General features: G+C 44.2%; 1 protein-coding gene across 1 annotated transcript; it reads right to left on the bottom strand.

Annotated features, from left to right (window-relative positions):
- Nucleotides 1-151206: 151206 nt before the first annotated feature.
- On the bottom strand, nt 151207-547750 carry TBCA (tubulin folding cofactor A). Its single transcript, XM_085632266.1, has 4 exons — nt 547517-547750; nt 338728-338833; nt 187800-187886; nt 151207-151506 (listed from the first exon to the last, which is right to left on the bottom strand). Exons 1-4 carry the CDS (start codon nt 547567-547569, stop codon nt 151426-151428), a joined length of 327 nt encoding a protein of 108 aa, XP_085488392.1. The 5' UTR covers nt 547570-547750; the 3' UTR covers nt 151207-151425.
- Between the last annotated feature and the right edge of the window lie 28966 nt (nt 547751-576716).

Below are 576716 nucleotides of genomic sequence, written 5' to 3'. Positions count from 1 at the left end.
CAATTTTGACTGTTGTTTCCACACTGGTTGAAAGGCACCAAACACATTCCACATCTCTCTCCAGTCACCACCAGCGGTGCACCAAGAAATTAAGGTGAGTGTGTGCGGTGGTGTCCATTTCATGCATGGACAAGTCTGGTGGTATTTTTGTACAGAGTTTGAGCAAGCTAGGCTTGCGAGCAAAGAGAGGCAGTTCACATCCTGAAGAGTGAGCCCATGAGCGTTCAGACCCTTGTGCATGCATTTCAATGTGATAGCCTCGAAGTCTTGCGTACACACACGTGCTCCTTCTCTCTCATACCTCTCTCTACTTCACAGTCCAGGAGTCAGAGAGAGCATTGCAGCTGCCAGAAGTCCACGGGAATGCCCATTGTAACCTGGCTGTCAGAGGAGTGGTCCGCTGACATCTGTTGAGGCCGCCATCTTTCGTGAGGATACACGCATCGTCAAACTTCACAACATTCAGTGAGTTGCTTGCTCTTACTCACAGACGTAATTCTTCTGATGATTGCGCTGATGCGCACAGCATTATTTTCTTTACGATTATTGAGATTGCGCCGATGCGCACAGCATAATTTATTTACAGAACATTGTTTGTAGGCCAGGTCGCTCCCCACGCCGCACAGCTCCACCAGTTGTGCCCGTGCCTTCCCTCCTGCTGCCTCCTGCCTCGTAAGTTCACCGCTGCTGTAGCTCTGCTGGTTCGTGTCTTCTGCTGCAATTGTTGTGTTTAGTAATTGTACTGTACTGTAACTGTATTATTTCCTTATTTCTTTTGTGCCTTTTGTGCCCCTGTTTCCAGTCTTGCCCCCTTCTTGACCTCTGTACCCCTCGGCGCTGTCCCCGCTCCCGCCGCTGCTCCCCTGTGGCCCGCCCCCTTTTGCCTTCTGGGTCCCAATCCCACGCTATTCCCCGCCCCGCTCCCGCCTCCCAGCTGCTCCTCCCTCCCACCTCTCCTTAAATGGCAGCCTCTGCGCGGCGGTGAGAGAAACCCCTGACCCTGCCCGCAGGCCAGTTCGCTCCCCACGCCGCACAGCTCCACCAGTTGTGCCCGTGCCTTCCCCCCTGCTGCCTCCTGCCTCGTAAGTTCACCGCTGCTGTAGCTCTACTGGTTCGTGTCTTCTGCCGCAATTGTTGTGTTTAGTAATTGTACTGTACTGTAACTGTATTATTTCCTTATTTCTTTTGTTCCTCTTGTGCCCCTGTTTCCAGTCTTCCCCCCTTCTTGACTTCTGTACCCCTCGCTGCTGTCCTAGCTCCCGCCGCTGCTCCCCTGCGGCACCACGCTATTCGCCGCCTGCTCCCGCCTCCCAGCTGCTCCTCCCTCCCACCTCACCTTAACTGGCGGCTGCTCCGCAGCCGCGCTTCTGGCGCACTGGAGGCATGCCAGAGGCAAGCCCGTCTGTGCCCGTCCGTGCCTGGACCGCGCCCAGCGCCAGAACCCCTTGAACCTGCAACCACCACGCCACCAGACTCCGCTACGACGCCAGCACCCTCCATGCTATCAACGCCGGCCGAGACCACCACTGCTTCTAGGCTGCCCCAAAACGCACCCATGGACCTTTCCCCTGCTGCACCTGCAGCTTCACCTGCGACAGAGCCACCAAACCTCCTAGGACCAGACCCAACCACCTTCGCTGCATACTCCTCAACACCCGCTCCACCCGCAAACACGCCGTCGAACTCTGGGACCTGCTCGACACATCTAACCCAGACATTGCCTTCCTGACCGAGACCTGGTGGAACGGACTCCTCGGTGCCCGACATTGCCATAGCCATCCCGGACGGCTACAAGATCACTCGCAGGGATCGCGCCAACGGAATCGGAGGAGGAATAGCCATCACCCACAAGTCCACCCTCAAGGTCTCCACCCACGCGGACGACACCCTCAACACCGCCGAACACCTGCACTTCTGGATCCACACTGACCCCAACACCACCCTCAGAGGAACACTCATCTACAGACCCCCTGGATCCCAGGCACAGTTCAGCGACTCCATCGCCGACCTCGCCAGCACCCACGCACTCGCCTCCATGGACTACATCCTCCTCAGGGACCTGAACTTCCACCTCGAGAACAACAACGATGCCAACTCCGCCACCCTGATTGACAACCTCGCCAACCTCTGCCTCAGACAACTCGTCACTGCACCCACCCATGCTGCCGGACACACACTGGACCCCATCTTTTCCACTAGCACCCACGTCACCTACCACCACACCACCGAGCTCCACTGGACCGACCACCGCTGCATCCATTTCACCTTCAAGAAACCAACCACGCACCACTGCACCCAACTGCTGCCCCGCCGCTGCTGGAGCAAAGTCACCGAAGATCAGCTGACCACCACCCTCACCCAGAACCCACCCACCGACCCAGACGCCGCCGCCCGCAACCTCAGACAGTGGATCAACGACTGCGCCAACACCCTCGCACCGCTCAAGAAACCCTTCAACAGTCATGCCAGCAAGAAAGCCACCTGGTTCACCACCGAGCTCCAAACCTCCAAACACGCATACCGGAAACTGGAGAAGAAATGGCTTCACAAACGCACACCGGAAAGCCACTCAGCCCACAAGGACGCCACCCGCAGACACCACCACCTCATCAGATTAGCCAAGAGATCTATCTTCAAAGACCGCCTGGATAACAACACACACAACAGCAAAGAGCTCTTCAGCATCGTGAAGGAACTATCCAACCCCAGTGGCAACAACAATGATGTCCCGCCCTCACAAGAACTGTGTGACTCACTGGCCACCTTCTTCCTCCGCAAGATCGCTGACATCCATGACAGCTTCTACACCACGACCTCCACAACTATGCCAGACTCCACCCACCCTGCGAACACCACCCACACCATCCGCCTGACCTCCTGGGCCAACGCCAACGACGACGAGACACACAAGGTCATGAACTCCATCCACTCAGGATCTCCATCAGACCCGTGCCCACACCACATATTCAACAAAGCAAACGCAGCCATTGCACCCCAACTATGAAAGGTCATCAACATCTCCTTCAAAACAGCGACATTCCCGGACAGCTGGAAGCATGCCGAAATCAGCGTCCTCCTCAAGAAGCCCAAGGCGGACCCCAAGGACCTCAAGAACTCTCGGCCCATCTCCCTACTCCCGTTCCCGGCGAAGGTCATCGAGAAAATGGTCAACATACAACTGACCCGCCACCTCGAAGACTACAACATCTTAGACCCGTCCCAGTCTGGATTCAGATGAAACCACAGCACGGAGACAGCCCTCATCGCCGCCACAGACGACATCAGGCGCCAACTAGACAATGGCGAAACATCAGCCCTCATCCTCCTAGACCTGTCAGCCGCCTTCGATACGGTCTGCCACCGCACTCTAAAGACACGTCTCCAAGAAGCTGGAATCCAAGAGAAGGCCCTCGACTGGACCGCGTCCTTTCTCTCTGGCAGAACCCAGAGCATCCACCTCCCACCCTTCCGATCTGAAGCCACCGACATCATCTGCGGCGTCCCCCATGGCTCATCCCTCAGCCCGACACTGTTCAACGTCTACATGGCCCCCCTCGCACAAATGGCCCGACAGCACGACCTCAATATCATCTCCAACGCCGACGACACCCAGCTTATCCTCTCCCTCACCAAGGACCCGCACACTGCCAAAACCAACCTCCACGAGGGAATGAAGGCCGTCGCCGACTGGATGAGGAGCAGCCGTCTGAAGCTGAACTCGGACAAGAAGGAGGTCCTCATCCTCGGACCCACCCCCTCAGCCTGGGACGACTCCTGGTGGCCGACCACACTGGGAACAGCACCGACACCCACCGACCACACACGCAACCTAGGATTCATCCTCGACTCCTGCCTCTCCAGGTCAGCGCCGTCTCCTCCTCCTGCTACAGCACCCTCCGCAAGCTCCGCAGGATCTACAAGTGGATCCCGACCGAAACCAGAAGAACAGTGACACAGGCCCTCGTCAGCAGCAGGCTGGTCTACGGCAATGCACTCTACTCAGGCATCGCAGCCAAACACCTGCGTCGACTGCAACGCATCCAAAAAGCCTCCGCCCGATTGATCCTCAACGTCCCCTGCCGCAGCCACATCACCCCACACCTGAGAGACCTACACTGGTTCCCCGTCAACAAGAGGATCACCTTCAAGCTCCTCACCCATGCACACAAAGCACTCCACAATGCCAGACCGGCCTACCTGAACAGCAGACTCAGCTTCTACACCCCCACCCGCCAGCTCCGCTCCACCAGCCTTGCCCTCACCGCTTTCCCCCGTATCCAACGAAAGACCTCCGGCGGCAGATCTTTCTCCTACCTCGCCGCCAAGACCTGGAACACCCTCCTGACCAACCTACGGCAGACCCAAGACCTACTCACCTTCAGAAGACTCCTCAAGACCTGGCTCTTCGAGCAGTAGCGGCACCCCCTCAGCACCTTGAGACCCTCACGGGTAAGTAGCGCACTTTACAAATTCTTTGATTGATTGATTGATTGATTGTTTTTCTGAGTGCACAATGTCATTTCTTTACATTTGTGGTGACTGCGCTGATGTGAACGGCATCAATTCTTAACCACACCATTGAGTATTGTTCTTGCACACAGCTTCTGTGTCAGTATTCCTTACCCTAAATAGTGACAACTATGTGAGCTGGAGAGGCTTTGCTGTTTTTGTAGGGTAGTTTCAGACGTCTACTTTCAAGTTACAGACATCTACTTTCAACTTCAAGTTATCTATAGTGGTGACATTGTTGCATTAATAAGAGACAATGTTACACAAGCTCATAAGCTCATCTGAGACATTACATAGTGACTAACTTAGTGGAGTGTGAAAACTTAATAATGTTGTGCACATTAGTATACAGGTTGTATGAATCATGCAAAATGTCACAGCTCCTCCCTTCTTTCTCACTTCTCCTGGAGATCCACCACTCCCTTGGTTAAAATGAAAGACGGTCTTTGCACATTATGCCAGGGTGTGTGTCACGTCCCTTAGTGCTGAGAGAAAGACCTCCTTTCTCACGCACTGTCTGGGTTCGGAAGGTCAGGAGGTTTTTGAACATCTTCCTGAGCTTCTGGATGGTGACTCCTCTAGTCTAAACGAGTATGAAATTTCCATTAGGAAGTTAGACTTACACTACCCTCCTAAGATAAGTACTGTTCTCAAACGGTATCACATTGGAAAGAGAATGCAAAGGCAAGATGAGTCCAAGAAGAATACATTACTGCTTTACGGAAGTTAGCTTCTACTTGTAGCTTTAGAGCTGCCTTGGATGAACGGTTGAGGGACCAATATCTGTTGGGATGGTCACTTGATAAAGCAAGGGAAAGTCTGTGGCAAAAAGATAATCCGTCATTATAAGAAGTTCTTACTATAGCTAAGACACGCAAGAATTCTAAAACATGTATAGACATTATACAAAAAGATGTATCAATAGAAAAAAAGGAAGGTGAAGTGGTCAGAGTACTGGATGACAGAGTTGTGAAGCCCAAAGTGACCACAAGTAGTGCATTAAGGTTTACCAACGTGAAATATTTCCAAGGCAGGTTTTTCAGGTGTGGCAATCTAGGTCAGATGGCCACTTTCAAAGATTGCCCTGCCTGGAAGCCCACATGTAAAGCTTGTGGAAAGAAAGGTCATTTCTCCAAGTGTTGTAAATTAAGTAAAAAACGAAAGAAGGTCAGGGAAGTTGATCTGTATGAAGATAATGAGGAAGAAATTAAGATCTTGCTTGTTAGGGAACATACTGGTGATGGGCCTCTTATGTAGTGTTGATTAAGGATGCACCAGTGGAGATGCTCTTTGACTCTGGAGCTAAAATAACTCTGGTTCCAAAAGTGTTTTACGAAGGAAATCTTGTGGGCAAGGTAACACTGTTGAAACCTGATCTAAAACTAAAAGGCTATGGTAGAGTGGCCATTGACCTGTTGGGCTATTTTGGGTGTACAATTGACTTCAAAGGGAGTTATTCCTGGCAAGGTTTACATCTCCATGAAAGGAGACTTCCTGATAGGTTGGTTACATCAGTGAGATTTACATGTCTTTCTAGATCACAATGAAAATCTGCCTGTGTGTTTGTGAGAAATGCTACCTGTTAGAGCGGTGTATAGAGCTAATCCTCAGGGATTGAAAAATTTCCCAATGTATTTAAAAAGGAATTGGGTTGTCTCAAAAACTATATGCATCAGATAAAGATCAACATGAATGTTGCTCTGTAAGTGACAAAAGTAAGAAATGTACCTTTGTTAGTAAAGAAAGTATGAGAGTGGAACTAGATAAACTTCTGAACAATGGTATCATTCAAGAGGTTGAGGCTACAGAATGGGTCTCCCTGTGGTCATGGCTCAGAAGGCCAATGGGGAGGCCAGGCTCTGTGTCGACTTGAGGGAACTCAACAAGGCGATGGTGGACGATCACCACCATCTACCAAATATAAATTAAATGTTGTGTTCCCTTGAAGGTGCAAAGCATTTTACATCTCTTGATTTGACTTCTTCCTATCATCAGTTAAAACTTCACCCTTCATTTTGTGATCTCACGTCCTTTGTTACACCGTTTGGCACCTTTAGATTCTTGAGGATGCCTTTTGGACTTCCCTCTACTGCCTCTGTTTTCCAAGAGAGCAATGGAGGGCATTGTTGGGAGCCTTCAGGGTTACAGGGTGTATCAAGATATGTATTGATTTCCGGGGTTCCAACATTAAGGAGCATGATGATAGGGTGCGATCTGTATTGAAGAGACTACAGGAGGCAGGACTCACTCTCAGAGCAGACAAATGCAAATCCAATGTTGAGGAGATAGAATATTTGGGGCATTTGGTGTCTGCTTCAGGCATTAAACCAAAGGCATCTTCGGTGAGTTCCATTTGTAGTCTCCAGGCTCCTTGTGAACAAAGAGGAATTAGCTAAGTTTTTAGCATAACTTTGCAGATAATGCACGTTGTAGGAGGACTCTGCTCAAGAAGGGATGCAAGTTTTTATGGTCGCAAGAGTGTCAAAAGGAGCTTGATTGTATCAAGGAACATCTGAACAAACCTCCATGTTTAGGGAGTTTTGTTCCAAAGAAAGAATCTGGCTCATGACTGATGCTAGCTCCAGCGATTCTTTTGCAAAAGGTTGATGGAAAAGAGAAGACAATTTTGTTTATTTGTAGGTCTTTGAGAGGGGCTGAATGTAACTAATCTGTGGTGGAGAAGGAAGCCCTGTTTTTTTTTTTGGGCAGTACGCAAACAATTTATTTTTGTGGGGTATTAGGTTTCAGATTCTAATTGATCATAAACAAGGGTACAACAATATTTTGGCAGATTGTCTTTCAAGTCTCGGTGATGATGGTGGTGAAGTGTCTGAAGAAGGTGATTGGTTTGGTGGTGAAGATTTGGAGGAGGAAGTGAATGTATGTGTAATTAGTGAAGGCTTAATTTCAGAAAATGTGTGGAGAGAAAGTCTAGCCAGTGATGTAGTTTTACAAATGGTGTTGACGATGAGCTTGAGTGGATGGTGTGAGAAAAAGGAGTGTGAGCAGGATCTCAAGGGTTATTGGCAGGTCAGGGAGGATTTAGCTGTGGTGGATGGTCTGCTAATGAGAGACAGCAAGTTGATTCCCCCAAAGGACCTGAGAGACAAATTGATGCATAATGCTCATGCGAGTCACATGGGGATTGCTAAGACAAAAATATTTATAAAGTTTAATATAGTGCGAACAAGACCCCAATGGGTATCAGAGCGCTTCACAATTTGGAGTGTCGTAAATAAGAAAGGGATTCAAACCAATGTCATTTTAGAATGCATGCAAGTAAACAGTGACAAAGGGGGTATAAAAGGACATCACATTTACATAATACAAAGCGTGCTGGGAGAAGAACACACATAACTTATGAGAGTATAACCAATCATCTCTGGACTTCACAAGTGATAGTCTAATATAGTGGTTAGTCCAAGGACGGTGAGTGAGACAGATAAGCCATGTTCAGTTAAGGAAAGAACTAGTTCATAAGGATTATTTTCACTTCCTTTTTAAAAGAAGCCGTTGACGAGATTCTGCGGACGTACGGTCAGAGAGGGTTCCAGAACTTTGGGATCGCGCCTGAGAAAGCTCTGTGCCTCATTCTCTTTTTGCAGAAGATCTGTGGTTTCAAGAGGAGAGAGTTTGCACTTCTTGATGATCTACCCCCTCCAGATCATTCTAGCTTTTGTGCCAAGTAACGGGGGTATTGAAATGGAGGGATTTGTGAGTCATGCAGGCGAACTTTAGGTTTATTCTTGCTTCAAGTGGCAACCAATTTAGGGATCTAAGGGATGGGGAAATGTGAGCATTTACCTTTGTACCCGTAATCAATCTAGCTGCGGCATTCTGGGAAGCCCTTAGTGGGGCCAAGGTATATTTGGGGAGGCCACAGAGCCTCGGCAAAACAAGCGCTTGAACCACCTGCTTGAAGTCATCCTGTGGGAGGAATGGTTTGAGATTCCTAAGTATCCTCATCTGGCGATAAGCACCCTTGATAGCCTTACTAATATGATAACTCATGTTCAGGTGCATGTCCAGGGTGATTCCGAGAAATTTGGCTAATTCAATAATGTGAGGAGAGCAGTTGAAGGCTGTGAGGAGGTTCATCCAGTGGCCCACCTTGGCGGTGTGATTAGGCAGAGATATGAGAAGGATTTATGTTTTGGAAGTGTTGAGCAGAAGGGGATTCTCCGTTAGCCAGTTTTGAGTTTTCGTCAGGGTGGAATTGAGTGCAGTGAAATCTTCAGAAGAGGTGATTTTCAGGTAAAGGTACGTGTCATCCGCATACATGTGAAAAAGAGTGTTCGTGGAATTTACTGCATTTGCTAATGGTTCCATGTAATGTAATGTAATGTAATGGGGTTTTTATAAAGCGCAGGTTGCACTCCAGGGAGCATCTTTGCGCTATAGAGAAGAATCAGATCCTGATGATGAAACAAGCGGAAGGTAATTAGACTAGATTTTTGCACTGCCATTCAGGGAGAGCAAAAATCCAAGTCTTGAGGGCCTTTCTGAAAGTCGCTTCTGTGGGGATTTGACGGAGGGAGGAGGGAAGAAGGTTCCAGGCCTTGGACCCAAGTACTGCCAGAGATTTTCCTCCTTTAGTCTTGAGTCTGAACTTAGGAATGGTAAGAAGATTGGCCGTTTGAGACCTAAGGCATCGCATGGGGTTATAATGTTTAAACATTTTTAGAATGTAGTTGGGTCCCTTTCCATTGAAAGCCCTAAAGGTGATCAGTAGAATTTTAAAGAGCACCCTTTTGTTAATGGGCAGCCAGTGTAAAAGGTTCATTGCTGCCGTAGCTGAGGTCCTCTTTTTCCATCCTAGTACTAATCTGGCAGCCGCATGCTGTACAATTTGTAATTTATGGCGGACTTCTTTGTTAGTCCCTGCATATAGGCTATTACAATAGTCGATGCGGGAGGTGATAAGGGCTACTGCGACCGTTTTCCTTGCAGGAAGGGGGATTAGGTCGAAGAATTTCCTGAGTCCTTTGATGATTCCGAAGCAGGTCCCTGCTACGGCTGTGGCTTGCTGTTTGAAACTCAGGGTGGGGTCAAATTTGATCCCTAGGTTACGGACTGAGGAGGCAGTGCTAGGGGGAGCAATGGCATCGTCCGGCCACCATACTGAGGGATTGAAGAAATTATCCTTACCAAAGGGAAGGATTTCTGTTTTCCCAGTGTTGCACTTGAGATGATTCAAGTTCATCCATCTGAAAGTGGCGGTAAGACAGCTTTGGAGCCTTCTTTCGGCTTCTTGGGAATCATTTTCCAGTATTAGGATGAGCTGAGTATCATCTGCATATGCAATGGTGTCAATACCAAAGGATGAGATAAGAGTGATTAGCGGGGCCATGTATATGTTGAAAAGTGTGGGACTTAAGCAGGATCCCTGAGGAACTCCAGATCCTACTAACTTTTCCTCTGATCTGTACTGTCCTAAGACCACAACTTGTCTTCTATTCACAAGAAAGCTCTTTATCCAGTCTAATGCGGTTCCAACAATTCCTGCCGCGGCTAGTCGGTCTAATAAAATGGCATGGGACACCGTATCAAACGCCGCGGAAAGGTCTAATAGAACCAGGACTGCTTTCTTTCCCTGATCTAATGCTCCACGGAGGGTTTCGGAGGAAAAGATCAGGGCTGATTCTGTGGAGTGTTGGGCTCTACAGCCTGCTTGGTTGGGATGCCAGATGTTATTATTTTCCATAAAGGCAGTAAGTTGTTTGTTAACAGCTTTCTCTGTAAGTTTACAGAAGGCTGGGAGTAGGGAGATCGGACGGAGATTTGTAAGGGTAGCGGGGTCCGGTAGTGCTTTTTTTTGCAGGGGTTTGACTGCTGCGATTTTCCATTCATCAGGGACCAGACCTAGGGTGAGTGAGGAGTTTATGATGCTATTGATAAATGGGTTAACAACCATTATTAGTGAATGAAGCACTAGCGGAGGGCAGGGATCAAAGGGAGATCCGGATGTAAGTTTAAGAATTTCTGTCTGCGTTTCTTCTTTGCTTACCGGTTGAAAGGAGGCAAAGGTGTTGAGTTTTAGTCCGGAATTAATGACCTTATTCTCCTCATTACTGTGGGGTTGTGGGAAATCTTTGGTCAAGGATAAGATTTTTCCCTCAAAGTAGTCTGCAATAGTGTTGCAGAGACTCTGTGAGGGGGGGATAACTTTCTGCATAGTTATGGGGTTGAGGAAAGTGTTAACAATATTAAAGATTTCTTTTTGTTTGTTCTTGCTATTATCGATGGCTTCCTTGTAGTATTCCCTTTTGGCCGTTTTAATCGACCTGTGGTATAAACGACGGGCGATTTTGTACATATCTTGGTCGTACTCTGTGTAGTTGAGTCGCCACTTTCGTTCAAGAGCCCTAACTTTCCGTTGTTCCTCTTTTAGAGTGAGAGAGAACCACGGGGCGATAGGTCTCTGTTTTCTCCTGGTCCTCAAACAGGGAAGAGTAGACTCCTGGTCCTTTATGAGTGAGTTGATCCATTCCTTAAAGGCCTGGCTGTCTTTGTCGGGGGCTCCCGACAGAGTCGGTCTAAATGTGTCAGCTTTTATCAGGAGATCTGGTTGTCCTATCAGCTCTTTCCAGCGGGGTCCTTTCATGTCAGACCCAGGGTGGTTGTTGGATTTCTTAGTCCGAGGATGCGATGTTACGGGGAATTCAAACGGGATATATCTATGGTCTGTCCAAGTTAGTATATGCGGGGTATCTACCTTAATCGTTTCAATATTGGAGCAGATGCAGTCGAGTATATGTCCCGCTTTGTGAGTGGCGGAGGTGGTAAGAGTTTTTAGACCGAGTACATTCATAGTATCGGTGAGGCAGATTGTAGCCTTATCCAAGTGGGCGTCTAAATGTATATTTACGTCTCCCAGGATGGTGAAATTAGCTGATTTGAGGACTAGGTGGCCTAGAGCTTCACCGATACTATCAATGAAATCAGTATGTGAACCAGGTGGTCGATAGATCAGGGCCCCTGTAAAGGTGAAAGAGTCATGTAATTTTAGAGCAAAGCCAACATTTTCCGCCCCTTTGAGGTCAGGTATAAGGAAAGTTTGGCAATTGAGGGTGTCGCGATAGACAATAGCAATGCCTCCACCCCTCTGACAGGGTCTATCCTCTCTAGAGATTAGATATCCTGGGGGTAAGGAGTTTGTTATGTCAGGGTTACTATTTGGTGTCAGCCAGGTTTCCGTCATAAAGAGACAGTCAAGTTTATACTCCATTATGAGATCAAATATATGTGGGGCGTGCTTTCCCATAGACCTGACATTGATCAGTCCACATCTTAGATTCCTAGCTTGTAAGGGCGGCTGATCACTTGCTTTGATGCCAAGGCTGTAACTACAGCACCTGCAGGTCCAGGCACCAGACCAAGTGGTCAGGTCAAGGGATCTGGTGCAGGAAGTTGGGTCTGGTTTAATTTTTAATAAGTCATCTCTTGAATAGATAATTTTTTGTGCAGGGGGGGTGGCACTGGGCACGGGCGGGGCGCGGACGGGCGCAGACGGGCTTGCCTTTGGCGCGCCTTTGGCGCGCCAGCGGCGCGCCCGCTGCGCGCGTCCGCTGCGCGACCGGAAGATGCACATGACTATAAGGGAGGTGGGAGGGTAAATGGAGGCGTGTCCACACTAAGGGGGCGTGGCCTGAGGGATCGAGTGGTGATGGCGTGCGAGGTGTGCGAAGCAGGTCCTGCAGCGGCGCCAAGAACCGCCACGAATCACTGACAAAGGCGAGCTTGGATCCCCAATTAGTGCCCAGGAACAAGGTAAACAGTTTTTTTTAAAAAGCAATAGTATATGTGACACTCAAAGTTTAAAAGCAAACTAGCTTACTCCCGGCTTCCGCCTCAGGAGGATACAGTTCTCTGACTGGTTTTGAGGTCGGAGACTTTAAATAGTCTCGGTAGGGGGCGTGTCCACACTAAGGGGGCGTGGCCTGAGGGATCGAGCGGTGATGGCGTGCGAGGTGTGCGAAGCAGGTCCTGCAGCGGCGCCAAGAACCGCCACGAATCACTGACAAAGGCGAGCTTGGATCCCCAATTAGTGCCCAGGAACAAGGTAAACAGTTTTTTTTAAAAAGCAATAGTATATGTGACACTCAAAGTTTAAAAGCAAACTAGCTTACTCCCGGCTTCCGCCTCAGGAGGATACAGTTCTCTGACTGGTTTTGAGGTCGGAGACTTTAAATAGTCTCGGTAGGGGGCGTGTCCACACTAAGGGGGCGTGGCCTGAGGGATCGAGCGGTGATGGCGTGCGAGGTGTGCGAAGCAGGTCCTGCAGCGGCGCCAAGAACCGCCACGAATCACTGACAAAGGCGAGCTTGGATCCCCAATTAGTGCCCAGGAACAAGGTAAACAGTTTTTTTTAAAAAGCAATAGTATATGTGACACTCAAAGTTTAAAAGCAAACTAGCTTACTCCCGGATTCCGCCTCAGGAGGATACAGTTCTCTGACTGGTTTTGAGGTCGGAGACTTTAAATAGTCTCGGTAGGGGGCGTGTCCACACTAAGGGGGCGTGGCCTGAGGGATCGAGCGGTGATGGCGTGCGAGGTGTGCGAAGCAGGTCCTGCAGCGGCGCCAAGAACCGCCACGAATCACTGACAAAGGCGAGCTTGGATCCCCAATTAGTGCCCAGGAACAAGGTAAACAGTTTTTTTTAAAAAGCAATAGTATATGTGACACTCAAAGTTTAAAAGCAAACTAGCTTACTCCCGGCTTCCGCCTCAGGAGGATACAGTTCTCTGACTGGTTTTGAGGTCGGAGACTTTAAATAGTCTCGGTAGGGGGCGTGTCCACACTAAGGGGGCGTGGCCTGAGGGATCGAGCGGTGATGGCGTGCGAGGTGTGCGAAGCAGGTCCTGCAGCGGCGCCAAGAACCGCCACGAATCACTGACAAAGGCGAGCTTGGATCCCCAATTAGTGCCCAGGAACAAGGTAAACAGTTTTTTTTAAAAAGCAATAGTATATGTGACACTCAAAGTTTAAAAGCAAACTAGCTTACTCCCGGCTTCCGCCTCAGGAGGATACAGTTCTCTGACTGGTTTTGAGGTCGGAGACTTTAAATAGTCTCGGTAGGGGGCGTGTCCACACTAAGGGGGCGTGGCCTGAGGGATCGAGCGGTGATGGCGTGCGAGGTGTGCGAAGCAGGTCCTGCAGCGGCGCCAAGAACCGCCACGAATCACTGACAAAGGCGAGCTTGGATCCCCAATTAGTGCCCAGGAACAAGGTAAACAGTTTTTTTTAAAAAGCAATAGTATATGTGACACTCAAAGTTTAAAAGCAAACTAGCTTACTCCCGGCTTCCGCCTCAGGAGGATACAGTTCTCTGACTGGTTTTGAGGTCGGAGACTTTAAATAGTCTCGGTAGGGGGCGTGTCCACACTAAGGGGGCGTGGCCTGAGGGATCGAGCGGTGATGGCGTGCGAGGTGTGCGAAGCAGGTCCTGCAGCGGCGCCAAGAACCGCCACGAATCACTGACAAAGGCGAGCTTGGATCCCCAATTAGTGCCCAGGAACAAGGTAAACAGTTTTTTTTAAAAAGCAATAGTATATGTGACACTCAAAGTTTAAAAGCAAACTAGCTTACTCCCGGCTTCCGCCTCAGGAGGATACAGTTCTCTGTTCCATGAATATGTTAAAGAGTATGGGAGATAAGGCAGACCCTTGTGGGACCCCCATGAAAACTGCAGAGGGCTGGAATAAGGAATGATTCACCTTGACTCTTTGGGATCTGTTGTGCAGCTAGGACGAGAACCATTGCAATACCAGACCGGGAAGGCCCATCCTGTGCTCAAGAATGAATAAGAGGATGTCGTGATTAACAGTGTCAAATACAGAAGAAAGGTCTAGGAGGATTAAGAGGCAGGATTCGGTTTGGGCTAGCATTTTAAAAATGTCATCCATAATGTGAGTGAGCGCCAATTCCGTGCTGTGGCCACTCCGAAAACCAGATTGATGTTGATCCAGGAGTTGGAAATTCTCTAAGTGCATGCAGAGTTGAGATAGCACACATTTTTCTAGGAGCTTAGCCAGACTGGGGATGTTGGAGATAGGGTGGAAATTGTTGAGATCAGTTCTATCTGCATTAGGTTTTTTTAGAATGGGTGTAACCTGAGCTGCTTTTAGGCATTCGGGTATCGTGCCTTGTGTTAAAGAAGCGTTGATAATCCTTGTCCACAGGGGTATGAAGGCATCTTTAATTTCTTTGCATACCTTTGGCGGCAGCGGATCGCTGAAGTGATTAGAAGGGTTGATATTCCGGAGGGTTTTGTAGATGTCCCTTTCGCAGAGGGAAGTAAAAGTACCCCATGAGTCATTGTTCTTGGTGCTAGGATTGAGTGGTTTGATCCTCTCAGAGAGAGCCAGAGGAGACGTAGTCTCATTGGCTGACATAAGGGTCTTCTTTGTTTCAAGGTAAGAACAGATGAGATTTGTTTTCTCCTTAAAGAAAGCATCCAGTTCATCGCATGAAGGCGAGGCCTCTCCAGGGCATGGGTGGTTGGGTGCTTTCACCGATTGTTGTTTAACAATTTCAAAAAGTTTCTTTGGGCGATTTGAAGCTTGGTTAAGTTGGACTCTGAAGTAATCAGCCTTAGCACTCTTGATTTTTTTATTATAGGAACTCCTTACCGATCTGAGGACTTTTAAAATATCCGAAGAGGGTTTGGATCTCCAGGATCGTTCCACTGCCCTTAAGTTGCAGCGGTCCGAGTTTAAATTGTTGTTGAACCAGGGTTTGAAGATTTTGGAGGAGGCATTTTTTTGTTGTAGTGGAGGTATGGAGTCCATGATATTCGAGATAGTAGAGGTATAGCATTCAGTGAGTTCAAGAACAACTGTCGTGTCGATTTGTGAAGACAAGGCGAGTTTACAATGGGTTGTCAGATCTTCCGTGTTGATATTCCTAAGGTCCCTTTTCCACTCCTTAATTTTCTTTGGTTGATCTCTCTTCAGTGTCAAATCCCTGTTAATAAGGAAGGAGATTATGTGATGGTCGGATCAATCACATGGAGTAATGTCATCCAGTGTGACGGTGTTTCCTTTTGATATGATGAGGTTGAGAATTTCTCCTTTGTTGTGAGTCACAGAATTGGGTCATCTCGTGATCCAATAAAAATTATTTTAGGCAGGTTACCGCATGGTCATTAGGGTTGGACAAGTGATGGTTGAAATCTCCGAGGAAGATTTGTGACAATGAGGAGTCGTCATTGCATGAGATGATTTCCATTAATTGTTCAATGAAGAAGAGATTGTCTCCCGGTGGGTGGCAGAATAAATGAAGTTTGCAAACCAGTAAGTGGTTACTTGAAATGTTGAGGTAAAGGTATTCCCTTGAGGGTGGTGTGGTAGTTTCTGTGTGGGAAACAGAGAATGTTTCCCGGTGTATACAAGCTAGTCTACCGCCCTGCTACTTAGATCTGTCAAGACGGATTATATCATGACTCAGAGGAACTAGGATGTCTAGGATAGGGGTGGAAGCGGGATTTAGCCAGGTTTCCGTGAGTATGATAATATCTAGATCCTTGTTTTGGATGAGGTCAGAGATATCGGAGGCATGTTGACTGGCTGATCTGCAGTTGAGAAGTACACATTTCAGCCGTAACGGCGTGTGTGAGGTAAGAGACTGCGTGATGATCACTCGCTTGAGGTTGTCACTGTTTACAACTCTGAGGTTGTATGAGGATTCCCTGTGCGGGTTGGCGTGAATTGTTTGAATTTGATCCAGAGGAGTCTTGACGGTGTCTTGAGTAATAGCGTAAGAGAGGAGTAGATCCTCGATATCACTGATTACAGGATCGGCCTTCATTCTTCTAGGGTGGGATGGGGCATTAGGGAGGGGCAAGGTTTTAGAGATGAGGTGCGAGGAGTGCTGGAGAAGGCAAGGGAGTGTGCTAGCGGGTACTATGGGCAGCTTTTCTAAGGACGTAAGAGAGCTGAGCAGTGGTAGGTGTTCAATTGATAGGGCTTTCAGATCACGTAGTTGATCCAAGAGAAGGTGCAGTTGGAGAGATATCTCATCCAAACACGCAACCAGGTCTGAGTGTTGGTTAACGGGTGTAGAATGAGTGGTGGGTTCCTGTGGAGGAGGAGGGACTCGAGGAGTGCCTGAATGGTCAAGGGCGGAGATGCAGTGTTCCGGGGGAGAGAGAGAGTCGTTAGTGGCTTGTGGAGTCCCTGTTCAGTTGAATGGGGTGGCTGGTGAAGGAGGGAGAGTGGAGGGACAATTGTATAGTGGGTAGGAAGTGATCAAGGGGCGGTTGAGTTGGTTAGAATGAATAGAGTCCAAGGAGGGCAGTCGCCTGTCTCCTGATAGAGAGGATGACGAGAACCGTGGGATTGAGGTAGGGTAATAGCTGTGCAGCTGATTTGGTATCGGCGAGGAAAGTGTACCAGTATGCCCACAGGCCACCTGAGTCGAGGGACGATAGGAGTGAGAGACTGAGACATGGGACTGGTTGTCTCCGAAATCCGCTATGGAGTGAGAGGAGTTATGAGAAATTGCAGTGTTCCCTGAAGTGTTGGGAGGTGAGCTGGTTAAATCCGTGGTCTACAGATGGACTGGGTCAGCATGTATTCATGTTGAAGGTGCTAAGATATGACCTATTGCAAGATGTTTGAGAAGAGAAACAAAATTGGCATATTGGTGGCCAGCAATGGGCATGCAGGTAGAGAGAGTAGTTTGTGAGTGTGTTGAATGTATGTGCAGCGATAAGATTTTGAAATGTAGGACGCAGCTGATGGTGGTGCAGGAGCAAGCTGCCAGTCCATGGTCTGACATTGCGATTGATATATTGGGTCCTGTGAAGCTTAGTGCCAGAGGTATTAAACATAAAAAAGCAGCACTGTATCACCCACAAAGTAATGGAGTTGTGCAAAGGTTTGTGAATGTGCTAAAGGAGACCTTAAAACCGAGCCATTTTCTCTGGTGAGAATTGGGAACTAGCCATGAGGAATAAAGTATGTGAGGATAGGTTCACGTTGCAGTCTTCCACTGGTGAGACTATATTTCATTTGTTTAAAGGGATGGCTGCAAACACGAAAGTAACTCCTTTATGGGTGACGGTGAAGAGAAGTTTGGTGGATGATAAGGTGGGTTGTGCGGTAGGGTGAATAGAGAGAGAAGGAGAAGATGGAGAGAAAGAAGCTTTGGTATGACAGACGCAAGGCTGTGAAGACGACTATATGGGATGTTGGTCATTGGGTAAAGGTCAAATCTCTGAGTCCAAATTTAGTCACCCTTTCAGAGTCATTCAGGTCTTTAGAAATGCTGTGAAAACCAATGACCACAGGATTTGGAATCTAAGTAGGGTGGTGAAGTGTCAAGTTTGCGCTGAGTCTGTAACTGATCGTGGCCTGCTTCAACATGCTATGCAGGGGATGGTTGCCAGGCCCCTTCATACAAGATTGTTGTGTGGGTAATGGGAGGATGTGATGTGGTGTTCTGAATCATAGAGTTCCAGAATGTAAACGGGTTACAAAGGTGGAATGTTGTAGTGAGGATTGGTGACAGTTGAAGTGGTCTTCAGTTTGGATGGGGTCTCAGCATGTACTCTACTTAAATAAAGAAGATTAAAACCTCAACGGTGATTCTATGCTTTTATTGAAGACTACTGTTCTGCTTTGGTTTTTGGATTGGGTAGAACCTGCTCTACAGAGCCCTTCTGACCCAAAACAGAACGTTACCCCCTCCCTAGGGCCTTTTTACACCTAAATAAGCACATATATATGTACCACCTAAGGACAGGGAATTCCTATTATATATATATATCAAGACCTCACAGCCTCGCAATCTCAGCACCCACAGTCTCGCGACCTCAGTCAGGTCCAGAATCTCCTACCCATCCGGTAGCGACACACACGATCTCGCGGCCTCAGTCAGGCCCAGAATCTCCTACCCATCCGGTAGCAACACACACAGTCTCGCGACCTCAGTCAGGTCCAGAATCTCCTACCCATTCGGCAGCAACACACACAGTCTCGCGACCTCAGTCAGGTCCAGAATCTCCTACCCATTCGGCAGCAACACACACAGTCTCGCGACCTCAGTCAGGTCCAGAATCTCCTACCCATTCGGCAGCAACACACACAGTCTCGCGACCTCAGTCAGGTCCAGAATCTCCTACCCATTCGGCAGCAACACACACAGTCTCGCGACCTCAGTCAGGTCCAGAATCTCCTACCCATCCTGTAGCTACATACAGTCTCGCGACCTCAGTCAGGTCCAGAATCTCCTACCCATTCGGCAGCAACACACACAGTCTCGCGACCTCAGTCAGGTCCAGAATCTCCTACCTACACGGCAGCCTTAGCACGAGCTCATCCTATTATTACTGTGGTACACAACAGGGAATCGGGATTACCATATATCAGATCACACAAAGACTATTAGTTGAGCACAACCTGTTCTCTAGTTCGAGGGGCTTGTTTTCCCCCTCATCCAGTTACCACTTACCTGACCAGGATTAACCTCTGTTCATTTTAAGGCAACTCTGACTAAAGAATAGGCTATCCTCCTATACAAAAGTACACAACACATGCTAACGTACAACAAGCTAAATACTTTATTTAAATGCCACATGCACATTCGCAGAATACATTATATATATAGACAACCTGCAAGGAAAGTGAAAGGTTAAGTTGTATACTCTAAAGAAAAAGGGGTCGACTTCACCTTTATGGTACGTAGCCCGTGCTCAATGGTCATCTAGGTTCCCTTCTCGTCTATGCCTCGGCTTCGCCTGGAAGTCACCCCTCTACAGTTGTGGGTCTGCTCCCTTCTCCCTCTCCGAGTCACTGGAACCTCTTCCCTGTCGGCTACTCTGTCCTCTTTAGATTCGAGTTCGTCATCCGTCTTCCCTGGAATAAGTAATAGCTTTTCTGCTAACGGCCAGATGCCGCCCATGGTCTAGAAGCAAGTGCAAGTGTCTGCCTCAGACTTTCACTAATATAGATGTGCATTCTCTCATGGAAATTTCCAGCTCGAAACCTGCCGCCCACCAAATTCCTGTACCTCCCCGCACCAAGGACACTTTCCCAGCCGGCCGGCCTGATGTAGTGTCTTCGGCATGAAGAAAAATACAATCCTTCGATAAGGGCCGGCCTGAACCGGTTCTCTCCGAGCGAATAACACCTCATAACTAAAACACTGCCTATGACCTAGAAACTTCCCAAGCTGCCAGAGCAGGAGGAAAGATGGAGTCTCTCCCGTTTAAGGCCTACCAGGCCTGAATACAGCACAGCTCCATTAGATACCCTCACTACAGAACAGATTACCCCTAATGCTAACGGATCTATCCCCTAGGATATGTATGCAAACCCTGATCTATGGGGAAGGACACAGGATCATGTCGAAGTGAATAATATCTCTCCCGTTTAAGGCCTACCAGGCCTGAATTCAACACAGCTCTATGAAATACCCTCACTATAGGGCAAGTTATCCTCAAGGCTACCGAATCTATCCCCTAGGCTATGTGTGTAGGCCCTGAGCTATGGGTAGGAGCACGGGATTGTGTCAAAAGTGTCTAATAGACAGGCCCTATTCACTACTCCAGTCCTTAGACTTGGATGGAAAGAGACTGAAGTCATATAACACCGGAAGGCCGGGAAAATCGAGCAGTACATTCCACCCTTGACTTCAGTCTATTATACATACTAAATGGAATTAACATCTGTGGAAGAATAATATGAAACAAAACTAACCGATCTATGTCTAGTACCAGATGTGCAGAATTGAAGCAGTGAAGGGATACACTGAATAAAACAACAGATAGAAATTAAAACAGCAAGAGCAATCAAAATGCCACCTAATGTGTGGCGTAGCATATGCATGTCCGGCAACCAATTAAAGAGCCAGTCAAACCAGCCCTGATCAATGTGTTTCCTAACTTCATTAGTTAAATCATGCAATTTATCTATATGTGCACGAATGGATTGTGTATGATCAGATAAGTTAAAACAACAGAGACCTTCAAAGTCAGAGCAGCCATGTCCATGTTTAAGCAGAAGATAATCAATGGCTGCTCTATTTTGCAAGATGGCTCTACGTTCACCCTGGGCGTCTAATAGCAAGTCAGATAAGACTGTAGAAGTATGATTAATAGATTTGACCATCCAGCAAGCCATTTTCCCAATGGATTTGGCATTGTAAACCGCCAAGGCAGGGACACCAATAATTGAAACAGCTAGACTAAGATATTCAGACTTGGAATATAAATGCAAAGATGAGTCACAATCCTCCTGTAACAGTACTGTATCTCGAAGCACACGAGAGTTGGCATTTGGATGTGAAGAAAACATCAACAAACTTAACCTAGTAATGGCACACGGGCCGCCGGAAATGTTTGCGGGGACATAGGGCCAGGAAGTATTACCACATGAGAAAAGCCATCCGGCAGGTAGCAACATCGCACGATAGTGACTGGGGGTAACTACTAAACTATTGCAAGTCATATTGTTCTGGACTGAGATACATTTCGTCGGTGTCCTCTGGAAACACAAAGTTCGTTCATGAGATGTGAGAGAGGTGGCGCCTCTTAACTTGAGACGTAGACATTCAGAAATTGCATTAGGATTACATGTGAGGAAAAAACATAGGTCGCCTTGTGTAATATTATACGTAGTTATTTGGGATTGGATGGGAAGTTGCTCATTCGGCAGTTCAGTACACAAAGGACAATATGCATGGGTAGCAAAATCACCCAGAATAATATTCGGACGAGCCTTTGAAATGTTGAAGATGCTTATTAAAGTATCCAGCGAGGCGGGGACAGCAACTAGGCAGGTCGCCAGGATATCGTGCACAGATCTCATCGGTGTCAAACAGAAGTGAGGGGCATCAGTCACTCTTTTCGCCAGGAGCGTCCAAAAGTTCGATGACGAATCCCACGCATTGAAGGAATGCAACACTCTAGTTCCCAATTCATCCCGGGTTGATGGGATCCCTTCTCTCTCTCCGAAGTAGTCCGAACGGTGTCCAGTACCGACACATCCTGCAGCAACAATCCAAAGAATGATCTGAAAAAGAACCAAATACAGGCATTAATCATTCTCGTAAATAACATTTATCAGCTGGGACAGCTTCCCAGCTATCTTTCCCTGGCCTCATAACCAAAATGGTATTATCCTGACCGGTGGCAATAACCTCTGCTTGTTCAGGGGGATTCTTAGGCGATTGCACCCAAACCTTGGCCCCAGGGTTATCCGTAGAGCCAAAGCCTTTCTGGCCTCGTACAGTTAGCAAAATTGGGGCAGTGCCTTTCATTATTTCACCACTGAAAACAGGCATAATGAGTAATTGAGCCACCCGGTCGGTGCGGTGTATCAGCAAGTCATTCTCACTGCTATTTAGCAGAAGTACCTTAATCTCTCCCTGATAGTCGCTGTCAATGACCCCTCCAAGTACCTGGATGCCTTTTACAGCCAGCCCCGATCTAGGGGCGATCAATCCAAAATTCCCCGGTGGTATATGAATACCAACACCGGTAGCAATGATGACCCGATTTTTACTTTCCAGAACGGTGTCATCCATAGCATGCAAATCTAAGCCTGCCGACCCTGGGGTCGCTCTGCATGGAGCCAGAGCTCCGGAAGTAATCTCCCAATACATCACAGTTTCATTGATTACATTAGGCATAGTCTCAACCTTTGGGGGAAACAAACGCATAAGTGGAGATTCAGCATTTAAAAAAGGACGATTATTCAGAATCAATAGTGCTTGGGGTAAAAAGTCTCGCCAATTTTTATACTTGTCATCTGTTAATTTACGCAGTTGATCCTTTAGCAGGCCATTCAATCTCTCCACCAGGCCTGAGGCCTGCGGGTAGTAAGGTATATGAAATATCCATTCAATATTATTTTCCACACAGAATTCCTGTACCAATCTTCCACGGAAATGGGATGCGTTATCAGATTGAATTTGGAATGGCACACCATAATACATCATAATCAATTCTAATGTCTTTATGGTATTCAACTGGGTGGCTTGCTTACATGGAAAAGCTACCAGCAAACCACTATATGTATCGACAATTGTACAAACATATTGACAATTTCTACTCATGGGAAGGGGTCCAATGTAATCAATCTGCCAAATTTGAGCGGGCAGTTTCCCACGATGTAAATGACCTCTAACAATTTGAGGTACTTTACGCTGTCTGATATGCTGACAGACGGGACAATGTAGAATAACATTTTTGATTAGATCCAGGGGAATATAAATTCCTCTATCAGCAGCCCACCTGCTAGTGGCCTTCTCTCCAAAGTGTCCTGCCTTCTGGTGTGCCCATTTCGCCAATCCCGCAATATCAGGATCTTGTCTGTCCACCACTGCCTCAGCAATTTTAGATTTCTCATCTGCAATATTATGAAAAAATTTGTCAAGAGAGTCTATTGGGGTGTGAGCATCCACATGGAAGATGGTAACAGTACTCTGTGGGAGCATTTCCCAAATCTCTTGCCATAACTCTTTTCCCCATAACTCTTTGGAGTGTAACCTCCAATTATGGGAATGCCAGGTCGGCAACCAAACAGCCAGTCCATTGGCAGTGGACCAGGAATCGGTGAAAATGTGGCATACGCCAGGTAACTCCTGTTTCAAAACTTGGTAAACGGCATAGAGCTCGGCAAACTGACTACTCTTCCCTTCACCAGTTGTGCTCAACAGTTTTTGTGTGATCGGATTATAAGACACCGCCTTCCAGTGCCGTGTCGTTCCAATAAACTTTGCTGACCCATCTGTGAACCACACATGGTTCCTGTCCTCGACGGATAAATCATCAAAAGGTCTACCCCACTTGATAGGAGACTCCTGTTCTAAAGGTACGGAACACTCACTCTCAGTCTCAGTCGATGGTGCTTGTGCCACTTGTTCATGTAAAGACGCAACTCCTTTCGGACCCACACGTGCCCTGTCTTGTATGTACCATTTCCATTTAATCACACTCGCCTCCTGAGCATGCCCAATTCGATGAGTTTTTGGTGAACTCAAAACCCACTGCATAATAGGAATCTCAGGACGCAAGAATATGTCATGTCCCAAAGTCAATTGCTCGGTATCCACTAAAGCCCAATAACAAGCAAGTAGCTGCTTCTCAAAGGGTGTATAACGCTCACCAGCATCAGGTAGCTTTTTGGTCCAAAACCCTAATGGTACTTTACACCTGCCTTGTTTCTGCCACAGACTCCAGTTTGCATAAGGGCCTTGCACAGACACATTCAAATCCACATCACCATCACGTACAGGCCAGAGATCCATAGCATGTTGAATTGCCTCTTTCGCCAGACTAAATGCATCTTGCTGTTGCTTACCCCATTCAAATGCATTCTTTTTACGTGTAACTCGGTACAAAGGGGCCAATATTTGACTCAAATGAGGAATATGCTGGCGCCAAAAACCGAATAAACCAATGAATCTTTGGGCTTCCTTCCTATTCCTCGGAACCGAAAAATCAAGAATTTTCTGTTTAACTTGAGGGATCACCTCGCGGTGTCCCTCATGCCAATTAATACCTAAAAATTTTACAGCTTGAGACGGACCTTGTAATTTGTCCGGGTTGATCTCCCAACCTTTCCCACGCAGACACTCAATGACTCTATCTAATTGTGTCTGAACATCCTCTTGTGTTTCGCCTTGGATCAAAACATCATCAATATAATGACATATCTGGATTTTGGGATGAACTGGTACCTCAATCAAGTGTTCTGCCACCAGCCGGTGACAAATCGTAGGACTATGCACATAGCCCTGAGGAAGACTTCTGAACGTCATCTGACGCCCATTCCACGTAAAACTGAACTGTTCCTGACACTCAGGGGCAATTGGAATAGAAAAGAAAGCATTAGCAATATCGATGGACGCATACCATGTACCTGGATGTGTTTGGATTCTTTCAATCAGGGTGATAACATCCGGTACTGCAGCAGTCAAAGAGGGCGTGTGTTTGTTCAATTCTCGATAATCAACAGTCATGCGCCAAGAATTATCACTTTTACGCACCGGCCAAACAGGATTATTCCAAGCAGAAGTAACTGGAGTTATAACGCCTGCATCAACCAACTCCTGAATGGTGGTACTAATCTCTTCATGACCACCCGGAATACGATACTGCTTCTGACAAACCACTTTGGTCGCCTGGGGAACTTGTATGGGGGGCATCCTTAAACGACCAACCCGTATAGGTCTGGACGAGATATAATGCGTCGTTCCAAATTGGTAACACCCATCATCAAGATGCAATGTCATTCCCTTCAAAATATCAATTCCAATTATGAATTCTAGAAGTGGCACCACTAATACAGAATATTCCTTTCTAGGGATTCTACCTATTCTCATTTCAAGCAAAGTTTGAACTGCAGGGGTTTCCTTTCCTCCTAATCCGGTAATAGTGAAAGGCTGCCCTGTAAATTTCTTTGATTTTCCATGAATAAGAGTGGCCTCCGCTCCTGTATCAACTAATGCTCGGGCCCTTTGGATATTACGATGTCTCCAATAAATATCAATATCTACATAGGGTCTATTATCTCTGTGAGCCCATCTGTGTACCGGAGCTTGACCTATTTCCTAGTCATTCTTACTGCATTCTGTGTACCAGGACAAATCAGGATAAAGACTCTCACGTTTCTTAGGTATCTGTACCTCCTGTTCATATCCATCTCTATTACGAAATGGATTCCTGTCCTCTACATTGCACTGCGAGTTTCGATCGGCCAAACTGTATCGATCCTCCCTCCTTCTCAATTCAGGGGATTGATCCCTATCATCTCTACGTCTGCTGTAAGCATGATCATTTCTCCCCCTTTCCTTTTCCCCCTCTTTCTCCCTGTCCCGCTCTCGACGAGGGGACAGATCACGTACAGGACGCCGATCATCACGACGATCAAAGCGCCCACGGCGATCATCATCACCGCTACCATCAGAACAACCACGATCACACTCAGTCGTCCGAACACGCCGGGCACCCTCCTTCCGGTCCAAGCCCCGTTTGCGAAACATTTCCCACAAACGAGCAGTAGTCTCACCATCAATATCCTCCCGACGCACACCATCAGCCAAAAGACCAGTAAAGATATCACGTCTAGTAAATTTATATTCACCAGGAGTACGAGTGTCAGACCGGGACTGACGTTCAGGTTTAAACCACTCACCCAACTCACCGAGTTGGCGTACCGACTCCAACACCGTAGATAGTACATTACCAGTCTGGTTAATCAACAAAGTCATCATGACCTGCTTGTAGGCAACAGGAGAAGAGCGAATGATACGATTCCGCACCGAAGAAGTCAACAACCCATCAAGCAACCTGTCAGCAGTGCCCAGAAAAATAGCCGTTTTCATCACTTCCTCCTTAAGACGTTGCGCAGCATCACGCAAGGTATACCACGGCTTGTCATTGACAGGCCAGTCAGATTCAGTAGGATACTTCAAATTGCAACCTTCAGTCGCCAATTGGAGCAAAGAAATTTGACCACCACCATTATAGTTACGAAAATGATCTTGCACAGTAGAATCCAAACTCAAAGAACAAAACTTCAAACAATCGCCAGTATCCAACATAATACCAGCAGCGCCTAGTTCATAAAGGCGCACCATCCACGTGAGCAAAGCCTCACCAGTCCGCTGCCGAAAGCGTTGCAAAATATCACTAATTTCTTGCTGGGTAAAATCTTCCAAACAGTCCAAAGAAACACCCTGCGGAGCATTGGGAGACTGCTGCAACTTCCGACGAAAAACCGGGTGCGCAGAAACAACGGGACGAGCATCACAAGGAGCCCGAGCAGTACGAGTAGAGGGACAGTCAGTGTGAAAAGTATCAATCCCGCCCGAAGAACGAGCGCAATCACGGGGTGCACCATCAGAGGTGCGAGAAGTAGACTTACTGTCAGGACGGGAACGAGAAAGCTCATGCATAGCACATTCCTCACCCGAGGAACAAGACGTAGTCGAGTCCCAGATATTACCATCCCATTCATCAGGATTCCAATCCAGTCCAGCTTTCGCCACGACCAGACGCACTTTACGCGACGAAACACGACCACGCCTGTTCTTGTACTTATAACGAGCAATCCGCACAGCCGCCCTTTCGGCAACCGTTTGGTAAGTGTCAAGTTTGTCGGAAAGCAACTTATTTTGACACCGCAATAAAGTGTTAGAATTCTGAATCTCAACAAGGTGTGATTCCGCATCCTTAAAAGAGACCTGCAATTTCAGCAACCTCTCATGCAGAATCCGATACGCAGACAGAATAACCCAACCTCTGCGCCCCAAAGCGGGAACCTCCTCACCCTTCAAGACAGGTGCCGTCTGCAAACAAGTAATCACGTCAGCCGGTTCCGCCGACTCCAAAGAAGAATTCCAATTTTCACTCAGACCAGTAGAATCAGCCCACTCTCGGGCCAAGGCACCATAAGGCGTTGAATCCCATCCGGGAATATCAACGGACAATTTAAGAGTAGATTTCGATTTCCTAGAAAACATCGCGAAAAAGAAAGAAAAAGAAACGCAGAGAAAAGAAAGGAAGAGAGAAAGAAAGAGAAAGAAAAAGTATACACGCAAATATACAAAAAAGAAAATCACGCACACGGCGAAAGCAAACACAAGACAACCACAACGCACACAGGTTACGTAAACAGTTCGTGACGCCAAATGTTCTGCTTTGGTTTTTGGATTGGGTAGAACCTGCTCTACAGAGCCCTTCTGACCCAAAACAGAACGTTACCCCCTCCCTAGGGCCTTTTTACACCTAAATAAGCACATATATATGTACCACCTAAGGACAGGGAATTCCTATTATATATATATATCAAGACCTCACAGCCTCGCAATCTCAGCACCCACAGTCTCGCGACCTCAGTCAGGTCCAGAATCTCCTACCCATCCGGTAGCGACACACACGATCTCGCGGCCTCAGTCAGGCCCAGAATCTCCTACCCATCCGGTAGCAACACACACAGTCTCGCGACCTCAGTCAGGTCCAGAATCTCCTACCCATTCGGCAGCAACACACACAGTCTCGCGACCTCAGTCAGGTCCAGAATCTCCTACCCATTCGGCAGCAACACACACAGTCTCGCGACCTCAGTCAGGTCCAGAATCTCCTACCCATTCGGCAGCAACACACACAGTCTCGCGACCTCAGTCAGGTCCAGAATCTCCTACCCATTCGGCAGCAACACACACAGTCTCGCGACCTCAGTCAGGTCCAGAATCTCCTACCCATCCTGTAGCTACATACAGTCTCGCGACCTCAGTCAGGTCCAGAATCTCCTACCCATTCGGCAGCAACACACACAGTCTCGCGACCTCAGTCAGGTCCAGAATCTCCTACCTACACGGCAGCCTTAGCACGAGCTCATCCTATTATTACTGTGGTACACAACAGGGAATCGGGATTACCATATATCAGATCACACAAAGACTATTAGTTGAGCACAACCTGTTCTCTAGTTCGAGGGGCTTGTTTTCCCCCTCATCCAGTTACCACTTACCTGACCAGGATTAACCTCTGTTCATTTTAAGGCAACTCTGACTAAAGAATAGGCTATCCTCCTATACAAAAGTACACAACACATGCTAACGTACAACAAGCTAAATACTTTATTTAAATGCCACATGCACATTCGCAGAATACATTATATATATAGACAACCTGCAAGGAAAGTGAAAGGTTAAGTTGTATACTCTAAAGAAAAAGGGGTCGACTTCACCTTTATGGTACGTAGCCCGTGCTCAATGGTCATCTAGGTTCCCTTCTCGTCTATGCCTCGGCTTCGCCTGGAAGTCACCCCTCTACAGTTGTGGGTCTGCTCCCTTCTCCCTCTCCGAGTCACTGGAACCTCTTCCCTGTCGGCTACTCTGTCCTCTTTAGATTCGAGTTCGTCATCCGTCTTCCCTGGAATAAGTAATAGCTTTTCTGCTAACGGCCAGATGCCGCCCATGGTCTAGAAGCAAGTGCAAGTGTCTGCCTCAGACTTTCACTAATATAGATGTGCATTCTCTCATGGAAATTTCCAGCTCGAAACCTGCCGCCCACCAAATTCCTGTACCTCCCCGCACCAAGGACACTTTCCCAGCCGGCCGGCCTGATGTAGTGTCTTCGGCATGAAGAAAAATACAATCCTTCGATAAGGGCCGGCCTGAACCGGTTCTCTCCGAGCGAATAACACCTCATAACTAAAACACTGCCTATGACCTAGAAACTTCCCAAGCTGCCAGAGCAGGAGGAAAGATGGAGTCTCTCCCGTTTAAGGCCTACCAGGCCTGAATGCAGCACAGCTCCATTAGATATCCTCACTACAGAACAGATTACCCCTAATGCTAACGGATCTATCCCCTAGGATATGTATGCAAACCCTGATCTATGGGGAAGGACACAGGATCATGTCGAAGTGAATAATATCTCTCCCGTTTAAGGCCTACCAGGCCTGAATTCAACACAGCTCTATGAAATACCCTCACTATAGGGCAAGTTATCCTCAAGGCTACCGAATCTATCCCCTAGGCTATGTGTGTAGGCCCTGAGCTATGGGTAGGAGCACGGGATTGTGTCAAAAGTGTCTAATAGACAGGCCCTATTCACTACTCCAGTCCTTAGACTTGGATGGAAAGAGACTGAAGTCATATGGATCGCTCTATAACACCGGAAGGCCGGGAAAATCGAGCAGTACAACTACACTTCTATATTTTGCTTTTATGTGAGTGTGTTGGTTTTGATGAGTGTGTTGTTGTGGTGGTGGTTGGTCTAGTTGTGGTGCTTGTGGGTATGGTGGTGGCTGTGGTTCTTGTGGGTGTGGTGGTGGTTGTGGATGTGGTGGGGTAGTTGTGTTTATGGGTGTGGTGGTGTTTGTGGGTATAGTGGTGGTTGTGGGTGTGAGTATGGTAGCAGTTGTGGTGGTTGTGGGTGTGGTGGTGGTGGTGCCAGTGGGTATGGTGGTGGTTGTGATAGTGGTGGTGGTTGTGGATGTGGTGCTTGTGGGTGTGGTGCTTGTGGGTGTAGTTTCAATAGTGTGTGTATTGTGTTTGTGTGTTTGTGTTCATGTGTGTGTGTGTGATTGTGCTGCTTGTGTCTGTTGGAGTCGGTGTCTGCAAAGAAGTGAGTGTGCTTGCAATTGGGGTGGAAGTTTGGATTTGGGTTGAGGAAGGGACCTTAGTTGTGGCAGAAAGTTGGGCTGGTTGGGAGACAGGGGTAAGTGAGGAGGCTGCCATTTTGGCAAGCAATCGCTGCATTCCAGACCTTGAACTGTGGCTAACATCCATAAATGCAACCATTTGGTGCATTTGGCAGGTTAGCCCCTGGATGCCATTCACTATTGCAGTCTGGCCTACAAGGATGCTGTATAATAGGTCAATAGCGTCCTCACTCAGTGCAGCCGGGGTTGGCAGGGTCAGGTGGTGAGAGGCCTGTGGCAAAATAGACCCCAGCCCTTTTAGGGGTCAGGTTTGGCAAACTGGGGAGAGCAAGAGGGAGGGTAGAGATGTGTCTATGGGTGGTGAACAAGGATGATGTTGTTACTGTTCCAGGAAGGTCCGTCACCGCTAGGGACTGGTCACTTGTGGATGTCTCCAATAAAGATGATGATGTGGCCTCAATCCCAGTCCCTTCACCCTCCATGCACCTGTGTCCATCAGTGTCTGATATTTCACCACCCGAAACACAGTGGCAAGCTGATTTCCCATCTCCTTGGCCAATATATCCTTTGCCTGCTCTTGAAGATGCTGTAAAGGCATATACAATAGTTTTCTTTTTTTTTTACTCATCTCATATGACCTCCGCAGCTATGGCACCCATTCGATTTGAGCCACCTCTTGTGCATATAGCTTGGTGGTTCCACTCTCAGCTGATGTTCTTTATGGGGGATGCCCATAACATACAACTTGAGCTGACCAGAGGTCTTAATCATTGGGTCATTGTCCTATCCCTACACTCAACCCGATGTTACATTATCAATAAGATCCAGAAGATCCCAGAACCGTCCCTTCTCTGCGCTTTCCCTATAGACATTTACTCTTTGGTCCAATGCTCTAAAATATCTGACAGAGCTCCACCAAGCAGACCAAGTGGGGGAGCCGCATGTAGCTTTCACCTGCTCTCTCATTAAGAGGCTGTCGTCAATTAGGATGCCTAGATTTTTTACTACCTTTTTGGGTTGAGGAGGGGTGCCTAATTCAGATGGCCATGAATAATCCATCCAGTATCCATAGCCATTGCTGAACAGCACAGTTTCTGATATATCACCGTTGAGCTGTAGGCAATTATGAGACATCCAGGAAGCAATTTTCCTCATACATTTCCTGAATTTCAGTTTTTGGGAATTGGGATTAGGGCTCACTAAAATGATCAATTGTGTGTGCCATCTCCACTAAAGCCACAGGATCTTACTATTTGAGCCGAAGGTGCCACATAGATGTTAAAGAGTACACAGTTTATTGAAGAGCTCTGGGGAACTCCTTTACCCAGTGACATGACCAGAGATTTGGAGGGATCTAGCTTGATAGTCTAAGAAAGCCCTGAAGCTAGCCGAGGGCTTTACCTTAGACACCAATCTCAGAAAGTCTTTGAATCATGATGTGGTGTGAGATGACATCGAAGACAGCCGAGAGATCAAGGAGCACCAGCATGGCTGGATAGCCCTTGTCAAGGGAGAGTGATATGGTATCAAGAGCCCACATCAGCACTTTTTTGTTATTGTGTGAAGCTCTGAACCCAGATTGCTAGGGGTCCACAAGAGTAAAAGATTCCAAATACCGGGGGAGTTGTTGGTTGACTAAGCTTTCCAGGATTTTGCTACGGTAGGGAGAAGAGAAATGGGCCTGTAATTTGTAGGATTCAGATGGTCTACTTTAGATTCTTTCAAGATGGTTATCTTCCACGCCTGAGGTAGAGTGATGCTATCTTCCAAGCCTGAGGTAAAGTGGCGGTGTCAAGAGAGAGGTTAAACAGTGAAGGTGGGAAGCAGATATTTAGAAAGTGTCACCATGATGTGTGGTAGAGAGGGGTCAGAGGAGGAACCTGACTTCACCTTGCTCATCATGTCTAAGACTAATTCCGGGATGATGTATTCAAAGTTCCTCAAGGTAGTGGAGGAATTGTGAATAGAAAGAGCAGCAGGCAAAACGTCAGTGGGAGAGGAGTAGTTAGTAAGGTTCCTTTTAATATTCTCAATGTGTTCCTCAAAGTGATTAGCCAAGACATCGCACAATTCCTGTGAGACTGAAATAGGAGAGATACAGGCAATCGGCCTTGTGAACTCATTAAGAACTTTAAAGTGATTTTTTGCAGACTTGCCAGCCCTGTCGATTCTGTTAAAGAAATTAGACTTATGGGTGACTTTAAGTTTTTTATAATAGCTGCTTAAAGCTGATTTGTATGTTGTTTTATTGGAAAAGGATTTGGAGACACTTACCAATTTCCAGCAGGCTAGTTTCTCTTGCTTAAATTCTTCTGAGAACCATGGAGTGTGAGGTCTGGAGGAGTTAAAGCAATTAGCTGTAAAGGGTGCAACTATATCTACGGTCTGAGTAAAAGATTCTTAGAAAGTTGTAAACGCACTGCTGATATTTGAAAATTCTGAGATGTGTTGAGTGGGAAAGATAGAAAAGAATGTTATGTTATGTTATGTTATGTTACAGCGTTCTTTTATAGCGCACGGCTACTCGAAAAGAGTGTCCCGGCGCTTTCCACCTGCATCTCAGAATAAAAATAACACAACACAGCAAAAGAATGAGAAAAAGAACTGAAACTGAAGCAATGAAGAATCAGAGATTCTCCTCCAGGGCCTAGTCTGCCTTTGGGGTTCGTTTTTCCTGCTAGGTTATGTTACATTAAAAGAGATCTGGAAACCGATCGTAGAGTGATCTGACCAGGTTAGGGAAAAGAGAGGATTTACCTGAAGGTCCAAGGCATTTGTAAAAATAAGATCTAGAATGTTACCGGCAGTATGAGTAGGGCTGGTATAGCAGGGAAATTAAAGTCCCCTACTTGGGGGGGGGCGGGGGGAGTGAAGACATTCTATAAGTTTATGGCTGAAATCTTTTATGGGTGCTGAAGGATGATAAACTATAGCACCCTTATAAAATTCTCACAATGTGACCTCCATACTGAAGATACAAAGCTCTACCCAATCCTCAAGAAGGGTATCCAAGCAAGAGCCTTGAGCTGTGTTGCGAAAAGCAATAGAAACTCTGCCCCATTTTCGGAGCAAGTTGCGCCTGAGTAGTTCTCTGCACCACCTTCACTTGCACTGTGTCTCCGATCTCTCAGCCATCTGCTATGTGCACTGGAATACGGCAGCTGCTCAGCAAGCTGTAGCTTCTCGCGTCAGGGGGACCCCGACGCTGCCCCCACGTCTTTAGAATTGGTCCAAGCAGCTACCGCTCACTCTCGCTGGACCCTCCTTCATTTGGCTGCTTTTTCCGACCCCCAGCAGACTCCATCACGTGGGAAAAATACAGCACAAGGGTTAAACATGGCAGCCCATGGGGCGAGGGGCTCCAGGGCAAGAATCGTGCCTACGAACTGCGGAGCTACTATCAGCTCCAGACCCGGGTTTCAGCGCAAGAGCTAAAAGGGAGGCTGGTGGGGGTAGCAAGAAAGTGACAGTGAAGACAGCAGGGGGGACATCGCTTAGAGAGGGAATGTGCTCTCAACCGTCCATAGTGAACATGTTTCCCGCCTCTAGTACCCTGGGCCCAAAGGGGAGGAGAACGACTGACCCTGATTGGGCGGGGGCAGTTTCTGAACCCCCTGAAACCACTGTAGATAATCTCAAACTTGCCGATTCGGAGCAACCATCTGACCCGGGTCTTCCCCGCTCTGACATGGAGGATTGTCAAAATCTGCCCCCAAGCACAGAATGCAACAAGCAGGGGGCTCTGCCCGGCACAATCACAATTTCTCTGGCTTTAGGCAATCCATAGGAAGCCCTCAACACTATGACTCTTTCAAAAGATGTAACAACTGACAGGATGGAAGGCCCCTGGATGTGTTAGAGCAGGGAGAGCATACCCCTAATGTCACGATCATCCAAAAGGGCACGGATGCTGGAGGACAGATTTTGCATCCGATCCTGTCCCATGAGCTGCCAGGGGAATACTTTTTCTCCGTCACTGATGGCTCAGATTCCTCTGTTGGTGGGAGCTTCTCCTCTAGTGACGAGATTCAGTCAGATTCAAACTGCAGCCTCTTTACAACCGAAGCAGGTACCTCACAGCGCCAGAAGACTACATCCAACAAACGGAAAGGGAAACGATGTGAAAGCCAGTTGAAATGGGATTACTCTGGCTCACAGCTTACCTTTCCCCATGGTGAGGAAACTCACAGGGTTTCAGGTTTGGACAGAACCAGGGCATCTACAGAGTCAGCCGAAGAACCCTCTCTGGTGGCCATCCTGCTATCAATTAAGCAATTTCAAGAGGAAGTACGGATGGACAACAGAGAAGCAAAGGGGGCAGCCAAAAAGCTTTAGATGGTTTCAGAAAGCTGAACAAGACTTGCTCAGACATTGTGAAACGTGTCACGATAATCGAAAGTCGCGCTGAGAGCCTGGAAACTGAAGTCACCACCCTAAAAGAGCAGAGTTCCACCCAAGGCGCTTGCATGATGGACATCATGTGGAAATTGGAGGATCAGGTGAACAGGCAGCGCCGAAACGATCTCCGCCTGCTGGGGATCTCAGAAGGAGATGATCCCCAATGATTTATCGTTAAGCTTCTAAAAGGCGCTTTCCCCGAACATCCCGATTGGAATTGGGATCAGGAAATACAAAGGGCTTATCGCTTCCCCTTCACGCTAAAGAAGCAGTACTCTAATGGTGAAGAATAATCAAGAGCCTTTTTGGTGTTCTTTGGCAACTTTTTTCTTAGACAATTGGTCTACAAACATGTGCCACCAAATTCAAAGAAAATGTTTTGAAGGGGTGTGCTTTTTTGCCAAGCCAGATTTTAGTCATGCAACGGATGAACGCAGATGGCGTCTTCGCCAGCTATGTGTCCCTTTTCAGCAATTAGGAGCGCAAGTTTTCTTAATGAATCCTGCTAAACTTAAAATCAATTTAAATGGCTTTTTCCGCAGCTCTCCATCTGAAATCAAGGCCCGCTACGGGCCCCCAATGTTGAGAACAGCATGCCTTTCCCTGGTGGTATTGCCACCCTGGAAAGGCATGTTCCCGCATGTATATTAATATGGATGGCTGTGTCTACCAGACACCGCCACCATATTAACAGCTTTTCCGCCCGGTCGACTCATCGACTGGGGGGAAAACTGGCAGATGGTCTTTCCATCCGCCGGGTCCCCCCCGCCATGGTAATGTGGTGGGAGAAATTTGCATGCCACCACCATGCGGATCGCCACCACCATGCGGGCGGTGCCGATCCACCCGACATACTAATGGACCCCTAGGTCTCTTGTTTTTTTCAGTATCTATTTTTTGCTTTCCTCTGTCTTCTTTTGTTTGTATGTGCCTTGCTACCGATATTCTTATTGCTACAGTGGAATGGAAATGCTGCTGAATCAGTATGTTGAATCTAATCCATTTTAGAAATTGCTTCTCTTAATGTGTGTGGGGTAAACGATGGCCGGAAGAGGCAGGTCGTCTCCCAGGGTTTACGCTTGCTGGGGGCAGACCTTGTTTGCCTCTAAGAAACACACATCGAAGGTTCACAGGCCAGTCTCCTAAATACTTTGGGATTTACTTTGATTGGTGGGATATCACAGAGTGCACGTGTTAGAGGGGTAGCTGTTTTGACCCGGCGCAGCAGCCTGTTTCAAACAATTAGAACTAAAGTTGATTCCCACGGGAGAGGAGTCCTAACATAGTGCAGGCCCTCATCTAAGCCCTCTTTCACCCTATGCTCGATATATGGCAGCACAGCAGATGATCCTGGGGTGATTAACTGGCTTTCTGGGGAGCTGGCTTACTGACCTCTCCCCACTATAATATGTGAGGACTTGGATATCAACTTACCTTGCGACTGGGACATGGACACTCAACGGCACTATACAGGTCAAAAACCCAAAGTCCTGCAGGTTTTAAGGGATTTATTCCACATACATGGGCTTATTGATGTTTGGTCCCATCTAAGACCGAACCATTCGGGGTACACCTACTATTCTGCTCCCCATCAATCACATGCCCGACTAGACTATTTTCTAGTTTCTTCCTCTCTGCTTGGGGATATTAGCACTGATCTCATTCTCGATTCTTGTCAGATCACAACCCCCTAATTTTAGGGGTCAAGAGAATATCCCTCAACAAAGAAATATCGACCTGGAGTTTCAAGAGGTCCTTATTGTTCAACAGGGAATATCAAGTTCACATGATAGGTTGGATTCAGGAATTCCTCGACAGAAATAATGGATCCGCTCAAAATGGGGTGGTCTGGGACATCCTAAAGGCTTGTATACGGGGAGATTCGAGAACCTTGCACTGATCTTGGCAAAAAGAAAAATAACCATGAGTTGGAAAGCTACGAGGCCTCCCAAATTGTTAGACTGGTATAATGAGGTGGTGCGTTGGGGGAGGGCGGAGGGAGCGGAGCTACTAAGAGAAGAACAGAAAGGGATGCGAAAGGTACCCATCTCGCTCAACTGGAATGCAATGGTGGAGGATTTGGTGACCAAAGAATTACAAGAATAGCGTCAGAATGAATAGGCCAGGACTGCAAGTACTGTCAGATGTTGAAGATAAAATATACGATGTAGAACAATCTAAACTGTATGTGTATTGCTCATTTAATGAACTCTATATGCAAAGATATGTAATACTGTGTCCGCATCGGTGATAAACACATGCCATGTATGCAAATGTTAGCTTGAGCCCGAAACGGGTGGTGGGTGGGAGATGTTTTCGTTTTTTTTGTTCAAGTAAGAACGCAATGTTCATGATGAGAGTTGACGGATATAATATAGAACAAAAGGGAAAAGCAGCAGATCCTGGAGCTCCCCAAAAAATTAGCAAGGACTGAGGAAAAGCCTATCAGGGATGGAAATTGAACCGGCACAACTAGAGGTCACAGTGCCAAGAGCAGAAATTGGCATAATTTTAGCTGAAAAAGCCGCCGCCAAGTGGGCCGCTGCTCGGGAATAGGTATATGAATTCAGTGAACAAATTTGCAACCAGTTAGCCCTCAGAACTAGACAACATATCACGAATAATGGCATATATTCCATTTGGGATCCGATTGTTGGGATGACCTCAGAGTCAGAAAAAATTTGAACCGACTTCCATCAGTTTTACAGAGATCTGCATACTGAGGAAGGTGTAGGCACTTTAGCATCCAGACAAAAAGCCATTGATAATTCCTTAGATCTGATTTTGATATCTAGTCTTAGCTCAGATGATCATGAATTCTTAGAAGACTTTCCAGCCTGGGAAGAGATCGCTATGGCGATATCTAGCCTACCAGATGGAAAGTCAGTGGGTACCGATCTTATCCTGGTAGAATTTTATAAAGTATATATTGATCAGATAAAAGATATATTCAAATCTCTTTTGGAACAAATTTTTAATGACATGACCCCTCCTTCTTCCTGGTCATTAGCTAAAATCATAATTTTTCCCAAAAAAAAAAATCTCCCCTGGAAATGGGCTCTTATCGCCCAATAACTCTAATAAACGGAGATTCTAAAATGTATTCTAAAATCCTAGCGTCCCGATTATCGGCTATCATCGAAAGACTTGTATCTAGATGACAACATAGATTCATTCCCAGAAAAAGCACCACCGATCACATAAGGAGATCTAGTACTCTGTTTGATGCGGCACAGACTAGAGGAGACCCGATGGCTCTAATTCTTCTTGATGCTGAAAAAGCCTTTGATCGGGTCTCCTGGCTATTCCTGTGGAGCATCATGCAGAGAATGGGACTAGGGCCCGGGTTTATTTAGGCTATTAAAGCCCTATATATAAACCCCTTGGCTAGGGTCGTGACTAATGGGGTACAGTTAGAGCAATTTGTAATTACACGGGGGACACCAGGATTGTCCCTGCTACCCATTGCTTTTTGCAATGTACATTGACCCTTTTATTAAGAAGCTAGAAGATAACCAGGGGATCTCCTCAATAATTAGACATGGATTTGAAACCAAAATTATGGCTTATGCCGACAATTTGTCACTTGTGACTTCTGATCCCAGCAAAGCAATAGAGGCAATAGAATTTGAGGCCCAGATTTTTTGGGAGGTATCAGGCTATGCGTTGACTAAGGATAAAACCCAGATAATAGTGAAAATCAATTGGACACACCATAGAGTCGTTATCAAAGGCAGATATCTTGGGGTGAACATTCTGGCCAACACTGATATGATTGTTGAGGGAAACCTAGTCCTGTTAGCCTCAGAGATGAAGAAGTCACTCCATCGGCCAAATAATTTACATCTTTCCTTAGTCGGCTGGTGCAATGTATTAAAAATTATCTTTTACCCCAAAATGTTATTTTTTTTAGAGCTATCCCCCTTGAATTTACTAACATAATGTTAAAAAAAATTGATAGTCTCTTTTCACAGTTTTTATGGGCTTATTCTCTGCTGAGAAAGTCCTTAAAGTATCTGTCTCTCTCTAGGGAGAGAGGCAGTTGGGCGCTCCCAAATCTAAAAATATACTATTGGGCTACCATCATGCAGATATGTCCTGTATTGCTACAAGATCAACAAGATGTTTGTGGCGACAACCTGAATGCGTATACTATAAGAGAGTAAGATTCAAGACCCTCATGGGAACTTACAAAGCCTTCAACGCTGTCTGCAAAATATTAGAGTTTGGGAGACTGATTCACTACACACCCACAAGTAGTAATGAGAATCTGCCGGACATATTCGGGGGCTCCTACTTTTCAACTTGGTTTAAAGCTGGAGTCAATAAACTGGGGTTCTTTTATTCCTCTGATGGGGTCTTGGCATTAGAAGACCTTAATGCACAATTCGGTCTCAGCCATAAAGAGTTTTTTAAATACTTATCAATAAGGAACTTTTTATTTCGGAAGGCAGGCGGACTATCTGGGTGTGCTAAATGCAAACTTTTTGAAAAATTGATAGCACCAAACACCACTTGAATCGGGACTATCTATGGCATTCTTAATAGCTCAATGCCTGATGATCTGACTAGAATCTTCAGGAAATGGCAGCGGAAATTAGACATCACTGATGATATCTTCCGGTTAGCTCTTCGCCTTGCTTAAAGCAATCTATTGTCAGCTAATTTGCAATTCCAATTCTACAAAACATCTTTTTTCCTGTATTATACACCAAGTTAAATTGCGAAATGGGGAACTGGCGAAGGTACCAAATGCCCCCGGTGCTTTGAATGGGATGCAGACTCTATACATATGTTTGCTACTTGCGAAAAACTTGGACCCTGCTTGATGAGATTCAGGGTCTCCTCAAGGCAGTAGTGTCCTGGGATGCTCTGCCATCTCCTTCCACCATATTATTGGGAGTACAAGAAACTATGGATAGAGAAAAAGGAGGGGCCCTGATTTTTATCGCTATGGCAATATACAGGCTATGTATTGCCTCGGCTTGGTTGGATCCAAACCCCCCTGCCTTTCAGCAGTGGATGGCTCGCCTACTCTCAATGTATAATCTGGAAAAAGCAATATATGCCAAGAAGGGCATCCACGCTAAAAGGAAGGGTTTGATAATCTGGGAACTACTGTCTAATTTGTTTCGCCAGGTAAATCGGCAATAAAGAAGGAGAGGGGGGCATTGTTATTAAACTTTGTGCTTTGGTAGGCAAATCCATGAGCAATGTATAAACCTCTAATCAAATGTATTCGTCTGTGTATCTTGGACTGCCTATATGCTCAAGACCCTCATATTCTCCAGTGCTACTAAGACGCCTTTCTGCACTACTCGCACTTTGCACTTTTGCATAGGTCACTTTATATTCCTCATTGTATATATGTAACCGTTTACACGCATGCTGCACTTTTAGGTCTCCTGACCCTCAATGAAATGTACTGTGAAACAATTTCTATTACTGCTTTATATGAATTTGCTGATTTAAAGAAGATGGATCATTCTAAGCAAAATGATTGCCTTCTGAATGTGGGCTCTTATTGCTAGTCTATGTACAATCTGGTGGGTTGCGGTTGGTGGTGGGGACCTCGATGCTCTGTTTATTACCCACATGTTTGTTTTAAAAAAATGATAATCAACACATTTTAAATTAAAAAAGCAGCTCTGCCCCATATTCTATCTCTCTGTCTAGTCTGAGTAAATAGTATTCTGTGGGGATGGCTTTGGGAATGCACGGTGTAGTTGAAGGATTAAGCCAAGTTTCAGAAAGAAAGCATAAATCAGGTTCCTGAGTAGTAAAGAGGTCCCATAATTCGATTTCATGTTTAGGAAGGGGGCGGATATTACAATAAAGACCTTTTATCAGAGAATGAATTTTGTCCTTGTGTTATTGTTTGCTTGGGTGTAAGCATAGAGTGCCTATAGAATGATCCTGAACCGCAGTGTCCCCCTTAAGACCCAAGGATGACAACGGGAGACATGAAGTAAAAGCGAAGCTACAGAATTTGCACTTAGTGGGCATGCTATGTTCCAGAGATAGGGACGTATGGCATAGTGAAGCTTTCAACTTTGGTGATGTGATCTCAGTATTGATCTTCATGAGAATGTTGTTGGAGTAGTGCAGCCTGGTGGTTTCTCTTTAAGGCTTTTAAATTTAGGTTTATCTTTATCTCCTGCATGTAGTGAACATCTTCAGAAACCATTTGGTCCTATTTTATTTTCGATCATTTTCCCTAACTATTTTCAATTCTCTCCAGGAACTGTTTTACACTTCTGAATGGTTCTGAATGGTTCTGGTTTGTTGTTTTGAATAGGAACCTATGTTACAAAACATTGTGTGTACAAGGCAAAAAAGCAGATTTCTTTTGTTTTTAAAAACATGAATCAATGTGTGTTAATATTTATTGTAATTTTGTACCAATATTTCTCTAAATTGAATGTCTGTTTTTGTGGGGCATTTCACAATGGTAAAACTTACTTTAATTAAGTATTTTTTAAATGTTAAAATTTATTTTATTGATACAGGGCCTTATTATGTGGTTTTACCATAAGGCATAGCTGTTGGCCTCCCTGCTGAGCTGCCCTACAGTAAAAGAAAAGGGCAGGAATGCGCTGTATCTATGAGATACAGAGCATTCCTGTCCTTGCCCCTGCACACAATGGGCTGCAATGCGTCAACGCAGGCACCTTTGCACGTGCCTGCGTTGATGACGGGATGCTTGTTTTTGTGCAGGAAGGGAAAGCAAAGAGGCCCTTTCCTTTTGCAGAATGTAGCACACATAGAAAAAGGAAAAACAAGGAGAAATAAAGATATTTCTCCATCGTTGTGCCTCCCTTATGCCTCCCATGGGGATTTCTCATAAATCTGGGGCAGTGTCAAAATGCCATGGATGTAGCTAAGAACGCCCCCAACAACCCCTTCAACGCAGAAAACTGCGTTAAAGGGGACAATATTTACAAGGCAGCATTAAGCCAAAAAAAGTGGCTCAGTGCTGCCTCATAAATATGGAACAGGCTCCTGCGCCATGGAAGGTCACAAAAAGTGACGTTCCGACGAGGCAAGGGGCCTCATAAATGAGGCCCTCAGTACTTAAATTGATTATTAATGTATCACATCCTATTTATTCTCTTATGCGTTGAAGAAATCCAAAAATAATATTTTGCTTAATTTAAATTACTTCTACGCATAGGTAAATACATAGGGCTTAATACATTTTTAATCCACTTTAGTACAGATATAAAAAATGTAAACTTTTACTTTAAAATATCTTAATTTATTTTCAGTGTAGAAAAATTCTGGCTTTCAGTTTAGTCACAAAATGCTACAACATTACAATAAATTTTTAAACACATTGGTATCTCAATCAATCAATCAATCAATCATATATGTATATTTTTAAAATTAAAAATCAAAATGCAATTTACAAATATTTGTTTTTAACCTTGATGCATTTCAGAATATTTTAAAAAGAGTAATTTTTGTGCCTTATTTTGAGTTTTGCAGATGGGATATTCCAACATATACATGAGGGAATTTCCATCCGTCACAATCCAAGTGCATTATAAAATATTGCCCTTGTAATAGGTTGAACAAAATGTCTGTTTTGTTTGTGGCAGAGCATTCCATCTGCAAAAGTCCCTTTAAGTAATCTATTTTTGTTCATTATTGATTTATCATCTGGACATAACAAAGGACATAAACTTAATGTTGTTGGTATGTGTTACTCTGTCACTAATGTCTCCACATTTCCGTCTGTTTTAAAAAAAAAAGTATGCCTATAGAATTCATGTTTCAATAAACAGACTGGCTTACATGCACATTTGTGATCGAGTAAGACATCATGCAAAGTTGTCATTGTTAACATAAATTAACTTGTTTTTTTAATTAAAACATGATTTTATTATGTTTTTAATCAAAATCTTAGTCATTGAATCTTGTGTTTTTAGTCATTTTGGCTCACATATTTACAATTGTTGTTTATAATACTAACTCACAAATGTAAAGTTCTGAACATCCACTGTATCATAAGGGCATTTTATGCTGTCACTTCCAATATGGGGATCGTAACATCCTTCACAATTGTGATGTAGCATCACACCTGGCACAAATAAAACTTTTGGCCTGTTTGGTATGACTGCCCCTTGTAAAATCTAACAAAATCATGTTTAATTTATTTTAGGCAGGCATGTGTCTGCTCAAAACAGTCCTTTGTAAGTGATCAAAAATATATTGGTATCATTTTTAACAAATAAAAAAAAACACATGATACACCTTGTGCAAAACTTACACCTTCAAGAACTATTCTTGTGTGTTGGTCATGTGTCAACCATTATGTTGATACCAAATTTTGTTGCTGTAATGAAAATGGTTATTTAAAATGGAAAACACAAAAAATGTATCCTCTTCATGCTGCTGTCTTGTTTTCTGCTGCCCATCAAGCTGAGGATAGGACACTGCAAGTATGCGGGTGATTAGGGGGGTCACCGTTTCACCGTATGTACGGACCGTACATATGCGAGGATTGGGGTACGCCTGGGGTACAGTCCGTACATACGGGGTGGGGGGTACGGTCCATACATACGGGGGTGGGGGTACGGTCCGTACAACTGGGGGGGTGGGGGGTATGGTGCAGACGTACGCGGGAGGGGTGGGTGGCTGGGGGGGCCATACGACTCATACCCCGGGCACAAGTGTACTCGGGGTAGGGGTCGTACAAAGTTTGCTCCATACGGGGCCTTTTCCATGCGCTTTTGTTTTCGGACAGGTGGTACGGATCGTACTTGCGCGCTCGGACTTCAGTTTTACGAGTTGTAAGTAAAACTGTCTGGGGACGTTTCGTAGACTTTTCCCGAGGCGATTCGTATGTATTTTTCACGTACAAATCGTACTTTGCCGTTTATACGGGCCTTGTACGATTCGTACGTAAAAAAATACGGATACGAGTCATACGGGGAAAAAAAAAATCAAGGATCGGAGTCGACCCCTATATATATATTTGCTGGCATCTTTCTTCAGTTGCAAAAGGCTGACCTTTGCTGCCCTAGGAATCTCAGCTTTGAAAATAAAGAAATTCATCACTTAAGCCCCAAGTGCAGACTCTTCTCTGTATGGAGAGAACACAGTGTTAATGTTCAGGCGTCAGCGTAGGAGTCACTGTTTGAACCTTCACCGGTCGGGTGCACTTCAGCAAACCCGCAACTGAAAGGTGTCATGGAGCATGAGTCAGAGGTGCCCCTGAAGCCACACTAAGAATCGGAAGAAGGGGAGCAATTACACACAGAGAATCAGATGGAAAGACTCCCGTGGTATGGATTGTTTTCCTGCGTGCTCCTTTCCTGAGGACTGAGGTGCTACGTAAGGCAGCAACCTAGTGGTGAGGTGTAAGTCTAAAAGGAACAGCCATCTTCAGAGACTGTATTTATTTTTTTAAATCAAGCGCTGCAAAGAAAAAAATGTTGGTTTTAAAATTACACTTTTTTGCACAGTGAGTTATATTACTGCTCATACTAGGATAGAAATGATATGGTGACACAAGTCTGAAATGAAAAACATTTACGAACTAGCAATGAGCAGCGCAGTATTTTTACCATGTTGGTCTGATAGGCCAAAACGTGTTCTGAATTTTGCTGCCTAGTAATGTCAGCTCAGAAAATAAAGGAAATCAACACTTGCGTCTCGAGTGCAGACTCTTCTCTATACTGAAAGAACACAGTGTGTATATATATACACACACACGTTAATTTGTATTATAAATACATTTTGTTATGTTGGTCTTTAAATTAATGTTAATTTTGTAAATTTAAAATGAACATTTTAAATAAATATATATATACATATATACAACACACAAATAAAATAAAGGGGCGGTCAAACACACAACATATACTAATTTTGTAGTGTTGTATAATTTAAATGTGTTACAAAATACACACCATAAGTTTTCTGTGTAAATAAAAATAAACAGAAACTTCATTTCAATCACTACACTTCACTGACGAACTAAAAGTAACATTCTAGCAGGTGCCTTATTTTTATTTTTTTTGTCATAATTACATTTTCATTTAAAACATGTACTTGTTCCTATAATAAGCTGTACAGCTTGCTGTATAAGAGCAGGACCTCATTAGCCAGCATCTCCTGCTCATTTGTTGAGATGATTGAGGCCATGTCTCTTGCTTTGCCAGGCATTGCAGCTCCCAGAGGTAGGAAACAGCAGCAACAGTTGAGGAGGTGCTCTTGGTTGCACTGGTAGGAGGCAAGTGAGCTTTATTTTTATTTTACCCTGCAGTCTTCTACACAACATGCAGGATTGTCAATGGAAATCAACACATCCATTGGCTTTAGTACGTTGCTTTCACACATATTAGCCTATGGCTTTGTCCGTTATGGAGTTTCACACCCACTACCCTGTCAAATTGCACCAACTTCCATCTAATTGCAAATGTCCTGATAGCGAGCTCAGGCTTCCGCCATTTAGGATTGGTAAACAGTGTGTTAGCGAAAGTCACGTATGCCACCACCACTTAAATTTGTGGCTAGTTTGTTTAAATATACAGAATGTTAATATTATTTTATTTGCTTTGCCGAAAATGTATTATGTTGTGCATTATTGTGGTTTAATGCGATAGTTGAGCAGTATTGTTCATACTTCTGTTGACGGAATTTTAGATTAAAAAAAGGATGTGCAAATAATACATTTAAATGTATTATTTGCACATTTGTATATTCTTTTTGAAAAAATAGACGTCAAAAATGTAATTAAAAATAAAATCTCTAACAAATGTGTAAAATTATGTTAAAATGCAAATTCTTTAAAGAAAATGAAATTTGTGTTTTATTTAAAAAATATGCTTGCAAAATTTATCATTTAAAAAAAATTAAACGCAGACATATGAAAGAGACGGTGAGAAGACGATGGACTCAAATTATGACACTTTTACCAGACCTTGCCACCACGGACGAATGGAATATAGTCAGAAAATTCATATTAAATAGGCAAACTATTATTGATTTATGTTATCAGCTGGAGACAGATCTTTTGCCGCACAATTGGAATCCCACATCAATAACACCAATGGTAAAAATAATGGCAGCACTCCATTTTTTGGCCACAGGATCATTCCAATACACTGTTGCAGAATCAATGGAATATCACCTTACAATGGTGTTCCTTCTTCAATGATGAGACACATCAACAGCTTCAAACAGTTTCCACAAAATGAGGATTTTACTAATGTAAAGGTAGATTATTATGCTGTGAGTCCCCTACCAGATTTGGTTGGAGCAATTTATAGCACATATATTGCCTCGGTGTCACCAGATGATAGAGAACAAGTCTAACACAATCAAAAAAAATTCCATCCAATCAATGTGCATGTTGTGTCCAGATTTGTACATCACAAGCATGTGCGCGCATTTTCAAGAATCAAACCATTCCTTAGTACTACAGAACAGCACCATACCCATGCAAATGTCCCAACTTGGGCCTGGCTTGTAGGTAAATTCAATCTGTCAATATATTTTTTAGTTAATTTCACGTTTAATAATAAAAAATAGTGTTGTATTTTTGGGCTTGTTTTATTTTTTGATATAAAAGACTTAGCTTATCCTAACCAACCATGGTTGCCAGCATCGCTGAGAAATCTAACAATGCCTGAGGAAGTTCACTTCAATGAGGCTCATGGAAGAACATGGAGGCCAGTAGAGTGGGCTTTTGGGCTCCTAAAGGCCAGATCTTGATGCCTGGATAAGACTGGTGGAGCCCTCCTCTACTAACCCTATAAGGTGTGCAACATCACAATGGCATGCTGCATGTGACATAACATAGCTCTGTGACTGAATATCCCGTACATTGCAAAGGAACAAAACCATGATGAGCTACCAGGTGAAGATGATAAACTGGCAAGTGAGGATGTTGAAATGGCAAATGAAGATGATAGTGGTGAAGAGGAAGGAATAGACTTCCGTCAAGATGTTATTGACAACTACTTCACATGAGTGTAAGTATATATTTATATATTATTAAATACAATTTTAAACCAACCTTTAATCTAATTAATATAAAAGTCTGTGCTACACATTTTTTTAATAAGCGCAAGTTAGGGAAAATCCAGGGCAAAGATGTTTATTGATCTAAGTTTTGAGTACTGTGTTTATTTACATTGTTTATCTTTGATTATTTTTATAAATTGTGTCCTCAAAGTTAGTCATTTGTAATGTGTCTATTTTGTAATGTAATAAACAATAAATCTTTTTATTTTCATCTGTTTTATGTTCCTTCACCATGTCATATTCATTTAGACATTTCAAAGTTGTGACATTTGGAGTTATATGCTGCTATTGTGAAGTACAAAGGGAACATGGGTTGATCCTGTGAAAGACACAAACACACACACACACTTTGGATGTGCATATCTTGTACAAATCCAGCTTGCACAGTGATTGAATTAAAATGTTTAAGATTGTATTAGACTTGTTTTCTGTTGCATGGCGGCAAGGTCTGGAACTGTAATTGAAAATATAGCAAAAAGTATTTGGATTATCCATGGGTTCTAATGTATTTGGAAAATATGAAAAGCAATTCTTTATTCCAATTTAATAAAATAGTACTTTTTGATTTGTCGTTTTTGTAATTTTTTAATTTATGAAAAGCATTACCTACTTGTAAATTATTTATGAATAAACATTAATTTTAACTTTTTAAAATGTATGATGAAAAAATAGAACAAATTGAGAAAAGAAATACATCAGTCTTTACATTTGTAATCTTTGATTTAATTTAACAAAACAAGATGAATAAAAAAAAATGTCAATCTTGGTGAATGAAACTATTATTGAACATCCAAAATGGGTTGAAATCCAATGTACAAAATACAACTGGCATCAAATAGGTACATGTGTCCAGAAAATAGTCCACAGAGTGAATGCTGGTCACACACTGGAGGAAATTAGGTTTTGCGTCTCTTGCTGGTGGTGGTGGAGGTTTTGTCATCCTCTCCTGCCAGACGGAGACTGCTGGATCCACAGTTGCAGGTACTGAGGTGGGTGTAAGTGTTTCCTCTTGTGGCAGGAACTCCATTTTTGTGACTGAGGCAGATTTAGTAGGCCCAGATGTTATTGGACCACAGAAAGGGGAGATTTTTGCTGCACATATGGGGCAAGCAATCATGCAGCACCCCAGTCAGGGAACCAAAATTCGAGGTGAGATTTTCCATCTGCACATTGTGCTGCCTCTGCAACTACTTCCTCACCTGGAGCTCTGTAAAGACCTGGCCCATCATGTCTTGGGACTAATTGAGGGATTCCAAGACTTGGCTGATGGTGTCCTGGGGGACAACAAACCCAGTGGCCTCACTTTCCTGGCCCACAGATTCCCTTCCACGAACCCTACCCCCACTACCCTATTCCCTTGACCCAGTGTGTCCCATCCCACTGGGTCATGGCTGAACTGGAGGTGGTGTTGGATCAACAGCAGCCAGGACTGGGGGGGGGGGACACAATTGGCATGATGTTCCTTAATATAATGATGATACCTTTCACTAGTATTATAATAAATTACAAAAAAACAGTTTAAATTACGCACAAACCTACTTCACAAAAGCAGGTAAAATGGTGTGCTGAAATAAAAAAAATTAGAAAGTAGACATAAAATATACCAAATGTTCAACACAATACAGTTGAGAGGAGAAAAGTGAAATAAACCATTCCAAAGCCTAGCAGGCTAAAATTCTGAAACCTACTTAGAAGGATAAATACCATTAGTAATCATATAAAAATTGAAAAGTGCATTTATTAAAAACAAAGTATATGCAGCATACAAAATAATATACATTAAAGTTTTTAAGTCAACAAAATAATTTGTCTAACAAATAACATCAATTCAACAAAATAACAAGAAACGGACACCAAACAAAATTAAACAAAAAACATTTGAAAACGTAGCATAAAATAGACTTTGAGTAATACGTAATACTTTAGCATATGTGAAATTATGAAAGAAAAGAGCGAATGACCAAAATAACATTGGAATATTATTTTAACAAAACAAAAACAAGACATCATTTCAATTAAACATTAACAACACTTGCAAAATTGTAAGTTAAACATTCCCATTAAAAATATGCAGTAAAAAGTAACAGACATTTACAATGTAAAACATGTATATGAAATATATGAGGTGAAAAAACACTTACAAGCACCATAATATCATGTGAAATTCAATGTATAATGAAACCTGTAGTCTTAAATACAACAAAATACATGCAAACAAGTAAAAAACAAAAAATAAAAACACACATATTGTCAACATATATTAAAAATTTGTAAAACGAGAGAAACAACAATAATGCTATAAAACTTCTAGAAAAAACATTTATATATAGGTTTATATGTATACAAAAGGTGCAAAACACATTAACACCAGCTACATTAAAATCAAAATTGACATTTAGGTTTAGTAACTCATTCAAAAGTATAATTTACCAGTCTCCACTAAACCAGGCAGTCCTGTCAAGCCTTCGGGATGTAGGATCTGCAAGGCCTTCTCCTCCCAGGGATATAGTTGTAAGGGTGGCTAAAAGAAGATCAAGCAGTCCTTTGTGCCTCAAGGTGATGCTTGGAAGTCAGGGAACGCACTCTTTCCCGCAGATCGTTCAGCCTCTTCCTCATTCCCTCCTATGTGCGCAGGTTGCTTGCTTCAGCATTCACTCTGTGAACCATTCTGTCCCACATTTGCCTTTTCTGAGCTATAGTTGTATTATGTAATTGGGCTCCAAGCAATTGTGGCTCTACTCTAATAATTTCATCAACTATGACTGACAATTCTTCCTCAGTAAAACAGGGATTTCTCCTCCTTACCATTATCAAATCATTAACTTACATTCATTTTATAACCCACAAGAAAATAAATGAAAAATGAAAAAATTAACAAGACACAAAGAAAGCAAAGGAAAAATCCTGACTTCACTGAAAAAGATCTCATGAATAATGTTCTGCTGCAGGAAATGGAAAAGGATTATGGTCTGAAATTAAGTGTGTTTTATAGTGTGGTATGCAGGTTAAAACAATTAGCCAAAACACACCAGGTGGGGGATGCTAGCATCCATCCAAAAGCCATAGGAATAGTACAATGTTGAAAGTGTCCTGCAACAGAATCCCTCGATTGGGAATCTGCTGCTAGGACAATGCCAGCACAACTGAGAAATCTAAATAGGCTCAGTGCAATTCCGCCAGCCTGACAGCAATAGAGTAATGATAGCCATCAGAGATGTCAAATGTATTGACGGAGGTGAGCCGCTAATGCGACGGAAAACACTCTGTCAACACAGACAGAGGATCAGCCAGCCCACATCTAAATAGGGCAGGAGGAACTCCTTCACTTCATGGAGTACTTGAAAACACCATCAAGGAAGGACAACGGGAGCCCCGCCAAGATTTAAATGAGGCCTATTGTCTTTTCTGAACAGACATATAGACAACCATGAGAAAATAATTTCATACTAATATCCCCCTCATTATACTGTAACCCTAGGCCCGTTGGCCCTCTCACCTACCCCTGAACTATACTCTAACAACCTCCACCTCCTCGACTTACTACTGACTATAGGGATCACAAATATATGTGATTGGTAGTTATACAAGAACTTATCAATACTGGTAGGCTTGTGTCTGCTTGACTATGATTGCAGACAATACAGTGTTTAACATGAACTTCTACACCCACTCATCAAACATGCTGTAAAACAGACTTGACCTTTACATTCAAACATTGAAACCCCCATAGTCATGATACATACCTTGCTCATACACACAGGACCAGAATTTCTTCACAACACCTCTCCATCTACATTTAGTCTGAGGTTAAATCTTAAACTGATTCCAATCTAACGCTACTCTTGTTTTGGTTCTGCTTCCTCTCTTCTTCTATTCCCTTCTCCTTTATTGCTATTGGTATAATCACCAACAATGTTTCAGATGTAACTATGATATAGACATGTTCTCTCACGAACATTGTAACAAAAGCATATGGCTACAGTTTTAAAAGGTAATTAGGCAGCTAAAGGTGGCTAATATGTTTATTAGAAAAAGTTAGGAAATTCTCAATTTAAGGTGCCACCTTCACCTTGTGTCCTCATCGTACCATATTAATTCAAACCTAACTCTTCCTCCAACATACAGTATTCAGCACATCACACACTGTTCAAGCAAAAAATAAAACACACACCATTTAGTAAGCCCTACACCAACACACTTGACATCATGTATTCATTCACACAAACAAGAACCTTCCTTCGTACCTGTATCTACCAGACATCCACAAACATTGCAACACATCCACAACCATCCAGCCATCAAGTTAACATCCTATGAAGGCACACTAATATATCTATGCACAAACAATAGCATTTGATCACAAACCCACACTAATATATCTATGCACAAACAATAGTACTTGATCACATACCCACAGTCACACTCATATGCCAACACCCAGTAACATCAATCTCTGTCTATAAAATGAACCTCAAATAACCAAGCTGCCACCAACCTATATAGCATTTGCACCATAATAAGCCAAGATGCCTACCTGCATACACTAAAACACACACAATAGTACATACTCACAACAACCATAATAGAACAAGACAAATACCATCATTTGACAACATAACCATTATACAAAAACTCTACCAATGCAAGCTATGCAGGGTGACTTCACAAACATAATGATTGGATTGTTTGAAACATGCTGCATTGCAAGCTTCCTTAAGTAATAACAGAGGTGGCACATCCACAATCAGATACCCATACAGCCACAATTGTACTACACAATTAGTCACATTCATCCAAACACAGACCTTTGTGCAGACACAAATCTCCCAACAAACACCTGCACCACCACTATTGCATTCCAACCATTGTGCACCCACACAGTCACTATTTTCCCAATACACAATAGCACTACTTCAAAACCTTTAGCAGGGCATCATAAAACATTTTAAATACATTCATTATCAAGCAGTAACAGTGGTTGTGTTCAAGGATGACTTAGTATAGTGGGTTGGAACAAGTGTAATTTGGGAATTTCTTACCTTTTTTTATGGCAAAAAGCAACTATAAACATATCAGTCAACCTTAAATCATGTTTAACTTTCTGTTTCAGGGTATCTCTTTTTTAAATTAATCTAAATATTTGCTGTAAGTAAAACCTGACCCTTGTTTGTTATGCTTCATATATTTGCTAAGTATTAAAATTGCATTTGGATTCTGGGAATACATATGCTTATTATTTGTTGATTTTTTGTGTCTTTAAAGCATACATACAATTAATATTAAATGCATCTAGATCATATGAATTGCATTTAAACTTTTCTTTTATTCTTTATGAGGTGCAAATGTGGCTAACACATTATCTTATTCCTTTTGCACATGAAACCTAATGAATTAATACGTTTAATCCTCGCTTTTGAATTTAGTTTAGTGACAAATTGTTTTTTTAAGGTTTTCTAAATGTTTGCGAACATTATTCAATCTAAGTCAATCCACTTCCAAAGTAATAGATGAGGCACGTCTGTAAATGTCTATTATTGACCACACAAATATTAATGTCACTAAACACTTGACTTGAATGTATTCAGTAGAAAATACCATACTTGGCAAATAAGTCATATGTTTGGTAACTTGATATATTTTTTGGGTGACATAAAATCTTTTAACCGGTCAGTGATGTGCATGTTTTAATATTCTTTTCTAAGACGAGCATTACGTTTCGTTTACCACGTTTGCCCTGTAGTCTGGATTTTAGGAGATTACTGGGTGTGCCGGGAAGAGCAGACTGTGCTTGATGTAACATAGTGACTGAATTTGGTGTGCAAGTGTTACTGTAAAGTGTTTTGGAATTACTGATATGAAACGGAGTACAGTGCTTCCAGCATTGTTTCTTGTGTCCAGTAAGTGCCATTCTAATATAAAAACATTTACAAGTAGGATGTGATGAATTTGGACTTGTTCCAGTTTCACACCTTTGTTTGGTAATGAAGGAAGTTCTTGCCTCTTTATCTGCCAAGTATCCCCAGCATGCATGGCATAACATGAATTGTGTGTTTGTGTGTGGATTTATATTGATTGTATGGTATATTGATTGTGTGTGTTGTTTGCCTGTGTCGTTATCAAATTGTTTCCGAACAAAGAACATGATAAAAAGTAAATGTTTTAATTAAAACTGCATATGTTCCACTCTGTTTAATGTATTCATGATCCCCAAAGGCTTGACCTTTGGCAATGCCAACTTAGCTTTCTGTGTTCTCCGCCCCTTATGCGTACTTTTACAATTGTTCGTCAACATCTACAATGGGGTTAAGTATTTTGTTGTAAGATACAATTTCATATGTGCCCAAGGCTTTGGGCAGAGGAGGTTTGCTGCCAGTGGCCAGTTGGACAAAGGACTTGGTCATGCCTCACCACCCATAACACACACACCAAGTCCAATGCATATGGCCTAGCAATATTTATGCTAATAAAAAAAAACAAAAGTGCAACGTGATTAAATAGCAAAACATACCCAAACCAAAAAATATTAATGCATGCCTTAGTCATGTCTTTTATAGAGTTAACAGTAATATAGTATGTAACCTTGTGTAAGATTATTATGACATGTAATTGCATCCGTCACGTTATGGTTCGCACACCAAATGTAGATACATTATTTTATATATCTATAACATATTGCACAAGTTACCCTTTTAGTACTTCTCAGATTACATGTTGATTATAGTGCAATTAGCTTGAAAACTATGATTTTTCAAACAGGGAATAGTTTAGGTGAAAGGCTAAAGTATAGTGTTTGATTGTCTGAAGAAAATCAAAAAGAGAAAACTACTTACATAGTTTAGAAAATAAGATTTCAGATTAAATTGGCTTGGCTTTCTAAAAAAATAAGATTCTGGCTACTGAAATCAGAGCTTTGCTACCAAGGCAGAACTAACAATAGGCACTAATTACAATTGGACTGTTCAGCTTTCATGAATAGACTGTTGATAAAACAAGACACAATGATAATGTTCAGAAATTGTTAAAACTGCTGCCAGCAAGGGCAAGCTTACAAAGGGCCCTGATTGCAACTCTGTTTTCAGAAATAGCCTCTGAATTAAACAATAGCCAGAGATAATGATCAGAGATTCATGAAGCTCCCACTAGTGTGGCAATATGCCTTGATGCATATAGAATGTTACGGCCTTCCTTGTTTCTCCACAAATACACTGCTCATATAGACTGCTAACAAAACAATGAGATGTGGTTAGGCTCATAGATGTTGAAGATTTTTCCAACTAATGCTCTCCCCATTCTTGAAAGATGCTTTGCGCCACCTCCAGATTGAGACATTTGTGATCCACTAGGCCTTTACAGCGGAGTTTGTCTGGCATTCAGAGAGCTCGCCAGGTGTTGAACCACTAGGGATATGCCCCGACATTTCAGCCATGTCCAGAGGTGCAGAGCCTCTTCACAAAGGGTCCATATAGTGGTGGTGTTGTCCGTGAACACCTGCACAATGCCAGCCAGAATGCTCAGAGCTCCAACAGGTTGATGTGGACTCTGGATTCCGTCTGTAGAGCAGAGTCCTCTGATTTCCACCACTCCCACAAGGCTGCTCCAGCCCAGAAGTGATGCTTCTGTCACTAGCATCAGCTCTGATTGGGGAAGGGAGAGGGGGGGTCTGGCACTGACCCAATCGCAGTACGTTAGCCACCACTGCAGGTCTTTTGTAGTTCCTTCTGATATCTTGACCAAGGTGGAGAGTCCCCTGATGGTGTGCCCACAGGAACTTCAGGTCCCACTGCAGAGACCTCATAGGTTAAAGGCAATAGTCAATGGGGTATTTATTTTTTACATTTTGTTGCAAATTTGTTGATCATCAGCAACTTTGTGTCAATCATGTAAACAAAACATAAGTTTTTGGCCCAGGCCTGGGGTTGAGGGTATTCCTACCTTACCTTTTTTTTTTAATGACTCGGGGCCTAAGATGGCTGCTACCACTTCCTGGTTGAGGTGGTGGCAACCAATCACATCTCAACAGGGATTCACGGCGGTTCCGAGTCCCTAGAAATTCATAGTTTTGTGCATTAATTGCACAATAACTACTAAACAGATTTACACAAAACCCCAAAAAGCACTCAAGATCTAGCTTTCTCTGAAATGTGGTGTAAATTCGTTCAGCAGTTTAAGCTGTAGCTGTGTCTAAAGTTCCTATGGGAAAATTAATGGGGAATACATGTTTTGGGACCCCCTTTTTCTCTGGCCCTGCTTGGCGGATCACCCCGAAACTTCCCATGCACAAACTAGTCAAAAGTAGCACTTTTCGGTAAAGTTTTGTGGAGATTCGTCAAACGTATACTGCTCCAGTGGTACTCCAGCAGTACAAAATTAAAAAAGGAGCTTTTTCTCCTGTCGGCCAATTCAGTACCATTTTACTGTAGTGGGATCCATAAGACTGGAGCCTTCTGATTCCCAGACAGCAACATCAGGACAAAATGTTGCAGCTGCCATTACAGAACTCAGGGACATGATCCCCAAGTTCTGAAAAATATTTTTATAAAAAGGTAATATAATTGGCAGGGTGAGCACTCCCTGACCCCCAAGCCTATGTGGGGGGGTCCCATAAAGTTTTCTCTAGTCTTTTGAATTAAAACAAATGTTGCGTGAGGTACTGCAGTACTATTGCGGTAGTGGCAGTATCACTGTACCAAAATTACAATAATAAAAAAAAAAAAGAGGTAGGCCTCTTGCTATGGACTGCAGCTAGGTCCTGTGGTCAATCCCTACAGCCCTCCTTAGTGAAGCAAGCAAGGTAGTCTACTGACATGAGCAGGTCACCATCTGGGCGATGGCAGCAAATTGTATTAGGTTGCAAATTGTAATCTAGCTCGTGAATATTGATGAGAGAGTGGGATTGCAAGCCACTATAAAGCAGTATTTTGCAATCCAACCTATTAGCATATTGGTCAGTTTGCAAAATATTATTGGATTTGCTAAAAGTAAGTACCCACCTTGCTACCTCTTTTTGGAAATCTAACATTATTACTTTTGGACCAAGGTTAATAGTATCACACTTTAACATTCAGGGACAGACATGACAAACAACATAACATTTTTTTCTATTTTTAAACCAATTAAGTTAGTTCTAAAAAGAACCCCTTTTTAAAACATTTTGAAAAAAATATTTGTAACTTTACTTTTTAGTGATTAAACTAAGAATAAGTGAAAAACACAGTGCTGTAACCACTTTCTACTACCAACTGGTTGTTCCAAGCAGTGGCACTCGGCTCACCAATAAATATCAATTTGCTGCAGTCTAAACAAAAGATTCCAAATCTGGCAAAGCACAGATCTGAGTCCTGCTGTTTGACTGCAAGGACATTAGGGGGAAGTGTATGTTTAGGAGCCACCACATGATGGACATACCATTCGCTGAAATGATTATGCATCCCGGAGGTACAAAAGAAGCACCTTTTCCCTATTCCTCAGCTAAACAAAAGTCAAATAATTTGCACGTGATTTTCTTTGTAGAAACCTTCTTCACGCTGGTTGGAATTGTGAAGAACTCCCAAACTATTGATTTGCAAGGACCTCTCTTTCCTCTAGCACTTCACCAGAGCCTTGAGGATATCAGAGTAGTGTTTTCATGTTGTCATTCTCAAAGTTTTTTTGGGTGGGTCTAATCACCCAAAAAAGGATGTAAGTCCAAACAGAACAGATTCCATAAAGTGTGAGTCAAGTGATATCCAAATCCCTAATGCAAGAAATGGGTGTAGAAATACTTCAAATTGTATGAAATTAGTCGCGCCAGCCAATCAGATGTGGTTTTACTGGGATTCATAGGTACAGCAATACCCTGTCTGACAGAGACTTCTAGCCACAGATGTCCTACCTTAGAAAAATCCCCAGGTGTCATACTGGATCTAGAAATGGTTTATGAGCAGTACCCACACGCGCCGGCAGGTTGAGTCGTTCAGCTCTGTGTGGCGTCGCTGGCATAATCCTCGCTGTACGTGATGTGCGCAATGCCTACAAAGGCACCACCCCAGTGTACTAACATCAGTTTGTTTCTTTCTACGCCAGTCAGCTCAGTTCTGGAAAGAGCTACTCCCAGTCTTTTTTGATTTACCCTTTTTTGAACTTTTTTGAGATTTTTTTAAGACCTTGTATCCTGGTGCATCAGGATGTACACTAGGAAAGCTGGTTTCAAACCATGTAGCGCCTGTCATCGACATACGTTGGTGTCAGACACCACATCTGGTGTGCCTCTGGTGCTTGAAGCAGAGCCAAGACTTGCATTGACTGCCGGGCCATGTAACCCAAGGCCTTGAGGGAGTGGTCCCTCAAGCTCCTTGCCATTCGACGCATGGTTGATAGCAAGGTTCCAAGATTGTTTGCAGAGCCACTCCAGGCGCTCGTCATTGAAGTTGGTAGGAAAATCAGGTAAGCCCTGCAGGCACAAGAAGAGCAAGATGTGGAAGATATCTTCAGCTTCACCATGTCCGCCTAAGTCTTCTGACGAGATGGGGAAGCATTGGCATTCAAGGCCTAGCTCTGTGGTTGAGTCTGGGCCATCTCCACACTTTCCCAGTGTTTCCAGCTGTAGCAACCCCTGCCCAGTTACGAGTATCCTAAAAGGCCATGCATCACATATTTGGGCTGCCTGTCCCCACTGGAGTGCCTTTGAGTCTGGAGAACACAGGAGGGGCCCCTACTCATCTTCTGCCGACAGGTTCACCCCAGTGGCTAGTCAGGCCCCTTGGATCCGTTGATGGATCTGCAGCAACACCAGTTCTTATTCTTTTGATCGGTTTAGATTGGGGGGGGAATGGGAGGGGTCTGAGGACACTTATGGTTACCAGTACCCTGCAGAAGACATTGAGTATGACTGGTATGAGGAAGGGGCAGATGCCAGTGGTTTGGACACCTGCCCTGGCTTGGTCGCTCCCCGTACTGTGGCTATGGAGGTGTAGTGCTAGAGGCACTCTTGTGGTTTGAGACCCTGTGATGACCTTTGACTACCATTATTTTAACTGACTTTAGTGTGTTATTTCATCCTAGTCTGGATGATGATGGTCCTGCATATGCCGCGCTTCTTTTCTTTCTTGTAATCTTGCTGTCTTTCAGTGGGAGCTGTTATGGAGTAAAACAGCCTTGCCAAGAGCAGAGCGTGTGGGATGTGCATTTGAAAGCATGAAAGGGAGAGAGAGTTGTGGAATATACTCTTTAGTCTCGAAGTGCAGTGTTGTGGGCAGTGATGCACACATGTGCTCGGTGTTGTATGAGAATTATGAAGTGCTTACTATTGGCTTTGACATGGCCTCATGTCATCCTTTTTCCCTGGTTCTGCCTTGCTTCAGCTTTTCTGCGTGCACAGCAGCGCTTGCAAGTTGCTTGGGTTATTCATGTTCAAGGTCTTTCTGTTTTGGTGAGAGATTGTTTATGTATTCTGAAAGGCTTTGTGAGCTGTGAGCTTCGTCAAGATAAAGGCTGGAACATGTGAGATTTGGAGAAGGGAATGTGAGAGCTACTTCCTGCCGTGGAAATGCTTGCTTGGAACCTGGCCAGTTCTGATAAGATTCCTCTGGCCCAGGGTGAGGTCTTTCTCGAACCTTCTAGTGTGTTTAAAGCTGAGGGTTGTGGACTTGGAAACTGGGAGTTTGGAACCTGAGTGGGGGCAGAGCGTCTACCTCAGAGTGAACCCTGGTTGCTGAGGCTCTAAATCATGTCTGTTTACTTCCCCAGTCTGAGATGCGTTTTTTTTGCACCAGGTGATGCACTGAGTTTTGGTTATTGCCATTGTGATGTGTGCCAGTGGCTGTGATCATTTGATGTGTGAGTGAGTGTGTTTTCTTTGTGATGTGTGAGTGAGTCAAAGTGCACCTCCAAAGTACTCATTTGATGTATATATAGCTTTCTGATCTCTTGCAGGACGTCCAGTATATTTGCTTGAGTCTTATCTCATATTATTTGCTGCTTGTTTATTCATCAGTATTGTTCATGCATTATATTTACCAAGTGTTTTATTATTGCTTGCATATAAACATATATAGACATATCTTTGTATATTTGAATCTTTTGTATTTGGCATCTGGGAAAGCTTTTGAGAGCATTGTGTGAAATAAACCCCAAGCCTTATTCAAAAGAGAGAGAGTCCTTGCATTTTGTAAAATAAAACCCTTTTCTAAAGGTGCTGTGTTAAAGTGTTTTGACTGCGCCGGGTGTTGGGCTACCGTGTGGAAGATATTGTGTTATCTGATAGGCGCAATCAAAACAGGAGGCAGGTGCCTCGTTTGCTATGGTGGTGAGGAGGGCAGATGAGGTCTTGGACCTTAACCTACCCTGATGGTAGTCAAGACAAATGTCTTGATAGAAGATCTTCAGCCAGGGCTTCCCCCCCAAAAACCCTTACACCCTTGTGATGAAGCACTTACAGATGTCCTTCATGGCCCTGGTCCAAGCCCTGCACAGGGACTCCTGTGAATAGGACAATTGCCTGCCACCATCGCCCCATTCCAGGGGATCCCAATTTCCCTATCCAGCACCCCACCCCGGAGAAAATGGTAGTTCAGGCCTCCACCTCTTGATCTAACCCTGGCGCATTCCCTTCCACTCCACTGGACAGGCAATCCAACAGGCTAGACACCTTTGTTAAGAGGGCTTTCTCTTCCGGCAGCCTAGCATTGCGGTTGGTGAACACTGCATGCCTGTTGGGCTGAGATACCCACATGAGCTAGGGTTTGGTTGCGTAAGTGCTGCCAAAGGTCTGGGAGGAGGCCCGCGCCATACTGTCACAGGCAATTGCAGATGGCAGAGAAGCAGCAAAGTTCACTATCTGATGATGACTAGACACGACTGACTCGCTGGGTAGAGCAATTTCTTCATTGGTGGCATTGAGATGCCACACATGGCTGAGAACCACTGGCCTTTCTGGGGATGTCCAGGATTTTTTAATGGGCATGCCCTTTGATGGCACTCGTCTCTTCATAGATAAGGCGGACTCAGCGCTGGAGTGCTTCAAGGACAATAGGGCTACAGTCAGGTCCTTGGGCCTTTTGGTGGTTCCTTGTTATTTCCAGTCTGCCTTTCGCCCTTTTTGTGGCCACGGGAGAAGCTCCTAACCATGCCTTTACATGTCCAGTGACCCTGGACAGCAAACTGCACAATCTTTTCATGGCAGACAATGCGGTTCCCAGAGATGTGGGACTGTGGGACAGGCAGCCAGAAGCCATGCCAGTCCACCACCCCCCCCCCCCGGCAGCTGCCACCTCCAACCCCTTTAGTATGATCTCTGACCATCATGAGCATACAGTGAGAGGCAGGATACACCATCAACTGCACCACTGGAGGTCAGTAACATCTGACTGTTGGGTTTTGCAGCTCATCCAAAAGGGCTACTCCCTCCCCTTTGAGACCCCCCACCCATGCCACCTACTTTTGACAAGCTGATGGAGGAGCACCTCTCCTTACTCTGTCAGGAGGTGTTAGCTCTCTTGGCCACAGGCATGATCCACGCTGTAATGGTGTGCGCTGTGCCTATATAGGCGCCACACCAGTGCACTGACTTCAGAGAAAGTGTCGGCCTCAGAAGAGGTTGTGGTTGCTATTCCTGCTACTTCCTGGTGCCCAAGATGGACAGAGGCATTTGTCCTATTCTAGACCAGCGCCTTTCCAAAGTTTTACTAAAATAGGAGAAATTCAAAATACTCACACTTGCACAAATCCTGAAATCCTGTCTGCCCTGGACACACAAGACTGGATAGTATCGCAGGCCTTACAGGATGCTTATTTTCACATCCCGGTCCTGCTCTCTCACAAGCATTACCTGCGGTTCACGGTCAACCAAGAGCACTTTCCGTTTGCTGTGCTACCCTTCAGCCTTACCAGCGCCCCTTGTGTGTTCACGAAAGTGATGACGGTGGTTGCAGGTCATCTGCAGAGGTCAGGGTTTCCAGTTTTTCCCTACTGTGATGATTGGCTGTTGAAGTCGGGCTAGCCTCAGGCAGTCGTTTCCACCTTCAGACTTGTTGGGGCTCACTATCAATGTTCCAAAGTTACAACTGACTCCTTCACAGACGCTCCCTTCCATTGGAGCTGTCTGCATACAGCGCAGTTTTGGGCCTATCCTCCAGGGCGGCAAATCCAAGGTATTCAGGCTATGATACCAATGTTTTAGCCTCTATCCTGGATTGCGGTGAGACTGCTGGGCCTATAGGCCTCCTGCATCTTTTTGTGGCAGGTGGCTGTGCAGCCCCCCTCTCCTTTATGTTAAGTAGTGCTCCTGGGGGATGGGGTCCCCAGGGCCTAATATGGATCGTGGGCTAAGCAGCCCCCCTCTCCTTTAATAATGAGAAAAGGCCCTGGGTTCCCTAAGGGCCTAATTAAGATCGGGAAGGGGGGCCAAAGTGGCCCCCTCCACTTTAAAATATACATGGCCCTAGGGGATGGGGTCCTCAGGGCCATAATAGGCTTGGGGAAGGGGGCCAGGTGGCCACCCTCCCCTTAAAAAAATGTCCCTTGGGGGTAAGCTCACCAGGGCCAGGCCCTATGACCAACCCCACACCGTGCATGGCCAAGGCCGTGTGCAGTGTGGGATTGGCTGCCTTTGGTATTGGTTGGCCACAGAGCCTGGCCACAGAGCCTGGCTACAGGCCTGGCCATGCGGCCAACGCCCCACCGTGCACAGCCAAAGGCAATTGGCAGTGTGGGGTTGGCTGCATGCAGGAGGTGCCTGTGAGCCTTGTGGCCATCTCCCCGCCATGCATGACAGATAGTCCTGCACAGTGTGGGGTTGGCTGCCTTTATGGGGGTTGGCCAGGCCCTGCAGCCAACCCCTGTAATTAAATATTACTTTACATTAAAAAAAACTAGAAATTTGTGAACAAAGCAAAGTTTAACCCCTTCAGTGCCCATGACGAGCTGGACTCGTCATGGGCCGCGGTTGCGCTGTGCCCATGACGAGTCCAGCTCGTCATGAACCCCGCCCGCTAATGAAAGGGCCGGCACAGGGCGGGGAAAGGGCGGGGCACTGAAGGGGTTAAAGTAATGTTATATATTTAGGTGAAATGACAACGTAACGTTTTAAACTGTAAAAAGCACAAAAATACACCAGTTATAATTATAGTTAACTCAAGTAACTATAACTTGTCCTCTACAGTAACTTGCACCCTCGCTATGCACTGCTAATTACCCCACAAATTACATCACTCATGAGCTCTGCTATGACGAGAAAAGTGCGCATGGCGGGGCGCGAGTTAAAATTTCCTTAGAGCAAGAGTTAAAGTTACTTGAGAACTATAACTGGTGAATTTCTGTGGTTTTAGAGTTTACAATTTACGTTGTTACTAAACATTTCACCTAACTATAACGTTACTTTCACCTTTGATTTGTTTCAGTGAATGTAAATACACATATATAGGCTAATGAGAGAAGTTTTTATCAAGGCAACGTCGGGATCCCACTCCACCACTGCCGCAATATATTTTTTTTAAATTATTTTGGTGCCCCGCTTTCATTTAGAAAAAACAACAATTGATGGACAGAATGCAGAACAATGTCATACATTCACCCCAGTACAGAGATCTGGGCCTAAATCCATCGTTTTTTTGCTCACCATGCCGTTCCAGTTTGAACCCAGCCATCTGCAAATCAGTCTTGACCCTGTGCCTCAAGGGAACAGTCCAGCCCGAACTGCCAAGCCAGGTCCTCCCTGGACTGGAAACAAGCATCCTAGGACCGGTTTCGGGGTTTCACCCCTCTTCAGCCAGGATAGCTTGATTCCAGTGGCATGGAGAGCAAGGGACCCACGTCTGGGCATACCCTTCCCACTCGTAGTGACAAATGCAAAAACAACAATTGATGGACAGAATGCAGAACAATGTCATACATTCACCCCAGTACAGAGATCTGGGCCTAAATCCATCGTTTTTTTGCTCACCATGCCGTTCCAGTTTGAACCCAGCCATATGCAAATCAGTCTTGACCCTGTGCCTCATGGGAACAGTCCAGCCCGAACTGCCAAGCCAGGTCCTCCCTGGACTGGAAACAAGCATCCTAGGACCGGTTTCGGGGTTTCACCCCTCTTCAGCCAGTATAGCTTGATTCCAGTGGCATGGAGAGCAAGGGACCCACGTCTGGGCATACCCTTCCCACTCGGGGTGACAAATGCAAAAACAACAATTGATGGACAGAATGCAGAACAATGTCATACATTCACCCCAGTACAGAGATCTGGGCCTAAATCCATCGTTTTTTTGCTCACCATGCCGTTCCAGTTTGAACCCAGCCATATGCAAATCAGTCTTGACCCTGTGCCTCATGGGAACAGTCCAGCCCGAACTGCCAAGCCAGGTCCTCCCTGGACTGGAAACAAGCATCCTAGGACCGGTTTCGGGGTTTCACCCCTCTTCAGCCAGTATAGCTAGATTCCAGTGGCATGGAGAGCAAGGGACCCACGTCTGGGCATACCCTTCCCACTCGGGGTGACAAATGCAAAAACAACAATTGATGGACAGAATGCAGAACAATGTCATACATTCACCCCAGTACAGAGATCTGGGCCTAAATCCATCGTTTTTTGTACCGCTTTGGGCACCATAAGTTGGCAGGGTATGCTCAGACGTGAGTCCCTTGCTCACTTTGCCACTGGATTCAAGCAAGCCTGGCTGAAGACGGCTGAAATGCCAGAAACCGGTCCTAGGAAGCTTGTTTCCGGTCCAGGGAAGACATGGCTTGGCAGTTCGGGCTGGACTGTTCCCGTGAGGCACAGGGTCAGACTGATTTGCATATGGTCATGTCTGAACTGGGGTGGCAGAGTGGGCTAAAGAACGGTGATGGATCAAACCCAGATCTGTTGACTGGGTGTGAGTGTTTGATTGATTCTGATGCTCCGTCCATCACCACCCACTTTTGTACCTCTTTGTTCGCCATAAATTGGCAGGGTATGCTCAGACGTGAGTCCCTTGCTCACTTTGCCACTGGATTCAAGCAAGCCTGGCTGAAGACGGCTGAAATGCCAGAAACCGGTCCTAGGAAGCTTGTTTCCGGTCCAGGGAAGACATGGCTTGGCAGTTCGGGCTGGACTGTTCCCATAAGGCACAGGGTCAGACTGACTTGCATATGGTCATGTCTGAACTGGGGTGGCAGAATGGGCTAAAGAACGGTGATGGATCAAACCCAGATCTGTTGACTGGGTGTGAGTGTTTGATTGATTCTGATGCTCCGTCCATCACCACCCCCTTTTGTACCGCTTTGTTCGCCATAAGTTGGCAGGGTATGCTCAGACGTGAGTCCCTTGCTCACTTTGCCACTGGATTCAAGCAAGCCTGGCTGAAGACGGCTGAAATGCCAGAAACCGGTCCTAGGAAGCTTGTTTCCGGTCCAGGGAAGACATGGCTTGGCAGTTCGGGCTGGACTGTTCCCATGAGGCACAGGGTCAGACTGATTTGCATATGGTCATGTCTGAACTGGGGTGGCAGAGTGGGCTAAAGAACGGTGATGGATCAAACCCAGATCTGTTGACTGGGTGTGAGTGTTTGATTGATTCTGATGCTCCGTCCATCACCACCCCCTTTTGTACCGCTTTCATTCAGGGCACCCACCTGCTTTGTTGAAAAAAAAAAAGTGGCAGTGCTGGAAGCCCATTCCCACACTGCAGAGCTTGCTGGTAAGCGGGGAGCCAGCACCTTCCTTCTCCCTACTGACTCCATGCAGGCAGGGAATAAAGATGCGGCGTGGCCCGCAAACCCTGTCATAAGGAGAGGAAGCGTACACTGCCAAAGGAGGAAGCATCACTCCCATTGGGTTCCCGGGACTCCATGTACCATTTTTCTGCCCCCAGAGAGGTGGCCGCCCCCAAGGGCAATTAGCATCTCTTGGCGGGTGCATGACTGTGCCCTCCAATACATTTTGTCATGGGGTCCTGTGAGAGATCCCGAGGGCTTCGTAAACTTTGGAAGAGGGCTCTACACACACACCCTACCCAATATTAAATCAAATTCATCCGCCAAGACCCTGGACCGGGCCAACCTGGGGAGGGGGGGGGCTTTTCTTTTAGTCATTAAAAAGAAAAAAAGGGCAGGAGTCTGTAATTTTTTTTTTTATGTGTTTTACCCGGGGGGTGCTTTGGCCTGGGGGGGGTGAGGGTATCCTACCCTGGCCCCTAGATGTATTTTTAACTTATTTGTAGGACAGAGGACTGATTCTTTGTTGATATGGTGGTAGCCAATCAGCTCTTATCTTTAGATCTGTGAGATCCAAGGATTGTCTACTTTGTGATCTATATACGTGCATTTTGAACCTTAATTTTTTAAAACCTACTAGATTTATACCAACTCACAAACGTATGCATTTTGGATCAAGATTTAGCATTTTGCCAAAACTGGTAATTTCATTCAGCAGTTTTTAGTGTTATCACTGTTCAATATTCCTATAGAATATTGCATGGGGAAAACATGTTTAAGGTCCATTCTTTCTCAGCCCACACTTAATGGATTACCTCAAAACTATCCATGAAGAAGCTGTGGTGGCTGAGATTTTTTGGGGAACGTTTTGTCAAGATTTGTCAAACAACGCCATAGTTCTTAGGAAACAGAACAATCAATTCCTTATGAAAACGTAGTCCTAACTAGAACTACCCAGTGACGATATATATATATATATATATATATATATATATATATATATATACACAATTCACTGAAAATGCACCGGTAAAAAGATGTTAAGTTTAACTTCAAAATCTGTGGATAGCTCTTGACAGATCTGCATGGCACGTATTATCTGCCACATTTCATGCTGATCTCTCAAATGCTGCCAACACTATTAGAAAATGAAAAAACATTTTGCGCATCTGTAACTTTGCCCCTACCTCTGTTTGATCTGCACAAACCCTGATATTCTTGCACTGGACTTGATTTCTGTCTGCCAAATTTGCTGGGGATTTATGACTTTGCACTAGTTATTAGTGAATGAAATGGTTACTCCCTTCCCCCCGTTTAACTGCTAAAAACTAGACATACCAATAAAAATCCACACCATGCTAAACATCTGTGCAATTTCACAAATGGTGGCAAATTTATTAGCAAATGAACACTTCTTTGCCTACCCTTCAAACATGCCTTTCTTTGACAGACCTGCATGAAGTTAAGAACACAAGGGGCCAGATTTACGACCAGTCACACAATGCCACCCAAAGCTTCAGTAACTGTGTGACAGGGACAGAGGCGGAAAGAGCCATATCTTCAGAGATATGGCGCTCTCCTCCCCTCTCTCTAACCCCAGCACACAATCAGGCTGCTGAGCGCCATACACACAATTTTGCACCATAGTGCAAGGGTGTCTGCGTGAGCCTAGCATAGGTTTTGTACTAGGAGTGTACCTTTCAACTACAACATACTATGCCTAGGCAAACTCTAAAACTTTTCTTACTTTATATGTTCGCTCTGCAGTGGAGCACACATGCAAAAAAGGAAAAGAAATGAGAAATTAAAGTATTTCTCCTTTCAACGCTTGCTTTAAAGTGGCATTATTGGGTGCAAAACCCGTCAACTATTGTAAGTAGATAGACATTTGCATCAAAAAACATGGGTGGTAGCATGGGAACACCCATTTACCACCCAAATTAATTTCTTAGGGATAAGTCATGTTTTCTTCTGCTCATAATATTTAACGCATGTTTAACAAAGGTTCCAAAATTCTTCTAAAGCCTATATTGGTACCAAGACCCAGCCAGCTCCAGTAATGGGGCAAACATACATCTGAGAAATGTTGGAGGGGCTGCGGGGATAGTGGCACTGTCTCTAACCTGCCTGGTGTGGCTCAGTCCGAAGCTGCAGACATGCCTTAGAGGATATATTTCTCACTGCTATTCCAAGGTTTCTGGCTCAGTGCTTTTCGGCCTAGATAATAAGCAGACTTACCCTAGCTCCACACACCCCTTTACTCCTGCTACGGATAACTACGGTTGTATGTGCTGCAAAACAGTCCATTGTGCATTAATTTGGGGCACATTAGTCCTTCAGACCTAGGTGTCCGGAACTGCAAACTCTAGGAGGTGCTGGATCTCTGGGAGACTATGTGACGCATTGAGCCGAATTTATACGAAATTAGAGAATGTTCGTGCCCCTGTTATCCAGGAGAGCTAGAAACGCAGAATACAGAGGAAAAACACCACATCAAGAGCCAACGCTGCTCCCGAGGGACCAGCCTGCCACACAATCATACATGAAAGAGAATGTGATGACCTGCTTTGAAAGACCTTCGACAGATGATGGACGGCGAAAGGGAGGATATAGGGAAAATAGAGTTGACCACTAGATGGTTGAATGGGTATTCCTTTGCCGGCCATTTGTTGTTAGTAACAGTAAGTACACTTACTCATTAAAATAAAAACAATTTTACCAAAGATTCTGTTAAAAATCACAACTCACCCACCAGCTTCACTGCTAATGAGCTCAGGTCCATTAGTGAGTGAGTTATGGTTATTATGTTGGAACACGAGTTACGGTATGTGTAATTTACAATCACTGGTTGTTTTCAGTGTTATTTCATAACCCTAACTTAACAGTGTTTATTAATCGAATTGTGGTGATTTCTTAAACATATAGTAGGGCATGGGTATTTGCAAATATTTACCCTGGGATCAAAAAGTTTAGCATGTGATGTGACCAAGGTCTGCGTTGATGCTAGCAGTGGGGGTGGAGAACAGGGGTTGGAGGGAGAGTGGGATGGTGGTAAGGTGTATGTAGGGGTGCAAAGCATATACATCTAGTGGGTGAATTTCACATGTTGAAACCAAATAACCTAGGGTTATCACTGGCTTCCCCACTCTATCAAATTGTGTGATCCTAGGCAATTATTTTATTTCACTCTCCCTCTTTTTTCTTCATTAACACATGTAAGAGAAACGCAAAATTCATGACGTCAGGTTGTGCACTGTACAAAACCTTCTCCTGTGTTTGACAGAATAAACTATAATGTTGTTCATGTATAATAGGAACCCAGGCTACTAACAGAGTACCCACATAACAACTTATTTGCCTCTTAGTTCACTATTGCCATTGTCAAGATGGGGAGAAGAATTAATGTTTCTAAATTCATGTTTGAAAATTCTCACTTTAAAAAAAAGCTTCTCAAAGCATTGATAAACTTTGAAAAACTAAGGCGAAACGGTTCAGCATGTTAATGAAATACCCTTTTTGAATTTTGAAGACCATCAAATGTTTTCTCTTTTGTTGCAAGATGTCTTTAAAAATAAAGGTGTTGCTATACTCAAACGGTGCAGAACAATCTTTTTACTTCCTTTCTTTAACTTCAATTAAGGCTTGCCTATTAATGTAACATTTCTAATGTTAGTGCTGAGTTGAGTAAACAGCAGCCCAGTGGTGCTGCTGCTGACCAGGGGTCGCATGTAAAGGTCACGAGTGCGCATGCGGTCCCCGGGCTGTACTTTGAGAATCACTGTAAGTAAGGTTTAAAGCAGAAGAAACCTTAACTTGCCCTTTAAGTATTTTCAGTGAAGTGTGGAGATTTTCTTTGGTGATGTACTACACCCACCTTGTACTACAGCCATGCACAATGGGGGGATGACCTCAGGACTTGGCCTATGATCAGGCCCTGAGCCCAAATATCTGCGGTCAACCTCCACCCAACTATGCACATTCTTGGCTATGTTCAGTTGGGCTGACCAGAGCCCAGCTTTGGCCCAAGCCCAGCCCTTTTTTAGTGACCAACCTCTGTTGTGCATGACCTTTGGTTGTGCTCAGCAGGGACTGGCTACCAGTTGAACCAACCATCTGAGAGCAACAAACAAAACCCTTGCTGCATAGGGCCTTTAGCCATGTATACCGTGGGATGGCTTCAGAGTCTGTACCCAACCCTCTGTCCGCAATCAAGCCCTGCTTTGCTCAGCATTTGGCCATGCACATACGGAGTTAGCTTTTGGTTGAATTCAACCCACTGTAGGTGTCTAGGTGACCGTCCTCCTTTGGTCATAGTGTCCATAGTGTCCACAGTGCCCCCTATGCATCGTCTTTGCCGATGTCGCTTGCATGAAATAATTATTCTCCAAACGTGTTATTTCAAGTGCAGAAGCATATATTTATTCACATAAATATAAATAATGTCAGTTGACGAATAATTTGTGGCATATTCTGTCCAGTCTTGGTTTCCTTAATTCCTGAAATTTTAGTTCTTCCTCTTTTATTCTTTTTGCTGTCTCCAGCACTTCCTCCCACCGGCACCCTCGGTAGAAACAAAAATAAACCATAGGTAAGTATTTGGAAGTCTTATTATGTATGCTTCCTTTTCTTTTATTTATTCTTTACTGTCTTCTCAGTTTTAGCTTCATATTGGTGTATAAATACCTCTTTGCATTCAAACTAACTCTTTTCTAGAGTTTCCTGCACACCGTTGTATCTGTATTACTCTCTTTTAGCTTCTCCGCTCCTAATTAAGGAGTAGCCTTATGTCTCGCCTGAGCCAGCGCATGCGTTGCCCTATGAGACATTTAGTTAGTGGATTTTCAAAGTGCTACCAGAGGCTTTTCCTGGCCTCAAGCTTGCATTCACGAGCACGTGCGCCATCTGTCTTTCCTCCGTCACGGGTGATCACTTTCACTTTCGCGCATGCTGTCTGAGTGCATAGCAATGATGACCGCTTTTATATCCAGACCCACAACGCCTCTTTAAAGCAGCACTTTAGCGTGGCGTCCACCCTCCCCTTTGGATTTTAAATATAAATTTTTTTACGCAGCCCAGCATCCACGCTTCAGCATTGGTGGCCGCGTATGTTATATACAGCCCCTGGGACGCTGCGCTTGTTTTTATTTTCAGCGTGCCATGCACACATTCACAATGACGGGAATGCACCTTTCTTTCTGCGTGGCTCGCTTTTTCCGGTCCAGCCACAAGGAGCAGAGGCAGCGTCGGCTCCTTCATATATGAGGAGGTAGGCGGGGTGTAACGCAGCTCTTTTCGCTCCCTCAATTGCAATGCAAAAGGTTTTGTTTCCAAGATGGTGTCATCCCAGCTCATCAGCACTGTTGCAGACGGCTTTCCTTGAGGTATCCAGTTGTCCTGGTAAGTGTGGGAATCTCCCGTCTGCTCGAGTGAATGGTGTCACTGCCTTCTGTCAAACTGGGTGCGCGAACCATGTCACCTCGATGTTAACCTTTTTCTTTTAGGCCGTTCTCTCGTCACGTTCATTCAGACAGTCTCCTCATTTCCTCTTACCCAATATTTGTACTTGCGTGTACCGAGCTTCTGCCGGTCCGATTGTTTGTAGATCATTTTACATTGAGTTTGCAAAAAGTTCATTCATAAAATCAAACAAACAAAAAAATAAATGAAGTTGGTTTATGCCGGCCACGTTCCCGGGGAGGGTAACACGGATTACTTTTGTTCTTTACAACTTCCCCCAAGGGTGCTATATAAAACCTTCCAACAGACTACAAATATATTTTGCATTCCTGCTCGCAAGAAGCTCCTTGCAGCCCAGGTATAAAGCACTAGCAAATGCCCCTGATAGTTAACCCCTTCCCTCCTACCTCTCCAAACAAATTAAATAAGCATTGGCATAGCCAATAGGTCTCGCCTTTGGGACCTTGTAAGTAAAAAAAAAACTTAAGTGTAAGACTTCACGTTTACATGTACTGCATCCTAAATACGAAGTAAATGTAAACGTGAAGTCTTATACTTACTTACAAGGTCCCAAAAGCGAAACCTATTGGCTATGCCAGTGCTTGTTTATCGGGATCCTTGTTTCTTCTAATATTCTTGAGCCTTTAGCACTTGATTTTGATAAAAGAAGACACAACCCAAAGTAAACTGAATATAGAGACAAGAAAGTGAAACAATTCTCTCGATTTCCTTTGCTTCTACTATCATACAAACGTTATCGGCTTTCAGGAAGGCGGTACCATGCACAGGATTGGTTTGGATACTCTCACAGCCTAAATATCCCCTGCGTTCTGCTCTTTGCAACCTCTCCCAGGTCAATTTAGCACCCACTCACTCATCTGGCTTAGCCACGTTTCTCGTGGTGAAGCAGCTCGTATAGCAGGTGGGTCATGTAGGAATTCTCTGACTCTGCCTGGACTGCTGGATCCTAGGGTTGCATTTCCCCCTCTCTGGCTCTTCCCAAGCGGTATCCTCGTCCAGTCCTTTCTTTTGGCCGTGCTCCGCTCTGATCTTAACCTTCGCATTTTAGAGAATAAAGGAAACCCTACTCACAGAGAACCAGAGCATATAACATGTACAGGAAAATAATAGTTCTTGTGGAATATACATAAATACTTGATAATGACCATGCACAATGGCAATAATGCTAGAAAAGGATGTTGAAAGAGAAACGCTCATACAAAATACACACAAAAAACAAACTACTATTAGCACAAAATCATATCTGTATTTTGATAACATATATAAAAAGTGCTCTGTGTCCCTAGTGAAAATAGAACCAACAGACTTTGAGTGACAAAAATATGACATACAGGGTGGTTTCTCAATACATGGAAATCACCATTATAAATTTAACAATGATTCAACAGCTTTCTTCTTATTTAATGAAGACTGGAAATGGTTTGTTTTATGTGTAAGTCGGCAAAGTTTCGACCCCACTGTTAATGGGGGTCTCATCAGGACCTGAAAATGAGGGGCACCTGAAATAGAAAAAAAAAAAAGCTGAGTAGAGATAGAAGAGAGACATGAGAAAAGTAAGCAGGAAATGGAAAAAGGATTCTACCTGAAGATTCACAACAATCTGAAGACTTAATAGGTGTAGAGCACATAGAACCCAGTGAGAAAAGGCAAAAGTAATCCCATAGGGCCCAGCCAGGCGCTATGGGAAGAAGAAACGTGGGATTAGAGTCTAAAAACGATCACTTAGACTGCGATCTGTTTAAAAAATTTCAGCACTTACCCCAGTAAGAGGAAGTGATCAGGGCCGGAATGGTAAGTCCGGGCACCGGGCAATCCCCCGGTAGGCTGGATGGGGTGGGGGCCGGTTTTGTGCCGGGGGGCCAGTTTTGTGTCGGGGGCCGGTTTGGAATTGGACCCTGGCCCTGATGACGGTCCGTAACCGGCCCGAGTCAGTTTAGTAGCGGCTAAATCTGCTGCATAATTAATGCTATGTGCTTAATGCTGGCAGTACTTCATGAATAATTTATTAAATAAATGCACCTGCTGCTGCTCAGGCAGACCCACGGCGTGCAGAGCGCAGATGTCTCCTCCGCTCGGCCCCTGCACTGCGCGCGGCCGGCAAGCCGAAGTGTAGTTCACCCCTTAGGGTGGGGTCTGGATTTTGAGATCATGCGCATTGGGGCCGGGCTCGAGCAAAGTGCGCGTGCGAGGTCAAGGAGGCAGGCATCGATCTTGTGATCTCCGAGGCAGAGACAAGTCGACAGAGAAAAAGAGTGAGGCACGAAATTTAATTATTTCTAGCCCCCGGCCCCCTGGCTGCAGGTGAGTCTAGTCAGGACCGTCCGGTCCAGTCGTTTAAGTTGCAATGCATGCTGTGAGTGTTAGCCCTACATGCTGTTGTAATCAGGATTCATCATGGGGCAGAGCACTGTCTGGGCTTGGGCATGTGGGCCGGATTCAAATTCGAAATTAAAAGCAAAAGGCCTGGTTAGGGCCGTGATCGGGACGGGCAGGGCAGGGGCAGGGCTGCTTCTCACTCTCTTTCCGCTCCTTTCTTTGATTTGCTTCCCTGTGAAATGGATCCAAAAAAGAAAGACACTTTTGCTGGAAATGTCGTATTTTTCTGACATTTTAATTCCAAAGTGCAGCATCGGGAATAAATCGTTAAAAATATGAAAAATAACTAAACAAAATAAGACAGAGTGGTAGCAAACTGGCCAGATTGATTTTATTCACACCCAAACACATTAGCGCCACTTTTACAGAGTTTGCCAGTGAAGAGCTATTTTAGTTTTCTTGTCTTTGTTTTCCCTGGGCTTGCAACTAGTGCACCAATCCTGGAGGTACTGCAATGTGTGGATTGGAAAGCAAAATGTGTACTGCAGCTCTGCGTCCAGGGATGAGGTCTTTTTCCCCTACTGCTTACGTTTTGTAAGGATATAAGTAATGGACATTGAAATGGGTCCATTAAAGGGCCTGTAGTCATGTCCTTAACTTTTCAGGCAAAAGCACTGGCTGATTTCTGAACAATTGGGTTGTAGTTGAAGGCAGTGTGAGTTTTTCTCAGTGGGGCAGTATAGTGTTCAGTGGGGGAGAGGATGTGGGACTATGGTCAGAGCTGCTGAATTGGGGCTCGGGAACCAGGTTCAGCCGTCATGACCAGTCCACCAGACCACTCTCATGAGAGAGCACAATCCTATGCTAGACCTTAGAAGGCTTCGGAAGACCTTAGAAGCCCTGGTGTCTTAGCACCAGCAGGTGGACCCTAGCGTGGCAAGTGTTAACCTTGAAGGCATGTCCACCACAATCCATACTGAAGTTCACCTCCAGTCTTGCGGGCAGGCTTATGAAGCAGCACACCCTAGAACAACAGTGACTCTGTCACTGAGGTCACAGGACCCTTGAGAAGGGCCAGCTCTAAGGAGGTGCAACCGGTGTGACCGCACCGGGTGCTGACTTTGGGTGGAGGCATTATGTTTGCAGTATATTACAGTTTTAAAAGCGCTTGCTGCCTCCTTCCTGGCCTCCAGCAATTTTCAGGAACAATAAAAATGTCATGATACTGATAAGGCCGGATTCTTGCCTACCTGGTTATCTCCAAGAATCCTCACCGGTCGCCAGGATCTTTTTATTTGCCAGATAGCGTGGAGGGGACACAATTATCAAAATATATTTGCCAACATTAGACTTCATTTGGAAACGACCACTGACTCCGAATCTAAAATTTGTAAGATTTTATTACAACCAAAAACAACTGAACATACAAACACCTCAAAACAAGGTGCAAAAGGTAAATGGGCACTAATACAAAAGCTAGCCTACGTAACATTCTCAGCCGACTCAAAACGAAAAGAATTACAGATTCCAAAATCATCAAAAAGGTGATTGTAAGGCCAATATCTAAATTGGGAATCATTAGTTAAAAGGAAAACGTTAGTCTATCCCTACTCTATCTCTAAGGTGACAGCCCTACTTAACATTCCCATCCCAGGCAAGAGAATCAAGGAAAAGGTGTCAGAAGTGAAGACTCCTTTAAGAAGTACCTTCACTTAGTCAGAGCTCGTTCTAAGATGCTCCTTCTAGCTTCCCGTCTAAATCTCATCTGCTCCACCCACGGGGCACTGTCCCTAATACAAAACCCCAAAATCATCGAACACGCCCTTCGGCACTCCTCCTCAGCCAGGTCTTCTCTCGGTAGTTTTCCACAAAGTTGTCTTGCATCCAACGACGATTAGCTTGACCTTGGGTCCCAGGCACCTTGCGCAGCAAATGTATCTGTCTCACATTCCAATGCACTCCCCTGTTGGCTTCCCACAGCATCCTAACTCCTAAAACAAAGGTCTATTCTCTCTAACGAGCTACATGTCCTTGCACCTGCAACAGAAACATGGGAACAAGAAAAGCCAGTTCACATCTTTAAGATTTTACATTTCCCTGCAACCCAAAGCCTTTACCAAGGGAATCATTTTCGGCCTCCAACAATAGCTAACATAAGGAATGAACAGGCCTTCTCTTTAGCATATAGGTGATCAGGCCTTTACACATTAAACACTATTAAACCACACTCTAAGCATTAGTTCACTATTTTCATATATATGAATAAGCAACCTACACGTAAACTTTAACATGGCACACGTTTAGCCTAATACATTGCATTGTACAAGAACTAATGATTATTCGTTTTGTTGAATACATTCACAATAACTTGCAACGTTGATCCTCATAAAACATTATTACATTTCTAATCACCTCTAAGTTAAACGATTACATCAATACATTTCTATGACACTTCTAAACATACATTGATTAATATGAGGGTGCTGACTAACGGTGAATATGATGCACCCCTACAAATTTCAGAATCTCGCGACGCTCTATCAATAACTTCGGTAATTAATGTTCTTCCTAGAGAGAGATTGGAATTTTGTCTACTAGAAGTTTTGACTCATGGAAAGGTAGCTCAGAGGGTTAGTGTGCCTGCTGCAAAGAACATGTACCATGCCGATCACAAAGTGCACATAATGTAAATAGGTTAGTGGGCTACTGCTTTTGTCAGAGAGATCCTTTTGTTACTTGCAGTTTATACGTTAAAATCCTAACATACAACAGTGAGCTATTAACTGTCATCTAAGAGCTGCATACAAACTGCAAGGTATAAATTAGAGCGTTATGTTTTTTCCCCAGTCTTTGATTATCCTAATGTTGCAAAAAGTGTTCTTTTGGACAGAAGTCAATTCTGATTATTAAAGAGAACCCCCAACCATGGTATTTTGTTTTAAATTCTCCAATCACTATTAAACTAAGCGGCCCACTAGTATCGTTGTCATGCGACTCCTACACCTTGTAGTCCTTAGTCTTATGTAACATTTTCTATTCAGTGATTTACACACATATTGATTGTCTCTGTGTAATGTGTGTGATGTAAAGTGCTCTGACAACCTATAATGGTATGAGTGGTGCTGTGAATCAAATTAAATGCATCTGATAGAGAGCGTGTGTATGGAGACTTGAGGGGCACTGTTAAAGAGTGGTTGTGAGGGAATCCATGGCAGAGGGGGTCATTGGGGGGCACTAACAAACATTAATGCACAGGGCACCACCAGTGCTACAGACAGCCCTGCCCTTGAGGCCAGGCTGCCTCACCCATAGGTACCTCCATTGGCCTTGTTTCAGTAGTAGTACCTACAACTCACCAGGGATTGGCAATGCAGGTTTGCACGCACACCAAACTAAGTTCACAAACTTCACGTTCTCTCTGCTTCATTCACAAGCGCTTTTAACATGTGCTGCCTGCTGTGGGGCCACTGGAATTAATTATGCAGCAAAGGAGGACAAAATTATGCCGCAGTGTTGACTAAATAATGCATTTAAAAAAGGCTGCAGCTTAATGCAGTATGTTTTCAGATATTTTATTATTTTTCACATTTGAACACATGCTAACAGTCTCTGGAAAGATTTTGCCTCATTAGTACCAGTGGAACATACAAATGCAGCAGTGAGAAAGGTGACCGGTCAACCTTTGCAATAAGCCATCCACTCTGCAGCAACACAAGTCACATTTTTTATTAACTTTTGATACATTTGAGCTTTAAACAATTTATTAGTTTAAATGGTTAGATCATGCAGCAGATCTTGCATTATGAGGCAAATATGGCAGAGCCATGATTATATAGAAAACATTTGCAAACCAGGATATTTTGCCATTCATGTTTGAACTGCTGTTGTCAAAAAGGGGAGAAGTGCTGATGACAGAAACTCCATGGCTCGGCGACAAATGGCTTGGGCTTCCACATTTTATCGTATTTGGGACATTCTGTGATTAGAAGCATATTCACTTTGTGAATGTATTTTAATGTCAGTAACTCATTATAACCTTAAATAATCATGTGTATCCATTGGTTGATTAAACAGGGCATTGAAATGCCAAACAAATACTAAAAATTAGGATGTTTGCGCATTCTTGCCACACCTCTGGCTCTGTCCACTGATTCAATCCTTGGGTTATTCCCACCCTCTGATTCTCCGCCCACAGTTCCCCTACTTTTTTTCCCCCACTTGGTAGCCTGGTGCTCTTTAAGGTCATCATCTACTATTTACTTTGCTTTGAAAGTTGATACAATGGAATATGTATTGAAAAATGTGCTGTAAAATTCACCATTTTGGTCTTTTGTTTTCCCAAAAAAGAACCTCCCCAAACCCTCCTATTAGCGGTCGGGCTCGCTCGCTGCCCTCGCTCGCTACGCGCCGGACCTGGCTGGTCTGGCAACATTTGCCAGGGCTGCTTTCAGTTCCCAGTCCGGCCCTGGAAGTGATAGGAATACGCCTTGCATAAGCTGAAGCAGGTCAGCATAGATCACGCTACAGATACGAGGCATCAGAGACAGCCAGGTCTGCGTCTCCATGCCCTGCTAAAAAGTATGAAGAACTCAATGTAGGCGATGCTGCCTGGGGTGAGAAAAATAATAACGAATAATGCACTGGCCCAGTCCTACAAACAAGATGCGTATGCACTTACCCGAACAGGGTCGTGTAGTCGGGTGCAGCATGTGATCCGCGCATCTGTGAATGAGACGCGTTTGGGAAGTGCTGAAATCCGACTTGTGCTCCGTGAAAAGAAGGCCGGCCAGGGTCAGCTTCCAGTTGCAAAGGCCACTGGCTAGTTATAGGTAGAACTACGTGCGGAGGGAACCGCATGCCCTCGACGTGACCAGATTGTGCTGTTAGAGATGTTCGAGACGAGCACGAAGGAACGTGCGTCTCAAGGCTTAAAGGGGGTCAAAAAGAACCCATTGGCTGTAAATATGAAACTACAAAATAAATATGAAAATAACATAAAGGTATATATTTGCCGATACATCAAGAGGATTGCATATATAAAGGGTTACACAACTGTAACAGAGGGAAAGACAAGAGAGCTATAATAAAAAGTGTATAAAGGGTATATTCAGGAGGAAAAGTACATAGACAATTATGCAAGATCTGCCAGTAATGCATATTTCGTACAGCCTTCTTTCTTTGTGATCTTTCAAGCCATATCTATTTAAACGTATAAGAGTTGTCACGAAGCGCTGCCATTCTTCTGAAGTGTTCAGGGCTTGGTTGATGCAATTGCACTGTTCCATCCATTCACAATCCAGCCTTTGTAGAAGGTGTGTAGTCACCTCCTCTTTCTGGGATCACTGTCATGCCAATAAACTGCCATTTCATAACATCTGCTGTATGTGTCTTTTCAATGAAATGTACTCTGCGTTGTATTCTGCTTCGGTGTTAGCATATCCGAGCTTTTATAGGCCGTGAGGTTTGGCCAATGTAAGCAGTCCACATGGGCACCAGACATAATATATAACATGATGTGGGTTGCAGTTCGATACCAGATTCAGTTCATGTTTGACATTGTCATGTTCAAAAACATTTGTGACAAAAGAAAAGGTGCAGGCAATGCAGTTCCCACAACGGATGTGACCCTTTAGTGGGGGGAAGATCCCATACTGTTTCTAAGTTTCTTGGTTTGGAAAAATTGGAATGTTGTGTAGATGAGTGACCCAAATGATCTTTGATATTTTTACCACGCCTAAAAGCAAACATAGTGACTTGTAGCGAGGAATTTATGCTTTCAATCACGCGCCAGTTCTTTGAAATTAAATTACGAATCTTGTTTGTTTGAGAGCAGAACGTGGTCACACATAGCAATTTTTCAACAGGCATCTTACTCTTAGGGGTAAATAATTCCTCTCGTGGACAATATCAGACACGTTTGAGAGAATTCGTAAGCGTTTATTTCGGGTAGCCTCTAGCCACGAATTTGTCCCTTAAAAAAATGAGTGCTTCTCTAAAGTGATCTTCCTTACGGGAACAGATTCTACAAAGGCGCAGAAACTGGCCAAAAGGCAGGCCTTCACGTAGAGCCCTTGAATGAATGCTGTTATATGCTGGTAGAGTATTTCTCTCTGTGGGCTTCCTGTAGAGGCTGGTGTAAAGCTTGCCTTCTTGATGTTTAATAGTAAGAGCTAGGAAGGCAATTTCCGTTTCATGTATGGTGCGTGTAAAGTTAAGATGTTCTTTCTGGGCTACATTCAAATATGTTAAGAAATCTTGAAAAGACTGCTTCGGGCCTGACCAGATCAGGAAAATGTTGTCAATATAACGCTTCCAACATTTGATGTGGGAGTGGTAAATGTTTTTGTTCAGAAAGTATGAGTGTTTGCTCAATGTGGTCCACATAAATAATAGCCAGTGGCAACCATGGCACCAGAGGACTCATCCTTCGCAATTCACCTGACAAGTTGTTTCTTGAGTTTGAAATACCTAAAAAAAACAAGAGGCGTTTGGCAAAACAGGAACAATTTGTTTAATTAAATGCAGCAGCCGGGAGAACAGTTACAAGCAAAGGGTCTGAGGATTGTCTCGATTTACATTCAGTTGGCATCCTTTTTAAATACAAATTTTATCAGCTTGTAAAGTTCCCCGGCGGACTATATATGGTGAGGAATGTTGGCTGCTGCCTTACAGGAATCAACAAAGGAAGGCCTGCTATACCTATATGATTTTACAAAACACAATAAAGTCAATTTCTAAAGTGAACCACTCTTGCTGGACCAAACATGCAAATAGTGACACAGATCAGGTTATCGCATTTTTATTATTTTAATTATTTTAAAGTGATTGGAAACAAATCATGAATATATGAATAATATGTTAACAAAACGTTCAACTAGCATAGGACATTGAAATCCTATAAGTCAAATAATTCCCATGGACAGTCTAAGACACAAATTATTCAAACATTCTCACTCTCACTAAACTCATACAAACCAAGAAAACACACTAAACATACATCCTAAAATCTGGAAAGTAATAATTCAGAGGCCCAGAGTACATGGTATATTTGATTTTCATCCCTATCAATTATAAAAATGGATATCCGATTAATGATAATAGATGACCAAAAACAAACAGTAGTCCTTCGATTTGATATATACAGAGATAAGGCATAGAGCTCTAATAAGTCTATGAAGTTGACATTGATATGATATCACACTAAGGGAAAAATAAATTCAAAACGCCTTACAGTCATAAATTAATGGTCAAATAGTTACTACAGGTGGGTCTCGACCTCGCGTTGACGCAAGGCAGCCAGTGGGTAACATGTCCAGATGTCTCGAATGGGGAGCGCATGATCATTGCATGTGCTGTGTTCTGATTGGCTATGTGTTCCTAACTCATGTGAGATCTGACTTTATGGTGTTTTAGGAGTACACACACCCCCTCCAGCCATATGTGCTTTATTGGGGTCATTCTCTCTAGACCATTGTAATGTCGTTGTGCCTATCCGTGGGATTGATCTAGGGTTTCCTCTTTGTGCGGGTATCTCCGTTATGTGCCATCCCACCTGTTACCCATAAATCAGTAACCTCTGGCCTGGGTCTCAGAGCTTGCCTGACTATGTATTTGCGAGCCGGGGTTGATGTGGACCTCACAACGGGCAAATTAATTAATAAGGACGTGACTGTTTTCATAAATAAATGTATAGTTTTCCATCTTAACAACCGTTTTCTATACTAACACGGTTCTCCACAAAGCCTTCTCTGTTGTCTGTGGCATCCTCTTTGTACTTTGCTTTGCGTTCCTCCTCATCCTTTCTAATTGTTGCTTCCTCTTTTTGTCCTACTCGCTGTCATCTTCTGTATCTACTTCTGCCTTAATTTCCTCAAAAACGAAATACTTTTTTCTCTTCTTTTTTTCCCGGATGCCGGCTTCGCAGAAGACACGCTCTGGATCCCAGGTAAGCCTTCCATGCCCCCGCCCCCACCCTCACTCTGTTCCTCCCAACAGCCATACATAGTTGTACAGTGATTATTTTTCTCCTATTTTCTAGCATTTGCAAAGACCAGATCTATTCACAAATTTTCAGATCAACCTATTCACTTCTGGATCCACAAATCTTGAGATTTTTTTTTTTATTGGCGGGCATTTTTTATCCCTGTTGGACCACCTCCATCCCCCTTATCACATACTCCGTTTTTTGGTGAAAAAAGCTTTCCCAGCACCTCATACTTCTCATCTCTTTTTTTCCGAGATACAGACTCGAGACATGGCATCCTGTAATAACCACCACAAACAGTCAGTGTCTGCTAGCTAGTCACATTGTTCTGATTCTCAAATACACTTATGATCTGTAAATCCTACATCGGAAAAATAGAAAAATATTCCCTCTTTCAATAGTATTTGTTTATTTTGCAAATTACCATATTTGGAGGATTCAAGGATCCAGATCCACATGAATCCACCAATTAACGATTCAGGATATACAACATTTTATTTACCATTAGTACTCTGAAACCCACAACCATCTTTTTCTAATGCACATTACTCAAAAACTACGGAACAGACTCGCCCCAAAACAAAGGTATTCCTCTAAGTAAAGTTCTACCAAGTTTGGTGTACATTCATTCCATATTCACAGTAGACAAGAGAAAAGATCAATATGACAATTAAAATTGAAAGAGCAAACCTGTTTAAAACATTTTTTAGGGCCTTTTCAGATGGATCTGCATAAAACTGGCCAATGCATAAATCCAGGGATTTAGGTAATTTGATTGGAAAGCTTCGTGCAGATTCTTTAAATGCCACTGAAGTTATAATCAAGCCAAAAATGAGCTTCCTATTGAAGAAACTCCTAACTATAAGTACACAAGCATGTTCACTGAAACAAAAGAAGTTACAAGTTATGGTTTCTTCTGCTCAAAACACCTTAATGTATGTTTTAAAAAGATCTGAAATTCAATTAAAAAAACACACACTTGAGGTGTAGTTATGTTCACAAAATAAAACCTAAAATTTCCTGACAGCCAGTAATGGTTAGCTACATAAATCATAACTTACACTTATGCCATGAAAAGAATAACTTGACCACCAAAGCAGAAGGAGAAGCGGTATTGGTTGCAGGGTCTGCCCTAGCCTTCTGCAGGCAGCTAAGCCCCACTGCACATAGACTTCTGCTGTACACAATGGGATTGGAAGGAGGACCAGGACCTGTATACAACACCTAATGTGCATGGCCTTTACCCATGCACAGCTGGTATTAGCTATAGGTTTTGACTCCAACCCTCCACAGACTGCTTGCCCTTCTATGCATGGTCTTGGCCACCTGCAGTGGAGGGTGACTTCAGTACAGGCACTGCACCAAAAAACCTGCAGTCAGCCATACCCCACTGAGCATGCCTGAGAGCTGGTCACAAGGCCAGGACTCTATCTACGTCATGAACCCAACCTTGCACAGTGGCTAACCTCCACTACCCAAAGACATTGGACATGGGCAGAAGAGGTTGGCAGCAGGGCCTGGCCTATATCCAGGCCCCAGTTCCAACTTCACCGATCATTAGGCCCTAAACGAGCTTCATAGTATATAGTTCACACTGTGTAGATTCAGTAGTGATAAAAACTGTCAAAAAATCGTTTCTCACTCTCCAATATAATGGGATTTCCCATAGTAATGTTTTTGCAAGCATATCTCCGAAACTGCTGAATGGATGGTCACTAGACTTAAATGGCATGAAGTTCTTTGAGTGCCTTTTCTGGATTTGGGGCAACTCTGTTAATCCTTTAAGGAGATACAACACAAAATGTGAGGTTCAAGTGAACGTCACATTTTTGCAAATATTTTTAAAAGTTAACAAACATCTGACCATGCATTTGCAGTAAAAAAAAGCAATTGTGCAGGTTTGCGATCAGGCTATTAATGTGACCATTTCCACCAAACACCCAGTGGGGGTTGGCGAACCCTGAGGTCAGTGTTTATCACACATCCCCAGACACACACAACACCGCACTCAGACATTTGGAGTTTCAATTTGTGCCAAACTGTTGATAGAGCGCCATGTTATTCTGAAGATTGTAGGGGTGCGTCATAATCACTGTTAGTCTGCATCCATATATTTAGTGGAATTGTATTAACGTGTATTGTAATACTAAAAGCAGCATATATTAGAACGATTTAGAAATGCAATCATGTCACTTATGAAGCTCAATGTAGTGGTTAATCGGAAAATGTATTTTAGGCAATGCATAATGATTAGTTCCCATATAATGTGATGCATTAGGTAAACGCACACCATATTAAAGACTGCACGTGTAGTTTTGCTTATTCATATATGAAGTGTAATGTCATCAATGCTTAGAGTGTGATTTTATAAGAGTGTGTTCAAATTGTATAAAGGCCTGATTGCATACACGTTTAAGAGAAAGGCCTGTTCGTTTCTTATGTTAGGTAAATATTGTAGGCCGAAAATGGTTTCCCTTGGTAAGACTCTGGGTTTCAGGGATGTTAGAAAGTCTCAGAGAAGGTGAAAGTTTCTTGTTCCCATGTTTCTGTTGCAGGTGCAAGGACACCTAGCTCGTTCGTGAAACTAACCCTTTGTTTCAGGAGTTAGGATGGCATGAGAAGCCAACATGGGAGTATACTGGAATGCAGGGTTGATACTTTCGTCGGAGAAGATCCTGGGACCCAAGGACAAGCTAACCGTCGTTGGATGGGATACAAGTTTCAGTGGAAAAGTACTGGAAGAAGACCTGGCTGGAGAGGTGCGACGGAGGGCGAGTTCTACGGTTTGGGTATTTTGAATTAGGGACAGTGCCGCGTGGGTTGGGCAGTTCGAGGTTTTGATGGGAAGCTAGAAGGAGCATCTTAGAACGAGCTCTCAACAAAGTGAGTGTACCTCTAAGGAAGTCTTCACTTCTGACACCTTTTATCCTCTTGCCTGGGGAAAATGCTAAGTAGGGATGTCACTTTAGAGGTAGAGTAGGGATAGACTAATTGATTTTCTTTTTAGGTTAATGACTTCTAATATAGAGATTGGAGACGTGATTGCTTGTCTAACGTTTCTGGAACTGACTATTCTTATTCTGAGTTGGATGAGACTCCTGGGTAGACTTTGCTTTGTATTAGTGCCCATTTATTTTCTTAACCTCGTGCTGAGGTGCTTGTATGTGCAATTATTTTTGGCTTTGTAATAAACCCCTAAAATTTGAGATTTGGAGTCAGTGGTCCTTTAGAGTTCAGATTTGGTTAGTTTGATTATGTGCTAAAAATTGGATTTGTTCCCCTTTACACTATTTAGCAGTTAAAAAGATCCTGGCGACCTGAGAGGATTCTTGGTGCTGGTAAGACAGATAAGAATCCAGCTTTATCACTGTGCAACACTTTCGGGGCTCACTAACAATTTACAAACCTCAAATACAAGAGATACAGCAGAAGTAATTTCTCACCAAAACAAAACAAATGTTTGTGAAAATTGAAACACAAACATCATGGACGGACGTATTGCATTATAAAGTAAACTGGAGGTGTATGAGCCGAGAGTTAGGCCCGTTCTCTCCAGCGCTAGTTAAATTAGTCTCAATTTGTTAAAACCTAGGATGGGAGACCTCCAAGAGGTAAGACTAGGGCAGTAGGGGAATGACATACGGAACCTAAAGTTAGGTTTGAGGACAACCCCACAGGGGCACCTTTGCGAGGAAAACTGAAATTGTGGTAGAGGCAGTTGTACATTGTTCTAATACCAAAGAGGTGAGTAAAGAAGAGCATTACACAAACTAGGATCGTGTTACAAGCTAGGGGAGAATCAGTTTTAGCCCATGAGTCCGTATTTGCTCGATTTGAAAAGCAGCAATAGGCAGATGTCAACTCTCGTCGATAAATTACTGTGAAATCAGCTATTCATGGAAGATACTAGTAATTTTTGAATGAAGTCGTCACATGCTCCTTTAAAGAACGTTGGGAAAATGGGTGCTAAGACCCTGCACTTATCTCATCATCAAACTGTGCAGGAGAGTGGGAAATATGTTGGGGGTCAGATGCCTGTTTTAGTTAACTCCGAGTGTAGCATCAAAGTGGGAGCACAACTGTCACAGATTAAATTCTAATATCCTTGTCCAAATTTAGATTTTTCAGTAAGGTTTCAGGGATAAGTATTAACATGTATGATGTACCCTGTATCGGTAATACCATTTAAAGGGCAGGCTCTATACAATAGAAACACCCTTTTCCCCAGATCTCCAACCAAAGTCCAGGGTGTGGAAATGGTCAGGACTTGGGAGAAAATAGGTGGGTGGTGGTGAGAAGGCATCTTGCCTCGAGGGACCTGACCTTACCTGAACTGCAGATCCCAAAGAAAAAGTTAGCGTCTAGTATCAATAGGGAAGGAGGACAGTTCACCCTCAGGTGTGGTAGGAGCTAGGTTGAGGGATCCTGATGGTGTCTGGGCTCCAGTGGGTGTTAATAACACTAGCACTTTGGTCTTGGACCCCTATCTATGCTTTAAGGTGAACATATGAAAGACTTAGTGGGTAGAACTTCCTTAAAGTACTCTCATCATACATGAATTTGAGACATCTCAATGATTAATATCAGCCTAGTTACATTCGAAACTAAGCTCGGACATGAATCAATCCTAGTAGTAGGGGATAGTAAGTCCACCTCAGACAGGAAGAATTTAAGTCTTGGGCGATAGAAATTTATAAGTTAAAGCCACAGCCATTCCCTCTAATCTTTGAGACAGTATGTGACAAAAGCACAAAATACCCATGGGAAAACAGAAACCAAACCAGTGGTGGGATTGTTTTTAAAACCCACACAGGATCCTACAAAAAGCTTGAATGCTCCGTTGGGGAATAACAAATACACGAGGCAATAGAGAAGAGAACTTGTATTAGGATAGTTGCAAAGCAAACTTTTATAGATGAGGTCGGGTTGGTTGTGACTTGCTGCTACTTTAGCAAACAGCAGAATGAGTCTCGCCTGATTAGGGATGGGCATTCCTAAATGACTGCCTTAGGATGTGGCCGGTTTATGGTTGATGCGGAGCACCGTAGAAGATCTAGTCTAATTTGTGTCTTTTGAATTAATATGCTTAGAGGATTGCTGGTGTAAGTATGGTTCAAATAAATCCAGCCCTCCATCATTTTTTTTTAGAGTTAGAATGTTCAAATGGAATTGAGAAAAAGGGGATCTTGCAATATTCATATGAGTAAAGCTAGAATGGACTGCATTGAATTTGGTGGAAATCTTTCATTAGTCTGCACGGTGTCGCTATGGCCACATAGAAAGTCTATTCGAGACACGGTTTGGGAAAGATAGTGTGAAGGTAAATTTTTTATGGAAAACTGAGAGAAAATCTTGGAGTGGTTTCTGTTTTACCGACTAGCTGAAAAACAAATGTCAAGTGCAAAGTGGCGGGGGAACAGGGCAGCTTGGGCCACAAAAATGTCATACAACGAATCTAACTATTTAGGTTATGTAATTTTTACAACTTTTCACAACCAACATATTCCAAAAGCTGACAAGAAATATAAAAAAGTATATAAAAAGGAGGCTTGATTTGCTTACAAACAACAGGCGGGAAAGAATGGTGAACGGTTTATGAAATTTGTAAGAGCAAAGATATGAGAACACTTTTGGGATATGAGAATGGTATTAAGTTGATTTAACACTAATTCCCTGGGGATGGGGAAATAACATCTCTATGGTTTAGTTAAAAGTGTATATTGAGTTAATTTAATTTGCACACCTCTCCAACCGAGAAGTCCAGTTAAAACCAGGGAAGTAGCTACATTCCATGCCCAGTTAAAAGATATAAGATGCATTGCAAAGGCAATTTCAGATAGAGCACTGTGACCCTATCCAATGCCTGCTAGCATTGTCAAGAAAGATGCAGATTTTTGGGCAAAGGTATTTGCTGCTTAAACAACTCGGCTGAGGAGTTGGTTGCCTGGTAAGTACAGGCTTGTTGTACTTTTTGATATGGAGTCAAAGTGGTACAAAGAGATGATGCTGCAGAAATTAGAGTGGGCAGTGGAACAAAACTTGATCCTTCTTTATCAAGTAGGGTTCCCCCCCATAGGGAATTCATTATAGTCAGCATCTTGACCAAGCTGTGATGATTCATCAGTAATTAGGCTAAGCACAGCGGGCTTTCTGTATGTTTTGATAGGACATCCATGGCAGACACCAAAAAGTTACAGTATTCTGTTGTAATGAAATGAAGATCCAGTTCCAGGGTAACTTAAGATGGTATTTTATTCAAGTGTCAGGTTCAAGATAGAAGGTACGGAGAGCCCCACCAGGAGCAGCCTTCCTGCTGCTCAGCCCAGTCTCCAACTGCCAGCCTCACTCATCCAACATTCCGCAAGCATCATCCACACCAACATTGCACATCACACTCACACTGGCTGAGCAGCAAGTACAAAACTTCTCCCTTCCTCATAGTGAAAAAAAATACAATGCAACGGTCCAAGGAAAAAGGACACATAGGTAAAAATAACATGCACAGAAATCTGAAAGGATCGATTGCAATGATCTGAAGATGGTTAACGGTAAAATAAGATAGGATAAAAACAAAGGAAAACTCAGTACAATGGGCTTGCAGGTTAACATCAAAATGCATGAAAGCACAGGAGAAAGTGAAAAATTGTATGAATGTCAACATAAGGCAATGCAATAATGAAAAATGACAATGCCCACCCATGTACTCACAATGATGAAAATAACAAACTAGACTAGGAAAATCAATCTTGAGGCAGAATAACAACCTTTAGCAGAAAGACAACCCCTACACACATCCACTCCCTTTCCACACAAAACATACAAAACTCCAACCTTACCACACAAAACCAAACAAACCTGGAAACTACTACACCACTCACAACCCACCAACCCCTTGTGCCACAAACATACCGGCTGGCCAGGCCGAAAATGAACAAGAACACAAAAGGGGAACAAAACCACAACGGTGCAGAAGAAAACACACCACAGCAAACAAATGCTCAAACAGAAAAAAATCCGAGCTAGAAGGGAGGAAGGAAAGGGAGGACAAGCACACAGAAAATGCTTAGAAACAATGCCAAAGCTAAAGGTGAAGCAAAATTCACCTACCAACCACACGAAGGTGGTAGACACGAGTGCCTCAAAAACAAGTCAACTCAAACCAACGCCCACAAGGGAGACAAACCTACGTTACCCCCAGGTCCCTCCGTCCTCGACACCGTCATGGACAAGTGAGATCTACTATCTCACTGACAGAAAAAAGAACGAAGGAATGCTGGACCTACCCTCCCCCTCCCACTGGGAGTACTTAAGGAGTACCGTCCCAGCATTCCTCCTGTTCTTTTTTCTGTCATCCTGACAGTGTGAGGACGCGGCAGGAGCGTGGGCGCTCCTGCCTTCTTTCTGGATGTGGCGTTGTGGCTGCTGGGTCTTACCTGGATGCCGGCGGCCCTTCGCTGTTTGCCTCTCCCTCCCTGCTGGGCTTGGGGGGAGTGGCGCGGGCCTCTTCATTCCGGACCTCGCGGCGGTGTAATACCGCGTTGGTTCTCTCCTGGCCCGATGGCCGCCTCTCCCGGCCTGCTGGGCTTGCTGGGGGGCGCGGCCGCGCTGCTCCTCTGATTGGATGGCGCTGATTCCCCGGCCGGATGTGGTCATGCCTGACTTCCGGTTTTTGAGCGTGGGGACGGAAGTCAGGCGCCTCGTGATTGCCGGCTTTGGGGAAACTCGTTTAAAAACGAGCGTTTGGGGTGAGTACCGCATAGCGGTTGTTATCTCTGGTAATATTGCTGTTGTTGGTGTGTTTTTGTGATGGGAAAACATTCCAGGAAACGTCATCACCGGGAGAGGTCGTCCTCTTCCTCTAGTGCTTCCAGGTCTCCCTCTCCTGCCAGATCCAGGCGCCGTGATACTGGTGCTGATGCGCATATTAAGCGCTGGATCAGGGAGACTTTGTCTGAGATGGGTGATGCTGGATCCCGTCGCAGGTGTCCTGCTCCTGTGTCTTCGGACTCTAGTGGCGATGAGTCTGCGGGTTTGGGAGAGGAGGAGTTGAAAGGCAAATATGTGGACAAGGAGACTATGTCCGCAATTGTGCAGCATGTTAAAGAGAACATGGGGTTCCCTGACGGAGACGCGCCTAGTACCTCTAGGGGCCCTTTGTTGCGACAATTTCAGAGTGCTGCCACTGTCGATGTCCCTGTCCATCCCTTCATCCGAGATGTTTTGAAGCGCGAGTGGGCTGATCCGGATCGCATCCTGATTCCGCGCTTCATGACTAAACTCTATCCTCTGCAGGATATGGCTACTGAACTGCCTGATTCGATTCCTATTGACTCGTTTGTGGCTAGTTTGGTGGGGCGTACTTCCCTTGCTGAGGATGCTGTACTGAAGGATCCGGTTGACAAGAAGGCGGATGTGGCGCTCCGTAAAGTGTATTCTGGTTCCCACCTGGCCTTACGAGCAGGCATCTACGGGACTTATGTGTCGCAGTCACTGTTGTCTGACCTGAAGTCCCTCTATCAGTCTATGGATAATGCCACGGACTGTTCTGGTTTGCTGGAGCAGATTGAGCGTCAGGTGGAACTCCTATCTGATGTCTCCTTTGACGTTGTGCGGGCTTCGGCTCTTTCCGGGGGAGCTTGTGTGGCTGCACGGCGCAGTCTTGTCCTTAAGGACTGGAAGACTGACTCTGCGCAGAAAGCATGCGCTTTGAGGTTGCCCTTTCAGGGTACTATGTTGTTTGGGGGGGAGTTGGAGGCAAAGTTACACAAATTGTTTAAGGAAAAGAAACATTCCTCTTCCTTTAAAATCTCTACTACTGCTCCTGTCCCTTCTAAACCCAAATCTTTCTTTCGCCCTGCTTCTCGTAGACAGTTTGTGAGAGGCCAGGGTAGGTTTGCTTCTGGCCGTGGTCGGGACCGTAAGGCTAAATCCCCTCCTCCTGCCAAGCCACGTTCCTGACTCTTTGGCGGTGGTTCCCGGGTTGTTGGTTGGAGGGCGGCTGCGCTTCTTCCTGGCTGCCTGGGTTCAGTCTTGTTCCGACGTCTGGGTGTTGGACATCATTCGCCAGGGTTATGTTCTGGAGTTTACGACTCCGCCTCCGGACTCGGGTGTTCGGCCGACTCCTTGGCCTTCGAGTCGCGTAAAGCGGTCTCATCTTTCTCTCGGGCTTCTGGACCTTCTTCGAAAAGGTGCCATTCAGGAGGTCCCCCCGCTGGAGACGGGGTTGGGTTTCTATTCCCTGGTCTTTCTGGTTCCAAAGAACACGGGGGGTTTCCGCTTAATTTTGGATCTGCGGGTTATGAACAAATGGGTGGCCAGAATTCCTTTTCGCATGGAGACTTTACAAAGGATAATTCCGTTGGTACTGCCGGGGCACTTCATGTGTACCCTCGACCTTCAGGATGCGTACTACCATGTACCGATCCATCCTCGGTCCCGCAGGTTTCTGAGGTTTTGTGTTCAGGGACGTCATTTCCAGTTCATGGTCTTGCCGTTCGGTCTCCGGTCGGCGCCACGGGTGTTTACGAAGGTGGTGGCGCCTTTGGTCGCATGGCTTCATCTCCAAGGGGTGATGGTATACCCCTATTTAGACGACTGGTTGATCCATGCTCCATCTCGGGTCCTGTTACTGGAGGCCAGGGAGGTGGTGTGCTCGGCGTTGCGGGCCCATGGTTTCCTGATCAACTTGCCCAAGTGTCAACTGACTCCGTCTCAGGACATGGTTTTTATTGGGGCCCGATTCCGTTCGGATCTGAACCGTGTGTTCCTCCCCGAACCTCGGGTGACGACGTTGGTGTCCCTTGCTCATCGTTTCTGGTTGGGGGGAGCCTTTCCGGTGCGCCTTTGGTTGCGTCTTATGGGTCTGATGGCGGCGACTGTTTTTACAGTGGCTTGGGCACGGTTTCATCTGCGCCCCCTTTGGGTGTACCTTCTGTCTCTTTGGGATCCCCGGTCCCTCGCTTTGGAGATTCTCATTCCTGTGTCTCCAGTGGTCCTCCCGGTTCTTCTTTGGTGGTCTGTGAGGGATCATCTGTCTTTGGGCCTGCCTCTGCAGTCTTCTCCTTCTCTGGTCTTGACTTCGGATGCCAGCGCCTTGGGTTGGGGGGCGACCTTGGGGTCTCGCTCCCTTCAAGGTCGTTGGTCCCTCCTGGAGAGCCGCCGGTCATCCAACTGGAGAGAGCTCACGGCGGTGTCCCGGGCTGTGATGGGTTTCCGCGCTCTGTTGCTCGATCGGAACGTGTTGGTGCGGTCCGACAATATGGTGACGGTGGCCTATCTGAATCATCAAGGGGGGATTCGTTCGGCGTCTTTGAATGCGGTGGTGGTGCCCCTATTTTGTTGGGCGGAGGGCCATCTGCTGTCTCTGACGGCGGTTCATCTTCGGGGAGTGGACAACTTTGTGGCGGATGCCCTGAGTCGGTGCTTTCCGGATTCTCTGGAGTTGTCTCTCACCCCGGTTGCGTTTCGGCTTGTGTGCGGGAAGTTTGGGCGTCCCTTTCTGGACCTCTTTGCCTCCCGGCACAATGCTCAGCTCCCTCGTTTTTGCTCCCGGTTTCTGCAGGAGGGTTGCTGGGGGGTGGACGCTCTGTCTCTCCCGTGGCCGTCGCGTCTCCTCTATGCCTCCCCCCCCCCTGGCGCTGGTTCCCAGGTTTCTGGCCCGGTTGTGTCAGGAGGATCGGGAGGTGGTGGCGGTGCTACCGTTTTGGCCTCGGAGGTCTTGGTTTCCGACGGTGCGGCTTTTGGCGGTGAAGGGTCCTTGGTTTCTTCCCCTGTCTCCGTCTCCTCTGCGGTCTTCCCCGTGCCTGTCTCTTCTCCGGTTGCGGTTGTCGGTGTGGAGGTTGAAAGGCAGGGTTGGCGACGGCGCGGTTTTCCGGAACATTTAGCGATGGCTCTTCAGCGTTCCCGACGACCTTCTACCCTTAAGGCTTATGATCGTCATTGGGGTAATTTTAATCGCTGGTGTTCTGCGTTGGGTGTCTCCCCTTTGTTCTGTTCCGTGCCGGTTGTCCTTCAATTCTTGTGGGAAGGTTTCGAGAAGGGTTTGGCTGTTTCTACGCTGCGTGCCCAGTGGGCCGCTGTTCGGGCTTTTCGTTCCCCATGGGGGAATCTTTCGGATGTTGAAGAATTGGTTTCTCGTCTTCTTCGCAGTTTTACTGTTTCCCGGCCTGTGCCTCGCCCTTCCTTTCCCCTGTGGGACTTGCCTTTGGTCCTGCGGGTTTTGGTCGGTCCTCCTTTTGAGCCCTTGGAGACAGTGGATTTAAAGTTTCTCACCCTCAAGGTGGTTTTCCTGGTGGTTGTCACCTCTGCTCGACGTCTTGGGGAGTTGGGGGCCTTGATGGCTCGTGCTCCCTTTCTGTCTTTCACGGAGGGTGGGGTTGTTCTCCGCCTGGATTCTTCCTTTGTGCCGAAGGTTTCTTCGCAATTTCACAGGTGCCAGGAGTTGGTGTTGCCCTCCCTGGGCTCTGTCTTGGATTCTCCCGGTGGTCCCCGGTGGTCTTTGTTGGATGTGTGCAGGGCTCTGCGCGTTTATCTTGACCGAACTGCGGAATTTCGCAAGTCGGACTCCCTTTTTGTCTCCTTTGGTGCGGCTTCTCTGGGGTGTAAGGCTTCTTCTGTGTCCATCGGCCGTTGGCTGAAGCAAGCCATTTCCTTGGCCTACTCTCTGTCTGGTTCTCCTCCTCCTTTGGGGGTTCAGGGTCGTTCTACGAGAGGGGTGGCTGCTTCTTGGGCGGAGGTTCGGGGTGTTCCTCTCTCTGAGATTTGCAGGGCTGCCACGTGGGCCTCTTCTAATACCTTCATCAGGCATTATCGTCTCCTCAATCTTTTGGGGGATGATGGAGGTTTTGCATTGGGGGTGTTGAGCTCTGTTCGCTCCTAAATGTTTTTTTTCTGCTTATTTCCAATAAATCTCTGGGTTTGTTTGCTATCCTGGTGGTTTGTTGTGTTTTCTGGTATGAATGCCGGTGTTTGCTTTGGTATTTCTCACTTGTCCATGACGGTGTCGAGGACGGAGGGACCTGGGGGTAATGTCCTACTACTTACCGGTAATCTTCATTACTCCGGGTCCCGTAGTCCTCGACACCGTCATGACTTCCCTCCCTCCCTCCCTGTCTGCCGGCCTTCATTGGTGCTTGGTATTTCAGGAGGAATGCTGGGACGGTACTCCTTAAGTACTCCCAGTGGGAGGGGGAGGGTAGGTCCAGCATTCCTTCGTTCTTTTTTCTGTCAGTGAGATAGTAGATCTCACTTGTCCAGGACGGTGTCGAGGACTACGGGACCCGGAGTAATGAAGATTACCGGTAAGTAATAGGACATCAACCCACAACCACAAAAAATAGAGGTAGGCCAGAGAGGCTCTGCAACAAAGAACCTTCTCTCACACACACACACGCAACAGTGAGAGATACATATTCTCCCACGACAACAACAAGGGGTCAACTCAAACACATTGCCCACAAAGGTGACAAACCTATGTCAACCCACAACCACATAAATAGTGGTAGGCTAGGGGATCAAAACCTAAGCGCCTTCTCGTACACACACCCCCAACAGTGAGAGATGAAGAAACTCCCACAACAACGACAAGGGGCAACTCAGAGTGACTTCACACGTAAAAGTCAACACCCATACACACACTCAGTGGAAGACCGTACAAAGTCTCCCACAACCACAAAAATAGTGGTATCCTAGAGTGACTCAACTACAAGTCAACTCAAACAACACACCAAAAGTGGGTGAACCCTCCTACAACCACACACAAGGGGATATGATGAGACTTTGTGCCTTAAAGTCAACTCACACCCACACACTCAGTATAAACAGACATAAAAAAAACATAGTCAAGGGTAACAAAACATCAGCATATGAGTGGTTCCCCCTCAAACCTAGAGCAATAGCGACAATGTCACCAGTGACAACGGTACTGAGCCAATCCACAACCAACCCAAGACCACAATTTAAAAATGATAAGAATGCAAAGAGAGATGAAGCAATCACCAAAATTATGTTGCCATAAGAGCATTGACATCAGGAACGAAGCAAATTCCAAAGTCTCGAAAGTCTTGAGTGAAAACTAAACACCTCACCAGCTTATCCATATGAAAAGGGTGCGCAGGTATGACCCAGAAACACGACACATCACTGGAAAACAGTGCACTGTAAGACTGGACAACGCTGCTGGTTTTGAGGCTCCCCTCCGCATCTCCCCAAATGCTGACACCGATGACATAGAAGAATGACTTGTAGTTGCGGGAAACCTGCACTCTGTGGTAAATGAGGAAACAATGAAGATAACGGCAGGCAGAATGACGTAGAGCCGGGTGGCTCCCGGCCCGTCAGTGCAGCACAGAGTGGAAGCTGCAGGACACTGTGCAAGCTGAAGGCAGGGCTCGCGCAAGAGACCACAGACGGCGGTTGAAAACAGGCGAGTCAAATGATTCCAACCGTTTTTTTTTCTCCCAGGCACAGTAAATGAGGGAATACTTTGTGACGCGGACTCCGGGGACTGCTCAAACATGCTACTGACACGGAGACTGGGGCACTTGAGCCAAGATGCACTACCAAAACGCAGGGCCCAAGCCCCAAAGTCAATGAACCACAAGGCACAAACAAAGGAGGCTCCTCCTGATGCACTTCCAAGTAGCTAAACTTCACACGAGCTGTGAGGACTCCACTTCCCAGCCGTTTTTCACGTGAGGACTCCACTTCCCAGCAGTTTTTCATGTCTCGCTAGACGCTCCTCCACAAGGCACAAACAAAAAGGGGCTCCTCAGACCAACAGAGGAGGAAAGAGAGGACTTCCTTTGCCAGATGCAGTGGCAAATCCACACAGGGTCTGGGAGGCACTCTTCAGGACAGGGACACCTCTACAAGCGGCAGCATCCCAAATGTACTTCCCACAAAGACAGAGGGAAGGAAAGCCCATACTGGTTGCTCCTCTGGGGAACTCTTCTTGATGGAGACACTCTCCAAAGGAAATCCGACATGGACACCTCTTCCAGGGTTACAGCAGACAGGAAGAGCGAAAGTCCAGCAGGAACTGGCATGCCCACGTTGGGGCCGACCAGTCTTGTGGTCACTGGTGGGGCTCAGGGCTGCCAGCTTCTTCAAGTTCAACTTCATAGATATCCAGTTACTTCAAGCTTGATAGTTGCAGTCCAAACAGGTGGCATACGCAGGTTCTTTTCAGGAAAGTCGCCAAAATGTTCTAATGAAACAAAGATCCAGTTCCAGGGTAACTTAAGATGGTATTTTATTCAAGTATTAGGTTCAAGATAAAAGGTACATAGAGCCCCACCAGGAGCAGCCTTCCTGCTGCTCAGCCCATTCTCCAACTGCCAGCCTCACTCATACAACATTCCGCAGCATCATCCACACCAACATTCCACACCACACTCACACTGGCTGAGTAGCAGGTACAACATATTCCAGGAGCGCTGGTATCTGCCCTTGTACAGTATATTCTGGGTTCGAATCAAGTTGGGACATGGCCTTTATAAATCTGTAAAGACTTATGTAAACCGTGGTCTCTAACAGGGCTTTCTAACTTGCATACAACAGAAGTGGAAACATGTAGTCCACTGTGAGCTCGTTTCTCCTAAAATGAGTGTGATCCATCTAAGAGTATCGTAATATGCAGATACGTTGCAGCTGAATACCACCAGGGTGCATCTGTTTTGGTCATTAAATCCTCTGAGATTATATAACAGGAGTAATGACTGGACTGTAAATATAACAAAATACACATGATTGCGTATGGAAAAAGTAAATAACACGTGCTGTTGGTTCTTGGATGGTCAATGCATCAAAAATGCACCCGGGCACTGCTATTTGGGTGTTTGACTTTACAAGGCCAGATATGTAATTCGTATATAGCTTCACTGAAAAACAAAATAGCCATTTTAACGCATGCAATTAATTACATGTATTCGAATACAGATTCCTTCATTAGAGCCATTCTTAAATAGATCATATGGGATGGAGGGAAGTGCCAATCGGGAAGTACAGAATTTGTTCTCCCTCCAGCCACTTCGCAATTCGATTTGGAGTTTGACCTGTTAAGGCAGTCATTAGGTGAAGCGGCACACTTCTTGAAATTTTGTAATTGGGCCCAGAATGCAGAGCAATAATGTCCTCATTTTAGAAGATCGCAGGGGAAGGTCGTCCGTAGGGGGGCTGTAATGTCGCGATAACCAGAGTGACTCCACATGCACAGAGGTGTTGGTTGTTTATACCCCATGTACGTGTGTAAGTTGGAACTGTCTGATGTATGTCCAGAGACAGTCAATAAATAGCCCGAGGGCGCGGGCATGGCCAATCACTAGGGTGACCACAACAGCAAGTACTGTGTCTGTGTGGTTATTCCCCTCGCCACGTTGACCCAGCCGAGAAAATAACAGGGGCATTGACCCCTGACAACTCCACTGCATCATATATTTACTCTTGCACACTTTTCTCTCACCTGCTTAAGGGCCAGGACATGACAGAGCTCTCACTCGGAGCATCATAGCAGTTCAGTGGGATGACCTGAAGCTGTTAACTGAACTGCGCATGCGAGATTGGCTAGTGTTTTACTTTGGCCAGCCTAATGCGCAGTTCAGGCTTCTGCAATCAACAGCTGAAGGTTAGATGAGAAGCAGAGGCACAGCCCGGTAAAGTGTCTGATGGAGTGCTGTGTTTGTCTACTCCAGTCAATCCTAGCCCTGCTCTTATGCTGTTTAGCATTCACAAGGAGATGATTGACGGAGCGCTGAAACTTTTCAGACACTCCCCCCCCAGTCACAGATCTGGGTTGAATCCATCATCATTCTTTGGCTCACTTCACCACCTCAGTTCAGACCCAGCTATAGGCAAATCGGTCTTGACCCTGTGCCTCATGGGAACAGTCCAGCCTGAATTGCCAAGCCAGGTCTTCCCTGAACCGGAAACAACCATCCTGGGACCGGTTTCTGGGTAACACCCTTCCTCAGCCAGGCTAGCTTGAATCCATTGGCAAAGTGAGCAAGGGACTCACGTCTGGGCATACCATGCCAACTTAGGGCAAACAAAGCAAACACAAGGACATGATAGACGGAGCACTGAAACTTTTCAGACACTCACCCCCAGTCACAGATCTGGGTTGAATCCATCATCATCCTTTGGCTCACTTCACCACCTCAGTTCAGACCCAGCTATAGGCAAATCGGTCTTGACCCTGTGCCTCATGGGAACAGTCCAGCCCGAATTGCCAAGCCAGGTCTTCCCTGAACCGGAAACAACCATCCTGGGACCGGTTTCTGGGTAACACCCTTCCTCAGCCAGGCTAGCTTGAATCCATTGGCAAAGTGAGCAAGGGACTCACGTCTGGGCATACCATGCCAACTTAGGGCAAACAAAGCAAACACAAGGACATGATGGACGGAACGCTGAAACTTTTCAGACACTCACCCTCAGTCACAGATCTGGGTTGAATCCATCATCATTCTTTGGCTCACTTCACCACCTCAGCTCAGACCCAGCTATAGGCAAATCGGTCTTGACCCTGTGCCTCATGGGAACAGTCCAATTGCCAAGCCAGGTCTTCCCTGAACTGGAAACAACCATCCTGGGACCGGTTCCTGGGTAACACCCTTCCTCAGCCAGGCTAGCTTGAATCCATTGGCAAAGTGAGCAAGGGACTCACGTCTGGGCATACCATGCCAACTTAGGGCGAACAAAGCAAACACAAGGACATGATGGACGGAGCGCTGAAACTTTTCAGACACTCACCCCCAGTCACAGATCTGGGTTGAATCCATCATCATTCTTTAGCTTACTTCACCACCTCAGTTCAGACCCAGCTATAGGCAAATCAGTCTTGACCCTGTGTCTCATGGGAACAGTCCAGCCCGAATTGCCAAGCCAGGTCTTCCCTGAACCGGAAACAAGCATCCTGGGACCGGTTTCTGGGTAATGATGGATTTAGGCCCAGATCTCTGTACCTGGGTGAATGTATGACATTGTTCTGCATTCTGTCCATCAGTTGTTCTTTTTGGATTGGTCACCCAGAGTGGGACGGGTATGCCCAGACGTGGGTCCCGTGCTCTCCATGCTACTGGAGTCAAGCTATCCCGGCTGATAAGGGCTGAAAGCCCGAACCCAGTCCTAGGATGCTTGTTTCCAGTCCAGGGAGGATTTGGCCTGGCAGTTCGGGCTGGACTGTTCCCATTGGGCGCACGGTCAAGACTGATTTGCATATGGCTGGGTCCAAACTGGAATGCCATGGTGAGCAAAAAAACAATGGATTTAGGCCCAGATCTATGTACTGGGGTGAATGTGTGACATTGTTCTGCATTCTGTCCATCAATTGTTCTTTTTGCATTTGTCACCCAGAGTAGGACGGGTATGCCCAGACGTGGGTCCCGTGCTCTCCATGCCACTGGAGTCAAGCTATCCTGGCTGATGAGGACTGAAAGCCCGAAACCGGTCCTAGGATGCTTTTTTAGAGTCCAGGGAGGACCTGGCCTGGCAGGTCAGGCTGGACTGTTCTCATTGGGCACAGGGTCAAGACTGATTTGCATATGGCTGGGTCCAAACTGGAATGGCATGGTGGGCAAAAAAACAATGGATTCAGACCCATATCTCTGTACTGGGGTGAATGTATGACAATGTTCTGCATTCCGTCCATCAATTGTTCTTTTTGCGCTTAGCATTGTAAGCAGCATGACAGCAATGCTTGGATTGGCTCCGATGCTATTCATCAGCAACCAGTGTGAGGCAGAAGAAACTTTGGGTGTGTAGGCATGGGTGCGTAGGCAGCTTGATGTGTGCTGCAGATGATCATCAAGCAATTTAAGTTTACATTTAAAGGGTCGTTGAACATAATGTTTTAGGTTCAGAAGGTAGCAGCCATCGCTGCAGGGGCGACTTTTCCAAATGCCATTCACATTACATATTCAAAATATTCAACAATGCAAGGTTTAAAACACATCTCTAGAAATTGATTTGAAATGCCATCCTATGTTATGTTGTGTGCATTTGTAAAACACACTATCAGGTGCCAGGGTATCCTGGCACTGAGCAGGTGTGTGCACTTAGCCATACCTAGTATAGGTTTATTCATTGAAAAAACAGGTCTTCAGCTTTTTGCCTTTTTTAAGAAGAGAGAAGGAAGCTCTGATGTGAAATGAGACGGTACTCCATGCTTCAGGAGCGAAGTAAGAGAACAAAGGCGTGGTGGCGATAAGGGTCAGATGGGGCCTCGAATGGATGTACTTCATGGTAGCTGTGGTTTTGTCAGTGGTGATGACAGGTCAATAGAGCATGGTTCGTTCTTCTGTCGTGATGGAAAGTTCAGTTGCAACAGTGACTAGGTCCGGTTGAGCATTGAAGGGGAAGGGATTTTGTTACAGAAAAATTCTGAGAGCTTGTTGCAAAGGTCTTGCGAGGGCATAATATTGCTGGAGGCAGCATGAGTTGCTGTGAAATCTTTGAGGATGGCATTGATTTCCTTGCTACTGTTTGTGCAGGTGTCAATGCGGTCTTCAAGAACTGCTTGGTGTCTCATATCTGCTGGTGGTAGCACCTTAGGGAGGATTTGAAGATTTCTCTATCTGCAGTGTCTTGACTTGTTCTTCATTTGTGCTCCAGCTGATTGCAGTGTTATTTTTCAGCCTGAGTTCCTCTGTTTAGAAGCTGGCCTTTGGTCGGGTTCTTGCCAGTGGGTTACAGTTAAAGGGAGCCATGGTGTCAGCAAATGCAGTAATCCTGCTGTTGAGGTCCCTGATCTCACTGAGAAAGTTGCTGGTGTGTTTAGGCCAGTGTGCAGAGAAATAAGAAGCCCAGACTTATTCTGTGATAATTTTCCAGCCGCAGTGGCAGGTCCAGTGGCAGCAGGTCTGTGGTGGTGTAGGATGGTATGCTGAAAGTCAGATCAGAATACGCTTTCTTCGATTTAAAAAGTATGAAACCATAAAGCACAATACATATTAATAGAGCATACATTAGATCAAGATAATTTGAATAAAATAGATTAAAAAAAAGAACTCAGACAATTTAAGAAAGAGGAGGGCCATCCATTGTCGTCCGCTGTCTAACCACCCCTTTCAGGTATTTGGCAATATGATCAGTCACAGGTCCATCATTCAGATATTCCAACTTTAAAAAGGCAGGTCGACATTGTCTCCGGCGGTTCCACTTTACAATAGGTAAAATCCATTTTGTCCTAAGCATAGAATAAAATTTGCAAAAAAACCCATAACATGAATTGTCGACTGAGCAGAGATATTATCACACGGACATTAACATAGGGAGCGAGACCAATCGTTAGCATTTGGAAAAATGACCCTGATGTGAAAAATTCCAAGGCGTAAGCAGGTCAGTAACAACCTATCATAGGCTCCTATGGTATTTAATAAGTATGGTTGTATACCTGAGGGAGTCAGAAGTAGTTGGTGTGCTCTCACTGACGGTTTCACAATATTAGTAACTAGATTAATAGACTCCACATGATCTAGACATAATGATTTTAGATTATTTCTGGTGCCATTATTCAAACTGTCAGGATTAGAAAAGTACTCAAGTGGCCTAAATCCTCTAGGAAATGTTTAACGTAGGTCAACCAGGGAATGCGGTCTGCCCCATCAAGAGACAGGCAATCGTTGATCAAGTCCCTGTTCAAGCTAGTAGAGGTAGCGGTCCAAACCTTATGCCACAGCAGGATAGGCTGCATTTTAATCTGATCCGACAGATAAGACAAGCCCAGCTCAGCGTGGCATATGAATATGGCTGTACTGTTAGGGACCGCTAGGAGATATTTAAAAAACCTATTTTCTACCAGCTGCAGGGACTCAACATTAGCATAACCACAGATGCCCGCTCAATACGTAGCAATCGGTATACATTTAGCTTTATAGATTGTTAGTAAATCAGCGATTGGGCGCCTGCCTAATGCACCGGTTGCTTTACAAAATAATAATTTTCTAGATTCTATAGCTTTAGCCCAAAGACCCCTTCTTTCAAATACAATGCCCAAGTATGAAAAGTGAGTAGTAAATTCGAGTTTCCTATTATCAATGAAGAAATCTCGACACTTGATACTAGGCTTACAGCATTTCATTGTAAATGTTTTGTTTATATTTACATGGGGGTCAAGATTTGACATATAGGCAGAAAAGCTAGAGAACTATTTGTAGGCCAAGGGGGGTACGAGCCAATAGGATATCATCGTCCGCATATAACAATGCTCAAATTGGTCGTCAATTAGTACATGGTAGATCCTGACAGTCACTACTCAGTTTTGCTCCCAGACTGTTAATATAAAGGGTAAACAGGAGGGGTGCTCGCACGCACCCCTGCCTCACCCCCTTCTTTACAGGGAAGCTGTGGCTGAGTTCGCCACCTCTTCCATAGCGCACCCGGGCCCTGGCATCTAGGTAGGACTGTTTTAAAACATTTAGGATGGGTGGATCAACCCCCATGGTCTCTAAAATACTCCATAGCTTCTGGTGGTTGACACAATCAAAAGCTGAACTCAAATCAACAAAACCTAAAAATAAACTGCCCCTTTTGGCCTGTAGATATTTTCCCAGCAGGAGATTCAGACACTGTTCGACGGTTCCCACGCCTTGACGGAAACCGTACTGTAGTTCTGAAATTATGCCCTTTTCCTCCACCCAGAGCTGGAGGCAAATTAAGACGACACGCCCGGCCACCTTTGCAAAAGAGTCCAGTAGTGATATTGGTCTATAACAGGACGGGTCGTCACGATTACCTTTCTTATAAATAGGGACGAGGATGGACTCTGTCCAGGTGGCTGTGAATCCCAAGGTACAGCAAGCCTTTAGGACCAAAGCTAACAAGGATCCCCAGATCGCTGGACTTGATTTAAATAAATCCACTGGTATACGATCTGGGCCCGGGGCCTTACCGCCAATACTCGCATTTATAGCTAAAATCACCTCTTGGGCATCAAAATCAATCTCAATCGGAAGATAATTTGAGGAGTTTAAGCTTAAGACCTCTTTGTTTTGGGGATCCACCAGGTCGTTATAAAGGCCAAAGAAGTGAGTCACCCATTTATCCTCCCCTATTATTATTTCAATGCTGGGCATATTACCCGAAGCAAGAAAGGGGGCATTCACGGCCTTCCTAAAACCTTTCATGTCTTTCAAATCTGATGCTCGTTTTAGATTTTGCCATAATTCTAGCTTTATGGCCGACTTACGTTCCTTAAGGGACATCTTGTAAGCTAATCTAGCCTTTTTTATTGCTCATCGAACTTTTATGGGCTTATGTAAGGCAGTTATCAGGGCTGCATGAACTTTTGAACATTTGGAGTCAAACCAGCCACTCCTCGTATCTGCCCGATTTTTGCTTTTTACCCGTAATCTATTTTGTATGGACTGAGATAGGTTTATGAAGGAGCTAAGAACGTCAGACTTGTTAGCAGTTTCATCTAGGCAGACCATGAAGTCGTCTTTACAAATACTTAAAAGGTGCTTGCATAATTGAGATGAGTTGACGCCTGCCCATTTGACTGTAAAGCCATTTTGTCTATTAATAACAATATCTTCTGCCGGGTGGTTAGCCAATGTTTTGCTAATTAGCACCTTGGCAGGAAGATCTAGTAGAACGCTAATAGGGTGGTGGTCACTAAAAGCAACAGGATGTACTTTAAAATAGTGTGTTCTGTCAGAGTATCTGTTTGATACTAGTATGTGAACACAGGCCGTGACCATTAAAAGTGCTACTAAAAGGAATTGGGAATAAACATACATTATTAGCAAAGCCCAGATCCAAATTATATTTTAAAAAATGGAATTGGTCACCAGGAGCAGAATGTAAAAAATGGAACGAATCCTTGTCGTCATCTAGTTCAATACCACAGACATCTCCTACGGTATGTGGGCAGGGTCCACAATTAAAGTCCCCACCCCAAATTATGCAGTGGTCTTTGCCAGTACTCCTTTGAATATTATCCAAGTCTCTCTGCAGATGCGTTAAAATTTGTTCAATATCCACAGCGGGTATGTTATTATAAAAATTTATTAGAACTAAATAATGAATATTGTCTATATTAATTTTAAGCACCTGATAATAGATCTTGGACTCCACAAAGTCTATCTTGCGTGCATTTAACCTATGGGACACGCAAGTACAAAGGCCACCCTTGTTCCTCCCCTGGCTCGAAGAAACCGCCAGGCTGAAGAATGTTTTATAACCATAAATATGTTGTATATTATCCGTCCAGGTTTCTTGAGTACATATAATGTCGAATTAATAGATAAATTCCAGCCAGGCAGGGTTGGTCAATTTGGTTTTAAGGCCTGCCACATTCCAAAACAGAATTTCCATTTCATTAGTTCTAGGCCCAGGCTGAGAAGCACAATCGATAGTGGAAAGGGCGGCATAGGGGCCATCAAGACTATTTGATATATCACTATGAGAGATGTTTATGGTAAATTGAGTTGTTCCATTCTGGGTATTATAATTATTAGGAATGTCTCCTGCCTCAAAGTCGACTTGCTCGACGTTAGCCACAGGGACTATACGTGGCGAGGTTATTCCTGGAGTTTGGGATTGAGCCACATTACTACAACCATTTCTAAGTCAATCGATGTCCTCCATGGAAGAAAGCACCTCAAATCTGTTAAACAAGGGTAGGCTGGGTTGGGAATAGTTCATGAGGTAAGCCGGAGTCTTCTGTGTTACATAAGAAATATAGTTTGTAGAAGGATAAAAATAACCCAGGGGCAGTACATTTATACCATGATTGGTCACATGATTGGAACCCTGTCGGTGCAAGATCTCGTGTTAGATTTGGTGTTCTAAATGTGAGAACAATGCAGTCCCCAGGGAACCTCTTATCTCTTTTCCCCACCCATCCTACTCTCCTTGCCATTTTAAACTCCCTAAATAGGACATCGGTTAGGCCGGATTTGGATCCGAGACAACAAAGGGCCTCATTACGTAAGGACTTCCAAGATTCAGTTGACTTAGAGGTGAGTTGTGGTACATTCGCCAATATTACTGTATAAGTGTGGCTTGTGGGGGTAGATTTAAGGACACCTCCTCTCCGTTTACCCTGTCCCTTTCCCTTAAAATAGTACACACATTGGGCGTCCTAAGAAAGTCACTGGTCGCTATTTGGGCTGGCACTTTGTTATGATTTAAATTAGGAGCGCTCTTAATGCCAACACTTGCCCCGGGGACCGATTGTGAGATATCTGCCGAATGGGGGTTAGCTGCCCTGCAGTCATTTAGTGTTCTCACTGGACGATTATGCGGTGTGCTATTTAAGCCTACACCCTGTACTTTACTCAACAGGTCCTCGATGACCGATGTCATGGCCAACAATTTCTCTAGGGGAACCAGGGCTGAGTTTTGATGGTCAGAAGCATTGCCGGACCCCTGGCACTCCCTCGACACCTGGGGGTTCACAGGGCTGGAAGACAACTCTAAACGTCCGGACAAGTTAGTCAATACGCCATCCAGATGCTCCAGACGACCACCCAATAGAGCACAGTTTTTGTCTATAGATTCCTTAATCCGTTCAAGGACAGTGTCCAAGGTGGTCACACCAGCAGTAGTGGCAGTTTTATCCTCCAAGGGGCAAGGCTGTGTTTGTGAAAAATCGTCTGTAGTCTGTGTACCTATGGAACAGGTCCTCGCCTCAGAATCGCACTGAGGATTACGCTGAGGTCCCTTTTGTTGTTTTTGCTTTAGCGGACCCACACCCTTCTTGCGATTCACAGGTGCCTTCGTCTTAGCCCTTGTGCCATCTGCGGGGAAGTGGGAAGTCCTGGTCCTAGAGGCTATATCGGGCCCGTTAGAGGTATCCATATGTGGTGCTATCACCAGCCAGGTTGTGTGTTCCTAGTGAGGATCGCCTCGGCAGAAATGAAGGGTCTAGAGACAGCCGCCTCTCTGTTAATTCTATTTCGTGGCAGAGCAGTGATTCTGCCCTCATTATAAAGGCATCCAAAGTCCGCTTGGCTCCCTTGCTCTTAATCGCTGTGGGTTGCTCATTATTAAGTTGTCAATATAAGTCTCTCCGCCACAATAATAAGTACCAGTCACAGTGCACGCAGAATGCGGAGGCAGAAAGTAAAATCAAGAGACCGTACCTGGAGATCAGTGAAGGATTGCGGGGGGCCTATTGTTAGGGAGGGGGCCCAGCCCAGCCTCCTCCAGGCGTGGACAGGCCCGTCCTTGGCCCAGTGCAGGAGGCCAGCAGCGCTCTTAACGCGCCTCCAGGCGCAGGCGGTAGCGTCACGGCTGGCGCCGCCGTGGTGCCTCTGGGAGATGTGGCAGGAAGATGTCAGGCAGAGCAGGGCAAGTGATGGCTGCTCCCCTCACGGCGGTGAAGTATGCAGGTAAGCTGAAAGTCATGAAGGCATAGTCTGTCCAGGTCACAGTTGCTGGCTTTTTGACTGGATGGGTCGTGATTGAGGAGAAAATCGGATCTAATGGGTGTCTGGCGGTGTGGGTGGTTTCGGTAACGTGTTGGGTGAGACAGAGGTTTCTGAGAATTTCTAGAAGGGCCGTGGAGTTTGGGTCAGAGTGGTCTTCTAGATAAAAGTTAAGGTCTCCAAGGAGGATGAAGCTAATGGCATTGATAAGGGGTGCAACAAAATCTGTGATGTCGCTGGTGAACGTGGTTCAGGGTCCTGGTGGTCTGCATATGAGGATTCTGCCTCTGGAAGAAGTTGGCTGTTATGTGTAAGTTGAACATGAAATGTTCTATTTAGCTGGTGGGATGTCTGTGTAGGTGGTGCAACTGATGATGTCTTGGAATTTAATGGCAAATCCACCGCCAGGCTTGTGCTGAATGTCTTGCCTGGTGACATTGTAGTTGGCAGGGATGGTTGTAAAAATTTCAGGTGCATAAGGTGGGTTTAGTTATGTTTCTTTGAGGAAAAACAGCTCCAGGTCATGGTCATGCAGTTGGCCCCATTCATGGCATGTTTGGTGAGCAAGTGGGTGTTGAGGAGCCTGCAAGCGAATATGGTATGTTGTGTGGGTAGTAGTTGGTCTTTGCGAGCAGGTGGCTGGTTTAGGTGAGTGTGAGCAAGTGGGGTGCTGGGAGATGGTGCAGGAGTGGTGCAGGGTGTGGGAGAGAGCATGAGGCATATGTATATATGATCGTCTACATATACGGCCCTGGCCCCTATGGGGACTACGTTTGGTTTGTGGTGGTACAAATTAGTTCAATATGGCATTCACTTTTTCGAGGGACCCTCAGACAGTACATAACTCCTCACTGCATGCGTAACCAGGTCCTGTCACATCAGTGGACTCGGGTCATTAACTGGTATGCATGCACACAAGACACAGTTGTATTGAGGAACCTTTACCAACTATACAACTAGATATTTTAAGCCTTTATATACAAGGCCCTGGTCCAATAAACAGCTTTCATCCATTATCCTAACGACACACAACCTGTCCAACATGGTGCCCACATTGACAGTTCTGGACCCATAAACCAAACTAACATCTTTGCGCATGCATGAGCCGGGTCCTCATCATGCCAGACAATTGGTTCCAGGCATACTCGCCCACCTACTACAGGACGGCTGTTGCGGGGCAATTATTGACAACACCTGATCATGATTACGGGGAATGGTTAAGCTTAAAATACTGCTCGCTTGCCTTCTTGTACTCCCGTTCCAGGCGAGCAGGGGTGGGATAGGCCTCTGGTGCTCTCCATTACTAAAGCAAAACTTTCACTCTAAACTTTCAGTAGGTAACGTTTCTCAATACCTTCAGAGAACTTTTCACTCCTTAACACTGATACTTCTTCACTGTATTTTAACAGCCATTTTGCAGCAGTGTGCTACCTTCTGCTTTTGACCTAAAGGGCCTGACAGATTGATTCAAAAGGTTTTTTTTTTTACACGTGTCGACTTGCCTGCTGTTTGTGGTGACTTTTAAACACCCTTTTTAAAGCATGAATATATCTACCACGAATAGACTTTAGCAATCAGTGTGCTACATGAGAAGCACAGATTTACAAATGTTATAAAAACTGTTTTTATAATGCCTGTCTACGTTTTATTTAGGTTGGACAATCATATAATAAGGTGCTTTCCGATAAGGGAGTATCTGGCACTGAACATCACTCACTATGTGTGGGGTAGTGATATAGGTCCTGAAGAAATGGCAAGGATCAGGTGGGACCGGTAGTCTTGAAACATGTCGACCTGACCCCACATTCACCTTAAGGCTACCTTGATCCATTCAGCCCTTATTATAGCCCCTTCTCATTGTTTTTAACTCTGCCATGGGAACCGCCACATAAAAAACAGTCCAGTATTCCTTAGACAGCTTAAACTAATTTTACACTTTGGTTTGCACCCACTCCATCCTACACATTTCACATTCCCATATATACCTCCATCATCACGGCTAAAAACTAAAAAGATCTCCGCTAATGAGCCCTCTAGCAGGGCCCATAGAGAACTGCAGCACCGGCCAGATGAGGAGCCCATCCTAGTATGAAGTATTGACCCATTTGGATGTGCGAGGGCACTAAGAAATATTCACTAGGATCCCCAGGGATTCTCCAACCTAGCTTCTTTCTCCTACAGGAACAGTACCTTCTTGATTTAGTGATTGTTATAGGACTGTGGGTATTGGACCTTTATCATATTCCTGTCCCCTCTTGTGTATATAATAATATGTCATTTTAGGGACAGAAGAGAGAGATCTGATTTCAGCAAAAATGTCATCAAGCCAACGGGAGAGAGAGTAGAGGTCATTAGGACTGTATGAGGGACAGCCTTGCCTATGGGAAGAAGGGAGATCATTTTTGGAAAAGGTGAACTATTCAGGGAGGCCACTGATGAGAGAGTGGGATAATGAGGGAAGCAATGACATGTTAAGGATGGATTTGGTTTCTGTATGTATGTAGGGATTCAATATGTTGTGGGTGGGTGATAAATCAGTTGGTGAAGGTGCATGGGGCACAATAGAGCTACCTTGTTTGGAATTTGCGGAATGTGTCACCACAGCACCATCCATGCCATCCATCTGTGCCCCATTTGTTTCCTTAATGCCTTGGAGCATGGCTGTGACCCCTGAAGTGAATCTATGTGCCCTGTGCCCTTTTTCAGTCACTGGATTAAAAATAATGGGGGAGTTGGTTTTGCTGTTAGAACATATATGTGGTTTGTAAAGCATTGTGTAAGTGTGTTCCGTTTTTAATAGTGAGTGTGCATTTTATTGTGTCTGCTTGTTTGAGTGTGGGTTGTAATGGGTGCATTACTTGATAAGTCACTTTGCAATATAATTATAAAATAAAATATTGCTAGATAAACCTACCTTATATTTGTATGATTTTTTTCTTTCACAGAGAAAAAAACTGTAAAAATCGTTTTTGTCTCTTTGAAATATGTTGACGCACACTGGGAAGTCGTAGAACGGCAGTTAAACATTTAGACTAAACACAACAGATCCAGAAATGAAGTTTAGATTCAACTTCCTTTTTCTAATGATTCATTATTTTATTTTTGGTGGTGAACATTAGCCAATTAATTGAAAGAGGATTACTATAGAATTTGTGCTGCTGTTGTTGTCTTTGGAAAATGCTAACGCAGGTGTCATTACCTAATAACAAACTGAACGCATCAAAGGGTTGCTCTTTATGTTTATTGGTGTGCCTCCTTTGTAAGAAGTCAGATTTTATTTTATACTTTATTTTCTCGAATAATAGCTATAAATAGTGATGACATCAGTTACTGTTTGCGAACGTTTATATGAGGTCCTAGAACACACAATCTAAATACGTAATGTGTATTTCAGTAATGCGTATGTTCAGAAATTTGATATGTTTAGGTAATTACAATTGTTGTGGTTACTGTTTTTGCACTGGGTTATTCAATAGTTATCTGGAAGTCTGGATCTTCAGAGATTCCTGGATCTTCAGGGCAGAGCGGTATGCCATTGACCATAAATTAACAACAGATTAAGGTTGTGCAGGAATCAAGGTAAAATGACTTAAATTTCACAGTATGAAATGGAGAGCAGTGTGTTACAGAAAATGTATAGTCTGTGCCATTCTAGAATCATTTTACATGCTGAGGTAACTATCTTGGATGAATATCTGGCTTATAACTATGTTTTATAGTCCAGGATCATATTACCTCTTTACCTGCCATGTACCCCAATAGAGACTTTGTATTTCCACACACTGCTATAAGTCAAAAGTGGCTCTTCACTGCTGACTTCACCTCAAAGATGGAGCAAGCATGTGGCAACAGGGATATTACCAATTTAATATTACCTATGTGTCGTGAATCACCAACACAGAAGCCAAAGGTAAGTAAACTTCATGTTTAATCAAGACACAAACATACAAGCTGCTGGTGGCACCAGGTGCCACTTCTACTGTTTCCTTCAAATCTACACATTCTACATGGAATACTGAACAACAAACACAGGGTTCCATGTGCAAAGGTTACAGATAATCACATGGCTTTTCCCTTTTTCAAAAACAAGTGAGCAGTAAATTATACAAGTTAATATACTATGCACTATAAGGTTAAAATACCCCAAAACAGAAAAGGGCTAAATGAGATCTAATAAAAACATTGAACACGATCTGAATAATAAAGTACTTAAAAATACCTACAATAATTCAGAACCTAGATTCATGACCAATATTACTTAAACATGTCATGACAATGAGATAACAATCACATTCTATATTAATGGGGCAGTGCCCTTAACCGCCCACTGAGTCTCACATTTGTCCCGGAATGGGGTCCCTTGAACTTCATATCTGCTTCCACACATCCACCAGACACATCTAACTTTACATTTGACCACAAATCTATACCACACGCTCCCCTAAAATTCTAAATTTCAGCATTTTTATTTTCTCCCATTTTCATCCCCAGAACCACTATTCCACTACTGTCCATTCTCCACTTTGACACTGTTTCCTTTCACTTCCAGCACCTTGACAGGTGCAACAAACTTACTTCCTACCTTCTTTATATGAACAGGATTACAAACCCGAACCATCTCCCCTACTCTGTGAACAGTTTCTTTCACTCTTTTCCTATCATCATAGTATTGTTTCTGTTTCTTTTGAGCTTTCTCCACTCTCTGACTGACCTTTTCTCCGGAGCAGTCATATGGGTTCATTTGATATTATTTCTTAATCCATGAAGGACAAAAACAAGTAGTAGCTCTCCTCCCAAGCAACACCTCAAAAGGTGAAACCAACATTGCTGAATGTGGAGTAGTGCGGTAGAACCACAGCATAGATTTAACGGTAGTACCTACTACGAACTTCGGTATTACCTACTACAAACTTGTTGGTAATGGCCCACTGCATGCACTCTCCCAGCATCTTGTTCATCCTCTCAACTAGACTGTTTGTTTGAGGGTGCTATAAAGAGCTTCTGAGGTGCTTGATGTCCCTAGCTTGGAGAAAAGACTCTACTTCCCTGGACACAAATTTAGTGCCATTGTCGGACACTACAGTGGCAGGAAAACCCTCTTTGAAGAATACTTCTATCATGAAATCTAAAACTGCCTTAGAAGAAACTTCACTTACAAATTTAACCTCAGGCCATTTGCTGTAGTAGTCCATCATGACCAAGGCAAAACGTAAGCTACTAGCCAAGGAATTATAAGACCCTACAATATCCACAGTGATTTTCTCCCGCAAGCTCTATCGGTAACTTCAAGGACATATCGCAACTGGAACATATGACATACCCTTTCACCACCTGTTCAATCTCCCTGTCCATGAAAGGCCACCAAAAAGACAATCTCACCCATCTCTTGGTCATTGTAGAACCTAAATGACCCTCATGCGCTTGTACTATGATGGAATTTCTCACCGAGACTGGTGGGACCAATTTATCAGCTCTCAATAGTAAACCATGTTCAACTGACAATTTAACCTCCACTTTCACGAGTTTTCAGGTCAAAGTCTACATTTCTTTTTTTTTGGCCAACCTGATTCAACATACTTAATCACTGTACTAAGCATGAGATCCTCTTTTCTGCATTAAGCCAGTCTTTTTCAGTGAAGACACCTACTTAGGGGCACATCAATAGATGCCATGAATACGGTCTTCCTCACTACTTTTTGATTCCGCACACTCTTCCACACATTTTGAATGATGATTGAGATAATCCACACAAATATTTACCTCCTGGAATGTATTCAGGACTAAAGTCAAACTGTAATAAATTTGCTGAGGATCTCACAATGCATGGTGTAAATCTTTGGACATTTCTCCTACTCAACATGAATACTAAAGGATTAAGGTCTGTTCGAATCATAAAAAGCTTATCCCACAAAGAATTACAGAACTTTCCAACTGCCCACCGACCAGCCAAGAGTTCCTTTTCTATTACTGAATATTGCTTCTCAGCACCATTCAATACACGGAAGCAATAGCCCACAGTCTGAACTTGGTTATTCTTCCTTTGTGTAAGTACAGCACCTAAACCCACACTGCTAGAAAACACTGTCACCAAACACTGTAGGTTAGGGTAGGGTCAAAGTGTTTCGAAACTTTTGAGGAGACAAACTATTCCAACTATTAGAAAACACACTGGCATTGAAATTGCCACTCAAATGACAACCCTTATCAACATGTTAGACAAAATTCGTAGGCTTGTGGCATATTTTGCATAAACCATGAGTAAAACTCACACATTGCGAGAAATGATTTGAGAACTTTGTCTTTTGGAGGTTTAACTTGCGTGTTACCCCTAGCTTGAAATGGGATGTACTGTGAGTAATAGTGTGTGCTGTTCCTAAGGTAAGAGAGGAAAGAGGCGAAGGGGTGGAATAGCTCCTATAAGGAGCAAGGGACCTCTCACACCCCGAAGAGTGTCATGCTTCATCATAGGGCAGTTCCTCGTTGTGCCGGCATTGTGATTTCCAATGGGCTCCGCAGGGGGGGAGGGGGGGGAGCACTTTGCCGGAGTTCTTTTTTATTTCTTTAAGGTCTGGCCGTAGATGAAATGGGTGTGTGTGTGTGAGGAGTGTGGTGTGTGTAAAAAATGAGTGGTATGTGAGATAAGTGCGAGTTAAAAATAACTATGGGAAACCAGCTGAACTAAGTTTAATTAGCTGGTTCCACGTCATGATTAAAAATGTTCGCTGCTTGTGTGTGGTGATTATAATAATCCCATCAAGCATGAAGTGAAAATGGTAGTCGACATGTTTCCTGCCCAACGTTGTCTTGACAATTGGGGCATGTACATCAGGACCTTGAGAGACTATTAACTACTCATACGAGGATGGTTCCCATCTAGGTCTACAAATAGAAAACCATACCCTCACCAATAGCTTCAGGGGTCCTCCAAGTTCGGGACCTTATGCAAATCAAAGTGGGGAAGGAGTGGGCAAAGGGTCCACAACAAAGGTTTGTTAAGGTATCAACATGAGAACAGTCAGCGTCTGCTGTTTTTGGAATAGTGATCTGGTTTCTTACCTGGCATAGTGCGTGAATCATAAATTATGTATATTATGAAGGTGAGTTTACAGCTGAACATGGAATGCACCCACAAACCTCCCCGTGTCGGTGTCCGCAGTATCTGTCATAGATCGGAAACTTATCAGTCCTTATTTATTTCAGATTAGGAGTTTGCGAGTTCAGAGAGCCATATAAGCATATTCAGAGTGCTTCACAGCTTCTGGTTTCAAGGGATCGCTAGGGGCTCCAGGAAATAGGAACATATCGAGAACACTTAGTTGTCTGGTTCCGCTTTTGGCTGGTAACCTACCCTCCGTCAATTCCGGAGTCCGTATCGCATCTCGTAGTTCTCCGTATTTAAGAAAACATTTATTGGCCGGAAGGACCATATCGGGGTCCTGTTGCTTCCGGTAATCATCAAGAACGTGACCATGTGGGAATGCTACCCGCAGCCAGGGAATAATGTGGGCGTCATTTTGGAATGGGCACAGTTCCCAGAGATACAAGTTGAATGTTTCTCAGATCACATAGTGGAAGCATCCCTATGTATCAGTAAAACACTGGGCAACTCTCTACAACATAAAACCAGTAGGGTCTCTCAATATCATTGCCCCAGGAGTTAATGCGGGGGTGATGATGAGTGAGACCGGGGGGGCGGGGGGGAGTTTCTATGTCTGCTATTGCCATAATGTGGTGATTCGGTGGGTCGTTATAATGTTAGCATTTGTTGCTTTAATGAAATTCAGATTCTCTTGGCATGGTAATTAGGAGAATTGCTATTTCATTACACGACCAGAGGCTACCATTATGGATTTTGGCAGCGCTGCATATCTACATTTGACATGTGTTGTATTAGTTTATAATAATGCTTTGCAAATGTAGTGGAGTTAGACCAAACGGCGGTTCTAAGGATGTCCACTAGTCTGCACCTTTCCAAAAGGATTGACTAGCCATAGCACCGCTTACGGAATGTGCTTGAAATCTCTTGAAGTCGATGCCTGCTAACTGCATAGTTCCTTAAACCCAGCGGGCCATCGTTGCACAAGTCACTGCTTCGAAAGGTTTAACACAGGAAGTGAGAAGCTGATTAACACCGTCTGAGCGATGTTCATTCATTCTATTCTTATTTTTTCATACAGTCTACCACACATACTTTTTTGCACAAGACGAACTTAGAATAAAAGACGGAGTCAAATATTGTTTTAGAGTTTCTAACAATTTCAAACTTCATCCCAAAAGCATCGTAAATTCTGTTGCTTACCGCTAAAGCTCTCACATCTGACACACGTCGGCAGGAAATCAGACACAGGAAGGAGGCGAGCTTCATGGAAAGCATTTTTTTGCTTATAAATCTATTATTTGGCCAAAATTGAATAGATTTAGGACCAAAGTAAAACCCAGAGAGACTCAAATTTAGATTTGGTGGTCTTCTCAGCCGGATACTTTTAAGGATTCTACAGACCATTAAGTTTTTCCCAACGCTTTTTCCATGTACAAAGCTGTGGCCAGCTGAGACTGCTGACCTATAATAGTTAAGCATCTTGTAGCAAAGGCCCTTGTCAAATTGTTCTACCAGAAAGTTACATACCTGGACTATAGGTGCCTCCATGGGATCCAGATCCCATTCCAGGTACCAACAAACCCATTTTTTCCAAATTGTGTTGTATCTCTTGTGGGTCCCAGGAGCCCAGGACTCACTGAGGAGCTCCTCAGCTCTTCTCGAAAGTCCTGACATCTCTTTAATCTTCTAAAACCTTCCAGGTAGGAAGGTTCCCTGTCAAGATCAGTGGGTGTTCCGCTCCATCTAGGTTTCCTAAGAGTCATTTTTCTGCAGGAAGAATAAAGGGTATATCGCAGGCCAGTTGAAAGATCATTGGAAACCATGCTTGAGATGGCCAAAAGAGAGTTATTAGGACCAGGGAGCTTCTCTCCTGTCTGACCTTCTGAAGAACTCTCTGGATCATCGCGAAGGGGGGAAAGCATAAGCCTGAGTTTCTTTCCAAGGTTGTAGGAAGGCGTTCACTGCTAGAGCACCCTGGTTTGGCATCCAGCTGAAATATCTTTCCATTTGGAAGGTAAGTCTGCTTGCAAATGGATCCAAATTCAGTGGGCCCTAAAGGAAGTATAATTTTCTAAAGATTGATACGTTCAGCTTTCAGTCACTGTAGTCCCTTAGAAACCTGGAATTCCAATCGGCTGACACACTGGCTTCCCCGGGTAGGTATTCTACTTTTAGGGAGATCTTGTGTTCCAGGCAGAACCACCTAAGTTTCTTGGCCCGATCAGCCAGATCCATGCCACCTAGACGGTTTATATAAGCTGCTGCTGAAACATTGTCCATCTTCAGCAGTACTGATCAGCCCTGTAATGAATGCTTGAAACTCTTCAAAGCATAAAGGCCCGCGGTTAGTTCCAGAAAGTTTATATGGTGAGATCTCTCTTTGTTGGACCACAGACCCCCGGTATTTTTGGTTCCCAGATGAGCGCCCCATCCCAGGAGACTCGCATCAGATTTCAAAATGTAATCTGGAGACGTACCACAGATTGCACGTCCGATCCATGCATCAAGGTTGTCTAGCCACCAACTTAGCTCTGATTTTACCTCAGAATTAAAGGAGATTTTGTACTTATACCACAAGCCTGTACGAAAAGCTTTGGCGTTTATTCTCTGGAGAGCCCGATAGTGAAGGGGTCCTGGAAATATGGCCTGGATGGAAGAAGACAGGAGACCTAGAAGTCTGGCAAGTTCTCTCAGGGTTAACTAATATTGCTTCAGTACAAAGCCTATTTCTTTGCAGGTTTTGGAAACCTTCTTAGGGGGTAGAAGAGGAATAGATTTTACAGTGTTTATAGAGAAACCCAGAACTTCTAGGTGTTTCAAGGGTTTTACAAAAGATTTTTCATTGTTTATAATGAAGGCCAAGCTCTTCTAGAGGGACATTACCATGTCCAAGTCTTTTAGAATTTGCATTTGACATTGGGAGATTAGGAAAATGTCATCCAGATAGATAATAAGGTGTAGTTCTCTCTCTCTCTGAGGAAAGACATGGCCGCTTTCATCACTTTTGTAAAGCACGAGGAGGCTGATGCCAGACCGAAGGGGAGTGCCTAAAATTGGAAAAGGTGCTTTTGCAAGAAACATTCGAGGTAACACTGGCACTTGGACTGGTGAAGGTCTACTTTTACTAACCAGTCTCCTTCCAATGAGATGTCTCTTAGGAGATGGATTCCTTCCATTATGAAGTGTCTGTATATTAAAAACCTGTTCAGGACTCCAAGATTTATTACCTGCCGCCAACCTTTGTCTTTTTTTGTACCAGAAAGCGTTTACCTACAAAAACGTTCAGATCCAGTGGGATTTCTACTATGGTGCCCGTCTTTAACATAGAGGAAACCTCCTCCTCTACTACCTTCTGTAGCTCTTGGGATAGACTTAGCTCTCTCGGGGAATGAGACTGGTGTGGTAGTTGCAAGAAGTCTATTATGAACCCATGGATAGTTTCTAGGACCCAAGGGTCCCCAGTGATTGATTGCCAGGCTTGGGAAAAGAGTCGGAGGCGTCCGCCTACTTTTAACTGGAAAGAATTATGAGGTTGAAGTTTGGTACTCACTGTTAAAGGTGCTTGTTTTCTGTCCACATCCCCGGAGGCCTCTTGAGCGGGCGCCTCGGTCACATTGTGGATAAAAGGGCGGTGGTGTTCCTTGCTGGAGTCCCTTGGTCTGAAGTTGGGCCTTTATGAAGCTCAACCAGCAGAAAGTCCCCTTCTTCTGGCCTGTCCAAAAACACTCTGGTTGAAGGCCCTCCGCATGTTAGACTGTGTCTTGTCTAAAGCAGGAAAGGTAGCCACAAATTTGACCAGGCACTTAATCATGCTGCCCCCGAATAGAACGCTTTGGGGTTTTTCGGATGGTTCTTGGGTAGCTAGGTCATCCAGTTTGGTGTTTATCTTGGTTAAAATAACTCTGCTGTTTGGAGTTTATGCTGGTGTTGGCGTTACCCAGCAGGATCAGGTAGCTTTGGCTCCAACCCCTAATTCGAGGGACATCTATAGGGTTTTGGTTGAGGCGGCATTCTTCAGCCATGTCGATAATCCTGGCTAGAGGGCCCAGTATGTCGAGGAGACGGTCTTGGCATCAGTTCTGGGTCAAGGTTAGGGGTTAGACATACTTTATCCTGAATGACAGGTCTGGAGCTTTTAGTTTGAAGGAGGTTGCGCGTTTCTCTTTCCAGGAGGATTCCTTAACCACTTCTTAATAAATTCCTCCACATGATCTTGAGGCCACCATTCTGCACTTCCAGAGTATTTAATGTTATTGTGGGAGAACATTTCCTCACCTAAAGGGTCCAGTATTAGGCCCTTAGATGTGAAGGGAACATCCTTTGTTAATGAGTCCATCAACATCCAGGTCGACATCGAATATGTATCAGTCCAGTAAGGATTATGTTACTTACCCAGTAGGCATCCATTCGAGGCATGGGTGCTGTAGATACACATGGTTTGCATAGACTATATAGCAGTAGTAGTAAATCTTTTATTTCGGCTATCACGCCATAAAAACTTACAAACATAAAATTCCTTATCCATAAATATCATACAAACTTCCTTTTCACAATATATTAAAAACAATAACAGGTTAAAATTGATGTCAATTAATTGATTACGGTTCTTGACACTACTATATGTAGCACATTTTTCCCTAAAACCAACTGGATTATCCTCTTGTACAAGTAACCATCATAAAAACTTCATATATGGATAAAAGACTTCAAGATCATTTAATTCGAACAGTAAAAACCATACTGAATACATAATGCCCAATATCTATATTAAAAAAAGATAAAAAGAAAGGAAGACAACTACACTGGGTGGGCCTGCTGGGACTATAAGGCCCTCTTTCTTTGATTCCAGGCACAGAGCTGGTAGCGCAATACCGCAAAAGCTAGTAGTTCCCTAGTATCGCTCTTGAGAAGCCTTACTGCTTCCCGGCAGTGTCTTACTCCCATACATTTAAGTGCCGCTACCAATCATTTATTGTGCGCATTTCTGTATAGGGGACAGAAGAGCATAAAGTGCTCTTCCGATTCCGCAATGTTGGGGCAATTTGGGCAAAATTTAGATTTTGAGGGTGCCTTATCCCATTTCGAGGTGTGAATTCTCAAGGGAAGTATACCACACCTAAATTGCACATATAAACATTTGGAGTGAAATGAGTGCATTCAGTCCACGTTTAATTCTAAGCCTCTTTCCTCATAGAAGGTAACAAAGACATCTAGTTCTGCTTGCAGCCCCACCGGAGTTCGCAAGATTAGCAGGGTGTCGACCGCAAACATCAGGATGGGAGTAGACACCCCTGCTATTTCAGGGGCATCATGTTTACATTCGATCAATTTACTTACTGCTGCGTTAATTTATAGTTAGAGCGTAGGAGCAAGGACGCACCCTTGTCTTACCCCTTGCTTGATCTCAATCATATGTGTCAAGTCCTCTGCGTTATTCCACCTGACCTTTGCATACGTGCTTGCATGTAAAACGTTCAATAATCTTTGCAAATCTGGGGGATACCATTCCCATGTAGAACATCCCACAGAGTTTCCCTTGAGACCAGGTCAAAAGCTGCTCTCACGTCGATGAAAGCGACATATAGATGGTCACAATTCAAAGTAACATATTTCCAGGTTATCCCCTTGAAGCGGAGGACCTGGTGCAGTGAGCTAATCTTTGATCTGAACCCTGCTTGCGCCTCTTCAAGGATATTATTTTGATCTATCCATTTGTTAAGTTTGAACAGCACCTGCCTTAAAAAGATCTTCTGTGTGTTATCTAGCAAGATTATATGTCTACAGTTAAAGGCATTGGTTCTTTCTCCCTTTTTGTAAATTGGTATGATAATAGTTCCATGTCATGTTTGAGGTATTGGGTTACCATTTAGGATGCCGTTCGATACAGCGTTCAGATACGGGGTCCAGATGTCTGGTTGAGACAAAAAAAGAAAAAAGGTCACCCGGTATGCTTCCTGGCGCCTTTTCTTTTTTTCTTTTCATTTGTTTTACTGCTCGGTAGGTTTCAGCTAGGGTAAAACGGATGTGAACTTTTGTTGTAGAGGGTTCACTGCTCTCTACGTGGGTTATGATTCCCGCATGGGCACTATTTTCCCCTGAGAAAGGACTTGCTAGATTGTTTGATTCCTTTTTGCCATTATACAAGCCACTGAAGTGTGAGACCCATGTTTTAGGTTTTATTGCTAATTCTAGATGGTTAGCATTGGAGGTGTTAATGGATAGTAATTTCCAAAAGGTCTTATGGTCTCCCTTTTTTAGGGCTTCGGCAATTAACGACCATTGGTCCTCTTCCCACTCCCTTTTGGCTCTGTATAATATGGTTGTGTACCTACTTCTAGCCTTTATGATTTTAGGTCTTGAGCCCGTTTTTCCAGTCCGCAGGTTTTAGTATACCAGGAGGGGATTTTCTTTTGAGGGGCACCTCTTCTCTGTTTCGTCACGAAACATGGTCTTAATGTATCCATGAGTTCTCAGTGAATAGAGGCAACATTGATATTGCCAATGTTTGAAGGTCTACTTGGGAGAGTTTGTACACAAAGAGGTTATATAGATATCATATGATCTTTATGTCCGTCACCAGGGCTGCCCATTTGATGTTTCTTAGGTTATTTGTTGTGACTATTGTAGACACGGTCACTGCAGGTTCTAATTTTGCATCTATAAAAGGGGTCATGGAGAAAATTGCACTTAGAGCCTGGTGATCGCTATCTGGTCTAGGAACAACCTTTGTGTCATGTAAATCTCGCCCTAGATCACTGTCCACTAATATATAGTCAATTCATGAGGTGCTCATGCCTCTTTTGAATTCGACTATACGGTGAACTGCCAAACAAACTAACCCGCTTTCAAATCTGATATTTCAATTAGAGTAAGATGCCGAACGTCACCGGCATTTCCGAAAGTACTTGCAAGCAGACTACAGACAGCATATAAATAAAACGCTGCCACGCCCTCTTACCGCCGGCTTCATTTCACTCGCTTTCTCAGCAGAGAAACGGACATTAACTAAGGTGCGACAGTTTGGAGAAACTGAAACGTTCTTTGGTCGGCTGATCGTTGAGCATCTGAAAAGCTATCCTGGTCCTGATGAGAATCCCTTAAAACTTGGAGGATTTGAAACGCGTAGACCGTTGTTGTTATGGCCAATCCAAGATCAAAATTGCATATGTTTTTGACTTAAAGTAATTTTTGTGTTGATGGCCTTGCAGCTTATTGCAAAAATTGTCACTTGGCATTTGGGTTGAAAATTGGTGAGGTATTGTTAGTTGCTGGGATGGTAGTTGTGAGTATTGATGGAATGAGTGAAGGTTTGAATCAGTGAGGATATTTGGTGAAATGAGGGCACGTTAAAGTATGGTTTGAATGTAATCAAACAAGTCGTTATTTGTAAGTTTAATAATGTGTTACAAAAAATAGAAAGATATTCTGTGGTATGAAAATCTTTTTTATGTATTGATGAAAAAATATTGGGATTAAATCCAACGGAACAGGTGGTTGCAGTGTCATTGTTTTCTTCAATGCACGTCTAAAGGAATTTTTTGATGTATTAGCAGTATTGGCATTATTTTGTGGTCTTTTGAAGGCGGAGCGTGGCGGGCGGTCGTATTGCATGTTCACATTTACGATTTTCAGGCCATGATCAAGGATTAGATCTACAATTTGGGCACCTACTTTTGTTGTTTTATTATTTTCTTATAGTCATGCGGGGGTGTTTAAGGCGTTCTTGTGGCTATCGCGTTAATTGCAGAAGGGTTACACCCAGCATTTGATTGGATTCTGGTGTTGATATCTTCCGCTACAATCCCTCGGCCTATCCGGTTAAACTGCCCCATCAGTTCGTCTAGTTTGGCTAATGTAGTAGATTGAATATTTGAGGGGACTGACCTAATGTAAATGTTCACCAGGACTATGTATCTTGGGCTTGTTGGAGTTAAAATTTTTATTTTCAACAGCAAGTTGATGTCTGGAGTTGGTTGGAACGGGTCTTACTACGGGGAACAGGCCCAAACTTAGCCAGATTAATAACCCTCCTGAAGGGCACCCAGCCAAAGAGGGGAGTGCGCTTTCGCTAAAAGTCAAGAAACCTGGTCGCGGTGTTAGTTTAGCTGCCCACGTTTCTTGAAGAAATATAATGTGATGCGAATCACCAAAAGAGCCCCAATCAGGGTCTTGAAGTTTGGAGTGGATTCCCGCGACAATCCATGATAGCATATTTAGACTATCAGTCTTTATCAAATTTTGAGTCTTCGAGATACAGCGGGTGGATTGTCCCTACAGTGGCGGGTGAGCTTCTCTACCTTTACAGATATCGATACCCCTGGCACTTATCAAGGGGCTTGCACTGGAAGATGTAATCGGTAGTGTCCCTGCAACCATGGGAGGTTGCTGTCCTTCTGAATTTATGGGGTGATCAAAACTACCATTTCTGAGTCAATCGATGTCTGAGGTGTTCATGAGGTTAGATTTCTCTAGAATTAGGTTGCCTACTGCTTGGGGATAAACTGATTCTTTTCGAACGACAGGACTAAAATAGTGACTGCAGGCTTTAATTTAAATATTATATGGGTGTCGTTACATGTCTGAAGCGTAATTCAAGTGCAATTAGACCTTCTGCTAAGGCCTTTTAATAAAAAGCTACTCCTATGTAATCCCACTGTTGATGTTCAGCTGTGAACCGTTTAACCTTCAGTATATCCTCCCTTATTATAGATCTACCTCTTTTATAGCGTATCCAATGGATCACCTTGTTTACCAATGCCTTGAGCGTCTCCTGATGGAGCCTTTGAATTTTAGGGGTGTTAATCATAAAGAGGTCAAAGGGCTTGCCATATCAATTAACAGGGGTTACCTTAATTATTGCAATTTTCATTATTTGTAGCACTGGGTCTGGAGCTCCAATCCACCATTCTGGGTTTTACATGCATCTGATCTCTCCTGGGGACATGATCGAACCTTAGGAAAGTGTGGGCCGGCAACCTTTCCTTTATATTATGTCCCTTAGAGTACACATAATTACATTGTCCTTCATATGGTTTATGAGTCCCAATGTTTATCGCGTAAGGTCTGGAGATCCTATCCACCAGTCTAGGTTTAGCATGCGTCTGGTCTCGGTGATCCAGCCTAGGGAAAGTGTGGTCCGGCAGTCTTTCCTTCATAAGGTGTCCCTGGGGATAAGTGTTCACGTAGTTATATTGTCCTCCATATGGTTTGTAAGTCCCAGTGTTTGTCACGAGGTACAGCGTGCCCAATATCAGTACCTTCCATTGATTTTGGCAGCCCTTTGACTAAAACAGTAAGAGTTTCCAGCTTATCTGATAGCAATTCGGCTATCCTTTCCATACTCTCCCTTAGGGATTTAATTTTGTTCCTTAGTTCAATTAATTAGTCATCCAGACCCACAGTGTTCTTAATCGCACATGCCCTCGCCATGTCTTCCCCCCTGATGGTGCATAAGGAATTATTTTCTCAGATCTCCAAAGTTTCTAACACAGAATATTGATTTGAACATTCCACATTAACAGTTATGCACTTTTCGCATGAGCTGCTGGGTGCTTGGGAGAGAGTACTGTGGCTATGAGGGCGTCCTGGGTGCTCGGACTTGTAGCTGGGATAATCTCAGGTGTGTGATCAAAGTAGAAATCAATAGTTTTCCGGGGTTTAGAGTTTTTCCCCTTTGTGTTTATCACCTTCCCTTGCTGGTTTGGCTGTTTTGCCTTTGATTTGGAGGCGAACAGGTCCTCAACTTCCTCAATACGTTCATCGATTTCTTCCAGAGTACAACTGTCTGTGGCGTGTCTTGGGATTTTCCTTGCACTGCCTGCTCCTGTGATTTTGTCTGATGCCTTCCTTTTAACCAGGATAGGACCAAACCCAATAGCCGTTTTGCTAGAATCAATTGTAGTCCCCTGCAAGGCTGCTGGTCGATGGTGGCAGTATTCTCCCAAAGCGGTGGCTAACCAGATGTTGCAGCTGTCTGAAAAAGTGTTTTAGCACTGCTTGTCCTACATTGACTTGTTGTCGTGCTAACACATTGACACAATAGTGTTTGGTAAATGTGTGTGGTGTCAGCTATAAAAACGTTACCTAAAAAGGCCATAGATGCCCCTATTATGCGAGTGGAATGCGCTCTAAGGGGTATAGATAAAGTTCTTTTAGCTTTTGCATAACAAGTTTGAATGCATTTAACAATACATCTTGAAATGCCAGATTTAGAGATAGGATTACCCGTGTGTGGCGGTGCAAATGCAACAAACAGTTGCTTTGTTTTATGAAAATCTTTTGTCCTTTCCATATAATACAGTAATGCTCTCCTGACATCAAGTGTGTGAAGAGCTCGTTCTGCTACAGAATCAGGTTGAGGGAAGAACATAGGTAACTGAACTGAATGGTTAATATGAAAAGTAGAAACCACTTTAGGGATGAATTTTGGATTAGTACGAAGAACTACCCTATCTTTATGAAGTTGAAATAAGGGTTCTTCTAAGGTTAATGCCTGTAGCTCACCAACTCTCCTTAATGAAGTGACTGCAATGAAGAAGGCAACCTTCCATGAAACGAACTGTGAGGGGGCAACTGTAATGGCTTAAAGGGTGGACTCCTGAGTCTTGAAAGTACAACATTGAGATTCCATACTGGTGCTGGAGGTATTCTGGCTGGTATTACTCTTTTTAAGCCTTCCGTAAAGGCTTTAATCACATGGACTTTGAAAAAAGATAAATGCTGTCTGTTTTACAGATATGCATCCACTGCTGCAAGGTGCCATTGAATAGAAGTGTAAAGTAAATTTGATTGCTGTAGGTGCAGAAGGTAACCATATTTTGAACAGAAGCATCTAAAGGATAAATCTTATTACAATAGATAACAAATTGTTTCCATTTTGCTGCGTAACAAGCTCTGGTAGTGGGCTTTCTTGCTTCTTTTAGAATAGTCATACAGTTTGGTGGCAAATTTAAGTATCCAAACTCTATGACTTCAGAAGCCAAATTGCGAAGTTGAGCTCCTTAGGTTTGAGTGTCAGATTTCTCCATGGTTCTGAGTGAGAAGGCTGGAATTAAGGTGTAGCTTTTGATGTGGAACTACTGAGAGTTCCAGAAGTGTGGTGTACCATGGATGAAACGGCCATGTGGGAGCTACTAAAATCAGTGTGAGTGATATTTGCCTGAGCTTTTGAAACAGAAACGGAAGGAGTGGGAGAGGCGGAAAAGCATAGGCAAATATCTTTGACCCGTTGATCCATAGGGCATTGCCTTTGGATCGAGGGAGTGGGAACCTGGAGGCAAAGTTTGGGCATTTTGTGTTGTCCACTGTGGCGAACACATCTATTTGTGGAAATCCCCATTTTTGAAAGTATGGAAAGAGAACTTGGGGATGAAGTTCCCACTTGTGTATTTGCTGTCTTCTTCTGATGAGGAGATCGGCAATTTGATTGTTGACTCTTGGAAGGTGTTCTACCAGGAGATTAATTTTGTGATGAATTGCCCAAGTCCAGATGGTCTGCGTCTCTACCCTCTGCAACCGCCCAGGAGAGTGTGACCTGGGCCTCCTCCGGGGACTGTGGCAGCACTTGCGCAACTGTGTCCCTCACAGAGTGGGTGTAGCGGCCCAAGAGACATGCAGTGTTCACCAACCGCAGTCCAAAACTGGGGGAAGAAAACTTCTTCTTCCCAAGATGATCCAGCTTCTTGGATTCCCCATTTGTAAGAGCAGTAGGGAACGCGCCCTTGGAGGTTGAGGCTTGGACCACCAAGCTCTCAGGGGTAGGGTGTTGGGAGAGGAAAATGGGGTCACCCGGGCCAGGCGGTGGCATTGGGCAATCATCCTATCCACAGGAGCCACTGTGCTGGGCTTGGACCAAGTGCCCCGAAGGATGTCGGTGGGCCTCATTGAACGGCAGCAGAGGCTCCGAGAAGGCCGCTGCCTGTTGAAGCACCTCAGTCAGGAGGTTCGTGCCAATGTAGGAAGCTCGAGACCCCAGGTCTCAGCCACCCTACGCAACACCACAGCGTAAGAGGCTCCCTCCTCAGTGGCCCCAGTAGGGGGAGAAAGCATACCAAGGTCTGAGGAGGTATCCAGACCACTGGCATCACCCAACTCCTCTCTCCAGTCCGGGTCTTCTAGCTGGTCTGCCAGAGGGTCCACATACCCCTCCCAGTCCTCCTCATCCTCCCCTGGCAGCCACTCGGGGCGAAAAGAAATGCGAGGATAGAAAAGTGGTACAAAAGTACTGGTTGGCACAGGTACTGGCGCTGGTCGATGCTGGTCCGGCTCCGTATTCGGCTCGAGGGGGAGGGCGGTAATCGATGCCGGCCGGGAACCCAACCAGCGCCGGAGGTGTCATCAGTGGAATCGGCACAGGGGGAGGTGTCATCAGTGGAATCGGCACAGGGGGAGGTGTCGTGAGGTCAACCGGAACCGATCCGGATCCAGGCCTGGATCCCTGGGGGCCCTGCGATGTCGGCGCCAGAGCTGCCAGCATCGAAGGCCTAGAGCCCCCAGCTGAGTCGGCGGGGCCCGAAGATGTGACGGCGGAGTCGGGCTGCCCAAAAATGGAGTGGAGGGCCTCATAAAAGGCACAAAGCTTGGCAGGGTACACTCCAGCTCCCGGGAAGCTCTGAGTCGTCCCAGGAGGCTCCGCGGGCAGAGCTGAAGGACGACCTTCCGCGTCCCATGTCGCATCGGCCGACAGACAGGGAGAAGGCAAAGAACAACGGTGCTTCTTCGCCTTCTTCTTGTGCTTCGACCTACCCGAAGACTTCGATGAGGAGTGATGGTGTTGACTCCGCAACCAGTCCCACGACCTCCCTCTCAACCGGGACCTCGAGTGGCATGGAGCGGACTGCTGGGCCTCCAGAAGTTTTTGGGACCGCTCCCGCAAAGTCTTCAGGTTCATGGCCCGACAGTCGGAACACGACTATGGGTCGTGGTCGCGCTCCAGGCACCAAATGCACACGAGGTGCAAATATGTGACTGACATCAGCTTGTGACAAGAGTCACAAGGCTTGAAGCCGGTTCGCCGATCTGACATCCCTGCGTGCACCAGGAGTCAAACGACTCAAAAAAGATGTTGACAAAAAGTCGAGAAACACTAGCCTAAAAATGGCTAAGGGTACCGCTCTCTCTGGATCGCCATTGAAGAACAGTAAGTTGACCGATGTCACCTACCAATGCGCAGGGGTACTGCTGAAGAAAAAGGTAAGGAATCGATAACTAATAGTCTCTTTCAGATAAACCATGTTATCATCTGGTGGCGATGCTTTTGCGGCGTAAAGGTCTGGGTCAGTATCCCCTGGAGGGTCAATGTAATAATTCCATGGGTCTACCAGCAAATGAGTGTCTTCTTCATCAGTATCATCCCCTTGATGCTGGAAATATGATGATCTCCGAGGTGTTAAGGTATCTTGAATTATTAACTCGGGAGAGGAGAAGATGGAGGTGGATGGGATTGAGGGAAAGGATAAGCAGGGCCAAGTCCTTTTTTCTTTTCAGAGGAATTTTACCTGCAGGAAGTTTGGGTTTGTGTTTGACTGGGGTTTTGGAAGAAATATGTCAGGATGGATATGAAGCTTCTTCTTTTTAGGAACCAATTTAGCCTAGAGAACGTCTGTCCTTTGATTTTGGCGACAAAATCATTTTGCTTTTGTGAGCAGAAGGTTTCGGCTCTGGAGTATATTTTGGTTTCAGAACAGAGGGTTTTGGTTCCTAACCAGATTTGTCCTTGGAACTGGATGGTTTTGGATCCGAAGATGATATCAGCCGACTCGATCCCGAGCTGGAAGGGTTGACTGTTTATTTTGATGCCGAGCCAGGAGGCGGGGCATCGGAAACATAGTCTCTATGCCGTCCTTGGCTCGAAGGCACAGGTGGTGCTGTAGCCTTATATTTTTTGGAAAACATTTTGGGGGGCAAGAGGTCTTCGGTACTCACTGTACCCTGTCCTGGAGGCACGTCTTTGGTCTCCAAGTCGATCTCAAGTTTGGAATCCGGCTCTGGAACAGTGATGGCCTCTTCTTCTGTCGTCTAAGCTTCGACGTGTTCATGCTCGGATTCTTCTCCAAAGATATCTAAAGTGTGTTGAATGCTTTGGTGCTGCATTTCTCGTCATTGAGCCCGACGATCGAGTTTTCTTCAATTGAAACAATGTACAGGCTTCGCAGTCTTCTTCATTGTACTCTGGTGAGAGGCACAACTTGGCGCAGCACTGACGACAGAATTAGAATGGAGTTATTTCCATCGGTGGAAGGGTAAACAGACGTGGCTGGCCAGAGGGCCGCCCGATGTGTCCGATGGAAAATAGAGTGTTTCCTGAATGATTCAATAACCGGAGAACAGGGAAACACGTGGATTGTGCGCCGAGGGGAACCAGAAGAATGGTTTCGAAACGGAGCGCAGTAATACACGTCCGAACACAATGCGGAAAAAAACAATCTGACAATGGAGTTTATGCCAATGCGCACTATCACCGAAAGGAGGAGTCACCTTACCCCGTGACTGGAAAGACTTCTTTGAAGAAAAACAACTTGCAAACATCTGGACCCAACACTAGATGGCAGGAGTATGCAAAGCATGTGTATCTACAGCACACATGTCTCAAACCTATTCATTTTGGGAGTTGCTTTCTTACAGGTCATTTTCTGGTGCTTTTCTTAGGCTAGTGTGGGTAACTGTGCCGTTTTGTGCACTCATTAGGTTTGTGCCACGTAGGGGAATCCAACATATTTTAGGTGCTTAGACCTCCACTGTTTCTTGAGGTGCTTGAACCTCCCTTTAAATTTGAGGTGTTTAGACCTCCAGAACGCTTTGAGGTGCTAGGACCTCCCATAATGCCATTGGAAGAAAGATCCTCAATATGATTGCTCTTTTTTAATCTCTTTCCCCCTTGCTTAGCACTATCTGACACCTCACCAAATATTGAGTCTAGGTCAGGTTTCTCTTCAGTGAGGATGGGTCTTTTATTGCCCATAACCGGATGTATGGTCTCACACACACAAGTGCGCATTTCTTGGTGGATTAATCTCTTAATTAAGTCCTAATTTATATTTGGGAGGGGGGTTTCAGGGCTCTGGCTATCCTGATCTGAGAGTAACGGGTTCTCCCTTATAGAGGTATTGTTAGTCAATGAGGAGGTGCATTCCAGATGAATTATCTCTACCAATCTGTGCAGATATGTGTAGTATATATATATATATATATATATATATATATATATATATATATATATATATATATATATGCTTCACTCTGTCTCCGTCTTACTGATCTGATGAGGACACAGGGCACTGCACACTCTGGTATGTTTTTCACTTATTTATTTGATTTTAACACCGTAGTGCAAAAAAGGGACGTGTGGTCTACGCGTTTCGGCACCCAGCCATCTACTGGACCATAGAGTCCTATTATCTAGAACGTCATGTAAAGTGCTCTCGTTCTATAACCCCTTATTTACTGTTTACTATACAAAAACAACTAGACTGCAAGCCTTCATTTAGCTTTCTGACGATTCATGATCGCCATTTTTCATCCCTGTAAAGTACTGTGGAAGCGTATCTTTTAGGAGACACACTGGTGCAGGGTCACCCTTGGTCCACGGGTTCAAACAAGTAAGGAGAATCAACACTGGAGTGAAGTAAAAATCAGATAATTTATTATCACTCATGAGCGGGGGCCTCCTCCCACAAGCACCAAGAGATTCTCAAGGAGGAAGCACACCGAGCAATGATTACATGGACTTTTATAGAAAAGGATCACAAACAGGGGGACGCCCCATGGTAAATGGAGCTTTGAGAAAAACACACAAATGAGGTAATGGTGAGAATCGACAGCCTTGGTGTTTTGAGCAATATTCACTTCTTGAGGCTGCACAACAAGATATGTTAACTGTGTAAACTATATTGAGGACTTAACAATTGTCTGGAAACTCCGAGCAGACGCCAGCTGTTCTTTTGCGCTGACTCTGCAATACCCCAATCTAGATGCTTTACGAATGTATGTGCAGGTGAGGTGCCAAGGACAGAATCGGGGCTAGAAAGGAGGGCAGGGGGTGAAATGGAGGACGCATAGCTCAACTCAAAAACAAGACGGATCGGATTTTATATTTCAACAGTCCTTCCTTTTTAGCCTATGCTAATCCATTTTAAGGTACATATATTAATCTTGTATATCAATCCTCATGAGTTCATCAATCTCAAGTTGTATCATCCTTTGTCTATTTGATTCATGAACATTAATTAAGGGAGGCTTGATACTGTTACAAGTAGCTAAACAAACTACATATCACAGGGGCACACTGAATGCAGCAACAGCAAGTGAGAAAGATGGCTCCTATAATCACTATCAACATCAATATTTTCCAGCCCGAGTAGAAAACATACCCCAAAACCAGTCTGACCAAGTCCACGTTCCTTTTTCCTGATGTATTTCTGCAGCTACTTTATGTAGTTTGGAAATAGCATCATAGACAGGAGGAGTGTTGTCAGGAATGAACACAGAAAAGCTACTTCAGATGATGTGACATGCTCCACCACGATCAGCCAGTATCACATCTAGAACCATCCGGTTTTGTAAAGCCACAATCCTGGTAATTTGGAGCTCTTCTGTGATATTTCAAAGAGCCATTGCTGTTTGATTAGTCACTGCCTCTACCACGTGGGTCAAGCGACTGACTTTTCTGCTATTCAAGGCTGGACCAACGAAGAAAAAGAGTCCCAAATTGAAATCAACATACTGCTCTAATGAAGTGTCAGTTTGATCCACTTCATCACCATTTATAGTTCTTTTTAAACGTTTCAAGGAAGTGTCATTGAACAGTTTTTGATCTTTGTGATAAGATGCAGGTGCTAAAAACACAGGAGGAAGCAAGAAGGACATATAGCATATTTAAGACCATCCGATTGGCAAATGATAGTAGCCTTTGTTTCCACATATGAAGTAAGTGTTATATGAGGATAGAGAACTGCTATTGTTTGTTCCAGTGATATTCAATACTGTAGCACAGTCACTTTTTTCGACAGGGATACTGCCAATACTGCTTACACAGAGACTTGCTCTGGCTCTTGTAACAGCGATAACAGGAGGCCCATTCCCCTTGGCTGTTCGAGTATTGGGAAAGACGTACTTTGTGGAGGAATTTCCTTTGCTGTATTCCTCCATTTCCCATATAGTTCCCTTGGCCTGTGGGAGGTCATCGGGGTAACACACCTTATTCAATTGCGCATTAAGTCCCCCTACATCAGCTGTAGTAATCTTATTGATTTCAGAGGCCCACAAAATTCCAAACCAGGCTCTAAAAGAGCCATTATGTGAAAATGGCAAGGGAATGAGGGGCGTCCTCCCTTCTTCTGATGGGCTGGCAACATTCCACATACCCAGCAGTTGGTAGTATTTGTAGCATTATAAGTATGATGCAACATTTGTATGAAAGTATTATTGTGATATGACAATCGATGCTTCCTTTCATGATAGGGAAGAGTAGTAATAATGTTCCGTGGGGACAGGAGTAGTTGTAGCACATAATAAGCTCCGGGCTGGAATTACTTCCTCCACTGTCCACAAGGCTGCAGCCAATATTATCAACAATATGATCAGAGTCACCATGCACAGGGACTGTGTTGGACTTGGCCCTTTTTGCAGGGTCATCCCTGAACTTTTTGCCTTCCTCCTGTATTTTTTCTGACCTGTTGGCTGTTTTATGACTCTGGGCACTTTACCACTGCTGATCAGTGCTAAAGTGCATATGCTCTCCCTATTGTAAATTGATGTATGAATTAGAGATTCCATAATTGACTGATTTGGTTTACTTGTCAGACCCTAGTACAGTGCACTGAGTGTGCCCAGGGCGTGTATATCCAAATGCTGATGATGGGTTTGCAGCACTGATTGTGCCACCCACAGAAGCAGCCTTGTAAAATGTGTCTAAGGTTTGCCATTGCAGAGCCTGTGTGCAGTCTGGTACTGCCATGCTGACTGGGCAAGTGCACCCACTTGCCAGTCCCTAAAACCTTTCCTTTTCTTCATATCAGACACCCCTATGGTAGGCCCAAGGGCAGGGTGCATTGTAAGTATAAGGTAGGACATGCCCTGATGTGTGTGGCATGTCCTGATCGTGAATTACAGCCATTTTCATTTTTTCACTATTGCAAGGCTACCTGTTCTCCATAGGCCAGAATGGGCTGTTAGATTATTACATGTTTATAATCTTAACTGACTCAGAGAACAGAAATTCGAGTTTAGTATGCCTGAACTCAGAATGATAAAATACATCTTTTAGTGAAGGTGGTTTTAACATGAAGGTGGTTTTAACATTCTGTGTTTGAAAATACCACTTTTAGAAAGTAGGTATTTTCTTGTCTAACCATTCAAACCTGCCTCTGCTAGGCTGTCTATTCCTTGTCTGGAGTTTGAGTGACAGGGGCTGGGGAATTCCAGGGGGCTGGGAAATTCCCGGAGACAGGGTGAGTCCGCCCAGTGGTGAATAGAGAGATCTGCATCTAGATGGGAGGGAGGAGTTGCACCTGGGACCTGAATAGGACTGTGCCTGCCCCCCACAGTGCTGGCTCCACCCCCTGTGGTGCTTCTGATGTCTCTGCCCTGCACTGTGAAAAGAGAGAAGGAATCATGTCAACAAAGTGCTCCAGGGCTGTGCTTTCCCTCCACAATGCTGGCTCCACCTCCTGAGGGGCATCTGATGTTTCTGCCCTAGACTGTGAAAGGAAAGGAGAAGTTTGGTAAACAGAGTGCTCAGGAACTGGTTTGGACTAGGCAAAGGCCCCTCTCCCCTCAGAGAACAAAGGATTTTGGGGTATAAGTAGTGGGACCCTGATCCCAAGAATTTAGATCACTTTTGGAACAAGAAGAAACCTTTACTTAGGAGCGGAACCTGAAGAAACGGAGGAGAGACTATCCCTAAGCTGAAGTGCTGCTTGGGGGATTGGCCTGCAGTGGTTTGCCTGGCTGCCAAAGGAAGGAGAAGAGACTTTGTGTGCTTATTTCAAATTTTAAGGATCTCCAAGGGCTTGGAACAGAGCTTGCCTCCTGCTGAAGTCTCAGGGACAACAGACTTCAACCATCAGCTCCCAAGAGTTCTTTGGAAGTGCCTGCTGCTGTTTTGGGCCTTCTGAGGGTCTGCGTGTTGCAAGGAGCTGGAAGAGTGACTCAACGAAGCCGAAGTGTGTCGCCGTCGCTGCTGCTGCCGTTGCACTTCTGAACAAGGGTGTCGCTGCTGCAGTTGTCGCACTGCACCGCATCGAGAGAAGGGTCTCGCAACGAGAAAGAAGCATGTCACCATCACTGTTGCTGCCGTCGCACTTCTGAACAAGGGTGTCACTGCTGGAACTGTCGCATTGCACCGCATCGAGGAAAGCGCCTCGCATTCCCAAGAGAAGCGCGCCGCCGTCGGAGCTGCTGCCGTCGCATTTCTGAACAAGGATGTCACCGCTGTAGTGGTCGCATTGTGCAGAAACTTCACACAAACTCAGGGAAGAGTGTCGCAGCTGAAGCTGTTGCCGTCGCACTTCTGAACAAGAGTGTCGTCGCTGCAGTCCATGCATCGAACCGAGAACTTCTCACATCCCCAGAGAAGCATGCCGCATCTGGAAGATCTTCACGTCTTTATTTCTTTGCACCAGAACTTTGCCGCATTTCCATCGCTGCGACATTGCTTGTCATGGAAGCGCAACGCATAGTAAGGTACATTGACGCAAAGTGTTGCATCTTAAGAACTGAACTAAGCTTAAAAACTACCATCTCAAAGTAATAGTATTGTGTATTTTTGTTGTTTATGGTCCAGTGGTAAATCTATATAAAGTATACTTATTTTTGATATAAAACCTGTGTGGTGTCCATTTGTAGTGTTGTCACTGGATTACTGTAAGTGGTCACAAATGCTTTACACACTTCCTCTGAGATAAGCCTGTCTGCTCGTGCCAAGCTACCAAGGGGGTTAAGCAGGGGTTATTGTAGGAGTGTACCCCCTTACCCTGACTAGAGGCAAGGGTCCCTATTTGTCACAAGTACCTACCTGTGCCAACTAGAGACCCCCAAATCTAACAGTCTTGTCCTTGGTTTGCAACTTGGATCCCAATTTCTGCATTCTCCTAAATGGTACTTAGAACAACCACAGAGAGAGACCCAGGTATCACTGAGCACGTGTCATAACTCGCACTGAACCTAGTTCAGCTGATTCTGCGATCCCACCGTGCCACAGCCGAACCATCCCACTAATTGGGAGCAGGTCCTCCGGTATCTCCATCTGCTCCTTCCCTTCCTTGGTCGTAGATTGTACCTTGTTACCGCAGGCGTAGTTTGATCGGAAAACAGAGTTTCTTCGTTCACAGGAGCAACATGTCTTTCAAATCGTTTCTGCCTTCTGGTTGCAGAACAGTTGCTGGTATCCTCTTGCAGTGAGAGGCGTGGATCCAGTTCTTCCGATTGGTGACGTGGACAGCAGTCCGAGTTGCAAGCAGGACCTGCTCAGAGCCCTTCCAGCGAGGTTCCAAATTCTTGGAGCGTTGAAAGTTCTTTGTGAGCACAAAGTCCCCAGGCTGGAGACGATGTGCTAGACCCTCGGAATTCTCAGGTACGGCTTCTTGAAACCTGTTGGGAATCAGAGACAATTTTTCAGTTAAGTTTTGTATATAATCACTAAGGCTGGGGTACTGTATTTCTTGTATTACATTTGGTCTTGGGGGTCCCCACACATTCATAGGTCTCCCGAACACGATCTCATAAGGAGAGAGACCAATCTTACTATGTGGGATTGAACGAACCAATAGCAGGGCTAGAGGCAAAGCATCTGGCCATTTAAGGCCCGTTGTCTGTATTTTAGCAAGTTTAAGCTTCCGCGTGGCATTGGCGCGTTCTACAAGTCCCACTGCCTGAGGGTAATTGGCAGCATGAAACTTCTGTTTTACCCCTAAACCTTTCATTAGATATTCTGACCAGTGAAATGGGGGCCATTATCACTCTATAGGACCCTACAAATTCCAAATCGATGGAAGAATTCTTTCAACAAACTTTTAGCCGTTGTCAAGGCAGTATTATCTTTGGTTGAATAGGCCTCCACCCACCTACTAAATGAACTAACCACCACTAAAGCGTACTTCAAAATGTTGCAACGTTCCAACTGGATATAATCCATCTGAAGTGCTTTAAAAGGGACCTGGGGTGGAGAAAAGCCACCTGTGGGGGTCGATACTCCCTTCCCGGGATTGTGTTGTAAACATACCATACAATGCTTTACTGGCTGCTCAGCTGTTTTATGAATGTCTGGATTGTCCCAAACCTGTTCTAGTTGGGAGATGGTGTTTTTAGCACTAACGTGGGCAGGCCCATGAGCCATAGTCAAAATGGGCATTAAATAGGCATGAGGCAATTTCCATTTCATATCTTTGGACCTCCAACACTCCTCATCATCTAACTCCCCTTCCTTTTCCCATTCTGCCTTTTCTTGTTCAGTAGCTGACTATTGTATCTCCTGAACCTCCGTGTACATATTTTCCCATCTTTCACCTTGGGACCGTAGTACATACATTCTGCTTGTGTGGGTACTTGCAGTATCTCGTGCTATCTCGTCTGCGAAAACAATTCCTTGTCCCACCTTATCTGTAACTTTCTTGTGGGCACTACATTTGATAATGGTCACGCTCTTTGGCAATGTCAGGGCGGTGAGGAGGCTATTTACCAGTTCACCATGTTGAATTTTGGCACCATGCGAAGTTAGGAACCCTCGTTCTTTCCAAAGCCTGCCAAAGTTGTGTGCCACCCCAAATGCATACTGGCTGTCAGTGTAAATGTTTACTTATAATCCATGACTGAGTTCACAAGCCCTCAAGAGTGTGATGAGTTCAGCAGCTTGGGCTGATCTTTGTGGAATGCGAGCTGTTTCTACAACTGTCAGCAACGTTATGGCATAGGCTGCAGAGGTAGTGCCATCAGGTAATTTTAAACAGGAGCCATCCACCGATAATTCTCCTTCAGGATCTGAATGGGCTGCGTCTTTGAGATCTACTCTTCTCTTGGTTTGTTCCTCCGTCAGGAAAATACAATCATGCAAATCATGGAGTTGTTCAGCTGGTAAGGGTAACAATGCGGTGGGATTCAATGTCAAACACCTCGAGTGTAATATGAGGTGCCAAAAGCATGAGTTCATATCCTGTGAGCCTAGCACTAGTCAAGTGTTGTGTCTTGGTTTGCTTAAGCAGTGTGTCTACGGAATGTGGTACCATAACCATAAGTTTGCTGCTTAATACTATCCCTTCAGATTGTCGTATGGAGATGGCTGTAGCAGGCCCCGTCCTAAGACAACCCACTGGATCCAATACAGCCGAAAAATAAGCACATGGACGATGTTTGCTGCCATGTGGCTGTGTCAAAACAGATAATGCACATCCTTCCCTCTCATGTTCATACAATATGAAGGGTTTGGTGTAATCTGAAGTACCCAACATAGGAGCGGAACAAAGGGATGCACGAAGCTGTTGATATGCATTTTGACCATGGTAGGGGAAAGGGAGTGTCTTTAGTAACAAGGGACAAAAGGGGTTTGATAATGAGTGAAAAGTTGGGGATCCATTGTCTACAGTAAGAGGTAATGCCAATAAGTGCTCTAGCTTCTTTTTGTGTACGGGGAATGGGAGTGTGTATGATAGTTTGAATCCTATCCTTAGTGAGAGTGCGTCCCTCCTTTGACAAGAAGTGACCTAGATGGTGACTTCTGGTCGACATTATTGCAATTTGTTCCTAGAGACCTTATGTCCTTTAGCAGCCAGATGGTGCAATAAGGAGAGTAGCTTCTTTACAACGCTCAACTGTGTCTGCTGCAAGCAAAATGTAATCAACATATTGAACAAGTGTAACTCCAGGTGGCAAAAGAAGTTCGTCCAACTGTCGTTTGAGTGCCTGACTGTAAATGTTAGGACTTTCTGAGTAGCCTTGGGGAGCCCTACAAAATCTGAATGAACGGCCCCAAGTGAAAATCCAAAAAGATATCTACTATCTTCATGTATAGGGATAAAGAGAAATGCCTTCTTAAGATCAAGGACAGAACACAGTGGCTGTGGCCAGGACCAATGTCAACAGGGTGGTACTATCAGAAACAACAGGATTTTGAGGAACTACTATCTTGTTAATTCCTCTCAAATCAATCACAAATCGATAAACTCTATCCTGTATTCCATCCTCTCTTTTAAGGGCAGGAAGAATAGGGTTATTACACACATTAGAGGAGACCTCCTCAATGACTCCTGTAAGTATCATGTCATCAATGATGTGTATTAGTGCATCATCACCTTCTTTTGATATTTTGTATTGTGGGACATGTGGCAAAAGAGCACCTTCCCGAACCTGTATGTGTACTGGGCAAATGTCAATTCTCCCAACATCTGTGTCTGTAGTAGCCCAGACACATGGGGGAACGGAATCAAGGTCTGAGAATGGGGAAATATTACATTGTTTGGGCGGTGTCTTCCTTCCAAAGGTGACATGCACCCCAGATGGGGAGCAATGTATGGAAGCATGAAAATATTTCAAAAGGTCAAGTCCCAGCAAATTAACAGGGAGATGCAGGGGAAGCAAAAAGGGTGCAGAAGTACTAAAATTGTTAACCTGTAAAGGTATTTTTCAGGACACAGGGCTAGGGGTTGGTGTTCCATCGAACCCCACTGATCCTATTATCCGTCCAGACTAGGGTGTCCCAGGGACCAGTTGTTGAGATATTAGGCTACATGTCGCCCCTGTATCTACTAGGAATTTCTGTTCCTGCCCAAGTATGGTAGCTGTTATATAGGGTCCTAACTGATCTACAGATTTATGAAGAACAACAGGAGAGAGAGGGAGAGTCACTCATGTTCCCCCTAGGCTATATATTCAAAAACAACAATAGAGTAACTGTTTAATCTAAAAGGTAGGATAGCACAAAGGAAAGACTTATTTCTTTAAAAGAACCCTCACTCACCAACCTGGTTGGTGACATGCTTCATCATTGGGTTCCCACCAGAAAGCCGAATGCCTCCCTGGTGTGCTACAACGCCTGAATTACAGCAGAGCAGGTTTTTTTTTGGGGGGGGGGGGGGGGGGAGGGGGGGGAGTGCAAGGATGTGAGTGTTGTGAGTAGTGTGAAATTTTAAAAGGTGACAGGTGTTTACCAAAAATACATTTTAATGATGGAAAAACCGGCGACCGTTAAAAGAAGTGTGACGGATGTTGACTGGCTGGTTAGGTTGACCAGGACCATCCGATTTGGTAAAATGAGTGAAAACAAATGGTCAACATGTTTCAGCTTATCTATGCATGTTCGCTAAGCATTCTTCAGGACCGAAAAAAGTTCCATGGCGGGACATGTGACAACATTATTAACCTTATCTCTAACACTCGTATTCATTCGATACAGCCACACCGTAAATAAACATAATTCCTTTATAACGGAGGGGTCAAAACTACAGAAAGAAATCACTGTAGTGTATTCAGCCCTCTAAATGAAGGCGGTTACGTGCATCATTAACGTGTAAAAATAACATGTGTAATAGAGTCATTACTACTGGTGCTCAGTGACTCATGCTCCTCAAAAGCATGTACAAGGGTTAAAAAGGCGCTGAATGTGTATCTAAAAGCGCACAAATATATGTATGACACTACTAGCATGGAAAACATGCCAGCTTACATAGTAAGAGGACTCGCTTGGTGTCATGGGTCCGGGAGGGGGGAGCGGTATGCTGATAGGGATGAAAGGAACCAGAATGTAAAAATACGAAAAGTGGAGCATAATTACAATGGAACCCGTTGGACCCCCAGTAAACTTACTTCTATGCTCACATACTCCCGCAATGCACCTAACGCTATCCTCCTCGGCCCGGATGTTGCCGTGTAGCGGCATTCACGGATAGAAATGCTTGTTCCGCGATCACGTGATCCCGGCGGAGCGCGTGTGACGCGTTACGTCTGGGTGATGATCTTGTAACCACTAGACTGCACGGAAGAGGAAATCGGACTAAACTTTATTAGTCAAAATCGGGAACAAAAATCCAAAGTTTGATCAGTGAGAGCAAATGCTGAGCAGTCACAGAAAACGTATTAGTAGATGATTGTGTACTGTGTTTGAGTGTTATTTTTATAGTTCAGTACCATCAGGGGCTGGACTAAGCGTCAAGAAGACGTATTATTAGTGGGGACAGATCTATTGTTATTTATCTCTTTATCATTCGTTGTATGACGAGGAAAAATGGACAAAGGTGCTGCCAGCTTTAAAAAAAAGAAGGGCAAGATCACAAATTGAGTTTGGATCGATACATCCTTTAGTGTAGGGATGTTGATGTAATACATTCCAAAGGATCTGTTTCTAAAATATAAAGGATGCACTGGAGACCTGGATAACACTGTTCAGGCGTTGTAGCACACCAGGGAGGCATTCGGCCTCTCTGGTGGGAACCCAATGATGAAGCATGTCACCAACCAGGTTGGTGAGTGAGGGTTCTTTTAAAGAAATAAGTCTTTCCTTTGTGCTATCCTACCTTTTAGATTAAACAATGATCTACAGATATCTCAACTGGTCCTCCTCGTCCTAAGCTGTTTTAGGCAAAGTGCATTCCTATGGCATCATCTGGTTCGTAGTCATCCAAAGAATATTTATTATTTCTTTGATCAAAATAATTATCTGACCTGTTTCTGCCTAAATTTTGTTGTGGCTGTCGGGGGGCTTGGGCTCCCCTATTATTGCTTGCTTGTCCCCTGGCTCTCCCACTAGAAGCAAAGACAGGGCATTCAGAGTGCCAGTGTCCTATTTCCTTAAAAAAGGCACACTGATCCGGTCCTAGTGGTGTCTGTCTACGCGGTGGGCCTGGTGGGGGCATTTGTCTGGTATTCTGACCACGGCCTTGATCCTGGGGTGCATAAGCCTGAACCATCATAACCTTAGTCTTTAAATCCTTTATTTTACCCTCTTTCTTGTCATGCACTTCAGTCAGCTGATTCTGATAATTCTGAACCATATCCAATTCAGCCTTAGGGGATACTGAGGCCCATGTACTTTCAGACCCCTTTAAACTAACAGATATTTCGGGAAGCAAGTTTCCAACAAATCGGTCTTCAAACAAAAGGGGAGCCCGTGGGGCTAGATGTGTCTTGGCCACTAAAGTCATGAAAAACGTCCTCAAAGCGAGTAAAGAAATCAGGGACGGACTCGTCCTTTCTTTGTTTACAAGCAGTAAGGAGCATCCAATCTATCTTCCGCGGGGGAATTATCGTTTTTATATAAGTTAGTATGTTGCCAGGAAGGTCCAGTATAAGTTGAGTGTTTTTTTTAACCAGGCTTCCTATCCGCTTCAGCCGCTATTAATGTAGTCCAATCTCCTCCTAGCTCGGCAACATGATCCGGTTTCCTAGTTAGTCGCCACATATCCGGCGGTAACATCATGTGGAAAAACACATCAATGTCAGCTAGCGTCATAACACAAGAGTCAATGGCTGCCTGCATGTCATCATAGAAATCTCTGGGGTTCTTTCGAATATCAGGTAAAGAGGCTTTAAGAGTAAGAACATCCGTCCTTTTCTCAGGGCTTATGTATCCAATTATACATGAAATGGGCTCTAGCATCGGGGCAGTTAGGATTAGGCCTGGGCGAAGCACTACGCTACGCTCGCGTAGTTTGCGAAGTTCGCGCTACTTCGCACTACGCGAACTGCACGTAGCACAGTGCGAACACGCGTAGCGTAGTGTTGCGTAGTGCTGCGGTTATTTTTTGCTTGCTCGCGGTCCTCAACGTCAAGTTGGCGACCGCGAGCTAGCAAAATGACATCCTGGCGAGACTTTTTCCTTGTTCGCGATCGCGAGCATGGAAAATAAACCTCCCGGCGAGATTCACAACGCGAGAAGGTCAGGTTTCTCATTGCGAGGGGTCGCGTATGCTCGCGACCGCTCGCGATGAGAAACTACTAGTTCGCGTTGAGAAAGCTGCAGCTCGAGGAAAAATCTACTCGAGCAGCAGAAAACTACAGCTCGCACTGTGCAAGATGCCATTTTCAATGATTGCACAGTGCCGGTTGCTTGTCCGCACTGTGCAATCATTGAAAACAACATCTTGCACAGTGCGAACATGTTACTTCGCAGTTCGCGAAGTGCTACGCGTAGCTCGCGTAGTGCGAACTTCACTTTGCGTAGCTTCGCGAAGTGCTACTTCGCGAACTACGCCCACCCTTAGTTAGGATCATCATTATTTGCGTTCCCTCTCCCGGGGATAAACTGGGGTGCGGCTTCCCTCATAGGTCTTATCCGAGGAGAGGCAAAAAGTTCATCATGGTGCCGCATTATTGTTGCTATGGCAGTATTAACCCTTCCTACAGGGAAGGCCACTACCTGGCACTGCCGATTAATGGCTCCAACATCGTCTGGACCATGTTCCCCTGTATTCATCTCCCATTGGGCCAAACACTGGTAAGAAAGTTTGGTTATGAGACAAAGGAGCTCGCCTTCAGAGAAATCTTGTGTCTGGTCTATCATTTCTCCTGCCTCCATTTCCGAATCAAACATGGCTGGTCTAACTTTCCAAGCAAACAATTCTTATTCTAAGTACTCAAGTTTATGAGGGCCCATCGTCCCCTCTAATGGCCACTGAAATTGGGGATCCCCTTTTGTATATTTGTTCCACAAGGCACTATACATGATGGGGCAAATACCATGTTTAACATACATTTCAAAACTCGGCGTACCTTCTGGTGGCGCCGGCTGACTTTCTTCTTCTAAAATGCGCTGCTTATCACAGCAGCAACAACAAAACTTTCATAACTTACTATACTCAGGCATGGTTATAATATATAAATAATAACTCTTCAGGCAGAAATTACAAGAGAAACCTCTCACATTACCTGTGATATTCACATTTGCAAATGTTAAAAAAACAAATAAAAACCGGTTCAATACAATCCTACCTATTTGTAGTCTTCAAATCCCACCTGTTGATCCTCCGTGATCAAGTCCAAATAGCTGTCCGGAAGCCCCAGTCAGGGTCAGCAGCTGCCAGGAAGATCAGAGTCAGAAGCCGGAAAAATCACCTTAACCACAAGTACTAGTCTCCTCAGGTGGGGCTCTCCTTAGTGAAGTTCTTCTCACCGACACGATCTCCTTCCCCGGTCCAACTGCAGGCCTCTGATGGGACCCCACGTTGGGCGCCAATTTGTGGAAGTGTGTCTTTTAGCAGACACACTGGTGCAGGGTCACCCTTGGTTCATGGGTTCAAACAAGGAGAATCGACACTGGAGTGAAGTACAAATCAGATCATGTATTATCACTCATGAGCGGGGCCTCCTCCAACAAGCACCAAGAGATACTCAAGGAGGAAGCACACTGAGCAATGATTACATGGGCTTTTATAGAAAAGGATCACAAACAGGGGACGCCCCATGGTAAATAGCGCTTTGAGAAAAACACACAAATGAGGTAATGATGAGAATCAACAGCTTTGGTGTTTTGAGGAATCTTCGCATCTTGAGGCTGCACAACAAGATATGTTATCTGTGTAAACTTTATTCAGGACTTAACAGTTGTCTGGAAACTCCGAGCAGACGCCAGCTGTTCTTTTGCGCTGACTCTGCATGTATACACAGCCTGCAATACCCCAATCTAGATTCTTTACAAACGTTTGTGTAGGTGAGGTGCCAAGGACAGAAAGGCTGGAAAGGAGGGCAAGGGTGTAATGGATGACACATATCTCAACTCAAAAACAAGAAGGATCGGATTTTATATTTCAACAGTACAATACATCACATTATGGAAAAAATTACATTCTGACTATATGTTTCAAAGTGAATCAAGTATTTAAACGTAAATATATTTTGTTAATATATTCAATTACAAAAGAGGTAGATTTTTAATTAAGCTTTAAAGTGTGAGTGCTTAAAAAAACTGGAAGAGTATCAAATATATACATATACACGGAATGGCAGATATATGTTATTTCATATGATACAGATATGTGTCTCTTTAAAACAAGGGTTTATAATGTAGAATTCATGATTTACTAGTAGGGCTGATCTTGTGCAAAAAGAGAGACACACACAAGAAAAAGAAGAAAAGAACCAGGAGAGATAAGGAGGCTATCTAGCTCCCTATGATTGTTATCCATTTCTTAAAGTAAGAATTAGTTAATCCTTGTGTGTATTTAGATTTCCTCTCTCTCTCTCTATATATATATACACACACACACACACACATATATATATATATATATATATATATATATAGGTTGGTATTGAATTATCTCTAGGGGTTATTTCTTTGAAAATGTATGAGTTGATATTCTCCTATTTGGATTAAAAGTAAGACTATGTACTGGGGCTCTACTTTTAGCATATACTAATAAATGTCTTGCCGGAGCACTATCCTTATCGGAAAGATGATCAACTGTTCACCCAAGATGTAGCAACTGCAAGAGTTGCTTGAGTGAACAGCCGCGTCTGTAAAGAAGAAAAGCGTCTGTTGCCCGCTTCTTTCCTCTCATTTCTGGTTTCTCCTGACGCGCTTGTATGACGTTGTGCGTCGGGTGTGATGTAGTTTTCAGCATAAGGAGCCCGGGGGCTGCACCGCCTAGGTAGTGGGAACGCCGCATCCGAAAGTATGCTCTATAGCTCGCTCTCGCACTGGCGTCTTTTCAAGCCCAGGAGCTTGAAAACTTGTTAGCCAGCCTGCGTTAGTTTGCGGCACACAGCGTCTGAGGAGCAACTGTTGTTCGGGTGGTGGTTACCAGCCGATTTATCCAGTCGGGGTAAGGTCGGGGCTAAGAAGACTGTACATTGGAGGCCTGAATCCAGAAAGGGATACAAACACAAACTTTAAAATGGGTATAAAAAGTTTCATGAACTGATCAAAACAAATATAACAATGAACAAAGTCATATACAGTTACCGTTAAATACCAGCATGAACCAAGTTATATACAGTTTTCGTGAAAGACAAGCAATGCACAAAGATAAAGAATATACTTATCTGTGTGGAGCCGTATTTAAAAGAGCCAGATTGTACTGAGTGCATGCCTATTATAGGCAGCTGTATTCTGATCTATAACAATCTATACTGTGATGTAATACTTCAAAGTGGCTGTGTGGAGTTGGCATTACAAGATTAATGCATAATAGTAGCCTCTGGTCTTGTAATGAAATTGTAGTAAACCCCCGTCAACCCCCGAGGGGAGCATACCGACTTTTGGGCTCGTTCTGGGAATGAGCCAAAGACCAGTGCCTGGGCAGGCGGCCACCCACCCCTTAATTCTTTTGTTCTTTTTGCCCTGGTGTCTAGTGGGGTTTTACCCACCAAGGGTCAAACCCTTTATCTGCCTCCCAGGTGGTGGAAAGATGTTATTGCTTTTTCTGAGGATGGGGTATGGTCCAAAACCAAGAAGGGCTGCCCATCTTTTTTGGCAACTTTTAAACCCCTGATGTCTAGTGGGCTTTCTGTCCTGCTGGTAGCAAATTGTGGCAAAACCCCTATATTGCCCCTTCTGAGGTAAGGTACAGCTCAATGTAGGGGGAGGGCAGCTCCCTTTTTTTGCCCTTTTGAAATCCTTGGTGCCTAGTAGGCTTTCTGTCCCCTAAGGGGCCCAATGCAGTGCAAATGCCCATCTGGTCAGGGAGTGCAGAAAGACTATGTTGGCCCTTTTGGGGTGGGGACATGATTCTATGCCAGAGTGGGCCACTTCCACTCTTTCCCAAAAATTTGGCCTACAAAATCCTGGTGTGTTGCGGGGTTTCTATCTCGGGCTCAAGGGCAAACACTCAATCTGCCTCACATAAGGGGCAGAAAGACAATATTGCCACCTTTGTGGTGGGGACATGGCCATATGCCAGGGTGAACTGCCCCAGTCCTTGTGTTTCTATTCCCTTGTTTCTAGTGAGCTTTCCATCCACCTGATTGGGGTCGGGAGGGGCAGATTGAGGAAATCCTTTCCTCAAACTGTTTCAAGAGGAGGCAAAAAGAGGGTCTTTCCATTGGTTGGGGGGCAGTTGTCCTTGCCCAAGGGACTTCTCTTCACCCAGGAAAAAGGAATCCCTAGTGTCTAGTTATATTTCTACCACCTCTAGTGCAATTTGGGGGTAAACCGCCCATTCTGTCCCATAAAGGGGAAGAATGACTGTTTTGCCCATGGGTGGGGGGAGGCGGGAGAATACTGGCCCTTACCCAAGGTGCCATTACCCCAGCTCAATTAAGTCCCTGGTGTCTGCTGGGGTGGAGGCCTGCCTAGTGACTGCCCCCGAGGGTAATTCCCGAGCAGGGATTACCTAGGGACAGTGCCTGGAAAGGGGACGTTCTCCCTTTTCCAGGGCTGCCTCTCCTACAGAGATTGGCGCTCGTTCAAAACCGAAAGCAAATCACACCATTAGCCCAGTATGCTTCCAATGTTGTTGTGTTGCGCTGTGTGACACAGTGCAGTGTGCATGCTAGTGCTACATTAAAGCAAAGAATAATCAGATTTGGGATGTGAGGGAAGCTGATTTTGAAAAAGAAAAGGCTCTGATTTGAAAACTGAAGCGTTTTCTTTTTCAGTGCCGAGGACAACCCGCAGAAGTCCTCCGCACTGCTGAGGTACAACAACAGGTTGTCTTCAGCACTAAAGAACAAGTTACTTACCTTCGGTAACAATACATCTGTAGGAAACATAGGTTAGCTATAGATTCCTTACCTTAGAATTACCCCTAGGCGTCAGACTGGATCCGGAAAATTTTTTGTTAGCAGTACCCCTGCGCATCTGAAGGTGGCGTCGGTCGGCTACTTAGACACTGCCCTTGCACGCGGACTGCAGTTCTGTACACGACTTTCCGTGCCAGAAAGGCAGAGCCATGCAAGACACTGACCACTGGTGCACAAAACTAGGGCCCTGAAAGAATGTCCTTAACCCAAGAAATCAGTTGGCAGAATGGGGAGGATGCATGGGACGGTAAGGAATCTATAACTAACCTATGTTTCTCACAGATGTATCATTAAAGAAGGTAAGTAACTTGATCATCTGAAAGAAAAAGTTAGTTATAGATTCCGTACCTTAGAATAGATACCCCAGCAATACCAACCCCGGTGGGTCTGCAAACCAAGATCACACCAGTAAGTCCTGGAGAACAGAACGGCCAAATAAGCCGTGTCCCCGGATTTGGCTGTCCAAGCAGTAGTATTTTGTAAACGTGTGAAGCGAGACCCACGTAGCTGCCTGACAGATGTTCCTCATCCCAAAGCAGTAGAGTCTGCCGTCGCCCTGGTGGAATGGGCGCGTAGCCCCACTGGAGGCTCCTTTTTAGGTAGACAGTAACAGGCCATAATAAACAAAACGACCCATCTAGAGATGGTCTGCTTGTGTACGGCCCGACCTTTCTTGGCGCCTACGTAGCCAACAAAGAGCTGGTCATCCAACCGGAACGGTTTGGTGCGATCCAGATAGAAGAAAAGCACACATTTTGGGTTCAGACGGTGAAACCTCTCTTCCTCTTTAGAAGGATGCGTTGGCGGAAAGAAGGTGGGCCAGTGATGGTTTGCCCAATGTGAAAGGAGGTGACCGCTTTGGGAAGAAAGGATGGATGAGTTCTTAGGACAACCTTGTCCGGATCTACAGCCAGAAAAACAGACTTGGATGAAAGAGCCTGGAGCTCACTCACTCTTGATTGATTGATTGATGTGGAGCTTATATAGCGCAACTATCGCCCTACGGGCATCCTGGCGCTTTTTGACTTAAAGACAGCATCAGAAGGTGACAGAGGGGGAGTCAGGAAGAAAACCTGCCTGGATTAAGCTTTAGGATATAACCAGGTTTTAAGTCCCTTGCGAAATTCAAGTAGGGAGTTACACTGTCGCAGGTTCACAGGGAGCTTGTTCCACAAGCCGGATGCTACTATGCTGAAGGATCTTCCGCCTACCCTAGTGCGCTTAAATCTCGGAATCACCAGAAGACCAGCTGTAGAAGAGCGAAGTTGCCTGCTTGGTAGGTAGCGAGCAAACTTATCCTGTAGAGGGGCTGGGCCCAGTCCATGTACTGCTCTAAAGGTTAGGCACAAGGACTTAAAGACGACCCTTTCCCCCACAGGGAGCCAATGTAAGTCCCTTAGTGCTTTGGCCGACGAAGAACAACGTCGCCTAGCAAGCACTAGCTTGGCTGCGGCTGACTGAATCCTCAGCAATCCTTGGAGGATATACTGCGGAGCCCCCAGATAAAGGGAGTTGCAGTAGTCAAGTCTGCTTAATACCGTGCTGCGTACCACTGTAGCTCGCGACTCCCTGAGGAGCAGAGGAAGAATACTCCGAAGTAGCCGCAGCAAGGCAAAGCAGACATTGGCAGTCTTGCTTGCCTGGGACACCATCTGGAGGTCGTCATCGATGATCACCCCAAGGTTGCGAACCTTCCTGACTGGTATGAGGGGTCCTTCCTCCGGTGTGAGCCGGAAATCAGGAGGGAGGTATTTGGGGATCCTAAATGGCGAGCAGAAGACCACCTCAGTTTTACCGCTATTAAACTGAAGAGAGTTCCTTCTGAGCCAATTCGTAGTCTGGTTCATGCACTGATGGAAGCGGTCCATGGATAGTGCATCATCCCCTTCTAAAGAGAAGGCCAGTTGCGTATCGTCAGCGTAGTTCACCAAGCTGACTCCGAAAGATTTTATTAACGGGAACAGGGGCCGCAGGTAGATGTTAAAAAGGATGGGACTAATTGCGGACCCCTGCGGCACCCCGTACGCAACTGGAGACCTGCTAGAGGAGAACGGTGGCAGGGTAACAACCTGCTGTCTGTCTTCTAGGTAAGAATGAAACCATTGCAGCGCTCTACCCTTTACACCTATCTGCCTCAGCCTCTCTAACAGGACTGGGTGGCTCACCGTATCGAATGCTGCCGACATATCAAGAAGCACCAGGATCATAGCATTCCCGTTGTCGGCACGGATTCGAAGGTGGTCCAGCATGGTGGTTAACGCTGTTTCGGTTCTGTGGCCAGGACGGAAACGAACTGGTCCCTGTCTAGCAGAGAGTTCTCCTCCAGAAACTGAGACAGAGTCTTACTTACAGACTTTTCCAGTATTTTCACCGGGTAAGGCAAAAGAGAAATGGGCCTGAAGTTAGCTGGCACCAGAGGGTCCAGGTTCGGCTTTTTTATCAGTGGGGTTACCACTGCTAATTTCCAACAGCCTGGAACTGATCCAGCCATCAGGGATTGATTGCAGATCATCCTTAACCAGGGGAAAGTGTTACGTCCGTGAAGCTTCCATATCTTATGGGGAAGAGGATCTAGGGGAGAACCAGACGACACACTTTGTCAGATTGTCAAAAACTTCATGAGAGAGAAGTTGAAAACTGTCCAGGACAGCAGTCAGTTTTTGATCTCCATCAGCCGGGCTGATTGTTTCCTCAGGACTGTCCTGGATGTTGTCCTGCAAATTGTTCACAATGTTAGAGATCTTCAAAATCAGCAAATGCAGGAGGTCAGCCGTAGTCTGGAGGTGGTAAACGACTTCTGGCAGATGTGATGGCTACCAGGAATGCAGTCTTAAGAGTTAAAAGCTGTAGAGGACAATTGTGAAGCGGCTCAAAGGGAGCGCACATCAAGTAGGTCAAGACCAGATTCAAGACCCACTGAGGCATCATGAAGGGAAAAGGAGGAAAGAGATGAGTGATGCCTTTTAAGAAATGATATACAACCAGGGACCTGAAGAGAGAAGGCTGATCATGAAGCCTTAGGAAGGCAGAAATGGCCGAAAGATAGCCCTTGATAGTGCCCAGAGCAGAGCCCTGCTGGGCCAAAGAAAGGAGGAACAAGAGAACCTCAGAAAGAGGAGCAGAAAAGGGATCCACAGCCTTTGCTGTGCACCATGCCACAAATTTGTTCCATCGGCAGGCGTATACCGTCTTAGTGGAGGGACGCCTGGCTGCTAAGATTACATCACAGACTTTGCGAGGCAAGTCAAATGACGTCAACTACGGTCGCTCAAACTCCACGCAAGGTAGTGGAGGTTGGACAGGTTTGGGTGAAGGACCGTCCCCTGCAGCTGCGACAGAAGATCCTCCCGAAGAGGCAGTTGGATCGAAGGATTGATGGCCATGTTGAGCATCTTGGGATACCAGACTCTTCGTGCCCATTCCGGACCGACAAGAATGACTTGGACCCGGTCGCGCTTGATAGTCTTCAGCACTCTGGGCAGAAGAGGTATAGGCAGAAAGGCATATAGAAGACCGCAACTCCACTCGCGACGAAAAGCGATGCCTAGCGAGTGCCGCCTTGGAAATTCCAGCACGTAGAATTGATGACATTGTGCGTTCTCTTCAGTGGCGAATAGATCTAACCAAGGCTCTGCCCACTGCTGAAAGAGACCATTCACCACCTCCCAGTGAAGACGCCATTCATGATCCATCATGCAACTGCAGCTCAGTTTGTCTGCCCTGGCGTTCAGAGAACCTGCCAGGTGTTGAACCACCAGGGATATGCCCTGATGTTCCAGCCATGTCTAGAGGTGCAGGGCCTCCAGACATAAGGTCCACGACCCAACCCCGCCCTGTTTGTTGCAGTACCACATGGCGGTGGTGTTGTCTGTGAAAACCTGCACTACTCTTGCCCGGACAGAGGGAAAGAATGACTTTAGTGCAAGACGTATCGCCCGAAGCTCCAGAAGGTTGATGTGGAGCTCGGACTCCGTCGGAGACCAGAGGCCTCTGATCTCTGCCTCTCCCATGTGGCCAACCCATCCCAGAAAGGATGCATCTGTCACCACTGTGTGATCTGGTTGGGGAAGGGAGAGGGATCTGCCGTTGAACCAATCCTGGTTTGTGAGCCACCACTGCAATTGTCGTGTAGTGCCCTCTGAGATTTGGACGCAATCTGACAGATTCCCCTGATGCTGCGCACACTGGAACTTCAGGTCCCACTGCAGAGCCCGCATATGTCACCTGGCATGATCGACTAGCAGGATGGAGGAGGCCATGAGGCTCAGCAACCTCAGGGTTATTCTGACCGAAACCCGGGATAGAGGCCGAAAGAGCGGAATCATAGCCCAAATATCCCGAACTCGCTGTTCAGGAGGATAAACCCGAAACTGCGTTGTGTCCAGAACTGCTCCGATGAAGAGGAGCTTCTGAGAGTGAATCAGGTGCGACTTTGGCCTGTTGATGGAGAACCCCAGCAAATGCAGGAGGTCAGCCGTAGTCTGGAGGTGGTAAATGACTGCCTGGGGCGAGCCCGCCTTCAACAACCAGTCGTCGATAGGGGAAGACTGGAACCCCTGATCTGCGCAGATGAACTGCGACCACTGCCATCACTTTCGTGAACACCCGAGGGGCGCTGGTAAGGCGAAAGGGGAGCACGGTAAACTGAAAGTGCTCCTGGCCTGCCATGAACCGCAGGTAACGCCGAAGGGCCGGCAGGACGGGGATGTGAAAATAAGCGTCCTGCAAGTCCAACGCTACCATCCAGTCTCCAGGGTCGAGGGCAGAAAAGACTTGAGTGAGCATCAACATCTTGAACTTCTCCTTCCGGAGGAAGCGGTTGACGTTCCTGAGATCCAAGATAGGACGCAGGCCCTTGTCCTTCTTGGGTACCAGAAATTAGTGGGAATAGCAACTACGAAAGGGGCGAAAAGCAGACTGCGCAGGGCGGCTGGAGAGGCCCCAAGACTTGGCTGTAGCCCGCGAGTCCTTGAAACGCTCTAGAGCGTTGTCTACTTTGTAGCTAAAAAGTAGACGGCCATCAAAGGGCAGGTCCATAAGGGTGTTCTGGACATCCCCAGAAAAGCCAGTAGATTTCATCCAGGCGTAGCTTTGAAGCGCTACCGACGTGCAAATCATCCTGCCTAGAGAGTCGGCAGTATCCAGCCCACATCGGATGGTAAACTTAGCTGCGTCCCTCCCGGCGTCAACAGCCTGGGAGAGCACGGTCCGGGGCCTCCTCCGGACACTGAGGTAGCACTTGCGCAACCATGTCCCACACAGTGGGAATAACCGCCCAATAGACATGTAGTGTTTACTTACCGAAGTCCCAAGCTGGCGGAAGAAAAGATCTTCTCCCCAAGATGATCCAGCTTCTTGGATTCCCTATCTGGTGGAGCGGTAGGGAATGTGTTCTTGGAAGTGCCCCCTGCTCTGGGCACCACTCCCGAGCCAACAGACCACGCACGCAACCTGGGCTTCATCCTGGACTCCTCCCTCTCGATGACCAGACAAGTCAACGCCGTCTCATCATCATGCTTCAACACCCTGCGCATGCTCCGCAAGATCTTCCGATGGATCCCCATCGACTGTCACCCAGGCACTCGTCACCAGCCGACTGGACTATGGGAACATCCTCTACGCCGAAACCACAGCCAAACTTCAGAAGAGACTCCAACGCATCCAGAACGCCTCCGCACGACTCATCCTGGACATCCCCCGTCACAGCCACATCTCCGGCCACCTGAGAGACCTGCACTGGCTCCCCATCAGCAAGAGGATCACGTTCAGGCTCCTCACCCATGCACACAAAGCTCTCCACGACCTGGGCCCCATGTACCTCAACAGCCGCCTGACCATCTACACACCCACCCGCCAGCTGCGATCAACCAGCCTCGCCCTCGCCACCGTAATACGCATCCGCAGAGCCACCGCCGGAGGAAGATCCTTGTCCTACCTGGCAGCCAAGACGTGGAACTCCCTCCCCATCCACCTTCGGCTGACCCAGGACCATCTCTCCTTCAGGAAGCAACTCAAGACCTGGCTAATCGAGCAGTAGCGGACCCCTCTCCCCCAGCGCCTTGAGACCCTCCGGGTGAGCAGCGCGCTATACAAATGCTATGATTGATTGATTGATTGATTGAAGTAGAGGCTTGGACCACCAAGCTCTCAGGGGTGGGGTGTTGGGAGAGGAAAGTGGGCTCACCCGGGGCCGGGCGGTGGCGTTGGTCAATCATCTTATCCACAGGAGTTCCCGTGTTGGGCCTGGACCAGGTGCCCAAAAGGACATTGGTTAGGGCTTCATTAAATGGCAGCAGGGGATCCTAAGAGCTCGCTTGCGGTTGAAGCACCTCTGTCAGGAGGTTAGTCCTGACCGCCACTGTAGGGAGCTCGAGGTGGAGAGCCTCGGCAGCCCTACGCAACACCATTGCACAAGAAGCTCCCTTCTCCGTAGCCACGGTAGGAGGAGACAACATGCCAAGGTCAAGGGAGATATCAAGACCAGTGGCATCCCCCAGGTCCTCTCTCCAGTCCTCTCTCCGGTCCTGGTCATACTCCAATTGGTCGGTCAGAGGGTCACCTGACTCCTCCCATTCCTCCTCCTTCTCGTCATCTGGGTGCCAATCAGTCCTGAAAGGGACCCCAGGTGTGAATAGGGGCACAAAAACCCCACTCAATGTCGGATCTGGCGTCGGGCGATGCCGGTCCGGCTCTGGGTCCACATCAGGATGGAGGCCGGGGTTGACACCGGCCGGGGGTACGACCGGCGTTGAGTGTGGGTGTGGTGCGGTGGGAATCAGCACGGCTGGAGGTGTAATGAGGTCAACTGGCGCTGATCTGGATCCAGGCCTGGATCCATGGGGGGCCTGCGGCACCGAGGCCTGAGCCGCTGGCGGAGACCGACTAGGACCACCAACCGAGTCTGCGGGGCCTGAAGGCGTGCCAACGGAGTCGGGCTGTCCAAAGATGGCATGCATCGCCTTGTAAAACTGACAAAGCTGGGCAGGGGTCGCTTCGGGTCCCGGAAAAAGGGGGGGGGGGAACTCTGAGTCGGCCCTTCAGGCTCTGCACGCGGAGCCGCAGGAGGGGCTCCGCCCGCATCCCTTGTCACATCAGCCGACCAACGGGGAGAAGTCGAAGAGCAGCGATGGTTCTTAGACTTTTTCTTGTGCCTCGACTTACCTGACCCAGAGTGCGAAGACTTCGATGACGAGTGGTGATGGCTCCGTGACCAGTCCCTCGACCTCCCTCGCGACTGGGACCCTGAACGGCACGGAGCCGACTGCCGGTGCTCAAGAAGCTTTCTGGACCGCTCCCGCAAAGACTTTGGAACCATGGACCAGCAGTCGGACCACGACTTGGGTTCGTGGTCGCGTTCCAGGCATGAGGCACAGGTGGTGCGGATCCGTCACGACATCAGTCAGGTACAGGAACCGCAAGCCTTGAAGCTGGGCATTTCTACGTGCACCAGGAGTCGTAGGACTCAAAAAGACGTCGACAAAAGTCGCTCAAATGGTTCAGCCAAAAAATGACTGGAGGTACCGCTCTCTCCGGATCTGCGCTGGCTGGCACGGAGAAATAAAGAACTGACGTCAGGGCACGTCTAAGTAGCTACTGCGACATCATCCCGGTGACCACGATGCCAACGACTGACGCGGAGCCGACCGACGCCACCTTCGGATGCGCAGAGGTACTGCTGACGAAAAACAGACAGACAGTTTACAATTAAAGGCATACATCTGTAGTGAACAGTAGGTGGTGCGGTCATCCAACCCTGGGGACCTTACTCAAAGGTGTACCACACACCACACAATGAAAGTAACGAGTGAACACTGCACACACGCAAAACACTTTAAATTTATCTAAGGAAAGCCAGTAGGGTGTTGCTTATCCAAATCCAGTTTGGGGGGGGGGGCACACCTCAACGCTGCTTTGTGAATAGGGCATGTGCAAACCTAAGCACAGACCAGATGAAAGGGTAAAGAAAAACATATTATGCCAAGCTACCACTGTGTAATTATGTTTTTTGATTTGCTTATAACTTTTAATTCAATGGATGGATTTGTACGAAACTTCCCAATCTACTAACTCAGTCAACAAAGTTTTGCCATGCCACGTTTTGAGAATATTCCATCACCTTATTTATAGCAGGACTGCATAAGAAAATACTACTGTCTTTGAAGCCGTTAGTCGTAAGGATAATGCATCTTTCTTGTTTAAGTATCATGCAGTTCCATGTATTACTATCTGGGTTCTAGTTTCAATAAGAATGCTATATTAAAAATATTTACTACAAAATTACTCCCGCTAAATTCACAGTGATCTTGAGCAGCCTTCCATTACTCACAACTTGGAAAAAGAACTGAACAGACCATTAAATTTGGTGTATAATGAAATATCAGAGGCAACCTCTTACTTTTGCATAAAATACAAAAGGTGGGTGATGTGTGCCACTTTTTTGATTTTGTAAGTAGACCTGTTAACGTTAGCACGCTGTTCATTTTCGATAATTGTGACCAATAGTTTCAGGAGGATAGACACCAACTGAGGAACATTTAAACATTTAGCAGAGAAAGTAATAGACAGAGCCTTACATGTGTATCAGACAAAACATTTATTAGGTTTTCAATGTATAGTGATTCACACAATCATACTGGCTGGAATTCAACTATTTTTAACACAGCAGAAGTGGAATTTCATTGAGTAAGGACATTCAAATGCAAGGCAACATACTTCAGCAGTGCTCAGAGTTTCTTAAAACAAAGTGGAATGATCACTATGTTGATGTACAAAAACATCGCATACTGGTAAATATTATGCTTCTAACTTCACTGCCTCCAAGACCACAAGTGCATCTTTGTATTCCTCTGCTTCATCCAACTCCTTCTCACTCTCCTGAAATGAGGAAAATATAAAACGTCAATATTAATTCCATAAAGAACAAATGATTCACTTTGATAAGACTTATAATCATTCATATAGTGAGTGTAAGCCAAATAAGGCACTCATTATAAACTCATAATCTTTGACCCCTTGTCAGAGGAAACAGAGAAATCACAGTGGGTAAGAAATGCAAGAAGACTGTCTCATCTCGTCAGTATTGTCAACACAGGAACCAAGTCCTAATGAATTTAATAAAGACAATCATGAGAGGCTACATACGTACAAAGAGGATACAATGGATGTCACCCAGATGAACGCCAAAGTATCAGCTGTTGGGCTTTGTCAATATGTGGAACTACAACCTGGACTTGATCTGTGACACATATTTCACCCTTTGCTTTTTGTATTCTGTTAACAAACTGGTTGGGTTATTTTGAGTCTTCTTTAAAATTAGGATTACTGGTGCAAATATAGTGGTACCATCCCAACTCAATGGGAGGCAGGTTTCTAACCTGTGATACACCCTAGTGTATTGTAATGTGAAAGAGATAGAAGCTCAAGAGCTTCTACCTCAAGGTGGATTAGCAGTTCTTACTTCCAACTGGCTCAGGATACTCTGACAAAGGGGACATGGGGGTATGGCCAGATCTTACTTTTTCACAAGGGCAAAAGCAACCCTATGCCACTGGGTCAGCAGTATAAAGAAATAATTTTATAAATTACCCATTGATGTCTATCATAAAGCGATCTGAGACTACAAAACAATGCCTTGTGATTAATCTAATGTGCACAGATCAGCCGTTCAACTTTTCCAAGGATCACTGTAACTCTTAAAGCAAAACCTTTTTCAAGGTCTACAAATAATTTGGATCTAGGCTAGTATTGTCTGAACACTGTTCTGAGGCAATATACATGGCTGCTGATGTTCTTATTTGAGTACTGTCCTTTCAGAATATTGGCACAGCATTGCATTCCTTATTCCGTGCTCAAGCTATGTACAGCACTTTCTGCCAAGAGATTCTGTTTCAGCAGTTTGCAAGAGATTGCGCTTTCAGTTTAGCACCGTATGTCATCACACTTGCTACTAAAACCATCAAGAGAAGGTAAAGTTCAAGGCCAAGCCAGCAATGGGAGCAGGTGTGCCCAAGTAGAGCTCTGTCCGGGGCTCCCCATCCCAGTGCAATTTCTCAGTCATTACAGCGCTGCTGGAGCTGTGGCTTGCTCTAACTGCACCTGCTAGGGCCCTGAAGCCCCGACGCCAGTTTGGAGGTAAACGAGCCACTGGTTCCGCACCAGGACATTCGCATCAGCGGGCCGCCAAACTGACTTCCACTGGGCCGGCGAGCTCTACAACTTTGGCCCGGGGATTGGCCCCGCCCACAGGGCCGCAGAAGATGGCGGCGTGAGCATAGCACCAACCGGAATGTCGCAGATCAGGTGGAGACTAGCGAAAATGGATTTGCCTCCCTGAGCGACTATACCTTTGAGAACCAGCCTGCTAGTTTTCGGGCGTGGAGGTGCAGGACCGGTAGCGGTGCCCCAACAGAAGGAGGTGCCTGAATGTCACTTGCTTTGGCTGCTGAGCCACGGAGTGTGGGCACCAGATTGCTTCCTGCAGGCGGAGGCGACGGAATTCCAAGTGCGGTCACCGAGGCACCCCGGTTGCGAAGCTGATTGAGAGGAGCCCTATGGGCTGTAAGGTGTGTACAGGGGTGCTTTGACATTGGCCCCCGGCTGAGCAGGACTGCTTGTGCCTTGGCTTAGCCTTTGCCCTGTGGTGAATTCCCTGCACTCTGTCGCGCCGGCGGCCTCTTAGCGGCAGACCCGTGATCACCCCTCATAAGCCCCCTTTTTCAAAAAACGGAGGACACGCAATACAGTCAATTGGGTGCTGATCCTGGCTGGGGCGCTTTTGGCTTCGACAATAGATCTGTGCCCTACTTTCGGTGTCACTCGGAGCTAGTCTTCCGCAAGCTCACGCGAGGAGGCCGCCCAGCGAAGTAGAGGTGCGTTGATCAGGAGAAGATCCGGCACTGAAACGACCCTGTAGCTCCCTTGTGCACCTGATGTAGAACAACTCTCTTTGTGCCACAGAAATACGAATTCTGACATATCTAGCAGGGTCGTCCCTGGCTTAGAATAAACTAAGGAGCAGACACAGGAGTGGGCCTTACCATCAAGGTCCAGAGATGTAAATCGTAAAGACTAAGAGGTGTTGAGATCGGATGGAGCGGTGGTAGGCTGACGCGTGAGTAAGCGGAGACCTAAATGGCACCAGCAGCCAAGTGGCAGCGCTGCATTGCAGGACGGACAGGCTGCCTGAAAATTTGGAGACATAATTGCAGAACTGGCACGTTAATCAGCGTCTGGGCATTAAAGCAGTTATTAGAAGCCCTCCTGGGAGCGTCAGGCTAACGGACTGCGGCAGGGAGGTGTGCAACAAGACAAACCCTACTTGCCTCATATTGTGGTGTTACGAACATATTGCGCCTGCAATCTGAATAGTCCATACGCGAAGCCTGATTTACACGCCGAGGCTAGACCACATGTGCCTCAAGTCAATGTCGCACGGCACTGCTTGCAGCAGCGGAGGCACTTAATCAAACGCGGGCTTCACTGGAAAGTAAGATAGATAAAGTGGCGATCGATCTTGCGCATCTCCGAGCAGATCACCGAAAGCTGGCGGACCGCACTACCACAGTTGAAAATACAGTTGCACATATTGCACCGAAAGTAACAGCCACGAACAAGCATATACAAAATCTACTGAACAGGGTGGAGTTTTTGGAAGACAGGGCTGAGGATGCTGAAGGTCGAGCCAGGCGTAACAACGTCCGCATGGTGGGTTTGCCGGAGGGAAAGGAAGGAAAACACCCAATGGAATATGCTGAGTCCTGGCTACGAACCCTGTTGCCAGAGGGAGCCCTTTCGCCCCACTTTGTTATTGAGCGTGCTCATAGGGTGCCTGCACGGCCCACACCGTCGGGCTCTAACCCCAGACCGTTCCTAATACGCCTGCTCAACTATAGAGATCGCGACGCGATATTGCAGGAAACTAGAAATATGCAGGATATTCAAATAAACAACAACAAGATAATGTTCTTCCCTGATTATACCCTACAAGTACAGAAACAAAGGCACTCATTCATGGCAGTGAAGAAACACTTGCGACAGCACGACCTCAAATACTCACTGTTGTTCCCAGCGCGCCTAAGGGTAGCTGCAAACCGGAAGGCGCATTTCTTCAGCACTTCTGAGGAAGCAGAAGAATGGATGGATACATATGCTCCGCCGGGACCTGAGAATGCAGCTACTGGCGTGAGCAAATCAGTACCTAATGCCTCATCACACCGCCGCCGAACGGACCGTAGACGGAAGCAATCGCGGCTTCCTCAATCCATTGGACTAGTTCCAGACCAGGTAATCAACGAACAGCGAGTAGCCCTCCAAGCCGCAGTGGATATCAGTAGACTTCAGATTGAAGACACTGCATCTATTTCCAGCCAGCAGGACCAGGCTAGCGATGATGAGTTATCGGATGACCTTCAGAACTCACAGGACTCTTGCAAACTGCCCAACGTCACCCCGCAAACGTCAGATGATATAGTTTAAATGGACAAAATGCAGATACACTATAGAGATGCGGCCGCAGACTCATTGAGAAGCACGTAAGTATAACATGTTTGCACTTGAACTGTTTGGACGGTCAGCAAATAGACGAAACTGACCAAGATGTAGTGTTTGCAATGTCCAGGGTTGGACTGGGAAGCGGACAGGGAGTTGGGGGTACACTCAGCTATCTTTCAGCCCGCCCACACAAACGGGGGGGAAGATCTAGGAACTTCCGCCCCTGTTGACTGCACCTTCATTCTCTTGTCACTCTTTACCTCCAGATGACTGTCACATTGAGGGCGGGTGCAGCTCTGGCCAGCATAGTACTAGCTGGTAGCATGGGGGGCTCGAAGACATAGTTTGGAAATTTTATACACGCATAGTGCTGTGCGCAGCACACCCTCCGTAGTCATCATTTAGATGTTGCCTCTAGGCATGGTTTGGACGACTGCTAGTTTCATGCTCGACTTCATGGTATTAAGTATCATTTTGTTTTCGTTCATGTTATTCATTGTGGGTGGGAACATGTCGTCTGAGAAGACAGCCAAAACGTCATTGCAATTGCTAATATGGGTGCATCATTACTGCTCATTATGTATTCATCATCAGATTGCTTGTTGCATAGATGATTGCACTGACCAAACATTATGGTTTCGATTAAGATTGGTACTTGGAACGTGAGAGGAATACATACCCCATCACGTAGATATCTCATTTACTCTTATCTTAAACGTCACAGGATACAAATAGCTCTCCTGCCGGAGACCCATCTCCCTAAAGCAGAGATAGCGCATCTACAACGTCGCTGGAAGGGACAAATCTATGCCACTGGCTACTCGGCGTTTGCCCGGGGGTCCTAATATGGGTCAGGCCAGGAGTCCCTTTTAAGGTAACAGATTCATTAATAGATGCGGAGGGTAGGTACATTATAGTCAGCGGTATATTGGATGGTAGACAGATAGTTATTGCCTCGCTCTACGCGCCCAATTCAGATCAGGGGGCTTTCTTTGAGGATCTTACAAGTGTTTTAGCGCCCTGGCATGATGTCCCAATGATACTGGGAGGTGACTATAATAGTGTTCTAGATGTCTCACTGGATCGCTCGTTCCCTCCTCTCACAGGGACAAGTACACATATTGCCATGAAGGCTCTGTCCAATTGGACGGCACAATGGCACTTAACTGATGTATGGTGCCAAAGACATCCTTTTGACAAGCAATATTCCTATTATTCAGGAGCACATGACCTGTAAGTGCGCCTTGCACCGGTTTCTGCTGACTGAAGACCTACTCTTGAGCGTATCCACTGCTTACTATATGGGGCGTACGCATTCAGACCACAACCCTCATGTGTTGGAGCTAGCATGGGAACGTGTAAGGCCACCAATCCCCCTCTGGCGGCTACAACCGGACATCTTACTTGACGTACCGTTCCGTAATTTATTAGCCACTACCATTCCGCAGTACTTCGATGAGAACGCAGACATGGCCTCTACGCCGCAGTTAGAATGGGATGCTTTTAAGGTGGTTATACGGAGGCATTGTATAGGTACACAAGCTGGGATGCGTACGCAATTAGAGACAGAACTCATAGCCTTAGAGAAGGGGCTGGAGCTAGGCGAGCGTCAAGCAGTGGAAGGCTGCACGGAGCTCTTAACACAGAAGCGAGAGGAACACACTAGATTAATAGAATGGCTACGATGCTTAAATTATGCAGCACACTCAGCACAAACACACCGAACAGGGGACAAAGCTGGCAGATTGCTGTCCTGGTTGATTCGCCAAGACATAATGACTTCGCCAATAACATCCATATGCACATCCCAGGGCAATATAGTCTACACGCCGAGAGAAATACATGCTGCATTTACGACCCACTACGCCCAACTATATAAATCTCAGCTCCAAACTACATCTGAAAAAATTCAGTCCTACATCACTGACCTAACGTTGCCACAGCTAATACCAGAGCAAACAGCAGAACTCGATGACCCTACATCACCAGAGGAAGTCAGGGACAGCATTTTCTCTCTATCTAACGGTAAATCACCAGGCCCAGATGGCCTGCCGGCCGAATTTTATAAGGCTAACTCATTAGTCCTAGTACCGCAATTAATAAAAACATTTGAAGCTGCCATTGAAGACTCAGCCTTAGCAGCCACGCAAAATGAAGCAACATTGGTATCACTTCTTAAACCTGGTAGAGACCCAGAATCCCTCAGCTCGTATCGTCCACTAGCTTTATTAAACACTAATTACAAAATATTTGCATCCTTTCTGGCTAAGCGCCTGGTCCCCTTGGTGAGAACAATGATGCATCCTGACCAGAATGGCTGTGTTCCCACTAGGAACACATCCCTTAATATCCGTCGACTTTTTAGAATTCAGAAATATGCCTTGGACAGGTGGCCTCGCTCTGGTTGCCTGGTGCTTGATTTGGAAAAGGCCTTTGACTCTCTAGAGTGGCCCTACCTCGCAGCGGTCTTATGCAAGTAGGACTTGGGAGATCAATATATGCGGATGATCCAGTTGCTTTACCAGCGCCCCGCCGTTCGAGTCCGCACAGGGAAGCTTACCTCTGATATAATACAGGTCAGGCGCGGGACAAGGCAGGGATGGCCCTCTGTCACCGCTGCTCTTTTCCCTTGCAATGGAGCCCCTAGCAGTGTTACTCCGAGAAAGCGGCATACATTGGGGAATACCATTAGGAGACGGGTTACACACAGTCTCTTTATAGGCGGATGACCAATTATTGTATGTGCGAGACTTATATGATGTTTCCCCCCCGCCAGAGCAGCCATCTTTCAGCAATTTGAGAATATGTCTGGGCTATGAGTGGACTGGACTAAAATCAGGAGTATATGCATTCTACGAAAAATTGGATACGACTATCATATCTATCAATACGACCAATCTGCCCTGGTACACAACCACGTTTAGATACCTAGGCATATACATATACAGATCCCCAGCCAATATACTAGAGGGAAATCTTATAAGAGCCATCTCTGCAGTCAAAGCACAGATGCAATTTTGTTAGACTTTGCCGCTAAACGTAATGGGCCGAGTTGCATTAACGAAAATGATAATCCTGCAGAGACTGCTATATTATTTCTCTAACCTTCCAACATATGTCCCAGTGCAGATACTTCGGAATTTAGAAAGCCAGATGCGGGATTTGATTTGGAATAAAGGGAGGCCCAGAGTTGCGCTTCGGAAGCTATACGCCCCTGCCAGCAAAGGCGGACTGGCAGTTTCAAATATGGAATTATATTTTCTAGCATCCCAATTGCAGTGGGTGACAAAATGGCTAAGCGGTAAAAATCTAGAAGATACTGCAACAACACTTCCTCAATGGTCTCAGTCCCGGGTCTGCCATTTGTTTCACCCCGCGGCAGCACTCCCCTGCCCTCCCCAAAAATACACTGAACTTGTGCATAGATGTTATCGCAGAAGTTTATACCTTACTCGAGATACGACTCCCTATGCTCCATCACTACCATTGATGGGGACGCCCAGAGGTCAGGGCAGAGTGCCAGATTCGGCCTTACTATGCTGGCATGAGGCAGGGTTGGACACACTGGGGGACCTATGGGCAGAGGACACACTACTTACACTCGAAAATCTAGGGAACAACAACGGTGTCCTTTTGGGGCAATTTCTTCTATACAATGCAATAGTTAGATCTTTAACGGCTGCGTGGGGAGACATCACAGTGGAACTACCCACACATTTGCTCCTACAATACCTACCTGTTATGGGAGTGGGTTCCCATATAGTGCATTGGTTAGCAGAGGCCCTACTCTCACATACACTGAAGTCAACATCAAAGCTCCATGCGTGATGGGCAAAGGATAGGGGACAGCCGTGGACGGAGAAGGAATGGGACACGATTCCGGCAGGCTCCACTTACATACCCCGAAGCTCTAAATTTAAATTAATTCAAACATACATAATACACAGAGCATACCTTTCCCCAGACAAAATAAATCAGTATTTTAATGTTACCACCTCTGCCTGCCCAAGATGCCAGCTTGCAGACGCCGGTCTTTTACATATGTTATGGTCCTGCGTCCGGCTCCAAGCATACTGGTGTGCGGTCGTGGAGGCGCATGAGAGATGCACTGAGTCTTCACTGGCGTGCACATGGGAGGCCTGTCTACTAGGACTCTATGCACAAACTAAACGAAACAAGGTTGTCACTAGATTTAAAGACTTGGGCCTAATAGCAGCAAAACGCATCATCACCAAAAGATGGAAGCATAAAGATCCTCCAGCAATAACTAGCTGGGAGAAATCCCTAGCTGTGTGGGCGCAGGCTGAAAGCACCACGTTACATAGAGAAGAAACTGCAGGACTGCGTAAATATCCTATTGCACAGTCCTGGGATGCAATCCTACACACCCTCGTCCAGCCAGATGGTGAAGAAGTAGCTATGTACCCACAAGCGACCAGTGGCGACAAAGCAGCTGCCACCCGATAGCCGATCAAGAATGACATCTGTCAACCTAGCCCAATATACTTACTCTAGCACGATTCCGCCACAGTTAGCTCGCAAAACATTCAGGTACACCTACTGTGATAATTTGGCATTCACCTTTTAGACGGAATACTCAGCAAACTATTGCGCTGAACGCACTCAGTTATATGCACACTGCAACCCAACCGCAGTATCTCTTAGATGGCAGTCTCCCCACCCTCTTTTCATTAGTAAATTGTTCTTTTTTGGGGGGTGTTGTTTTCTTAGGCATTTATTATTTTTTAGTAGTTATTAGGTTATGCTTTTTATAAAAATGTATATTTATTGAATTGAAAATTGACAATAATACACTGTCACGCAAACACTCTTACAGGATAGATTCATAACACCTGAGGAGTCGCATTATCGTCTAGTCGAACATAAGAGATAAGCGGTATCAACTGTTAGTCGTATGAATATAATGTGAAAACAATGTTGGCGACTAAGGGCAACAAGAAGTAAATGCAGGAGCATGATACAGATTTTTGTTTTACTTTAACACGTGGTATAATAGTATTTGCTTCACAGTTTCCTAATGTATTGTATACCTTTACAAGCTTACAAAGGAAAGTGTTTTTTTTATTTTGTTGCAAACAAGGCCAATGTATTGTTTCATGTTTGTATGACTAAAATTCAACAAAGATATTTAAAAAAAAAAAAAAAGAATGTCAAGTTCAAGGCCTTCATAAAAATGTTGGTACAGCTCCATTCCTCTATTTTATTTTATACAGCAAGTATATTTTTACAAGGTTAGGTTTCTATAAATATGTACTGAGGTATGGTGAACACAATACTATTTAAGTACAGTTGGGAACCATAAGGTACCAGGAAAAGAAAATTACATTTTAACATGTGTTATATGAGACCGCATACCAATAAAATATCACCAAGGACAACATCATCTCGGGATAACAATTCTCATTAAAACCTCCCAAAAAATCTTACTGGGGGTAAGTTGCTATTCAACCATTGGGTAAATATTGCCACAATATCATTTACAAGCTCTGACGATTGTTTGACAGTTGCATGCAAATAAAGAGGCAAAGGAAACCACAAAATTACTGTATTTATTAAACAGCTTTTCACAACTCTAAAGTCTGTTTTTAGGGAGAAGAAAGAGTCCTAACTTATCAACTTGTATATTCATTAACGTATTCCCAATCAAACTACTTTGAATGAATGAATGAATATTAGTCTTCTGAAGCGCAAACTTAGCCCAAAGGCATCAAGGCGCTGCAGAAAGGGCCATCAGACAGAAATACATGCGGGGCTCATACTGATGGACAGGTAAAGAGACAGGTCTTCAGGGCCTTGTGGAAAAGAGAGTGAGACACTTGTCCAGACATTGCAGAGGTGAGGGTGGCAACGGAGAAGGCTATGCCCCCCAATCTGGCTCTCTTGAACCTGGGGACTACAAAAACATTTTTACTGGTTGATCTTAGCTTTTTAGTTGGAACATACCGTTGAAAGAGCCCTTGAATACCTTCCGAACCTATGTTGTAGAAAGCCTTGTGAGTAAGACAGAGAGCCTTAAACAGAATTCTCTGCTTTAGAGGGAGCCAATGCAGCTTGCTGACAGAAGCCGAGACCGAGTGGTATTTGGGAAGATCCATCACCAGCCTGGCTGCTGCGTTCTGCACCAGCTGCAGACAACAAAAAGACCTTTGTTAATACCCAAATAGAGGGCATTGCAGTGGTCCAATCTGGACAATACTAAGGCGATGACTGCCTGCTTTTGAGAGGCGAAAGAGAGGAATTGAGAAATTTTCCTAAGAATCCCGATAGTCCCAAAGTAAGTGGAAACCATTCTGTCAATCTAAGGGCCCAGAGAGAGAGAGTTGTCCACTATGACACCAAGATTTGTTTCTTGGGATACTGGGCAAGGGCAGGAGCAGAGTGTATCCGGCCACGAGTCATTGGACCAGATATGCTGTTGGTTTCCAAAGATCAAAACCTCTGTTTTGTCCCCGTTAAGTTTAAGATAGTTCTCAACCATCCAAGAGGACACTGCCTGCATACAATTTTTGAAATTAGTGGCAGATGCCTTAATGCTGTTGGTAATAGACACCATAATTTGGGTGTCGTCAGCTTAGGACAGCACCTCCAACCCAAAGGATCTAACTACCCTAGCCAGAGGGGCAACATAAATATTGAACAGGGTCAAGCTCAATGAAGAGCTCTGAGGGACTCCACAAAACAGATGGTTAGGGGCCGAGTGATATTGACCCATTTTCACTATTTGTGCCCGATGCCCAAGGAAGGAGGGAAGTAGCTTGAGGGCCATGCCCCCAACCCCTATTTCCTTGAGCCGGTCCACCAGTCTCATGGGGGATATAGTATCAAAGGCTGCCGTAAGGTCAAGAACAATCAACAGCGTGGTATGACCTGCGTCAACCTGAACACGAATGTTGTCGATCACGGAGGTTAGCACCGTCTCCGTGCTGTGATCACTTCTAAAACCGTGCTGCAAACCATCAAGCAGCTGGTGTTCCCCTAGATAGGAGCTAAGGTGTAAATTCAGATGTTACTCCAAAATTTTAACTGGGACTGGTAACAGGGAGATGGGGCGGTAATTCTTTAGTTCAGCCGAATCATGAGAAGGTTTTTTAAAAAAGAGGATTAACCACCGCAGTCTTCCAAGGGATAGAGTACAGTCCAGCTGAGATAGCTACACTGAGTACTGAGGTAAGGTGGGGAACAATAGCCTCCCTCCCTAATTTCATGATCTTCAGTGGGCAGGACTCCAGCGAGGAGCCAGATGTAATTCTACCTAACAGTTGGGAGAGACTGATATGGGGATCCCAGCGTTGAAAGTTTCCAAGGAGGAATATATTTCCGTGATATTTGAACGGAAGAAACTAGCCATTCTGTCACAGAGGTCCTGGGAGGTGTCCGTCAATAAAGAGACTGAAGGGGAGGAAAGAGAATTAATTACATTAAAGAGCTCCCTAGGAGATCTAAGGGATTCTGTAACCTTTGATTAAAATGATACTTTTCCCTCCTTGATGGCAGTTTTATATTCCCTCAATCGTTGTTTATGTAAATCTCTTCTCGCAGGATTAAGGTCTGAATGCCAGATCCTTTGCTGGTGGCGGCAGGATTGTCTTAATTATCTTAATCTGTCAGAATACCAGGGGGCAGAGGGCTTTTTCTAGCGGCATAATGCTCCTTAAGGGGAACTAGGGTGTCCATGGCTGCTAAAAGCCAGTTGGAAAAATCAGTCGCAGACAAATTAGCATCAGAATAAGAGGGGCCGTGATGGTTATTAAGTAAGTTAAGAAGAGCCTCTTTACTAATACGACTGAAGTTTCTCTTCTTCTCCATTATCTTTTTATTGACTGGAACTGTATGAGATACCAGGATCTAGATATTAAAAGGAATGTCATAATGGTCTGACCAGCAGAGTTGTATAGGTTCTCTTACCGTAATCCGGCAACCATTAAAGAAAATGCCATCTAATATATGCCCCGCTATATGGGTAGGGCATTTGACCAATTGTGGCAGACCACAGTAGTTCAAAAGTTCCCAAGAAAGTTTGGGTATCCTTACATAACGTCCTATCTAGGTGAAAACTAAAATCGCCCAAAAGGGTAAGATTAGGTCTTGCCAGGTAAGGTTCTATGAGATTACTAAAATCCTGGCTAAAGGATGCTCTCGGTCCAGGTTGGCGGTAGGTCACAACACCAGTGACACTTTCAGTCGGATGAATTTTCATCGAAAAATATAATGCCTGGTACGGATCAAGAGACGTGGTGAGCGGCTCGGTGCAACAAGTATACACATCATACAGAATGCCCAAACCCCCACCCATTCTGCCTACCCTGCCAAATCTAGCTAAGGCATATCCAGAAAGGATTGCCTCCACCAGGTCAGAACCGGAGCAATCCCTAGCCCACGTCTCAGTGATAAACACCCAATCCGGCTTGCGGAGAGAAACAAAATCCCTAAAATCTACTTCATTCTTAATAAGGGATGCAGCATTGATGAGAAAGCCCAGGAATGAGTGATCATGAAGAAGGGGGGAGGGGGGACAGATGACTCTTCATGGAGGCATCGCTAAAGCCAGACTGAGACATGCAAAAATTGCAGGAAGAGCAGACGTATAACCGAGTACTAGCTAAAGCCTCCAGGTTCATATGGTGACAACAAGGGATTCCCTGCTTCTGTAGATCAAGAATCTCTTCCTTTGAATAAATCAAAGGTTGGTTCTGTTCTACCGTAAAAAGGCCAGGGTTCCTGGCGCAAGGCAGGCGTGGGCGGGACATTACTCTGTGTAACCGGAATCACTTCAGCCTAGTCGTCATGGGTACATGTAGGTTGCTGCACAGAGAAGAACAGTCCTCATATGCATAGTGCCCGATAATTCAGGGCAGCAATTTGCATTTTTTATTTAGGTGTGAGGATGCTTCTGTGTTTGCAGATCTAGAATCATTTTGTAGTAAGTGGGATCCTAGGCCAGTAATGGTCTTGGGAGTGAACGAATGAGCCACATGGAGTCCCAGTGCAGTTTATAAAGCTGGTGAGATCTAGGCATGTGGCATATGAATTCTATGTCCGGACCGGCAGCAAGAAGTATGGTTTACGCTCCGGGAATTGGTAAAAACAAACAATGGAAAATGCAGTCCAACAGTTCACAACCGGCCAATCCTGAGGCAGAATCCATTTCATAGTCCTTCGTCTATGTCCTTTGTGCGTCTTTCTTCGCTGCTCAGAGCCAAATAAGTTGCATTGTTTTTTGCTCCTGTTATTCTCTGTGGTGGTGAACTATTTAAAATTGTGTGAGTGTTTTCTGCCAAGATTGTGGAGCTATTTCTCGGTGGTTGGTATCACGCGATTTCGGAACTCCTGTCTGACAGGAGCCAGAATCCTGCGTCCCCTGCCTGAGACTCTGCTGCCCCTGGAGAGTGACACCCCTTCTATAGGGGTCTGTACAGGCATACAGCCTGAATTTGGTATTGTGACGCCCTTTGATTTCAAGTGTCGGTAGTGACTGGAGTTTCTTATACACCAACCTAAGAGGTCTGTAGTAGTATTTGAGACTGCACAAGCCTCGCGGGGACATGCTCCCAGAAAGCTATTTTCATCAATCTTCAAAAGTCTAATACCATGGTGGTGGTGTCCCTAGGGTTTAGACTCCTGTAGACCTGTGGCTTTGCCCATTATAGATTCGCTGGACCCCCAGCACGAAAAGCTACAGTGCTTTGCGCTGATCCTTATTTTAAGCACTCTCCAGCAGAGCTGCACATAAGCAAATTCCTTAAGCTTTCAACCGCCCTTTTACCTGGGATTGCTTGCTTCCCTGACCAGTGGCATAGAAGAGGGCAGTAATGTCCAGTATGATGGGTACCTCTTGGCTGCCCTCCAGTGGGACACAGATTATTATGATGCAGTAAATGCATTATTATATCGAGTGGTGGAGGAAGTCACAACACCTATGGAGCAGTGCTGGTTGCAGCAAATTGCGTGCGAGAGTGCAAAAATGTCTAAACTGCAGGACCACACTGCCCCTGATCCTCTCCCACCATCCCAACCTGCGGATACTGACCCAGTCCAGGCCAAATGTACCAGTGAGGCGGGGTGGATCTTGACACCTTTGCACACCTCAGGCAGGCATTTCAGGCTCAAATTCAGCCCCCTCCCCAGATCCGGCCAAAGTGTCTACAGACCCGCATCCCCAAAGCACCCCAGGGATGACTATGCCCACAGGGACACAAATGATGATGCAGGCCCTTCCCTGCCTAGACACCCCTCTCCCACACCCGCCTTTGGCCTCACTACTCCAAGGAATTACGGGGCATGAATAATTAGAGCCCCGTTGGGGAAAGAAGACAGTCATTGCCTCAAGGCCAAATGACCTCGCCCATTGTTGGATGGGAAGGTAGTCCTGACCCCTGAACCGGATCCCAGAATGGCTACCTTCTAAGCCAAATCCAGTAAAGATACCAGAAAGGGCATGGATAGGTCCTGGGGGGCGTTGGTCCATTGACCAAGATCCTAGATATGTCAGAGGATGCCAAATTTTCACGATCTCTCATCTCCCTGGAGGTCCTCTCGTGGTGGGTACAGAACGCAATTGCTCTCATAGGCAACGCTAAATGTGTGCTCTCCACGGAGTGGGAACATTCCTTTCTGATAAAAGTGGACCCGAAACTTGGAGCAGTGGTGCAAGGCGGGCTATTTGATGAGCCCTTTATAAAGGAGCTTGGAAATTGTTAATACGCTCACATCACTGGACAAAGCTCAGTCCTATATAAAGAGGGTTTCTCCCCCCTGGTTTTCCGTGGGGCCGGACGAGGCAGGGGCCACTGGGCCGGCCAGTCCTTTTCCCAGTATCCTCCTAGAGGGCAATGCTCCAGGCACGGCCAATACCAAGCTCAAGCCTGTTTTGGAAACTTCTATCCAACCCGTGGCCGGCACTTCAGAGGAACATGACAAAATGAATTTGACGCTGCCTCCACTTCCGGTGAGTGTTTGCCCTTCTTCCCTCATAAAAGTCCGGGGCCGTCTGCTTGATTTTTTCCAAGTTTGGATGCCAATCACAAGCAATGCGTGAGTCCTGCAGACGGTTCAGGGGTTCAGTATAGAACTCTACGGATCCCCACGTCAGGCTACACACCCCAGGCCACTTCAGTTCTTACGTCATGATGTGGATTTAATGGATGCAGAGGTTACCTCCCTGCTCAAAAAAGGAGCTATTTGCCCTGCCACCCCCCAACTGCATGGCTTCGTAGCCAACCTTTTCCTTGTAGACAAGGCCGACGAAGCAAAGACCGGTAATAAACGTATGCAAGTTCAACAAGTGACTGGTGTACCACAACTTCAAAATGGAAGGGATCCATCACCTTCAAGATGTAAAACGCGCGCAGACTGGATGGTCCACCTGGACCTGAAGGTCACGTATTTTTCCATACCAATCTTTCTGCCAAACAGGAGGTTCCTCCAGTTATCTGGCGGCAGCAGATGTTTAGAAAAATCAGTGAACCAAAGGCAGCAATGAGCCGGCCATCTATGACAGAAATGACTAATTTGAGATATGTAATGCAATCGGATGTAGTGATGGTCAATATTTTATCCAGTTTAGAAGTAGCATATCTTTCCAGGCACTACTGGGTTTAGTTGATCCATTTTTGTTGAAGATCTAACAACGGTTGTAGTATGATCTCAAATGGGTTACAAAATTACATTTAGCTTTATTGATCAGTGATATACAGAGCACCTTGCCGTGACAGGTTTTAGCGTATGCTCAACTTTATAGATGTGCCCTGAGGAACACTGTTGCAGGTGAAACACCTCTAAACTGGCAAGCAGTTCTCTGGTTGGAGTTAAGTCAGTCACATCAAACCAAATATAGAAGTCTTCTAGACAGCATAAAGTAGGATAATCCAGTATGATGGTATTAAGAAAGGCTTGAGCAAATGATGTTTTATAATCTGACAGGGATACGTAAATTAGCAGGAAAGAGTACAAGCAGCTGGGTGACTGTTACATGTGATGAGTAATAATTCACGTTCTGATACGGAGTATGAAAAGTTGATCTGTCATAATAATGTTGGGAACCCCTCCTGCTTGTTTATGTGTTTCATTTCTAACAAAAGTACTGTGTCCTAAAGCTGTTATTTCACATAAAACTTGGTTAGCATCTACTAAGGGCCAGGTTTCGGCAACCAAAGGTAGCTTGAAACTATTGTCAAGGATCAGCTCATGAGCGTAAATGCAGGCGAGAAAGAGGAAGGTATCCTAAAATAAAAACACATCAGGATTCAAGCAAGGCAGATCTTAAGGAAAACCATGCACACTCACTTCCATTAATGGATGGGCAATGATGTAACAGAATTGATTCCACATTTTCATTTAGACTGGGATGACCATGGAGACTATGGAGGAGCGTAAAGCATAGACGACATTCGAAACCGCAGTATGGGATCCAGAAGCATAACACTTCTGGGGCGATAAGGGTCACTTCCAGATCATAAGTGGCAATGGAGGTATAAAGCATTTGATTACAGTTTATCAGTGGTTGGAAACTCTTTGCAGTTCTGTATTCTTGCCCTATGTATTATGCAGGAGAGAGAAAAAAGGAAACCTTATATACCAAAACAGTCTTTTCCAAAACTGTATTGGGGGCATACTCTAACGCAAGACCTTAACGAAAAAAAAATGGTTAAAAGCAAAAATATTTTTAGTCCCCCGTGAAATATGGGTTTCTATACAGATTCATTTTGTGCAACAAAAAAAACGCCAAACATGCAAAATATATACATTTATAACAAATTACGGAATGTAACATGCTATTACCGTTGTTGAGTGTGGAGAAGTGCTGAGACTCACTAGAGTCAAAACCTTGCGCTGTTCAGGATGCCCCTTTTCTCTCTCTCATCAAAGGTAATAAATAGCATATTACTCAGTGCTCACCTGCATATAGGGTTTATGCAATTGCATTTTTTCATGCATATTTAGAATTTAAAAAAAAAGTATTTAACCAAAATGGGATGCAAGGGGTTAAGCGATACCGCGAAATTCTCCTGAAGAGGCCTGGCTAGATGGGGAGTTATTGCTTTTTTTAAATTCACTGTCACATGCAATTTATAGGGTTGTAAAAGGTGATAATTTTTGTTGTACTGTAGTACTAACTATGTGAACGAGTGTTTATTAAGACAGTTGGTTTGACTAATGTGTTATTGTGCGACATTGCAAAGCTATTGTAGATGAACCAACTTAAAAATCTTAACAATACTTTTAAAGTAATCAAATAAATGGCCCACTTATTGCACGCATTAATGAATTCAAATTAAAGTCAGAAATATTCAATAATTGGAGGAAAGAGGGGTGGAAAAATTGATTGCTTCAACTATTTCTTCAACAATTATGCTATAGCGCAAGACCTGACCAATTGGTCAAACAGGTGGCACTACATCTGCCTTTACCTTAAGATCACCGAGAGGTAATATGACGGACACAGTAGCCTAGTATCCAGACAGTGGTAGCTAAGAGCAAGGTGGCTCTGAGGCCGGTCTGTGGCCAGGGAGCATCTTTGCAGATGCTCAACTATTCAAGCAGCAAAGGCTCACTGCCAGCTTCCTGGATGGCTCAAGCGGATTGAATCTTTTCTGCTCAATACCACTTTCCACCAAATTAGCCTGGTGAGAGGTGGTTGCAATGTTACCAAGGGGATTTTTTTATGTGCATTTGTGAAGAGCACATTCACCCAGCAGGGTATGCTGGCACTGAGCAGCTGTGATTCTAGCCTCGACTATGGAAGTAGGAGGGGCTATTCCGGGAGGTAAATTAGACTATTCGAAGAGCAAGATCTTAAGCTTTTTGAGGAGGAGTTTTTGATTTGTACAGGTGGGTCGTTCCATGACGGATTTGATTTGCATAAGAGTGAGATGTGTGCAAGTAGTTCAGCCGAGTGGAGGTGTCTGAATGGTTTGTGAAAGGAGATGCGTCTAATGATTTAGGCAGGGACAGCACTGTGTAGTGCTTTGAAAGTGTGAGTGAGGAGTCTGAATTGTGCTCCTTTGTGCACAGAGAGCCAGTGGAGCTCCTTGAGGTGTGGTGTGAGGTGAGGTGTGTTTGGTGTGTGTGGCACAGAAGTGATTTTGGATGCAGAGTTCTGAATGGTTTTCAGCCATTTGGTGAGTTGTTTGCTTATCCTGGCACAGAGGGTGTTCCCGTAGTCCAGCATACTTGTGACAAGGGTATGTGTAATGGTTTTGCAAGAGCTGGTTAAGACCAATATTAAGATTTTCTCAGCATCTTCAGGGTGTGGAAGCAGGATGTTGTAAGGGCGTTGACTTAGGCAGTCATGTTGAGTTGTCCATTGAAGATGATCCATAAGTTCTTGAGGTAGATCCTAGTTTAGCCTGCCACTGTGTGGAGTCCTATAGCGAAATGCTCTTCCCGAAGATCACACCTTCTGTATTGCCGGTGTTAAGTTTGAGGCAGTTGGTCTTCATTCAGTTGGTGACTTTGGTGATGCAGGCAATAAACTTGTTCTGGGTGTGGAGGGTCTTGTCCAAGATGGAGAGTATGATTTGGGTGTTGTCGGTGAAGAAAATGGCGTCAATGTTGTGGGTAGGCATGATGCTTGCTACTGTGATCATATATACATTGAAGAGAGTAGGGCTGAGTGAAGATCCTTGCGGTACGGTACACCACAGATAAGGCTGTCAGTGTCCAAAGAGTAGGGGGCTAGGCTGAATGACTAATCTCAGTAGAAGGAGCAAATCCAGCAGAGAGCGGGTCCTTCGTTTCCAATCTCATCCAAGGTTCGGATGGGGTAGGAAATCATGAAATTAGCTACGGGAGGGGGCCAATCTCATCTGTAGAGGTGATGAGGACTTTTTCTGTGCTGTAGTTGGGTCTGGAACAGGACTGTGTGAAGTCGAAGAGTTGGTGGTCCTTGAGATGGATGGATGAGGCATCTGTTGATAGGTTTCTCTAGGACTTTCATGAGGTACGGTAGCAGAGAGATTGTTCTGTAGTTAGAGAGCGTCAAGGGGTCTGCAGAAGGCTTTCTGAGGATTGAAGTGACAGCAGCAGGAATGCACATCCTCCTTCTGTTGTCAAACTGTTCCCCCTGTCTGATTTTCCCTCTCGGCCTTCTGTTTACTGAGGCAGAACTTGAAGTGTCCAGACAACCAGTGCCTACTATGGCTCTAACACCTGTGACCCCTCTCGCCGGTCAAAATGAAGGTGAAGTTAGTAAACGCTCTGTAGGACTGGGCCCATGAAAAACCTTGGGGCACAGACAACAATATGGTTGGTGCGGACTATAAACGAAGAAGGTGGTTATGCAAAGCCTGTGAGAGCCAGGTGGTTTTCTTGGTAAAGTGGGCACTGAGCAGGTACTCGGGGGACAGACGGGTACAGGTGTTAGTGTGGCAGAGGTCCTCTACTGCCATCACCTGTTCTGCTGACACTGTGCCACCTAGCCTAATGACTAGAGGATCCTTGATCTTGATGGCTGGCATGCTAAGAAGGCGTGCATTTCATCAACTGCACTCTAAAAGGTCCTCTTGCCTGTTGCTTGCCCCAGAACCTTGAGTTGTAACATAGTGGCAGAGGACTCCACTTATCATCCTTACCTCGTGAGGGCATCATATTAAGAGGGTGGCCATTTGTTTATAGTTCACTCTCTCAACCAACAAGAGCAGACATTGTAGCCAAGTCAAGATGTTTTCTGCCTAATAGCTGTTACGCCACCAAAGATGATGGCTGATGCACAAGGTGACACAAACACATCCAGTCAATCCCTCAAAGACAAACAAATATTGACAGGCAGGTGCGATAATGAACTAGGTGACTAAACGGATGACCTAACCAATAATTGTAACATTGCCTGCAAAGAGCTTTATTAACTATCTGAAAGTACATTGGAAACATAGCAGAGGGTATCACGTCTGGAAGATAATCTGGGCTGTGCTCAAAGTAATCCTTGGATGAGGAGGACATATTGCAGATCAGGTATGTGAGACTCTTGGAATAGCCATAGGGGCAAAGTAAATTATATAACCACTAGGTGAACAATGAAAAATCCATTGACACCCCTTGTGGTGTCAATGGATTTTTCATTGTTCACCTAGTGGTTATAGATTTTTGAGCAGCGTACAGCTGTGGGGTTTTGGATAATTTCCAAAAAACACATATATATAATTTTTTGAACACATAACGAGAAAGGAACGGAAGTTTAGATCTGTTGACAATCATCTCAATTGTAGAAAAAAACACTGTAAAAAAACCGCTAAAAAACTGTGTACCCAACAAACAACAAATTTAGGTATGGCAGAACAACTAGGAATAGGGTATTTGGATGATATGGCATCAGCCATTTTAGCAGGTCCATCATTATTACCGGACACGAACATCAACCAGTGCCTTGGTCAATACCAAAGTTGGGATGAACTCAAGGAACTTAAACGCAATCATATGAGAATCCTAATACATGGAGCCATTATGACCGAATATTTAAGAGGTAATGCAGCACCCAATGGTTTATTAGTGAGAAATGAACCTAGAATTTTTCTGGATGATCTCATCTTCAGAAAGGAGTAGTCACTAATCGCGTGGCGATGTACACACGATTGGTTGATACTTAAATAATTCCCATGAAAAAGAATACCCTTATATACGAGATGATTACAAGAAACAATCAGATGGGGACACTGGATCCTCTAATACAAGTGAGTCGAATACGTCATATTCAGATCAAGACGAATGGTCAAGCGACAATTGCAACAAGAGCTGGAAAAACAGACAACGAAGACAAAGAAGAGGGGGATACAATCGAGGATACCCTCCACAATCCTTCCCATGGCAAGGAGCGTACCATCCGTCACCATTCCAGGGACCACCACAACAATTTTTCGGAATGCCCTTCTACCAGCCCAACCCAAATCAGCAATATTTTTTAGGACGAGGTGGGAGGAGAGGCAGAAGAGGAAGACGTGGAAATCGAAATGTCCAATGGGAGGAAGACAAACGGATGAATACGAGAAGCCAGACGAAGGATCAAGTGGCAGGCCCGAGCTCCAAGTAAATTTGGTTGTTAATCTCACAGAGGAGATATTAACTACAACAGAACTTCAGGTATTGAATAAAGGACTGGGCTTTGTTCCAACTACACACATAGACAAGTTTAGAACACAATGTGAACTTGGAGAATTCTTTAGAAAAATTCGAGTGAAAACTTTTTTCGAACAAAAACCATCACAAGACAAAGACACTGGGTATACGACTCTACGGGAAAAATCCAACTTTCAACCACCGTGTTCCCTAATGCCACCGGAAGTTTTAGCTTTTGAACAAGCAGTTAGGAAAGAGAATGAAGTATTGGAACCAAACTTTAATACATTTAATAATTTGAGTACAATTGAAAGGAAAGCACTGGAAACCTTGGGCCAATGAAAAAACTTAATTCTAAAGCCTGCTGATAAGGGAGGAGCTATAGTTTTACAGAGCCTAAACGCTTATAGATCTGCGTGTACTTCTCTCCTTTCTGATGGCCGACATTATAGGAAAATCCAGCGTGATCCCACCCAACGATTACAAAAGACAATCTCACAGATGACAAAAAATGCATTTGAGAGAGAATGGATCAACAAAAATGAAAAAGAGTTCCTAAATAAAAAAGAACCCAGAACATCAATTTTTATACAATCACGAAAATCCATATGGGGAAGACTCCCCCACGGGGAAGTCCCAGTACGCTGATTTTTTCCTGCGTCCTCTGGTGCCAAAAATAAGATCTTATGTCAGAGACACGAAACATCTTCTTAATATCCTGACAGACGTACAGTATGATCCATCAAAGGAAACTATGCTTTGCCTAGATGTGGAAGCACTGTATACAAGTATTCCTCAGGAAGAAAGTATCCAGATAATCCAAACAATATTAGGCCAGAGTGACTGGCCATGGAATGCACCAGTAAAATTTGTTGTGGATTTGATCAGGATAGCGCTCACAGAAAATTTCTTTAGATTTGAAAATGAGTTGTTTTTGCAGATACACGGTACTTCAATGGGCAGTACATTCGCCCCTAGTATAGCCTGCCTCTATATGGGACACATAGAAGAGGAGCACATATGGAATAACAACCCATATGCTGACAGAGTACGTAAATGGCTCAGATATATAGATGACATATTTTTCATCTGGCATGGAGATGATAACAGTATAACAGACTTCATGACATGGCTTTATTACATCAAACCATTCCTAAGGTTTACCAATACTAAGGATAACATGAAGGTATCATTTCTGGACATTAACATCATGGCCGTAAATGGTAAATTGGAGAGCTCCCTGTATAAAAAACCAACAGACCGTAATAGTCTTTTACATTTTAATAGTGCACATCCTCGCTCCTTGAGAGAGAACCTTCCGATAGGTCAATACCTAAGGATACGAAGGAACTGTTCCAATCTACAAGATTATAATAAGGAGGCAAAGATCTGATAACTTAGTTGTTAAGAAAAAGGTTATCCTAAGAAAGTGATCGAACGGGCAAAGAAAAGGTCACGAAATACACCTCGGGAAGTACTATTACAAACAAATGTAAAAGAGGCAAATACAGCTATAATTTGTGTCACAACATACAACTCGTCCTCAAATTTTGTAAAAAGGATTATACAAAATAATTGGCGAATCCTGACATCGAACAGTTTGAATTTTGAAAAACCTATGTTTTCATTCAAGAAGAATAAAAGTATCAGGGATAGACTTATTCACACAGATAATTGGGAACCAGTTATGGACACACAATTAACATTATGGAACAGCATTCCGGTGAAAGGCCACTTTCCGTGTGGAAATTGTACAGTGTGTCCGTTCACGAAACACACAATAGACATTGACTTGGGTATCAGAGAGAGGTGGGAACAAAGACACCACACAAATTGCAATACAAACAATGTGATCACGTGTTCGTGTAAACTCAAATATGTCGGGATGACCTCACGTAAGATTAAACTCTGTATCGGGGAACATAGAAGTACAATCAGGCGTGGATTGTTGCCACAAAATTGACAGCACACTATGTGGAACATCGACATAGTGATAAGGACCTGGAATGGACTGTGATTGAGAAGGTGAACGATGGTCCAAATATCACTAAGAGACTTCTTGAACGTGAACAGAGATGGGTATATAGACTGGGTACTGATAAACGGGGTTTGAATGATTCAATACCGTGGAATGCCCTCAGATAAGTATAATACTATAATCGTGGGTTGACGATCACATGAAAAAAGTATGTGAATTGGATAATGGTAAGCAATGTATTTGATGCACATTTAAGATGTTCTTGTCCTTTAATGATTCCAATGTACAATGAAACTTGGGTATGAGCTTGGATTATTCATCCAGATTTCTAAATTTAATGCTTGCCTGTTATAATCATACAGTGTTGATTATGGTACGTTACATCTAGTACTGTAAAGAAGACACACGTGTGTATATATATATATATATATATATATATATATATATATATATATATATATATATATATATATATATATATATGAAAACGATGGTGATATTTCTGCAATCGCGACATGTCTTTTGAAAATAACATGTCTCCACCCGGGCACTATAGGAAAGTAGATGGTGATCGGTTCCCAAATAATAAGTGTAATCTAAATTTAATTACTCGCTAGATAGAACAGAGAATTTTAATAATACGTTCCAGAACTACAGTTCCCAACTCTTAGTGGGAATGATAACACGCCTGGAGTGACGTCGTATCTACGCGTTCTCCTTTGAACCTCAGCCCGTATTCCGGCCTTTAGTACGTGTTAAATTTTAGGACGTATTTAATTTCAGGCAGACTAGGAATCCTGGTGATTTGGCCTCCCTTATAAAATTATACTTAAATCTAACCTACCAATTCCCATCAGGTTCAATATCGGATGGACGGCAACTACAAAAAATGGGGTATGAACTACAAATTCCGAGTAGCTATCGGCACACGAGATCTTAGCGCATGGGAAGTGACGCGGTAATTGCGCGTCTCTTGAGGTTGACACCCCATTGATCGGAATGCTATGGTGAGGCAAAGGATTTAAGGCACATTTAATGATCTGTGAACGCGCGAGCCAGGGAGCAGAGACCAAACTTAGGTGTACTGCGGGGCTGCCCATGTAAATCAGTAAGTGGGGAAACGCTTTAGTCATGTCTACCCTGGGTAAGTGTCCCGTTGATGTCTTTGATTTGAACAGCATTCTATTTACTTTTTACGAGCAGCATGTGACCATATGCCCAAAATCTCCTCCCTTGAGACACGCGATTCCCCCAAGCTGGGTAAGAAAAAATGAGTGTGTATAGATGCAGACATGTATTGCGTTTGAAATAATGGTGCATGGAAACGGGTGTATGAAGACTTGATTTGATGACATTAGAGGGTGATTTCCAAAAATGCGGAATGATATGTCGAAGTATTCAACCTTTGGGGAACATGATTATCACCAACACAGTGGCGATTGCTATGATGATACGATGGTATTTTTAACAAATGATCTTCTGTTCTTTCTTTGTTACGATGCGATATTGTGCACTACACCCAAGTCGGGTGTTCTTGAATGAATCCAATTCACTATGGCTCATAATGGTTGATATTATATAATGATTAACCATGCATGATGTTGAGAAGTGCACACAAGCATGGATTGAAGTGGCACCTTTAGACTACAATTGGAAATCAATGTTTACTCTTTTTTCTGCGTTCTTTCTCTCCTGTTTTTTCTTTCTTCTCCAAATAGGTGGAATTTTTTATGAAACAGTAGAAGGAAGATAAGTATTCTCCTAACTGTGATGCATGTCTTTGAATAAGAAGATTTATGTGATCCACATCGATAATTTTGGTGTTCAGGAAGGGAACAGCTATCTGTACCTTCAAATGTTTGAATTATAGGTCAACGTCCCAATTCAAAAACTAGGGAGGCAACACACTTTTTTTTGTGCCCTCACGAAGGCCCCTGACCATTTATTTGGCAATATATGGTGGGCTGAAACATGTTGGCAAACTCTCTAGGGTCTTAGGACCATCAATTCCAAAAGAGACCAGTTTTTCATTTTTTAATATCCATTGCATCCCCGTGAATAAAAGGGATACCGGGGGAAGCAATAGGATTTTTAATCTTTAAAACCCCCCTGGACTTTATCTTCTAAGAGCTCCCTGGAAGATGGTTGAGCCCACCCAGACCTTTAGGAGTCTGGGTGAACCCAATGATGAAGCATGACACCAATAGGGTGTGTGAGGGTTAATTAACAAAAGGATTTTTTTCCTTCCCGCAAATGCGGTGTGTAGCAAACAATAGGAGAGTTTGAGGTGAATAGAGCCATTCTGGGTTTGGATACTAGTGTGTGATGCAAAGTAAATTATACCAAGAGGTTTATAGAGCAGCTGCTCCTAGCTAAAGAAGAGTTTGTACACTGGCAGGAAACACCACTTGTCGGGTCAAAGCAGCATCCTCATCTCACCTCACCCATGACTTTTCAATAGTAATCGTGTCTTGAAACACAGATGCCCCACTGAGGGGATAGAGCGCGTAACAAACATAGACAAACAACGAAAGAGTGTAAAAGGGGAAGGACAACAGCGTGGGCAAAAACCATAGGTGTTTGTTAAAAGAACCCTCACTCACCAACCTGGTTGGTGACATGCTTCATCATCGGGTTCCCACCAAGGAGGCCGAGTGCCTCCCTGGTGTGCTACGACGCCTGATTTACAGCGGAGCTGGTTTTTGATGGAAGGGTGAGTGTGAATTTTAAAAGGTTTGTGGTTTCAACCTATAATCAATTTAATCTAGGTAAACCAAAAACCATTAAAACAAGTGAGACGGACTGGAACTGGTTGGTTAGGATAACCAAAGTCCGTCCGATTTAAATCAGTGAAAAGAAGATGGTCGACATGTTTCAGCTTATCAAGCCAATTTGGCTAAGCATTCCTCAGGACCAGATAGCAAACCACGGCGGTATGCGCACGCTAAGGCGCACCCTAACCAGTGGAATGAAAGTGGTAAAACTTACGGTTCTACCGATAAGCCTCCTTGCTATTCCAGGGCTAATAAAATTCGTATGCAATGTACGACTAACATCATGGGTCCGAGAGGGGGGTAGTGAGCTATAGTATTTCCATGCTCGCACACTCCCGCTGTCCACCTGGTTCAGTCCTGCTCGGTAACAAACACGCCAAGGGCTCCATGGCCAGAGCAAACAGTAGGTGGGACAGGGGGCTGCCTTTCCTGGTGCACCGTTCGAGGTCAAACCTGCCGGATATAATCTCACCCATGCACACCCTGGCCAAGGGACACTCGTAAAGGATCCCAAACCACCTGCAAAATTCCAGTACCACCCACAATTTGTAGGTAGGCCAACCATAGGGTATCAAATGCCTTCTTGATGTCCAGAGAGACCACCCAACAGTGGGTGTCTATCCGGCGTGCCAAGTCCATGATGTAGAATAAACGGCATTGATTCCAGAACGTGTTACTACAGAGGGTGAGCCCGTACTGATCTGGAGGATTTATGGCCTTTATAAGGGGGGGTTAACCTGTTGGCTAGCACATTTCCTAGGATCTTGTTATCAAGATTAAGGAGAGAGGGGAGGCGATACGATGCCACCTCCAACGGGTCTCGCCAAGTCTTCGGGAGCACCATTATTAGAGCCTCTCTCATGGATTCTGAAAGTCTACCATGTTCTTTTGCCTGTTCATCAACCTGAAAGAGCAGAGGAGCTAGCTGTACTCGATAAATGGCATAGAACTCGATGGGCAGTCTGTCTGTGCCTTGAGTACTACCCCTGGCCATTTGCTTAACAGCTATTTGATTTCTTTTTAGAGTCAGAGATGCATCTAGTTCTTGTCTCTATAACAGATCGAAGAGTGGGGTCACAATGGTTCCCAGATAGGCTGATATTGACTCCAGGTCAATACTCTTGGGGACAGTAAAGAGCGCCTTGTAGTAGTTCTCGTATTCCCCTTTAGTACCCAACTGTGTGTTCACCATGAGGCCTGCTGCGGACCGTATCGCTCCTATGGGTGTGAGTGGTATCTCAGAACACAATAACCAGGTTAACAATCCACTAGCTTTAACACCCTGCTCATGTTAGCGCTTAACATGTTCTTTATATTCTAAGTCTTTGTAACATCTCCCTATATTCTGCCCTAATGTTATCCTGCGTGGGTTATGATGCCAGATGGGCCGCCCAAATCCTTTCTGCTGTTTTCATACGATCCTCGATGTTCAGAACCTCTGCCTTCAACCCTTGCTTCATACCATATTGCATGATCACGCACACCCCCCTGATTACCACCTTGAAGGCATCACTGCACCACAGTATCCATAGCAGTCGGTTCATTGTCAACAAAATGCTTATCTATTCGTTCCCCCACATGGGTCCTCACGGTACATCCCCCCCAACGGTTGTAAGCGCCATGTGAGTATCTCAGGACGGGGATGCCCCCACGAAAAGGTCAGCAACAAGGGACAGCGATCATAAAGTGTCCTGTTTAAATACTCAGCCTGTGTGCATTTACTCACCAATGCCACACTGCCATATATCATGTCAATCTGTGTGTGTAAAGCATGGAGTGCTGAATAATGAGAGTACTCCCGCAGGCATAGGCTTGCCAAACGTCTACCGCCTGTACATTGTGTGCTCATTGTTGTAGCTGCCTGGTGACAGTGTGGGATTGGGCCCCAGTTATGGAGAGAGTCGACCTTCAACACATAAGGGCGACACAATTAAAGTCCCCATACCAGAATATCTGGGATAGCGCTGAACATAGGACCGCCAGTGTCAGGGAGGCAAAGAAAAGGCGTTGCCCCTTTTCTGGCGTATATAATGCCATCAGTGTAAGAGGCTTACAATCAAGGGCGCCCTAAACTAGAACACACTAGGCCTCCTGGTTTATTAAGATATGCTAAATTACATATGGGACCGCGGTTGCCACCCATTTCAAGACCCCCCCAGCATATGCTGAGTAAGTAATGGCATAAAACATACCACATCAGTGCCTGTGTAACTTATTGAGTTCCCTTGCCCTCAAATGAGGCTCCTGGAAGCAGGCAAACAAGATCCAGTGGCGTTTTAGGTTGTACAGAAGCTTACAGCGTTTTTTATATGTGCCCACCCCCCCTCCCATTCCACGTCACAATGCGGTATTCTTGTGTCACCTCGTGAGTTGTGTGTGTAGAAGAGTCTTTGTGTGCATACATGCAGTGAGGGGCTTGTGGAGGAGACAGCATACACAACAGTAAGAAACCAAACATGAAAACATTATAAACAAACGACAACAATCCTTCATCCCTGGCCACGCCATCAATCAAACACAGCCAAGAAATGCCTCCAATGATTCAGCATGGAACCCATAGTCTTTATGTCAACAGGGGTGGTCCAAACAAACCCACTACACAGTGTAATTCGGGTCCTCCACTGACATCACTGCACAAGCCTTCCCTCCCACAAAACAGCTCAAATGCCCGTGAGCCCCCAGCCCGCCTCCCACTCCGACCATCCTGCAATCAACACAACTACAAAGAAAAGGATATTCCGCTAGTTAAGGATGCATCAGCAGTTCTACCATCATTGGCATAATCAGAGGGCCACTTCGCAGTTTCTCGGGTATCTCTTCCACATATAATGGGTCTACGGACCCCACCATGTCCCCATAAGAGCCTCGGCCGTCTGAGCCAACCAGAACGGATTGTTTTGGCACCACCTCGACGTTTGCCTTGGATGTTTCCCGAGGAGTGCCTTCTGTTCCTTTGTGCCACTCGTCCCCAGTCTCTTGGGGGAGTGCGTTGGGATTCACCCTTTGTTTCTAGCCAGGCCCACACAAAAGTGTCTCATTGTCTGAAACTACATTCAGTTTCACTGGATATAACAGGGCATACTTGATCCCTAAAATGCAGAGGTACTGCTTCACATCATGAAACATCTCCCGCTGCCACCGAACATCCATTGAGTAGTCAGAGTAGCTGTTCACAGTCCATGGGCCCCTAGCTCTGCAGGATGTGGACTCTTTACCTGAAATTGAACAGTCTTGCCACCACTGGCCTGGGAGGGGCTCCCAGATTAGGTGGTCGACCCGGAAAACTATGAATCCTTTACATGAGAAGTGGAGGTCCTACCCCTCAGCACGTGTTCTGTCAACCAGGGCTCCAGGTACAAATCCATACTCTGCCCCTTCACCCCTAGGCAGCCTCACCACCATGATGTTGTTCATCCTGGAGCACCCCTCCTTATCATCTAACCTGGCAGGTACCACTGCCACCTCTTTCTGGAGCAACTATCTGCTGGTGATGATCCGCCACCAAGGAGTGCAGAGTTGCCAACTCTGTCTCCATAACCTTCACATTGTTCTTGATTTGTTTTTTGGTCTATCTGCAGGAACCTCACTTCTGTCATCAATGTGTCCAACTAGGGCTCCAGAGAGGTTTTGAGACAACCTTCAGCAGGTCAGAAGTTCTGCAAATTTCTCCATGTGGTGCTGCAGAAGGCGCTCCATGTGTGAGGTTTGGGGCGGATATCTGTGATCCACTGCAGGACTTAATGTCATTTGTGGCTCCTGGCCAGCCTTCACTTTGGCCATGATGGGGTCTTAGTGATCAACGATAGTCGTATGCGGGCCCGCCCGGTACCAGGCTGGGAATGTTACTGGTGCTACCTTAAAGACCCTCAATCAGGCTACTGAAGCCAAGCACAGTGGCAGCAGGGCAGACCTCCCTATGCTAGAAGGGGGAGGAAGGACGATGAGGTTTGCAAAAGAGTTAAGCTGGAGTGAACGTACCGTAGTGATGGAAATGTTTCTTGACGTTCGCAGTCACCTGGTGCAAATATGCAGGGGATCTAGATCTCCTCCCACTTGTGTCCAAACAGGTGTCAGGAATACCACACCTCATGCACTGGGTCCAAACTGGGGAGCGTCTCACCTCCAGGCCCCCCTGTCCATGACCCAGAAAGCAGGATACAGCTGCTGCACTGATCTGCAGTGGGGGCTGGTGCGTGTTTCCCCTGGCGCTATCTGTAGCTGCGCAGTGCAGTTATCCAGTCAACAGGAGGCAGGCAGCTTGTCTCATGTGGGCCCCAGCACGCTAGGCACCCCGGTGGAGTTGTAGTCAAGTGGTCCCAGGCAGGCCCCCCTCTTTCGGCCTGTATCTTGATGATCGCAGGGACGCACACACTCTTGCAGCGTCGCTGCCTCGTTCCATGCCTCACACATCGGTTTGGGGATCGTTGTTGTAGCCCCCAATCGTGGCAGGAGCCGGACTGCTGATTGCCACACCTCGAGTGTGTGCCGCACCTCATAGCTCCTGTTCAGCCCGCTAAGGCAGCCACCGCCCACAAACATCATCTCTATCCTTCTCATCAGCTCCCTTGGGGGACAGGCATGCATGCACTTCACTCGCGGTCCCTTCTTGGGCCGCGCCCCTGAGGGACCCAATGTGGGCTTCCTCCAAACCGCCTGGCAGGCAGAGGGAGGGAGCAGCGTCGCAGGCCATATGTTCTCCGAAGGCCGTGGCTTGCGGCAGGTAGGCCACGCCCGTCACCGGGGCCCTCTTCGGCAGTCTGTAAATCACAGGGAGAGAAGGTGGGGTGCATCAGTGTCTGGGGACTCACCCAGCACTCCCGTCCCATTGTATGCCAGGGTCATGAGGGGATGGCCACTGGATAACAATGTGGTGGGCCACAGCTCGTGTTCAGGTGACCATCCTGGCTGCCATTTTGGACACGCCCCCCTATCCATGATTTTTAAGGGCATTTGTCTGTCTATACCTTCATGTCCTAGGCATCAGTCCTCTGGGATGGGATGTGAATGTGTTTTTTGCAATCCTGGCCTGACAAAGTGAATTTTACAAGGAACCAGTTCAGCACAAAATTAGATATGTTGCTTTGTTCGATTTCCTACCACAGAGTATGTGATGTCAGAGCTCAATCAGTGAAGGGTGCTATGGCCTCCAAGTCTTTTCATTTAGGAGCTAGACTAGAAGATCAGTCGACCTTTAAGCATTTTTGCTTTAAACCCATTGGGTAAATATTTTCTTTGGCTATTAATAAGACTTCATCATACAATCCTTTCCAGCAGTCCTGTCTGAAAGCAAAGAGCCGTTCTCTATCAATCAAAGATGTCTTCCGTTTAGCCTTCTTGAGGGTTTCATCAAGGTACCCTATTGCTTTAAATCGTTTACACCCGTCCCTTTCTTGTGATATGTGCTCATTAGGCTCCAATATACTTTTGATCTTCATAAGGATCTGTGAAATGTTTCATAGTGCAAAACGTTTTTGTAGTATAAATGCAACCATGCTTTTCTGTGCATTGTGGTGTTGAAACGCTTTATTAATGTGTTACGTGAAATCCAAATAATGGCTGCTATTTTTACTGATGGTCTCTGTGAACAGCATTGTACGATTTTTTGTGTTCATATCAGAGACTCTTTTACATAAACTTTGTGTTCAAGACCAGAATATAAAAACGTCATCAATGAATCTGAAGTACATCTTAGTGTTTTTCATCCAGTCATGGTCTTCAAATACATGCCGTTCTTCAAATCGGGAATTGAATTTATTTGCATAGCTTGAAGCAGTAGGCTCTCCTCGTAGCTACGAATATGTATTGATATCATTTAGATGTGTTTCAAAATTGGTTCTGTAAAATGCTGAGGCTATGATTACAAGGGCAGCTCCATTGTCAGCCATCTTTAAATATCTGTTAGGGTCTTTTGCCAGGTTACTTAGTGTGTTTCATGGACACAGATGCTGTAACTGGGGCCCTCTGTGTAAATGTATATGGAGCAGGCCTGATTGCTCAATAGGATTCCCATGACCATGCGCATTTGGGGGAGGAGAGGGATGTTATGACAAGATGACCAGATCGTTAGCCTCCCTTGGGAAAGGGGCAGTAACCGTGGGTAATGTAAATCTCCTATGTATGCCAGTGTTGTATATCCTGATGGTTCATTATGATATCACCAATGCCACGATTACTGTGCAGAACTGTTATGAAAATGCCAATAAAATATGTTTAAAAAAATTAGGATTCCCATGACCGTGGAAACACCAGTGAGCACAAATAAATGATTAACATTGGATATCAGGATCTGGAACCCAAATCAATGAATGCATACTATCTGGGTTGCCCATTGCCCATTCACCAGGATCATCAGCAGCAGTGCCAAGATGTTAAGCATAACAATGGAGTCTAAAAATGGATTGATGTAAGGAACTAAATTACGCTCTGCAACCCAATTTTCCAGATCTAAAAATAACAATTTGGCAAACATTTTGGCTTCAGTGTCTAGCAAGAAAATAAGTATGTAGTTTACAAGGATAGTCCCCTTATTTGAAGATTGCTTGTAGGATTGAAACATACGAAGACTTTGGAACAATTTATTTGACAGAGGATTTAACTAAGGGGAACAGGACGGGAAGCTCAGGGGATGTCCTTAAAAGACACTATTCAAAATCTCTTTTGAGACATTTCCATTATAATTCAAGAACATCTCACTCAGTGAAAAAAATAAGCTCTCTGTACTCTGTGTCTTCTCCCGCACAGGTAGTGTAGGATCACATACAAGTTCTCAATGAGCTTGACTTCAGTAGTTACTTGAATAGGCTTCCCACAATACCACGGCCAAATAGTGTTGATTTTTTAGAGTCGCCAGATCTGCAAGCTCTGTGAATATCTACCCATCGTTTATTTGAAGAACAGATTTTCTGGGCCAAGGTTAAACGACATGTACAAGTGCTTGAGAGCCTTCATTGTCATTTTGTCAGAAGGCTAAGCACCGCAGAGGCAAGATTTCCTAATTCCCCTGTTCAAGGTGGTCCTGGACCAACACATGTCTGGGAAAACACAAACCCAGTTTGTTTGACTGGTCATGAAAAGTCCTCCAATTTAATATTTTCAGCTGACAGCTAGCTACTCTACCCAGTTAATAACAAGCTATATCCAAGAGCAAACCTTCTCAGGGCAGTGGGGGACACTAGATAGATCAATACACCAGGTAGATGAGGCAACAAATGCCGAATAAGCCCAACACAAATCTCACACTACTGGACCTCCATGATTCTGTCATTACACAACTGCTTGTAAACTTGAGGAAAAAGTAGGTATCCACCAAATGTCATGCTTTCTGTTGCATAATCACTCTTAATTTTGGGCGCAATCCTTAAATTACTGGCACAAAGGATGGAGCAGACATTAATTTGCAATCCAAGACCACATTCCTAAACAATGAAAATTTTATCTAGATCCCCCATAAGTATGATGTATGAAAAACCTGTGTTGCTTGAAGAAAAAAAAATCATCAATAATCCTGTACTTTGGTTTAGAATTTGGATGTAAATAAACATCCACAAGTAGAATTGTTGGATGATAAAAATTAGAAGAATTACTCCAACTAAACTGTTTACATGTGATCGCTCTGAATGGCAACCACTGTAGCTGGATAAAACAAGTAATTGGCTAACTAGCCAACAGTCCTCCCTGGTGGTGCACGTTTGCTTTATTTCAAAAGTCAGGAACCAGAACATCTCAGCAGTCGGGTGTCAGGATGGGAAGAGGTGGAACAAGATACCAAGATACAAGTGGTGTAGTGACTGGGCCAAAATTCCATTGTAAAGGGCCAAAAATCATGCTTTCCCAACCAGCCAAGTTCCATGCTGAATTTACTCTTGCATAAACTGACCAACGGCTTTCAGAAAGAAGGTAAAGGAATTGTAGAAGTGCTAGTTTTGACAATTGAGCAAAACAGTTAACCTGGACCAATACAAATCTTTCAAATTGGGATCAGCATACGAATGCACACTCAAGGGGGGTAAATAAATCTTTAGTAATCATTCCAAAGAATTGGTAAGTTTTGATGTGAAGAGACTAGTGTAGGGGAAGGGATGTGGATATGTTTCAACAGAGTTTGTTCTGTGGGGAAAGGAGACTTGAATTTCTGATGATCACTCAAATGCCCAGAAAACACCCCACAATAACGACATTTCGGGACCCTGGAAGCCTTTATTCACTACGACGCAGATATACATTTATTTTACCTCAAATACAATCAAACACATCTTTAGAGGTAAGTAAGAGCTTAGGTATTTCTCTTGTGGCACAATAGAAGCGAGGCAAAAACTAGATTCGCTCAATGTGTTTAGAAGTTAAATGGGCCACTGAAGAGACCTCTTGAAATAACAAGAGTATTAGCCCTATTGAAAACATTTTGCAGATCTCTAGAATCATATTCTGGGTGGTTACACAATGTCAGCCCCCTCTTGACCCACTTTCAAACTATCCTTGTTACTAGGAGAAGCTGATAACAGTAGATGGGGCATCTGCTAAAATGGGTAAGGGGCAAGACATTCTGTACGAGCAATGGGTTCCTCATTGATAGACCTGACCTTCTGAACATTAGATTTCTAAAAAATAAAATAAAAAACCCTGGGCCCCACAATGTAGAGCTGATTTTTTTGAAACAGCTGGTGCCTTGGGAGTTACTGGGTCTAGTTCCACCTACTTCATCTGGAGCTACGTCTGCATCTGATAAGATTACAAATATAAGTGGACGGGCTAAGAGTCCTCCAACAATTGATAAACACTGGAGAGATTGGGAAAGTAGGATTTCTGCTAGGAAGATGGACTAAAAGGCTGACCTGTTTTGGACTGGGAGCAGTAAATCCACTGATAACTTTGACCACATTGTGATTGCTAGACAAGGTGGAGGTGTGAGATCTTACGACAATGTCAGGGGGGCAATTGCTCAACTAACTTATGCTTTGTCGTATCAGGTTTGGCCCTACCATCGCCCTATAACAAGGGGATTAGATCGGTTAACCTGAGTGAATTGCTTGGGATGAATTGCAGAAGTAAAAGGACCATGAAGTTTGTACTCAAAATAGTTACCAAGAATTCTTGCACCCGTCCGACTCTTACCCTCAAGATCATTCAGCATTTCTTCCGATATGGGAGAAAGGCAAGTTTGTCAACAATTGGCTGGAAAGATGCTATTTTAGATTGGTCTTTAGTTTTATTTGAGAGTGCACCAAGATTAACCAGGCTGTTATCAATGGATGCAACAAAATAGCCTCTGCAAGAAGATAATCTGAATCTTTCATCTGTCCAATTGCCAAGTTAATTCAGCATTTGTGGTCTCCAATCTGCATCTTAAAGAGAAAACCATCACCAACAGCATTTCCAATGCAGATCTCTGCAAGTGTATAATCAAGGAAAGCAGAGCAGGAACATTGAGAGCAACCGCCTTCTTGATGTACTTTCGAGCTCTGGTGGTCCCAGAGGATGGCCCCTTAGGAAGTGCAGATAAGCGAAGACCATCCTGGCCAAGGGTTAATTTAAGCTCATGTGACTTACTGGATTCTGACAAGAGCCTGGAAACAGTTGAAGATGATAGAGTTACTGGGTCACATACCAGTTCTTAAAAATTGGGCCAGTGCATGATACACCTCTGCCTCGACATAGGAAATCACCATGACAACATTCACCTCAACCGCACTATCTTTTTAAAATCTAGTTAGTGCTCCCAAGTGCAGATGAAGACTGGAAATAAGAAATGGGGGGAGATGTATTGTAAGGGGTATTGGAGGGTTTGGACAAATCAACCTTCCCATTCCCACTGAAAGTCAACCTTCTCACTGATTGACTTCTTGATATGTTCTGAGCTTGTATTGAAAACAAGAGTAGAACTTCAAGTACTTCAGTGTGCCGACAAAAACACAGGCAGTATCCTGCATGCACTGGCAACAATCCGGCATATGACGCTGGTCTTTAAGTCCTAAAGGGCCAATTAGAGCAAGAGTTCTGGACCAAGCTCATCCTCCGCTCTCTTCATTACACCGCAATGTGATCAGAAAAGTAGTGTTGTACTTCTCTGGGAGAGAAGAGCAAACAGCCTAAAGGCCCTCTACACACTAAAAACAAACAGAGGTAACGCACATTAGTGCCACAACTAGGTCTCTCCTGCTTCGTGCTACTATGGTACATGCCCCTGGTTTTCAAGAAATTCAGGGCCAAACTGAGTAAGGGTTCAGGGCCAAGTTCCACAACCACCAGCTCTCTTCATCATACAATGCGATGCAAAAAGCAGGTTTTTCACGGAGAGCGAGCGAACAGCGTAAAGGCTCGATGCCCACCAATTAAAAAATGGTGCAAAATTTGCGTTAGTGTAAATACATGCAATTTCGGTAAAATTACACAAAATGCAAATCCGTCATTTCTCGCTATATTTTACGTAAAATGTGCACTTACGTCAATTATTTTTGACACGAGGTGCAACAAAACCCAAAGCACTGTGAACATCAACCCCCACTTGTGTTTTCCTAACCGTTCTAGATACATTGTTAAAGCCAATGCAGTGTAACTACTCAAAGTGGCGTAATTTAAATTTCGCCCATGGCCTACAATTAAATAAACACAAGCAAAGTTCATTAGCTCCACTGTAACATTTTTCTTTCTAATGTAAAACACCTTCGGTCCCCAGGACAGCATTATGGTACAACTTACAAACATCACATTTGTGTTATTTTTCCTCTTAAGGTGAGGTTACAATTTACAGCCTGACGTTTTAGTTTTATCACAAAAGTTCTTATTCATTTTATTTTTACAACTTTGACGAAAAACTATTGCTGTGATCTGATCTGCCCTAGAAATGCCAAAGGGGAACTTACTAAAAGCTGTGTGAGATCTCCATGTGCAGCTTCTAATCTGCGCTGGCAATCGGGTATCATCATTCGGGATTCTTGCAACACTTCAATCTGAAAAAAGTGAAATGCAATTAAATATGCAGTTGGTACCAATGCGCGCACTTTTATTATGTAACAAACCCTGTCCATTTGACATATAACTTCACATGGATCACCTAAAGATAGCACCCCACACAAATTATTTCCACAAATATCCCCTTATTTCTGCATACTGCGCCGCAATATAATGGCATTAAAGCACTGATGTGCCATAAATAGGTTTCTTGCACACCCAGATTTGTTAGGCACAAGGGAAAAATAGTAATAGTTCCGCTATCAAGGAAACGTTACAAGATGAAGTACTTGTGATACACAAGACTTAATCTGCACGCCTAGTACAAGTGAATGGCAGTAAACATGCTTTGCAGTTTTACCCAGTACAAGAACAAAATAGTGGATATTGTAGGAACCACGAACATTTAATTTTCATCTTCCCGTTCAAGGAACCCTTTCCAAAAGTCACAATGTTTTTCCGATCAGTACTGTAGAAGAGATTTGACAAGCCAGTACCTTCGAGTTAACAGGGTGCATGGGGATGACATGGTGGTATGCTACTCTGCACAGTAACGTGTTCACAACTCAGTCAACATCCATGGGGAGTGCTGGTTTTCATTATCTGTATTCACTCCAACTTCCATTCCTTCAAAAACCTTGGGGGGGGGGGGGGGGGGGGGGATGGGGATCAGTTTAAGGGAATGCTAATTTAATTTGTACTGACAAATGCCAAGAAGCTCGGACTAGAAGTGAGACAAATCTGGATGTACAAGCTGTAAAAAATGCAATGATAAATTGGCACTACCCACAAAATTAATACGATCAAACCAGGAAAAAAAGAAATTACAGAAAGCGCAAAAGAAAATGAGCACCTAGAAAGTGTCTTGTATACGACAAAACAGTAAAGAGGTGAAATTTGTATTTTCATTTAAACTCAAAGCTTAAGCTAAGCAGAAGTTCTCGGGCCGGGAGTTACACATTCCACATTTAAAATCTCCAAATGTGTAAGTCTACAGGTATCCAGTAGATGCAACTTTATAGCACAGAGGTGCCAAATCCTGCATCAGCTAGGAGACCATATCCAACCGGACAATGTTTGGTGTAACATGCCCAGAAGACAGCAAAACATTCGAGCAGAGCCTAAGCCCATGAATGTTTCTTAGAGAGGGTAGCTGTAGTTTGATCTTATTGACACTGATTAAGCCCTGGTCACAACCAGGATGATTTCACCAACCTGTTGATTTAAAAACAACTTAAGGACCTTACACGAGAAGAGGATTATAAATAACCTTTCTTCTTTTATTTAACTCAGCAGAATTGTAAAAGTCTTTTACAGAGACAAAAACTCAACATATTACATGCTGGATGTCCACAGGCTGGGAGCCGGCGAGGTAGGAGAATCATGGAAGTGACAGACGACCGCAGCCCCACCACTCCTTTGTTTCCTTAAGTATTCAGCCTGATTGAGCTCGCCATCCTACACTACCCTGTCACTACAGGGTATGATGGCCAATGCCACAAGAGGATTATGATAAATATTGGAACAGTAGTACCCCTGGCAATTCAGAAAGGGCAGGTGCGTATCATTAGAGACTTGAACACCTTTGAAATTTAAAAGGTGCCAAGCTTCATACGTCAACCCTAGAGTTCCAGCACTGCTATAAATACTCAAGTTTGACGGCTTTACATATTGTGCCCAATATACCACAGAACTAGGTCACCATATATTAGCTGCGTATCACCATGGCTGAGGTGGGCATGAAAACCTTCACGAAGAGGTGCTAGAAGAGGAGTTATTACCCTCCCTTTGGCAGAAGGCTTCACTAAAGTAAATAATCCCTCAAGGCAGAAGGAAGTCAGTGTGGTGTTGAAGCCCCTAGACAGCAACAGTTATCGTTGGTAGCAGGCCAATCCGAATTCCTCTCTCAGACGGTAGATACCCAGGCACCTCAGAGCCACAAACCACAGTTTGGGAAGGAAATGTCCTTTGCATGGTGACGGAAATGCACCCCTGACCTGAGTGCCCCAGCTGCATGGATGTCTGGATCCCTGGTAATTATTTTTGGTCAAAGGTGCACAAGGATCATGCGTGTGTATCATGACCAAGCTTTTCTGATAGTAATGCTGCTTTGTTACTCGGGAGGGGCGCACCAAGCACTCCACTTATAATGGTAGAGGGCTACTGCTCTTACCAAAAGTTAAGTGACATGAGTGCGGTGGTGACAAACCAGTTTTTTGTTTCGGAGTGGTCAGTAGTGTGAGCACGCCATTGTCCCTGTGTCGTGTGAGTTGGGCCTACTGGTCCACTCATGCAAAAGTTCCACGGCTGTGTATTTAACTCACCCTAGGCGTACATAGTGCTTGATTGTAGCACTGGACAACATGATACTTTTGCTTGTGTGTTGGAATATATGTATGGGTGTGCAGTTTACATAATATGGAGACCTGTGGGTACATTTTGGAAGCCCAGGGCCTGGCCAGGCTAATGTAGGAGAGGACTACAACCCCTAGACATGAAATGTGGATTGCTCAAAATCCTGAGGGGTTGGGATGGAAGCACACGCACTGGAGGACAGGGAGCACAGAATCTTCTGAACATTAAAGGTCTCTCTGATTCCGGGAAAGAGTTAATGGTCAGTGGGGCCAAATGGTAGGGGTGAAACCGCAGTCAAGGGTGTAGTGAAGTATCACTATCCCAGCTTGCATGGGGGTGTAATTGGCCCGATTAAAATGTTTGTTTGCTCTTTTCAACTGCGAGTCCAAGACTGAAAGATGAAGGAAGAAAGTAATAAAAAACAGAATGAAGGCATCACAAGACAGCTGTGAGCTGAGGCCAATGCGTGACAAAAGAAGCAGCGAGGAAAGAAAGAACCATATTACAGACAGGAGGATAAATGAAAATCACAATGAAATGTGAGAGGCAAAGGGAGTTATAACACAAAGGAAGAGAGGGAAGAGCACAAAAAAGGAAAGAAAGATGAAAGGAAGAAAGTAGGATGGGAAGAATGTTAAAACGAGCAAAAGAAAACAAAATCATAAGAAGAACAATGAAGAGGAGAAAAGAGAAGAAAATGAAGAAGGGCAGCTTCCCCTAAGGAAAAAGGTCCTGGGGACCTTCCTTGAAAGTGTTGGGTTCACACACTTTACTCTCTCCCTATACATCAAAGTGGGCTGTATTTCATTTTTCTGCTTTCTTCCTTGATTCGGTTTTTCAAGGTGAGGAAGTTTCTAGGCAGGGCCTGGTCTTTTGTCTGTCTCTCAATGTTGCTTCAGAAAGTCTGATGACAGTCTGGTGCAGAGATCTCACACTCCATTGTGCCCTTGATTGAGGATACTTGGAGCCAGCCCGATTTCTACATGCTGTCAGAGCCATCATCCTGCACAAAGGCTGTGTCTGGGAAACAGTCAGAGAATAACTGAAACACCAACCCAAATCGGTTCTTAAGTCTTAGACAGGGCAACCACATCCCCTTTCTGAAAAATATGTTTAAAAGTTGGATTCCATCCACTCTATGACCGAATTCTAGGTTCTTCTTGGTCAAGGAACTAGGAGCTCCACAGATTCCTCAAAGCTGTTGTGTGACCAGAGCTGGGTTACGCCGGATGGCTAGTCTTTCAGAAGTGAGGAGGCAACACCTGTATTCTGCACTTTCTGCTGGAGGGAGTAGAAGGTCTATCTAGAGAACAGAAGCCTGTCTGCTTGCTAAAAGAGAGGAAAGGAGATTGCCTGTCCCCGCAGGAGGAGAGACTGTCCAGAAAGATGTGTCCAACATGTTCCCAGTGTGAAGAACAACCAAATTAGCTGACAACAGAAATCAAAGCCAGAAGCGACCCAGCCTGCAAGGGCATCCCCCAGTCACTCTGTGCAGTTAGCAGATGAATGTGACTTTAAGTAAATGATTCCATATTTTTTTTAAGTGTAAATACTTTATCTTTATAAGATACACCTTCTCCGAACCCCTTCCTTTTTTAATTTAATTTTAATTAAATATGAGACCCATAACCATTCAATTAATTTTAATATTCCCTTAATTTAAATGTCTTACTTACATTACTTGATGTAATGGTCATTTATATAGTTTCTGTACTGATGCAGTACCATAACAATTCTTATTAGTATTGCGATTTAAGTACCTTGGCAGCCATTACACCACAATATCACATTGGTGAAAGACACAGGACAGAACCATATTTCAATCTGATAACTAAGTGTCACTAGGTGGATTCAAAGAAACCCATAAATGTTTTGGAACATAGGTCACAATACTGGTCCTATAATTGTTCCTAACCCCTGTTAGGGACAGGTGGAATGTCTAATCACCACCAGTGCAACCACAAAGTTTTACACGGATTAAAAAATTGTAAAAGAGCCTCAGGCATTATGGACATGAGCACTTAAACTAAATTCTGTCTCTTGTGACAACTTCCAGGCTTGACACTGGAGAGTAACGCACTCACCAGAACTGTAAACAATTTTACACCTGAGGGACAGTCCCACAATAGATGTTTTACCACCACGGTAAAAATCAGTGTTCGCCACTCTTCCCACGACAACACTGTGCTACTTGAGGTCAGACACACCTGTGACCTATGAGATCATTCAAGTAGCACTGAAAATGGTTTGTAGATTGGCTATAAATGATCTGCTTCTGATGCCTTGTCAGCTTTGCATCAACCTTTAAGCGCCAGCTCGACTTGCAAGCAGGATGGAGTTCAGATTAGAAAAAGATCAATGATCAATCATCGGTACAGGGTGGCTTCTAGGGTCTTAATTGCTTGACTAACATGACAGCACGAGAAAACTTGAGACAGATCAGAGCTGTAACCACAAAAGGAAAGTGCATTTTAATACGATGTCATAGCGAAGTACTTTCTCTCTCATTACAAGATGTAAAGACCTTTACAGCTATTATTTATTACAAGCCATTTTTATTAAGGAATTCTTAAGAGGCTTTATTAATGTACCTGTATGTAAACTTGCTATAGAAGTCTCTGATTAAATCAGTGGCTCTTCTGAATCCAAGAAGCAGAAATCTAATTTCCTAGTCGCAACCGCTTCTACAAGATGAGATTCAGGTGCATACTGAGATGCGAATAAGAAGTTTACCATTGTTTTAGAAACTCCCAGAAGAGCTTATTCCAAAGTTACTCTTTAGTATGCTGCAGTGTGCCTTTCTGAGGTTCTCTCTCATAATTTTAGTCATACACTGTACCTTTCAGTGTTCAGCCACTCTCTTTTGTTTGTGGTGTTCACCAGCTGAGGAGGGGGGACTCTGTTCCAGACGGTGGATGCTATTGTAGTCCCTCTGCAAAGAGCTACTGTACCCAGTTCTGCCTCGGCCCTGGCCCTGCCATCTCCTGCAAGGGTGCCTCAGCTCCGAGAAGGTTCCCAGGAAAATGCCGTCTTTTCAATAGAGGAATGGTGGCATTGCCACATGCTAGCCTGAGTTGCGCTCAACTGCGTTGGGTAGGGAAAGGTGGGGCTGAACTTCTGCTGAGCCTTCCTGGGGCCTAAAGTTCAAACCTGCCACCCAAATGAACAGCCAACTGCAGGCGACTCTGCTCAACGTTACAAGCGCTTCTTTTAATGATGAAAAGCTCTGTTCAAGGTTACAAACGTCTTTAGTACCAGGCTGACACATGTAATTCTTCCAGTAATCTGGCTTTTGTCACTTCCTTTACCTCTTGTCACCTTTCACCACTCTCTATAGAGCAATCATGATTGAGTGACAATCCTCACACAAATACAGGTTCTGGTAGCTAGTTACTTTGCTCAGTGGCACTTGCAGGAATGACTACGAGCACAAGGTTTCACCGCATAGTCTGGCAGTGCGCACCTTTCCCTGGGCTACAACTGGCCAGTTGCTCATGCTGAGCCACTTGTTTCCTTCCTCTTCTTGGCAAACTCGTCTTTCCTCCAATAAACTCCTATAGCAGTCATTTGGGCCCCTCTCTTCAATGAAGTTCAAGGAAGCTTTCCTGGCATATGCAGAACTTCTAGTTTCCTGTTCCCAAATCTCGCAAAGAGGACTTGGCAGTCAGCGAACCCCTTAAAGGATCTTCCTGGTCTCCACTGGTGTTTGTCCCTGAGAAATACTGGCATATGGACTGGTAGTTCCTGTTCCAGCCCTATCCCAAATTTGCAAACAGAGTTTGAGTATTCCAGCTCAGGGACTGATTTCAGGCAGTTCATAACTTTTTGTGCATTCCCCCCAGACAAAGTCTATGGCTTGAACAGTGTCAGAAGGAGGGTAAACTAGGGTTAGAAGCTCCCTCTCAGTAGAACCTAAAACAAAAGGTACAAAGAAGGAGAGATTGCTCACTCAGTTACTTCTCAATATGTTAGTGGTAACCCTTTTGGTGAATCAGGAAGGGAGCCAGGACTGTCCCTAGGTTTAAAAAGGACCCTCTGCTTCCTGTCCACCATACACTAGAGTCTTGTGATGCGCATTAACCGATGGTAAACTATAAAGGAGCCTTCAATGAAATGTAAGAGGAACACAGATTGACTTAATGCGGCAACTGATTGCAGATTTTATGAGATTGGATTCTTATAGTGAGTTTTGAAACTTACTAAGACCAGTGTAATATGTATGCAAGAAACCCTGCATGCTTGAGAGGTGGATTTGAATGGATATGAAATTTATCAAAAAGAGCAACTAAACCACTTAAGGGGAAAGCCAAAAGAAGCCTAATAAGCGAAACAAGTAAAATCAAATGCAACATATTAGCCTGTCCATCAGGGACAAGGAGTTAAAACAATGTTTGTTGTATTTAATGTCTATCTTCCACCAAAAACAAGTTGAACAATGAGCGATCTGAGGGACTTCATGATGGATGTTTCTGATGTTTATCCCAATTTACCAATAATATATAACAAATGATCTTAAATGCATGGCAGGAAATGGACGCAGAAGACTCATGCTTTGCACTATGAGATAAACCATGGGGTGTATCTGCACTAGTATGGAATGGCTTCCCAATCTACTGTGTCTGTTACTTTTGTACCACACACCCACTTGCACATCACTACACTGCATTTTCACTTTCAGCTCATATCACACACATAGCATTCTAAGTGAATTAAAGTTTTCTAAACTACACATTTGAGATATGAAAGAGATGGCATCTCATTGGTTAACTACTGCACAGACCTTAATTCAAATTATGAAGGAGAGTTTGAATTCTGTTGGTTGTCGGTGCTGATACCGAGAGTACATCTGAGGGATGGGATCATGGCTAAAAACCTGAAAGTGATTTTTCACGTTGTGTGTTCCCTCTAATGAGGACTCCTCTTTCAGTGATTCTGAAGAATATGGTCATGCAACACAGCAAGGCAGCTGTCATGTCACTTCACAAGCACAATCTGTGGTGCTGAGAGACAGTGGCACTCTAGCCTAATCTGGAAAGCACAGGATAAGTGTTCACTTGGTAGCCCCTTAACAGCTTTCTGTAGCACATACCCCACCGCCATTCACTGGAGATGTTAAATGTAAAGCAAATAATGCACGTTTTTGCTCAATGAGTACTTCCATCTTTCTGTGGATGACATGTTCTTTGAGGAAACTGTGCACCAAACAAATGTGATGCCCAAAAATTTCTAAGGAAACAAACAGGACTTCCTGCAACTAATTCTTAGGCAAGTCTGTGGATTCCTGCCTCACTCAGGGAGTTGAGACATTGCTGGGGCCTTACACTGCTCATGGAAATATTGTGCAAATCAACAGTTTAATTTTACTGGTCTTCTCTTATGACTTTGGCAACACCAAGCTTCCCACTGGTATTCACCAGAGATAAATTTTGGATTCTGCATTGTATGCTGCTATTCAATAACTCTGTAGTACTGTTTTGGTACCATCCAGAACATTATGGGGTTTTCAAAACCCACCCTATTATAGAACATTTCGCTGCCAAGAACCCAGATATTTATACTCTAGGGACCAGTACAGCAGTCAACGAGTCTTTTCTCATGTACAAAGGGTAGATGCTTGTTAGGCAGTACATACCAAGCAAAGAGCTTGTTACATCATCCAGATGTCTAGGTTTTTCTTTAAAAAAATTATTAGGTTTTATCATTACACATTCAGCTGTATATGATGTGCGAGAGCTGCACTGGTTATGTATTTAACCTAAGAGTGTTTACTGGGATGGACTACGGAATAAATCCTGCAGGTTGCCCTTCCAGATTAGGAATTACTCAAAAGATTATAGGGGACTGTGTTCAACCACTATTCCATAATGGCTGGAACCTTTATGCTAACAATTTCTATACAGGAGCGTACAACACTGGCACTGTGGCGTGGGGAGCGATTCAAAAATCACAAAGGTTTTTCGCTTGCATCTGTTTGTAAGATGGTCCAAAATGGTCAGAGAAGTGTGTTGCAACGAGCTTCTGGCTGTGAAATTCTCAGATAGGAAGGAAGTATATGTGCTCACTATAAATTCTGAGGAGGGCGTTACTCTATCATGGTTTAGGTTCAGATGGCAGAAGTGCACATGCCAAACTGCATAACTGATTATAACAAAGTACAGAGGCGGAGCTGGAGCCATACATAAGGTCTTCAGCTGCAGACACTCGATAACTGCCAGTTTATTTCAGCGTGGACCGGACTGGAGAACAGTTTTTGTGTGATGGACATTGGATGTCTAAATAATATATGAAATGCCGCGTTCCAAATGTATACCTCAGCAAGCATCCTTGGTGGAGCCCGAAGGAAGGCTCACACAAGGACTAAATCTGTATCCTTGTCAACGGGAGAAACCAAAAACTGCTCCAAGTTGGCACTGCCTCATCAGTTGATAGAACTCCTGAAACACGCTGACTATGATCATCATTAGTTGCTGGTAAAAGATAACCCGCGGCCACTTCTTGTGCGATTCATTTTTATCTTATCTGAGTCCTGAGTAAGGTGGTCTAATTGCAGATCCACCGAAACTCGCATTGACCAGAAACATACATGTGGAGAGGTCCTTTGGGGACAGACACACCAGAGGGGTCTGATGGGCGTGATTTATATCACCAACATTACAGAATCTGTCTTCATTAGCTTGATATTGGATCTCCTTCATGTCTGAATCTCTTTCATGTATGAGTGTAGGTTTGAATGAACAGGTTTGAATGGTGAGAGTGATTTGATGATGGTGTTTGTGGGGTTATATATGTATTTACTTATTGACTTGTGCTATTCTATTGATTTAACAATTGTATTGGTGTTTACCTAGCTATATATAATGTACATATGAAACAATTCAAATGCTAGCTCATGATTTCACGGAATAAATGAGATGTGACTATTGCACATCCTATGTATTTGTGATCATATATTTTATCTAGGCAACTACCATTTGCGTTTAATTTTTGTCTAACTGAATGCTTAGACAATGATGAACTAGTTTAAAAAAATGTTTTGTATGATGATAAAATAATCCCAAATAAACTTTTTTGTATAAAGAAAAATTAAATAAAAATATATATTTTTTGTAATCAATTGTGTTGCACAACAGTGTTATCGGGGTTCTAGTATTTCTGAGCCATATATGGCCATACCATAAGTGATGTAGGTCAGTCTAAAGGTCTCTCTTGTTAGTTATTTGCTTCCCCCTCCTCTTGGACCTTAAAGTAATTAGGGGGTGCCTTTCTCTCATAATAGGAGCTGACAAAATTAACCAGCAACCACTTCATGCGACTCAGAAAACCTGCACATGATACAAAAAGTTGGCTATAAATGTGATCCACTTAGCAACGTACAATGCATATGTTGTCTAATGTCAGGCTTCAATTGAAAGGCTGATGTTCTTCTATGACTGAGTTGGCCATTATCATTAGCTCACTGCTGTAGAGACTGTAGCCTCCACTTCATCTGTTGTGGAGGATGTTGCAAGGCTGTAGAATCTACACTTTTCGGACTGGGTTCACAAGAAGAGTCAACCAGTAGATGCAGAGTTTGTACACGACTACTGTCCCCAATGCCCATATCAGCCAGGCCTGTGCTTTATCACTTGATGCACTTTATACCACACAAATGTGAGGTTCTGGGAACCTCACTGAAGTGAAGAAGTCACTCTAAGGTTAGTATGTGACTTTAAATGGCTATGCACACATACATACCTTCCATGACAAATTACTTGACTTGCTATTCGGGTTTTCAAATTCTCCAGCCTACAATTATTCTGGCAGGTATGTATGTGCCTTCTCTATGTAAGACAAAAGGTTTGATACTCCACCTAAATGCAGTAAATGGTGACTTCACATAGGGTGCGACTGGAGCCATTGGGGCCAGGGCACCCAGGCAAACCTACCAAACTCAGACCTTTCTGAAAACTGGACACCCATTGAGTCCAGAATGATGTGACTTCCCTGGACTTCACTACATTTTCCAACCTAAAAAACCCTGCAAAGATCGAACATTGGCTAAAATCAATGATTTTCCTCACATTTCTGTGAAGAAAGGTTCAGGAATCTGTGGGGATTTGCAAAATTCCTATCACCAAACGTTATCATCCTTCTCCTGATAAAAAAAAGGTATCTCCTGATATGGTCTGCTACCACCACCATCACTTTGGTGAAGACTCGAGATGCCAATTTCAACCCCCCAAAAACTGCAAATTAGTAGTGTGTGGGTCCCACCATAAAACACAAGTAAATCCTGTTCGAACAGAATTTGCATGTGGAAGTACACATCCTGCATGTTGAGGGACACCATCCAGACTTCTGCATCCAGTGCAGAAGAACCTAAGCTAGGGACAGCATCTTGATCTTTTTCTTGCACAGGTAAAAGCTCAAGAGGCTGAGGTGTCTAGGATTAGACAAAGCCACCATCCTTGTTGGGAACCAGGACGTATAGGGAATAGTGCTGGAGCAGAGTTTTCAGTTTGAAAATTCAGTGGCTTTTGAAGCTCTGGCATGTCTATTCGTTGTACTAATTTATTAATAATTAATAATTCATTATTTGTCTTGTGCAAGTGCGTTTATATTAATCAATCCGTTGTCCTAACAAGAGAGAGTTACATGTGGGTGCGCATAAATGTGCTGTTTAAAATAACGTGCGTGTTTTCATGTTTAAACGTTGCTATGTGCTGTTTATTTTTGAGCACAAAATGCTTTCCGAATTAATGCTTTTCTATGTTGCAAGTGCTAGATAGATGCATACACATAAGGGTATTATTAGTGGGGTTAACACTGTTTAATCACTATGCTGTGGTAACGTTGTTTTTGTTTCTTTTAATTAAGATGGTCTATTGAGGCCTATGATGGCCTAGAAAAGATGGCTGATTTGTAAGCCTGGCTGTGATTTATAATATGAAAACTGTGACGAGGGAGACCCCTGCTGGAAATGGTCCTGAAGCTAACTGACCATGGTCCTTGCTTGCTTGTTTGAAAACTTTCCATGAGGACAGCAGCAGTTTTGGGAGATCTCCAAGTGAAATGAAAATGTCCTTGGCAGCCTTGGGAAACAAAGGAGCCTTAGAGGAAAAACTCTGAACTGTGGCTCGATTGCCGAGGAGAAGTAGAACTAATAAGATACATGTTTTATTTCTTGGTTCCTGTTCCGTAGTCTCTATTATGTGAACTTTTCCTGAGCGGAGATTTTCAAATGTAGCGATGTTACATCCTTTCCTTCTCGCTCTGCTCAGCAGGTCCGGCGGACATTACAGCTTTTTCTATGTTTCCAATGTATCTTTCCATTGTTTTAGAAACTATAAGAAATGTTAGCCTAGAGAGGGTTTTTGCCACTTGCCATTTTGCCTTTGCCGCGTACCGAATCTGCGTTGCTGAGGATTGATGCTGAAGGGACTTCGTCTTGAGAGACATTTACCGAGAGACTTGTCCTGACCCGTTCTGACATTTAGCTAGAATAGGTAACTATGAGAAAATGATTTACTCTGATTGATTTCCTTTGACTAATTTTAGATAAAGCAATATAATTTTAAACATGGTGTTGGATATTCTTTCTTGTCAATTATTGGGTTTACATTTTTGATTATTGCTGTATATGTTGTATAGATTATGTTTAAGGACAGTCACAAAAACCAGGTCTTATCGACCTCGATATAGATGCAGGGTGATTAGGAGTTTTTCTTTCCACAGGTTTATTGCTAGTAGAGTATTTGAGCGTATGTTAGTGTAGTGAAATGGGCCCTAGCGTATGATGTATGCATGTGCGTGTAACTGTGAGATTACTCTATCCGTGGTAGTGGGAATATTATACACACCCTGATCTCTATCAATTTCCTGGTAGCAGAATTTGATGGTTTTTGATGATTGTCTTGATCTGATAAGATTGCTTGTACATTAGTTTATTGATTATTGATTATTGGTTCATGTTGGTATATGTACTAATACTATATGTTGGAGTCGTAATGTTGAGTTATATGTAGTGCTTCTGGAACTTGGAAGCTGTAGCAGTTCCGTAGTAGGGCAGAGGGAAGTATATGCTGCTCTCGGGAAAGACGGAATTGTGAGGAATAACGTGTGACAATTGAAGTTGCGCGTCACATTGTCTGGGTTCGGAATCAGTGACATCGTCGTATGTTACTATAAGAATATATTTCTGGTATATAAGGAGTGTGTATGATAGTGAAGGTTATCTGTGAAACTCTGGTCTTAAGTCCCAGGGATCCGTAAGGATTTCCGTTAAAGCTTATCGCGGGAGGAGTAATAGGTATTCTCTGAGCTGGTTTGAAGAACTGGGCAAGGAAAGCTTGCTTAGTTGATGTATGTTATAATTCTGTAGTGGAGCAGATTGTCTGTTCTCGGGAAGCAGGATTCTGTGCGTATGTACTATATTTCCTTGTATGAATGTGCGTGAATGTTTGTACATTTAGTTGATTGTAAGACTCTTTGGACAAGTCCTAGAGGAAACAGTTAATGAATGTATGTTAGTAGGGCAGAGTAGAGGAAGTGCTACTGTGTCAATGAAAGGTCTCTTATGAAATAGACTCTCTTTTACTATTCTGTGGTTAGCGAAGCAGACAATGGAGATGTTTTTTATGTTGTAACTAATAGATTTTGTAGAAATTTTGACACGAAGTCTACTGCAAAGATTTTGTAAAGGAGGGGTAGACGAGTGACAGAAGACAGGAGACAAGCGACTGCAGCGACTGTTGACGTCAGAAAGACCGCGCTCTGATTGGATGGTAGATCAGAATAGTGCTCGCGCTAGGATTGGTGCGTTAGTGTGAGCCGCGCAAGGATTGGAAGGGCTATTTAGTGACGTAGACGTTCCAGGATTGGTGCGTTAGTGTGATTTGCGCTGCAATTGGTTGAAAAATTCGTATTGTATATTTATAATTCGGAAAGAGTAGAGAGTTTTTTTTTTTTGGTAAACGCTAAAATGTATTACCAAGAAGAGAAAAAGAAGAAAACATTTTTTGGTAAAATTAAAAAGTGGTTTAGCAAGGATAAAGATGTTAAAACAAGAGAGGGCGAGTTGTTACCTCCACCGAAAACACCTGCATCCTTCATGGCTGCAAGACATGGGTTTCATACCTGTATATGGTTGGAGAATTGGGTTAGGTATACTAAAGAAGATGGTGTTCTAGCATTTCCAGAACATGGTTCATTTAATCTAGCCGTGTTGAGAAATTTACGGGAAAAGATGCTATGTCTAGACCCGAAACCGAGACCTACACAGTTCGAGGCTTTAGTGGAATGGGAAGAGGAAGTACATGAGAGAGAAAAACAGAGATCTGGAGGGTACTATAGGTACATGTTTGGGACGAGACATGATCGTGAGACTCATCATGATCGAATGAAAAGGTGGCGAGATGTTAGTATGTCAGAGGGATTATATCCGATGAGAACAGTTGAAGGAGGAGCAGAAAGGGTTCCTGAGTCAGAAATAAGAAAATATGGAGTTAATGAGTATGAGGATGAGGTCTTGAATGACATGATATACAAGAGACCACCTCCATATAGACCAGAACCGGATAAAAGTACACCAGTTGTTTCTCCGATAAGAGATACAGTGTGTGTTAGTGAGACGGAAAATGAGACATCTGAGGTAAGAAGTGATCATTACCTTGATGAGAATGCCAGACAATTAGCCAGAACTACAACAGAGTTGACAGAGAAAATTAGGGAGTTAACGAAGAATCTAGAAGCTGTTACGGTGCCTGTAACAATAGGTCCGGTTATGCCTGTGTTTGATAAACAGAGGACAGGTGAGAATGGACTGGTGATTCCATATGTTGGGAATAATCTGACAAATTCAGTTGGTCCTTCAGGAGATTCAGGCAAAAGAGCAGAAAGAAGTGACCTGAGACAATCAAGACATGACACATGTAGTGAAATATTGGATGCTAGTGAAGCTAGTTGTTCAGGGATGCCAATTTTAGAACCGCAAAAGAGAGTGGTTCCAGTGAGAAAAACTGCTGAAATAACAGTTGATGATTTGAATGATTGGATGAAGGTTCTACAGAAAAAGGATAAACATTCACAAGTAATTGATGTAGCTAGGTTACGTGTAGAACTAGAAGAGCTTGTTACAGGAACAGTTCCAACAGAGATTCTGAAGAGTCATCATGATGGTGAACTAATGTTCATGTGCAAAAATATTACCTGGAGAGCAAGAAATACACATGACAGGCTAAGAGCAATAGCAAATGAACAGGGAGTTGACATTGATAAAGTGAAAGCTTTACAAAGAACTTACAGGATGGATTTTACAGAGAAGGATATTGAGAATTTGAATGCTACTGGTAGAACAGGACAGATTAAGGAAATGGTAGCATTATTGCGAAGATGGGGTGATGTAGAAAAGTGGAAAGATAGGTGGTACAAGAAAAGAGATGAGGCTGAAGATAGAACAACTTATTCAGCATTTCCAGTGAGAGAAAAGGAGAAACCAGTGGATAATTATCCAATGAGAGAAATACCTGGGGGAGGATATGTACATGTTCCATGGACCAGACAGGATATTTTATCATTCACGAATGATTTCCCTCGATTGAGAGAAAAGCCCGTCGAGTGGTATAGGCAGGTAGATAGGTTTGTGAAATTGTCAAAAGTACTGTGGGTTGACCTGAATAGTCTGTTTGATATAATTGTTCCAGCAGACTTGTGGACTGAGTGTAAAATAGTTGTGAGTTGGCCTACTGAGGAATATCCAAGAGACCCAAGAACAGGGGCACCAGATCCGGAGGTAATGAGAAAGTATGTGTCAGGTGATGGTATACCTGAAGAGTAAAGTTCCTGCAAAAGAGACAGACTGGGTAAAGCTAGATCGAACACAACAGGAAGCGAAAGAATCAGTTCATGCTTTTTACGAGAGGCTGATACTGGCATTTAAACAATTCAGTGGAGATGAACACCTGGGTGACAAAGATTTGAGTCATTTTGTATACAGATTTGTATATGGCCTTAGACCTGAAATTGGTGAGAGAATTCGTGAGCATACAGTGGATTGGCAGAGTAAGAAAGTAGATGAGATCCTGAGGCATGCAAAATACTTTAGTGATGAAATTGAAGCAAAACAAAGAAAGCTGAAAGAGAAAGCAATGTGGGCACAAGTGAAAGTTGCGGAAAGACAGGAAGCACAGGTAGTGGAACAAGCGAATAATCCAGGAAACAATGCAGGGAATAGACCTAGATATGCAGGGAAAGGAAAGGGAAGTCTTGAGGAAGCGAATAAAAAGTTTCCTTGTCACAACTGTGGCCAATTGGGGCATTGGAGATCGGAGTGTCCTAATCCACCATTAGTGAGTAATGAGAATAAATCCTTAAATCAACAGGTGCAGAACGAAGGAAATAATCAACAGCAGCAACAACAGAAAGTTGTGAGACAGCAGAGTCAAGAGCCAAAACCGCCCTTGCCGCAGAATAGAGGGTTACAAAAGTATAATCAGGATTCAGGATTCTACAATGATGAGCAGGTAAACAAACCAAGACGTTCTAACAAAGTACAACAGTACTTGTTAAAGAGTGAAGGGAGTGAATCTGAGGGTGATTATTGACGGTGCCGAGGAGAGGAAGAAGAGTGCATACTTGGTGCAACTCTAGAAATAGACCAGGCAGGACCATTTGTGGATTGGAAAATAAATGAGGAGAGTGTTACTTTTTTGGTAGACACAGGTGCGACAAGATCAACTGTCAGGTCAACAGATGTTAGAAATCTTCCTCTCTCGGGTGAAGCAATCCAAGTAGTTGGTGTAGCCAATACGCAAATCAGAACACGTCTTACTGAACCTGTAAGAGTACAGATAGGGAAATTTTCAGACATGCACAGATTCATTGTCTGTGACACTAGTCCAGTGAACCTGTTGGGTAGGGACTTGTTATGCAAGATGAACTGCACAATTTTTTGTACACCGGATGGAATAGCCTTTGAGACACCAGATGAAGATGTTTTGTACCGAGTGACTCTAGAGAATAGAGAAAGTGAGTTAATTGGTGCATTTGCTGTGTTTAATCCGGAGGATTTGCCTCGAGAGCTGAGAGACACAGTGAAAAGGACAGTTTGGGATTTTACTGGAGAGGATGTGGGATTGATGAATAATGTAGATCCAGTGAAAATTGCAGTAAAAGAGGGAATCACATATCCTAACATTCCTCAATACAAAATGACACCAGAAATAATTGAAGGGATAACTCCTATAATTGAGAAAATGATTCAGCAAGGAGTCCTGAGAGAACTACTGAGTAGTCCGTGTAATTCACCGATAATGGGACTAAAAAAGCCCAATGGGAAATTTAGGATTGTACAGGATTTGAGAAAAGTTAATCAAATTGTGGTGGCATGTTGTCCTATTGTGCCAAATCCATCAGTAATCCTGTATCAAATTCCACATGATGCTGAGTGGTATACAGTGATTGATTTGTGTCATGCGTTCTTTTCAATTCCATTGCATCATGATAGCCAGCCGATTTTTGCATTTAGGTTTGGCCAGCGTATCTTAGCATGGTGTCGTATCCCACAGGGGTATACGGAGAGTCCTTCGATATTCAATCAGTTATTGAAGAAATCGTTGGAAAGTTTGATCATGCCCGAGAGTTCAGTGCTAGTGCAGTATATTGATGACCTACTGGTGGCATCAAAGACACGTGAAGCTTGTGAAGTAGATACCATAGCTTTACTGAATCATCTGGCAGATGGAGGGTTAAAGGTATCTCCAGCCAAATTACAATTTTGCAAGAAAGAGGTGCATTATCTTGGACACAATATTAAAAAGGGTCTGAGAAAAGTGACTGATGACAGGATCAGAATAATCAGAGAAATGAAAGCTCCAAAAACCCAGAGAGAAGTGAGAATGTTCCTGGGTATGGTGGGTTATTGTCGTCAGTGGATAATTAATTTTTCCTTGATAGCAAAGCCACTGATTAAACTGACAAAAAGTGAAATGACAGATCCATTGGATCTAGATGCAGAACAAATGGCAGCATTTGAAGAGCTCAAAAGTAAAATGTGTGAGGCTCCAGCTTTGGGTATGCCTGACTACGAAAAGGAATTTGAGCTGTACTGCAGTGAGAGAAATGGATGTGCACTTTCAGTGTTAATTCAAAAACATGGATTACTGAGAAGGCCTATTGCGTACTTCTCATCGACACTTGACCCTGTAGCTGTGGGTTTACCAGGTTGTCTGAAATCTGTGGCTGCAACATGCAGAAGCCTGGAACAGAGTGAGGGAATCATAATGGGATATCCTGTAAGGGTATTCGTACCTCACAATGTGGCAATTCTTTTGACAAGAAGCAGAACTCAGTACATGTCACATAGTCGGTTGACTAAATATGAAAAAGTGATTCTGGGAGCATCAAATGTGACTCTTGAGAGATGTGTGAACGTGAATCCAGCGACACTTTTGCCAGATATTGAAAATGTGGGTGTGAAAATGGAAGATGATCATGATTGTTTGGATGTGCTTGATTACTGTACAAAACCGAGACCAGACATAAGGGATCTACCCTTGAATGAGAGTGATCATGTGTTGTTTGTGGATGGATCATGCCTGAGAAATGATGATGGTGTGCTATGTGCAGCATATGCGGTATGCAAAGTTTCAGAGGTCATGGCAGCATCACCATTGAAAGGAGTGAAATCTGCGCAAGTTGCTGAATTGGTGGCATTGACAAAAGCTTGCGAAATTGGGAAAGATTTGAGGACAACTGTGATGACTGATAGTCAGTATGGATTTGGAGTGGTGCATGATTTTGGCCAGCTTTGGCTACAAAGAGGTTTCTTGACATCGAGTGGAACTCCGATAAAGAATGCTGAAATGATTGGTAAATTGCTTGAGGCGATACAGCTGCCTAAGGAGTTAGCAGTTGTAAAATGTGCTGCCCATGGACAAGGGGAGGATTTTATAATGGTCGGAAACCGTTATGCCAACGATGTTGCGCAATACTGTGCAAAAACAAATCAGTCCATCAATAGGGACAGAGAGGGGGAAATGTCTTGACTCTCTGTGATGTTTACTAATGTCTTAGAAACCTGGGATGAAGTGAAACAGTTGCAAGATGAGGCAGGAGAGGAAGAGAAAAAAGATTGGATTAAGGCAGGATGTGCTCCAAGAGAAACAGACCATGTTTGGGTCTACAGAGATGGCAGACCAGTAATGCCCAACTCCATCTTGTCGTCAATGGCAAGGATGTATCATGGCCAGGGACATTTGGGGAGGGATGCGATGGTTAGGTCGTTCAAACAAACCTGGTACAATGCAAAGTTCAGGACAATTGCAGAAAGCATCTGTCAAAGGTGTTTAGTTTGTCAGCAATTTAACACTGGAAAAAAGACAGTGGTGAGTCTGGGGACAATAGGCAGAGAAGGAGGTCCTTTTACAAGAATGCAGATTGATTTCATTGAAATGCCCCAAGTAAACAGACTGAGGTATGTTTTAGTGGTAGTCTGTTTGTTTTCAAGGTGGGTGGAAGCTTACCCGACTAGAAGAAATGATGGATTAACAGTGGCAAAGTTACTGTTAAGGGAGTTGATTCCTAGGTACGGGTTTCCAGTAACAGTTGAGTCTGATAGAGGTGGACACTTTCAAAATGAGCTTATGGGTTTGATTTGTGAAGCATTGAAAATACAGCAGAAGCTACATTGTGCATACCGACCAGAGGCTTCTGGTGTGGTTGAGCAGATTAATGGCACAATCAAGAATAGGATTGGAAAAATGTGCTTAGCCACTGGCATGAAATGGCCAGACGTTTTACCTCTAGTTCTGATGACTATGAGATCTACTCCAGATAGAACTACTGGTTTGAGTCCGCACGAAATAATCATGGGACGTGCAATGCGCCATGCATTCGTGCCTGTCAATAAGTTGGTGACAATAACTGATGACATGATTTTGGATTACTGTAAAGGCCTGGCTGACGCAGTTCATTCTGTGTTTCACCAGGTTGGAGAAGAAGCTACCACACTTGAGAAGAAGCAAGCCCATGATCTGAGTCCAGGAGACTGGGTGAGGATAAAAGTTCACAGAAGAAGAAATTGCTGATTCCAAGGTGGGGAAGGCCGAGACAAGTTATTCTGACTACGACGACTGCAGTAAAGTGTGCTGGAGTAAGACACTGGGTACATGCAAGTCATACTCTGAGAGTTCCAAACCCAAAAGAAGGGACTGGTAAAGAGTATTTTGAAGAGTCGAATTCCAGTGATTATGAAGATACAGAATCAGTGGGGAAAGAAGTAGGAAAAGCTTCGAATGAAACACTGCGAGTATCAGAGAAGAGATCAGATTCTGTAAGAGAGCCTGGAGTTTCAAACAGCAGTGAAGGAAAAAGAAAAGAAAAGAGAAATCACACAGAGACTACTCCTGAATCAGAAGAGGAGGAGATTGAAGAACCACTTGAGATTATACTTGAAGAAGTAGGGTCAGAAGAAGATAGAGAGGGACAGATTGCGGAAGACCCCCGAGGAGGTGTAGGGAACATTCTTGATGAGCCAGGTGAAGGGACAAGTAGACAGCAAGAAGATTGCGTGTCGGAGACCCGAGGAGGGACAGAAGTAGGGAAGTCTCAAACAGTGGTGAAAAAATCTGTGGAAAAGAAGAAAGCTGCTGGAAAACGGAAACAAGAGGCACTTGAAACAGATGATGAGAATGAACAAACAGAGGGTCGAGTTCTGAGAAAGAGAACTTGGATTGGAGAAAGAAGTAATAAAGAAATAAAGCCGAAAAAGGTGTTAAGAGGAGATCATTGGCCTAACAACAGAGTTAAGAGGCTGAAATACCGAATAATAAGAGCAAGTACATCGAAAGCTGAACAAGTGAATGAAGTTTCGAGTCAAAGTTCAAAAGCTGAAGGAGAAGAATCAAAGGAATCAAAAGAACCAGTAGAAATAAAAAGAGTAAGAAGACCCAACCAAAAGTACAGATCACCGGAATGGTCTTATGTGGCACTGTCTGAAGGAGGAAAAGAAGAAACAGTGACTCGAGATAATCCGGAAGAGATCTTGAGAGAAGTGGTTGAGGAAGATACTGGTGAAATTCTGAAAGTACTCTTGACTGACATTGGAGAAGAGTCGAGTACTGAGGATTTTGATGTCGGAGATCTAATACAATTTGATGTTGAAGAAATTGAAGTGAAGAATGTCAAGTATCCAAACTGAATAAAGGAAGGATTCACTTGGATTAAGTGAACGAAAAGATCATTTGGAAAAACTGAAAGCTGAAGAATTGCTGAAGAATTGAAGAAGTTCCAACAGTAGTGGAGTAGTAGAGGCTAAACTAAAGTAGTAAAATGGCTAACATAGAGGATAATAGAAATAGATGTGCCTTCTTTAAGAGGTGGTGTAGAATGTGCTGCTGCTGTACTGGATTATTAATGCTTCTATGGGGTGTTTTAGTTTTATTAGTTACTTTTAAAGTGGCGTTTGAGATGCATACAGAGAATGTGACAAATGTAGAAAAGAATTCGCAAAAAGTAGTTCCAATTAGAATTAGTAATACTTACATACACAAAGATAGGTCAATTAATAACTTTTCTAGTAATGTTTTTTCAAAATTGTTATATGAATATGTGAAAACAATGGAAGTAAGGGATTGCTACGTCTGTATGCAATTACCTGCATCTGTTTCAGAGGGTGTTACTTATCATCATTTACCAGCTACATATGGTATTTCTTGTAGTATTTTAAGTAGTGTTTTTTATTTGTTAGGGAAAGTAGATTATAAGATGTCTAACAGAGATAGTATTTTTGGACATTTGCCAATGAACAAAGAGCTGAATCCAGCTAAAGAAGCTAACACTTTTGGTGAGATTTTTATTGAAGAAAAAGGATTAACATTAGATTACATTTTTAAGAATAATTTAACTTGCAGTTTGAAAGGAGAGGAGAAAGCTTTCCTGGATATGGTAGAAGAAAGGAGATTGAACATGCAGGAAAAAGCAGGAAAATATAAAGTGAGTGAGACAATTTGGGACATTGAGATGGGAAAAGAGTTGAAGAATGGGGCTAGTCCAACTTTAGCTTTAGATGCACCACAGAAGGGTAAACTTTGCATTACGAGAAGGAAATCCCAATATGATACATATTTTGTTGGGACTAGTGAGTGCCATGATACATACTTCATTGCAACAGGTTGGGGTTTCAGAGGTGGAGAAGATACAATTTTTCCAGGAGTATATTATGTTTGTGGGAATAAGGCTTATTACAAGTTGCCTGACCATTGGTATGGCACGTGTTATGTGGGCCTGGTTTTTCCAAAGATTTTTCATATAGATAAAATAACAGATGTAGAACATATTAATTTACTAATGCGTTTTAAGAGAGAAACTTGGTCTGAAATAGTGGGTGACATTTTTGGGGTTTTGATTCCAGCAGTGGGAATTTCTTTGAATGCTTATGGAATTCGGAAACTGTCCACAGTGGTTGATCGCTTATCTACAAATACCGCTGGAGGGTTTCTTTTGGTGAATACGGAATTAAGTGCCGTACGTGCCATGTCTATGCAAAATCGACTTGCCCTTGATATTCTATTGGCCAAGGAGGGTGGAGTCTGTGGAATGCTGAAAGTTCAACATTGTTGCACTTACATTCCAGACGAAAGCAAAGACCTGAAGGTCTATATCAAAAATATTACTGATTTGCATGAAGAATTAGTACCACTTGAAGCTGAGAATTTATGGACTAAAATAGCTAATAAAATGATAGCTGTTAAGGATTTTATTGCAAAAATAGGTAGTACTATTATAGGTAGAATATTGTTTCCTTTAACTTGTATAATTGTTGCTTTATTAATAATAAGATTGGTGTGTGTGTGTTAGGGAGGGAGGAAGAAATTGAATAAAGAAAAGAAAAACAAGAGGTTGAAAAGAGAACCGCAAGAAATTGAATTAGAAGAATTGAGGGAGAGTGTTTACTTAGAGACAAAAAGGGATGATGAAAGAGTGACTGGTGTGTAATGTTGTGTAAGGGGGAAAAGACATTTCCGATTTCTCCTAAAATGGGACTAAATTTTCACTAATTTTTTTTTTTGGGTTTATTTGGTGATAAAATCACCAAAGGGGGGATTGCTGGAGCAGAGTTTTCAGTTTGAAAATTCAGTGGCTTTTGAAGCTCTGGCATGTCTATTCGTTGTACTAATTTATTAATAATTAATAATTAATTATTTGTCTTGTGCAAGTGCGTTTATATTAATCAATCCGTTTGTCCTAACAAGAGAGAGTTACACGTGGGTGCGCATAAATGTGCTGTTTAAAATAACGTGTGTTTCATGTTTAAACGTTGCTATGAGCTGTTTATTTTTGAGCACAAAATGCTTTCCGAATTAATGCTTTTCTATGTTGCAAGTGCTAGATAGATGCATACACATAAGGGTATTATTAGTGGGGTTAACACTGTTTAATCACTATGCTGTGGTAACGTTGTTTTTGTTTCTTTTAATTAAGATGGTCTATTGAGGCCTATGATGGCCTAGAAAAGATGGCTGATTTGTAAGCCTGGCTGTGATTTATAATATGAAAACTGTGACGAGGGAGACCACTGCTGGAAATGGTCCTGAAGCTAACTGACCATGGTCCTTGCTTGCTTGTTTGAAAACTTTCCATGAGGACAGCAGCAGTTTTGGGAGATCTCCAAGTGAAATGAAAATGTCCTTGGCAGCCTTGGGAAACAAAGGAGCCTTAGAGAAAAACTCTGAACTGTGGCTCGATTGCCGAGGAGAAGTAGAACTAATAAGATACATGTTTTATTTCTTGGTTCCTGTTCCGTAGTCTCTATTATGTGAACTTTTCCTGAGCGGAGATTTTCAAATGTAGCGATGTTACATCCTTTCCTTCTCGCTCTGCTCAGCAGGTCCGGCGGACATTACAGCTTTTTCTATGTTTCCAATGTATCTTTCCATTGTTTTAGAAACTATAAGAAATGTTAGCCTAGAGAGGGTTTTTGCCACTTGCCATTTTGCCTTTGCCGCGTACCGAATCTGCGTTGCTGAGGATTGATGCTGAAGGGACTTCCTCTTGAGAGACATTTACCGAGAGACTTGTCCTGACCCGTTCTGACATTTAGCTAGAATAGGTAACTATGAGAAAATGATTTACTCTGATTGATTTCCTTTGACTAATTTTAGATAAAGCAATATAATTTTAAACATGGTGTTGGATATTCTTTCTTGTCAATTATTGGGTTTACATTTTTGATTATTGCTGTATATGTTGTATAGATTATGTTTAAGGACAGTCACAAAAACCAGGTCTTATCGACCTCGATATAGATGCAGGGTGATTAGGAGTTTTTCTTTCCACAGGTTTATTTTATTGCTAGTAGAGTATTTGAGCGTATGTTAGTGTAGTGAAATGGGCCCTAGCGTATGATGTATGCATGTGCGTGTAACTGTGAGATTACTCTATCCGTGGTAGTGGGAATATTATACACACCCTGATCTCTATCAATAGCATCCCCATTCCCTTTTCATACTGTGCAGCCAACTCCACTGCTCCCTTCGGCAGCAAGGCTGCCATCTCCTGATGCAGAATCTTTAGCTGTTCCTCTGGTTAAAGTGACTGCTGGATGGGACTTGGGAGGAGAGGGGTATTGCTGTTCAAATAGTATGTATAACACTTCTCCACAATTTTTAAGACACATTAATCTGAAGTGATGGCCTTCCAGGACTGTAGAAAGGAGGATACCATCACGGCAATTGGCTGAACATTCTCCCTCATGTATGAACTACTGCAACTTCCCCAGCAGGTGCTCACCATCGAACGGCAAGTCCATATGGGCATTCTGGACATCGCCAGAGAAACCAATGGAGTGCAACCAAGCATGTCTTCGAAGGGCAACCAAAGAGTCCATCGTCTTTGTGCCACTTCGGCAGTGTCCAATGCTGCTTTAATTATGAGGCAAGCAGTGCCCTGGCAGTCCTGGACCACATAGACAAAATGATGTTCAAGATAATTCGACAAGTTCGGCGACAAACATAGCCGTCATATCACAAGGGTGCTGTAGGACCCACAAGACATGCTTGGCTCGGGGATCAGAGCCCTAGACTGCCACAGAGAATGCTTCTTAACCTACCCCTTGTAGCTTTTTTTATTTTTGTCAGGTGGGTTGTTGAGGAATGCTTCCAGGTTTAGCATTATTGTGGGGGAGGCTTGGATCACCAAACTCACGGTGACATATAAAGTGAGAGGAAGACTGGGACACAAATACTGGTCTATAGCATAATTCTATTTTGTGGCTCACCGCTGAAAACGTTAGTTTGAACAAGGGTTGTCAAACCACCAACTGGAGCCTTGTTCAAAAAGTAGCGGCTCCGCTTAAGCCGTAGAGGTCTGGAGGACGACAGTGAAGGAGTTAGGTCATTGAGGGATTAGACAAGTCAAGCATCTAAGCATTTTTTTAAAGCACCACATGAAAGGAAGGAGTCTCTTCCCATGCTGATCCAGTGGCCGGCCCAATGTCCGTGTCCGCAGATGTATCCAACGGCATTTGAAGGGCTATGAGATCTAATGTCCCAGAACTGAAGGGGTCACTGTCATCTGTATTCCCTTGACCTTACGGGGCTTGTTGGTCTGAGTCTGATCTAAAAAGGTCAAGAAAGGTCTACCAGTAGTGCCTATGGGCACTGACATCTTCTTCTTCGAAATGCTCTTCATTAATCAGACTCTCCTGGATTTCAGGCACTTAAATGGTGGCATGAAAAGATCTTGAGATGGAGGTAGATGGGGAGGAGTTGGGGGAATCAGGGAGTGCCAGAATCAGGCCGGAATATGCGTCGGTATCGGCCAGGTGTGGTTCGGTCTGCAGAAAATCCCAGGGCTGGGACAAATGAAGTTGTCAGGAGGAGCCCATATGATGCCGGGTTGAACGTTTGACCTCAAAGGAGAGGTGTGTAGAGGAGTCCCCACACTGTACCATGGGGCTGAATGCCACACCAGAGTGGGCTGCCATATTTCTAAACATAGCCATCATTGCCTGAAGTAAGAAAGTGGGGTTGGTGCCTAGCATTGGAAAATCAAGATAAGCCATCGGAACCCATTGGAGAGACAGCACTACCAACTCTAGCTCCAGTGGAAAAGGAGCTAGGGTTGAAGCCCCAAAGAGACATAACAGGACTTTATTATCCTGGGGGAAGAGGAATACTACTAATTTTTGAGACCTCTCTTCTTCTCCCTTGAGGATCTGGGAAGTGTGAGCAACAGGAGGGAGACCAAGATCTTGTCCTGGTTCTTGACCATGTCCTCGATAGGGGACAACCTAGATGGTCCTCGCCGTTATGGGCCATAAATAACTAGGCCTACTGTTCCTTGATGGCAGAGAATGTACATCGAAGAGTTGTATCTGGAACATTGACACCACAGGCAATCATTGTGCGGGACGGTAATGGCACAGTTTAAATCAGACTTTTTAGGTGGGGACATATTGCCTAGCACTGCAGCAAAAGATGTGGAGAGTCCAAAATTATTTCAAGTCAGATGTGATGAGCTATGCTTCAGACCTGCATCAAAAGGCATGGAAAAAACACAACTGATTTAGATGCACCAGGGTGGGCCATATATAGCTTCAATGACATTGCCACAACTCAACGTCTGGTGGCAAGATGGAGCCGGCATCCTCTACCGGCAGAGGAGAGCTAAGTCAAATATTTCCGGATCTAGACTGGCACCCAGGATAGTCAAAGGCGAGGCACGATCTTAGAAGCATTTCCAAAAATGCTTAGCTTTTCTTCAGACCCATTTTTTAATTCATTAGATTTTACCATTAGAACTGCTGCATGGTCGATACACACTGAAAAATCATTATAAGCTGCAGCTCAGCTGTTGGTTCTGGATATTATGTGCTTTTGGACAACTGCAAACACTATATATACTGCAGCCAGAAGAGACAGAGGCAAAAATATATTGCTTTCTTTTTTTCAACAAATTCAGCTATTGGCCACACAATTACACATGAAAATATTGTCACCTATTACTATTTTTTCCTACTTATTTTAATTCTTTTTAGATTTTAATGATTCATTTCTTGAGGAAAACCATAAACAATCTACACAATGGCCCCTTGTTAAATTATGAAATGTATCTACTTTTCAGAATTGCATAACTTTCTGGGTTCACATCTGTTTCAGTCACAAATTAGGTAGAAACCACAACTATAGGAAAAATCGAATATCACTTAAAAAAATTCAATCTGTGGTAAAAAAAAAAAAAAAAGCCCAAATACTATTCATATCTTTTTAAAACAATTTAGCCTGTTCCAGAAACCTGGAAAGAAGGTGTTCTTAGAACAGCAAATATTTTGTTGACACCATTTTTAGAAAAAGAAAATACACTTTCCTGCATCGCTTTTTTCCACTATTTTCCCACTGACTCACCACATATGGCTCAATACATCTGCCCCATATGCATAATGTGATTAACTCATTAAGATCATAAAGTTCCTGCTACAGATCCCACTATTTAAGCATAAGTGTATTGTGCAGTTGCTGAATTGTGGTGCTGCAAATTTATAAAACAAAAGGGCGAAGATAACTGGAGTTTCTACTCATCCAAACTGCACAACGATCAGCCAGCTCCATGCCGCTTAGCCCTTAAGAATAAAACAAAGGATCAATGAACCTGTGCAACAATATTTGGGTACTGAAAGAATGTTGAGAAACAGATTTCTGCAGCAGTAGATCCATTGATCCAAGTTACAACAAACAACTGAGACACACCAAAGTACAGAATAATAAAGGAGCAATAAGGATATCTTTCTCTGTCCAATTAAATACAAACATATAACACATTTATATAGAACTAGACCTTTGAATAACAAGCCTGAAATGCAACTACCATGGCTGACCTTATGAAAAAACAGAAAAAATCCCAAAGAAGCAATAGAGTAAGCGGCACACCAGAAGAGAACCTAATCAGAGCCCTGGATTCCAGAATCCCCCATCAGAGGAAATCAGATCCTAATGTCAATATGGACCAGATCCTACATCTCCTATCTATGTTAAATGACCTTGCTCAAAGCTTTGCAACTAATTCAGAGTGCTCCCAAACTGAAATGCCGGGATATAGAAATGACTTAAAAATCTCTCTACAAGGCTGACAGAAGAAGAAATGAGAAAAAGTAGAGAATGAAAAATACATACTGCAAATAAGGATAGAATTTTTGACCACGAAAATCGGGGCCCTTGAGAAAAAAAGTATAGAATTGGAGGATACAAACTAAAGGAAGAATCATTAGCCTCCTGGAGAACAAGGAATAGAGGCACAATCCTGTGCACCTTTCTTGGAAACACAGGGCCCAAAAACTCTGGAAATACCCTTTGGCAAAAACCATCAAAAAATCGCATAGAATACCCACCAAAACTATACCACACTTGAAAAGTCCAAGACCTACGATATTCATAAACTCTGTTTCTCACATACAGAAAGAATACTAAAAGATCTGAGTAAGGTCAAAGTAATAGATTGAAATGGCAGGGAAACAGGCTTCTCACAAATTTATGCAAAAGATACTGTTACCTGAAGGAAAGGCTTCTTGGCTTTGAGAGGAAAAGTGAAATCGTTAAACAATCCTTTCCCCTTTACAGGTTCATCCAAAACGAAAATCAGTCGCATAGAACAGGCAATATCTTTAGCAAACCGCAAAACAAGAACTTTCAAATACAACATTCTACAATCAGAGAAGAACTATTAAAATTCCTAAGTATAGCGCTCTGAATCCTGACAGTCTCTACTATCAACGATATCACAATGGACAACCAGATTCTATGTCAGGACCGGAGGCTCCGATTATGCCATTCTTCCTTCGCTTTATTGAACAGCAGCAAGTTTAAACATCAAGAAACCAACTAACTACTTCTCCCATGAACAAACTGGGGTAGAAAACAACTTTATCCGAGTCCATCAACACTGTACATTATGCAGTCTCCACTTGGCCCCTCCATAGCACTTCCTCTTCCTTCGCTGCTCAGCAGCAAGATAAGTCAAGTTTTTTACTCTCTCTCTGTTTGCTTGTGTTTGGTGGGTTTCTGTTCCTGCTGTGTTGTCAGATTGTGGATTCACGGGGTCTGGGACTGTATATGGTTATGTTTTTAAGGTTTTTTCTCTTTCCAGATCCCCTGAGGTCGCAAGACGCTAGCGCGTACCTTACGCGATGCTCTTCCACTCTCTACTGTGGTGCTCCTTAACCACACGGGGGCGCTGTGGCGTGTCTCGCGGTCGGTGTGCGTCAGCACGGGCCATAGAGTGATGGCACGTACCATCCTGATGAAGCGTTTGCCTGCCTCGGTCTCCCGAATGACGCCAATGCGGGGTCTTGTATTGGCCATATTTACTGTTGAACGCCCCGCTTGGGGGTCCGTATTTCTTGGCTCACTTTAAACACCCTGCGGGGTTGTAATTAGCGGTGCGGAGCCGCGGAGACGTTCTTCTCGGGAGACGGCCCATGCATAACGAAGGGCGCGAGCGTCTCAAGGGCTCGTCCCTTAAATTGTGAACGCTGTTCACCCACACAGTCTGGGCTTCCTCCCAGCTTTAACCTTATCACGCTTGCCACGTGTCTGCTATTCAAGGGTCCTGTCCCTGTATGAGGTGCTGCCTGCTGGTTTTGGGTGCTGTAGGTTGTCCCAGTTGTGCATGCCCCAGACCAGGACCAATATCAGGGGGGTGATGATGGCCTGTCCTACCTGCCCTGGGATGACTATCAGGCAGTGGATGACTCCATTTACAATGCCGTAAACCAGGCTATGGAGCCCCTCGAACAACGCCTCTCGGCGCGGATCGTGCAGGAGTGCGCTAAGTACATGAAGCTCTGTGCCCCCTTCTGAGGCCCCTAAGGCTATCGAGGAGGGCCCCCCTCCCGCGAAGAAGCAGCGTGGTGAAGGGGTAGATGTGGACACGTTTGCGCACCTGAAGCATGCTTTTCTTGCGCAGGCCCCGACTCCTGAACCAGCGGCTGTACCAGCAGATCCCCCCCCCCCCCTCGCATGGTGACCCCTGACCCAGACGCCGGCAACACCACCGGGGATACCGACAACGGATCGGGCCCCTCTCGGCCTTGGTTACCCTCTAATACCCCAGACGCGGGTGGTAATTCTGACATGCTGGACCCGGATGACATTGTGAATCCTAGGTCTACTGACTGGGTCCCAGCAGACAAGGTGGCGAAGTACGTAGCGGGGCACCTGCACAAGCCTATGGAGAAGGAGGCCCGTAACCGGCTCCGCGCGGAGTGCCCTCGCCCCTGTCTGGAAAACAAAGTCACCCTCACCCCTGACATCGACCCCAAGATGGCGATGTTTTTGGTAAAATTTGTCAAAGACCCTGAAAAAGGTATCAATAGGTCCTGGCGTTCCTGCCAGGACAAGCTCCTTGATGCAGTCGGTCCAATGACCTAGATTCTGGACATGGCTGAGGAGGCCAAGGCATCCGGGTCCTTGATTGACCCGGAGGTGCTTTCTGGCTGGGCGCAGCAGGTTATTGTGTTCTTGGGGAACGCCAACTGTGCCCTAACGACAGAAAGGCGCAGGTCGCTCCTGATAAAGGTGGACCCGAAATTGGGGGACCTTGCCTTTTCGGAGGCGGGGGCTGTGGCCCAAGGGGGACTTTTTGGCGACCCTTTTGTCCGGGGCAAATTCGTGGCCAAGTTCACTTCCTTGGACAAGGCTCAGGCCAACATCCGTAAAGTGTTCACCCCCAGGGTTTTCCACAAGGCCGGTCGCGGCAGGGGCGGCGTGGCTGGCCGGCCGGCCGTTCCAACTACAATACCTCGGACAGAGGGCAAGGCTCCGGCCGCAGGCAGTTTCAGGATGGCTCCCGCTATTACACCTTCTACCCCACAAGAGGATAGAAGTTCCGGGGCCGCGGTGGATTCAAGGGACAAAACACTAACTCCAGCAAAGGTGAGTGTCCTGGCTTCTACGCAGCTGCGGGTGGGAGGTCGCTTAGCGCAGTTTCTCCTGGTTTGGGCCTCCCTTACCAGCGATGCGTGGGTACTGCAGACGATGCAGGGCTTTCAGGTGGAGTTCCATGGCCGTCCTCAACAGTTGTCCCGACCTCGCCCTTCCTCAGCAGTTGTACCGACCTCGTCCTATCTCCTTTTCTCAACGCGACGCAGAGCTAGTATGCGAAGAGGTTTCAGCTCTCCTCCACAAAGGAGCTATCTGTCGCACACTGGAACACCCTCGGGGGTTTCTCAGCAATTTATTCCTGGTCGACAAGTCCTATGGGGGCTGCAGGCCGATGATAAATTTGAAGGAGTTCAACGAGTGGGTGGTGTACCGACATTTCAAAATGGTGGAGATTCACCTCCTCAGGGACGAGTTGCTTCCCTGCGATTGCATGGTCCGCTTGGACCTTCAAGGATGCGTACCTCGCGATCCTGTTTTTTCCTCCCCATTACCGTTTCCTCCAGTTCCTCTGGGACGGGCAGGTTTTTGAGTTCACCACTCTGCCTTTCAGTCTTTCTTTCGCACCTTGGTGGTTCACCAAGGTCCTTCGACCGGCAGTGGAATTCCTCAGGGCTCCGGGCATACGTTTAATCGTCTACCTCGACGACATGCTCCAACCTTCAAATGGCGGTCAACCTCCTTCAGGGGTTGGGGTTTGCCATCAACGAAAAGAAGTCTCTCCTATCCCCAGTGCAAACGGTCACGTTCCTGGGGTTTGCGGTGGATTCAGTTTCAGCGACGTTAAGCCTTCAGGCCAGGAAAATGGCGAAAATCAGACACGAGTTGCATCAGACTCTGGCGAAAACTCATACCTCCTTGCAGCAGTTAGCCACCTTAGTGGGGCTCCTTTCGTCCTCCATTCAGGCCATTTTTCCGGGCCCTCTGCATTACCGTGCCCTACAACGGCTCAAGGCCCACCACCTCCGGATAGGCCTGACTTACTCTCAGTTGGTTCCCCTCTCTGCGGAGGTGAAGGAGGAAATGACGTGGTGGCTTTCACACATGGAGGCTTGGAATGGGCGCGCAATCTTCGGGTCGGCCCCGGATCTGGTGATAGAGTCGGACGCCAGCCGGTCGGGCTGGGGCGCCTGGTCGGTGTCCGAGCAGTCGTTGCATATCAATTGCCTCGAGCTCCTTGCGGGCTCTTTCGCAGTGCAATGCTGGACCAAGGACAGAGTACAGTCCTGTGTCTTACTCAAGATGGACAATGTGTCGGCGGTCCAGTATATCAACCATCTGGGGGGTACCCGGTCCTGAGCGTTGTCCAATCTAGCCAAGGACTTTTGGAATTTTTGCCTGGACAATCAGGTTTCGGTCACGGCAGAGTACCTTCTGGGCCGGGCGAACGAGGTCGCGGACTGGCACTCACGGCACCGGTTGGATGCCAGCATCTGGAAACTGGACCCCCTGGTATTTGCTCGGATAAAGGAGCAATGGGGGCCGTTCTCAGTGGATTTTTTCGCATCACGGCTGGATCATCAGTTACCGAGTTTCTTCAGTTGGAGACCGGATCTGCTGGCGGAGGCGACAGATGCATTCCTGCAGGACTGGAGCCTGAAGCGGGGTTATGCGTTCCCCCCATTCTCCATGATCATGCGGATTTCGGTCCAGGTGCGTCGCCAGCAGGCGGAATTGGTGCTGATCACCCCTCTGTGGAGGTCTCAAGTTTGGTTTCCAGTTCTTCTGGAACTTTCCTAGGATTTTCCAATCCGACTCCCCCACTTTCCTCAGGTTCTCCTGAATACGGATCTCATGCCTCACCACATGGTGGTGGACGGGTCACTGCGACTGATGGCCTGGAGGATTTCAGCCACGGCTGGACGCTCCCGGGCCTTTCGGGCCACGCTGAGTCGCTCCTCTCCAAGGCATGGGCAGATAGTATGACCAAGAGATACCGCTCTGCTTGGAACAGATGGCGTCGGTGTCTTCGATGGAGTGTTGATCCTGTGGGCGCAGACGTAGTTCATATTCTCAATTTTTGGCGGACCTGGCGTAACAGGGTTTGGCTTACCGCTCCATTAACACCTTCCGTTCAGCGATTTCTGCGGGTCACATTCCCGTACTGGGATCCCCGGTGGGGGAGCACCCGTTGGTATTTTGATTGCTTAGGGGGTATCCGCCTCTCTCTTCCCCTGGATCCGCGATACTCCGAGCTATGAGATGTGAATCTGGTCTTGAACCTTTTCCTTTCCTGGCAACCAAATAGGTTCTGGTCTCGCAAGGAGCTTTCTGCTACACTGGCGACTCTCTTGTGTCTGATCTCTTGGGTGTCTGATGTGCGGGCCCTTGACGTGTCGGCTCGGGTTCTTTCCCCAGACAGAGTGACCTTCACGGTTAGCAGACATACTAAATGCCATACTAGGGTGATCTCCTATCCGGCGTTTCGAGAATCCCCCAAACTATGTGTGGTGCAGTGCCTCCGTGCTTATGAGGAGTTGACGGATGAGGTCCGCCCTCCCGGCGAAAGACAGTTGCTTATTGCACTCCGCAAGCCTTTTAAGGCGGTTTCCTCCCCGACCATAGCCCGTTGGGTGTGGTGGGTCATGCAGGAGGAGGTGATTGATACCAAGAAGTTTGGTGCTCATTCTACAAGAGGTGCTATGGCCTCCAAGGCGTATGTGCTCAGTGCACGGCTTGAGGATCTCATGCGTGCAGCTGACTGGTCTTCAGATTCGACCTTCAAACGATTTTATTTTAAGCCAGTTCTGGATGTGGCTCAGCTAGTGGTGGATAAGCTTAAAATGGCATAATCGGAGCCTCCGGTCCTGACATAGAATAGGCATTTGCCTAGCTATAGTACTGGTAAGTTTCAATTCTATTAAGGACGCAGAGGCGAGGATTATCCCTCCCGGAAGTCTGACGGACTTGAGGACCCTCCCCGTTCTGGAGTAAGTAAATGCTCTTGGGTACGTTCTGGGAACATTGCTGTTGATGGTTTTTTGGCGTTTTCTGCTTGTGATACATGCGTAGTCGTTTCCTCCTTAGTGTTGTTTCAGCTGATGACTGTTCTGGCCCTTGGTTCTAATACTGCCTGTTTTTGCAGGAAACGATGGGTCCAAACAGGAGGCGTAGAGTTCCAATCCAGACTGTTCGCACGAAGGAAGAGGAAGTGCTAAGAAGGGGCAAAGTGGAGGCTGCATAATGGACAGTGTTGATGGACTTGGATAAAGTTGTTTTCTACCCCAGTGTGTTCATGGGAGTAGTAGTTTATTGGTTCTTTGATGTTAAAACTCGCTGCTGTTCAATAAAGTGAAGGAAGAATGGCATAATTCTCGCCTCCGCGTCCTTATTAGAATTGGTACTTACCAGTACTATAGCAAGGCACATACCTATTAGTCTTAACTAATTTGCTTATACGATGCTCCACACTGTTTCACCAAAGAATGTACAAATGTCTATCATTGCCTGTCAGCACTCAGAACTCTGTACTACGCTACCCAACGCACATGTGTGGTTAAAGCCAACTCTTAGCAGTGCTTATCAACAGACAAAGCCCCCTACCAGTCATACCTTTCCATTAAACAGTAAGAGTTAGGAGTGTGAGATTTTAGCACTCACTAATACTTGTAAGAGCTACTGTTCTCTAAGCAGAAATGATGAAAATTGTACGATTTGATTCAGACATCTTTCAACATTTACACTCCAAGATTCTCACATTCAAAATGTTTTACTAATTGTTAGACACTTCCCTGAAAGGGGAAGACATTGTTTAAATGCTGTTTACATTAAGACACTGATGCATTAATATTTTAATGTCACAGCATGGTTAACTCACTAGTTAGATGCAAGTCGATTTCACAACAACCCTGTAGGTCTACTATTGTTAACAAGGTCCCCTACAGTCGCCCATGGTTGTCTCATTTTTGGCCACTCAAGGCACTCAGTGCTCCGCTGGTCCTTCTAGGGAGGAAGGAGGGTTCTACGTTACGGAGTACCTGAGTGTCCTACAGTGGATAATCTTTACAGATCATCTCAACCTTTATTCTGTCTATCCTGTCCCTACTTGCTATCTACACCACTCTATTTCTACTGCCTATCTGGAAACTTGTCCAACATCATAAATGCTTGAGCCCCAGCTTCCCCCCAGTATTGAGGTAGAAAAATCCCAATAAAGTGCAATCAAAGAGCAGATGCTCTATTGGGCAGTTTTATACAACACTAACAACACTGGCATCTATGCCGACTAACACTTTAAACACCTGATGGCTAAGAATCCAGTCAATATCTTATCTCTGAATAAAATAACCCAGTCAAAAGAAGGAAAATACTGACCGCCACCATGAGGCAACATTATATTATTAAAAGAAATGAGGACTGGAAACCTAGAAGTCCAGAGTAAAAAAATTCAATGGATCCAACGATTTGCTTGCAACGGGTAACTAAAATAAAAGCGCTATTACACTCATATCAAAGAAAGTAGGCATCTCAATATTGGATAATAAACGGGATGATGAAGATGGATGATTAATCACTAAAGCACACAAGGATGAGGAGGGCTTCTATATAGTCAACATCTACGCTCCTACAGGCAATGACCTAAAATTCTGGATTGAGATAAATAAAAGAATACTATAAATGCCAAATGACCTAGCAATTTAGTGGGGGTAAAATTTTACCTACCATGGGAAGACGTTCAACAAATAATTAATGTAATTTTCCAAACAAACATAACTCTCAACTTTGTCAATGCAGCTGTAGTTCAATGGATCATTAACGCATCACCAAACATTAAAGAACCTGATCATCTTCTTCTTGACTTACTTCTATGTTTAGGTGTCAACCCCATATTGTCGTGAATGAAAGAATGCTACATTTATCTTGCATCACACCTGGTGAGCCTGGGTCTTTTTTTTTTATAAGACACTCTAATAACACTGTGTATAACAATACTTTCAAACTCTGTTCCCCATGAAGCCTCTGGTCTAAACTGGATATTTATTTACAAAACTCCAAGCCACCTTGAATCTGCTAATTCATTTCCATATCCTAGAAGATACCAACCTGCACAAACTCTGTTTCTTTAAATATGGCAAGGCCCCACATCCCGTATGCACCACTGTATCTTACAACTGACCGCTGTGACCAGGTCTCCACTCTATGTAGCTCTTCCTGACCTAGCCTGTTGTCTTACACTTATCTTCACCTATCTTCTCCACTCTTCTATACTTACAATCTACATTCCCTACTTTTCCAATAGCAATACATAGCCATGTATCATTGAACCAGTTAATTGATAATGAGCTACTCCACATTTGTAGAACACGAGATGAAGTTCACGCTCTCACATGTGTACTATTGATGTTTATTATTGGTACACAGAACCAATTCATGTCACATGTATATGCTTACTCTTTGCATACCTATTATTAAAACCAATAAAGAAAGGTGAAATTAAAAAGAAAACACTAATTGCATTTGCTTGCACTGCACTGAAAGGTTAATTAATTCAAAAAAAGGTTGGTTAAATAACATATAAAAACATGAGTTTGTACAGTAATGTGTATTCATTATGAGATACCACAAGAATCAGTGCACATGATTAAAACAAGGACGAAGTAGGGAAAAATGTAAAACTCCTCACTTACACAAACAATATTTAGTGCTATACAATTGATACAACCGGCCTTTAAAATATCCAGAACGGGCTAAATGTTTTGCTACCTAAGGACATTACATCACCGTACTGCATATTCTCCATGAATATTTCAAATATTTGCAAATTGCATACAAGCATATTAAAAAGCTGGAAAGAATAGAAACACATGAGAAATAGTTTTGCTCGTAATCTCACACAACAATCACAAATCAGTGTTGATGTACCCTAGGATATAGTAACATTGGCTGCAGATGGCATCATGTAGCAGAATCTCAGAAAGAGAAAATGTATCTCTTACCCAATGAGCGAATAACTCAAATGCCCAATCACTTTTCAATAAGGGATATTGGTTAGACAGCAATTTTACTTTATAGGATCTCAACAGCTGGACCCTTAACCACGAGCAAAATTGGTCATTCAAGATTGAGTTCATATTAATAATTAAAGCTAAATGATCAGACCAGGGATTATGCATGCCTATGTTAAACAACTTAGTCCCAATGAAACATAGCCAAGGTGAACAAGTTACTTACTTCGATAGCACTCTTTCAGGTGGATACTCTATCTGGTGGCAAATTCCTCACCTTTCGAAAAGACCCCAGGCACTACTATTCCAAAAGCAGACTAGTGCCTAGTAAGCACTGATGCTTGGAACGTTATGGTCTATCCAATTAAGAGTCTTGCCCAAGGGGGCAAAGAATTAAAAATGCAAATGAGCGGAGCAGTAAGGATTACTTTAACTTCCTTGATCAACCTTAAGACTGCCTCGATCTTGAGTAAATACTAAACACATGTTTTACACTGGAATCCTACTGCCCTTTGATTTACTTCTATGCAAATTTAGAATGAAAGTCTCATTCAAACAGCTGTAAAATACTAATTTATTTTGCCAGGTGCAGTGATACACTTGACCTTTGTTTGTGAGGACCAAGTCAGCTGGTGAACAAAATAATGACACATATTACGATGTGCCCTGGCCTCTTCTGTCTTAGCAAGCAATATCAGTTTGGTTTATTCGGGAAGCATAAGATCCCCAATTGTGCAGCGACTTTGACTGTGTATGCATCTGGGAGGCCATAAAAATACCAATTCCTCGCACTAATGAAGAAAGGTATTTAAAGAAACTCATCAAGTCCTGCCTGAGCACATTTACAGTGCAGAGAACAGTGGGCTTAGGGAGATGATGATTAACTACAACTTTTACTTTCAGTATTAGACAGTCCATCACAACTCAAAATACTTTGGACCTAGATGAATTCTTTTCGGGCTCATTTACAATAATAACCATTATAGTGTATTATAAATTGTATCATATATGATGGGTTTTATTCCTGTATCATGGATATATTTTTAGTAGGTTAACTTGCATGTCATGAGGTGTATTTTGACAACTTATAAAAATGTAGTTAATATTTACCACTAGAGCCTGGTACACAACAAAAATAGAATATTTTGGTCTTCTTTCCTGACGCTGCCCACAATGCATCGCGACCAGTGCGCTTCCCTTGGTGATGCCCTTCCCCGGTAGCACTGGTGCAGTGAGCCGCAAGCAGGAGACGGCGAACCGTAAGGAGCTCCGTGGTGTTTGGCGTTCGGCGGTTTCCAGGCAGGAGGAGTGCCCCGTGCCGACAGGCAGCTCAGCATGGGTCCGTTGTAGCGTCGTAGACAAATAAACGCACCGGACGTGATTTTGGGCCGAAGCAGGCCTTCACTTTGGCACGGTGCAGAGCTGCTTTGAAGCAGCGCAGAAGGAAGGAGGTGAGCTGCGAGCTAAGGGCCCAGGGTGCAGCATTACAGGGGCCCTCCCTCGTGGGGAAAAAAGAGAAGGCAGGCATGAGTCACAGCCCCTCGCTGACAGAGAAATTATAGTCAAGCATAATAGCAAATTTAAGAAAATATCAAGGGAAGGAGCTGCGGAATTTGAAGGATGCTCATCCACTCCCACCCCAAACATACCACTAATTAAAATAAAATTTAAAAAAAGGAGGGGGAAAAAAAAAAAAGGGCTTTTTCTGGCGGCGGTGCCTGAAGTGCTTGGATCGCAGAGGGGCTTGGACATTTCAGGCCCGTTCGATACCAGGGGAGGACCACTGTAGGAGACATCGGTGGAGGCCCGGGCCTGGCCCCTGGCTGAGGCCCGCACAGTCGCCATCTTGCGCCTCTCGGGGCTCGCAGCAATTCCAGATAGCGTACATCGCTGCCACTGATACAACGCAGCAGGCGGAGGCATTTTCTGAAGTACAGAAGCCAGGAGTGCAGGTACAGCAGTCGGGATCCCCAGCGTCCAGCGGGGTTGTCGCCCCCAGATTGTGATTGCTGCCGCCATCTTAGACCACCCGGCTCCGTTTTCAGGAGCGGGTAGCGGAAACTCAGCTGTACCTCCCGCTGCCCCCCAGAGACCTAACTCATGCGCCGAAGCGCTGGAGGCCCAGAGACACTGCTGGCACATTCGGCGTGGCCCTTCGGTCATCGGCGGAGGCGAGCTTTGTGGGCCGGAAGGGGAGGCCCATCTAAAGACTGCAGCCGCCATCTTGGCGTCCTCTACACCCTGTAGAGTTGTGGAAGTCGAAGACCTACATTGAACACTGTGCCACGCTTTGGAGCGCTTCACTCTGAGGCCCTGGAGCAGGGGCCTGGCGACTTGAGCCCTTCGTCTTGGTGCACGGTGGGCCCGCTGCTGCACCGCGGGTGGGACTGGGGGGCCTCTATCCTGGGCCTATCTACACGGCACTCGGGGTCACCCATCGAACTCTCTGCAGGCCGTTTAATTCAGAGCGGCCCCCTGGAGGGCCGGCGGGACAATCTCTCGCACAGAGGTGAGTGGTTGCACCCACTGGACCCCTGCTCAGCGTGCCGATCCCGCCATGTGCTCCTGATGAGTGTTGAGGTTGGGCCCGGATCGGACCAGAATATCCTCTAGCCCATAACCTCCCGAAGACCTACTAGAGGGATCCCTCTCCTTCTCCACACTCTCTAGCGACTCACACCCTACAAAGACAGGAACGTGCACATTGGGGGCCCCTTTGCTATCGTCATCACTGCTTGGTAAAGATGGCAGATTTCTCAAGCTGATGGTCAAGGTCGGGCAGCGGGCTCTCACCCTCTGCAACGTCTACGCTCCAAATCAGGCTCAAGACCTCTTTCTCAGGGACCTCTTGCAGAAACACTTAACACACGATGACTCTAACCTCGTCCTGAGGGCAACTTCAAACTGGTCTGGGACACGGCCTTGACCGTAGCGACGGCTCGTATTATGGGGCAGGGGCTATGTCCGCCGCCTTAAAGAGGCTTTTAACGGACCTTGGTTTAACAGATATTTGGGATGCGTTTCAGGCCACGATCCGCGGCTGCATTAGCTCAATCACCATAGACCGGGCAGCACGTCTTTTCGAAGACAATCTCTTGCGGGATATAAAGGCACTTGAAAGACTGGACCAGGGACGTCTATTGCTCTCCATAAGAGACGATTTGCGATGCTTCGAGGCCAACTGCGGGCATATAGAACCAACAAAGCAGATTGCGCTCTTTTGGCCTTGAAGAAATGGTAATACGAGGGGGGAGATAAGGTGGGCACGGTCCTGGCCCTGCGCCTCCGGGCACAGGCCGCTAAGGCGCACATCGCCAAACTTAAGCTGGAGGATGGCACATGGGCAACCACCGAAACCGCTAAGCTACAAGCTTTCCACGAATACTACTCATCCCTCTACACCAGAGAATCGCCCAGCACAGAAGTTATCCAGGCGGTGCTGCGAGAGTGTACCTGGTCTCCGATTGGACGCTATCACGCACAGCTTCTGGAGGACCCGCTAACCTCGGAGCAGCTTTCTAGCGCCCTGAAGAACCTACCCTTTGGTAAATCTCCAGGGCCGGATGGCCTTCCAATCTCCTTCTATCGCCCCTTTCTCCCGCAAATCAAACCCCACCTGCTCCGTCTTTTTAACTCCTTTTCGGACACCGAGGGGCCCTCCACGTCTATGGCCATGGCCGAAATCGCCTTGATTCCCAAACCAGGGAAAGATCATACACTATGCTCATCTTTCGGCCCTATTGCGCTCTTAAACACAGACCTTAAAATCTATACCAAAATGCTAGCCAAGCGACTTCACCCACACCTGCCTGGGTTTATCGAACCTGACCAGGTTGGCTTCGACATCGGTAGGGCGCGGACAATGTGCGACGTATCGCGCATTTAGTCGGAAAGGCTCAGCACTGGAGGATACCCTCCTGCCTGCTGTAGCTTGATGCTGAAAAAGAATTTGACCGGGTGGATTGGGTATTTCTCCGGGCTGTCCTGCACAAAATAGGGCTGTGCCCCCAGATGATCGCTAGGATCATGGCACCCTATCTTTCTCCTTTGGCCCAGGTACGGGTCAATGGCCAGCTCACGGAGGCCATCTCAATCCAAAGAGGCACCCGCCAGGGGTGTCCCCTTTCTCCCCTCTTGTTTGCCCTGGTGGTCGAACCCGTTGCGATTATGATTCGCCGATCCCCTGACATACATGGCATCACACCGGGAGGGCTGGACCATAAAATCTCCTTGTTTGCGGATGATCTCCTTCTTACAATCTCTCACCCACGAACCTTGCTGCCCGCTCTCCATAAGGTGCTCCAATAATTCGAACTAGTCTCAGGCCTTAAAACTAACCATGCTAAATCATGGGCCCTAAATCTCACAATCCCAGAGGCGGAGCGCCCTGTGCTCTAATCTCTTGTCCCATACCAATGAGCCTCCCATTCTATTCAATACTTAGGCCTTAACTTGACCCTCGCCTCGTGGTCGCAAGCTAACTGGCAGGAGTGTAGAAAAGCCGTGCGAGACGACCTGAGAGCGTGGAAACCCCTTCCTCATCTTGGCTGGGATGCCTGAAAACAGTCAAGATGTCGATACTCCCAAAGATACTCTACCTGTTCCACACTTCATCCACACCTTTTCCTCAGCATCAGATCCAGAACCTTCAGCGTGAGCTCACTACGTTCATCTGGGGAGGGCATTGGCTGCGCTTCTCCAACAAGATTCTTTTGCTGCCACGAGACAAAGGGGGGTGGCTTGTCCTAATTTGCTCGAGTATTATTGGGCCTCTCACCTCCGTTTTATCTCGGAATGGATGGCATGGGAAAGTGAGAAAGTCTGGTTCCACATGGATAGGGCGATGACCTGTCGACCCATATGGAATCTTGCCTGGCTCCCGCGGGAGGCACGCTCTCGTAGCGCCTATATAGCTATTCCTACAAAGATGGTGCTTGATATATGGGACAAGGTAGCATTGTCTAGAGGCCTTACTACTTTCCCTTCCCCACACATCCCCATCGCCCGCAACTCCCATTTCCCGCCAGCTCTGCACCCACACTCTCTCGTACTGGTCAGATGGGGGCTGTCGAACGATTCAGGATCTCTTTTCGGGGGACTCTTAAATCTTTTGATCAATGTAAACAAGACTTTCAGCTCTCGGAGGGGGCGAGGTATCAATATATTCAACTACAACACTCGGTCCACCAGGCTTCATCTTCGTCTGGTGCGCTCGCTCTAATCTCTCCCACATATCAAATTCCCCAACACTCTCCGCGGATCACCCCGCATGCTTATCAGTCAAGGTGGCAATCAGAATCAAAGGAATCCACTTTGCGGACATTACCGGACCCGAGTAAGGGAACGACTAGATCCCAGATTTGGGACGACTCTACTTTTACCGCCTTTGATGTACATAAAGGAATTTGTCAAAGAGATCATCTGGGAAGGTGACTGATGATTCTCTGTACTAAGACACACATAGCTGAAAAATATAGAGTATTCGCCTGCACCAAGCATAAATATTTGGTAACGCATTCGTATAATCTTAACTTTCATGAGGATACCAACGGAACAATGTATGTGTGAAGGGCAACGATCTAAACAAATTTAAAGAACATATGAGATCCTTGATGAAGCCTAGGCGCTGAGTAGTGGATTCAATCCTGACAAGAGGGATCGCGATTCGTGGATACTGTTACAACAATTTTAATATATATAGAAATTGGGATCTGCAATTAATCCTGAGGAAGGTGCTGGCTATATACTATGGCCTACCGAAACGCGTCGATGCTCTAATTAAAGGAAATCGTACAAAATCTGTAATGACGACGGTTCTGTGGCATATATACTGTGGTTGAGCTGTATTGTGATCAGAACTGATTTATCTTTGATTCAACGATTTCCTTCTTCTGAGTAGGATTATTTGTCCTGTTCTTTTTTCCCAATTTTATGTTTTGTATGTATATTGATGGTGATTTATTATATTATCTGCATATGAATTTCAAGAAAGCTTTAATTCTTGTTTTAACATTTGGAAAATTGTTTTAATATTTGGAAAATTGTTTATCTTTTTAATGTAAGTGTACAACGTTTTATATATTTTTTGTGATTTTTTGATTAATTTAAAATAAATTTGCTATCAAGTAATTGGTTTGCTTCGTTGATGCCATATCTCATCCTGTTAATGTGAAATCTGTGTGTTTGAATGACGGTTGATATATATAGATCCAAGGGAGGTCTTTCTTTTTGACTACGGCAATCAGACACAAGCAGTGACATTACGCCCACACAATGGGGCCACTTGTGGCGTGATATCCCGAAGGTCTTCCGTAGCATCTCTCAGCGGGAAACCGCGTACAAGGTCATGACACACTGGTATTACACTCCACATAGGCTACACAAAATGTTTCCTACCTCCTCGCCTCTCTGATGGCGCTTCACGAACGCCCCAGGGGACTTTCTCCACATCTGGTGGACGTGCCCGCTCTTGACCATCTACTGAAAGGAGATCCTCAGCCATATCAGACTGGTACTTGGTTACCCGTTGCCTGAAAACCCGACCACAGTCATTCTAGGCCTCTGGCCAGTGAACCTGCGCCTCAAGATCCGCTGCGACTGGCATCTAAGCCTCCATATGCTTGGAGCAGCTAAGCAAATCATTGCTCTCTACTGGAAAAAGGCGGAAACGCCGCCGGTCAACGTCTGGCTCACTCGCCTGTGGCATACTATTGCACTGGAATTGCTCACGGCGCGTCTGCAGCTTCGCGACACCAATTTCACCAAACTTTGGCAACAGTTAGTAGATTACTTTTGCAAGATGGAGCATGCCCGCCTTCAGCCCCCGAAGCTCCGGGCTTTACACCTATTTGAAGACGCCCTGACCCCTCCGGATGCTGACAGCATCTGGGGATTTAATAGCGGCATCACTCGCCTTTCCCCCGAGTGGGGCCCTCTTCGCAGGCTCCTGACACCCTGCTCCCTTCCCCAGCTCAGGCACACTAGTCCTCCCTTTGACTGTCACCCACGGGCCGCACTGACCATGGATAACTTGGTGCCCTTGAATTACTAGCCCATGCTGTCTGCTAAGACTGGACGCTGGTTATCAGGCACCCCACCTGTCCTCTACCATCTTGCTTTCGTCTCTCTCCCAGCTTTTTCTCCTTCTTTCCCTCTTCTCAGTTTTGTTTGGCTTCTGTTGGCCATATTGTTCTCAAATGGCAGTGTTGTCCCGACAAGCAGATTCGAAGCAAAAGTCATTGCATAGGGGGCCTCTCTGTGGGGACTCCAGCTTGAGATAAATGGGATCGTATGCTTCTTGTTGCCACGTAAATGTCTGGAGATTAAGTTGTAACAGATATACTCCTATTAACACAACAGTGTCTAGGAACCTCAAGCTTTACTATATGTAATGCATGTAATGTCGCCCTAGCTACATCCGGTGGACACCGAGACTGTACGTATACCATGAACTATAATACACTACTGGTGTGTTGAACTGTAATACAAGGGAGGGTTGGCGGATAACACTGCCTGCGTATGCTCATATGTGATTGCTTGAAATGCCAATAAAAACATGTTTCACAAAAAAAAAAACAGTCAGCAGAAGCCAATTGGCTTATTCCAAAGTGTGCAGAAGTTAACCTAAGTCAGGAATACTGCCCAGGAGAAGACGATTAGTGGATAAAGGAAGCTACGAAGCTGCTAAGGGGAGGGGGTCTCAGAAGCATGCGCCCGGTAAAACAAAGGAATGAAATCATAAGCCCTATAGCAGGCATTAAGATTGGGTATCAGCCGCCAGAAACACAGAAGAAGCTGCGTGGCAAATTGGGCACGGAGAAGACAGCAGGCAGCTTGCACGTTTTGCAAAACGCCCAACAAAGAATTGATTTGAAAGTCCAACAGTTGATTGCCCAGGAGAAAGCACAGTCCTATGTGGGTCAGGGCACCATGTCTGAAAAAGAGCCTAATGACACTCAGCAGGCAACATCAGAAACCATCCAAGTTCAGGGACACGGCTCCCCGGAGTTGAGGACAGAAGTATATACCAGCACTGCCCCCTCCCTGAAAATGCCAGCAACAGTCATTCTCTACACCTGCTTGCTGTAAGCAGTTTCAGCTTTTTTCTAAGTCCTACTTCTCGACAACAGCTGCAACCTCCACTAGCCAGCCTTCAACTACACCGCTACTGCAAATCTCTACACCTAACCTCTACATCAACCAGCCAATTCGATCTTTCAGGGCGATGGCAATAACGAATCGTCCAGGAAACAGATTCTGCGATTCAAAGTATGCAGAGATCAAGGAGCTCAGGATTTCGCAGGCGGTGGAAATCGCTTCATTACATGCAAGGCTCTCTCATATAGAAGAATCTGTAGGTAAAATCCCAGAACGTCTGGATGAGGTAGAAAAGTGGGTTTCCAATTTGTAAGATAAAGTTTCAACTTGCGATCAGGAATGAGCCCAATTCAAGCATAATGCAGACATTCTGGTGTCCAAGCTACAGGACATGGAGAACTTCAATAGAAGATCTAATTTGTGTTTGGTAGGTGTTCCAGAAGCTATTGAAGGCTCCAAGGTATGTGAGTGGGTCGAGACCCTTCTGAAGGCAATCCCCCAACTTGAGGGAGACTTGACTATTACTAGAGCCCACAGAGTTCCCTTCCAGAGGTCTCCTAATGCAAAAGTTCCTCGTACCATCCTACTGAACTTTGCAGATTTTCGAATAAAGGAGAAGATTCTTACTAAAGCTATTACGAAGAGGACATTGACTACGCAAGAAGTACAGAATTTTAGAATCTTCTCGGACACGTCAGCTATGTCAGGTAAGTGGCATAGGGAATTTGTTAAAATGACTGACATGTTCAAATCGAATGGTGCGCAGGCATCCATTTTTAAGCTATCAAAACTGAACGTTCTGGCAAAAGGAAAATTCCACATATTTGATAACGTAGTGAAAGCACAATAATTACTTCAGTAGATTTCCAACTGAGGATAGGGCTGTTAGAAGGGATATAAGTATGGAAAGTATTAGATATTAGGTGGTGTAGGGACTTCTGTAACAATAATGTGTTGAAATGGTGAATATTGTCGTTCGAGGGGCACCAGGGCGGCGGAGGCTAGCTAGCCTCTAGTAGCAGAAGCACACATGGGAAGGGGTGCAGCTACATGGCACCCAGCATTCACAAGGGGGGATAGTAAGGAGTTGTGGGCTACTTCTCCACACACACCGGGAGCACAGGGTGGGAAGGGAAAGCATAGGGGAAAAAGGAGACAGTTCTTAAAAAATTGGAGACAATCAAAAAATGACCAAGGACATAAATAATACTCCAGTAAGATATCAAGATAGGATGGAAATTGGTATACGCACTTTAGAGGTTTTTTGCACATTTCGGTCCAGCTTCATGGATGTGTTCATATGCATAGACACTTTTTTTTGTATTTGTATTCCTAATGCTGGATACTCTGCTGGTGAAGGTTATTGGCAAAAATTATAATTGTACTTATCTTGCACAGGCACTTTTTCAACTTAGGTTTCAAGCATCTTATCTGTACTGTCACTTTATATTCATAATTATATGGCTTATAGTCTAAGTTCTACGACTGGGATCATGGAAACGCTATTGGCTAGGCCAGAATGTTTACCTATGCTAAGCACTTTAGTTGCACTCTCACTTTACAGACACTTTGCTGAGCCAAGGTTTGATCATTCTCAATTACTAGCAAAAATGTTTAGGAAAGCAAAATACAATGATCAAGCAAGTGCTCCAGCCAGCGTGTCAGTGTTTGCACGTTTGATGTCATTTGCACATTTGGGCCAGGTTTTACTGATTCTATTATGCATAGGTACTTTCTCCGACCACAGGTTTGGAGAAGGATATGCTGCTCTTTTTTTTTTTTTCTTTTCTCCTATTGTTTTATTAGCACTGCCACTTTACACTTATTTGACTTATAGCTTAAGTCTTTCGATCTGGCATGTTTTTTTCTGGTATCAAGCAAAGATGTGTAGATATCAAGAGCATGTGCATCCACAGGTTACCATGTATCTTACACTAGGCGCCATGCTGGGGGTGGTCACTGTTAAGAAAAATTAATGCACTTATTATGCACTCATACTAGGTTTTTAGCTCAGCAATATGTGACCTTCCTTTGGAAAAAGATAGAGGGACAGACCTCTTTGAGCACTTCATTGCACTGTCACTTTATATTTATATGGCCTTTAATTTTAGTACGAGGCACTGGCACTTTATATGCAGGTATTAAGCATGAAAATTCACGTATAAAGAACCTACACATTCTTAGGACATTAGGCATCATTAAGACGGAAGAAATTGATGCCAATCAAGTAAGAAATCAAGGGGGTAGTCAATGTCAAGATTGGTTTAAGAAAGAAAGCTTGGAAGTTCAAGGGCCATTAGGGATTGAGAAAGACACAAGTCTGTACATCAAAGCGCACTTTAATCAAGCTATTTGATGGATTTTCAATTGTTCTGAAAATCATGTATATGATGTCCAGTGAATGGGGTATGTAAATTCCTTTTGGGCTAAATCTTGTGTTTGGGATAAGTATTTCAGCTGCACTGTCACTTTTAGTTATAGGGTTATTAGATTAAGCACTTTACGGAGTTATTGCTTCCATAGGCACCAGTTTAGGATTTCTAGACAAGAGATTGGATGTCTACAGAAAAACACAGCAATGTTTTAATTGAGTACCCATTTCAGATTTTTTACAAACCTATTGGGTAAAATGCTTTTCAAATCAGTCTTCTATTCTGTCTTTTGTATCATCAAATACTACTAAGATTTTCAGGCAGGTTGTCAGTTTATACTTCTTGTATTAAAGAGGATTGACTCAGCAATTGGATTAGGAAAGGCTCAGGCCTACTCATACTCGACCTCTTTTTTTTTTTTAATCAGGAATGGCTTCTAGTCAGCAGGCAACCCGAGAGGGTGTAAGAATTCTCTCCTTTAACGCTAACGACCTGAATAATAAAACAAAATCATGGGCTATTAAAGAATGGCTAAAAGGCTACTCCCCAGATATCGTTCACCTACAGGAGACCCACTATGTAGATAAGAGAAAACTTTCATTCAATATGTTTCAGCAGTGGGCAGGGAATGGTCATCTGTCCTCAGCAGGCAGCGCGCAGAGAGGGGTAGCTATTTTCTTTACTAAATTCTTCCCTTTTCAGGCCACATACTCTCCAACGGATAAAGACGGTAGGTGGTTAATAGTTAACGGAACATTAAATAACATTAAGATCTCTAAAGCGACGATCTAGGCCCCAACAGAGGATAATCCCACCCCCTTGATGGATCTTCACCAAGCATTGTTACTAATACCTGGCTCGGTTATTTTGGGCGGGATTTTAATTACCTACAGAATCAAGGTTTAGATTCTTCGTCAGGGTCCAGAAAACAGGAAAAACCCCGGCTAGGAGAAGCGTTAAAAGATTGTGAGATGAATTTAAATCTGATAGACTCCTGGCGGTTTAGATATCCAGAAAGAAAAGAATACTCATGCTACTCAGCAAAATATAAGTCGGCTGCTTGATAAGATTTTTTTTGTTCACCAGGGAGCAGGCAAATTGTGCCTACATTCAAAACTGCTATTTAGACCATGCACTGTTAAAATTAGAACTACGAGGTATAGGTAGAAGCTCAAATACTCCGAAATGGACATATAATAGAATTCTGCTGGAGGACTATGACTGGTGTGAGAAAATCCACACGGAGATAGAGGGCTATTTCCAGATCAATAGTGATACAGCCTTACTGGAGAATGTATGGGAGGCCTTTAAGGCAACAATTCGTGGGGTTATATCATCTAAACAGATTGCCACAAGAAAGGCACAGATGTTCGAGAGAAATCACCTTGAGGCAAAGGTTAAGCATGCAAACGAGCGATACCTGAGGGATAAAAGCATTAGGAATAAACAGGCATTGGGTCAGGCGCGCCAGGAGATGCAAGATTACTACTATTCTAAAATCTATGCTGCTAATTCGGCCTACCTACAGAAGGTCTACAAAGCGAGCGAGTTTACAGGCAAGTTTTTAGCCTGGCAAACAAAGGATAGAGGAAAAAGTTGTATTACAGACAAAAACCTAATACAAAGAGAGTTTGTCAGCCATTATCAGTCTATCTACTCCGTTAGGCAAGAAGTGGATAGCACAAAGCTAGACTCTTTTTAGTAGATTACAAGTTCCGAATCTAACCATGGATCAATCCTCTAGTCTAAAGGCCGATGTGACGTTACAAGAAATAGGAGTGGTTCGAGCTATGGCCAACGGCAAAGCTTGTGGGGAAGATGGAATTCCAATTGTGTTTTTTTTTTAAAGTTTAGCCAAGGTCTGAATAAGGAACTTGTGCTTGTGGCCATTCATATTTTGCGAGGCGGGGAAATACCATCTTCTTTTAGAACAGCAGTGGTAGTCAGCTTTTTAAAAAAAAGATAAAGACAAGGAAGATATAAACTCCTACAGACCCATTAGTTTGCTGAATTCTGGTTACAAGATTAATGCCAAATTGTTGGCTAGCAGAATCAGCAACTGCACAAGGTCCATAATCCACAAGGATCAATGTTGCTTTGTTGCTGGGCGGCAATTATCTTTTAATACCACTTATCTTATCGCAGCATTGGATTATTTTAAACAGAATAAAATACCATCCCAGATAATGCTTTTAGATGCAGAAAAGGCAGGCCTTCGACCTTGTTAGGTGGGAAAGCCTATTCTACTCAGTGGCCAGATTCGGTTTTCCCCTGAACTAATCGCAGTCATTGCAAAATTTTAGGAGGGGGCCACAGCTCAAATAATTGTGAGTTCCAAAAGGGTTGATGCTTGTGGAGTAGTTAGGGGGGTCAAGTCAAGGTTGCCCGCTCTCCCCCTTGCTCTTTGCCTGTTTTATAGAGCCTCTAGCAATAGCCATCCGCTCTCTAAGTGGCACGACATCTCCTATGACTAATATCAAACTGTATGCGGATGATATCGCCCTATTTTTAAAGCCTGAAAGGCAAGTGCAATTACTCATTTTTAGTCTGTTTGAGGAATTTCAAGCCATTGGGGCTATAAAATTAATACTTCTAAGAGAGAGATGCTATGCAATTGCTCAGCCGAGTCATTATTAACAGATCTAGTTTTCTTAGTTAATTCACAGCCTAAGAGATATTTAGGGATATAAGTTACGGAAAACATTAATGATCTTTATGCTCTAAACTATAGCCCTCTCATTAATAAAATAAAGAATAAGTTGTTGAAATGGAAAGAACTTCCAATCTCGCTAATAAGCAGTGTAGCTATTATTCGTATGATGATTATCCCATTATGCAATTTTTTGTTTTTAGCTATTCCTAATGCGGTCCAAATGGATTTTTTAAGGAAGTCCAAGGCCTCTTCTCTACATTCATATGGCCAAATAAGGCGTCAAGGCTGTGTATGGAAACGCTTTTTAGGCCAGTGTCTGAAAGGGGTTTGTCTCTCCCCGATCTGAAAGAGTATTATTTTGCCAATTTTGCACAAACTTTATAGATCCACAAAGGTTTTAAATATCAATAGGTATGACAATTTTTTCTTAGATCTGATTTATATGGAATATTTAATTCAAGATTTTATGCGCTTAATAAAACCCCCCAAAAAGTAAGATATAAAACCCTCCAATGGAGCATTAAATTGAAAAAGCAGCTGTTCAGGCATTTTTCGATTCACACGCTGAATGCAGAAACTTACCTTTCGGACATCTATGCAGGTAAAGATTTACTATTAGATCCAGTAATTCTGGCAAACTGGAAAAGCTAGGGATTTAGAAAGGTAGGATATTTTCTGCAGGGAGAGTGGAAATCCTGGTCTGAAATTGAACCACTCCTTAAGCATAGTAAAATTATTATGCAATGGTCCTATGCTAGGATCAAAGACTTTTTGTCAGAACTTGACCCTACACGGATCAGGGATGCCAGCAATGTCGTAGGGCGTCTTGTAAATCATATACATCGCATTTCAATAAGTGGTTGGGTCTCATTATTACGGACTCAAGGAGAGGACAAACTCTGCATGAAAGCGCAGAGAAAGTGGGAAAATGAAGAAGAGTTGTCCATCTCTAATGCAGAGTGGCATGAGATTATTAAGTTTAACAGTTCCCTGCTGAAAGCGGCCAACTTTAAGCAGATGCAATTTTACACCAAGTGGCTGCTGTATCGCACACCAGATTTTTTACAGAAAATTAACCCTCAGATTTCTTCAAATTGTTTTAGATGGAACTTAGAGGGAGGAGGGAATTGGACTCATATTATTTGTGGATGTCTTAAATTAGAGGTATTTTGGGAAAATATTAATAAATATTGCCAAAACACACAGAGTCGCGCAGATTTTTATTTAGGTGTGAGGATGCTTCTGTGTTTGCAGATCTAGAATCAGATAGTGCAAAGGGCTAGCATGCAGGGGGACTGACAGAATATTTGAAAATAGGAGAGGCCGATAGACAAATTTCTCTGGCAGATAACCAGGAAAAAGGCCTGTTCCGCCACTTTAATCTATTGCTGCCACCACTGTTAGCCCCCACAGTCCAATGTCTTACAGTAGTCACGCTTAGTAAAGGAAGAATGGGCATGGTTTGCCCTCCAGACTGCATAGCTATGCTCTGGATTGTATTCGCCAGTGGGCCTTCAATGCACAGACATGATTACGGTCAAGAAAACAAAATTAAAAAAAAAATCTCAAAAGTATGGATGCACACTTGTCAAAGATATGCATTGGACCTTACTACTCCCAATAAACTACATCCTTTTCTTAAGTTGGTGTCTTCCGTACATTCATATGCGACCCATTCTCCACCCCCGCCAGGCATCTTGTACCTAAAATACAAAAAATATAATTCTAGAATCTAAGAATGAGGCTGCAGAACGGAAGCAAGTTCAAACTATTTACTACCTCCTGTTTACTGGGAACAAATAACATGACTATGGTTCGGACGTTGTACTTAAAACTGCTACTTCCTCTATACCTACAAGTTGCACAGAAAGTCATTTAAATAGTACAGTGTTTACATGAATACAGTTATTGTTAGGGAAACGGCGGTAGTTTGGCTGCTCAGTCATGGTGGAGCTGTAAGGACAGTTGATATTTTGGTGGCATAAATGAGAAAAGCCGAATCCTTAGCTCTATTCTGAAACATTACAGGTTGGGGAAAGGTGTGAGGCACAGAGGAAGGTCGGTCCAGAATTATGAGAAACAGGCAGTAAACAGTGGTTTAAAAACCTTTAAAAACACCTAACCCCACGAGAGAAAACTGCTGTGAGTTTGCCTCTGTTGATGTGAATTGTGTTACCAATTTAGTCCTAATTATACAGGTACCTAACTGAAGAGAGTACACCGTATGATTGCAAACTGATGCCAGGCAGAGTCCGGTTAGGTCAGTAGAAACGATGGGGATTAATTTCTCTTTGGTCCTTGATGTGGCAGATAAGAGGGGTGTAACAAAGATCTCATGGGGTCTAGGCTGGTATTAGGGAGGAGAGAGAACAAGGAGATGCCACTCATTTCTAGTTAATTTGAAGATTTGTAAGTGCATGGTATATAGAGGGAGGCTAAATTCTTGTGAAGATCCACGCCATCTTACTACCCCTGTGCCTGCAAAATTAAGGAGGCTAACAAGTTGGGGTCTGCGCATCAACAATCTATTCTTCTGAATTTACACACAATGTAACATTCACTGTGATTGTGAAGCTGGATGGTGAAACAGCATTCAGCAGTTACTTGAACAATTGCAAGCTGAGGAATTTGGTTTTGTTCATCTACCTAAGATCAGCTTTCTAGAGTTGACATCCAACCTAACCAGGTGAACTGTGCAAAGGTCACACAGGGAGGGAATTTTGGTCAGACGAAATCCAAATACTCTATTTCAAGCACAGGAAAGCTTTAACTATTAGGTTGTCACAGTTAAAAGACTGAGTAATCACTTTAATCAAAAAGTGGCGTATTTCTTAACAGAGAAGGACATTTAAGAAGCAAAGCACCACAGCATACTTAGACTTATAGCTATAAAGCCAGTTGTGGCCATCCTGGAGGACAAAATGAGCTTAAAGTTGTTATTTCTGTTTAGGAGCACTGCTAGCAAAACCAAACTTTACACAGTTTCAAGATGTTACTTACAGTGGGAAGGAAGCGTCTGATATGTTCAAGACAGGCACAAATCTCAATTCAGCATCCTTGTTCTGGGCTTTACTCACAATATCAAGGTAGCACATGCTGTGCACTTGCTAGCTAGCAGCAACGGTGCATGCAAGAGCTACAAGTGGGAGAGGTCAGTTTGTCTACTCTCTACAATGAGGAACTGAAATACAAAATGCATTCTTTCACTTTCCCATGTAGTCAGCATATTTAGTACATTTCTGTTTCAAACATCGGTACTGCCTTAGTGAAAATACCACAATATTTGTTTGATGGACATGATCTCTGCAATGGTAGACTCGCTGCTTAAACCGTATTGGGTTCAAATTACTTTCATAGAAGCACTTGTATTTTGTGATACTTTGCGATGACTCATCGCTATCTTTCCTCCAAACCTTTAGTAACAGCACCAGGATGGCCATTTTAGTAAGAAGAGAAAGAAACGTGTTAGGGTCATTAAGGATCTAGCTCCGAAATACCCATGACCACACCTGCGACCAAGTAGCAGGAATTTTACAAAAGGTGAGTTCTTAGCTCAACCCTGAAATATAAGTGTCTACCGCTGTAGCGAATCATGCTCTAGCAGTCGTAAGTCACATTTGGGATGTCTGAGGATTGTATGCCTGAGAAACAAAGCAAATGTCTGTCAAGCATAGAAGAAACACAAATTTGAAGCCTGGATGCATGTGCTGCCCAACCTTTACCCTATGGCTTTACCCCTTTTTTAGTTCCTTCTCTCGCCAGTGAAGTGGTTGCCTAACGTGAGAAACTGAGTTGGTAACTTTTTTTTTACATGGGAGATTTGGGACTACTAGTACAAGAATTACTATGGAAAACGTGTTACTGGATTGCCCAGTTCCAATTCCACTAGACCTGTAGGAGATTTCATAGCATGGAAATCTATATGGGAGGTAGGGAACACACATTTTAAAGGCTCTATAGACCTCCGGACTTGGCAAATCAGAATATCAAATCAGAATATCGATCAGACACTGAGTGAACAAGTACAGCACAGTGGTTAAAAACAGAGATTGGGTATTTTTCAGGGATAAGTTGGTGATGTGCTGCGACTACTCTCTTAAATCAAGTACTTTCCTGGTTCACAATTTAGAAATAAACAAGGGGCAGTGGGGAGCATGAATATTACTTCAGTCTTCTAAAGTTAGCAATTTTTACAAACTGAACATTTCAATGCACTCCTATAGTATCTTGTGTGTCCAGCCCTTGCTGAGTGTTCTGGTAGATTGAATGTTGTCTGTGGGTAGAATATTCGCTTTTCTTTATTCCTCTAGTATCTGTTGGAAGGGTGAGAAAGGACCTCAAGGCAGAGCTCAACACACTAATACCTCCTAGTAGGGTTTATTGTTACCTAAGATACTTGAACATTATATGTAATCTAGAACTACAAATAAACTCACTTCCTGCTGTAAATAAATGCGTGTAGATGACCTCTTTCTACCAATGCAAAAACTATGGGCCAGATGCATGAAGAAACTATTTTGCGATTTCTTAATTGCGAATTCTTGCGATTTGCAATTCGGAAATCGCAAAACTGCATGCAGGAAAGTGTGTTGAACACTTTTTGCGATTCATAGGAGATCGTAAATGACCTACCTCATGAATATTAATGAGGTAGGTCGCAATTCGCGACCCCCTAGGAATTGCAAAAATCACTGGGATGGTGGCCTGCTGGGGTCAGCAGACCACCATGTCTGTGATTGCTTTTCAATAAAGCAATTTTTTTGTTAAATGGGATGAGTTTCTAAAACAAAAATAAAAAGTTCTTTCATTTTTTTAAGAGTAGGCAGTGGTCCGTGGGACCACTGCCTGCTCTTAAAAACGCTGTAACAAACATACACAAAGGGGAAGGGGTCTCCAACCCATTTGAGAATGGGTTACCACCTACTTAAAGTAGGTGGTAAAATGCAAATGTTTTGCGACCACATTTCGGTCACAAAAGATTCCTACATATCAATGCGATTCGGTATTAGGAAGGGAAGCCCTGAACGCGCCCCTTCCTAATAGCGATTCGTAAACCCATTTTGCGATTCAGTAATAGGTTACCGAATCGCAAAATAGGGTTTGCTGCATCTGAAAAGCATTTTTCTTGCATTCACAAACGGGCCGATTCTGCGAGTTGGCTCATTTGCGAAGTGAAAAATGCTTGATGCATGTGCCCCTATGTCTTGTTGCATGATTTGGAGGTCACAATTTTGTTGGTAACCAGATCTTCACTTAAGTATAGTCTTCATGTTTCAGTAAGGTACTTCGGTTTGATCTAGGTGTTAGGCTGGTGAACTTCCAAACCACTCATTTTTAGGTCTCGCCTGACCCAGCGCATGCGCTGGTCTGGCGAGACATTTTGTGAGGGCTCCAAGAAGTGCTACCAGGCCAGCCTAGACCTACAGGGCATGTGCGCAGGCGCGCGCGCCACGCTTTACCGCGATTATTTTCATTTTCGCGGCCGCAGGGGGGCTTTGATGTTTGACCGCTTTGTTCTCCGTGAGGCTTCAATAGATTGCAGCAGTTAAAACAAGCATTGGCATAGCCAATAGGTCTCGCTTTTGGGACCTTATAAGTGTTTAGTTATGCAACTGTTGCATGGCTAAACACTTATAAGGTCCCAAAGGCGAGACCTATTGGCTATGCCAATGCTTGTTGTTTCATGGAGGCTGAATGCTATATAGCATACTTTTAGTTATTCCTACTGATGCTGTTTATATTGGCTGCTCCTGAGACAATCAGTCGAGACAAAATTAGAACATAAGTTGAGTATTCAATTCAGTATTACAGAATGAAATGCTAAGCCTGAGAAAAGGTTATTGCTCAGCACTAAATTCACATTAAATCCTTAGCATGGGCTCAGATGCTATGTAGTTACTGTGACTCAATTAACTGGGTGCCTTCAACCACCACTTGTTGAAACTGCATTAAGCTTTGTTTTGCTGCTGCATAGAGTAAACATTCCCATGGGAGCTAAAACGAAAGCACTTCTTTTTTTAACTTCCGTTAGATTTCATCCCTGAACTGACATGTACTAAACTCTGCATTCTGTTTGCAAGAACTAACAAAGATCCAAGAGCCTTAGTTTGGGGTCTTCAGACCCAGGAGAAGTGTATGCAAACCTCGGGTTTCACTCAGAAGTTCACAAACCCTGGCCCATGTTCTGCAAGAACTAGTCAGTGGTATATGTATGCCTATATTGTTAGATGCAGTAAACTGGAGTCCTCTCTATGGCAATTGGAAGCCACAGGAATTTCTCCATGGCAAGAGAACTCGATGGCCTCTCCCTCAAAGAGTTGCCAAAACATGTTATTAGCAGCTAAAAATCCTGAAAACACTTCTTTCTTACCTCGAACATAAACTCCACAGTCCTCAGATGAATACTCTCATTCAATGCAGACTAGATCATGTAATACCATGCATTCAGCCTATCCTGAAAACATAATTTACCAACTACAACTAATTTAAAATGCTGTAGTGCACCTTATTACTACAACCACATTGATATATAATAAAGCAAATATTTACCTTCAAGGCCTTAATTCTAATGCATAAAGCAATAGCCTATTCTCCGAATTCCTTGCTCAGAAAATGTTTCCTGGTATCTGCCTTGCTGAACACTACAATCAAAATCTACCCTCTACTCCTAAAAGCAGACCTGTCAGATTTGGAGAAAGAGCCTTTCTGCGAAGTGGCCAAAACTTAGAATTCCTCCGAGCTAAGTCAAACTTTAGGCATTTTGGGAAACTTAAAAAACTTCTTGTTATAACTGGTCTTCTATTACTGCTTGTAGCTTTACCCATGCACCAGGAAACCTCTGCGAACATTATGTGTTCCAATTGTCTGCAAGAACGTATTTGCAGCTGCATTATTCGCATTATGAGAGCAGGGAATAATCTCTGATATAACAGTTCTTTCTCTGTTGCACACTTGCTCAGCAGCAAACATTTCTTCTCTCAGTGGAGCAGGATCTCTTTTGATGTTGTGCTTTTGAGGAGGTATATTTGGATGTAAGTGTGTGACCTCAATGACGTAATGGTGAAGCACTGTGGATAACAACCATTTGTTTCTTGCTATTGTCCTTCATTTAAAAATGGGAACTCAGATTGCTTTTTAAACACACAGCTCCAGTATTTCATAACAACTTGGTGAAAAGGCCTCTGCTTTCATTTCCCACTATTCTCTAAACTTCCTCTGTTTTCATTCCCTTGGATTCTCCCACCCCCACTTGCTATTCATTTCAGTGCTAATTAATATTAATGAAGAACCCATGATGGAGTCTTGCAACACCAGGTCGCAACCATGGGATCTTCATTAAATTCTGCATCATTGCATGGACCTTCCCTTTATCACAATTCCTTCACCCTAAACAATTTTCTCTGACTTCATCTTTTCACTGGAAATCTGACTTGTTCCACCAAGACATCTTAGAGAAGCAACTAAAGCTTTCAAACACTTTCTGTTCTTTTTTCTAAGGAGTACATACATTCCTTTTAGGCAAGGTAGGGAGTATCCCTTACTACTCTACATCATTACAATTGTGTCTTCCTCTTACTTTCCTGAGACCCAACATCTCCATTTATTGCGCTTCTCATTTTGCTGCCAGTGCTTCTTTCATCTTTGCCTCTACCCTTTGGCAGTAAACTCTCCATAATGCCATGCTTTTTGGAATCTTATCCAGAGAAACTATCAGTCATTAAGATTAAATCAAGCATTTCCATCGATCAGATTTGACTTATTAAGGCAACCAACGCCAGGGATTTATTCAGACGCGAGTCCTGTAATACACTGTGCATTACAAACTAAACAGGTACCTCACGGATGAGGTCCAAAATAGCCATAATGGGTCTGGGGTTGTGTGTGGTATTTCACAAGAGTAACTGGCCTGGCGGTTTGGGATGGACTATTTCTTTAGGGGCAGAGCCAAAATTATTTGCTTATAATTGCTCTCTTTTCAAAATGTCACAGACAGGCTAAAAATGACAGATAGAAAGCGGTCGGTGTAATAATGTTGCATAGTATGGATTCAAGCCTTTTCATTTATCTTTTTTTTTACTACTGAATAATAACAGACAATCTCACGATTTGCCACCACAATTATCTCCCAATGCAAGGTCACCATGCAAGTGGACTTAAAAAAAATGGATGTTTTCAATATTACACATTTTCCACTAAAATTTCAAGTGGTCAGTAAGCACAGCATTATCGAAAGAGCTTGCTAAAAAGGCTGCTTAAAATAAACTATTTCTCCTGCTGTCATGAAGTAGCTTCATCCAAAAAGGGATCAGCTGGTTATATAAATATTGCCTGCATCTTTGGGTAATAAAGCAATGCTGGGCTCTGGAAACATCACCGAGATAATTACTGCATGAAAAAAGTTATTGAGTTATTGATCCCACTGTGTGTGCACTGCAGGAGGCTCTGCCTGAGAGAGAAAGGTAACACCAAATGAAAAGCGAAGACCAGCAGGTTCATCTCTGATGCCCATCATGCATAAAAAGTTATTACTTATCTTTGCACTTCATTTTAGGAGACGGATTATTCTCACCAGGAACTTTGAGTGGAATTGCTAAACGGGCTCCCCACAGAAAGAGAGCAAGGGCGCAGTTCAAAGAGTCCTCCCTAAATTAGGGACACGTTTGTTTTGAAGAACACTTTAGGTCTCCCAAGGTGGTAAAGAGAAAATTATTATTTTCCAGAGGTAATAAATGGATAATGCGTGGCCATATCTGTGGGAATAGAACTCGATAAACAGAACACATTCTCTTAGGAGCAAAGCAAAAAAAAAGAATATTTGCCGTAAGCGTAAAAACTCCCATCCCAAGTGCCACACAAAAACCGATATCATAGGCTGCTACAAATAAACTGGCGACGCAGTTATGAGCTAATATATCAAATATGTTAGCACAGAATTAGAAACGTTTAACCCCCCCCCCCCCCCCCCCCCCCCCAAAGGTTGACAAGCAGGGAATGTTTTATTCAGCTTCAGGAGTGGAGTCGCTTCAAATGTTTTTAAGAATTCTGCACGCACACCGAAATTGTGATCAATTCTGCTCTCGGAGAAGGCAGCACCTGTGTTTCCTCCACGTCACCCGCCTCCTTAACTGAGAACAGCGTGATCTTGGCAACAGGAGCAGCCTCCCCTCATCCATACGAGGTGGTATAATGATGAGCTGAAACCGATCTGGGACAAATATGAATTACAGTTCCAGGGGGTACGCCTCACCCTGGGCTTCACAGATACTCCATGCACTGCGCCTGATCCAGAGCATGTCAACAAGGAGAAATGAAAAACACAAGTCCAACCAGGGAACGCCAGCTCCGTTACCTGCATTAATAGGTCTCCACGAAGGAGGCATCTGGGCTACAACGGCAGGAAACAGACTTTTTTTAACCTCTAGGCGCAAAATACTGAACAAATGGACCTATAGGAATCAACGATTTCACGATGTACTACTACTTTATCTTCAGCATGGGGATGTACGAGAACAGCACTGGAAATCTGGAAATGTGTAATCTCAAAGGTATTTCCAAAGCCATGATCAAATCTAGGCTTTTACGAAGCACAGTCACAGTTTCCACAGAAGGCGTAAGCGCAATTATTTACTGAAGGCAAAAACGCATTCTACTAGCACTCTTCCAAATATCATCATCAAATAACTTTATTTCGGATCGTTGAACCTTATTTGTTCACAATTATTAAAAAAAACATTAAAAACGCATAGAAGGCTCTTTAAAAAAATCAGGGCAATTCAATTGAATAAAATGAGTTTACATCATAATACATCCTTTGGCAATAAAGCACCTTCCTTCTAAGACAAAAACCAAAAACCTCAAAGAAAGACAAAGAAATAGGCTAAAAAAAAAAAAGGTCAGTTATGCCATCTGGAGAATCTAGGCTAGTGACAAATGTTTGAGGTGTCCTGGGTCTATGTATGAAAACTTTAAAGTGCATAGTGCAATTAATATCACTAGGTAGATACATTGAAAGGGAGCAGAAAATTAGAAAAGAAACAATGAAACGGGTAAAGGGGACAGGTACTTTGTACTTCCTGGAAATCTTAAAAGTACGTGTAATACAGTCTAGTACACTGTGGATAGTGTCTAAACTTCCCAGATTTTGTAGCTATCGAAATGCCAGCTCTGAGCAATGGACAAAGGAACCATCTTCTCTGCAGGGTTTAAAGAGAACTGAAAAGCATAAAGTGCACTTTATGCAGTGGCGCCATCACAGGGACAGGGTGGAAGTGACGAACAAGCATTGGCATAGCCAATAGGTCTCGCCTTTGGGACCTTATAAGTATTTAGTTTTGCAGCACAATATCCTTGGTGCAACAACATCAACTGTTGCATAGCTAAACACTTATAAGGTCCCAAAGGCGAGACCTATTGGCTATGCCAATGCTTGAAGGGTTAAGGTGTTGTGTCTGTGATCTTGACCAGTATGCTTCAAAAATAATGGGTTTATGTTTAAAAAAAATGCTTTGTTTGTGAAAACAACGGCTTTCATTTAAAAAAGATATATTTCAATGAAAGAATTTTGGACAGTAAAGAATTATTTTTTTAATTGAATAACGTATGAAGTGACAAACATTATAATGATGCAAACCCCAAATATATTTGGGTCATGGCTGCTATGAAGCTAATTTTGAATGTGCAAATTATAATCTGGCCCAAACGCCTCAATGGTTTGCAGTGTGGCCAACTGGTAGCTTTGTAGAGCTTTGGTGCAATTTGTCAAAGCCTTTCTACTACAAACATGCATTGGGAAAGCCAATCGCTCTCACCTATGGGTGAACTATTTGCTTTGGCAATCGGGTGGGGTGGGAAATGCAAAGGTGGGTGAAGATGGATAACAGGAGGGCAGATGGGGTGGAAAATAGGTATAACACGAATGCATTCAAAAGATGCAACTTTTAAGTTTTATAGGTCACTAAAAATACAAATGTAAAATATTCCGAAGGAACAATAATCATTTACTTAAAGTGACTAGTTCGAGCGCCTACTCAAGATTAGAAAAATTTAATATTTAATGCATTTGATTGATTCGTGAAACCATCAGAGACATGAACTATGCCCAAAGAATGTAAAATACTTTACTGCGAGCTGCCGCCGTTTAAGAGCCAGCGGCCTCAGGTAGGTAGTTTGCTCTTCCCTCGTCCTTGCAGAGTGTTATGCCTGGGCATGTTCTGCGGCTTAAACGCGTTCAAAAGGCTCCAGTACAGGGACTCCAGATTACCCTTACAGCATGAAACCCGAACCTTAAACCAAAAGGCTGCACACTGCCAAGTACCTCCCCAGCTGCAGGGACTGCGTACCTCAGTACACTGGAACCACACTCAATAATAATGGTTCAACAGTCCACAAACTAGAATGTAAACGAAGTATTCGCGCCTCCTTCTGGAGGCTACTATCAACACTTTTTGCATATATTCTTGCTACTAAGAATAAGTAGCCATTCCTATCAACAGTCTGTGTACGAAGTTAAATAGCCCAGGCAGGCTAATTGTCATAATTTCACAGAAGTGCGCTGCTAGTCTAGCGAAAATCCAATTACCCAAATGAGGAACAGTGGAGAACGATGGCCCCACCTAACTCCCCCCAAAAAGGGGCAACACCCAGCACCAAACAAAATAATGTGAACGCTCACTGGAAGAAATACAAAATAACGGGGGTATAAAGCATTACGGGGGTGGGGCGGAGAGATGTCAAAACATAAAACATATCTGGTGAGCAGTACTACCAAAAATGGTGGGCGGGGCGACACTGGCAGGTCTTATTAGAGCCTTTACCCCTCTGAAATGGAAACAACGGAGGTACCCGTTAAAGACGTGGGGAACACCTTATAATCCAAATCTTTCAGGTGAGAAGTCACATACCTTGTTACGATTTCGTGACAGCTGCCGTTCGGGTTCAGATGGAGATTTGAATCCGAGAGCAGAAATACAAGTAGCTTAATTCATCAAAAGGGGTTAAAAAAGCTGTTAAAACAAACTGCGAATTAAAAAAAAAAACAAGAGGAATTAAAGGAAAGGAAAGCGGGAGAGTGGACAAAAAGAAAACAAGCATGCGAGTGGTGCGTATGCCTCGCGCAAAAAGTAAAAAAAAAAGAAAGAAAAGGAGGCACATCTGGCGAGTGGCGATCAGGCGCTTAATGAGCCATGACAAGAGAGGAAAGCCAGATGGCGCCTCTGTGCGTAACTGCGCGCGTAACCGCAAGCTTTAGTCCACAAGCAAAAGCGTGTGGTGAGCTTTTTAAAGCCCACTTAATAAAAGGCTCGCCAGAGCAGCGCATCCGCTGGCTCAGGCGAGACCTGAAAATAGGAACCTTGAGTGGAGAAAGGAAACAGAAAATGGATGGAATTAAGGCGAAATCTGGTCAATAAGTATTTATGGAGCTCTTTTTAGGTTACTTGAAAATAAAACACATGGGCTGTGTTTACGGAAGGGTTTTTTTTGTGGATAGCCATCTATTTCAACACTCCAACCCGCTGTGCATAAGATTTTTAGTGCATCTAATAAAGAGCTCTTATTTTTTGCGGTGACCAGCTGGCGGAGTCAGACGGATTGGTAAAAACTTTGGAAGGCCAAACTCATTGAAACTCCACTTTATATATCGCAGCCGGGGGATGTCTAATCAGTTGTCCGAGGCCATACAGTCAGCCACAATTGTCCTGTGAAAGTGACCCTTGGGTTTTGTCCTGACTCAGAGTAGAAGGGGCTGTAATTTAACATACTCTTCCAAAAATACAAGCCCAACGTCTTCATAGCAAATAATTGGGGGGTGGGAGGGGAGACTGTGGGACTGACAGCAGTCTTCTGAAAAATGTATTAGCAATTTTTGTAAAACAAGTGCTATTTACAAAGGCTCATATGCCAGCACCACAAGAGGCAATAGCCACACATTTACTTTTACAAATGCAGACTTACAAATATACTAAAGACGTTTCTCAACTCTTTCAAGGTTGTAAGACAATCTCTGACTAATCGGAATTCACAGTTTAACATGGACGAAACTCTTCATCTCTTTATCACCCCCATTCACGGTGCAGAAGCGCATGAGCACTCAGCAATGAATAACATCAGGTCTTAATAATTACTTGTGACAAGGTCTATATTCATGGCATGCCTCGTTTGGTGGATCATGGAAAGAACCACTTAGCAAATCTCAACAAAAACAAATGACCAACTGTGAAAACCAGAAGCATCTTTTCAGTGAACAGTGGCGCCAGAGAGAATAATTATTGACATTTTCAAACCATGTTGCGAACTAATCTTTTCTTGTGCAGTTACTGCCAGCATTAACTAATAACATGAGTTGGAAAAGCCAATAGATACGGTCTTGACACTCTCGACTGACAATTACTTTTTTTAGTTTTTTTCACAAGCGTACGTCACACAAATAAAAATGTAACGAAGATAACATGAGGCTGTCTAAATGAGGCAGCTATATGATTTCCATGCACATGTTAACTTTCAAAAACAAGCATTGACATAGCCAATAGGTCTCGCATTTGGGACCTTATAAGTGTTAAGCCACGCAACAGTTGGTGTTGTTGCACCAAGGATATTCTGCTGCATAACTAAATACTTATAAGGTCCCAAAAGCGAGACCTATTGGCTATGCCAATGCTTGTTTTTTGGTAGCTATCATCCAAAATAAAATGTCCCCCCTTTAGATTTCTCAACTTTATATTAAAGATAAACTACGTTTGGGTGGAACCAATGTGGTCCTCAGAGTTTGCATCAAAACTAATTACCCTAACCTATTAAAGATCAGATCACTGGATTTTTTTCTTTGCAAAAAGCTGCAATAGCTAAACAGTCAACACGTTAAAAAACCTAACTGGGAAACAGGTGAACATAATCAAAGTGCTAATATATGTATTTTTGTATGTACGCTTTTGGCAACATATTCCTACTGTTGTTGCATGAACTAAATACATAAAACGTTGAACGCTGAATGCAGACAAGCGGAATAGCCCTGGGTTGCAGTTCAGGCAACTAAATGAATTCCACATTGGGGAACTAAGCTTATCAGAATGTGTTTACTCTTGCACAATGTTATTGAGAGGTCACGATATGAACTGTTCATCTCGCATCCATGGGGTCGACCTTCTTATTTCTGGCTCAACAAATATTTCTAACTCCCATTTAAATACACAGTTAAACAAGCAGAACACTTGGAGCGGATTCCCAAAAGCGCATATTTGGTTTAATTGGCAGTTCACAATGATGAAAACGATAATAGCAAGAAATCGTTTATTTTGCACAAATGCCCTCAGCTTGTTATCACTAACTGTTCCTGACCTGGGACTGCAGTTAAAATGTCATTAACCAAATGATCCTGACATCTAACAGAAACCTAACTTTCCGATAACAATCACCACTCTAGTCTCTGAAAACAAAATTCCATGGATAATGTCCAGACTGGGCGCCCCATTCTGACTTCTGCAAAATGGGGATGCATTCATCATACCATGTAGAGTCCCTGCAGCCGAAACATATGGCCCACACAGAAGTAAAAAAATCCATAACAAAAAAAAACTTAATAGTCTACAGTTCTTTGTGTTGCTTTCTCAGAATGACTAAATCTGAAAATGATGGTCAACACAAGTGTGATAGGTGTGCCGAAATGGGCTTCCGCAGCAGCCACACCACTTGCATTAAGAGCGAAATAGACAAGTCAGGCAGCAACAGAGAACAAGGCAGGCAAGAGAAGAGAGCTAAACAGGCAGCGTTAGAGAACAAGCACAGAAAACAGAGCCAGCGAATGATGCAGGCAGGCAGTGACAGAAAGCGAGATAAACTGGAGCTGATCGATAAGGTAAGCAGGCAACACCCAAAAATGAGACAGGCAGTAGGAAACAGACAAGAAAGGCAGTTAAAAGACTGAGACAAGCAAGTAGGAGACAGGCAGCAACAGAAAACGAGACATGCAGCAAAAGAAAATGGCAAGGGCAGAGAGCAAGAGAGAATAAAACAAGAATCAAGAGAGAATAAGATAGGAACCGAGACAGAAACAGATGCGTACAAAGAGGCAGCAGACAAAACAAGCATCGGTAGCGCGGCCGTGAACGCGACGCGGCCGAGAAAGTGAACACGATTGCCCGGGAGCGGTGCGAGCGTGTGCAGTGTGCTCTTTTTCAAAGCCCATACTAGTGCTTGTGGTGCGCCGCTGCGCACTCCCGCAAGGCGTATGCCGCCACAAGCACGAGTATGTGCTTTGAAAAAGAGCTGCACGATGGCTAAAGATCTCCCATGCAGCGCATGCGCGCTGCTTAGGCGAGACCTAAAAAAATTAACCATGCATATCATTTAATAGGAGAGCATGGGTGCTTACCAGCATACAGGTGTACTTAGCACAGTCAGAGAACCATTTTTAGTTGTAATGTACATGGAAGGAAAATTATTATAATTGGCATAAATAAAAAGTACTTCTGACTTTGAATTACTTAAACTTGAAGCCTTAACTTAAACAGATAAGATAAGAATGTCCCAAAAATGAATAATGGGAAAAGAATGGAAAGCAAAAACACTAGCAAAGTAAAGTACTGGCCCACCAGCCCTGGCACTGAAGAGCACTTTTTAGGTGAAGGGGATATATGATCAATAACTATACCATCACGCACAGTGCAAAAAGGCCAACTGCTCAAGTAGGCTGAACCACTGCCCAGAGCTGTGTGTTGTGGGCAGGACCAAATGTGAATGACACTATACAGGAACGAATAGGTCTGACCCAGATCCCCTTTAAGTATCAATGAAAGGAACTTACATAGGTTGTCCATTGAACGGCAGGTGCAGTTCAGGGTGTTGTGCTACATGCACAAATACCGGGCAAACACCAGACACTGTTACCTTAGATCTTTGGTGTCGGCTGTTCGTTGTGTTCCAGTCACCTCAGTCTGGCCGCAATTCCTGAAATAAGGAAATCCCGACAAGGAGGCTGAGCGTTTTCTTTTCTGGAACAGACACTCTGGAATGATCAGCCTCCGACACTGAGAAAATGTCATTCACTCTATCAGTTTTACAAGTTGTTAAAAACTTGGCTGTTCTCATCCTCTGATTCTTCCTAAATGCTTTAATGCTTTCTGATATTGATCTTTGGCTCGACCAGCTTTCCCTATTGAGCTGAGCGCTGGGAAACCTTCTTTTATGTAGCCATGCACTTCACAAAACATGCATAATAATACCAATAATAATAAGTATGCATTTTTAATTTAACATGTTTTCCAATTACATGAGGCTGGCAGAAAAGCTAAATCCAATTCTAGTTCCAATCTACAAATTCAAAAATACGTTGACACCTAAACCAGCTGTCAAATTCAGGATAATATATTAAGGGCGCAAATATATTGTTTGCGCTTGGGCGCACCTTTTAAAAGGTGCACCAGGCACAAGCAATGACAATGCGTACTATTACGATGTATGCACTGCCCCCAGGGCAGCGCAAACTAGCGTGAAAACACGGAGAGGCTGCTGGCAGCCGCTCAGTGTTAACACAATGCAGGAGGCAAGCCGTCTGCACTTTTAAAGGGGACTAGAGATTCCCTTGCAGGGGTGTGCAGTCAGTGACTGCATTCGCATGCAAGGGGATGTCTGGGGAGGAGAGAGGAGTCCATAGGATCCCCCTTTCTACCCGCCAGAGGGGTACTCTCAGCGGGCGCACTCACTATGAGTGATCCCCCTGAGAGCTTCATTGCCTCTGCACCCACGTCTGTAATATGGTGCGGGAGCAGAGGCAAAGTAATTGCCTTATTTGCATAGGGTGCACCCCTATGCAAATGAGGGAACGCCACCTGAAGGTAGCGCTAGCGCTTGAAGTGTACCAGCGCTATCGGTATTCCTGAAGGGGACGCACAAGCGTCTGTGCCCCCTTCTGTAATACCAAAGTAGCCTGGGGCGGGCAAAGTGGGCGCAAACGCCTGTTGCGCCCCAGGGGCACATATTGTAATACAGCCCTAAGTGCCTTTGTACAGGGACACCTTTATTGAAACACTATTTAGCACAGGCAGCAAAGCTAAACATTGTTTAAAGAGATAAAACAGAACTAACAGCAGCAAACTATGTAAAAATATATTTTGTTACATATGATATGAACGTCTCGCACTGACTCTACTCTGGCACACTCACATAACTCATATTGCATACCCAGGCTCGCTACTGTGTTCTTACAACTTTAACAGTGTTATGCTTCATTGTCTTTCCTCCTCCAAGTATCCATATCTGACTTGATACTTATAAGATGATTAACATGTATTGATACTCCCATTGTATATAAATGAAAAACCCAATATTGCTGGTTAAATATTATATATATTCACTGAAAAAAGTCACAGGTTTCAGGGACGTTATAGTTAGTTGGACATTTCACTCGTACTAAACCAGAGAAATTCGGCCGTTATAGTTAGTTAAGCTAACTATAACTCGCGCCCCCGCAATGCACTGCTGATGACGTCACATATTACATCATTCATGACATGGTCAGCGACATCACTGATGACATATCAAATAACATCACTGATGACATCATCCAGTGACTGTGTTTCTGTAAAGTTTAAATATGATATATATATATATGCGCCAAGGTGTATTGAAGAATGAGTGGGTGTATAAGTGACAGGTCCCCACAATTCTTACCTTACTGTTGTGGAGAGATCCCACAGGGATGACAAGGACAACCCCCTCCTGGACCCTTTTCCCCCTGGAAGGACCAAGTGCACTAACCAGGATGGAGAGGGAGCTGGGGGAGGCTGCCACGAAGCAGGTGAGGGTGGTGTGTCGGGATGGGGCGTCTCTCGTGAACAACCGGGGTCTTGGGTCGGACGCGAATCCCACCTAATCAGGACAGAGAGGAGATCGGTAAGCGCGGTTTCCAGGAAAGGAAAACAGAGGCACAGGCACGCAAACACTAACCCCCTGGTTATCGCTCACTGCAAGTGTTACCTGAAGGTGGCGCTCCTGCGCAGGGAAGATGAGACCAGTCGGCAAGCGCTTCGCAAGAGAGGGTGTCAGCGTGGTGGAAGCATACGCTCCTGCGCTGAGTGCTGATGGGTACCAGGAATCGATCCAAGGCGGGAAACTCGTGGGTAACCTGGCGTGGCAGTGAAGGAGGGGCAAAGTAAGGGTGACTCCGTGCCGTCGCACAAGTCGTGGGTGCTTAAGGGGGAAGCGCGCCAGCGCTCGTGAAGGAGGGGCAAAGTAAGGGCGACTCCGTGCCGTCGCACGAGCCGTGGAGAAGCAAGAAAGATAGCGCTCCTGCGCTACGAGAAGGAACTGAAAAGGCGATGGAGACTCTACCCGAGTCTCGGTAAACAGCAGCTGTAGGCGCCCATGCGCGGTCCAAACGGAAGGTCTGGTTGCTGGTAGAGCCTTCGCTACGCTCCTGCGTATCCGGCGAAGCTCCGTGGAAAGAATCCGAAGCACCGGCGTGGGCGTCCGTCGGCTTTAAGTACACAATCCGCCGGAAGTGGGGGACGGCCAATGACAGTGGCCGAGTCGATCACAGCCACTAGACCGCTACTCCGTGAGAAGCCAGTAGAGGGGAGGAGTCTCGTCCCGTGGAAGGCCTCGCTTCCGGCCGTCGGGAGCGAGGGAGCGGACGAGATCATGACAGCACCCACCCCTAAAACAGTCCTACCCGGTTGTCAAAGAGGGATAGCAGGACGGGGTTTCAGGGGTTGTCTAGCGTGAAAGGCGCGAACTAGGGTAGGGGCGTTACGGACATGTGAAAGGGGTTCCCAGGAGCGTTCTTCAGGGCCATACCCCTTCCAATCCACCAGTTAATAGAGTTTCCCTCTAGTTCTACGGGAGTCAAGGATGGCCCGTACCTCGTATTCCACGTGGTCTTCCACAGGAACTGGAGGAGGGGGCTCCGCTATCAAGCAGTCAGGATGGACAGGACGTAAAAGTGAGACATGAAAGACGGGATGCGCTTTCATGTGAGAAGGCAGTGACAGCCTCATGGCCACTGGGTTGATAACCCGGGTTATGGGATAGGGACCTACATAACGGGGCAACAGTTTCTTGGGCCCTTGTGTGTTAAGGTTCTTGATGGACACCCATACCCTGTCCCCCACAGCGTAGGTGGGTTCTTGTTGTCTGTGTTTATCCGCATGTTGTTTGTACGTTTCTTTGGCTTTGGCTAGTTCAAATCGGGCTTGCTGCCATATGGTACGGAGGAAGGCATGATGCTCCTGTATGGTAGGTACCCCACAGGTCCGCGTCTCCTCCCAAGGGGATGTTCTGGGATGGTACCCTTGGAGACAAAAGAACGGGGACACCCCGATGGCGGTGTGTTTGTTATTGTTATACGCGTATTCCACCATCCACAATACATTGGACCATTCTGAGTCCAAGGAAAGCAGCAAGCAACGGAGGTATTGTTCCATGGTACGATTTGTGCGTTCCGCCTGTCCATCCGTTTGGGGATGATAGGAGGATGACAAACGGGCTTCCATGTGCAGAAGAGAGCAGACTTCCGTCCAGAACCTGGACACGAACTGAGTTCCACGGTCTGTTATCAGTACAGACGGGATTCCATGAAGCCGTATCACGTTCTGCATAAATATATTTGCCAGTTCCGCGGCTGAAGGAAGGCGTTGCAGTGGTACGAAATGTGCCATCTTAGTTAAATGGTCTACGATGGTCAGTATAGTCGTGTATCCCTTAGTGGTTTTAGGAAGTTCCACTACGAAGTCCATCGAGACCGTGTGCCATGGACATGGGGGAACAGGAATGGGACGCAATAGTCCTACTATGGGTTGGGAAGTCGTCTTTCCTTGTGTGCAGACGGTGCAACGATCTATGTAGGCCTGTGTGTCCTGGTTCAGGGAAGGCCACCAGAAGTGTCGTTGTAGCAGGTCTTTGGTCTTCTGGTATCCAGGATGACCGGAGAGGGGGTGATCGTGGCAATGAACCAGAGCTTGTTGTTGGTGGTTGGGTAGAGGTAAATAATACCGTCCCTCTTTCAGCAGGAATCCATCTCGCTCTGTAAGGTCTTGGATGTTTCCGATCCAATCAGTAGGACTTCTTTGTTGTAAATCCTGGTGCAGCTGGGATAAGAAGGAGGACGAGGTCACCGTCCCCTGGAAACATCGGCTGGGAATGACAGGTACTGGGTCTGAGGTGGGCGCCTGGTCTTCGTTTTCCTCCAGTCTGGACAAGGCGTCAGCCTTGGCATTCTCCCTCCCGGGACGGTAGGTGATCTGGAAATCGTACTCGTTGAAGAACAACGTCCATCGTAGCTGTCTCGCTGTTAGGGCTCTGGCTGATCGAAGGAACCGTAGGTTTCTATGGTCGGTGTATATTGTGACTGGGTGTTTAGCGTCTTTTAAGTAGTGTCGCCATTCTTCAAACGCCGTTTTTATGGCCAGGAGCTCTTTATCTCCTATGGAATAGTTGCATTCAGCTGGTTGAAGCTTTCTGGAATAGTAGGCTATGGGGTGGAGTAGATTGGTGTTACTGTCTTTTTGTGATAAGACACCCCCTACGGCGTTCTGTGAGGCATCGGCCTCCACAATAAAGGGGCGGTTGGGATCAGGATGCTTTAGTATCGGAGCTGAGGTGAACCTGTTTTTTAGGTCCTGAAAGGCTCTTTCCGCTCCGGTGTTCCATTGGAAACGTGTCCCTTTTCGCAATAAACAGGTAATGGGGGTAACAATCCGGGAAAAGCCTGAAATAAAACGGCGATAGTAATTCGCGAATCCAAGGAACCTTTGGACTTGTTTCACGGAGCTTGGGGATGGCCACTGTAGTATGGCGTCGACTTTCCTGGAGTCCATTTGTACGCCTTCTGGTGTGAGGATGTGTCCCAGGAATTCCACGGTTGTGGTGTGGAATACGCTCTTTTCTAGTTTCACGTATAGTCCATGTTGCTGTAGTTGCTGGAGTATCGCCCGCACGTGTTGACGGTGCTCCTTCATGTCTGCGGAGTAAATCAGTATATCATCGATATACACGATGCAGCATTTGTCGATGAATTCCCTTAGTACCTCATCAATGAAATATTGAAAGGCGGCTGGGGCGTTGCAGAGTCCGAAGGGCATGACCTGGTACTCGAACAATCCATATCGTGTTCGGAAGGTGGTTTTCCACTCATCCCCTTCGCGGACTCGGACAAGGTGGTATGCCCCACGTAGATCCAGCTTGGTATAGATGGCCGCATCCTTTACTTGATCCAGTAGGTCGGGTATTAACGGTAAGGGGTACCTGTTCTTGATGGTTATGGCGTTCATCGCCCGAAAGTCTATGATCACCTTCTTTCTTCGCCACGAAGAAGAGAGGGGAAGAGACAGGAGACTTGGAGTGGCGTATGAACCCGTTCTGCAGGTACTGATCAAGATAGGCGCGAAGATGTTCGTTTTCCTTCTCCGTGAGGGAGTAAACACGGCTGCAAGGGAGCGTAGATCCCGGTATTAAATCGATGCGGCAGTCAAAGTGACGATGTGGAGGTAGGGTGTTAGCCCCTTGTTCGTCAAACACGGGTGCCAGGTCTTGGTACTCCTTGGGGACTTTCTGGTGTGTTATCAGTCCCATTCCTTCCCGTGGTAGAGCGCAGGCCTGGATCTCCCTCGGTATGGCTTTCTTTTCCGGGGGGTAGCAATAGCGAAGACAATGGACCGAGTCCAACACCGTTTTGCCAGTCGCCCAATGAATCAGGGGATTGTGCTGAATCAGCCATGGAAGGCCCAATATGAGCCGAAATTGAGGAGCATCAATGATGTCAAAGGCGATGTTCTCAGTGTGCTGGTTTTCTAGCACCATTACCAGATCTTCGGTTTGATAGCGGATTAGCCCTGAGGTCAAATCCGTGCCGTCCACAGCCTTCACCGTTTCGGGCCTGCTTTTGGTTCGTTTTTGCATGCCCAGGCCCGCCATGTACTGGGCATCAATGAAGTTTCCGGTTGCTCCTGAGTCAATCAAGGCTACAACGTGCCATGATGGGCCTATTGATGAGTGTAAGACAACCGGTAAGCCCATGTGATGGTGGTTGGCACAAAGGTTTGGGGTCTGTGTTTCTTCAGCCAACAGTCCCAGTAGACCGACCCCGTTCACTACTGGGATGTCCCGTTTCCCAACCCGTCTCCTCGGGTGATCGGGAGAACTGCCGAGGTCCTCTCTCGGGGTTGGCGGGGTTTTGCAGGACACTCCCGCACGAAATGGCCGCTTTTGCCACAGTAGAGGCATAGATTCTGTTTCCGTCTTTTTTCCTTTTCGTCCTTTGTCAAGGGGGCACGGATACCCCCGATTTGCATAGGCTCAGGAGTATCCCGGGGTTTTGGTGGGTCTCTAAACACAGGGACTCTGACCTCTCCTCCTTTGGTTTTTTCTGTCTTCCGCTCTTGTAGGCGATAATTCTGTTTTACTACCATGTCTATGAATGGGCCTATCTCTTCTGGTGGGTCGGTCATTTGTGAAATGTGGTCTTTTAGGTCTTCACGTAGGCCCCTATAGAACACTGATACTTGTTTATTCTCTGGCCAATGGGCTTCCACTACTAAACGGTTAAAGGTGGTGATGTAGTGGAGTAGGTCGGTGTTGCCTTGCTTTAGATTGAGTAGTTCATTGTCCGCCGCTTGCACAAACGTATGACGGGCAAACATACGACGCATGGTTTCCTTGAACACCGGAAAGTTGTATAAGAGGGGTTCGTCATTCTCAACCAATGGAATAGACCACTGCGCGGCGTCACCTCCCAAATACGATAGGATGAACGCGACCTTGGAGGCGTCGTCGGGAAAGGCCGATGCTCTGGCCATGAAGTGTAGGTGGCATTGGTTCAAGAATATACTGTATTTTGCGCTCTCCCCATAGAATCGTTCTGGCGCGGCTAGCTGGGTGGTGGGTTGAGCTATGACCTGAATGGGTGCGGAAGTAGTTGAGACTGATGGTGAGGAGCCCCCTGGGTTGAACATAGGAGGCCTTAGTATTCCTTCTTGCCGGGGACGTGCTGAAGAGGGACCCCAGGGTCCTACGTTCCCCGTACCTATTTGCCCTTGGAGGGTGGTCATGTCGTGTCGCAGACTACGATTCTCGGCTTGGATGTTAACCAACATGGCAGCTATGTCCTGCAAGGTGATGTCAGGGTTGTCCATGTTACCCGGGTGGGATATATATTCGTGGGCTTCGGATTCTGACAGGTCCCCACAATTCTTACCTTACTGTTGTGGAGAGATCCCACAGGGATGACAAGGACAACCCCCTCCTGGACCCTTTTCCCCCTGGAAGGACCAAGTGCACTAACCAGGATGGAGAGGGAGCTGGGGGAGGCTGCCACGAAGCAGGTGAGGGTGGTGTGTCGGGATGGGGCGTCTCTCGTGAACAACCGGGGTCTTGGGTCGGACGCGAATCCCACCTAATCAGGACAGAGAGGAGATCGGTAAGCGCGGTTTCCAGGAAAGGAAAACAGAGGCACAGGCACGCAAACACTAACCCCCTGGTTATCGCTCACTGCAAGTGTTACCTGAAGGTGGCGCTCCTGCGCAGGGAAGATGAGACCAGTCGGCAAGCGCTTCGCAAGAGAGGGTGTCAGCGTGGTGGAAGCATACGCTCCTGCGCTGAGTGCTGATGGGTACCAGGAATCGATCCAAGGCGGGAAACTCGTGGGTAACCTGGCGTGGCAGTGAAGGAGGGGCAAAGTAAGGGTGACTCCGTGCCGTCGCACAAGTCGTGGGTGCTTAAGGGGGAAGCGCGCCAGCGCTCGTGAAGGAGGGGCAAAGTAAGGGCGACTCCGTGCCGTCGCACGAGCCGTGGAGAAGCAAGAAAGATAGCGCTCCTGCGCTACGAGAAGGAACTGAAAAGGCGATGGAGACTCTACCCGAGTCTCGGTAAACAGCAGCTGTAGGCGCCCATGCGCGGTCCAAACGGAAGGTCTGGTTGCTGGTAGAGCCTTCGCTACGCTCCTGCGTATCCGGCGAAGCTCCGTGGAAAGAATCCGAAGCACCGGCGTGGGCGTCCGTCGGCTTTAAGTACACAATCCGCCGGAAGTGGGGGACGGCCAATGACAGTGGCCGAGTCGATCACAGCCACTAGACCGTTACTCCGTGAGAAGCCAGTAGAGGGGAGGAGTCTCGTCCCGTGGAAGGCCTCGCTTCCGGCCGTCGGGAGCGAGGGAGCGGACGAGATCATGACAATAAGTGTCTGAATGGATGATTTAGTAGATGCGTGACTGACTGTATAAGTGAGTGATTAATCGTGTCTTACTGAATGCATGGGTTAGTGACTAAACTGTGTGAATGTCTGTATTAGCCTCTCAATAGGTGTGTAAGTGGCTGCATGGGTTGGTGAGTAGCTACATGAGTGTGTATATGGGTTATTGATTGGTTGTCTGAGTATCTATATGGGTGCTCGAGTGTCTGTGTGGGTGGGTGGGGGTGCGTGACTGTGCATAATGTGTGAGTAGGTGATTCACTGGGTGTATGGGTTCAAGAGTGCATCTGTGAAGGGCTGTATGGGTGTGTTGGTGAGTGAATGGATGTCTCAGTGATACATGTGTGAGTAACTACATACATGAAAAGCAGTATATATGAGTGTTAGAGTAGATAACGGACTATATGTTAGAGTGAGTGATTGTGAGAGTGCCTGTATGGATAAGTGTGTGCTTGTATCAGTGATTGTATAAGAGAGTAAATATGTGTTACTATCTGTATGAATAAGTGAGGTGGTGTGTGTATAACTGTATAGGTGAGTAAATGGGAGTCTGATTCTTTGCATGACTGACCAGGTGTGTGAGTAACTCCGTGGGAGAGTGGCAGTGTGTGAGTGTCTGTATAGGTGTTTGAGTGCATATGATAGTGCTGTATTGATGAGTGACTGCATGTACGAGTGCCTGTATGGGTGAGTGAGTGGATGTGTGTGTAGACCTAGGATTCAGTGAGTGGGTATGTAGTAACTGGTATTGGTGTGGCTATGGTTTTGAAAATGGTAGTCTGTATTTTAGAGTGGATGTATCAAAGGCTATATTAGGGTATGAGGAGGTGCATCAGATTATTACGTGGATGATGTCATCAGTGATGTCACTGACCATGTCATGAATGATATAATATGTGACGTCCTCAAGCGTACATTGCGGGGGTGCGAGTTATAGTTAGCTTAACTAACTATAACAGCCGAATTTCTCTGGTTTTGTATGAGTGAAATGTCCAACTAACTAGAACGTCCCTGAAACCTGAGGTTTTTTCAGTGAATTTCAAAGGTTTTTTTAAATGCTAATTTCTAACTATGCCTACAGAGGTTGGACAGGTGCAGAAAGAGGAAGAAAGGTACAGAAAGAAGCAAGAGAAATGCAGAAAGAGGCAACAGAAGTCAAGAAAGACAGAGAAAGGTGCGGAAAGAAGCAAGAGATGTGCACAAAGAACCAACAGAGGAGCAGAAAGAGGACTTGTTGCAAGTCATCCTGTGCCCCCAACTTTTTGCTGACGGGTACTGGCTTTAACTGACTCTGCCTAACCAGGCCCAGAGCCATTGCTATGCTAAAAGACACTTAGAATACAGTGAAAACACCTACATACGCTAGGGAACACTACGTTGGGGTACCCCTGTGATTGACATGACCTCCTCTGTAAGGCCCTAGTACATAATAGGGCAGGGGGATTAAAACTACTTCTAACTCAGAGGTGCAGAAAGATGCTTCTTTAAGTAGTAGTCACGTTTGCAGAGTGGTGGAGAAAGGGTGCTGGGCCTCTGACCAGCACTCAGGAATTCCGCTGCATAGGACTTAGAGGAGGTGCCAGGAGGGCTTCTAGGACCCCAAAGTCCCTCAGGAGTAAATTGGACTTTATCCCGTAGTCTACCAGGAGGCGTGTTTGCAGAGTGGTGGAGAAAGGGTGGCATGTCCTCCGAAGACGTCTTAGGAATCTCACTCTGTTGTACTTACTGGAGGTAACAAGAGGGGTAGTTGTCCCCCAAGGACAACCTTGGGGGCCAACTACCATTCCTATTACCTCCAGTAAGTCCAACACAGCAGGATTGCTAAGTTCTCAAAGCAGCCCAGGTCCCCTTTGCACACCACTCTGTAAATGCGCTCCCTGGCGGGCTCTTGGGTGGGGATTGAAGCCCCCTTCGCTGCTGGGGGTCCTTTAGGGGCCAACTAGCCTACCTCTTACCTCCAGTAAGGCCCCCACAGAGTGGAATTGCTGAGAGGTGGACAAAAGCCACACCCCCTAACCCCACCACTCTGCAAATATGCCTCCTGGTGGGTTCTAAGTTGGGGTATTAAGTCCTCTTCATTCCTGAGGGTCCCTGGGGGCCAACTAGCCCACCAGATACCTCCAGTAAGCGCCAAACACCTGGATTGCTGAGAGTAGTCCAAGGCCACTCCCCCTTTTTACACCACTCTGCAAACGCGGCTCCTGGTGCACCGCTGCTTGGGGGATGAAGTCCGCTTGTGTCTGGCAGGAGCCGGCATTGCTTTTGAGCAAGGGGAGCTGCTAACATGCAGCTCCCCTTGCTCAAAAGAAATCCTGCTTTGCTTCGTTGAAGCGAGAGCAGGTTTCCTGCTCTCGCTTCAAAGAAGCAAAGCAGGAGTTTGCTATAACAGGGCGGGAGCCGTGCTCCCGCCCTATCATAGCAAACAATAATGTCCCGGATGTGGGCACCCCGGGACATTGCAGGAGCCGGCCCTGGGGGGTGGCTATACCCAGGGCCATCAAGGGCTCTAGGAGGGTGGCCGCGCGGTCCCCCTCCCATCATTTTACATTGCCCCAGGGAGGTAGTGGTCCCCAGGGTTTGGGGGGGGGCCTGCTAGGCCCCCTGCAAATAAATGAAAAAAGCCCCTGGGAGGTGGCGGTCCCCGGGGGGTCCATGAGGCCACCCCACCCACATTTAAATAAAAAATACATTTAAGACCCGAGAAGGTGGCGGTCACCGGGGCAGCAGGGCGGGGCTGCGTGCCCCTGCACATATTTAAATAAAGCCTCGGGAGGTGGCGGTCCCTGGGGCTTAAAGGGGCCTGGGAGGCACCCCGCATCTTATTAAACAAGCCCCGGGGTGGTGGCGGTCCCCGGGGCTGCGGGGGGGCCACGTACCCCCGCATATAATTAGTATAGCCCCGGGGAGGTGGTGGTCCCCGGGGCTGCGGGGGTCCCCGCAGGCTCCCGCTATATAATTTGGCATTACCCCCGGGACCTGGCCTGCTGATTTTTGTTTATAAAAAAATGTTTTTTTGGGGCCTGGGGGTCCCTGTGGGCCTAGGGGGTTGGGGTGTTTCTACCCTGCCCCCTTTCATCACCCTTTTCTACTGATTTCTTGTGACTCGGTTACCGAGTCATAAGATGGCTGCCAACACTTTCTGGTTTGGAGTGTTGACAGCCAATCAGAGTGAAGCTCGTGCCCGGGCGGGTTCACGAATCCCCCTCGGTGCTCAGATATCAATATTTTTATTTTGTTAATGTCTCAGGAACTACTGAACGGATTCACACCATTAAAAAAAAAAAAAGGTCTCTTTCTGAACCAAGAGCTACCTTTTTGCCAAATTTGGTGTAATTCCGTTCAGCAGTTCGGGCTGTAGCCTGTTCCAATTTTTCCTATGGAAATTAACATGGGGTCAACGCGTTTTGGGACCCCCCTTTTTTCTCGGCCCCTGCTTGACGAATCACCCCGAAACCTTAAAACCAGAAGCTGACCAGAGCGGGCCATTAGTTTTGAAAATTTCGTGAAGATTCGTCAAACGGCGCCAAAGATATTGGCAAACGAAAACACGCTTTTTGAATAGAAACAAGGTCCAAACTATAACTACCTACTGGCGAGCGCCAGTAGGTAATAAATAAATAAATAAATATATATATATATACACACACACATATATATATATATATATATTATGAACGTTTTACGTGATCCATTTAGTCTTTGACTTTTATATGGTGTAACTAAACAAAATCGTTACTGGGAACCTGTCTACCCAATAAAACGTCATTATAGTAAGAGGACAATAGTCTTCTTTCTAAACCACGAGGCTGCCTCTTTAAAGTCAACAAACTGAATATACAGCACGGTGAACAGTAAAAGCAACGCAGCATTTCCAACACCAATAACAGATCATACAATTACATCTGCAGTAGTATGTATGTATATATGTGTTGTTTATGTAGCACAAATGGAATGGCTTAGAGCGCTCTACAGTGTCTCGGGTACAGATACGGTCAAGTGATAGAAGGGACAGATGGGTTCTGAAAGTGGCAGTAGACTTAGTTCTTGTGTGTAGTGTTCTTTAAATAAATTCTTTTTAGAGGTGTGGCAAAAGAAAGCACAGCCTTAATAATGAACTTCAAAGCACTGCAAATAAGACTTCTGCTGGGGAGCGCAGATCGCGGGCTAAAGATGAGAATGTACTAACAGCAAGACACCAACTAGAGTAGTGTGCATGGTTTAGGAATTTTTAAAATCTCCTTCAGCAGTGCAATGTCCGGACAATCGTTAAAAGAAAAGTATTGCTGCTGAGCTACTCTGCTAAAGAAGTAATCAGACCGAGGATGCCACTGGCAGATTATATGTGGATGATTAAAAATGATTTAGTTGAGCTTTCACAAACCCCTAAATCTTGCTATTAAAAAATCGTCTTTTATTAGTTCATACAGCATCTTTAAAACATGTATGTCAAAGAATGAATTAACTATGAGGATAAACAGTAAAATGATAACTTCCATGATCTCACAGTAACAAGGGTCAAATCATGAAAAATATCCACCGTCAGGCACCATCTCAGCATCCAGAGATGTGTATCTTGTTACTTTTCTCCATATATTGTTTACTAATGTGTTCTGCGATATACTTCTATTACATATGGAATGTGTATTTTCATGCATCAATTTTGAATGTTTCCATTCTCTGAACAGTTTTGTCCTTGTTCTCCTATGTAGAAATGTTTATGGCTCTTTAACCGCTAAAGTCGCTACCAGTCATTTCCGCGTGGCGTTTCATAGTGCACGTTTCATTCTTCCAGGGTTACGCGCTCTGGAGTGAGTGAAGCGAGGATGCTGGCAAGCCAAAGCTCTTTTTTCTCCTTCCTCAGCTAATGCTCGGACTGCATTGATGCGATGCAGAGAGAAACATGGAGAAACGGTAGTCCCTTCTCATTGTCGCCCCTTGATCAGGATGGTGCACGGCTTCAGAGAGGGAACCACTATCCATAAGGCGACATGTTGACTAGTGATGTACTGTCCCCCGAGCTCTCAAGAAGATATTCAAAGAGAGCTGTTTTACTTCCCTGAGAGTCCAATCACTCTCAAAGTGAGGAGTTGTGAAATTAGTAAAAAAGATTCTGCCAGACGAAGATTCACCCGCCACATCTAACATTTCCTCTTGCCTGGGGGCTCTTTTCTCCTCTCCTCATGTCTACCTGTGGTAAAATCTACCAATTTCTCTGGGAATTTAACACCACATATGAAAGAATAGATAATACAATAAGACAAAACTATAAAAAAAATATATGCAGAGAATGGTCTTTTTGTTCGACATAAGAGTACTTAATGTGTACAAACATGGTAGCTAAGAGACATCAACCGCAGACACGAGGCGCTTCTGGAAGTGAATATACATATGTGGCGACTTAGAGTGGGTACACATGTAAGTATATATGAGATATGTTATATTATCTCAACAATAAAATCAATCCAGTATTTCTGCCACCATTTGCTCCCAATCATTTACTGATAAAAGCAGGAAAATAAACCAATAAAGCTAGGGTGCTCAGTGCTTAAGTGATTGCACAGTGATATTATGTGTAGTAAAAAAAAGAGCTTTTTAACAGTGTTCCTCACTTTTTTAGGAAACATGCATGCATGGTTGGTAGACTCTTTTTGTGAACCATTCATATATGATGCGATCCCCACCAAATCCTCATTTTGATAATATTGTTTGTTTATCATTTTGAATCCAACCTTCTCATATTTTATTTCCTCGCATGTTAGTAAGTGATTCTTGACGTGTTTTGGGACTTCTTGTCCCTTCTTCAGGAGAAATGATTGTAATGTAGGTTCTCTGTAAAAAAAATAACATTTCCATTACACTGTATTCTCAGAATTCAGAAGACTTGCACATCCGGGTCACCACCGATCAATTCTCTGAAAACATGCAAAACAAAAATACTTTCCACAAGAACAAGATCATGATGATTTGGCCAATATGTGCAATAATCCAGAGCTGTGTTCAACTAAATCAACCCAACAGCTCTCTTTGCCTCCTCCTGGATACCAAAGAGCCTAGATCAAAAAGTGAGAAAAATCCAAGATTCCAATATTCCACTTCACCCACATTAGGCATCCATACTCACAGACTAGTTGTTTTCTCTTCAAGAAGGTCACATACAAAAAGTGTGAAAAACAAACTATTCTTCTTATCTGCTCTCTTTCAAGGGCATAATCATGGATGCAAAGAGGTCACCTATCACCTCCAAGAATCTGCTGAGGCCAATATTATCATTCACAATAGAAAATCCGCATTCAGAACATAAAAGGGGGGGCAGAAAATGCAACATCCGACAGATAAGCTACCCTCTATGAATTTGGGCACATAAGAATTTATTATCCGTTTTCACGTATTTGTAGTTTAAAATAGTAGACCAAAAAATTCTATGTCAGGGAGAGAGGCGAGGATCATGCAGAACTTTCTTAACCTTTATTTACAGCAGTCATGTCAAGATATATAAACAGGACTTCATTTTCCATGAACCACTGGGAAAGAGAAGCAAAACAGTTCATCCGATCTACAACCAGAAACCCTCTTGATAGTGAAGAATTTAGATTAAATAAATGCAATAATTTACACTAGACATTAACACGAAACCGCTTACTAGAATGAAACATAGAAAAATATGCCTTTTCTTAAAGATGCAAAATTAACGTGTAGCATGATCTTTGCAGTAAACACTAATTCCTACTGTAATTACACTACTAGGCCAGCAGGCAAGACCTCTACCATTTTCTATCTTTCAGTTAAACTTCTTCTATGATAAATAAATAAATGCTTTTAGGAAATGCTGAACTACGCAATATTATTTGATAAATGATTCATACTTACATTGCTTAAACATGCCATCTCTGTAGAATGTGCTGACTTTAACAATGTATTTCTTCTTTTCCTAAGCTACATGTTCTCATCATATTTAGTTAGTTTCTAGCTGCCACATATTCACAATGCTGAATAGTATATTAAAACAATAATGCTTCTATGAAGACTTGAATCTCATGACTTAATATCGTAGGTTACAACTAAATGGTTCTGCCTTTATAATAGTTCTTTGTTACGCAATGGATTACTGAATAGCTAATAGTTTAGACCGTAAGGTTCTCATGGGAACTCAGCCTGAAGCTAACACGCATGACTATTTAGCAACTAAGTTGGCACTTGTAGACAGCACCTTGCTGACTTTGTACACTTACCATGGGAATAAAAGAAGAAGCAGCAGACCATTGAACAGTCTTTCCTCATTGGCTTAAGATGACTTTACACCAACATGGGCTGTTATATATGTGTCTATGTTTTATAATATACGTGTTCCTAGTCTGAATTAAATCAGTGCTGCCCAGACTGGTCTAGCCATTCAACTGGGACCATCCTTTTTCTCTTAGCACTTTTGCCCTACTTGCTACTGGCGACGGTAATTTCTGTTACCTACTACTTTGTGGGTGTTTAGTTTCTTTCACGGTTATGGCTACTGCTGTGACTCATTTCTTAGCTTAACTTTGAACAGTTGTTACTGTGATTGTATGCTGATACTGTTTTGAGAGAAGAGACTCTGATGTGTTTCTGGCACCACTCTTCATGAGGAGTTTGACTTCAATCTAATTCTATTTCAATGCGCCTCTGAATCAAGCTCTTTTCCAAAAGGACTCTTTTATAGGTTCTGGTAGGTTAGGATCCACTAAGAGTAGACTAGGGATTACATTTCCCTTATGGAACACACTATAATTTACTTGATTGACTCTAACCATGATATTCCTGTAAACTAATTTATTTGATTTACTTATGTGAATTAATAGACCAAAACTGTATACTAAACTCTTATCGAAAAATAAATGTTTTCGAACTGATTCAAAACTCTCATCACTGACTGAACTAAATGACTAAATGAACAAGTTACTTACCTTCGGTAACGATATATCTGTAAGAAACAGTTAGTTAGATTCCTCACCCTAGAATATCCCCAGGCGTCAGGCTGGAACCGGAAAGATTTTTCGTCAGCAATACCCTTGCGCGTCGCTAGATGTCTGCGGCTCCGCATCCGTCGTAGATGGCGTCGTGATCGCCAGGATGACGTCGGAGTACTTAGACGCCGCCCTCACGTGATGACGTCAGTTCTTGTACATAGCTTTCTGCGCCAGGAATGCAGAGCCATGCAAGAGACTGACACTGGTGCCAAAAATTCTAGGGCCCTGAAAGGGATGACCTCAACCCTAGATATCGGTTCGCAGAACGGGGAGGATGGGAGGGGGGCGGTGAGGAATCTAACTAACTAATGTTTCTTACAGATATATCGTTACCGAAGGTAAGTAGCTTGTTCATCTGAAAGAAACACGTTAGTTAGATTCCTCACCTTAGAATAGATACCCCAGCAATACCAACCCCGGTGGTGGGCCTGCGAACCAAGATCACACCAGAAAGTCCTGGAGAACAAAACGGCCAAAGAAGCCGTCTCTTCGGACTTGGCTGTCCAGGCAATAGTGTTTGGCAAACGTGTGCAGCGAGGCCCACGTTGCTGCCTGACAGATGTCCTGCAAGGGGACTCCCCGGCCCAGGGCAGTGGTGTGGCCCGAGTGGAATGGGCCCTCAGCCCTACAGGAGGTTCCTTTTTAGCTAAGGAGTAACAGGCCTTGATACACAAAACGAACCACCGAGAGATGGTTAGTTTGTGCACCGCCTGCCCCTTCTTAGCGCCCACGTAGCCAACAAAGAGTTGGTCATCCACCCGGAACTGTTTGGTGCGGTCCAGATAGAAAGACAGCGCCCGCTTCGGGTCCAGACGGTGGAACCTCTCTTTCGAGGGATGCAGAGGCGGAAAGAAGGTGGGCAGAGTAACAGACTGTCCGATGTGAAAGGCAGTTGCCACCTTAGGGAGAAAGGAGGGACGAGTTCTGAGAACAACTTTGTCCTGATGGACAGAAAGGAAAGGAGGCTTAGAAGAGAGAGCCTGGAGCTCACTCGCCCGTCTAGCAGAGGTGATGGCAACCAGGAAAGCAGTCTTAAGAGTGAGAAGACGAAGGGGACAATTATGAAGTGACTCAAAGGGAGCGCATATTAGAAAGGTCAATACAAGGTTCAAATCCCACTGAGGCATTACGAAAGGGACAGGAGGAAACATGTGAGTAATGCCCTTAAACAATCGAGAAACAACAGGGGATTTGAAAAGAGAAGGCTGATCAGGAAGCCGTAAGAAAGCAGAAATAGCTGAAAGATATCCTTTAAGGGTGCCCAGAGCAGAGCCCTGCTGGGCCAAGGAGAGAAGAAAGAGGAGAACCTCAGAAAGAGGGGCGGAAAGGGGATCCACAGCCTTTGCTGTGCACCATGCCACAAATTTGTTCCACCTGCAGGTGTATACCGATTTTGTGGAGGGACGCCTGGCTGCCAGAATAACATTACAGACTTCAGGAGGCAAGTCAAATGGCATCAACTGCCGGCGCTCAATCTCCACGCATGGAGGTGGAGGCTGGACAGGTTCGGGTGGAGGACCGTCCCCAGCTGCTGCGACAGAAGGTCCTCCTGAAGAGGCAGTCGTATCGGGGGATCGATCGACAGACTGAGTAGCTCGGGATACCAGTATCTTCGTGCCAAATCCAGAGCTACCAAGAGGACTTGGGCCCGGTTGCGCCTGATCTTCTTCAGCACTCTGGGCAGAAGTGGTATAGGCGGAAAGGCGTACAACAGACCGCAACTCCACTCGCGACGAAAGGCGTCCCCGAGCGAGTGCCGCCTTGGAAACTCCAACGCACTGAACTGCTGACATTGCGCGTTCTCTTCGGTGGTGAATAGATCTAACCAAGGCTCTCCCCAATGCCGAAAGAAGCCTTGCGCCACGTCCGAGTTTAGACGCCATTCGTGATCCATCATGCACCGGCGGCTGAGTTCGTCTGCTCTGGCGTTCAGAGAGCCCGCCAGATGTTGAACCACCAGGGTGATGCCCTGATGTTCCAGCCATGTCCAAAAGCGCAGAGCCTCCTGACAAAGGGTCTACGACCCCACCCCGCCCTGTTTGTTGCAATACCACATGGCGGTGGTGTTGTCCGTGAACACCTGCACTACACTTCCCCGGTCAGAGGGAAGGAATGCCTTCAGTGCAAGTCGGATCGCCCTCAGCTCCAGAAGGTTGATATGGAGCCGGGACTCCGCCGGAGACCAGAGGACTCTGATCTCCACCTCTCCCATGTGGCCCGCCCATCCCAGGAGGGACGCATCCATCACCACTACGTGCTCTGGTTGGGGTAGGGAGAGGGATCTGCCACTGACCCAATTGCGGTCCGTGAGCCACCACTGCAACTGTCTCGCAGTGCCCTCCGAGATCAGGACGTGGTCGGACAGGTTGCCCCGATGCTGGGCCCATTGAAACTTAAGGTCCCACTGCAGAGCCCGCATTCGCCATCTGGCGTGATGCACCAGCAGGATGCAGGAGGCCATCAGACCCAGAAGGCGTAGCACCAACCTGACCGAAACCCAGGATAGAGGCCGAAAGATGGGAATCAGTGCCTGAATATCCGGACCCGCTGTTCCGGATGATAGACCCGGAACTGCGCCGAGTCCAGAACCGCTCCGATGAAGAGGATCTTCTGGGAGGGACTCAGATGCGACTTCGGCACATTGATGGAGAACCCCAGCAAATGCAAGAGGTCGGCCGTAGTCTGGAGGTGGGAGACGACTGCCTGGGGCGAGCGCGCCTTCAACAACCAGTCGTCGAGATAGGGGAAGACTTGAACCCCCAATCTACGCAGATGAGCTGCGACCACCGCCATCACTTTCGTGAACACCCGAGGGGCACTGGTGAGGCCGAAGGGGAGCACGGTAAACTCAAAATGCTCCTGGCCCACCGTGAACCGCAGGCAACGCCGGTGCTCCGGCAGGACTGGGATGTGGAAATAAGCTTCCTTCAAGTCCAACGCTACCATCCAGTCTCCAGGGTCTAGGGCAAGGTGAGCATCTTGAACTTCTCCTTCCGGAGGAAGGCGTTGACGCTCCTGAGGTTCAAGATAGGGCGTAGGCCCCCTTTGTCCTTCTTGGGAACCAGAAAGTAGTGGGAATAACAACCACAACCTACTTCTGGACCAGGAACGCGCTCGATGGCCCCCTGCAGAAGTTGCAAGTGATCCCCGAAATTCGGTGGCACTGTGGTGGCATGGCTGGTGGGGTCGCCTCGAAGGGGAGGGAGTAGCCCCTTCGGACGATTTGCAGCACCCACCTGTCCGATGTGATGGTACGCCAGTGGAGCAGGTGATGGCGAACTCTGCCTCCCACTGGCGTGGAATGGGCCTGAAAGCTCGGACTAGGAGGGCTTTGAGGCGGACGCTGCTGGGGTAGATGTGGACGGACTGGCACGTTGTCCCCCGTACCGCCTCGGCAGAATCCACGTCCGTGACCGCGTGGAGGTTGGTCCTGTGGCTAGGCGGACGTGAGGGGGCGCCCCTTCCTTGGCCACATAAGGGGCAAAAAGCGGAAGTTTGCGGGCGTGGGCCGAAAGGCCCAAGGACTTGGCCGTAGCCTTGGGGTACTTAAAGCGCTCCAGCGCACTATCAGCTTTGTCGCCAAAAAGGCGACTGCCATCGAAAGACATGTCCATGAGGGTGCTCTGGACATCCCCGGAAAATCTCGTGGACCGCAGCTAGGCATGGCGACGAAGCGCCACCGTGGTCGACATTGCCCTGCCCAGCGAGTCCGTTGTGTCCAGTCCACATCGGATTGCATGCCGTGCCGCATCCCGCCCCTCGGCAAGAGCCTGGGCGAACAGTGTCCGGGTCTCCTCCGGACACTGGGGCAGCACGTCCTCCACCGTATCCCACAGGGAGTGGGAGTAACGGTCCAAAAGGCACGTGGTGTTGATAGACCGCGACCCCAAACTAAGAGAGGAGAACAGTTTCTTCCCAAACTGTTCTAGCCTTTTGGATTCCCGATCCGGGGGAGCGGACAGGAAGGAGGTGTGGGAGGTAGAGGCCTGGATAACCAGGCTCTCAGGCGTGGGGTGTTGGGACAGAAAACTGGGGTCGCCCGGTGCAGGGCGGTGGCGGCGGGCCACGTTCCGGTCCACAGGAGGAACTGTGGAGGGCTTGGACCAGGTGCCCTTCAGAACGTCAATGAGTGCTTCACTGAACTGCAGCAGAGGCTCCAAGGAGCTTGCTGACGGTTGAAGCACTTCGGTGAGGCAGTTCGTCCTCACAGCCACAGCAGGCAGTTCCAGCCCAGGGCATCGGCCGCCTTGCACAGCACCACAGAAAATGCATCACCTTCCTCCGAAGCCACGGTCGGAGGAGAGATGAAGCCAGTGTCAGGGGAGGTGTCAAGACCACTGGCATCCCCCAGCTCGTCTGCCCAGTCCTGAGATAACTGGCCCTGCCGGGCCAGAGGGTCCTCAGAACCCTCCCAGTCGTCACCGTCATCCGATTCCTGGTATACAGGTGGAATGATCAGAGCCGGGCGGAAGATGAAATTGCCACTCATCGGCGTCTGGTGCGGCGCCGGGCCCGGACCGGGACTAAACCGGGGAACGGCGTTGTCCGAGGAGGACGCCCGGGGTGGCACCGGAGTAGTCGGCGCCGGCGGAGGGGTTGTGAGGTCGACCGGCGCCGACTGGGATCCAGGCCTGGATCCCTCGGGGACCTGCGGCGTCGGGACCGGAGTCGACGACTGTGCCGGGGCCGCTAGGCCTCCCAGACGAGCCTGCGGGGCCCGAAAGCGCGCCGGCAGAGCCAGGTTCCTCATGGCCGTGAGGAAGGCACTGACCTCCGCCGGAGTCGCGTCAGTCCCAGGGACCAGAGGGTATGGGGACGGACGGGACCCCTGCGGCTCCGACGGAGCCGCGTGGGTAGTGCCACCGAACCCTCAGCCGAGTCACGTGACCGGCGAGGGAGAGTCAGAAGAGCGATGTCGCTTCTTCGACTTCTTGCTGTGCTTCAGCTTACCGGATTGCAAAGACTTGGACCCCGACGAGCGGTGGTGGCTGCGGCTCCGCGACCGGTCCCTCGACCTCCTCCTCAACCGGGAACTTGAGCTGCGTGGAGCCGACTGCCGGAACTCGAGTAGCTTGTGGGACCGCTCCCGCCTAGCTTTCGAAGTCAAGGCCCGGCAGTCGAGGCACGACTCGGCATCGTGGCCGGCCCCAAGGCAATGGAGGCACCGGCGGTGGTGGTCCGTGACCAACATCAATCGGTGACAGGAGTCATAAGCCTTAAAGCCAGGCATCCCTACCGGCACCAGAGTCGATGTCGACAAGAATAGAACCAAAACAGTTAAAAAAAAAAGTTTCGTCAAAAAGTGACTAAAAGGGTATGCTCTTCCCGGATCGGCGCTTACTGGCGTGGAAAAAAGAAGAACTGACGTCAGCGCACGAGGGCGGCGTCTAAGTACTCCGACGATGTCATCCCGGCGATCACGACGACGGACACGGAGCCGCAGACGACGCCCTGCGACATGCAAGGGTATTGCTGATGAAAAATCTTTCCGGATCCAGCCTGACGCCTGGGGATATTCTAAGGTGAGGAATCTAACTAATGATGTTTATTGAAATGTTTTCGATTGGTGCTCCATACTAAAACAATGACAAAGATCCATTGCAGAGAAGGTGATTTCACTGCAGAGCTGGAGACCCCTATTGTAAGTTACAGGTTGATCTGATCAAATTAAAATATTTCCGCGCCTGAAGTTTCTGGTAGCAGAGATATGGTTCACACCCTGAATGGAGATCTAAAATAATTCCCAGGTCAGAATAAAACTCCAGATTCCTGAATTCAATGTCCAGAACTTGAAGATCTGACAAGGCGGTACTGTTTGAAGGTGCGAGTATTAGGGCAATGTGTTTATGGTAGTTGTGTTTTGGTTTAGAAAGTGGTATTGTGAGGGAAAAGTAACCCTGGAGGGTGAACTCCGCTCCGCTCACTGAGTTTCCCGCACTCCGCGTTACGCGGCGCTCGAGGAGTTCTGAAAAACTTTGCCACATGGAACAGAGTTTTTTCCCTCGCTCGTGCACATCAACGTCAAGTTGGTGAGCGCGAGCATAGAAAATCAACTTCACTGCGAGATTTCTTAATGTGGGAGGTCGGGTTTCTCATTGCGTGTGGTCACGTATGCTCGTGAACGCTCGCGTTAAGAAACCGTCCATTTGCGTCGCGAAAGCTGCCGCTCTAGTAAAAAATCTACTCGAGCGGCAGAAAGGAATCAGCGCCTGCTTGAGCTGTGCATGGTGTGATTCGCGATGATTGCAGAGTGCGGGCGAACACCTGGCACTGAAAATCACAGCAACTGCATTTTATCTAACAGAGTCTGCTCCACGCGGAACTTCATCCAGGCTTAGTGAAAAGCGGTATTAAGAAGCTGTTGAAGAAAAAAGATTGAAGAATTCAGGCTCGCTGTAGTCAAAAGATCCCGGATCACATATATATAGATACATATAGAAATTGAATAGAAGACTGGTTTTCAGGATAAAGTGTAGTGTACGAGGTACCATCACCTATATCATTGACTTAGAGAAATTAAGCATTGTTGTGATTAAAATTGATCGGTGTAAGTGAAACCTAATTGTGCAAATGGGTGAAGCTGCATTGATTTGGGTGATTTCAAGCTGGTCGATATTTCACTTGCAGTTATGAAAAATACCCTTGAGTGATTGGAATACTGTTGTCTCTTTTGTAAATACAAAGAAGGAATTTATAGTTTATCGTTGAAGTTGTGTGAATGCAAGAGAAGTTGTAAAGGAGGATGAACTGCTTCAAGAAATGAGATCATACGTCATAATTTCGCACTGGGATTAGTCAGTTGATGTGCTTTCGTGCTGCGATTGGTTGGTGACATCAGGGTGTCGCGCTGGGACTGGATTACAAGAAATTAATATAGTATTTGGATTTGTTAATAAAATTGAGAAAACTAGTAGTCTTAATTGGATTGGTTTATTAAAACTTGACCCATATGGACGAAAACAATAACTTTTGATCGAAATTTGCTTTGTGTCTCGTTGCATTGCAAAGATTTAATGTTTTAAAGAATTAAAGAGTTTAGTAAGAGGGTTTGTTACTATTCCGGTACGGAATGATGAAGTGACACCTCCCCAAGGTACGCCTGCACATTTTATGAAAACTGAGCATGGGTTACATACTTGTTCTTGGCTTTGCCAATGGAGTAGAATTAAAGAGAAAGATGTTGGATTGAGCTTTTCTAGATACGGAACATTTAGCACCAGAATGCTTGAAAATTTGAATGGAAGATTGTACGAGATGAAGCCACCACCAACACCCACTCAATATCAAGCGCTGAGTGTATGGGAAAAGGTTGGAAGGGAGGAGAGGGTAAACTACCAGAGAAGGACAAAAAGAGCAGTGCAGAACTATGTAGATGGTCTATGGGATAAAGAACAGCGTAGGTGGAGAAAGGCTATCTTGGAGGGAAGGTGATTATATTCAGCTATTACTATGGAAGCAGCTAAGAAGGGAAGTGGAAATGATCACCAAAAGAAAGATGGGGATGAGTTGAATACTGGTTCAGGGGATGACATTTTAGAGCAGATGCTAGCTTCAAAACCTCTGCCATATACAAACCCTACTGATCACAGAGAATCAAGTGCTGATACGAGTGCCAGAATGGCAACTGCTCCTGTAGATCCAGATTTAGCACAGATTAAAAGACCCGTACAGATACTCCAATTTATCCCACCAGTTGTGGCACAACCACAGGTTGCCGTTCCAGCTGTGAATAACGTGACTGGAGTGCGTACCGCAGCCCAAATAACACCTCTACATGCCTCAATATTGCTCAGAGTCATTGCAAATGCTCCTCCAAATGTGGATTTAAGGCCAGAAGTTCATCAAGCCGCTGGAGATGTACCTACCACAGGGTTTGTTCCATTTTCACAAAATTCTCAGATTGTTTTGTGGCGAGCCCACAAACAGTGCAAACACTAATAGATGGAGGAACATTAGTCTTCACAGCCCCTATTACTCCTAGCTACATAAATGCAACTGAAAGGGGTTATATGCCAGCTTGGTTAGAAGAAGCAGTGGGAATTAGGAAGACAGAAAGCACAGAGGTGCAAGAGAGGCCAGATACAGAAAGGGAAAAGCCTTTAAATGTTGCTCAATTGAAGGTGGGATTAGAAGAAACAATAAGGGAATGTTTAGAATTTGAACATATTGAGCAATACCCCAAAAAAAGGAGTTCATTTGCCTGTGTAAGGAGATTACACAAAGGGTAGCTTTAGTGCATGAAAAATTGACAGAATTGGCTCAGAAATACGAGATTGATGTTGCTAAAAACGTTTCACTTGCAGAGAAGCTATAGGGTCCAATTAGATGATCCAGCATTGAAGAACATGAGTTTCAGAAATGTGTTTAGATATTATGGAATTAGTCAAATGCCTCCACAAATGGAGTGAAACTGAGAAACTAGAAATTAAATGGGCGGAGAATCATTACAAGAAAATAAGATAAGCAGCTATAGCAAGAAAACAAGATGAGGGAAGCGAGGGGAAATTACAGTATACCCACTCAGAGAAATAACAGGAGGAATGTATGTACATGTTCGTTGGAGTAGAGGTGACTTGGCAGCATTCAGGAACAATTTCCTGAAATCGAGAGACAAACCGGTGCAATGGTATGCACAAGTGGAACAATTAATAAAGATTTCAAAGGTGTTGTGGACAGATTTGAATACATATTTTAACTTTGTAGTGCATGCTGATTTATGGGCTGAATGTAAGACTGCGGTACAATGGCCGAAAGAGGAAATTGTGAGGGAGACCAGGACAAATGCACCATCCCCTATAGTGATGGAAAAATATAAAGCAGTGATTACTTTCCTGAAAGGCAGAGTGCAACCGAGAGATTTGGATTGGATTAAAATTAAAAGAACCACCCAATTGCCGAAAGAAACAGTGCACGTATATTATGAACAATTGTTAGAGGTATTTCAGTAGCACAGTGGACAAGAGTATTCAGAGGAAAATTATATAGGAATTTTTGTATCACAGTTTGCTTTAGGACTGAATACGATGGCGACAGTAAAGCGAGTTTAAGGTGCCCCCCCTTTATTGATTCTCCCATTATTGAACCCCTCAATTTTACACTGGATGAGACAGTAAGGGCGATCAACGAACTTAAAAACACCAAAGCCCCTGGTCCTGATAAAATACCGGGGGATCTTTACAAACATGAAGTTGACGTCTGGGCCCCATATGTGAACCGCCTTTTTAATGCTTTATCATCAAACTGCAACTTTCCTGATAGTTGGCGTGCAGCGGAGATTGTGTTAATATTTAAAAAGGGGGATAGATTGACACCCTCTAACTACAGACCCATTAGTCTGATGGACACGCTCCAAAAATTATATGCTAAACACTTGCTATTCAGGATCAACGACTGGCTGGAAGACTCGAACATAATTTCCAAATTTCAAGCTGGTTTTAGGAGTAGGACCAGCACTATTGACCAAATTTTTCGATTTTGTTGTTTGATTTGGAAGTATGTGCACATTAAAAAAGGTCACCTGTATGTTGCCTTCGTTGACCTGAGGGCTGCATTCGATCTTGTCCCACGCAGTCTACTTTGGAAAACTCTAAGAGAAATGGGTCTACCGGGATGCCTCCTAGCCCAAATAGTCGAGCTACATGCTGATAACTTTGCAAACATTAGGTGGGGCCCTAATGGCGAGTTGACACGTAATATTCCCATTGAACGCGGGGTTCGCCAGGGATGTGTCCTGGCCCCTACCTTGTTTTCGCTGTTTATTAATGATGCTCCTGCTTATCTGAATGTCTGTGTTAACGATTCGCCGCGGCTCAATGGTGAAAGGGTGCCTGCGTTGCTCTTCGCAGATGATACATTACTTATATCTCAAACAAAAAAGGGCCTCCAGGCACTCCTTAATTCCTTCAGTCGCTATTGTCAGATAAAGGGCCTGGAAATCAATGCTGACAAAACAAAATGCATGTCATTAAATCCCAGTATGCCAGATAGAGGGTCTTTAACCCTGAATAGCCAAAAACTAGATATTGTGGAAAACTTTTCCTATCTGGGTGTTGTGCTTGATTCCAAACTTAGTTGGAAAGCCCAAATCGAGAAAAGCAAGATAACATATGCCCAAAATGCTAAGCCAATTTTATGTAAAATGAATACTAGCACGAGTAAAAGTGTAACCCCGGTTTTAGAACTTTTTAAATTCAAAATACAATCTGCTGTGCTTTATGGAGCAGAGATATGGGGCGCATGGGCCAAGAATAGCTTTCAAAATCTGGACAACAAATTCATGCGTGCCTCTGTAAGGGTCCCTAATAGTACACCTCTTTTACCTCTCCAACTTGACCTGAACCTTAAGAGAACAGACCACCTAGCTATCTTAAGACCATTAATATTCTGGGTTAGGCTTTGGTCCACCCCGGAATTGATAGAATATAGAAATGGTCTACATGAACTGATGACCCTTGATTCTTTTAATTCCATCCAATGGCTAGTGCATATTAAAAAATGGTTTACACTCCTGGGCTTATATTCCATGTGGGAGGCTCCCGACAAATTGCCCACCTCTTCTAAACTAATAGTTAAGCGAGCTTTTTGGACCCACACGAACAGAAATTTAGTGGATGGAATTAGTGTAGGCTCCGCAGTCCAGTTCTTTTTGTCATTTAAGGATGAGTTTCGTTTTGAACCATTCCTGGACGAGATAGAGCCTCCTATTGCAAAAACCCTTTATTTAAAGTTCAGATATGGGATACTTATGCTTAATTACAACACCGAAAGATGGGCACAAAAAAGAATGGGAGAAGCGAATGTTAAAAAGGGGTGTTGCCCTATGTGTTCCAATGTCTGTTCTGAGAATGAAGCTCATATGTTTTTTGTCTGTAGCGCCTACATGAATGCTAGAAAGAAATGGCTAAAACCAATGTGCAACCTTTTGGGAACCAGGTCCTGCGTTATAGCCTTTAGGATCATGAAAAGTAACTCAACCCAGTACATTGTATTTAGCATAAGTAAATTTCTATACTCTGCCTACATAACTCGTAAGAAACAAGGACAGGTACTTTGAGTTGGAAATATGTATATGTTTACAAATCTCTTACATTTTTAATATTTTTATATATTTTTAAAAATTTGAAATGAGATGAATTGTAAAAGGTATTCATTTTTTGTGCACTATTCTCTTAAATTGCTGCTATGTTTACAGTTTGATTTTTTTTAATGTATGTATGTGACTTTTATGGCCAAAATGGCCGAAATAAAGTAATAATAATAATGAAGCCAGTGATCTGTATGCCCAGAACTCAAAGCGTGATTTGTTGGCAGAACAAATTGCTCAATTAAATTTTGAGATATGCTAAGTACCGTAGTAATGAATTAGATATGAAGCAGAAGATTAAAGAGATGTTTATGTTGGCACAAACGAGGAAGGCTCAGAAAGGTTTTCAGAATCCTTCTTTTGCAGGATATTAAGGGAATATACAAGGAGTTCCAGTTCCACAGGTTGATTTTCAGGGAAATCAAGGAGAATTCAATGCATCTCAAGGTAGCGGCAAAGGTGATCCTGTGGGTACAGGTTCTGGAACGGATGTTGCTGCTATGAAAAGTATTACTCCCCGTCATATCTGTCATAAAATTGGACATTGGAAAAGAGACTGTAGATATAATCCAAATAATAATGGTGAAAATGTACAGATGCCAAAAGGAATGCAAATGCAAAATGTGTCTAAAAAGCAGACGCAAATGCCTAAGCAAGGTCAGGTCCCAATGATATCCACCCCACTGGTCCATATGAACTCCCAAAATATGGGAAACTCTTGGTTAGATTTAAAACAAATGCCAAAAATGAACTCTTTTCAAAATTCCATGTCACAATTTAAAAACAAAACGTTTCACAGCAATATCACCTTTTCAGAATTGATGGTTCAGGTTATGATAATTCCTAATGAAGGTGCCTAAGAGGGGAGGATGGTTGTGTACTTGGCGCAGTCTTAGAAGAAGATCAAGAGTGGTCTATATGTGGATGCTGAAGTATATGGCCACCGGTATCATTTTTGATTGATACACGCACGGGCTATCAGATCCCCAGTTAGAACAGTGGAAGTTCCAAAACCTACCACTCTCAAGGAAAACTATCCAAGTTCTAGAAGTTACAAAAAAAAACAGCTAATGAATCAAATTTCAGAGAAAGTTCCTGTAAAGATAGGTTCATTTGATGGAAAACACCAGTTTGTTGTCTGTGACTCTAGCCATATAAATCTACTACGGAGGGATTTGCTGTGCAAGTTAAATTGCACCATTTACTGCGCACCAGATGGTGTTGCTTTCCAGACCCATGGTGGGGATGTATATTTTAAAATGGTTAGAAAGCAAAACGGGGTAGGAATGTTGCCTTTGTTTACCATTGAAGAATTACCTTATGATTTGAAAGACACAGTGAATGCTGAAGTTTGAGATCTCACAGGGAAAGATATTAGACTTATGAAAGGTGTAGAACCAGTCCGAATTACTGTAAAATCAAACACAGTGTTTCCCAGAACACCCCATACTGTTGGACACAAGAGGCTATTGCAGGAATAACACCAGTCATAGAAGACATGTTACATAAAGGAATTTTGAGGGAATTGATTGGACATCCATGTAATTCTCCAATTATGGGTTAGCAGAAGCCCAAATGGAAAGCACAGAATAGTGCAGGACCTGTGGAAAATGAATGAAATCATGGTTTTCTGTTGTCTTGTAGTACAGAATCCAGCCATAATATTGTTTCAGATCCCATGTACTGCAGAATGCGTTACAGTCATTGATTTATGTCAGGTTTTCTTCTCAGAGCCATTGCATGAAGAAAGTCAATATGCTTCTTCCTTTGTGTTCCAACAGAAAGTATTACCGTGGTTTTGTGTCCCACATGGGTTTACGAGTCCATTCATTTTCATCCAGATTCTGAAAAGAAATCTGGAGACCTTATTAATGCCAAATAAATCGACTATTGTGCAATATATATTGATGACTTGCTTGTGACATCAGAGACAAGAGAAGCTTGTACATAAGACACCATTGCCTCACTGAATCACCTGGCTGAGAATGCACACAAAGTGTCTCCAGGAAAGCTGCAGTGCTCTCAGAAAGCAGCTCAATATCTGGGTCATTGTGAAAGGAGCTAGAAAAGTATCACCAGAGAGAGTGAAAGCAATTTTGCAGATTAAGCCACCACAAACTCAAAATGAAGTCAGGATGTTTTTGTGAATGGTTGGCTACCGTAGACCGTGGATACTAAACGTTTCTTAAATGGCATATCTTTACTAAGGTTGGCACTCAGGGACGTGTCAGATCTGATTCCATGGGACATCGATAGGGCAAAAGTGTTCCTAGAGTTGAAAGACAAATTGTGTCATGCCCCGGCACTAGGAAGGCTTGATTTTTCAACAGAATTCACATTATGTTGTAGCAAGAGAGATGGGTGCAGTCTCTCAGTGTTGACACAAATGCACAGAGATGCCCACAAGCTAGTAGCATACATCTTTGGTACACATGATCCCGCAGCTGCAGGTCTTCCCGGGTGCCTAAAAGCAGCTGCAGTGGTGAGCACTAGTCTGGAAATGAGCGAGAACACAGTGATGGGTTACCCCTTTAACGTTATGGTTCAAGTCTGTGGAGCTATTGTGGATAAGAACGAAAACACAGTACCCAACACATAATTGCTGGACAGAATACGAGGATACCATTCTGTCCTATGATAATATAGTTCTCAAAAGGGGTCATGTGCTTACCATTCAACTTTGTTGCCTGTAAATGATGCGGATTGTGATGAAATATGAACATGATTGCCTAGATGTCACAGTTTTATGCATCAAACCAAGACCAGATATTAGGAATGAACCCCTAATGGAGACTGGTCATGTACTGTTTGTAGATGGCTCATGAGGTAAGAGGTAACAATGCTACACTAAGAGCAGCATATGTAGTGTGCGCAATAAATGATGTTATCGAAGCTTCCTGACTTCAAAAAGCTACCTCAGTACACGTTGCAGAATTGATTGCCCTAACCAGAGCATGCAGTTTAACTGCACACATGAGTCACCACTTTTACAAATAGCCAGTATTGGTTTGGTGTTGTCCACACCTTTAGGCAATTGTGGTCACAACAAGGTTTTTTGACTGTTGGAGGCTTTGCAGTTGCCCAGGGAAATTGCAGTGGTTAAACGTGCAGCTCATCAAAGTGGTAATGGTTACCTTGCCAAGGGTAACAGATATGTATATTCAGTGGCATGGTATTGTGCTTTATTGGCCTGCACATTTTATGGAAATATCACATGCGAGTCTGAGATAGAGAGTTCTTTCATGATGTTGATGAAATTCACTGATACATGGGATGAATTAAAGAGAGTTCAGGAAAATGTTTCAGATGCAGAACAGAGCAGTTGGATAAAAGAAGATTGTGAGAAAAATGCAAATGACATTTGAGTGTCTGCTGATGGGAGCCTGGTGTTGCCTGACAGATTGTTGTTTGCAATGGCATGCTATTATCATAGATACACACATTTAGGTAGGGAGTCCATGGTGAGACTCTCTGGGCAAAGCTGGTTCAATCCCAGATTTCAAATGCTGACTGAAGAAATTTGCCACAGATGTGTAATATGTTAACAAATGAATGCAGGAAAGAAAACACATTACACTGACACACATCGGGAGATCAGGTGGTCCCTTCAACAGGATGCAAATGGACTTTATTGAGATGCCGGTTTACAACGGGCTGAGAAACGTCCCAGTCTTTTTGTGTATTTTCTCAAGATGGGTGGAAGCCTACCCAACCAGGAGCAATGATAGCCTCACTGTAGCAAAACTGGTATTGTGTTAGTTGATAACCAGATACGGAATGTCGATTTCTCTAGAGTCAGATAGAGGAACTCATTTTAATAATGAGGTTCTGTGAAAATGATTTGCACAGCATTATAGACTGAGCAGAGATTGCACTGCAGTTACAGAGCTGAGGCTCCCGAAATAGTCTAACAGGTGAACGGGACTATCAAGTCTCAATTGGCCAAAGTATGAGCTTCAACTTCTCTGAAATGGCCAGATGCACTACGTTAGGTGTTAATGAGCCTTCAAAGTAGTGAACAGAGTATCGCTCCCGAGCAAGAAACAGTTTAACATTCACAATTGAATCATATCAAATCAGTCCAATAAATTGTCCAAATTCAGGGTGTACTCAAATAAATTTTCTTCTTTTTATTTCCTTTATCCTTGTCATAAACGTAGTTACATTGTACATAAATTCACAATAGATAGGTTGATGTAGATGACATCGCCAAATGTAGCCAGTAGCCAACACGTGTTTCGTCTCGGGGAGATTCACCCGACGACCTCCTCAGGGCAAACTCAAAATCTCTAGGAGCAAATTCACCACATTCCAGGTATAGCCTGTGTGTGGTCCCATATAGTATGGGTCTCGATCGGACTTGTAATGTGGTCCAGTTGAGTGTATATGAGATAAATTCAGAAAGAGGAGAGTACTCCCGCCGGGTTCTAACGTGGGTGGCCGTTTCCATTTCGTTCTAGAGCAATTTTGAGAGAATTTTGGTCTTATTGTTACTCATATATTGGTTTTGCGCAAGGTGTAACCTAGCCACGCTTCTAAGAGCCTTCAGAGTACTCCAGACAGGAAGGCTGGTTTGTCGCCACATGAAATTCTCATGGGCAGGGCCGTGAGATTACCAACTGTCCAAGCAAATGCTCTCTTGAATATCACTGATGATATTATTTTGGATTACTGCAAGGGATTGGCTGATGTGGTTTCAGTGACAACATAAGATCCACGCCTAGAAAAGTGCTACAACCTCAGTCATGGTGATTGGGTCGTGATCAAGAAGTACGTTTGGAAGACTTGTCTAGAGCCCAGATGGAAAGGCCCCCTTCCAGGTCATTTTGATGACAAATACTGCTGTTAAGTGTGCTGGCATTCCAAACGGGATTCATGCCTCACACACCTAGAAAGTGAGAAATCCAGAGGAAGCAATAGTGGTCTACGATCCTGAATGAAGAAACATTGGTGACTGCACCACCTGAGAAACCACCCAGGCCAGCAGCACTGTTGCCTGTAAAACAGCAAGCGGGAGAGAGGCGTGAATATCAACAAGGTGAACAAAAAATTAAAGCGCCTGAAGTTATAGTTCCTGAGTGGAATCGAAGTCCCTAATGAAAAAGAAGCAGAGACTGATCTTCAGAACAGAAGTGCTACAAAAATCGTGCCCATACAAACAGAAGATCCAGGTGAAGGAAAGAGTAAGAGATCAAGGAGAGTAATTTGACAAGCTGAATGGCCACAAAGCTATGAACACAGAAACTTGAGAAAAAGCTTATCAATAGCATGAATAGCAGAGATTATACCTGAAGAAACGGAGTCTAATAATGAAAGTGGTATAGAACCAAATCAACAAACTCCGATAAGATCCGCAGATACTCAGCACCTGAGTGGTCACACTAGGCGAACACAGCATTAAATGTCACTTTGGAAGACTTGTGCTAAGTGAATCCTGAACTTCTAGAACCCCCTTCAAAGTCATATGAAAACTTATGGGGGAAAGATTTGAAAGAACTAAAAGAACAAATGCTAAAGAACACATTGAAACAAACTGTGCTTAGGTCTTTCTTAATTTATTTATTTATTTTTATAGAAGAGCAACCTAGGCCCGAATACGCAGTAGAAGAGTAGTGCTAACATTTTAGAAGAACACAGAGTAGGGTTAAGGATTGTCTAATTAGTAACTTAAAGTTAACGACTAATATCGTCAAAGTAACCAAAAGAAACAACAAGAGAACTGCTGAATCAAAGAACCACGGAACTAACTCAGGGAGAAACGTGTTGCATTAGAAATAAGTATAAAAATATCATGTGTTAAATTTACCTAATAGTGATGATGATTTCTATAGTACTAATAGGATTTTACAGAGAAAGAACACACAGCAAAAAATTCTACTAAACCACATACATACCTTAGCGAAGATCAATTTAAATATTATTTTATGAGCTATAAGAAAGATGATTTTTCTACTAATGTTTACTCTAGTTTAGTACAAGAATACACTAATGCCATGGACGCAAAGGACTTATGTCTGTGCACACTTACCAAAGTCTGTTTCAGAAGAAGTAACTAACTACCACATGTCTTCATATTATGCTATTTCATGCAGCATTCTGCTTTCATTAGTTTATAGACGAAGGAGATTTAGACTATTTCTATTCTAACTTTGATCTAATACTTTCTAGAGTTCCTTAGGAAGAAAATATGAATTTACACCTGCAAGCAAAATGAATGGATACAGCCTGGTATTATTTCTTTCCACACAGATCTATAGATGATGTTAAAGCTTACAAGAATAATCTAACATGCTTAATACGACCAATGGGGAAAATATACATAATGGCTTTGGAAGAAAGGTACACTAACATAGCACAAACCAATGACTAAAGATTTTTTTTTAGAAGCTGTATGGAAAAAGGAAGAGAACTAATTCAGAAAGGAAATGGCTTACCCTAAATTAGGATTAGAAGGCCAACACAAAGGGAAACTTTGCGTTTACACAAAAGGACACCCAAATGAAACGGACGTGTAGGAATTAGTAGTTGTAAAAACACATTTGAACAAACAGGAGGAACTTTGTTAATCTTAAAGGGAGAGGAGAACGCGATTCCTGGGGTTTACTATTTCTGTGGACTAAATGCTTATTTCTTGTTGCAAGCAGATCGGGAGGGTATTTGTTATTTAGGCACACTAATTCCTATAATGTATCAAGTGCAAAGCTTAGACGCATTAACAATGACACCATCGGGGGAGGAGCCAAGATGGCGGACGGACAGGACGTCTGAGCTCCCGGCTCCGCAGCCCGTCTGCTGTTTACATGACATCCTGATCTTTAATCCTGCCTACAGCGCGAGCAAATGTAACCACGAATGCGCTGACACTTTCCGCATTCCTCCGATGTCCCCGCCGGCTTTTTTGGTCGAGGATTCATAGAGTTTGCCGACTTTGGACTTTGCCCACGCACTCTGGCCCGACCACCGCCACCGGACATCGCTTATCACGTACGGTGAGACGACCTGGGGCCGGACCGGCGCCTGGGGAAATGTGACCGGCTGTGGAGTGGGCGGCTTGGCGGAGCCTTCTTCGCGACGGAGAGAATTCCTGTATGATTGGGTCCGGGCTGGCGAACCTTCTTTTGTCATGCTACCAGCGGTCAGAGCGGTATCCGTTTTAGAGCGCCCACCACCCGCATTGTTATACAGCCGAGGGCTCTCACATCGTGTGAGCCCCGTATAGCGAGCAGTATCTCTTCTTGCCTTAAATGCTATTCCTCCGTCCAATGGAGTCGCCCTCACCTCTCCGATGTGGGCTGACTGCAAAAATGGTGGCGGTGCCGGTCTACCTCGCCGGAAAGACGGAAGCCTCCATATCCCTGACGCAGGCTGCCCTGCCTACTGTCGAGCTGGAGGGTGTCCCGGCGGCGCCTTTGCATACTGCCGACATGCTGAAGCGGGGAGCAGACCTGACCTATGGTGATATCCTTCTAGCCCTGGAAGACTTGAGGGCGACACTGTGGGAAAACACTCGAGAACTGGAGCGGAAGATCGATGTCGCTATGCCATCCAGGGAACTACTGCGGTTGTCTTACCCCCCAATGCCTCTCATTCCCTTCGAGGCGGATACAATGTGGCGACAGGGGGATACTGTGGAACGTCCTCTCCCTGGCTACAGTGTTGAGTGTTCTTTTAATGACAAAGTTGCAGATACAAAGCTCCCTTCCACTTTACAAGCTGAGACTCTGCCTCTGCAAGTGTTGCCACGGCTTCCTCAACATCGTCGGAGTGTGTGCCGTTCTGTGGGGAAAACTGTGTTGGTCACTATCGATGTGGTGATGGTCTATGATTGGGAACTCTCGCTTCCTCTTCCTCTGCGTCTTCTGTGCCGGGAGCGGCCATCTTGCTCCTTTGTTCTGCCTGAGGTACACTCCCAGCGGTGGCCATGCTTGGTGGGGTTTCAGCGTTCTGGCCAGGGCTGATGTTGCCTCCCTTGACGATCCTGCCTGACCGCCTGGCATGACCCGGACTAGAATATTTGTCTATGTATCTGATGTGCCGCATGCGTGTAATTTGCTATTGTTGATTGCGGGGGTGGACCTGTGGGGCCGCTTAGGATCGGGCCGGGGCTGGGCGATTTCCTTTAGTTTGCTGTACGTATTGGCGGGCGGGGACTAGGATGGGACTGCTAATTATCTGATTTATTCGCACATTTGGAATGGATTCTCCCCACCCGCTGCTTTGCTTGCTACTTCAGTTGTGCTGATGATATTCAGAGTGGGGGATGCTTATGGGGCTGGTGGTGACCGGGAGTATGTAAAATTTCCTCCTCCTGTCTTCTCTGGGAGTCGGAGACTGGGATGTTCTTTCCCACTCTCCGGACTCTCTTTCCCACTTGGGGTTCTTTTGGGGCGACAGGCATGCCTATTGGGGGGGGGGTGGGCCGTGGCCTTCCGCTGGTATGCAGGGTGGGGGGATGGGATGTGTTCTATGTCTTTTCTTTGTCTCTATGGCCCTCTTTCTCATTCTTTCTCTCTTCTTCTTCGGTTTCTTTCTCTTCTATGTTTCTTTGTTTCTTCGGGGTCGGGGTTCAGTGTTAGTAGGGAGTTTATTGTGCTCTATCATTCTGTGGTATAGCGTTTGCTCTTAGTTCCTGGATGGTGGCCACCTGTTTCCTTACAATTGCCTTCCTATATAACGCCTCCTTCTGGGTGCTCCGTGAACGGTGATGTCTCTCCTGGTCAGTGATCAGCTTCGACTCTTTTCGTAGTTCACTACATTGTACTCGACAAAATCATAAAATTAAACCTTTTCTTATCCTGACATTATTGTTCTATGTTCTACACGGTACTTTTCACTCAGAGATTGCTTTAACGGCGCTCTGCCCAATTGGTTTTTTTTATTTATTTTTTTCTTTTTCTTTTATCCTTTTCTGATATGTCATAGCGGCCGGCCCCGAGGGGTTGTAGGCAGACGCTGTGTATTGTGCATTTACCAAAATAAAGGTTTTAAAAAAAAAAAAAAAAAAAAAAACAATGACACCATCTCATAGAGAGAAACTAAATGCAGGAACTGGAATAGTCTTAGCAGGAGACAAGTTTGAAGCAATCATTCCACCTGTAGGCATCATTTTAAATTACAAAAACATTTAAGAGTTGGCTACCGTTGTTGACAAGATGGCAACGATCACATCTGGAGCTTTGCTCATAATTAACATGGAGTTAATTGCTTTACGGTCTATGGTACTTCAAGACCGTCTTGCACTACACACTTTACTCGCAGAGAAAGGAGGAGTCGACAAAATGCTTAAATTAACTAACTGCTGTTTATACATACATGCAAAGAACATTTCAGGTTTAGAACCTGAATTACATGAATTGGAAACACCAACTGTTTTTGAAAACTTTGGGAAAGGAGTTTATACAATCGGAAATTGGTTCTCAACAGCAGCAAAGGGTATTTTGGAAGCTATTGTAATGCGAATAATAATTATAAGGTTTTGTCTAATATTTGTCTAATAATTTGTCTAATATTTTCAGGAAAGGATGCAAAGAAAATTATATGAAAAGGATTTAGGTTTGAAAGGAATCATGAATGAGGATTATATTAAATCTCTGAAATTTATAAGTCAGAAAAAAAGAGAAGATTCAACGGATGATGAGTGCGCACTCTGAAACAGACTCGTATGGGAAACAAATTTGTGTGATCAGATGGGGGGGGGGGGGGGGATTGCTAGAGTAGAAGAATTTAGATTAAGTAAATGCCATAATTTACAATAGACATTAACACGAAAATGCTTAATAGAAATGAAACATAGGAAAATGCGCCTTTTCTTGAATGTGCAAAATTAATGCGTAGCATGATTTTTGCAGTAAGCACTCATTGTAATTATACTACTAGTTCAGGCTAGACCACTAACATTTTCTATCTTCCAGTTATTTTTCTTCTCGAATAGATAAATGCTTTTAGGAAATGCAGAATATGCAATATTATTTGATAAATTAATCACACTTGACTTGCTTGAACTTCCCATCTCCTTATCATGTGCTGACTTTAAAAATGTATTTCTTCATTTCTTAAGCTACTTGTTCTCATCACATTTAGTTAGTTTCTAGCTGCTACATATTCACAATGCTGAATAGTGTATTAAAACAATAATGCTTACATGAAGACGTGAATCTCATGACTTAATATCACAGTTTACAACTAGAATGTTTCTGCCTTTAGAATAGTTCATTGTTACGCAATGCAATACTGAATGGCTAATAGTTTAGAATGCAAGGTTCTTGTGGGAACTCAGAGCGAAGCTAACACACACGAATGTTTAGCAACTAAGTTGACACTTGTAAATAGCACCTTGCCAAATTTGTACATTTACCGTGGGAATGAAGGAAGAAGCAGCAGACAATCGGACAATCCTGCCTCATTGGCTTAAGATGACCAGCATGGATTGTTACATATGTTTTTGTGTTATATAATATACGTGTTCCTAGTTAGAAATAAGTCAGTGCTGCCCAGACTGGTTCAGGCCATTCTTCTGCGATCATCCTTTTTAGGTCTCGGCTCGAAGGCTGCGCTTGCGCAGTCTCGATCCGAGATTTAATGACTTGGAGAAGAGGGGCTTGAACCCGCCCCTCTTCTCCCCTGTTCTCCATTGGCTGGCCTCTTGAATGCTGGCCAGCCATTGGCGAAGAGGTCCGTAACTCCGATCAGGCCCCGTCCTTTTCGGATTCGGGGGCGTGTTTTTTTCAACAAATCTAATTATCTCCTCCAGCCAATGGCAAGAGGAGAACACGCCCCCGAATCCGAAATTGCCGCTGCCTTTCTCCGAGGCATTTCTGCTTCGCCTCGGAGAAAGGCAGCAAGGCTCAGGGCACCGCAGTCTGTTACCTTCATTTCTGGCTCCCAGAAACAGCCGTTTGGGTCTTTGTGTACCTTTGATTTGGGCCTTCGTCTCGCGTGCTCAATGGAAGGAAAGGCCGTGCCTTGACTGAGGAGCGCGAGGCGGAATACAGAGCAGCCGCCGCCTCCCGTAATGGGATTGAGAGCAGCATGCGCGAGTGTTTCAGAGTCAGAAGCGAACAGATGTTGGTATAAATTACCTCGGTGTCTGACGTGTTCCAAATTAAAAGCGCGGCTGGCATCGGTAAACTCTGTCCCCAAGTTAGGAGGGACGAGGGCTGTGATTACTGTCCCGCTCAACAGTGGTCCGAGTGCCTCCCTTCCCACTCCATCCCCAACTTGAGCATTCCGCATCGCTGAGCGCCAACAACCCACGAAAGAGAGAGAGAGAGAGAGAGAGAGAGCCGCGCGGCTCACTTCAGCAGTCTATGAAAATACCATCACTTTGTGACAAATAAACAGTGCACGTTCGCCCCCTCCCCTCGCTGCCCCCTGCTGCCACCAGCTACTGCCCCCTCCATACCACCAACCCCGATTGAGTCGCTGCGCTGCATTCAAAGCACGTATTTTATTCTGCAGCGAAGCCATGGGCATTCTGTTTTATTCGTGTTGTTCCCCTGGAACAGGAGGGGGTGAGCCCCCCCCCCAACACACACACACCCCACCCCTCTGAACTTGTCTAGTGCCCGCAGAGGGTGATTTGTGTTCTCACTTGTGGGGGTATAACTGTCACCGCTGATCTGCTCAGGGCCCAGATTACACGTGATGAGGGCTGACCCCTCTTTGAGGGTTCGCACTTTCTGCACTCACTGCCGAGCGCGCTGCGCACAAAAGTCCCTCAGATGTCGCGGCCATCAATTTCGCGCCCGGAGAGTTAGAAAATGCGTGGTTGGCTGCAGACCCTTGCAATGCATAGGCACTGAGCAACCACACAGCACACCACAGACTCTTTGAATTAAAACTGGTTAATAGCGGTTCGTGGAGTTATTATGCATCACTTGTATCGTTTTTATAATTATTAGGAAAGGTTCGAGGGTCTTTCAGATGAGGGGGCATAAATCAAACTCCAGACCCGACTTATCAATCATATCAATCATAGGCATTTATAAAGCGCACTACTCACCCGGAGGGTCTCAAGGCGCTTGGGGGGGTGGGGGGTCCGCTACTGCTCGAACAACCAGGTTTGAGCTTCTTCCTGAAGGAGAGGTGGTCTTGGGTCAGGCGTAGGTCGGTCGGGAGGGCGTTCCAAGTCTTGGCGGCCAGGTGGGAGAAGGATCTTCCTGCTGTTGTCGCTCTGTGGATGCGGGGGACGGCGGCGAGGGCGTGACTGGTCGAGCGGAGGTGGCGTTTGGGAGCGTAGAAGTTGAGGCGGCTGTTGAGGTAGGTCGGGCCTTGGTTGTGTAGGGCTTTGTGCGCGTGGGTGAGGAGCCGGAAGGTGATTCTTTTGTTGATCGGGAGCCAGTGCAGGTCTCTCAGGTGTCTGGAGATCTGACTTCGTCTGGGGACGTCGAGGATGAGTCTCGCCGAGGCGTTCTGGATCCGCTGGAGTCTCTTCTGGAGCTTGGCGGTGGTACTGGCGTAGAGGGCGTTGCCGTAGTCCAATCGACTGGTGACGAGGGCCTGGGTGACCGTCTTCCTGGTCTCGGTGGGGATCCACCGGAAGATCTTACGTAGCATGCGCAGGATGTTGAAACAGGACGAGGAGACGGCGTTGACTTGTCTGGTCATGGAGAGGGAGGAGTCCAGGATGAAGCCCAGGTTGCGTGCGTGGTCTGTCGGTTTGGGTGCGTTGCCCAGGGCGGGGGGCCACCAGGAGTCGTCCCAGGCGGAGGGTGAGGAGCCCAGGATGAGGACTTCAGTCTTGTCTGTGTTCAGTTTCAGGCGGCTGGTCGTCATCCACTCGGCCACGTTTTTCATCCCTTCGTGTAGGTTGGCTCTGGCGGTGGCGGGGTCGTTGGTCAGGGAGAGGATCAGCTGGGTGTCATCGGCGTAGGAAATGATGTTCAGGTTGTGTTGGCGTGCGATGGCCGCAAGGGGGCTCATGTAGACATTGAAGAGGGTGGGGCTGAGCGAGGAGCCCTGAGGGACGCCGCAGATGACTTCCGTGGCTTCTGATCTGAACGGGGGCAGGCGGACTCTCTGTGTCCTTCCGGTGAGGAAGGAGATGATCCATTCCAGTGCCTTCATCCTCGATCCCGACGTTGCTGAGGCGCTGCACTAGGGTGCGGTGGCAGACAGTGTCGAATGCCGCGGAGAGGTCCAGGAGGATGAGGGCCGCTGTTTCTCCGTTGTCCAGCAGGGTTCGGATGTCGTCGGTGGCAGCGATGAGGGCGGTCTCGGTGCTGTGGTTGGCCCGGAAGCCTGACTGGGATGGGTCGAGGGAACCAGTCGTTTCGAGGAAGGCTGCCAGTTGCTTGTTGACGGTCTTCTCGATGACTTTGGCTGGAAACGGGAGGAGCGAGATGGGGCGGTAGTTCTTGAGTTCGGTGGGGTCCGCCGTTGGTTTCATTAGTAGAGCGCTGAGTTCGGCGTGCTTCCAGCTCTCAGGGAAGGTGGCGGTGTCGAGGGAGGTGTTGATGATGTCCCGCAGGTGGGGTGCGATGACAGCGTCGGCCTTGTTGAAGACGTGGTGAGGGCAGGGGTCGGTTGGGGATCCGGAGTGGATGGAGTTCATCGTGCTGATGGTGTCTTCGAGGTTGATCGGTGTCCAGGCGTTGAGGGTGGTGGTGGGGGGCGTTGTTTTGGTCGTGGGGAGCGTTGGTTGTGTTCTGAAGCTGTTGTGTATGTCAGCGATCTTGTTGTGGAAGTAGGAGGCGAGGGAGTTGCAGAGGTCTTGCGATGGGGTGATGTCGTTGGTTCCGGCATTGGGGTTGGAGAGCTCTCTGACGATGTTGAAGAGTTCCTTGCTGTTGTGTGCGTTGTTGTCCAGCCGGTCCTTGAATGCGGTTTTCTTGGTGGCGTGGATCAGTTGATGGTGCATTCGGGTGGCGAGCTTGAGGGTAGTCATGTTGTCTGGCGTTGGGTCTCTTCTCCAGGCTTTCTCGAGGGCACGGCAGTTCTTCTTGGAGCTCTTGAGTTTGTCGGTGAACCACGGGGCCTTCTTGCTTCCGGGTCTGCTGGGCGGGGTCCTCAGAGGGGCGAGCTCGTCCGCGCAGGTGGAGATCCATTTCGTGAGGTTGTCTGCGGCTTGGCTGGGGTTCGGTGAGCTGGCGGGAGGGTGCTGGCTCAGGGATGCGGCGAGTTGTTCGGCTGTGATCTTGTTCTAGCTTCTTCGTGCAGCCTGTTGCTGGTGGTGGTGGACCGTGGTTCTTTTGAAGGTGAAGTGGATGCAGCTGTGGTCCGTCCAGTGGAGTCCAGTGGCGTGGCTGAAGGAGATGTCTTTGCTGGACGAGAAGACGGCGTTGAGTGTGTGTCCGGCGAGGTGGGTGGGGGTGGTCACCAGCTGCTTGAGTCCGAGGGTGGCGAGGTTGTCAAGCAGGGTGGTGGTGTTGCGGTCGTTGTTGTTCTCCAGGTGGAAGTTGATGTCCCCGAGGAGGATGTAGTCAGCGGAGGGGAGGGCGTGCGGGCTGATGAAGTCGGCGATGTCTTCGCTGAATTGAGTGCGTGGTCCCGGGGGTCGGTAGATCAGGGTGCCTCTGAGGGTGGTCTTGGGGTCGGTGTGGATCTGGAAGTGCAGGTGTTCGGCGGTTGTCAGGGTGTCGTCGGCGTTGGTCGAGATACGGATGGTGTCCCTGTGGATGATGGCGATGCCTTCTCCAGTCTGGTTGTCGCGGTCTCTCCGGATGATCTTGTAGCCCTCTGGGATGGCGATGGCGATGTCGGGCGCTGAGGAGTCGTTCATCCAGGTTTCCGTGAGGAAGGCAACGTCAGGAGCTGTGGTGTCGAGGAGGTTCCAGAGTTGAACGGCGTGTCTGTGGACGGAGCGGGTGTTGAGCAGGATGCACTTGAGGTGGTTGCTGCTGGTGTTCCGTTTGGTGGGTGCTGAAGCAGTGCAGGTCCGGATGCAGGAGAACTTGCAGGACTGGCAGGTGAAGGGTCCGTGGGTGCGTCTCGGAATGGCTCGGTAGCACCCGGGGGTTCGGCCGGTGTTGAGTGCGTTGAGGGTGGCGGCATCGTAAGTCCGGCGGGTGGGGTGGCATCTGCGGGGGCCAGGGGTTCTGGCGCTGGGCGCGGTCCAGGCACGGACGGGCGCAGACGGGCTTACCTTTGGCGCACCTTCGGCGCTCAATCGGTGCTCCCGCTGCGCGCGTCCACTGCGCGGTCGCTCTGGGGGCGTCATAAGAGGGGAGCCGGGAGGGAGGGTCTGCGGGGAGGCGGGGAGCGCGGGACCCAATCGGCGGGCGGGGGGGGCGGGGTCTCGTTGGTAGCGGCGGGAAACCTGGGGACTCGGCGGCGGCTCTGAGGTGGCTGGGGCGCCGCTCGGCGGCCCTGTGGCGGCTGGGGCGGCGCTCGGCGGCCCTGTGGTGGCTCAGGCAGCAGGTGGCAGCAGGAGGCTCAGCAGGTAAGGAGCAGGCGGGAGGTGTGGGGGCGACCAGGCCGAGGGCGCAGTGGTCACTTAGGCTCACAGGTCGGGCTCATCCGCCCCTCCCCCAACGCAGTGATTCCAGATGCTTGTCTGTCAGTGGGGTGAATCGAAGACCAACCTAACATAATAAAGGGAAGGCGGCTTCAGCATAATAATGAGCGTTTAGAGGGAACCTTTCCGTGCCCTGGGCTTTTCTTGGCAAACCAATAGTTCACAAACAAGCATTTACAATGCAACGGTCTCGGCATTTGAGAGTGATTAAGCTATTGACATTGTAAATAACAATGCCATTTCTTTAAATGTTTTAAAAACAAAAACAAACAAAAATAATGTCATGAGCAATGCCAATAGCTCTAACTTTACCAATGCCGAGACCATTGCATTGTAAATGCTTGTTCCTTTAGCACCTGTGCCCTATTCGAAGTGAACTACTGCTAAAGGTCATTTCTGTCCCCTACTACTTTATGAGGGTTTAGTTTCTTTTATGGTTATTGCTACTGCTGTGACTAATGTCTTAGTTTAACTTTGAACAGTTGTTAGTACGACTGTTTGCTGATACTGTTTTGAGAGAAGAGACTCGGACGAGTTTCTGGTACTACTCTTCATGAGGAGTTCAACTTCAATCTTATTCTATTTCAATGCTCCTTTAAATCTTGCTCTTTTCCAAAAGGACTCTTTATGTGCTCTGGTAGGGTAGGATCCGCTTAGAGTAGGGTAGGAATTAAATGTCTTTATGGAACACCTTGAAATTTACTTGGTTGACTAACCATGATTTTCTTGATATTTCTGTAAACAGATTTGTCTGATTTACTCATCTGAATAAAGAGACCAACACTTTATACTAAACTCTTATAGAAAAATAACGGTTTTCGAACGAATCCAAAACTCTCATAATCGACTAAACTAAATGACTAAATTGATGATGTTTATTGACATTTTTTCCATTGATGCTCCATTCTAAAATGGTGGTAAATATCTATTGCAGAGAAGATGATTTTGGTGTGGAGCTGAAGACCCTTATTGCAAGTCATGGGTTGGATTGATTAAATGAAAATGTTTCTGTGCCAGCATAATTCCTTGTCGCCATGACTGCCTCCTCTTTCTTCACTGCTTCAGTAGCCTGAGTTAAGTGCCTCTGGCCTGTCGGTCACCTTTATTCATGAGTTTAGTGCTTTTTTAATGCCTTGGTAAGGCTTTTAATGTTTTAATGCTAAGTAGTGTGCTTAACACCCGTTTACGTTCATGCGCCTGCTGAGGTGTGAGGGGCACGTGCGGTGCAGTCCTCCAACCGCCAGAGGGTGCCACATACTGTTTTTCTGCACTTCATGGCTTCTCTGTTCCACGACAGGCACCCTCACTCAGAACTTCAAACGAGAAGCATGGCCAGCCAGAAGCCCTGTGGAATTCCCTAACATACACTTTGCCACGAACTCCTGGAGTATAATGCCACGCTGGAGTCTGTAATTTCTCTAAGAATAAGAGCTCGCGCTCAAAGTCCATATGGTGGAAAACCAACCCAGGTGAACTATATGACCCCAAACAAACAAGGTGGGTGGGTGGTGTCCTGGTCTTTGACTCCCTGATTGGCCCTGTGGACTGCTAAACTAAATTGCGAGACCTTCAAATTTCGATTTGTCCATACAATAAGTTGGGAGATCCCAAAACTTTTAATTACCCATCATTATGAGTGACACTGAGGAAAATTATATGGAGCAGGACAGTATTACCCAACTCCCCATTGATAGTAACCTATGCGAGGTTATCATTGTCTCTAAACTTAAGGCAGTGTCACAGGTGCTGGCGCACCTGGACAGAAACTTCTGCAGATTGCAGTACGCTGCTTTAAACTCCCCTCCTGCCCCAGAGGGAAGACCTTTTTGGGACCCAGGTACCTCTACCTCTGGTACCGTCTAACCAGGCCGACTGCAGACATGAAGCGCAAATGGAACCATGAGTCCGGCGTCAACCTGAATGCTTTTGATTGACTGAAATGGGCTTTTACGGACCATGCCAAACCTCTGGGGTCTGACCCCTCACCCATACTCAAGTCTGGACCCTAAGGCAGTCCCAACTGCTGATGCAGGGACTTTTACCCCCTCACCAGCCCCCTGGATGGGGCGGACACCCCCTATGAAGGACAGCACGACTTGGGTAGTAGACCATGGTGACCTTTGACTACCCCTAAAACACCTGACAGTGATGCTACTTTGGGGAACACGTCCTATGAGAAACCCTCCGACATATTTGACCCCGATGAGCTTCTGCACACCCTGCCCGCAGAGTGGTCACCAGCCTAAAATGTAGCCACTTATGTTGCTGGGAGGCTTCGTAAACCCCTGAACAAGGAGGTTCTTAGTTGCCTAATGGCGTTAGAGCCTAGATAGATCCTGGCAGGCCTGACCGGAAAAACCTATTGAAATATCCAGGCCCCTAACAAGAATCCTTGATATGGTGGAAGAAGCCAAGGCACCCGGATCCCTCATCTCCCCAGAAAGTGCTGTCTGGATGGGCCCAGGGGCCATATTCTTTTTATGGCAAAGCAGACTATGCCATCTCAACTGAGAAGTGCAGGTCACTGCTTATTAAGATTTACCCAAAGTTGGGGGACTGGGCCATCTCAGAGGTAGGCCCTATTGTGCAAGAAGGTGCTTTTTGGAGACCCGTTCATCCGAGACCTTGGCAAGTTTGTGGTGACCTTCAATTTGCTGGATAAAGCCCAAGTCTCCATTAAAGGACCTTACCCCTGGGCTTTCATGGGGCTGGACAAAGGAGGGAGTGCTCGGCCTATCTCAGTTCCAGGCCCCCAGCAGAGGCTACAGTGCACGCAGGGGACAGTGGCAGGACAGTTCCCGATTCAGCAGCTTCTATCCCACCAGAGGCTACCCCCGGCACAAGTTGAGTGTGCGTCCTTTTTCCCGGCAACGACTGGGGTTAGACCGAGGAGATCTGTACACAACTGGGGAACTCTCACCTCGGACTTGTGGTTTATTCAGACAATCTAGGGAAGCCATATAGAGTGTTATGGCTCACCTTTCCAACAGGTTCCACCTATCCCACTGGCATATCTGAGTAACGAACTGCGCTGGTAGACGCAGACGTAGCAGACTTACTTGCATAAGGGGCCCTCAGGCGGACGTCGCCCAATCCCTCAGGTTTCCTCAGCAACCTCATTTTGGTAGAAAAGAGACAGTGGGCAACTGCTGGTCATCAACCTCAAGGAGTTCAACAAAAGCTTGGTTTTCCACTACTTCAAAATGGAAGGTATCCACCTCTTATGGGACTTTCTGCCATACAACAACTGGATAGTGCACCTGGACCTCAAGGACACATTTCGGACTATCCCCATTTACCCTCCAAATCGTCGTTTTCTCTAGTTCAGTGGCGTGGTCGAACTTTCAAGTTCACGACTCTACCCTTCGAACTGTCGTCTGCCTCATGGTGCTTCACCAAGGTAATGATCCATGGTAAAATGTCTCAGGGCCCGGGGCATAAACTTCATTGTCTATCGAGACGACATCCTCTTGCTGGTTCAGTGTCCAAAGACTCTTTCCATACACATGCAGTCGACCACCTGGAATCATTGGGCTTCATCATGAATGAAGCAAATTCTGTCCTAACCCCCACACAGTACATCGTGTTCGTCTGGTTCATGGTGGACTTCGTCACCCCGAGTCTCCCTTCCAGAAAGGCAAACAAAATCAGGCATGAACTGCGATGGACAGTGGCAAGGCAGACCACCTCCCGTTAGCAAATAGTGTTAGAGAGTGGGAATTTTATCCTCCTCAATACAGGCACATTCCTAGGGCCTCTCCATTATCGGGCCATGCAAAGTCTAAAGGCCTTCCACCTTCAACGGGACTCTCGTACTCACAGATAGTTCCGTTGTTGGAAGAAGCTCAGGAAGAGATACAATGATGGCCGACCATATGGAAAGCATGGAACGGGTGGGCGATATTTGGTTCTCTTCCAGATATAGTGATCAAATCCGATACGCAAGGTGTGGGGAATTCTCAAGAGGCGGAAAATGATCATCTCTTAAAAAATCCCCCCACATCAACTGTTGCAAATTGGTGGTGGGCTTGTTCACAGTCAAGTGTTAGACTGAGGACATGTTGCAATGCTGCGTCCTCTTGAAGTTGGACAATGTAGCGGTGGTGCAACACATCAATCACTTGTGGGGTACTAGGTCCAAAGCTCTTTAGGACCTGGTTAGAAATTTCTAGGACTACTGTCTCAAACACCACATTTTAGTGACAACAGAACATCTCCCAGGGAAGTCCAACCAGGTAAAAGATTGGCACTCCTGCTATCTGCAGGATGTGAGCATTTGGAATCTACACCCACCAGTCTACCATGCGCTACAGGTCAAGTGGGGCCGATTCTCAGAGGACCTTTTGCATCTCGTCTGGACCATCAACTCCACAGATTCTTCAGTTGGAGACCAGACCCAACGCTGCAGCGACCGATGCCTTTATCCGTCACTGGCATACAGAGAAGGGGTATGCATTTCCCCCATTTGTGATGATCATGCGGCTCTCTGCCCAGGTTCGGCTGCAGCAGGCGGATTTGGAGTTTGCAAGTGTGGTACCCAGTGCTGATTGAACTTTCTTGGGATTTTTTAATCCGTCTACCCGCGTTTCCAGATTTCCTTCAAGATCAAGAGGGGAACCGTCACCATCTAGTAATGGATAGATCTCTACAACTTATGTCGTGGAGGATTACAGGGAACGCTGGAAACTCCCAGGACTTTTGCGATAGGCTACATCCCTACTCTCAAAAGTCTGGGACAACAGCACTGTTAAACACTACAGATCGGCTTGGTCTCGATAGATGGGCTGGTGTTACCAGAGACACTTAGATCCTGAGGGGACAGATGTTGTCCATATAATTAATTTCCTCACTTCTTTGACCTCAAATGGTATGGCTTACGGGTCAATCAATACCCCCAAATCAGCAATTTCGTCAGGCCAGTCTCAAATTGGTGACCATCCGGTGGGGCAGCATCCTCTTGTCCCCAAACGTATTAGGGATATTCAATTGCCTCTCCCTCCAAAGCCCAGCTACTCTCCCCTGTGGGACGTAAACAAGGTCCTAAACGTTTTTCTCGCTTTGCAATCCAAAAATACCTCTCCAGGAAGGAGATGTCAGCCAAATTGGCTACCCTACTATGTCTGGTATCCTGTAGACAGGTTTCAGATGTCAGAGCTTTTGATCTAACCAGCAGAATATTCACCCCAGTGGGGCTTAATTTCCATTTTTTAAAGGAGGACAAAATGTAATTCACGTGTTCTCTCCTACCCTTCCTTTGCAGATTACCTCAAACTATGTGTATTCCGTGGTGCTAAGGTGTATGAGGCAATGACGGCAGACATCAGTCTTCATGGAGAGAGGCAACTTCTGATTGCCCTAAAGAAGCATCATAAGGGAGTCTCCTCTCCCTCTACTGTCAGATAGGTTAGATGGGCCATTCAGGAAGCTGGGATTGATACAAAGGTGTTTGGTGCCCATTCAGCGAGGGGGGCTATGGCCTCAAAAGTATTTGCTCTGGAAGCTCGCCTGGAAAATATTCTTAAAGCGCAGGACTGGTATTCAGATTTTACCTTTGAAAGGTTTCATTTTAAATCAGTCCACAGCATTGCATTGCTAGTGGGTGATAAGATTTAAACCAGTATAATCCTCGCCTCCGGTCCTGACATAGAATGAAACATCTTCTAGCTATTGTAACGAAAAGTTTCAATTCTATGAAGGACACGGAGATGAGGATTAACCCACCCAGTGGTTTTGCATGTATTCTTACCCGCCCAAAAAATACTTACCTCCGAATGGGTAGGTATACTTTCACATCTAAGGTGTAGCATTAATGTATGGCACAGGTTTCTCTTTGTGTTCATAGAGATTTGATTTGATGATTCTATACTCTCAGACTTGGACTTGTATACTTGACTTTCTGGTACAATTCCTGGGTAACAGTTATCTTGCATGTTTCTTTAGGAACTGACTCATCTAAAAGAAACTGATGGATGGCACTAGTCCAACTCCTGTCACAGGAAGAAAGAGGAAGCAGCAAGGGCAACAATGGACTATCAAGAGGGTTCCTGGCTGTGGATTGGATGAACTGTTTTGTTTGACTTTTTCCCAATGGTTCATGGGAAATGAAGTACTGTTTATGTATCTTGAAAAGGCTGCTGTGAATAAAAGTGAAGAATGTACAGCATAATCCTCGCCTCCGTGTTCTTAATAGAATTAAAACGTTCGGTTATGATAGCTAGGAACTTTTTCATTCTCCTGAACATTTAGAAATCTAGCTTCTCTAAAACAGATCCTTAACTGTTCCGTTCATCTCGTGGACAACAAATTGCTATGGGTTCATACGATAGCAACTGAAAACAACATTAGTGTTGTTCAACAGGGTTCACCACTATTTCCATTACTGCTTTAACTAAATCAGATCGCTGACTCCGGGTATCTCCCTTTCTTACAGACAATTAAATCAATGCAGATGTTCTTCAAATCCACTTATAATCAAACAAAGACTTAAAGAATCAAAGTGGCCTCGCAACATACTTGAAATCTAATTATTACCAGATGAAAGATAACTCCATTCAAATAATTATCCTAAAGACCAAAAAATTTGGGAATGGGGATACCACAGCAAGCGCCTACCATTCCAATATGAGAAGCCCTATCACGGTCCGAATATCTTTCATTTGCACATCAAATTTAAACAATTGTAAATAAACAGCACCTACGATGAAGATCTCAAAAACGTAATAGGTTACCGGAACCAGAAGGTCTTAATAAAAACCCTTTTGAAGATTAGACTCTTGGTTTTCTCCTCCCTTACAGCTACCACTAGGACTACATCCCACTATTTTTGGGAGAATGTTTCTGAGCAATGCAACACACTGCCTCTGTGTGCTGGAAAAACGTTTGTGCACGTTTCCTTTCTTTAATAATCCACTTGCATAGAATGGGGCAGGTTCTAGCCTCGTTTGTCACAGCTCACCAAGCAATATTTTATTTTTGCCAAATTCCTACCTTGCATTTCTTCTTCTCTCTCTTAATCTCTTTTCTTCTACACTGCACCAAGTGCTTCCTATAGTGCAACTACTAACGGACTTTGCTTCCCTGTTAGCCTTCCCTCTGTGAACTACCTGCTACGAGTCCCTGGACCGGCATATTTACTGTTTCAGCCCCGTGTTTTATTACTCGGCTCCACTCCGCTCCAAATTCGACGCGAGGTTCAGGTAAGTGGGTTTATACTGCCAAAATTGCAATCAACTTGCTCCCTGATGTGTTGAAAATACTAGGGATGTTCGTAGAACCAAAATACTTTAAGATGGCACAGATTTTTTTACACATCACATTTATGCCTAAGGGATACACAGCATGATAGTATTGGCTTGCGTGACTAAGTCTGTTTTCTCACTCTTCACAACACTTAACGCTGAATCGCAGTGACGTCACCACATCAAACCTCACCCAACATCTTGTATATAGATTAGAATACACCCAATACCATATTCAACTATGCACCCTGAACGGGCACCCAAGAAACAGATGCAAATCGGAGCACTTTACGACCCCGTCAGGGGCTGAAGCACTATAAATCACGCTGCTTAAGTTCAGCTGCTTTTCAGACTCCTTTCCTCTCCCTGTAACATCACAGAACCCGCGGTCTTCAAGTTAAATTTGAGCTGCTTCCACATCCACTGAATTTTCATTTTCCATATGCTTCTTTTTTTGCATTACAAATCTCTCACCAGCGTTCACATAATATAAAACTAGTGCTGGAGCAGAGTTTTCTTTTAGAAAATTCATGGGCTTTTGAAGCTCTGGCATGTCTATGCGTTTATTAATTTATTAATAAATAACAATTAATTATTTGTCTTGTGCAAGTGTGATTTTATTAATCAATTCGTTTTGTTCTAACATAAGAGAAAGTTATACGAGGGTTAGCTTATTTGTGCTGTTTCTGTTTAATAATAACGTGCAAGTTTTCATGTTTAAATGTTGCTGTGTGCTATTTATTTTGAGCACAAAACGCTGTCTGAATTAATGCTTTTTATGTCGCAAAGCTAGATAAATACATACACATAAGGGTATTAGTGGGGTTAACACTGTTTAATTATTATGCTGTAGTAACGTTTATTTTGTCTCTTTAATTAAGATGGTCTATTGTGGCCTATGAAGGCCTTAACCGAGCTGATAATATTTCGAAGCCTGGCTGTGGCATATTCTGTGATGTGGCAAGGGAGACCCCTGCTGGAAAAAGGTCGAAGACAACTGACCATGGTCCTCGTTGTAATTTTCCGTGAGGACATCAGCAGTTTGGAGGATCTCCAAAGAAATGGAACGTCCTTGGCAAACAAAGGAGCTTCAGAAATGGACAAAGAACTGTGGCTCGGCTGCCGAGGGAAGTTGAACAAGTTGGATACTTTAATAGTTTCTTGGTTCCTGTTCCGTAGTTCACGTCTTGTGACTTTTCCTGAGCGAAGATTTTCAGATGTAGCAATGTTACATCCCTTCCTTCTCGCTCTGCTCAGTGATACAGTTTATTCTGACAACTTTATGTGTGTTTCCATTGTAATTTTCACTATAAGAATTGTTAGCTTAGGGAGGGCTTTGCCACTTGCCATTTTACCTTTGCTGCGTGAACTTGCGTTGCTGAGGATCGATGCTGAAGGACTTCGTCTTGAGAGACTTTACCGAGAGACTTGTCCTGACCCGTTCTGACACTTAGTTAGAATAGGTAATTATGAGAAATGATTTATTCTGATTTTACTTTGACTAATTTTAGATAAAGCAATATAACTTTTAAACATGGTGTTGAATTTCCTTTCTTGTCAATTATTGTGTACATTTTGATTATTATTGTATATGATTGTATAGAGTATGTTTAGGGACAACCACTATAATCTGGTCCTATCGCCCTAGATATAGATGCAGGGTGATTTGGAGTTTTCTTCCCACAGGTTTATTGCTGGTAGAGTATTTGAGTGTATGTTAGTGAAATGGGCCCTAGCGTATGATGAATGTATGTGCGTGTAACTGTGAGATTACTCTATCAGTGGAAGTGGGTTTATTTTAGGTACCCTGATCTCTATCACTAGCAACATGTGGAGGAGTTACATGCAACAATGCAAAGTCTGCTCTTCAGCAGAGCTCATGAATTTACAATTTAGCTGGGCGCAGCAGCATGGTATTTCTTGGTTACACAAGAAGTCATTGTTTAAACTTTGCCTCCAACTTGCAGATCTTTTCCATAAACGCCTGAATACATAGTTAAGCTATTGTTCCTCTTGCCACATTCTAAAAGATTATCCCTGCATTCCGATATCTACTGCAACCCTCACGATCGCTACCTACCATTTTCACCATCGCCACTCACCACTTTTCAACTTTCCCAACTGCAGTTCTATGAGTGATTTCCATCACTCTTACATCATCCACCAGTGTCACCATAGCTATTCATCAGATTCTCACACCAGGCTCACCATGGATATCCAACAAATGAACACAAAACGCACCACTATCACCTACTGTTCTCTCTATAAAGTAAATACAATTTAAAAAAGAGCAATTAGGAGGTGAACATATTTGATAGTTTATTTCTGTGGTTCCTGTACATTTGCATAGTTATTGTGCTTTTATATTGTCAGTTATTTGCCCATACAAACCAAAAGAAACTAAATTATCACACACTTTCACTGATAAAAGGTCATACCTGTTGGCTCTTACAATACTTGAGTTTTTGCAAGGAAACTGACGTGTCTTCAAACTGTGGGCCGCACCCCACTTAGGAGGAGAGGAGCGGGCATGGTGGCATGTCTGAGAAACGTAAGCAGGAGGGCACAATTCCTACCACAAAAAATCTTGCGAAATGATTTAGGTGGTCAATTATTATATTGTTTAACACACACAATTACAGTTCTGGATTAATCAACGTCATTGAGGAAGCTACATTTTTAGGTCTCGCCTGGCGTAGACTGCGCAGACATGCGCAGTCTCGCTGGCGAGATTTAATGAGTTAGGGTAGATTTCTCTAGTGGGCTTTGAGCCCCGCCCCTCTTTTCCATTGGCTGGCGTCACCGTTTATGCTAAACGGTGGCCAGCCATTGGAAAAGAGCGTCTAGTGACGTACACTTTTCTCTTTTAGAGCCGTCCCAGTAGGACTGGCTCGGTTGCTTTACGTTTGTAGTAAAGGCTTTTCTTATCTTTATGGAGCCATGTGTTTCAAACATATGGCCCCATAAAGACAAGAGATCGGCTGCAGCGCGGTCCTCTTTCACTTTCGGGAACGCGTTGCTGTGCCTTGTTTATAATGCACTCTACGCTGATGGGAAACCTCAGGATCGGTTGCCAACACCCTTTAAAAAAGTGCTGTTTATAAAAGAACATATAAAAAGAAGACGCGACCTTTGAGATGGCACTTAACAAATGGAAGGAGGGAGTCTGGCTGAATGACCCGAGACAGCGGAGACAGGACGGAGGCAAGTTGGAAGGCGACTAGTTCCTTCCTTGTAGGGGGGAGGGGCCGGTCCTCCCTCCCCGGCTGCAAGTGTGCAGCGGTCTCCTGAGTCCGCCACACAGCCACACAAGACGTCTCAGAAGGTTGGCTGGGCTGCGAGCCACCCGGCCCCACAGCCTTGCACACGTTCAGGATGGGCTGCGCAGGGGGTCGCGACACCGAGAGGCCACGGTGAGACATGAAAATACCAACAGGCAAGGAGAGCGATGTGTTTTGCGTATTTATTTTAACAGAAGGATGTATCTATCATACTTGTTTTAATTTTTGCTGCGGTTTTCAATCTCTTGGGAAATATATATATATTGTTTACTGTGTTTGTGCGTGAGCGCGTGTGTATGTGTTCGTCAATGTCGGCTGACTCTGCCTTCCATCCTTCCTATGTCGGTAAATTAAGTACCTGTCGTTAACAGTATGTTGAGATAGATAAAGCGTTACGTTGTTAAAGAGCATTACGGTTGGAACTAGGGATGGCTGGTAAAGGTCGTATTATCTCTCCCTGTACTTTAGCTCAATTTCTCACCTTTAGCTGATACAGTGGAGAGTAGGGCGAAACTAATGGCAGTGTATAACCTCGTAGAAATAAAAAATAATGGCAATAACTCGGGTATACGTCATCGTCGTCAGTGTGTGATCGATTACAGAAACTCGGATTGATGAATGTGGAGCTTTATTACATGTTTACATATTGCTACAGAGATTCCAGACTCCATATTGTATTGGTGCAATGCCTTACAGTAGAATCATTTAAATGCATATGTTCATCCATGGGAAGTATAGTAACTTGTTTCCTTCTCACAGTTCCTTCTCATGGGTCAATAATCTCGCAGCCTGACAATCTCTTTGAATAATCAAATGCTTTTTGTTCAGACACCAGTCTATGGAAACAAGTCACAAACATTCCGCGCAATCAGCTGCCATTGTTAGGTGAGTTTGACAAGGGGAAGCTGCCTAAACGGTGGCGTGCGATTTAATAAGAGCAACCCCCTCCTTCACACGTTCATGGCATCGTGTGAATCTTCAGTTTTGCAGCCTCCTGTACTCTCTTGAAGGCTTGCTTTTTAATACACGTGGCACACGAGTGGCTGAGGACCCAGAAACGAAATGTCAGCATTCTGGCTTCGCAGACATGATGCGTCTCCGCCCGCCTCCGGAGACTAGCTGTCAGTCGGGCTCCGCGTTCCCTCCCACCGACCCGGTGCCACGCGCTCTTCCTTGCAGGGGCTTCTGGCGCGATCAGAGATGACGAAGGTGCGGATTCTCTGTCTGATAGTCCCGTGGTTTGGAGAGGGGGGCATTGATGGCTAGAAAGTCGCCAGGGTTTTGACTATTTATTTTGGAAATTATATGCACTTTGGATTTATATTATGATATGAATAAATGATCACAATGTACATTTACATAGGCATAAAGGGAGATCTATTGGCAGAAATACGGTATTTACAAAGGAATTCCACAAAGACTTCAATGACTGTGGCTGTACTCAGAAGGAAATCAAAGTTCTCCAAATCATATAATAAAAAAAAAGGCCAAAGAGTATTTATCCATTAATGTGGCACAAATGAATAAGCAAAGTAAATCTGCTTAGGATCCATTTTTGCTCAGTAGGTTGCAACCTGCGTTGAAACATTTCGGCATTTAATTTCACAAAGCTCAAGGCACTGTGCCTCAAATGGTCATTAAACTCTCATGTGTGTAAATTTTCCAACATGAGGAATGCAAATCTGAGTTATTACAGCAAGCATACTGCACAGTAACTTGCCCATAGTCCCAGTTGTATTAATTCACAGCAGGCACCTTAGTAAGGCATGGGACAGTGAGGGGCATGGCATGCAACTGCTTGAAAAACAAGCAATGGCAAAGCAAATAGCTCTCAACTATGTGAAAGCTATTGGCCTTGGCAAGGTGTTTTAGACATTATGTACACTAGTGTGGCTGCTGTTCAGCATGGCTAAAAGTCAGTGGAGTGGGGACTGGGGTAGAGTGGAATGGGATGGATTGGGGTAGAGAGGGGTAGAATGGAGTTGGGTAGTTTGGAGTTGGGTGGATTGGAGTTGGGTAGATTTGAGTGGGTTGAGGGGTAGATTACTGTGGTAGACTGAAATAGGGTAGATTGAATTGGAGTAACTTGGGGTGGGGTAGATTTAACTGGAGTAGAATGGGGTAGATTGGAATAGGGTAGATCTGGTAGGGGGAGTGGGATATACTGGGGTAGATTGGGGTAGATTGGGGAAGAAGGGGGTAGACTGGAGTGAGTAGGGCTGAGTGGAGTAGATTGGGTGGATTATAGTAGGGTAAAATGGAATGGAGTATGGGTAAATTAGGGTAGTTTGGAGTGTGGTTGAGGGAAGTGGTGAAGATTGGGGTGGTGTAAATTGGAGTGGGGTAGATTGGGATAGAGTGGGGTAAAACAGTTTAGATTGGAGTGGGGTAGACTGGAGTGGGGTAGGGTAGAGTGGAATGATTGAAATATATTGGGGTAGATTGGAGTAGCGTGGGGCGAACTGGGGAAGAGTGGAGTGCCGTGGAATGGGGTAAATTGAAGCACAGTGGAGTAAAGAGGAGTTGGGTACAGAGGAGTGAAAGGAGTAGACTGGAGTGGAGTGAGCTAGATTGGGTGGATTATGGTAGGCTAGACTGGAGTGAAGTGAGAGACTTAAGTGCAGTAGGATAGATGATGTGGGAGTGAGTTAGATAGGATTGGGGTAGTTTGGAGTAGGGTAGATTGGACTGTAATGTGGGTAGATTGGGGAAGACTGGAGTGGCATAGATTGGAGTGGGGTAGTTCGGACTGAGGTAGAGTACATCGGAGTGGGAGGGAGTGGTCTGAATTGGGAGGGAGTGGGCTGAATTGGGATGGGGTGGAGTGGGTTAGGTTGAATTGGAGTGGGGTAGATTTGGGTGGTATGCGGTAGATTGGAATGAAGTGGAGTGAAATAGATTGGGTAGAGTGGAATGAAGTGTGGTAGATTAGAGTGGGATAGATTGGGGTAGAGTGGAGTGCGGTATATTGGAGTGTAGTGGGGTGGAGTGGAGTTGGATACACTGGAGCTGAGTCGAGATTGGGGTAGAGCGAGACAGACTGGGGAAGAGTGGAGTAGGGCAGATTGGGGTGTAGTGTACTGGGGTAGATTAGGGTGGAGCAGAGTGTAGTAGACTGGGTAGATTATAATCGAGTGGGGTGGATTGAAGTGGGGTAGAAAAAATATGGATGACTGGAATGGGGTAGCTTGGATAAGGGCAGATTAAAGATAGTGGGATGGATTGTAGTGGAGTAGAGTTAGGTGGGGTTGAGTGGGGTAGACAGGGAGAGTGGAGTGAAGTAGACAGGGGTAGATTGGAGCGGGTAGATTGCGGTGCAATAGACTAGGGAGGGGTATACTGAAGTAGTGTAGATTGGAATGGGTAGGAGTTGGTTAGACTGGAGTAAAGTGGGGTAGATTTATGTGGACTGTGGTGAAATAGAGTGGGGTAGATTTGGATGCATTGGAGTAGATTTGGGTAGAGTGGAGTAGATTTGGATAGAGTGGAGCAGATTTGGGTAGAGTGGAGCAGATTTGGGTAGAGCGGAGTGGATTTGGGTAGAGCGGAGTGGATTTGGGTAGAGCGGAGTGGATTTGGGTAGAGCGGAGTGGATTTGGGTAGAGCGGAGTGGATTTGGGTAGAGCGGAGTGGATTTGGGTAGAGCGGAGTGGATTTGGGTAGAGCGGAGTGGATTTGGGTAGAGCGGAGTGGATTTGGGTAGAGCGGAGTGGATTTGGGTAGAGCGGAGTGGATTTGGGTAGAGCGGAGTGGATTTGGGTAGAGCGGAGTGGATTTGGGTAGAGCGGAGTGGATTTGGGTAGAGTGGATTTGGGTAGAGTGGATTTGGGTCGAGTGGAGTGGGGTCGAGTGGAGTGGGGTCGAGTGGAGTGGGGTCGAGTGGAGTGGGGTCGAGTGGAGTGGGGTCGAGTGGAGTGGGGTCGAGTGGGGTCGAGTGGAGTGGGGTCGAGTGGGGTCGAGTGGAGTGGGGTCGAGTGGAGTGGGGTCGAGTGGAGTGGGGTCGAGTGGAGTGGGGTCGAGTGGAGTGGGGTCGAGTGGAGTGGGGTCGAGTGGAGTGGGGTCGAGTGGAGTGGGGTCGAGTGGAGTGGGGTCGAGTGGAGTGGGGTCGAGTGGAGTGGGGTCGACTGGAGTGGGGTCGATTGGAGTCGGCCTGGGCGGTAAATTCCGTTCCGCTCGCGAAATATGTGGAATTTGGGTAATTTCGGGTTCTGCGGAGAACGCGGAATTGCCAAAAATTCCACGATCCACGGCTTTGTGGAATTTTTTTCTTGTTTGAGCTTTTAAAATGCGTGTTCGCAAGATATTTTCCCCAAGCACGCAAACAGCATTCGCAAACAGGAAAAAAGCATCGCTACCGGGCGAAACAAGCAATTCTGCGTGTTCGTGGAACTCTGCGTGCTCGCAGAGATTTTTTACCGTTTCACGGAGCTTTGCGTAGAATGACTGCGCAAATTTTGCCCACCTTCAGGTCGATTAGAGTCGGGTCGATTAGAGTGGAGTTCAGTGGGGTAGAATGGGTGTATTGAAGTGTGGCAGATTGGAGTGGGGTAGACTGAAGTGGGGTAGATTGTGGTAGACTGAAGTAGAGTTGAGTGGAGTGGAGTGGGGTAGATTAGATTCAAGAGGAGTTGGATAGATTGAAGTGGAGTTTGGAGTGGAGTGGGGTAAATTTGCTAAGGCCAGTGAAGAAACACAATTGATCATCTTGTGGAGGAGACAACCTGATAGCCTTAATAAGGTCCTCCTTATGCCTCACCCCTTCACCTGAAATAGGGTGACCCAGATATTGAATTTCGTCAACTAAAATTTACATATGTCCTTTCTCAAAATAAGGCATGCTCTTGACAACCTCCTTTAAGCTTGTTTCAAAACAAAATTTGTCCTCCATTGTCCCCCCAAAAACAAGAATGTAATCTTGAAAATATATAACTTTTTATCCCCCTGAACACTTCTCACATCAGCCGCTGAAAAACACTTATAGCTGAAGACTGTCCAAAAAGCATTCTAGTAAATTGAAATGTCCCTTCCATGGTGATAAAAGCTGTTAGTTATTTTGAGTTTTCATGTAAACAAATCTAATGGTGATGGATTAAAACCATGATCTCTTGACTTGGTAAGAGTATTCTGCATCATTCAGAAACTCTGTCCATCACCACCCCCTTTTTCCCAAATCGATTTTATCCACACTCAGTGTGGGAGGGTATGCTCAGACGTGAGTCCCTTGCTCATTGCACCATCAGGATTCAGGCAAGCTGGGCCGACGGAGGCTGTGATGCCAGAAACCGGTCCCCGGAAGCTTGTTTCCTTCCCAGTATAAGAATTGGCTTGGTAGTTTGGTTTGCCCTGTTCCCATCATGCACTGGGACAGGTACAGACTAATTTGCATGTAGCCAGGTTCTGAGCTGGGATGGTGAGGTGAGCTAAAAAACGGTGATGGATTAAAACCATGATCTCTTGACTTGGTAAGAGTATTCTGCATCATTCAGAAACTCTGTCCATCACCACCCCCTTTTTCCCAAATCGATTTTATCCACACTCAGTGTGGGAGGGTATGCTCAGACGTGAGTCCCTTGCTCATTGCACCATCAGGATTCAGGCAAGCTGGGCCGACGAAGGCTGTGATGCCAGAAACCGGTCCCCGGAAGCTTGTTTCCTTCCCAGTATAAGAATTGGCTTGGTAGTTTGGTTTGCCCTGTTCCCATCATGCACTGGGACAGGTACAGACTAATTTGCATGTAGCCAGGTTCTGAGCTGGGATGGTGAGGTGAGCTAAAAAACGGTGATGGATTAAAACCATGATCTCTTGACTTGGTAAGAGTATTCTGCATCATTCAGAAACTCTGTCCATCACCACCCCCTTTTTCCCAAAACAAATCTAATGGTGCGCACTCTTCAGATCTAATTTTGAAACAAAATCCACCATTCAACAAAAGGATCATTTCATTAATGTTGGGCAAAGGAAAACTGTCTGTGACAATAATATGATACACACTCTTCAAGTCCACGCAAAACTGCAAGTGCTCATCAGTTTTTTCTATTACCACCATAGGTGAAACCCTTTAGCATGTCTTCCAACTTTTTTTTTAACTTCATTTCAAATGACTATTAGCACCCTCCTCACCTTATGTTTGACAGGCACAGCTCCTCTCTTAAGTACTATTTAATGCACATATCTATGCAACTGACCCAACTAATCCCTGAAAACCTTCTTGGAGTCATTTATTATATTGTCAATATTGACATCATCACTACCATAACTTGTTTAGGGGCCCCTGGGTTGATAATAATATGTAAATCATATTGATGCATTCACCCCAGGATAGGTGGTCCCTCCTCAGCAACATAAACTTTGCCATGCACTTCTCTCATAAAACAAACTTAATGGGGGCAAGAAAATAGCCTAAATTGCCGATCTTCTCACCTTGATCAACTCCAGGATTAACATCCTTCTGAGCCAATTCAACCCCGGCCATTCCCTTTGGAAAATAAACTTGGGAGTGATGGGTGTACAATGAACCTGAATCTACCATAAGCTCCACATTCCTACCCTTTATTTGAAACTGAGCTCTGGGTTGAGTTCTTCTTCCCTTAGCTTCATCCTGCCCTACACTTAAAATGCCATACTCTGGTCTCTCTTGACCTAGTTTTTCTGTGGCCGCTGCTTTCGAACTGACACTCTCCTTGCACATGCATGCAAAATACCCCTACATCCGTACCTCCTACACTCCTTGTTAACCGCAAAGCAGGATTTAGACTCTCCCAAAGGAAACGCACTACCACACCTATAGCAAATTTTAGAAATCAGTCTACTGTTGGCACTTCTCTTCTGAAATTCTTTTGATGTCTTGCTACCTAAACTGACCATACTGACACTCTGTTGACCACACTATGCTCTGAAAACAGAGAAACACCCCCCCCCTTCAGCCATGTCACTCTTACTCATCTCTCTAATACAAAACTCTGATCCTTCTACAAATTCGAAAATATCGATTGCATCTTTAAATGATGTTTTTTTTTACTTAATTTGTTTGCCCTGCACTGATCAAATGATTTCTTCAGTCGTCTGACTAAATTGACATTTAAGGGACAGTCCATGCAATTTCATGACAAACTCATCTATACATTCCACAGGACTTTGAGAATGCGTCCTGTATCTTGTCTTTACAATATTGGTCTCCTTGGCAAACCTACGTTCTGAACATAACATAGCCTCTTTGTAGAAATTAGTTGTAGTAGGATGGAGTCCGAAGGGAAGCCGGTCCCTAGTGACCTGACCCTGGAAGAACAGCAGGCTATGGAAAACATCAGATGTTAGAAGCAGAATCTGCGGTCTGACATACAGTATACTTAAAATGTGTAGACTTTGAGCAAGGGGCCAGGACCACAAGCTCCAGAAAGCCATGCACTTTGGAAGCGCGGAATCTGCCAGTGCTCCGGTTGGGCGCTACTAAAGGACTTTGCGTACCCTGCAGCGCGGAATGATGTGAATGAGGAGACAGGACTTCAAGCCCAAGAAAGCCCTGCACCTTGGAGAAGGGGAACCTGCCAGCGCGCCAGCTGGGTGCTATAAAAGGACTTTGCATACCTCACAGGGTGTGAAGCTTTGAGCGATTGGCCAGGACCACAAGCCCCAGAAAGCCCTGCACTTTGGAGGGAGGGACCTGGCAGAGGGCAGGTCGGGCGCGACAAAAAGGCTTTGTATATCCCGCAACATGGGACACGTGTGGCTCCTGCCCGCAAGAAAACCAGCATTGAGCGTTTAAGGCCGGGTCATCCCTCTTCACCCCAGTCTTCACCAAATGGTGAGTCTACGCCTACCCCTATTAGTAGTCTACGCCTACCCCTATTAGTAGGTGGTTTTCTGGGATGCGTGGTAAGTATCAAAAGGTTCCAGTCAACCCCTTTGAACAATATTCTTTAAAAAATCTATCTGAAGTTAAGCCTGGAGGAACACGGGGAAATGGAAATTGCCTGGGGCTAAAAAGAACACAAATGCTGACCCCCCTCACTGCACCATGTTAAGTTCCATAAGGGAGGGCATAAACTGTCCTCCATTGGGCCAGCAAGGATTCCAACCATGCTCTGGGATCAGCGACTCCTTAATTACACACAGCCCTTCATCCAGCGAGTCCATTTGCTATCCAGTGAAGTACACAATGACTCCGTTATCTCGCATGCCAGAGACTGTGGACCGTCTCCTAAGAGGAAGCAGAAGCCTAAGTGAGTTGGTAAATGTCATATATAGAGGAACCCAGCCCAAAATCTATGGCTGTTACACAGCAGCCTGGTCCATCTCAACCTCCTGCAATTGGAGATATAACCATTGACTGGGCCCAGATTTTGGATAAGTTTAAATCTATTGCTGCTGTTTGCGTGATGCTACTGGTGGATAGGTTGCAATGCCTGGAAATTGCTGTTCTGGAGTTAACTAAGGCACATGCAAGTGAAAAGGCCCTCCCCGATGTGGGCCATATAGTCAGCTAGTGCTATGGGTTCAATGATTCCCATTGCTAGTGTTTCTGGCCTGGTTACACTTTTACCTCAAGTAGACACAGAGCTTGTGGTTGTGCAGAATCCAGGTTCATTATCTGGTGGCATATCGGTGCCCCTGAGAGGAGGGAGAGGCAAACATGGAGAGCATAAGGGGCCAAATGACTCCCCTGACCAGGATATTAATGCTCATACCCATCCGACAGTTTTAACCAGTAATGTCTAAATCTCCCTCCAGAAAGCTGTCCGTATGTTGCCATCATGATGTGACCACCCTTGCCCCTCTCCACATTGAAATCTACCCCCCGACTCAGGAACAAGGTGTGCCATTGGCTGGCCCACAGTTCAAATTTTAACATCAGGGAATACAATGACATCATATTTATGAGGAGGGTAGGGTGGGTTGGACCTACCACCAAGCACCTTGGGGGATTGAATAGTTATCAATACTGGGCACCTGAGCTTGGCTGGTCACTTGATCTTAAGTAATGCTAGCAAGCATCCATTTTACGCTGACATAAATATCCTCCTTTTAGGTTTTTCTCAACAAACATTTGCAACCTACAACATATATAGGACACCAGAGACCTTCACAAACAGTTTGTGAGTCTGTCCGTTTATCTGCCCCACTTCAAACAGATTTCTCCATCAGACCTAGAGTGAATAGACCGACATTTAGAGGATCTTACGGTGCCTAAAGATATGGATAAGATGCCCATGGGTAGACCCCCCACAAGATACCTGGTGTCTGAACAATGCTGTGTCTTAAGGCTTGTTTGCTGGGACATTGCTGGTATCAGGACCAAACAGTGGGACCCAATCTGGTTTGATTTTAACAACCAATTTTATATAGTTATGCAGCAAGAAACTTGGTCCCTTAGGGACATCACAAGGCATGGCTATGAGAGCTTTGCTATACCAGCCATCCCCTCATTGGGCAGAGAGCACGGGGTGGTCGCTATTATGATCCATATCTCCAAACTCTTTAAGATTGTTCCGATTGTCCTTAATCAAAATGGGATCCAGATTTTGTGGAGTGTTTTACCCAATAAGTTTAATTTTCTTATTATTAATTTTTACAATTCTGTTTACGTTTTAGGCTGTCAGATAGAGACACTCTTCCAGGCGCTGTCAATCTTGAACTCCAAGACCTTCAGTCTTTGTAAAAATGGCTATGTGATATTAGGTGGAGACTTTAAAGCTAAATTGGGCTCCAATTCTACAGTGTCTTTTGTTCCTGAGTGATCTGTCAATATGAACTAATTTTTCTGATTATAGGGGTTCAAGGCTGTACAAGGCCCTATGTAATTCGGAATTATCCAGCGTGGTGGATAATGTGGGAGATCCTCATAACCAGCCTACTATTTTTGTAGGCTGGGGCCAAGGTTCAACCATAGATGTTTTATCTTTAAAAATATGGAATGGCTTGTTTATTTGAGCAGGGGTGGCAAGGGACTGAAAATTGTTATAGTGACCCTAACCTCATTGAGCTTGCCCTTAATTTACAGAACTGTTCCTCCTCTGCTTCTTCCGTTAGTATAACCGGTGTGTCCCAGAAGGATAATGGCCATAGGCTAAAATTAAGAGCTATTCATGTTCTTACTTTGATGCTTTTATTAATTAGGTCGAATCTGAACCGGCTAGTCGATTGTCTCCTAATCACTGATCCTTTGCCTATTGATCTTTTAGATGCCTTTCAGATCTTAAATCAATCCACTAGAAACATTATGCTAGACCTCTCAGAGTCCAAGGGGGTCTGTAAATCTGGATGGTTCAATAAAGGGTACATGATGGCAAATCACAGACTTTAAACAGTTATTGTTTAACCCAAAAATTAGCAAAGTATTGCAGCTGCAAGGCTACCACACAAAGAGGCTATCAAGAATCGAAAATAAGCAATCAAAGAGGAAACATGGGAAAACTTTGTTTCTACATGTAAAGCTAGGGACACAAGGGGGTTTTAGGAGACTGTAAATGATAAACAGGCATCCATACCCCCGGCTGATGGGTTAGGCTCTAATATTAGCCGAGATAAATAGGTGGTCCATTTCAAACGGATTTACTCATATGTATATACTGCCAGGGCAGATTCTGTAGAAGAGACCCCACAGTTTCCCCTGGAGAGTTTTTTTAGTTTGAAGAAGTTACTGCTGCCACATTGGCAAGCCAGTCAAACAAGGCTCCAGGAACAGACATGGTCCCTATGGACCTTAATGAGGCCAACACCCAGCTTTTTGGCCTCCGCAATTACCAATGTTTTAACTGCTGCAGCATCTGTTAAAATTACCACCATGTGGAAGATCGCAACTATTGGGCTTGTGTTTCAGAGGGGCAACAGGCAGAACCCCCATTGCTACAAAGCAATAACGTTGCTGGATTCTATAGTTAAGGTTGTGGGACATGTCCTGCATCGAATCGGGGATTGCGCCCAGCATAACACTATTCTCTGCGGTGCACAATATGGCTTCAGGGAAGGTTTGGGGACCCTGGAGCAGTGTTTAAAACTACATCTCATCATAGCGAAATATGTAACTGTAAAGAAAGGTACACTCTTTTTAGGATTTATGGATTTAAGCAGTGCAGTGGACCATGTTAATCGGTCCAAGCTATGGGGCATTTCATCTGGGACTGGTATACCTTCAACCTTGCTGAAATATTTACGGGCTGCACACACGAGGGTTAGTGCCTTTGATAGATATGGCACTGGGGTAGAATACACTGAAACCGTCAGTTTGTTTTGGGTAGTTAAACATGGCTGTGCCCTGGCCCCTATTTTATTTCTGTCATATATCAATAGTTTGAATTCCTTTTTGGCTTCAAGTGGTAAGGATATGCTCGAAGTAAAATCCACATTCATCCCCGCCCTTCTTTATGCCGACGATGCAGTTCTGCTCTCCCGCACACACAATGGTCTTAGAGGCCTTATGTAAAAGAGAGTCTGGCTTTGGGCAAACCGACATTGAGAGATTACCTAATTATAAAAACAAATGATGGGCCCAAGCCTTATCTTTCAATCGAGAGAAACCTGTAAGAAAGACCTCTTTTAACTAGATTTCGAATAGGCTCGATTAGAACCCACCTTTGCTTCCTGGCAGGACAGTTTGACCAAAGTTCTATACTGATTTGTCCTTGTAATGCCTCCCTACAGACACTTGAGCATTTTACCCTTTTTTGCAAATATTATGTAGGCCCTTGCTGCTTATTCTTAAAAATTGGGGTTTCTGCCAATACAGACAAGCTTTTTATTTCCTTTGAATGTTGTTGGAGCCTGCGGTCTGTTATGCAGTAGGGGTGTTTTTTAAAGATTGCCTTGCATTAGTGCAACACAATGAACTTTTAGTGCATCTTTTTCAAAGAGAGTGTGTTTTAAACTAAACTAAAGGATTGTAATGTTTAAATGAATGTTTTTTATATATGTATCTTTTTTGTGTTGAACATATGAATGTTATTTTTTAATAATCAAAAAAGATATCATTCAATGTGGTGATCTATTAGAAACGTGCTTTAGTTGGGGTGAACAAATTGTTTTAGAATTGATGAGTATGACTGAGGATTAGAACCAGTGTTTTTTATCCAAACTAAGGTAAAATAAAAGTCACGTGAGAGATACATCAAATTTGAGAGTACAGTAGGAGGCCAATGAGGTCCTACATCTGGTAGCAGCTACCGCATGCATGTGAGGACATAACTACCAAGATCGAAGTGTACAGGGAGAAGAAGACCAATGCAGTTGTTCATACATCCTCTGACCACCTATATACTCCTCTTCGGCCGATAGCAAGATTTCAGCCACTTAAGAGGCAGTAGAACAAGCAGGGAACTTTTAACTCGGCTCTAAAAAATACATAAATTAAAGATCTAAACAAATATAAAAAATTATGTAAACAAATTCTAAATTGGAAACAACAATAAAAATACAAAGTAGAGGTTGAAAGAAAACGGAAGGAACAAAAACAAAAATTGTACACAAATTACAAAAATAGGCTGACTGATCAGCAGGGCTGTTATGGGTGAAGCTTTAAAATAAAGGCTTTACTAGAGAGATTCATAAAAGTCTACTGCAAGGAAATGATCATATGTGAACTAAACACATGATCAAGGATCTCAACAGAAAGCAAGGACTAGGTATACAGAAGAGAACACATAATTCAGGGAAGCTGCCCCACAATATTTCACTAATCTTTCAACAGCAAAGCTACATTAAACTACCAAGAGAGCGCAGTCGATTTCGATTTATCATCCTTTAAAGCTAATTGGATCTTATGGCCGTTCACAAATGAGATACTATGATGACACTCAAATCATTGTCTGATTAGATACCTACTTGAATTGTCTCAGGTTAACTTTCAAAACTGTCTCCCAAAAGTTGCTTGGTGGAGGATATTATGCACTACTAATTAAGGTGGTTAAAAGCAAAGTTTGAGGCAATACCGCATGCTGGTCCCACTAGACTGGTGGCCCCAAGTCTTGAGGCCTTTCCCCATAGCATCTCCCTAATAAAAAGAAACACAGGCCTTTTTGGATCAAGAGCTAGCTCGTCGGTCCAGTGAGGGACTTGTTCCATTTTAAACATTAAGAGAACATTTGAGCCCTGCTCCCTTTGTCATACCACAGAACGGGGTTTGAGCACTAATTGTATCTTGGCGAGACTAAAAGAATGCACTTTACTTGGATTCCCCAAATATCTACTCTAATGGCTGCAAACAGTGGAGAATGCAGCAGCTCGTCTTAACTTGAACCTTAGGCAGAGAAACAACACCTCTTCCTCATTTATCAGTTCTGTATTCGCTTTCAATAGGGAAAAGGATATATGTAAATTTCTGTGTAAATCTCAGAAAGATGTGCACAACAAAGGACCTAGTTTTAAAATAAATAAAGTTATTTTAATAAAAATAGAGACATTTTCAGATTAGCAAAGTGTCAAAAATGATTACAATCCAATAAGAGGGACTGAAGATATGATTATTAGGGCAAGAAACACTAAAAAAAAACTAAAGCACCAATCGGACATCACTGTTCCTAGTTGATCATGATCTAGGCACAATTTCAGGCTTAACACGATGGAGCAGAGGTTGGATACCACAAGCAGGTCACCCCAGTCAAAACTGAGCTTCTGGAAAGGTGGCTGAGAATCTTATCTCAATGTGCTAGGGTATGTTGTCCCGGTACTGTCGCTGGCAGCGATCTACAATAACTATATTGCGTGGGTGTCTAAAATTTGAGGGAGTTGAAGATTTGGGTCTCACCCAAGTTTTGTGCCTGCATAAACAAACTTTATAGTTGAAAGTATACAATACTGTTAAATAGTTTGGAGCCTTCTGCATATGTTTTATAACCTCTGACAAAACAAACTGGCAATATGGCGTGAGAGACAAATCAACGCAATTGTCACAACAAAGTTACACAATGCCACCACAAAAGACCACAGTAAGGACGTGTATGTAGCAGATTAAAAAATATCGAGGTCTGACATGCTAAAAGCAATTCAGGAAAAATGACATACAACTGAAAACAAGAAATGGGTAGTAGGGTTTGACATTGTTGTTCAGGCAAGTACTGCAAAATATGTTTGGGAGGGAGTTAAGAAGGTTATTTTAGCTGATTGACATAGCTAAACAATTGAAAACACAAGTGACTTTCTAGGCAAGCAAATTATACGGTTGTAGAAAACAAGGTGGAAGTGTAAACTGTCTTGAACTGAATACGCAACATGCTGTTTGCTAGATGTTTCAAGGGTACAATGTTACAATAGAGTGTACACTTACTCCTCCATATACTTATCAATGAAAATTAGCACAACTTGGCATAATATATACTCAGACCATTAACCTTCACTTTCCAAAATTATATGAGAAGAAAAAATTACTTGCATTCAGCTCTCTACACCAGTAGGAGATGTTGGCTAGATTCTACATCCACACCACCATTTTGATGTCACAGGAGCTTTAAAGCTCAAAAATCAGTTTCCCATCCATTTTTAAATGCCTTTTAAGGCGACTAAAATGAGAATGACATCTGACTGACAGGCTGCAGTACAACATCCAGATTGGGGCTTCATTATGATAACTACATTAGCAAACCAGCCTTCGAAACGGGCAAGAGGGTAGCATTGGTGAGTAATCTGCAGGTAGATAAAGTATCTACCAGAAAAATCATTATCTACCTACAAATTCTTCACCTTTTAAACAGATTACCCAAGCAGTATACAACTAGGAGGTGAATTTGAAAGGCTGATTGAACTAAGAGGTCATAAAGGGCTGAGCATGCAAAGTGACCTTCCCTCCGCACCGCTGATTCCAAACAGTAATGATTTGCATAGGTGTGGAGGGAAGCCCAAGTTGCCACGGCTTTCCAGATTTCTGCACTAGGGATTCCCTTTGCCAGAGCTTAAACTGAAGATTTTGCTTCGGTGGAGTGATCTCTGAGGCCCTCTGGGACTCCTTGAGAGCCAAGGTGTAGCATAGTTTGGTGCATACAATGATCTACCTTGACAATGTCCTTTTCTGGATGGCATTGCCCTTCATCTCGCTATGAAAAGGTGATCCCCAATTTGTAAGTTCTTTGTAGAATCAATAAAGAAACAGACCACTCTCTTGGAATTCAGTGCATGAAGCCGCTCTTCCATTTTTAGTGGAAGAGGAGGGGGAAAGGAAGCAGGTATGGTGATAGACAGCCTCATATGAATGGGAGTGAACACCTTGGGCAGGAAAGCAACCCTGGGTCTAAGAACCAACTTGCTGGGGAAAAAGGAAGTGAAGAAAGGGTTTGTCACTCCGAACATGCAACTTACTGATCCGTCTCGCTAACATAATTGCTACTAGAAAAATAGTCATAAAAGTAAACAACTGTGCAAGGGTGGAAAAGAAAACAAATTAAACCTGTGAGAACGAAATTAAAATCCCACTGAGGCGTTATGAAAGGAGAAGGGAACTTGTTGTGAGGCCCTTCTGAAACCTCATGACTGTTTTTGATGGTTGGTGTGGAAGACAAAAAGGCTGACAAAGTGGATATGTAGCTCTTTATCATACACACTGCGCGCGCAACCCTGTTGAGTTCATGGCAGTTCGAAGCGTAATATGCCAGCCAAGTGACCCTTAAGAGAGTCTACTGAATTGTCTGCACAACATTTTATGAAAATACCTCATCTCCCACAATGTACTCTTTTGGTGGGATGTCTGTAGGCAGAAGGAAAATATCCACCACTTCAGGAGGTAGAGAAAAAGTATTCAGGTGTACTTGCTCAATTTCCAGCCATGAATGTGCAGGCTCTGGAGACGGAGGAGCAATACCCTCTTCTGCGATTACGAGAGGGGATCTAACCTGTGAGCGAGATGGAGCAGAGGGCACAAGGAAAGGTGTATCAGGTCTGTATACCATGCCCTTCTTGCCCAGTTCGGGGCAATTAAGATGACTTGGACTGTTAAGGCGAAACGTCTTCAGCACCAAAAGAATCAAGGGTATGAGAGTGGGGGGAAATGCGCAGAAAGTTCCACTTCAACTGAATAAATCCCCCAAAGATCCCTGCAGTGGATCTTGGAGGGAACAGTATGACTGGCATTGGGCATTGTAGTGAGTGGCAAACAGGTCCACCTGAGGTGTGCCTCAGACATCAAAGATACAGCGAACCACTTCTAGGTGAATCATCCATTTGTGGTCCGCAAAGTTGCCATCTGCTTGACATTCAGACCTCCAGCCACGTGACTGACAACCAACCAGATTTGGTGCTCTTGTGCCAGGACCAGAGAAGCATTGCTTCCTGACAGAGAAGGTGCAGCCCTACTCTTCCCTGCTTGTTGATCTGCCACATCGCAGTTGCATTGTTTGTCAAGATCTGGATGGACTGGACGTAAATGGATGGCAAGAAGGGATTGAGCATCAGCCAAAATACCAAAAACTCGAGCAGATGGATATGCAATGTCAGCTCCTCTGGGGACCAAAGACCTCTGATCTCCAGGTTCTCCATATGTGCTCCCCACCCTAGAATGGAAGCATTCTGGTGGCAGATCCAATGGCCCCCAGAGTGATGAGGAGAATGCAGGAAGCTAGCAGACCTAGCAGGCTAAGACCATCAGGACTGGAACCTGAGCTCTTTTCTGCAACAACAGAATCATAGCCTGAATATCTTTATCATCTAAGGAAGGGGGCTGAGTTCACTGTAGTGTACAGTACTGCCACTATAAACAGGATGACAAAGAGCAGGAGGTGAGCTCTGAGCTTCTTGTAGTAAAATCCCAGAGATGCTGCCACTTGCAGGTGGTGCAACACAATCCCGGTGACTATGCCTTGAGTTGCCAGTCATCCATTTGTGGATACACTGGGATTCCTGAGTGTTTGAGATGGGCAGCAACCACTGCCATCACCTTCATGAAGACACACACAGCTTAAGTAAAAACAAATAGAAGGACTGTGAATTGGTAATGCAATGACCCTACTGTGAAGTATAGAAACTTCCTATGTGACCGCTGAATTGGAATGCGAAAAATTCATATTCTTTAGGTTGACAGGCACCACCCAGTCTTCCACTTTCAGCGTGAGCAACACCTGCACCACAATCCGCACCTTGAACTTCTCCTTTCGCAGATAACAGTCAAAATCCTGAGATCTAGGATCGGTTGAAGACTGTCATTTTTCTTCGGAACCAAGAAGTACAGGGAGAATTTTATGATTTGCCCCGTTCCTGCTCTGGCACTAGTTCTACCTAGATCCAGAGCAGCACAACAACCCCCCCCCCCCGCGCCTTGAGACCCTCACAGGTGAGTAGCGTGCTCTATAAAATAAACACCGGATTGATTGACAGATTGATTGATTGTATGCTGTAAAAGCTCTACATCCTTCTGAAGGATGGAAAGTTGGTCTGCAGGAGGGTTGGTTATAGAAGGAGGAACCTATTGGAAGGGCTCCACGATCTGCAAAAAGACCCATGTTAGTTATTGCCCTGCAGGCCTGTGGAAAGGAGGATACCCATCTTCTAACCAGAGCCCTCTGTTACGACAAGGGAGAACTGGGGCTGCTTCCCTGCATTGGCTTGGTAAGAGCGGGGAGGGAGCTGTTCCTATAAGTTTGGGATTGCCTGTTGTGCCATGTCCCATATGACGTGGGTATAACATTCCATCAGGCAAGTGGCATTAAGGGATTTAAGAGCTATGCTCCCAGCAGAAAAGATTTCTTTGCAAAACAGTTCAATCGTTTTTGAATTCTCTGTTTGAGGGCGTAGGAGGGAGAGTGGCTGGTGAGAGTTTTGAGGAGCAGGAAGCATGGATGACAAGGCTTTGTGTTGATAGACGTATGGATAAGAAGGCGGGGTCACCAGGCCCAGGGCTGTATTTTCTGGCCCATGCAGCAAGAATGAGTTCAGTTAGAGCTTCACTGGAGGTTCTGACGCATGAGCGGTTGAATGCAATACCTCAGTTCAGAGGTTACCTGTGGTATCTCTGGAGGGAAGGGGGGGGGGGGGGGGGAAATCAATGACCCCAGCTGCCTTTTTAAGAACCAAATGATAAGAGATGAATTTGCGAGATTGGTGGTCTGCGGGAGAGTTTAATTCCCATTCGAGTGCGGTATCAAGGCCACTCTCGTCTCAAGCCTGTTTAATCAAGGTCCATAGTGAGACTATACGTCACCTTCATATGTGTCTGGAATGGGATCCTAAAGTGAGTCGGAGTCACTAAAGAAGTAGCAGCCTTCTTCCATGAGGTTTTGTGCCTCTCTTTATGAACTATGGATAGGAGCGGGAAACTCCGTTAAGGGCACTGGATCTGGTGCTGAAGTCTGTTCTGTTTGTGTCGATTGCACAGGCAGTGAAGGTTGATCCGGTGCTGATGGAGAAGTCAGTTGGGGTGGGGGGGAGGGGGGGGGGAGGGAGGGGAAGGGTTTCACTGTGTCATAGGCACCCGACCTGAGGTGGAAATCTGCATCAAAAGTCTGGTAGACAATGGGAGACATGAAGTGAAAGCAGCTGGGATAAAGCCCACCGCCGCCACACCAGAAGTGAAACGAACAGGACATATATGGGGTCTGAAGGCACTTTAGAGGCAACCATGACTCTACAGAATATGTCAAACTTGACGTCAAGAATAAGTTAAGATCCATTCCAGCGGTCGGGTTTAGGCTTGAGTGAAGGTGCAGTAGGTATCAGTGGATCGGCACCAGCAAATGGTCTGAATGCGCCGCGGGTACCGATCCTATTGAGTTAGATGAACAAGCTCCGACAAGGAATCCTGAGGCAAGGGAGAGTGCCTTGGTGACTTAACTTTTGACAAATGATGTTGCTCGGTGTCGTGACATTGCTTCTTCTTATGCTTTCTACCGGACGGCCTAATAGCAATGAATCCTGCAACTTTGCTCTGGGTCTTGCCTTTTACTGGGGTTGATGATTGTCTCACCCATGGGCCCTGAAAACTTTGAGGGCACAAGTATTACTTTTAAGGCCTTGGGGTCCATGTTCCTGCATGATTTGCAGAACTTCACATCGGGGTCCAACTGCAGGCAACGGAGAACGCTGGCATGTAGCTCTGTAATGGACATTTGTCCATCACAGACCCTGCATGATTTAAAACCATAATATCTGGCAAGTGACATCCTTGTACTGCACCAAGAGCTAATTTCCGAACTCGCGTCATTGGAGCAGAAACAAGTTTAGACCAGTAGAAGTAGAGAACTAAACTACCGCGCATTCAGCAGCTGCAATTACGAGGTCTCCCGTAACTGACAACCACAAGGGTTGTCAGACAGAAAGTAGTCACCAAGTCCTCTCAACAGGCAGAAGTCAGGCACCAAATCAAAACAGACCAAAATAAAATAGACTCCAAATAATTTTTTTTTTTTTAAAACCATGACTCACAGACTTATCTACATTAAATGTAGGTCTGAAAATCCGGTTTATTTTTCAACAACAACATTACGCTGTGTATTGGACATTGTAATAACAGGGTTCCTTCATTAATGAGACAAAAACGGTTTATCATTAAACAAACATTAAATTAAGAGTAAAGAAACAACTACTTGTATTAAGAGATTGCTTTCGTAATTGAGGCTGTGGAATTAAGTTGTGTTGTTGTATTAAGGATTAGGTACTCGTGTGCTCCTTAATGCCCGAACTAAAGAGAAGAAATAGGAAATATATTTCTTGATTTTAATTTAAGATGGCCAAAAGGTGTACAGCGTAAGTATAGAAATTTCCCAGGGATCTTGCTTTCAAACCCTGGGTTAGACGGGAGGGTACTGCGCAGAGTTAGCGGGGGTAAGTACTCCACATGGAAAACTGCAGGGAACTGACACTGGGCTATGAGGTAGTGCTGATGTCATTTTGGAGCGCGAGGGATGGCTATAAACCTCCATGATGTGCGGGCGAGACAGATTGATAGGGGCTCCTGAGTTCACGCAGGAGACAGGGAACTGGCAGATTTGGTGGTGTTTTTAGGTCGAGCCTGGGCAGCGCATGCTGTATTAGAGTATGTGGTTGAAGCTCCACCCAATCTCCGTCCATATTTTTCATTGGCTTGTGTCATTGTCCTTTGTAAATGCTGGCTTCTGATTCGTTAATAGGCGTGTTAGCCCCTCCTTAGAATCACCTTGTCTAAATTTGTAACCTCCTATGAGGACTGGCCCTTTTACTTCTATTGCTACACGGTATGTCTTATTTATTCTATAAGCACTATTTTCTTTATTGAGTTTCTCCTACTGCAGGCACGACATGCTTTCCCACAACATTCTTTGAAATTGTCTTGCATTGGCATTGTCATCTACAATGCCTTTTATGTGTTACTTGTGTTAATAACCAAAACAGATAAATAAAAGGCATTGTCATTTACAATGCCAATAGCTGAAACTCACGCAAATGCGAGACCTATTGCATTGCAAACGTTTGTCTTTAAATGGCATGTGTTACTTGCCTCCTTTCACAATCCATCTTCCCAAATGTAATATGTCAGGCACACTTTCCTTCGCTTTACTCGCCTCTGTACCCCTCAGAAATGCCACCCCACACACTGATGCTCCCTTCATGAGTGAGGTATGTTAAAAGCTTCACTCCTTGTCTTCCAGGTGTGTACTCCGCCTCAAGACCAAGCAGAACTTGAAATGGGACTGGTGAAGAGTAGGCCCCATCTACTCCAGTATACCCATTGTTATTGAAAAGTGAAGTAACCCTGCTATTAAAAATAATGTACCCCACTGAGAAGTACTGGTGCTTTCACTTTTAGATAAGAGTACAGGTACTTGGTACCTGGCCATTTACATCGCCCTGACCCACCCAAAATACATGAACCGCCTCGCTTCCCACAGCCCTTGCCCAGTTCTTTACACCCCGAGTATTCTGATGCGCTTGCAATGAACATTTGTCAGTATCTGCTTTGGTGAAGGCCAGTGCAGCGTTGTCTGCACACTCAAATCCTATTCTGCAGGCTATCCCAGACATCGCACTGCCCGTCTGCTCCAGGATATCCCTTGTTGCTGCACACCCCGGTCTCAGGTATGCAGGCTGTACTAGGCATCGCACTGCCTGTCTGCTCCAGTGACTCCCTCCTTGCTGCACACCCCGGCTTCTGTATGCAGACTGTACCAGGCATCGCACTTCGTGTCTGCTCCAGTGACTCCTCGTTGCTGCACACCCCGGTCTTTATTTGGAGGCTGTGCCGTGCACTTGCACTGTACCAATTAATCGAGACCTCAAACACTTTCCAAAATTGCACATTACCGACATTTACCAATAACCAGATTTAAATTAAATCCACCAATGCCAGCTGCGCTGCATACAAAGCTGATCATAAAAGGAGACTACTGCTCTCACTGGGATTTGATGTTCCTTCATCGCTGCCACAAGTGAGGCAGGTGATAGCCACGGGACACCAAACTGATCTGGTTTTACTTGTGGGTGCAGCTTACAGAGAGATTTGGCTGGTGCTTTGGCATTTTCCTTTACCCTCTGTCACTGAGGACAGGTCGAGTATGTTTTCAGGGGGACATAATCCTGGAAACCTTCGGAATTCAAGGGTGGTTCTAAAGGACAGGTGCAAGCTAGTAGGGTTCCTGGTTTCTGATGATGACTGGATCGGACATTTGATGCTTTTGTTTCTTTAGAATGGAAGGTCAGTGAGACTCGCCGAAGTATGCTCTAAAAGCATGTGGACTGTTGGTGAACTTAACGAATGCTCTCAGACCTGCTGGGCTGCAAACTTTTAAAACTTCGGGCACATAACACTAATGCAACCATGACATCTTAAGTAGGTACTCTTAACAGAAAAATCCCCCCTATCCGGTCCTTCACAATAAGAGAGGATAGTTTCTTTATTTAAACGACAACCAATAATCCCTAGGTGGGTACAAATAAGCAAGTGAATGACTCACCAGGGCGCACATCAATCCAAAGTGGGATGGACTCACAGGCTGAACGTCCAGTTGTAGCAAACACAACAGAATGATGGACGGAGAGCTGAAACTTTTCAACCACTCACCCCAGTCACTGATCTGGGTTAAATCTATTGTTCTTTTGCTCACTATGCCACCCCAGTTTGGACCCAGCCATATGCAAATCAGTCTTGATCCTGTTCCTATGGGAACAGCCTCACCAGGTCCTCCCTGGACCGGAACAAAGCATCCTAGGACCGATTTCAGGATTTCACCCCTCATCAGCCAGGCTAGCTTGAATCCAGTGGCACAGCAAGCAAAGTACCCACGGCTGGGCATACCCTTGGTCACTTAGGGCAAACAAAGCAAACACAACAATGGATTTAGTAGGATGGGAATGCCCAGATGTGGTCACGTGCTCTCCATGCCATTGGAGTCAAGCTAGCCAGGCTGATGGGGGTGATACCCCGAAACCGGTCCTAGGATGCTTGTTTCCAGTCCATGGAGGACATGGCATAGCAGTTCGGGCTAGACTGTTCCCATGGGAAACATGGTCAGGACTGATTTGCATATGGCTGGGTCTAAACTGGAATGGCATGGGGAGCAAAAAAACAATAGATTTAGGCCCAGATCTCTCTAATGAAGTGAATGTATGACGTTGTTCAGCATTCTTTCCATCAATTGTTCTTTTTGCATTTGTCATCCCAAGTGGGACGGGTATGCCCAGACGTGGGTCCTGAACTCTGCATGCCACTGGAGTCAAGCTAGCCTGCCTGATGAGGGTTGATACCCCAAAACCGGCCCTAGGATTTTGTTTTGGTAAACCTTTTTATTGGATTTTACAGTCATCATACAGGTTATACAGCAAGCAGTGATGTTAATCATGGTGTTACATTCATCATTGAGAGATTAATAATGAGTACCTGCATGTCTATTGGTGGATGGCAGGTGTGCCGCCTTGCGCGTGTATAGCAGGTTGAGGTGTAAGCCTGTATGGGGGTGTCCATAAGGTAAAAGGAAAGAACCTATCATTCCCCGATAGCAGGTGTTAGACCTATGTTGTCTATGTGTGACAATGTAAAGGGGCGATCTGTGGGTGTCCGAAACCGGCCCTAGGACGCTTGTTTCCTGTCCAGGTAGGACCTGGCTTGGCAGTTCGGGCTAAACTGTTCCCATGGAGAACAGGGTCAAGAATGATTTGTATATGGCTGGGTCTAAACTGGAATGGCATGGGGAGCAAAAAAACAATGGAATTAGGCCTAGATCCGACATGGGTCCCTTGCTCACTTTGCCACTGGATGCAAGTTGGCCTGGCTGATGAGGGGTGTTACCCAGGAACCGGTCCCAGGATGCTTGTTTTCAGTCCAGGGAAGACTTGGGCTTGGCAATTTCGGGCTGGACTGTTCCCATGAGGCACAGGGTCAAGACTGATTTGCATATAGCTAGGTCTCAACTGGGGTGGTGGAGTGAGCTAAAGAACGAGGATGGAGTCAACCCAGATCTGTGACTGGGGGTGTCTGAAAAGTTTCGGGGCTCGTCCATCATCTCCTTGTGTTTGCGGGCTGAACTGTTCTCATGGAGAACAGGGTCAAGACAATTTGCATATGGCTGGGTCTAAACTTGAATGGCATGGGAAGCAAAATAACAATGGATTTAGGCCCAGATCTCTGTACTGGGGTGAATGTATGACATTGTTCAGCATTCTGTCCATCAACTGTTCTTTTGCATGTCCAGTTGTGGCAGCCTCAGCCTTCTATAGGTTTAACTACACTTTTCCACAATGTTTACATTCATATAACCACTTCTCCTATAATCTCTTCCATTCATCTGTTGTTCCCAGGCAGCAATGCATCCGTTTGGGCATTAGGCATCTTAAGAAGCAGCTTTTAGCATATTTGTAACAGCTTGCTTTAATGGCGGTTTGGAACATTTCACGACAGTAAATCAGGTTATTTAACTTATGTTCTTCTACAAGATTTTTGAGTAATCAATGGGCCGTGCTTAAAACATACACCAACGTTGAATGAAAACTTTAAAAAACAGTGGTACAGGATAATTTGTCAAAATGACGTCCGTGACAAATTGACAACAATCGACAACACAGTGAACATCTTCCCTCAAAGAACTCCAAACCTTTAGTCTTAATATGCCCCCTAGTGACCGTCTGCCATACAAAGTAGGCAGTAGGAGGTTGACAACACTAGCGGCAAATGATTGGTGAGTCATGTCATTTCAAGCTTTCCATTTAAAGGAGACAGTATTCTGACATCGAAATTCTTTTAGATGCAGCTCTTTATGGCAGGAGCCAATGGTTACAGGTCAAGCTACATCTTTTATCTTTTAACTAATGCACGCTTATTTATTTGCTCCCTGTAGTATTAACATGTAAGAAACTAGTGCACGGTGCCAACAAATCCAAAGCTACAGAAGAAGGATAAAGCCAAAGATGTACGCGGTATCCATGTGCTCATGGCTAATGAGCTCCCTGCATGCCTCACCACTCAATTTTCTAACTCCAGCGGCTCTACAAGTCCCACATACTGGCTATGCTGGAACCATGTGCAGATAGGTGCAAGTCACTGTGATTGGAGGAACTATTACACAAATAGTAGACAAGATACTACCCAAGTGGAATACCTTGCTCTTCCTCTTATCCAAGTCTTACTTGCAGCCAGGACCTAGAGTTGCCATGTTGTCCGTTAAAAAGTATGAATCTAAGGAAGATTTAAGGGAGAACTAGCAATCATGTTTTGGAGGACTGGAAACGAGCCCTTAAAAATGCCAATTCAACCTGCCCCACTTCCAAAGTAGCAGCATTTACTTTCTGCCAGAGTATGCGCTTAGACGGAGAGGGTGCTGGATGTGAAGGATTCTAAAGCACTATGGCCAAAGCCCTTAAACCTCATTTATTTTAGCAACCCCCAGTGCTAGATGTAAGAAATCCTAGAGCATTTTTTGCCCTATCAACATACAATGTAAAAAATTTCCTACATCTAATTTGTGGCACTTTTTCTGCTCTGGAGGCATGCCAGATTTTAGAGGATATGGTGATACATCTGCTTGATACGTAAATCGAAGGGTGATGAGATGTGATTTTATTGCTAAACTTCTGTTCTTGGCACCCAGATGGGACATCTAGGCCTATCTTCGGGACTTGATCAAAAGTTGAGTCATTGTAGGCAAATCACTTTGCCCTATTGTTCCATGAAGTGTACTATTAGTGTACTGTCAATGGATTGTCCCATTTATCAAAAACCACCTTCATTTATCTATGGAACCATTACCCCACTAAAGAACTAACAAAGCACCATACGCAGCATTTTTTAAACAAAAACTTTATTTACAAATAAACACAAATAAAATATTTTATGGAAGAGTGAGGGACACACCCAGAATACGCTATTCCACTTGATTAAGACCATATCAACTTCAATTCAATAAAGCTTTATTCGATTTTTGCAAGAAAATCATAAAAGCACAAGATGTCACAGCACTATAATCAAAACGGCTTTAAAATCATTATTAAAAATACCACCCAAGACATAATATAAATAAAGCCCTACTGTAACTTCCTTCAAGCTTAATCAAAGGAGATTACATATTATAAGAAATCCATATTAAAATGTTTTTCTGCATTTAATTACATTTTTTTTTAAATGAGGAAAATTACCTTGTAAAATGTTCATTCTCTAAAGATTGCAGTACTAAAAACGGAGGACGGCATTTACTGAGGCCAAGTGAACGTAAAATTGGTAAAATCAACCCCCTTCTTTGTACAGAAGGAAATTTACAAAATAAAAGAACATGCATTGTTGTTTGCGGAGACATATCATCACATGGGCACTTACTCATGGTTCTAGACCAATCGTTCATGGTAGGAAAACTAATTAGCCTGTGGAAGATCCCCAATCTAAAGCGGGTCAATACCATCCTATCATATCCACCTAGAATATTTTTAAGATACGGCTGGATGCTTTGAGTAGTTAACATCATTTGATTCGTCTGTACCGTTGACTTCATTATTTCGGCAGAAAGTCGGTTTGTCTCAAGGAGCATCAAACAATTCCTTTTTAGATTTTTTTCTAGTAACCGAGATTATGGTAGTAGGGTCATCATTATAGTCAGGGTGGCCAAGGTCTTTCATAAAGTCTTTGACATATTTTAACCATGGGATACTAGAGGCCCGCAGTAGCTTGAGGCTGTCATTTTAGATGTCCTGATTAAAAGTGTTTTTTGTAGTAGACCATATCCTGTGCCACAATAAAATGGGTTGTATTTTTATAAGATTAGATATGTGCGGCATCCCTAGCTCGGTGTGACGTATGTATTTAGATGTGCTGCCTAGGACTGCCAACAAAAATCAACTGTAGGGGCTGAGGCTCTGCATAGCTCCAGACGCCTGCACCATACATAACCGTGGAGACGCATTTTGCCTGGTAAATATGTAGTAATTCTACAGAGGGTCGTCGTCCCAGTTTTCTAGAGAAATTGGCTATTGCAGCAGTAGCTTTCATAAATAGTCGTTTCCTAGCTTGGACAGCCTGGGTCCATGTCCCCTTCTGGTCGAAAAGAATGCCTAGATAATAATCTTTTGGTGAATTCGACCTTTTTATTATCAATAACTATGTCTCTATATTTTGTACGACCTGCCCCACATTTCATAATAAAAGTTTTAGAGGTGTTCACTGTATGGCCCAGGTTATGCATGAACGTAGAAAACCCGTGTAACTACCCTTTGGAGCCCCAGTTGCGTTCGGGACATCAATACAGCCATCAACTTCAAGTGTCTTTCAGGCAGCCATCTACATGTAAGTGGAAGTCACAGATTCGGAAGGATACGTAGTCCAATAGTTCAACCCTGCTAAAAACCACTATGGGAGTGGTTTTCTTGCACATGGAAAAAGAAAAAATGCATCAAAAATAAAAAATGGTTCTGACTTTCATTTGATACTATAAATACCAATGTAGCATGTTTACTGTCGATTCCCAACTCTGTACATAATTAGATATTTCTGAAGGTTCATATGATGTGCATCTTTGGCACGGTCTTAACTCCTTCAATTAAGTGGCTTTGTCTATCACTAAAATAACGAATAAATATAATATAGAAAGAATGGGAATGGAAAAACCAAAAGGTAATATTGCTGCAATTATAGTTCTTCTATAAGAGTCTATTCTTTAAATTAATAATTACTGAATATATCCTCCTTACATGTGGGTTCTCTGTGCACGTTAGCAAGAGAAATACACACTCCTACCGAAAGGCGCACATTCTAATTAAACAAGCAGAAAACAATACAGCCTGTCTAATAAGGATAAATGGGAAATTATTCTTCATCTCCCTTTCTAAACAGAAAAAGAATAAGCATTCTCAAGGCCTACAGGTCTGGCTTTAATGTGTTGAAACATGCAAACAAAAGTATGCACAAATGCCATCTGTCTGTTAGCAAACTACATCTAGTGGCTTTGCCAGTTCCAGGTATGTTGAGATTAAGCCCTATTGCTAGCTGCACTGAGTAGCTGTCAGAATCCCTTTCAGTGGGCCACGGGACAAGGTGGAAATACTGGACCCAAACATGATGGTTGAAGCGTTTCACTCCTGATGTCCCGGGGTCCATCCTACTATGGGTCCTGAAGTATGACAGTTGCTGTAATCTGGCTATTACCTGTTGATGACTGCAGATCTTCACAAACTCTACTTTTATGAACCTTGCCTCCCTCTCCTGGAATAGATGTACTGTGACAATGGAAGCAGGGGGACAGGAAGGGATTATAACCCTAATGCAAAAAGAAGGACTCTAACGTAAACATGGAGAGATATTGATCTGCAAAAGCATGGTGGACTAAAGTAGGAGACGCCAGCCGGGATCCCTGCGGTGGGAAGCCTTCCCGTCCATCATTCAATAACTTAGGCACCTCACCTAGAGATACAAAGGAGGGAAGTCTTGAGAGTAGGACCCATCAAAGAAACTTTACATAATATAAACAGGGAAAGGTAGGACTTGCATTGGGGGAGGGGGCAGGAATGGGGAAGGGAAAAATACAACAGGATATAGACTCAATCCCTGTAAGAACAATTGGATCGCTGACATCACTTTAAATTCCACTGCCCCATTCCAGTGTGCCCATGGTGATCCACAAAACACAGGGGAGGAAATGGCGAAAGAAAAAGTAGGGTAAGAAGAACTAACCCAGGGAAAGATGAACAAATACACCAGCGCATCGGCTTCCGCTATGCAAACCAACACAAATAGCAATGGATGCTGTGTCTGAAGCCTCTTCTAGAACTATAATCCTAGAGGCAATTGAACAACAAGATACGCCCAGGAATCGAAGATAGAAGAGGTAAGGGTATATTTGGCCAGCTCTGGCAAGAGCTATGAAATGTAGTAGACTAAATGGCAGAAACTTGTGGTCTTACTTCGGAACTGGAAGATAACTCAAAATTTTTCCAAACTACAGTTTATCAACTCTTTGCAACACACCACACTTTAGAGGAGGTGACGCAAAACGTGAAGAAACAATCAATGATCAGCAACCTCCAAAAAGTGTGTATGCTGGAGGGGATTGAAGGCAAACAAATCGAGAAATTCCTAGAGAAGGGCAATGTAGCATAAAAACGGCAAATCAACTGTCCAAGTGCTTTGTGATTGAAAGAGCCCATAGGGCACTGGTCCAAAGACTGATAAAAAGCAACATGTCTCAATTATGAAGATAAACGCCCAACTGCAAATGGCACAAACCGGTGGGTCAGCAAATGAAGCCTCGCACATTTTTTCCTGGAGTACACAAGAATACTCCAGAAACAGCTTAAATCCTTTAAATAAGTTAAAAGAACGCTGCAGTAAAGAGCCTGGGCAACACATTATTGGATCAGACTAGGCAAAAGGTCATGCATAACGTTCAATTCTTTGGCATCACAAAAGAATCCTGGGATTGGGTGGCGATATGGAGGGAGTTGAAATAAACCAAAAGCCCCAGAGAAAAGTGCCAAAGGCATAGAGAGTGGACTCATAGGGCAGACCCCTATGAGAAAATGCGGCACAAAACAAACGAGGAACAATCCAGGGTTGCCAGATGGAACTCCGATAGATGGATCTATTGAAGAATAATCAGCAAGCCGCAACCCAGACTCTGAAACTGAAGAGGAACCGAAGACCACAGGACAGATAAGTAGCAGCCAACAATGATCCCTGTTGAGAAACGCAATACACGTAATGCTTTTCCTGGTAATGTTAATTTTGGTTATAAGGGTCAACCGAAGGTAGGTATGGGGGACAGACCGTTTCAAAGTTGGGGTGGCGGAGAGTTCAAAACATGCAGCATGGATGGAGAGGCACTAGGAAATGTACATGTCTGGTTACTAGGAAAGATTATATTGCACAATGTTTGGGGCATTCTTGAGGCTTACAAACTGGAAAGGAAGTCACATAATAAGCAAATCAAGAATAACACAAAGACGGAAGGGAAGGCTGCCTCGGAGTCCTCTTGCCGCACCCCAGCAACAGGGGAAAGATAAGAGATAGGATGTTCTAAGAGTGCTGGCAGATTACATGCCACAGAGCTAAACTCATAAGAGAGTTCACCTCAAAATACTGAATTGGAATGTTAATCAAATGGAGAATAAAATATAGAGGGGAATAAGAGTGCAATGCATTGAGAGACATGGTCCCAACCTGATCCTCATACAAGTGACACAACTTGTGGGATCCAATTACACATTCCCCAGAGTAAACAGATATGTCTCGCTGGCACATGAGTTTCACCAAGGGGTGACCATTTTGGTTAAAGACTATTCCATTTCAATTTATTAAGATGTGGTCTGACCCAAACGCGTGGTATGTGGGAGTAAGTGGGAAATGGGAAAAATCAATATACACCATATTTAGGGTTTATGCCCCCTCAACAGCTTGGGTACACTTTTTCTGGAGTTGCCAGCTGACATACACATCATAGGGGGTAATTTTAATGAGTTAATATTCACAGAAATTGATAGATAATCTGATACACAGGTGACTATAGACATTCACAAACCTAACCCATTTAAGAAGGGCACTGGGCCTGACAGACATGTGGTGCACTAAACACCTAAGAGCCACTATTCTTATTTCTCAGGCAAACACAGGTCACCTTCTAGGATAGTCTATCTTTTTGCCAGAGGCCAAGAAAAAGCAGATCGACCAGATGGAATACCTCGCTGGAGGAATATCAGGTCACTGCCCTCTCCTGTTGAATATGGATTTGGGTGACAGGAAGAGGAGGACCTCATGGAGATTGAATGCTTGGGAGATGCAGGATCACAATATGCTTTCAACACTCATGGAATCCACCAAAATGTACATCTACGAAAACACAGTGTCGGTGCTGTCTGACACTGCACTGTGGGAAGCATACAAGACCGTGATTAGAGGAATAATACAGGCCGTAACTGGAGGGAAAAGTTAGAGGACAGGGGAGAAATATTTTAACTGGAAGAAATTTTTCGAGAATTAGAACGAATCTGTCAGTGCTCATATAAAACTGTATGAGATAGGAGACAAAGTTGGGCACCTACTGGCATTGATTAGTCAAAGGCAAGTGGGAATTAGGTGGGTGGAAGAGAATGTGGGTGAAAAAGGGAGATAAATCTCCATCGATAGGAGAGGTTTTGCAGGCCTGAGCAGATTACAATAAAACTTATATCAGGTTGGAACACGCAAGGCAAAGGGAGATAACAGAACTACTGGGTGAAATGGATGTCCCAATAGTGACAGAGGAGACAAGATCCTAGAGAAGATATCCCCCAACAAGCAATCATACAATTGCAGGGGGAAAAATACTGGGACCTAATTGTTTTCCTAAAGAACTTTTTAAGATTTAGGGACACGTACAGAAGCAACCCTGCAAGCTCGAAGAGGCGACAATAGATTAGGATCCTGCTGCCACATATGCTTTGTTGATCGTGACAAATCATATGGAGCATGCATAGCTGGCTACATAAATAAATATGTGATTCAGTGGCAATCCTCTCCCTTGATGCCAAAAAGGCTTTCAACTCCATGGACTGATGCTTCATATTTCAGTTTCTGGGTAGAATGGGAATGGCACCAAAAGTCCAGACTTGGATAAAATGGTCATGTACCAAACTCACTCAAAAACAGTTGAAATGAATAGGTGTACAAGGCAAGGATGCCCCATCCCCACTCTTAATCACCATGAAAATAAACAGCCGGCATGGTGGATCAGAGGATCCCTTGAGACGCTGGGTTTACAAGTTATGGACAGAAAAAAAGACAGAACAGGAGACAGAATTTCGATTTACAGAGGCGACATGTCCGCGGAAAACAATAACAATCTGTGCCCAAGCTCCTGGAAATCTTCCCAGGGTATAGAAAGTATTTAGGATATCAATTCAGTTACAAAATAGTCTTTATCCTGAGCAGAAAATAATAATGTCCAAGAGTACGAAGATCTTCTTTAATCGCAAATGCTCACTTTACGATAATCACATCCAGTAGAATATTCGTTACAGTGTAGTTGGTGCATTGGTTAGTACATTCACAACCAGATGATAGGCGTAACCAACACGTGTTTCGTCATTGGGTCATCACTTCACGATAATCACATCCAGTAGAATATTCGTTACAGTGTAGTTGGTGCATTGGTTAGTACATTCACAACCAGATGATAGGCGTAACCAACACGTGTTTCGTCATTGGGTCATCACACTTCGACTTCCTAAGGGCAATACTGATGTAGAAACAGTCATATACCAATCCCAAGAAGTCTTGCAAGCCGCTGGTTAATGCATGGAGCACTCTCCGTTGAAACCCGTGAGTTTCAGATCTTCTAAATAAATTTTACTTTACCTCGGGCCACTTGAAGATCGAGATTTGGATAATTCGGGACAAACCTGCTTTTTGGGTTTGATTCACAACTGTTTCTACATAAGTATTTGAGGACAATGTACCTTAAAGCAATGATTCATATTAAACATACTTACTACTTACCCTGTTCACGCCTTTCCGGTGTTAAGACATGAATGGACATTATGTGTGACAACAAGCTAAGAGAAAATTATGTATCTGTTAAACTACTGTTTTATATGTGCAAATCAATAAAGAGTTATTTAAAAAAAAAAAAAAAAAACAGAACGGTCACAGGTTTGAATTTGAACAGGTCCACTAAGCCTTTCACCTTTCTAAATCGGAGTAAATGAGCAGTGTTAAAATAGGTAACAATGTGTGCTTTCACTGGCAAGAAGCAACTTAGGAAATGAAGGAACACTTTAAAAAACTGAGTAATGTTATGGTAGAACTCCCCAGACACTCAAGAACTACCCATTTACTCCCAAACGCTGAAAATAAATGAGGTTGGAGTGGACGACTAGAATGCAAACCTGTGGGGCATCTAAAGCACTGGATGGAAACGCTTGAGGCACTTCCACCGAACCCAGCTTTACATACATAGTACCTGTTTTTTGATGACGTATTCATCCCCGCCATCAGCTTTCAGTTTTTCAACTTTTTCTTCTTGTTGTTTTGCTTCCTTTTCATACATTGCCTTTTCTTTCACCAATCTGCCAATGATAAAAAAATAAAAAAACACATTGGAAATGGGCTTAACATTTTCTACATTCAGAAAGTATTTCTACATATTCAGACTTATTTTTATATGTTCCCATTTTAATTTCGTTAGGAATTTTCTATGGTACTAAATTTTTTTAACTGAGTGACTATTTTCAGCCTAAAAATCGCATCAAGACTAAGCAACATTTGGTGCTTTTGTTTCGGGCTCACACTACTAGAAAGCCGCCTCAAAGAGCAAAATAATACAAGGAGGGTTTTTTAAAGTGACGTTGTAATGGGTGGAATTTAGAGACATTATTGATTAACATCTGGAGAATTCCATTGACCTAGAAGGGTCCTCAGACCAAGATAAACTGAAATACATCCTAACAGGCTTTGCGTGTTTACTCCAAATACCGCCATTTGAGACACATGAATTCTTCTCACATGACGTCATCAGAAGCCCCTTTACAGTGTATCGTCATGGAAGCAAGGTTCACAAAATGATTGAACCCACTTTAAATATAAATTGGGAAGAACTTAAGGCAAGAGAGGAGTGAAGACAGCGTAACCAATTGTTAAGTGTATACAATTGTATCCATGATGAGATTAGGCAATGCCATTCATTTCATTGCCAAGTCTCTGCTCGTGTCCCCTGTGCTCTTAGACTGGCCTCCCTAGACCACATCCGTTCCCATTCAGACAGAAGCGTAAAAATGTATGCAATAGACAACTGCCAGGATTTCCTCTTCACATCCTTTTATCTAAGCACATTGTCAATATTTACACAAGGAATCACTGACACGTTAGAAAAGATGTCTAATTGGTGCAATTGATATGAACGTAGCTGATCTAGACTCGGGACAGTCTACTGTAGCTCGTGATGACGCCCCTTGAGGTATGCTGCACATGAGGAAAATGTGGTTAAATAGTCCATTTTGATGGCTCATTAGACAATCTCAAATGAGGCACTAGCTGCACGTTTTCTAATAATGAATGCGTTACAACAAAGTCTACACCGAAACAAATCTCATCTTGAGTCCTACTACAATCCTTCATACACAGCTGAAACAGTCATTGCTGTACTAAGGATTTACAGTTTACAAGGCGCTTCATGGTCCCACCATCCTGTCAAAGGCAAACCGACTTCTGCCATTAAACTTTACTTTAGCCCTTCACATGAATTAGCTTTACTAGTAAGGAAAAAAAGTTTTTAAAAACTCTCAAGAACAATTCTTAAACTAGGCATCATTAGCTGGCCCTATTACACACACCTGTTCACCGGTGTTTTACGTTTCCTGTGTCAGTGATGCTTTATAAGGTTCAGGAGCAACAGATCTAAGGATTACCCGCTACACATTCAGATGAGGTTTGAATCTTTATTCTCTGTCACTCAGACTAAGCAGTGCTTCCCAGCATTACCTTCTGCTGAGTGTCCATTTCTGTTACTGGTATGCGATATATTAGTTGAACTGCTAATCACACTAACACAGGTCTGGCAGATGATGCTTTTAAATTATATCCCAAGCTGCTGCTTGTACATTGCATTTAAAACCACCTCAGAAAAAAAATCCATTGATATTATTGCTTCTCAGATCTCCTATATCAATTTAAAAAGACTGAAAGATGGATACAAATCCTCGCTGTAAACATAAGTAGCCCTTAATAGATATGCAGTACTTGCTATTGTAGTGGGGCAAGTAAAAGGTGCGTTCAGCTACCGCATACAACCTCACCAACCCACCAGACACCTGTGCTCTACCTCACTCGCACACAATCCCCGCATCCACAAATGCAAAACTGGAGGTCGATGATTCTGCTGCATCGTCCCCAAGGCATGAACGATCTCCCTCAACAAATCAAAGCCTCTTCCTCACTTCTTGAGTTCCGCAAGAAGCTGAAGACCTGGTTCTGCATATCAGAGCCCTGGGACCACAAACCTACACACCTTGCTCAAGCGCCTGGATACCCTCTTGGGTCATTAGTGCGCTACACAAAACATAAACGTCACAACTGAATAGCACATGTTGACGTGACAGCCAAAACATCAATGGTTGACTACCTGCCATGACTCCAACCAGAGAAAGTACTGCACCCCGCAAATAATCAAACCTCCCCCCCCCCATTTTCGCTTTTACCCTACTAATGGATGATATTTGAAATATGAAAATTCTAAAACGTTAACTGATAAGTACGGTTTATCATGAATATATTTTAATCGCCGTTCAAAACGGATTGGTAAAACAAATAGTGAAACACAAGCACCATGTGTACAAAACTAAAATCTCCTCAATGGCACAAATTTTTTTTCAGAGCGCGTTTATTAAAGGATACTTACACATATAACAAAGGTTTCTGCGATAAGTAAAGACTAGCTACAGATAGTACGTATGTGAGGAATACTGAACTTGGTAAGAGTTGAACTATTTAAAACCACAATTTTAAGAATTAAACAGATGCTGAATAACACTCCACTCACACGGCCGAATTAGAACAGTTTTTAAATAAACAGAACTCGAACAGCGCCAAACAGGGACATGACATTTCAGAGAGTACCTTGGAGTTGAGAATTTCTCCTTAAACTGCACTCTTTCTGGATTGCAGAAGTTTGCACCTGATCCCCGTGCTGCTCTGTCGCCCAGAGTTGGCAGCAGACACCCATCCTTCATGCTTCTATTTGTAGGAGACTGTTGTCAGCCATAATCCAATTTTTGCCTTTACCCAAGCCGGCAATGTAAATCGCGGCGTTCCTTATTTTTATCCCAACACTATAAGTGCAGCCATTTGCAATCCCGCTGCATGCTCATTAGCCACGAACCGTAGCGGTTCAGCTCATTTCTGTTCATTCCACTAATCTCCTGTCTTTACTCCATTTATTTGCCACTTTTACTGCAGCTCCTGCACAAACTACAACACTGCCCCTTCTAAGATTAATTGATCATCAATTTAATCCTAATTTGGACCAAGTCAGGTGGTAAATGGACCACTTTCACTTGATTGTTAGTGAAATGTGTGCAAGCACATTGATAAATTCTGATTATTTATCAATTACCACCAAATGAACTAAATCTATTGAATAAATTCTTGCCTGATTGCTATAATAGAGTTTGAAAATATTGCTATTGATAATGATTCCTGCTAATAGTTTCTTCCGGCTGCAGTTGCTGGGTTGTCGGTAGACAACAAAGAATTCATTTTTCATAACATCAGCTGCGGATGGCCCAGCAATCCTTCATTAATCAGTTACATTATGGGGCCTCTCCTACATAATGTGTGTTGCTTTGCTCAGAAAGCCTAAAACACTTTGTCATATTTATGTCAATTACCAGTAATGTTAATACCCTTCCATCAAGGCATCTTGTAATAGTTAACATATGCTGCATTAAGTGTCTTAAGGCTCCTCGAGATGAGTTATCTTGCAGCGACGGGTGTGTTTCCTAATGCAGTCTTCGGAATGCAAATAACAAAACGACAGGCTAATGAAAAAAACGCCCCTTGATCTTAATTTCTTATTGCAGGGGCCAAGTCGCTTATTCGAAGGGTGGAGTTGAAACTATTTTAAATGAATCTGCTAGCGTGTTTTCCCAAAGTTAATGGAAAAGCAGTTCTCTGGAAAATGGAAAAAAGAATTAGACCCGACACACATTCAACTGCTTTAATACTGTAGTTTTGAGCCATGTAGCCAGTGCCAGTTCAAATGACAAAACTAAATTACTGTTGTCATTTTATTAAGGGTATCCGCTGGGTAAGAAGCCGGCTCAAATGTGCAAAACTGCGGAGAAGCCATGCGCGGTATTTTTAACTTGCACCGGAGAAGGGAGGCAGCGGCGATGCTTCATTCTACTCTAGGCGGTGACTGCGGGTCCGGCCCAAGGTCACGCTCCAGTAAATGGCGCCAGGCATCACTGTAGAATTATAAACGGTCTGGAATACAGGCCAACGTCCACTGAATCCCATTTCAGAAGCAGCATATCCCCGTCCGAAACGGATTCCTTTATTAGAAGCAAGGAATTAATCATAATCTGCCTTTTCAGGCGCGCGCACAGGCAGGCAGGACCCCGAGCCGCCACAGGACGGTGGAAGGCAGGCTTGGCGTGCACACATTTCCTTACATAGCCACCATTTTTACAAAAACAGAAGCAGTGTGCCTAGAGCTGGGGCATAATTGTTTTCTCTTGCTCAGGACCCAAGCAAGATTGTTAACGCAATCCATAGCGGTTTGTACTGATGTTTGCTAAATGCAATTTTTGTGAGAATAGGTTACTCAATGCAATATAATAGCAAAACATGTTGGAATGCCAGATTTCCTTTATCATGATTTACATTCGTACAGCTGATCGATTACTTATGATCAAATTACTAATATACAAATTTGCAAACATAATAAAATTATTTAATTTGCAAAATCATCAAAGAGCTAAAAGACTTAACAAGAGCAATTTATTCTCTGAAATACAAGACCTCCACATGGTTTTTGAGCCTCGGATTACTTCCATAACCTTTCGACTACCGTTCCTCTTATTTTAAAGTACAGTCAAATTTCTTACGAGGATAATCTGCATTGGTTCACGCCCTGCCAACCATCCTTAATTTGCAAAAGAATAAGTGCTGGGCCGAAACTTTTGCTCAGAAGTCTGCGGTTGGTGCTATAGAATATCGGGGCTGCCTAAACCCAAGACTATGTAGTCTTGATTCTATGTCAGGACCGGAGGCGGGGATTAGGCTTTACCTTTCTTAATTTATGGCATCAAGCAGCCATTAAAAGCTTAGAAAAAGTCAACAAAATTTCATCTCCCATGATGCTTCAGGAAACAGAACAAGGTCCAACAGCCAATCAGTGCAGTTCATGGGTTTAGTTGTCTACAGATATTACGTGCAGTCCAGGCTGATACATTTCTTATGGAATTACATTTGTTTTTGTAATTTCAACTTGATGTGCTGGGCAAGTAAAATATAAGGTCTGCCACGCTGATTTCCCTTTTAGCACTTCGGAACAAGTCCGCTATGCAAATTTCAAGGTGTCTTTTAAGGTGCCACACTTAAGTCTTTCCTAAAGATTTTTGATAAAGTTGTGTCTGGGTATCATGCATTACCACAGAATGAAAGCTGAGCAGTGAGAAGCAATAGTGCCCTAGGTAGCTTCTAGTTAGCCCCTGAACTTCTCCTTGATTTTTGTACTGTTATTCTATCGTGCTTCATGGTGTGATTCACATGTTTCTGGTCTTGTTGAATTCACATGCTTCTTCAACTCAAAATACAATGCAGCTGTTTGTGTGCTTTGTTATTTGTTAGGTGTACATTTTATTTATTGCTTCCCTTTCTTTGTCACTGGAGAGTTTGTTCTGTATGTTGCTCTTGATAACAGCGCTTTGCTTAACCTTGAGGCAAGATGGCTGCCGTGGGGAAGGCTGTGTAGGCAGCTAGTTCCCTGGCTCCTGGCGTCCTACTGCTTTACCGCCAGAGAAGGAGAAACTTAGAAATCCTATGCGCCCAGTTGATCGAGAACCGGCTATGTGGCTCTCGTGCTGGTAATTACGAGTTCGCTTCACCTGTGCTCCGAGGTCAGCGATCACGCTGCTCAGCATCGGCTAAGCCGCCGTTACTACCGCGGTCACGGAACCCGCCCGGGCTGGCCACTAGGAGAGAGCAGAGAGGCAGGAGACGGAGCCCGGCAGCGTTGTGCGGAACCCGAGGTACTTTTCTCTGTCCGACCGCAGGCTCGAATCCGGAGTAACGCGCCGGTAAGGAGGCAGAGAGGCGTTGGCCGTTTTCTAGCAGATTTAGTAGCGGAGAGAGAAGTGCCTCCGTCTTTGAGACTATTGGGATCCGGAGCCTGGAGCCTGGAGCTTGGAGCTTGGAGCTCGGAACTCGGCGTGTGTATGCCTCAAAAGACACAGACCTGGCGAGACAAATTTTTCAGCACCAAAACGGAGAATCATTGTTGCACTTCAGTACACAGTGATTATATCCTGTTACAAAATATCCTGGTCCCCAGCTGAGCTCACGAATGTTGCTAAATTTTTTTGAACTTAATCGGCGGACTCCGCTGTGGCGTGGTATACTCTGCTTGTGTTGGCCACAGAGTAGCGTTTTCCCTGGAAGAGGTGGTTCACGAAAGAAGAAGACGCCACCTCCATCTTCCATAGCCACACGTAGTAATAGAAACACTGGTCCTGGACTCGATTCGGGCAACATGGAGCAAGAAAACGAGGAAACTGAAATGGCAGAGGCGATGTCATTGCTCCCTGGCAAATTCTCCATCAAACAGGGTAAGAACTCTAATAAGGGGGCTGCTGCTAAAATCAATGAAACAATCGGCATAAAAAGCTCTAATTTACAAACTGTGCCAGACTTATTCGTAAAGCATGCCGCAAAAAAGAAAATAAACGATAAAGATAACCAAAGCACTGATATAACTACAGGTCAGTCTGCCAATCAGGCACCCACTATTGGTGATAATCAGAATGATTTTAATAATCTCTCTATGCTGACACCCGTTCCAATTCCGACCGACTCGTTGAAGAAGGGGGTTATGGGACTTGCAGTTCCGGATCGAGATATCACCGATAGTGCATGCTCTCTTTCATCATTGGTATTATTACCTAATGAAGCATCAACTGTAAAAGAAACCAGTGGGCACCAACATAATCAAGAGCTCCCTGAAAATTTCTATTCATTATCAGAACTCTCATCCGACGAAGCAACTGGTCCTAATAAAGATTGGGCAGACTTTAGTGGAGAAAGCTTATCTTCTGAGGGTGAGATTAGTATTAGTCCTGACAATACTAATGTGGGAACCATTATAAAAAAAGAAGCTGAGGAAGAAGGGATCTTCTCGTACAACAAGCCAAGAGGCGACTTCTAATTCCTTATCTCCCAACTTGATAACCACCGCCTCTGCTACTGATAATATTCCAGGGCCTAGCCATACCGTCACATCCGATCCTGGGCTACAGCAAGCGAATAACGAAGAGATCACGCTGAAAACAATTTTTGATACTATGATGTGTCATAGAGCAGAGAGCAAGGCCGAGAACCAACGTACGCAAATGACATGTGCTAAAGTCAAAAATGCAGTACGACGTGCAATTAAACTATGCTCAGAGACTGCTGACAGGGTCACTGAGGCTGAGGCTAGGATATCTGTATTAGAAGAAGAATGTATGGCTCAAAGACAGGAAGCAGGAGATTTCAGAGTTCAAAAGGATGACCTATCCGATAAATTAGCTAGTTTGGAAAATCAGGCCCGTAGAAACAATTTGCGTTTTCTGGGGATCCCTGAAAATAAAGAAGGAGGGGACCCGAGGAAGTTTATTATTAACTTATTAAAAGATGCTTTTCCTGACATCACTGATTGGGATTGGGCTCGGGAGATACAACGAGCACACAGATTTCCTTTTACAATAAGGAAACCACGACAAGGACAAGGTCAAGAAAATTATCCTAGGGCCATTTTGGTGTCATTTAATAACTTCCTTGCTCGTGAAGTGATATTCGCAAATGCTAGACCTGACAAGAAAGCGGATGGTCCAGGGTTTCAGTTCTTTGTTCGACCAGACTATTGCCAAGCTACTGTGGCTCAACGATGGCAATTGAAGCAACTAATTCCTGACTTTCAGAAGAAAGAAGTGGCAGTATTTCTTCAAGGCCCTGCAAAATTAAAGACTATATATAAGGGGCAGACAAAATATTTTATTTCTACAATCAAAGCTAAGGAGTATCTGGAATCTCTCTGAACAAATAAAACGATTTTTGGATATGTAGTATGATAGATACAGAATTGGGGGGGTAATAATAGCATTGCACTGTATAATAATTACTTGACTGCAGGTTCATTACGCTTCTCCATCTCCATACTTGTCCTCCTTCTTTTTTCTTTTTTTTTCTTTTCTTTTCTTAGGGACGCCACGGGTCGGGGACACGGCATCCATTCATTTCAGGAACTGACAGCTCCTGTGCCTCATACTTTGGGGAGGGTGGGGGGAGGGGTTCTGGGATCAGGGGTTGGGGTGGGTAAGGGTAAGGGTTGGTGGTGGGGGTGTAAGGCAGAGGTGTTCAATACAGGGATGACTATAAGGCATCTAAATGGCAACATTGAAGAACAAATACGTTTGATGACGATCAACAATCTGTTTTTTTTATTTTGGAAATGTATAAAAAGGTGAAAATATGTTCCATTAATATTAATGGTCTCAATGATCTAAAGAAGATTGCCATGCTTCGAACAATGCTTCAAGGGTTGAATATCGACTTCCTATGTTTACAGGAAACTCATATTTCATGGGATTAACGTTGTCTCTTGAATAATCTGGGACTAGAAGTCTTGACTACGTCTAAGCAAATGGGTATCAAAAGAGGTGTTGCAATTTGCATGCGAAAGGGAATAGGGAAATGTGTAAAAACTCTTTCTGATAAATGGGGTAGATGGGGAGTGGCTGAGCTTATAATTGGTAGTTGCAAATTTACTTTATGTTGTATCTATGGTCCCAATTTGGATGATGCTGAATTATTCAATACTATGAACGCAGAACTATCCACTTGGGCACAACCGACCATAGTTTGTGGAGACTTAAACATACACATGTCAGCCGACTGGGATATTAAATCAGAGAAGAGATATATGGGCAGAAAGGTCAAAACTTACAAAGCACTCAGAGACCTGGTTCTAACTAATGGATTAACTGATGTCTGGAATAAATCTTATCACAATGACCCCGGATATACTTTTTTCTCTACTCCTCATCAAAAATTTGTTCGTTTAGATTATTTTTTTGTATCATCTTTTTTTCTGGAGAAAATTCGCATCGAGATATTACCACAAGTTATCTCAGATCATAATCCTATAATTGCAGAGATGCAATTTCCCACCGACCGTCCAAATTCTATCAGATCCTGGTCATTCCAAAGAAATTTATTACTAGACGAAGAATACCTTCAATTTATGGTTAATATCATTAAAGATTATTTTTTGATAAATAACGATACTGCCCCTCCGCAAATAGTTTGGGATTCTTTTAAATCCATTATACGCGGCGAGACAATCAGTTTCGCAAATTATAAGAGGAAAAAAAATCAAGTAGATTTTAGGGACAGGCTAAATAAGATAAGGCGGGTGGAGATGGAATTATCTGTCGCATGCAAAAATAATGCTAATATAGAGGATGTACAAACACGCTTAATTATTGAACGCTCAGGTCTTCGCACACATATTGCTGAAGAAGTAGCTGCAAAATTTAAACAATATAAAACGGAACGCTATGAACTTAGCGAACGCACGGGTAAAATTTTAGCTCAGCGTTTACGACAAAAATCTTCTTTTAATGAAATACACTGTGTCAAAGATACAAATGGGGCCCTTCACGAAAGTAGGGAGGGAATATTAGAGGCATTTCAGGGCTTCTACAAGACGTTGTATAACGACTTTAACAATGAAATCGACAAGACCCTTGATCCCAAAGAGTATTTACAAAACATCAACCAGCTTTCTCTGTGCACAGAAGATATAGATTTATTTTCTAGACTAATAAGTTGGGAGGAGATTGAAAGAGCCATTATGAGTCTTGCAGCTGGTAAAGCTATGGGGCCCGATCAGATTCCTCTGGAGTTTTATCGGACATTCAGACTTTTGTTAAAACCAGAGCTGCTTAAAATTTTTAATGCAGCTTTCCAAGAGAAAGCTCCGGATTCTTGGTCTACAGCTACCATAGTTGTGTTTGTCAAAAAGAATAAGGACCCAAAGGAATTAGGCTCGTATCGTCCTATATCTCTGATTACAGCTGATAGCAAAATTTTTTCCAAAATTCTTGCAAACAGACTAAACGAAGTTATGCCGGACCTGGTTTCTAATATCCAGCATGGGTTTATCAAACACAGGGACACCACAGATCACGTTAAACGTGTTATTACTATGTTGGATTGGGCCCAAGCAAAGGAATCCCCAGTCGGAGTTATCTTACTTGACGCTGAAAAAGCGTTTGATAGAGTAGACTGGGGGTTCCTTTGGTCCGTACTAAAATGGAAGGGTTTTCCACCACAATTCATTAAAGCTATTCAGTCACTTTATTCTAATGCAAAGGGTGTAATAAGATTAGGCACGGATATATCTAGCCCATTTTCAATTACTAGGGGGACCAGACAAGGGTGCCCCTGCTCTCCACTTTTATTTGCACTTTACCTAGAACCCTATTTGAACAGATTAATTACAGAGCCCGGTATTCCACCTGTACGGCTCCATGAGGTAGACCATAAGGTCTTAGCATATGCAGACGACGTGGCCATTGTCACTTCTGATTCCTCCTCTGCCTTACCCAAAATAATAGAAATTGCCAGTGAATTTGGCAAATTATCTGGATACAAACTAAATATTTCAAAAACCCAAATTATACATTCTAAAACCAGTATGCCCACTGATATTGTTTTAAATGATACTGCCACATACCTTGGTGTAACCATATCATCTAAAATAGATGACATTGTAGGATTAAATCTGGATCCTTTACTCACATCCACCAATAGAACTTTAGAAAGGATAAATAATTTACATTTATCTTTAATTGGACGGACTAATGTTATCAAGATGTTGATTTTTCCAAAATTTCTCTACTTTTTTCGTACTATTCCATTATTTTTCTCTATGTCTCTTTTTAACAAAATAAGATAGGATGCTGTCCAGGTTTTTATGGGGCTATCGTCGTTCAAGAAGATCCCTAAAATGGTGCACTCTACCGCCAGAACGCGGTGGGTTAGGATTCCCGAATTTTAGAATGTACTATTGGGCTATAACTCTCAAAAATATAAAGGTCTTATTATTTCATGATCACATTAACGAAACTTTTATGTCACCATCTATTTTTGAGATGCTTATGGGTGCTCATGTGCGCCAATGCTTATTGATATTCATGGAGCCAAGCTATTACAAAAAAACAAGATTTAAGGTTCTTCTCTCTGCTTTTTTGGTGTGGAGACAAATTAACAAAACTTTAAGGATAACTTTAAAATATAATTTCTATACACCAATTTGCTGTAATCTTTCTTTATCTGGCATTTCTCAAGACATTCCTATGAACCGATTCCGTTTGGGACAGATTCATTCAACTGGGCAACTGTACCAAAATGGGGCTTTAATGTCTTTTTCTAATCTCCAAAATATATTTGGTCTACTCAGAAACGAATTCTTTAAATATTTACAAATTCGTAGTTTCTTGGAAAAAAAACACCTCTTACATACCAATGTAATGGAGACCAATATAGTCATGGAAAATGTCAGGAGAAATAGCCCTATCGGCACAATCTACCAATCAATGGTCAACATGTTGCATGATGATCTTGATTTCCAAACCCAGAAATGGGAAAAAATACTGTGCACAGACGGAATTGATCTTGTAAGGGCATTTGAGATTAGCAATAAAACATTAATTAACAGCTCTCTTAAAAGTCAACATTACATGGCATCTCTAGATCTCTATTATACACCGGCAAAGTTGGCTAAATGGAAAGCTACGAAAGGTATTAATTGTAGCCGCTGTGGAACTTTAGCAGCTGATTCTTGTCATATGTTTTTTAGCTGCGCTGAATTAATTGTATTCATAAACAGGATAGAACAGTTTTTGACCAATTTGCTCAATGTTAATATTAAACTATGTCCATCTGTGATTATTCTTGGTTTATATGCTTCATCTGAGAGCTTAACCGTTGATCAAGAACATTTTCTTTTCATTGGAATGTCTGTCTATCGTTTATGTATTACTTCAAGATGGCTAGATTCTGATCCACCATCATTTGAACAATGGTTGGGAAAATTGTTAAATGTTTACAGAATGGATAAAGCTGTGTATAATTTGAAAGGACACAGAAAGAAGACATTTGCTAGGAAACTTTGGTCGCCTATTGAAAATTGGATTTAATCTAATGTATTAATAATTGTGCTATGGATTGTCATTGTTTAAAATGTATTTCTTTCATTTTTTTTTTTTTTTTTTTCTCATCCTTGTACTCTGTTTGCCTCTGCCATTGAAAATAATAAAAATATTTATCAAAAAAGATAACAGCGCTTTGCTTGATTAACATTGTCTTTACTACCTCTTGAGCTTTGTGTGATGTCTTATATGTAGCAATTTCTGCATATAAAGTGGTGCCCCTTTTAGACACCCGATAAGAATGGCCAGGTCCCCCTGGTTAATTTTGCTTTGAGTCCCTTACTGAGATCAATCCCCCCTCTCCCCAAGCTATCTAATGTTTGCAATCTTGCAGAGCACTATAACTCAACAATGTTGGCTATAATTGACTCCCTTGCTCCGCCTAAATTTAAAAGAATTCAATGTCAGGACTGGAGGCGAGGATTATGATTTCTTTCTCCACTTTATTTAACAGCAGCCAAGATTTTAAAACTGAATTTTTAAAGAACAAAACTGCATTTCCCAGAACCCTTGGGGAAATGTAAGGTTAGAGAACAAAACAACATTGTCCAATGAGCAACAGCCGTGGTCCATCCAATCAAGATACCGCTCCCTTGATGTAGTCTGCCCTCACTGGCCCATCATCCTCTTTCTTCGCTGCTGCGCAGTCGAGTTAAGTGTTCTTTTCGGTTTGGCTTATTTTACCTCATGAGTAGTGTACATTGTGTTTTGCCTCATGTTTAAGGTTATTGTTGGCTTATTTTGCCTCAGGTTTGATGTTATGCATCATGGTTTAGTGATTTCATCACAGACGGGCTATGCGTTGTTTCTTTGCTTGGCTGGTATCGTTTGCACGTTCTGTTTTCATTAATGTGCTCTTTATTGCTTTTTATTTCAATCAGCGCTTAAGCGCGCTTTGGTTGTGGTTGCAGGAGGGCGGCGGTCGAAAGTTTATTCTCTTATCATGGCCGCCGCCGCACGCCATTCTCAGTGAGGTTTGTTTCCCTGTTTCTGTGCCACAATAACCTGACCACGGGAATGTTTTACCGTTCCTACGCGGCAGATTCTGGTACGCTCACGGTCCTCCCGCCGCTAGGGGCGGATTGGACTTGAGAATCCGGCGCACCCGTTCATATCCTGAGGTGTTTGAACAGCACGCTTTAGTTTCCTTGTGAGCTCTGGCCTGGATTTACGCCTCACTGAAGTTGTATTACTACTTATATCACGCTCTACTGGATTCTGGCACATACTGCAGGCGGAGTCTGTATTGCTTGTTTTCACGCCCTGTGGGCCTGTACTGAGGCTTACAAGCTTTTGTTGGGCACTTCCCAGGCCGGTTTGTGTTGATTGCATTTGTTCTGCACCAGACATTCTGTGCCAGGGGCTTTGACCTCTTAAACTTGTGACTGTCCCTCGCATATTGAGCACAGGCTGACACCCAGCCCTCACTAAATTGAACTGACTGACACCCAGTCCTGCTTAATACCGGACACTACTGTGCTGGTTGCTTCCCTTTCTCCAAGTTTGGAAATGGACTACGAGGCAGACTTTCAGGGGGAAGAGGATGCCCTAGCTGACCTTCCCTGGGACGACGACTTTTATGATGCTGTGGATGCATCAATTTACAAAGCTGTGGGCGAAGCCATGGCCCCCTTGGAGGACAGACTGTCCCGTAAGATTGACCAAGCTCTCGCTCGCCTCACTCACCCCACTTTGGCTCCTCTCCATACTTAGCACCCCCCTCCTTCCCTGCCACCGATCTTGCCCCCCACCCACCAAACGTGCCCGCGAGGCTGGGGTGAACACCTCCGCTTTTGACAGGTTAAAACAGGCTTTTTTTGCCTCACAACCTAGTCTCCCATTATCTGGTGATGGTCTGGAGAGTCCTCAGAACGCCGCAGGGACCGCTGACTCTGGCCCTGATCCTTCAAGGCCGGGACCTTCGACGGTGCCGGGTGCCTCAGCTGATATGTTCGATCCGGATGACATACACCCCGCCCGTCGGACTGGGCCCCAGCAGATAAGGTTGCCAGTTTTGTGGCAAATCGAATTTGGAAGCCCTTGGATAAGGAAGCCGTATCTGCCTTAGGGCAGAATGCCCTCGCCCGTCTCTGGACGACAAAGTGGCTCTCACCCCTGAAATTGATACCCGCATGGCTTCCTTCTTGCAGAAATTTATGCGGGACCCAAAAAAGGGGATTGATAGGTCCTGGCGCACATACCAGGACAAGCTCCTGGATATTTTAGGGCCTCTCACCAAAATATTGGATATGGCTGAAGAAGCCAAAACTTCAGGGTCCCTTATCTCCCAAGAGTCCCTTTCTGGGTGGGCTCAGAGAGCGATAGTATTTTTGGGCAATGCCAAGTGTGCCCTTTCTACGGAGCGTCGCCGCTCCTTGCTCATCAAAGTTGACCCAAAACTGGGAGATCTTGCAGATTCTGAGGCGGCCGTGGCCCAGGGAGCTCTCTTTGGAGAACCGTTTGTCCGGGAATTAGGCACATTTGTTAACACCTTCACCTCCCTGGAAGAGCGCAATCGACCATTAAGAAGGTGTTTTCCCAGGTTTTCAGAGGGGCCGGCCGAGGTAGGGGCCACTCGTCCGGCCGTGCTTCCAACCAGCACCCAAGAGGGCTAGGCTCCAGGCAGGGACAGTACCTGGACCAGTCCCGTTTTGGAAACTTCTTCCCGAACAGAGGTCGACGTGGCAAAGGCAGAGGATACCGAGGAGCAGTATCCTCAAGCAATGCCGGTGAGTGTTCTCCCTTCTTCCCAAATTAAAGTAGGGGGAGACTGGGGAATTTTTTCCAAACCTGGGTTTCTATCACTGGGGATCCATGGGCGTTACAAACAGTTCAAGGTTTTCGCATTGAGTTCCTCTGTGATCCTGTCCAACACAACAGACCCCATCCCATTCAGTTTTCTCAGCAAGACTCTTCCCTCGTGGATTCAGAGGTCGATTCCCTCCTGGCCAAAGGAGCTATCGTTCCCGCTACTCTCCACCCCAAAGGTTTTGTTAGCAAAATTTTTCTGGTGGACAAGCCGGATGGAGGCAAGCGTCCTGTTATAAATCTCAGTGAGTTCAACAAATGGGTGGTTTACCGCCACTTCAGGATGGAGGGAATCCATCTCCTCAGGGACATCATATGCCCCTCTGACTGGATGGTGCGTCTGGATTTAAATGACGCTTTCTTGGTCGTCCCAATTGGTCCTTCCCACAGGCAAAAGCCTTTAGTTCATCTGGCGAGGGCGGACCTACGAGTTTGCATCCCTTCCATTTGGACTATCCTCGGCCCCTTGGTGTTTCACCAAGGTCCTCAAGTCGGTAGTGGAATGTTTGAGGTCCCGAGGCATTCGGATGATTGTCTACTTGGACGATCTCCTCTTGATGGAAACGTGTCCTCTTCTGCTTCTTCGTCATCTTTGGATGACTGTGGACCTTGTCCAGAGCCTGGGATTCGTCATTAACGAGATGAAATCAGTACTCACGCCCGTTCAGTCTCTTACCTTTCTAGGCTTCTTGATAGATTCCACGACATCCACGCTCAGTTTGCCAACCAGGAAGATCTCAAAGATCAAGCACGAGTTGCAATAGTCCCTGGCAAAGAATGAAGTCTCTCTCAGGTACATCGCTCGATTGGTATGCCTACTCTCAGCTTCCATCCAGGCAATATTCCCGGGTCCCCTACATTATCGGGCGCTGCAACACCTCAAGACGCTTTACTTGCGCAGAGGGTGCCCATATTCCCACAAAGTAGTAGTTTCCGAAGAGGCCCGGGAGGAGATTCATTGGTGGTTACAACACATGGAGGCCTGGAACGGCCGAGCAATTTATGGCTCAGCGCCAGATTTAGTGATAGAATCCGACACCAGCATGGTAGGCTGGGAAGCCAGATGCAGAGATTTTTCCACAGGAGGATTATGGTTGGCAGAAGAACGGAAGTTACGTATCAACTGTTTTGAACTTCTGGCAGGCTCATTTGTCATTTTCTGCTGGATGAGGGAGTCCATTCAATCATCTGTCCTAAAAATGGACAACATATCGGCGTTGCGGTATATCAACCATTTAGGAGGCACAAGGTCCAAAGCCCTCTCCGACTTGGCTGCCGGGTTTTGGCAATACTGCCTGGACAACCACATCTCTGTGACGGCGGAATACCTTCCCGGCCGAGAGAATTCAGTGGTGGATTTTCAGTCCCACAACTTCAGAGACTCCAGTCCTTGGAAATTGAATACAGAGATTTTTCAGAGGTTGAACGACTTGTGGGGTCCGTTTTCGATCGATCTTTTTGCCTCGAGGCTAGACCAACAGCTTCCCCGGTTCTTCAGCTGGAGACTGGATTCCTGGGCAGTGTCTACGGACGCCTTCCTCCAGGACTGGAGACAGGAGAGGGGATATGCATTTCCACCTTTTGCGATGATCACGAGAGTGACAGCCCAGATCAGAAGACAGGGAGCAGAAGTGGTAGTTCTGACCCCATTGTGGAGGTCGTAAGTATGGTTTCCGGTTCTTCTGGAACTTTCCTGGGATTCTCCAATCCTACTCCCCCTCTTTCCAGATCTTCCCCTGGATCCCAACGGGTCTCCTCACCCTCTAGTTCTGGAGAGCTTGTTGTATCTCATGGCGTGGAGGATTACAGGGGACGTTGGGAAATCCCAGGACTTTTGGCAAGGGCTGAGGAGCTCATATTTAAGGCTTGGGCAGACAGCACCACCAAGCGTTACAAGTCCGCTTGGGGCAGATGGGCCCGCTGGTGTGTGCGACGGAGTCTCAATCCCATGGACACCGATGTAGTTCTTATCTTGAATTTTTTGGCTCACCTGGTGTCGAGCGGGTTGGTCTATAGGTCCATAAACACCTTTCGGTCAGCCATCTCGGCGGGTCACCTCCCAATCGCTAATTCGGCTGTCGATGAACACCCTCTTGTCTGTAAGCTTCTTCGAGGGATCAGACTATCCCTGCCTCTGGAGCCTCGTTACTCCGCTTTATGGGATGTAAACCAGGTCCTTAACTTGTTTTTGTCATGGCAACCTAATCAGTTTTTGTCTAGGAAGGAGTTGTCAGCAAAATCGGCGATGTGGCTTTGTCTTATTTCCTGTAGGCGAGTTTCAGATGTATGAGTTTTAGATGTGACATCTAGAATGTTCACACCGACTGGAGTCACCTTTACCCTTCAAAGAAGGACGAAATGTCGCAATAAGGGTAATATCTTACCCGGAATTTCCGGAAACTCTAAAGTTGTACGTGGTTCGGTGCCTCAAGGCATATGAGGAGATACAGAGGAGTATCGTCCTCCGGGAGAACGCAAGCTTCTTATTGCTCTACGCAAGCCCTTTCGGGCTGTATCTTCCCCCACCATTGCTAGGTGGGTAATGCAAGAAGCAGGCATTAACCTTAGGATCATTGGAGCTCACTCAGCACGAGGTGCTATGGCCTCGAAAGCATTTGGCTTGGGTGCCCGGTTAGAGGAGATCCTCAACGCGGCTGACTGGTCTTCGGACTCTACCTTCAAGAGGTTTTACTTCAAGCCAGTCCTAGGTATGGCTCACCTCGTGGTGAGCAGGCTTTGAAGTATCATAATCCTCGCCTCCAGTCCTGACATAGAATGAAAAATTTCCTAGCTATCGTAACGGAAAGTTTCAATTCTATTAAGGCCTGGGAGGCGAGGATTATCCCCCTCCCCCCAGGGTTCTGGATAACGAGACCCACCCCGTATTGGAGTAAGTAGCTCTTTTTGGGGAAGTTTCTCTTTATTATTGCGAACTATGAGAATTTGCTTTGTGTTCAGTTATACAGTCTGCCTCACTGATTTTGAAGTTCTAGGTTTTATTGATAACCTGGTTCGGTATGAAGATTTACCCTTTGTCCTCGTAGTTGCTGATACGACCAACAAAGACGCATGATTATTACCGAACGGCTGACTTTGCGCGACGAAAGGGGACGATGGGCCACTGAGGGCAGACTACATCAAGGGAGCAGTGTCCTGATTAGATGGACCACGGCTGTTAATCATTGGACAATGTTGTTTTGTTCTCTAACCTTACATTTCCCCAAGGGTTCTGGGAAATGTAGAACAGAATAGAAAGACATTTGTAGAGCGCATGGCTACTCGGGAGAATCCCAGCGCTAGTAACTGACACGAGGGGTAAGGAGCTACAGAGGCTAAGAGAAAAGACATGGTCTTTAGTTGCTTCCGGAAAGCCAGATGGTCAGGGGTTTTGCAGAGATAAAGAGGCAGGGAATTCCAGAGTTTGGAGGCATTATAGGAAAAAAGCCTACCGCCACTCCTAGACTTCTTGATCCTTGGGATCTCTGCCAAGTACAGATCGTTAGATCGAAGATTCCGGTTGGCATTGTATGGCTGAATCATGTTGGAAATGACAGGTGGGCCAAGTCCCAGTCTTGCCTTATGTACTAGGCACAAGGCCTTGAACCTGACCTGTTCCTGAACCGGAAGCCAGTGAAGGGAACGGAGGGCTGGTTTGGCTGCGAGTCTGTTAGTGGTTCCCATCAGGAGTCTCGCAGTACTGTTTTGTACTGTTTAGAGCTTTGTGATAGTGGCGACGGGGGCACCCAGATACAAAGCGTTCCCGTAGTTGAGTCTCGAGAGTATTAGCGATTGCACTAATACTTTCCTGGCCTCAAAGGGGAGGAGGGCAGGACCTTTTGGGCCATTCTAAGAAGGACATAGCAGAGAGCAGCTGTTTTCCTGGCCTGGGCCCTAAGGCTCAGATCCTGGTCCAGCTATACACCGAGGCTCTTGATTTCTGCTTTCGGAACTGGGGGTGGACCCATGCTAGGGGGCCACATCAAGCTGGTATTGAAACTGAGAGTGTTGCCCAGAATCATAATCTCAGTTTTTCCTCCGTTAAGCTTGAGCTGAGAGGCGTCCATCCAGTTCGAAATGTCATTTAAGCAGGAGTAGAGGGCATGGGTTGTTGGATCTGCTTGGTTGAGCCCAACCACCAATTGTATGTCATCGGCGTATGTGATGATCCGGATTCCATAGGGGGCTACCGTGGCTGCTAGGGGGGACATATAAACATTAAAGAGGGTCGGACTGAGAGATGAGCCCTGTGGCACACCACTCAGCAGACTGGTGGGTGCAGATACAGTGTTTTCCTCGAAGACCTGAAAGGTTCTCCCCTCCAAAAAGGAGGATAGCCAGCGAAGCGCCGTTCCCTCCACTCCTATGTGCCTGAGTCGCCGGATCAGAATTGAATGATTCACCGTGTCAAATGCAGTGCTCAGGTCTAGGAGTAGAATGGCTGCTGAACCTCCTGAGTCAAGGATTTTCCTGCTCTCCTCTACTACTGACAATAAAGCAGTTTCGGTGCTTTGGCACGGGCGAAACCCGGTTTGGCAGGGGTGGAGCAGGTCGTGATTTTCCAGAAACTCCGAAAGAGATCGGTTAACGTGTTTCTCCGTTACCTGCTTATGGCAGGCAAAAGGGATATAGGGTGATAGTTGCCTAGATCTGCCAGGTCGGGTTTTTTAAGTAGCGCTTTAAATCTCGCCCCTTTCCATTTAGTGGGGACTATTCCAGAGGCCAGTGAAGCGTTGATCAGATGTATCACATTGGGAGCTATTATTGGGGTAACCTGTTTCAAAATATTTAGCGGTGCTGGGTCAGTGGGAGAGTCACTTTTTACTGTATCCCACAGGGAGATTAAAGTTTCCTGGGACACAGGAGGGAAGACCCCGAGAATGTGCTCTGGGGAGTCTAAGGGGGTGTCCGTCTGAGGGGATTTATCACCCTCCCGTTTAGGTGGAAGGGATTCCAGGATACGCTGGACTTTGGTACTGAAAAACTCGGCCAATTTGTTACATCGTTTGCCAGAGGTGTCAGGGGCCATTATCGGGGAGAGAGCTTTAAGTAGTTTTTTTTATAATGGTAAAGGTTTTCTTGGGCAAGTTAGATGCTTCTAGGATTCTGTTCTCGTAGTAGGAGGCTTGAGCTTTTCTTAATTCAACTTTATAGGCGCGAATGGCTAGCCTATAATCTTGTTTTTTTGAAGGAAGGAAATCTCTCCTCCAAAGTCTTTTCTTCACTTTACATTGCTGCTTTAAGGAGTGCAATTCTGGCGATAACCATTTGGTGTTATGAGGTCCTGCCATTTTTTAAAATCTTGATCTTTCGGAGAACAGTATTAAGAGACTTTTCTATCCAGTCGAGGACATCCTCATTGGCTTCAATCGGACAGGTATGTAAGCTGGGTTTGGTCTTTTCCAGCTCCTGAGACCATTTGGCTAGGGGGAGCTTATTCCAGGGGCGACCAAAGGTCCATGAGGTTTGCGTCCTGGGGCTGGTGGTCTGCGGTGACCAAAGAAGGTTTATCAGGAAATGGTCCGTCCATGGTAGTGGAGTAGGGTCAGTTCCCTTAAGCTCAGATAGACTAGAGAATACCTGGTCAAGGAGGTGTCCTTTGACATTAGTCTTTTGGCTCCCTTTTTGAGTGATTTGAAGTGAAGAGAGATCCCTGGTTAGCTTGCAAGCATTAAAAGCTTGAGGATCATCAAAGTGAAGGTTAAAGTCACCAAGAATCGTAAAATTACCCGCCGCACTGGCTAGATTTATCGTGGCCTCGAGTAGAGATTTATTAAATGCCCCTATTAACCCCGGAGGGCGATATACCAGGATACCTGTGAAAGCCAGAAGCGGCGAGAATTCAATAGAGAAGTGAGCATTCTCGCAGTCTTCAAGAGGGTTGCCCAGGAGACGGCAGGTAAGCTGTTCCTTATGCACTATGGCAATCCCACCGCCTCTGCCTATAGGACGGTCACATCTTTGGAGCACAAAACCAGGGGGGAGCACTTGTGCAATGTCTGGTTCTGAACTGGTTGTGAGCCAGGTCCCCGTGAGGAACAGTAAATCAGGGTTGTGGTCTCTAAGAAGCATCCAGATCTCTGCCGTATGTTTAGGCAGGGATCTACAATTAAGAAGTAGCAATCTGAATTCGTCCTTATGAGGGGTATGGTCTGGACTGTGTGTGGTAAAGACATGCTTACATGTTGGGCAGTGAGAGGGGAGTTTGTCTGGGTGGAAAACCTGACCACACTTGCTTCCTGGGGCGCCTTAGAGTGTCCTAAGCTGAGAGCTGGGGTAAGAATGGTGGGCTGGGGTAAAAGAGGCAGGGGTTCTGGCCCCTGGGCCTGGCCGGGCTTGCCTTAGGCACGCGTCCGCTGCGCGGTCGCGTCACCATGTGCGTTAAATATGCCTCGTGCTGCACCGGGTCCAGCAACTAGCCCGCTGACCCGGTGCTGTCAAATGCGGAAGGGCGGCTGTAAGAAACTGTCCTCAGAATGACTTAGAGCATTGAATACAGCTCTGAACCCCCCACACAGTAAAATACAGCAAATACAAACTAAAATCAAGGATTAAAAGAGTGTTTTTTAAAAACACGTACAGTTGCTGTTTCGGAAAGGATAATGGAAAACACCACTGACCTGCAGCAACACTTGAACGCGAGTGATATGCTTCGGCCCGTGTCAGTTAGCGCGGTTGCGTCACCATGTGCTTTAAATATGCCTCGCACTGCACAGGGTCCAGCAACTAGACTGCTGACCGGGTGCTGCCAAATGCGGAAGTGCGGCTGTAAGAAACTGTCCCCGGAATGATTTAGAGCATTGAACACAGCTCTGAACCCCCCACAGAGTAAAATACAGTAAATACAAACTAAAATCAAGGATTAAAGGAGTGTTTTTTAAAAACACGTAGAGTTGCTTTTTCGGCAAGGATAATGCAAAACACCACTGACCTGCAGCAACACTCGAATGCGAGTGATCTGCTTCAGACCGTCTTAGTTTGGTTCTTTAAAAATACCATTTTAAAATCTTGGCTGCTGTTAAATAAAGTGGAGAAAGAAGGCATAATCCTCGCCTCCGAGTCCTTAATAGAATTGAAACTTTCCGTTACGATAGCTAGGAAATTTTTCATTCAGGTTATAGACATTAAACCCTGGTTCAATGGGGCTCTAAACAAGGAAAGAACTCTTTGGCTAACAGAAAGGAAATGGAGACAACACCCCTCGTCCCCCCAGCTTAAACTTCTCAGAAAGACCAGAAATGAGTACAACAAGAACATTCGCAAATCAGAATTCTTTAGTCTAGAACTGGAAAGCGCTAAGAACAGACCTCGCAAACTCTTTGAAACAGTAAAACAACAATCGAACAAACTGACAAGAACCGCTCAAGAGGTAACTAAATCCTTAATAAACTGTGATGAGTTCTCCTCCTTCTTTGCAACCAAATCAATTCTCTGGGAAACGAGCTGAATACCGCCACTAGCGCCCATTCTCTTCCTCCGGCGACAAACCAACGTCTCCACTCACCTCCACCAGGCAGCACCTAAAAACCAAGCTCACTGGGCAACCTTCAACCTATACGATGACCATATCATCTTGAAAATCTTAGCATCCATTAAACCAAACAACCACTTCAATGACCCGCTACTAACCAACTGCTTATCCGCAACCAACCAATTTATCATACCCATTTGGACCACAATAATCAATTCTTCTCTATCGCAAGGGTCCATACCTGACTCACTAAAAGCTGGGCAAGTCATCCCCATCATAAAAAAACCACCCTGAATCCTGCTGAACCGGACAACTTCAGACATATATCCAATATTTCACTTCCATCTAAAGTTCTCAAAAAATGTGTGCAACAACAACTTAGCCAACACATCGCCAAATTCAACCTGCTAGACGTATGCCAATCAGGCTTCAGGCCAGATCACAGCACTGAAACTACTATTCTCCACATAGTAGATGACGCCCTTCTAGCCCTAGACCAGGACAAAACGTGTCTCTTAATTCTTCTGGACCTATCATCGGCGTTCGACACAGTCAACCATGAGGAGTTACTAGAACGTCTTGAAAATGGGATGGGATTAAGGGGGACAGTCCTCGAATGGTTTAAATCCTTCCTTTGTAACTGCTCCTAAAGACTTAGTTAATCCAAAACTATCGAATCCTTCTCCAATCACAATCAGAGTTCCCCAAGGTTCAACTCTCTCCCCCATGCTTTTTAATCTCTATCTGGAACCGTTATCTGAAATTCTGCGTACAACATCTCTTTCCACATGTATGCAGATGACACGCAGATCTACATCAAAATCTCATCTCTAGAAGAGATCAAAACAATGAATGAGGCTCTAAATCTAACTGTGCAGTGGCTTGCTAGCAACCAGCTCAAGCTGAATGCGCAAAAAACTGAATTCTTGCTAATCTCCCCCCTAAAAGTTCAACTGACATTCGGGAATGGACCATCTCGATCACCGCGATAAACTGCACCCCGACCATAGTGGACTCAGCCAAATCACTAGGAATCACACTGGACAAGAACTTGAATATGAGAGCCCACATCAACACACTAGCCAAAAATGCAAGGTTTCACCTGACCTACCCGAGGAAATAAAACCATTCCTAGATACATCGGATTGTAAAATGGCAGTTCAGGCACTATAGGATCGAGTACGGATGCTCTACCCTCTCTAGACTACCCAAGATCTCAACGGCTCCTCTAAATGCTTGTCTCAACGCAGCCGCGGGACTCCTAATAGGAGAAAAAAAATTCGACCACATCTCTCCGCACCTCAAAGAGCTGAACTGGCTTCCGTACAAAGCCAGAATACAGCTCAAATTGGCCCGTGTCACACACAAAGCACTACACTCTAACTCGCCAGCATATCTCGCCCAGAAAATCGTGGTCTCCAGAGGAAACAGGCACTCCCGGTCCGCCAGGGCATGTTGTTCTGAAACCTCCCCTCTTCCGGTAGAAGGAAACATACAACAGACCCTTTCTCTGCTGCCGCACCCAGAATCTGGAACTCGCTGCCACCCTACATCAGAAGAATACCGCACTTGGCTAGATTCAAAAAGGAAGCAAAGACCTTCCTAATGGGCAAATTCCTTCCTTAACACTCTCAGCGCTTATACAGCTTTGCTGCCTAACAACATGCTCTCTTCTTGACCTCTACCTATGTGTGCCAATCTGGACTTCCTTGATGTAGCCTATGCAATGTCTTGTACCATGGCTGTTGCTATTTCCTTCTACCTCATTCGTACCTCACTGTTCACTTTATGGGACAGAGTCTAGTGCTATACAATCTGTCTCTGCTCTCGCTAATGTTTATTTTTACTGGTTAAATTGTACCCATGTTGCCTATTCCCTCTCCTTGCATTACCCTGCTTCTGACGGCAAAACGCTTCTCATGATTTCGTCTGTCTTGAATTAGTTTCTAAACATCTTGCTTAGCTCTGTAAAGCGCTCTGATACCCTATCGGGTCACATTCTCGCTCTATAAAACACTAAATAAATAAATAATGAGGGAACTGTGTTAGGTACTGCTGCTTCCTTTACTCTCTTGCAGTTCCATGAGTGAGATTCTAGGTGTGAGCTTGGAAGATTCCCAGGTGTGAGTAAGGAGAAGTGAAGCGGGCAGAGGAATCACCAATAGTAAGCTGGAGTGCCCTGGCTTTCTTGCTCTATTCTTTGGAAATAATGAAACTGTTCAACAAGCTGTAGTAGTGCCCTTTCAAGAAAACACCTAGAATTAAAACGTCAGCGGTAGAAAAAAAAACTCCAGAGTATGCAGGTGAAAATAGTGTACAAACAGAACAAGAAAGAATAAATAAGGTGGAAATTGGACACAAGAACAAACCTAAGCCTGAGAGCGTTACAACGCATTCAGGAGACTGATTACTGAGTTTAAATAGTTAGCCCTGACCTGGAAGGGAAACTGTGGCCAGGAAAGGTGAAAACCACCATGTTGAACTGGGGAGAAATATTCAACAATGGAGTACGGTGGCCATGATGGTTAGGGAAGCAAAGGTCCAAACCAATATGGAGCAGCAACCCTTCCTGCAAGACTGATGACATTCAAAGAAAGACGCTACCAGGGTAACAAAAGTAGCCATCTGATCCCCTGCACGCACAAGGGACACACCAGATCCAGAAGTGACCGACACCTCCGTGAATGGAGCACGGCATAGGCATGCTCTAACTTGACTACCCAGTAAGGAGCTCCACAGACCTAGTCTGGAGAATTCTAACAGTTTTTGAGACTCTGCTATTGAGGAAGCCAACCATTGATTGTTCAGACCCCGTGGACTAACAGTCAATGTTATTAGCCCAATTCTATCCTAGTTACTTTTAGAGCAAGGCCATATAACAACTATTTAGCAGGGCTCATGAATTGCTAGATCCTTCTCAGGCAGGATTTCAGCCACGAAAGAAGAATAAGTGAGTATCTCTTTGATTAGGTTATCCAGCACAAACGGACCAAAAACTACTTTTTTTGTGGCCCCAGCCCTACTGAACCTGAATGCACTCTATAAATTTGTCAATCACGCTATGCTAATGTCCAAGCAGCAAAAAATAGGCATTTGAGATACAAAATTGCAATAAACGGTTTCCTTCCTGTCTGGCCACACAAACAAGTTACTTACCGTCTGTAATGCTCTTTCTTGTGGCTACTCCATCTAACCACAGATTCCTCACCTTTAAAATACTCCCCCTGGTGCCAGACTGGATCCAGAAACTTTCCCTGCAAAACTCCTACATGCTGCTAGGTGGTTCTATGTGGTGCCGTGTGGCTCTACACTAACTCTGTACTGCCCCACAAATGACAACCAGCGCACCCCTCAGACAAGGAAACAAACAACTGTAGGTATCTGTGTGTCACTGTGAGGGACAAATGGAATGGCCTCTTAAGAGAGATGAAATGGGACAAGAGAATGACCCCAGGTACGCCCCTTTGGGAAGGTACCAGATTGAAACAGGTGGGAGCTCTTTAGGGTTTTATGGGGTGGGACAGGATAGGTCTCAGCAAGCTGGCCGATGTGTGGAATGCCAATTAGGTGGTTCCATTTGAGCATCTCCAAAGGGAATAAGAGATGCACCCCAAGTAATGGTTAAAATACAAACAGCTTAGACATGCCCTCTCTTGCAGTATACACCAGGATGAGGAGACCAAGGAGGAATCCCCATTTGAACGGAGATTACTAGGTGGGCATCTTCAACGCAGATAGATATCCCTGTCATAAGGCACAATAATGTGTAATACCCAGGGCCCATTGCTATGCCTCAAAACGAACTAGGAAGATGATCTAGGGGGAAATAGATGACTAGGAATGTCAGGAGGCGCTGAACTTCCTAGCCAAAGGTGCTGTCAAGGCCAGCTTTACCTTGATTCAACTCAAAGTACAACATAGAACGTACTACAACAGGACATTACTTCATAAGATAGGGAAAGCTACGACCCCCACCCCCCATGCCTTAGAAAATGTGGCACTGAGGACACCTTTTTTTCATACCTGGTGAGACTGTACAATGATACGCCCGTTCTGGGAACGGGTTTCCAAATCAGTGACGGAGGCAGTGGGGGAGTCCCTTGGTCTACTCCCAAGGAGGGCCCTGCTGGGCCTGTGGGAATCTTCAGACCTTACCAAATACCAAAAGATATTAGTTAATATGGGCTATAAGGTAGCAAAAAGAGATATATCACAGAATAATGGGGAAGTGAATCGCCACAATCCTTCAAAAGCTGGGCGAGGGGTATGGCGCAGTGCAAAATCATTGAAATAGTGATATATAGGGACAGAGACTGTGAAAAAAAATATGAGAAGATCTGGGGGATGAGGGATTCCAGGGCTAAGGGGGGCTAGTTGGTCAGTTGCCAATTTCATTGGTCTAAGTAGGTAAATCAGGAGAGGTATGGGTGGGACAGGAAGTACACTAAACTATAAGAACAGCTACTACAGGGTCCATATGAATACAGTCGACTACTGTGAATCTTCATGGTGAGAAGACGGGGTGAGTGGGATGTACCGTGCACTATATGGTAAAGAAGATGATTTTGTTGATATAAATTGTGTTGTTTACATGCTCCTGATTTGTTAAGTATTGAAAGTTTTTTTTCAAAAACAAATACTAGCACTGATGCCCACGTCGCAGTCTGGCAGACGTCAAGTACAGACATTCTGCATGTCAACACAGCTGTAGCGCTCTTAGCCATGGTAGAAAAGGCTGCATTTTGGCCACTGCTTAACAGATCTTGATCGTTCACTTAATTTCCCTAGGTACAATCAATCTAAAAGCTCATAACCCTTTTGGGGACCCAACGAAGAAGGGCCTCTTTTGAGGAGTGAGGAAGGGCAAAGAACCCTGGAAGAGTGACGGACTGCCCAACGTGGAAAGGAGTCATGACTTTTGGTAAGAAGGCCGCTTGAGTCCTCAACAACGATTTGACCAGAAAGAGGGTGGTGTAAGTAGGTTGTGCCGATAGTGCCATAAGTTCACTTATTTGGTGAGATGGAGTGATCACAATGTGGAAGATAGTATTTCTTTCAGAAGGTGTACAGGAGTCCTGTGTTCTAGTCCAGCCGGAATTTATCTCCTAGCAAATGTCTTTGTAGAAATGCTGATGCGCAAAACTTTGGACACAGAGTGTTCTCAACGGAGGCAAAAAGATCTAGCCAGAGTTCTAGGGAGTAAATGGGGATCTTAAAGGCGCCACTCGTGGTGCATGGGAATATTGCTCAAAATATTATCTAGTCTAGCGCCTTGGGAAGCATCCTAAAGGTGAAAACTCTGTACTTAGGGATATCAAAGAGAGCAGATACTTTCCCTCCTACCATTCAATTTTGAAACCTCACAAATTGGTATGCAGAGTCCCTTCAGGAACCACTTTCCTTTCTGTTACTTTCTGTCCTATCTTCACTATTTGGGCTACCATATCTACTCTTTTAGATTTAATTTCATCAAGTACACCAATAACAGGCAAAATACCCAGGTGATCAGAACACTTTCACAATCTATCATGGATTGCTATATTTTACCCATCCTAAAAAGAGACTAACCCGTAACTGCGTCCTAGCTAGTCACAAAGCTGCGGCCTGACACATTTTATATTGAAGATGACGGACAAACACTAGTTCAACAGCGACAAGTGCTGCACTAACACCGGATATTTTACAGAATTCAATGCACGATTTCCTCCACTCCCCTGCCATAAAACTGCTTTTAATATCATTAGCATGCTTATCTTGGGTCACTACTTGCGCCTCTCGAGTGTCCATTGTTTTCTTTTAGTTGCTTTGCACCGGTGATGTATAGTAGGTCAAGGAGAAGAATAGCATAGTGCTGCAGCAGTTGCAAGTGTCTGAATTTATTTGTTGCTCAAACAGTCGCTGCCACTCGCTAGCAACTGCAACATTTAATTAAGGATCTGGCAAATATTTATACATTATGTCGTCATTTAGCACTTTATGAACAGACAGACAGTCATTTTTCAAATGTTTCTTACAAATGTAACCTGTACAAATCAAACATTCACTCTTCTCAATCCCATGGACTCCATTGAGGAGACATGCTCGCAGTCCTGCATCCCACACGTGCAACTCCAGAGAATACCAAGTCAAGTCACAGCTCTAAACTGGAGAAACTTCAGCCCTGAGACACCAAGGTCATATCCTAACCCAGTCGTCGTTTCTTGCACACCGACATTTCGCTCTGCAACTGAAGAACTAATCAGTAACTGCGAAAAATGCGAAATCAGAAGAGTGTGCAAATACTGTCCCCTCCTACATGTGCACGAGGCACAAGCCCTTTTCCAATACCCGTCGAAAGGCTACAACGCAGGCATGGAGGACTTCATCCCCACTTTCCCTGAATGAAAAAAATCTTCTAAAAGCAGCTCTGGTGACTTATAGGTACGAACGCTGGTTTCAATAATATAAGCTGGTCTTCAGGAAAAAGGAACAAAATGTACCTGATTAATGTACAGCGAACGCATTGATAGATGGCGGAACAGCCGAAAAGGAGAGGCGGACGCTACACGCCACAAGACAGTACGAACTGCGAAGGACACTTCGCGAATCGCAGACTTTCCGGCACGCAATGTGTTAGTAGATTATGGTGACGCACTGTAATCCGAGGCAGTGTGATTGAAAAATTTATATACATGAGTCCTTCAGATAAAGCAAAATAAATAAATGAAGTTTTAAAACACTCAAGCATAGATTATATTAAGATCCTAAGCATTAAGGGTTAGTGAAAATCTGCCTTTCCATAAAGAGCACATGACGTTTGATTTCAAAGACAAACGAAGGAAGATGGCGGCCGGTGAGGTAGGGTGCGAACCAATGCTCACATTACACTTTTTTCTTACAAAAAAATCAACTCTGCATTAAACTGGTTTCAGCAGAAAACAAAATGGTCCTCATTTCAAGTTCACATCATATTAGCACAGGCACACCACTCTGGCGATAGAGGGAAAGGCAATTTCCTCTCTTGGCATGTTTCAAAAAGGCTCCACTGGAGGAAGGCAAGACTGTGGCAGGTTTCTAATGGGAAAACGGAACGGGAGCTGCACATCCTCCCATTCCCTCCCACCAGAAATCTGGCGCAGGCGTCTGCTTGATATGCGAACTTCAGCGTAGAGTCTGAAAACTACATGCACCGTCCGCAAGGTCAAGAGAGGCAGCACAATCTTCCAGGAGATACAAGAATGAGCTTATTTCTGCTGCAGCATGTGCACCAGACCAGCGAGTGGTTCTTAACCTGAGGTTTACAACATCTCCTCCAAGAGGTCTGCGACTATTAAGAAAATGTAATAATATTAGCAGAGTAATAAACTATATATACAAAATAGAGCAGAATGTATACTTAACAATCTTAAACATTTTATAAATGTGAAGAATTTGAAATTGGATGTTAAAAAATGAAGTTGGTATTCTTCGCATGATACATTAGAGTAGTGTAAGCTAAAAAAAAAAACATTATGGACAACTGATGGTCTCAATTTAAGACCCTGCAACTTACAGGACATGCGGCAACAAAAAGACAGCATGGATTCGGAGCAACAGTATAGCATATCACTTCATCTTTTACAAATAAAAACACATTTTAAAAAGCTCCAACCTTCCCACTAAAATACAAGTCTAGATGTTTGTATATTTTTGGCTTGTGAATCAAATAAAATAGTTCATATTTTGTATGTTCGTTAACTTTTTTGTGTGCATTGTTTTGAGGTTCAAATCGTAGAAATTGGTTAGGCCGGGGTCCATGGCTTCCAGTAGTGGCTGAATGGAGGTACACAGACGTCAAAATGTTATGAACCGCTGCACTAGATCATAACCCATGGCAGGGATCACACCAATGTTCATAAAACGTATTTTACATTTATTTTGTATATTATTTTTGTTGTAAGCATATTTCAACCAATACTTGCACAAGGAGCTCACAAAGAAAATACATCAATTTCTCAATAAATTCCGCCTCCTGTCTGGGGCTCTATCCTGAACTGAATCCCCTGAACAGGGCTGTGATTGAGTGTATATAAAAATATTATAAGTGTACTGTTAAATTAAGAGATGAATGCCCTTGAATATGTATGGAGACCAACAAGGTATAGGCAGTCTTACATTAGACTACCCGCATCATGCAGAGGCGCAACCTGGATCAACACAGATGTGAGGACAATGCAGGGTGGAAATTTATACAGCAAGGACTTTTCATGACAGCAAAGCTAACAATGGCTTGCATGGTACAGAGCACTGACACTGACTTGAAACAAACTCATTAAAAAAACCAGAAGCCTGACAAATTTCACAAGAAATAGGTTACTGGTAGCAGATATACATTATGTTGTGCTTTTTCAGCTGTATGCAGGACACAAATCTGATTTCTTGGTAAACTGAAAAATAGTGGTTCTTCACTTGCAATTTCTGGGCACAATCCTTTTTTTCCTGCCATACCTCACTTTAAGGTATACAGAACCGAAGACTGACTGGGATAGAAATGTTTAGAAGTATATCGATTCAAACAAGGAGTCTGTTGTAACCTTTAATGCATTAAGGTGTTAACTATTGTTGCATAAGAATGTTGGGTTGCTAGCGTTCCTGCATCGGATTGCATGCATGCATTCTAACTCGACATTCTGCCAAACAGAAGTTGACGGCTGGAGCTGGACAGCATGAATACAAGTTGATGGCCCAGCTTCAGTCGCTTATATGTCAAATAAATGACAATTCATGTACTCACCTCTGTTTGTCATGGAGTGTCATTACTACAACAAATCCATTATGATCGTGGGCAGCGGTTGGAGCGGCTCATTTGGCTTATTGGTGTGTATGCAGTATTTGGAGCCAAGGGCGCAGTGAAGTTGACGATTCAATTTTCCTTATAACTTGTTTGAATACATACAAGGAGTGCCTGTGGAGTTCCTGCAGTGTTTAAGGGAAGCATTTACCCGATTTACAGTGGATTTGGGCTTCTTCTGACCCTGCCATAATGTATCAGCCCAGTCTACTTACACCACACGTCAGGCATCCAGCAGCTGGGACACTTCAGGCAACGTCTTTATCGCAGTGGCCAACTTTAGTGCAGCAGTTCCAGCTACTTTTAGCAACGGGCCAGTGCTCGCGTGACCGGTTACACATGCAGTGCTACGGTGGCTATTTTGGGAGGTTGGTCGGCCTAATTTCTAGTGCATGCTGGTTTGATGAATACTAGCAACATCAAGTGAACATGCTTTTGAAATATGAGGAGCAAACGTCATACTCGTGTGTGAGAGCGCTTACGTGCACTGATTTTGGCAGCGGTGCATACTTCAGCAGTAAGAGAAAGCAAAGCATCTGCGGTAAGATAAAGCAGATCTCACGTACTGCTATTGCCCCGGTACAGACTAACCATCTGTGTGTACATTACTGCATTATTGGCTGTGTTGAAATTGTTGACCCTGCATAATTGGAGAGGAAAACATGGTTCCGGGTTCTTAAAAAATTATTTGACGCCCATAGATGAGGGTAGCTGCTCACCAGTTAGGAAATTAGCCCTGCTGTTCAACTGTTAAGGGAATGGAGGTCAGAGAATATTTGATCCTCTACTGGAAATTCAACCACCTAGTGAAGATTCAGGGCATTGGGGTGATTGGAAAAGACTATCACAACATTTCAGAGGAACCCAGTATTGTACTATGTTGTTTCGATTTTCATTTTCGTTAACAAGACTTTGTAGAATCCTTTGGCTAGTATGTTGCTGCCCTAAGAATTCTTGCTAGCATGTGCAAATTTGAAAATGCAGTGGACCAATACATTAGGGATCAGATTGTTTTGAATTGTCATATAAAGAAGGTACAAGAGCTTGTATTATGCAGTACTAATCCCGCCCTAAATGAAAAAAATGCTGGTCAGTCTGAAAAATCAGTGTGATGTAAGTGGGGATAAAAAGATATATGATACAGGTAAAAACAGTAATTTAATGTTACGCAGGGGAGCATATTGTAGATGTGGCTTGTGTCATCATTTGGGTAATAGAGTAAGGTGTCCATCACAAAGTAAAAGGTGCAATAAATCTAATAAAGGAGGTCACTTTATTAAAGTGTGTAAGAGTATGCGCATTGGTGTGAAAGTAAGTTGTATTTCTGAGGTCGAACAACAGGATGTTGGAAATATTGAACAACAATAAATTGGTAATAGTGCTACAACTATTATTTTGAGGATTGATGTGAACCTCGACACTGGTGAAATTGGTAGTAAGAAAGAGCTGTATTGTATTGAGAGAATTGGTAATGTTGATATGTTTCAAATGGTAGATTCTGGTTCACCTGTGACAATGTTGTTTGAAATAACTTTTAGATCTTTGTAGAAAAATGTGCAACTCAAGGAAGCGAACATTAGAGCGGTTGCTTATGGGGACACAGAAATTGTGACATTGCGATTTTTCGAGAAAGGATTGCATTTTCACAACAGAAGGATTCACACAAAAATATATGTTGTGAAAGGAAGGTTTATGTTACTTACCCAGTAAGCATCTTTTCTTGGCATGTAGAGCTGTAGATACACATGCTTTGCTTACTCCTGCCATCTAGTGTAGAGTCCGGGTGATTGCAAGTTGTTTTTCTTCAAATAAGTCTTTCCCTGTCACAAGATATGGTGACTCCTCCTTTCAGTGATAGTGCGCATGGGCATCGACTCCATTGTTAGATTGTTTTCCCGTAAGAGGGTGAGAATGGAGTGTGTGTAGTAAAGAGATGTCCATGCGTATGTAATGTAAATAATGAGATCTGCAACAACCACAGGTGTCTGGGGAGGTGTGAGGGTGCATGTGGATCTACAGCTCTACATGCCAAGAACAGATGCTTACTGGGTAAGTAATTTCATAGACTATTTAGCAATATTCTCCCAAAGCGGTGGCTAACCAGTAGATGTTGCAGTGGTCTGAAAAAGTGTCTTTAGCACTGCTTGCCTTACATTGGATTGTTGGTGTGCTAGTACATCCACACAATAGTGTTTGGTAAATGTGTGTGGTGTAGACCATATTGCTGCTTTAAAGATGTCAGCTATAGGAATGTTACCTAAAAAGGCCATAGATGCCCCTATTTTGCGAGTGGAATGCGCTCTAGTGGGTACAGATAAAGTTCTTTTAGCTTTTGCATAGCCAATGTGAATGTATTTAACAATCCATCTAGAAATTCCAGATTTAGAGATAGGATTGCCCTTGTGAGGTGGTGCAAATGCGACAAACAGCTGCTTTGTTTTAGGAAAATCTTTTGTCCTTTCGATATAATATAATAACGGTCTTCTGACATCAAGTGTGTAAAGAGCTCGTTCTTCTTCAGGTTGAGGGAAGAACACAGGTAACTCAACTGATTGGTTGAGATGAAAAGCAGAAAGTACTTTAGGTATGAATTTTGGGTTGGTGTGAAGAACTACTCTATCTTTATGAAGCTGAAAGAAGGATTCTTCTAAGGTTAATGCCTGTAGCTCACCAACTCTCCTTAATGAAGTGATTGCAATGAGGAAGGCAACCTTCCATAAAAGGAACTGTAAAGGACAAATGTGTAATGTTTCAAAGGGTGGGCCCATGAGTCTTGTAAGTTCAATGTTGAGAGTCCATACCGGTGCCACAGATATTCTGGCTGGTATTACTCTCTTTAAGCCTTCTATAAAGGCTTTAATCACGGGGACTTTGAAAAAAGATAAATGCTGTCTATTTTGCAAGTATACAACTACTGCTGCAAGGTGCAATCGAATAGATGTGAGTTAGATTAGCTTGCTGTATGTGCAGAAGGTAACAAACAATGATTTGGACAGAAGCATCTAGAGGATTAATTTTGTTGTTATTACAATAGATAATAAATAGTTTCCATTTTTCTGCATAACAAGCTCTGGTATTGGGCTTTCTTGCTTCTTTTACAATAGTCATATGTTTGCTGGCAAATTTAAGCATCCAAACTCTATGACTTCAGGAGCCAAATTACTAAGTTGAGCTCCCTGGGGTTTGGGTGTCTGATTTCTCCACGAATCTGAGTGAGAAGGCTGGAATTGAGGTACAGCTTTTGATGCGGAACTACTGAGAGTTACAAAAGTGTAATGTACCATGGTTGACAAGCCCATGTGGGAGCTACCAAAATCAGTGTGAGCGATTTTTGCCTGAGCTTCTGAACCAGAAACGGAAGCGTAGGCAAATATCTTTGACCAATTTATCCATAGAGCATTGCCTTTGGAGCGAAGGTGTGGGAACCTGGAGGCGAAGTTTTGGCATTGTTAGTTGTCCACTGTGGCGAACAGATCAATTTGTTGGAATCCCCATTGTTGAAAGTATGGAAGGAGAACTTTGGGATGAAATTCCCACTCATGTATTTGCTGCCTCCTCTTGCTGAGAAGGTTGGCAATTTGATTGTTGACTCCTGGAAGGTGTTCTGCCAGAAGATGAATTCTATGACAAATTACCCAGCTCCAGATGGTCTGGGAGAGGCGTGACAGTTGGAGAGAATGTGTTTTTGTATATAATATATGGCTGTCATGTCCGTGTAGACTAGGACAACTTTGCCTATGAGATGTGGCTGAAAAGCTTTCAGCGCTATAAATACTGCCAGAAGCTCTAGACAGTTGATGTGGACACGTTTGTGCTTGTTGTCCCAGAGTCCCTAAATTGTGTAATTGTGGAGATGGGCACCCCAACCTGTGAGACACGTGTCTGCTGTTAGCACGATCTGTGGAAAAGGGTGGATGAAGGGCCACCCTTTTGATACATTTAGTGGGTTCCACCACTGCAGAGAGCAATGAGTGCAGCTGTCTACCAACACTAGATCTGGCAATTGACCCTGTGACTGATTCACTGACGTGCTAAGCATTCCTGTAGAGGACGCAGGTGTAGTCTTGCGTGAGGCACTATTGCGATGCATGATGCATTCATTCCTAACAGTTGCATAAAAGTTTTGGCTGTTAAGGTTTGATTGGCTTGAAACTGTAACAACAAGGTTTGAATATTGCAAATTCTGGCTGCACGGGGAGAGGCTTGAGCTGTGTGAGTGTCGAGTCACTCCCAGATAAGATTGTATTAGTCAAGGCTGTAGACGAGACATTTGCGCGTTGACTTTGAAGCCCAATTGGTGGAGTAAGTTTCGCATGGTCTGAGTGTGTATTAGACACTACTGGTGTGTGCTGGCTTTGATGACCCAGTCATCTAAGTAAGGGAAGACGTGAATTTTTTGTCTTCTGAGATGAGCTGCCACTACTGCTAGACATTTGGTAAACACTCTGGGAGCAGTAGTTACTCAGAATGGGAGTACTTTGAACTAATAGTGGTTGCCTGCAATCCGAAATCTGAACTATTTGCGATGAGCTGGATGGACCGAAACGTGAAAGTATGCGTCTTTTAGGTCTAGTGTGGACATAAAATCCCCTTTTTGACGATGCTGGGTTGAGTTACCGCCCGTGCGTGAAGATATGCGGTAAGCGTTCATTGTGTGTAGTTGTCGGGACTGCATGATGAAGTTCCAGACTATCCATTTATGAAGTAAGTCCATCTGTATAGAGTTGTGCGATGATTTAATATCTGTGGCAGTGTTTAACACAGGAGGTAGACATGCCGGTACGGGTACTGTATATATGTGTGGGACGCCTCAGCGTGACACACGATGGGGTGGGATGATCACCCTGTCCCTGGAATGGCTGGTCCGAGTAAACGGGTCTGGCTTTTAAGGTTTCCCTACCTGGGGTGTACGCCTGGAGATATTACATATATTTTCGTGAGGGTTACAGCCAGGATAACATTGACGGGGTGATGAGGGAGCTAATTACATAGAGTAAGAACGATGAGGTTTTGGAAACTAGGGAGCAATTTGGCTCATTGCTGATCAAACTGTATTGTCTTTCCACAGACGCAAGCACTAGCAACAACTGTGCTTTTCTGAAAGGGACGGGATATTATACATTGTACACGTCCTATTGACCTGTTGGGAGCTGGTATGTGGGCCCATGGCTCCCACTAGGTAAATACCATATACGATAATCATGGGATTGATTATGATCGCTTTTAAGTGTACCAAAGAGGATATATGTGTGGACATCCCTTGTTTTAACTAAACTTGTTTGTTTTTCTTTGTGTCTGTCAGTCTCTTTTTATTGTTGTGTGTCCGGGGAGGTGATTGCTGACCTCGTTAGCCTTGATGAATTTGCCACAAATAAATTGCCAATGAAACATGTTGGCCGTCATTAATATGGTATACAACATGCTGTGTTTTTAATCGCTGGATAGACTCCTTAATTGGAATAAAAAAGATAATAACTGAGTCTACTCCTTTTCTCTATATGTTTTGATTTTGAGACTTCCTTGTCTCTGTTTTTCACGGGGGACAACAATTCTTTGTGTTTATTCCTTTCTCTTCACTGGACATATCACTTATTCTATGAGAAAGTTATCGATGATGAAACGAAAGTGGGCAAGCTGGTGAGAACCTACCAGTAGCTCCTCTGGTGGTGCGCACGTGAGATACTTTCTCTTTCTTAACACAATGTTGTCACCTATTTCTAAGGAAAAAAGAGGGGGTGTGTGTAAAGTGAGATAAGCCATAAAATTGTTTGGAGGACTGACTTTTCACTCTTTATTTTCTATCTTTTTGAATTTTTAGAATATGTGGCACATTGGATGGAGTTACACCAAGTCATTAGATGGGTGACGGAGGTTTTTGATTAATTTGTCTTTCCTCCTCCCATTCCAGATTAAAATATTATGTGCTATTGGGTGCCAGTTCTTGTTTGTTTAAATGACGAAGTGGAAGCACCTGTTGGAGCGTCACTATATGGAAGAGTTCTGGCAGTATGTATAGGTTTAACACTCAGATCCAGAATTCCAGACTTGATCTTAAGGATCATCCTTTTTGGGGATTAGAAAGTAGAGAGAGTACACCCCTGAACCTTGGTACAGTAATGGAACTGGTTCTATGGCTCACTTTTCTAAGAGAGATTTCACTACCTGTTTTAAGTGACTGCAAATAGTCTGACGACAGTTTGTTGAGTGCGAGGGGGAATATTTTGAGGATTGGTGGTAAGCTCCAGGCAATAACTATGTCAGATAAGATCGATCACCCATTTGTCGGATGTTATGGATTCCAAACTGTTGAAGTCTTCCCCCGACAGGTGTTAAATAATGGGGGGGGAGGGGGGAATGTTGGCAAGTCACGGTTTGTTGGGAGAAGGGAAGTTACGTGCTGTGGCACCTCTACCCCTACCTTTGGAATGGTTTCCTCTATATCCTCCTCTATAAAAACCTCTAGACAGAGAGGAGTGAGTGTTGCCTTTATAGGAGGAAGCATTTGGGTCTGAAGATGTGGTTTAGGACCCTCCTCTGTAAAAGGAGCAGCGAAAGGAGCCTCTCTATTTGACGGAGACTGGAGCACTCCCATGGATTTTACTACCCGTGTCCTTCAGTTTTTTGTAAAGCTGATCGACTTCAGAACGTAACAGGTGTTGCTTGTCAAAAGGGGTGTTTAACATGTATTGCTGAATCTCAGGTTTAAACCCCGAAATCCTAAGCCATGCATGCCTCCTGAGGAGAATGCTGGTATTTATCTCCCTAGCCGCGGTGTCAGCAGCATCTAGAGCACATTGATAGACGAGTGAGAAATTAGTTTACCCTCCCGAACTAACTCTTGTGCCTTGCTTTTGATTTCCTCTGGGAGATACTGGAGCAGCTGCTCCATTTCATCCCAGTGTGCCCAGTCATACCTGGCTAGTAGGCCAGTTTGTTTTCGATCCCCCACTGGTAGCGGCTTGAGCAGCCACTTATTTCCCAGAGGCATCTAGAAGCTTAGATTCCTTGTCTGGAGGAGGTGCAACACCAGACATTTGTGAATTAGCCCTTTTGTGAGCATTGGACAGCATCAGGGAATCGAGAGGTAATTGTCCTTTGATGAACACAGGATCAGATGGACAAGGTTTATATTATTTTTTGACTCTGGGGGTTAAAATACGTGCTCGCACAGGGTCTTTGAAGAGGTCATCCGAGTGCCTCATCATGCACTTTAACATAGGGAGTGTTTGACTTTACCTGTGTGTGGACCCAAGAGTTTCAAATAAAAAGTCTTCCTCTACGGCCACCCCGTGGTGCTCTGCTGCTCTAGCAATAAGTTCCTGATAAGCCACATTATCATCCAGTGGTTATGGCTCTGCAGGGTAAAGGTCTGGGTCAGTATCTAATTGAGGGTCAATGGTGTAATCATTCCATGGGTCTTCAGGCAAATTAGTGTCTTCTTCATCAATATCATCCCCTTCCAGCTGTGTATTTGGAAATGCCTGAGATGTTATATGTAAAGGATCTCAAATTGGTAAATGTGGAGAAGATGGAGGAGGAGGAGGAGGAGGGGAGGCTGGTAGTCATGTCTTTTTTCTTCTTCAGAGAGATTTTATATGGAGGGTCCTCTGAAGGAAGTTTGCATTTGGCTGGTGTTTTAGCAGAAACCGGTCACTTATCGGGATTAATATAAATCTTTTGTTTCGAATCCAATTTATCTTTCAGAAATTCTAAACTTGGTTTGAGAGGATCGGAGAGGCTGTCTTTTGATTTCGACGCAGAGATAGATTTGTTGCTGGAAGCAGGATGTTTCGGCTCCAAGCATGTTTTTGTTCCGGATCGGAGGGTTTCAGCTCCGAACCAGATTTGTCCTTGGAACCAGAAGTTTTCGGATCCAAAGATGATTTCTTCCGACTCGGTCCTGAGCCGGAAGGCTTGACGTTTTGTTTTGTTGCTGAGCCAGGAGGCTGAAGGCAGAGGTGGTGAAGTAGCCTTATACTTTTTGGAAAAAGCTTAGGGAGGCAAGCGGTCTTTGGCACTCACGGCTCCCTGTCCCAGAGGCACGTGTTTGTATTCCAAGTCGATCTCGAGTTCAGAATCCAACTCTCGAACAGAGATGGATTCTTCTTCTGCCTTCAATGCTTCAACGTCTTCATGCTCGGATTCTTCGCCGAAGATGTCTGGAGTGTGTCGAATGCTTTGTTGTTGCATTTCAGTTCGTCAAGCCCGACGATCACAGAGTTTTCTTCAACCGAAACGACCTACAGGCGTCGCAGACTTACTCCTTGTGCTCCGGTAACAGGCACAAGTTAAAAACTTGATGTAGGTCAGTGGGAGGTTACTTGGCATGGCACCAAGAACAGACCTGGAATGGAGTTTGTTCCATCAGCGGAATGGTGGATGGCGCAGCTAGGTCAGAGGGCCGCCCTGAAGCTTCCGACCGAAGATAAAGTGTTTCCCGAGCGATTCGATATCTGGAGAATAGGGGAACGCGTACGATAACAATACCGTCAGGGGTAGAGTGACTTGCACACTGAGGGGAACCTTAAGAACGGTTTAGAACTGGAGCACAGCAATACACTTCCGAACCCGATGGTGGGAAAAAAACAATGGAGTGCCCATGTGCCCTATCACCGAAGGAGGAATCACCATACCTCGTGACAGGAAAGACTTTGAAGAAAAACAACTTGCAAGCATCCAGACCCAACACTAGATGGCAGGAGCATGCAAAGCATATACATCTACAGCACGCATGCCTCGAACAGGATATTTGGGGTAGATTGATCAAAGAAGATTGGGTATGGTGTTAAGACACGGTATGAGTGTTCTCATTATGTTGGAGGAAAAAGAAAATGACAATGTAAGTGATGTGGATATTATCCTGAATATATATCCCCAAGGTTTGCTGATAAATAGGTGTTGTTAAGGGATTTGAGCAAAAGACCATTCTGAAGCAGAATGTTACACCTGGAGTGTACAAAATACGGGATGTACCCTTATCTATTAGGGAGGAGTTGAGAAAGCATTTGGATCAATCGTGTGTGGACAAGATCATAGAGCTTGTCAATGCAGCTGAATGGGTAAGTGCTGTATTGATAGCGAAAAAAAGGCAACATTTGTCTATGCGATGATTTACACTCATTAAATAAAAACATCATTGTGAACTGTCATCAACAACCTAAAATACCCAAGGTTTTGACAACTTTAGGTGGTGCAAAGTACTTTAGTAATATCGACCTCAAAGCAGCATATCATCAGGTGCTTTTGAAGACAGATTTTCAAATGCTGATTATATTTATTAATCTATTCGGAGCATTTAAGTATTTGCGTTGATCATTTGGCCAAGCGTCCGCTGCTAGCGTCTTTAAAAAGTTGATGTATTGCTTGATTAAGGATGTTCCTGGGGTACAAGCATTTCAGGATGACATTTTATTTTTTGCTGAAACAATTGATCAGCACAATTGTATTCTAAATAAGTTATTGTCCATCCTAAGGGACCACGGTATGACACTATCACATGACAAATGCAGGTTTTTAACAAATTTTGTTGAACATTTAGGTCACTGTATAACATCAAGTGTGAAACCCAAGGATGATTTAATCAAAGTCTTGAATAATGTCCTGTGCCCACAAAATAAGGATGAGCTTAAATCATTTATTGGTCTTAGCGATTATTACGCTAGATTTGTAAGAGGTTATACAACTCTCATAGAGCCTCTAAAAACATTTTTTGTTAAAAGAAAAATTTGTTTAGGAAGCAGATAAAAAAGTCTTTGATGATATCAAAAGAGAACTTGCAGGTGTACCTGCTTTGAAAACTTTTATCAAAGGATCTATGTGTATCATATCAGCTGATTCTACTGCTGTAGGACTGGGTGCAGTTCTTTGCCAGGGGGGTGGGTACAGAGGAACATACCATAGCTTTCACTTCAAGGACAGTCTGAGGTGGAAAAAAGATACAGTACGATAGAGAGGCAAGCATTAGTAAGTGCATTGTCTATTGAAAAATATTAGACATATGTTCGAGAAACTAGATTAATTTTACATACAGATCATAAGCCCTTGATGTATCTACTAGGAGACAAAGGATGGTCATGCAGCCTCGTCCAGGCTGATACGTATTCTGTCATAATCGAAAGAAAAGAATACAACTTTGAGATAAGAATATACCAGGGGGAACAAATGTTTGTGCAGACTGTTTATGTAGGTTACCCCTAACGGAAGATATGGATGAGTCTATGAATTTGGATTATGAATGTGCAGTAGCCAGAATTGACGTTTTAGATGTGCGTCAGGGAACCATTAATAAAGAGGAATTGAACAATGCATATACGGAGGATATTGTTAAAAGTGTCCGAGTATGTCAGCAAGGGATGGCCACCACTCAAGCATTTACAATGGGATTTACATTGTTACTGTCAAATGGTTTGTCAACTCTCGATAGAATCAGGTATTTTGTTAAGAGCTGACAAATTTGCTGTTCTGGATAACTTGAAAACTAAAATGATAAAGTTACCACATTCTGAACATCTAGGAACTAGATCCACAAAAAATATTTTCAGGCGTCAATTTTGGTGGCCCTATATGGATAAGCATGTGGATGATTTTGTTAATGGGTGTAAAAAATGTTTGCTTTCCAACAAATATTTGAAGACTAAATAAACTCCATTGGTGATTACTCCTTTTCCAGAATGACCATAGAGTAAATTGGCATTGGATTTCTATGGACCCATCTCTAAGTTATCTTAGGGGTTTAAGTATTTGATAGTGCTGATTCATTATTTAACCAAATGGGTCTATTATGAGTTTGCACGTGAAATCAGTGCTCCAAGTAGCTATTGAATTTTTTAAATAAAATCTTTGTTTTGGAGGGTTATCCTCTAGAGTTGGTGCCTGATAACAGGGTACAACTGATTTCTGAAAAAAAATAATCTTTTTAGAGAGAACAAGGTATAAAACATTACACAGTGGGACTGTACAGTCCTAATTAAAATGGAGCTGTGAAAAGGATTAATAGATTGCTCAAAGAAGTTTATGGCCTACTTGGTTGGATAGAAAAGCACCCTCTACAAGCATACAAAAGCAAGTAGATTTAGATACACTCAACTTGAAAGTAGAAGATTAACAGAACAAAATGAAAAAACACTAAGACTCGATGTTTTGGTAACAAAGATTGTTGTTGGACCTTAAGTAATGCTAAAACATATGGGATCTAAAATATCTAAAGATGAATTTCATTATAATGGTCCTTTTAAAGTGAGTACGGTTGTTCGGTAAATCTGTACAGTTGGCGGATGGACGATGGAGGTCGTAGAGAAATTTAATTCCACTTCAGGATTTTCAAAAATATGCTATAATGAAGCTATGCTTACTAAGATACAGGTACAGAATGAAACTCATATCTGTATCTTTAGCCTTGACTCTCTTTTTCCTTGCATTCAACAGGTTCAGAATAACTGCTCACTATGTCTTACTAAATATTAAAAGTAAAAATAAACATATGCACAACATATATGGAACATAGAAACATTCGTTTTTTAGTATCTGCACTTTATTTGAATTTATTTAAAATTTCTCTTCACTATCACCAAACCACCAACCCAAGAAGAAATATCCTAGTCTGTGCGTGACCCAGGGCTTTTCACTGATCTGGCAACACAGCAATGACAAAGCTCCATTTTCACTTACTATTTAGTAAGGAAGCTCATACACAAAGATAAACAAATGATGGTCACAGTTCGTAAGAGGGATTAGGTTTAGTACAGGTCACAATATATTAATAAGTCTAAAGAAAGTGACGTGTCATAAGATCTCTCCACCAGTTTAAACAAACCACAGGTGAGATCTTAATGTTAAGGCCATATTTAAGCCATAATTAAGTTTCAAGAAAGAACATTATTCTTTTGCAGAGCAAATTATTTTTTTGCAGGATTAAAGTAAAACTATTTATGAACAATTTCATAATTGTATTTGAAAGCGGTAAAGGAATGAGTGCTAATCATGTTCCATACACAAAATGGGTGGCCGGGCTTCATCAAATCCAGCAGACTCAATTAAAGATTGTGTGACTGTTACCAAAATGTCAAGCAGATTTGCATACTCCATATGCATACTTCGATGTCTACAAAAACACCTGTGCTATAGGAGAACATTCTGTTCCGCACTGAATACATATCTTAAGAAGCAAGCAGGAAACAATAATAATTGATAAGAAGCCATCATTGCAGGCATTCAAGCTACACTTCTGTACAAAAGAATATTTCCAAATGCAAGCAAGTATAAAATACATCCCAGTACAGGAGCCCTTTGTTACTAGTGGGGCTCATATTGCTCAATTAAAAAAAATACTTTGAGAAAGGCTCGCCTAAGCATTAATGAGATCAACATGTATAAAGAAGTTCGAAAAACTATTTCTATGCGAGTTCGTGGCATAAATGTCATTGTGTACATTTCTCTGAAAGCAATTTCATTTGACCTTTTCAGCTGATGAACATGTTCATCCAAGACTCTGATGAGAACAGCAAGTCAATATTTAAGTGCTATTTCAAACAGTTTGTGATTATTAACGGCAAGCAAAAATTAGACATTTTAAATCATCAACAGGAAGTGTGCATGTAACGGACAAGCAATGCGCCACCTTGCATCAATATTACTATTAGTGCGCCAAACTATCAGAATGTTTTTGGGAAGAAAACCTAAAATACTTTTTAAATAAATGCACAAAAATGGACACATACCTTAACGGAAATGTAACGGAGGAGATGAAAGTCATACAGATTTACAGTTTTATGGGGTAACAATAAAAAAGAATGGAAACACCTTTTTTCAAAGTAACAAATACTAATATGCGAGGTATTTTTTACAAATTTCCCAATTGCATTTTCACAGTTGGTAAAGATCAATTTATACGATGTCTTCTTGAAATTGACTTTTTGGGTGCAAATGCCAGTAAACTTGAAAATAGATTCTCTGTATTGGTTTTACTACATGGCTTGCAAACACCCTTTTTCCTTTCATCCTCTTTCCAGGTCCTATCAATTGGATGAAGTTTAAAAAAATTTAGGTTTAGCTTGACGGACTCCGGTCTGCATGCTTACAGCTAAAAATTATTTAAAATATACCTAGAATGGACTTTGGCTTTATCTATTGGTGTATCATTCCATCTTCTACAGGGTGCTTCTACATTTATATCTAAATCATCAGATATGCACTATATGCAGAATTATTTTTTTGTTCTTTCAAAACAGCAGGCTTTTTTAAACGCTTTAGTCAACACTTAACATTTAAGCCAGACCTAGTGGATTGGCCAATGCTCACTTTTAATTGCTGTTCTAGAACCGGGATTCGCAACAAGGTCCAATGTTTATTTTGTTTCTAGTAAATTAATATATATTGTCTCTTAACTGTGTTTATTATATTTGACCGAAATGTATTTCTATTCATTTGCCTTTCCACTAAAGCGGTTTCAATTATTAGGGTTTTAATAATGAGTTTCTGGTTTACGTTTCTATGAATGTACATACCTCATGCAGTAAAATCAGTTGAGATACTTGCAAAGCCTCCCATGTACAAGGATAGCAACTCATACAAAAGTCTGAAAACAAAACCATGACAATGCAATGAGCACATCAGTACATCATTGGCTCCTCCACATCAAGGGTCTGGAAATTGATCACTCGCAAATGTACAGTTCTGTGAATCTATGCAGGTGGCCAGTTCAGCTATTTTAGATGCTAATAAAGAGTTCCACTGTAAATGACACAGATTAGTTTAAAATGTATGAAAGCTGTTCTACAGACTATTACGTGATGTAAATGAGTTACACTCCTATAATACATTGGTGGCAATTATCACCTGCAGGGCATCATTGGGCAAAAAGCATGTGTCATATTTTATTTCGATTTGTTAAAATTAGTTTAAAAACACCCAGATTCTTAATGTCAAATCCCAAGCTATTCAGAGCGAATCGGTTTGCCAACCAGACATGAATCAACTATGGCTTGATAGAAACATGCTGCTTCACTGCAAGTTTACCATCTTTCTTGAATGTATAAATTTGCTAATATACGCAAAGAATGCCAGGAAACGGACAGGCATGGTCTTTCCATTATGAATCCATGCTGACTTCTAGCTTAAGTTGTACACTGATAAATGCTTTTAAATCCTCAGTCACTGATCGGTATAGCCAGGATAAAGTTTTCCATCAGACATTTCCAACACAAGCTTTTGTGTTATTATTATTATTTTTTTTTTAACGTGCAGTATCCCATTGATCCCCCTTCTAATAACCCTGTATTCTACAACATGTGGAGCGGCCATTAATACCATGTGATACACGTTTTAAGAATACTTCTTTAGCCTTCTTCAAACAGTTTTGAATTGCAAGCACAATGGATGATGAAGTGGATTACATTCAACATTTTAATTTTTGAAGGTATGGCTTAATTGATGTTATCAGTTTATGTTGTTATCTTGCATTCATGTTAGTTAAGCAGGCTGGAGAGACAGTACTATTACCATTCCCGCAAGTATATCACAAGCAAAATAAAGATGAAATACCAACACATAACAAAATGTCCATCTTGCAATTACATTGCTTTAAGAGTTTACTTGGTTTAGTAAATTTCTAAAGTGCAGTCTCAAAAGCAATGTACACTAATTAAATGATACGCAATAGCAAGAACATATTGAGCCATAGTCCTCGACATGTTAGAGACAAACATAAGAAGAAGGCTGCAATAAAGAGCAGACCGAAGGATATATTTAAAGAGTAAATAGTGCTTTATTAAGAAATAAAGAGCTAACAAGTTTCATTAGGAAAAAACAGGTACAAGCTCAGTCCTTCCACCGAGCCCATCAACACAAACATTTTAACACCCAAACATTTAACATTACACTCAACTTAAAATTACAAATGCCCAGAGCACTGTACACTGGACCCTTGTCAAGCATGCGACAAGCCACAACCACCTAACAACTCCAACACGCTCATTGAAACACCAGGTGGAAATGTTTACACACATTCCTTAAAAGGGTGAGAGACATTCCTAAAAAAAAAAAAGTCACCACACACCCACTTGCCCCAACTTGTTACAATGCTGCCAATCGTCTATCTCTTTTACCCAGGCAGTCTTCTCTTCCCCATATCTGTATACACGATTCAGATTCTAAATTCAAATCAGCCATCACAAGCAAGTGCTGATCCATATGAAATGCTTAGCACTTTAAGAGTTTTAAAACACATAGATATGCTTTTCTCTTCACTTCTGAAAATGTCATCCTCATGATCTCTTCACTTGTACCTTCAATTTGTTCACTGCTTTTCTCAAGTTATACAATGACACATTTCTCAGTCTCATCTTCTCTTTTATCTTTTCTTTTCTCCACCCCACCCATAGCCACTATTGCCTATTTTCTGTTATTCATCCATTCCATAACAGAATTCTTAGGAGGTTCCTCAAGACCCCATGACTGCATGAGGTCTCAATCAATATGATTTTACCATATTTTGTAGCTCCATTTGTAAGTATTTTTGTTCAACCCAAGATGAGTCCCTTAAGTGTCCTTTAAAGCGCACAATCATTCCATTAGTCTTGGAATGATATACTAATGCCTTATGATAACTATACTATTAGCCTCCAAACACTATTCCATATTATATTCTAATTCCACCATTGGTGTATCCAAACTCCTTAACAGCTACTTCAAAGTCCATCACTTTGTTGGTTCATGCACGCTCAACACTATCCCTGACTGAACAGTCTAAATACTAATCCAACCATGGCCACAAATAATCCACTCTTATCCGTTTTGTAGTGCAGATATAGCCAGATATCCTTCAAGTACCTCTTTTGCCAGCCTTTCCCTAATTCGGATGGTACAATACTGTCTCCTAAGAAACTACTACTTACCCAAAAAAACAAAAAACAAGCATTAATTATCAAAAACTTCTTACTTCTACCGAGAGCAGTTTGTCAGGCCACTCATCTGTCAAGCATTCCTTTAGCTGCAATAACATTCCATTCTTCTCTAGGACATCCTGCCATTCTTGCTGTTCCAGTGACACCTGCCACCAGCCCTTTCTCATCCTTCACCTCAAGACATTGCCACTCTGAACGGACCTCCATAGGAAGCCGCAGCTATCCAATCTATCCATTAGTTGCTTCATAACTTTTCTATTTTAACTGTGTGATCCACCTAAAGATCCTGGAGGAAATGCTGCCAAAACGTTTCCGCATTAACATGAATTGTATAGGTTTGCCATTTGTTCTTAAAGAATAATTACAACTAAAAGGAAAATGTTCCAATTTCAACTTCTAAATTTTACATTTTAAGAAGTTAAGACTTGCACCACAAGGCGTTCAGGCGTACGGAGCTGTTTCAAGAATTTCGGATGGCCAGTGCCTGTATATGGATCTAGCAATAGGGTGACTAACCGCCAGAGCTGGAAGGGCTTAGCCCAGGCTGTCTGGAGTCAACCAAAGTATCATTAAAAGGCAGAAGGGGTTCAGGAGTCAATGGTCCCGACTAAAAGATTTCTGTAAGTAGGTTAGCTGTAGCCTTTCAGTCGGGAGAGATCGCTCTAACGCTTTCACGGCTCTCCTAATGACTACCACACATGGAGTGCCTTTTTTCATCCAAGAGGGTGGAAGAAAAAGGCCATGGGCGGATAAGGAACCACATCAGTCAAAGTATCAAGGCCCCTGCCATTCTGTAAATCCAAATAAAGACCTGCGACAGTAAAATGTGAAGGGAGAACGTTGTCTGCCTCCACATAGTCATCGTATTGGACTGGAGAGGATCAGGCATTTGAATGGCCTCCGAATCAGAGATGAAAATAGCTTCCATCCTCTTGAAATACTGATGTCAAAGAAGTCAGAGAGCAGGGAAGTGATCTTATAAACAGCTATGCTTTAGTGATTGTGCCCAAAGATTCACTCTGCGTTGCGCTACACAAAGAGTCCAAAACCGTGGCTTGGGCAGACAAATCCAGTACTGGCCCTCTTCAAAATGATCAAGCATTGCATCAACAATCTACCTGATCATCTTATTTGACACTTCATGAATGGACAAGCGTAATGTCATCAACCAATTCTTCAAATAAAAAATATTGAGGATACAACAGCATATCAACAAAACCAAGCCTTGGCATAGCCAATAGGTCTCGCCCTTGGGACCTTATAAGTGTTCAGCCATGCAACAGTTGCATAACTAAATACTTATAAGGTCCCAAAAGCGAGACCAATTGGCTATGCCAATGCTTGGTTTTGTTGATATGCTGTTGTATCCTCAATATTTTTTATTTGAAGAATTGATTGATGATACGATCAAACATCAAAGCGGCCGTGTGGCCGCTAAAGTGAAAGTTATCGCGGTAAAGCGCGGCGCGTGCACCTGCGCACATGCACTGCAGCTCCAGGCTGGCCTGGTAGCACTTTTTGGAGCCCTCTCAATAAGTCTCGCCAGACCAGCGCATGCGCTGGGTCAGGCGAGACCTAAAAAAACCTTCTTGAAAATATCTGTCTCCCAAAAACCAACCCGGGGCGCCACATACAGAGCTAGCACAAGTCAGGAACCGGCTCCTGCAGCACCCCGAGGAAACCATCAACAGGGCCAAAAGAGCTACAGGTACTTATGACCTGACTCAACCGTAGAAGAGTGGTAAGTTAACAACCCACTAAGTAGTCGCTACAACGCGAGTCTGCGAACTTAGAGGTCCTGAAGAAAGCCCCTAGATCCGATTGGACAATGAGGCTGAAACATATCGAACGCCATTTTTAACCTTTATAGTGCGCTAGATTAGTAACTTGATCTGCACACGCACCACTTTGTTTTTACTTTTCCATACCCCCATTCCAGTAAAGAATTGTTTAACATGGCGGTATAGGGAATTTTAAAATCACTTCACTTGAGCACTATATTCATTTCGCTGGACGCTACTGTAATACCAGTGGTCTTCCTCCAGGTGGAGGTCAGCATACCAACAATAAAACCAGATTATGATGGTGCTACGCTACACATAGGCGGAGAATCAAGATATACCACCCACCACCTGTGTACGCTAATGAGGGTTTTTTTTCCACAATCGAATGACCCTTGTCACACAGGTACAAGCGGTCCATTCTCTCCGCTGATTTTGGAGGATGTCTTACCCTCATTCTTTATGAAACCTCTCTCTGGAGAAGCTCTTGCATCACTGGCAACACCAACCTCAATCTTCACTGATGCTTTTAAGACAGGTGAGATCCTCCCCCGAATGAAGCAACCCACACTATGCCCTGACAACCAAACACTCATCCGTTACTCATCAACCCTTCATGTGCAAAATCATTGAAAAAAAGTTTGTGTCCAACTTCAAGATCAGCCATCTCCTACATGACTATTAATCCCGATTCAGATCACACTGCAGCACTGAAAAAGTAACAATACAAATCATATACATCACTCCCCTGGCCAAAGATGAAGATGAACCCTGTCTCTTGATAATGCTGAACATCTCGGCGGGGTTCGACACTGTCAGCCACCTGACCTTAATTCACATCATGAAGTCTCAAATGGGATTCACTTGAAAAGCCTTTTATTGTTTCTCACCTTATCTATCCAATCAACACCAGTTCATTCATCATGGCGTCCCCAGGTTACAGAAGATCCCAAGCACCTGCAGAGTTGCCAAGGTTCCACCTAGTACTCCATTTTCTTAAACCTCTACATTCAGCCCCTTGGGTCTTTACTTAAAATCAGAATGCACTAATACCCCTCTGGCACACACTAAAGTTGAAAGTCTTCTCTGCTCCAGATATACAGCACTTCAAACACTGCCAGCACCTCATCCAGATCTGGATGTCCAACACCTGAAGCTTAACCCCCACCAAACCAGAATGTCGCCTATTCAACACAAACAAGCAACAACAAATTTAAAACTGGCTCAATGACATGAGCCTGGACATTTGAAGTGGATACGCATCCCAAATCTCAATATTCCCTTAACTGTCTTACTTATTTAAAAAGAAGTAGATTGAATAGCGAAGCAGAAACAGCCTTATCGGAAGAATGATTTTATAGTGCTTGAGACTTTTCTGGGGAAAAACGAGTATTACTATAGTGTAAAACCAAGGAAGCGGTAGTAGTGTTTGATAGATTGCACTTCAGTAATCAATATACAATCAGACTGGGCAATATAAGGGAGATTTTTGTTTATCTTGGTGAACATCAACAAAGGGACAATTTAAAAGTGGTGCCACTAGGGGTTACAAATGTATCCTACTACCTTGGGTGCATAAACACACAGATCCCGTGTGACCGTGACTATGTGATACAATGAACAATGCAGGAACCCCGGCACTCAAACGTAATATTCTTTTAGCTTGTGTCAAACCCTGATAAGCAAAAACCACATTCCAATATATCACTGATTGTAAGCAGAGATAGATTTGTACAAAAAATAAATATATTTAATTTTGTCAAGACATTAGATTTAGACAAAGTTTTCTAACAACATAGTTTTAAAACAAAAACCATACAGACACCCTTGTTTATCATAAACTAGACAATTAGAAATTTAGTTGTGAGGGGTGTCTGGGGCTCTGTAGTCTTGATCCCAAATGCGCAACAGCTGACACGTGTTTCGTCACATCGGTGACTTTCTCAAGGCTTATAGCAAAAAGTGGTATTTTCAGCGATGTAATGATTTCTGTGTATTATTATTTGATACTAAAAGTGGCCACTAGACAAGCGGTGTTTTTTCAATTATGAAGGCAAAGTCTGCCCATCATATGACCTCAAAATCCGGACAACCACCTGATTAGTGATTCCAAAGATATTTTGAAAAAGAATCTGAGTATGTCCAATGTTTCCAGTTAAAAAGAATCTAGTAATTCTCCTAACAACGTTATCCAAGTTTCAAAAGAGACTTCATCCCTATTTTGAACTCATCATTTGAATGGATCTATTTGCCAACAGAGTCTTGGATTTTTGATTATTGTTGTGGGGAATACCCAAACTATAGAATCCCCTTGTGGGCTGCGATAGGCCCCACACATAAGGTTTCAAGAATCCCGCGGCGTAGACTTCAGCTTTCTCTCACGTTACTATAGTGTGTAGTCCATCTTTCTAATTGAGTCGAGGGAGTATCAAATAAAAATATGCAACATACTGAACTATGAAATTATATCGCAATAGGTCATATTGAGAAGGGAGCATTGTTAAAAGCCGACAGATCTAAAACACTTAAGTGAATAAAAACAAATCGAGCTCCATGTGATAGAATGACCATACCTGACGAACAGCAGGCATCTGAACAGTCAGATCAAAAGATTATCAGTTTTCTTGTTTTTCAGATTCCTTGGCCATTCAGCTAATCACTTACTACCTGAAAACCGAAAATACACAGCACTTCCTAAATTCGACATTTGCCTCCCTCCACCCTACTACATAGCCATCCTGGGATAATGCGAATGCATAAGTGTTTCCATCAGCTTATCTTGCCAAATCATGTGACAAAATGATAAAGGAAAAACAAAACTCTGCCTGGTAATATATAAAATCGAGAAAGACAAGTTTAAAACACAAATTTGCTTTTAAATCAAAGCCCACAAAAGGTGGAGAAATACAAGGCATTAACCATAGGAGGCCAAACAGAATAAGATGACTGCATGTAAGAAACCTAAAGCACTGCCGGACCTTGTCTTGCAAAGATACTTTAAGATTTAAAAAAATAATCCATATTCTATAGCGAGAAACCAAAAATGGAGAACGTATGCCAAAGCAAGATTTTATGACTATAACATTTTAACAATGCTGTTTCTTCTACCACTCCCTTTATGTAAGCCAGTAAGCAAGTGTAAGTTCTAGTATGAGTTTATCAAAGATATGTTAGCTTGGGGTAGCTGTAGCTTCCTTGAATATAATTCTATAATCCTATTCATTCATGGTTTTCGCTGTTTAATAATCATTGGTATCCATTCTTCTAAGGTATGTTTTTACCAGCTTTATTATAAAACTTTAGTTGCTTTGATGCACGAAAAGCCAAAAGCGGCTTGATAAACTCAGACTTTAAACAAGCTCTCTAATGTGTTCATAGCAGGAGGATATATATAGGGCATTGGCCAGTGATCAAGGTCCAAAGGGACCAAAATGCGTCGGAATTTTGTCTGTGTCGGTAGAGCACTAATTCAAAATAAGAGTCTAAACCCAAGTGCGTTTGCTTTTTTATGGTGTGCAACATTGGAAAATACAGAGAATATACATATATCTATATCTATCTACATATCTATCTATCTATATATAGATATATATATAATTACATATATATAATATTTACTGACCGAAACAAAGGTTAAAGGGACGTTATATCTAGGTGAAAGTTTCAGATAACATTTAAAACTAACAAAACCACTGAAATTCATCAGTTAAAGTGATCTCATGCCCTACAGTAACTAGAACTCGCGCCCCCACCGTGCACAGTGCTGTTGTCATAAAATATGTCATTTCAGATTTGTTAGGGATGTTATCAATGCAGTCATTGAACATGTCATGAATGATGTAATATCGGTGGTATAAGCAGTGCATGGCAAGGGCGCAAATTAAAGTTGCTTTATGGCACGAGTTAAGATGACTATACGGGTGAATTTCAGTGGTTTTGTCAGTTTAAAATGTTATGTTTTAGCTGAAATTTTCACCTAACTATACCTGCCCTTAAACCTTCGTTTTTGTAATTGAATATCCAAGGTTTGTTTTTTAATGTAAAGTAGGAGATTCTTAAAATTCCTAACTATAACGTCACTTTTACCTTTGGATGTTTCAGTGAATTTCTATGTTTTTTATAACAATAGGTAAGATGTCCATCCCTGTGCGTAGTGTTGAATTAGTCGCAGGGCCTGGCTGGTGGCCAGGACCTGAGCCCAACACCCCGCGGGTGTCAATTCCTCGCGCTGTACATGGCCTGTGGCATTACACAGCATAGGAAAGCCACAGGGCCAACCCGCCATACACTGCCAACCCACCACACACAAACTCCCACACCCACCCACGCACTCACCCACCCCCCCCCCCCCCCATTTATAAATAGGTTTCTCTGATTCCCCAAGACTCTTGCAGGAGTCAGCGGGGCTCCTGCTGCCCGGGGGACACCTGTGGGATTGCGTCAACTCCAATATTTTTTAAATTTTGCCTCAGGTGGGCCTTTTGGGACCCTCCCTCCCCCCAAAGTCCAGTTGGTCAGGGTACCCCTAACTTATAGACTTTGCTTTTTTAATGTTTTCAGGACACTGTAAAAAAGTAACTGTGTACTGAAATGGAAGCCACAACAATTCTCATAAAATTGTGGCCAGCCAATCAGAGCACAAGCTCCCGCAGGAGAGAGATAACCGGCTGGGGGAAAAAAAACAAATATTTGAAATTGCATGCCTGCTGGACTCTCCTGAGAGTTCCATGAACCTCTCTGTCCAGAAATACATACATTTTGAACCTTCATTTCTTAAAAACTACCGAACAGATTTACATCAAATCATAAAAAGCACTTCTTCTATGTAAAGATCGAGCTTTCGGCCAAATTCAGAGTAATTCAGTAAAGCCATTTGAGTTGTGGCGCAGTTCAAAAATCCCAATAGCAATTGGATGCGAAATTGCTTTTAGGGACCCCTTTTTTTTTTTTTACTCTGCCCCATTGACTGATTACCTTGAAACTTTCAAGGAAGGCGCTAAGGTGTATGAACTTATTTTTGGGGAAAGTTTTGTAAAGATTAGACTAACAGGGCCAAAGTTATTAGCAAACCAAAAAATACTCTTCCCATTGTAACTAGATCCTAACTATAACTACTCAGTAGTGACCACCACTGTGTAGCATACATATTCATTCACTGAAAAAAGGTTAAGGTGGAGTTATACGTAAGAAAGGTAGTAGGATTTTAACCTAACATAAAAAAAAAATAGAAATTCACTGGAAAAAAACTAAAAAGGTTAAAGTGGAGTTACACGCAAGTCTTCTAATAATAAACAAAATACAGTCTTAAAAACTGAAAAAACACAGAAATTCCCCTATCGTACATAAATGACGCAAGTAAAGCTTGCAGCTCCATAGATTTCAGGTATCATCATTGACGTAATATGTGAGGGCCATATAACTGAGGGAGACTATGGGAGGGGTAAGGGAATCGACCAACAGCGACAAGTTCACAAGTACCCTCATCATGCCCAATGTTGTAATAAATTTCGTCATTTGAGATGTTAGCAGTGGTGTCATCAATGACCTCATTGGACAAGTAATGAGTAATGTAATCTGTGAGGTCATAAGCAAAGCATGGTGGGGGCACAAGTTACAGTTAGTTCAGGAAACTATACCAAGGGAATTTCAGTGGTTTCTTGAGGTTAAAATGCTATGTTTTAACTGGCATTTCACCCAACTATAATGTCACTTTTATCTTTGTTTTCTTTTTCCAATGAAATGTTGGACATTGCCCCAGTACTCATTAGACAATATCAGTGACTGAACACAATGGGCACCAGGCTTAGTCCGGGAACAGTTATCCATACCTCTGTCCTTAGCATAGCCACAATCTATATACGCCGTACACTAGTCCTAGTCCCTGCAAGGTATCGTCTACAGTTGCACCACTGTGACTAGGCAAAGGCCATGACGTTCAGGTAGATCGGGTCATCCGTACATTTGTTTATAGTATTCACTGTACACAGGCCATGGCCTTTGGCCATATTCTTTATCCAGTACCTGTGCCACTGGTAACCACTGAGCAAGGCCAGTAGTCATACAGCATGGCCTTTGGTCACATCACAGGTTCAGCTACCAATACCCCAGTACACAATAGACACTCTCCCTCCATTACAAGCTGGGAACAGCTTGTAGCCATAACCGACTGCCACTGGACATAGGATGCGACCATTGGCCATGCCCTGGTACTACCACCTCAGTACCCACTCTGCTCTGCAGCAGTGTCAAATGGGCACAGGCTATTACCTTAAATAATATTCTTTTTCCCTTACCACAACCTCTCACCCCAGTACCAGGTGGATACAGCTCATGCCTGTGCCCAGCAAGTATGGGTACAGGGCATGACCACTATTTAGTACTCCTTCCACAAGTACTGGGAGAGCATGGCAAAGATATGTACCCAATATTAATAACCGCAATATCTATCCAGCTGTATTTAAGTTTTGTTTCATAATTACAATGTACCCTCAATCCACAGTTCTTTAAACATATTTGTGTAAAATGAACAGCAGTTTGTGATCTTAGTGGTCAATTATAAGGTTCACTTGCCAGAATGTTTTTAAAGAATTTATTGGGTCTTGTAATGATATACTTGGCCCCTCTGCCTGCTGTCCCAATGATCTTGGCTGCAGGCCTTTGGATGGGACCAAAAGACACCTCCATGACCTATCCATACCTCGGCCGGAATGCCTGCTGGATATGATCTGTGGAGGTGGCCAGCAGGGACGGTAGTCAACAGACACTTAAATAGCCTTCAATGTCTTGGCTTCCAAGTCCTCTTGGAGCAGGGCATTGTCCTGTGCCCTTTTCAGGTGCCATCCACTCCTAGGAGTTTGGCCTTTAAGCAGCATTATTGAATTTTCACTTTTCAAAAACTAAGTAGACTATAAATTGAAAAAGCAACTTTCTGTACAGCCCAGAAACATCTATTCTTTGGGCAATCTGCATGCAACTTTGAAAGATCAATCTCTGGCTGTTTCATTTTACTCCTGGAAATTTGAAGCATATTTTTGCACATGGGTTAAACATAATCCAAAAGTGCTGTTTTTACAGTTGCATACTGTACAAGCACCAAGCTGTACTGAGGGCATAAAATGGACCTCAGCCATGCCATGCGAGCAGTACATAACAGGGATCCAGTGCAGGCTTTAGGGTGATTAGATAATATCATCTCACCCAAAGATTGGAAGGGATGGGAAGAATTTGCATATCAGTTTGAGCCACCTGCTTAGCCCATAGCCATTTATTTATGGCTTATCACCTCAGCCCTCCCTAGGAACAACACAGATCTACGGACATCTGTAAACTTCAGAAGTCTTTCACCTTAGATATTTTTCTCACCTCAGTTCTTTCCTTTGTAAACTTCAGAAGTCTTTCACCTTAGATATTTTTCTCACCTCAGTTCTTTCCTATTTTCTTAAAAACACACTGTCCAGGTTACAGCAAATCATGTAAAGCAAAACAGAAGGCAGTGACCTCCATTTTCAAGTCAATGCTGCTGATCTGCCTGGTACCATTTTCTGTGGCAGTGTCTACATTTCTCTATATGAACTGAAATGAAAACGTATGTTTTGGAGCTCGACATGCAGCTCGTCCTTCCTTTAATCTGCCTGAAGCTTTCCAGGATCAACTAAAAATGAATTACGTTTCCAGAATATTTTAAGCACGTTCAACTAGTTATTTGGAATATTTTAGGCATGTTCCACTAACAGGGTTATTAGCAAAACATTTATTCAGAGCACTAGCCAACATAACCCAACATAACCTTAACCAGGTGATATACATTCCATTATTTTGCTTTCCTTAGAATCATGATCTAATTGGGTTGCTGGTTATTCCTTTTTCCTTAATACAAATCCCTATCCATTCATGGACTAGCCCTAAAGAAAACAACAAAACATTGGAAATGCATGCTTTTAACTGGAAAGAGGCAGTTGGACATATACAGGTAGTTCCCAAAATGATCAGATCAATCCATAAGGGCTTGCCCAATGAGTCAATCTGCAGGGGAGGTGCCAAATTCTTTAAAAACGACCAAGCTGTGAGCTAAAAGTTCTTAGTCCAGCAGTTTGTGTGAGGATCAAAGATGACCTTGGACCTGGTAGGGTTCAATTTACATGAAGAAAATCAGCAGCACTTTTCTATGCAATGCTTTCTCACACCAACCTCGGTGTACCTTTAGGCTTCATGTCAAAGCTTTGAAATATTAGGAGGATGCGAGACCTGCAATATAAGGGAGAGATAAAATATAGCAGCGGTCAATACTTTATTTGTAAGTAACAAGGTTTTCTAATGAATGGGCACATAATATCAGATATTCTGACCTAGGGAGAATACTCTTAACTAGGTTGGTTATTTTAGATCTTCAGAGTGCATGGATTGAAGATTAATGTCTAGATCTTTATGTGAAGTTGTTGCAAGGCTGCCACTTTGCAGTGGCGAACATAAAACTGAAGTCTTTGTTTAACTCGGGTGGAAGATAATCTGTGCTTTCATTTATCTCATTGTATGCAAGGATATGTAACTGGCACAGCAAGAAAGAAAACATTCTGCAGTAGGTAACCACACTCTAAAAACAGAAGTGATCCACTACTTCCTTGTACTGTAAATACATGTTAATTCAAAAAAGTAGACACAAACCTTATGAGAACAGTGACCAGTCTGCATGCCCAAATCACATTCGGGGGATCCCAACCACTGTCAGAGCAGGGTTGAGAGGCACTTGCCAAAATGGGGTTGCTGCCAAGGCAGCATTAACATTTTTTCAAATTACCAATAGCAGTGCCAAAGAGTTATTTCCGCACCCTCAACACAATGTTAGGAGACCTAATTTGGCAAAATAAATGGTGCAGGGTTGCGTTAACGCTGAAATACCCCACCAACAATGGCGGATTGGGTACCCCGGACTTCGAACTTTGCTAGCTAGAAGCACAGCTTCAATCGTCTGCAAGCTGGCTGTCAGAACGCTGCCTACTGGCAACTGGGCAAATTCGGGGTCGGGTCTCCCACAACTCAGTCCAAGAGCTCTATACCACATGCCCCTACCCGCAGCCTGTAACAAGTTGGTCCCGCAGCCTGTAACAAGATGGTGCGGATAGCTTACAACAGCTATCGCTGAGCCCTGAAAGTTACCCACAACTTAAAACCAGAGATCACGTTTGGAGGAATGAGCAGCTACAGAAGGGCTGTCTCCGAAGATGCGAGGCGACTTCATGGGCCAACAACAGATCACCTGCTTGGGTGATCTGTTCCAGGACGGGGCTCTGATCCACTTAAAAACACTGACAGAGTAGACTTTCCTCCCAGTAGGACAATTCCTAACAGACATCCCACTGCTCAACTAGAACACACCTGGGGTATCACCACCAAGGAACCAACCTGGTATCAGTTAACATGCACCCTGAACAGAATAGGGGCAGGTAAAACATTTATCTCCTGGCTAGTTGAGGCTATCCCCCATATTACATTGCCTCACTGGCCGAACTTGGCACTACATGGGATGAAGACGTCATGCGTCCCTTAATACCAAAGGAATGGGAGCGAGACATTTCGCTTCAACAAAAAATCTGCAGGAATGGATGGTTACTACATAGATAAGTTCAGTTTGGTATGTTGTTAAATAACAACGGCTCGCCTACACAGGATTTACCCAACAGCCTTCTAAGATTGTCTCAGATGTGCCACTCCAAAAGCGGGTAGCAAACATGTTCTGAGAGTGCCCCACTGCACAACACTGATAGGACCAATATGTGCCACACTGTCAGCAGTTAGATGTTGCAACGCACTATACACATTGAAAGGTTGCAACCTGGAACTGTACAAGTGCCCAAAAACAACCAGCAGGCTAGTGACCTGACTTTTGGATCTTGCTCTTTACCTTGCAAAAAGGTCCATCACAATTCAGTGGAAGGTTAGGTCTTTACCTGTGACCCAGTAGCGTACCACTGTGATCCACTGCGCTAATCTAGAGGCAGTGGTGCTCAGGCAGGAAGAGGCCAGAGGTCTCCTTAGATGCCCAATCGCAACACAGTGGGTTGAGATACTTCTCTCCTTTAAAGACAGCTTCAATGACGACAGACAGCCACCTTAGGTATACACACGTGACCAAACCACATGATGACTAACAACGATACACTGCTCCCCGCCCAATAGTTCCAGACCTAGGCATCCACGTAATGCGCACCCCGCAATGCACATGAGAGCACGTCCCCGCCATAGTACACACTCCTAACACAGAGACCGGGTCTGCAACAGTTTATTATGTGTTGTGCAGTAACTATTATGTACATCCTAGTTCTCAGTAGTGGCGCATTTAAGTTGATTGTATACACCAGCAGATATGGACCTACCGATGCTATAGGACAAGCATCATGCGGAGACATTGATCATGTCAAACAATAGGCAAAATCTTTCCCCCTACATTGTTGCTCTGTAAATCGACTGATATAAATGCACAAATATGTATACTTGAAAAAAAAGTCAATAAAATTATGGTTTTAAAAACGAAATTTACAATAGTCATGCAGTGATGTTGAAAAAAATATATTTTCAAAAACTGATATTGGTGTATTGGAAGAAGACCAGTTCCGCCAATCTTTTTGCAAATCCTAGATGAAAGCACGACATCTACCACACAAATCCCCACCTAAACAACATTCTAGAATGTGAACCATGAGGTGTACTGTCAACTAGGAATCTGACTTCAGTGGCTTGTATTGTTTGAGTTACTTAATAACAGTGAGATATTAAGTCCATGCACAAAAACCTATAGCCTTCTAGGACACTCAGCACAACTCCTGTTGCACAAGTTACTACTTGTGTAACGATATATCTGTAAGACACATTAGTTAGTGATAGATTCCTTACCTTAGAATATCCCCAGGCGTCAGACTGGATCAGGAACGTTTTCGTCAGCAGTACCCCTGCGCGTCGGAAGGTGGCGTCGTGCAGCTCTGCGTCCGTCGCTGGTGTCGGAAGCGCTGAGATGACGTCACAGAGACTACCTAGGCGCCACCCATGCGCGTTGACGTCAGTTCAGTACAAGACTTTTCACGCCAGGAACGCAGAGCCATGCATTAAACTGACCACTGGTGCCATGAAACTAGGACTCTGAAAAGGATGACCTTAACCCTAGAAATCAGTTCGCAGAACGGGGGAGGATGGGTGGGACGGTAAGGAATCTATCACTAACTAATGTATCTTACAGATACATCGTTACACAAGTAGTAACTTGTGCATCCTAAAGAGATTCCTTACCTTAGAATAGATACCCCAGCAATACCTACCCCGGAGGTGTGTCCGCGACTCAAAATCACTCCAGAAAGTCCCAGAGAACCGAACGGCCAAAGAAGCCGTCTCTACGGACTTGGCTGTCTAGGCAGTAGTGCTTGGTAAAAGTGTGCAGCGAGGCCCACGTAGCTGCCTGACAGATGTCCTGTGAGGGAACGCCGCATCCCAAAGCAGTAGTGGCTGCCGTTGCCCTTGTAGAATGGACACGCAGCCCCATAGGAGCTCCTTCTTGGCCAATGAGTAACAGGCTTTGATGCTGAGAACGACCCTCCGAGAGATGGTCCATTTGTGCACGGCCTGACCTTCTTTGGCGCCCACGTAGCCAACAAAAAGTTGGTCATCCTCCGGGAACTGTTGTGTGCGCTTCAAGATAGAACAAGAGTGCATGTTTTGGGTCCAGGTGATGGAGCCGCTCTTCTTTTGAAGGAGGCGAAAAGAAGGTGGACAAAGTGATGGTCTGCCCGATGTGGAAGGGCGTGACAACCTTTGGCAAGAAAGAAGGACGAGTCCTAAAAACTACTTTGTCCGGATGAACAGAGAGAAAAGGAGGTTTAGAAGAAAGAGCCTGGAGCTCACTTGCTCTTCTGGCAGAGGTGACAGCTACCAGGAAACTCATCTTTAGAGTGACAAGACGTAAAGGACAGTTATGAAGTGGCTCAAAGGGAGCACACATCAGATAAGTCAAGACAAGATTTAAGTCCCATTGAGGCATTATGAAGGGCACAGGAGGAAACGTGTGTGTAATGCTTTTCAGGAAGCAATTAACAATTGGGGACTTGAAAAGAGAAGTCTGAGCGGAAATGGCCGAGAGATAACCTTTGATAGTGCCCAGAGCAGAGCCCTGCTGGGCCACAGAGAAAAGGAACAGAAGGACCTTGGAAAGAGGGGCAGCCAGGGGATACACAGCCTTTGCTGTGCACCATGCCACAAATTTGTTCCACCTGCAGGCGTATACCGTCTTAGTGTAGGGACGCCTAGCTGCCAGAATAATGTCACAGACTTCGGAAGGAAGGTCGAAAGATGTCAACTGTCGCTGCTCAATCCCCACGTGTGGAGGCTGGGCAGGTTCGGGTAGAGGACCGTCCCCTGCTGCTGCGACAGAAAATCCTCTCGAAGAGGCAGTCTGATCGGGGGAGCGATAGCCAGGCTGAGTAGCTCGGGATACCAGTATCTTCGTGCCCAATCCGGAGCCACAAGGATGACTTGGGCCCGGTCGCGCCAAATCTTCTTCAGCACTCTGGGCAGAAGTGGTATAGACGGAAAGGCATACAACAGACCGCAGCTCCACTCGTGACGAAAAGTGTCGCCGAGCGAGTGCCGCCTTGGAAATTCCAACGCGCAGAATTGATAACATTGCGCGTTCTCTTCGGTGGCGGATAGATATAACTAAGGCTCTCTCCACTGCAGAAAGAGACCTTGCGCCACCTCCGAGCGAAGACGCCATTCGTGATCCATCGTGCACCGACGGCTGAGTTCCTCCGCTCCGACGTTCAGAGAACCTGCCAGGTGTTGAAACACCAAGGTAATGCCTTAATGTTCCTGCCATGTCCAGAGGTGGAGAGCCTCCTGACATAGGGTCTACGACCCCACCCCGCCCTGTTTGTTGCAATACCACATGGCGGTGGTGTTGTCCGTGAACACCTGCACTACACTTCCCCGGACAGAGGGAAGGAGTACTTTCAGTGCAAGTCGGATCGCCCAAAGCTCCAAAAGGTTGATATGGAGCCAGGACTCCGCCGGAGACCAGAGGCGCCTGATCTCCGCCTCACCCATGTGGCCGCCCCATCCCAGGAGGGACGCATCCGTCACCACTGTGTGCTCCGGTTGGGGAAGGGAAAGGGATCTGCCCTTGACCCATTTGCAATTCGTGAGCCACCACTTCAAGTCGTGTGCAGTGCCCTCCGAGATCTGGACGTGATCGGACAGGTTGCCCTGATGCTGCGCCCACTGGAACTTCAGATCCTACTGCAGAGCCCGCATATGCCATCTGGCATGTTGCACTAGCAGGATGCAGGAGGCCATGAGGCCCAGAAACCGGAGGGTCATCCTGACTGAAACCCGGGATAGAGGCTGAAAGATCGGAATCATAGCCTGAATATCCCAGACTCGCTGCTCGGGAGGATAAACCCGAAACTGCATCAAATCCAGAACCGCTCCAATGAAGGGCAGCTTCTGAGAGGGACTCGGTGCGACTTCGGCACGTTGATGGAGAACCCCATCTAATGCAAGAGGTCGGCCATAATCTGGAGGTGAGAGACGACTGCCTGGGGCGAGCCCGCCTTCAACAATCAGTCGTCGAGATAGGGGAAGATTGAAACCTCGGATCTGTGCAGATGAGCTGCGACCACCACCATCACCTTTGTGAACACCAGAGGGGCACTGGTAAGGCCGAAAAGAGGAGCACGGCAAACTGAAAGTGCTCTTGGCCCACCGTGAACCGCAGGTAACGCCGGTAGGCCAGCAGGACGGGGATGTGAAAATAAGCGTCCTGCAAGTCCAACGCTACCATCCAGTCTCCAGGGTCGAGGGCAGCCAAGACCTGAGCTAGAGTCAACATCTTGAACTTCTTCCAGAGGAAGCGGTTGACGTTCCTGAGTTCCAAGATGGGACGCAGGCCCCCTTTCTCTTTCTTGCGGACCAGAAAGTAGTGGGAATAACAACCACGTCCTACTTCTGGTCCAGGAACGTGCTCGATGGCCCCCTTGGCCAAGAGGGCTGCGACTTCCTGCTGGAGAAGTGCAAAATAGTCCCCCGACATGCAATGGAACTGAGGTGGCATGGCTGGAGGTGTAGTCTCGAAGGGGAGGGAGTAGCCCCTTTGGACGATTTGCAGCACCCACCTGTCCGAGGTAACGGAACGCCAGTGAGGAAGGTAATGACAAATCCTGCCGCCCACCGGCGTGTGGTGTGCCTCAAAGCTCGGACCAGGAAGGCTTTGAGGCGGAAGCGGAGGGGACCTGACCCGCACGCTGGCCCACTGCCCCGCCTTGGCAGGAACCACGTCCGTGCAGAGGTTGGTTCTGCGCAGGCTTCTGGCTGAACGAACGTGTCGGGTGCCCCTTTCATAGCCACGAAAGGAACGAAAAGCAGACGTGGCCGGGCGCGTGGTGGAGAGATCTAACGACTTGGCCGTAGCCCAGGAGTCCTTAAAACGCTCCAGCGCACCATCTGCCTTATCACCAAATAGGCGAGTACCATCAAAGGGCATGCCTATAAGAGAACTCTGAACATCCCCCGAAAAATCAGTGGACCGCAACCAGGTGTGGCGACGGAGGGCCACCATCGTGGAAACCGCCCCTACCCAGTGAGTCTGCGGTGTCCAGCCCACACCTAATGGCAAACTTTGCTGCATCTTTCCCCTCAGCAACAGCTTGGGAAAGCACTGTCCGAGCCTCCTCCGGACACTGAAGCAGGACCTGCTCAACCATGTCCCACACAGCATGGGAATAGTGGCCCAAGAGGCATGCGGTGTTCACCAACAGCAGCCCTAAGCTGGCAGAAGAAAACAGTTTCTTACCGAACTGTTCCAGCTTTTTGGATTCCTTATCTGGCGGAGCGGTAGGAAATGCACTTTGGGAAGTGGAGGCCTGGATGACCAGGCTCTCCGGGGTTGGGTGGGTGGACAGAAAATCAGAGTCACCCGGGGCCGGGCGATGGCGCCAAGCCACATTCTTATCCACGGGAACCCCCGTGGCCGGTCTAGACCAGGTGCCCAACAAGATGTCAGTTAATGCCTCATTGAACGGACGCAGGAGCTCCGAAGAGCTTGTCGCTGGCTGAAGTACTTCAATGAAGAGATTAGTCTTGAGGTTCACCGTAGGCAGATCAAGGGCCTCAGCTGCTCTACGGAGCACCATAGTGTATGTGGCGCTCTCCTCCAGAGTCACAGCAGGAGGAGAAAGAAAACCAGGGTCAGAGGAGAGGTCAAGATCACCGGCATCCTCTAGCTCGTCTGTTCATTCCTGTTCCAGGCTGCGGTGGTGGAGGGGGGGAGGGAGGAACAGGGGAATACAAATGGTCGAACGATGCTCGTCCGGCTCCGTGTCCCAATTAGGGTCCCAACCAGGAGCAAAATTGTCCGGGAACCCGGGCAAGGGCGGTGGTGGAAAGAATGGATCCCACGGCGGCGGCGGCAGTGGAGCCGGTGGCAAAGGAGGGCCCTCAACTGGGAAAATCTTGCACCTGGGCAGGAGTCGCCGACGGACCCGGATAAGGTGGGTGGGCCGTGGGATTCACAGGCTCCAAAGGAGCCGCGGGGATGGTACCCCCAGCCCCCTCGTCCGCGTCCGGAGACCGACGAGGGGACGTCGGAGAGCGGAAACGCTTCTTCGACTTCTTCTTATGACGTCTCTTACCCGTATCCGACTGGGAAGACTTCAACCACAGGGAGCGATGACGATGGCTCCGCAAGCGATTCCTCGAGCGACCCCAGGACCTCGAACGGCACAGAGATGACTGCCGGGCCTCCAGTAGCTTACAGGACCGCTCCCGCAAGGCCTTCGGAGCCATGGCCAGACAGTCGGAACATGACCAGGAGTCATGGTAGCGCTCCACACAGTAGAGACAGACGCCATGGGGGTTGGTCACCGACATCGCACGTTGACAGGCCCCGCAGGATTTAAATCCAGGCATCCCTACGTGGCACCAGGAGTCAAAGACTCAAAAGTGGAAGACAAAAAGTCTCAAAAGTTTAGTCAAAAAGTGACTAGGGTACGTGCTGTAACCGGATCTGCGCTTGCTGGCGCGGAAAAAGAAAGAACTGACGTCAGCGCGCATGGTTGGTGCCTAAGTAGTCTGTGATGTCATCTCGGCGCTTACGACGCCAGCGACGGACGCGGAGCTGCACGACGCCACTTTCCGAGGCGCATTTTTTTCAATTTCAATGCTATTGGCTGTCCTGAATGTTTAATTTAGTGAGGGGCTACCCACAGAGTAGTTTTTAGGTGAATATAGTTGTCACCACAATGACTGAGGAACTGGCCATGGACTGATTGATCACTGCAGGCCTTAAATAGACATTGATCAACTAGATGGCGAAAAGAAGAAATATAGGTATCAACATCTTCCCTCATTTGTTGTACCCTCTTTAAAAATGTGTGTATACAACTAGACTTAGCCTAATATAAGAAATAATCTAGAGTATTTAACAACACCTTGGTAATCATCTATTCACCCATTAAGAACTAAATCCGGCAGTTATTTGAATGTGGATCTTCCTTGAAACCTAAAAAACTGCACTGGATGTACCTGATCTGCAGGATGTTTTAAAGGATTCAAACCACTACCTCCATGCAATAGGCAAATCATCTGGAGTTTCCAAAAATGGTAGTGGTGGACTAACTTCCTGAATAGTGCAAAGTGAACCTGGTAGACTAAACTTGATAATAACTATTACAACAGTAAGTGGGAAACAAATATTTAGCTATATAATCCTGTAGTAAAAACTAGTTTGAGAGCACAAATTCCTTAACCTAATGCCACTGAGCGTACCATTGTGGGACCTGCTAAGTGGAGTACGCAGAATTCATAATAAAAATATACCGCAGTGTCCAAAGGGGGTGAACGTAAACGCAGATGTGACAATAGATGTTAATAAGCGCTGAAAATGTTTACATTAGGTGAGTGCGTCACCACGCTGATGCCTGAAGTGTAAACAGTGTCTTGACTAGGTGTACATACACCACGATCACCCCCTCCTAAAAAAGACTGCCAAAATATTGGTATTGTGTATTTTGGGGAGTATGTATCCAGGTGTGAGCGTCACCGCGCCTGCTCAAAGAAGAATTAATCCTGCGTTGTTGCAGTTGATCATGTGTTTCTTGCTGTTAAAGACACAGCAAATGAAAGATCACAGAGTAATATTTGGGTGACAACTACATTTTCAATGTCCTTTTCTAAATGTACATTGGAGAGTTGGTGGTAGTAAAATTAAGAGCTTATCATAACTACACTTTAGTTAAATTTTCAACAAACTGCTTAACACTGTGCAATGGTTAGCAACAGAAGTATCCCTTGGCTCAGTAAAGTCTACACATCCACTGAGTTGCAAAGGAATTACCTAAAACAAATCGCAATCAATTGGGAGAGGCTGATGGGTACCCAATTGAGTGAGGTGCAGGGAAATTAAAATCAAGAGTCTATTAAGGCAGTCAAAATTGACTAATCCGTTATCCGGCATTTACACATTTCTAACCCAAGACAGGTTTACAAGCTCATTAACTTGTCACACAATAGCAGTGGAAAAGAAATCTTTATTGCATTAACACAAAAAAAGAATTAATCAATTTTAGAACGAACTACGTCAATATGTATGTTAAATATTATTACAGCATTCCATATGAAAAACACCTCTAACTTAGTGTGACCATGATGCTGTCAACCGCAGCAGCAGAAAATGAGCCTGCAAATGCAGTTATTTAGCAGACTAGAATTATAATTTAACAGCAACAGATTTACAGTTATCGATGGCGTCTTCACTGCGTTCAAATCACAATGTTAATATTTGCAAGCTGAATACACTTGTGGACAAGTCTTTTAATTTCCCACCGTAAACAGCTATTGAATTCATAGCTTTCTTAGTAAAGCAGAGATAAACTGGAGAAGAAAGTCCATAACTAGAGGATCTGAGTTCATTTTCACCCTTCACTTCAATACTATTAAGTGCTGTGCATGCACCGAGTGACTTACTCAAGGCTCCTTGTGAAGCGCAGATGTAGTCATTAGCACCCACATTTTGTATTTCTTTCTGAGGAGCTTTCCCTTCCCCAGCGCCATCATTAAAGGTAAGAGTAATTTTATGTCTATACAGGAGGCTAGAATTATGCATAATCTTTTATTCACCACTTCTGAGCAGCACTTAAAAGCTTCAAATAGAACATGAAGTCATAAAACAGTAGAACATTCATTATGAACATAATTCCCCAATATTCCAATCTCATCTTATTTTGTTTTCTGCTTCTGAGCAGATGACTATATTTTTGGATTGCTGTGTGAATATGTGATAGATGTGTCAATGAGAGGTTTTATATAATGAATAAATGTTCATGATGTGTTTAACTCAGTTTGGTGTTTATAGTGTGGTACAAGTTGTTTGCTTGTTTTATAAATATACCCAATTTTCGGGTAATACAAGTTGCCCAAATCTGTTTTTATATGTTATGGTAGTTTGTTATGGGAATTATTTTTAATTTAGGGACAAAAGTCTAAAGCTGCAGAGTAAACGGACCTTCCGTTTATTGAAAGTCACGAGTGGAGTTTTGCAAATACTCCGGGACGTGACGATACACATGCCCGCTTGTTTATTCTCTATTTGGGGATAATGAGCCCGCAAAGGGACTTTAAACAAGAATGATAGGGTCAGCATTAAAATTAAAAAAATGTTTTTAATTTTTTTAATGAAATGCATTTTCGGTGTGTCAAATAAGACTGGATTGTTGAAAGCCGATGGGCCTCGTTTGTTGCAGGCAGAAAACGCGTTGCTGTAAACAAAGAGTAGCCTAGCAACACGTCTCCGATCGGTTCCGGCTGACAGTTTAACAGCTGACAACTGCCGATCGGAAAGAAACACATGTGAATACGTACTTTGCAGATTGAGAGAGTCAGAATATAAAATAAAAAGTTTTTACAAACGGGAGAAAACTGAAAATATACATGGCTTACAGTAGGTTTTGCTTACGGAAACCGTCACAAAAGATAAACAAGTTTTACCTGGCATGAAGAAACGTGACCTAGGCCATAGCTGTAATACAGTTTAAAAGAATGAGGGGAAATCAGAGTTTGCTACAACTGGAAATGTATTGCACTATTACATGCTTCAATTTATAATTGATAAACCAAAGAGAATCGATAAGTCAAAGAGAATAAGCACATTGTTTCGCCCCTTCTGTGGCACACAGGCATGAAGCTTTTTCGAAGCAAATGTGTCTCTGGGGGGTATTCTCACTTAAGCAGCAGGTAGTCGCTAACCACATGCGAATATAACATCAAGGGCACGGGGCCTAGGAAACATGACCCTGCTTGCTGGTAGTAACGAGGTGAGCGTGCCCTCTTATTAGAGTAGCTTGTCTTTAGTAGAGGCCCGCCCGCAGCAAAAAAGCGGTATTAAGGAGTCATCGGATTGTAGGATGTGTAATATTTCACACACCATTTCTAGTGGCTGGGGCAGTCTCTGTTGTCCAAACATGAACGGTCAATCAGGAGTAAGTCACCCATATACAACCAAATGATGTGAATCCCAGAACCTTATGAAAGGCTCTGTGCCATACATACAAATTTTAGTAATGCCATTTACAAATGCTGATAAACATATAAATGATGATTTTTGTGTATGTGTGCATCTAGGCGGGGTTTGCTTGTGTTGTGAAACATTTTGTTTAACTTTCTTCATAGGAGAATGGCTTGTCACTAGCACATCATAGACAGAACGTTACTGCTAAATTCTATCTGAAGAGGAATCTCCATTAGTGCGGATCACTGGGAAATGCTATGTAAGAACAGCCTGGTTGTTGCATGTGCATAGATCAAGGCCCACAGTGGTGATGCCTCTTGTTTCCAGCTTATTCCCAACAAAACCTGACCAAGTGATGCAACTGGAAATAATGCACGAGTTCAGATTCTTTCAGGTAGAACCTTTTACAGGCATCAATGATGTGACCTCCTCCGACTGGAACATCTCTTAGACTTTTACAGCACCCCCTGCAACCACTGACCAAATTGATCCTTACTAGACCCCCGTGTGAATATCTGGTTCAAGATTGGAAGGATACAAGTACAAGATTTTTTGAGAATGAGTCCCAGACTTCAAGTGTAGCGTGCAAAACCTCCAAGCAATAACCCACTGATGGCCTAGAACGTTTCGGAAGTCAGACCACATCCCATGGAGGAAGGCCCAAAATTGGCATCGCCATGTATATTCAGAACCTTTATGTTTCATATAGACACCCATCAAACAATATGCAGATAATGAATGTTAGTACTAGGTATGCTGGGCTATCCAGATTTCCTTTCCACCATCATAAAACTGATCTAGCTATACAAGGTCTCTTGTCTGTCCAAATAAAAGCGTAAAACGTCTTTTGAAGGTCATTCATGTCTTTCTTGGGAGTCAACACTGAAAGAGCCTGAAACAAATACGAGTAGGAACTCTATCCAACCATAAAGGTTGCCAACCGCAGAGGTCACCTTTAACAGCGGTAGTTGGCAGCATAAAGCTCTTTTTTATTTTTAAAGTGGGACTGATATAAATTCCAAAGTATTTCATTTCCTCCCTTGCCCTGTGGAAGCAACAGATCTTGGAAATCTGAGTTTGTGTGTCTTGGGTCAGACTCACAACCAATAACCTCTGCACATTCAACATATATATCATCTGCAAACAAATGATCCTCATATCACTCTCTGCCAAATGGCATTCACCACATGTCATTGTGTTCTCTTATTCTGGACGCCAGATGCTCCATTACCAGGGAAACAAGCATTGGCATAGCCAATAGGTCTTGCCATTTGAGCTTTATAAGTGTTTATATAGAGCTATTGGCTTTGTTAACATCTTTATTATGTGTTGTAGAGCATTGTGAATGTTGTGCAGCATGTTGAAAAGTTATAATTAAAATAAGTGTTATAATTATTTTTGTCACCCTATATATAACTTAGAAAACATCATATACAACTGAACTACCCTAAAAAAAATAATCAGAATTAACATAAAACATGTGTTCTAGTTTTTTTGCCCATGCTATGCTGGCAACTTTATCCTGCCTGTTCTAATTCTTTTTTTGTTATGGTTGTGAACGTGCAAGACTGCGTGAAGGTTGTGATGGAGGAAAGGCCTTCTGCTTAAATATTGCGATGGTTTAAGGGCAGGTGGCGCATTAAAGACCGCGTGCAGGTTGTGATAGTGCAAGGGCCATCTGCGTGAAGATGGTGACGGTGCAAGGGATGGTGGCACATTAGAGACGGTGTGCAGGTTGTAGGATGGAAGGGCCTGTGTCGCGTTAAAGACCAATTGAAGGTTGTAGCGGTGCAAGGGCCGGTGGAGCGTTAAAAACAGCGTGAAGGTAGTGACGGTGCAAGGGTAGGTGGCACGAAGGAGATCGGAGGTCTGGACAGAGCCTCCTGTTTATCTCCAAAGAGCAGCCCAGGGCTGATGCAGTAGCTTAGGCATGGAACTTCACACTGCAGGTCACAGCATAAACAACCTGGTTGTAAAGCATGCCACAAACCCGGCGCTCTCTATCTGCTGCCACACTAAGTGCAAATAAGAGCTGGCAGCTTGCAGAGTGCACCTTAGAAAACTCGTTTCGACGCTCATGCTGCTCCAACCTGTTCTAATCGTCATCAGTGATGAGTCTGGAATGTGCTGTTCTGACAGTTTGTGTGTATGTTTGTATGCGGCAGGGGTTCAATCGTTCATCTGGTGTGCTGGTTGGTATCGTCACTACAGCCCAAGAAGTTTCTGTACTTCACGAGATGGACCAGAGGCGTTGACAAAGAAACTTGAGGGTGACAATTAATATACAAACTTATAAGGATGGCTGATAGCGATCAAGGAATAGAATAACATCAAATAAACCAATGGGAGAAACCAGACTAAAAATAAAAAATAAAAACATGAAATTAAACAAAAATTAACGGAAGGGGTGGGTGCTTTGAAATGTGTACTCAAAAGAGTCATCAGGAGGCAAAAAGTAACATACCTCGACCAAGCAGCCAGGGACAATGTATGTCAGCTGAGGAAAACGTATAAAAAAAAGTTATGAGAAGAAAAGAGAAACAACAATGATACATTTTGGGCAGAATTACTCTGTAAAGCAAAGAAAACCAACTCAAATACATTCTGGGAAATAATAAATAAATTGCACAGGCCGGTGAACAGGCTATCGTCAAACATACAAGAACACGAGTGGGCTAAACTCCTAACTACAAAGTTTACAGAAATCACATTTCTTGATAAGCCAACATTGAGCAACCAGGAATTAATGAAGGTAAAAAATATATCGGAAAACATCGCACAAGGAGTTGGTGATACAAGCAATCTAGGTGAGGACAGCATGAGCAATTCAATAGTCAAGAAGGATTCTGGTGCTAAATCAATGGAGGAAAACACTAAACTGCATGGCAAACATGGCACCAGTTCCCTCAAAGCAAAGATAGACCGGTCCACTATGTTGGCTGATGGAATAATACGCACAATACAGAAAGGCAGAGGAGACGGTGCTCCAGGACCTAATGGCATTCCTCAAGCCATCTTTAAGAACAATCCATCCTTCTGGGGCGAGCATCTATTCATGCTATTTAAAGAAATGGTGCTACTAAACTGCATTCCACCTAATTGGCAAGGCTCGATAATGACACCTATTTTTAAAGGAGGAGATAGAGCAAATCTATCAAACTACAGTCTAGTAGCCCTTTTAGATGTCGAAGCCAAATATCACGCCAAATTTATTTTGGAAGATCTGAAGGAATAGTCTAACAAGATGAATCCGATTCCAGTCAACCAAACAGGTTTCAGGCAAGGCATAGGGACGATCAAGAACATCTTAGCTCTATCACGAATAGCAAACAAATGCAAGCGGAGGAAACAACAACTTCACCTCTGTTTTATAGACCTAAAGGCAGCGTTTGATTGTGTAGACCGTCACCTCCTATGGAAAAAACTGCAAGCCTGGAACATCCCGGAGAGGTTGCTATAAGGAATACTGCAATTCTATTCTAAAACATGGATAAGAATCAAGATAGTAGACGGTTCTAGACTATAAGAAAGCTGCCTACAACTAAAGGCCTTAAACAAGGTTGCACATTGGCGCCACACCTTTCCAATCAATGTCAGATCTTGCACAAAGGCTACATCGTATTAATTCCCATCTCCCGCAAATAGGTAAATTATTACTTCCACATCTCTCGTACACTGACGATGTGGTGTTAATGAGTTTAAATAAGATCGGTCTTCAAAGAACTTTAAATGAAATGTCAGAATATATTTTATTTAACAAATTAGAAATAAATACATCAAAAACCAAAACAATGTTCATTGGCAATCACCGGAGAAGCAAGCAGAACATCTGGCTCAATGGCAACCAGACAGAGGAAGTAAAAAGCTACAAATATCTGGGGTTCTACATAGACAACAGACAAAATCATCTAGAGCAAAAAACATATATGGCACAGAGAACCAGTGCACTTATATTTGCATTCAGAATACTGGCAAAAAAATTGAATGGACCATCATACAAACCTCTGCTTGCGGTGATGGCGGCCAAAATGCTGCCAACACTAACGTATGCCAGTATCATGACAAAGACTCAGACCTTTTGAACCAACTAATAGTCTCTACTTATAAAAATGTTTTCCAGATAAATCGGTCGGCTTCACCGGCCCAGGTTCATCTTGAATTCGGTCTCTTAAACGAAACTATAGGGAGAATGTATACTACAATAAAGCTTTGGTATTGATTGAAACAGAACGTGGCTCCCTCACCAATTAACAAAGCCCTTTAGACAGAAGTGGATGAGGACAAAAAAAATCACCATACAGCCAATATCTATATAAATCCTTGTTAACAACCTGCACGACCGAGTTATGGATTAAAAACTTGCCATATCAGTCCTTCAAACAAGCAATAAATAAATCAACAAAAATCCATTCATCACTGTTCGACAAAAATATCTTCAGGTCAAGGTCACATGCCTGGATGGGGATTAATAACTATAAGACTCTTGCACTAGCAGCTTACTTGAACATAACATTCTCAATCTACCTGAAGAAACAATTAATGGCAATACGTCTTGGGAAGCTACCGTGGACAGTGGATCAGCTTACCTGGGAGCACACAGGGCCTAAATCATGCCGACTTTGTGGCAACTATAAAGAGGATTTTATCCATATAATCTGTGTATGCACTAAACTTCACAATGCACAAGTCACTTTACTTAGAAAAACTTTTAACGACAGAGGTATCAGGACCTGCAGAGCAGCAATAATTTTGGGGCTAAATCCATCTGACCCACAACTGAATTGTAAATTGATTACATTCCTTAATGTATTTGAACAGGCCCTGAAAACTGATTTTTTAAAAAGCTAGCTCGAAGGTGGTAATGTTTGACTCTTCCAAAGTAAAGCACGTGACTCAAACTTTAAAAAAACAAATCAAGTCCGTTGAAAGGGTTGGAATTTCGCCAGTGCAAATGGAAAAGAATCTGGAATAATAATTAGAGTAGGTTTATTTAACAGTGTGTAATATTGTATCAGCAACATATTGATGTAAAGTCTAGCAAATTTTATTAATATTTAAAAACGTCTTTTATATTGTCAAAGTTTTAATTGACCAAACAATAAAACTTAATTTGACTTTACTTTGACTTTTGACAATGGGCGATACCGTGACAAATTAGAGGGTCCGAGAAAGAAAGGAAGGAGTGAACATGAGGAAGAACCACAGACAAGTGTGGAAGAAAAAACGGGGCGAGCATTAAAATGGATATCAGGTGAGGATAGTAAAAGAGAAATCTAGGGATAACAAGCGCGGCAGCGAAAGCGACCGTGCTGTGTTTAATTAGTAACATGAGCTATGACGAGGAAGGAATGCAGATTGTGTGCTTTCATTATTAAAATCCACACGCAAAGGCCAATCAAATGTGTGGGAGATGCCAGATCCACACAGAGAAGTTTCGGGGAAGTTTTGGAGTGCTCACAAGAAGCCTCCCATAGAGCTGCGCATGCGTGCTGCGCTAGGCTTGACCTAAAAAAGTGGGGGAGAAAGAGTGAACTCCTGTCTCCTTCCTAAGTAGAAACGGAATGGCTGTGATTTCGCCCCACTCATTATTTCGGCCAGCAGCACCTTGTATAGGGCTGCTATCCAAGTCTCCATTTTTGAACCTAAGCCGATAACATCCAGTATTCGGCAGAGACCCATCCAGTAGACCCTGTTGAAGGCTTTTTTGCATCTAAAGAGAGAAAAGGACAGTTTCTCAAAAAGATATCAATCCCTTTTAACATCATCAAAGCATGCAGACTAGGTATGACTGAGCTGGATGAATCAGAAAGGGCAAGTGGGGCACCAATCTATTTGCCAAGACCATGGCCTGCCTGCTATATGAATTAAGGTAATGTTTGCTTCAATTCTCAATGTTATGACTAATTTGAACTGAAGAAATGCATTAAATGTATTAAAGAGCTATCTCCACCTAAAAATGCTTATAGAAAATGCTTGTCAGACAATCCCGGTCCCAGTGTCTTACCGAGGGTGAAATTGGGACCTGTGTCACATCTCTATTGTTCTCAAATATCTTGGGCTACATAATCAAATTCAAAAATACTTCTACCCATTTCAAGTCTACATGCTCCTCTGCACAGAGATGTTGAAAAAAATCCCTAAATGCTACTCTTGTTGTTTCCTCCCCTATACGAATTGTTCCACTAGAATCTACTATATTAGGTATTGTTTTTGTGGGGGGTTAGCATTCCAAACCGCCTCGCTAAAAGCGAGTCAGTTTTATTGCCCCCGTCATAAAGCATACGTTTCAAACACAGGAGAGGTTTCTCTGATTTTTCTGTGGCTAAAAGGTTAAGTTACCGCTTAAGGGACTTTATTTCCCTAAGAAGCCTAAGGACACGGACTCACTATATTTGTCTTCTGCTGACCAAAGGTCAGCTTCCAACTTTTTGCTCCGCAACTTCCAGGAGAAGTTTTGTACACTATCCTCGCTGATATGCATTGACCCGATTAGTGCCTTAAAAGCACCCAGAAAGGTGCGTGGGGGCACTTTGCTCCAGTCATTTTCCTCAAAACACTGCTCAACGGTATCCCTCTGATCGCACTTTATGAGCCTTTTCTTTAGAAGAGATATGTAAAATCTACAGTTTTTTCAATATAATTGTACACCCAAATCCCACTCAAATTTAGCACAGCGTGGTCCCATAAGGTGATTAATCCTATGCCTTTCGCAGCAGGGTGTTTAAGAGTTGATAGTTATCCCACTCCAGATCTATTCTCGAGTAGGAGGTGTGTATATGAGCTCTTGGACCTTCTGAAGCGTTTCTCTACAAACATAAAGGGGGCCTTGCTCCTCTTGTTTATCATCTTTTGATCTCTGAGGTATGGCTTCCAGCAAACGCCTACGCTGTAGATCTGTATCCGGTGTTGCTTTAGGAACCACATTACAATCACTGACCCATAATAATCTGCTTGCTGCCCAGTCTTTCAATTTATTAAGCATGGTGACAAACAAAGCCTCCTGGAATTAAAGGAGCATATGTAGCAAGTATAATAATGTCTTTCCCATATACAGATCCATGTAAAAACACAATCTGCCTTTTTTTGTTTCACACACAATCATTGACTCCTTAAACTGAGAGTCTTTATGTAACACTATTAAGACTCACCTTTTTTTTGGTCTCAGCTCTAGCAAAATATTGAGGGTATATGCCTTATTTTTTTTATGCAAAAACAAAACAATTAACAAAACTGACACCACCTTCAAGATATCTTTATTTCTTCCGTAATCACACAGCTGAATTATTTTTACATTTTCATTACTCAAGTACTCATGCTCTTGGCTTTGAATGGTCATACACAAAAAATACATGACATACAATGAACAAACAGTGTTTGATACATATCACCCACAAAACGTCATGACAAATTAAAAAAAGTTTGTACCGATATTTTGTGAAAATGGGACCATGAAACTGTGCCCAAGTTCTGAATTCACTAGCCTTAAATGAGCTTATTCTGCACATCATTCAATTATGCTCCTACTTAGTGGCCTACACAACCAAACAGTGTCAAGCTGGTTGTCCACAAAGAAACTGCTCATTCAGTTTTTTTACTCAATTCAATCCTTAAGCGCCAGCATATAATGTTTTCATTGTACTCGATGGTTGGAAAAACTGTTGATGCGTTTCAAACCCTCGACTATTTCCAGGTTCTCCTCAGGACTCAGAAAAGCTGAACATTCATATGCACTTCGATTTTGAAAATTCCAGCATCAAAAAGACAATCAGTACAACACTGTTACTTGTATTAATTTGAAGGGGAGTCAGCACGAAAAGGTAATCAAAATCTTCAAATCTGTACTTCTCGAATAAACCTTTTCCGGTCAAATTAACTACAGAGCTTGACGGCGTTCTGCATTCGAGAATTTGCGATGGGCCTCCTATCTTCCCTTCTAAGTATGCTGCCTCAATGTTTTCTGCACCAGGCTCATTTGATGGCTCAGGAGAGCTTTGGCGCTGCATTCTGTAGTGTGCTCACTGATGTTCCTTCTAGTCATAGATGGTTTTCGCAGACCAAACAGTTTGATTCCTTGTGGTCTCTAGACAGACTGAGGTATCAGACCGAATTTTGGTCTGATCACAAGAACTTGCTGTTGCATGGAAGGCTGTGTTCTCCCTCGGGTCATTCTTATTCAATCTGTTCTTGAAATCTATGGTCCATGTCGATCCAGTCAGAGGTCATATGGAGTCTTCTAGTCTCATAGAGGGAGATCCTGTTGTCTTCTGTAATCCAACAGTCTCAGAGCTCCAAAAAGTCTTCCGTACCCGATGATGGAAAAAAAACTATGTACGGTTGAGTATGCCCCAGGGCATCATTGTGCGTTTGGGGAAGGAAAAAGACTCACCTTGAAACCCAAACCTCTACTTCAAAGAAAAACAACTTGCTTCGTCTGTGTTCACCACTAAATGGCAGGAGTGCACCAAGCAAGTCATCTACAGCAGCACATGCTGCAAACCTTCATATTTACACTAAGGGAAAGTAATCACCCTCTTCTTTCAAGTTGGAAATATGATATTCAGTGCTGTTTGGAATTCTTGAGGAGATGGGTGGCCTAAATATCTAGTGGTAGGTAGCTCCAATGCAGGGTGTCTAGAAGGTAGATCAGAGCTTGGAGACAGCACATGGTGACTTAGATTAAGTTAGAAGATTGAAATTGGTGAATTATAGGTTTCAAGTAGGTGGTAAAAAAAAAAATGAGGTAGTCTATAATCAGACCGGTTACTGCTTTGAAAACAAGTGTCAACAAGCATTTGCAATGCAATAGGTCTCGCATTATGAAAGTTGGAGCTATTGATATTGCAAATAAGAATGCAAGTATAATAGTTTCAGCTTTCTCAATGTGTGTACCTGTAAAATGTTAGTGTTTGGTTTATTAATAATGCATATCTTAGGAATTTGGTTTTGTAAACTTTATTTTGTAAACACGCATTATTTTGTAATAACGTTAATAATTATTTTGTTATATTAATACACATTGTAATTTAAGTATATTTTTTAAACAAATATTATGTGTAACTAATTGTAAAAAAGTAAACAATTTTAATAATTTTTTTTTGCATTTTTCCAATCCGTTTTTGTACAATAATCGTTCTTGTTGAAAACATTTTAATAATAAGGTAAATACTAGACATATTGTATTTTTCTAATGAACAGACTACTGTTGATAGATATGTATATACATTGTTTTACAAGGCTAAACTGCTTTTTTAAAAATATATTTTAATGCACCATATTTAAAAAATATTTAAAGGAGTACTTTGCAATACAAATAGTTTTTGTTATATAAAAGGTCAACAAACAATAAAGTATTAGTAAACATTGCTATATAGTAAAGCTTCGATTTAGGTATATTTTTCTAAAGCCGATAGATCATGCATACAATAGTTTGGTAAAGTAACAATTTGTTGTTCAAAAATAACAAGCAATTTCAAAAGGATTGATATTGTGGACATAGAGATGTGCCTGCTGATGCACGTTTGATGCTATAAGCAGCATAATGAAAATGAGGCAGCAGAGATTGTAAGGTTTGCAAAGAAGAGTTACAAGTTGTTATGCGCTGCATGCTACTTGGTGCCTGACAGCCGGATTGCATTTAGTGCATGTCCACTGCAGGAAAGACATTGAAATAGGAGTTTTGCAGGCAAGTATAGTAATGAGCAACATTATGCATCTATATTCGAAGCAGCAATTGGTACTAGTATGGTAAAACAAAGGACAAGGCATGCTTAGAATTGTGGCTGATTCAACGTTGGACATAAGAACAGATGCTAAGTTGACATGGATGCTGCAATTTGCTAGTATTGTTAGAAAATATAGTAAATATAGCGTATAGTATGTACAGCTTTATAATACACTGCTGGCAAAATGTCGATAATGCTGCATGGCAATAGTTATAGTGTATAGCAAGCTAATATGCAAGTTTGTGGGCAATGTAGCAACATTTTGTAAAGATATTAAAATTATTTATTTTAACAAGCATGCAAACATTCATGGTAAGTGATGGTTATAATGGTGGCTGATTCGATGTCTCACATAAGATTCGTTCCTGTGGGCATTATATAGTTTTGTAAAATGATATACTCTGCATGCTTTCAATGCTTTTGTTGTTATGTTTCTCCGCTTTTAAGCAAAGACTTTATACACGTTTACACGTGTTTACGTTATGTGTTCAAACATGCATCTAATTAGTGCGTTGCCGAAAGAGCAACATTGTAAAAGCAAAAATTTAAAACGTATCTTTATTTGTAGACTATTTTTGATAACAACGAGCATTTATCTGAAAACTATTCGTCACCGTTGAACGTATGCTAGAGAAAAAAAAAATATCACGTGATAAGACCTCGCTGGCGTGCTCGTGCTCGTGCACATTGCTGCTGAGAGCGTTTTGCTTTCGATGCCATACACAAGCACAATGCGAACGTTAGCTGGATGCGCACATGGAAACTTCATACGGATGCTATTTTAAATGCTGCGAACTGTAAGTAGCTTAATATATTATTACGTTGAGAGAAGCGTGCAGTTTTAGCATGACGAAACAGTTGTAGTAAGGATAAAGTAAAGGTAGTTAATGTTGCAGGAAGACAAAAGATATGGCGTAGTTACGGCGTTCGTGGTGCAGTGTTTATGTACTGCAGACAGAGTAAGAGCTAGGTCGCAAGGGGGTAAGGATTATACTTAAATAGTAGTGTTGGTAGGAGAGTGCAAAGGGATAAATACGAAATGCAAATGGAGTTTTGGCCGAAATTTTGGGAAAGTAGTGGAGAATGCAGTTTAATAAAGGCGCGGTGAGGACAGTAGCAAATGTAATCAAAAGTAGCAGTAAGATAGACAGTTGTATAGTAAGCAATTTGGGGAATGCCGGGGGAATGCTGGGTAGTAGGTGTGTAGCATGTTAGGAATTGCAGCATGATGGAGAGTTCTAATTGTATATGGTTTCGTTGCTATAATATAAAACAAGGTGGACTGGAAAAACGGAGTATAGGTATATGTAGTAGTAAAAGAAAGGTACATGTGGGCACCTAAATATAGTTAATTAATAACTAATATACGGCAGAAGACAGAGCGACAAAAACATATGGGAAAACCGAAAGGTGAAAGAAAAGCGGAGAGCAAAAATATAGAGGAAATTTGGAAAATGAAATGCATCCTGCTTATAATATCTACTAAATCTGAGGTACTCGGTTTGGAAAATGTTTTTGAATGCAACAGTAACAGATGCTTATTAACGTAGCATAGACTACAGCATGCGCATAACATAACAGAGGGAGGTGTAATACAAAATTACTAAATATTTCTAAAGACACAACATGCAGGTTTTCAGTCATGAGTATTACGCTTTGGTGGTATAACAGCATAAGCAAAACGATGTATGTACAAATTAAATGTTCTTAGTATATTGTACGATAAATAGTAAAACATATTGGTTACAGGCGCATTGTTATTTTATTATCTTCAAAGCTAATCGCGCTGTATATATATTGGCGTAAAAATAGATGCTTCTGAATATAAAAGCAACCTTATCTATCTTGTATTTTAAAAAGCATTACACATTGAAACGAAACGTGTTGTAAGCAATAATATGTATATTGCAAACTAAGCTTTAGCATAGAACTGAATAAATATGTGCTTATTAATAGGTTTTGCACAACAAGTACATAACACGCCATCATTAAGCCAGGTAAAAATATCATATGCGCAAGCTAAAGCAAGTACGTTTAAACCATGCTCCTCAAACCAACAATTAATTACAAAGCAAGCACATAAGTAAACAACATGCTATAAATAAGCTAGTTAATCAAATTATGCGCGCAAGATAAACGAAGAACGTCTATTAATGTTTAGCAACCTGGCAAAAAATAAAAAATCAACCACAACAAGTAAATTCAACGCTATCAATAAGTTAGGTAAAGATAATGCGCACATAAGCTAAACAAAGTACGTGTAAACAACGTTCATAAAGCGGCAAATAAATACAGGCAAGTGCATTGTGGTAAGTTTTTAAAGTAAAAGAAACTAATAGGCATTAACCTGAAAGTCTTCCGTAAAATGTACTTTACATACAAGTAAACATTACCTGTGTTAGCGGCAAACACGAAGAGCAAAAATATATTTTCCTCACAAAAGCAGTTTACCAATGAAATAATACGCAATCGCTAAAACGCTTTATAGGAACAGGAAAAGTGCAATTGCTCAAGCGACAAACCCAACCTGAATTTTAAATGCAGATGTTTATAATATGCCTAAAAGCAACGCGTACACCAGCGCCACACGACGTGATTTTTAAATGCAGACGTTTAAAATATGCTTAAAAGCAACGCATACACCAGCACGAGCAAGCGCGTACACCAACTGAAATCCGCGACATGCAAGCAACGCGTACACCAAGGAAGCGCGAGCAAGCGAGCAACGCGTACACCAAGCAAGCGCGTACACCAACTCAAATCCGCCGAGACCATGCGCGTGCCCATCTCCTGTCCCACTTCCGAGGCAAGTCAGCAACAATAGATCTCGCTGGCGACAGCGCTTCGCGCTGCGTTTGCCAGGCGAGACCTAAAAACATGTAAAAGGCCTTGTTCTTGACAGCAAGCAAGCTGGTTGGCAGTATGCTGCTGGGAAGGGGGCTGGCTAAATTATGCAGAGTTTGTGTACCATGGTTTATGACCTTCTCTAGTGGAGAAAAAGCGTACTGGGATGGCAAACTAGAAGACTATTGCAATAATCCAGTCTGCTGAATATTAATGAGTTGATTAGTGTTTCGGCTGTGCTAGATGCTTTATACATTTGTCTTTATGTGTACTGAGTAATTGAAACCTTGCTGCAGTATATGTGCTGGTAATAAACATTTCTATTTTCATTGCTGGGCAGAAATGAACACCAAAGTTTGAGCGTGCAGGGTGGGAGGGGTATGGGGGTAGTGGATCAAATTATCTGATACTGATGATATAGGGAGTCAGTTTTAAATGACTTCAGCATGAGTGAACCTAAGATCACCCATTGTCTGACTGCTGTGAGCCAATTTCAGATGCCAAAACTGAAGGCAAGTTGTGCAAGAAGAAAATGAAAAAGATTTGAGTGTGGTCTGAATAAATGTGACAGGAGAAACAGAACGCAATGATGATACAACAGAAGGAAGAGCTATAAAGCAAGACAAAGAAATGCCCAAAGAGAGCCTTGAGGAACATATGTTGGGAGAAACATTGAGTTTATGATGCTTGAGGCCTAAGTGACCAAACATGAGTGACTTGAGAAGTATGATATGAAACAGTTGTTTGTTGGGTTAGCAATGCTTAGTGAATCTAGAGAGTAGAGTAGGATAGTCAACAGTGTTGAAGGCTGCAGACATCTCCGAAAGCAAGTAGATTACAATAAGTAGTGGTAATTCAGCAGAATTACTGGGAAATTATTGTTTTTAGTGGAGACTAAGGTACAGATGTCAGGTTGAAGGAGTGTAGGATTATTGACGGAATGCTAACGGGGGACGACTGAAAACCACTTCTGCCAATACCTCAGTAAAGAGATGGGAGTTGAAATTTTGAGGGGAACGAGGGAATAGCAGTTGCTTTTTTCTTTTAAGAAGAGGAAGAACTACAGCAACTTTGGTATGTGCCAGTCAAGGGAATAGCTGAACAGAGAGAAGACTGGATGTGAGGCTAACCGTTTTGATGGTCTGTGGACTAAAGGAGTCAAATGATGTAAAGGATGGCTTGGACACTTTGATAACAGGAATGTGGATTGAGAATCTTCAAATCTGCACTTCTCGAATAAACCTTTTCCGGTCAAATTAACTACAGAGCTTGACGGCGTTCTGCATTCGAGAATTTGCGATGGGCCTCCTATCTTCCCTTCTAAGTATGCTGCCTCAATGTTTTCTGCACCAGGCTCATTTGATGGCTCAGGAGAGCTTTGGCGCTGCATTCTGTAGTGTGCTCACTGATGTTCCTTCCAGTCATAGATGGTTTTCGCAGACCAAACAGTTTGATTCCTTGTGGTCTCTAGACAGACTGAGGAATCAGACCGAATTTTGGTCTGATCACAGGAACTTGCTGTTGCATGGAAGGCTGTGTTCTCCCTCGGGTCATTCTTATTCAATCTGTTCTTGAAATCTATGGTCCAGGTCGATCCAGTCAGAGGTCATATGGAGTCTTCTAGTCTCATAGAGGGAGATCCTGTTGTCTTCTGTAATCCAACAGTCTCAGAGCTCCAAAAAGTCGTCCGTACCCGATAATGGAAAAAAACTATGTGCGGTTGAGTATGTCCCAGGGCATCATTGTGCGTTTGGGGAAGGAAAAAGACTCACCTTGAAACCCAAACCTCTACTTCAAAGAAAAACAACTTGCTTTGTCTGTGTTCACCACTAAATGGCAGGAGTGCACCAAGCAAGTCATCTACAGCAGCACATGCTGCAAACCTTCATATTTACACTAAGGGAAAGTAATCACCCTCTTCTTTCAAGTTGGAAATATGATATTCAGTGCTGTTTGGAATTCTTGAGGAGATGGGTGGCCTAAATGTCTAGTGGTAGGTAGCTTCAATGTAGGGTGTCTAGAAGGTAGATCAGAGCTTGGAGACAGCACATGGTGACTTAGATTAAGTTAGAAGATTGAAATTGGTGAATTATAGGTTTCAAGTAGGTGGTAAAAAAAAAATGAGGTAGTCTATAATCAGACCGGTTACTGCTTTGAAAACAAGTGTCAAAAACATGTAAAAGGCCTTGTTCTTGACAGCAAGCAAGCTGGTTGGCAGTGTGCTGCTGGGAAGGGGGCTGGCTAAATTATGCAGAGTTTGTGTACCAAGGTTTATAACCTTCTCTAGTGGAGAAAAAGCGTACTGGGATGGCAAACTAGAAGACTATTACAATAATCCAGTCTGCTGAATATTAATGAGTTGATTAGTGTTTCGGCTGTGCTAGATGCTTTATACGTTTGTCTTTATGTGTACTGAGTAATTGAAACCTTGCTGCAGTATATGTGCTGGTAATAAACATTTCTATTTTCATTGCTGGGCAGAAATGAACACCAAAGTTTGAGCGTGCAGGGTGGGAGGGGTATGGGGGTAGTGGATCAAATTATCTGATACTGATGATATAGGGAGTCAGTTTTAAATGAGTTCAGCATGAGTGAACCTAAGATCACCCATTGTCTGACTGCTGTGAGCCAATTTCAGATGCCAAAACTGAAGGCAAGTTGTGTAAGAAGAAAATGAAAAAGATTTGAGTGTGGTCTGAATAAACGTGACAGGAGAAACAGAACGCAATGATGATACAACAGAAGGAAGAGCTATAAAGCAAGACAAGGAAACGCCCAAAGAGAGCCTTGAGGAACATATGTTGGGAGAAACATTGAGTTTATGATGCTTGAGGCCTAAGTGACCAAACATGAGTGACTTGAGAAGTATGATATGAAACAGTTGTTTGTTGGGTCAGCAATGCTTAGTGAATCTAGAGAGTAGAGTAGGATAGTCAACAGTGTTGAAGGCTGCAGACATCTCCGAAAGCAAGTAGATTACAATAAGTAGTGGTAATTCAGCAGAATTACTGGGAAAGTATTGTTTTTAGTGGAGACTAAGGTACAGATGTCAGGTTGAAGGAGTGCAGGATTATTGACGGAATGCTAACGGGGGACGACTGAAAACCACTTCTGCCAATACCTCAGTAAAAAGATGGGAGTTGAAATTTTGAGGGGAACGAGGGAATAGCAGTTGCTTTTTTCTTTTAAGAAGAGGAAGAACTACAGCAACTTTGGTATGTGCCAGTCAAGGGAATAGCTGAACAGAGAGAAGACTGGATGTGAGGCTAACCGTTTTGATGGTCTGTGGACTAAAGGAGTCAAATGATGTAAAGGATGGCTTGGACACTTTGATAACAGGAATGTGGATTGAGTATTTTCTGGTAATGTATGGGAGTACAACTATGTGACTTTAGAATGTGGTGTGGATGTAATGGGAGTTGTGGAGCAACCCATGTGGTCAGGATGTTTCTTATAATGAGGACTTTCAAGACCAAAGCGAATAGCTGGTAAGAATGGGTCATTTATGAGTGGGTGTGAAGGAGAGCGTAGGTTGTTTAATGTGTGTGTGAGATGTTACATGCAAGGCCATAGGATTTTGACAGTATGAAGACTTAGTATCATTATGTCAAACGCCATTGGTCCCCCAATGGGATAGAACCCCCAAAGCATGAACTGGTATATGCTACACACCTGATGGGTACCGGTCGTCATCTTACCCGATGGCTCTATAGGGGGATCCGCATACACTCGGGGACGTCGCCAACTCCACTCCGGACTAAATGGGCATTGGGTTTAGGGAGGTAGCTCACAGACAGAGAATGGACATCTATACTAGAATTTCCCAAGAAAGTCTCCCGCAATGCTAAATTTAAGTACATACAATACATGATTTTACACAGGGCTTATCTGACCCCGCATCGACTGAACTGTATCTACCTGGATGCTCAGCTTTCATGCCCTAGGTGTCAGGAGGCAGACTCAGACCTGCAGCACATGCTATGGTCTTGCCCCCACTTGCAAACTTATTGGCAAACAATTGGTTATAGTTTCCAAGATGTCACTGGCACGGCTGATTGGATGGCTGCAGATAGCTGTCTACTAGGTCTACATAAACGGCCCAAGAAACAGAAAGTTCAGTATAAATTTGCAGATCTGGCTGCGCTTGTGGCGAAACGGGCCATCACCATGAGGTGGAAATCCACCCACCCCCTACAGCGCTGGTCTGGTTGACAGAAATGATCAGGTGGGGCACTGCAGAGAGCGCAATCATTAGACAGGAAGAGTTCAGAGGCCACCCCAAGACTCCCAAGGACTGGGTTTCTATGGACTGGGACCAAATGTTAGAAACACTTAAAGCCCTGGACTCACTCACTCACTTCCCCCCCCCCCCCGGTGTCCCCAGCTGAGCCCGTGTCACTCGCAGTTCCCCTTTTCCCTACAGACAACCCGCTCGAAATTGAGTAACACCATGCTATGTTCTATTGTCAATGCCTAGGGATGAATGAGTATGTGTGCTTCGCTGTGTGAGGTTTTGTATCTTCATTCAGTCAAATCAGTGAATGCAATCTTTCTTAAGTTACAACACACAGATTGGGCCAACGGACCAGGGGGGTAATTTTACTTGTTTTCCTTTTCTTTGTTTTTCTTTTCTTTCAGTGATGTAATGGTTAGTTTAATAGAAAAACTTGAGTTTTCTTTACTGTTTAGACAGACACGTGCGTGCACTGCTTGGATCATCTCTGCACCCTGGTTCCATGTCCTTAACCCGGAGTTGTCAGCGGCTGCGGTCCTTCTCGACGCGGCCAAAGCGTTCAACTCCATAGAATGGCCATACATGTTCCATATACTGCACAGAATGGGGTTCCCTATGGTCTTGACGAGGTGGATTCAGGTTTTATATACAGACACGTCGGCAAGGGTGAGGGTGGGTGGCTTCACGTCGAAGCCTTTCCCGATCGAAAGGGGCACTAGGCAGGGATGCCCCCTGTCCCCTCTCCTTTTTGCCCTCATGTTGGAGCCATTGGCCTGCAAAATCTGACAACGGCATAGGGAAACTGCCTTAAATTTTAATCATCGTCCGGGTGGGATCTCGATGTATGCGGACAATATGGTCCTCTTCATACGAGATCCTCAGCAGTATTTGTCTCAGGTTATGCGGGAATATATTCGATTTGGCTTGTTCTCGGGACTGAAGATAAACTGGGAAAAATCAGTAATCATTCCCTTGACACTCAATACGTCCCTGCCTCAGCTGAAATACCCTTTGGTCTGGTCCACAGACCCGGTAAAGTATCTAGGTGTATGGATACATCGTGATCCCGAGATTGTCATTAAGGAGAACTATGGAATGGCTTATAACAATTTAGTGCGACAGGTGGTTACATCTCCCGTTGTCCTTGGCTGACCGCATAGCAGTGATTAAGATGATAATTCTTCCGGAGTTTCTATATCTATTTTGTATCTATTTTGTAATATCCTGATCAAACTCATCACACATTTTTTTAAAACAGTACGATCCCAACTATTGAGGCTGGTTTGGGGTAATAAGCAACCCAGAACTAACCTTGGCTTATGATAAAGGAGGGTTTGCGACCCCGGATTTTTATATACATTATCTTTGCGCCCAAGCCCAATACGCGTACTACTGGTTCCAGACACACAATTTTATTCCACACATTGCGGTGGAAGAAGAGGATGCTTACCCTGTTCCACTCGCCAGCATCACCACACACACTAATAGGCACACGCCCAAACCCGAGATCAATACTATTGATACCACTATTGCAGCCTGGCAGGCGATCGGCAAGCGCGCTCAGAAGCTTCCGCTCTATGCACCTGCTTTACCCCTGGCGGGCCACGGTGCTCTCTCTGTGACTCAGGAGCAGGGGCCCATGAGAGCCCTGAAGGGAGTTGGCATTGCACACATGAGTGATCTCTTCCCAGGAGGGAGGTATTTGTCGGAGGCTGATAAAGGCTACATTCAGAATCCCACATTGCTGTTTCAATACTCCCTCTATCGCCTGAAACGCGCACTTAAGGATCATTACCCTGACTTTCCGGCATCGCCTCCCACGCTCCAGTCACTTCAACTGCTCTTAGTCACCCCAACTAAGAAGAAATTGATTACCAAACTTTATAAGGCAGTGCAGGAGGAGACGGTGGGTGGGTCGGATAGCAGTTTAGAGTACTGGAATAATATATTGGACTCCCCGATCCTCCCACGGGAATGGGAACAAATTTGTACTCTCACATGTCGCCTTACCCCCAATGGTAATTTTAAATTTATACATCAAATGTATCACACTCCTGTTAGGTTATATAGAATGGGACTGCGGGAGTCAGATCACTGCAGGCGCTGTGGCCTGTCTCAGGCTGATTTTCTCCACCTGGCATGGCAGTGTGATTGTGTGCATAAATACTGGGAGGGTGTCGTTGCTCGCATACACACCATGACAGGAATTGCTTTACAATGTACGCCTTTAGAATGTCTGCTTGCTTGGCCATGCACCCCAGTTGAAGGGCGCTCTGGGAAGGTTTGTTAGGGTGGCTCTCCTGCTTGCCAAACGACGCAATATGTTTACTTGGGAAAGCAAATAGTCACCCAAAGTTGATGAGTGGATTAAGGACCTCGTGTACTGTCGTGAACAGTTGGAGTTGTATGCAGAGGAATTGCCTGTGTCGTCTAAACCTAAAGACATCAGGTCGCCATTAAGAGACTATTTATCACTACAGAGTCATAACAACACTGTATAAATTGCTTGCTTATGTATACTGGCATGATCTCTGATTTCTTGGATTTGGGGACATTGTTGCTTTGGAGTGGGGCCCAAAAAATGCACGTCATGTAATAATGTCTGATCTCAACGTGTACCTGTACAAGTTTGTTAATGTTGTTTTTGGTTAATCCTGCCTGTCGAAGCGGTATGCTTGTACAAAGCTGTGAAAATCTAATAAACAGAATGTTAAAAAAAAAAAGAATCGCTGCACACGGATGGCTTCAGATGTCAATATACCACAGATTGTATTGTTGGATGAGTGGGTATTTTTGCATATGGAAACTCAATAAAAACTACGTTTTAAAAAAAATGAAGACTTTGGGGTCTATTACGTTTGTCCGCCCCCCACCGTAACGGAATGCAGGACCGTCCGCCGGGGGTGTGGCGGTCCCGCACCTGCAATTAGGATGCCACCACCACCGTGGCGGTGGCATCCCCCATTCCCAACATTGTGGCGGGCGGAGCTCACAGCACCATGCTGGGAATGCACATTGTTCATTGGCATGCACAAGGTGGCAGGCACCGTGTGGGTGCCTGCCATCTAGCCCTGGCCAATGTAGGGGGATACCACAGGACCCCCCCCACGCAAACGCACCCCTACCCCCCCCCCCCCCCCCCCCAACACTTAGGGGGCCCGCAACGGGCCCCCGCAGGCGGAAACCGCATGTCTTTCCCCGGCTCATCTCCGCACTCATCATGATATGGATGGCGGTGTCTTGCGGACACAGCCACCATGTCATGACCTTTTTGCGCCCGGTCGACGAGTTGACTGGCGGAAAAGTGACGGACAGTCTTTCCGTTCCAGCCATACTAATATGGCAGGGGTCATTCAGGCAAGGATGGCGGGCGGATCGCCCCCGCCGGGCCAGCGGGGGCTACCGCCGGCCTGGCGGGGGCAATCCGCCCACCATCCTAATGGGGCCTTAGTATTTCACGGGTATTGCAAAGTGATGGCTGTAAGATATTGGGTTACTGGTTGGGGGGGACCCTACTCAAGTAGCAACCACAATTCTTGCCAGGGTAAAGTCACAAGCAACCCCTAAATTAACCATAACAATAAAAATCCAATCAGTGGAACCAGAAATATGTAATTTTCTATATTTAAGTGAAAGTAGCACCAAAACATTAACTGAGGATATCCTGACGCGCTAGGCTGGAACAAGGTCCCAAATTAAGGCCGACCGCAATGGAGGGTTGGCTGGCTACATTGACCCAGCTAGGCCATATGAACAAGGTTTCCTTAAATCCTGGTTGCGGAGTCCCGCTTCGAAGATGCGTTGCACAGCCAAGGTGATACATCGGTCCCAAGGAGCTGCAAGGCAGCTATGCAAAGTCCTGCATTCTCGTTGCGGATCCCATCAACAAGAGGCTTGCTTTGCGCGGGCCTGTGCTGGAAAATACGCCAAGCAGCGACGGTTCCAATAGAGCTGCAAGTCTGCAATGCAAAGTCCTTTTGTCGGGAAAGCCAACACAGCAGAGGCGACGTGTCTGTTCTGCTCAGGGTTCAGCCGCCAGCAGAGAAGATGTGCCGGATTTGCTGGATCCACAGAGGGGCTGGCAGAGCACCCTCAGTCCCACTTTCAAGGGTCCAGGACTGGCACCACTTAGCAGGGTAGGACTCACAGTTGCAGAATCCAGATGTTAATTATAAGAGCCTAGCCCTTGGAGGCACTCTGGTGGTCCTAGGTGCAGGTTGCAGGTCCAGTCCTTCTCACCCAGGCATGAGGTCAACAGGCAGCTGGTTAGCACAACAGGCAACAGTCCTTTAGAACAGCAGTCCATCAGAGCTGCAGTCCTTTCAGCAGCACAGCAGTCCTTTCTCCTGGCAGAGTTTTCCACAGGTTCAGAAGCGTACTGAAGAGATGGTGTTTGAGGAATAATGGTCACGTGGCCAGTAAGACCTACATGCTCACGTTTCTTAAGTTGCCTTCTCTTTTACAGACTATGACTTTTAACATACATTTGAGTGTGTGTCATTGCAGGATAACGTTCTCTGAATCTGCATTGCTTACATTTCTACTCTGTGGGTGTATTATCATTATAACATGACCATTCAGTACAAGGGATAAAGTTCACTGTGCAAATGTCATATCTGTTTGGTTGGGGACACCGCAATTCAACTAGAATAAACAACTGCAGCCTAAACAGGGGTTTCGACATGGCCACATGGGTTCTATTGCTATACATACACAACCACTTCCTTGTTTAAGCATAGGAGCACTCAGCTGACAGCAGGGTTACCACATGTCGGAATTCCAGCTCAGCTAATTCCTGCATACCAGCATGAGAGATGTCCAGCTCTATAACAAGACGGACAGCCTGATGGCACTCACCGGCAGTTAACGGGGAGTTAGTCCACCCGGCAGGAATTTGGCAGATAACCCACCCTAGGCAAGACTAGGTAACGGAGCGCTTGCTAGGAGTATACATATACTTATATATGCCTGCATATATAAACTGTCTTAGCACTATGATGGAAATGTTTATTGTTTTTTCTGTTCTTGTAATGCTAATTACACTAATCTGTTTTATTCTACTCATAATCACAGCACACATTTAATGCAAGAATCATAACGCAACAATAAATATTGTAGAGCCTTGCTGAGTATTTCTTTTGTACTTCTTTGGGTATGCATGAGAATCCAAACGAAAAGATTTTAGATAGGTTTCTAAAATTTCCTTGGGGGATCAGGGCTGTCATGTTCTGAGGTTGCACACACATTTGTTACCCTGTAAGGTTAGGGGTTTGGATGGTGTACTGTGAGCTAGAAGGACTATTGGCCATCACCTGAGGGGGTGCAGCGAATCAGATTCGCAACATCCCGTTTATGTTGTCCAACAAACGCACAGTTTTACCACACTTGGCACAAGCCGTACGACACAATATTTATATCTGCTGCCCATTTTGAAGTAGAGGAAGCATCTAGGTTTCCACCCCCCTGAGGTGTCAAGCATTCCCTTCCCCCGTGTCCTGGCCCCAGCTTGTCTGAGGTCACATAAGACTAGCGACAAACCCTTTGCTTAGGCAGAGCCTTTGCGATATGAAAGTGTGGAAGGTGACAGCTCCTCCCAGTCGTTAACTCAGAGTGGCCCATCCTGCCAACACCTATATTCCCTTTGTCTCACTATTTGGGAGCAATACACAAAGACCAACTGCCACACCTACACCTAGTCATGTGACCCAGGATCAGGATGCAGGCACCAAATGATTAGGACAAGAAACCAACTTTCTAAAAGCGCAATTTTTTGAATTGTGACTAAAAATCAGACTATACCCTTAAATAGGGCTTTTAGTTACAATGCTTTAGACACCATACTCAACTTGTCTACCTGCTCCCAATTGGAAGGTACAGCTTATTAAATGCAATAAGGTAACTCCAATGTTGTCCTATTGGCGAGGCAGGCCTTGCAGTAGTGAAAACCAAATCTAAGAGATTTTCACTACCAGGACATGTAAAACGTTAAAGTACATCTTACGTTTAAAATACACTGCACCCTACCCTTGGGGCTGTCCAGGGCCTACTCTAGGGGTGACATGTGTATTAAAAAGGAAGGTTTGAAGAGCTATGGAGGGACAGTCATGGGTGGGGGGCGCAGCAGGGGTATGGAGTGAAATACTAACAACCAGTTCTATCGCCGTCTGTTCTTGTTTAGATTGGTTTTGTTTAATTCTGTAAGAATTTGATGCAATGCTGACGAATGCTACTGGATCCATTTATAAATGCTACCCTTTGGTCATGTATTGGCATTAAAATCAATCAAATATGTTCAGGAAAAAAGAAGTCTGCCCCTGGCAAAAGGTTTATTTTTCACAGGTTGAAATGGCAGTTTAAACAGTGCACGCACAGGATGCAATGGCAGACCTGAGACACGTTAAAGGGCTACTTAAGTGGGTGGCACAATGAGTGCTGCAAGCCAACTAGTAGCATTTAAATTACACACCCTTGGTACATGTAGTACCACTTTACTAGGGACCTAGAAATAAATTAAATGAGCCAATTGGGTTTACGCCAATTCTCCCAAGTTTAAAGGCGCGAGCACAAGCCCTTTGTGCACTGCTAATCAGTGCTAGAGTCCGAAAGGACAAAAAATTGGGTTCAGAAAACAGGACGGTGTAGGCAAAAAGTATGGGTATGAACCTGCAGAAAGGGACAAGTCCAACACTGGTTTGATTTCTTCAACATGATAATCTCATTTTGGATTTACAAATACAAGTACTAGGTCATATCCGGAGGTGAGCTCTAAGGCAGAAGGGAAGAAGGTGTTAAGAGTATAAGGTATCTACCAGAAATAGAATTACAGAAAATAAGTCACTTGTTCTTCTGATTGATACTTCTAACTGCAGATTCCTCACTTTTAGAATATATACCACAGCAGTACCTCCCAAGGGGGGGTGGGGGGGGAAATCTGTGGAGTGGGCTCAGACCAAAAAGCAAGTCCTTCAGGACTGAACAGGCAAAATGTCCTTCCTGTCAGACCTGGCTGTCAAAACAATAGTACTTAGTTAACGTGCACTGCCACCCACAACAGGGCTGACAGACGCCAAGAACAGGAACTCGAGGTCCCAATGCAGTGGTAGCAGCCTTGGCGAGATGAGCCCTTAATCCTTCCAGAGGCTGCTTTTTGGCCAATGCATTGTAGATCTTAATACAGAGAGCTATAGACCTTGACAAATTCCTTTTCTGCGCCGCCTTACCCTTCTTTGCCCTCAAGGTCCCACAAAAAGCAGATCATCCACCCGAATGTCTTCAGTGCAATCAATGTAAAAGCATTAGGCTCTTTTGTGGTGAAGCCAATGGAGAATCTCCTCCTCTTTTGAGGGGTGAGGCAGGGCAAAGAAAACTGGGTGGAATGATGGATTGCCCAATGTAAAAAAGGCATCATAACTTTAGGCAAAAAAGTCACCCTGGTCCTCAACATCAGCCCGTCTAGGAAAATGGTGGTGAAGGGCACCTGCACTGAGAGACCCTGCAGCTCACTTATGCGAAGAGCTTAAGTCACTGAGATGAAGAAAATGGTTTTGCGAGTCAGAAGACACAACGAGTAGCTGTACACTGGCTTGAAGAGAATACATTGGAGGAATATTGCATCACAAATGGTTTGGGAAGGAACACGTGTGTTAAGCTTTCAATTAAATAAATCACAACAGGTTATTTAGATAATAATAGTTGATCCAGCAAATGCAAAACGGCCAAAAGGGAAGATAAATAGCCTTTAATAGAGTCCATTTCAGGACCTTGCTCGGTCAAAGATAAAACAAATAACCAAACATCTGACATTTTGGCTTGTAGGGGTCTGAATTGCAGTTTTCACACCAGGCCACAAATTTGTCCCAGTGCTGTTCGTAAATACTTTGTAGATGCCTGGCTGTGAGGATGGCACCTACAACCTCAGGAGGTAGACTTAACGCAGTCAACTGCCGCCTCTCAATCTCCAGCCATGTAGTTGTAGATTGCGAATTCATATGCAGAACCCTACCCTGCTGCTGTGACAGAAGATCCTTCTGGAGCAACAGACTGTTAGGAGGACAAATGCTCATGTCCAGAGGTTCCTGGTCACAGACTCTCCTGACCTAATCCGGAGCCACTAAGATGGCCCAGTCTTTTCTGAGCTTCTTCAGAACTCAAGGTAAGAGAGGCAGCGTCGGAAAGGCCTAGAGGAGCGTCGTGCTCCACTATAGTCTGAATGCTTCTGAGAGGGGGTTCTTGGGAACTCCAATGCGCAGATGTTCTGACACTGAGCGTTCGCAAAGGTGGCCAAAAGATCTAGCCAGGGCTCTCCTCACTGTCAAAATACATGTTGTGCCATGCTGTGCAATCGTTCTATTTTATCTGCCAGGTGTCACCGGCTGAGCTCATCTGCCCTGACATGTAAAGATGCTGCCAGGAGATTTGCGATCAGCGAGATACCCTGATCCTTCAACCAATTTCAGAGGCACAGCATCTCTTGGCACAGGACCCTACTCCACCCTGTTTGTTGCAGTCCCACATATCAGTGGTGCTGTCCATGAGAAATAGTTACCTTTAGGCGGATGGCCCACAACTCCAACAAATTAATGTGGAGCTGGGTTTCTGCAGAGACCAGAGTCCTCAGACTCTACCTCACCCTCTCCCTGATGACCTCGGAACCCAGCAAAGGCATCCGTCACCACCGTCAGCTTTGGGTGAGGAGGCGGAAGTGGTCTGCCGCTGGTCATGTTGCAGCCTGGGAGCCACCACGTCAGATCCTGTGAAGTCTCTTTTGTAATATGGATGACATTCAGCAGATTCCCTTGGTGCTAGAGCTACTGAAACTTTAGATCTCACTGCAGAGCCCACATATGCCACCTGGTGAGGAAAACAATGAAGATGCAGGAGGCCAGCAGGCCAAGAAGTTCTTACAGCTGCTCCAACAGAGATTGAAGACCGAGGTGGAAACATCGAGTTCATAGTCCGAATGTCTTGGACTTGTAACAGAGGAAATGTTATGAACTGCACTGTTGAGAATGGCTCATATTAAAGGAAGCCTCTGTGAAGGAGTCAGGTGTGAATTAGGCACATTGATCGAGAACAAGGAGTTAGGTGTGACATAGGCACGTTGATCGAGAACCTCAAACAACGTCAAGAGGTTTGCTGTCATCTGGTGGTGATCTATGACAATGTGGCAAGCCCACCTTCAACAGGCAGCCACTGCGGGAGAAGAAGACTGGTATACCCAAACTACATCCACTGTCATCACTTTTGTGAACAACTTAGGGGCACAGTAAGGACAAAGGGGAGCACAACACAATTGACATCAGCAATGTTTGGCGAGTTAACATCTCCAAGTTCATCTTGTTTGATGTTGATGACTAGTAATTTACACAGAGAGCATATGCACTTTAGCACTGATCAGCAGCGGCAAAGCCCCCAGAGTCGCAAAGCCAATAAAAACATGTCAGGAAAATTAGGAGGAAGAAGCAAAAAAAAAACTGGGAATAACCATGCAAAAGGGCTATTTCCAAAAGAGATCGTTCAGACTGTTCTACAGATATCAAACAGTGTGCACCTTGTAAGAACTGCACATTGTCTTTGACAGTTATCTTGAACTATCTGTCAAAGAATGTGAGGGAATCAGACGAATGTCTGCAAGTGGAACAATTGACATTGCCTGCATCAAACATTCAACCATTATACCTGTGCAACTTGATAAATTCTGATTATGATTGGGTATCCATGATTGGCATATTTCATTTACTGGTAAGTCCATAGTAAAGTGCACTGAGTGTGCCAGGGCTTGTAAATTAAATGGTACTAGTGGGCTTCGAGCACTGGTTGTGTCACCCACATGAGTAGCCCTGTAAATGTGTCACAGACCTACCAATACAGTGTCTGCAAGCACTGTTAACTGTCCTGTTTACCTGCCAAGTGCACCCACTTGCCAGGCCCCTACCTACCCTTTTCTCACATGTAAGGCACCCCTCAGGTAGACCCAAGGTACCCCCATGGGTGCGGTGCAGTGTATGTGAAAGGTATGACATGTGCTGGTGCGTTTTACATGTCCTGATAGTGAAATCCTGCCAATTTTGCTTTTCACTATTTAAAGGCTAGCTGTCCCATAGGCTTACAAGGGAGTTGCTTTCAAACATCTTACAAGTATAACTTTCCATTGGGACAAGATGGAGAAATGGAGGTTAGGCTCGCTAAACTCAGAATTTATTAACATTTCTTTTGGTAAAGATGGTTTTTAAATTGTGTGTTTGAAAATGACACTTTTAGAAAGTAGGCATTTTCTTGTTTATCCATTCTGTGTGCCTCTGCTGGTTTGTGTATGGACTGTCTGGGTTTGGAGTGACAGGAGCTAGGGATGTGCAGTCACAAGGGGGGTTGAGGTGTGTCCTGCCTTTCCTGGGTGACTCATGGCCAGGCTTAATAGACCTTGCCTGCATTTAGAGTGGTGGGAAGAGTTTCACTACCACCTGAATACACTGTGTCTCCTTTGCACAATGCTGTCTCCACTTCCTGCAGCAAAGCTGGGCCAGAGAGAACAGGAATGGTTTGGACTGGGCTCAGAGACCCATGCCACAAAGAGAAAATGGGGTATAAGTATTGGACATTAAACCCCAGAGAATTAGTTTCTTCTGGAATCAAGAGGAACCTCTGCCAAGGAGATGAGCTGGAGTGCTGTGAGGAGGAGTACTGCCCCTTTCTTGTGTGTGCTTTTCTGGGTTGGCCTGCAGTTGCTGCTTCTGCCAAGGAGAGGACAAAGGGCTGGATGGTGCTGTGCATCCGGATTGTGAAGTTTCTCCTAGGGCTTGTGTGGGCTTGCTTCTGTTAAGAAGTCTCAGGACACAAAATACTTCCTGCAACTCAGCTGGTGCTGCTGTACTCTGCCATCTGTGAATCCTACCCTTGAGAAAGGTGCCTCCCTCTAGTTAAAGGGCCTCAGAAGTGGAGTTTGCTGCTGAACTTTGCAAGAACCGGCAAGAAGCATCGCAAAACCTTACAAAGCCGCACGGAAACGACACAGGACGAAGCGAAGCCTCGCCGAGTCCCACCGCACAGCTGCAAGCCTCTCGGAACCGGCAGCAGAATATGACGCGACACCTCGACAAGTCCCACCGAAGAGCAAAGAGCCTCTCGGCACCAACGCTGGACGATGCAAAGGCTCACCACGCAGCCCCCAACACAGATGAAAGACTGCTCGAAGCCTCACAAAGCGACGCATCTCCTCCACTGTGTCACCCATCATACCGGTGCACCACTTTTTTCCATGCATCACCCGCAGACCAGAACAGTCTTGGATTTTGACGCCTTGTTTTCCCCTACAGTTTGGATTCGACACATCACTTCTCCTGTGTGCAGCAGAACTGTAGCATCGCCTCCCCAAGGACTCAGGAACTGACACATCAATGTGTTTTCCAGACCTTCACTTCGTTGCGGCTGTTTGGCCTTGTGAATTCTGGCGCATCTACAGGTACTTTGGTGTAAAATCAAGTATCCATAGTTTTCCATGGACCAAGTTGCTTGAAAACTTAAGGTCATATTTTGAATTATGTATGTTGGATTTTTGTAGTTTCGGTCTTCTTTGGTTTAGATAAAGATACTCTATTTTTCTAAACTGGTGTGGTGTCCATTTGTGGTGTTTTCACTCTGTAACTCTATGTTTGGGTACAAATACTTTACACATTGTCTTCGGGATAAGCCTGTGTGCTCATGCCAATTTACCAAGGGGGTGAGCAGGGGTAAAGGGTGTAATCACCTTACCCTGACTAGAAGGAAGGGTTCCTACTTGGGCAAAGGTGCATACCTCTTCCAACTAGAGACCCCCATTTCTACAACTTCTCCAACGTTTTGCATGGATGAAATCTTGACCAGTCGCAATTGTGACATATAGTCCACAACAGCAGTTTTCAATGAGGACACCTTTTCATTTGAAAGTTTTTTTTTAGCTTTTGTACGAGTTTGTGCTTCACTGGTTTGGTTGCAGCATCTCCATCAAATAATGGGTTTGTTGGAAAATCATGCGACAGAATGTCCTTGATAAATTCACCCTTTTGTTTTGCTACATCCATCTCTCGATGTGCTTGCAAAATTAGTTTTTTTGCAACCTGTATTGTAGTGGCAGGTTGGACAAAACTCTTACTATGGCAATTAAAGTGTGGAAATTTAGCTTTAGAGATTATGCCAAACAACTTTTTCTCTTTCAATATAATTCTCTCCTGCTTCAGTTCTGCGTATGGTTTCGATCCATGTTCTAGGACATCTAGTGGACATGTCTTTATATCGTTACCCAAATATTGTTTGGCCATGAAGTTGTGTAGTCGCACAGGCTCAGTCATTCCAAACAGGTTTCCTTGCTGCTGCATGAAATGAAGGCGGCTGTCAATGTGTTTATTAAACCATTCCCCTCTCTTTCCCACAAGTTTGTGGTGAGGAACAGTTTCACAATGGCCCATTAATGTTGAATTCATCATCTCTCTGAAAACATTACAAACATAAAAGACTTCATAATATTAGCTGCCATTGAGTAATTCACTTTTACGTGTCTGACCATCAAAATTCCCTTGAAGCTTTTACGTGATCTCTGGATCGTCTTTTCCAGATTCATATCTGGAGCCACAGCATTGAACCTACCCTCTCTGTCTTCCACCACAAAATGTATTAGGATGAGTTTTCTGTAGAGGTATAGTTTTTCCACCTCTAGCGTCTTTACTCTTTCCAAATACCAGGACCCATATCTCAGGTAGTTTATGCAATCGAATTCGCGAAACACAGTAATCAGCGACTCCACAGTCTTCACGTGAAGCTTCCAATCACTGTCCCGATCAGCATGTATCAAGTTTTTCGCTACAGTAAAACATTTTCCCAGTACTTGCAAAAGTTCTTCACATTCTTTGACAAACTCTACAATCTTAGTTTTCAGGTTTTCTGATTTTGAACTGAGTGTATTGAACACTGCCTGTCTTTGCATTATGTCTTTTGAATGAAGTGCACCCTGTGCCTTGTTCACTTCTGAGATAAGATATGCAAAACCTAATTTGTCTTTCTTAGCCAGAAATTATTCCAACGCAATGTTTCTATAGCCTCAGATATGATGAGCATACCTTGTAACGAATTAACATAATGCGTTCCGCTCAATACTGACTGGAAAGTTTTGCTTCCAAAGACTTGATCCTCAATAAGTGCATTGTCTATGCCACATCCACTGAGATAACTTACTGCACACCACAACGCAACTTTGGCCCTGTGGAAAACGTCCATCATTGGATACAGATCATAAAATTCTACTGGATTGCTCTTATAATTATCAGCTACAATACAGTAAACAACATCACAGAAAATTGGCAGGATAGGCTGGTCTTCAAGCAGAGCACGCACATTTTGGATTTTTTTTTATAGCTGTATATACTGTTTCATAGTTTGTGGCTGGAGATGGTATTACTGATAAAAACCCAACCTTCTACAGTGGGACGGAATTCTGGGAGATCAGAGCATGAATTCCAATCCAAGGAGGAAATGGCTTTTCTTCATCCTTCAGTTCGCACTGAATAAGCGACATGATAAATTCAGTTAAATCAGCTTTACAGAAGGCAGCATCAGGTAGAAGATCCATATCCTCAGTCACTTTGAAACTTTCTGGAAGACTGGGACATGTTGCTGGCTTGCAGTGATTTTGCACACATTGGCAAGGCATTTGGGTTATAAGTTTGCAGCTTCATTTGCTTATGCCTACAGCTGACACAGCTTGTTTTCCAGCAGCTACTTGATTGGCACAGTCTCGAAAAAGCACCAAGGCAGTATCATATGTACTGGATGTTCAAGACAAACAAGAGTTCTCTTCAAAATTCTCAAGAGCAGTCATTGTAAATCCTTTTCTGGTAAAGTGACTTGGAAGTCATATGCGGTCAGATTCACAAGATTTTACAGCATTAGCTGTTAACAAGCTCCTGCTCCATACTATGTCATTATAACTTGTTGATACACCAATCCTACTCACTTAAGTAATTAGCTCTCTACTTTTGCACTGGTCATAGATTGCGTGGGCACTTATGTGTAGCAGAGTTTTCTTTTTGCTGTGATGTAATTCATAAAACATGATTTGCAAAAGACAGTACATATGCACACCATAAATAAGCCTGTCAGTTTATGGGATTGCCTTCCACTTTTTCTTCACTTATATCTTCAAAGCCATCAATGTTTTTGTCTTCTGTTCTGAACTAAAGAACTTTAGTTTGCAACAGTTTTGCATTCCTGACATTAAACAATGATGTAAAAAAAATGATAAGTCAACATCAGGCATTCTTGTTGACTCCTATGATTTGCGGAGCTCTGGAGCATCACAAAATATGTCATTATGTTCAAAATCTAAAACTTTCAGGGCGTTTCTTAAAATGCTTCCTGCTGATTTACTATATCCAGTGATCTTATTTTGGCAGCAAGAACTTCAGGAGTCAAATCAGCTGAGAACACCACAAGTGTCTCAATCTTATTGTTAGACGGACAAAAACTAATTCGGTCATTGTACATTCTCGTCAGAAAAATCATTTCATTATTATGGATCAATACAGTTTCATCAAAGTTTACCATTATTTCTCTGATCTCACTGAGTGTGAACCCAAAGCCAGCAATCAAGAGAGACTTTAATACTTCATTTGCTTTTTCAAAGAGTGAAAACTTAACTGAAGAATGGCAGTTACATTGCTGCTGAAAGCTCATTGTACACTTATATTTTCGAATATATGCAGGCATCCAGTTCGGTGGGCATACAAACCTGCTGCAAATACATTCACCTTGCTGTTTAGACCAGCTAATTGGCTGAAAACTTCATCTTGGAAGAAACCAGCTGCAGATAAACACACTTTTAACCTTTGAGACTCACATAATCTGTACTTTGTTCAGTCACCAATTCCTTTGGCCCTTGTTCTGGCTAAACCACAGATAACGCATTGAAGATCCTCTGCTTTTTGATCAGTTGTTGGAGGTGGACAAGGGGTAGCCATCAATCTTTGAAGTGGATGGGCATTGTGTTTGGTTGTCGCCGCTTTCTCAGAAGACTCAGATTCTTGTTGAGATTCACTGGTTCCTGCTATTTTGTTACTACTTTTTTTCACTGTGTATGAATTGTAGCACTTGTTATAATGATAAAATATTTGATCCTCTACACCCATCAGTTTCAATCTTTTGTGAACTTCATCGTGCCGTATTTTTGTAGCATCTCAAACTCTCTTCTGTCCAGCCGCAGTTGATGTTGGCTTTTCGATCAGATTACTTTAAATCTAAATCCAAACCCGGTGTTTGTAAAGCGCAAACTACTCAACCCTAAGGGTCTCAAGGCACTGGGGGCCATCGGGTAGATTAAGTGACCTACTGCCCAGAGTCACATGGTGCTGGGCGAAGCTGCCGCCGGCGATCGAACCATAAGCCTTGTACTCCGGAGTCAGCCGCCCTGGCCGCTGCACCACACCACGCCACCAGCATGGCATATGACAATTTTCTTTGTTGGAGTCCACAGATTTTGTAGTTAGCAACACTGTCAGGAGGTAAAAATCCTCTGCTACCACCTGCTTCATTCATGTTTACGAATTTGAATCAACGGAAAACATGAAACAAAAACAATATTAAATTGAATTACCAATATGATAGCTAAAACATCATTATAGAGCTGCCATTTTGGAAAAACGCAGAAGGGTTGCTCTGAGGAGTTATTTTCTGTCTCTATACGACTAGTTGACCCCCAAAACCTATGTTTTGACACCAAAATTAAGTATATAGGTCTCATGGTTCCTGAAATATTACATCATCACTCCAACACATCTGCCATTTTTAAAAATGTCGTCCAGAAAAATTTGGCCCGGATTAGCAATGTCTACCCAAGCTAAATTACTTCTCTAATGATAAAAAAAACAAAATCAAAAATGAAAATCTCTGTACACATTTGACTGCGGTATTTCAAGGGGACAGGACTACTACAGAGCTCAAAAACACTACTGGACTTTCAGGGGGGCTCCAACAGTACTAATTATCAGTCAACATCGCATGAAAGCATCAACAAAACACGCATGCTACATACATACCTCACCACCAAAACTCTGTCACCTCAAGGAGGTAGTAATCATGACGGAATGAATGAATAAAAAGTTTATTAGTCAATTAAAACTCAAGGAGGTAGTAATCATGAATTATGCACTGCAGGAGTACTTGGTAAGAACTTGTTGGCCCTATGTTTCCAATTCCACTGTCATACACAAACATCTCGAATAGTTGGATTCGCCCATTAGTTTGGGGTTTGTCTGCATTATAGACTTTAGTGTTATTTAAAATGGAGGCAACTGAATTTCATACTAGACAGCGCACAAGCGTCGGTAAGTCCTTCACATTCTGTGCAGCAGGGGTCTGTGCTAGTAATTCAACACACACATTCTCAGCCTGCACCAGGAAATCCTTCAAACAACCCTGCCTTCACAGAGATTGTTAGGCACCATGTCTGCAGTACCTCTGGCAACTCTAATGCAATACTGGTGTGACTCAAGAGCCCCAACATTTCATTAATGTAGCCTGAAAACAACTTACTAAATGAGTATATGAACGAGGAGGTATGTTACAAATAAAACCACTTGGAAAGGACTGGAGTCGGAGAGTCATCTTTGCACTAGAACACAACCAGGTACAACTTTAACAAAAAGAGTCTTTGTCCAGAATATTAACATGAATAGAATAATCCAGCATTAACAAATGAAAACTGCAATTCTACAACTTTCCTGGGTAGATTGAGAAAGAGATTAATTAACCTTTGCATCATCAAAACACACAGTAGCTCCATGGGCCCGTGCACTGCTTCTGTTAACTTGAATTTCTCGCAGTGCACTAAATCAGTAGTTGTTATTGCAGTGGGCAATGATGCAGGACCCAGGCAACTAAATCTGGCTGTTTCCCTTTCCAAGCACTTAGGAGGGAGAGAGAGCCATTATTTCTCATCAACAGGAAACACAAACTCGTCCCCACTTAGCTCCCTAACAAAACAGAAACTCGCCATATGCAAGTCTCATTAATTCTCCAGCATCATCGCTGACACCGGAAATCATGATATACTCTTGTGCCAGTGCATGGGGCACCGCATGGCCTGCTCCATGTTTCTTCTTTAAATGCTGCTTCCAGCCTGCAAACTGACACTTAAACTAGTAAATCAAAGCCAAAGCTCGCAGCTCGTTTCTGCAATTTGTCGCTCTAAGTAACGCCTTTCTCATCATACTGTTTGGGAATGCAAACCTTTAAAAATAAAGAATGTTATGCTCCCACATGAATTGCAAAACCAGAATCTAACGACCCTCTTGGTAGGCGTGGTAAGAACTACGTTGTCAACACCTGTCTTGTATCGTGCTTCAGACAATATATCTGATGGGCTAAACAACTAAATTAGCCGTCCATTAACCACCATTCATATACTTAACCAAGCCGCAGCTTCTGAACAAGGGATAAAGCCCACACTTCACTACAAAAAACGAAGACACGAAGCGACCTTGAACCAGGCCAATGAGACCAAGGAAGGTCAGACTTCAGAAGTGATCCCACACCATCCAACTGTAGGACTGTGTTAGGCAAATGCTTTTAACACACCTTAATACCTCAATAACGAGAACAACGACATGTTTTCTTTTGGCGTTTCCGACCGCACTTCTGCCATTTGGAAGTGCTGTAAATAACAGATGTAAACAAAACAAACTTCCCTTTTCCTTTAACTCTAGAGGGAAAAGATCAGTATCTTCAACCCCAATTATCTGTCCAGTTATATCTGGATCACCCTGGAACCTTTAAGAACAAGCTTTTACAAGGTCTAATCTGGCCAAGTTACCAAATGTACATTTTGATTTGTACACAATGCCCCTAGTTAAAGACAAAACAAGTTCAAAAGGAATGTTCTATTTATCTATTTTATTAATCAGCATAATATTTCATCGAAACATTTTAGCACAAGTTATTAAAAACATTATTCATCGCTTTTTATTAAAAACAAACATTGTACATAATAAAATTAAGAAAATTAAGAGAAAAAAAAAAAAGACAGTTTTGTCTTTAACTATAACTCATGTATATCGAGGTCTTGTGACTGTGATACAACAAATAAAACAAGCATTGCACCTTGTAAGTGTTTAGCCAGAGCTATTGGGTTTGCCAATGGGTTTAGTAAGCATTGTGGCAGCAGAGCAGAATGTTGAACATATATAATAAAGTGTTATAAACATTTTTGTTACCTTATATATACACAAGAAAACAACAGGAGAGTGGAGGTTGGGAAATAGTACTTGATTGAATTACAAGTAGTGGACGGACACTCAAGGATAATCAATAAATGCCAGATTCCGAGGGCAGACTGAGTTGGTGATGAGTGATGCTGAGGTGGTGGTGGTGTGCTAGTGCGCAGGTGCTACTGAATGATGCTGAGGTGGTGGCGCTGCACTGATACTCAGGTGGTGCTGAGTGATCCAGAGTTGGTTAAGTGCGAAGGTGATGCTGCACGGATGCCCAGGGGGTGCTGCATTAGTGCTGAGGTGGGGCTGCACTGTTGCTGAGGTGGGGCTGCGTTGGTGGTGGTGCACTGATGTGGAGGTGTTGCTGTGCTGATGCCGAGATGGTGCTATGCCGATGTATTTTAGTTAATTGAAGCTAACAGCCTGACCATGGGTCGAGAAGACGAACTGATGAAGTTCGCCAAAAAGCTGGAAAAATTGGTGTCACTGAAGACTGAACACTGCTGTATTGCACACTCAAGGTGATCTTTTGTCACTTAATAATCAATGCATTACAAAACTCAGCAGTACTCATAGTATCTGCATCAGAAGTCAGGAGGCAGACAGTTCTGCTGAGATAAATATCTGAGACTTGCTACACACAGATCTCTGCAGCACGTGCTTTAACATACAGAGATAAGTATGCTGATAAAAAGTTAAGATGCCACTCGATTAACACACAGTGGTCAATAAATGCCACCCTTGATGCCGCTTTCCATATACAATTTTTATTTGGACCCCATGTGGATTCATCTCAGCAGAGCTGATGTCTGATATGCATCGTCTTGTCTCTTACAAAACCCACCTCGCCACATCAGTTGTTTCTCTGGAGCTATCGGGGTCTGCCAAAATTACATGGGTCTTGAGTAGCTGAACATGTGCTTTGTGGGAGCGAAGTGAATATGGGATGATTACTGGCAGTCTATATACTGTTGGTATAAGGGTGTATGGGTAGAGCAAATGGAATTATGCGATTCTCCAACTGCGCTGTTTCGCCATAGTTATGGGTATGCGGCATTTGCCACATATTGCATTATCTCTTGCATAATTTGAAGATTTTACCCCACAAAAAAATGTGTCTAGTTCAAGTGAATTAAAAGCTATAAAACATGTGGCGATATTAATGCTATGCAGTGGAGGGCCAGTCACATAAGTGGACTTACCACATATCAATCCCTTAGTTCTATATTTGAGTGTTAAACTGTTGCTACTGAGGTGGGACCTTTGCTTACACAGTGTTAACGTGTATAAAATACAAAATAATGCAGTAATACTGTCGCAAAATGTGACAAATTACACTGCAAAATGTGCCTTTTGATGCCACATAATTTAGTCAACACGGCCATATAATTTGGTCCTCCCCTGTCGCTTAGTCCTAGTGCCCATTACCAGAGACTTTTCTGAAAGGCCGGTGGGTGTGAGGTTGGACTGGACTCAAAGGGGCTCTAAAAGGCCAGGAGGGTTGGGACTTCGTCAGTTACACATGACGCTTGTATCTGAGAAGGTGGAAGTGCTGGAGCGGTCGGACGAATGTCAGGCGCTGGTTGGCATGCTACTGACTCCACCTCAGCCTAATCAGCTTTGGAGAGGCACTGTCTGTCGAGAATATTCTCCATGTATAATAATTGCTTTTTTCAAGCCCAGCCTTGCCACTTCGCACCATAACAGGTGCGAGTGTATCAAAATGAATTTCCTCAGTTTAACCTAACGTGTAAGGGTGAAAGGCTGCATTTCCCACGCTGGTACATGTGTTACAGAACTGCACGGCCACGGCTCATGGAAGGACAGAATCAGCCATGGTATAATTTAACAAAAGAAGTATTTTGTGAGTCTTAAATCAAATCTAATGTCTGAACTGTATGGTATGATTGGGGCTGTGGAAAGTTGGGTTACAGTTTTGCTTATTTATCTTATGCAACTAACAACCATTGACAAAGCCAATAGTCCTGGCTTGTTGTAGGTGTAATGTTAGTAGTAATATTGTATATCTGGATGCAAAGACAGAAGCACAAAATACCAGTCCACAGCACACTATGCTAAGCGCAGATTTTAGTGTGTAACTGTTTAAGCCCCGCCCTTAATTGCATCGGCCACAGCCCTTTGAAAGACCTCTCACTCTAATTATTTTCCCCATTTAAAGCCCTGCGTTCATCTTTTTCAGAGAAGTGGAACTTTGTGCATTTCTAACCACAGATGTATTTTACTGCCATGAAAAATCCACAATAAGAGGAGTTTACCGGAAGTTAGATCTTTAGAGTTACCATTGGAAACGCTGATATTCTCGATGGATGGCATGACACTTTGTCCCCAAAGGGCAGGAGGAATCATCAGTGTAAGGTGATTGAAGCGGGCACGTGTACGGGAATATCATTTTTTTTAAACCGGTTATCCCATGGCGCTTGGCCTGTAGAAAAGGGCCTCAATGTTCCCCCTCTTTAAAATAACGACGTGGATGGTCATATTACCACGGATGTTTTGAGCACTCAAACTTGAAACGCGCATCTGTGTCCAGGAAAAACCGTTAACAGAATGTGATGGACGACCGGAAACAATAGGTCTTGCATTAGTGAAAGTTTGAGCTATTGGTGTTGCAAATAATAATGCAACATCAATAGCTCAAACTTTAAGTAATGCGAGACCTATTGCATTGCACTGCTGGGTGTAATGATAGCTCACAGAGCTTTATAATGTCAACTAATGCCCCAGAGACTGCTAAGGCATGCCCCTGACCCCTGGGGGATGGGTGGAGTGACTCAGGATCCAGTCACACATCTCCCGGGATCAAGCCACACGAGACTCCACCCGGGAACTTCCACAGACTTCTCTGGTTAAACACAGGGTGAAGGCAGCTAGCAGAAGGGATCTGGAAGGTATGTGGTTTAAGCCACAAACCTCATAGAAAGCCTCAGGAATCTAAAAATGTCTGCAAAGAAGCCGAAGAGAGAAAAGGGCGGAGTGAGGAGATGGTTACATTTATAAAGGTGATAAACTCAAAGCAGGATGCTGTATGTTCATAAGAAGAGGCATTTACAACTACATCCATCCTCTGAGGCAGGGAGAAAAGGTCCGGGAAGAAAAGGGCATGGGCGCACTGTGAGACAGGGAGAAGAGGCCAAGAAAGACAATGGCATGTCCATGCTCTGAAACCGTGAGAAGAGGCCAGGAGAGAAAATGCATGACCACAATCTGTGACAGGGAGAAGAGGTCAAGAAAGAAAGGGGCATAGCCGCGCTCTGAGACGAGCAGAAGAGGCCAAGAAAAACAAGCCAGAGAGTGGTGCGCGCTGCAACTCGCTCCCGCAAGGTAGATGTCGCCACAAGAGTGAGTGCAGTGCTTGAAAAATGAAGACCGATGGCTAAAGGCCCTCCTAGAGCAGCGCATGCACGCTGCCTAAGCGAGACCTAAAAGGCTCGTAAAGTGGCATTTCAGGCTTTATTTGAGGTCGCAAAAGGATTACCAAGGCTTGTTACAGAAGGTGCAAATTCTCAACAATAAGTTTTACAGATTTTTGCCTCTACATACTGTTCCTCCTGGTAACTGAAGAAAGAAATACACAACACATGAGGAATGTTTAGGTGTGCGAACATCAGTTCCTGAGGAATCAGGCACTGAAGCGGAGTGATTGCAAGGAGGGTTGGAGTATCCTGCACTCATTCACCACTAAGAACTATTTTCTCAGATTGAGGCAAATGCCTATCCACTGACGAAGATGCTGTAGATCCTGACCTGGACTTGGACAATCTCTTAGAACCAGGAAAGGTGATGGAGAGTCATGAAAAAACACCTTTGACGAGCTGATCATCTGAACATCTTCCAATGAATGGGGACTGTGGCATATTCTTCAGACAAGGTTCCTGCACTTCAATAACAATGAATTCCATCTGTGTCTGGTCAATCCTGGACCCGTAATATGGAGTTTACGGAAGTGCTGGCTGACCTCAATCTTGTGTGGCGAGTATAATTGTCTGCTGAAGCTGCCCACCCTCAAATTGAGAAGCCTGGCACTATCAGAAACGAAGAAAAATAAATTATTTGAAATAATGCTCTTCTCAAGTGTGTAGCCAGATACTTGAGTAGATGGATGGTGACAACCATGTTTGGGATATAAACTAGGGTTCCGGTATTGTTGATGTGTATCATTGGTGTGTATCATTGCCACCTTTCAGTTGGCAACTGAAACTAAGTATTTGATAGCCATGCTCATATGTTAACACTTGTTAACATACAAGCCTGCTTATATCATATGCATGCAGTGCAACTAACACTGTCTAAGAATTGTAATCCAAGTTACTTGAGTGGTTTAGTCTTTGGCACTTCTGCACAGTAGGGTGTCAGATTAGCAACCCCACCATACCTCCCTGAGAAGCCTAGGACTGCTCAGCATCACTGCCATGCAGTCAAGAGTTGTAGGGGTGGATCTTTAAAGTTTGTAAAGCAATACTAAGATAGATCCTGGCACATCAGAAGCAAATGAGCGTAACCCTCACGAGTGAGGCCAAGTAGCCTTTGCCTGCACTGTGGCTCCCCCATTTTGGGGTAGTCCCTCATACATAGAAGGGGCTTTGGGTCAGCTCTCCTCGCCCATTGATATGGTCACAGATTATTCACGTTTTGCTTCCACCCACAATAGCATACAGTATGGGGCAGTTGGTCAGACAACTTAAGCCACTGGCTTTATCCAGTGATGGCCTTTTGCACCATTACATGTACACATCTGCCCAAAATGTGGCATGTTTCAGTGCCAGGGCCTGGGGGAAGCTTTTTTTCGAATTGTCTCCTTTCATTTCTTTGGTTATTAAAATATTTTTTTTCCATTATCAATGCTTTTTTGGAGGACCCATTGCGCAGTGCTACCGGGCCACTCGCTTTCCACGCTGCTGCTTGCAACACACGGCATCTCAAGCAGCCATTGCCTGGTAACTAACCTCTAAGCAAACCTATACTAAAAAAAATAACAATTTGCAGTGCTTGGCACCAGCATGGCATTTTAGAGGCCATCAGATGCCATGTGCCATCAGCCTTTTCTGATGTAATTATTAGAAATCATTGTAGCTCATATTTCATGCCATTTCCAAGCATTCAACTGGGCATCTGGCATACTCGGATGTGTTGCTGCATTTTGAGGACGCCCAATGCCCTTTATTTTCACCAGCAGCCCACCCGCTTAGATAAAATCATCACCATCAAGAAGGGCATACACATGACTGCTTGCTCACGAGCTCCTTTTGACACTATGGTTAGAATGGCAGTGGTCCGAGGTCAACATCCGGGCAGACTACACAGCAGAACATATGTAACCTGCCATTTGAGGTATGGGCACTGTATGATGCACTGCTGTGTTACGGGCGTGTCCGCACAATTTATTTTCACCCGTGACCCCGCTCATTTACGGAACAGCGCCACCACAAGATAATCTGGTCATGCACTTATTTTTCCCGTCAGAGTGGACTACAATACTGGCAGCTGTTTAGCACTTTTCAAACCCTTGCGAGACCCAACCACATAATTGCTATTGCTTCTGTTGTGATATTGGTCATACATACCCTGATAGGACCAGCCACCTTCCACCTTTCACAAGAGCGAACACAAAAAGGTACTGCTGCCCCTTTTCCTTTATTTCACTTTAAGCGTGACCATTTTGTTTTCTTCCTTTCCGAGCATATGACCACTTCATTTAGACAGTGGCATTTTTACTTTGTTTTACTTTTAATTTAAAAAACAGACGTGACAGGGCCAGAACTATTTGCTTTGCCAATGTTTGTTGTCTAATGCTTTTATTTAATTTTCAGCCCAAGTTTCTTGATGTGCTTCCTACTGGTACCATCTGCTGAACTGATAATCAACCTAACATATTTATATAAAAATATACTTTTGTTTTTTGCAAATCTTCCTAGTCTTATTATTACTTATTACCTCGAAAAAAGGTTGTATCAAAATAATTGTAAATTGGTTTTTGGAGAATACAATTGGCATACTTACCTCCGGATGAATATTTCGGTTTACAAATAGTTTTGAAGCACTGAAATAGCTGCCAGGTAAAGAAAGGTGCAGGGTAAACCGCTAAAGTCCGGCTTGTAAGTTTCATGATACCTATAGCCGCGCAAAAAAAAACTGAAGTCACCAGGCCATGACTGAGGTGCACTACAGAAGTCTACAAGTTCCATTCTGGTAGAAGCTCTATGACTGAGGAACACTTTCGCTAATTCATGTTTAGGTTGCCCCTATCACATGGATGTGATGGTATAAGACAGGACCTAGCGCACACAAAAGGGATGAGAGGGTAAAGTTAAAAGGATATCACTCTCAGTGGGATATCCCATAGAGGGTAATATCCTTTTAATTTTACCTCCTCATCCCTTTTGTGTGTGCTAGGTTATTGGTCAGGGAGGATGGTTCAGAAGTTGTACCTCTCGCCCCTTTTTTCTTGTGTGTATAGGGTATAAGAAAGGACTCTAGAAATTTACAGTAAAATTCAGAGTGAAATATCTCTGATGGAACAGAGCTAACTATTGGAAAGAACTACAGATAATGATGAACAGCGGTCAGAATCTGTGCAAGGGATTAGAGTATTGTACTTCTGGAGGAAGGAGTTTGGATTGAGAACAAGAATATCCAGAATGGATCGGAGACCAACACGTTATTAAAAGTACAGCGCTGTCAGTGAGGTCTCAAAACCTAAGAAGTGTGTTCTTAGGCATTAAACCTAGGCAAGGTTGATAATAAACGATTCCTTCCGGGCATGCCTGAACAACGAAGAGTCTCAGGCACTCGTGACGCATAGTCCTTAGATGGTCAAGATCACAAGGGCATTGGCCAACACAGTTGGAGTACTCCAGAAACAAGCACTAATCATGCATGGGGGCGCTTAACTTGATTTCTAAAGACTGTGAGGTGGCAGGATCAGATTTGAGTGTTTCCAAAAGTCAGGATATCTCCTTAGGGACTTGAAACTTGATGTGGTGGAAAGGCTTCAGCGGGCGAGTAGTGTTACTGTACTGAGGGCCTACACCTTTATGTTCGAGTGTGAAGGTAGAAACAAAACGTGTTGGCCTACTCTTCTACAGTGAAGATCCTTTCCTATGTACATAAGCACTGGTACAAAATAGGAGCCTTTTTATTGTTAATCTTCCAAAGGCAGTGTAAATAGATAGTATTACATGTCAATATCCTGAAACATCACCAATGATCGTGGATGCTGCCTAGGTGTAAATATCCTGAAATGGCACTTATGATCGTGGCTGCCGCATAGGTACTGATCTGAACTTTGGTCCCAATGGGACTCTGGAAAAGCAGTACTAGTAATGAAGTCTAATCAGACCATGGAGTGTCTAAGCATCTTATAGAACACCTGGACATATTAATTCTAAAGTGCTTGGATGCCGATGCAATGCAAAAACTTTAAATGGCACATTTGAGGACCTATATATTCACTAGGGGGCAGAAGCAACTCTGTTAGCTGCATCACTGGAGGTAAACACAGATATTCTCTCTCTTCACAATGTCGAGGAGGAAAAATATTGCAGCAGGATACAGAATTGAATCAATTAAAGTTAAACCAGAGCTAACCAAGCATGAATATTTTGCTGGATAGGCTTTTAGCAGGTCAGTGAAGGTGTTTAAACATACGGATCAGAAAACAGAGTGTCTTTAGATCAACCTAGCTAATAGCTTGCATCTTAAAATGTAGGGTAACAAATATTCTCTAGCGAATAACTGAGCAAGCATAAAGTAAAATGCTGCGGTTACTGATTACGATAGAAGCAAAACATAACAGTTACTTCACTGTTAGCATTCCATTCTCCATGCTTACTTTGCTTGGACTTTAAGGGCCCTATTACGAATCTGACAGGCAGTGGACCGCCAGACTTGTGGTGGCGCAGTGGTGGCAGATCCAGCCACCTCCGCACCAGCACTCCGACCACCCCATTAGGTGTTGGTCGGTCAGACCACCCTGGGACGACCTGCTTTGCGATGGAAATGCCGTACCCTGGAGTTGAAAGCGGCAATCAGAGACCGCAATATGCTTGGCGGGACTGCTGCAGTCCAGCCAAGCATATTAGGAGGTTCCTCTCCTCCAGGGTTTACAGGGAGGTTCTTCCTCCATGTAAATCTTGGAGGAGAGGAAACAAAGGGGGCCCTACAGAGCCCACCTGTGCCTCAAACGCATGTGGATGCACTCAGGAGTGCATAACATGACCCCCGAACCTCTGTGCATGCAGAGTTCCTGCACAGCATGGACCTTTGAGTCCATGCTGTGCAGGAACCTTGTAGTGTGGCTCCATTGCGGTGCCTTTTTCAAAAGGCACCGCAGCCTTTAAAAGAGGCACTGCCATTGGACGCCCACAGAGCCCGCCACCCAGACTACTAAAAAGTCATCATCTGGCAGACGGGCAGCGGCAACCTTCGGCAAAGCGGTGGCGAGGCGGTTTGCACCGCCGCACCACCGCTCTGACCAAAAGTTGTAATAGGGCCCTAAATGTCCAACACTATAACCTGGGTGACAAGAATTATTAGATTGTGCAGCTAGGGCGTTTTTCGCGTAATTATAGAGTTATCACACAATCTATCATATGCTGCATAATCTGCAAATTTTATGGCTCGAACGGTTAAAGAGTTACTAAAGAAGCAGCTGCATTTGTTGTTGCGCTGCGGAAGGCCCTTTGCAGAGGTTGGCTGCTCACCTTTCTGTTGCTTATTGATATATGTGGGTGTTATCCTGGTACTACTGAGACGAAACCAATGCACAGACATTGTTAAAAAGTGTAAAATAATGAAGTAATACTGTCACAAAATGTGCTGCATTACGCATAATAATTTGCCTTTCCTTACTGCATAGTAGATCAACCCTGCCACATAATTTGGCACTTCACTGCAGCATAATTCTAGTGGCACCGACTATGATGGAAAGTTATCAAGTGGCGCACGCCATCCTCGTGTCAGGATAGTTGGCACACCACTGTTATGTGCCTTCAGGCTGAACAACTTAAGCTCACAGCTTTAGGTTGTAACACCTCATTAAAGTGTACTGCTTTTCAGTTAAAGACCTAGTGTCTAGTACAACCATCCATTTCAACAACATCTAAGCAATGTATTGTAATTGTGGATCACAACCACACCGCTGCTTGAGTGGTTTCTCAACTGTCTTAATGAGTCTACAATTCATCTCCTTAAACGAGGCAAAGTGACGATCAATGGGGTCCTAGGCCAGAAGTGATTTCCATAGTGAGTGCTATAAAAGTTGCCCTCACTTAAAACTTATTTGCCCTTGCAGGGATTCCTTTCTTTAGATAAAATGATAATCGGATATATATCTTTCTGTGAAGAACGCTTTTAATGTACAGAGAGTTGGAGAATTCTCCGCTCCTTTGAGAACCCACAAGAGAATCTGAAAGCATGTAAAAGTGATGAGGATTATTCACATCATACAAGCACTGAATTAGAAAATGCTTAAAAAATGAAGGTATGTTTAATTTACTACATACATCTATGTATTAATGGAACCGAAAATGGGAGTCCAAAACATAGCAAGTCTATTTTGACTGGGCATTAATGCACTGTTTATGAAAGGTACCAACGGCAGTGGCCCACGACCCAATATGGGAGGAACAGGTGGGTACAGGTTCAGACTTGCAGCCCTCTTGAAAGCACACAGTACTAACTGCAGTTGTAAGACATCTGTTACCAAACCACATTTCACAGGATGTATTCCACATTTATAAAGTTTGACTGATTGATTATAGTGCTAACATGACCCATGAGAGTATCAGAGCGCTTTACAGAACATCGGCACAAAAGAAAAGAGAACAAATAAGAAAGCAAGCAACAACAATCGAAAAATCTACAAATTTGAGACCGGTAATATCACTAGGACAAGTCGATTTGATAATGGACAAGTTCCGAAGGTCTAGTAATAATCATGGGTTTCGATCATACAAACATCTATGTGATAGAAATTCACTCTGACTGCATGACAAATATACTGACTATACTGCTCCCTCTTTACAAAGCACCACTGTTTCACCACCAACTCCTACCCATGGAATTGCCAATACTAAAGGCATCAGTAACTAAAGAAGCATGGACTTTCTAGGGACCACAAGTGGAACTTTGAGAATCCTCCTAGAAATTAATAATTACCAGGAGATTGGCAATCCTGGTTTCAAGTCCCCTGGTCATTCTTCATTTTCCCCTAGTATTTCACCTCCACACACTGCTTTTAGCTGTGAAAAGACAGATTTACAGTGAATCTTATAATTCTGAATCGGCTGGTAATTTCCATAGTAGCTGCATCAGGTTTACCAGGGACGTGCACTAGCATTATCCATTCGTAGTTTGAGTATGCAATGATTCAAAGGGCGCCAATTGCTGCCCTTGACACAGGTTACAGAACATGCTGTAGCACTTGACCACTTTCACAACTGGGACTTTTCATGGAATGATTTAAATTGTGGCGGGGGAGCTAAGCGGCACGTCAAAGGTCAGCACAGGTGTTTAGAAAAATAAAATAAGTGGGGGTTATTAGTTGGGAAGGCTATGGCCCTTCACAAGCACGAAGCCTGCAACCTTCTGTGTACTGGGAGCCAAGTTTCCTCTTGTAGCACTTGAAACTCGGATACAGAGGTAGGGCTGCCCAAGGCCAATTCAGGGGGGTGGCATGGAGTAGTACACCAGTCTGCAGGCACTCAGCAAACACCCAATAAATCATTGTCCAGTCAGAGTCATTTATTTTTTAAAAAGTGCTTAATTACTAACACACTACTCAGTACTACGCACAAATTTACAAATATACATATCATGCGAAGTAGAAATTCCTATGAAAACAGCCTCTTAACAGTTTATACCCCTAGTGAGCCCTGAACCCGATAACTAGAGAACCTCCACAGATATACTATAACCATAGAAGGAGCTGCATACCTCAGAAGGCAGGCCTCTAGCTTTGTCAGTGTGTCACTACATGAAGCAAAGCAGAAATATGTCATAAAAAAGCAATGCAACACTACTCAAGCTTCTATGGGTGGTACCACCTTACAATGACATTCATTACAGCAACTAATGACACACTGTTAACTTGGTGACTGTAACTGAAGCACATTGTTTACCTTCATTAAAACACGTTCACTAGTGATGTCACGATCAATAAAGCATTTTAGTTTCAATAAAGTTTGTGCGCGAGTCTTTCTTCTTTCAACCTGATACAAACACAGCCTTAGAGCCTTAAGAACCCCCAATAAAGGGCCCGAACTGTATAGCCTTTAGGCAAAAGCCCAAACTCCACGTGCACTGGAAAACAACCATACACTTTTGTTTCCTCAGGTCCCGTTGGACCGTTTGACAATCTTCGTGTCATTTTAGTCCAGAATGCCAGTGTTAGCCACCAGAAGGGGCTTCTTCAGGGCTCTTTGTCCCTACATTTTTATGTTTCTGTAAGAGCTTGCGCCTTCCGAGCTCCCTCCTTACACAGTACCCATTTCCTGTCTGAGCACCTAGCACCTCTCCTGGGCACAGGATGCTCCCCAGCAGCACCCACCCATCCCCCCATAGTAGGCCCCCCTGCCTGCCTGCGCTAACCAGGGCCTATGGCTTCCTAGCCACCTGCACCACCACTATTCTCTTATGCTTTGTTTTAGATGACTTTTTTTAGGTTTAGTCTTTAACTGTTTTGATGAAACAAAATAGTGCTGCATCCCAACTTTCCTTTAATGTTGTGTTAGCAGGTGCTATTTATTTCATTCTTTTTGCCATCCCTTGTTCCTACTATCAAAATAATTATTTTTTAATTAAAATTAGCAGAAATCAGGGGCCTCCTCCTTTTAGAGGTCATACATGTAAAGGACCGGTCCACTGACGATTTCGGTAACCCTTAAGGGTTCCTCGCCAGTAGGTCCATCCCCCTACTGTCCGCCAACAGGTGTAGGAGGTGAGCACCACTGGCCCTCGAGAAACCAATCCCAGCCCCAAAGAGCCAAATGAAGTGAGAAGTCCTTGAATCCATCATTGCAAAGGGGGTCAGGTATCTATCTCTCTCTTCTAGCTGTGAATTTCCTCTGCTATTGCTTACCCCCAACGAAACAAAAGCCTAGGATGTAACTAGAAGCAGAACCAGAGAAAAATAATAAATCTGTCAAGGTCACAAGGAATGAAGATATTTGGAAATTAATGTCAAATCTGAAGTTGGGATTGAGATTTATCATAATATTGGTGTGTCAACTGATTCTATAGCCCTGACTATGGGGAAACTTTAGTTAGGTGTAAATTTTTACCACAGTGTATAACGCAGTGAAGCACAGACTTTTCAGTTATCACTATAGATATACATTTTCCGACTATCGATACCTACTCATATTATAAGGCCTGACCAGGTTGTTACAAATCTATGAAGGGTCTCTTCTGTGACATTCTACTTGTGCTCAGACACCAGGCTGAGTTAGGCGGTAGTCTCACATGCTCAGCCCATACAAGTGTGTATATGTGAATGAGTAAGTGTTCACATGCAACCTGCCCACAGCTTCTTACCCTTGCTGTGCAGCAGTGAACTTTTTAGTTAAAGGCAGACACTGGCGGTTAGAAATCCCAATCAATTATAAAAGAATTTACAGTGAGACAGGTAATGAGACTCACTCACAGCAGGACTCCATAAACCAGATAGTCTACGATCCAGGGGCATTAATTGAATAGAATCCATTTCTCAGTGTTGTTTCAGTAAAATGGACCATGAACTATCTTGAGAATGGTGAGCCCTGCACGTATCTATCTTCACCACTGACTGAAGCAGCGGAACTTCTAAAATTTCTAATGAAACTGGCAAATTATCAACCCATTTGCTGCATATTCCCAATAATTCATGAAAGTTTTGTAGGAGACTGTGGCCTTGTTGCATGGGGATACTGGACCGGCAAATGTCGATTCTGATGAATGGTGGAATTCAAGACATTTTCCTTTGCAGGAAGCAATTCTCGCTTGTCAATCAACTATGTGCAGTAAACGTCCCACATTAAGAAACAAGATGAAATTAACTCTTAAGATTGCATTAATGCTAAATAATACAATTAACACATTATAGGACAGGAGAATGTACTACTCATTTAATGCCAAGGGGTTATATACGGAAGAGAGTATCATAACTCTGATTTGAGAAATACCAGGAATTCCAAAAATGCACTCTTTAAAGCCAGATACATTTCTGTGTGAATAGCTTTACACTCTCGAAATTCTTCAGAACATCTAGGGCAAGACCCATGAGAATACTGCAGGAGAAAAGCAGCAAGCCTGGGCATTCTGCATTGATCACCTTCTAAAGGCTATGGCATCTTGTCTATTGCAATCTACATATTTTACTAATTTATTGTTCTCATCCCAGTTTCCAGCCGGCTAGCCTTTGTTCTGCCGAGAAGGACTATACTTCAACCTCAGTCAAAAAACAAGCATTCAATAGCTCGCACAGGGACTCATGTCAAGGGGGTTTGTTGTTAATCGAAATGGATACGGAGAAGGAAGCGGAAGAAAGCAAAGCGGAGTGATGGAGAGCAGGGGGCTCAATTCCCTGCTGAAGGTTACAGAATAAAAGTGGTGGAGGCAGGTTTTTCAAAACCATATACTGGACATGAAAGGCTATACTAACGGCAGTTTAGTAAATTACATACTGTCAGTGTATATTCATAATTCCTATTTATTTGAGCTTTTTACTTTATTCACCGACAAATGAAGAACCTCAGTCCCTGCTGTGTGTCCAACTACTTGGCATGCCAAGTTTGAAGGTTTACAAAGCAGACGTGGCAGAGAGGATTCCAACACCGTATACTTCATTGTGGTATTTGGTCTGCAGTATCACCCATTTCTACAAGTTAGCATAGCTTGTGCTGAATAAGAAAAACCCTAACTTCATAGGCCAGCAGACAGAGATAAAAACATACAAACTATTTTATTAAATCAAGCCCTTGGTTACCACAAGTGTAATTTTGTGTTCAACTACTTTTTTTCATTTTATTCCCTTCTAACTAACCATTTTGCTGAAGGAACTGTCCAAATCACTAAAAATATTGAATGGCTTAGTTATGTGAATGATTCTGGAGGAAGTTTATGCGTCCATTTCTTACTGATAATGGCATTACTCCTAGTACAACTCCCTCGCCTTCCTTCTAAACCAATGGGGCGCCATTGCCTCCGATAAGCCCCTCCCTTTATTAAATAAAAATGCGCCCTCTTTGCCCTGTACGTAAACAAGCCCAAACCAGACACTCATGTGTTCCATACCGAGAAGGTAGGATGGACCTCGAAGAAAGGTGAGGAAGTAGGACTCGGAGTAATGCCACTAAGTAATGGACGCATTACCTCCCGTCCCTCCCTCACCTTCCTTCCTAACTAATGAGACATAGCAAGTAAAATAACCACAGACAACAAAGTCATCAACACCCAACTTGCATATAGTGCTCAAAACATATAAGGAAATACCTCTGCTCCCTCATGGAGGACAACACTCTGATTTAGCACATTATCCAAACATTGCAGGTCAGCAATCCTATAGTGTTGAACAAACGTGGAGGGAGTGGACGAAGTCGCCGCCGTACAGATTTCCACCTTCGAAGTTCCCTCTAATTCAGCCACTGTCGCTGCCATACTGCGCCTAGACTGCCCCTGTACACCCAGGGGAGGAACCACACCCTTCATCTCATATGCCAACAAGACCAAAGAACAGAGCCACCTTCTCAAGGTACCAGTAAATGGATTTTCCCCTTTCTTAACAGGAGCAAAATTCACTAATAAGGAGTCCCTTTTACGGAACAACTTTAACACATACAACTACCACAGTAAGAACAGCCTCACGTCTAAAGGGTGCAATTTGATGGTTCTGGACAAAAATAGCGGCAGGATAACCTCCTGACTAACTTGAAAAGCAGAATTAACTTTTGGTAGGAATGAGTGAACCAGAACCAGACAATCCTGTCCGGAAACACCTTACAGAAAGGAAACCTACAGGGTAAGGTTCCCCATCTCCCCAAAGCACCTGGCGGAAGTAATGGCCACTAGGAGACAAATTTTAAATGTTACAATTTTCAAATCAACTCCCTTCAAGGGGTTAAAATAGAGGCCCAGTCAAGGCGTCCAATACCAACTACAGAATCCACCTTGGAGAAAGAACGAACTGTTCTAGGCAACAGGTTCAACAGCACCTGAAAAAAGCTAGGCATCAGCCCCCTGTCATCCTTTAGATTCTGCCAATAGCCACAAACTGCCTGAATCGCCATCCACTGTACCCTCAAAGTGGAAACCGACTGACCCAAGTTAGCACCATTCTGAAAAAGTTGCTTAATCAGAAGTAGACTGGCGCCCGTAGGATCCACCTGCTTTTTCTAACACCAATTAGATAAGGCCCTCCAATGCCTGTCATTAGAATGCAGAGTGGGTGATCGCCTAGAAGAGTCTGCAAGGCCACTGCTAGCTGCTCAGGAAACCCCAGATCAGCTAAGCCTTTCCATTCAACATCCATACCGGCAAATACAACTTCATCAACAACCACAGAGGAAGGGCCGAAAAGATAAGCAGAGACAGAACAACCAGAAGCTCCCACTCCTGTCCGCTCCTCAAAAACTCCAGTACAGGGAACCAATTCGCTTGAGGCCACCGTGGCGCCACCAAAATCCTTCTCCTTATTGACCCTTAACAGAACCGTCCTGAGCAACAAGTCAACCTGTCCACTGCCCAAGCCAGAGGACATGGTCCACTCGAACACAATCTTAGCTCTTTTGCACTCTCCGGGGAAGCAAACAGGTCTACAACTGGAAGACCTCACCTCAGCACAAGTGGCTCGAAAAGACATGGGTGTAGGGAGGAATCCTTGGTGGACAGAATTTCTCAGCTTAACAGATATGCCTGGACATTCTTCTCCCACCGAATGTACATAGCATTCAGTGACAGAATATAAACATGTGCCAAAAGAAAATGTCACATGCAATCAGGTTCAGGGCCCTGGACCTGGTACCCCGGCCTTTCTTTTCCACCAGATTGCCTATTTTGACCAGTACCACTTTCCCCTTCATGATCAGCTGAAAATGCACCAGAGCCGGAAGAATAGTCTTCAACTCCCTCCAATTCAAAGACCTCAAAGAGTCCTGAAGAAACCAGAACTCTTGAACCTGCTCCAATTGTAGCCAAGCCCTCCACCTGGAGAGACTGGCATCTGTTGTTACAACCACTGGAACCGGAGGAGGAGACAGGAAGATCCCAATGACCAGATGCTCCTGCCTCAGCCACCACGACAATTCCCTTCAGACCAGATCTGCTATCTGGAAACTGACCTGAAGATTGCAGGCCCCTGGAGACCTACGGAGAGAATCCAGTGGACCAGAATATGCAGGTGAAACATGGCCCCAAGGACCAGGATCACAGTCGATGCCAAGTGACCCTTCACCTACAACCACGCCCCTGTCCATGGTGCTTCCCAAGCCAACAAAGACCGAACCGGATCCTGCAGAAGACCAACCTCCTCTACGACACTGTCAATAACCCCCTGAGAGTCAGAAAATGGGCTCCAATGAATACCATGTCCTGGGACGGATCCAAAGATGACTTTTCTCAATTTATCAAAAATCCATGCCCTTGTACGACCTGCAGCACTCTTGCCACATGAACGTGACTCACTTGAGGACTATACCAAAAGATCACTCAAATAGGGATGCACGAACATTCCATCTGAATGAAGAATAGCCATCAATGGTGCCAGAATCTTTGTAAACACCCAGGGTGAGGACTTGAGCCCAATAGGAAGAATGCAAAACTGGAAATGCTCACCTCCCTATCACAAAGAACAGAAACCGCTGAGAACGAACTGCAAAAGGGATGTGCCAGTAGGAATTCTCCAGATCCATTGATGCCAAAAAATCTCCTGGACCTATCAGAGGCATAATCGCCTTAACAGTCAACATTCAGAACTGAATTGGTTTTATCCATGAATTGACCCACTTGAGATCCAGAACTAGACAAAATGCCCCGGACTCCTCCTGAACCAGAAACAAGATGGAATAGGCCCCTTTACCTTGCTCTGCCACTGGTACCCTGCAGATGGCCCCTTTCGCCACCAAGTCCCTGACCCCATCCAGAAGGGCCAAACTCTTCCTCTCTACAACAGGAACTGGAGTCAGCAAGATGCCAGTATCTGGGGGAACATGATCAAATACTATTGTGAAGCCATTGACCACAATGTTTTGTACCTATCAGTCTTACACATCTGCTGCCAAACGGACATAAAATGCTGGAGCCTGCACCCAACGGGCAATGCCGCACTGTGACAGTGATTGTCAGGTGCCTTTCCTAGAGGCCCCCTTCTGAGCAGGAGCTATGTGTTTTGAAGAAAACAGGGCTGAAAACTTCACCTCCGAAAGAAAGATTGACATGACTTATGCTTTAGAGAGGATTTATAGGCTTTCCTTCACCCCTTCCAAACAGAGGAACCCCCTTTAAATGGCGAGGCAAGTTTTCTCTTTTTAACTGCCTGGGAGATCAAGGCAGGTAACTGCTCTCCAAAGACTGCCTGACCCTCGAAAGGGATTTTTATCAGGGCGACCTTTTCCCCAAGGCCTGCCTCCCACTGCCTCAGCCATAGAGATCGTCTGGCCGCAATGAAAGCCCCAGTGGACATAACAGACAAGCGTATAATATCCGATGAAATGTCTGCAAGCAACCTCGCTTGCTGTTCCATAGCTGCCAACAGATCAGAGCTTGCTGCCCCCTCCTGAACGGCTACAGTCAGCTTATTGAAGTTCTGCACCAGGGATTGAGCTGAATATGCCAAGAAAAGACTTAGTATTAAAACCAAAGTCTTTGCCATAATCGCCTTCTAGCCGTGGCATCAGTAGGAGTACAGTCAACTGGATTAATGGCCGTCTTGCCAATCTTCTGAATCCGTCTTGCCAGAAACTAATCCAGAGAAACTAAATGAGGAAGCTCGTCCTTCCCTTCCAACAAGTCTAACTTTTGTAGAAATCGGGGGAACTGAATCTTAGCCACATCCTTTCATTCCATCATTACCATATCCCTAACAGGACCTTGAAATGGCATGGCAAACCTAGAGAGCGAAACATATTGAGGAAACTGAGCATTCCCAGCAACGCTGAGTGAAAGGACTGAAATCCCAGGTTTACCCTCACATCTCTTCTCATGAAACATACTTTCCTCCTGAGGAAGTAGAAGGAGTCTCCAACTCTCAGGCTGAAAACTCATCAGCCGCCACCAAAGTCTTACGGTTAGTCAGCTTGATGGGCTTTGCAGGCTGAGCCTCTTGCCGTTGCCACCTCAATCATGTTCTGCACCTCTTCTCTAGATATGAGAGGCGCACTCCCATCATCTGGGCTTCCAGCATCACAAGCCCTCTTACGGTGGGAGGAAAATCCTCCTTCGAGGAGGACATAGTCAATAGTACATGCTTCCGTTTGTTAGCTCTCTTCTTCTCCAGGACTACACTTAAATGCCACACAACCCACATGGGCTCCTTAAAGAAGGGGAGCAAACCCCAGCATAAACCATTAGGGAGATGCCAGCAGAACCATGGTCCTATCACAGATTAAACAAATTCCCCCAAAGTAGTAAATAAAAACGAGCTCACGCTGGTTCTTTTCCCAGTAAGAAAATGCGTCCTATTACATGCCCTGCCATGCAGAGGTGCTGACCTGGAAGGTCAGCACCAGCAGGACCACCAGACTAAGTCGCCTGAGAGACAAAAAAAAAAAAAAAGAACAGGGCGAAGAGGGGGAGGTGGGGGCTTTTATTTAGTAAAGGGAGGGGTCTATCTGAGGCAAGAGAGCCTTACTGCCTTTCCATTGTGTTGGTCTGCCTTACATAACCTACGCTGAATTAGTTCTCTTAATAAAAACCACATTATAAGAGGCAAAAAAAATTAAAGGATACTCGCGCGATTTTATGGTTCATGTCCCATACCCCTAGCTACCACAATTTTATCAGCAATCTATAATACCTTAACGTCTCCTGCAACCTCTGTACTTGTGTTCCACAACGCATTGGACTTCATTTATAAAGAGCTTTCATCAAAATGCTCTCAGTTAAACTTATACTAAAGAGTAGTAACTTTGCTCAGATAGCATTAATGGTTGTTAAAATGACAAAACAGTAAAATAAAACTGCCACATTATACTGCATAATCTGCACTTTCTTGCCACATAATTGTATCAGCTCTGGTGTGTAATTTGGTCCTGCAGTGCCATACAATTCCAGTGGCACTGTCTATAGCTGAGCAACTGTATAATACAGCTAGATAAACCCTGAAAGGTCTTGTCAGAGTCAAAATGCTATTTAGCTAAATATAATTCACTAGCAATTTGGGTTACACATGGAAAATGTAGTTTTGCACTTGGGTAAGATTTACTCACTCAGAGATCTTGAAGAGTACATGTAGTACCGGAAACGGCGTTAAAAGGGAAGGAATGCCATTAAGTTATTGGGCAACCACAGACTTAAATGTATTCATAGTTTTCACTCCGGACAAGACCGATATAAATCCTTTACTCGGGTGGCAAGAGAACACTGCTGCAAAGGAATGATTGCAGGTGAAGAGGTTTCTCCACATGGAAAAATATTTTCCCCGTGTAGAAAAACTGATTAAGTTATCATATGCACCTGCTCAGCAGATTTTCACATGAGCAGATATAACCATGAAGGTTTCCTCACGCCAAAAAAAAAAATGAATACACAAACGTTTGCTAGGATTAACCTTTAAAAATGTGACTGCAGCAGGGAGAAACGTTTGAAATACCATGAGCGCGCGATTATTTTGTAGTTATTCTTGCAGTTGGTAAGCCACTGCAAGAGTCTAAGACTGAAAGCAGCGACGTTTATTACTTAGGTGGCAATACAAACGTGCTTTCCCTTTTTAGGTCTTGCCTAGCGACGCAGCGCATGCGCTGTCGCCTTGGCGAGATCTATTGTTGTCGGTTTGTCAGCGGAAGGGAGACAGGACATGTGCATGCCAGCAGAGGACAGGAGTTGTGCACACGTACGCACATCTCCTGTCCACGCTCGCAGCGTTTGAGCAGAACGCGCGCATGGTGTGCTTTCACTCTCGCGGCGACAGCTTGTATAGGAGTTGTGCAGACATACGCACATCTCCTGTACACGCTCGCGGCGTTTCAGCAGAATGCTTTCACTCTCACGGCGACAGCTTGTTTTATTTAGCGTCCAGCACTGTAACTAAGATTTCTAGATTGGCACAGATGGAGCTCAAACCCGGGGAGGTACGGCAACGTCCCAAGATCACACATTGTAATCCGAGAGATCAATTTAGATCTCTCTTGACACCCGCTAACTATGACTAAATCCCGCCCCCTCCTGCGTGAGAAGCTCAAGAGACTCGCGGCGCTTAGAGGTCTGCAGAGCACAGTAAACCCGCAACACGAGGCACTCTAAAGCAGGGGTGTCTAAAGGGTGGGGAGAGACAGAAGAGGCGCTCGAATGCAGGGGTGTCTGTCTAAGGGAGATGAGACGGTTTGGGACGCTCTAATGCCGGGTTGTCTCAAGAAGAATAGACACCAAGAGACTCACTCTAATGCTGAGAAGACAGTTCTGTTGCGGTATGTTTTAATTTGTCTTTAAGCGCTATTTTCTTTAATGGCTTTGTCCTACTGCAGTCCCGCCGTGCTTTCCTTACATTCAGCGCGCCATGCGCATTTTTACTTACAAAGCAGCCGGGACAATGTCGGGCGCTTGTTTGTAATGCTATAGGTCTCACATTTACAGAGTTTGAGCTACTGCATTGTAAATATTTTTTAATTGTGAAAGCCTCCATGCCGCACTGTCACGTGCATGAAGGCCGCGCCCCTTTCTTAAGAAGAGCCCTGTCTAAGGAAAGGTGCGTGGCCGCTATTAAAGTGTAACCTTGGCATGGGGGTTTTTGCAACCAAAAAAAAATTGTTTGACGAACTGATGCTTCTTTGTAAAAGCCCCCATGCTGCGGTTTCACTTCAATAGCGGCCACGCACCTTTTGTTAGACACTGCGTTTCTTAAAGAAAGGGGCACGGCCTTCATGCACTTGACAGTGTGGCATGGGGGCTTTAACAACAACAAAAATACATCAAATGCTATAGGTCTCACATTTGCGAGAGTTAAGCTGCAATGCCAATAGCTCAAACTCTGGTAAATGCGAGACCTATTGCATTGCAAATGCTTGTTAGTATCCAGCTACAGGGTGCGACCGAAAGAGAGCAGCAGATAGGTGAGCCTTGTGTACCCAAGAGACAGAACCTCAGATCACAGAAGCGAGGCCTTTGAGACAAGTAGTCCTGTAAAGAGCAGGCAGGAAGGAGCACTACAGCTATCAGAGATCAGCAATATCAACACAAAGTGGCACATCCACTCAATATCACACCTACCACTCAATGGGCCAGAGGTATCAAAGGTTTTTACCCATTCTGTGCCTATGGGAAAATGTGGTTGTGCATATGGCCCCAAATTATTTTGAATAGAACTGCCACACAATTCCAGCCAGAATGAAGTATACACAGATGTTGCCAACAATATACAATTCACACCTGTTCACAGAGCTCTCTGCCCATGCCCCAAAACTCTACATAACACTCCAGGACCAACCGATAGAACATCTACGCGAGCGGCAGAAAAAAGCAGTGCCCTCTTGCGCTTTACGTGGTGCCATGCACGTGAGCAGCGCAGCTTACCACACTCCACCGCTTGCAGAACTCTGCGGAGCAAGGCTGAGTTTTTTAAGCACGCAGAACTCCGCGAACTCCGCTCAGGCCTAATTATTTACTGAATGCTGGCAGACAGAAGTGTTTCTAGCAAGAATTATTACAGTGCAAATACTAAAAGGTAAAGTGTGATATTTCATATAACAAAATATCTATCTGTAGGCGCTAATACAGAGAAATAACAACCTACTTGAACCAATCAGGCTTGTAGGTGATATCAAGCCCTGTAACTTCATTTTGCCACCATCACCGCCGTGTTTGGAGGGGGAAGCAGGAGCAGGACTGGACTTCAGGTCCCAGGCTCCCTTGCGGCAGCCACCGCTGCCGACACCCGCATCACGTGCCCAGAGGCGCTTTAAAAACTCAGCGGGGCTCCCACAGTGCGGGATGTGCGCGGGCAAGCCCGGGCAAGGCCCGGGCCAAGGGCGGGCCTGTCTGCGCCCGTCAGCGGCCAGAAGAGGCCGGGCTGGGCCACATCTCTTGGATTCTTCAGCGGAGACCCAGAAAGTAAGGAGTGGGGTTGAAAGGCCCGTGAAAAAACCCTTATATTAATGTTGAATCTGTATGGGGAAATGGGAAAAAAGAAACCCCCGCCCGCTCCTAAATCACAGACACACTAGATGGCTTCTTGCAAAAAGCTGTGGGGGCACTTGACAAAGAAATTGAATTGGCGGAACGCACGCTATCATTGGCCCCACTACCTCTAACCGAAGACATGAACATACATTCTGCTCAGGCTGTCCCCCTAATAACCACAGAGGTCCAAAAGCTAACAACACCTGTGTCCCCCGCAATTCAAGATACCCCCCAATTGCACTCTCACCGACTGTCATCATCCTGCGTCAAGGTCAACCGGGCGGAGAGTCAATAAGCACGGACACTGCAACATCAACAACTATGGGGGACCAAAACACAGCCGGGGGAAAAAGGAAGCGCACTGACCCTATTGGGATTGAACAGCGATCTCTGCGTCAATTGTCCAGGGTCACGAGGACAAAGCAAAACCCCCCTGTCTTTGCGGGAAAACTTCAAGGTGGCAGAGGAGGAGGAGGGCCTGCAAAGACAAAATCTTCATCCCATATGGATATGGTGGCAGCTCGACTTGGGAAAATAGTGGCAGATTCACTAGAGCCTATTCTATTGCGTTTGGGCTGCATAGAGCAGCAGCTTGGCCAACTATTACCACCACTAGGGTGCTTGGCGAAACAAATTGGGCCTAGTGTAAGGTGTTCCTTGGGCAAATGCCCGATAGATATAGGAGAAAACGTCATCCACAATGCTACTGAGTGTGAGAGGTCAGCTACAGATAGACTAATAGCAACAAGTGTAGAGGCTAAGATATCACGTCCCCATCAGGGCAGCGTTAATAACACAGACTCCCAAACAGGGCTGCAAACATAGGCAGGTGGGCAAGATAGGAGGGTCAACAGTGCTCAAAGGAAACTTAATTCCCCGAGCACTGAAAGGGATCTTAGTGGAAGCAATGGGAACAAGAAAGGGTCCAATAAAGGCCTCGAACAAATTCGGCGAGATGATAATATGGTCTTAGACCTCCCGCCAGAATGTACTCCTTACACAATGATTTTGACAGGGGTCTCACACCCTCACCCAGGTCACCATGAAAGCTGTCAGAGCCTTACTAATAAATCTGCCTTCTGGTGTGATAGTAAAATACAGCCCCAGGTAAACTGGCACACCATAAAGGCTAGACGAGTGAGCTGGTTGGGGAAAACACAAAAAGATAAAGAAGGTGATTGTGAAGTCCTGAATTGTAATGATAAGAGATGGGTGGAATGTGCTTTATGTCATTTCAGAGATTCCCCTGCGGAGCACAAACAGGCCCGCGCTTTGGGCTTCTTTTACCAGCCTCGCCAAAGGGGCATTATGCCCTGCCCACGCCTCCTGAACAGAATCCCCCCTTCTCACCCGCCCACATGGCTTCACCCTAACCGCTTGGAAGCACAGTTGGGTTTAACAGATATTGACTGACTACCATCGGACGATATAGTCCAAGTAAGCTGGTGAGGACAGGAGGGCTATTCAGGGAAACCTACTGCCCAGTGAACAGAACAGAAGGGAATAGGCTGGGGTCTATTTACTTGGATCATAACATACATACACCATCCGACACTTATCAGCACTGAGATGCGGTTGACTGGGATGACCCTTTCTGGCCCCTCTACCTAATTTGACCCAGGCAGGGAGGGGGGGGGGGGGGGGGGGGAGAGGGAACAAGTGCAGATTTTGCAATTGCTAGTAACAGGGAGGACCTGGCTAGAAGGTTGCATAAAACTTGACCTCTTAAATTGGTCTCCTGGAACATCGCAGGCATCCGCTCGAAACAAGAGGATCAAATGTGGCTAAAGTATGTAAAGGCCTTCGATATTATCTGTACCCAGGAAACATGGATGAGGGAGAATATTGAATTGGATGTTTACTGTACCCTAGGTGTGCATGCAATCACCTCACCTGCAGGGAGAGTGAAAGGAGGACTGGCGACCCTGATTTCTCTTAAATATGGGTCTATTAACGTCAAGTCTGTAATTAATTCACCGTGGTACCAATTGATTTTGATTTTTACCTCGTTTCAGGTCAAGACTCTTTTAATTAACTGGTACTACAATGTTTTCAACCCAAATAGATGTGATATTATCGTAAACCTTAAGGAGGAAATTGATAAGATTGCTGGGAAGTGGCAGCCCCTGTGTATTTATTGGGTCAGGGATTTTAATTGCACCTTGTGTAGGTATAGCTCAGATAAGGTATGCGGGATAACAGACATTGAGGGTCAACCCCTAACGCATTTTATACATACTCCACAGGGAGACGCCATAAATGATATCATTGTTTTGAATGATTTGTCTTTTGTTGATACCCTGGTCAGTAATTCAGAAATCCAATATCCCACCTACATGGGCAGAGGTAGGGAAAGTGTTATTGACTTTATGTTAGTATCTAGAAACTTTGCCTTTTTGCTAGACAGTTTCGAGATGGAGCCAAACAATGCCAGCGACCATAACCCCCTTACCGTATTTTTACACGTAGCTGCCCTAGAGAAGGAAGGTGATGGTTGCTCCCTCCAGTATAATACAAATCAAGTGGTGAGAATGAAATGGAATAAGATAAATTTGCCTCAATTTGAGAAGAGTACGGTTAAGACAAACTTAAGTGACATCCTGAAATGCCTTGATCATGACTCCCCCCCTGAAATGGTTATACAGTGATTTCAGGGAATTTGTAGGGATGTATCTAGAAACCTGACGAACCCATCTGTATCAAGGGATTCTAGGGGTATCAAATGGTTCAATGCTGAGTGTACAAGGGCCCAAAAGGACCTAAAGAAGGCACTACACACAAACCCACAAGATAAGGCCTTAATTAAGAGCGCAAGGCAGTCCTATAAGACCATAGTTGCACAGAGGAAACAAGAACTGAGAAAGTTGGCCTGGGAGGACCTAGAGAGAGCAAGTGCACTTGAAGATTCTAAGAGCTTCTGGGAGGTAATAAACCACCCATTGTTATCAAAGGACTCAAGGGGCATGGACTCCTTAATACCAGGGGATGTGTGGGAATCTCATTACACCAAGATATTTAACCCAAATGGTATTACAATCTAGGAAATAAGCCAAGAGGTCCCACTAAATCCAACATCTGCACACTATTTGAGCACCTCCCTCATAGAGAGTGAGGTGGAGGAGTCCCTTAAAAAAGGGATACAGAGGGAGTTCGCCAGGTGTGCATATTAGCCCCCTTTCTCTTCCTCTTGCACACAAACTGTCTTGAATCTGTCCTAAAAGACCAGCAGCTAGGCTTTCCAAGAATTGGGGGGAAAGCTGATCCCGTTGTTGTCATATGCGGACTATACGGTCCTAATGGCTTTAACTGCTAATAGCTTACAGAAGTCTCTAGATGCTTTTACTAATTTTATGTCAGCCCTGGATCTAAAGGTTAATTTTACCAAATCCTATATTATGGTCTGCGGACCCAGACATACCAAATCAAGAAAGTTTTTGGTAAAGGGTAAAAAAAAATTGACAAGGTCTCAAATTTTAACTATCTGGGGAAAGTTTTTAATAACAAATTGAACTGGGAAAATCTTATTATATCCAGGGTGCAGAATACTAGCCATGCTGTGGAAGGTCTTTTCCGCTTTGCGTGTAAGTTGGGCCATAAGCCAGTAGCGGAATTGTTAACCTTATATAGATCACAATGTTTGTCTACTGCCCCTTATGGGGCAAGAGTATGGGGACACTACAAAAGCACGCAACTTCAAACGCTAGAAAATAAGTTCCAAAAGAGATTGCTGATGATTCCAAAAAGCACTCCTACAGCATTCTGTCACTCTGAGGTAGGGGTGGACTTTATTGCTGATCGGATTAATATTGGCCCATTGATCCTCTGGGCTAAAGTTTGGCTTTCGGAAGACCTAAAGCTAACAAGAGAAATTGTCAAGGATTGTATGATGCTGGATAATGCTGAGGCTATCCCATGGCTTTGCTATGTAAAAAGAACATTTAATGAAATAGGCCTTGGGCATTATTACGACAATCCTAACAGCATAGATACAAATATGAAATCAACCATAAAAAACGCATACTGTCATGGGCTTGACAGTCGCCGGCGGCTAGCGGGGTTGCAACCTTATATCAATCATCCAATTTTACATCACCAATTTTATTTGTCTTTTACCACGAACGTGCAGTTTAGATTTCTTTTGACTAGATTTCGGCTTTGCACATTGCACTTTTTAGTGGCCTTTCCTAAACAGGCCGGATGATGCAATAACCTCACTCCTTGCCCTTGTGACAATACAGCACAACAAAGCACTTTGCACTTTACCCTATTCTGTGCACTTTATAAGGATCTAAGGGCTCGGTTCTTCATTCCTTTTTTAAGAGAAACTCGCCCACCAAATTACCAGGAAGGTTTTAACCTCTTTTTATCGTTGTCTACTGAAGCAATCTGTACGGTAGTACTACATTTTATTAGGATTGCTCTGTTAATAAGAAAACAGTATGAAATGTAAATAAAATTGGTGTCCCCTTTTAGAATTTTATGATCAGGTATTTTAAATTTTACTGATAAACTGTGGAGTATTTGAGTCAAGCGACATTTTATTGTATTAATTTGAAATTTAACTTTTTCTATTCTGTATGAATGTTATACTTTTATGGTTTATTTAAACCAAATAAAGCTAGTCTTGACTTGACATCAATGGCATATTACGATAACCAACTGAGGCATCCTATACAGAGTTTCTAAGCTTTCCAACAAGGCAACAATAAGGCATACAGACATACAATTGGAAATGTATGCAAAATTACAGTTGGCAAAGCAAAATATCGTCTCTCCTATTTGGACTAACAAGCATTCTAACAGTGTAATCGTCTATACTCATGGTTTGTCAAAGGAGGTAATCAACAAAACCCTTGCCTACTAATAACCTGTGAGATTCCATGTAACAATAAATACCTATATGAAGGGTTAAATTCAAAGTAATAACAATCCAGCTATAAATGCCTACTGACTTTAGCAATATGCTTTTCACAATCAATGCAAGACCTTTTAAAATAAACAAACGTGCATAGCTTTTAGCATTGACTTGTCACCATAACCAACTCCAGCCCATTGTACGGAGCAGAAACTTTCCACAAAGCAACATCGGCATCCAGCCAGAAAAGTACAAATGTATGCAGAATTACACTTGGCAAAGCAAAATACTATCTCTCCTATAAAAACCTAGCAAGAACTATTGTAGTGTATGTCTTTTATCCCAACAGTTTGTACGGCTGGTTCATCAACCACAAAACCTGTGCCTACTACGGTAATATGTGAAACGCTCTGTAAAAAAAAATATCTCCCAACAAGCATCATTAGTACAGACTAATAACCATGCATCCTTAAAAGCCTATTGACTTTAAGTTGGGCTTTTCAGAATAAGTATGTGAGGCCTACTGGCTTTGTAATAACGTTTCAAAATTAATAGATCAAACCTATTAAATCTGGGAATCTGGGATGATGTTGCCCATGAACCATTATCTTTAACATTGGCTTTATACTTTTATGCACACCAGCGGTTAAGAAATTGGGACAATTAGTTGAGGGGGGTTGAGAACCCACCATAATCAAAAATCACATTTCTTGTCGGGTGAACCACAAAAGTCACTAAATAATTCACTGGTAGCTGGGTACAAAGTAGTGAGGCTTAACTCAAAGCAATGTGTGAAATATTTACGCCTTATTAAAACAGCAATAAAGTCGAAATAAAAAAAAATAAAATTCAATAAAGTCGAAATAAAACATAATTACCAAAATGAATTTATTTATAAAGTTTTATATAGCGCGAACACGATCCCAAGGGATATCAGAGCGCTTTACAATTCCAGATGATCAGGGATGTACAGGCGTCAAATACAAATCAACGAAACAGTAACAAAGGGTGCATCAAAGCATCAGTGGTTAAAAATAGCGGATCTCTTTTGGGAATGTGAGCAAATTCAGATATACTGGAGGGGGATTCGTACGATTATGAGTGAGGTCCTACATAAATCCGTTCACCCCGAGGCTAAGAGATGCCTCCTCAATGTATGGGAGCCCACCGATTTGATAGGGGCGGAGAGTTGTGGGTCACCCTAGGTGCCACCGTTGCCAAAAGGGACATTGCTCAATTGTGGGGTGGGCTATCACCCCCTACTGTGGCATCGTGGAAGCGAAATCTTGACTGGTGCATGTTTAGAGAGAAAACTGTTTATGTGGCGAGAGAGTGCCCCCAAAAATAGCCCCGAGTGTGGGCTAAATGGAACACATACAGGGGAGATATCTGTGTTGCTTCTACAGCACGCCATGATGACGAAACCTTGTCTCCCTGATTTTTCTTTCCTGTCCACAGGTTGTTTCCGTCAACTGTACTGTATCCTAAATGAATTGCCATATACCAATATAATTTATTTTCTGTTATATGTGATTTGCCGAGTGTTGATTTCCTTGTTAATATATCAATAAAAATATTGTTTTTTTTTTAGATAGCGGATCTGGGAGGGGAAGAAAAGATTAAAAACGAAATATAGCAAATCAGTACAAGACGTGAAGGTATAAGTCCAGTATCTTATAGCAGATGATCCAAACCTAATTAAGGTAAAAACATGCTCATAAGGAAATCTTTTTACTTCCAATTTGAAGGCAACCGTGGAGGTCAGTCTGCGAAATTCAGGAGGGAGAGAGTTCCAGATCCTCGGGCATAGCCGGAGAAAGCTCTTTTACAAGTTCTCTTTTTGCAAAATATCTGTGGTTTCAGGAGGAAGGAGTTAGCACTTCTTGAGGGTCTACCACCGCCCGATAATTCTACCTTTTGGACAAGATACTTGGGGGTTTGGAAATGGAGAGCTTTGTGAGACAGGCAGGCAATCTTTCGCTGTATTCTTGCTTCAAAAGACTGTGAGCATTTCTTTTTGTGCCTGTGGTCAGTTTGGCCGCAGCGTTCAATGCAGCCCTAAGTGGGGCCATGGTATATTTAGGGAGGCCACAGAGCGTAGCACTGCCATAGTCTAGCCTCGGCAAAACCAGCGCTTGGACCACCTGCTTGAAGTCAGCTTGAGGAAGGAAAGGTTTGAGATTCCGGAGTAATCTCATCTGGTGATTCGCTCCCTTGCACACATTATTAATATGATTCTTCATATTTAAATGTTTGTCCAGGGTGATTCCGAGAGATTTGGCAGAATCGATAATGAGGGGGGGGAGGAGTAGAAGGCAGTGAGATGGTTCATCCAGAGTTATAACTTGGGGGTATGATACAGAGGAGAAATGAGCAGAAATTCGGTTTTGGAGGTGTTGAGTTGGAGGTGGTTCTCGGTTATCCAGTTTTGAGTATTCATGGTGGTAGTGTTGAGTGATATAAGATTTTCAGGGGAGGAGATTTTCAGGTAGAGTTGCGTGTCATCTGCGTACATATGGAAGAGAACGTTCATTGAGTTTAGTGCATTAGCCAGTGGTTCCAAGAATAAGTAGAATAGTATGGGGGATAAGGCGGACCCTTGTGGAACCCCCATGGATACTTGCGTGGGCTGGGATAGAGAGTGGTTCACCTTTATTCTTTGGGATCTGTGGTGGAGGAAGGACGTGAACCAATGCAACACCAGACCGGAGAGGCCAATCCTGTGCTCCAAAATAGATAAAAGGTTGTCGTGATTTAGAGTGTCAAATGCAGAAGAAAGATCAAGGAGGATTAGGAGGCAAGATTTATTGTTGTTGAGCATTTTTAGAATGTCATCGATAACGTGAATGAGAGCCGTTTCTGTGCTGTGTCCACTCCGAAAGCCAGACTGGTGTTGGTCAAGGAGATGGAAATTCTCAATGTGAACGCAGAGTTGAGATTGGACACATTTTTCAAGGAGTTTGGCCAGAGTAGTGATGTTGGAGATAGGGTGGAAGTTGTTAAGGTCGGCACTATCAGCATTGGGTTTTTTAGAATAGGTGAAACCTGAGCTGCTTTTAGGCACTCAGGGATCATACTATGAGACAGTGTCCAAAGGAGGGTGATGACTTCCTTGATTTCTTTGAAGACGGAGGGTGGTAACGGGTCACTAAAATGATTGGATGGGTTGATACTCTGAAGAATCTTGTTAATGTCTCTTTCGCTGAAAGGAGTAAAGGTGCCCCATGAGGCATTGTTCTTGGTGCTCAGACTAGCTGGTTCGAGCTGTTCTGAGAGGGACAGAGGGTGCGCAAACGAATAGGATTGCAAAGGCGCTTTCTTAGAATCCAGTTCGATATTGATGAGTCTTGATTTCTCGGTAAAGAAAGCAGCCAGAGCGTCGCATGAGGGTGGGCCGAGTCCTGGGTCAGAACGAATGGATGCAACAACTGATTGTTGTTTAACAATTTCAAAATGTTTCTTGGGGCGATTAGAGGCTTGGTTAACTTGGGATCTGAAGTTGCCCGCCTTGGCGCTCCTGATTTGTTTGTTATAGGAGCTCCTTACCGTTCTAAGGACTATTAGCTGATCCGAGGAAGGTTTGGATTTCCAAGATTGTTCAATTGCCCTTAGGTTGCGCCGTTCAGAATTTAGGTTGTTCTTGAACCATGGTTTGGAGATTTTTGTTGAGGCATTTTTTTGTTGGAGTGGTGCCATGGCATCCATGATACTTGAGATAGTAGAGTTGTAAGAGTCTGTGAGTACATGAACCTCGGACATGTCAGCTTGGGAGGAAAGGGCAGATTTACATTGGGTTGCTAGTTCAGCTGTATTAATATGCCTAAGGTCCCTTTTCAATGTCTTCAGCTTCTTCGGTTGAGCCTTCCTCAGAGACACCTCCCGGTTAATATAAAAGATGATGATGTGGTGGTCGGACCAGTCACAAGGGGAGATGTTATTCAGTGAGATGGTGTTTCCTTTGGAGATGAGGAGATCCAGAATTTCTCCTTTATTATGCGTTGGCCGTTCACAGTATTGAATCAGCTCGTGATCATCTAGGAAAGATTTAAGGCATGAAACAGCTTGGTCATTGGGGTTAGACCAATGAAGGTTGAAATCACTGAGGAAGATTTGGGACACTACGGAATAGACATTACCGGAGATGATTTCCATTAATTGTTCGATGAAGAAGAGATTGTCCCCCGGGAGGTGATAGAATGTATGTAGTTTACATACAGGGAGGTGGTTACTTGAGATATTGAGGCAGAGGTATTCACTTGAGGAAGGCGTAGAGGACTTCGAGTGAGAGCCCGAGAGAGTACTCCGATGTATACAAGCTAGGCCACCGTCCAGCTTCTTCGCTATTTAGAAAAATTGAGCAAAATGCAATAAACAAAATGATATCAAAATCCAAACAGAGAAACCAGCGTTACGATTTTTTAAATGTCTTAGTAAAAAATAGCATCAAGAAGCTCAAAGTGCCAATAATAGTCAATGGTCGTGGTATAACTGGACTTAGACGGAATTTGGTGCTGATGCGAAGGAGCACAGATCAGAAACACCACCCAGGTCTGATAAAAGATCTGACTTTAGTCATTTAAGCCGCAATCTAACACAGAAGTACACACCTAAAGCCTCTCAGGACCTCAAGGGAGACACTTACAGGGTGGCAGACAGAGGCCACAGCAGGGTCTAGGGCTGATCAACTGGGCAGTCGCAGGAAAAGTATCTTGAAGATTATTGTGTCCCTGTAACTTTAACAGGAGGTCAGTATTGTGGCCCTTGGAGTCTACACCTTTGTCCTGGGTACAAGAGGGAGAGCAGGTTCATTCTTTATGACTATTCTCAGGTCACTGACAGCAGGGCAGTCATTCTTCTGTGCCACATTTATGCCCCCCTTCACTGTGTGGGTGGGTGGGAAAAACTTCAGGCCACTCCATAATAAATGGGGTAAAAGTTCCTAGATAAGACCCTACCCACACTTGCAACATTTCCTGTGTGCTTTACTGTAAACTATCCTGCGGAGCCCCACTCTATCAAACGCAACATGGCAGAAGATTTCTTTCCAGTGATCAGAGCTTCCTGTGCCCATCTAGAAGTACTGAATAGATAATGGAAAAAACCCTCCCTTGCGGTCACTCCAGTTATAGGGCAGCTTCACCCCCCCTCTCAGGTTTGAAGCCAAACTGACACGCAAGCCAATAGGTGTGAGCTACATCATGCCAGTGGGTGGGTAGGCACCCTTTGAAGGTCAGCAAGGGGCTGGGTGCCACTCCCAGGCCATCCTGCTCAAGCAAGATAAACACCTCTCTCTCCCAACCCAAACCTTTTGTCCCGTTTGCTGGGAGCAATCTCCATCTGTGAGAAGCTGGCCTGGGATATGATGTCCACTACTGTAAGTGGGCACCTTGCACCAGTCCAGGCAACCATTATGGTCATTTAAGAGGTCTTCGACAACCTTAGAAAGCTCTCTAAGTGGCAGCTGTGGAAATCAGCCTTAGTCTAAAAGGAGTGTAAAGCAGCTTGTTTTACCAGAATGCAATCTTATAGTATAGATTAAGAGAAAAAGAACAACACAAGGTATTTATAAAAAATTGTATTTATAATATACTACTCTCTAACATGTTTAGATATTTCCTACCCGGACATAAACACAATGCACGCAATACTTTGAATACAAATACAGTATATGGCACAGAATACACAGTAGGCCCCGGGGGGGACGAAACCATATACTAAGAAAGTGGTAAGAGAACCACGGCTCGGGTTAAGACAATGGGAACCCCACGGAGTGTGTGTGCAGTGTGGGAACATGACCAGGTGCTCCGTACAACTCTACATGAAAGTCGCTGTTGGAATTTTAAAGATTAAGGACCATTCCCAGTGGACCCTGAAGAAACCCCATGGAAGACAGAAGGTTGGAGAGCCACCCCACCCGTGGATACCCTAGTACCCACGTTACCTACACCAGGGAACCGGGTGCATAGGTGCGAAGTGATGTTGGAAACCGCCGAACCCAATGGGGGACATCAGGAAAGTGTCGCTGCTGAAGAAGGAGAAAGTGTCAGATGGAATCCAAAAGTGGATTCTAGATGAGAGGTACCTGCAAGCAGAGGGGACAGAGTCTTTGTCACTCAGTAGTGACCAGGAGCCGTGCAGGAGCTGTCACACGTCGAATGTCCAGTGCTGAGGGGTCCGTGTCCAACCAACGCAGAAGTCGAAGAACGTACAACATCGGGACCAGTAAGGTCCAGGAGACTCGCCACAAGCAGTGAGTCAGGGCAGGCACCGAGCAATCAGGAAAGTCCAAAAGAAACAAAAGTGACCCTCAAACGGACCCACAGGCCGGATGCACTGGGGTCGCGAGAGGCCCTCAAGCAGCTCACCAAAGATACAAGCTACGATGCAAACGATGTGGAAAGGCAGAAGCTTCTGGTCACTGGAGATGCTCGAGGTTGTAACTACCTGGAGCCCGAAGACCTTATTGGAAGGAAGCCAACAAGCCTTTGCAACTGCAAGTTGACACGGTGCACAGGGGTTCGGGTATTGCAACCCCCACAAGGGATACTGGCCTCAAACTTGGTGAGAGGGCAGAGCAGGCCTGAGGAGCTGTGGAGAACCACCACCTGTGTTTCAGAACCTTACAGAGTCCGGAGGAGCTCAGGATCAGCAGACCGGTCGACTTAGTTGCAGTGCCTGTGAATGCAGGGTAGTGACACCTTCACGCCATGGGAGATTCCTACAGGTGTCTTTGATGCCGACAGGCTATAGGAAGATTACTGTATGGTGCACAGGTGCAGATGATGCAGCAGACTGGAAGGGGGACTAAGTTGAGCCCAAACCAAGTCCAGCGAAGTCTAGAGTGCCCAGACGGTAGAAGATGAAGTGGTGTCTGACCTGAATCTGGTCCCATGACGAATCCCGGGGCCCACCCACAGGTAAAACTTTAAGTACCCTAAGAAAAGGGTTAGGACGATTCAGGGGACCCTCCCAGGGGAGGGTCTGGTCAGGGGGAGGTTACTCACATGTCCTTTGTCCCGGTTTGCGGTCAGAGTGGGAGCAAACGGCTCCCAGAGCTGGTTTGAACTGGACTATGCATGGGGACACCAAATGTGCCCCTCATGCAGACTGAGTGGCACTGTCAAGTGCAACCACCCTGCCCCAATATACTAAATCCTGTCTGGGAGGTGCTCACACCTCCCTGTGACAGGATGCCTATTGTTCTGCCTTCCCCTGTTCGAGCGTTGCTCAGCAGCAGGAGACGGCAGAAACGGGTCTCTGGTCAGCAGCAACCATTTTATGCTGTCCGGGTCAAGAAGGCCGGTACCGGAACACTGAGAGCCTAACAGAGGGTTCTTCCAGTGCTTGGAATCATACCTCCCACACCGGGTATGATTCCAACATGTTTGATATCAAACATAATAGGATTTGTTGCAGCCGTTTTCGAGATGGACATCGCGTGATTACGCGGTGCCCCTCTATATAGTATATGGCAGCTTCACTTACAACCCAGGAGAATGGACTCCGTAGGCTGTAGGGGTGTCCTGTTCATGCAGGGGTACCCTCATACTTCGAACCAAGCACCCTGCCTTCAGGATTGCAAAGGCCTGCTATAGGGGTGACTTATAGGTTTTAAGTGCAGTATCCTAGATATAGGAAACCTATATCTTTAGTAAGTGGTGCTAGCACCAGCTTACACTGGCTGCAATGGCAGGCCTGTAGTTCCATTTTGAATGGTCGCATAATGCATGCTTCAGCCCATGGGGACCTCTGGGGTACCTTAGTACCATATACTAGGGACTGATAAGGGTACCCCAGTATAAAATCTGGGTTGTACCGAAGTACTGAACACAACAATTTAAGGGAGAAAGCACAGAGATTGGGGTCCTGATCAGCAGGATCCCAGTCACACTAGTCAAAACAGCTTAGCACTAGGCAAAAAGTGGGGGTAATCATGCAGAATGATTCTACCTTCCTACACCATCTCACTGCAGAGGAGCCGTTCACCAGTCAGCTGGCACTGGACAATGGCTGAAAGGCACTTTGGCTTAGACTGTGCAATTACAACCACTGGTTAGCAGGAGTAATATTCACATATTCAAGTGCACATAAACTAGAAACCATATAAAACCACAAATATATATAAATACAGCTTGCAAAACACCACAAGGGCCTAACAAGAATTATCACAGTGAATGGCCAATACCAAAACCTTTGCCTACTACAGTAATTTGTGAGATTACATGTAACAAAATACCAATCTGTAGCCTGTAACACAATGTGAGAACTATGTGAGAACCACCAACTGCTAAAGGCTTACCAGCTAGAACTTATACTTTTCACAATTAATAAGCTGGATCATCTACCTTGGTCACAATGCTTCATAATAAACAGACTGGACCTATGGCAACAGACAATGTTTCCAGTGCACCAAAGCAGGCATACACCGTGTCACCATAACCAACTCAGACCTACGAATTTGAGCATAAGCTTGTCCATAACGCAACCATCGGACACAGTCATAAAATTACAAAGGTATACAAAATTGCAGTTGTCTAAGCAAAATACTCTCTCTCTCCTAAGATGACCCAACAGAGCAAACCTTCAGTATCCATGCTTAGTCACCCTGGGTAACCAACACCAAAACCAATGACTACAAAGGTAATCTGTGAAATTCCATAAAACAAAATACCTATCTGTAGGCTTTAATCTAGTGTAATGCCAATCCACACCTAAATGCCTATTGCCTTTAAAAGATGCTGTTGGAAAGTGGATTATTAGTCGTGGTAAATATGCCTCTACCACTGGCAATAATGGAACCAACACAAAATAGGGCTCAGAATAGGTCTCAGAAAATGTATTCCCATGCTTACCCTTGGTAGTTTGGATGCGAGCAGGCAGGCTTAACTTCAAAGACAGGTATGTAGAGCATTTAAAAACACCAATTCAGTACATAATTAAGACATAACACACAATAAAAACTTCAAAACTAATTTATAAAAATTGGAAATATTTTTACCTTTAAAATGACACCAAAACGGAAGAAAATCCAATGAAGGGAACCGGAGATATGTATTTTTAAGTTTTAGCACTATATAGCACATAGAAACCTTTAGCCCCTATTGGGACATCTGTTCGCACTGGACAAAGTCAAAGTTTCGGGCGGATTGCGATGGAGCCCTGCGCGGCTACCCCTCACGGTAGGTCTAGGTCAAAGTTTTTACCATCTAACTTGGAATATTTTTGCATTTCTTCCCGGGAACCCTTGAAGCTCTTAGCCAGTCCGGATTCAGTGAGGGTTCGCCGGCTTGGGTTTTGACCAACTACCGGTCAAACTCTGGAAGTCGGACCTTCGGAGCTTTTCAGCGGTACGAACCTGAACGGCAGGCTGGCTCACGGTTGAGGGTTGCCAGCTTGGCTGGCCAGGTCGAGTTGTTCCACTTATAGAGCTTTTTTTTCAAAGTTGCTCCAAAATTCTCCAAACTTCTGGAACTTCTTCCTGAAGTTCACCAGAGGGTCCCAAAGTGTCCAAAACTTATTCCAAGGGTCCAGAAGCTCCAAGATCGTATTTGAAAGTTTGGGACTACAATTCCTACAATCCACTGTGAGTACTCCAGGCTGGGGATTCTTGGTGGTTATGGTCCAGTTGAACTCTGTTAACATGTAGCTTGCAAGGAGTCCGCTGTTTAGTTCTTTTGAAGCAAGTTTGATCCACAGGGCTGCAGTTCCAGATTGTGCAGCAGGCGCAGTCAGTCCAAATACAGGGCCTGGTTGGTGCAAATCAAACTTCCAGCATGGACACCTCTTCTTCCTTTAGTTTCAAGCAACAGATCTGAGAGGCACTGCCCCTCTCAGATACTTATTCAGTGTTCTCTGGGTTCACACAGGAGGGCACTCCTGTCCAATGAGGCACAGGGTAACACCCCAGAGCATGACCATTTCCTCCAAAGTGTGGCACAATGGTCTCCCAGAAAGCACTATTTCTCCAAAATTCAACATGACTAAAGTCTCAACAGAGAGGCAAGAGCTAGCTAAACCAACCTCCAGGATGACTCATCTCCATAGACTCCCTCCCCCTGGCATATGCACATTCCTTCTTTAGGCCTAACATCTGGGTTCAACGGGTAGGGGTGTACCTGAAACGGGATTCTTCTGCCTGTTCCCTCCTTCTTTTGAAGATCATCGTTTACGACCCCTTCACCCCCCTTGCTCTAGCATTCTTATGCAGCAGAACTCTCTTCACCCAGAATGGCTCTTTCACTTCATGGACTATTTATCACCTCATCAAAGCAGCCTGGCTAATCCCCTTAACTCTGACCAATCAGAGCAGATGACTGGAAGGCTGAATTTTGGCTTACAGACAAGTAAGTCCTATAACCTTTTGTATGTGCATTTTAGGACAAATTCATAAATTGCATATTGTTGGATTTATCAATAACATTCTAGTAAAGTTCTTGAATTATATTTTTGGATGTTTCCTGGCGGGAACCATTAATTAATAACTTCTTGCCATGTTAACCTTTGTGGCTGGGGATCTGCAATTGGGAAAATTAACTGGGCTATTTCTTCAACATCTGGGCTTATAAAACATATTTAATAAGAACCTTGCCTATATCCCCACCACTGGAAGATCGAGGAGAGATGTTAGGAGTTCTGAATATGTAAAAATATTGCATATTCTCACTCCACAGTGCTCCCAGCACAGAAGTCGATTTTGGGAAGCACTTTACTACAATGGGGAAGTGTAATGTGCAATTTCACCAAACCTAAACCTATTTTAAAAGCATTCGACTCCCTCGAACAGATGTATCTATTTACCATATTGGCTAGATTAGGCATCAGCCCAGCATTCATTAGACAAATCAAGCTCCTGTACTCCGAACCTACCGCCCGATTACGAGTGAATGGTCTCCTGTCCAAGAGTTTCCCTATCACATGGGGCACAAGGTAAGGAGGTCCCCTATCCTCACTCCTTTTTGCTTTAGCCATGGAGCCCTTGGCCGCACGTTTCTAACAGCACCATCCTCAAGAGGGGTGGGATTTACATCTAGGGGCCTGTTAGTCTCGCTATATGCCGACGATGTGACACTATACATCAGCAACCCGGAGGAAAACACTCCCTATACTTCGTGAAATGACCAGGTTTGGTGGACAGTCTGGTGTCCAAATTAATTGTCTAAATCAACAATGTTTCCCATGACAGATTGTATAGTTCCTTTTGCACTGGACTACCCTCTAAAATGAGCAGACAGTCCAGTTAAGTATTTGGGTGTCTGGCTGAAACGTAATGTGCAAGAGCTCTGGGATTTGAACTACGGACGTACGATAAGCAGGCTTGAAGGGAAAATAAACACTTGGTCTCGACTATCGCTGTCACTGATGGGTAGAAAAGCTATCGCTAAGATGATCGATTTACCTAAACTATTATATCTATTTGTCAACCTTCCTTTCCCTCTCACTCAAACATTCTTAAAATCTGTGCGATCCCTGTTGATTGAACTGGCCTGGGCCGGGAAGCAAGCGAGAATTTCCTGGGAATTACTCACACTGCCACTTAGCCAAGGAGGATTGGGCACGCCATATATCCCTCTATACGCCCTTTGTGCATAGGCTCCGTTGCTACACTATTGGATACACCCTACCCCATTTCAGCCGCATGTAGCGATAGAACTGTATAGAACAGCCCCTACCCCACTGAATGTGGCAATATTTTCTAAATTTAGGAGACCTAAAAATAAAATAGACACAACCGAAACGCAGCGGTGGGCATGGGATGGGATTCGCACAAGAGCAGGGCTGGAGATACTACACGCTCCCTCTGCCCTACTGGCCAACAATCCCCAGATACCTGCGCTAACTGACGAGGCAAAGTGTTAAGGGCTGGGAATCTCGGAAAGAGGACATTCGCTGATTTATAGCCAGATGATACCTTTATCACACCGCCAACACAGGATGGGGAAACCACGCCACACTTTTCGGACCTGTTGATATATTATCATCATCATAAGTCTTTATTCGAATTAAAAATAATTCATACAAGACACAACAAATCACAAATATGTATAAAATCACAATCACTAATTCAATAAATACATTCCAATAAATAGATAAAAACCTTTTTGATAAGAAAATATTAAACCTACAGCAGACAAATGATGTGCGATACACATGAATTAAAAGAGGTAATTAAGGCAAGAGTGACAGCAGTACATTTAAATGCTTTAAGCCTGCCCAAGTACATTCTCTAAAGAATGAAGGGTTTTTAATCTGAGTGACCATGCCCACCCCAAATATTTAGCTAGGCCTAATGAATGGACTGGTAAGGTGCTCGTGCATAGAATTCGAATAGCTACAGCAGAGCTCCTAGTTCCCAACAATTTGCATAAAGGGGAGAGCCAGTGACGTCTAGGGGCGGCATATACAGGGCACTCAAAAAGGAAATGGCCAATGGTTTCTCTTTTGGCTCCACAGGCAGGGCAGGTACATGTACTTCCACCAAACCACCCAGAAGTTAAGGCCCTTAATGGAAGGGAGCCTGCTCTGAGTTGAAAGTAGAGCTTCCTATCCTTAGGTGATGTTATCAAGTCCCAGTAGGGTTCCTGAAGGGGTGTAACCTTTGCCTCTAGGAAACGGCTAGTCATAGAAGGGGAAGTAGAGGCTGCCCACACCCTGTAATTTACCTTGTCCCAATAAAGTTTTTTCAAAAGCTTTTTTATAGGAAAGTCAGCGGCCGCTGGATCATTCCATAGGTTTTCCAGCCCCAAAGCATTTAGTGATTCTCGGAGGTTCCTTAGCCACTTAATTTTGTGAAACTTATCAACCTGGATTACGTCCATGATACCCACTGCGTAGGGTCGAAGCTCCGGAGTAGTCCATAATCTCCTCCAGTATAAGACTGGGCGGAGATTGGCCAAATCTTTGATGGACTTCCTACCTAGGTCATAACGCAGTGGGACCATTGTCGTACTTTGTGGCAAGCCTGTAATGGAGCGGAAAAATTTGTTTTCAACTACCATGAGGGGTGTTAATGTGTCAAAGCCCCATAACTCAGCTCCATACAGAACCGAGTTTAAGGCCTTTGCCTCATAGACTTGTAACACTGGTTTAAGAGGTTTGGTGAGGGATTTTTTAAACTCTTTAGCCAGCGTTCCCGATATTTGGGTAAGTTTCAATGTTGACATTTCCAAATGCCTATTCCACCGATTATTGTGCGACATATGAATGCCTAAGTATGTAAAGTTAGATACCTCCTCAAGAGTTTGGCCATTCATCATAAGCTTACCAGCCCTATAGCTAGTGTGTGGGTTAAAGGTCATAAGCTTTGTCTTTGCCACATTGACCTCCAGTCCATGGTCTTTACAAAAGTTTTCGAAAATTGCCAATGCCTTCTGCATGCCGCTCGGGGTTTTTGACACTATAAGAGTGTCGTCGGCAAACATTAGTATTGGTGTGGTAACACCTGCCAGTTTTGGAGCGTCAGTGTTGGTTTGGAGCATATAGTCCACTATTCCATTGATGTACAAAGAGAATAGTGTTGGGGCCATTGCACATCCTTGGCAGACACCCCGCTCTACTGGGAACTCGATGGTTGATTCCCCCAGGCCACCCCATTGAATTTTTGCAAAATTGGACTCATGCAATCTTCTAATTAGAGTCAGGAGTTCCAAGGATAAACCTAGCTTTTCTAGGACCCTCCAGAGCTGTTCACGAGGAACGAGGTCAAAGGCAGCTCTTAAGTCGACAAAGGTGACATAGAGGCTGCCTTTGCCCAGTTCGACAACTTTCCATAACAATTGCTTGAAGCGAAACACCTGGTCAATGGTGCTAATGGATTTGCGGAAGCCCGCCTGAAGGCTAGAAAGAATCTCATTCGCTTCAATCCAATTAAGTACCTCATTCAGAACCATCCTCCCAATGACTTTTTGGATTGTGTCGATTAGGCTGATGGGTCTGTAGTTCCCCGGGAGGCTTTTATCGCCCTTTTTATAAATTGGAATTATGACGGCGCCCCCCCAAGATTTAGGTACTGGCGCGCCTTCAGCCACGGCGTTCGCTATAAGAGCGATATACTTGCTCCATGGATCTTTATTCTCTAGAAAGAGATCAGAAGGAATACCATCCAACCCTGGGGCCCGTCCTGCAGCTACACAAGACAGTGCAGCTAGTGAGTCTTCAGGGGTAAAGGGCCCGGACAGATAGAAGGTATAAGGCATTGTGCCCTGACTTATATAGTGGGGGTCACGCGCATATTGGGGCTTAAAATAGCCCAGCCAATCCTCTTGTGAGACGTGATTTGAAGGATTTTCAGATAAACCTCCTCTGCCCCACTTCAGAACATTCCAAAACAGTCTAGCGTCCCGGGAATCGCTGGCCTCCTTTAGGTCCTGCCAAAACATTTCTTCCCACTTTATTTTAGCTTGTGTGATGCTTTTCCTGTAAGCAAATCTTGCTAATTGAATAAGTGGGGTGCTACCACTAGATAAGGCTTTAGCCAGGGTGGATCTTGCATTTTTACAGTGTTTGTCATACCACCTAGGTTGCTTGGGCGGCTGCTTGGTACCCTGCCTTATTTGCTTAAAAAAAAGGGACGTAATCCCTCAAAAAATGACTCATGCAACCTAATTACTTGGTCACGGGTTTGCGAAATATCCTCAAGATGTACAATAGTTGCAGAGAGATTAGCGTTAATCTGGGCTGTTACTGAATCATTAGACTTTACTGATGCCCATTTTAGCCTCCGAAGATCATTGGTTGGCACCCTTGCGGGGGGGGCCAAAGTTACTTCTTTTATCAATGAACATGATTTGCCCCACCAGCTATGAGAGACACAAATGGGATTATGATCGCTCTCCAATCTTTGCACCACCTCCATATCTATAGGGAGGGACCACAGCCTCATACAGCAGAGGACATAATCAATCCTACTGCTTGATCGGCCGTTGTCGAAAGTCGGTGCACCGAGCTTATCTCCCTTGACTCTTCCGTTCAATGCCCGGAGTCCAAATTCTAGGCAGAGTGCGTTAACCTGTGTTGCCACCATAGACCACCGTTTAATGGGGGGTAGCGCGAGGGCTGGGATACCCCAGCGTAAATCCTCATCGGGGTCAAGCCCCCATTCAGAATCGCTGTCTAGGAGGGGTTCGAAAGTGACATTAAAGTCCCCAGCTACAATCAGGTCCCTGCTACTCGATTTAGATTCTATGAGTGCAGAAAGGGATTCCAGCACGCTTGACTTCTTCCCCTTCGTGCCCCGAAGATAGATGTTATATATATCCACAGTCCTCTTGGGGCCAAACGTGAGCCTGACCAGTTGGATATCCTGGGACCCAGTATCAATCCCAGTAGCACGTGAGAACAGGTCTTGGCGAGCCCATATAGTTAGTCCGCCAGAAGGGCGGCCTTTAGGGCCTTTGGTTGCTGGAACGTGAAAATTCAGATAACCCGGCATGTACCGGGCCTCGAGGGACCATGTTTCCTGAAATAGGCAGACATCGAAATCATTAATGAATCTCGCCCATTCAGGTGTATCAATTTTAGTAGTAATGCTAGCTAGGTTCCAAGGCAGAAGGGTACCCAAGTTTTTGCCCGGACATATGACAGGGGGCTCAGCAAGGCTTCCAGATGCATTTGCCCTCACTTCCAACATATGCGATGACGACAATGAGATCTCAGGCATGATTGCCAGTCCATCCATTGTTAGATTATCGGTAGCCCCTGATGCCATAGGAATTAAGGGGGTATTAGTGCTATAAAATTGTCAATGACACGAGGGTGAGGCGTAGAAGTAGTTTAGGTCGTGCACCTCAATACCAGATCTAGGACCATAAGGATTGTTTTCCGTGATAAACTTTGAAAGGCGCACATCTTTGAAATTAACAACGACACAATCACCCTGAGTATTTTTAGGTAGGGATCCTACCCATTGGACCCTTCTAACAAATAGAATTCGACCATTCAGTTCATTTGGAATTGGTCTATGGATGTTGAGCCAGTGACTGACTTTGTTTTTTAATTGCTCATAAGATTCATTTTTGTTAGTGGGAAGTTCGGGAACACCCGTTAAAACTACAACATAGGGGAAGGATTCGCGAGGGAGGTGGAGTTGGATCGAGCATGGCCTGGAAACATTACCTTGAGGAGCAACGTTTAAGCTATGTGAGTTAGTGCTCGAACCACCTAAGTGCATAGTGTTTGCATTGGTGTCCTGTGTAGCTTTACTTAACCTACCCTCACGCCTCGGAGATTTACAGTTTTGTGTCATTCCTGCCTGCCGTGGTGGCTGATTGCTGTTTAAGGTTAAAGTATCTACAGCAATTGGAGCAAGGGCGGGGACAGGCGATATAACAGATGTAGGTAGAACAGGACCCGCAGAACCAACAGAGTAGTTAATTTTAGACATGTCTTTGGTGCATAATTTAACAACATTCTTCAGCGAGCAAAAATTGTCCAAAATAGTTTGTTCCAATTTATCTACTTTTGATACAACCATTTCGATCCTTTCCATTAAAGGGGAAATTAAGGTACGAACAATGCTTTCTAACTGGAGAGCAAAGTTACTTGGATCAGATGGAGGTAACTCGAGTCTACCAGCGTCCTCCATAGAAGTGCCGGGGCTAATATTTGGTAAATCAGGAGGGACAATGTTTTTAGGTACTTTGGAAATTTTAGCTGGCCTAGAACGATCCGTCATCCCCCCCCCTTTTCCTTTTCTGTGCAGCTAGTCTAGTGGATGTAGAAGATCTGGCCCCTGCTCTAGTCTGGGGGCGAGGGGTTTTAGGTGCAAGTATGGATACTACTTCCTCTACTGGCGATACAGCCTCTAAGTCAGTTGTGTCTAATGTGGATCGTGGTGCCTCCTCCCGTGGCTGCTCTCTGTTATTACTTGGTGAACTTGCATGAGCTAGGGGGCCCAGTGATGAACGCCTAATAAATGAGGGGTCTGTCGAGAGGCGTCTTTCAGTGATGGCAATTTCATGTTCCAAGACCGAGACAGCACGGGTGATGAATTGGTCCATGGTCCCTGCAATTGTGGTGGAAGCTACGGGACGTTTCCCCTTCCCTGCCATTTTTCATGGAACCAAACGTAAAGTAATAAACAGTGTGTAAGTGTAAATAATCATCAAATGTCCTGGTTTTGGGACTAGCAGCGGCTTACTTCCAGTGATGGACGAAAAGGGTGTGGCCCAGCCCGGCCTTTTCCGGCCCCTGACGGCCACAGACGGTCCCGCCCTTGTCCCGGGCTTCACCCGGCGCCGACCCGCGCGCGATCCCGCGATGCGGGGGGCGGGATCAGTTAAGTAGCGCCTCCGGGCGCGCAAAATGCGTTAATTCCACTTCCGGGAAGCAAGGGGACCTGGGTATTGTAGTCCCGTCCCGTCCAGCGCTGCCCCCACACAGCGGTCGCGATGTCGGGCGACGGCGGGGGGGAGACGTGAAGGCCAGTGGGAGAACAGGTAGCTCCAAGGAACACACAGGGCCACGCAGGTAGGCCACGCAGGTAGGCAGCAAGGATCCGGCACACGCAGTCAATTGTCAAGAAACAGCCCCCGCTCTGCCGGGGGCGGGATCAGTTAAGTAGCGCCTCCGGGCGCGCAAAATGCATTAATTCCACTTCCGGGAAGCAAGGGGACCTGGGTATTGTAGTCCCGTCCCGTCCCGTCAAGCGCTCCCCCCACACAGCGGTCGCGATGTCGGGCGACGGCGGGGGGGAGACGTGAAGGCCAGTGGGAGAACAGGTAGCCCCAAGGAACACACAGGGCCACGCAGGTAGGCCACGCAGGTAGGCAGCAAGGATCCGGCACACGCAGTCAATTGTCAAGAAACAGCCCCCGCTCTGCCGGGGGCGGGATCAGTTAAGTAGCGCCTCCGGGCGCGCAAAATGCGTTAATTCCACTTCCGGGAAGCAAGGGGACCTGGGTATTGTAGTCCCGTCCCGTCAAGCGCTCCCCCCACACAGCGGTCGCGATGTCGGGCGACGGCGGGGGGGAGACGTGAAGGCCAGTGGGAGAACAGGTAGCCCCAAGGAACACACAGGGCCACGCAGGTAGGCCACGCAGGTAGGCAGCAAGGATCCGGCACACGCAGTCAATTGTCAAGAAACAGCCCCCGCTCTGCCGGGGGCGGGATCAGTTAAGTAGCGCCTCCGGGCGCGCAAAATGCATTAATTCCACTTCCGGGAAGCAAGGGGACCTGGGTATTGTAGTCCCGTCCCGTCCCGTCAAGCGCTCCCCCCACACAGCGGTCGCGATGTCGGGCGACGGCGGGGGGGAGACGTGAAGGCCAGTGGGAGAACAGGTAGCCCCAAGGAACACACAGGGCCACGCAGGTAGGCCACGCAGGTAGGCAGCAAGGATCCGGCACACGCAGTCAATTGTCAAGAAACAGCCCCCGCTCTGCCGGGGGCGGGATCAGTTAAGTAGCGCCTCCGGGCGCGCAAAATGCGTTAATTCCACTTCCGGGAAGCAAGGGGACCTGGGTATTGTAGTCCCGTCCCGTCCCGTCAAGCGCTCCCCCCACACAGCGGTCGCGATGTCGGGCGACGGCGGGGGGGAGACGTGAAGGCCAGTGGGAGAACAGGTAGCCCCAAGGAACACACAGGGCCACGCAGGTAGGCCACGCAGGTAGGCAGCCGCATAAGGACGACCTGTCGCCAGATAAATAGCTCCTTCCCCGCCCCTCCACCCACGCTAACAGCCCTTGAGTAAACTTTAACTAACACATCCTCAGTCAGGGTAGTGACAAGTTTATATAATACAATGAAACACACGTCCTCGATCACGCAGCCAAAGGCCCTGGCTTTCGGGAATGAGGAGTTTCTCACACCTCTGACTGAGGAACAATGGAGGTTCTGCAGTGGCCAGCAAGAAGCATTATCTCTGAACTATAAACTTCGCTTAATTCATTTTAAGTTTCTGCATAGATATTACAGAATGCCCACACAGCTTCACCACATGGGGCTTCGCGCTTAAACAGGGTGTTAGAGATGCCGCTCTGCTCAAGCTTTTTTCCTTCACCTAGCTTGACACTGCCCCCTGATTGCACAATATTGGTCAGAAATCATTGACATAGTCTGTAAGATACTCGAAACACCTGTGGAACCTCCGCTGCTCCTGGGTTACACAAAAGATACCTTAAGAGAAATCAGATGATTACTTGCTATGTTGCTTCTACCGGCCAAGAGACAAGTAGGTATACACTGGGGGAGGCTAAAAGGTCCTGCATGTTAAGGCATGGATTGTAGATGTAACATATTGCCAAGATCAACTTACCACCTTATGGGAGCTAATGCTAGTAGCCTCTAGGCCACGTGACATCTGGGGTCCCTTTCTAACATGGATCCGAACATAGGAACCGACAAGTTCTTGATCACCTGTGCCTCTTGGGCAAATATTAATAATACAAGATAATCTTGATGACATATCTGTAGCTCAGTGTGACAGACAAAAGTTATAGAAGGGTCATAAACGTCAGGGTAATCCTCAACTATGTGACCGATCCTTTCCCCTCTTTGCTTCTGTAGTTATTGCAATAGTGAGCTTGGTGCTTGATATTCTATGTGACTTTAAATTGCTGCAATGTTTTTCCTTTCTCATTTTAGTATTCATGAATATGTAAACGGTTACCACTGAAAACGCGATACCCGAGACTATATGCTGTTTACATCCTTGTATGATTATACCTAAAAGCAAATAAATAAAATATTTAAAAAACAACTATTTTATAATGGTCCTACTTATAAATACTTTACTCTCCACCACTGAGACACCTAGGGAAGCCCTAGGGGTACTGAATATGCCAGCATACTACAGTTTATTAAGTGCCCTAAACACGAAAATTGAGTTTGGGCACAATTTACATTTTAAAAGCAGTCCTGCAAACCAGGGCTGCTTTTAAACTAACCTCAGGCCTCAGTAGTGAACACATGCAAGTGCAGAAATGGCTGCTGGCCTCTAAATTGCCATGCCCTATTATATTCTAGGGACTTAAAGTTAGTTTTGACCCCCCCCTGCCCTATTATGTACTATTGCTTTATAGAGGAGGTCATGTCAATCATAGGGTTACCCTAACCCATAGTATACCTTAGTGTATGTAGGTGTTTTCACTGTATTGTAAGTGTGTTTTCAGCACAGCTCTGGCCGTGGGCCTGGTTAGGCAGAATCCAGGGAAAGTCAGTTACCACCAGTACCAGTCAGCAAAAAATGGGGGTGGCCAGGGCTACGGATGACTTTGCAACAGATGTGCTTCACAATAAACAGGGCAGGCCTATTGCCTTTATCATACCATTTAATGATTAACAGATAAGGCCTATATCCGTGACCATTGGTTTGCCACCATAACCAGCTCAGTCATGCTTCATCAAGTATACACTTTGCCACAAAACAAAGAATTTGTAATGGAAGCAAATAAATGCAACCCAATCAAATCCTGTACACAGGGGAATCAACATGTGTGGAGCCTTTGCCTCTCTCTCAGTAGGACTCCGAAAACTCTTTTTGTTGATCACAAAATCAAACAGTTTCATAACAAGCAAGACCTAAAATCCCTGCAGATTAATGTTGCCTTGGGCTCTCAAACACAAAACGTACTCTGAAGTTAAAGTTAATGGCAACTATCCCCTTATCTGTGCTGTTGCCGGAGAAAGACAAATGCCGTAAAATATCTAGTTATTCCAACACTTTAATAGCATTACAATGTCATGTGTGGGCCTCAAAAATTCATGTTCAGGTAGCTGGAGAAATATAGAAAATAATCTCAGCTGCATGGCGGGCAACCACTTTTTTTTGTGGAAGCACACAACTTCTGTCCAATCGAAACATGTACTCCTGGCGAACAACATGTTGGCGGAGCCTAAGCCCCTCTCCTGCTAGTGCTTCTTGAAGCCCTTTTTTAGGAATGATCACGCTAGACCTACAAAGACCTACAAAGGATTGGGGACGGAGGTTGAGGGTTAGGTTAAGCCTCAGCAGTTAGGAAGTTCATGTCTTTCTGGCGGTGAATAGGGGTGTAGCTTAGAAAATTTGGGCAAAAAACATCACCAGTACAGCAAAAGCATGTGTAGGTATATAAAACAATGGGCAGGATTCAATAACAAGGATGGGAAAAACTACTTTACTGAGGAAGGTAACTCCAATCTAGAGCTCTTAAATAACCTTAGAAAAAGATTTAAAAAAACAAAAGTAAACTAAATGTTGACTAATGGTCAGTCTTCCGAAATGTGTACGAGGAAGCCAACAAATGCAAACAGAATTCACAGATGTGGGGTATGAATATAATATACAACTTTAATACCAAATTACCCACTTGAGGCATCGGGTTAGGGCTTGAACCATTACTGCTCCGCCTCATCCGTATTGATTTCCACAAATCATGTGTGAGAAAATGCCCCTTTTTGTGTGGTCACCCCATTTTTTTGCTGAGCTTTATTTCTAAACACTGGCTAATGTTATCCAGTGTCTGTGGTCTGACACATAAAACATGCTGAAATTAGATAATCTCAGATTGGCTTATTTAACTTTTATATAAAGCCATAGTTTATGGTGCGTAAATACACCTATGACAAGAGAAGATAAATGTTGCCCGTGGTCCACAGCACTTATTGTGCCATCCTCTAGCGTGACAAAGAAAGACATGGCTTCAGGCCTATGATACTAGCCTGAGTGCTGCAGGGTAGAACCTGCAATGTGACAAGTTAAAAAAAAAAAAAAAGTATTTTGAAAGGTAACCCTCCCCTTTTTAAAATACTAAAAACTCACCCAATGCAGGCATTGTAGGTACAAGGTAGGGTGCATGGTATTTAAAAGTGAGACGTGTAGAAAATCAATGTTACCATGTCCCTAAAGGGACAAGGCCTTAAAAGCTATTTTCACAGTGGCAGGCCTATCCTTCGTATGTAGAAAACCAGAGTACAGATTAAAATACTAACACTATATCTCAGGAGTGAGACCAGCGAAAAAAAGTCATTATACCTCTATTTTAATAGTTATTAAAAATCCAATTCAATGGTGAAGTTGAATTTTAAATAAATATAAAGGAAAAGTAACTTGGAAAGAGTTCCCCTTTACCTGCCTCAATTGTCAGATGGCTAATTAGCATAAGACTGTGCTCAAGCCCCGGATTAGGCGTGAAAGAGGTGTGAAATGACTCCGGGGATCTAAGAGCAGGCTGACCTAAATGGGCAGAGATGACTCGTCTGAACTCTAGAGGGGCCGTGACACCACACTGTCAAATCCTGTTTGACTGGTCGATACAGCCACATGTAGCACATGGGGCACATTTGAAAGGACCCTGCTTTTGTCATATCAGACTTCTCTATTTGGGTTTACTGTTAAGGAGCTGGTTTGCTTCAAATTAGATTTTAGTGTTAGATGTGGATTAACACTGGTGATTTCCTGTTGACATTCCCACACATACAGCCAAAGTTTAGTGCGGCCAAAACTGCACTAGTACGGTTGCAAAATTGAAAATGCATTGGCACATTGCCTTTTGTGCACATTTGCAGTAACGCAAATAGGAACTACTGACAAAGTGAGTAGGGAACGTTTACCCCTTTGATTAGGGAGTGCCCAAGAGTCAACTTCACCCACTAGCTAGTGCCAGGCGTAAATGTGGCACCGCATGGTACCCCATCAAAACACTGATGGACTTGTGAATGGACACCAGGCGGAGTGAACATGCTCCACTGTGCATCTGTGACCTTTGAGAAGAACATGAGGAGGTTGGACCCAATTTCACTTGAAATCCAAGGAAAGAAAGATCCCTAAGAATCACAAAGCCAATCCACTGTGCAGCTCCAGGAACATAAAAAGTCTGACATGAACTTTTTAGAGAAAAATCACAGTTGACCAGTGGCAATTGGACCTGGACAGAACTTTGCAGTTGCCCACTGCCAGACATCCTGAGAGAGTTGGCCCCCTGAGGTCCTGGAAAATGTACTCCTATGGAGTACATTACTGTGCTAGTTAGCTTTAAAGTTCTTGTATGCTTTTTTAATATATCTTTATTAAGATTTTATACCATTTTCTTATTTCTTTTATTACAAAAAGAGGGACGGTATTTCTCAAGCTATAATATTACCGCATACATCTTTGGACCATCTCTGCAGAGTTAAAGCAAATGTATAACCAGCATGGTAAAGGATATCCCAATCTAGGCCCTAGGCCCTTGGGCATCTGGTTACATCAGTCAATAATAATGAGAACATTTGCAAAATATCTTAGGACTTTCCCACTTCATTGCCTACATTTGAAGGCAGTGCATTGGATTCAACCTATGGAATATAGGAACCAAAAATGCCAATTAAGGAGGGGCATCGCCAGCAACATGGCAAAGTAAGATGTGTCCCATGAGAGCTCTGGCTGGAGCGACTGAATCAATTCCTGCAGTCTGCGACCGTTCATAAGGTCCTCACTACCAAGTTTAATGTGACTTTATAGGGGTAAGATAAATCGCCGGTCACAAACTGAATCAGAGACACAGAGGTCCGAACACCACGACTGGGTCTGGTGCTAAGGCAGAGGCTGAGGCAAGCTCCGGAAGAACTGAAAGTCACCTGGGGCAGGACGGTGAGAGACGCCCATGCCCATTACGATTGGTCGGACACTGGGGATTCCCTACTCCCCCTCCTAAATCCAGAGGGGACAACCAGCCTGCGCCAGCAATCGAGACCACGGCGACGGACCAACAAAGCAGGCACCGTAATAAGTGAGACGGCTGGAGGGCTTCCCCATCCAGGAGCCTGAGATTGGAGTCTAGTAGCTACCCCGAGGAAACTAGAAGATACAGGAGCTCAGGCGGGAAGGAACAGATGCGCCCGCCATCGATAACAAGCTAAAGAAAGGTTGCAAACCCCCATGGCGGGCCAATACGGAGAGCGAGGGGGGGGGCAGAGACCAGCACAAAGGAACAGCCTGGGAGACGGCCCGTACACTGATCCCTGAGAGGGCCGGGCCTTCACTGCTCCCGACATGGGATGAAGCAGACAGTGCTGTGTCACGGATTGTCCCAGGTGCCGGATTAGCCACGGAGGACCCCCCCCCCTCCTGCAGGAAACATATAAGTGACTTCCCTGGCCATTCAATCCAGAATATCCCGGAGATAGTTGCAAACCAGATGCATGACTGGTCTGACCCCTGGCTCCACAAATCGACCCCGAAATAAGGGTGAAATAGTCTGGGACCTTGCACCGGTCAGAAGAGGCAACCTAACACACACACCGAATTTGCACCCTAGTTATTACACGAGACCAGGAGCTCTTCCCATATCCCCTGAAGCAGGGTCAGCATCAGAGTAGAGGGGGAGAATGCTCTGCGGTTGGGTCTCGCACAGCACTACAGAGCAGAGGCGCAGGGAATATACGCCCAACCGAAAGTGACACGCTAAAATAAATCGGAAGAAACAAGAAAAACACAAACCAGTTAAGCTGTGATACGAACGACACTATGTCGGGTCAGAGGAGGAGGAGGAATTGAGAACAGGGGAAAACATAGAGCAAGTCAGGGGACCCCACTAATACCCCCACATGCTTCCAACAATGGGAAGAGACAAAGATCCCAAACCTCCCAGACAGGGGGAAATGGACCACTAAACAAAACTGATCACCCCTCCAGAAACCTTACAACCCTCATTGCCGGACACAGCTACACCAGAGAGATACTAGAAGACAAAATAGGGGAAGTTTGCTTGGAGGTAACGCTGCTTCGCCAGGACTTGCGAATCGTCTGAGAGTTTTGCCTTGGCAGAAAACCAAGTCACAGAAGCAGAAGAGGCACTAAGAGAACAACGTACAGGGGTGGCGGAGCTGCAGGAAACCAGCCATAACGTTCTCTGCCAAATTGACGATGCCGAAAATAGGGCCCGGCAAAACAATCTACGCTTCGTGAGCTTCCCAGAAGGAGTCAGAGGCGGGCGTGCTAACCTTTTTGTCCACATGGCTGAAAAACCTCATACAACCGGACAAATTCTCTGCGTGTTTTGTGATTGAAAGAGCACATTGGGCACTGAACACAAGACCCCCACCAGGCGCACCCCCGCAGGCTAATAATAGCAAGATTTATTAACTTTCTCGATAGAGGCATGATCCTGCGAGAAGTCAGACACCTGGGAGAAATAAGACACGAAAACTCCACTATAATGATCTTCCCGGACTATAGCCATGAGGTGCAGGGGCTTGCAACTGGGGCAGAATGAAATTGACCCTGGTCTGCGTCTACGCTCCACCACGACTACAGGCACGCACACTGACCAAAGTAATGGAAGTCCTCCTGGAGGCACCAATATCCCTTCATGTGATAGGAGGAGACTTTAATGATGTAATGGACGTGACCATAGATCGCACTGGAGGCCAGGGCCAGTCGGCCGTCACTACCTCACTGGCACAATTTGCGGACACAATGGGTCTGGTGGACGTATGGAAGGCAGAGAACCAGCAGACTAAACAATACTCATACTTCTCCAGGGCACACAGGGTCTATGCGAGGCTGGACCACAAGTTCAGGAGAACTGGGAGGGGTCAAAGAAACAGACTATCTAGCAAGGGGACTGTCCAATCACTCACCGGTGCTGATAAAGGTGGGAGGCAGGGATAGGGAGACACAACTTCAATGGAGGCTCACAGCCTGGGACCTACAAAAGGGAAATATTATCCGGGGAATACGGACAGACACTGAGAACTTCTTTAGGGAAAACCAGGGAACGGTCAGTTCCGGAGTCACACACTGGGAGGCTTACAAAGCCGTGCTGAGAGACAGGGCACAACACAGTCTGGCGTGGGAAAAGAAAAAAGAGACAGAACAGATACAGAAATTGGAACACCAGATCTTAGCAATAGAGGAACAGGCTATCACTGGGTCAGACCCACAACTCACACGGCGGCTGGACGCTTTAAGGCAGAAATACAGAGACCTGGCACGTGATGCAGCTACAGCCCAACATATAGTCACCCTACACCAATTATACGATACGGGCGATAAGGCAAAAAACTATTGGCTTGGTTAATTAAAAAAAGAAATAGGAGATAAAGTGGGTCAGGTCCATAGTGGACACCAAGGGACAGACATACACCACTGACGAACAGATAATCACGCCATTTGCCACATATTATAGAGGTTTTCTACGAGGCTAAACCCCTCTGTGACATCCCTGAGATAGAAGACTACCTGGCAGAAATACAGACTCTGACCCTGGAGGAGACTGATAAGCAAGAATTAGATGATGACCTTACAATAAATGAAGTAAAAGCGGCAATATCAAAACTGCGCCCAGGCAAGACCCATGGACCAAACGGCTTACCAGCTGAGTTCTATAGAAGATGCACAGATCTCCTGAGTCCCCACCTGCTCAACCTCTTCCAGGGTGCGTGTGACAAGGGGGTCCTCCTGCCGGACCTACGTATAGCCCCAATAGTAACCATACACATAAAGGGTAAGCCAAGGGATAGATGCCTGTCATACCGCCAGATATCCCTCCTGAACGTGGAGGTAAAGGTCATTGTGACCATTCTGGACACAAGAATGCAGCACACCATAACGACATTGATACATTGTGATTAGTCAGGCTTCATGCCCGATAGGGTGACCAGATGGAACCTCCGCAGAACCCACAATTGGCTAATAGCAACCCGCAATTGAGACACCACACATATATTCTTGTCCCTTGACGCAGAGAAAGCATTTGATGTGGTACACCGGCCCTTCTTGGAAGCCACACTGACCAAGTTTGGTTTCGGATCAAAGTTTAGAAAGTGGGTGGCATTGCTATATAATTATCCCAGGGCGACTGTACGGGTGAATGGCAGAATATCTCAAGACTTCCCAATAGGCAGAGGTACAAGACAAATCTGTCCCCTTTCCCCACTGCTGTTTGCGGTGACGGTGTAGACACTAGCTTGCTGAGTTAGACAGCATACGGAGATACAGGGCTTCAAGATCACACAGAAAGACCCCAATGAGGAGAAAATATCCCTCTCCGCAGACTATATTCTACTGTACATAATGGAACCCGCAAACACAATTACCATCCCCTTCCAGACCATGGAGGAATACGGACGACACTCAGGCTATAAAGTAAATTGGCATAAGTCAATGGCATAGAGCCACAGATTACTGAGAGAATGGCCTCCCTTCCCCAAAGACCGGAGGGTAGTAGAGGAAGGCTTTAAATATCTAGGCATATACCACACGACAGACAAGAGACTGTGCCAGAAACACAAAGTCCAATGAATACTGAACCAATTCAAAGACGACGCGGAAATAATTGAAGACTCTACCACTCACGATCATGGGCCGTGCCGCAATGTTTAAAATGATTACTCAACCCAGTTCTTATATGCGCTACAGAACACTTACCACCTACTCCCACGTACAATATTCCGAGAAATCAATTTCTGTGTTGCGCTCGTTACTGTGGTTGGGGAAACACCCACAGATTGTGCTACGTACTCTGCAACGAAATCCACACAATAGGGGGATGGCAGTACCACAGTTTGAAGCTTAATACCAGACAGAACACTTAACCCTTATAAATGACTGGATACTTGTAGCGGGCGACCATCCCACATACAGACTGGAACTAGAAACACGGACGCCACGCACATTTACCCACTATCTATGGAGGTAAAGGAAAACACAGGGTACTCCCTGCTACCCTAAATTAAAGGGATTTGGCCCCTGGGACACTCTGGGTATCTCTACAGTGAGGAACATCACTGACAAGGGGGATATAAAAACCTTTTCGCCCTCTGCACTGACTACCAACTCCACAAATCCCACTTCCTAAAATGTGCACAATTACGACACGCATGGGTGGTGGAAGGCCTGACGGGTCATGACCTCCCGGAGTGTGCACCACTAGAAGGCCGATTACTATAAGAAGCACTTACAACTAAAGCAGTCTCACTAACATACAAAACACTGAACAAAATATGCCTGAGAACGTAGATAGCCTTAGGGACAAAAGGGAGAGCGAGGTTGGAATGCTGGAAAATATTGACTGGGAGGCTGCCCTGATCCACACTAGAGAGGTGGCGATCAGGGCGCGCCTACGACTAATCCAATACAAAATTCTCCATCGGACCTACTATGTTAGGGACAGGCTCCACAAAATGGGTCAAGCCGACAGACCAAACTACCTGAGATGCCTCTACGAAAAAGAAGACTTATCACACGATATGGGATTGACCCGTTAGACGTACCTATTGAGAGGGGATTACACAGGAACTTAACGAGGAGCTGCAGGTCGCCCTACCCCTAGAACCGGAATTTACCCTTCTAGGGATAAATAGCAAAGTTGATGTTACACACCCATAACTACTTTCAGCTCTCTAGGTCTAGTGGTAGCCAAAAGAGATATAGCAAGACACTGGGGAGCACAGGTGATGCCGACACTACATCAGTGGAAGACAGGAATGGACCAATACATAGCCGTAGAACAGGTAACACACAAGAGCAGAGGGTGTCCCAGAAAGTTCAGTAAGATTATAGGGTAGCCCACACAAGTCACAAATGGGGAAGGCTACAAGACAACCTTGGTAATGGAGATGGAGATGGGGTTCAATGGAGTAAGACTTGAGCAGGTGGAGATATGCTCTACCTGGGCGATTATTGTGTACACATGTACCACAAATAGATAAAAATAACTACAATGGAATTGTCCATCATATGTGCGAAGTTGTTACGTTATAAATAAAATAAAACCATTAAAAAAATATATATACATATTTTTTTTTTTTAAAGGAATACCAATTAAGCTCCATGCAGCTATCTAAGGGTGTGTCCCATTCCTTAATAATCATTCCTCTACCTTATAGCCTTTGCTGCTCCACAATGGCTGCTATATCTGCACTAGTCCAGTTCCTAACGGTCGCTAGCAAAGCTTTACTGCTAAGGGAGAGTTTGGCCGTGTATTGCTGGCAGCTTTAGGTCTGTGCATCTGGCCAAGCAAACAGATCAAGATATCCGCTCCATCCTCCTACCCATTAATTCCATCAGGAGCCATACTAAATCATTCTAAAATTGTACATTAAACCCGCAATCCCATACCGTATGATAAAAATATGCCTGTGGGGCGAGCCATGATGGACAATTGTCGTTGGCACCAGGACACCTTTTTACTATCCTTTTAAGTGTCAAATAAGGTAGTTAAACTGAGTACATTTAAATCGAGGACTTGCGTTTTAGGTTAGGGGAAAAAGATCCACATCCCTTACTAGTCATATAATAAGCATGTATCGTTCTTGTGCTGTTTCTAGCCCAGAAACAGGGGGAGAAGCCCCTATCCCCCTAGAGTGAAGTAAGATCAGTTCAATGTGTCCGGGCAAGAGTGTAGATTTATTGGTCGATTAGGATAAAATATCCAATTGATGCAAGTAAATCCAGTGAAATTGGTGAGAAAATTCGTGCTTTTATTTGTCTTTAAGGAAAGAACAAGGATGGCACAGCCAACACGTGTTTCGCCCTCTAAACGGCCAGCAGGCCTAGGGCTTCTTCAGGGCTGAACAAAGGTAGTTTAACGCAAGAGTGCATAACACCGAGTCAAGTTTATGAGGGTGCGGTAGGTGGGAGTAGAGGAGGAAGGGTGAGGAAGTGAGGAGTATTTGAAGGAGACAAGGGAAAAGAAAGAGAACCAAGTTTAAAGTTCGAAATATGTGCAGGGGTTGTATACCGAAAATTAAGGTATAGTTGCAAGCAAGAGTATATGTGTGTGGCAATAGACGATAGATATTAGGTGGGGGTCAGACATATTAAATGTGGTGGACGTGCAGAGAGTGATTAAGTGGTTCGGAAAGAAAAAAGGGGGGGATGTGACAAGGGTATTTGGCAGGTTGGCATTTATAGAGAAACATGTCATACAATTATAAAATGTACACGTTTGTTTGAATTTAGTCAAATACAAATATAATGACAGATATCTATGAGGAATGTGCATTGTTATAAATATTGAGAAGCCACAGTTAAGGGTAGCGCGCATATGCAGAAAACATTTGAAGCAGTTTCCAAATAACGAAGTACATGTTTGGGATGGCATCATATTAGTAGAATTCGGGCCAGCATGTGTGTCCAGGACAGGAGCAGGGTAGATACCCGTTCCCAACATACATATTTGTGGCAACATCATGATGAAGAAAATATATTATCAGTTTAAAAGTTCCAGCGATCATTAAGGAGGGAAAGCGAGGAAAGGGCATGTCATGCAGAGAGCGGCGTAGTCAGGAGAACCAACAAATTAAGATACATTTCACGTGTTGTTCAAAAATTAGTAAAGTGATGACACGGTCATAAGACATTGGAAACAGATTATGTAAACATAGGTGAACAAGATGCGATTAATCACAAGGATCCAAGGTACGATTAAGGATTATATCAGATGCAAGAAGGTTGAGAGAAGCAAATATTTACAGAGTCAGTGGGAGTTCAACGTCAAGGAGGTCCGGTCAGGTATGAAATGGAGGGAAAAAGATTTTCTTTAGTGTCATACGATACAGGTGATAAGGTGAGAGGCGTGGGTATGGGTGCGTGGCGTAAAGATCAATGAGGCGGTGATAAAGGTGGGCCGTGGGACAAACGTGTCATCAATCGAGAGCAAGGTGACTGCAAACACATGCTGTTATCAATTATGAATAATCACGTCATATTACGAGCAACAAAGGGAGGATTCATCTTGAGAATTACAGTCAAAATGTGGAATGGAGCTAATTCAAGGCTTAGGAAGTGCTCATACGCGCTCGGTCGAGGTTAGCGTGGAACGTGAATGCCAACCGTTGCGGAAATACGGTCTATTTTTAAGTGTGTTTCGAGGTTGTATGACATACAAGTGCGCTCGGCGGATTCATTATGTTAAGACCATGTGAGGTGCACAGGGAGATCGAGATTCCCTTACCGGGTAGTCAGTTACTAGGATATCATAATGAACGGGAGGGTTTGTCGACCCGAAGATTCTAGATGAGGAGTCAAAAACAATGAAGAGCAAAATGAAATACGAGTCAAAAAGCTTAAGGTCGAGTGGGACATGAGGGGGGTGGTGAAGTGGCTCTTACCTACTGTCTCGGCTAATGCCAGGTTGCGATGGGTTTCTGTGGTCGCGGCGTGATGTGATGCCGGTAACGGAGTGCACAGATAAAGTGGTCGTGTGTAGGAACTTCCGGGTTACCCGGAAGTAGCAATATGCTTACGACAGCGCCATTTTGGAGCGGGGTGTTTGGAGAGTATCGGTTGACAGATAGATAAGTAGAATGCGAAAGGCGGAGGGTATATACCTTCGCAAAGAAATACGACGCTAAACCTCAGGATACATCCAATACTAATACCGCAGAACAACCTTCCGGAGCAACCACCAGCTCAGACATTGACTCACCAGCACCGGCACCAGAGGGAGAGAACTCAAGATGCAAGGTCAATTTTTTAGAGGAGGTACTACGCTACCGACTAGGTATCAAAACATCAAACACCACAAATACTTCAACCATGGGAGGTTCCCAACAATTTGGACGCCAACAGACACCAACAATAGGCGTCACTACGAGATCAAGAAAAAAGGAGATGGAAAGAAGGACATAACGCCACTAAATCTAGTCAAGAACTTATCACACATCCAACTAACCAACCAGGAATCAAACATTCTGAACAAAGGACTATCATTTTGCCCTACGGCTCCATGGAAACTAACCAGAACACAAATAGATCTGTTCAAATTCATCCGCAGATTGAAACTTAAGGTGTTCTTTGCAGACCAATATACAAGACATGAGCCCACTATAACAACTATCACATCTGATCTATCAATTCAAGAACTAGAACATGTGGACCTACTGACCCATCTCAGTGAGGTAAACAGAGATCCTGATACATTGACTCGAACAGCACTCGAACTTGGAATTGACACTAACCTCACAATAGACAGTAGACTAACTAAAAAATCTACCTTCCTACCACAATTACCCGCTGGTAATAGCATTGATGCATTCCATCTAGCAGTCACTCATGATCTAGAACACGAATATACCAAATACCGAAAAAAATCTAAATATCTACCACATAACATCACACAAGAAGAGAGGAAGGCTATTACAAACCTTAAAGAAAGAAAAGACCTCATTATCAAGGAGGCAGACAAAGGCGGAAACCCGTTCACACTACATATTGATGATTACATCCAAGAGGCGAACCAACAACTTGCCGATAAGTCCTGCTATGAACACCTCACCAAAGATCCAACGAAAGATATACTCAAATCAATCAGCACTATGCTTGATAAATGGTACACATCGGGACTCATATCACAATCAGAAAAATTGTTCCTATATATTCCATACCCTACTATGCCCACTCTATACCTCCTCCCTAAGATTCACAAGGGAATTCACCCTCCACCAGGAAGACCTATCATAGCAGGTATCAATTCACCGTGCTCTAGACTTGGGGAATATGTTGACAGAAAATTACAAGGATTGATGAAGGAAATACCATCCTTCATCCAAGACACAAAGGACATCCTGGACAAACTTCAAGACATCACCTGGGAACCAGACTTCATATTGGTCTGCATAGACATTGTAAGCTTGTATACTTCTATCCAACATCAGGACGGACTCAATGCAGTACAATCATCACTTTGGACACAATCGGCAAACCTACTTGAAAGTAACAAAATGACCCTGGAAATGCTGAACTTTTGCCTAAAAAACAATGTCTTCAGCTTCAATGGCAAAATATACCGACAAATACGCGGTACGGCCATGGGAGCCAAATTTGCGCCGCCGTACGCCTGTATCCTAATGAGCCATGTGGAGAAATTCTGGTTATGGGACCCTGAATTTTCAGAGTTCACACCCCATATCGTAATATGGCGGCGGTACATAGATGACATTCTATGCATCTGGCAAGGAGATGAAACATCGCTCAAAAGATTCCTGAAGCAATTGGACAAAAACCCCTGGGGAATTAAAACAACGCATACCTTCTCTAAAAAAGAGATCAATTTTCTTGATGTAACACTTTATGTCAAAGACAACACCTTACAAAGCAAACTATATCGGAAAGAAACAGCGGCAAACTCCATTTTACGCGCCGACAGCTTCCACCCACGACACAACATAAGGAACATTCCCAAAGGAGAACTGCTGAGAACACGCAGAAACTGCAGTGAAGACGATGTGTTCAAAACAAAAGGAGAGGAAGTTGTATCCAGACTCACACAACGAGGATATGACCACTCAATGCTACAGAATACACTGACCTCAGTGGCCAAAGTAGAGAGGAAACAGATGTTCAGAAAGAACACCGAAGAAAAAGAAAAAAAGAAGGACTCAGCAATTCGCTTTGTTACTGACTACAATATCGGCCATCACCAAATCAGACAAAGCCTCAAAAAACATTGGCACCTATTAAAACAAACACCTAACATTAGTCAAGACCTCAAAACATACCCTGAAATCACATTCAGACGTGCACCAAACCTAAAAGACATGCTTTGCAAATCAGAATTTGAAGACAAACGCAATACAGTCGCCACTTTCCTAGATAGACCTCCAGGATTTCATACTTGCAAAAATTGCAGCATCTGCAAACTAAGCTGCAGTAAAACCAAAAGAGTACCAATTACACAAGGGAGGGAATTCGTCATAAAAGAATGGATTGATTGTAATAGCAAATTCTGTATTTACGTGATAATCTGCCCCTGCAACCTCCCATACATTGGCAGCACAATCAGACCATTACGGATCAGGATTCAGGAACACTATCGCAACATCTACAAACACTCTGCCGGCCATCCACTCACTGAACATTTTGAAGACATTCACCCCCACAAAAAGGACTTTCAATTCTTTGGTTTGGAAATTATACACCAAACCAAGAGAGGGGGAAATCGTGAACTGAAACTACGGAGACGCGAAAGTGAATTTATCATGAACTACAAAACCACAACTCTGGGACTCAATAAAGATGCGGAAATGCATGTATGGTTAGGAGATGACTAACTGCTTCCCCTGTATTGGTCAATCCATATCTCCGAGCTCCATGACCTCGCCTCTGTGCCTCTCCTGAAATTCCTCCACAAGCAGCGCACCCTCTATACTACCAGAGAATACGCAGCATTCCTCTATTGACATACTGTATTTGAACACCAAAATATACAAATTATACGTTGCCATGCTGTACCGAAAACATATATTGGCCACTTCCTTTCACCTTTATTATGAACTGATGATGTTCTAACAATGCAGAATACCTAGAAAATGTATTTGATGCAATACTGTTGTTTCTTTTAAAAAACGCTATTTAGATCTAAAATGTTCATTTGCTATGCCTGTCTCTCGCTTCATTTCTTCCCCCATTCCAAGATGGCAACCGCCTTTCGCATTCTACTTATCTATCTGTCAACCGATACTCTCCAAACACCCCGCTCCAAAATGGCGCTGTCGTAAGCATATTGCTACTTCCGGGTAACCCGGAAGTTCCTACACACGACCACTTTATCTGTGCACTCCGTTACCGGCATCACATCACGCCGCGACCACAGAAACCCATCGCAACCTGGCATTAGCCGAGACAGTAGGTAAGAGCCACTTCGCCACCCCCCTCATGTCCCACTCGACCTTAAGCTTTTTGACTCGTATTTCATTTTGCTCTTCATTGTTTTTGACTCCTCATCTAGAATCTTCGGGTCGACAAACCCTCCCGTTCATTATGATATCCTAGTAACTGACTACCCGGTAAGGGAATCTCGATCTCCCTGTGCACCTCACATGGTCTTCACATAATGAATCCGCCGAGCGCACTTGTATGTCATACAACCTCGAAACACACTTAAAAATAGACCGTATTTCCGCAACAGTTGGCATTCACGTTCCACGCTAACCTCGACCGAGCGCGTATGAGCACTTCCTAAGCCTTGAATTAGCTCCATTCCACATTTTGGCTGTAATTCTCAAGATGAATCCTCCCTTTGTTGCTCGTAATATGACGTGATTATTCATAATTGATAACAGCATGTGTTTGCAGTCACCTTGCTCTCGATTGATGACACGTTTGTCCCACGGCCCACCTTTATCACCGCCTCATTGATCTTTACGCCACGCACCCATACCCACGCCTCTCACCTTATCACCTGTATCGTATGACACTAAAGAAAATCTTTTTCCCTCCATTTCATACCTGACCGGACCTCCTTGACGTTGAACTCCCACTGACTCTGTAAATATATGCTTCTCTCAACCTTCTTGCATCTGATATAATCCTTAATCGTACCTTGGATCCTTGTGATTAATCGCATCTTGTTCACCTATGTTTACATAATCTGTTTCCAATGTCTTATGACCGTGTCATCACTTTACTAATTTTTGAACAACACGTGAAATGTATCTTAATTTGTTGGTTCTCCTGACTACGCCGCTCTCTGCATGACATGCCCTTTCCTCGCTTTCCCTCCTTAAATGATCGCTGGAACTTTTAAACTGATAATATATTCTCTTCATCATGATGTTGCCACAAATATGTATGTTGGGAACGGGTATCTACCCTGCTCCTGTCCTGGACACACATGCTGGCCCGAATTCTACTAATATGATGCCATCACAAACATGTACTTCGTTATTTGGAAACTGCTTCAAATGTTTTCTGCATATGCGCGCTACCCTTAACTGTGGCTTCTCAATATTTATAACAATGCACATTCCTCATTGATATCTGTCATTATATTTGTATTTGACTAAATTCAAACAAACGTGTACATTTTATAATTGTATGACATGTTTCTCTATAAATGCCAACCTGCCCGTCTATAACTTTCCATCTCCCTCCCTCACCGCCTAAATGATCCCAAATACCCTTGTCACATCCCCCCCTTTTTTCTTTCCGAACCACTTAATCACTCTCTGCAAGTCCACCACATTTAATATGTCTGACCCCCACCTAATATCTATCGTCTATTGCCACACACATATACTCTTGCTTGCAACTATACCTTAATTTTCGGTATACAACCCCTGCACATATTTCGAACTTTAAACTCGGTTCTCTTTCTTTTCCCTTGTCTCCTTCAAATACTCCTCACTTCCTCACCCTTCCTCCTCTACTCCCACCTACCGCACCCTCATAAACTTGACTCGGTGTTATGCACTCTTGCGTTAAACTACCTTTGTTCAGCCCTGAAGAAGCCCTAGGCCTGCTGGCCATTTAGAGGGCGAAACACGTGTTGGCTGTGCCATCCTTGTTCTTTCCTTAAAGACAAATAAAAGCACGAATTTTCTCACCAATTTCACTGGATTTACTTGCATCAATTGGATATTTTATCCTAATCGACCAACAAATCTACACTCTTGCCCGGACACATTGAACTGATCCTAAATCGAGGACTTGTTCTTACCATCTTTGTGCATCACAAAATGTCTCACCACTCCTTTACGCGTAATGGCCATCCAACTTTAATACTATCTAAATTGTGAAAAAATGTGCTGGATAGAGTACTATATGGGGCACGTATTGCATGACCTTAGTTATCAAATGTAAGTAGCATTTCTAAGGGGCTCATTTTCTACACCCCATGTGAGCCAGGCAGCTATAATCATTGCGTTATATGTGAGAAAGTGGCCCACTCCCAACCCATAGGTTTCGCTGTGTCGCTCAGAAAGTAGTATGGCCACAATGCACCATCAGTGTATGAATCCCCCACCGTCAGTATGCCTGCTTCTGTCCATAGCTGAATATTAGGATTCTTCGTTAATGCTTATAATCCAGTAGACACCATTCAGGAGTCTCCCAGACATAGGTTATTAGGAAATCAAGGCGCTGAGTAATCGCTTCCAACACTGTCTTGCCACTTTAAGGGACCTTGGGTAATCTTTAGTTAAAGAAGCATTCATCAATATTATTCAGTCTAGGGGAACTTTCCCTAAAGCTCTAAGCTCATCATATTATGGGAAGATAAGTCTGATAACCATCTTGCAGACCACTGAAGCTGGGTAGCCAAATAATAGATGGCATAGTTCCGGTACCCACTGCATCCTTCCTTAAGTGACTGTGTAAGTTTCCCTAGAGCCGCTCGTCTTCTAGCCTCACCCCATATCTACTGAGATAAGAACTCAGCTTGCAAAAATGTCTAAGTAGTTTCCCTCAATCATCCAATGTCCAGGTTTCCAGGCAGTTTGCAATATTCAGTCTCTATCTCTAAAGTTGAGTAGGCAGGTAACCATGTTCCTTGGTAGGGTCCCCAGACATGGCTCCTGACCCAGAACTCAGATTGATCCATGGAAAACATCTTGGAGGGGTGGTCATCATAAATGTTGGTGTTCAACCAGTCTTCCAGAAAGTGCTCCAGACACAGCCTCCTCTGTTCCCTCTTGAAGGCCAATGACGAGAATATTGTTGCGCCACAAGCGATTTTACAGCATCCTAAACTCAGGCCTGGTCTTTCTGCTGCTCCATATCTTTCTTTTGTAAATTAGCAAAGGTCAGTGAGGTTTCCAGTAACGTTGCTTAATTCTTTATCACCTTCGCTTTCATTTTCTGATGTGCTTTCCCTGTAGATCTAATTAACATTAGGAACCAATTTCCTAATATTTGTGAAATCCCCTGAAATTCCAAAGGAGTTACAGGACGTTTTTGAATGCTATAAACCCAATTGAAGAAATGCAAATCAACTGTTCGATTTTTTCATAAAGAATGAAGTTAGAAGTTGTTTAATGAAAAAGAATAGCTTGCCTCAATAGGCACCTAGTGGCTATGAAGTTGGAGTTACTAAATGCTATGCTGAAAGCGTGTCTAGCCAAGACAGTCTGCACTAATATTTCTACCTGTACGCAAAATAAGGGTGACTTTCCTGCAGACTATCTAGGTTACTTGAAAGATGTGCTTGAACAATAGTCTGGTATTTCTGAACCTGCAGTAATCTGTTGGTGCCGCTTTTGTTTAAGGTCTATTGCCAGAGATACAGGAACAACCCCATACAATTTGTATGGGTGGGGCAGAGAGTTTATCTGAGCTGATGTCTGTTGCTAACCACTGTCGGGCAGTACAAGAAAGGAATCAAATTAACCTAGATGGAAGTCTTTTGCTGTTAGATTCGAGATATGTTTGAGTCTCACAGATATGTGCAACTACCACTGCTCTGCTTGATGGTCAGGATTTATGAACATCTATTCACACCATTCTAAAGGGTGCTCAAAGTAACTGAACTCCTTTTCGGTCCATTTACTTTTGACTTTCTTGGAGTTCTACGTGCACATCATTTCCAATCGGAGATTTAACTCTATATTTCAATGCTGCATTCCAAGTGGTTCACACAGGCCCACCTCTCAATCTGTAGTTATAAAGCTGTACGAGGAGATTTGGAACACACGTAAATGGCTGTTAAAGCCGGAGACCTGAGGGTCAGCCGAAAAGGTTAGCACTCCAAAATGAACACCTAACTCAGGGACAACATCTATTACGGCTTCTCCAATGACACTGAAAAGGATACGGCTTTTGACACACACGTTTACACCTTTACTTCTCTCTCCCAACCCCAAACTCCTTTCGGACTTGCAACCCCCAATCCACAAATTTACCATTGAGTCTGCCCCAGCCGGACAATCTAACAGACAGGGAGACAGAACACCCACAAGCAATATTGTAAAATATCCAACACAAGAATAGCAAAACATCAGACTCCAGAAAATAACATTTTCACCGAAGTTAACAATAGTGGAAAGAACTGGCAGATTGTTCCAACTGATACTAATATTTTGGACTCCACTATTTTAAAAGTAACCTAAAATGCAAGACTGAATTCGAGTGTATCCTGAGAGAAGATCTTCGCTATGTTAAGATTACCCATAATAGGCCGCATTTAAGATCATTGTTTGGGGAAGGGAGCTTCTAAAACGTTTCTCGGCCAAAAATCAATACGCTTCCCCCATAGGTGCAAGATGTAAAATTCTATAATCAAGGCTTGCAGATTTGTAATTATGGTATGTCAGCTACATTTAAACAAGAGCGTTAAAAGAATGTTAAAGTTAAACTAACACAATTGCAATGTGAATTGTCTTAGTCTCATTCTAATCTACTGGTGTCACTTTCACTTAAACTAAGGGAAGCCATGTGCCAGTGTCAGGATTTTCACATGCCCTGAACACGTACTGCTCACTTTAGGGTTTTAAATCATTACCAATTTAAAAGAGGTTTAAAAAGACATATTTTAGCATGCTTTACGTAATTATTAATTCGCCCGCAATCAGACATTGTTAAATCACGATTGAAAGTTAGTTCAGGCAGGTAGTGCACCCTTTCAAGATTAAACGGACAACTATCGTGTTCAGAGTAACGATTAAAGCAGTAGCGGAATGCTTCAAGTACATTTACAGTCAATGTCTTAGCCAGAAACATGGATTTTCTCAAGTGTGCAAGCCAGCTAAAAGCTATGCTGCCTTTTTGCCCTCTTTAATGAGAAGACATTTGCCGCAATTAACTATTTTAGCTTTGGTTATTCTATTCAAGGGGCTTCCATGCATGCAATTAAAACAAACATATATTTAGTAAACAGTGAAAATATTTCCGAGCTTTCATACTCTGTTCTTATCTTGTAATGCCCAACTTTCCTCTGAAGAAGCATTCTCATTCCTGTAAAAATATAGGCTTTAATCCCTTTAAAAAAACTGGAGGTCACTCGCTTCTTTTAGCTTCATTGCCAGATTGTTTCAAATAAAAAAGTGAGAAGAGGTCTTGCATGATAAGAATGCCACAGCCCAGCATGAGCCATGCCACCCGTCTGGTATTCATCCGAGTCTCTAGATAAAACCCTTTGGAAGTCCAAAACATACACTTTATGCATGGTCTAAATTTCGTTGAGAATGCAGCTTGAACATAATGGAGTAAATAACAGTGAAAACACCCACTTCAGTAAAGAAGCCTTCGCACACAACTGCAAAAATCTGAGTCTTCATGTAAAGATTATTGTGAACTGCAAGTTCACTAACAAACATGATTCATCGGTCAGGACACTCTAGGTCACACAATCTGGCTGCAAATTGAAACCTAGTTTCAATGCTCAGCCTGTATGAATTTTTATAGCTTTTACTTCTAGCGTGTCAGTATATAATCAAGACTGTGAAGTGGATGTTTACTTGGATGTATGGGGCAATGAGGTAAGCTATTTCCACAAGTCATCAATGTATTTAGGGTAGGGTTTGGGTGAATTCAGCAAACCTGCTGTAGACACTGACAAACCCACTAACTTTCCCATCAATTTGTTGATGGACACTACAATCTATTATTGAATCTGTCCTTCATGAGAAATGTTTTCACACGCCTTCTGCTTTCTCAACAAAGTCACCTGTTAAATCAGGTAATATTGTATCCACATAAAGAATGTGAGCGCTCAAGGATTTTCAGGTTGTCTAAATTCTCTACTGCCATCTTGTACCTTCTTGATCAGACCACAATTTGGTCAATCTGAATAAAATTAAGCAACAGCTACTGCTTGTACCAGCCACAAACATCCTTGCTTTACTGAATGACTTCATTTAAAAATCTTAAAATTAGAAGACCAAACAATAACAGAAAATGTCTAAAAGATACATCAGATAGAAATTTTTTTAGCTCAAGAAAAGATGCACTTTTAACCCATTAAGTAGCGACAACTGTTCTTTGCTCGCTAACAAGAGGTTGCATAAAAGAAATGCAGTTATAATCAATGACAGCAGCCTCTATGCCCAAGGTTCTGGTAGACTGATGTACCAAAATATGTGAAAACTAAAACAATGTAAACTAGTAACAAAGCTTACGACCTTCCTCCCAACTTAGTCTTGTTCTTTCTTGTTTCTATTTCTCCAGTGGTCTGCTTTCTGCATCAGTTCTGCCTACTTCCCTAGTTAACATTATGCATTATCTTCTACTTTTTGAGACCCCCAAGCAGATGAGTTTGCTCGTCCTCTTCCAAGTTGATGCGAGTTGGAAGACATATTTATATTTTTTTCTCCCTTATCAATTATAAGCATTACATTACTGGGTTAATTTTCAGAGTGGAGATCAAGTTCATGGTCAGCTCACAATGCAAAACAATTTGGAGACCAATTATAACACTAGTAGGCATCACAAATGAAGCTTTAAGAGCTATCAGCTGTGGGGACTATGTTGGTATCTTCTTGGAACTGTGACTTACCATTGTACTATTGGCTAAACAGCTGTTAACATGACTGGTACTCAGGGTGAGGCATGAAAGATAAACCCGGGCTTCTTTTCTTAATGATAGATAATTCAGGGTTGAATAATACAAGCTCTTGTTTTGATCAAATCATCAGATGTAGAGTTACAAAGGGGTAACTGTCATTGCTTTGTTATTTGATTTTCACTCAGAGTGACATACTTGAAAACCCAGGGCTAGGTTTTAATGTTCATTTCCGTACAAAACAACCAACAATGTTTGTATCTCTACAGAATCACATATAAGACTTAACCAACAAGGCTTTGCTGATTGGGCCTTAGGACAGCACTTCTGACAATACAGTGCTAGGATGTGTAAGAAGGCTAAACCATCCATTCATTCATTTGTGCATTACCAATCTCATGGTCAAAGAAAAGTAAAGACCTATGGTGGTGGTACTTAAACACGTATGTTACTTTAAGCCCAGACTTGCCCACCCTAGAAGTTTACTCTTAACTAAAAAGGACATTAGCTTGTTGCCAGACAGTTACTAAACAAAGGACCCTTAACACTGGTTCCTTGAAGGAACAGCAGATCCGCAATCCTTGCTTTTCTCAGCCCTCTTAAAAATAACGTTGTGAAAGAGTTCCAATGGAAAATATCACTCTGTCTAAAGTGGCAAAAGTTTACAAATATGTGCCAAGGAACTTTAAAACGATAAAATGGATTTTCTAAACATAAGAATGGAACATGGTGGCTGTAAATTGCTCAGCAGCAAATGGTGAATCCGAATACGGTATGTGTAACACCCTAAATACACAATATTCAAGTATGTTGGGATCAAATACAATTTGCTAACATTTCTACAGACCAGCATCCATTTTCTGTTCTGTTCTCATGTCTTTTGCTTTAGGTGTCTAGCATTTGCTGGTGTTTACACAGAAAAAAACATTTATCCAGATTTATACTGAACCTTGAGTCTCATATTGTAATCTCTAACTATAAGTCTGCTATGGCACTTCAGCTTCAAAATCTAGGCTGTACTTTCAACAAGAATTCCCATAGGATGTGAGCTGAAGAACACAACCTTTTTTAAAGTAAGATTGATCACTATTAACCCCAGCAGTACTCCTGGTCTTCGAGTTATCTGTCCACTGCTGGATCCAGTGACAGACCACGATTTTCATTACACAACTGTATGGTCTGTTTAATTAGATGACCATATAGTACTGCAGGCCAAGGTTTGTGAAACCTACATGCATGGGCCTGCAATTTGATGCATCACAACTTCCATCTCAGAAAATATTCTGTTAACCTTTTTTCATTAAAAACATACATTGTTTATTCGACTCCCTGATGTATTAACAAATTGGCAGATAGCTAAAACATCTGCAATTTAGCAAAACAATATTTCCATCACCTCGCCAATAGCATTAAAGAATGCAATGTAGAACTCTGTATGTTCCATCCCCAAAAAATGTAATAGTCCAAAATGACTTGGTGAGGCTAGGTGTGGGTCACATTATTATTTAGCCTAGAATACCCTTGCTTCCAGATATTCTCCTAAAGCCAGCAGTCCAGTTTATATTCACCCTCCTCAGTGAGTTGGGGCAATATTCACCCATCACCAATCAAGAGAATTAATTCAAAGTTATGTTCAGTGCAAGCCTAATAAAAATCTTGATACTTTAATGTATTGCGACAACAGTGAATGTTCTTAGAGAGCATATTTAGGACTACAAAATTCTACTCAACATCAAGTAAATGTTCTTTATCCATCTGGCACCCTTTGTGTTTGATGCCTGAAAAACAACTTCCTCTGTTGAGAGGACTACAGTCAAGCTTCAATAGTAGTGCGATCTTTTTAGCCCTCGGCATACTCAATTCAAACAAAACTAAGGATAGCAACAAGACTATACCAGAGTACAATGTTATTTAAGACCGATATTTCAGTTGCCACTTGTGTAGTTCGGCAGATTACCCGAGGCAAGAACTGACCAATCTTGGGACCATGCGAAGTTCACACTGACTTCATATGGTTACAGTTTTAATCTGTTCCTATTGCATCTATTGTGTAATAAGCGGCAGATCCAACCACACAAATAGGTTATCATTTTTATCAGAAGTGTGGGAACACAGAATAAAAGAAAATTTATTCTGATCAATTGGATTTTTCCCCATTTTTGGCTTGTAACTCAGTGTGCAAGAAAGAACACTTTTTGCGAAATGCCCTCTGAATCACATGATACTATGGGTAACCACAAATTCAGAGTGGTAAAAATAACCAGTGTTTCTAAAATCTGTAACCTGAGCACATTTCAGAAATGCCTCGGTTTCTGTCATACCTATCTTTCATTCATTACAATTTACACTATGAATTGATCCAAGGTCGGTACACAATGACAGAACATTATGAGCAGCAGCTTAGTTGCCGTGCATCGGCGGTTTTAGGACAACCACTAAACACTGTATAGTCCAGCAATCGGATGGACAAAATAATGTTACTTTTGTAAACTGGCCACCAGGGCAAAAAAATAAATATAAAAACATAGTCACCTAAGGGTATTTGGTTCCTACTTATTTTAATTATATAATTTTATTGAAACAATTAGTTATTTTAGGAAAACCATCTACCGAAATGATCCCTTGCTAAAATCGTAATGTTATCTACTTTTTAGAAATATATGGCTTCCTGAGTTCACACGCAGGATTTACACCTGTGCAAACCATAAACTGCAATGACAGATCACCACAATAAAGCAGCAACTCCAGCACCTTGAGACCCTCATGGGTGATTTGCTGCGCTTTACAAATCCTTGATTGATTGAAGTAGGCAGATATCAGCAATTGGAAAAATAGATTACCACTTAGGAAAATGCAACAACTGTGTAAGAAAATGTGTTTTTTTCTCCTAACTCTGCTTGTTCCTGAAGGCAAGGATAATATTAAACGTAGCACAGCAAATCGTTGGTTGACAACATTTGCAGGAAAAAAACAAGCTCTTTCTTGCAAACAGAATAAAAATAAAATGTTGCTCTATTTCGGGTATTTTCTCAATTCCCTCCAGGCGAAATCCACACAGCTAGGTACTTAAGAATCACCAACATGTGAGGGAAAAAAAAGACCCATGAGACAAGGGTATGGGGGAGGGTGACTACAACAAAGTCAGGAAAAAGCCCGAGGAGAGTCTGCCTACCTCATCTTTCTTAACGTTTCAGTTGTGGGCAAATGAGTAACTGAAAATGGGAGTATCCCAATCTAACTTCTAATGCACCCCTCCAAGCCAAACTGCCCGAAATTAATCAAGGCTCTCAGAGGGGATACCCTGCCTTTTGGGACAGCACGAGATGTGCCGGCTGCACCATGAATACCTTGATCCTGTAGAGCAACACATTCAATGTGTGTCATTAGAGGGAAAATGCTTTCCGACACTGCCTATAACTTCAACATTAATGTCACTAGATTGTGTCATTGTTACTAAGCAGTTTTGATTGGTGATTTGTAAAGTTGATCATATTTCCAGCTTGGTCCGCTCCCCTATGACACACAAGAGTGGAGGCAGGGCCATAACTCTCGTCAGGGAAATCCAGATAGTAACTTATTTTTTAGCAGTTCTTTATTATTATTTGATTACCCCTTCCATACTGTGTGCTCAAGCAGACATTGTGCATGAATGTGTGTGCAGTGCCCCGTATTTGTGTTGGCCTTAAACAGTACCATGTGCAAAAGCATTTTTCATTTGTTGTCTCTTGCCTTTATGTAAATTGTCTCTACCAGGCCTATACAAGATGGGAAACAATGTTCTACTGGTTGATGCTTAGGCTTTGCAACAGCACCTTAATTACTTTGTTTCTACTACTTAACTGTGTTGCATTCAGAGGGTTTCGGTGCCAAAGAAAGCCCCCGGCACCTAGTTAGGGCTTTTAGATGGGCAGAAACAAGTCAACCTCACCAGAAGGATAAAACAATTCCCCTTCATTTTAATTGTACTCACAGGAGACCCTAATTAAAGGTTTCAGTACACCCGTAGGTCGGTTTAGCAGTTTTCCCCCCATGTGCATCTCAGCAAAGAGACAAACCTGCCCCTGCCCCTCCCCCTCCCCCTCTCCTACGATGGGCAATGAAACCTGCGGCCCGAAGCGTAGTGTGTGATCCGCCTCAGGCGATCACCCAGACGAAGACTCGGGCGGAGGCAGAGTGTGAGGGTCGGTCAGGCGGCAAATTAGACTCCAGCGCGGCAATAAGAGCGCAGGCCAGAGTGACTGTCACAGGTGCTGGTCAGCGGTCCTCTGGACAAGGGAAAATTAGCCCAATGTGAGCTTTAGGGACATATCCTGAAATTAGTGGCAAGTTATTACAGTGTGTCCTGGCAAAAGATACTGGCCCAAATGGTGGCGAGGGCTGTGGGCAAAGCCTAGAAGAGGAGGCAGGGAAGACCCTGGAGGAGACTGTCGGGGGACCGGATTTCAGTGATTGAGAAGCCAGCTTAGACTACGCTGTGGAACTAGGAGCACCACGCCGTATCCCTAGACTGCCAAGGCAAGGGGAATCGCTCCCTGGACCTGGGGCTAGGATCTAGGGACCGGGTGTGACCCACTTGGGGTTCCTTTAAGAAGAGCTGCTGGGAGACGGCAGGGATAACGCCAAAAGCGAAACGTTTTGGTAGAAGCAGAGGGGCACAGTAACTCCTCCAGGGCAGAACTCTGTAGACTTTGGAGCAAACTATACCTGAAGGGGCGGCAACCGGTTTAAATTTAGACTCGGACATTAATAGACCTATTCCCCTAAACCGCTGAGAAAATGGTGTGACCTAAGCAAACTGGTGCTGCACAATCGAACCAAACTGACAAGTACACAGTGCAAATGAATCGAAGGGAAAGCGCAACCGGGGCAGAGGCACTGGAGAGTGAGGAAGAGCCGTCCCTGAGAGACATCATGCGAGCCATTGGAGAGTTGCGGGGCACGTTACAGCCGAAACTAGACTCCATGACAGAGGAGGTGAATATTCTCCGAGCTGATTACTGGAAGCTGGCGGACAAGGTGTCAACCGCAGAGGCGAGAGTGGGGAGTCTACAATCCAAAACGAAGCTCTTAGAAGACCAGGTGGCTGTGCTTACCAAAAATTAGGCAAACATCCTGGCCAAACTGGAAGTCGAGGAGGGCAGAGCACGACGCAATAATATTCGTGTGGTGGGGGCCCCAGAGGGAATGGTGGGACCGTCAGTCGACCTCTTTCTTGAGGATCTCATTTTGAATCAGCTCAAATCAAAACGCCTGACTACGTTCTTTTCAGTAGAGCGATCAGATCACGCGCTGGGGCCACGTCCACTTCATGGTGCTCCTCCCGGAACAATTATAGCGCGATTCCCGAACTACAGGGACAGAGACGCTATCCTTCAGGCAGCACGACAGATGGCGGACCTACACCATGAAAATGCCTGTACCCATTTCTTCCCGGACTTCACGCTGCAGGTGCAGCATCAACGACGCACCTTCCACGCAGTAAAAAGAGCTGTGAAATACATGATGCTGTTCACGGCTTAACTAAAGATTCTGGACGGAGGAAAGACCCACTTCATTACAACTCCGGCAGAATCAAGCGACTGGTTGGTGGGCTGGCAGACGGTGGGTCGGAAAGTGAGCCCACCCCGCACGCCGGCCACAACCGACCTTGATCCGGAGCGAGAGGGGCCAGCTCATGAACCTGATAATAACACCCAGCGGCGGAGAACAGATAAGTGACTACTGTGAGGTACATCAGCGCCTGCAATGCACAAACTGTTCTAGGGACTTACATGATACAGGGGGAGGACAAATAATAGCAATGGTGTGGGTCATGGAGGGCACAATGTTGAGGCTTGACTAATGAAGAAGGGGCGAGGGCGATATGCAATACTTCCTGGGGGGCACAGTGGTCCGCACTTCACTTTACAACATGTTCATAGAAGCATTCGAGGAGGGACAGCTACCAGTGGACCAACGAGCGTCAACTATTACAGTCATTCACAAGGCGGGCAAGCCGCCAGACAAATGTATCTCAGGTCAATCTCTCTGCTTGATAGGGAGACAAAAGTCGTGGCCAAAATTTTGGCCCAGTGGTCAATGCCCATCATAACTAATATTGTACATGTAGACCAATCCGGATTCATGCCACTCAGAAGCACTCACCACAACCTACGAAGTCTATATGGCATCCTCCATCTGACTGGAGTCCCAGCCTCACAACAGATGGCACTGATGGCACTTGACGCCTCCATGGACTTTGACAGTATAGAGTGGCCTTACTTGTTCGGGGTCCTTACTAAATTGGGTTTCGGTCCCACCTTCTGCAGTTGGGTGAGGCTGTTCTACTGTGGCCCGCTTGCTCGTGTCCAGGTAAACGGTGTGTTGTCCAGACCGTTCCAGGTGAGGAGAGGCATGAGACAGGGCTGTCCCCGTCGCCCCTATTGTTCACTCTGACTCCAGAGCTGCTGGCGCATTGGGTCAGAACGGACTCAATGATCTGGGGCATAGTAACAATGAGGGGTTGGGAGGAGCGGATGGAGCGGATATCGTTGTATATGCCGATGATCTACTCCTATATCTTGCACGACCCTGCTACTCGATAGCACAAGTGCTGCATTTATTCGAACTGTATGGCAGCTACTTGGGTTTCTCCATAAATTAGGTAAAGTCGATGATCTTCCCTATGTCCGGTCCTCCCCCGCGGTTGCCAGCGAAATGCGAAGCCCCGATAGTAACAGATGGCTTTAAATACTTAGGCGTGTATATTACCCGAGATCACCAGGTATTTAAGGTGAGGAATCTCACTCCCCTAATAGAGAGGCTCCATACAAATGTACGACACTGGGGAGCCCTGCTGTTGTCATTGATGGGCAGAGCTGCGTTATACAAGATGATGTCCCTGCCGCGTCTCCTATACATCATGCAGAATTACCCCTATCCAATACCCTCAGCGATCTTTGGGCGAATAGCGCAGGATGCCCGGATTGTTGTGGCAGGGAGGTGCAACTAGAATAGCTTTGAGTAAGCTGCAGAGAGGAGTTTACGACGGTGGACTCACGGTTCCAGATATGAAGCTATACTACCTAGCCTCACAACTATTGGTCATAAATGATTGGGTGTTCTCAGATAGAAACAAGCAGGCCTATAGAGTAGATAGAGAAGCAATGGCAGGGGAGAGCTGCGAGTCACTTAACTATGCAGTCAGTGTATGCCCCACATGGCCTAGACACACCACAACAGAGGTGGCATGTTGGAAGGAAGCAAACAAAATACTGGGTTGGCGGGTAGGTAAATAAGCATGACACTTCTATGGGTAGGGGACCAGTTGACAGAATTAGGGGCATTGAGTGGCCTCAAAAGCTGGCAGACAATAGGAATAGAAAAGTTAGGAGATGTATGGCAGAACAGAGCACCTTTACCATTCGAGGACCTGCAGCAGGAATACAGCCTGACCCAGACTCAAAGATACTCGTACTTGAGACTCATGCATGCATTGTGAAACCTTAAACAGCGAGGCGAAACCCTTCCAGATCATTCCCCCCTAGAGGACAGCATTCTGGCGGACCCCATCCTTGAGAAAACCACATCCACAATTTACCGTAAGCTTATAAACAACAAGCCAGACCCCCCGATAGCCCTTAGAGCAGTCTGGGTTGAGGACTTGGGCAATATAGATGATGAGGAGTGGAGAGAGGCACTCCAGGGCCCTAGAGAAATACCGATACGGTCAAGATTCCGGCTGGTACAGCTTAAAGTGCAAGATCGTACATACTATCCGCACACCAGCTGTTTAAATGGAGGAGAGCGCTGACGACACTTTGCGCCAGGGGCTGCCAGCGAGAAGGTCCTATGGGAATGTCCCAAGATTGTGCCCTTTTGGCGGAAGATTACAGCAGTAATGGCAAAAGTAGCGAATGTGGAGGTCACACTGGATGCAGGGGAGCTGCTCCTGTTGATTATGGGGGAATGAGAAAGACCAAAATATATATCAATATCTGGTTGACACTGGCGGGGGGCGTTTCAAAGCGAAATATTGGTAGGCTGTGAGGAGTGCCTCAGCCACCATTAGCGGCGGATCGGGGGAGGGACTTGGATTGGTGCCAGCGAGCATAAGAAACTGAGTACAAAAGCAGGGTCTTCATTAAGAAGTGGGAGAAGGTCTGGACGCAATAGAGGGAGTTGAGGTGCCTACTAGTGAGTGATACTCTTATGTGTATATAAGCGATTTTTCCTGTTTCATATATGTGTAAAGTTAGCACTATAGACATAAACCCTTGCAGCGGACCCTCAGGCGGCTTTGGGGGTGTAGACAAATGCTTATGCATCCAACAAATGTTTCACAAATTTGACAACTGTACCGACATGCATGAACAATTATGAAAAGTATGTATTTATCTTGAGCTTGTTTAATAAAAAAGATTTTTTTTTTAAAGTATGTACCATCTGCATAGTATGTAAAGATTAAGGGAAATCTAATGAAGAAACGGTCCCGCAATTCCTAATGCACATTATGCCCTGAAGGTGAAGTAGTAATCTGTCCAGCTAAAAGCACTCTACACAAATAAGGAGTCCTAGTACATACTACAATTGTGTGTCATGTGTCAATTGTGCCGCTCAAAACGTCTGGTAAAGACATGTAAAATGTTGTGCAAGACCTGCAAGCTAATAATACTGAGTTGATACCTAGATTTCCTTTTGTTACTAACTCTAATTCTGCGTCAGTATGGTCTATCATTCCAACCACTGCCAAATAGGATGCAGTAGTAGATCTTTGTTCAATCTTCTCAATTCCTATACACTCTTAGAGTTATTATCTTTTCGTACTTTCATTCCAGGGGGGGGGTGGGGGGAGCTCAGTTAATGTGGCATCGACTCCGTCAAGGGTTTACGGAGTCACCATCTATTCTATCTTTTCAAGAAAGATCTGAACTCCCTGCACTCCTGAGTTAGCTGAGGAAGGAAACAAAGATTCAACAGAAAATAACATCCTGTCTTTCCCATGTTTTCCATCTAGACTGCGACATCTTAGTGAGGGAGAGGAATACCCTTGCAGACTGAATAGAAGCTATTTGTACGTTAGCCTGACTAGTCACCATCAATAGTGAGTTACAGCAGACACTGGTTACCAGAAAACAAACTACTGTTAAACTCCACCAACAGTATTCAAAGAAAGACACCATAGAGGTTTAGCACTGGAAGAAGAAGCCTTTTTAGGTCTCGCCTGAGCCAGCGCATGCGCTGTTTTAGGCGAGACATTTTGTATACAGGATTACAAAGTGCTACAGCGCTGGCCTAACGCTTGGGTTCACGAGAGCGTGCACGCGTGCACCACTCGCGTGCTTTCCACACAGCGCACCCGTCCTCGCGATCACTTTCAACTTTGATCACGATCACTTTCGCTTTCACGGCCACGCGGCCAATGCTTGTTTTTAATTCCTGGTGAGTTTTAAAGAACCACTCGGGGCTGAACACAGCAGAGACGCTCTTGCTCTGTGGCAAAGATCGCTTTAAAGTTCTGGTATTTGCTGCCCGTCTGGTAAAGTTTGTGTAGCCAGGAGGCTTTTCTTTGACAGCGATATAGCTTTTGGATGTGTATTGTGCGCAAGAGGATGCTGGGCGGTTTCGATAAAAAGCCCCATTGGCTCTGACAGGGACAACTGTGTGAAGAATTGAATGTGCTCTTACGGTGGCATCACTTAGTTCGCCAACAGCAGTGCTCACGAGCGGGAAGGTGCTCTTCCACAGTACAACACCCTGTGTGACGTGTGCTTTGACGACCCCGGGTTGGCATAGGTGACGCGCTGTTCAGTTTGTGCTCAGTGGTCTGCCGTTGCTTATGGCAGTCTGCCGGAGGGCGGTGGCTTGAGCTCACCCACAATGGCGTACATTGTTTGTGCGAGTTATAATAACTGCGCGTTAGATTAATCTGATCCGTGTCAGTAGAACGTTTTTGTGAAGCAGTGTCTTAGCGTACAAATGTGCCTTATATCAGAACTTTCTATGGCAATCCATGTAAAGGAAAAGCTGACTGAGGTGGTGACCTTGGTGGGCGCTTTCGGGGAGGTTTTTGTAAACTCTCTGTGATTCATGTACATGTCACAGGACTATTAGTCTTTGTCGTGGCTCCTGCTGTGTCACTCCGACCTGGAACCTGCTTTATCCTCAGTTCTGGGCTGTGCTGTTTCGTGTGTCGCAGCCCCTGAAAAAGGTGGATGGCAGTGCGTCATGCTCCAGCTTTGTATCACATTCTAGCTTCCAGTCAGCCAGCTGTCTTCAACCTTGGTAATGTGGCGGGATGATGAAGGTGAGGTCCAGGGCCGGTCATATCACACAGAGGGTTTTTAACTCCATTCTTAGCAAAGCCGGTCCTCCGTGCAGGAGCGGTGTGTTCTGGCTGTTTCAGTCCCAGGACGAGGGAGGCCCCCATGAAGCCCTTCCTCGTGGCGGAGATGCCCAGTATCGGATGACCCCCACTAGAGGGATGTGTCTAAGATATCATAACCTGGGATCGCTGCTGATGGCAGCAGTGTCATAGCTTGTCAACAATCACTGGCACCTCGATCAGAAGGGCGCGGCTCCGCTTCCCAGCTGTGCCTTCTGCCTTTTCTTGGAGACACTCTGAGGAGCCTCGGTTTGTGTGTTAACTATTTGTCTGCACTTTAATAACATCTTTACGGAGGCGCTACACCATTGAAATGTGAGCGCTATATGCACAAAATACCTTTTGATATATATTCTTGGCGAATTGCAATTATACTTACATCTCTTTTAAGGTTTAGTGGAAAAATCTATGCGTCTGGAGGTTCCTGCTTTTCTCTTCATGCTGGTTTAATAGAAATTGCAGTTTAACAGCCATTTGTCCTTGGGCCCTCAACAGCATCCGCCGTTTTAACAACACTCCGAATGCAAGAAGGATGCGAGGTGTCAGGCAGGCACACACAAATTATTTGGGAATTGTTGCGGGTTCGGAGGATCAGTCCTGTGGCTTCTTAATGCAGTGGTTCGGGGTGCAACACCTGGAATGGTTGGGAGCTGTCACTGTGGCATATGTGTTGAGACCTGCTCATGCTGTTTGCATTCGTTTCGAGATTACTGTGAGTATTAAAATGAAATGGAGAAGTATCTTTAAGGAATTTAGCGAGCATAAGGACAATAAGGCATCTGCCCTGAGGATGAACACATTGTACTAGAGGGATCCACTACATTAAAAACAAGCATTGGCATTGCCAATAGGTCTCGCCCTTGGGACCTTATTAGTGTTTAGCCATGCAGCAGTTCATGTTGTTGCACCAAGGATATTATGCTGCATAACTAAATACTTATAAGGTCACAAAAGCGAGACCTATTGGCTATGCCAATGCTTGTTGTCTTTGAAACAAATGTCATCATCTGCCCCTGTAGTAGGGGTAACTGATTATAACAAACCATAAACTTTGTACAGTCATGAAAAAGATGGGTTTGCATCAGGGGTGTTGGTGAAAAGCTCACGGAGATTTAAAAAACTGTGGCTTACTACTACTCCAGTTTTGATGAAGTAGCAGCAGGATATGTGCCTTGTTTAGTAGCTGTGGTGGCTGCTGCCCCTCTCGTAGAAGCCCCTGAAAACATCGACCTTTGATCAAATCTCCCAGCGGCAGCACCCTGTTACCATTTTGCTCACCAATAAAACCCAACATTTGTTTAGGGCAAGACTATCACAGTACAAATGTCTTTTCCTGTCTACTTCTCCCATTACCCTAGTCGGATGTCCGGCTCTAAACGCCATCTCCATGCTGCTTACTGTTCAGGATGGTGAGTCTTATGACGGTCTCATTGTAACTGCCCATCTGATTAAGCATTTGTTTGCACTCTGATGCAGCAACATCCAGTTGTGACCTGTGTATTATGGATCACGTCTCAGAAACGGCTGTAGGTCATTAGTGGACGGTTATGCCATGTACACTGTATGAAGTTGCTACAAGCCGATGCTCACATAAAATCTACTCAAGTTGCTAACTTGGCTGATCTTACCTGTACTTGTATACTTGCTACACAAACAATCGTTACTATATTCACTCACTCAAACTATGCCTTAGGAGTAAGTAGCCCATAATTTTGAGCTACTCTGGACGAAATTGGGGTTCCTCACTTCAGTCGATTAAAAATTAATTAGACCTATGTTAAAGGATTGCACAATGCACTTAGGCTACCTTCTAAACTTGTATTGTAAAGTGTGCCACTCAGTAGTCCTCTCAAGATCAAGTATCGAGGGTAAACACTTTTAATATTCTAACTATGAGAACGTCTGCTTTGTTTCCAAATTCTTAAATCAGTTTGTATGTTACTCGAGTCTCTTATGCCAAACCTCCAAAAATGTTTGAATTGCAGGAATGTGCCTGTGATGCTGTGAATTAGGCTTGGATGGAACATAATAGCTAAAGGAATCCCGATGGAGTGTGGAGGAACAGCCCAAGAAAGAGTGGTCTCAAAACTGCTCATCCAGTCTTTTCCAATTATACCATGGTATCACCCATATCAATAGAGATCGCATTTCAGTGCCACAAGTACCCACTGATTAGCTTAATTATTTTCTGCTGTCCAAAAGTGTTGTCACTTCTGTGCCACTTGCTAATTTGCCCATCAACCTCTTCGTGGGGCGCCTTCGTTCACATCTAGATGGACTTTATCCAAATGCCTGAATGTTGGAGTGAAACTCATCTTGCGCCGAGGCTAACGTTAATTAGAGTTACAAAAAGGATGATTTGGATTTTATTGCTACATTTATGGTTTGGGTGATAGAAGTGACATGGGCACTCATTTCGGTCTATTGTAGTAGAAGAGTTGTGCTAGACCATACGAACCAAACAACACTTTTGCTTTGCTTACCACCCCACATCTTCAGGGAAAGTGCAGCATTTCAACTCTGCATCAAAAAACGAAACAGCTGAGAGGAGTGCCAAACAAGTCTTAAGTGAGCCGGCGCCCATTTCCCTGGCACTCTGATTGATCCAAGCCATCTCTAACCTAAAGGTAAAGCTAATTACATGTGAAAATGTAATGCCCCCCCAGCATCCCTTGACATGCATATAAAGAATATTACCCTCCAGTATTGGAATTATTCACTGTCTCTAAATGTTCCATTCTCAGGTCTGAACTCATCTGTCCGACCAATGCCTTTCACAATCTGCAACCAGGGGATTGGGTCAACCTGCAAATCCATCAACAGAAATCCATCATCCCACCCCACTGGCACAGGCCTTTCCAAGCCATGCTCACCATAAACACTGCTGTAAAGTGCCACAGAATACCAGCCTGAGAGCACATTTTTGCCTCTGCGACAACGAGCCAACCCTCGAATACATATACTACTCATGCTCCAATCAACAACTGTGCATCATCAACTAAAGAAAGGAGCTTCTGCTGCAGACTTCTCTCAACCTTGCTCTCGCCAGGATGCATCCCTTTCTCCTTACCACTGATTCACCTCTCGGTTGTAGGAAGTTATCAAGCTACTTGATTCATCAATGGGTCTGGCCAGCCTTTCTTGCCACAAGCCTTATTTGGCTCTGTGTGTTTCTGCTTAGAAGGAATGTATATATGGGATAAAGGTGCACTACAATCTAGTCAAATGGTAAAATCATCTATGGTGTATTTATAATGGGTGCTATGGTACTTTATCCGCTGTCAAGACGGATGCCTGGGACAAGACAAGTAGTGTAGCAGGAAAACCTACTACGTACCATGCACTGTTCACTAGTTTGTGACTGACAAACCACTGTTTATAATAAATAAACAAAGTATAAGCCAAAAATGTAAGCATTAGACGTTTTAAATTAATATTAAAGCATTTCAATCCATTCTTCACGTAACAGGTTTTCCTGCTACACTACTGGTCTGCTTAGAAGGACCAGCTGGGGGGCACCTGAGATCAGCAGCAAAGTGCGTGCCACCTTTCCTCGTGACCGGTGATCCTTGAACAATGTGAACACCTTTTTCCATTTTTACAGCAATATCTACAGAGCCTCAATTTTTTCTCTTGCTGTTTTGTGTCCATTTGCAGATGCTTGGGTGGCCGTCCCAAAAGTCCCTATTGCTTTTGATGAAGAAGAACTAGGTCTTGAATTATATTTGCATGGGCACTTGTCATTGGAATGTGAAAATGGTATTAATCCATACCCCCTCAACGCTAGAAGACTACGGTTTTCAAAACCAAGCCTTGCCGACACTGCCCGTGGAATAGCTTGTAAAATTCGAAATGGCAGCAATTACACAGGCCACCATGACTGAAATTTGTTTCTGGAAGCCCAATCTGATTCCAAACTTGAGCCTTATCGTTTTGAACTTACCTCATGGACCTGCAGCTGTCTGGCACTTGCTTTGTTTGTGTCAACTTGAGACTACACACGACTGCCCAAGCACTGCTCTGGATCTTGTTATCATGCTTACAACATCCCTGCCATTCTGCATGCTTTTGTGAAGTTTCCACATCCGAAAAGACTGTCCACAAAAATATCTGAGCCTGCCCATGGTTTTCTATATTGTTCCACATGAATGAGATAGGACTAGTAACCCATAAAATTCAACTTGTGGCTAAGTTTGAGATGAAGTTGCAAATTCCACCAACATAGTATTAGGATTCATTTCTAATTAAATACAAGCACAAAGACTGTCCTTTTGCACAAGTGAATGGCTTTATATTTACCCTTGGCTGCCGATGGTGAAGTTTGTGCTATTGTAGAATCTGAATGCTGCTCATTCATACCAAATGTTTTATTGAGTATACATGACTGTTTCTTCCTACTAATTGTAGGAAAACTGTTATTCAGCCCTCATCTTAGCCAGACTGGATTACTGTAAATTTCACCCAAATCTTTCGAAATACTCGCTGCATCAGTTTCATATGACTCGAAACTCTGCTGTCCAGCTTCTGACACGCACTCCTTCCCAGGTTTTTTTCAGTCAGTGAACCTATTATAAAGCTCTCCATGGACAAGTAACTGTTTGTTTAATCAAAATTTCAGGCTTCATCACCGGTTTGTATACTTCACTCATCCTCTGCTCATTTCACTATTTTTCTACATAAGATCCAAGAAAAAAAATCTGGAGGCTCCCCTCCACCCCCACCCCTAGACTTTCTTCATGGACAATCCTGCTCTCCATCTTCCAGAAATATCTTAAATCAGCCTCTAGATTTTTTTCTGCTGTGTACTGTACCAGGACGGCGCTAGGGCAGCAATGCCCTTTATATAGTTTATTCAATTGGATGAGAATACATGCAAGAGCTGCTGCACTAAGGGACACCTATGCCGCTGCATAAGGCACAGAGACAACACATTTTTGCCATTGTGATACTGGCAGTCCCATCTCTCTCACAGGACTTCCGATTACATTGTAATTAGCTGGAGATAATCCTACCCGAGGAAGCATCTAAATGTATCAGGTTCCTTCTGAAAAAAATCTACATATTGGATATGTATACAGATTAAATAACCTGTTCATGGGAGTTCAGCACAACAAGATGTTATGCCACTAGATGTGTGAAAAGGATGGTGATTGGGTGGTTTATGTTCATCCCTGCCTCACTCGAACCGGAATAAAATGTTAGGGGCCATTTGCTGCTTCTCAAACTTTTTTTGTGGTCACATTTGGGATTAGTTTAGTCATATTCCAACACAAGCCTGGGAAGGTTCTGTTTTAAGGGGTTGTTGGTGAGGGCCAATAAAAGTAATTGACTAACAAGAGTAAGAAAATATCCCCTTTGGATGCTGAGGCGGACCAACAAGCATCACAGTGGGAACTGGGGTGGGAAACAAGGGATGATGGCTAATCCTAGAGACCCTTTGCAAGTTCTATTGAAACATGGCAATTTAAGTGAATGCAAGGTTTTGTCCTGGAATGGTAGGGACAAGAGATGTATAATTAAGAGACACAAGATTTATATATATTTGAAGAGTCATAGCATCCATTTTACCTTATTGCAAGAGACGAATATCAGCAGAGCGTAAGGAAGAGGTAGAAGGGAACAGCACACCTAAACAACATATTTAGCAGAAGCTAGAGATGCACTAATGTGACCAGGATTTCTCTTTAGTCTCATTTGACTAATGGGTCATGCTTTGAACATAAATATCAAACAGAATATGCTTACTACTTTCACATTTATGATTCACACATAAGACTGGACATGTTCTTTTCTCCACAAATGTACAGGGCGTACACTCGCCATCTGAGCAGAAAGATTTCAGATCATAAGTCTAAAGGTATCCCTGATTTGGGTAAGACGGCAGACTTTTATACCTAGTTAGTGCTAGTAAACTTCCACTTTAAAGTTTTGGTATTCAATGGGCTTATTAAAGACTCCATAATTCATATTTTTAAGATAATGACAACTTTACAGGTGACATACTAATAGAGTTGGATGCATTTAGACCTCAAATAAGAGACATACACATGAAGTCTTTATATGAGACTGGAATGGTCCTAATCAAGGGAGATTTGTAAACTAGGATGATCCACTAAGAGTCCTTACGATTCGGGCAGTAGAACACCAACTACAGCGACCCATGCTACAAGAGTAAAGGAAAACTGCAGAGATGCAAGATAGAATGGAAATCCTCGGTATCAGAGAATATAAGAAAACAACATAGTGAAGGAAATAGAGCATACATATTACTTGCTCATCTGGCCCAAAAAGAAGCACAACGCCCTGCATTCACTGCTCTTAAATGACTAGAAGGCACTATAATATATGTATGGCCGATTTAAACATCTTTGTAGCTTAGTATGCAAATCTGTACTCCAAATCTGCAACTATCTTAATACAGACATTATCGATGTACGTTTAAGAGGCAAATCTGACCACACTTACTTGTAATCAAAGAGAAATACTCGATGGCCCATTCACACCAACAGAAATGAAAAGCGCCCTACATCAGTTAGCACCTAGCACCTGCCAGGCCAAACAATGATGTTCTGCCAGAAGAATAATATTCCAAGTATTAGGTTGTGTTAGCTTGTCACCTTTATGACCGGTTTATCATAGTCAAGGCAAAAGGTCTGTTATCCCAGAACACTAGGGAGGCTATTATAGTAGCGCTGCCCAAGCCCCACTGAGACCTGCAGGACTGCATAGCATTCAAACTATTCCAACTACTACTGCCCATGCTCACCTTGGACTAGAAGACTCTGGACAAATACTGGCATGTAAATTACCTAGGAAATTGCAGGCACTAATATATCCAAAGCTGAATGTGCCAGGTAGTTGCACCTTCTCAAACGTTCTTGGACTATTTCAAATTTTGAACAATGACTCAGACTGCTGTGGACTCAGTAATGGTGCCCCTCGAGAAGGCCTTTAAAACCCTAGGATGCGAGTACGTATTCCAAGTGCTCCCATACATAAGCTTCAGGCTAAAAAAAATAGTTGAAACGCACTTAAAGGAGTAGGAAAATATACATAAAAATAGTGGCACGTGTTCAATGTAAAAAAAACGCCCTCACTCACAAGGTTGAGACATGCCTCATCATGTGGTGTGCTACTAACACCTACGCGCCGATGGTTTGGAAATTTTCCTGGCAGTGCAACCACCTTAACATAAGTTTGACTACAGGGGTCGCTCCCAACACCTCGCTATTTCTAAAGACTTGTTTTATGAAACTCAACTACGGAGTGTGTGCTTATGAGTTGAAAGGATTACATTCCAAAGATAAAGGAGGTAGGATCAGAGGGTACCTCCCTTTTGGGATTCCGAGGGTCCTGATGAATGCCGGAGTGACCCGTTACTGTGAGCACGATATTTACGGCAGAAACATGCCGACACCTTGGCAGTAAGGAGGGGTGAAGGAATCCTAATTTTCTCCTTTCACTTCCATCCTTCATGTTTTTAAACCTAGCCGGATGGCCCCGGAATACATTTTTGAGTGGGTACACATCCGAGCTAATTTTAATCTTCACTGGCTGTACTTTTCCTTGGTGATCCCAAAAATGTAATTGATTGTATTGTCTTCCCCTCCCTTTTGCTCCACCCGAGGCATTGGTCTAGTAGCACGCCCTATGATGAAGCATGACATAATCTTGTGAGTGAGGGCAGTTTTTTCACATTGAACACATGCAACTATTTTTATGTATATTTTCCTACTCCTTTAAGTGGGTTTCAGTTATTGAACTGGGAGGTTGGAGTAGGGATTAACCTCTCCCCCCTTCAGGTTGTGTGAATTTTTCAAAAAATAGTTGCCTAGAGATCCCGGGAACTTTTTGATAAAGATCTTCTGCCACAGTTGGAGCGATTGAAAGGGGACGTCAAACAGTGGGGCACGTTTCCACTCTCCCTTGTGGGGAAGGCGGCGTTACACAAAATAATGATGCTACCGCAGTTGATCTATGTGCTCCAAAATACGCCATATCGAGTCCCAAAGAAGTTTTTTCAAAAGAAAGTTTGCACACTATTCTGGTATAGTGGGAAGCCAAGTATAGCGCTCGCTAAACTTCAAAGAGGGGCCTACAAGAGCAAATTGGTGATCCCAGACATTACTAAATATTACTGGGCAACTCAACTGCTCATAATAAACGAGTTGGTCTTTATAGATCGTCAGGAACCAGCATATAGAGTTGATAGGCAGGCAATGGGACGAGGGAGTCATGAGGCACTATATCAGAAGAAGAGTGAGAAAGGGTTGCCGCAACACACACAGATGGTGGTCAGGGCATGTTGAGAGGCCATGGGATTTTTGGGTTGGAGGGGGCAACTAACCAACAGGACACCTTTATGGCAGAGCGACTTGCTCCGTGAGATGGATGGACTACAGGGTTTTTCAAAAACGGAATCTATGGGGATAGAACACCAGGGAGATATCTGGCGTGATCAGGCTTACATTACATTTAAAATCTTAAGCCAAGAATTTGAGTTGCAAGAAACAGAGTTACAGATATTTCCAGTTGGGGCAAGCCCTTACACGACATCTACGAGAGGGAGAGCAGCTGTCAGAGGCTTCTCCCCTGGAGGACCGCCTGCTCACTGAACATATCCCGACAAGGCTATATCCATCATATATCGAGAATTGGTAAATAAATCGCTCAATGCGTTGATGGACTTGCAGCAGGTCTGGGTGGAAGATCTCAGTGACTTAGATGAAGATGACTGGCAGAAGGCCGTGCAAAGCCCCTGTGAGGTAGCTATACAAGCTAGATATCGCCTGGTTCAGCTATGATTTTTTTCATCGCTCCTATTACTCCAGGATAGCAAAAATTAGAAGGTCACCAACGTTGTTGTGTTTGCTGGGATGTGGTGGGGAAGGCAACTTTTTCCGTACTTTCTTGGAGTGTCCAGAAAGACAAGCATACTGGAGAGAGGTCTCGCAGACAACTTCTCGGGTGCTGGGCTTGAGGAACTACAGGGAGGTATTGACAGGGTCCGTTTAGGTGAGGAAGGGACCCTGATTTCGAAGGTGGGGGTGGTGATATTGAAGGGTTTTGATCTGGCTGATGGGACGTAAAATCACCCTTACAGTTCTGATTGATGCTCTGCGATGTTGTCTTCTGCCATAAGTCATATATGTACTATGATATTCAGCATGCCCTGATGCAAGTCCTTCAGTAGTGAGCTTGATAGAAATAAATAGAATTAAAAAAAATATACAGTTGCCTGGATCAGATTTTTATTTAGCAGACCTAGCAGTGGAAAAGGTTACCTAAAAGGGATGCCCACTATTGCATTTATTGTGATCAATAGTGATGCAGCTGTTAGTAGAACATGCAAGAGCTGTACGGAAACATATACTGGATAAATAGTCAAGGATTCACATATTATTTTACCTTATGCCTAAAGTTGACAAAGGATTAGGCTCCATGATAAACTGTGCACATTGAGAAATTCTAAGGTTCTTCCTCCACGAGGAATAATCATGCCTTTTCTTGTCCCTCCGAAAAATTTGGCAAGGTCATGTTAACACCTTCTGACACATGGGAAGACAAATCTACAATAGTGATGAAGATTTGACTGCAGTTAATGTTGCAAAAGCCCTGATATCCACAAGAGGCATCGTCCTCTTTTGGAGAGGGCAGCCACTGTCCACAGTGGGAAGGGAGGCTTGAACTAAAACGATGATCGTACCCAGAATATTGTACTACTTTGTGAACACTTCAGCGTTCTTAACGCACGTCTTTAGGGAATTCAATTCTATACTAATTGACATGATATTGGCAGCTGGCAAGAGCAGGGTGGATCTTGTTATGCTGCATTTGCCTATGACGAAATCTGATTTGGGTGCATCTGACTTTGAGGCATATTACCCCTCAACCCGGTAGCAATAGATGGTAGGGTGCAGCGGTGGCTCCTCCGCTAAGGTGATATTTTATTTTTCAGCGTGAGCCAGGTTAGGGCAGGCTGAGAGGGCTGGGCTCTCAGAGAGGTGGGAGGAGGAAATATGTGCACTCAAGTGCATATGATGGTTTGCCCGGCCGTCTTGGGCAGGTCAAACCATCATGCACACTTAGTATGTTGGCCACTTGGCTGGGTGGAGAATATCCACTCCCTGTCTGAGTGCCAAACCAGGCTGCTCAGACTAATCACAACGCTGCTGTCATGGTGGTGACAGCAGCGTCATGATTGGCTTATGGCAGCCCATGTGCTCCCTGCTTCCGGGAGTCAGGAAGAGAAGCGGAGGAGAGATGGCAGCTGTGAAGAGGTGTTATATATTTTTTTCTCACCGTTCCACCACCTCCAGGCCATACCAGCAGCCACTGGGGCTGATTCAGCGCAGTCTACTCTAGACACATACAATGTGCAGCTGTAAAAATTCCTTGGTATAGGATCTGCTGCGAGACAAAAAAAATATGTTGCTTGCACTAAATTACTACATGGAGCAATATCTTACTAGGCACGGAGACCATTGTACAACGTCCTTTTGCTGTTGCAAACCATGCAATTTGTCGAATCACAGAGTTTGCACCCATAAAAGGGATTTTCTTAAACTATAAAAGCCCTTTTGAAAGGTCTTCTGCAATCCTTTCCAAATTGCAAACAGGGGTAGGCGTTAAAGGGGTGTCCCCATTCTAATTGTGATTTGGAGAGGAATGTATCAATGGTTGGTGCTGTAACTGATTTGTAAATAAATCATATCCGCGACCTCTGGCAATGGTCTTCAGAGCCTGGAGCGTACGCAGGACATAAGATGTTAGAATATCATCAAAAAGATAATGGCATGATAGCAAAAACTATGTCCACATACTTTTGATGTCCGAAGAATTTTAAAAGAGCACGCTTGACATTTGTATAGCGGATTTGTATCAAAACACACAGGAAACAAAAGCTGCCTGGGACGCAAAAATGAACATGACTGTCCATGGCAGTATGAGGAATAGCGGAGCAGTTCATATCTGGCCCACCAACACAGAGCAGGTATTCACTTTTAAAGTGAGATTAGAAATGCAGAACTGCATCGCAATAACTAGTGTTTGTGCGGGTATACAGTATGGTAGACAAGCCAGTCATTACTGCTGTAACTTTATGAGGAAAAGTGGCATCTTTAAACATCTTCTTTAGGGTTCTGATGAGACTATAGCTGCACCTAGTGAGGGTTAGGTCAGTTTACTGCACTATATAGGTATATTCATTTCTACAGGAAACCAGGTTACTAACACACCAATTAGGTGGAACAGTCTTTCACTGAAGATAGTCACAGACAGTAGAATGAAGTGGGGTTGCAATCGGCCAAACCTCAGTACTACTAAGACTGATCTTCAAATTTGTGTCCTGAAGACTTACTACCCCCTCACATTTACCATACAGGTAAGGAGCACTGTTTTATGTCTCAGGCATGGCTTAAATTTCATTCTGCTTTGTAAACAAATAGATGTTACAGAGTACCAATAGTGAAACTGCCCTAAGACTCACAGCAACATTTTGCTACCATGGTTGATTCAACAGTAGTGCTATTATTTATATATGGGATAAAGTATACCTCGCTGTACCTCATAAGGATACTGCGAGTCGCAAAGGAGTTCCATGACCATATAGAGGAACAAATCCAAAGGCAGAGTTAATTTATAAGGTTTAGGAACTCCGAGGTGACTAGACAGAGCATTACAATGTACAATGGGTACTTTATTTCTTGGAATACATGGTCACACCATCACCATTTCTCACAAACCACTTAAGTCTTTCGCACGTAGCTCTTTGATATGAAAGGGAGCATGTTTGCAAACATAATTAAAAAAAGAATATCTAGTGAACAAATAAAAACATCAAAAAAGCTATTAGATATTTTTTGAAAAAAGATATTAGAATCAGTTTAATACAAGTCAGTTTGTTTAAAAAAAAAAAAAAAAAAAAAAAAAAAGGGCACAGTAGCTTGTAATATATAGAAACCGGCAAAAAGATTGTTAACATTTCTTTAATTTCCTAATAAGTGCAAAAAACAAACATGTTGCTATAAATATTTTCTTTCTGCTTGTCATTGGGCAGCTAAAAAAAACTGAGAAGTAGGAAAATAAACATTTCATTTTTGTTCTTTAAAAAACTACTTTTGATTCTGCTCTGTAGCCTGACCTGACTTTACCCCTCGACTGCTGGCTTTGGCAGCAGGCACTGTGAACATAAGAACTCAACTGTAATAAGTTAAAGTGGCTAAATCATTCCTATACATTAGGTGACTGGGTGCGTCACAATTCACCTATTATAAAGAAATCAGAGATAGGTTTTGAAAAAGGGATTGCTGAATCTCATGACTTAGAATATAATTACATATATTTCTAAACTAAGAATGGGATCGCATGAATGGCCATCAGAAAAGAGTCACACTTATTGCCATGTGTATATCTCACAGGCTGACTGACATCAACAGCAGCTCTGAGCTAAACAGACTGGCATGGAATCTTACATATATACCCTTTAGGCAACACCTTTGCCTTCATATGTACCATCAAAACAAATATAATTTTGCTATTATATTAAAAAAACGCGCTCGGACATGGCCAGCGCTGGCTGCGTCCCAGCACTTTTTTTCCTGACGGGCAGGGAAAGTGTTCCATTTACTTGATTATGTAATTATTGATTATTGAAAAAACCAAGAAAAGAGCACGTAACCAGAACAGAGAGGCTCTACTGGAAAGTGTCACCAAGGAACCTCGCAGTCTACCCATGACATGCGTCACCATGTATAACGTGGCCTCCAACAAAGTTTCCAGCATCATTCGGAGACACTGGCGCATCATAAATTGCCTTCTTTTTATTGCTATCAGAGGCCCAGACATTAAAAATGAGGGGGAACTGGGACCACTGAATAGCTTTTAACCTTTCACTTTCACATCACCTTCACTGCACACTCAGAAAAAGTACCTGCTCGACTGTAAACTGTTGTAGCACACCCGGGACACATTTGGTGTCACTGGGTGGGCCCGATGATTAAGCATGCCACCAACTAGGTTGTTGGGTGAGGGGGCTTCATAAGGAAACTAATTGTTTCCCCCGTCTCTTCCCATACAGTCCTGAGTCCTGTATCACATACTAATAGGCTAGCCCTTTCTCGATTACATATAAAACTTGGGGATAGGGACTAGCTATCTATTCCTCCCTCTCTCCTTGATAATTGAGCGATTATTTGATTCCCATGGTCTCGAGGGGGTTATGGTGTAATATTAAATGTGTTGGGTCACTGTGGGTTTTATGTTTCTGTGTTCTAATATTGGCAGTTAAATGCTGACTTCTGAGGAGATTGGACGTGTCTGCCCCAACTTATTTTACACTTGAAAAAAGAAGTAAATACTTACCATTTTCCTGACTCCTCAACTCAACAATTTTTGATGACGATTTAGGAGGAACCACAAGGTACCACACTACTCTTTCGGCATACTTTCGCCAGGAACTGTAGTAGCTTTAGGAAGCACGTTTTACTATTTGTACGGTGAGTGGGGGCCAACGCGAGTGCTGCTGCAAGTTGAAAAGTGCCATATTAAGAAGTTGGGAGCATAGAAATTGAATGGTACTATGTTTAAGTACTGCCTGGCTCAAGACTGCGGCGGAGTGCACAAGATAGTGGTGTGTGGAGAAGGCAGTGACGCGTTCGATAACGAATAAACCTACTGGGTTCTAGATGAGGAGCATGATCTCTAAGTAAGCCTTAATGCATGACGTCTTTACGCTGATACGATGTAGGTTACCAGGGTGCCGCCATATTAAGTGCGGTTGTAAGGATCCACAAGTTGCAGCATAGTAGCTGTGTTCATAGCTATCTACGTGGGACGTTCTCTATGTGCCGCCATCCTGGATGCACAAATAAAATCAAGCAAGCACATCAGTTTACATTTTAATCATCACGTTGGAACGTGTCACCGTTTTGGGAGCAGTTTTTCATCACAAAGGATTTACGACTTCGTGTCCCACATGAAGTGGAGCAGTTTTTTCATTTTGAAGAATTACTAATGACCAGGATTTGCAAAGCTTCAGTTCATTCCACAAGTAGGGTTTCTACAAGTACTCGTGTGATACTGGTACTGTTGTACTGTATACATGTTTGTGCCTGCAGTGTTAGTATTCAGAGAAATGACTTAGTGCTGTGCCGTAAGAAAGTGAAATTGGGATCGCACCTTGAAGATTTTGCCTCATTTGCAAACCATTAAAAAAAACAAAAAACTAATACGTGCTGCTTCGGGAGGGTGTTCACACTTGGGGTATTTCAAATATTTTGTACACACTGTGGTACGTTAACATGTGTGCCTCACGGGGACGTGGCTTGCCGAGCTGCGGAATGGCCGCTTGCTAAGCGAGCTCTGCCGGTTGGGGATTAATCCTGTAGTTATCCGGACGCCACAGCCCCTCCTCATCGCCCAGCCACATAGACACGGTGTCCCCTTCTGATCCATTCACCGGCGCGGGGCTCCGGAGGCTTCGGCCTAGCGCGAGTGGAGGTGGTGAGGGACGACACCGCCGGCGACTCAGTTGACGCCAAAGACGACTCAACAATCGGCGCGAGACTCATCCAGAGACCATCTTGGACACGAACAGGTGGGCCCAAGCCGCACGGAGGGCAGAGAGGACCCGTGAGTGGTGCTCCAAGGGCCTGGGAGCCACCTTAACACCATGCGATTGACCACCAGCGCGGTGCACAACTGCGAAGTTAGACCTTGGCGCTTTGGAGTGGGGGCTATGGAACTCTTCACCTGGTCACGACTGACAGCAACTTTAAGACACGTTGCGACTCTAACATCATACACACCGCTCCTCCAGAACTCGGGATCACCAGAGGCGCTGCCGCACCAGTGACACACCTGGAAACTCCTACTATCCCCCCACCCCCCGGCCTGGCCGACTGATACCTGCTGGCAGTGACTGCCTAGACAGAATGCTGTGCTGACCGCAATCATCAAATAACAGAGGTTGGCGTGGGGGGCGCGGCGTGGTTGGCACACTGGCGCAAGAGGTGTACGGTTGCGGTGCGTTGCTGCCACTGAGTTGCTGCCACTGAAGAGCCCGCATGCAGCCAGGGAACACCATCGCTTACAGGAAGCTGTAAGAAGTGAATTGACGGCCTATCTGACAGAGGAGAACACACCGGTTGCTTAGGGGGTGGCGGGGTGGATTGAGGGGTGGGATGGGATTCTCCTTTCTCTAAAAATTTGCTTGCTGGGCCTACTGCATTCGTTATTGTCCTCGACTTCATAACTTGGACATCATATGTCCCACTCCCGGTTGGATTTGCCAATGGGAGCTCAAACGTTTATCTAGGATTTCATCAGTGAGCTGCATTCAAACTATGTGATTTCTATAACATGTTGGGGAGGGGCAGGGTGTGGGCAGAATGTAACTTGTACGGTATTGGAGATGCAGATTTAGCTTTGATTTTATAATGCGTAACTACTGCCTGTTTGTTGCCGAAGTTGTTTTCTTTTGAAAATGCAATAAAAAGAAATATAAAAATAAAATAAAAACGTGTGCCTCACATACTTCTTCACTAACACCGCAGCAGCCATTTCTTATAGGAGTGGGAGGTCTACCCATAAAGTGGAATGAGTGGAAGCAGTACTGTTTAAACTATATGAATACTAGAGGATGAGGAGCTTACACGAGCTAGAAAAAAGATAATTTTACATTCCATCGGTCTCAAGGTTATTAATGTTTACAATGTAATGGAGAAAAAAACATGTGCATCTAGTGAAACTGATGTATTCAACAATGCCTTAGAGGATGATGATGAGGGATTTATAGAGTGCGACAAATACCCTGGGGTGTCTAGGCGCTGCCTTTAATATATACCAGTCAGACCTGGTAAAGATGTAAAATTAAGCTGTAAACAACCAAGTTTTAAGGCCCTTTCTAAATTTTGAGAGACTGGGCTCTTTTTTTAACGTGGTGGGCAAAGACTTCCATAGGCTGGCAGTTGTAGCCGTGAAACTCTTACCGCCCCATCTAACCCTGCTAACTCTAAGAACAATAAGGTTTCCATGGATCTAGACATGTATTATTCTACTTCTGTTTGTGTTGCAATAGCTAGAAGCAATTTATGATGAACTGATCAGGGTTCAAGTCATCATGAAGGTGAACAATTAACACATTCAGGAAAGGCTTTGGATGGATGGCAAAGCTTCTCCAAGTGAAGTGATTTTAGTGGAAAAGAAGGCTGCAGTATTAAATAAATGTGCGAGGGTGGTTGTAAGTTACAAAGAAAAGAGTAGGAAGTTGTTTTTAGAGTTTCACAAAAGAAAAAAAAATAGGATGCAAGTTAGGAGGATGAAAGGGAAAATTTTTTTAATAAACAACCAGTAAAGTTTCAAGACAAAAAATGTCATAGGTGTGGTAGTTAGGACCAGTTAACTTACAGTAGAAAATGCCCGGCACACAATCAAAAATGTGGGGAGTGTGGTGTGTTTGGGCATTTTGCCAAAGTTTGTAGAAGAAGTACGTTTAACAAGAAGGTTGGAGTGGTTATGGGAGAGTCTGAATCCGATTCAGTTTCACAGTCTGACAAGTCTACAGTAGATTGGTCTTTACAAAATATACGAGTGTGTACTTGGAATTGGAAGGAAGTCTTAAATTACTTTCTAAGTTGTCCAGTAACAAACCTGTTTGTAATGTCAAGTTAGGAGGGGTGGAAATTCTAATTGTTGCTGACTCGAGATCCCCTTACACCATTGCAGATAAAAATGTTTGGGAGAAAATGTTTGTGGGTGTTTTGGGAGATGCATTAAATCCATCTGATGTAGCTCGTGAGAGTTTCACTGGAGAACCCATACCGATGGTTGGGTTTCGTAGGTTAAACTTTGAATTTAAAGGAAGAAAAAGCATTAGCAAACTGTATGTGGCAGAGTACGGATCATCCGTGTTAGGGTGGGTGGACCAAAGCGCTCTGAACATTATTCTCAACCCCAACAGTCGGTTGCAGGTCATTGTCATCGAGGGGAAGACGAAAGGGGTTGTGATTTAAAAAAATATATATCCCAAAGTCTTTTTTGATAAAATAGGTACATTGATGGGTACTCACACAAGATTGTTCTGAAACAGGATGCTATGACTAAAGCACATAAACAGAAATATACCATGGGTTGTAAGAAAAGAAGTAGATCAGGAGATTGAAAAGTAATGAAAGAAGGAGTTATTGAGGAAATTGAAGCAGCGGAGTGGATTGCTCAGATTGTCTTGGCGAGATGTGCTAATGGTAAGATCCGTCTTTGTGTAGACTTGAGACATCTTAATGACAATATTGTAGTGGAGAAGTTTCTACTACCTAGGATAAGTGAATTGTTGGCTCATATCAAAGGAATGAAATGGTTCACATCTATTGATCTATCTTCAGCATACCATCAGATAAGGTTGCATGAAGATAGCAAGAATTTGACAGCATTCATGTCTCCTGGGTGTTACAGATATATGAGGATGCCTTTCGGCTTAGCTTCAGCTGTGGTCATATTCCAACAAATAATGCATAAATTGTTTAAGGATCATACTGGAATAATATTTTTCTCTGATATTTTGTTCATTGGGGTGAATGAACAATGTATTGGAAATTCTGCAGAAAAATGGGCTGACGGCTGAAGTTTCGAAATGCAAATTCAAGATACGAAGCTAGAATATTTGGGCCATACTGTGACAAGTGAGGGAATAAAACCCTAGGAAAAGCGGTTACGGACAGTAAGGGAAGCCCCCAGTCCTACGTGTAAGGCTGAATTAAGATCCTAGATGAATTCTATGCCAAATTTGTTCACAGATTTTCATAAAAATAGGGTCAAATTCAGTTTGTCAGCGAGCTGCAAAACAATTTAGAGTTTATTAAATTGCGTATCTGTAATGTAACCAATTTACAGAATTTGATCCTTAACTAAAATGCTTCTAGACTACGGATGCTAGCATGAAAGGACTTGGTGCAGTATTCGGTCGAAAGGATAAGAATGATAATGAAACTACAGTAGCATTCGCATCAAGAACATTAACTCCATCGAAGACCTGTATTCTGTCATCGAAAAGGAAGCATTAGAAATTGTTTGTGGTTTAGAACACTTTAGAAATGTCTTGTGGGGTTTTGAAGTGGAAGTAAAATGAGACTACAAGCCTTTTTGAAAGTATTGACCTCAGAGGGGTTACTCAACTCCCCGGATCGCTAGAACGTCTGTAAAATTGATGGATAAAGGGTACAAATTATGTTACTTACCTGGTGTGAAGAACAGAGTCACAGATTGTTTGAGCAGGTTGCCTCTTCCTTTAGAGGAAATTAATGAAGGGGGTTGTGAGGATATAAGTGAAGTATGGACAGGATGCCATTACTGAAGTGGAATGAAAAAAAGCAATGTAAGAGGCTAAAATGTTAATGGATGTGTGGAAATTTGTGATGGAAGGATTGCAGAGTAAGAAATTCTTTAATGAACAGTGCAAGTATTTTTGGGATGTATGGGTGTATTTTCAGATGTAACAAAGTTGTTTCGCCCATGTCTTTGAGATCTGCCATTGCCAAGTTGTACCATGAGAGACAATTAGGCATAGTAAGGAGTAAGAAGAGAGTTAAAGAAACATACTGGAGGCCAGAAATAGATCTGGAGGTAGAAAGACAAGTCTCATGTGGCGATGAAGACATGTTTACCTCCTGTTTCTAGCCAAGACATGGCTTGGGAAACCATCGGTGCGGACATAATGGGAAATGTGAGTGAAGAAATGGTAGTTGTTGTTTCAATTAGTGGGAATGGATTATTTTTCCAAATGGCCTGAAGTGGAATTGTGCAAAGTGCCAGAGCGGATTCAGTTGTTGCATTTTTAGATGAAATTTCCAAAGAGAAGGCTTGCCCAAAAGAGTAGTGTGACATTGGTGTACAGTTTAGGAGTGATGCGATGAAGGATTTTAACTTGCGTAATGGCATCAAACACATTTTTACTTCACTTTATCATCCAGGTGGTAATGATGAAGTCGAGAGGTTAAACAGGGTGTTGGAAGGTTATTTGCAAGCAGTTGAGAGTAAAACGTTAAATTGGAAGGTGTGTATCAAAAGGACAGTGTGGCTGTATCGCACTTATCCTACTGTTACGGGGCTCAGCCTTTTCACTATCATGAGGAGCAGAGTTCCTTTTATGAAGGATAATTAAGGTTTGTTAGTGAATACCAGATTGTTGAGGTAAGGTAAAGAAAATATTGTGAGTGCACAAGTGAAGTACAAGGAGTACGAGGACAAAAAGATTGTCAGCTTGAAGAAGGGGAGTTTGGTCAGAGTAAAAATACCATGCAGAGTTAAAAAGGGGAGTGTCAATTCTCTAAGCCTATAATGGTTAATAAGGTGTTTTAATAGTTCTGCAAGATTGAGTGATGGCAAGGTTTGGCATAGGAGTAGGTTGGTTAAATGTAGGAAGGGGAGCACAGAAGGAAGCACAAACAAAGGAACTCATAATAGGTTTGATGAAATGTAGAGGTGTACTAATGATGTTATGAATGAGGATGTGTGTGAAGGTGGAGCTGGTGAGGCTGGAGTTCCAGAGGAGAGTGAACTTGAAGGTGTCGTTAAATTGAATGGCACAGGAAAAGGTGACTGAAATTCAGGTAGTGGAAGTACAGCAGAAAAATAAGAAGTTCAGGGTAACACTAGATATGGAAGAATGATCAAGCTTCCTGCAAACCTACAGGATTATGTTCCCTGACTCACGTTTTACACTAAACTGTTCATTATACCTACAGGAATTACCCTCCTGCAGTTGGCATGTAAATCAAGTCGATTAACTATTTTTCTGTTTGTTCTTTTCCTTTCATTTTCTTGTACATTGTGTTTTGTAGCAATGTTTTATTCTTACTTTTCTGTACAAGGAGAAGATGTATAGAGTTTACTTTATTATCATGGTCTCAAGGGGGTAATGATGTAGTGTGGAATGTATGGAGTAACTGTGGGGCTTACGTTTCTGTGTTCTTGGACGTGTTGTCCCCAACTCTATTTATACTTGAAATAAAGAAGTAATTACTCACTGATTTCCTGACTCCTCAATTCAACAGCAAGCAACAACGCAGAAGGAAGATGGGAGGGAGGTGGAAGAGATGAGGCAAGCAACAAATTGAAGGGTAGGATGTACAGGAGAAGATACACAAGAGGGATGGGCCGAAGCAACAACGTGGGACAGTGCAACTGCAACAATGCAGGAGGGAGCAAAACAACGACGACAGGGTAAATAATGACAACGGGCAAGCAACAAAAACGAGGCATGCAACTAAAAGAAAAAAAGTCCCTTCTGAATCAAAAGCAGTGGAAGGACAAACTGGAACAAGGAAGCAGTACTTAGACAAGTTCCAGGGGAGGGACAAACACACAGAGAGGAAGTGAAGCCTGCATGCGCTGACCAAAGAGAAGCAAGGAAAAGAGAGGGACAGTGAAGCCAACCAATGGTAAGCAATGGGTGGGTCCTAAGCCACTTCTTAGCTAAAACATGTCTTGCTAACGACAGCGCATGCACGGTCTCTGGTGAAACCTAACAAAGGCAAACATGCGGAAAGAGTTGCCCTGTCAAAGTGAGAATCCCTGCCTAAAACTATACATTTTGTAAAAATACACCAAGAACACTTCCATGAATACCTTATGGGTCCATCTGACACAAACGTGAATGGGTGTGAACAAGATAGATGCAAACTAACAATATGAAGAAAGATGAAAACTAACACTATGAAGGTGGTTGGCAGAGACAGCTGTAATTTTCATAGCAAGTACAAATATGTGTTTGACAGTGTTCGATTTTATATAAGGTTGCTTTCCAAAAAAAAAGGTCTACATAGCAAAGTAACAATGCACCTCTACTCCAAATAAATTAAACAAAAACTTCAGAGCCTACACTTCCCTAGTTTAAAGGAGAAAAACAGGAATTATAATGCTTAAAGATAATCTAAAACAGAGACCACCATTTGCAGCTGTGCCTCGAAAATTGCCAATACAAAATGAAATCCACTAATGCAGCATGGATTCCCATAAACCGGTAGTATTTGTTGTTCTGCAATTTTTTTTTTATCAGGTGCAATGCCTATGCAAAAACATGCAATGGCAAAGGCAATAGTTTTTGCGTTTGGGCTCATTGGCTTGCCAATTGCTTTTGGCGGTGCTGTACAGCGTCAGGATGCTTTGCAGTCCCATCATCAAAATAAACATACATTGGCAAAGCCAATAAGTATTAGTTATCAACAAAATGATACCCCACACATATAAATCAAGGTTCAGGAAAGGGGGAAGAACAATCAATAATAACACTTCTCGCTTAACCTATCTACATTCATCAATGAACATAATCCCATGTGGAGGGACCCCAAAATAACGTGTTTGCATTTTTATTTCATTTTGCATGATTTCTTCTTTTGACACTTTTTTTTCTTTTCATTATTACATGAACTTTATAAATACAGTGCTTAAAACGCAAATATTGATTCACAGACAATACTACAATAAATACAAAATCATAACAATACAGTACATAATAATATGATACTAGATCTCCCCACTCAATCACTATCTCTCACTCATATACCACTCCCATGCACTCCATATACACAAGTCCGACATATTCCCAGAACACAAATCTTTAACAAAGGAGACCATTATTTTTTAGTCTTCTACTGATGAGTTTTGAACTGGGTTTGTTCGCAAAATTGGTCAACGCACGTTTCGGTGGAATGCAGGTCAATTATTCACACGCAATCCAATATGGTCCATTTGGGGTGAACATTAAATCACCACAAACGTTCCAACCCTCAAATCATTTGATCCTTAGCTCCATTCAGTTAGCAGGATGGAAACAGCAATTATACACTTCTTGGAGCTAAAAAAAATGCAAGGTGATGGACTCAGTGGATAGCACTTTCACTATATCTCTGCTGCCGTATAAGGATGATCTTGCACAATAATCCGGCACCTGTCACCTTTTGATGCCACTGGTTACAGATTCCCAAAATACCTAAAGCAATAGGAGGTGCACCAAACACAAAACATGTAGTCCGTTGTTATTGCTTTTAATCTCTTCTTTTATTTCACAAAAGTTCATAAAAACAGTCAACGTGTTTCGTTCCCCAAAGATAGAACCTTTTGTAACATCATCAGGGCTCAATTGACAGATAGTACATTTCCAATGCGATACATTTTTTTATAAATGTTCCGAATTTAGAGGGGCTCCAAGATCGCTATGACAAAGACTGGAACCTTTTAAATGGAATTAATATCAGAATACTGCATGATAGTCCATGCCAAGATTTAGGGATATGAAAATTAGATGTAGCCACCTTTTGTCAAGATGAAAAATGTTTCCAAAAAATAATATTGACTCAGACACAATAGTCCCTATGGAGAGGATAGTCTCCAACAAATGAAAGATCAGCCACCATGATAAGAGGCAGCGTCTCATGCCGAGATCGCCATAACACTTCTTGGAGCTAATCTCACAGGTGTTGTTAGTGTCTGCAAAATACGGCTTGGCCACCCATATTTTGCTGACCTTGAGGTCACCGGTCAGAGCTTCCACATGAAGAAAACAGAATCCCTAAGGTTGTGTGTGTGATTAGATTCAAGAGCGGTGTAATTGCTGTTTGTGCCGTACTAAAAAAATTAGTCCAAGCATCAGATGATTTACAGTGAGTCCCACACGTTGGAACCATTAACTATTTTCTTATGGATGTACTGCATTTAGTAAGATGCGAGGATGGGTTCAAGAAGTTTAAACCCCCTACACAGCAGTCTGTAGTCCACTTAATGTGAGGAAATGAGTCAACAAGCAAAGAGCCAACTGATCAAGAGAGCGACTCCTACGATTAGACAAACTCAGGATGCTGAATAAATACGTTACTTGGTTACTCTTTGAGAGTTTAACATGAATTCCAGAACAAAAGTGTACACGTATACCTGAGCCAGAGCAGTAAAATTGAAAATAAAGACACTAATTAAGAGCAAGGTTCAAGGCGAGGAATCAGCCCATCTAAACACACTAAAGGGTGATGGGGTCAGATGCTCAATTTCTAAATCAAGTGGTGCAAAAACAATTAACCAATTTTAGTGGCTACAACCTTCATCTACCCTTCCTAACAAGAGGAGCAAGGGGGAAGCCTGGCTTCCCTCAACTTTGCCATTGGTTGCGATTGTCTGGTGTGTACCTTCCCACTGCTCACATTTAGAGAACTACTTTTTTCCTTTAAGCACTCTGTGAGAATGTATGTTTTCAAGCTCCCTCTCTCATGTGCTACTTCCCCTACAAATACCCGCCCCACTCTCTGTGTTGCTCTGTGCCTGGTGTGCTGCTTTTTCTGTTCCATATACTCCCCCATCCCGAATGCTCTATGTAACTCATTTCTCTTCCCACTCTGCCTTTTTTGCATATTTCTATTAATTAATAATACATACATTTATTTAATCCACCTGTCGGCCCATTTTTAAATGAAGAAAAACCATGCATTTTGTTTCTCAGCGAAACATGGCTTACGGAGTGAGCCAATCCGACTTTAGCTATTGCTATTTAGTTGGGCTATAAAATTCTCAGAAAAGATTGTGGAAATGGCAGAGGTGATGGGGTAGCAATAACTAATAAACGTAAGTACTATTGTGTGCCCATCCCTCTTGAAGGACTAGTAGAGGCTGAAGGATTAGGCTTCCGCCTGACCTTATCCCCACACCAAGCTACGGCAGGTACCTTCATTTACAGACCTCCGGGTCATGCTGGGCCATTTCTGAAATCATTAGCCTTGCCTCCGGGGCTCCTAGGTACGCTCATTTTTGTGTTTTGGCAGACTTCTCCCTCCATTGGATAAATCCTCAGACACAGAAGTTTCCCTACTTGTAGATACTATGTCGTACCTTGAGCTTGACCAACAGGTACAAGGCCAACTCACCAAGTTGGTCACACTCTAGACCAGGTCTTTTGTAACTTAAGTTTGGTCGTGTCTGATCCTGTTCCTCTGGTGTGGTCCAATCACCACTTAATTCAATTTAACTGGCAAAAAAGATTGAAAGTTCATTCCACCACGGAGGAAATCAGTACTTACTCCGGTGTATGCATAAAACTAATCTAGCTGACCTTAGTTATGCACTAGAAGCAAATACTCAACTCCTGTCTTGGTGCAATTGATTCAGATGTGGTGTGTCTCAATAATTGGATTAGAGGTACTATTAAGGAACTAGACCCGATTTCCGGGCCGCCATTCACACAGGACTAAACCAATAGCTCCTTGGTTTAAAAACAATGTAAACATCTGGAAAGGAAATGGAGACATGATTACAGTTTAGATACCAAAACCGCTTACAAACTAGCACTGAAGAACTATTATTCAGCGGTGCATCCAGCCAAAAACGTTTTCTTTGAGGAACAAGATTGCCGAAGCTGGTAATAAATCCAAAGAGGTCTTTAAAATTGTGAAACCATTTTGAGTTTCGAGGTTATCTCTAGAGACTGCCAACCTTCAGCAGAATGGTGTTACCCACTGGATTTGATTTTTCACAACAAAATTTCCACTATCCAAGCAAATCTACTCGTGGATGCGCACTCTGTAAGTAAAGGAGTACAAACTTGTCAATGGGAGGCCAACCCTTGCTTATTTTAGTCCTATGTCCTTGGAGGATTCCTTGAAAGTGATCAATAGTTTGAAGTCAGGATCTCCTTCCGACCTGCCTTCCCTTAATATTGCCCCAAGTAACCCAGGTCAATAATCTGATCCTAAATAGAGTGCTGAACACCTCTTTACAATCTGACAAGATTCCTGCACATTGGAAAGGTGCAAAAATCCTATCATTACTTAAAAAATCCACAGCAGAACCAAAAATTCTGGCTGATAGACCTTTTTCCCTTCTTCCTGCTTTCTCGAAAATTTGGGATACATTTATCAACTCGCAACTTTCACAATTTTTGGAGCGGAACAATCTCTTACACCCTAGCCAGTCAGGCTTTGCACCCTCCACTTCAGCACTGAATCTGCTTTGCTAGAAGTGGTGGAATATGTAAGTAGCGCCCTGGACAAAGGAGGCAAGGTCATCTTGATCATGTTGGACCAGAAGGCGGCCTTCGATACTATCCCCTATCGAACACTTCTTGATCGTCCCCAGGCAATCTGGATTAAGAACATAACTCTGAACTGGCTCACCTCCTTTCTGAATGAAAAAAGTCAAGCAGTTTGGATGTCTCCTTTTTCTTCTAAAGAGCAAGAACTGACGGTTGGGGCTCCTCAGGTCTCGGCTCGGAGCCCTACCTAGTTCAACATTTACATCCCTCCATTTGCCGTATTAGCGGAGTCTCTAGGAGGTAAAGTAATCTCCAATGTAGATGACACCCAGCTTCTATTCTCCTGTGGGAAGGGAGAAGAGTTTGCTGGGGAGGCTATCAAACACTTCCCTCTCTAAGGTGTTTCAGTGGCTGGCCATTAATCAGTTAAAATATAATCTGGATGAGACCGAGATGATGATCTATGGGTCATCTGCACCTGAACTTTAGACATCTTTCTGGCTGAAGGATGCTCCCCTCCCTGGCTCTCAACAGGGTGCAATATTGAACTTAGGCATTAAGTTCAATAGTGCCCTCTCCTTCCAACCACAAATTCAGGGGCTGACAGGCTCCTGTTCGGGCTGCTGCAGATGCTGGAAAAAAAAATGCTGCCCTTTTCGCAGTGTGTTCCAAAAGAACTGTAATCCCTGCCTCAATAACTTCTAAACTGAATTACGGGAACGCGCTCTACTTAGGTGTCCCAGAATACCTTCATAGCCGACTTCACGTAGCCTAGACGCTTCTCAATCATCCCCCGAGAAAGCATATGTCCTCTTATCTGAAGGCCCTCCATTGGATCTTGTTTAATTAAATCCATGGTTTTAGGTACACAGCGCTCTGAACGCTCAGGAGCCGGCTACCTGAAGCCCCCCAGAACCCTAAATTGCTCTTTGGAACATCTTCCAGATCACATCTTTTGTACTCATGGATCACTACAGGCTCTTCCAACACAGAACATCTCTAATAGCACCGCGTGCTGATCCAGCTATCTTCTATACGAGCATGCTTCGCTTCGGGTGCTTGAAAAGTATCGAGAACTCTAGACGACACAAACACGATCAATTCATACCATAGACTAATCCAAACACGTATTTAGGCTCTAACATGCACCTGCTTCATAAAAAAGCAACAACGCAAAGTAGCGAGCTATACAGATAACATAAAACATAGCATAGCGACACAATTTGATGTATGGTAGTATCCTCATATGGCCACAGTTCAGTGCGTAACAGTACCATCACATAAACTAAGGTTGAGTTACGTTCAGTACAGCTGAGGTTAGGAAAGCCACACGTGTGCAGCCCAGGGTGTGGAAGTGCCATCACACTGGTACAACTGTGGTTTTTGTTTGTTTGTTTTTAAGAGCTACAGTACGTCAGAGTCGGGTGTCCCAGCGAACCTCCAAAGCATAGTTGTTCTTAAAGCAAAGGTACAACTGCAGTTTGATGGTGCCCTTACCTGGACACTTATGAGGCATTTTAGTTCTTCCTTGGGTGCAAGTGGCAGCATGGACAAGCTTCCACGGTTTTGGGGGTCTGGGGGGGGGGGGGGTACGGGGGAGCAGGAAGGTTTTAGGAATACATCTGCCTGCAATTGGCTGCGGCTATTCCCTGTAGGGAAGTTGTACTGCAGTACGGCATGCCTGCAGAACAAGAGGGTCCAGGCCGTGATCCCTCAGCCCTGAGTGACTCAGCTTCCTGGGGTGTGGTGTGGGGATGGCAAGGAGCTTTAATTGCACACTAGCCATGCACTCACCTCTTCACTACACCGGTCTTGATCTTAATCTGTCTGACGCGCGGGTCTGCCATTTCTGTGCTGAATGAAGGTTTAGAAGAAGCTGACCGTACTGTCGTTAAGCTAAATGAGTGCACAAAACGTGGAATATCGAAAGTATCTCTACGCGCACCAGAGTCTGAGCATGGGCGTGGCAGCGTCACTACAGCTGCCACCTTAAAGCCAGGCCGTTCTCGTTACAAGGAATAAGTAGACAACGAACGGTCTGCCTGACGCTAACATGGCTTCCGCGTCAACGCCGTGCCGTCTATGTGCGTGAACGACTGTTTTAAAGCCATCAATGTATCGCTTATGCCTGGGGGTGCGAAACCTGTTAGGTAGGAGCTGATTGAACTTGCGCTATCCGATGAGTATACTTTGGGGGTCACGCGGTCAAGGCCGACGGTTGGTTGTTAATTAGCCTTTTGCCGAGTTTTGGTGATTATTTGTTTCATCTAATAAAACGCTGGTCAGTACAATTATAAGACCGACGGCGACAGGTCGGTGAAGAAGAAAGTGCAGGTGCTTCCAGAATGATAAGGATGTAATGGGCAAACCTCTTGGAAGCTTTTGCTGAAAAAAAAATCTTTGCCATTCTATGAGTCGTTTGCGGTTCTGAAAGGGACAGAAGATGGTGCTAGAATTACAGATTGCTTAAAACAATTGTGCTCAGAAAGCTTGTAATGCTAGAACCTTGTATATGAACATGGAGTGTGGGATTAGCCTGCGTTCCAAGGGGCATATTATCACGGTCTGGTGATAAATATCGCAAAGCCCGCTTAGCGCTTGCATATTTATCGCTGGCTATCTCTGGAATTTGTCGCCCGGTTAGCGCGTTCTCACCAGCGCGCATCGCCGAGGCGATAAAAATTCCAGAGATAGTGGGGCTATCGCCATTTTCCATGGTGGAAAACGGCGATATTCTAGATGATAGGGCCTGTGGTCTTAGCCACACAATCCACCCCCCATGTTAGGTATGCCTTAGTCAGGAACTTAACAGACGTTAAATTCCTGCGTTAAGGCATACTTAACGTGATTTTAAATATCGCTAACCCTCGTTGTCAATATGACGAAGCTGGGTTAGCGATATTTTCCCAAGGGAGTCTTGTCAGGCACGCCTCCTTTGCATTTCATTAGCGATGCAATGGGAGGTGTGCTGACAAGGGGCGCTATTGCCAGTAAACTGTCGCTAACAGCTGTTAGCGACAGCTTGCTGATAGGGCGTTAAGAATATCGTCTCTTTAGCCGCAAAAAGTGCCACTAAAGCGGCGATATTGCCCTTGATATGCCCCCAAGTGACTAGCGAGCGTTCCAGTCAATCAATCAAGGGACACTTATAAAGCGCACGGCTACCTCCGGTGAGGTGCCCCGGCGCTAACGAAGCAGACCAAAGAGATTGACGGTTCAAGCAGATATTCCCCTTGCTTGAAGAGCCAGTGTTATGTCTATCTCCTAATCTCATTTGCATGTTATTACATTCTGATGTGTTACATCATTGATGACACATAGAATCCCCAGGTGTCATCAGTGATCAGTTGAAGATACCTTGATGCCGAGTGCAGCTGTGCTGGCTGTGTGTGCTGTGCTGGCATTTATGCTTGTAACCGAATAAATTGAATCACATCGTTTCCTGAGGATTTCTACTTAACAAAATTGGCGACGATTGGGAGAACCTATTCATTCCTTGAAAGGAAATTACCTCCAGCGTTCAACTTTAACGTGGTAAGACGAAGACTCTGCAGAGGAAATGACAAGAAACTTAAGCGGAGAAAATCAGTGACTTATGGAATCGAGTGAGTAACAAGAATTAAGTTATTTTAAGGCCGGCACAGCGAATAATTTTGTGATCAGAACTACGTTGAGTTGAATTAGGCTGTATTATTTAATATCAGCCGGACATTCTACTAACGTACCTGGTTACCCGCTCTAATTGGAACGCTCCTGCTTGCTGCCGTTCTATGTTCCAGACAGCCTTCTCCTAAATGATGACGATCAAGCACACTGCGCTGTATGTTTGACCTCACGCATTACATGCAGTCAACGTAGTACGTGCAGCCATCTTGGATTTTGACCTTCTGTTGTTTATTGTGCGCGCACTCCTGGAATAGCACTGTCGGGTATCACGTTAGTCCAGAAGGTACTGTAACTTCAGATTTGGATTTTAAATACATTTGTTGCCTGCCATTTACGGTGACAGGCACACCTTATTGTCATTAATACTGAGCAAAAGGTTATTAAAAAAAAAAACCATACATGATACATATGTTTTTTTTTCATCAGCCTGTCATCACGGTGATAGGCACACCATTTTATATTTCATTTTATCAACGATAGAATATTATTTAACGGTGACAGGCACACCTTGCCAACTATAGTTTAAGTTCTGAGTAATATTACAAGTATATCCGGTTGGAGGATTATTATTTTATTCATCTTTTCATTCCTACATCAATTCTTACACCATGTGTGCTGCACAAACCTTTTCACTAACTCCACCACAATCCTTTCTCACTTCTAAAGGAGATCCTCCAATTAAATGGCAAGAATAGAGAGAATATTTCTTAAACTATATTGATGCATTAGAGGATGGTGAGGAGGAATTAACTCCAGTCAGAAAAAATAAAATTTTGCTTCACTCTCTTGGTCCTCAAGGTCTAAAAGTGTACAATTCTATGAACAAAAAGACGCATGTTGCAGATGATTCAAATGTGTTTGTGCTCTTGAAGATCTCGACATTTATTACTCCACATCAGTATGCATAGCCATTGTCCGCCACAAATATTTGGGAAGAAAACAAGACAAACAAGAATCTGTTGAAGATTTTGTTTCAGATTAAAAAAAATTAACCTTGACGTGCAGGTTTGGCTCACTTGAGGAAGAACTAATCCAAGACCAAATCATAATGTATGTTAACAATGAGCATATTCAAGAACGTCTCTGGGTGCATGGTGAAGCATCATTGGCTGATGTAGTTGCTTTGGTTAAGAAAGCGGAAATCATAAACAAATGTGCTAAAGCTATTGAGAAACTTACGATGAACAAAATTTCTTCAAAACCCAAAGGAAAGTTTGCCAATTCATCCTCCTCTAATAGAGACACTACTAACATTCATACAGGATCTGCAACTTTAAAATGTTACAGATGTGGCAGTAAAAATCATTTAGCTAATTTCAAGAATTGTTCTGCTAGGAAACAAAAATGTCTACAATGTGGTGTTATTGGTCATTTCACAAAGGCGTGTCGGCGTAATATGAACAAAAAGAAAAAAGTCACCTTGCTGAAGGACGATTATATTGATTCTCCTTCCACATCTTCTGGTGATGATGTTCCTAATAAGAATGTCGACTGTGTTTTAGGAGTGTCTGATAGTGTCAACTCGTTAAGTATCAATTGTAAATCTAAACCTGTATGTAAAATGTCTATTGGTGGTGTTGAGACACTCATCGTGGCGGATTCAGGATCTCCGTATACGATCATTGATAAAGTTCAGTGGGAAAAAGATTTTGTCCATGTGTTAGGTCCCACTCTATCTCCTCCTGATATCTCACCAGAAAGTTTTACTGGCAAAAAAATCGATCTAATTGGTTTTAGAGAACTTACTTTTGAATTCAACGGGAGGTCTTTAATTGGTAAACTGTATGTTGCATTAGAAGGTCCTCCTGTATTAGGATGGATCGATCAAAGGAATCTAAATATCATTTTAAACCCGAATGGAGTTGAGCGAGTCATGGTCTTAGACCATAATGTAAATTATCACCTTGAACTCAAAGAAAAATGTCCCGACGTTTTTACCAATAAAGTAGGTCAGTTAAATGGGTATGTTCATAAAATTATGCTAAAAGATGATGCTCAACCCACAGTACAAAAGTCTAGACACATTCCTTGGGCTGCTAGAGAAGAGGTTAATAATGAGCTCAACCGCTTACTAGATGACGGAATCATTGAAGAGGTAGAGGTTTCTAATTGGGTTGCCCCATTAGTGGTAGCTCGTAAGGCCAATGGCAAGGTCCGCCTATGCATTGACTTGAGGTCTTTGAATAAAAAAATAAAGTAGTTGAAAGATTTCCCTTGACTAAAATAAATGAATTAATTTCACTTACCAAAGGCATGCAATGGTTTTCAGTTATCAACCTAACATCAGCATATCATCAGATCTCATTGCACCATGATAGTAAAAGTTTGACCATATTCATGACTCCCCAAGGTTGCTACCTGTTTTTACGCATGCCGTTTGGCCTCGCATCAGTGGCTGCAGTGTTTCAAAAACGTATGTATAAATTATTCAGTGATTTACCTGGTATACTATTTTTTCAAGATGATATCCTCATAATGGGTGAAACTAAATCTATACATGACGAGAGAATTGATTCTGTTCTTAAAATACTAAGAAAAAGAGGTCTCACTGCAGAATTGTATAAATGTAAATTCGGTGTTGATTCATTAGATTACTTAGGTCATGCCATTTCTGCAAAAGGTATAAAACCTAAATCCAAACTAATGAATGCCATTAGAGATGCCCCATCTCCTGTGAATAAGGATGAATTGAGGTCCTTTTTAGGGCTTATAGAGATTTACAGGAAATTTGTGAAAACATTTTCAGAAAAGACTTTCAATAAGTGCAAATCTGTATTCATGTGGTCAGACATACTGCAGCGTGATTTCTTAGATCTTAAAAATGAACTTTGTGATGCTAAGGAACTTGTTGGCTTTGATCCTTATTTGCCTTGCATCTTTACCACTGATGCAAGTCAAAAGGGATTAGGTGCTGTGCTATCACAAAGAGAGAAAAATGGGAAAGAAATGGCAGTTGCATATGCATCTAGAGCTCTATCCCCAGCCGAAGAGAGATATTCTGTAATTGAAAGGGAAGCATTGGCTGTGGTTTGGGCACGTGAACATTTTAGGAGTTTTATATGGGGTTATAATGTGGAGGTTAGGTGTGATCACAAACCCCTAGTGACGGATTACTGAACGCTACGCCTAGAATAGCTAGAATGTCTGTCCGTCTTTTGGATTACATGTACTCTATAAACTATATCCCAGGAGTTAACAACCAAGTAGCTGATTGTTTGAGTAGACGGCCATTGCCATTGGAATCTTCTACAGAAAATTTAGATGATTTTCAAGTAGCTGGAATAAATTTAAAGAGGGATAATGTTAGTTTGAGTCCTCAAGAATGGGAAGAGCCTATGATCAACGATGAACTTCTTGCTAAAGTTAAAAATTGTATTGTCGATGGATGGCCAGTTAAAAAATTGCTATGTGAAGATCTTAAACAATTTTGGGAGGTACGGGATGAATTATCCCTTAAAGATTGCAACATATTAAGAGGGGAAAAATAATTCCTCCAGAAGATTTAAGAATGAAGGTCATTCAATTGTGTCATGAAGGTCACCTTGGTATTGTAAAAACAAAAAAGTGTATCAGAGAATTATATTGGTGGCCAGGAGTAGATGCTGAAGTGGAGAGAGTAGTAAGAGGATGTTCTTCATGCAATAATTCTGACAAATCTCTGAGAACGTACACTCCTCCCTTGTGTCCCTTGTTGTGTCCTGAGATGCCTTGGGAAACCTTAGGTGTGGATATCTCTGGACCATCACTAAAAATAATTGCAGCATGTATAGACTATTTTTCAAAATGGCCAGAAATTAAAGTAGTAGAGAAAGCTGATTCATCCACAGTTCTTGAGTTTTTAGATGACTTGTTCCAGAGAGAAGGACTTCCCAAAGTCATTATAACAGATAATGGGGTCCAATTCAAATGTCATGTAATAGAAGATTTTTTTGAAACGCAATGGTATAACTCACAAAGTCACTTCAATTTATCATCCTAGCGGGAATGGCGAAGTAGAAAGGTTCAATCGTGTAATCAAGGACTTAATTCAATTAGCCAACCTTAAAAATCAAGATTGGGTGGTAGGAATAAAGAAAATGGTTTGGATGTACCGTATTACTCCTACTGTTACAGGTTATAGTCCTTTTACCATTATGAAGGGAAGTGTTCCATTCACTAAAGATAATCAATGTTGGTTAAAACATTCCCGGTTATTAGAATGGTCACCTGAATATGTAAAAGAAAACATTAAGTCACATCAGGAGAAATATAAGAACTATTATGACATCAAATACAGCACGAAACAGATCATTTTTGAAATAGGTGATTTAGTACGGGTTAAACTACCTTTTAAAGTGAGAAAAGGGCAAAGTAAATTCTCAAAACCCTTCAGTGTAGTTGGAATTTATAAGAATTCAGTCAAATTGTCTGATGGTAAGATTTGGCATATTGGTAGAGTAGTAAAGTGCAATGATAAACTCAACAAGTGGAATGAAAATGAAACTGATAGGAAACCTCCTTAGTTACAACCCAATTAGAGAGCTCATCTAATTCTACACAGGTTGAGAATGAAAATGTTCTTGATAATGCACAGAATGATAGTATTTCTGATGATGTTGTTCTCGATTCTGGTTCTCCAGACTTGATTGAACATGAGGCTCCTTCTGACCCTGAATTACCATCTGAAGGTAAAGACGTCCTAGTTAATAGATTTGGTAGGATTGTAAAACAACCTGATTATCTCAAAGATTTTGTCATTGATTAGTTTTCTTTTATTCATTAGTTGTTATATTGTTGTGTAAGAATAAGTTACCTTGTTTTCTTGACTTATTCTACTCTTAGGAGGGAAGATGTGTTGTTATTTCAGTTTAATTTTTAATTTTTATTTTTTTATTTTATATATATATATATATATATATATATGTATATATATATATATATATATATATATATATATATACATCATTGATGACACATGGAATCCCCGGGTGTCATCAGTGATCAGTTGAAGATACCTTGATGCCGAGTGCAGCTGTGCCGGCTGTGTATGCTGTGCTGGCCTTTATGCTTGTAACCGAATAAGTTCTTCTTGAATCACATCGTTTCCTGAGGATTTCTACTTAACAGCCAGGTTTCCAGCGCCCTTCTAAAATCCTGCTATGAGTTCAGCATGCGTAAGTGGTGAGTTAAAGCATTCCAAAGTTTGGCGTCCTTACCATGAAACACCTGCCCCGTCTCTTTTTAATAAAGCGAAGGACACTAAGGTAACTCGAATGGTTGGATCTTTGTGTCCGCATGGCACTACAGGCTAAGCCGCCGTCTGAGGTACCCAGGGCCGTTACCCTGGATAGCACAGAAAGCGAGGGTGAGGGCCTTGAATTCGATCCTCTGGCTACCGGGAGCCAGTGGAGCTGTTTAAGGTGGGGGGAAATGTGCAGGCGCATAGGAACCTTGTGAATGAGCCTTGCCGCTGCATTCTGCACTGTCTAAAGCCTTTTGATCAGGTACTCTGGCATCCCCAGATAAAGACAGTTGGCATAGTCAAGTTGGGATGTCACCAGGGCATGGACTGTGATCCTGCGGCTCTCTTCTGGCAGGAAGCCTAGAAATGTTCTGATAGATCTCATTTTGCTAAAGCAAGCTGCCGAAATTTGTCGGACTTGAGCAGCAAGGGCCAAGTCCTTTTTTCATCTGTCTCCAAGGTTTTTAAACGAGTCCTTAGGGGAGGGCAGGATAACCAGCTACCATAGACATGGTGGTGGAGGAGATGCTTGAAAAAAAAATAAGACCTCCTTATCCTTATCGGCATTCAATTTCAAGCAATTTTCAGTCATTCATCCTGCAATGTCTTTCAGGCCGTCTTTGAAAGAGGCGAAGGCAGCTGTGGAATGTTCCTTGAGTTGAGTTGAGTTTGAGTTTGAGTTTGAGTTTAAGGGTTTTGTAGAGCGCTCATACACCTAGCGGTTTCTTGGCGCTAAATGGCTACTACTACTCAGGGGGCAGGAAGGTATGGGGAAGTGACCGTTCAAGAGGGGAAGGCTTGGGTAAAGAGAAAGGTCTTGAGGCCTTTACGGAACAGAGGGTACTGGGAGCAGGTTCTCAGGTAGATTGGAAGGGAGTTCCAAAAAGCTGGGGCCATGGTCGAAAATTTGGAGCCCCCCCACTTCTTCCGTTTGAAGCGAGGGACCACGAGGAGGTGGTGGGAAGAAGAGCGGAGTTCTCTCGATGGAATGTAGTCTTGAATGGCTGTGTTAATGAAAGAAGGGGCAGAGCCTGTCCGGGCTTTAAAGATGGTACAGGCAAGCTTGAATAAGGCGCGCTGCCGGACAGGGAGCCAGTGCAGGGAGACAAGGAGGGGTGTAACGTGGTGTGATTTTGGTAGATTAAAGACCAGCCGAGCGGCTTGGTTTTGGACCAATTGGAGACGCCTCATGAGGTATTCAGGCATGCCGTGATAAAGGGCATTGCCGTAATCTAGGCGAGATGTTACCATTGCCAGAAGTATTAGCTTGAGCGCATCAGAGGAAAAGAATCGTGAGACTTTACGAATTGTCCTGAGGGAGAGGAAGGCTGAGGATACGACGGCAGAGACTTGAGAGTGTAGGGAGAGTTGATTGTTAATTTTAAACCCAAGAGTTTTGACGGAGGAGACAGGAATGGGTGGGGAGCCTAAGGAAGAGGGCCAAAAGGAAGAGGACCAGGGACTGGAGCAACCACCTGTCAACACCAATTCCGTTTTATCGGGATTGAGTTTCAGGTGGTTGAAGTTCATCCAGTCCTGGATAAAAGTCATGATGAACTGAAAATTAGATATTGACTCGGGGGAGGAAGAGAGGGAAAAGATGAGCTGGAGATCGTCTGCGTAGTTGTACACAGAGACCTCCAGCTGCTGTAAAGCAAAAATAAGGGGGACAATGTAAAGGTTAAATAAAAGGGGGGACAAAGAGGATCCTTGGGGGACCCCGCACTGGATGGGCCGAAAATCAGCTGAGTACTCACCCAGGCGAACCGCCTGAGTCCGACCGCTCAAGAAGGAGGATAGCCATAACAGGGCCGTCCCTCCGATTCCCGCCGCCTCGACACGTGAGAGTAAGATGGTATGGTCCACCGTGTCGAATGCGGCGGAAAGATCCAAAAGGACCAGGGCCTGTGGTTGATTAGTGTCCATTCCCTGTCGTAGGTTATCCACGACAGATATAATTACAGACTCAGTTGAATGAGCTGGGCGGAAACCGGCCTGTCTCGAAGCCAAGACACTATTTCTTTCCACAAACTCACTCAAGGTTTTGACTACATGACGTTCCAGTACCTTTGCCAAGAAAGGCAGAAGAGAGATGGGGCGGTAGTTGGCAAGATCCGAAGGGTCCGCCCCAGGTTTTTTTAAGATCGGAACGATCACTGCCGATTTGAGTGCAGGGGTAACAATACCCTGGGACAGCGAGCTGTTGAGAAGCGTAAGGGGCGGTGAGGGGCAGTGAAAGTAGATCTGCTTCAAAATATAAGCAGGACAGGGGTCCAACGGGGAGCCGGATTTAACCAGCGGAAGAATAGAGGAGAGTGAATCGTTCGTGAGGGGAGGAATTGAGTCAAGACGTGCTGTAGCTGGAGGACAGCAAGGGTCAGTGAAAGCCGGGGAAGGGGGGGGGATCTTAGCTTTAATCTTACTGATTTTGTCGAGGAAGAAGGAGTTGAGGGAATCGCATAGTGGTTGTGATGGGGAAGGTTTGAGTGAGGCTCTATCGGAATAAGCAAGATGTTGAACGATGGAGAATATTTCTCTTGGCCGGTTCTCCGCGAGCTGGATTTTGGATGAAAAGTAAGTTTTTTTGGTTTCCAGTATGGATTTCTTGTATTGTACTAGAAGGGCAGTGTAGCGGGTTTTAAAAACAGGACGGTAGTTCCGCCTCCACTGGCGTTCCGCTTGGCGGAGATTAAGTTTTTGGGTCTTCAGATCGTCAGAGAACCATCGGTTAGCATCTTTGGGGCATTTGGACGAGATGCGCTTTAAAGGAGCGATGGTATCGCAGCCAGCCCGCAGCCAGCTGCTGATGGCTTCTGGTTGTCCAGAAGAGGGCAGCCCAGTAAGGTCGGGCTGGAAGAGAAGAGGGTGGTAGATAAAGCCTCGACATCAACGCGGTTCCATGATCGTGCCCAGATGTTTCTCGCAGGAGTGGACTTAGGTAATGAGAGGGGGGAAAGAGAAAAAGTGATCAGAGAATGATCTGACCAAAGACACGGGGAAATAGAAAGTGAGGTGACCGGGCAATCACGGTGCCAGATTTGGTCAAGGATGTGTCCCAACCTGTGCGTGGGGGCATTGACGACTGAAGTGAAGTTGAGCGACTGAAGGGAGTCTGAAAACTCTTTGGAAGTTGCGCATTCCGCAGGGTCAGAGGGCCAGAAGTTAAAGTCTCCCAAGACTATAATGGAAGAGTGGTTGACTACCAGAGTCGCCATTAGGTCTTGGAAGTTGGGGAGAAACGTTTGAGGGGGGACGGGGGTCGGTAAATAAGGACGCACGTGAGTGGGGGAGTAAGAGAAAGTGAGCGGACAACTAAACAGTCTGATGTTCCCAGGGAAGGGGAGACTAGAGGTTGAAACGTGAATTCTTTACGGGCGATCAGGGCAACCCCTCCACCAGGCCTACCGGAAGAACGGTCGGCTCGGATAGCATAGTAAGATGGGGGGAGTATTGCCAGCAGGGAGGGGAGAGAGCTGTCCGAAAACCAAGTCTCGGTGAGGAATAGTAGGTCGGGTTTGTGAGATTCGAGTAAGGTGAAGAGATCGAGCTGATGTTTGACTGCCGATCTGGTATTGAGATACATAGCAGTTACAACTGTGGGGAGAGGGCCAATAAGAGGCAGGGTTGAAGGGTGGTTAGTCGAAGACGAGGACACGGTATTGGTGTGAAATTGGTTATGAGAAGTCAATAGTCCAAGACTGGTGGTTCGGGCTGTGGTGGCAGCAGGTAGTGGCCACTTGCCTTGAAGATCGGTCAGTTGCAAGCGGGAATATTGGATGGGAGAGGCAGAGTGACTGGCCTCGGTCGGTCGCGGACGGGCGCAGACGGGCTTTCCTTAGGCGTGCCTTCGACGCGCAAACGGCGCGCCCGCTGCGCTCGTCCGCTGCGCTTCCGGGGAAAGCACATTTGTGATGGGGGATGAGGCGGTGGGCGTGGCCTCCGAAGGGGGCGTGGCCTGAAGCTCGAGCGTGGCGCTGAAACAGCGTCCCACGCCTGCAAGTGGCGAGTAAATTAGCCCGTGAACAGAGCCAAGTGACTGGGGGTAAGTGAAGTTAAAATACAGCAAACAATTTTAACAGTTTTAAAACGAAGCAGTCTCCCGGCTTTCCGCCTCAGGAGCAGCATGTAGTCAAGTGAAGGCGCTTGCAGTCAGCGTCTCACTTATACTGGAGGGCGGTGGGCGTGGCCTGCGAAGGGGGCGTGGCCTGAGGCTCGAGCGTGGCGCTGAAACAGCGTCCCACGCCTGCAAGTGGCGAGTAAATTAGCCCGTGAACAGAGCCAAGTGACTGGGGGTAAGTGAAGTTAAAATACAGCAAACAATTTTAACAGTTTTAAAACGAAGCAGTCTCCCGGCTTTCCGCCTCAGGAGCAGCGTGTAGTCAAGTCTTGAAGGAGAACACCAGCTGGGTGTGATTCACATAAGGGGCCAACTTGACCCCTCTCCTCGAAATGAGGGCCGCCAGTGGAGCCAGGTAGATATTAGAAAGCAACAGGCTTAAGGCAGAGCCTTGAGGCACTCTGCATCTAAGTTGTTTAACTGATGAGGTTTAAGGGCGGAGAAAAACTTGCTGACCGCGACCTGTAAAATAGGAAGAAATCCACTCAAGTGCCACCCCCTGAACACCTATATGTTTTAATCTTTCCAGCAGAATTGCATGTGACACCGTGTCAAATGCTGCCGAAAGATCTAATAGCACTAGCATGGCTGCGGAGCCACCATCCACTGACTGGGCTACTTCTATCAGCGCTTTCTCCGTGCTGTAACCTGCGCGGAAGCCAAATTGAGAATCATGTATAAGATCATTGGTTTCCACATAGTAGGCTAATTGTGGATTGTTCCCTAATAGTGAAAATGCAGGACCATCTTACAGTGGGCCGTACAATGATTTTTTAGATCAGCGCCCAAGGAGGGGACAATGAGCAAATCAAAATCAGAATCAGGGCAGAGGCCAATACCAACGTCCTCAACCCCAGGAGTACCTCAATACAAGGAACAAGAAATACTGGAGGTAGAGGAGATTGGAGATAATAAATTCCCTATAATTAATCTATCCACACGTACATTAACCAAAATGGAGATAGAAGTTTTAGAGAAGGGACTTACTTTTGCCCCCACAGCTATGGTGAATAAATTCACCCTAGAAAAGGATTTAAAAGCCTTTTTTCTCAAGGTAAGATTAGCGAAATTTTTTCGAGGGGAAAGAATATATTGGCCCTGAAAATGTGTCAGGGTTGAAAGAGAAATCGACATTTACCCCAACGAATTCCCAAGTCTGCAAAAATGTAGAGATATTTGAATACGTGGTAGATAGTAAGGTTAGAAAAATTATTAGAGAAGCACATCCAGATATGAATAATATGGCCTACGAACAAAGAAACACAATGGCAACATTGAAGAATGATCTAAGTTTGACAATAAAACCTGCAGAAAAGGGTGGAGGACTGGTTGTTCTAGATACGTAGGATTACAATAGAAGTCAAGTCAAGTCAAAAATACTTTTATTGATTCTTTAAAAATCATAAAAGGATGGCAAACCATCATAAAATTCTAGTTCTAAACATTATGTAAACATATGTATATAAAAGATATAATATAATATGTAAAAAGTTGTTATTATTATTATTATTATTTTTTTATTTTTTTTTAGGTATCGTTTTGAAACATTGATCTGGAAGAAATCATTGGAAAAGGGAGCCGTGATCACAGTAGAAAGTCCATCAAAAAGTTAAATGTTTGCTTGTCATGAAGAAATTTTGTCCAATTCTTTTGCTGCTACTTTCCAAAATTTTATAGCACTGCAGGAGAGTGGAGTTGAGAACCATCCAAGACACCTGATGACCGCAACTCTACATGTTCTGATCTGTTCTTTCTTTAAGATCTCCCGAAGAATGGATTTACGTGTTTTCAATAAAATGGGGCATATGCATAATAAGTGTAATAATGACTCCTCCCCTTGACAGCAAAGGCGACATTCCTTCGATGGCCATACGTATTTCCATTGCGGGGTTAAATCTTTTGAGGGGAATGAACCCAGTCTTAGTAATATCAAGTAATGCTTTTTATAGTAAGAAATATGTTCAGTCAGATACCGTTGCGGTTTTAGCCTCTGGTATGTCTGAATCACGGCCCAGGCGTGATGTTTTTTAGAAAAAGACTTTTTGTCAGTTAATAGGGAGTTCCTCTTGATTGCGGAATTTTGCCGCGTTTTTAAATCCAGGATACGTTACTGGTGTTGACCAGACCTCCTCTAGCTGTAACGCCGACAAGGATTCCTGCAGTATTCTCGTCGATGAGTTGGCATGTCTAGCTTGACTTTCGATCTCAACCCAACAACGATGGGCTAGAGTGTTATCTTCTGCCTCCCTCATCCTCCAATAGTACTTCACTAAAGCACCTTGTCTGGCCATGATCTGGTTTTTTAATCCAAATTCTAGACGGATTTGGTCTTGTGAGATGTATAGCGGAATCGTAAACAGTCTTTTGAAGAATACGGATTGTGCTGTATTTAGGGTAGTTGCATCTTTGGTATTCAGGATTTCTGAACCGTACGAGATGGAAGGCAAAAATTTTGCAGCGATCACTTGAAGCAGGTGGCTAGTAGAACAACCTGTGAGCTTTTTTTTCAAAACTTTAAAGGCGAACAGCAGTTGTTTTGCTTTTATGCTTCCTTGTTCCATGTGTTGTTTAAAGTTTAACTTGCTATCGAGCAGAAAGCCTAAGTATTTATAGGAAGTTACGCAAGCCAAACGTTGTTCGCCCAATTTCCAGGAAAAGGAGTACCTGGACGAGATTTTGTTATGTTTTGAAAAACGCATTACTTTTGTCTTTTGATGATTGATCGTAAGTTGGTTGGAGTTGGTATAGGCTCCTAGTCCCGTGATCAGTTTCTGCAGGCCAGCTGGTGTTTGTGCTAGTAGTACTATATCATCTGCATACTGAAGGCATGGCGTTGGTATTTTGCCCAGTTTTGGGGGGTCAGCTGGAATTGACTGAAGGTGTTTGTCGAGATCTGACGTGTAGATATTAAACAAGCAGGGCGCTAAAACGCAACTTAACCCGTCTCCTTTCTTAATTTGCACCCAGGTGTTAGAATACAGATTGATGATGGCCTTCAGGAGTCTAGGCGGAACTCCCCAGGCATGCATCTTAGCCCATAGAGCGGCTCTTGAAACTTTATCAAAGGCCGCCTTAAGGTCCACGAAGCAGGCGTACAGGGGCCTTGATTTTTCGAAGGCCTGATTGGCTAAGAGAGTGACAGCAGAGATGTTCGTCAAGGTGCCCATCCCCGCCCGAAATCCAGTTTGCGTAGGAGGTATTTGGTTTTTTAGACTAACCCAGGCCTCTAGATCTGCTAAGAGGTTAGATGCGTAAATTTTCGCCTCTACATCTATTAATGCGATCAGTCTGTAGTTAGAGGGGTCCGAACGTGGACCCGACTTGTAGATTGGGGTAAGGATACTTCCTCTCCAGGACTCGGGGATCAGACAATCTGCTGTGACTTTGGAATAAAAGGGGGTCAGGACTTGAGACCAGAATACGGGGTCATGTCGGAACAAGGCATTTGGTAGGCCGTTTGGGCCAGGGGCTCCCTCCGATTTTAAGTTCTTTATTATTTTTAGCACTTGAATTTCTGTAAATAGCACTGAATCCCCAGGCAGTTCGAGGTTATTGGTACAGTTGACTAGGTCTCGGCCTCCTGCCTCCTTCGCTGTTTGTTCTTCGCAGTTTGAGGCCGGTCGGGGTACAGCTTCGTTGTAAAGGAGTTCAATGTGGGCTCTCCATGTAGCCTCCAGTATTTCCGAATGGAGATGTTGAGTCCGGCCATTGGTTAGTTGGTTTATTTGTTCCCAGAAAAGCCTGGAATCCCCCAATTTACAGGCATGGTGGAGTTTAGCCCAAATGTGTTCTTGATGCTCTTTTTTTGTACGTTTTATGTCATTTTTTAGCTGTTTCCTAGTTTTTGCAATTAACGGCAGAAGTTCCTGATGGTTTTCTGGACCCCGGGATCGTAATTGTCTGAGGTATTTATTTAGTAGTTGTTTTTGTTTCCTCAGATTATTATTTAACCAAACAGCCCCTTTTGAGTTTCCGGCTTGGCGGGCATGGGTATTTTTAGAAAATATGTTGTTAATTTCAAAAATAAAAGACTCCCAAGCTTTTATGGTTAGTGTTTCAAGGTTGGATTTTTCAAAAAGACTGGTATAGGTGTTTTCGATGGCCTTGATGTTGTTCTTATTCCAGCGAAGGCATTTTAAATTATAGCATTGTGTTAGAGATGATAGTGCTTTTACTTTCGCTGAAATTTTAAAGGCTATTAATAATGTAAAGGATTGTGGCTGATGGTCGCTTTCAGCCCGATCTTTTATCTGAAAGTTCGTAATGTGCGAGAGAAGGTCACAATCTATAATGGTATAGTCTATGATGGAACATGTTTTTTGTGTAACCCTAGTGTATGCTGCGGGTTGGTCGGTAAGACCTTGGCCATTAAGTATGCACATTGAGAGGTCTTTCAAGCGAGATGCGCATTTCTTGCCAAAAGTGTCCTGACGATTGGGGGCTTGTGTGGGCCCCTTTGTTCCATTACTCCTTTCATGTAGTAAGTTTATATTGAAGTCGCCCGACAAAATTATTTTGGCATCCGGATAGGCGAGTTTTAATGTTTTTATTGAGGTAATTAGATGTTCAATTCTTAACTTCTTTTTTTTAGATGCAGGATGAATGTAGATATTGAGGATGACCAGGGTGAAGGTCTCTGGGACATCTATTTTAACGCACAATGTCCAGGAACTGTCTAAGTCTACGATAGAAGCCTGCCATGGAATTTCTGTGGAAATAAAAGTAGAGAGTCCTCCTTTTGCTCTTCCATGTCTGGAGGCTTTTTTAGCTGGATTCAGAAATTCTTTAAAACCTGTTATGGGGGATGGAGTTGTTTGCCAGGATTCTTGGAAAAGGAGAATATTATATTGTGTAATAAAATTCATGAAATCTGGGTCTTCTGATTTTGAGTGAAGACCGTGCACGTTCCAGGAACAAATGGTACATCCTTGAAGCGATTGGGAGGCTTGTGTTGAAGATGTTCATGCCTTTCCCAGGGATATGCCTTCTCTTTTTAATGCCCAAGATGTCGAAGGTTTGCCAGCTTCGGGGTACTCAAGAGGGATAGTAGTTTTCCTGGCCTGGTGCTCTTTATCCCTCGTTTGACTTTGATAATCTGGGCCTTTTGCTCCTTTTAGGAGACTCGTGGTGTTAGAAGGTGGTTATAATGGGCGCGGACAACGCGGGGGAATTAACTTTTTTAGCTCTATTTCCCATTTGCCAAATGTGTCCTTCTGCTGCCAGATGAGGTCAACATGCATTTTGTTAGTAAATGTAGCAATTGTGGCTTCCTGACCAGTGGAACACAGATTTTGTTTAAATTCAATGCTTTCGATGTCGTTGGTGTTTATGTTGTTTAAGGATGGGAGAGCTTTGAATAATTTTAATAAGACAGTTCTATTTAATACGTCGTGCATTCCCCTTTAGGCATATTGTGGGTTGAAGACGACTTTGTTATTAGCTGGCGGATCATTCTCCAATTCATTATCCAAGGTTTTTTCCATATGTTTCACTACTGTTGGTTCTCATAGGATCTGAGGTGGGTTGCGAGTTTCTGGTTTGTTATTTTGTTGGTTATTTGCGCCACCCCCGTTTGTTTCCGCAAGTCGCCTTACGACAGTGCTGGTTTCTTCTATCAAGGTGGACGCACCCTGATTTGTTTTCCTTTCTATCAACTTGAGGCAACTCACTGGTGCTTGTGTTGCCTGAGTTTTGGAGTTGTTTTTTCCCTCCCCAGCTCCATTTTTGAATAAGCTGTATAGTTCACTTGGCGGAGACGAATCCCTTAGATTTTGATTCAGTGTATTAGACATGGTTGGTGAATTTGGGCAAAAGATTGATTGCTCCTTGGGGGTTACTGCTTTGGGTTGTAGTTACTTCTTGCGTTGTTCCATTTTGGGTTGATGTTGCCAGGGACTGGTCTGATACATTGCTTAGTTGTTTGCGCTTTCTGGATTTTCTCAGTCGTTTGCGTTCCCGTTTTGATAGAATCGTGGGGACTTTTAACTGACTTTCCAGTGTTTTCTTATATTGCTCTTGAGATGAAAAATCCTGGGTACTTAGATTATCTGGAACATTTTGTAGGTTATTTATGGGTGCTGTTGACTCCGTGAGTTTAATCTGTATGGGTGTTGATTCTATTGCACTGTTTTTTAGGCCTACGGAAGGATTGAGACATTCTAGGTTAGAACCCTTATGGCTACGTTTTCTTGCTCCAATTTATTTATTACATCATTCTTAATTGGAGTTGTAGGCTTAGTTGCGACTTCCCTTGTTGTATTTAGAAGTTCATTAAGTATAGTTGGAACTAGGGCTAGTTTGTCAATTATTCGAGTGCAATGGCAATGGCACGTTTGAAAGGTGGTTTCCCGATCTTGCTGAACCTTCAAGATCATCTCATTGAAGCTTTGCAGTTTTTGTTCGACCCCCTGGACATGAATTGCAAGGATATTTAAAAGATCTACTTGAGTATCTAATTTGTCTGCGTTTAAAATCATTGCTTTGCCAATTGTATCCATAGTACCTAGCAAATGGGGCCATACTGTGACTGTCGATGGAGCTAAGTTGGCACTGTGGTCCGAATGGGGCAATTTGCTTGAGCGAACTGGAGAATTGATAGGTGATGCCTTTTTATGATTTTGTGATATCTTGGAGGCTGGTTCCGGGTAGTTTAAAAGGCAATTCGATGTGTCGTTTACGGTGTCCTGCCATGGGTGGTCTATCATTTCCGACGTGAGGGGGAATGGATCGGCAAGGACTTGGGTATCAAAGCTTAAGTTGGCTATCCCCTGACTGGTGGGGTAGTCGCCCCCCTGCTGTGGAATGATCGTGCCCATGGGGCTGAAAGTGATTTTATTGTGCTGGTTTTTTGAGTATTTTGAGTTGCTTTTACTGTGATAGTTAATTTTATCAGTGTGACCATTGTGATCATAGTATCCTGCTGAAGTTTGATGTTCTTGAGACTGAGGTAAGTAATCCAGATGAGATTGAGATTGATGGTGATGAATTAGAACCTCTATTGCCTCGGAATGTTTCCTTTGGGAAATCTCCAGGGGAGGAAGTTTTTTGAAAGATAGTTGCTGAGGACTCTGATTATCTTGGTTTTCGAAAACCCAGGCTGACTGAGCCCGCTTGTTTCTTTTCTTTCCGTTCTGTCTCAGTAGTTATTGTGTTTCTATCCCCTAATGGGGTCATATTTAATTCTTTGATATTTTGTGGGGCTTTGTCAGTTTGTATTGAGTTTGTATGATTGATTACTTTCAAGACCTGACGACTCCAATTTTCCTCCGTTGTTTTGGTAGCTACTTTAAGGAAGTCCGTTATCAATGCCCGTTTGCTGCTATTTGGACAAGAATTGTGCCTATTTAGAGTCGTGTGATTTGCCTTCTTACTGTTGATGCACTTAGCTTGTGGGGGTGCCTCTGTGGAAATTGTTTCCTTTGTCTCCGAGGTTTTTACAATAGGGTTTGGTGCGTCCGTTGTTGATCCGCACTCATGCCATACTCCTCCTGCTTCGATAAAGTCTAGAACATCTTTGCCCTCTGTGTTTTGTGTGCCCGAATCTGCCAAGGAGCTATCGGAAGGGTTACACGTTTGAGCTGCGATGTTGGTCAGAGTTCCATCCTTGCCCTCGTCTTTTCCAACTTCGTCAGGGGGAGGGGGTTGTTCTTCTTTCTTGTCCCCTCCTCTTGTTTTCCCTGACCGCATTATTTGTTAGTTGTATGGGCCGGCACACTACCGGCAGTATAGTCTAACCAGCAGCAGAGAAAGTATTATTTGGCCCCCTGCAGTGAGCCTGATTGACTGACTGACTGTTCACTTGATTATACAGTGCGGTTTTCAGACTTGTTAGCTTCCCTTTCTTACAGGCTCACCGCCTTCTGTGCCCTGCCGTGAGCAGATCTCCCTGCAACAACCTACTTTTAAAGTTTTGCAGACTGCAAAGTGCCAAAAGCCCCTCCAAGAGCAGAGCGGAGCTTTTTTCAGTTTCTATAAGCGCTGTTTCCTTGTTGGTATGTTTTTCTATGCTGAGGCCATAGATCCGGTGTCTGCTTGTTTATCACTTTAGTGTAGAGATCCTCTAGGCTGCAATGTTCAGCTATGCTAACGAGCTCGAGCACAAACAAGCAAGAGGACAGGTAAACACCACAGCTTCATGGCTCTTACCCCCTCATATTGCTTTGGAGCATCATGCGACACGCCTCCTGCCTCCTGGCTGCCCCCGTTGAGCTGTTAGATCAAGGCCTCCGGATTGGGCACGATCACGATCCGGTTTTCAGATTGGGTTAGATTGGTTCAGTTCCTAATACAGCTGGAGGGGCTCACCAGTACTCTCAGGTCAGTTCCCTGTACCCAGCGCTATTCCATGCTCGGTGCAGGGGGCGAAAAAAAAAAAAAAGTGGGTGAGCAGGTGTGTGCCACAGTAGCCTCAAGCAAAGAGCGAGCCGAGGGTTAAGAGCGACCCGGGATCAAGAGCGGGCCGGGAGCGGGGAGCGAGCGGGCGAGCAGGTGATTAAACAGCCGCCACTCCAAATCGCCCAGCCCGACAACGCTCAACCAGATTTGGAACCGATCAGCCCCCTGTGTCTCTGAGCCCCCAGTGTCTCTGACCCACCTCGGTTCTTGCCGGCTCTTTACCGAACGCTCTTTGCCGAATGAACCTGGCCGCACCTGATCGCGGCCGTGGCCGTGGCTCAGCTCTGCTCCGCTCCGCACCTCTCTGACAGCTGACAGCTGCGCTACGGACTGCGCTACGGACTGCAAACGGCGGGAAACCAGCAGAAGAAGAATGAATAGAAGAATGTTAACTTTATTGGAAATAAAGGAACACTATGTGAGAGTCCCGTACATTAAGTTAGAGAAACTTGAAAATGAGGTGAATACAACTATCTGTAAAGCATTAGAAAATGGCTGGATATGTGAGGGTGAATTAAAATTTTTAAATAATCAGAATGCTATTACCCCAGCAATATATGACCTTCCAAAAATTCACAAGGATATATCAAACCCACCTATGAGGCCTATTGTGAGTTGCCTAGGATCAAGGTTGGAACCCCTTAGTCAATACGTTGATACTTTTTTAAAGCCGTTAGTTCAAAAACAAAGATCATATTTACGAGACTCGGCCCATATAATCTCTATGATCGAGGGAATCACGTTTAATGATCAGATTCATATATTGGTGACCCTCGACATAGAGGCTTTATATACAAATATACCTCAAGGAGATACTATCAAAGTTATCAGAGAGATATTAAGTGATGATGACTTAAGGGGTGCTAATAAAGAATTTGTTATGGAATGCATCACCCTAGTGTTGAAAAATAACATGTTCCTGTTCTTGGAAGATCTTTATCTTCAGTGTAAAAGGACTAGCATGGGAGCAACCTGTGCTCCCAGCCTGGCATGTTTGTAGGTTGGGAACTTTGAGGAGAAACATGTATTCAATGAAGCGGCGCCCTTCTTTGAGAACTTCTTGACTTGGGCGACCCCAACCTAAGGTTCACTGCGTTGTATAACAACGACGCGGTGAACTTTTTGGATATTACTATCAGGAATGTAGAGGGAGCCCTTGCGGTAGAGCTATTTACAAAACCTACAGACAAGAATATGTTACTCCATTATAAGAATTATCATCCCCAGTCGCAAAGAGATAACATACCATTTGGACAGTTTCTTAGATTGCGAAGAAACTGTTCAAACATTGAGGATTTTTACAGGCATTCTGAAAACCTGAAGAAGAAACTGTCTGATAGAGGTTACCCTAAGAAACTTATTAAGCATTCATTCAAACGTGCCCGTTTTTATAATAGGGATAGCATGTTAAATCCAGATGAAAGTGAGAAACAAAAGAAAAAGGAAGCCACTAAAAACAAGTTAGTATTTGTGAGTCAGTTCTCAAACATAACTAACAGGTTGAAAAATGCTATTATTTCGAGTTGGAACATTTTGAATGAGGGCGAAGATGTTAAATTACCAAGACCCCTTTTTGCGTTGAAACGTAATGACAATATACGCAAAAACATAGTACAAACATACAGAGATTCGAGTGTTATGAGACAAATCACCCTAACTGGGAGCATAGCCTTAGGAAACAACAAATGCAGCAATTGCTCAATATGTAACAACTGTATAGTAGCAAAAAGCTTTACCCACAATGGCTATATTATAAAAACTGGTAAAACATAATGCCCCGTTAGTTGAACATTATAGGGATTTGAAACATGGACACTCTGAGTTTGAATGGTTTATAGCTGAAAAAATAACTGTAGGGAGAAGAGGTGGTAACTTAGAAAAAAGAGAAAGAATAGAGAACAGTGGTATATCTCAACATTAGACATGATAGAGAGAGGATTAAATACCAAGGAAGACTGGATGCGAATTGTAGCCTAAAATGAGACATTGTGAATATATAGTGAAGAGGCTAAACACCTGCATGAGAAAGTCTTGATTTGCTGTTAAAATTAGATAAGGGTAAATGCTATGAAATATAATTCAGTAGATAGTGCTCCATACTTTTAATATAATTGTTTTAAACACTTAGATTAACAATAGGAAATGAGAGTCTTAAAAATATATACAAAAATAATATTGCTTACAAATTAGATTGACATACTTATATTAACATTTAAGATATAATTTTAGGTCTCTTTGATGATAATATGACTCTAGAAGGGACGCATAGTAACTTGGCATCAATTCACACATATACCTGCAATAAAAGTGGAAGCAATAGGGTACATCTTTGTGAGTGCCGCGAGATATGAAAAATAATCAGAAAGACATAAAAGGGTTTCTCTATAGCTTTAAATATACTTATAAATAAACATGTTGATTTTGGAGTGATTGATGATATTATAAATTGTAAAGAATGGTTCATCCGTCATATAAGGACAAATAAAACGATTTAGAGAAAATGGATGTGATTCATAAATTTACACTTTTCAAAATAGCTGAATGTTTAGCATTAGGGCAACTGATAAATAATATCGCAGGTGGTCAGGATGAATGCAATATCCGTCCATATAGAATGTGAGGCTTCGGATAAACTCATTTCAATAAAGCTTCGTTTAGATTCCTGTGTCTTTTTTGAGAAAAAAATAAAAATAACAAGTCCGTTCTCGATTTTTCAAAGCTACACAGTGAGACCCGTTAGCTACGTTACGTAAGTCCCGCGTTCATGGACGAAACCAGCTTAAATAGAGGTTAAGCGTATACGATAATCGATTGTGGATGTGACGAATACCAGCGGGATGCCCGATTCGTTGGAATAAAGGTGAGATTATAGTTCTAACAAGCTACATGTCCCTTAACAGTGAGGCCCGTGATTTACGAGGGTTATTAACATTACGCTGGGAATATGTGAGTCTAGCGAGCATGGGAGAAATATTCATGTTGGCGAGGAGTGATAAAATGGGCGGGCTCTTTGAGCTAGAATTGGAGTCACTAAAAGTAATGTAATGCGAGGATATGAGCAATAACCATTTGATGCGGTACCCTAATCTATTGGTATAGGAGATATTTTGAATAAGAGACATGTCCTTTAACAGTGAGGCCGGGGACTAAAAAGAAGGTTGTTGATATTACGCTGGGACGCTATCAGGGTCCGTTACGCTCAACGAGCAGTGGTGGAACATTAACGCTGATGAGGGCGATAGAACGGGCAGACCATTTGAGCCAATATTGGAGTTATTAAAAGTTATGGAATGGGAAGATATTAGTAATAACCATTTTTGTAATAATCATTTTTGTGGTACCCCAACCTTTTTGACTTAGAAAATATCTAAACTACTAAACGGATAGGTGTGTGCCTATGACTATATTATGCACAGAAATAATATAGAGAAATAATAATAGAGATACAACAAAAAGCCATAATAAAGAGATTAGACTCACCTGAAGTCCAGGGTGTTCACCTTGAGAGACGTGAAGATTTTTCTCAGCTGCCCCCAAGGATTCACCTCCAGCAAAGCGGATTATAATTGCGGCTTACTGGACGCAAACACTTAAGGGAAGGGGGAAGTGGGACAAAATAAAAAAAAGAGAGAGAAACACCCCACTCTTCTACTGCGTTGGAGTTATTCGATCACCTCTGGTGTTGTATCTCTGGTTGACGGAAAAAACACAAAATAAACAATCATAAACACTTACATCTAATGATTCAAAGAATAACTTCCTTGCATCTATTAATCACCTCCATAAACCATCGTACCTCTTGGTTCTGGTCTTACATCTGCCAGAACGTCGTATGTTAAATGCGCTGATTTTCTAATGTGAGGTTTAGCAATGATTTCTGCAATTTAAGCAAACACACTTGAACATTACTCTTAAGAAACATGAAATACGTAAGCTGACAAAATTACAAGATGACTCAATTGTGTAAAATAACTTTCTTTCTCCTTGAGCCTTAAAGTTCTTTTGTTTTTTCTTTCAGGTTTTAAAACATGTTCTTGCCAAGGCTGAGGAAGAAGTTCTTAAAAGATAAGTGCTGTTCCTTCTTTTCCGTTTTTTAAAACAGTCAAAGACTTACTTGTTTTCTTCTTTTTGTGTTGCGCGCAAACACTAACTCACTGTGCTTTTTTCCTCTAGGTCGAGGCTCCTTTAAGAACTGGATGTGGAACGAAGTAACAGGATTCCTGCTTGCTGCCGGTGGGGAAGATGAACAGGTGAGAACCGGAAACCCGATCCTTGTGTCCTGAAGCAGGAAGAGACTGGTTTGCAGAGATTCGGAGGAGGAAGGTCCGGAGGAAGACTTCAAACTTCAGGTAAGCGGGAAAAACAACGAGCGCAAGCAACTTCTTGAGCTCGCTTAGGGTTTAAATAGTCTTGGTAACAGGGTGGGGTTGCCTGAACACGCACCGGGGAAATACACGTGCCGTAACGGTTTTCAGTTCAGCGCGCTTCGCAAGTGAGTTCCAGCAACGTGTCAACTGCCTTAGTGTAACGTGACTCATGGGCGTATTCATAGCCATGTGCAGACAAAGTCTTATGCCCCAAAAACGTGCATGAGAATAGAAACGAGGCACGAATAATGTATTAGAAAAACATGTGATTACGTTTAAGAGCATGATCACAGAAGCGCCTGAACAATTATTCCAAGAAGGGTGATCTTGACTTAAAGTCTTTATCTTTTAATCAAAGGCAGCAATAGTACACATGATTAGTAACATAAAGGTAAACATCAAACATATGAATCAATATTACACAGTCACATGGGGTTTAGCATGATTCTGAAGACAGACCCTAACAGTCGCTCCCCTCAAAGGCCCCCCTACTGGACGTGGCTTGTGTGGGAATCGTAGATAAAATTGTCTTAACAACCTTGGAGCATGAACAAATTATGCTGGCTCCCAAGAGTTCTCAGAAGCATCATAACCCTTCCAGGCTATTAAATAATACAGTTTCCTCTGTATTCGTTTGGCATCCAATATCTTTCGGACTTCATACTCCAAATGACCATCAATAGGAAGTGGTGGGGGTGGGGGTTCTGATCTAGTTTCTGGGTTATATGGTTTCAGCAAGGAGACATGAAATGTAGGATGGATTGAATATTCTGGAGGTAATTCCAATTGCACAGTCACAGAATTAAATACCTTGATTACTGAAAATGGCCCTATGTACTTAGGTAATAACTTCCTAGTTCCCAGTAGTTTTAAATTTCTGGTTGAGAGCCATACTTTCTGCCCGATTTGGTACTCCTGAACATCAGTTCTATGTTTATCTGCTTGCTTCTTCATTACCTCTTTGTACTTATTTAGATGTTTTGTTGCTTTTTCTTGAATTCTTAACAAAGAGGAGAGTCTTTCTGTGACTTCTGGAGGTGAAGAAGGACTAATTGTTATTGGTAGAACTCTAGGATGGTAACCATTCAGAAAGTAAAATGGAGTACACTGTGTAGCTGAATGTACATTATTATTATAAATAAATTCAGCGATAGGTAGTGCTTTATCCCATTCAGAAGTAAAGTCTGCCATTAAACATCGTAAGGTTTGTAGTAAAGTTTGATTCACCCTTTCAGTTTGGCCATCAGTTTCTGGGTGGAAGGCAGTAGAAAGAGCAATTTCCATTTTTAGAGTTTTGCATAAATTTGTCCAAAACTTAGAAGTAAATTGACTCCCTCTGTCCGAAATAATTTTCGTGGGCAAGCCATGCAATCTTACTATTTCTTTGAGAAATATGTCTGTCAATTCTGCAGCAGTTGGGAGTTTCCTTAATGGTACAAAATGTGCTATTTTCGATAAATAATCTACCACTACTAAAATGGTTGTGTAAGAATTAGTTTCTGGTAAATTAGTTATAAAATCCAAACTAACTGTATGCCAAGGATGGGGTGGAGTAGATAATGGTTGTAACAAACCCATAGGAGCCTTGTGCAATGATTTATTCCTAGCACAGGTAGCACAAGCACTAACATAATCTTTAATATCTGCAATCATGGAAGACCACCAAAAATGTTTCTTACAATTATCCAGAGTTTTTTGGTACCCTGGGTGACCAGCCAACAAAGAATCATGATGCCATGCCATAACCTTTTCTTGTAACTCTTTAGTAGGCACCAACAACATTGTTTTATGATAAAGTAAACCATCCTGTATTGAATGATGAGGATCTTTCAGCCACTTTTGTGCATTTATTTGTAAATGTTCGACCCTCTATTTTGTCAAAAACTCTTGATGAACCAGCGGCACCACTATCTTTTGTGGAGGGATTATGGGAGGTCCTGTCAAATCTTTTTTAGAGTCCTGTGTATATCCATACCGAGATAGGACATCTGACTGTACCTGTTGAGTTCCTGGTCTATAAGTGATCACGAAATCAAAAGCACTAAAAAAATTTAACCATCGCATTTGTCGTGGTGTTAATGCTTTTACAGAGCTAAAAAACTGTAAGTTTTTGTGATCACTAAAGATAGTGACTGGGAATCTTGTCCCCATCAGATGATGTCTCCATTCTGTGAATGCCAACTTTATAGCCAAAAGCTCCCTTTCGGCTACTGTATAATTCTGCTCAGCAGGAAGCAATTTTTTTGAATAAAAAGCTACAGGATGTAACTGACCATCTTGAGCATCTCTTTGAGAAAGCACTGCTCCGACAGCCATCTGTGAAGCATCTGCCTCTACGAAAAATTGAAAATCTGGATCTGGATGCTTTAACTGAGGAGCAGTGGTGAACTTTTGTTTAAGGGACTCAAAAGCTAGAGCTGCTTGTTTAGACCAAGAGAATACCTGACCTTTGTGCAATAACTTAGTAAGAGGCAAGACTGTTTCAGCAAACTGAGGAATAAAGCGCCTATAAAAATTTGCAAACCCCAACACTTTCTGTACTTCTTTTACAGTCATGGGTTCTGGCCAATCTCTAATGGCGCTCGCCTTTTTTGGATCCATCATAATTCCAGCAGGTGACAAGCAATATCCAAGAAAGTCAACTGTATCTGCATTAAAAATAAATGTTTCCAACTTCTCAAACAAGTGATTTTCCAACAATTTGTTTAATACAGCTCTGACATGGTGGATACGTTGTTCTTTATCTTTTGAATAAATCAAGATATCGTCAATATACACGATTACACACACATCAAGAAATTCATGCAACACTTCATTAATAAAATATTGAAACGCTGCAGGCGCATTACACAAACCAAAAGGCATCACTGTGTATTCAAACAAACCAAATTTAGTTTTAAAAGCCGTTTTCCATTCATCATTTTCCTTTACTCTAACAAGGTGATATGCCCCTCTCAGATCCAACTTTGTATAAATGGTTGAATGACGCAGCTGATCTAGCAGGACAGGTATAAGAGGCAAAGGATACTTGTTTTTAATAGTAGCTTTATTTAACCCGCGATAGTCAATACAGGCGCGAAGACTACCGTCAGGTTTTGGAATGAAAAATAGTGGCGAAGACACAGGTGATGTTGAATGCCTTATAAAGCCTGACGCCAAGAGCTCGTCCAAATATGTTCGTAGATATTTAGTTTCTTCCTCAGTAAGAGCATATACTCTACTACTGGGCAGGGGCGCTCCAGGTATTAAATCTATGCGACAGTCATATGACCTGTGTGGAGGTAAAAAGGCTGCTTTTACAGGATCAAAAATATCCTTAAAGTCCTGATATTCTGTTGGAATGGTAGGAACAGAAATTACTGTATTTGCGCAATGCAAAATAGTCATGAAGTCGTTTGATGCTTCCTGATAACATAATTCCCGACATCGTGAGGAATCTAAAGTTACTGTTCTGGAAGACCAATTTATTTTAGGATTATGCAAAGACAACCAAGGCACTCCTAAAATAAGGCCAAAAATAGGTGTGTCAATTAAATCAAAAGATATTTTCTCAGTGTGACCATTTTGACAAACCATGATAAGAGGAGTTGTTTTTTTAGTTATCATGCCAGAAGATAGTGCAGAACCATCAACTGCACACACTGATTCAGGGTGGGTTTTCCACTCCGTAGGTATTTGTAAGTCTTGAGCCAACTTAATATCTATAAAATTTCCAGTGGCTCCACAATCCAACAAGACTGGGATCGAATGGCGCATATGAGTGCTAATTATTAACACTACTTGAATAACAAAATGTCGTGGTATTTTTGGTACCATATTGGTCATGTTGGAGATCTGTAAACCTTTCCTACTCGTGCAAGTGACCTCCCTTCTTGACGAGTTTTCTAGTTTTCCTGTTCTAATGTATTCTGTGTAAGTGCGTTCGCCTTTTTAGGGCCCTTAGGTTTAATAGGACACTCTTTTGCAAAATGTCCAGACCGAGCGCAATACAGACATAAATTCAATTTCCTTCTTCTATCCTTTTCTTCTAAGGACAGCTGTCCTTTGAGTGTCCCTATTTGCATAGGTTCAACATATACCGACTGGGATTCAGATTCTTTTTTATCTTGCTTTAGTATTGTAAATTTTGCCTCATATCGTGGTTTATCTCCTTTTCGATCACCCAAACGGTGATCTAGTTTTACAACTAAATCCACAAACTCGGAATAGTCATCAGGGAGATCTACGATGTGCGCTAATGCATCCTTTAATTCGTCGCGCAAACCTCTATAAAATAAAGAGGTGCGCTTTTCATCTGGCCACTGAGTCTCGGTCAACAACCTATTAAAAGCTGTGACATAGGTTAACAAATTTTGTTTGCCTTGTTTTAAATTTAGTAGTTCATTATCACTAGCCTGAATGTAAGTATGTCGTTCAAACAACTTAGTCATTGTTCCCTTGAACTGAGGCCAGTTATGCAAAATTGGATCATTTCTGTCGATATAGGGTATAGACCAGTTGGCTGCTGTACCCCCTAAATAAGAAAGTACAAATGCCACCTTTGTTGCGTCAGTAGGAAATAACTGCGGTTTACAAATAAAATGTAATTGGCATTGACTGATAAATACATTGAACTTATTACTATCTCCAAAGAAGCGTTCTGGAGCAGATAGTGGAACCACATTAGGTACGAACACTGTGACTTGTACTGGGGATGTATTGGTGTCTGAATCTGAAAACCCCCTAGAAGGTTTAGTCTTCTTGCCATACTCAGAAGACTCTGGAAAAGAAGGGGGAAAAGGAACATCCCATACTGACTCTCTAGGCTTATAACGAACTACTTCTTGTCGCAAAACCATATTTTCTTGCTTTAACTTATTTATTTCCAATTGCATTTTATGCATCATATTTGTGACTGTTTTATTCCTTTCCACATCTTCATCTAATGCCTGAGCCATCGCTTGACTATCGATTCCTTCGTCTTCCAAATCCATGTCTCTCAAGGAGAACCCTTTTTATAAAGGCTTGCGCTTCTGTCAAACCTTCACTCACCTGAAGTCCAGGGTGTTCACCTTGAGAGACGTGAAGATTTTTCTCAGCTGCCCCCAAGGATTCACCTACAGCAAAGCGGATTATAATTGCGGCTTACTGGACGCAAACACTTAAGGGAAGGGGGAAGTAGGACAAAATAAAAAAAAGAGAGAAAGAAACACTCCACTCTTCTACTGCGTTGTAGTTATTCGATCACCA

The sequence above is a fragment of the Triturus cristatus genome, chromosome 2_1, assembly GCF_964204655.1.
Source record: "Triturus cristatus chromosome 2_1, aTriCri1.1, whole genome shotgun sequence".
Classification (NCBI taxonomy): domain Eukaryota; kingdom Metazoa; phylum Chordata; class Amphibia; order Caudata; family Salamandridae; genus Triturus; species Triturus cristatus.
Note: the sequence above shows the minus strand (reverse complement) of the source record. Positions and strands in the feature narration are given on the sequence as shown.

Excerpts from the sequence above, each read along its gene's own strand:
- TBCA (XM_085632266.1), bottom strand. The coding sequence starts at position 547,569 with ATGGCAGACCCGCGCGTCAGACAGATTAAGATCAAGACCGGTGTAGTG. Across the intron at positions 338,834-547,516 it reads AAGACCGGTGTAGTGAAGAG|ATTGGTGAAAGAAAAGGCAA; the intron begins GTGAGTGCATGG and ends TATCATTGGCAG. Across the intron at positions 151,507-187,799 it reads GAGATCTCACACAGCTTTTA|GAGAGTGAGAAGGAGTTGGA; the intron begins GTAAGTTCCCCT and ends TCCTCATTTCAG.